General features: G+C 43.4%; 1 protein-coding gene and 1 pseudogene across 1 annotated transcript; one reads left to right on the forward strand and one right to left on the reverse strand.

The window, feature by feature from the left end:
• Positions 1-20,307: 20,307 nt before the first annotated feature.
• Positions 20,308-397,291, forward strand: grin2aa (glutamate receptor, ionotropic, N-methyl D-aspartate 2A, a). Its single transcript, XM_041206490.1, has 12 exons — positions 20,308-20,703; positions 207,053-207,645; positions 251,471-251,585; positions 304,354-304,559; positions 309,006-309,174; positions 309,340-309,493; positions 313,156-313,281; positions 320,308-320,537; positions 329,536-329,696; positions 356,556-356,743; positions 378,330-378,568; positions 395,489-397,291. The coding sequence occupies exons 1-12, from the start codon at positions 20,308-20,310 to the stop codon at positions 397,289-397,291; spliced, it is 4,380 nt and encodes a 1,459-aa protein (XP_041062424.1).
• Positions 295,023-299,224, reverse strand: LOC121287970 (annotated as a pseudogene).
• Positions 397,292-576,716: the final 179,425 nt, after the last annotated feature.

Raw genomic sequence — 576,716 nt, forward strand, 5'->3', positions numbered from 1 at the left:
ACCATTAACCTCCTGAGGGTTACTATTTACCAGAAACTTATTGGTCCAACCATACTGTGGCTACAAAAGCAGGTCAGAGGTTGGGAATTTTGAAAGAAAGAAAGATTTGCGTTAATATAATGCCTTTTATGACCACTGGACATCTCAAATTGCTTTACAGCCACTTTTGAAGTATAATCACTATTGGAATGTAGGAAATGCGGCAGCCAGTTGGTGCATAGCAAACTCTCACAAACAGCATTGTGATAATGAGCAGATAGACTGTTTTTTTGTTGTTGATTGGGGGATGAGTATTGGCCAGAATACTGGAGACAACTTCCCTGCTCTTTTTCAAAATAGTGCAATGAGATTTTTTCCATCCACCTGAGCAGGGAGATTGGGTCTCAGTTTAACATCTCATCCAAAGATGGCAGTGCAGCACTCCCTCAGTACTGCTTTGATTTTTGCATTCAAGCTGTGGATTGGAATTTGAACCTGGAATCATGTGACCTCAGGCAAGAATATTACCAACTGAGCTGCAGCACAGTAACTCAGTGCCTGACTCTCCAAAGCTTGTCCACCATCTACAATGCACTAAATTAGGAGTGTGATGGAACTCTTCACTTGCCTGGAGGAGTGCAGTTCCAATATCACTCAAGAAGTTTGACACCACCCAGCTTATTTGATCAGCGCCCCATTCACCATCTTAAACATTGACTTCCTCCACCACCAGCGCCCAGTGGCAGCAACTCAACAAGGCTCCTTTGACAGCATCATCCAAACATGTGACCTCTACCCCCTAGAAGAATAAAGGCAGCAGACACATGGGAACACCACCATTTGCAAGTTTCCCTCCAAATCACACACCATTCTGACTTGGAACCATAATGTGGTTCCTTCACTGTCACTGAACATCCTGGAACTTCCTTCCTAAAGGCACCGAATCTACCTACACGGCATGCACTGCAGTGGTTCAAGAAGGCTGCTCACTATCACTTTCTCAAGGGCAATAAGGGATGGACAATAAATTTTGGCTTTACCATCAGGGCTCACATTCCATGAATGAATTAAAAAAATGTTCTCGGCTAAAACACTGTTTTTTAGAAGCACAATCTCAAATGCAAATAGAGGAGAGAGCGGTCAGGCAGTCTGTTCTCTGACTCCTGGGTATGCAGCTGTTGAGCCAGCTGTCAAATGCTACATGTGAGAGAGCTATCATTGATTTGCAGTCGAGAGAAATAAGTTGAATTTATTATTTTGAAGACTGAAATTGTAACAAAATGTTTACCATCATGATCTCCAGAGAACATTGCATTGTCCTCACTAATAAATTAATGGAAGAATAGAATAGAGGCATCAATATACAGCAGAGAACAGTTAGTAGAAAATGTGAGATAGACGGCCTGCTAGAGTTTCTAATGGTAAATCAGCATTGATAAAGCCAAGTCATAAAATAACAGCTGTAGTTGGAGGCAGCAGCAGAGCCTCCAAAGTAGTTTAAAAAATTCTTATCTTTGTGAGTTTTTTTTCTGTCACTGTATTATTCAAATCTAAGTGTATGGTGTATATTTAGTGAATAATTAGTTTATAAAGCTATTGTTTTGTGCTAGGAAATCTTCTGCACTTTTGGCAACTTCGGATTCTTCTTAATCTGTTTTTGTAATTTCCTAAGAGAGGTTTCTAATCCCAGTTTGGGTCAAATTCAGTCTAGGCATTGCTGCAAGACAAGTCAGCAGAAATGGCTGGAGAGACTGAATGCTCTTCTTCTTAATTGATCGCTGAATTAAAAAGAATATCTTGCAAGACACTTTATGATGTTTATAGTCACAGAAAACTATACATTAATGTGTTAGACAACATTATCGCCTATGATTGCATCTCACACAACAGTTCTATTTTCAATCTTGCTTTCAATAAAAACCTCAGATCAGATATTAAGGCCAATACCCTGATGTTGTGCTTGGAGAGCAGCTACTCAATGGCAGTATGAAAGCAGTGCAATTGGGTGGGTAGATTCCAGCATATCGACCGCTAAACTGATTCTAGGGGCAAGTTTTTGTGTTTGGATGTTGCAGTATTGTACTAGATTCATTATTGGCTGCACAATATCCTAGCCCATTATAATTGATCCCATAATAAATTCAATTTTTAAAAACGTATTCTTCATGCGATGTGGTCGCCACGGCAAGGCCAGCTTTGGTTGCCCATCTTTAATTGCCAATGGTTTACTAGGCCATTTCAGAGGGTGGTTAAGAGTCAATCACATTGCTGTGGGCCTGGAGTCACATATAGGCCTGACTAGTTAAGAATGGCAGATTTCCTTCTCCATTTTGGTGAACCAGGCGGGTTTATCAACAGCAATTGATGATAATTTCATGATCACCATTACGAAGACTAACTTTCAATTCCAGATTTTTTTTCAATTGAATTTAAATTCCATCAGCTGCCATGAGGGCCTTGTAGCTGACGCATTTATTTTTTAATGCTACTTTCTGTTATTTTACTGTACTCTTTTCATGCACACCTCCAACAGCAGCATTCTCATTGCCATCAATTGCCCTTCATATCTGTAAGCACAGCTCAGTACGGACATTCCATTGGGACTGTTAAATCTGTGTTTTGGAGGGAAAAGAATTCTTGTGAAAAAAGTAAAAGCAGGTGTTCTAGCTTCTCAAATGTCTAGTGCCTACCCACAGGACTTATATAATACAACCAGGTCACAACTACTTGAGCATGGTGGAAGACCCCTGCCTTCATTGTCTATAATTTATCAGGACACGTACTGTAGCATGACCTGGAGACTATATCCAGTACATAGAAATCCCTATTATGATCAGAGTCAGCATTGCATTGAGCTTTTAAACTACCAACTCATTTCAATTCACCACTGATGATATTTGCCATGTTGCCCACATGTCCATATATCATTACATCAGTTAGGCTACCAAAATCTTTTTTGTCAGGGGCAACAAATTTGTCATTTTCCCAGTCAAAAGGGGAGAATAACTGGAGAGGGCCTAGAATTTCTGTAAGGTATGTAGGTTCCCAAAAATTAACAGTTTCATTAATGCCATTCATATAGATATCAGAGCAGCAAGTGGAAGATATGAATTACAATGGATATCACATAATCCATGCACAAGTGGTCTTGAAGCACCACGACAGAATAATACCGGTGTCAGCCAAATGTATCAGCAGCCATAATACATTCATTTTGAGACAATTCATGATGCCATAACCACCTCTGAGGAAACAGATAAAATGGATGATCAAGCTAGCAATAGCATTCTGAAATCCACGCACCAATATGGACATAAATAAAGTGATGTTTTACCCAAAATTATAGAACATATGATTGGTATGCTATAGTAGCACTTCAAAAGTCTGGACAAATCAGATGGAGATCTCCTTAACAGCCCAAAAGGTCAGCATCTGCTGTGTGCTATATAACTTTGTCAGTTGAGTAAAAGGGAACCCATGCAGGCACAAGGACTGGAAAGCAAACCTGCAGTCTTGGATATTTACAGCATGGATGTTTATAGCATGGAGAGCATTTAGCCCATCATTCCTGTACTCACTGTTTGATAGAGCAATCCAAAGCTAATCCTACTATTCTGCTGACTCTCCACAGTCTTCTAGGGGAAAGGACAAGAGGAAAATGAGGAGGGATGAAAAGATGAGCCGAGAGCATACCATCTAAGAACCATATAGAGCGGATGACAAAATATGTAACCATTCTGTGAGTGAAAGGAAGTGTTGGCCTCCATCCACCACCATTTAAAGTGAACTTTCACTGATATGATAGTGAGGGGTTTTGGGGCTACTGTTTTACAGGTTGCAAAGCTGATGTGCATGGTCCAAGCATGGCAAAGTAGATAGTATACATGAAGCCTGCCTTGGTACTTTTCCTCAGTCCTGAGAATTTTTATGCACTTTTACCCATGGGATACTGCATTCACTCCATTCACCACCTTGCCATACTTGATGGGCAATATAGGAGGATTGACCAGCTCTTCAAAAATGGCCACTTTGCTGAACAACATTTCAATAGAACCTCCCCAATGCAGGGGGCTGTTCTTTGGCACCACCAGTCATTTTAATGCAACAGTCAGCATCTACATGAAACAGTATTGCACCCATTAAGTTTTGCAGCAGAGCTTCTGCTTCTCAGATGGCTTGGAACCCCGGCCCAGGTAAAGGACAAGCAGGGAGCATATTATTTGAATGAGCCAACCCAACACAATCTGTATGGTCTTCCTAGCATATGGGCAGAATTTTTCGCTCATCGGGTGGGTGCACACCCAACCCAAACGAGCGTAAAAGGACATGTGATGACATCGGACGAGCGTCCCGACATCATCGTGCGCTTGCATGATACTTTCCATGGCAGGCGCATGTGGGAGTAGGAGCCCCGCCCACCATTAATTAAAAAGCCAGTTAAGGCCCTTGACAACCTAATTGACCGCGATTTAATGTTGGCCGTGCGATTTTTTGCTCGTCAAACGGGCAGGCAGGCAGCCCACGATTTGCAAAACCCCATTCATGGGCAGGATAAGAAGGGTCAGCAGCATTGTCAGTGTGAGTAGTGAGGAGTTTTGGAGATAACTTGCTGCTGGTGGCTTATTGGTATTTAGCAGCTTAATTTCTGATGGGACATCATTCTTAGTATTTCCATACATTATTTCAGGTCTCGTTGGTTTCTTCCAGGCTCCCTGAGGATTCAGACCTTGTGGACCCTCCCGGGTATCCGACAGCCTTCCCTTACCCTGTTAATGGATTTGTGGTCTCTGCTGGAGGCACCTGCTCTGATGAGGAAGAGGGGGGCAGAAGAGACAGGAGGCCAAGTGTCCCAATGCAGCTTCCAGGGGAGGAACCTGTAGCAGGAGAGGCACAGGCAAAAGGGGCGCAGGGCCAGAAGGTAGTTCAAGGAGGAAGGGGCCATAGAAGACGCCACTATACTGCTGCCAGGGTTTACAGGCAGCGATGCAGCTCCCTCAATATGTCCAACGTGCAGTGCCGAAGGAGGCTTCGTCTCTCAAGAGAGACCGGGACCTCCATTTCTCAGATGATCGGGCCTGAGATCAGCTCCGACTCTGTGGGTGGACACCTCATGCCAGTGGCTCTGAAGGTCACAGTGGCCCTCAACGTCTATGCCTCCGGCTCTTTCCAGGGCTCAGTGGGGGTTCTGTGTGGAGTCTCCCACAGTTGCATCAAGCTGGTGCCAGAAGTTCTGTTCAGGCGAGTATTGACTTTCATTCATTTATGTACGGAAAAGGCTAGCCAGGCTGAGTAAGCCAAAGATTTTGCAGCAATTGCTGGGTTCCCCCGCGTCCAGGGTGCCATCGGCTGTACACATGCGGCCATCAAGGCAGCAGCAGGTCAGCTGGGTGCCTTCATTAACAGGAAGGGATTCCACTCCATGAACGTGCAGATAGTGTGTGACCACAGGATGGAGGTTCAGCAAGTCTGTGCAAGGTACCCTGGCAGCTCCCATGACACATATATCCTGAGACACTCCCGGGTGCCGAGGCTCTTCAGTGCTCCAGCCCGACTGGATGGATAGTTGCTAGGTGACAGGGCCTATCCCTTGAAAAGGTGGCTTATAACACCACTCCGCCACCCAAGAACAGAGCCATGCCCCAACAAGGCTGGTAGAGAGAACCATAGGTCTTTTGAAGATGCGCTTCCGATGCCTGGACCATTCAAGGACCGCACTGCAATACCTCCCAGAGCGGGTGTCACTGATAGTGGTTGCATGCTGCGCTCTCCACAATCTGCACTGGCAAGGGGGAGCCACTGGAGGATGAGGATATTGACCTGGCTGTATAGGCCCCAGATGATGAGTCCAGTAGTGAATCAGATGAAGGCCATGGTGAGGAGAACACTGAGGGCATGGAGCCAGACCTCTGTAACCTCCAGGAAGGCAGGGACGCCTTCATCCAATGCTCCTTCAGCTAGGTTGCCAAAAATAAACTACCACCTTATGCCAGGGCTGCTGCCTCCATCCTGCTTCGCAGAAATTACCCTTTCATTGGCCCCCAACATACACTCAGTGCCTGTGTAATAGAGTTTTGAGCTGCCCACATCCAGCATTATATAATGGTCTATCCTGCACCTACAAACCAAATGGAGCATACTCAGGCCACTTACACAAAAACAAATGTAATTTAATGTTGGAACTCACATAGTATTGAATGGAACAATATCCAGTGTTGGTGGTCACATCATTAAAAAAAGGAAAACAAAATGGGGGAACAAAAGATCACCCCTCACCAGTCCCTCTTGTGCTTTAGGTGTTTTAAAGTTATGTTTATGGGTGTTGCGTCTGGATGCTCCCCCTTCGCTGGCACCGGCATTGGAGACAGCTTGCTGACTCTGCTGTCTTGTTGGCCTTGAAGACCTTTGCGATCGTCCTCTAGCCTGTGCTGGCCCTGCCTGGGAGGGAATGGACAGTGCCACAGCTGGCATCTCCCCAGTCACTGCAGCCTCATCAGATGCCACGGTCACTGGCGGAGGAACTGCTGCCACCATTCAGACCACCCTGAGAGGAGCCCGCAGAGACGACAAGCAGTTTGTGCACCTTGAAGTCATTGTGTTCTTCCCTGCTTGCCATTGATAGATGGGCACCTAGCTGGGATGCTGGGTGCCCCTTCCATCTCACAGATAGTCACTGACCAGCTGACGTCAGTGCACTTCTGAGGGCTTGCAGATCCTAGAGCAATCCCAGGAACCCCTGATCTCTCCATGGAGGAGGCATTGCACTCGGCCATGAGAGTCAAAGCAGTGCTCATGCTCCACAGGGACTCCTCCACAACAGAAACCATGGCATTCTTGGATCTCTGCCAGATCATCCTGCACACCCTGCTGGACATCCAGCATCTGCTGCCTAATGCTGCCTTCGACTGAGCATCGTCTTGGTCTCCAGCAGTCATCCGACTGCCGGCTCCCTGGGAAATCTCTGCCTCCGCCTGCACCTCATGCGAGTGGGAACCAATGTGCAGTGAGATATTAGCCGCTGAACTAATGCCCACCGAGGTGCTGGTATCTGTGCTGGTGCCTGGTTCAGAGACTGGGTGTGACACAGGTGCAGTGGGAGCATGGTGGTCCTCTGGAGTCAGGAGTAGCTCCTGCAGATCCTGTGCTTTGCTGCTTGGTGGCAGATCTAAGGGAGAAGAAGGACATGTCATTAGTTAAACTCACCACACTGTCACTGTTCATGCCAGTCACCCTGGTGAGTCAATGGAGATGTGCATCATGGTGCCATCGTCTTTCAATGGTCAATGAGGAATCCAGTCTAGGCTCCCATCAATGATGAGACTGCACTAGAATATTTGAGCCATCCGAAACTCTCACCTCAGTGCACTGCACTCTTTCCTTCGTCTGACACTCCAGCCTCACCGCAGCTGGTTGATCAGGGAGCATGGCACCTCTCGAGCTCCAAGGCCTCCTGCTTTTACCAGGAGAGGTTGAGGAGGTGTGGGAGGTCCTCCGCCAGTCCGTGACCTCTCAGTATTGTTATGGGATGTCTTCACCTGAAAGGACAGAGGAGCATTGATTAGTCCACTCTCTACCTGTAGCGCCAATGCTGCCTGGCCAACCCCAGCTGAGGAGCACCTTGCAGGGCACATCAGAGTCGTGGCCCTCGAGGCGCAAGGCACTCAGTCAAAGCAGCCAGTGCTCATGTCCTTGGCCAACTCCGGTGTGATTGACAGTTGGCACTCAGTCTCTAACACTCCTAAGCTCCACGGGGGAATGGCCAGCCCAAAACAATTCAACAGACTGATCCATGCCAACACGGTACTCACCCTTCTTGAGTGCAGCAGGTCATTGAAGCGCTTCTGGCATTGCAACTAGGTGTGCCTCACGTCGTAGCTGGTCACCTGGGCTTCAATCTCCTCCCATGCCCTCTGTGAGTGCGGTGGCCTCCTCCTTCCATCTCTCGGGACAAGTGTGTCCCTTCTGGGAGCCACCTCCTTCAGGAGGGCAGCAAGGCACTCGTCCGAAAAACAGGGCTGAGTGCCCAGCCAACCTCACCTCCCACCTGGTCTCTGCATCCTCATTTTCAGCTGCTGCAACCCCGACGTGGGCTGCCTCTCTGGGGCTGCCTGCACCATTTTTGAACCGGCTGCCAGATTGCCATTGGATCCGCTGGACAACAAGTCCCACCCCCACCTTCTCGGGTGTTCTCCAGCTGGTGTTCACGCTGGGCGGGCCTTAATTGGCCTGCCAACGTGAAATTGCAGTCCGGTCCCAATTGTGGGCGGCAGTCAGCTTCCCGTCTACTCCCACCGAGTCCGCCCGATGAGCAAAGAATTCTGCTCTATGTGTCCTTATGAGCATAGGTCATTCTTTGGCCTGATCACAGCATTGGCCCTATTATATTCATATTGAAACACTACACCCTGAAACTTCATTTTCAGAGTTGTCTGTCCAAAAACTAGCTGATGAGACAATACCAATGTAATACATTAACATTAGACTAAAGAAAGCTTCTCAGCCAAATTATCAATAGCAACTTGTTGCTAGGTTCAGAAGGAATGTCAGTTAGCTAAAGCTTACAAGTAAATTAAAAGATGCAAATTCGAGAAAATCAGATGAACACATCATTTAAATGATCATTGAAATAGTTTGAACATACAATATTAATAAATGTCTGACTTTCCATATACAATTGATTTGTGAAGTTTTAAATACTAACTTAAGTTTTCAAGTTTTACAAATTATGTTTTTAAGAGAAGTTTTCAGCAGCTTCACTGTATTTCCTGTAGGCAGATCTTATACCCCACAATCTGGAGTTGAACTATTATCTTTTCAAAAGTTCTGTAATGATTACCCTTTTCTGTTGTGATCTTCTTATAGGATTAACTGTAGTCTCAAAATTGGCAGAATAACAAACTTAGATCTGAACATTTATTAAAGTATTTACTTACAAATAAGAAACATGAAGCAGTGGCAGAATTCAGCAAATCCTGAAAAGTACAATAAGCAATTAGAGAAGTCAATTGCAATGCTGATATAGGATTGATATCCCAGAGGATTGTATGTGCAGTGATTAGGCAAAAATTGTTTTTTGTTTCAAATGATTAAGTACACAAAAGTACATTCAAATACCAGAAGCTTCTTTTTTTAACACGTGGTTAGTTGGCAACTCTTTCCCCATACAACTTACTCAGGAGGAGACAGATGAATTTCCTAACTGCAACATAATTTTTTAAATCACCTTTCAATTTGATGTCAAGTTTCCAGTCAAGCTTTGACAAGATTATCTTCCATCAATATGATTAACAAAGCTTGACAACATTCCAATTCAAATACACATGCAATTTCCTATACCAAATAATTACATATTTTCCTATTGAAGCTAAAATGCATCCTCAACTAGTTTTATTTAAATAATAAATATATGAACCATGAACATTCTTTATCCCATTCAGAATAAGAGAGACTTATTTCCATTCAAGTGGCGGTTAGTATATAATAGTAACAACATAATCAGTTCAGTTAATGAAAAAGAAAAGTTTGTTTTTTGCTGGAAATATCATAAAATAGGTTTAGAAAAGGCAGGCCCTGCAACACAGTTAATCTCTTTTTTGCAGAGCACCAACCCTACCATCTCCTGATTATACAGGCTAACTGTTTCTTAAATGAGTCCAATGTCCTATGCTCAATCACACTATTCCAGCTGTTGATCAACTTCTGTGTAAAGAAATCCATCAAGAAATGAAAGTGAATTGTGATGGCATTACTTTTTAACATCTACTACAGATAGTGTTATTTAGTTAAAGACTTACATTATCACATGAATTAAGTAGCATTAAAGAAGTTGATACAAATCAGCAAGATTAATTAATTTCTAGCATTTAATTTATTTTTGATTTGGGAGACTTGTACTATGCTTTTCTTTTGTCAAGACAATGAATTAATGTTTCCCCCACATCACACTGAATGTTAATTAACAGATGATGCAACACCTGCCCCATTACTTCCCCTCTCCTCACCGTCCAAGGGCCCAAAAACTCATTTCAAGTGAAGCAGCATTTTACTTGCACTTCCCTCAACTTAGTCTACTGCATTCGTTGCTCCCAATGCGGTTTCCTCTACATTGGAGAGACCAAACGCAGACTGGGTAACACCTTCGGTCTGTCGGCAAGCATTACCCAGACCTCCCTGTTGCTTGCCATTTCAACATTCCACCCTGCTCTCATGCCCACATGTCTGTCCTTGCTTGCTGCATTGTTCCAGTGAAGCTCCATGCAAACCGGAGGAACAGCACCTCATCTTCCGACTAGGCACTTTACAGCCTTCCGGACTGAATATTGAGTTCAACAATTTTAGATCATGAATTCTCTCCTCCATCCCCACCCCCTTTCTGATTTCCCCCTCCTTTTTGTTTTTTCCAATAATTTATATAGATTTTTCTTTTCCCACCTATTTCCATTAATTTTAAATGTATTTCCATCTATTGTTTTATCTCTACCTTTTAGCCTTTTTTGATTCTTTCACCCCACCCCACCCCCACTAGGGCTATCTGTACCTTGCTCGTCCTGCTTTCTACCCTTAATTAGCACATTCCTTTAGATAATATCACCACCTTCAACACCTCTTTGTCCTTCTGTCTGTGACATCTTTTGGTTATCTCCACCTATCACCGGCCCTCTATCCAGCTCTTCTTGTATCCTCCCACCCCCCCAAAACCAGCTTATATTTCACCCCTTTTCTTTTTTTCCTTAGTTCTGTTGAAGAGTCATGCGGACTCAAAACGTTAACTGTGCTCCTTTCCACAGATGCTGCCAGACCTGCTGAGTTTTTCCAGGTAGTTTTGTTTTTGTTTTGGATTCCAGCATCCGCAGTTTTTTGCTTTTATCTTTTTTTTAAAGAGGTTGTTTTGAACAAGCTCAAGTCCTGATGCTTTCTTTCTTTGACTGAGTCCAGAAGAAATCAATTTAAGGAAAATCAATTAGTAAAAGAAAACAAATATAATTTTATCTAATTATTCTTAATAATTTGATAGTATATTTACACAGTGCTACCCCTACCATGCATGATGGGCACTGCAGGGACTGAGGTATTTTATTGACCCTCTTAACCACATTTTGGTTTAATGTTTGTAAGTTTCCTTCAAATTTTGTCTTTGCTTATGCAGTTTCCCTTTAATGGGGCTTTTTAATTTGTCCCTTTAATTTGGTTTGCCTGGGTCTGTTTAAATCTAGCTTGTTTTACTATTGCCTTAATGGACGTGTAACTAGGAGCTGGATTAATTAGGAGTTATTATAGTAATAGTTTGTAGATCTAGGTATGTGCTTAAAATCTTTTCTTCTATTAATAAATGTTTAATTTAGTTTTGTAAAAAAAGAACCTCTAAGTCTTGGCGGGCCAATTACTACTGAATTCAAGGCATGCATCTCAAAATAAAATACAAATTGCAAAAACAGTTGTGGCAGCTGTTTCAAATTTCCCTCTGGGATTTGAGTAGCTCAGCATTTACCATCTGCTGCGCTATAACAATGATAAAATTGGTGGAAGCCAGGAAATCTTTCATTCCTATGTGCAAATTGTAAATTGCAAAAAGAAATAATGAGCAGTTAGGCTAAGTAGTGCACAAGATACTATATACATGCAAAATATAATCTTGTCTGGCATAATATTTGTTGTGAAATTGATGTAATCCTGCTTGTCTTTATATAAGAAAAAATTGCACCCTTGGGAATAGCACATGGGTAATTTAATGAACAAGCAATGTTTCCTACATTTGGACTCCAAGGGTGGAGGGAGCTCTGCTGCCACTAAAGCGTATGTCTTTATCTAGCAATGGTGTTTGAAAAGAGGACAGTAGTTCTGCAAAATCTTCAAAAGTAGGTAGAGCTGCTTTCTGCAGCATTTTTCTACTAAAAGTATATCGCACCTTATTTTTTCCCAGCTCTCTCAACAGCTAATAGTAGTGCTTCGGGAATATAGGGGGCACAGAGTTATAGCAGCCCACCTACATACTCACCTTCACAATATAAATTTAAATTCTTCTTGTTCCACTGCACTGCAGTCACTTGGTGAAGTGTGCTCTTGCTGACAACGTGGGGTGTTAATGCACCAAAAATGATAGGAAGTGCTGGGTCTCATTATTATAAAAGTAGCAGGAATCTGTGAATACGAGTTAGACATCCCAGTGCAGCACTCCAACCTGGGCCTACCCAGTGCAATCCAAGAGGCTGGGAATGCAATTGGGAGGAGGCTTAGGATAGGGCATCTCCACAGTTTCGTTGTGGAGCCAAGAGGAGCACACCTGTCCCCTCCCCCTCACCCCTGGCTTCACATCAAGATGAGTAAAATTGAAAAAATATTACCTTAGTATCACTGGTACAATTGCACAATTGGAAAAATAAGTCAAAGCTACACCGTTCTGCACAAATATTGTAGAAGGGTCCTGAAATAGCCATGACCCATCTTTGATCAGTTAAGTTGGAAAGCACTGCTTCCTGATTGGCAACAAGGATGCCTAAAAGTAGCAAAACCCATATGGTGGTTGGCATGTTACCAATCTAAATTGGGCACAGGACCTCATACTCAGCAATTGGTTTATGTTATTTTCCCAGCAAGTTCCTGCCCAATGTACCATTTACACATAATGTTGCAAACTAGTTTTGTGCATGACATCTATAAGTATATGTTGACCCTTTACCAGCAGCAAAATGGATAGCCTCTTGGAAGCAACAGGAGATAATAAGATCAGCGGTGCCCCATGGAAATGTCAGTAAATCATCAGTTCTCAGGAAAGATCACAGCTTTACTGTAAACCACAGGCAAATGAGAAGAATGAGCAGAATAGCCATTTTCTTACATTTCAGCAGTGACCATGTTGGACCTAAGCTGAAAAGTGTTGCAATGGTTTACTGACACTGCTTGGTAATAACGTCTCATTGATAACCTTGAGTCCTGCATGCTGATAACACTGGTAGCGATATTATGGACCATAAAACACACTAAACCCTGTACAAAAATGTGTCCATGGTGTCAGAAGCAAGTTTTTGTTAATTATCAAAATGACACTCAGGCTGTTGGACTGCAAATTAGAGAAACACCAGGCCAAACAAGACTTCTGGAACTTTCTGCACAAGGGCCCCTTCCTGACCCCACCCCAACCGTCTAATTCAGCATGACCTCCGTCTCCCACTTACAAGTCTTCCAATCGGGATTGCCACTGATTGATGTTACCCTGTCATGCGTGGCCATTGAAGACACTATCCCCTCCCAGCGAACCGGGCCCAAGACAAATCTGTGCGTGGCCAAATCGCGCCCATTCTCTTCCCACCCGCTCACCGAACTGCAGCCAGAAAATTAGTGGACGCGCGGGTGACGCATGGGGGCCACCGAGCCCATTCCAGCCCCGATCCCAATTACATGCCCCGGGGTCGCAACCCAGGATTTGGGAATCCCTGTCCCAGAAACTATCTGTGCAGCCTCCCGTCTCCCCGAATAAAACTTGAATATTGAAATATTGCAGTATGCAGGTCTGTCTCGTGACAGCGCCCGATGTAGCTGGCGTTAACATGGCGGATGCTCAGGTTGAAATCGCCACGTTTGCTCTGACGGAGCCCAAAATGGACACGTGCGCTGATGCCCTGCATCCCTATCAAACTGTTAATAACCAAAATCTAAACATTGCAGAGGAATTCGCGATAGGTTGAACATGCCTTTAAAGGCGTGTTCCAACACGTGGCTGCATCTTAGCGGCTCACTCTAGTTTTAAAATATAACGAGTTAAAAAACACATTCCCTAATCCTCGGGAACGAGCAAGACCAAGGCAGCAGCAAAATAATTTTCACTGTGCATGTTTTCGCTTTTATTCAAACAATAGAACTGTGTCAAAATAATAAACAACTTATTCTTGAAGGGGATGTAATTAATTCCATTAAGTAAACCAATAACTAACCTTTAGCAGTGATACATTTAGAATAATATTTTCTTTGTAAGCAGACTGGTTGGAATTTAGGATTGGAACAGACACACAATTTTATCGGTGAGGATTTTGTTACCACGGAGCAAGCGATTTTTTGATATTCAGTCCACATTTTGCGATGTGTTTATCACAGGAAGGAAGCTGGCGGTGCTGAGACCGACAGCACCAAAGTTGGTAGTGGCGGTTTGTTTTTAGCCTTGAAGAGACTACGCCGTTTTCGGGGAAGAGAAGGTTCCAATGAATGGCAAAATTGGCTTGGTGACGTTTCAAACACATGGTCACTCATGTCGAATCTATCACGTTATCCCTAATAATGCCTGAATACTTCCAAAACTATTAATGTTCTTCACTGCGACTCTGGGTCCATCATTAATTGCCCTTTGGCATCCTCAACTAAAGTTGTTTCCAAAACTTTTCTTTAAACCCCACCAATGTCACAGGGGAACTGCGGATTTAACTGCTAATTCGTTTCATGGACAGTGCACCAAGAGGAGGATCCACCCGAGCCGCACTGTAAACTGGAGAAAACCATTCGACTCTTCAGTGGCACATCTTTGTGCAAGGCACAAATATCTTCAATGGGCATATTAACATGAATTAAAAACATATGTACTGTCTCCCAAAGATTTTGAATATTGTATACGATAATATTGTGTACGTTACGATTGACTTGATCAGATAATCCAAATAATGTCTTCAACATCTCAGTTTGGGAATCAGAGCACATTTAGTTAAGCAGAATAATTGTATACTATGCTCCAAATGTACAGAGCTGTGCGACTATATTGTTAACATATATTGGGTTTAAAGAAACTGCGCTGAAATTTAGATTTGACGCATTTTCAAACGGCATGTCTAACATTTCATGGACCAAGGACAAATTCTTTCAACTCAACATCGAAAGGCGGAAACCATCGCTTCGGATAAGCTCTACGCCTGTCGCGCCATTGGCTCAGCTAGAAGTTGATCGTGTGCAAGTTTGAATCTTGGACCTAGAAGTGAGCCTGACATCCTAAATACATCACTAAAAGCACATCCACTGCCACACTGCGACGCTTACCGCTGACGTTCCTATCCCTATTTTGTCATCAATATACCTGATAATTCGATGCATACCTGGCTGGCCTCCCGATTTCTGTCACCAAGTTGCCTAATCGCAGGTACCCAGTCATATGTAAAGCATGCTCGCTCATCATCCTCAATCTTTTCATATCAACTCCCAACGCATTTGAAAATCTTCGCCCTTGTCTTCAAATTGCCCACGGCCTCACCTGACCCTAACTCTGCAAGTTCCACCAACCTTACTCCTCCAAAATCTTAAGTTCTCAGACTCACTGGCCTTTTATACACCACCACCCCCTTCCCTTCAGCCTACCACTTGTTAGAGTTAGTCCTGGTTCGCATTCTTGTCTCCTGAGTCAGAAGGTTGTTGGTTAAAACCCCTCTCTTAAGACCCGAGCACGAAAATGGAGGCTGACAACCCAGTGCAGTACTGGGGGAGCGCTGCACTATCAGCATTAAACCAAAATCCCATCATCCTGTTTGGGTGGATGTAAAATATTCCATGGCACTATTCCGAAGAAGAACAGGGGAGTTATTCCTCTTTTGTTGGTCAATATTTATCTCTCAATTAAGTGGCACATCTGTGGTCATTAGTACATTGCTGTTTGTGGAGCTTGTGTGCAAATTGGCTGCCGCGTTTCCTACATTATAACAGTGACTACATTTCAAACAGCACTTCATTGGCTGTAAAGTGCTTTAAGCCGTTCTGAGGTGGAAAGCGCTAAATACATGTGCGTCTTTCTTGTTTGCTTTCTAGTCTTCATATGCCCTTGCCTTCTCTCTGGAATTCCTGCTTAAACCTCTTCACTTCTCTACCTTTTAGAACATTATTTCTGACAAAATTGTAATTACGAATCTCCCTCTACGTGGCTCCACGTCTATTCTATATGTTCCTATGTCTGAAGCACCTTGGGATGGTAAGCATGTTCAAAGCCTGTATGAATACCGGACTTGTTAATACAGCACTATAACATAGTTGCTGTGAAAAGGTTTGTTTAATTCAATGGGCGAACTATTATTTCGCAGCGGTCTGTGACTCCAAATAACTGTGGATTCCAATATTATACGTTGCCATATGATCATTTAATGTGTCCATTTTCTGTACACAAGCAGATTTCCGAAGCTGTCTCTCAGCCAAGCACAATATGAATTGGGATTATAATCTATAAAACAAGTGAAAGTGGTGAAGCATATTGCAATCTGATTTACAGTACTGCATGCATCCCCCATCCCGTTGCCAGCGCACACATTGGTATTTTAAATTGTATAATGAGCTGTCCTCGGATAGTGCCACGTGCAAATTACAAGTTTATAGGAATCACAGACTTGTTCCCTTGCAACTAGCCGGAGATCGATATGCTAGAGATGGGAAAAACGGACCCAAATGATTTAGCTGCCATGCCTCTGCTTTACATCGCTGCTCTTTTGTATTCCTGCAAAACCTCGCTCTAACTTTTCGCGCTCGAATGCATTCAGGCGCTGGGCGAACTAACATAAATAAATCTTATAATGCAGCGGACGACTGTAAATAAGATGCAATGCGCCCCATTTAAATCAGCAATATCCAACACACTTACTCCTTTACAGAAACAGACACCTTCACGCTGAAGGAAGGAGACTGCGGGCTTTAGGCAGTCATCACCCATATCAGTGCTGTGCATACATAGTAATGCAGCATGCTGCTGAGCTAGTTGTGGGACTATAATTCATTTTTTGTTACTCAGCATGTATAACCTGTAACCATCCTTTCCGCAGTCCCAACTCGCTTCCTATCCATCATGGAATGTTGTTGTAATTGGATTTAGGGAGATGCCACGATTGGTTGAAATGTATTTTTTTTAGAGAAAAGACTGCATTTCTTGATGAAAGGAGTATATTACACAGTGGATGCAAGCCACTGACAAAGGGCGATATATAATCACTGTGTTACACGGATAATTTCTACCTGTTCTGGAAATAGTACATTAACCGATCACTTGCAGTCACGGCCATATTTATCATTCTTGGTTTTTTTATATAACGTATATTATGGAGAGAAATGAAACGACTGCACGAGACGCCCACGGTACGAAGGGGATTGAATGAATGAGATAAGCGGTGCCACAATGTGAGAATCCGTCAGCCGCAGCCAAAAAAAGAACTAGCATATTTGTTTTCCAGGGAGAAATTCCGATCTACGTGAGCAGCGTTGTAATATGTCATGAAAAGGAAGCGACGTGTTTTAAATGCTCCAGGATCCCCTTTTCAAACTGACATTGGTGACAAACTGCCATCTAATTTGAGCCACCGAGGGATTTCTCTTGCCTTGTGTTGATTTGGAAAAATAAAAATACAATAAAATGAAGCCCAGCCATTGAGATTACTGATTGGTTGATTTAAATAGTGTAAAACCGACAAGCTGCATTCGCCTGTTAAAGGCGAGATCGCTGATTTTCATGAAATCAAACGAATGATTTTAATGTCAGTTTATGGATTTGAGGCACGATTTTGGCAGATCTTTGGGCCCACTAACGTCCACCTTGGCATTCTTTTCACGACCCGAGCTGATAAGAGTTTATGGAACTCCAAAATAGAAATTGTGCTCCCGATATTTGCTCTTGTTTCTTGAAACCTTATTGCCCTATCTTCGGTGCGGTCAGCATTACACTTTTGTGGTTGCCATTGAGTAAAGTCCCCTTTATTTGTCTAATTAATTTTCTATTGCGTTAAAGGCGTGAAAGAAGCTGGAACCTGATTTGATCCAGTACAATATTCGCCAGTTTTAGCAAATGATGAGCTCTTAATAATTGGTTTCCAATGTATATGGTTGTCAGGAGTATCAAGGTGGACAGGGAGACCTGCAATTTTCCTGCTTATCTGAACTACGGTGGACCGATTTCTATCTCGATTCTGTCTCCTGGATTTTAGCCAATTGATAACACTGGGCTAACCTGTCCTTTGTCTTTGAGGTTGAGAAACCCCCAAGAATGGAAGCAGGTTTGTTACGTGGAAAAGATTTTACGTCAAGCAAGGTGTTTTTATTATTCCTTTTTTAGTAAATTGGACTCTGAAGACACACACAGCCATACACCCAACACAGTCACACACACGGACGCTGTAATTCACATTGTCTCCATAAGGATGTGTTGTTGACTGATTCCTCAAACAGAGAACCCAGGAACCTCTGAGTATTGCAGTCTCAACAGAGACAGACTGAAGGATTTAGGCAGAAGCTCCTGTGTATGGCACCATAAAATACAAGAGTTCAGCTAGTGTGGCGGTTGGTTTTACTGCTATTTCAAAGTCCGTTCTCCAGATAGCATTATGAAATTCTTCGTTTCTAATGGGGTCCTTTGCACGTTCACGATTCTACAATGAAAGCTAATGGTCTTGCGGCACATTTTAGGAGAATGTTACATGGATCCATTAACAGGCGAGTCGATCACAGAAATATTCGTTGGCGTTGTTCCGGTGGGCTTCAGTACAAATGGGTTATCTTGCAACCTCATTATTGAGCATACGCGCTGCAGCTATGTGGAAGAATGATGCTGTAAGTATGTTTGCTGTTTTTTCTTGTGTGTGTGATCACCCATCTCTTTAGCAGTTGCTATACTTTGCTCTTTAAAGCAATTACTCCGAAACATAAGATACGCTCATCTGATTTCATTTTCTACACTGCAGGTTTTTACTTGCACAATATATCATCTACTGGGTCTAAGTGACGCTATGTTGAAACTGAGGTCCATTTGTCCTGTGTACAAATCGGCTTTTCTCATTCCTTTGAACGTATGCATTGCTAAATGCAAATAATTGATCTAAACCCAGATAATTATGAATTTGCATTATTGGGTTGACCAGACTAAAAGAAAAGAGCAAAAAAGATTGCAGCACGTTTATTTTATTTTTTAATCGGGCTTACTGCATTTTATGCCCATTGTAGACCAACTTTGCATACTTTCATACTTCGTTAGTTCCTGGTACAAGAACCGCTGTTGAATGCAAAGGAGATAAGCTGGAGTTTAAAGTGGCGTTCCATGGAGATGCAAGGACCCACAAAATAACCCTTGGTGTTGAGAGCCAAGACATGCAAACCCCTCCAACATGCCCGCAAGGAAATGCATTTCGTGATATTGAAGGTATGTCACATTTATACGTCTCCTGCATCATGCTTAACCCTGTCTCTAACACTTGCAACTGCAGGGGACGCTGCAGCTCTCTCATCTCAAACCATACTAATGCATTTCATGTGAAAGAATTTGGCTTTAGAATGAACTTCATCCCGATTTATTTCATGTTGCTTATCGGTTCACTTAACTCATCAGTTTTAATGTCTATCCTCTTTTCTACGTGTCTGTTGAGAAACCTTCGAATCACTTTTGCTACTTAAATGGCTTGCATATAGGCTCATTATTAAAACATTTATGTCGTGTTAAAAGGTATTCTACGTGCGTTAAGATTGGTTTAAAATGTTTCAATGAGGCAGATAATTTAATTTATGGCAGCATTTTTGTTTTAAATCAACATGGAATAGACCACAACCTTAAATGATTCAACCATTTATCATTAAAACCTGAACGCCCACTCGGCAGAATGCTGTATTTCGTGACTTCAAACTGTTACGAAAATAGCTCCTCATATGTTATCCATTAAGTTGGTATTCCGTTACTACCACTGCAAATCAAACTGGTACTCGGCGTCTACAGTTTACTCCCCCAACTACCCCACTTCCCGGTACGTTAGGTAAAATGTCCTTTTCTTAAATTGCTACAGGACCGTGAGATGCTTCGTTAAAATATCAGTTCTTATATTGCCCTCTATATATTGCATTGAATTTCAAATGAAAAGAGACAAGTTAGCAAATCTTCCAGCCGCACAGTAAAATGCATCAAAAAGCCCTAGTGAAAAGCAATCATGACTAATAGTGATAGAGGATACGATGTTTTGTGTGAGCTGGGAGCAAACATCCCCTCCACCACCACCATCGCCCCCCACCCCCAGATGATTTAGCAACACGAGCCCCAAATTATTTGTTACCCGACGTAAGGAAAAGATATTCTTATAAACCTGTCCTGAATACTCAGTAGTATGTAAATTAGGTCAGATGCCTTTTTTGGGTCTTCATGACGAGAGAGAAAAAAAAGCCTCTCGGAAAATGCGGAGACTGCGGTTTCCTTTGTCCTTATTTGGTGAATGGGTGAACTTTTCCATGTTGGTGTCTTGTAGATTTTTTTAAAAAATCTCAAAGAAGGGAGAGGGAAAGAAAGAAACTGTGTGTTTTGGTGCAATGTGCAGATGTTGGTAATCTTCACCTTTGCAGGGGATGGAGCTTCCGAAAATGGGACGCCTCGGCTTTCTTGCGGTGGTGGTACTCGATCTCATCTTCCACTTGGATCTAATCGGAGCGCAGCAGGGTTACCCGACCCTGAACATCGCCATCATTTTGGGCAGGAACCCCGACAGCACGGGCTTTAGGGATGTGTGGATCAAGGAAGATGCCCCCGATTTTCCCGTTGATGTCAACGTGGTGACCGTGGCGGTGAACCAAACCGATCCGAAGAGTATCATCACCCACGTGTGTGACCTAATGTCAGGCACCAAAATTCACGGTGTGGTGTTTGGAGATGACACGGACCAGGAGGCTATCGCTCAGATTTTGGATTTTATTTCCTCCCAAACATTTATTCCTATCTTGGGAATACACGGCGGCTCTTCCATGATCATGGCAGATAAAGTAAGTGCAGGGGAACTGTTTCTGCTGAGATTCTTTTTTTACAGGAGCAATGTCCCTTTTCTTGCCATTGAAAAGTTCCTTCTAGGGAAAGAAATGAATGAATATTGATTTCCAGATAAGGACGCGGACGGATAAGGTAATTGCGATATCTGTGTCAAATAGCACGAAACCATAGAACCATCTTCGCCCCTTCCATCTTAAACGAAGCGATTGTGTTCAATTCTCTGTTTTATCTGAGATCCATTTCGTTCCTGCTGTGATGGGCATTATCTTATATGTACGCATGTGGGGGGATAATATGTTTAAAACTCAGCCAAAATGCAGCTAGCAATTTCGATTCTGTGCGATCGTACGACCCCAATTGCACTCATTTTTAAATTTGGCAGCAATCGATTTGAATAGTCAATGAACAGCATTGCCACGCTCTTGATTTCGCCATGCGTTCTTATACTTAAAAGTGCCAACCATTTATTGTTGTGCCACTTCAAACGAACGAGCCAGAAAGATGTTGTGAGTCTTGCTATGGTGCTGAAAGTGAGGGGGCGCAATGGAGTTACATTTCACTGAATTCATTCATGCACTCGAAGTGAGTCAGCCCCGGATTTGCAAACGAATCAACTTTAAACTACTATGGTTGTCAAACGTTATTTTAAGGAAGCAATTCAAGTAAATTGTACAAGACAAGAACCAAAGATTAGCAGCAACGATATTTTTTTAAAGTGGATTGTTGAGAACAAAGTAATCTCATTTGGACAACAAGTCAATTACCATTTGTCTAAATGGTTCCAGATAAGGGCGTTGTTAGCTAAACTTCCAAATCAAAGAAGAATTTACACTAGAAATTTAATGTTCCAACACGGAACATCTTCAGTTCAGTAAGAAAAAACTATGGTAACAAAAGCCATTTTGATTTTAGTCAATTTATGGTTTGGAGAGTTTAATTTTAGTTTAGCTTAATTAAACCTTTACTTGTAACAGTTATGGTTCTTGGTGATTTATTCAGTAATGTGGACTAATACCAGCAGGAGTTTGTTATAAAACTTTTGCCATTGATAGTAAACATAGTTGGGAATGAGCAATACACTGTAACTTAACCTCAGACTAGAAGTGTTATTATAAACCATAGAAACAGCAGAATACATGTAACTGAAAAAGACAATTTCAATCCATCCAGCTGGCCCCAGATTCAGTCTGCCCCCCATACCCCACAACCCCGGCCCCCCCAAAATACATGGTTCAATAACTGTACCCCTCAGTTAATTTTCCCACTAAATATCTGTCCATATGAACACTGTTTGAATAGTTCATTATGGAAAAAACATCCTGAGGTTAAGTGATGACCTTTTATTTAATCGGATCCCAAACTTATAACATACACTATCGCTTCAGTAAATTCAAGAAATTGTTGATCATATTTCGAAGAATAAATGAAATGAGGGCTTTGAGAGACTGTTGTAATGACATTGATGCAAAATGATGAATCATATAGGAGTAGGAATAGGCTGTCCAGCCCCTCAAGCCTATTCCCACCATTCAATTAGATAATGGTTGATCTGTACCTTAATTCCATTTACTCACCTTGATTCCATATATCTTAATACCCTTGCCTAACATGGTAGAGGAAGTTGCAATGAATGAATTAATTTACATTTATAATCTGGAATTATCAGAATTGAGAATGTGTTAAATATTAAAATGTATTTTGATGCCAAATGAAAGGATATCTAGCTGAAGCTATAATATTGTAATTAAAAGGATTGGATGAAAGTAAAGGACCAAATTCAATTGATTATTTATTTTTAACATTATTATAAGAACATAAGAGTTAGGAGCTGAAGTAGGCCACTCAGCCCTTCAAGCCTGCTCTGCCATTCAATAAAATCATAGCTGATCTACCTCAACTTCATCTTCATGCACTATCCCCATTCCCTTAATTCCCTTAGTGCTCAAAAATCTATCAATAGTCTTGAATGTACACAATGACTGAGCATCCATGGCTCTCTGAGGTAGAGAATTCCAAAGGTTCACAACCCCATCAGTGAAGAAATTTCTCCTTATCTCAGTCCTAACTGGCTGACCCATCACTGTAAGGCTCTGACCCTTGGTTCTGGACTGTCTAGCCAAATGAAACATTCTCCCAGCATTGACCCCATCAAGTCCCTTAAGCATTTTATTTGTTTCAATTAGACCTCCTGTCATTCTTCTATAGTTGATTTAATCTCTCCTTGTAGTACAATCCTCTCAGTGAACATTTGTTGCACTCCATGTAAGGCAAATATATCCTTCCTTGGGTAAGGAGACCAAAACTGTGCATGGTACTCCAGGTATGGTCTCATCATGATCCTATAATTGTGGTAAGACTTCTTTACCCTTGGCTAAGATGCAATATGTCTTCCTAAGTGCTTGCTGTTGTATGTTAACCTGTGTGATTTGTGTACAAGGCCACCCCTCTGAATATCAACATTTCCCAGTTTCTCTCAATTAAAAAAAAATTGCTTTTCTATTTTTCCTACTTAAGTTATATTATAGTCTATGTCCTTAAAGGTTTTGTGCCTGGCGTTTATCTGCAGGCTGAAATTCACACTTTTTGGCACCAATTTCACATGTAAAACTGAATTAAATACACATGACAAATATATACAAATATGTAAAAGTGAAAGCTATGCAAGCAAATCTCAAGATGGCAAGTAGAGAAGTTAAACGTAAAAATGACAAAAAATCTATCTTTACAATGTCTTCATGAAAAAGGTACAAGGAGAATAAGAAACTATTAAAACAAAAAGGTATTAGATTCCAAAGGAAGGCCCTGGAGTCAAAATCAGGTTTGCAGTGGTAAAAGAATGGTTAGAGAGCAAATTATTACTTAAGGATGAAAGCAATAGAATAATTGAATGATGGGAAAAAGATATAGAACATAAGAACTAGGAGCAGGAGTAGGCAATTCAGTCGCTCGAGCCTGCCCCGCCATTCATTACGATCATGGCTGATCTCATTTCGGCCTGAACTCCAATTTCCCGCCCTCTCCCCATAACCTTTCAACCCATTACTAATTAAAAATCTGGCTATCTCCTTAAATTTATTCAGCGTCCCAGCACCCACTGCACTCTGAGGTAGTGAATTCCACAGATTATTCTACCCCTTATATATAAATTATTATTTTCCAGAAGTATTCGGGGAGAGAAGAATAATTCAATATTCATTTATTATAGTACAATGGATATTCTATGAGTTATTTGGTCAGTCAAGTGAACTGAAAGTTAACAAATCTCTGGATCGGTTGGCACATACCCTGGGTTGCTGAAGATTAGGAAGGAAGTATGTTAGGCACTGTCTATAGTGTTAAGAGATTCTTTGGGCACTGGGGAGGTTCTGCAAGATAGGAAGCAAGGAGAAGAAATAATGATGTTTTTAGAGGGGCATAAATTTGACCCAGAAAATTGGAGGCCAATTAGCCCAACATTGGTTAAGGACGGAAATACTGGAAACCATACTAATTTGGAGGCATACTTACATAACATGTCCTAATGAGAAACAATCGCCAAAGATATAGAAGGAGAAGATATTGTTTGATAATCTTTGATTTATTTTTTAAAATTATAAATAAAGTAGATAGTGGAACTAGCTTTGACATAGACTATTCCAAAAAGTCTTTGACAAGACCCCACATGAATGAATGTTAATCAAGCTAAAATTCATTGAGATTCTTTTGTTGAATGTGGGACTAGATACAAAACTGGATAAAAAAGTAGGAAACAGAACATAATAGGGATAATGTCAAACTTGAGGTGAGGAGGCATTGAGTGGAATGTTTGAGCCCTTGTTTCTTATCTACAAAAATGAACAGGGACCAGGAATGAGAAGGCAATTGTAAGCGTGTTCAACTAAAAGCAGACACTAAAATAGAGAGTGCAATAGATACGGAGAATGCAGTTAACATTTTAAAGAGCAATTACACTCTGTTTTGAAATGGGCAGACAAATGTTGAAGCTTTGCATTTTGGAATAGAAAATGAGAACCATAGGTATATAATCAAGGTGATTATAATTATTACAAGGAAACCTTGAAAATAATTGGGTGAATTTGTCACTTTCGACGTTGAGACAATGTGGAGGATTGATTTAAACAAAGCAAGTAAAATCTTGGGCTGCAGAGCGAGAACATTGAAGGTCGACAGAAATTATTTTGAGGCATATACTACACTGCTCAGGTTCACTTGAAGCTGTCTGTACAGCTTTGGCTAATCTGTTTCAAATTGAACATATGTGCATTGGTCAAACTGTAAGAAAGGGCAATAAAAGTGACCTAAAGTAGAAAAGGCATTGTGAATGGTTAAAAAAGTTTAAACTCTTAGGCCCAGATTTTTGCCATGGCGGAGAGGCTCTCCTGAACATGGCATTTCCAATTTTTGCGTGGGTGGGATTAGGGAAGGGGTGCGTTTCACACATGTGGCCATTTAAGTCATCAGCTGCTACCATTGAAGTGGGATTTTGGTAGGCTAGGAGTGTGAAATCCGAAGTATGCCGATTAGAGTGGGTCTGAACATTGTGCATTTATTTGGATAGCCTTTGGAGAGGTAAGGTACCCCTTTGGATCTGGTCCTGGGACATGGTTTGGGCAGGTCATGTACCCTTTGGGCAGGTCAGGTGTCCTTTGGAATTGTTAAAATTAGGCATAAACGTGCGTAAAAAGTGCATAAACTCATTAATATCAAGCTCATTGGAACTGTAAGCAGATCTGTCAAAATCAATTGTCAAAACTGTCACAAACGCCTGTCAAAGGAGCTGTCAGCTGTCAAGACATTTGAATTCCTGCCCTTTAAATCTTTGAAAAAAATGAAGTGTTAAAAAATGACTGCTTGCTATTTCACTCTGTCTGTTGAAAAAAGCCAGAGGGTTTACATTACTGGATTAGTGCTGCATGACTGATTTCACAACTATCCATTATAACAGTAGGGTGCCTGCCATTGCACAGTTTGACTGACAGCTACAAGTTGTCATAAACTCTTTGATGTGGGACAATGAATTCTAATGCTTGTTGTTATAAGGGATTGTGGACTTGAATGAAATATTTGTTGCTGTAAGGCTTTATTTAAATGAAGGAATGTAAATGTAGTAAATGGGTTTTTATGAATGAAAGTGTTTCTTTTCAGTTAAGTGATCTGCAACAGACATTTAGAACTTTATTTTATAGATTTTTAAAATCTTATCTCTGCATGGATCCTGAGGTCTGCACATGGTGGATATTAGGTGAATTGGCAGGGTAGGTATAAGGGTAAAGGATTGTGAGTAGGGGGCATGGGTTGGAACGAGTTGGCGCTAAGTTGATATAGGGGCTATAAAGGGCCATGGGTAGGTGGAGGGGCATAGGTTGTCATGGAAAGTAATAACAATTATGGGGGTTGGGTGGGGAGCATGTGGTGGCATAGGCTGGCACGGATGGGACATGTGAAGTGTGTGGGGAACGGTGAGGGATGAGGGTTGGAGGGATGGTTTACGTTTTTATCTTCATTTTTAATTTTTGGACATGATGCCAGAGCCCTGAGGCAGGTCTTTGACCAGCGCGCCTCCCACCTGGCATCCTCCTCGGTTCTTCCCATGTTGTCTGCCCTGAGTTCTAAAAGCCCCCAGGCTGAAAATCCGACACCTGGGCAGCCATTTTTAAAGGTCGGGTTTGCAGAGCTGGGAATTCTCCTGTCTCTGCACACCCGACCCAGGAGTCTGGGCCTAAAGTGTAGAATGAATAAGCTTGGTGCTGGAGTCGGGATGGTGAGTGGGGGTGTTGGGGGCGGTGGTGTTTTGGAGGAATCTCCCAAGTATTTCAACCTTCCTTCATATTTTTTAGTGGTACAAAATAAGTGGCACTAATAATAGAGGAGGGGATGACATAGTAATCTAGAAACCCAGTGTTCGAATCCCACTTGAGTAGATGTTGGAAATTGAATTCAATAAAAATCAGGAATTAAAAGTCTAATGATGACCATGATTGTTGTAAGAACCCATCTGGTTCACTAATAAGGAAATCTGTCGTCCTTACCTGGTCTGGCCTACATGTGACTCCAGACCCACAAGCAATGTGGCTGACTCTTAAATGGCCCAGCAAGCCACTCAGTTGTAACAAACTGCTACAAAGTCACAAAAAAGGAATGAAACCGGATGGACCACCTGGCATCGACCTAGGCACTGGAAACACCAACCCTGTCTACCCCTGTAAAGTCCTCTTTACTAACATCTGGAGGTTATTGCCAAAACTGGGAGAGCTGTGTCACAGACTAGTCAAGCAACAGCCTGACATAGTCATCCTCATGGAATCATACCTTACAGCTAATGTCCCAGACTCCAATATCACCATCCCTGGGTATATCCTATCCCACTGGCAGGACAGACCCAGCAGAGGTGGTGGCACAATGGTAGACAATCAGGAGGAAGTTGCCCTGAGGAGTCCTCAACATCGACTCCAGACCCCATGAACTCTCATGGCATCAGCTCAAACATGAGCAAGAAAATCTCTGGCTGATTACCACGTACCACCCTCCCTCAGCTGATGAATCATTGCTCCTCCTTGTTGAACACTTAGGGTGGCAAGGGCACAGGGTGGCAAGGGTGCAGAATGCACCACTACTGATCGAGCTGGCTGAGTCCTAAAGGACATAGCTGCTAGACTGTATCTGCGGCAGGTGGTGAGGGAAGCAACAAGAGGGAAAAATGTACTTGACCTCATCCTCACCAACCTGCCTGCCTGCCTGTCCATGACAATATCAATAGTCATTGTGGAGACAAAGTCCTGCCTTCACACTGAGGATACCCTCCATCATGTTGTGTGGCACTACCACCGTGCTAAATGGGATAGATTTCGAACAGGTCTAGCAACTCAAGACTGGGCATCCATTAGCAGTAGCAGAATTGTACTTGAACACAATCCGTAACCTCTTGGCATGGCATATTCCCCCACTACCATCACCATCAAGCCAAGGGATCAACCCTGGTTCAATGAAGAGTGCAGGAGCAGCACCAGGCATACCTAAAAATGAGGTATCAACCTGCTTAATCTATAACACTTGTGTGCCAAACAGCATAAGCAGCAAGTAATAGAGCTAAGCAATCCCACAACCAACGGATCAGATCTAAGCTCTGCAGTCCTGCTGCATCCAGCCGAGGATAGTGGTGGACAATTAAACAATTCATGGCAGAGGAGGCTCCACAAATACCCCCATCTTCAATGATGGAGGACCCCAGCACAGCAGTGCAAAAGATGAGGCTGAAGCATTTGCAACAATCTTCAGCCAGAAGTGCTGAGTGGATGATCCATCTCGGCCTTCTCTGGAGGTCCCCAGCATCAAAGATGCCAGTCTTCAGCCAATTCGATTCACTCCATGTCAAGAAACGGCTGAAGGTACTGGATACTGCAAAGGTTATGGGCCCTGACAATATTCTGGCAATAGTACTGAAGACTTATGCTCCACAACCTGCCACACCCCTAGCCAAGCTGTTCCAGTACAGCTACAACATTGGCATCTACCCGGCTGTGTGGAAAATTACCCAGCTATATCCTGCACACAAAAAGCAGGACTAATCCAACCCAGCCAATTACTGCCCCATCAGTCTACTCTTGATCATCAGTAAAATAATAGAACGGGTCATCAACAGTGCTATCAAGCGGCACTTGCTTAGCAATAATCTGCTCACTGACGCCGAGTTTGGGTTCCACCAGGGCCACTCAGCTCCTGAGCTCATTACAGCCTTGTTTCAAACATGGGAAAAAGAGCTGAACTCCCGAGGCGAGGTGATGTGATTGGCCTTGACACCAAGGCAGCATTTGACTGAGTGTGGCAAGGAACCCTAGCAAAACTGGAGTCAATGGGAATCAGGCGGAAAACTCTCCGCTGTTTGGAGTCATACCTAGCCCAAAGAAAGATGGTTGTGGTTGTTGGCAGTCAGTTATCTCAGCTCCAGGACATCAATGCAGGAGTTCCTCAGGGTAGTGTCCTAGGCGCAACCATCTTCAGCTGTTTTATCAATGACGATCCTTCCATTATAAGGTGAGAGGTGGAGATGTTCACCGATGTTTGCACAAAGTTCAGCACCGTTCATGACTCCTCAGTTACTGAAGCAGCCCATATCCAAATGCAGCAAGACCTGGGCAATATCAAGGCTTGGGCTGACAAGTGGCAAGTAACATTCGTGCCATACAAGTGTCAGGCAATGACCACCTCCAACAAGAGAAGATCCAATCATTACCGTCACTGAATCCCCCGCTATCAACATCCTGGGGGTTACCATTGACCAGAAACTGAACTGGACTAGCCATATAAATACTGCGGCTACAAAAGCAGGTCAAAGGCTAGGAATTGTGTGATGAGTAACTCACCTCCTGACTCCTCAAAGCCTGTCCATCATCTACAAGGCACAAGTCAGGAGTGTGATGGAATACTCCCCACTTGCCTGGGTGAGTGCAGCTCCCATAACATTGAAGAAGCTGGACACCATCTGGGACAAAGCAGCCAGCTTGATCGGCACCACATCCACAGACATTCACTCCCTCCACCACCATGCACAGTAGCAGCAGTGTGTGCTATCTACAAGATGCACTGCAGGAATTTGCCAAGACTCCTTAGACAGCACCTTCCAAACCCATGACCACTACCACCTAGAAAGACAAGGGCAGCAGATAGGTGGGAACACCACCACCTGGAGGTTCCCCTCCAAGTTACTCACCATCCTGACTTGGAAATATATCGCCTTTGCTTCACTGTCGTTGGATCAAAATCCTGGAACCTACAGCACATAGACTCCAGCTGTTCAAGAAGGCAGCTCACCACCGCCTTCTCAAGGGCAACTAGGGATGGACAATAAATGCTGGCCCAGCCAGCGAAGCCCACATTCCATGAAGGAATAAAAAAAATGTGCTACAAATCTGTGTTTTATATATCCATCAATGGGTTGTTTCCACAGGTCAAGACCAATAATTCAGTGAATGCGAGTTCAAACCACATCTTGGTAATGGTTTTCAGTCTTGTGGATTTTGTGATATATAGAAGGCATGGAACTGCATATCTACAGGGCAGAAACAAGCCATTCAGCCTAAAAGCTTCATACTGGTGCTTATTCTCTGATCAGTGTCCTCCCACCCTTTTTCATCTAACCCCATCAATATACCCTTCAATTCCATTCCCCTTCATGTGTTTATCTAGCTTCTGCATAAATGCATCTATGCTGGTCACCTCAACTACACCTTGTGGGAGCAAGTTCCACATTTTAACAACTTACTGGTTCAGAAGTTTCTCCTGAATTCCCTATTGGATTTTTAGTGTCTGTCTTATATTTATGGTTCCCAGTTCTGCTCTTGCCCGCAAGTAGACACACATTCTCTATGATGAGCCTATCAAACCCTTTCATAATCTTAACAATCTCCATCAAGTCATTCCTCAGTCTTCTCTTTCCTTGAGAAAAAAGAGTCCCAGCCTGCTCAATCCTTCCTGATAAATATTTACCTCAGTTCTAGCATCATCCTTGTGAACCTTTTTTTGTATATTTCTGAATATTTGGATAGAAAGCTGCTCTATCAACCACTTCAATCGTTAGTGTTTGTGAAGAAGACAGTTCACCTGGAGGCCTGGAAGAATAATCCAGTGTTTGAGAGTTCAAGCCTCCTCATGGTATTTTGAGAAGTTGAATTCAAATTTCTATGACTTCCAAATAATCTAAAGCTATCCTTCCATCTTGTTTCCCTGCATGTTAAATTCTCTCCCAACTTTTGGTGTATGCTTGGTTTTCACACTATAGTTACTTTCTCCTACATATATTCTCAGTCCAGATCATTTTGAACTTTTCTACCAACCAAATGAAGGCATTTAATAAGGTTTGTTTTTATTCATGATTTAGATTCTCTTGTTTACTACGCCTAACTTGATTTGCACCTTATCTTATTTTCTGTAGTTACAGTGCCACCCTTACATACTTAGCTATATAGATCCTTATGTCCTCCATATGATTAGTTAGTCTGATTGCTCCAACATAGAGAGAGCTAATCTCTCCTGCGCAACACTGGTTTACCTGCAAGACGGTCCCTGTTATTTGTAGAACCAGGATCACTTAATCTGTTCCAAGTAGCCAGCCCTCTGTATCCCCAACTTTAGCGTCAGAAGATTAATCATGGGTGTATTTGCTTTATTCTCACTGCAAAAAGGAACTATTCACAAATCTTAACAATTGAATGCTTTTTAATCTCCCCTTTTCTTTCTACAGGTTTTATTTGTGTTTGAGATTCCCTACTCCTGTCTATTTACAGCCTCATTTGTTATCCTTATTCTTCTACTCCTAATATTTTTCCAACCCTCTTCCTAACTGAAGCCCACTCCTTATCCTTTCAAACAGAGAAAAGACTGAAACAACCTGAGACAAAATGAACTGATGGCAGAGAACTGTAAACATGCAGAATTAGAGCGGAAGGCAGATAGATCTCCAGTTAAATGCAACTCTTAATGTTACTGAAGTTATTTGCCTTTATTACACTGGATGAAAAGATATGTATGACAAAAACAAGACATCAGACTCAAAGACAAATCAGGTCATTTCTGCTAATGCACCCATTAAACCCTTGAAGTATATGAAATGATTCTCATCTCAGTCCATTACATCCACTCTGTCATACAGTTGGAATGTGTTGTATCTAGGCGCCTGAGGGGCAAATACATTATGGATAATCCTTGTGTGTGACTGTGTCACATTTTAGTTATGTTTAACAAGAAAACATGCTAATGTGAGACTCTTCCAGATGCTGACACTTTTTCAGGTATGTCGTGAGCCAAATAAATCATTGATTGCCAAACTCATCATTTAATCATTTTTTTTAATACAAGTATTTTTGGATGCAATTATAGTTGTTCCCCTTGATTTTTACTACTTTCCCTATGGAAATAAAAACTGCCTTTGGATCCTTTACTACCCTATCTGTGAAATAAAATGGCACAATCTTGACAAACTCTGTTAGGAATCATGCTGAAAGGAATTGGTTAGCAATCTTTGTTCAAGTGATTTTTCCTGACCAGGCTGAATCTGGCAAATTAGTTCCTTTACTGTAATATTATAATGCAATATTCCCTGCTGTCACAATTCTGCTTGTGCATCTCACAGGAACCAAATGTAAAATGTAATCCTACTGATTTCCTGAAGACTCGAAAAATAGTGTGGGAACCAGCTATTATATAATAACTTGAATTAGAGTCACAGAGTCAATTTACAGAACAGAAGGAAGCGATTCAGTCCACTGGGTCCGTGCTAGCTCTCTATAGAGCAATCCAGTCAGTCCCATTCCCCTGCTATATCCCTTAGTCTTGTAAGTTTATTTCCCTCAAATGTCCATTTAATTTCGTTTTGAAATCATCAAGTGGAAGTCTTCATTTCTACCACCCTTGTAGCCAGCAAATTCCAAGAAAATTATTGGCCTCAAAAATGCAAAACACATGCCCATGCTCATATGTGTGTGTAATGTTGAGTGTTCAAGATGCAATGTTGAACAGTCAAACTTTTACACAGAGGAAATGACCCTGCAATCTTTAACTTCCACCAAACAATGCAAGTGGGTATATAGCTTCACTGTCTGACCACAGTTTTCTCTGATAGACTGGTATCAAAAGAATGAGAAAAGCTTTAGTGGAAACTGCATTGAAAATAGGATTCAACTGTTACAGATGGTCCAATCACAGTGTTAAGGTAATTGGGCCACTCACTTTTTTAAGGTACAATAGCTTTCCTTATGTGTTCTAAGGGCATTGTAGGAGTTATTCTGCGATGTATTGGACCCAGTGTGGATGGCAGTCACAAAGGTGCATGGCAAGAATTTGAGTGATTTTTCTGAATCCTGCTTTTTTGAAAGCCCCTTTTCTTGCTGTGAATTTCATATCATGTTCGTGTACCTTATAATAATATTAAAGAAATGCTGTACACTTTTATATAGCATCTCCGTCTCAGCCCTAAGATCAGAATTCCTCTCCTAAGTGTTTCCATCTCCCCCTCTCATCTCTCTCTCCTCCTTTAAGTTGTTCCTCAAAACCTACCTTTAAGTCTTCTGCCTGAATATTGTTTTATGTAGCTTCTTGTCAATTTTTATTTGTTCATGCTCCTGTTAAGTCCCTTTGGACAGTTTACAAAGTTGAAGGCACTACATAAATGTAAGATGTTATTATCATATTCAGAAGTGCTTGTTGTTTATGAAATAGTGCTACAGGATTTTTAGTGCCTACCTGAACCAACTGAAAAGTTTATTATTTTATCCAATAGATACTATCTCTAACAATGAAACACTCCCTCAGTACTGCACTAGTGTGTGAATCTAGATATCGTGCTCAAGTCCAGATAAGGAAGTGAAGCTTTAACCTGCATTTTCTGGCTCAAGAGATGAGCAGATGCAGAAATACTGTCTTCCTTTTGAACTGTCAAAGCTAATTACTGCACAATTGTAATTATTGATTGATTTTTAGATCAACAGTAAGTGAGCTGTGTTTAATTTTATATGGAATGTATATTTTACGCAGAGTTCAGAATACATCAGCCTTCCTACTCAGTTTTGCAGAAGCATGTTAATGAAAACCCATTCTGTAACAGAGAAGATGATGTCTTAAAATAGTAAAGCTGAGTTACATATATTAGGCTGATATTTCCAAGAAGCCTAAGTGGTCCCCCTGCCTGTATCCTGACCCCATGTTGGAAGGTGGTGGAACCCTGGACACCATCTTATTGGCAGCAGCCAATTAAGAGATTGCCATACTTGCAATCCAATTGAGGATGCTGGTCCACCTCCCAGACATGCCAGCCCAATCAGAGGACCTGCAGCTCAGCAGCAGTGTCTCTGTTAAAGGTGGTGACTGCTGAGGGTGCAGGATGAAGGAGAGGGCGCCTCAACATGGAGAGAATGTACATTTTGTTTTGTAACGTGCTGGCGCTAGACAGGCAGGTCCATGCGATTAGGATAGGGGCAAGGGTGCGGGGTGCACTCTCCATTGGCAGTGTGCAGCCGCAGGGAAGGCCATTGTCTGTATGGTGGGGGGGCCATCTAAGGTCATGGAGTGGCCATAAAGGTTGGACCTCCTCCCCAGAGTTTACCTGGCGATCTCCCGAAGCAGCAGCATTGGCACCTGATACTGGTAAAATGCCAGTAGAGGTGGGACGTGGCCCTTAATTGGGCACTTACTTGGCTTAATTGCTGCCATAACGGTGGGAAGACACTGGGGTTCACTCCGCTTCCATTTTATCAACCCTCCCACCTCCCAGCCTGTCTCCAGGGGGCTGGTAAAATCCAGCCCATTCTTTCCAACTAAGTATTATTGAGAGTATTATTGCATACACGATTAAGGTAGTGTGGGGCATGGTTCTGGAAAATAGTTTTTTTTAATATGAATAATATGTTTTGATTAATTTTAAAATTCACTTTTGCTTCACAATTTATAGATCTTTAATCTTTAAAAATCACTTTGGGCAGAATTTTGTGTGTGTGCTGGCATTGGGTGTCATAGTGGGCGTGGGCAAACAATGTGGCAGGAAAGCCAAAAATCGGTTTCATGACGTCGTGAAACCAGTTTGCAATCGTCCGCTCTGCCTGTCAATGGTAGGCCGCATTTCCCGCCACTGCACATCGAGAACTTCTACATGTCATGATAAGCCCAGCTCACTGGAATCATCCCCCCAGGCTGGATCATCCAGGCACATTGGCATGATTGCATGCCGACGTGTTTCACAACTGGACATAAGTGACACGCACCTGGAGAGCTGCAATTCACTTGGAAATTTGAGGCTTGTTTGCCTGTCTTGCTTCGGGCAGCACTCGCGGTCATCAGTGCCAGGCTTCGCAGGCAGCACCGCTTCACTTTTAGGGATACTCTCAGGCAAGTCTCTACTTATGAGACAAGCCGTAAGGCGGGGGTGGCTTTACAATGGCTGCAACGCTATGGCTTGCTTGGGGGAGGGGCAGAAGTGGCCACAGACAAGGGAAGGGTCTGCAGGGCTAGGGAGTTACTGGGGAAGGGGGGTATCCTAGGGTGTGTGTGGGGACACATGTTGATCTGTGCAAGTGGCCTCAAGAGGATGAGGGCTGAGGAGGCAGTCTCCAGAGGAGATCAGGTGAGATGGAGATGTGGGTGTGTGTGAAAGAGTGAATGTTGATGCCTATTGAGCTGGCAGTGAGTAAGATGCCAATGAATGTGTAATGGGCTTTTGAGTGTGTGAGTTTAGAGTGTTGAGATGGAAGCCTTGTCCTGGTGGCATGAATGAGATCAATCATCCTCTTTCTGCACTGGATGGCAAACCTCTTCTGTGCACTGTTGGCACTGACCACTACTGCCACCACCTCCCAAGCTGGAGTTGGGACACTGATGGGCCTCCTGCGGCCAGGGCAGGGGTAGAGGATATAACAGTCAGCTCCAAAAGGTGTCCAGAGGTGTTCCAGGGATGTTCACTGAATCAGGGGGCTGCAGTCTTTTTGCCTTTTGGGGCCATGTCTTCAGTGCAGCAGTCCTGGGCTGGAAACACAGAGAAGCATGCGCATGGCTGCACTTTAAATATAGCACCTGGTGTGAGGAAGCAGTGAGGTGATGGCATGGCGGGTGAATCAGAGGCTGCTCACCAGTGAAATGACGTGTTTCCTGGGAATGCATGATTAATAAGGCGGGAATGGGATGATACGGCGTGAAAAGCCACCATTGCAGCCAGCAGGTAAAATGTTCTTTTTCTTGCCTGCTACCACACTTAGTGCAAATCTGGGATTTGAATTTTGCCCTTTGAATTTGTGAGATTGCTGTGTTTGAATGAGACACAGGGTCATTAAGGCAGAGGGCACTTTTTGTCAATTGGCTAAGAACGAACAGGAACGTAAAATGTTTCAGGTAAAGTAGGGTGAATTTTTCTCTCCACTAGCTGACACAAATTGGCAGAACAGATCACCCAATGCATTAAGAAATTGACAAATTGGTATTGGACAAATTCCAGAACAGGTGGTTGATCCCCTGTGCAGATTACTGTTTATGTTGTAAAGATGAATATTTACCCTAGAGGGCTGCGAATACTCAGTCAAAGAGTATAATCAACACTGAAATTAAGAGTTTTGGGCACTAGGGAAATCAAGGGATATGGGGAGATGGCGAAAAAGTGGAGTTGATGTAGAAGTTCAGCTATGATCTGACTGAATAGTGAAACAGGTTCATGGGGCCATATGGCCCACTCCTGCTCCTGTTTCTTATATTCTTGGTGAAACTGCCAGTATTTAAATAAGAGGCCACTTTTGATGGCTTTAATTCATAATTATTTGGGTGCAATATTAAGAGGTGATCTTTATTGTACTTTTACAACCATAACTAGAGATTCCTGGGACCTAGCAGTATTTGTATATGCAACAGAGTGGAATGCCCTGTCTGCCCTTACCAAGCTTGGCAACCCCATTATAAGTTCAGGGGATGGGCTCATTTGCCACATAGATGGGGACTGCCGGCATTGCAAAGGCACATCAATAGCAGTTACCCTGATCTGAGAGGATCAGCCCTTTCAAGGCAGAGACAAGGTTAGAAGGTGACCAAGGTTGGGAAGTAAATACCCATGGTACACATTTCAAAAAGGCAGGCACAATGGAAAAGCACGATAATAAAGGATAACATAAGGAAACTAGCAAGAAAGGATATTGGATCAGAAACTCAGGAAGTAGAATCAGTATGGGTGGAGATTAAGAATAGCAAAGGTCAGAAAACACTGGTAGAAGCAGTTTAAAGGCCCTATAACAGTAGTTATAACATTGGACAGAGCATTAAACAAATTATTGGAGCTTGTAACGAAGGCAATGTAATAGTTGTAGGGGACTTTAATCTCCATACAGACTGGACAAGTTAAATTGGCAAAGGTGGTCTGGAAGAAAAGTTTGTAGAATCCTTTTGTGACAGTTTCTTTGAGCAATATATTGTGGAACCAGCAGGAATAAAGTTATTTTAAATCTAGTATTGTGGCAGGATTAATTAATGTCATAGTCGCTAGACTAGTAATCCAGATATCCAGGGTAATGCTCTGGGGGCCCGGGTTCAAATGCCACCACAACAGATGGTGGAATTTGAATTCAATAAAAATCTAGAATTAAAAGCCTAATAATGACCATGAAACCATTGTCAGTTGTTGTAAAAACCCATCTGGTTCACTAATGCTGTTTAGGGAATGAAATCTGCTGTCCTTACCTGGTCTGGCCTACATGTGACCCCAGACCCACAGCAACGTGGTTGACTCTTAAATGCATTCTGAAATGTCTAGTGAGCCACTCAGTTGTATCAAAACACTACAAAATCTCAAAAAAGGAATGAAACCAGTCGGACCACCCGCATCGATCTAGGCACTGGAAATGACAATGGCAAACTCAGCCCTGTCGACACTGCAAAGTCCCCCTTACTAGCATCTGGGGGGCTAGTGTCAAAATTGGGAGAGCTGTCCCACAGATTAATTAAGCAACAGCCTGACATAGTCATCCTCACAGAATTATATCTTACAGATAACATCCCAGACACCACCATCACCATCCCTGGGTGTGTCCTGTCCCACCAGCAGGACAAACCCAACAGAGGTGGTGGCACAGTGATGTACAGTCGGGAGGGAGTTGTCCTGGGAGCCCTCAACATTGACTCCGTGCCCCATGAAGGCTCATGACATCAGGTCAAATATGGGCAAGGAAACCTCCAGTTGATTACCACATACCGCCCTCCCTCAGCTGATGAATCAGTGCTCCTCCATGTTGAGCAGCACTTGGAGGAAGCACTGAGGGTGGCAAAGGCACGGAATATACTCTGGGTGGGGGACTTCAGTGTCCATCACCAGGAGTGGCTCAGTAGCACCACCGCTGGCCGAGCTTGCTGAGTCCTGAAGGACATGGCTGCTAGACTGGGTCTGTGGCAGGGGGTAAGGGAACCAGCAAGAGGGAAAAATGTACTCAACCTCATTCTCAGCAACCTGCCTTCGCAGATGAATTTGTCTCTGACAGCATTGGTAGGAGTGACCACTGCACAGGTGTTGTGGAGACAAAGTCCTGCCTTCTCATAGAGGATACCCTCCATCTTGTGCGGCATGACCACCTTGCTAAATGGGATAGATTTCAAACAGATCTAGCAACTCAAGACTGTGCATCCATGAGGTGCTGTGGGCCATCAGCAGCAGCAGATTGTACTCGAACACAATCTGTAATCTCATGGCCTGGCATATCTCCCACTCTATCATTCGCATCAAGCCAGGCAATCAACCCTGTTCAATGAAGAATGCAGAAGGGCATGGCAGGAGCAGCAGCACCAGACATACCTAAAAATGAAGTGTCAACCTGGTGAATCTTTAACACAAGACTACTTGCGTGCCAAACAGCATAAGCAGCAAGTGATAGACTGAGCTAAGTGATCCCACAACCAATGGATCAGTTTTAAGATCTACAGTTCTGCCACATCGAGTCATGAATGCTGGTGGACAATTAAACAACTCACTGGAAGAGGAGGCTCCACAAATATCCCCATCCTCAATGATGGGGGAGCCCAGCACATGAGTGCAAAAGATAAGGCTGAAGCATTTGCTACAATCTTCAGCCAGAAGTGCCGAGTGGGTGATCCCCCTCGGCCTCCTCCGGAGGTCCCTAGCATCACAGATGACAGCTTTCAGCCAATTCAATTCACTCCATGTAATATCAAAACACGGCTGTAGGCACTGGATAGTACAAAGGCTATGGGCCCTGACAATATTCTGGCAATTGTACTGAAAACTTGTGCTCCAAAACTTGCTACACCCCTAGCCTGTTCCAGTGCAGCTACAACACTGGCATCTACCGGTTATGTAGAAAATTACCCAGGTACGTCATGTACACAAAAAGCAGGACAAATCCAACCTGGCCAATTACCGCCCCATTCAGTCTACTCTCGATTATCAGTAATGTAATGGAAGGGGTCATCAACAATGCTATCAAGCAGCACTTGCTTAGCCTTGCTTAACACTTGCATAGCACCTGCTCACTGATGCCCAGTTTTGGTTCTGCCAGGGCCACTCCACTCCTGACCTCTTTATAATCTTGGTTCAAACATGGACAAAAGAGCTGAACTCCTGAGGTGAGATGAGAGTGACTGCCCTTAACATCAAGGCTGCATTTGACTGAGTGCATTATCAAGGAACCCTAGCAAAACTGGAGTCAATGGGAATCGGGGAAAATTCTCCACTGTTTGAAGTCATACCTAGCACAAAGGAAGAGGATTGTGGTTTTTGGAGGTCAGTCATCTCAGCTCCAGGACATCAGTGCAGCCGTTCCTCAAGTATTGTCCTCGGACCAACCATCTTCAGCTGCTTCATCAATGACTTTCCTTCCATCATAAGGTCAGTAGTGGGGTTGTTCGCTGATGATTGCACAATGTTCAGCACTATTCGCAACTCCTCAGATACTGAAGCAGTCCATGTCCAAATGCAGGAAGTATCAAGGCCTGGGCTGACAAGTGGCAAGCAACATTCGTGGCAATTAAGATAATGACCATCTCCACAAGAGAGAACCTAATCATTGTCCCCTGACACTCAATGGCATGACCATCACTGAATCCCCCACTATCAACATCTTGGGGGTTAGTATTAACCAGGGGGAGGTGGTAGTGGCCTAGTGGTATTGTCACTGGACTGGTAATCCAGAGACCCAGGGTCATGCTCTGGGGTCTTGGGTTCAAATCCCACCATAGCATTCAATAAAAATCTGGAATTAAAAGTTTAATGATGACCATGAAGCCATTGTTGATTATCATTAAAAAACCCATCTGGTTCACTAATATCCTTTAGAGCATGAAATTGGCTTACCTTACCTAGCCTGGCCTATATGTGGCTCCAGACCCACAAGCAATGTGGTTGATTCTGAAATGGCCTAGTAATTCACTCTGTTCTCAAGTTGAACATTTTGAATTTTTCGTTAAAACTTGTGCTCCAATTGTGTTCCGATTGTTGATTTATTGCCAGCCCTGTTAGTCTATTTACCTAACCAACCTTAGCCAGCTCTCTGCTCATACCTATGTAATTGGCTTTGCTTAAGTTTAAGATTCTTGTTTGTGATTGGAGTATGTCACTTTCAAACTTAATGTGGAATTCAGTTATATTAGGATCACTATTTCCCAGTGGATCTTTAACTTTTTAAAAATTCATTCATTCACAGGATGTGGGTTTCGCTGGGTGGGCCAGCATTTATTGCATTGATATGAGCAGAGAGCTGGCTAAGGTTGATTGGGTAATTAGACTAAAAGGGCTGGCAATAAATCAACAATGAGAAACATTTAACGAAAAATTCAAATATTCAACAAAAACACATTCCATTGAAAATCAAAAAGTCAGTGAGAAAGACCCATCCACCTTGGTTTACCAAGGAGATTAAGGATAGGATTAGATTAAAATAAAAGGCCTATAATGTTGCAAAGATTAGTCGTAAATCTGAAGATTTTGAGTGTTTTAGAACCAACAAAGGGCCATTAAAATGTTGACAAAAAAGGAAAAATATAGAATATGAGCAAAAACTAGTCAGAAACATAAAAACAGATTATAAGAGCTTTAACAAGTATATAAATAGGACGAGAATAACTAAAGTAAACATTGTTCCTTTAGAAGGAGAGACAGGAGAGATCATAAAGGGGAATGAGGAAATGACAGAGGTATTGAAGATATATTTTGCGTCTGTCTTCACAGCAGAAGACACATGCCAGAAAAAGAGGGTAATCTAGGGACTAATAAGAGTGAGAAAATTAAGATAATTAATATCAGTGGAGAAACAGAACAGGGGTCTGAAATCTGACAAATCCCCAGGATGTGATGGCCTACACACTAGGGTTTTAAAAGAGATAGCTGCAGAGATTGTAGATGTGCTGGCTATGATTTTTCAAAATTCCCTTGATTCTGGAATGGTCCCAGCAGATTGGATGTTAGCAAAGGTAACACTGCTACTCAAGAAAGGAGGGAGAGAGAACAGGTCCAAATGCCAGTTAGCCTGACATCAGTCATCAGAAAAGTGCTGGAATCTATTAAGGAAATCTTAACAATGCACTTAGGAAAGCATAGGATGATTAGAACAAATTAACATGGGGCTGAATTCCATGGTCTCGTTTCGGCAGGGACAGGGCCGTAAAATGTAGTGAGCCGTTCAAAAGTCCATTGATTTTGGTGGGACTGTAAAATCCTGTGGGTGTAAAATTCCTCTGGTTTTATGAAAGGGAAAGCCTGTTTGACAAATTTATTAGGGGCAGAATAAAATGATGCGGGGTGACGTCGGGTGGATGGATCTTTCTCACTGACTTTTCGATTTTCAATGGAATGTGTTTTTGTTGAATATTTGAATTTTTCGTTAAATGTTTCCCATTGTTGATTTATTGCCAGCCCTTTTAGTCTAATTACCCAATCAACCTTAGCCAGCTCTCTGCTCATATCAATGCAATAAATGCTGGCCCACCCAGCGAAACCCACATCCTGTGAATGAATGAATTTTTAAAAAGTTAAAGATCCACTGGGAAATAGTGATCCTAATATAATTGAATTCCACATTAAGTTTGAAAGTGACATACTCCAATCACAAACAAGAATCTTAAACTTAAGCAAAGCCAATTACATAGGTATGAGCAGAGAGCTGGATAAAGTTGGTTAGGTAAATAGACTAATAGGACTGCTTTAGATTTTCAGGTTGGCAGGCAGGCAGCCGAATCGGCTGCGCACCCGCCGACCTGTCAATGGCCTAATAAGGCCATTAAAAAACTAATTGAAATCATTAATAGACCTGCCTGTCCAACCTTAAGGTTGGCAGGCAGGCCGGGAGCCCTGGCGGGCTTCTGAAAAAGCATGAAACCTCATCCACAGGCGGGATGAGGTTTCATGAGTGATTTAAAAATCTCAGAATATTTCAAAATAAAAGTTATGGACATGTACCAGACTCATGTGACAGTGTAACTAAGGGGACATGGCAGTGATTTCTTTTTCGCATCTTTATTTGAAGTTTCAAATCTGAGCCGATCTCCCTGAGGCAGCACTTTGTGCATAGTGCTTCCTGGCGGACGTCATGCTGGACATCAAATGGTGGCGTGCCCCCGACTGGGAGCGCTGATTGGGAACCCACCCGCTCGTGCCCACTCCTGCGCATCCCCCCTAACGGGGGGAAAATGTTGCCCTAGCGTTTTTTTGAGAATGTAACTAGTAGGATAGATAAAAGGGAACCGGTACACGTAGTTTACTTGGATTTCCTAAAGGCACCCAATGGGTGTCACACAAAAACTAATACACAAGATAAGGGAGAGGTAAAGGATTGGTTAATGAACAGAAAAGAGAGAGAAGGGATAAATGGGGCATTTTCAAGTTGGCAGGCTATGACTTGTGGAGTTTTTTTTCCGTTATTCTTTCATGGGACGTGGGCATTGCTGTCAAAGCGAGCATTTGTTGCCCATCCCTAATTGCCCTTGAATTGAACATTTCAGAGGGCTATTAGTGGTCAACCGCACTGCTGTGGCTCTGGAGTCACATGTAGCCCAGACCAGGTAAGGATGGCAGATTTCCTTCCCTAAAGGGCATTAGTGAATCGGATGGGCCTTTACAACAATCAATGATAGTTTCATGGTCACTATTACTGACCCTAACTTTATATTCCAGATCTTTTAACTGAATTTAAATTCCACCAGCTGCCATGGTGGGATTGAATCCATATCCCCAAAGCATTTGCTGATGATACAAAGTTAGAAATGTAAAAATGGATAGCAAGAGTTTCTACAGATACTTAAAAAGGAAACGAGTAAGTAAAGTGAATGTTGGTCCTTTGGAGAGTGACAGTGGGGAGTTAATAGTAGATAAAAAGGAAATGGCGGAAGAAATGAACAAATATTTCATTTCTGTCTTCACTATAGAGGATACAAAAAAACATTCCAGTAATAGCTACAAATCAGGAGGTGAACAGAAGAAAGGAACTAGGTGAAATTGAAATCACTAGGGAAATGGTACTGAGCAAATTGAAGGAGCTGCGGGCTGGCAAGTCTCCGAGTCCCAATGGATTACATCCTAGTGTCTTAAAAGAGGTGGCTGATGACGTAGTTGATGCGCTGGTGTTAATTTTCCAAAATTTGCTATATTCTGGAAAAGTTCCATCAGATTGGAAAGTAGGAAATATAACCCCTCTATTCAAGAAGGGAGGGAGGCAGAAAACAGAAAACTATAGGCTAGTTAGCTTGACGTCTGTTGTGGGGAAGTTATTAGAATCGATCATTAAGGAAGTTATAGCTGGGCACTTAGAAAAGCTCAAGGCAATTGGGAAGAGTCAGCATGGCTTTATGAAAGAAAAGTCATGTTTCACCAATTTTTGGAGTTTTTTGAAGGAGTAACATGTGCAGTGGATAAAGGGGAGCCTGTAGATGAACTGTACTTGGTTTTCCAGAAGGCATTTGATAAGGTGCCATATCAAAGATTATTAAGGAAAATAAAAGCGCATGGTGTAGTGAGTAACATATTAGCAAGCATAGAAGATTGGCTGGCTGGCAGAAAGCAGAGAGTATGCATAAAAAGGTCTTTTTCTGATTGGTAGGATGTGATGAGTGGCATCCCACAGGAGTCTGTACTGGGGCCTCAACTTTTTACAATTTACATCAATGACTTAGATGAGGGGAGTGAAGACATGGTAGCTAAATTTGCAGATAACACAAAGATAGGTAGGAAAGTGTGTTGTGAAGAGGACATGAAGAGGTTGCAGCAAGGGAATTTGGTGTTAGTGGAAAACTAGTGTGACAATTATAGAAGAAGGAATTTGCCTTGAAGAAGATGCCTAAAACCAAATGCACATCAGAACAGAGATCAGATACTATCCTGATCTTGAGAAGCATATATTGGAATGGGTCCTCAAAAATCGCCAGAATGGTTTCATTGTCACCAGAAATACAATGTGTATATATGTACTTAAATAGGCTAAATCAAAACCCTGAATCCGGCTAAGATTTCAGACTAACAGATAGCTGGTGTAGCTCCTTTATGAAACAAAACAGTCTAGTGTTGCAATGGAAGACCAACGTTGCTCAGAGTCTACTAAAAGACTTCAGTGCCAAAATTACCAGTGTCTAGACATTCATCATCAGACAGTGGCCAAAACATGAGTACCCATTCAGTCACATCAGCAACATGATGAAATGCCCATGAATTTTGATCAACCCAGCAGTTGAACTGTGGAGTGGAAAGGTTTGAAAACAGTTCTAGTGAAAACGACAAAACACGAGAAGATTCACGGTGGTACTAGCCTGCATGACCAATGGACCAAAATTAAAACTTATGGTAGTTTTCAAACATAAAACCATGCTGAACATCAAGTTCTCTGCAGGGGCTTTTGTGCATGTCCTGTGGTGGGATAGACGAGGATGGAGTGAATAATGGATCGATACGGTGTGAAATAGGCAGCCCAGTGGCCTATGTAAAGCATGCAACTTCTTCGTGTGGGACATGTTCAGATCCCACATAACCGATGAGACCAAGAGGTGCCCATGATAAAAGTAACACCTGCATGCAGTTATACGAGGAAGTCAAACGTCCATGGTTCAACCTTTGGATGTATGCTTCAACAAAGCATTCAAGTATCATGCTCGTGCTAAATGGAATAGGTGGGTGGTTGATGGAGAATAAACCTTCAGAAAGTGTGCAAATATAAATGCTGCCCCGCTTGATGTTTTGTGTGCTTTCATTGGGTGAAATCATCTCAGATTTGCACTAAGTGTGATGGTGGGCGGGAAAAACGACTTTTTACCTGCCAGCCGCAATGGCAGACATCATATTGTCCCAATCCTGCTAATTAATCATGCATTCCCGGGAAACCATACATTTCGATGGGGGGTGGGCATGCTCTCATTTGCCCGCCATGCTATCACCTCACCACTTCATCATGCTGCACGCCATATTTAAAGTGCAGCCATGTGAACACCCCTCAGAGCTTCCAGCCCAGGACTGCTGCAAAGAAGACATGGGCCCGAAAGGCAAGAAGACTACAGCCCCCTGCTTTAATGATGTGTCCCTCGAGCGCCTTTTGGACGCAGTGGAGGCCTGCCGTGATGTCCTCTACCCTCGCTCTGGGTTGAGCTAGGTGCCAAACAGCGACAGCTCCCTGTGGCTCTTCAGCAGCGTGTGCGGGAGCCCCAGCCGCCCCTTTTTCCAGAGTGTGCTGTTCCTCGCTCTACCCAGCCAGGCGCCTCCGTCGCTCTCTTTTCTGTACACCAAGAGGCATACAGCTAGGTGACCAGACTCCTCGCTCCTGATGTTCTCCTCCTGCAGGATGAGAGTGAGAGAGATGTGTGGGTTATCTTGGGTGTTCTAAGAACCTCCCTTGGTTAAGTCTGAAGGTCCCTTGATGCACCCCAGAGAGTGTTGGCAACCACTTGGATGACTGGAGTTTAGTGCGCTGCATGACTGCTGGAACCTCACCCATCTCTGTCCGTTCCATCTGACCGATTGGTGGCAGCTTCACCCACTGGACTGCATGCTGTGCTTTCAGCTCAGGTGCAGGCATTCTCCTAAGCCACACTGCAAGGCTGAACTGTTAGCTTGAACCATGGGGGAGGTTGATTCAAACCGGAATGATGACATTGCAAAGGGCTGTGAGAGCCTCCACCAGGGACTGCTCCATGGCCAGCTTTTGCAAGGAGATTGTACAACTTGCCCAGTCATCCAATTGTTCTGCAGTCCATTAAGACATTCATTACTTTGCAGTCTGTGCACAGGGGCTAAAGAGTTTTGGAGCACTTGGTGGCAATTTCATGCCTCTGCATTGCTTGAATGGGCAGATAAGCTAGAGGCCCGACTCCAAGCATGTCAATGTGGCTGCACCTGAATTGTCTCAGCTGCAGAGGAATGGCCACTTTATACAACGTTTCCCTAATGGGCAGTCTCTTCCCTCTCCTCTCACCCGGCACATGCTTATGCACTACCATCAACCACAGTGCCGCCCTTGCCCCACCACCCTAAGTTGCCTCAACCACAGTGCAGTCCTTTCTGCCCCAAATAGCTCAATCGCAGTGCAGCCCTTGCCCCCCCCGCAAGTCGCATCAACCGCAGTGCAGCCCTTGACCCCATCCCCCCAAGTCGCCTAAACAACAGTGCAGCCCTTGCCCCACCCGCCAAGTTGCCTCAACTACAGTGCAGCCTCTGCCACCCCAAATAGCTCAACCACAGTGCAGCCCTTGCCTCCCAAGTTGCATCAACCACAATGCAGCCCTTGCCTCCAAGTTGCATCAACCGCAGTGCAACCCTGGACCTCCCAAGTTGCATCTACCACAGTGCAGCCCTTCCCCCACCATCCCCAAGTTGTTTCATCCGCAGTGCAGCCCTTGACCCCCTCCCCATCTCCCAAGTCGCATCAACTGCAGTGCAGCCCTTGCCCCCCCATCCCCTCCACAAGTCACCTAACCACAGGGCAGCCCCTGCTCCGGCACCGCGCCATTAGTCAGCTGGGAAAAAGTGACTTGCCTGTGCCCTCGACTGAATGCGCAGCGCCTAACCTTGACATCCAACTGGTGACCCTCGCAAGTGCTGTGCAGCGTTACTATGCACCCACCTCTGAATTCCCCTCGAAGTGCAGCCCGCCAAGTGCTGCACTTATATATGCTGTTGTGAAACACATCGGTGTGCAATCACGCCAATGTGCTCGGATGATCCAGCATGGGGGGATGATTCTGGCGAGCTGGGCTTATAATAATATGCAGATATATTTCAATGAGGTTCTCGACATCCGACAGCAGGAAATGTGGCCCGCCATTGCAAACTGGCTGCACGATGTCATGAAACTGATTTTTGGCCTTCTTGCCATAATGTCTGCTCACACCGCCATTGACGGGCAGAACAGACGATGGCAAACTGGTAAATGTCATCAGGTTGTTCAAAAAATGTAGAATATCCAATTTAACGGATGAAGAGGAAGGTGATTTGTTGTGGAGAGATTAGTCTGAAAGCGAAAGCACCAAGTTCAATCCAGAGTGGGTTCCTGTCGATGGTCCCGTAGCCAAAATGACTCAGAATGAATTTGATGAAGACAATGAATTTGACGGTTTCAAAACGCTTTGATTATGGTTAAAAGTATCTTTGTACAATTAATTTACTTGATAAACCAGTGTTATGTTTTTTTCACATTTCAAAATGGCAGCCACCCACACCACTGGTTCATATTTTATACTTGGCATACAAGTCAACCCTTGTTTTTGGAAGGATGTTTGGATGCTTCAAAGGTCGACTTATACGCCACTTTCCATGGTTTTCACTTTGGTTGTAAGAATAGAAAAACGGAATATTTTTTAAAAGGTGTGAGATTTATAGATGTTGATGTTCAGAGACTTGGGTGTACCCGTACAAGGAACACAAATAGTTAGCATACTTGGAATACAACAATAAAGAAGTCTTGCTACAATTATAAGGGGCTTTGGTGAGACCACACCTTGAATACTGTGTGCAATTTTGGCCTCCACACCTAAGGAAGGATATACTTTCTTTAGTATATGCAGTGAAGGTTCACTAGATTGGTGCCTGGGATGAGAGCGTTGTCATATGATGAAAGACTGAGTAATTTGGACTTGGATGTACCCGTACAAGGAACACAAAAAGTTAGCATACTTGGAATACAACAATAAAGAAGTTTTGCTACAATTATAAGGGGCTTTGGTGAGACCACATCTTGAATACTGTGTGCAATTTTGGCCTCCACACCTAAGGAAGGATATACTTTCTTTAGTATATGCAGTGAAGGTTCACTAGATTGGTGCCTGGGATGAGAGCGTTGTCATATGATGAAAGACTGAGTAATTTGGGCCTATATTCTCTGGAGCTTAGAAGAATGAGAGGTGTTCTTATTGAAACATTCAAGATTATGAAGGGGCTTGACAGGGTAGATACTGCGATGTTGTTTCTCCTGGCTGGGGAATGTAGAACATGGATCACAGTCTCAGGAAAGGGGGCCAGTCATTTAGAATAGAGATGAGGAGAAATTTCTTCACTCAAGGAATATGAATCTTTGGAATTCTTTACCTTAGAGGGCTGTGGATGTGTCATTATTGTGTATATTTAGGCAGATATCGAGAGATTTTTGGTCTATAAAGGGAATCAAGGACTATGGGGAGCAAACTGGAAAGTGGAGTTGATGCCAAAGGTCAGCAATGATTACATTCAATGGAAGAGCAGATTCAAAAAGCTATATGGTCTTGGACCAAAGAAAAAGTCCTTTTGGAACTCTTCAGCTTCCATAAAATCCATTCCTAACCACTCTGCTGAAGACTGGGGTCTGTAAAAGGCCTCAAAGCGGCTGATTTCAGGACTCCACTGGGAGTGAGTGCCACCGAGGTTTCTCACAGGCATAAAAGGCAGAAATTTTATAATCAAACTTAGATACTTAGCCTTCCCCCCACTGCTGCACCCCACAGGCTATTTGACCTATGGTGGGATGCTAAATATTTGTCCATTACCTTGCTTACAGATACAGAACAAAATTTGACTGCTAAAGCACTCCCCTATTTCCTAAAGGTGTAGTTTTCCTTATAGCTTCTCATCTTTCATGTATCCCTTCAATTCATACTAATCGGCATGGTTGGAAAGATGGAGTAGCCTGATCCACACTATCGCCACTGGTCTAATATTGCTCCCTGGTTAATATGTTCAGAGTTAATCGTCAGTAGTATGAGTGGAGAAAGTATCCTCAGCCTTCTACATCCCCTACAACAGCTATGCTTTATCTCCCTTTCCTGTTATGATCTGACCAAGATTGGCAATTGCGTCCTCTAAGGAAAGTTCAAGCGAAGATTAGTTTAAAAATTCTCCACTTTATATGAAAAGTGAATAGTTGCAAATACTTTAAACAAAATTTTGCATTTGCCAATAAATAATTCACAGCATATAGGCTGGCGCTGGCTTCATCTACCCCTCACCTGCCTCCATTGATTATGTCCCCAGTGATTGATTATTTCCCCTTTACCCAATTGTTCATCATTCCATTAATTCTCACTTCCCTGAGAGCTGTTGTGATTGTACTTCACCAGTGAGGTTCCTGCATCTTTATGGAGACTTTTCACCAGCCTTAAAGGCCCGAGGCCCAATATTGGTTCTGCCTCAGGCCTTATCAATACCTTGAATATCTAGGCCTATTTCTCTGAAGTTTGTTTTACTGATCTTCTGCCAAAATTAATTGTGGTAAATTGGCAAAAGTCTTACTGAAATTCTATTACAGTCTCCTTTACCTGAATCCATGCCAATTGCCCTTCAACATTTTATGTTTTATGAGTATTCAATAGATACCAGATTCAAAATCATTACAGAATTCGCTGTGACAGATGTTAGATTTGCTGGTGCAGAATCAACAAGTGCATCTTTTGACTCATTTTTTCAAATAATTTTGTCATGTTTGTCAGCTCCTATGTCATGCAGGAAAGCAGGATGCATTGTGCAACAATATTTAAATAGAGTAATAACAAAATGAGTTAGTTACAATTTTTTGATATTTCAGAGAATGCTGAATATTTAATGTAATTTTGCAATACTCTTATGCATGTGACTGTGCATTGTGACACACTTACTGCTGTAGTGACAACTGAGCAATCAAATAAACCTTAGAGATTACTGCTCTTTAATTCAAACCATGGCAAAACTTTTAAACCCCAGTGACTATATCAAACTCATGAATTTAGCACTAGTCTGATCATATTTTTTGACCAGTACTTAAATGGAGATCCAAGTCCCCCTTTGGGACTCGATGGCCACATTCATAATGTGACCAAAGAGATTCAGTATCAACCTGTAAATATTTCCACTACAACTATGGCAGGCAGTAAGAGTGGGAGAGTCTCCTAGTCAGCCAGAGCCTGCAGATGGCAAAGTGCTGCAATGGCAATCCATTGCAATACTTTGCCAAGCATAGCCGAGGACCAACACATGGAGTCCATGGTCTCCAATGACCTCTGAGGGCATGGTACCTGAAGAGAGAGAGATTTAAATGGAGAAGGCGGAGTAAAATTATTACATCACTGAATATTACAACAATAAATAAGCACAAAATGCCCAAAACTAATTTATTCTTTTAATGTGCCCAGTTTAAACAGAATAAAAATGAATGGAACTATCCCTGTCCTTGTGCCAGACCTATCTTGGAGCTGAGCCAACATGGGTAGCTGTGCCTGCAACCTTTTCTCCCCTCACATCTGACCTAATTTCTTTATTACCAGGTATAGATGAGGGAGGGTTATTCTTCGATCTGTTGCTTTGCCTGTGTATATAGGAACACAGATGCCTTCCAGGCTGCATGACTTGAGGGCTTGCTCCCAATGAAAAAGAACCAAAGTTGAAATCAAAGGACCTGTTTAGATGCACATTATGCTGGACAGTGACTTTAATATTACAATTCATCTTTTTATTTTTATAGCATAAAGTTTAATACCATTCAAGAGTAATTACTTCACTCAAAGGGTCGTGAATCTTTGGAATTCTGTACCCCATAGGGTTGTGGATGCTCCATCATTGAATACATTTAATGCACGGAAGGATGGAGTTTTGGTCTCTCAGGAAATCAAGGGATATAGGGAGCGGGCAGGAATGTGGAGTTGAAGCCATGATTGTTTCGAACGGAGAAGTAGGCTCAATGGACTGTATGGTCTAGATTTGCTCCTATTTCTTGGCCAGAATTTTTCCCTCATTGGGCAGGCTCGGCGGGAACGGGCAGGGGCGGTCGGAAAGCTGACCGCTGCCCGCGATCGGCCCACACTACGATTTCACGTGGGCGGGCCAATTAAGGCCCGCCCTGCATGGGTCGCGAACGGCAACCCTCAGTGTTACCTGTATGGGCCGGGGGAGGAGGGAGAGCAGGCCTGGCATGAGAAAGAGCACTTCAGTCTCCTTGAGGCATGGAGCTGACTCAGGGAGATTGAAGTGCTTTTTAAAAAAATTAATAAAGACAGTAAAAATTTAAAATTACATGTCCCCTCATGTGACTCTATCACATGAGATGGGACCTGTTTCAAATCCAGAATAAAATTTTTATTTAATGTTTATTTGCTTTAGGAAACCTCACCCTGCTCATGGATGAGGTTTCCCAAAAAATGCAAAGGCCCCTTAGCTTTTTCGCTTGCCTGCTAACTGTAAGTTCGGATGGGCACTATAAATTTGATTTTAATTAGCTTGTTCGTGGGCTTAATAGGCCTTTCAATTATTGGCAAGCGTGCAGCCAACTCTGTTGTGCGCCCACCGAACAAAATATCGCGTGCATGCGCGATAAAGTCAGGACACGCCCAACATCACGCGTCACTTTACACTTGGGCGCGCGCACGCATGCTGAGCATAAAATGCTGCCCTTTGTGTTATTGTATTTAGATGTCAGAATCTAGATTTTGGAATGAATTCTTTTCCTGGGTGTTATATATCAGCTTCTTGATTATCATTTTACCCATTGAGGTATTAAGCCTTATTGCACTGATGGAGATCTTGGTCTTTAATTTGAAATCTTATTGGTTGGTACTAGTCCTGATGGACAATAAGATCTCATTTACCACACCTGAGCCTTATTTTTTCTCTTTGCTTCAGGAGCCCATCAAAAGTCAGGTGTGATATTTGCTCAACGACCCTGCTCAAGTTTGTGTTTTGTTTCCCTTCCTCTCCTGCAGTTGCTAAAATCATGCTGAGTTCTGGTTCCATTAGTTTTGGCCATCCTGCACTACCTCAACCAGGTAGATGTCCTTCATCTGTGAGCCCAGGCAGTGAGCATTGGCAGGTTATGTGATGTAGTACCCTCACTAATGGGCCCAATCATGTCCTCAAAGCATATGTTATTTAGTGATCCCTACTGGAAAATACAATCAGTAGCAGAAATCTTGTCAATTCTCCCTTGGCTAGCCCATGGGCATTGATGTCAATCCTAGCAATTTTTATTGTTGCATTATTTGACAACCCCTAACTCAGACAGTAACCCCAGATCAAACTAATGATCTTCCCTGTCTGGAATGGCTTAGTAGTTAACTGTTTGGTTCCTTTACTCAGCTAATTTTTCTGCGATCTCTTCAAATATAAAGTGTTTTAGTAAATAAATATTACAAGCAGTAATCCTGCCCAGTGGTATAATCATTTTATCACATCAAACCATATCCATTATCATTCCCTAAATAACAGCATTAAAATCTTGTCCACAGATTGCTTTCACTATTGCAAGTTGTGTGGCTTAGGGCATGATACTACATAAAATCACACAGCATCTGTAGAACAGAAGAGGTTATCCAGCCCAACAGGCCCATACTAGTAATTATGCCCCAGTTAAAACTCCTCTCACCCTTTTCATTTATCTCATGAACATATCCTTCTATTCCTTTCTCCCACATGTACCTATCTAGCTTCCCCTTAAATGCATCTATGTTATTCACCCCAATTATTCTTTGTGGTAACGCTCTAACCACTCTCTGGTTAAAGAGGGTTCTCCTGAATTTCCTATTGGATTTTTTAGTGTCTGTATTATATTTATGGTCCCTACTTGTGACCTCGTCTGCAAATTCTCTACATCTATCTTATCAAATTCTTTCAAGATCTTTAAGACCTTTATCAGGTCACCCTTCTACCTTCTCTTTCCTTGAGTTAAAAAAAGAGTTCCACACTGTGTTCAGCCTTTCCTAATAAGTATATCCTCAGCTCTGGTTTCATCCTTGAGTCTCTTTTGAACGTTTTCTGAAGAATTGGTTAGAAAACTGCTCTTTCAACTACTGCTTTAAGTGTTAGTCGTTATGAAATTAACTGGTAACCCATAGGCCTGGAATAAAAATCCAGAGTTTGAGAGTTCCAATCTCATCATGGCAGTTTGAGAATTTGAATTAAATTTCCTTGACCTCCAAGTAATCTTGAATATCTAACACAATCATCTTCCTGCATGTTAAGATATATTGACACATTTAGATGAAGAGGGGTGGGAGGAGGCTCATGTGGAGCACCGGCATGGACCAGTTGGGCTGAATGGCCTATTTCTGTTCTGAATATTCTGTATAATCCTATGTATGCAACAGTGCTTAAACCTTTTGCTGCTTGCTTATGTACTTTTTCAGCAATCGATCTAAAGTATTCATGTTGATTATTGAAAGAATTTGATGAAATTCAGAATAATTCAATATTTAACACTAATCTAGTCAAATGGATTTTTAAGCTACTATCACAGTTCTTACTATGGATTCTTTGCAGAAGCTAATTGTTTTATATTTGTACGGTCAGTGAACACAAACATTAAAGTCATCTTGTTAACTAATGAGGCTAAAAGGCCACATAAGCTGGATAAAATGCCAATATGCTCTGATAAATATTCTTGGTATTAATTACTGTTGTTATGACCTATTTACAACAACTCGCATTTATCTAGCACCTCTCATATGATTAACCATTCAAAGAAACATGATCAGACAAAAACTGACATTGAGCCACATAAGACAGATATTAAGACAGGTGGTCAAATGCTTGGTTAAAGAGGTAGGTTTTAAGGAGCAACTTAAAGGAGGAGAATGAGGTAGAGAGGTGGAGAGGCTTAAAGAGGAAGTTCTATAGCTTAGGGCCTAGACAAAGGTACTGTATAAAATTATACAATTTTTAAAAATGCTGTTATAGGGGATGAGTCTACGATATGGCATCTTCAGCAACAAGTGGCCCTGTAAAAGAATGCAATTCAGTAAAATCTTTCAATTCTCTAACATGCACTGCTGCAAATCCCACTACACACTGGGGCCACTACATTGAAGAATCACTCCTATAATGCCTCTAGCACCCATACGAAAAGGTTACGGAGATTGAGGCGGTGGTGGGATGATGGGGGGTGGGGGGGTGCGGTGGCGCAAGGTGGGTAGGAGTGGGTGGGCAGTTGGTGAGGTCATGAAGGGATCTGAACACAACTGAGAATTTTAAAAATGAGTGATGTTAAGTTTCTTTTACTCTACCCTAAATTGGAAATGTCCTCCTCAAAATCACTGACTGCTTATCCCATTGCATCTCAAAGGGTGAATTGTAATGAAGTTTTCCAGAAAAAACTTTAATTTGCATAGAAATTGTCATCTGTTTATGCAGGTCTTCCTTTTTTCATTCTCTCCTGACAGAAATCACTAACCTATTTTTGTTAAAATCAAAACATGTACAAGAAATCTGGTTTTGTGAAAATTACCTTCATAGTGCAGTATGTTATTTCTGCATTAATTCACTAAGTGAACAGTGAGAGAGGTAGCAGGAGACAGCGAGACGCAATTCTGTTTGAAGTATTGGATCAGGCCAACACTGATTGTTTCAGTAGAATTGTGAATAGAGGAGAATAAGTATAACAGATGGTGTTCGTGAGAACAACGACAGACAGTGAAGTCAACCTTACACCATACAATCAACTCCTTAGTGTTTCACTTGGGAAATCACAAGGCATTTTTATTAGTTGATTGCTTAAAGAAATAAAATGATTCTAACATGCAGCAATATTTGATTTAGTGTTTGGATCTCAGGTTAAAGCTGGACAGTGAACATTACTGATGTAATGTACTCCATTACCACCTCCCACAAACTCCATCTCTGTAACGTTACTGGGGAGAAGGTGGCATAGTGGTAATGTCACTGGACTAGTAATCCAGAGGCCCAGATGAATGCCCTGAGGACATAGGTTCAAATATCACCACTGCGGCTGGTGGAATTTAAATTCAATTAATAAATTCTTAGGAGAGATAGTGCTATTGTCAGTGGACTAGTATTCCAGAGACACAGGGTAATGCTCTGGGAACCTGGGTTTGATTCCCATCATGACAGATGGTGAAATTTGAATTCAGTAAAAATCTGGAATTAAAAAAGTCTGATGATGACCATGGGCAGAATGCTTGGCAAGTGGGGACAGGGCAGAATGCTCGGTGAGTGGGGGCAGGGCTCACTCACCAAGGCGTGAAATGATGCGCAGTGACATCGGGCGTGCATCCTGATGTCACTGTGTGCCATTTAGATTTTCAGTTCAGCTGGCGCGCAGCCAAGTCAACTGTGCATCCGCCAAACTGTTAAAGGCCTATTATGGCCACTTAAAAAGCTAATAAAGCAATTAGCTGAGCTGCTCGTCCAACCTTAAGGTTGGCGAGCAGGTGAAGAGCCCAGGCAGCCTTTACATTTTTCATGGAACCTCATCCACAGCCGGGATGAGGTTTCATGAACGTTTTTAAAATGTTTAAAAATTTTTAAATAAAATTAATGGACATGTCCCAGGCCATGTGACAGTTTCATATGAGGGGACATGTCCTTAAAGTATTTTTTAAAACTTTATTCAAAGTTTTATAAGTGAAAGTAATCTCCCTAAGGCAGCTCTGTGCCTCTGGGAGATTTCTGCGCTCTTTCATGCGCATGCACGAAACAGCACACTCCCCGACTCAGGCAACCCCCCCTGCTCCCACAGGTAGTGCTCTGCGCTTTCAGGTGTGTGTCACGCTGGACAGGCATTAATCAGCTCACCCACGTAAAATGGCGGCACTCAGCCGATCGGGGGCGCCGATTGGCTGTGCACCCGCCTGTGCCTGCCCCGCCACAACCCCTCCGACGGGGAGAAAAATCTCCTTCATGAAACCTTTGTCAGTTGTTGCAAAAACCCATCTGGTTCACTAATGCTCTTTAGGGAAGGAACTCTGCCTGGCCTACATGTGACTCCAGAACCACAGCAATGTAGTTGACTTTTAGCTGCCCTTTCAGTTGTATCAAATTGCCACAGAAAAGCCAATAGGGAATTAAACTGGACAGACCACCCCACATTGATCTAGACACTGAAAATGACAATGGCCTACCCAGCCCTGTTGACTCTGCAAATTTCTCCTTACTAACAAATTAGGAAAGCTGTCTTATAGACTAGCAACAGCCTGACATTGTCATCCTCACGGAATCATACCTTACAGACCATGTCGTAGACACCACCATCACCATCCCTGAGTATGTCCTGTCCTGCCATCAGCAACAGCAGAATATTCAACCACAATCTGTAATCTCATGGCCTGGCATATCTCTCACTCTACCATGACTAGCAAGCCAGAGGATCAACCCTGGTTCAATGAAGAGTGCAGGAAGGCATGCCAGGAGCAGCACCAGGCATACCTAAAAATGAGGTGTCAACCTGGTAAGCTACAACACAGGACTACTTCCATGTCAAACAGTGGAAGCAGCAAGCAAGAGACAGAGCTAAGTGATCCCGCAACCAACAGATCAGATCTAAGCTATGCAGTCATGCCATATCCAGTCATGAATGGTGGTGAACAATTAAACGACTCATTGGAGGAGGAGACTCCGCGAATATCCCCATCCTCATTGATGGGGTAGCCCAGCACATCAGTGCAGAAGAAAAGGCTGAAGCATTTACAATCATCTTCAGCCAGAAGTGTTGAGTGGATGATCCACCTCGACTTCCTCCTGAGGTCCCCAGCATCACTGATGCCAGTCTTTAGCCAATTTGATTCATTCTGTGTGATTTCAAGAAATGGTTGAAGGCACTGGATACTGCAAAGGCTGTAGGCCATGGCAACATTCAGGCAAAAGTACTGAAGACTTATGCTCCAGAATTAGCTGCGCCCCTAGCCAAGCTGTTCCAGTAGAACTGCAAGACTGGCATCTACCTGACAATGTGGAAAATTGCATAGATATGTCCTGTCTGCGAAAAGCAGAGCAAATCAAACTCGACCAATTACCGACCCATCAGTCTACTCTCGATCATCAGCAAAATGATGAAAGCGATTGTTGACAGTGCTATTAAGTGGCACATATTCAACAATGACCTGCTCACTGACACTCAGTTTGAGATCTGTCAGGGTCAGTCACTTTTGCACAACCCCCCAGCTGTTAGTAAGGAGCACTTTGCGGCGTCAACAGTGCTGGGTAAGCCATTGCCGTTTTCAGTGCCTAGGTCAATGCGGAGTGGTCCTTCCAGTTTCATTCCCTATCGGCTTTTCTATGGCAGTTTGATACAACTGAGTGGCTTGCTGGGCCATTTCATAGGGCAGTTAAGACCTCATTATGGCTTTGATCCAAACATGAATAAAGGAGCTGAACTCAAGCGGTTAAAGTATGAATTACATCAAGGCAGCATTTAACTGAGTATGGCATCAAAGAACCCTAGCAAAACTGGAATCAATGGGAATCAGGGAGAAAACTCTCCACTGGTTGGAGTCATACCTCATACAAAGGAGGATGGTATGGTTATTGGAGATCAATCATCTCAGTCCCAGACATCGCTGCAGGAGTTCCTCAGGATAGTCTCCTAGACCCAACCATCTCCGGCTGCTTCATCAATGACCTTCCCTCAATCATAAGGTCAAAGTGGGGATGTCTGTTGATGATTGCACAGTGTTCAGCACCAATTGTGACTCCTCAAATACTGAAGCAGTCCATGTCCATATACAGCAAGACCTGGACAACATTCAGGCTTGGGCTGATAAGTGGCAAGTAACATTTGCGTCACCCAAGTGCCAGGAAATGACCATACCTAACAAGAGAGAACCTAGCTATCTCCTCTTGACATTCAATGGCATTTGCAGCACTGAATCCCCCTCTATCAACATCCTGGGGGTTATCATTGATCAGAAACTAAACTAGACCAGCTGTATAAATATGTGGCTGCAAGAGTAGGTCAGAGGCTGGGAATTCTGCAGCGAGTAACTCACCTTTTGACTCCTCAAAGCCTGCCCATCATCTAAAAGACTCAAATCAGGAGTGTAATGAAATACTCTCCATTTGCCTAGATGAGTGCAACTCCAACAACACTCAAAAAGCTTGACACCATCCAGGACAACACAGCCGGCTTGACTGACACTCCATCCACCGCCTTAAATATTCACTCCCTCCACCTGACAGACAGCAGCAGTGTGTACCATATGCAAGATGCTCTGTACCAATTCACTAAGGCTCCTTTGACAGCACCTTCCAAACCCACGATCTCTACCAACTCAAAGGACAAGGGCAGCATATGCATGGGAACACCACCACCTGCATGTTCCCCTTCATGCCACACACCATCCTGACATGGAACTATTTCACTGTCCCTTCACTGTCACTGGGTCAAAATCCTGGAACTAACAGCACTGTGCGTATACTTATGACACATGGTCTGTAGCGGTTTAAGAAAGCAGCTCACTATCATCTTCTCAAGGACAAATAGGGATGGGTAATAAATGTTGGCCTAGCCAGTGATGCCCACACCCCATGAAAGAATAAATGAAAAATTCATTGATTTTTGAACAATTATGTTACAGAATTGACTTTTAATAATAGTCCTTTGGCCAGTTTTAAAGAAATAAATTTCTCTGGCATGGCTTCTGAATATCTCTACCTAATTTTACCTCCTTTTCTAGTGACCACATTACAGCAAATATCCAACTTATTCGTTGTTCTGGAATATCCAAGCAGTTAATCGAGCTTCATTTGTAGCTTGCTGAACAGTCTAAAATAAATAGCTTTTGTGTTTACACTACAATGCAACATTTCAAATTGATCATGTCAGCTTAGTCTAGTAGACTCCTCTCATCTCATCTTGCTCAGCATGTGCCAATAATTGCAGTGTGTCTTCCACAGAAAAGCTTGAAAACAAGGGTAAAAATTAGTCCCTACATTTTTGGAACACAATGACAGTGCTGTGCCTGCAATATTAGTCTGAACCGGAAGGCCTAAGGCTGGCTTGAAATTGGGCCCCATCTAAACAATTTGGGTAAACTGTTAGGGCCAGTTGCACCTCCAGAGAAAGCTTGCAACTCAGCATGAGCAAATTTCAGGCCACTTGCCTCGGGAAAGCCTTTGGGGAGATGAGGACAATCGGGCCGGGTAATGGCCCTCAGCAGTGTTGTTGAGTTGGGAGGGGCACTCCTGATTTTACTGGTTCCACATCAAAATTTACAAAAACTTACGTTTTACTTCCCACCGCCATTGAAGGGAGCCCAATTTCTCTGAACGCTCCTAAAACAAGCATTTCGCCCATCATTAACCTATGTAAATGGCTTAATGCCTGTTTAGGCAATTTGCTGAAAAATGGTCCAGCAGTTTTTTAGGATATAAAAGCGACACTGTTGTGGCCCTGATATTTACAGAAATGCAGGTGAGTGTGTAGTGGGATTGAGGGTGAGAACCTGGAAAGCTTGTGGCTTGGGCTTGAAGCTTGCTGAGGGTGGCTGAAGAGGGGTCAGAATCTAGTAATAGACACAAGATCAGGGTTTGGTAAGGGTAGGTGGAGGTTTTTGTTTGTGGCAGCGAGGAGAAGGAGAGGGCCTCATTGAGGGCCAGGGTGGGGTATACTCTTAAAATGTTGTAGCTCAAGCTCAAGTTTTAGCATGGGGAGCTAACCCAGACCCCTCTGACTCAGCAAGTGCCTGGCAAGACACAATTTTATTCATCCACCACTTTTCTTCAACGTGAGATTTTGCTTAGAAAGTCTACCTCCAACTTTCTGAAAGATAGATTTGCTCCTAACTTAGCTTCCATTTTAGTTATCATAATAATGTTTATTTTTCTTATCCAGCATTATTGAATGTTTGCATTAGCTTGTCTTTTGCAATATGTAGAATTTTTCTTGTATTTTTACCCTGCACCATTTAGTTTTCCAATATTGGTCTGTAATTTCCAAGCTCCTGGGAGTCGTAACTGGGTGGGGAGTGTACCCCAAAGATGTGCTGGGGAACACCCCCTGTCCCCGGATGTTCCCAGGTAAGGATTCTGTGCAATTGCCTGGGAAGTTCAAACTTCAGTTGGGAAATTGCCCTGCAATTGGAACCATTGGAAAGTACAACTTAAATCGCACCAACCAGCCCAACACCAACCCCCCACCCCACGGGATCCCCCTTACTGACCACTCTTCCACTGACCACTCGAGCCCCCCACTGACCTACTAACCCTCCCCGACCAACTAATCGAACCCTCAACTGACTTCTCCCTACTGACCCCCCCTGCACTAACCACACAACCCCCTTCACTGACGCCTGACCCCCCCCCATTGACCGCCTGCCCTCCATTGACCAAACGACCCTCCCCGACCAACCCCCCTGACCAACTGACACCCTGACCAAACCCCCATTGACCACTTGACTCCAACCCCCGACCCCAACCCCTCCCAAACACCTCATCCCCTCCTGACCGACCCAACCCCCACCACCCACTGACCCCCTAACCCACCCCACTAGATGAAAAGTTTGGTTCAAACCATAAGCTACTTTTTGCACACTAAGCAAAGCTGTACAGAAAAATAGGTCAAATTCAAGTCATTTAATTTAATTTATTGCATAAATGAAGGAAACGTAACACTATTCCCACTCTGGGTCATCTTACTTAAACATAGCTATCTCTCTTTATTTCCTCATGTCTCACAACTCAAGATGAAGTTTCTCTTCCTTCCTAGGGCATACCATCTTTTTAAAAAAAAAATCTCCTTACCAGGTTAACTGTGTGTTGATTTTAAATATTTTTCCAAGTGTCAGGCTGCCATATAAGATGTATAAGATTCAACTTTATTCCTGATTGTTCACAGTCTGAAAGAGGTCAAAATTCTTTCAACACAGTACGGGAAAGTTGTTTACCAGTTTTGGAGATAAGCCACCAAATTAGTGGATTGACATTCAGGATTTTCCACCTCATTAATTATACAGAAAAATGAAAATGAATCAATTATCACAATACCACATTTAGCAGCAAATACTTCTTCCACTTATGTACTATTATTACTTCCTTAGATCATATCATGAAAGTTACCTATCCAAGAATCTTGGTTCTACTGTTCCTATCCTAATATTAATATCCTAGGTTTGTTAATTTATTGGGTGAATATTTTCTTTATTGTCATCTTTTGCCATTTAATGATAAAACAGGGACAGCCTTATTTAAATCATCTTTGTTACAATTACTTTGATTGATTTACTTTGTTACAATCCTTGTAGAGACTGATAACTTTTAAAAAGAGATGAATTTCGCAAACAACCAAAGGAAATAAACCGAAGCACAAGATTTCACATTTTAAGACTCTTACTGTAACAAACTAAAGTCAACAGGACTCAAACATAACTTAACAGACAACTAATACCCCAAACTAAAGAAAAGATACTTTCAAATTAACTAACTAATGCAATTGAGATACGTCTTACAGTCCCTTTTCGCTAAGCACCGCACTTCTGATAGATGTGTAACATTACAATAACAAATCCAAAGTTACTTCCAGCTCCCCAGCGGGCTCACCTCTCTCTGCCATGCTAAGTGGAAACTTCCAGTGTCCTTTAAAAGCCATTCCACTCAGCCTGAGTCTTCCAGATTTGACTTTCACCAGCAAAGTACACCTTGGCACATCCTTGTTCCTTGAATTTCCAAAAGTCCTATTGGTTCTGTTGAACAGAAAACCAACTCTCACAAGCGTCCTGCTTGTTTGTTAACACAAAATAGTCCTTCCCTGCTCTTCACGGCACTAGCTGTTCTGCTTTTCCGCACGACAATAGTTTCTTTGTCTCTCCCTCTGTATTTCATAAAATAGCTGTTTCTTGATGTGAGTTACTGGGTACAGTGACTGTCACTTGATTTCAGTAGGTTTCTGTTTGAGCTTCACTCTCAAGGCAACCTGAACACATAGGCATGTCTCCAAATTAGGGTGCTTCCAGAATTCCCAATTTTAAGTTAAAGGAGACAGTTTAAAACATAACCATCTTGTAAAGTTCAGCATTTGTAACAACTTCAATTAGTGGACTGTTTGTGATGCAAGTATTGTTTCCTGGCAATACATATTTTGCACCTGTTTATCATGGGTAGAAGAATGTGGCTCTGATATCGAATTGTGATTGAAAGACTTTGTCCAAAACAAAGCTGAAGTACTATAAAATATGCCTCAGTTGAATAAACCTTGTTGGAAGTTTGTAGTGGTTGTACTGGTTCCCAATAATAATGAAGAACAATATTCAATAATATTGTGTTTGTCTTAAATGACTTAAGTCTCTGTCAATGTGGAACATATATTTTGCCTTACTGAGTTAGCTTTATACAATAAATGCATTTGACAATTAAAAATCATTCATCCAATTGTTCTATTTTTCCAGCAAATAATTTCCTTTCTCTTCTCCTTAGGTAGCAGCTCTATGTTCTATACTTTCATCGATCTAATCTTGTGTTCAATTCTGATCACAACATTTATACCAATATTTGGGTTAATTTGCTTCTCACTTAGTAATATTTTCACCAGCGATTGACTACCATAATCTATTATTTCTATGTTAACCCTGCTGGATGTGGAAGTGGACTGGGTGGAAGGCCTGCCTCCGTGCTCCGGCACTTCCTTGAATTAAATTTTAAAAAGATTGAAACGAAAAACAGCCCTCAACCCTCACTTCCACACACTTCCCAGGCCCCTTCCATGCCAACCTATGCCATCTCATAACTCCCCAACCAACTTCCATGGTCCCTCATATCCCCTGTGCCAACTCATGTCCCTCTACCTACCGCCATGGCCCCTCACATGTCCCATGACCCCACATTTCCCATGACCCTTTATAGCCTCAATACCAATTTAGTGCCAACCCATGCCAATCCATGCTCACACCCGCCACTCTTTGCCCTTACACCCTCTATGCCAATTCACCTAGTATCATTTGACAGCTCTGTGACAGCTTTGACAATTATTTGACAGCTTTTTGATGGTTTGACAGTTCTTTCACAGCTTTGGCAGTTCCAACAAGTTTATGCACTTTTCATGCACAATCATGTGAACTTTTAACAACCGCAAAGGGTGCGTTACCTCTCCCAAAGCGTTCCTTATCTATCTCAAGGTGTTCCAGGACCATATCCAAAGAGGTTCCTCTCCAAAGGGATACCCTGGCTATCCAACTGAATCCACCAAGTCCAGACCAGCTCTTACGTGGTCTAATCTGCACAATCCAGGTTTCACACTCCTGGCCACCAAAATCACACTTCAGCTGCCTCTGTAAACTGTGCATGCACAAACCCCGGCCCAACTCCAGTTCCGTTCCCGCGAAAATAGGTAGTACCATGATCGGGGGCGGAATTTAGGATTTCCAGGCTCATTGGTCATTTCTGTTCTGGCGAAAATCTGGGCCTCAGTACTCAGATTGGGCTACTCAGTAGGAAATTCAATCACTAACTACTGACAGTTTTCTTTAAGGATTGCTCTTCAGTCTTTGGCTCCAGATGCAGTCTATTTTCCTCTCCAGCAGAAGTCCTTGAGGCTGAACTGTAACATAATACAGAAATTTTGGTTTAATCAAACACCTGTACAAAAAAATTATGCCCCCAGGACAGATTCTTGCTTCATCTTATATTTTCTATTCCTTTCTGGTCATGCTTTCATTAGACTCATTAAAAAATCACAAGGCATTGTGTGGAATTGAGCTATCAATCACAGACTTCTTAAGGGGAATATGATAAGTACACAAGGGAGAAAGGATCAAAAAGACATATTGATAGGGTGAGATAAAGTGTAGTGTGATGAGGCTCATGTTACACATAACTACCTGTTGGGCCCAATGGCCTGTTTCTGGGCTATTAAATGCTATGAAATTCCAAGAAATTTGTGCAAACTTCAAACAGGGACCAGCTTGCCTATTCATCTCGTTTTCTTAACATGTCTAAATTTTTGTGGATTTAAAAAAAATCTCTTAAGAACAGACCTCAAAATTTATTGAGTGTATGTGGACTCAGGATAAAATTCCAGCCATCTTACAACATTGTCACCATCAGCAGGTAAAATATGTAGGTTATCAAATAGTTAGATCACAGGCATGATGAAACAAATTGAGATATGGTTTGTATTTGTTTGCAAGGACATTTGTCATAGTTCCTAAGGTCCCATAAGTGAAGATTTGAGATTCCCTGTCCAGTTCAAAAGCGGTTGTGGAACATCCAAAAGTAATCTGCTTACTTTCTGCTTAATGGCACTCATTTTCAGGCCTTTGAAGAGGCTCTAAAAATTAAGTTGAATCTTTTACATGCAAGGACACTAATAGACACAATTTGAAAAGATTTATAAAGTAAAATATGAAGGAATTGACTATTGTACCCCAATATAACTAAAAATTAGTCTTGTGCATTAAGATGTTTTCAGTAATTTAAAATTGGGCTATTCACATGTGCTGGATTGATACTGATTTAAAATTCTTAATTTTTTATGATAAACCCACTTCAGCTGTATTAATCAAATTTTACCAAGTTATTTCTCTTAAATTAAGAAATATTTTTAAAGCACACTTATAAAAATGCATTTTATAACACTGCCTGATTGCATGGTTCATAGCAGATTTTACATTTGGTGACATGCAAATGAGTTTGAGCCAAAACCTGGGGAGTGGGAAATATTTTTTAAAACAGTTACAATTTTGGACGTAATTTGTGGTGGAATCACCTATTGTGCCCAAGTGGAAACTCTTCCCTTAATGTATAGAGGAGTGGCTGGGGTTTAAAGGGAAGAACATACCAAAACAATGCCTTCTTCCACTTGATTCTTCCCCAGCTAGCTCAGCTGTTCTGAATTTAAGATGTGAATCTTCTTCCTATTACTCCATGATGTACCATATCAGTAAGATACCAAAGCAGACTGCTGTGGAATTAAAAATTCCAGTTCCAGCTGGCTGAAAGGATCCTGAATGAAATGAGACAATCCTTACTGCTACAAACTTCAATTTCAACTAAATATTAATCCAGTGGTTAGTTGAAGGCCTTAATAAACACTACAGCAGAATCAGCCACTGTTGCTAAGAGTGTGTTTTCCCCCAGGGAATGGGTGGTTGTGGGATGTAGATGGTTTGCTTGAACTTCTTATTTGTGAACTTGCAATTAGCCTGTTGCTGTACTGAGACTGGGCTACCTCCTATGATGTTTTGCATTAGGTTTATTTTACCCCTTTCTCTGTGGAGATGGTATTTATTTTAACTGCATGATAGGCTCTTATTTTGCATCCTTCCATTTACAAGTATTACCAAGCATGGAATTGTATTTTACTTTCAACTGTAAACTAGAAAAAATCATTACAATCACACTTGCCCACAGCCTTTCTAAGGGATTTTGTACTGGAACTTACTGTGATTAGCAAGCTATTTCAACATGGTGGCCTCCACAGGGTATCTGAAAAGGGTGAACAACTGTCTATCTCCTTAACCAATCAGATTGAAGAACCATTAATAAGGAAAACGGAGCCTGAACCAGGGAGTGTAAGTTAAAATACTTAATTCAATGATAAATCATGTACAGAAATTGAAATAAAGAGTGGGAAAGAAAGATGAGATTAAGAGACGGAAAGAAAAATTACATGAAAATAAAATCTCCAACAGTAATTAAGACCTGAAGGAGTGAGATTCTGCACTTGTAAGTTAATTTTCAGTACTGGAGAGGTAGTTTAGCAGTAATTAAGACTTAGTACAAACTTAACTAATTACTAACATTGGAATGGACAAGCCCAAATCTTTTCTGGCTAGTTCAGTTGGTATTTATCGTGTAAGTATTGCAAATTCATACCCTTCCATGGCCAGAATTTGACACTCTCTTGCCACTGGATTTGTGGGTGACGGGGTAGGTGGTTGGGGCCTGTAAAATACTTCAGCTGGCCTGCCCACTGGCCTCCCACCCACCTTGACCTCTGCAATTTTATGGTAGTACTGGCGAGGCCTAGGCCAGCCCGCTCACCCATGTCCCATTTGAGGCCAATAAATACCATTTAAGTGCTGTTTCCTGCCTAGCCTCAATTTTCAGGTTGGTGGGAGGGGTTCAGCATCAGGGGGGATGCCCAGAAAGTAACCATGCTTGAGCGGCAGGCTCTTCATCTCCCTGAGGCAGCTCTATGACTCAGGGAGATTCTGAAGAGTGCACTCACGCCCATGCGTGAAGTTCACACTCGCCCAATCGTCCTCCTCCCCCTGTTCACACAGGCAGTGCTGTGTGCTGCTGCTCGCGTTTCACACTGGGCGGGTCTTAATTAGCCCGCCAGCGTGAAATTGCCTTCTGGCCCCGGATGGCGGTCATCTTCCTGACCTCCCCCGCCCACACCCGCCAAGCCCGCCCAACATAGGCTAAATTCTGCCCTATGTTTCTAATTGCTTGGATGTGGGGCTGGCTCTTTAGACAAAGACACATTATGTAAACAATGTTATTTTCAAATGTAAGCTTCATTGCCAGTATGCAGTAATAAACTAACAGTTAGAGGAAAAAAGTAACAATAGCTCTCAGGGTTTGATGGTAAAAATACAACAATGTTCAAAGGTTGTTCTCTTCAAGGACTTCCAATAAGGACACATTTAGACACCTGGTACACAGTTCAGAGGATGACTCAGTCACTGAGAAAAAGTCAACCATGTCTCACAGGTTCTGACACTACGGTTTTGGCTATTTTGAAGCAGTTTTTTTATTCATTCATAGGATGTGGGTGTCGCTAGCTAAGCCAATATTTTTTGCCCATCCCTAATTGCCCTTGAGAAGGTGGTGCTGAGCTGCCTTCTTGCACGACTAAATTCCATGTGGTGTAGGCACACCCACAGTGCTGTTAGGTAGGAGATTCCAGGATTTTGACCCAGCAACAATCATTTCCAAGTCAGGATGGTGAGAGACTTGGAGGGGAATTTGTCATGTTCCCTTGTATCTGCTGCCCTTGTTCTATTTGATAGTGGTTGTAGGTTTGGAAGGTGCTGTTTATGGAGGATTGGTGAGATCCTGCAGCGCATCTTGTAGGTGGTATATATGGCTGCCACTGTGCGTCGGTGGTGGAGGGAGTGAATGTTTGTGGATATGATACCAATCAACCAGGCTGCTTTATTCTGGATGGTGTCAAGCTTCTTGAGTGTTGTTCGAGCTGCACTCACCCAGTCAAGTGAAGAGTGTTCCATTATACTCCTGACTTGTAGAAGGTGGACAGGCTTTGGGGAGTCAGGAGGTGAGTTACTCAATGCAGGATTCCTAGCCTCTAACCCGTTCTTATAGTATTTATGTGGCTAGTCCAGTTCAGTTTCTGGTCAATGGGAACCCCCAGGATGTTGATAGTGGGGGATTCAGCATTGGTAATGCCATTGAATGTCAAGGAAGTTTGGTTAGATTCTCTCTAGTTGGAGATGGTCATTGCCTGACACTTGTGTGGCAGGAATGTTACTTGCCACTTGTCAGCCCAAGCCTCAATATTGCCCAGGTCTTGCTGCATTTGGACATGGACTGCCTCAGTATCTGAGGAGTTGTGAATGGTGCTGAACATTGTGCAATCATCAGCGAACACCCCTACATCTGACCTTATGATGGAAGGAAGATCATTGATGAAGTAGCTGCAGATGGTTGGGCCAAGGACACTACCCTGAGGAACGCTTGCAGTGATGTCTGGAACTGAGATGATTGACCTCCAACAACCACAAACATCTTCCTTTATGCTAGGAATGACTCCAACCAGTTGAGACTTTACCCTTGATTCTTATTGACTACAGTTTTTGTTAGGGCTCATTGATGCCAGAGAGGTATTCCCAGAGGTTGTAAAATCGTGATGATATTATTGGAGGCAACAGCTCTTTTACTTTTAATGGAGGCATGGGATGAATAGTACCAAATCTTTCCACTGTATCCTAATGCTGAACTAGTGAGCTTAGTTTTCAGCTAAAGCCCTAAAATGTGTTTTTTTTAGAATCTGACAACTTACATCTTCTCTCTTGAGGCTCTTGTTCTATTTATGTGGATTTGTTTAAACTTTCCACAGGAACTTGCTCTTAATTGAAGCAACTTTCGGGAAGTTATCTTTCCAGTGCTGCACACCGATTTAAAGTTTGGCACATGGCATTAAAGCCATTTGATTTCAAATGTTGCACTGTATGTTGAGAAGAACAATATAAGTCAAAGAATCTGGAAAACATTGGATGTTCAGTCTAGGCTGTACCATTCAAGTAAAGAACACAGCAGCTTCCTTTCACTTTTGGAAACAGCAACTGAGAGATTCAGAAGGTTTTGCTTACTGACTGTGGGTTTTTATTGGATGATTTATGATGGAGACTGCAGGACAGAAAAGCCACAATGTCACCTTCACTCACTAGATTGCACTCCCAATTAAAATGAATGAGGGTGAACAGCTTGAACTTAATTTGTTTCTATTGCACTAAATTACTATTAAGACAGTGCTTCTTACATAAATCAAGGTTATTCTGAGGTAATAGACAGTATTAACAAAGATTATTTATTTTAGCTCACTGGAATAACATCTGTTTAATTACACTTTCTCGATGATTGATGTCATAACAGGTTGGTCATCACGCATAAAGAAATTCCTGATATTCACTTTGCTTCTACAAATTTAAAGATAATGGACTGGATTTTACATCTGGGCATATTGCCCGCTTTGTGAAAAAGTGGCCTGTCTATTCTCATCTGCCTTCCACTGCCAACTATATTATGGTGGCAGAGGTAGAATTAGGCCCTTAATTGTATTTTAATTGAGAAGCAAAGGGTCTCAATAGGCTTAATGGCGTGCGGGCTAGCAGGTGTCTTACCCACCCACCGTATTATGGGGAATGGGTCAAGGGTGGGAGGGGGATGATTTAAACTAGAGCGGCAGGGCGATGGAAACCTGAACTGGGAGACACAAGAGAGGGAACCAAAGATAGGAATGAAAGGCAGAAAAGTAGAAAGCAAAAGCGGAAGGCAGAGGAAAAAAGGGCTAGCAGCAAATAGTTACAAAAAAGATGTGTAAAAATGTTAAAAAGATAAGTCTAAAGGCACTGTATCTGAATGCATGGAGCATTCGCAATAAGGTAGAAGAATTAACAGTGCAAATAGATGTAAACAGGTATGATATGATTGTGAATATGGAGACATGGCTGCAGGGTGACCAAGGCTAGGAGCTGAATATCTAAAGGTACTCAATATTTAGGAAGAGCAGGCAAAAAGGAAAAGGAAGTGGGGTGACATTGTTAGTTAAGGATGAAATCAGTGCAATAGTGAGACAGGATGTTGGCTCAGAAACCTAGATGTAGAATCAGCCTGGTGGAGTTAAGAAGCAACAAGGGGTGGAAAACATTAGTGGGAGTTGTCTATAGGCCTCGAAGCAGTAGTGGTAAGGTAGGGGATGGAATTAAACAGGAAATTAGAGATGCATGTAACAAGAATGCTACAAAAATCATGGGTGACTTTAATCTATATATAGACTGGGCAAACCAAATAAGCAATACTGCTGTGGCAGATAAATTCCTGGAGTGTGCACGAGATGGTTTTTTATACCAGTGCATCAAGAAACCAACTAGGGAACAGGCTATCCTAGATTTGGTATTGCGCAATGAGAAGGGGTTAATTAATAATCCTGTTGTGCGGGTCTTTTAGGGAACAGTGACCATAACATGGTAGAACTCTTCATCAGGATGGAAAGTGAAATTGTCCGATCTGAAACTAGGGTCCTAAATCTAAACAAAGGGAACTACGAAGGTATGAAGCGAGAGTTGGTTAAGATAGATTGGGGAACTTCATTAAAAGGCATGATGGTGGATAGGCAATGGCTAACATTTAGGAATAAATGTATGCATTGCAACAGTTATACATTCCTTTCTGGTGCAAAAACACACCAGGAAAAGTGGCTCAACCATGGCTAACCAATTAAACTACGGATAGTATTAGATACAAAGAGGAGTCATATAAAGTTGCTAGAAAAAGTGGCAAGCCTGTGGATTAGGCACAGTTTAGAATTCAGCAAAGGTGGACTAAGAGATTGAATAAGAAGGGAAAAATAGAGTCTAAGAGTAAACTTGCAATGAACATAAAAGCGGACTGTAAAAGCTTCTATAAATATGTAAAAAGAAAAAGATTAGTGAAGACAAATGAATGACCCTACAGTCCAAATTGGGAGAATTTATAATAGAAAACAAGGAAATGGCAGAACAAAAACAGAATTACCTGGAAAAACTCAGCAGGTCTGGCAGCATCGGCGGAGAAGAAAAGAGTTGACGTTTCGAGTCCTCATGACCCTTCAACAGAACTGAGTGAATATTAGGAGAGGAGTGAAATATAAGTTGGTTTAAGGTGGGGTTGGGGTTGGGGGGGTGGGTGCGGGAGAAGTTGGGGGGTGGTGGTTGTAGGGACAAGCAAGCAGTGATAGGAGCAGATAATCAAAAGATGTCACAGACAGAAGAACAAAAAGGTGTTGATGGTGGTGATATTATCTAAACGAATTGTGCTAATTAAGAATGGATGGCAGGACACTCAAAGTACAGCTCTAGTGGGGGTGGTGTGGAAAGGCTAACAGGGCATTAAAGATATAGATTTAAAAATAATGGAAATAGGTGGGAAAAGAAAAATCTATATAAATTATTGGAAAAAACAAAAGGAAGGGGGAAGAAACGGAAAGGGGGTGGGGATGGAGGAGGGAGTTCAAGATCTAAAGTTGTTGAATTCAACATTCAGTCCGGAAGGCTGTAAAGTGCCTAGTCGGAAGATGAGGTGCTGTTCCTCCAGTTTGCGTTGGGCTTCACTGGAACAATGCACCAAGCCAAGGACAGACATATGGCCAAGAGAGCAGGGTGGAGTGTTAAAATGGCAAGCGACAGGGAGGTTTGGGTCTTTCTTGCGGACAGACCGCAGGTGTTCAGCAAAGCGGTCGCCCAGTTTATGTTTGGTCGCTCCAGTGTAGAGGAGACCACACTGGGAGCAACGAATGCAGTAGACTAAGTTAGGGGAAATGCAAGTGAAATGCTTTTTCACTTGAAAGGAGTGTTTGGGCCCTTGGACGGTGAGGAGAGAGGAAGTGAATGGGCAGGTGTTGCATCTTTTGCATGGGCATGGGGAGGTGCCATAGGTGGGGGTTGAGGAGTAGGGGGTGCTGGAGGAGTGGACCAGGGTGTCCTGGAGGGAACGATCCCTACGGAATGCCGCCAGGGGGGTGAAGGGAAGATGTGTTTGGTGGTGCATCATGCTGGAGTTGGCGGAAATGGCGGAGGATGATCCTTTGAAGGCGGAGGCTGGTGGGGTGATAAGTGAGGACAAGGGGGACCCTATCATGTTTCTGGGAGGGAGGAAAAGGCGGATGCGCGGGAGATGGGCCGGACACGGTTGAGGGGCCTATCAACGACTGTGGGTAGAAAACCTCGGTTAAGGAAGAAGGAGGACATGGCAGAGGAACTGTTTTTGAAGGCAGCATCATCAGAACAGATGCGATGGAGGCGAAGGAACTGAGAGAATGGGATGGAGTCCTTACAGGAAGCGGGGTGTGAGGAGCTGTAGTCGAGGTAGCTATGGGAATAGGTAGGCTTGTAATGGATAATAGTGGACAGTCTATCACCAGAAATTGAGACAGAGAGGTCAAGAAAGGGAAGGGAAGTGTCAGAGATGGACCATGTGAAAATGATGGAGGGGTGGAGATTGGAAGCAAAAATGGCAGAGCAATTATACAACTACTTTAGTTCTGTCTTCACGGAGGAAGACACAAATAACTTCCCAGAAATGCTAGGGAACCAAGAGTCTAGTGAGAAGGAGGAATTGAAGGAAATTAGTGTTACTAAAAAAAAGTGCTGGAGAAACTAATGGAACTGAAAGCCAATAAACCCCCAGGATCTGATAATCTATACCCCAGGGTATTAAAGGAGGTGGCCATGGAAATGGTGGATACGCTGGTTGTCATCTTCCAAAATTTTGTACATCCTGGAACAGTCCTGGCAGATTGGAGAGTGGAAATGTAACTTCACTATTTAAGAAAGGAGGGAGAGAGATAACAGGGAATTACAGAGTGGTTAGCCTAACATCAGTAGTAGGGAAAATGCGAGAGTCTATTATAAAGGACATGATAACAGGACACATAGATAGATCAGTGGGATTAGACAAAGTCAGCATGGATTTATGAGAGGTAAATCATGTTTGACAAACCTACTGGAATTTTTTGAAAACGTAACTAGCAGGTTAGACAAGAGAGAACCAGTGCATATGGTATATTTGGATTTTCAGAAAGCTTTTGATAAAGTTTCACATAAGAGGTTAGTGTGCAAAAATAAAGCACATGGAATTGGGGGTAATATATTGGCATAGATTGAGAATTGGTTAGCAGACAAGAAACGGAAGAGTAGAAATGAATGGGTCTTTTTTGGAGTGGAAGGTGGCTATTGGGGTATTGCAGTGATCAGTGCTTGGGCCCCAGCTATTCACAATTTCCATCAATGAGTTGGATGAGGGAACCAAATGTAATATTTCCAAAACAAAAATAAAAATAAAAATACCTGGAAAAACTCAGCAGGTCTGGCAGCATCTGCGGAGAGGAACACAGTCAATGTTTCGAGTCCGTATGACTCTTCAACAGAACTAAGTAAAAATAGAAGGTGAAATATAAGCTGGTTTAAGTGGGGGGGGGGGGGGGGGGGAACAAGTAGGATAATATTGTAATATTTCCAAGTTTGCTGATGACACAAAACTTGGTGGGAATGTGAGTGATGAGGAGGATGTTAAGAGGGTTCAAGGCGATTTAGATCGGTTGAGTGAGTGGGTAAATACATGGCAAATACTGTATAACATGGAGAAGTTATCCACCTCGGTAGGAAAAGCAGAATGGTAGCGCATTATTTAAATGGTGATAGATTGGGAAATGCTGATGTACAAAGGAACCTGGGTGTCCTGCACACCAGTCACTGAAAGCAAGCATGCAGAAAGCAGTTAAGAAGGCAAATGGCATGTTCGCCTTCATTGTGAGAGGACTTGAGTACAGGAGCTAAGATGTTTTACTGCAGCTGTACAGGGCCTTGGTGAGACCACACCTGGAATATTCAGTGCAACATTGGTCTCCTTAGCTTGCCATAGAGGGAGTGCACCGAAGGTTCACCAGACTGATTCCTGGGATTGCAGGATTGTCGTATAAGGAGAGATTGTGTCGACTAGGCCTGTGTTCTCTGGAGTTTAGAAGAATGGGAGGGGATCTCATTGAAATGTACAAAATTCTGACAGGGCTGGACAGACTGGATGCAGGGATGATGTTTCCTCTGGCTAGGGGGTCTAGAACAAGGGGTCATATCTCAGGATACTAGGTAGGCCATTTTGGACTGAGATGAGAAACATCTTCACTCAGAGGATGGTGAACCTGTGGAATTCTCTACCACAGAAGTTTGTGGAGGCAAAGTCACTGAATATACTTAAGAAGGAATTAGACAGACTTCTAGACTCTAAAGACGTCAAGGGGTATGGTGAGAGAGCGAGAGTATAGCATCGAAATAGAGGATCAGCCATGATTGAAAAAGCCGAATGACCTACTCCAGCTCCTATTTTCTATGTTTCTATGGAAGGCATTGGGCTATAGCCACTCATCATATTTTATGTGTTCCCCACCCTGAAAAATTCCCAGCAGCGTGCTATAAAATCCAGCCCAATGCTAATCTACATTTAATACTAGCATGAGTGATTCAACATGATTGCGCTTCCAGCAGGGAACTACATTTGCTGAGAGACTTGGAGCCCTAACTTCAGCTGCAGCCTCTTTAAGTGCAGCTTCCTCACTGGCAGCACATGATCATATAGAGCCATCCCATACATTACTACCTGTGACACAAGCGGAATCTAATGGAAATGCTACTAGTGACCTGGGAGAACAGCACTCTGCAATAAGACATGCACAATCTATTGAATGGCTATGTGACTGTATTTTCAAAAGGTAATACACAGAAAACGCCTTACCTTCATATGCACTTTGTAATGTAAGCTTAATGCAGCAAATGCAGCAAAAACCTACAATTTGGTAGGTTTGTTGTATCATGTTTACTGTCTGAAATTCCACCAATTTTATAATATAATGACTCTCATGCGTGGAGTAAACTGTAGTTTCTTATATTGATCTTTGATCACCGGCTCTTGTTGCAAATGATGGATGCATGGGCAATAAAACTGGCAGATTTTGTTTAATAGTTAGCCAGGAATATGTCTTTTTTCATTCTCCCTTAATCAGTGTGCCTTTCGCTGGCCTAAATGTAACTAATAAAAGTACTGCACCAATGGCTGCGAAATTTAAAACACGCCAGTTCCCTATGCGTGCACATTAAGCACATTAGCGCATGCCTACCTATCACACGACAATGTCATGACATAAAGGATTTTTTAATTCATTCACGGGATGTAGACTTCGCTGGCTGGGCCAACATTTATTCCCCATCCCTAGTTGCCCTTGAGAAGGTGGTGTTCAGCAGCAGTTCATGTGGTGTAGGTACACCCATAGTGCTGTCAGGGAGTTCCAGGATTTTGACCGAGCAACAATGAAGGAATGGCGATATATTTCCAAGTCAGGATAGTGAGTGATTTAGGGGGGGATCTTCCAGATGGTGGTGTTCCCATCTATCTGCTGCCCCTGTCGTTCTAGATGGTTATGGTCATGGTTTTGGAAGGTGCTGTTGAAGGAGCCTTGGTGAATTCCTGCAGTGCATCTTGTAGATGGTACACACTGCTGCAACTATGCATCAGTGGTGGAGGAAGTGCATGTTTCTGGATGTGGTGCCAATCAAGTGGGCTGCTTTGTCCTGGATGGTGTCAAGCTTCTTGAGTGTTGTGGGACCTGCACTCATCTAGGGAAGTGGGGAGTATTCCATCACACTCCTGACGTGTGCCTTGTAGATGATGGACAGGCTTTGGGGAGTCAGGAGGTGAGTTACTCCTCTTGGGATTCCTAGCCTCTGACCTGTTCTTGTAGCCATAGTTCAGTTTCTGGTCAATGGTAACCCCCAGGATGTTGATAGTGGGGAATTCAGTGAGGGTAATGCCATTGAACGTCAAGGGCGATAGTTAGATTCTCTCTTGTTGGAGATGGTCATTGCCTGGCACTTAAGTGGAGCGAATGTTACTTGCCACTTGTCAACCCAAGCCTGGATATTGTCCGGGTCTTGCTGCATTTGGACATGGACTGCTTCAGTATCTGAGGAGCTGCAAATGGTGCTGATCATTGTGCAATCAGCAGCGAGCATCCCCACTTCTGACCTAACGATGGAAGGAAGGTTGTTGAAAAAGCAGCTGAAGATGGTTGGGCCGAAGACACTACCCTGAGGAACACCTGCAGTGATGTCCTGGAGCTGAGATGACTGACTTTCAACAACCACAACCATCTTCCTTTGTGCTAGGTATGAATCCAACCAGTGGTGAGATTTCCCCTGATTTCCATCGACTCCAGTTTGGCTAGGGTTCCTTGATGCCATACTCAGCCAAATGTAGCCTTGATGTAAAGGGAAGTCACTCTCACCATACCTCTGGAGTTCAGCTCTTTTGTCCATGTTTGAACCAAGGCTGTAATGAAGTCAGGAGCTGACTGGCCCTGGCAGAACCCAAACTGGGCTTCAGTGAGCTGGCTATTAGGGGAGGCAGTGGTGTAGTGGTATTGTTGCTGGGTTAGTAATCCAGAAACCCAGGGTAATGTTCTGGGAATCCAGGTTCAAATCCCACCATGGTAGGTAGTGGAATTTGAATTCAATAAAAATCTGAAGTTAAAAGTCTGGGATTAAAAGACCATGAAAACATTGTCTATTGTTGTAAAAACCCAGCTGGTTCACTATAAGACCATAAGATGTATGAGTGGAAGTAAGCCATTCAGCCCATCGATCTGCTGTGCCATTCAATCAGCTCATGCCTGATCTGATAATCCTCAACTCCACTTTCCTGCCGTGTCTCTATAATGCTTGATTCCCTTACTGATTAAAAATCTATCTTGAATATACTTAACGACCCAGTCTTTAAAACCCTCTGGGGTAAAGAATTCCACAAATTAACTGCCCTCTGAGAAAAGAAATTCCTCTTCATCTCTGTTTTAAATGGGCACCCCTTACTCTGAGATTATGCCCCCTGGTCCTAGATTCTCCCACAAGGGAAACAACCTCACCGCATCTACCCTGTCAAGCCTTTTAAGACTCTTATATGTTTCAATAAGGTCACATCTCATTCTACTCAACTCCAATGAGTACAGGCCCAACCTGCTCAACCTCTCCTCATAAGAAAATCCCTCAACGCCTGGGATCAACCTAGTGAACCTTCTCTGGACTGCCTCCAATGCCAGTATATCTTTCGTTAGATATAGGAACCAAAATTGTTCACAGTATTCTAGGGGCTGAACATTCCCGTTGGCGAGCGGAGGCAGGGGCTGCTCGCCGACGTGTAAAATAACACATGGTGACATCGGGCGTGTGTGCTGATGTCACTGCACGTCATTTAGATTGTCAATTTTGGCTCCACGCCCATTGAACTGTCAAAGGCCTATTAAGGCCATTAACAAAGTAATTAAATTTGTTAAGAATGCTGCCCATCCAACCTTAAGATTGGTGGGCAGGCGACGAGCCCAGATGGCCTTTGCATTTTTCATGAAACCTCATCCACGGATGGGATGCGTTTTCATGAAGGCTTTGTTAATTAAATAAAGGTTTTGAAAAAAATTATTGGACATGCCCCAGCTCAGGAGGAGATATGTCCTTAAAATTTTTTTTCACCTATATTAAACTTTTCACAACCTAAACTAATCTCCCTGAGGCACCTCCGTGACTTCTGCGCTCTTCCGTGCACATGCATGAAAGAGCGCAGGCCCAGTGCCCGCATAAGGAGCGCACAGTGCTTCCGGGTGTGCACCATGCTGGGGCGGGCCTTAATTGGTGTGGTCTAACTAATGCCTTGTATAATTTTGGCAAGACATCGCCATTTTTAAACTCCATTCCCTTTGAAATAAAGGTCAACATTCCATTTGCCTCCGATATTACCTGTTGAACTTGTATGTTAGCTTTTTGGGATTCATGCACAAGGACTACCAAATCTCTCTATGCTGCAGCCTTCTGCAGTCTTTCTCCATTTAAATAATATTCAGCTCCTCTATTCTTTTTACCATAGTGCATAACCTCACATTTTCCCCACATTATATTCCATCTGCCAAGTTTTTGCCCACTCACTTAACATGTCAATATCCCTCTGTAGATTCCTTGTGTTATCCTCACTACATGCCTTCCCACCTATTTTTGTGTCATCCGCAAACTTAGCAATAGTACATTCAATTTCTTCATCTAAGTCATTAACATATATTGTAAATAATTGTTGGGTTATGGCAGAGGAGTTTCCCATTATTAGCTCCCCACTGATCCCTGTGGCACTCCACCACTTACAGGTTGCCATCATGAAAATGCCCCCCTTATCCCAACTCTCTGTCTTCTATTAGTTAGTCAATCCTCTATCCATGCTAATATACCACCTCCAACACCATGGGGTCTTATCGTATTAAGTAACCTTATGTGCGGTACCTTATCAAATGCCTTTTGGAAATCCAAATATATTACATCTACTGGTTCCCCTTTATCTATCCTGCTTGTTAACTCTTCAAAGAATTCTAATGAATTTGTTAGGCATGATTTCCCCTTCATGAAGTCATGCTGACTCTGCTTGATTAGATTATGTATTTCTAAATGCTCTGCTATTACATCCTTTATAATAGACTCCAACATTTTCCCAATGATGATGTTACGCTAACTGGCCTATAGTTACCTGTTTTTTGTCTCCCTCCCTTTTTGAATAAGCGTGTTACGTTGGCCATTCTCCAATCCTCTGGGACTTTTCCAGACACTAAGAATTCTTGGAAGATTACTAGCAGTGCGTCCACTATCTCTACAGCTACTTCCTTTAATATCCTAGGATGCAACCCATCAGGTCCAGGGGACTTATCGGCCTTTAGCCCCATTAGTTTCCTTAGTGCTTTTTCTCTAGTGATAATTGTATTTATTTCATCCCTACCTTTTGCCCCTTGATTATCTAGTATTTTTGGAATGCTATTAGTATCTTCTACCGTGAAGACTGAAACAAAGTATTTGCTCAACTCCTCTGCCATTTCCTGGTTTCCCGTTATTATTCCCCCACCCTCATTCCCTAAGGAGCATATGTTCACTTTGGCCTCTCTCTTCCTTTTTATATATTTAAAGAAGCTCTTACTGTCCAGTTTTACATTACTTACTAGTGTACCCTCAACGTTTTCTCTCTTTTTGTTTTTTTTTGGTCATCTATTGTTGGTTTTTAAAACTTTCCCAAACCTCTGGCTTACCACTAATCTTTGCCACATTGTATATTTTTTCTTTCAATTCGATACTGTTCTTAACTTCCTTGGTTAACCATGTTTGGTTTATCCCCTTCCTTGAATCCTTCTTTCTCACTGGGATATATCTTTGTTGTGATTCATGAACTATTTTCTTAAACATCTGCCATTATTCATCAACTGTCTTTTCTGCTAAACTGCTTTCCCAATCTATTCCAGCCAACTCTGCCCTCATTCCATTGTAAATACCCTTATTTAAGTTTAGCACAGTTGTTTCCGACCCAAGTTCCTCATTCTCAAACCGAATGCTAAATTCAACCATATTATGGTCACTGTTTCTGAGGGGATCCTTTACTCTGAGATCATGTATTAAACCTGCTTCATTACACCTTACCAGATCCAAAATAGCCCAATCCCTGGTTGGATTCACAACATATTGTTCTAAGAATCTGTCCCGAATACACTCTGTGAATTCTTGCTCGATATGTTCTTTAGGGAAGAAAATCTGCTGTCCTTACCTGGTCTGGCCTACATGTGACTCCAGACCCACAGCGATGTGGTTGACTCTTAAGTGCCCTCTAAAATGACTTAGCACACCACTCAGTTGTATCCAACCATTACAAAGTCTCAAGGGATTGATATGATGAGACAGTCACATTATGCTTCGGCAGTGGCACATTTGTCAAGACCAACCTGAGAGTTCGCACCCAACAATTTGTTACTGCTCACCCTGCAACTTGTGGTGTAAATTTGAGAGAGCAATTATCAAACCATTAAGCAAAAGCAGTAACATTTGCAGACAGCAGCGAATGTCATGTGCTTGAAACTCCAGGAATAGTGCCAGCCGGAGTTGGTAACCATACTTGAATCCCAAGTATAGATTCAAAACGGTTTATTCTTCACACTGACTGTTTGAGCTAAGGTGGGAAATTCACAGCTCATTTAATGGGAAGCCAAGAATGTCATTGATTAGTTATGAGAGCTTCCTTCACAAGGAAAGTAACTGCCACTATCAGTATCAATCCTGTAATTAATGAGCACAGCACTATAAATCTCGGGAATACTAATTCACCATGTTTGTATTTGAATGTTAGCAATGCTCTCAAGGTAGGCTTTGCATAACATTCTGCTATAATTACTTTCAATTCAAAAGTACTTCATACTTGTTACCTCTGCAGTTTAATGTTTAAATAGCTTTCAAAGATTTTATCTGTAAAATATTGAATTAATTTTGTTTTTCTTAAAAATTACCGAAACAGGTTCAGAGTCAAATTGCGCTGAAAACGCGTGGCAAATTTTAACCAAACCCGCCACTGAGAGATTGAGGTGATTGGTTTTATCAACAATCAGATAGATGGGAACGTCACCACCTGGAAGTTCCCCTCCAAGTCACTCACCATCCTGACTTGGAAATATATCACCGTTACTTCACTGTAGCTGGGTCAAAATCCTGGAATTCCCTTCCCAACAGCACTGTGGGTGTACCTACACCACATGGACTGCAGCAGTTCAAGAAGGCAGCTTGCTACCACCTCAAGGCAACTAGGGATCGGCAATAAATGCTGGCCCAGCCAGCGAAGCCCATCCTGTGAATGAATAGAAAAAAAAATCCCAGTTTACTTTATTAAAATCAGCAGAATGTTAAATGGGCTGGGTGTAAAAGAGACTGTTGCTGGATCCGGCTGGATGGGTTAGGTTAAAATGACTTTCCTCTTGGCTGTTTCCATGTCAACACTGAAACTAGTATAGTATAATCTTCATACAATCACTAGTGACATTGAATATAATTCTCTGCAGAACATAGCTATCAAGACAATATTAAGTCAGCATACAATGCTCTTGACAAAGGTATAAGAGAAGAGCTATGAAGAAACTGGGTTATGAAGTGCAACAGTATACATGTCCTAGCTGGTTTGCTATAGTCATGTGACCTCTGCCATGAGGGAAGCTCTGTAAGTTGCCGCCTTACAATCAGTTCAGTAAAGACTTTCACTGAGAACACTGCTGTCTTTGAACTCAAAACATGGTGTCAGAAGTGGATTTAAAATAGAACTTTGAAACCGTGAAAAAGCTGCAGAGAAGCCACAGCTCAGAAATCCATGCAGAAATGTTCAAAATTTGCTAAACCTGCTAATAAAGGACAAGGGAAAGTGAACACAAACTGAAGGTTGCAAGTAAAATACTGGTTGAGTGAACATGGCTATAAACTTTCCCCTTCCTTCTCCTGTCGAAGTGAAAGACAATATGTGACAGAAATGGCAGTTTTTCCACTTGCAATGGCAAAACTACGAGCTGGCAACAGAGTTAATTAACAAGCCAGAACACAATAAGAGTAGCCGTACTTCTAATACCGCTAGGCAGGGATTCTACAAATTGTACTTTACCCTAAATTTAACTGACAAACAAAGGAAACAGATGACTAGAGATTTTGAAAGCCTGAACGCACATTTTGAACGCCAAGTGAAAATTACTTATGAACACTATGTAGAGTTCAAGATGAAAAGGAAACCATAAATCAGTATGTGACTACAGTAACACAGCTGGCAGAATCATGTGAGTTTAGAAAGCTAAAAGATGTTCTGATTAAAGATCAAATAGTGTTAGGCCTGCGAGACCCCTCAGTGAGAGTAGGTCTACTGAAAGAGGAGAAACCTACTTTCTGGAAAGTATTATGATACAGCCGATGGTAAAGGTTGAGTTGTTCAAATCCCAGAGGGAAGCTTGAAACAACTGTCATAACCCATTTTTGCAATTTGTATGTTTCAAGATGCAGACGTTGAATTCAGTAGTAATAAGACTACTGAATCTCAAGAGGGTTTTTATAAAACTAAATTAAACATTTATTAATACAAGAAAGGTTATAAACACATACATACATCTTCAAAATTACTATATAATTACTACAAAAATCCCCTAATTAATCTGGCTCTCAGTTACACACCCATCAAGGCAACAGTAAAACTCCGAGATTTGAAGAGACATCTGGCAGGGGACACCCTGGACAGTTGCATTCAAAATTAGTTTCTTTCAGGTCTGGGTCCTTGCAGACAGACTTGAGGTTTACAGGCTGGAGGCTTCTCACACTTGATGGATCTTAAAATACCTCTACCTCACACACAATCTCCTTTCTCCTTTATACGTATTTTTCTGTTTGAACGTAAATTTTCCATTATATCACTAGGCCTTTAGTTTTACCTCTTCAAACAATAACACCTTTTGATTCCACCAATTTTATTAATAAGCTGAAAAAAACACATTGCTTGGCGTCTTTTAGCTGGGTGTAAGATTTGCCCATTCTTTTGAATAGTTTATTTAAAAAATGCAAATTGTCTACTTGACACCTATGTTTCTAAACCTCCCCATGTTTATCTAATTACCATTTTAAACCTACTTCTTTTATACTTCAAAGCCTCTAGACCAGCTGCCTTTAATCCAATTAACGCACACGTAGACACAGACACCACTAAACTCTATTTTAAAAAATATTTTCCAATAACATTATAGATATTAATCTTTTCATGACAAAAGCAATAGACGTGTAGAAATACAGAGCTTGTAAAACGTCAGTTCGAGTGCATGTATGGCACAGCAGACCAGGAGATACATTACGCTGAGAGACACAACAAGCTGAAAGACCAGAGCAATCATAAAGAAAAAGAAGGATGCAAATATTGCAGATGATATCATACAAAGGGAGAGAAGAATTGCCCAATGTGGGGAAAGCAGCGTTCTAACCGCATGAAGCCTAATCATTTTGCACACAAGTGTTTGGCAAGAAAAGCAAAACAGGCCTATACAGATGGCTACTGGAGAGATATCAGCAGAAGAGTCTGATGAAGCACAGTACACGATACAACAGGTTGGTTCCGTCAAGTCTATTGGTGATAAATGGTTTGTGACTGTTACAATGATGACTGCAGAAGGAGAATATCAAGTGAACAAGAAGTGTCGGATAGACAGTTGGTGCATGCAATATCATGACCTTCACAGACCCGTGCAAAGTGGCTTAATATGGTGATCCAAAAATGAAGCTCTTAAAAGTAAGGTTGAGGTTATATGATGGCATGATAGTCATACCGAGAGGACAAATTAGTCTAAGGGCCCAGTGCAATGGCAAGAAGGAAGATCTAGGGTTCCAGATCATAGGTGGGGCACAACGGCTGCTCACCTTGGCTGAAGCAAGTCTAAAGCTTGGACTGCTAATCCTGAATGTGCCAATAGAGATTTACAACGTGTCACAACACACAAACCATTGTCTACTGAGCAAATCCTACAGGAGTACAGAGATGTGTTTACAGAATTGGGATGTCTACCAGGAGAATATCATCTAGAAGTAGATGAGAGTATGAGACCAATTCAGCATCTGCTAAGAAGAGTTTCAGCTGCCCTTAAGATAAGCATAAAAGACAAGTTGAAAGAGCTGGTAAAGAAGGGAGTAATCAAGAAAGTGACAACTTCTACAGAATGGATTAGCAGTGAAACAACCTAGAAAGCTGAGAATATGCTTAGTTTGAGAAAGGATGTTTTATTTATTTTGGGAAATATTGTGTTATTCTGTAAAGAAGATTGGGTGTCTGTCTGAGTGTGATTTAATTAAGCTGGGCAGAGTTGATGGGGAGTCAGGTTGTCTGGAGGTTTGGAAACATGAAAAGGATAAAGGTATTAAGTTGAGGCACAAGTAAATAGGTTAGCTATAACATTTGCATTTTTAGATAAGTTGAGAGGTTGTTTGAATTTCAAAGGGGAATCAGAGGTAACAAGGAAAATGTTTGCATCTTGCAGGAGTCAATAGGTAAATAGTGGTGGGGATATTATATTTTATTGACCCAATAGCAAAGACAAGACGGACACATGAAATATCTTATATTTGAAATGGTTTGAGTTTCAAAGGGGTGTGAGAACAATGGGACTAAGATGAAAGTGAAAAAAGGTATAATAGATTTGCTGTGGATAGCTGTTTTATGAGCTGGAGACATGGCTGTATGGCTATTAAACTGGAGATGGCTGGAAATAGCTGGAGCTGTCTGATCTGTTGAGAAGTCCTGGGCTGCAACAAGCAGTTTTATTCTGAAGTGGATTCCATACAATAAAGTGGAAGAGGGTAAAGGTCATGTGGTACACCTTTATTGAAACTACAGCAGTTTGTCTTGTGTGATATTACTGGATTTTATATTTAAATATTTATAAGGGAGTGTTACCTGGAAGGTGTTTACTTGTGGGTTTGACCAAGTAGAGAGTTTTTGGGGGAACCTTTTATAAGACTAAGTGTAATTATGTAACTGTAATCTTGTGTGCTAAGTTTGTCTTTCCTTTGTTATTAATAAAGCTTTTACTTTGAATTTTTAAAAACCCAAAAACTGGACCTCTTATTGCTGAGGCTCCAGATGAATATCAATGCAGACAGCATGATATAGTCAATGATCTTCCCAGAGTGGAAGCCATAGTGGATGATCTACTGGTCTATGGACGTGGAGACATAATTGAAAAAGCCATAGCTGACTGTGATCAGAATTTAATATGGCTGATAGGGACAGCTTGCCAGATGAATCTGAAGCTGAACAAGAAAAAATGCAACTGAAGAAGCCTGAAGACAATACATAGGCCATGTTTTGACAGCAACAGGTCCTCGCCCGGATCCTGACAAGGTGAGAGCTGTTGAAGTGATGTAGTGACCAACAAATGTGATTGCAGTGCAACAATTTGTTGGATTTATGAACTATGTAGCAAAGATTTTGCCCCATTTGTCGTCAGTGTGTGAACCATTATGCAAGCTCACTGCCAAGGAGGCACAGTGGTATTGGGGCACAGAACAAGAAGTAGCATTCACTAAAATTAAACAACTAGTGACATCAGTGCCAGTGCTGAAGTACGATGACAGCAGTGATGAAGTCACCTTGCAGTGTGACACTGGCGAGACAAATCTTGGAGCAACCCTGATGCAGCAAGGGCAACCAGTTGCATTTGTATCCAGCGCACTAACGCAAACTGAATGACCCTACACTCAGATTGAGAAAAAGTGTCTGGATGTTGTTTTTGCTTATGAGCATTTTCATCAATACCTGCATGGGAGAGACAAAGCAACAGTGGAGTCCAACCACAAGCCACTTCAAAAGCATTTTCTCGAACTGCTACTATCTGCTTTAAAGCATCTGCAAAGGATATTACTACATTTACAGAGATCTGGACATGGCATACAAGCAAGGGAAACAGATGTACATTGCAGACATGCTGTCAAGAGCAGTGCTCCCCATGAAGAAAGTTGAGGACGCTACAGCAGAATGTGAAATCTTCCAGATTCAATGCGAAGCAGCAGCTTGACATGATATGGAAGTCATCAACCCAGCAGACACATTGAATCTGACAGACAAGTGCCTTGCTCACGTCATTGAACTACCCAACATGATGAAATTCTCCAAGTTCTACAAGAAGTAGTGATGAAAGGATGGCCTGAGAGCATCACGGACACACCTGTGGTCACAGGAGCTTATTGGGCCTACCAAGATGAATTGACAGCCCAAGATGGCATCTTGTACAAAGAAAATAGAATCATAATCCCTAAGGAGATGAGAGGAGAGATGCTGAAGCACATCCATGCAAACTGTCAAGGAATTGAATCAAGTTCAAGAAAGGCAAGAGAAGTGCAGTACTGGTCAAACATGAGCAATGAAATTAAAGATTACATAGGCCAGTACAGTGCTTGTACTGAGTACCAAGCTTAACAAGCTAGAGTGCTGTTGATGACACATAACATCCTAGACAGGCCATGGATGGAACTGGGAGTAGACTTCTTCACTATAGTAGGAACTGATTATCTTGTCACTGTAGACTACTATTCTGACTACTGGGAGTTAGACCAGTTGACCTCAATGATGACAGGAGAAATAGTAGAATGCCTGAAAGCACCTTTCAGTCATTATGGCATTCTGAACATTGGGATGAGTGACAATGGCCCTCAGTCACAAGTGAAGAAATCAGCTGTTTTACAAAGGATTGGGAAATTCAACACTACACTATCTCCTGGTCGAATAGAAAGGCTGAGATGGAAGTGAAAATCGCCAAAGGAATCATCAAGAAATTGAGCAAATCTAGTACTGATGTACACAAGGCAATCTTCGAGTGGAGAAACACACCGACTGAAAGCATGGAAAGTTGTCCAGTCCAAAGACTAGTGTCATGCCGCATCCAAACTACTCTTCCAATAGCAAAAAAAGCTACTGAAACCAGAAGTAGTAACAGGCGTGAGTGGAAAATTTAAAGTGAAATGGCAGAAAGCCAAATTTCATTTTGAGAAGACTGCCAAACCACTGCCAGAGCTGGGCATTGGAGAGCCAGTCAGGGTACAAACCTTTAACGCTCTCAACAGGAGTCAGCCCACATGGAAACTTGGGACATGCATAGATAAATTGTCACCTTGATTATACTTGGAGGGGGTGAATGATCAAATATACTGGTACAACCACAGGCACATATGCACAACTAGTAAAGCTGTTCCTTCACAGCAATTGGCCAGTCAGGGAGATAGGATCTCACCAGCTGTATGGAGTACAGAGCTACCATCAATACCAGAGGTCCACAGATCCCCAATAATGACAATGGAACAACGACAGTTGCCATGTCAACAAGTGCTACGGGAACGGCACTCTCCAGACAAGGAACATCAGCCAGATGAACAACCAATGACAACTCGTACTTGTACCATTAAGAGACCTGCACAATTTAAAGACTATGTATACAATGCAGTCAATAAAGACTGTCACTGAGAAAGCAGCGATATCTTTGAACGCCAAACAAAAACCAAAGTATTTCAACAAAGAGAAACACAAATCATGCATTAAAAAGAGTGACTTCATAGCTTTGCATTTGATTTCTTGTTAAGTATTCTTTCAATTAGTAGTTGATTAACATTTCTAGACTTTCTGATTGTGTGACCCTTTTTAATCACAGACTGCAGGATCAATCCTAGAGATCATTGATCAGAATTTTAAACATTGATATCCACAGAGGATCCAGAAAAGCAAGGCAAGATAACAGAGATATCTGTTTAAATGAGCTTTAATGCTAAATAAGACTGTGTTGCATTAAACTTATCTCTAAAATAACCATTAAAAAACAATTAGAAAATTATTTTCATTGAAGATTCTACAACATTGCTTAGCAAATCAAATTGGAAAGTTATCCCACTGGATTAATTTTCCTGTCTAGATTAATTGAAAGTCCAGTGAGGGTAAAAAAAAGACTAGTCAATATAATTGCAATGCAATTAATAAATGCCAAAAGTAAATTGTGCTCTCCAAGCCTTTTCATATCTGTATAGAAAGCAATATGTCTTTAACAAGCTGGCCAAAGACAATATGAAGAAATAGGGAGGGAATGCTTTTTGTTGAAAGGAAATTTTCAAAATGCATTGTATTAGAGCTTGTGCTTATGGACCCTTATACTTACAGTGGAGGTTCACCATGAAAACTACAAGAGAATGGGCAAAGAACGTTAGTCATGATAGGTATGCAGTGGTGTGCCAAACTAGGAGGCCTGAGATAAACACAAAATTGGGCCTTGGGTTTCATTTTACCAATTGTGACAAGCTATCCTACCTCCAATGTCCTGTTGCTACCTTACCACAAACCCATGTTGGCTGCTTGCCTCACCAGCAGCGCCTCTCAGATGGAGAAGTGGGGATTGGGGGAATGGAGAACAGGGTAATTGCTGCTGGCTGTGGCCTTGAGTGCAGTTCAGGGCATCCCAAAACAGGCATTAGACTTTTGATTAACACGTGAAAAGACCTAACGCTTGTTTTAGATGGCTGACACTTGAGTCATGGATAATATCAGAGCTAAGCGATTTCACAGCCAACAGATCAGATCTAAGCTTTGTAGTCTTGTTACATTCAGTCGTGAATGGTGAAGGACAACCCACTGGAGCAGGAGGGTCCACAAATATCCCCATCTCAATGATGGTGAGCCCAGCACATCAGTGCAAAAGACAAGGCTACAGCATTCGCAACAATCTTCAGCCAGAAGTACTGAATGGACTATTCATCTCAGTTTCCTCCGGAGGTCCCCAGCATCACAGATGCCAGTCTTTAGCCAATTCAATTCTCTCCATGTGATATCAAGAAATGGCTGAAGGCACTAGATATTGCAAAGGCTATGGGCCCTGACAATATTCCAGCAATTGTACTGAAGACTTGTGCTCCAGAACTTACCGTGCCCCTGGCCAAGCTGTTCCAGTACAGCTCCAACACTGGCATCTAACCGGCAATGTGGCCCAGGTTATTCCCTGTTCACAAAAAGCAGGACAAATCCAATCCGGCCAAGTACTGCCCCATCAGTCTACTCTCAATTATCAGTAAAGTGATGGAAAGGGTCATCAACAGTGCTATCAAGCGGTACTTGCTCAGCAATAACCTACTCACTGATACTCAGTTTTGGTTCCACCAGGGCCACTCCACTCCTGACCTCATTACAGCCTTGGTTCAAACATGGACAAAAGAGCTGAACTCCAGAAGTGAGGTGAGAGTGACTGCCTTTGACATCAAGGCGGCATTTGACCAAATTTGGCATCAAAGAGCTCTAGCAAAACTGGAGTCAATGGGTATCAGGGGGAAAACTCTCCTTCGGTTGGAGTCATACCTAGCACAATGGAAGATGGTTGTGGTTGTTGGAGGTCAATCATCTCATTCCAGGACATCACTTCAGGAGTTCCTCAAGGTGGAGTCCTAGGCCCAACCATCTTCAGCTGCTTCAGCAATGACCTTCCTTCCATCATAAGGTCAGAAGTGGAGATGTTCGCTGATGATTGCACAATATTCAGCACCATTTGCGACTCCTCAGTTACTGAAGCAGTCCATGTCCAAATGCAGCAAGATCTGGACAATATTGAAGCTTCGGCTGACAAGTGGCAAGTAACATGCGCACCACACAAGTGCCAAGCAATGACCATCTCCAACAGCAGAGAATATAACCATCATCCCTTGACATTCAATGGCATTACCATCATTGAATCCCCCACTATTGACCAGAAACTGAACTAGACTAGCCATATAAATACTGTGGCTACAAGAGCAGGTCAGTGGCTAGGAATCCTGTGGCAAGTAACTCACCTCTTGACTCCACAATGCCTGTCCGCCATCTGCAAGGCACAAGTCAGGAGCGTGGTGGAATACTCCCCACTTGCCTGGATGAATGCTGTTCGAAAAACACTCAAGAAGCTTGTCAACATCCAGGACAAAGCAGCCCGCATGATTGGCACCCCATCCACAAACATTCACTCCCTCCGCCACCAACAAACAGTGGCTACAATGTGTACCATTTACAAGATGCACTGCAGGAACTCAGCAAGCCTCCTTAGACATCATCTTCCAAACCCATGACTGCTACCATCTAGAAGGACAAGGGCAGCAAACACATGGGAACATCATCAACTAGGAAATTGCCCTCCAAGCCACATACCATCCTGACTTGGAAATATATGCCATTCCTTCACTGTCGCTGGGTCAAAATCTTGGAACTCCTCCCTAACAGTACTATGGGTGATCCTACACGATATGGACTGCAGTGGTTCAAGAAGGCAGCTCACCACCACCTTCTCAAGAATATTAAGAATGGGCAATAAATGCTGACCTAGCCTGTGACATCCACATCTCATGAATGAATAAAAAAAGAGAATATCCATGACAAAACTCGTCCTTCTTGCTCTCGTTTTCTGCTTGGAAAATGGGTGCAATCTGGACCAATTTCTATGCCACAATCCTTCTTGTAACCCAAGTAAATAACACAAAATGGCCTGTACAGCAATAGGTCAAAAGCACTAGTGTGCATTGATGCTTGCATCCATGATAGTAGGTTTACACTATGTCTCTGTCATATCACCAAGCTGGCATAACGCAAGTATGTATATCATATTGGTCACTGAGCAATGCTCCTTCCTGACAGTCTTTACAGAGTTCATCTGCAGGATAAATGGAATTGCTTTATTACAGTCTTTTGATCCAAACATAGTAAATGCCCATATTTAAATCAGTTACTACAGGAACTTATTCTGGAATTCTGAAAGGGTCTTCCTGAAAATGGCCATAGAATAAGCAGGACATTTGCTATACCCTTCAGATCTAACAGATGGGATTTTTTTGAGGCAGTTGTGTCATTTCCATAAAGAGGACAAATTGTCAGTGCTAGTTGTGCTTCTAATTTACTGTTTGTCAAATATGGGTAACAGGAACTGGGAAGTCCACTGAGGCTCCTAAAGGTAGACTGCACCTGTTAAAGTGTGGTGTCTTTCAAGAATACTGAATGACAGAACTGCTACTGCAAGTGAAGTGTCTGTCACTGTGTTTTGGAAAGTGCTATGAATGTCTTGATGGAGGAAGTGGCCAGAAGCGACAAGGTGTCATTCCCTGAGAATGGGTGCAGAGTGTCACACCAGGTAACCCAACAACAGTAAACAGTTAAAAAGCAAAATACTGTGGATGCCGGAAATCTGAAATAAAAACAGAAAATGCTGGCAAAATTCAGCAGGTCTGGCAGCATCTGTGGAGGGAGAAACAGAGTTAACCTTCTGAGTCCATATGACTCTTCTTCAGAGCAGACTCTTCTTCAGTAAACACTGGTACCAAGAATCTGACAACACAGATCTGGCAGTAATGTATGAAGAAATGCAATGACCTGGTCAAATCTGTTAAGGTAAGATTCCCATTCATAGCTTTTTTATAATCTGCACCACTCTATAGCCCCAGCACTAGCAAACCCCTACTTGCCACCTCTGACACCGCCACCACCCCCCCCCTCATCATAGCAACACACATCAATGTATCTCCTTCTGTTTCCGTGCACACTCTTTATCTAATCAGTAAATGAGCATTTACTCCCGACCACAAGAGAATGAGCAAAGAACATTAGTCATGCTGGGTATGCAATGGTGTGCCAAACTGAGGTTCATATGAAATTGGGCCAATGGCCTCATTTTACCAATTAATAAGGGCACAGTGATTATGAGAGCATTATTAGTGTGAGGCCTGGTCAATTTTAACAAACAATTCTTGGGCTGTTCACCTGATTGCCACAGGAACCTGTCTCCTGCTCATTTTCAGGGCAGAATTTCCATTGGGCCTTTGAGGCCTATTTAGTATGATAAGCTGCCAGAGACTACATCAGATCTCCTGATGTAGAGGCTGCACACTAACACAGTTCATGGTTCTTGCAGGAAAAGCTGGCACATAACAAAAGGGAGCTCTCCATCTCTGGAGGAGGATCATTCTCTATTCAGGACCATACATCAGTGGAGGAGAGAACCTTCAGTCAGTACTCAAAGTGTAACAGATGGTGAGGCTGAAAGAAGCCTCCTGTGGGTGTATAGCCATTTTCCTCTCCATCTCCTCTGAGACAGAACTCTCTTCACGCAAGGAATGACAGCCTGGTGACCTAGTACGAATTCTTCCCCGTCTCCTCTTTTTCTAGATCCTTTGCAAGTCCAGGGTATATCCATAGTGGAAGAAGTGGCAGATAGCCCTCCTGAAGAATCACCACCATTCATTCTGATCCTTGGAAGCAGCAACACAGGAAGTGAGTTTCAGAGGCCTACACTGATTCACTGTGCACAGTTAGCAAGGGAAAGGGCAAGGGAAGCTTGTAATCCTGTCAAGGGCTAGAGTCCTGTTCCTGCACTGTGACCCCCATAGGGAAAGATATTAAGTCATTTTCCCTGGAGAACAGGACATCCACCATCTGAATGACTAATATTGCTAATGTCACCAGCTGTAGCCTGGAAAGAGCATAAGGCATAAAAATTCAGCATCATCTGCTAACCCGTGAGTTGGTTCTTACAAGTTTCAGGATGAGTCATGATGCTTTTTTGATTACAGGTATTCCCAGGATTGGCAAAGGACCAGGGTCAGCTCTTAAAGAGAGGGCACATTTGTTTTTGCCAGATGGCTGACTAACTTGGTTGCAAAGAGCTGATTTTTCCAGGTGAATTGCAAGATTCTCTGATGCCTCCATGTGGGGCATAGATTAGAAGGGGTTAGAACAGAGAGTAACATCCAGGGATGGGAAGAAAATTCCACAGAGGTACCTACCTGGAAAGAGGTGGCTAAGCTTGTGAGTTGAAGGAGCATCACCCCAGGAACTGGATTCCATATAAGAAACATTACAGTGATCTGACAAGAGCAGCAAGGGTGAGAATAGCTCTTAATTTCTCCATCTCTCTGTATAACAGCTGGTAACAATCCTTCCCCTCCTTTCCTCCAGAACTCTGAACAATTCCTTGTCCTGCATTTCATCCTTTATCACCAATCACAAGGACACACTATACCATCTCATTCTAAATACACACACACCTCTTGCAAATGTCACAGCAGCCACTAACTACATTCTATTCTCACATGGTAACAATTATAGAATAAGGAGTTCCTCTCAAGATTCCTTCCTCACTTTCACAGTCAAGGCACTTGCTTTCCATTGAATGCCTCCTTATCCTGCTTGCATCTTGCTTTTTCTCCATGTCTCAGCATATTTAATATAAGCAAAAGTCCTACATATGTGCATTTTCCTTTTCAATAGCCATTCACTAACTCCCTCCCTCTCTGCAGGGGGGAATAGCATATAACACAAAGGAGAAGAGTAAGACCAAGGGAGGAACACTTGGTACAGATAAGGGTATCACCCTCACCCACATGGAGAAGGAAACATTGAATATCACTGGCCCATCGATAATATTAATAATTGGACATGGTGAGCCTAGCTTATTTAACTTATATATATTCCTTCATATATCTCAAGAAATAATACATTTAGCCAGCTTGACAAACTTAAGCCTGTTGTGATGTTTATCATCTACTATTATATAGTTCTCAGTGTTGTGTTAACTCTTGTCCCTTTTCTCTGAGTGCTTCTCAGCAACAGTTTTATTGTGGATGCACTGTCACATGCTCCATTTCTCCCAAGCTCCAAGTGGCACCCCTGGGTGGGTAAGACAATGAGTTACTGCAGTGTCAGGGAAAGAAACTACGGGCCCCAGTGCTTCTCATGTTTCCAGGCCCCTTATATCCCCCCAGCATCCCCAAATTTAACCCTCCCTGTCAATCATGTATGATATTTTTGCCCCTTTCAAGATTCACCAATCAATTCACCAAATAATTACAGAAAGTTCCTGATAAAATGATAACACCTATTGTTGGCATCTGGTTACGAATATCATCTGATATATATGCAGCATGAGTCATTAATATTAAGAGCAGCAATGATATAATATAGTATTAGTTTGTGTGCACCCTATAGGTGATCCCAATGTGACTATTAAACTAACCAGATTACATAATTTACTTTAGCAACATTGTGCAATATTGTTAGTTTAACAGGAAAATATCCAATTAGTTATTTATAACACTGTGCAGATGATAACACTGATTTCAGTGACTGCCTCAGCCCTCATTAACATATTCTGCACATTGCATCATGTGAACACGGTGACAGTAAATTCATATTTTGGAGAAGGATTCAATACATAGATTGAACAACTTACGTCTTCACTGTCAGTGAGAAACATTGGAGACCTTAGGTGTCTGTGTGCAATACAACTTTTAAGAGGTCAGAGGACAAAGACTGAATGGTTCACAATTGTATCTGTGTTTTCTTGATCAGCAAGCTTGAAGACTCTGCTGAATGCTGCGTCTCACTAAAATATATTTTCAATATCTACCATGCAACAAGATTTATCATGATATTTCAGTATCTCAAAAATCTCATAAAAAGCACCAATATAGAGTAGGATAATAGGTAAGGTGACAAAAGGAAAAGATTGAAGTCAATGGAAAAAATTCTTGAGAATCATGTGCAGTGTAAGACAGGTTACCCGTTCACTATGAGCCCATTTTACACTCCTGACCTAGCAATTGCACCCCACAAAGCCTGCTCACAGTAAACATGAATTAGCAACAAAATAAATAGAACCCCAGCCATGAGTCCACCCTCTGTTTGCAAAAAAATTATGGATGACAAAGGCCATCTAGCCCAGCTCATCTCATTCATCCACATGACATACGAATATACGATTAGGAGCTGGAATAGGCCATTTGGCCCCTTGAGCCTGCTCCGCTGTTTGATAACATTGCCTACATTATGCCAGTGAGTACAACTCAAAAGTACTTAATTGGTTGTAAAGCGATTTGGGACATTATTGAAAGGTGCTGTATAAGTTTAGGTTTAGTCTTTCTTTCCTTATACCTGCATGATGCCCAAAACTGATTCACCAAGGATAATTAATCACAGAGCAATCAATTGTTAGGAAAGTGAGTACAAATAAATCACTATATTTACAAAACAATTCAACTCTGAAGCTAATACAACCTTAGCATTCTGACTTCTCTGGCACAAATCTGCTGTCATACAATTGCGTTTTACACTGTGATTTACAGCTTTCCGAAGATTTCATATGATGTTGCATTGCATTTGTACTAAATGGTATTTTAGAAAAATTCCAATTGATGTTTGAGGTGTGAGAGAAATAGGAAAATCCGATGGAAAAATGTAATTAATAAATAAAAACTGCAGTAAATAAGAGCGTGGCAGCAAAACCCCAAGAGAAATCATTTCTAGAAGTCCTTAAGTCATAAGAATGAGTTTCTATGAAGGACCTTTATGGTAAAATCCCTTTATGCTGTTTACATTGCTTATGTGCTGTTGTGAAGCACATTGGTGTGTTTTCCTGCCAACATGGGTGAACGATCCAGCGCGGTTGGGGGGAGAGGTGGATGAATCTGGCAGGCTGGCCTAATAATGATGTGTTGATGTGTTTGGCACTGTCCGCAACCACTCTCCTAGATCCTGGTTAGCTGCACCCAACACATAAGTAGAAGCAGCTAGTGGTGGCAGAGACATTCCAAGAGGTGGCTCATTAGAAGGGAAAATTTTAGAAGCTATTATTAAAGATGTTATAGCAGGGCATTTAGAAAAATTCAACTGAATCAGGCAGAGTCAACATGGTTTTGTGAAAAGGAAATCAAGTTTAACCAATTTATTGGAGTTCTTTGAAGGAGTCACCTATGCTGTTGATAAAGGGGAAACGGTGGATGAACTGTACTTAGATTTCAAGATAAGGTACCACATCAAAAGTTATTGTGGAAAATAAAAGCTAATGGTGTAGGGGGTAACATATTAGCATGGATAGAAGATTGGTTGCTAACAGGAAGCAGAGAGTTCGCGTAAATGAGTCTTTTCCTGGTTGGTAGGATGTGACGAGTGGTGTGCCACAAGGGATTAGTGCTGGGACCGCAACTTTTTATAATTTATATAAATGATTTTGATGAAGGGACCGAAGGTATAGTTGCTAAATTTGGTTGCTACATTGTCAATTTTGGCAGGAAGAATAAAAAAGCTTATTATCTAAATGGTGAAAGATTGCAGAACTCTGAGATTCAGAGGGTTCTGGTTGTCTTTGTGAATGAATTACAAAAAAGGCTAGTATGCAGGTACAGTAAGAAACTAGGAAAGCTAATAGATTGTTATTGTTTATTGTGAGGGGAGTTGATTACAAAAGTAGGGAGGATATGTTTTAGTTGTACAAGGAACTGGTGAGGCCACATCTGAAGTCCTGTGTACTGTACTGGTCTCTTTATTTAAGGAAAGATGTAAATGCATTAGAAGCAGTTCAGAGAAGGCTTACTAGACTAATACCAGGAATGGACGAGTTGTCTTATGAGGAAAGGTTGGACAAAGGCTTGTATCCACTGGAGTTTAGAAGAGTAAGAGGCGACTTGATCGAAACCTTTAAGATCCTGAGGGGTCTTGACAGGGTGGATGTGGAGAGGATGTTTCCTCTTGTGGGAGAATCTAGAACTAGGGGTCACTGTTTAAAAATAAGGGGTTGTTCACTTAAGACAGAGATGAGGAGAATTTTTTTTCTCTCATAGTGTTGTGAGTCTTTGGAACTCTCTTCCTCAAAAGGCAATAGAAGCAGAATCTTTGAATATTTTTAAGGCAGAGCTAGATAGATTCTTGATTAACAAGGGGGTGAAAGGTTATCTGGGGTAGGCAAGAATGTAGGTTTGAGGTTACAATCAGACCAGCCATGATCTTATTGAATGGCGGAGCAGGCTCGAGGGGCTGGGATGGCCTACTCCTGCTCCTAATTCATACGTTCGTATGTTTGTATGTATGTTGTTTCCAGCTCTGCTGAACAGGACAGTGAAGCAAACTTCAGCATCTTGGTCTTGAAAAGAAAACACCATGCAATCACATGAAGTATTGGAAGGCATGCAAATGAAATGCTGTACCATGGCTGAAAGTAAGAATAATGCTTCCATCTTGTCTGATGTTTTGCTGCATGGTGTCAGCAGCCTAACGTGGAGCATAAGGCCACCTCCAGAGATGCCACAGCCAGTTTCTAGCACTAGCTGTCCTTGTCACAAGCCATTGCAGCTTTAATAGAAGCCCAAATGGTTTCCAACCAGACATTGGACTCCAACATATGTTCTTTCTTGGAGAGACTGGTGGACCAGATGGAGTGGGTATTTTAAGACATCACTCATTACTTGCAGTCAGCTCTCCTGCAAATCACTAAGAATGACAAGTCACAGCTCTGCAGGAGTGACAGTGGTAAGAGAGGGGCTATGTGTCTTACTCGGTCTTTAGGTCAGCACACCCGCTCCTTCAACTAAGATACACCAGACAGGGCAACTGGGGTGATCCGCCCTGGCACCAACTGAAGTTTTACCATGTCCCAGAGGTCACTGATCACAAGCATCTCAAGGTTCTGAACATGAACAACAGTTGCCTTCCAGCAGCTTTGCTGAAGTCACTGGTAGCATCTCCTAGGATTAGCCAAGTTAGTGAATAACTTAAAGAAAAGTTGACACATGCAGAGGTGTTTGTTTTACATACAAGACCAGAGAGGATTGGGTATGTTATTTGCTATAAGAATTTTAGATATGTTTTTAATGCAGTGATTGATGATAGGCTTCACTCTTAAAAGATAAGCGATCATTAAATTGACCGGCATTATGAAAGTGGAAAAGTGTTCAGATGCATTAGAATACATTACCTAATGGATAGAGTGCTCTTTTGAATTGAACAATGGTGATATTGAGATTTGAATGTGTCAGTGTATCCCTGTGATTGAATACTTCCATTGATTGACAGCTCATACATCTGTTACCCTGCTTCAAAAGTTGCACAGATGGTTGAGCTCTTTCAATAACTTCAAAGATTTTAATGTATTGAGCTCTAGCAGTTTTGTTTCTACAGCTGTAGAATTATGAATGCTTCGCTGAGTTCCAAACCCCACTAATAAATTCAGCTCGGCAGAAGTTGTTGATACAATCATTCAGTAGAATCATATTATACTTGCTTGTCTGAGCTCCAAAGCCCACTAATGGATTCAGCTCAGCAAGAGTTGTTGATACAGTTTTCAAAGAGACTGTGAGTTAATTTATTTATTTTGATAGTGTTATGACCACTTAATATGATTATGTCTTTTTGAAATGGCTTTCGCATGGCTGTTTGTTTATCCTGATAATTTTAAGACCACTTAAAAGGATAATGTTTCTTTCGAAGTGGTCGTTAAATGACTTCGGCTGGGATTTACCAGCTCCGCCAAGTCAGGACCCGTCATGGCAGATGCGGTGAGCCAGCCAAAAATCCATTGACTTCAGCGGGACCAGAAGATCCCACTGATGAATGGGACCGGAAAATCAAATCCTTTGTTTACTTTGGCAGTTTCACGAGCACCTCAAAGGCTTCTCAATGATATTATAGGATTCAAGAACTCTGAAAGTGCTGGATACTAAGTGAGTGGGCATGGAGGGAGTTGGGGTGAGGGGATATGCGGGGTGAGTGGGCATGGGGATATGGAGGGAGCTTGGGAAGCATGGGATGTTGTTAGGGGTGAGTGTTAGGAGGCCTCACACACATGTACTGAATGGGATCGATGTTCCAGTGAACAGACAAGGACTTTCTAACCTGTCCACCTTGGCATCCTGCCTTGAGTCTCCTTCTGGAGGTCATGGCCTAGACTCCAGCCCACTCCTGTCAGCCCACAGTGAAATGAGTATAAGCGGGCACTGTTGCACAAGAGGCAGGATCGTTATGCTGGGAAATGGCCCAACTCATGATTCCTGCCTCAAAGATGAAAATCTAGGCCCATGCCTTTATTTATTAAGCCCAGCATCCCATATGTCTTTTTAACTACTTCCTTAACTACTGTGCCACCTTCAATAATTTGTGTACATATAGCCTCAGATTTTTCTTTTCCTACATAGGACTTTGGAGCAGGTGTAGGCCATTCAGCCCTTCAAGTCTGCTCCACCATTCAATAAGATCATGACTGATCTGGTTGTGGTCTCAACTCTAGATTCTGTCAAACTCTGCCTTGATTAAATTCAATGACCAGCCTCCACTGTTTTCTGGGGAAGAGAATTCCACCTGCTAATGATCCTTTGAGAGAAAATTGTTCTCCTCATTTCCGTCTTAAATGGTAGGCCTCTTATTCTTAAACCGTGTCCCTTACTTCCATTCTCTCCCATAAGTGGAAATGTCCTCCTGGTATCTACCTTATCAAATCCCCTCAGGATTTTATATGTTTCAATAAGATCACCTCTCATTCTTCTAAATTCCAATATATAATGGCCCAATTATATAGTTATATAATTATGTTATTTAGGTATTTATTATTGTTGTTTATATATTTAATATTATAATTATTATTGTATAATTATATAGTTCCTACACCCCTTATAGAATTGTACCCATTAATTTATAATGCCTGTCCTCATTCTCCCACCCAAAATGTATCACTTCGCGCGCACTATGTTAAATTTCATCTATATGTGTACCCATTCCACCAGCCTGTCTATATGCTTTTGAAGTCTGTTACTACCCTTGTTGTACTTCACTATACTTTCAAGTTTTCTGTCATTTGCAAATGCAATGTGAGTCTCTTCCTTGTTTTCACCTCTGAGTGTTCTAAATAAAATGTGATGTGAAGATGTTAATCAAAATCTTATTGTGCGCAGGTCAGTGCCTTAAACTGACAATGAAAAAAGAGAGTACACAGCACATCTTTCAATATCCTTTGCTGTAGACTATGAGTGATTTGGTATGGGAAATGGAAATGTATTACTGTGGTTGAATTCCATCACTGAGATTAGGGCTTTGCAAGGACATATTATCGGGAGCCTTACTCTGCATGTGATCCCTGCTATAAACTCACTTAAGACTTTAAAATGCTAAAAGTGAAAAAAATGTCCATTCTCAACTCAAAACTATAAGACTGAGAAATATATTTTAAAAGGTAGCATTGAAACGTAAATTAATTGAATCAAGTAAGGGACAGAATTGCCCCTTTTACACTGGGGAATTGTTCTGACTATTAAGCCATTTTTGTAAATATAACATAATTAACCTGATATTAGTTATGATCTGCAGAACCTTGCTTGAGTACCAGTTTTAGACTACTATGTCTGCAGTGTAAATTGGAAAATAGTAAAACAGTGCCAGATGTGGCCCATAATTCTGTTAATTGTTCTGCTAATTATTTGCATTAGGATGTAAAAATCATGGTAGTAATTGCAATATCACAAAAATGTTATTATGCATGCACATACATGTCACATACGAGGAGATCACTTAGCTATTTTTTCTTATAATACTGTAAACAATAAATGGCTTATTGTTAAGTTGACCAAAACCTGAAGCCATGTTCCAGCTCTCGTGTAAATTATTCCACTAATCACAAGTAAATAACTGCTCCTCTTACCCCCTAAATGAAGTAAGTTCACCGAGCAGATAAAAAACTTTGTGCTTCAAAGATCCTCACCTAATCTTAATTTTGTGGTTAACACAGTAAACATACATCCAGTAGTAAAGTTATTTCCAGGATTGAATACTCCCTAGTGGTCCAACACGCACAAGCATCACAAAAGCTTTGTGTGAAATTGGACGTATAGCTAAAATATAACAGGAAAATGCTAAGCTAATCAGGAAAGATTGACTGCATGACATAAAAACTACAATTAATTTCAGTCTAATTGCTTGTTTAAAATGCTATATAATGTTAGTCTTATGAATCTATATCTCCATTTAATTTTGTAATCCATATGGAACTACTTGTAGCAAATGTTGAATAATTTTACGCACAATAAATCATATCTTCTCAAAAGGTGTTTGTGAGAGATACATTGATGCTTACATGTGGATCAGCCTAAATAGTAATGCAATACTAATACATAAAGCTATAAAAATAGAGCTACCGCTTTGACAGTGATGTAGTGACACCAAATTAACTCATTTTAATGGAAAGTAATATCCGACAGTGTATTTAATGTGTGCCTAATGCAATATTGCTTGTTTTACAGCAGATGCCACCAACTTTTTTTTTATGTGCCTATTATGCAGCTTCATTCTTATGCAAGTTCAGTGATGATAATGGGTAACTGCAGCCTGAAGCTTGGCTGTACCTTCTTGCAAGCATGTAGTAGTGATGGTACTATAGAGTGGCACAAGAGAAAAGCTCTCCTCTCAAATATCTCATGCAGCATGGTCTCAACTTCACTAGTCACCAAGAGAAGGGCAGATGTTAGGTTGCTTTATCTGCAGACCTGCACCTATGGGTCCTTTTGCCTTCATTCTGGCTGGCTACTTTTCAAAAACATAAGAACCTAAGAAATAGATGCAAGGATAGACCATCTGGCCTCTCAAACCTGCCCAGCCATTCAATATGATCATTGTTGATCTTCTACCTCAACTCCACTTGCCTGCCAGTTTTTCATATCCCTTAATTTCCTGAGAGTTCAAAAATCTAAGGGCAAAGTTTTACATCCTGCAGGCAGGTGCATGCCCGATTGGGCGTAAAATCACGTGAGAAGACGTTGAGCAAGCATCACGACATCATCCTGCGCTTGCGCAATATTTTGGTTGGTGGGTACATGCAAAAGTCAGAAACACGGCCCACCAACAATTAAGAGGAAAATTAGGCTTGTTAATAGTTCAATTGACTCCAATTCTTCATAGTCCATCCAACCTTACAGTTGGCGGACAGGCAAGTTAGCCAGGCAGACTTTGCATTTTTCATGAAACCTCATCCAAGGGCGGGATGAGGTTTCCGTTATTAAATAAAATAAAAATAAAAATCTATGGACAGCACTTTTATCATCTATATGTTCAGGTGCCTGATTGGAATGCTTGGACATTTTTTTTCCGATCTTTCAAATCTTTATTTCATGGTATTTGGGTGTGCAGCTCCCTGAGGTAGCTTTCTGCCTTCAGGGAGCTTTCTCTTAGCACTTGCCCGTGCCTGCATTGATGTCATTGCCCACACTTCTCCCGCCCCCACCCCAGCAGCACTGAACTTTTCAGCGCGCGTTTCAAGCTGGCTGGCCGTTAATCGACCACCCAGCGTGAAATTGCGGTCGGGGACTTGTTGTGTCGGTGGTCTGTTTCCCGACCACTCCCGGGTCCACCAATCATGTCCGCCCGCCGAGCTGAAAATTCGGGCCTAAGTCTTGAAATACCCAGTGATAGAACATGCACAATTTTCTGGGGTAGACAATTCCAATGATTCACAACTTGCTGAATGAAGAAATATTTCCTCATCTCAGTCCTAAATGATTGATCCTTTAACCTGAGGCTGAGCCCTGGTGCTCTAAATTCCCTAGCCAGGGGAAACAACCCCTCAGCAAAGGAACCTATCAAGCCCTTTCAGAATCTTATGTTTCAATGAGATCATCTCACATTCTTCTAAACTTCAGAGTGTATTGGTTTAATTTACTCAGCCTTTCATCATAGGACAATCAATTCATCCTAGGAACCAATCTGGTGAAGCTTTGATGTACTACCTCCAATGCAAGTATATACTTCCTTAGATAAGGAGACAAAAAGAAAGCATACAGTAGTCCAGCTGTGGTCTCACCAAAACCCTATACAATTGTAACAGCACTTCCTTATCTATTTACTCCAAACCCATTGCAATAAAGGCCAACATGTCACATGCCTTCCTTGCTTGCTGTACCTGCACACTAACCTTGTTCCTTGCACGAGTACACCCAAGTTTCCCTAAGCCCAGCATTTACATTCACCTCTTTTAAAAATAAATCTGCTTCTCTGTTCTTCTCTCACTTCTCTCTCATTGTCCTCCACCTGCCACCCTGTTGTCCACTCCGCCCTCAGACTCTGGACCCCTTGAAGTCTCATGGCATCATGTGAAACATGGGTGAGGAAACTTCTTGCTGACTACCTCCGACTGTTCCCCCAACCCCCTGCCTGCCTCAGCTGATGAATAATTACTCCTCCATGTTGAACACCACTTGGAAGAAGCACTGAGGAAGAAGTAAGGGCACAGTGTAGTGGGGGACTTCAATGTCCATGTTATGACCGATGCAGTTAGTAAAGCAGAGTTATTTAAAAATTCCAGAGGGAAACTTTAAACAACTGTCATAACCAATAATTTGAAGTGTTATGTTTGAGATGTGACTCTAAATTCAGGAATCAGACCCCCAGTTCTCAGTTCTTCATTACACTAATTGAAACATTTTATTAATTTACACAGGTTAAATTATATGTACACATGGCTACAAATTACTATTATCATAACTTTTAACAAATTCCCAAACTAATCTCTATTAAGGAAACAGCAACCCATAGAATTAACCAGACATCAGGCAAAGCATTTTCACCTTATAAATTCAAAATGAGGTTCTTTTCACTGTGGAGCCAGTTGGACCAGTTGGAGGCTTACAGCTGCCTTTTGATCTCATGTTGGCTCTGCTCTGCACACCCAAAAACTGCTGAAATTATATCTACCACCACTGATTGAATTCAAATTCTCATTGTCTCACCAGCCTCTTTGAACTTCACCTTTTAACAGTGAAACCTCTTTCATAGTACCAATTTTATTAGTAATATAAACATATTGCTTGGTAGCTGCTAGAAAGGCATCAGTTTTCACCCTCCTTATTGAGTGCTCTATTCAAAAAATGCAAATGCATGCTATTTCCCTTCCATATCAAAGCTAGTACCCATCAAAACAGCCAGACTAGCCGGCTTTAATCCAATTAAGACACACCCGCAGACTAAACCTCTATTTTAAAAGAAAAATATTTTCCAAAATATTATATACATTAATAGCTTCATGACATCCCCTTCCTTATCAGAAAATGAACCAATATAATTCTAAAAGACAACTTCATGTTAATAACCTATCTCACACTATCACCTATACTCATTACACTATTATATTACCAGGTGCATGCATTAACTGAACAATATATATACACAAGTCCTTGGTGTCAACAGAAATCATTCCAGTTCAGTGTCCAGGTTTTTTTTTACATGTCTCAATTTCCTTTAAGCTTCAAACTCTTGATAATGCATCTGCAAACATATTTTCTCTTCCAGCAATATGTATTAGATTAACTGGTTGTAATAATAGACTCCATCTGAAAAGCCTTTCACCTTTGTCTCAAAATTTGTCCAAACTTCAAAAGATTATTGTCTGTATAAACAATTGTTTCTGATGAATTGTTTGCAACATACATTTCAAAATGCTGCAATGCTAACACCAAACTCAAAGGGCTGAATTTTGCAAAATGATGCCACCAAACTCAAAGGGCTGAATGATGCGCAAAATGATGCGGGATGATGTCATCCCCCCCCATTTAAATCTTCAGGAAGGTGGGGTCACAGCGAAATCAGCTGTGCGCCCGCCGACCTGTCAATGGCCAATTGAGGCCATTGACAGGATAATTAAAACAATTAAAGGACCTACCCGTCCAACCTTAAGGTTGGTGGGCAGGCCAGGAGCTCCGGCGGGGGATAGAAAAAACATGAAATCTCATCCACCGGTATGTAGGGATTAAAAAACTTTAATAAAGTTTAAGTGAAATTTATTAACATGTCCCATCTCGTGTGACATTATCATGGAGGTCATGTTAAGGATTTTTTTATTTTTCTATTTTTAATGTTTGAACAACTTTCAGTGATCTTCCTGAGGCAGCACTCAGCCTCGGGGAGAGGTGCGCTCTTTTGTGCGCATGCTTGCACAGGAAGTGAATAGCGCTTTCCGCCGGGCATCAGGCTGGATGGGCCTTAATTGGCCTGCCCACGTAAAATGGCGGCGGGTCCCACTTCTCTGGTGAGGATCGGCTTCCTGCCTGCCAGAGATTGGGTCAGGCCCGCCCGCCTGGTAGGCAGAAAATTCTGCCCAAAATCTCTTTTTCAGTCGTTGTATATCTTCTCTGTTGTACATTCAGCTTCCATGAAAAATACCCTATCGGTTTTCAATTCCAGTGTCAAATTCTTGTACCAATACAGCCCCAATGCCTAGATCGCCTGAGTCAATGGCCAACTTAAATTGCTTGGCTTAATTGGGTACTGCCAACACTGGTGTTGTAATTAATACAGTTTTCAAGCTATCGAATGACTCCAGTGTCCGTTGAAGCTTCTTGTTCTTTTTTAATGGTTCAGTCAGTGGAGCAACCACTTGGCTAAAATTTGGTACAAATCTCTGGTAAAACCCACTCATGCTTAGAAATCTCAAAACTTCATGTTTTGTTGTAGGCATTGGGAAATCCACGATAGCCTTAACTTTTGCATCTCTTGGAGCCACCTTACCATGTCCAATGGTATGACGTAGATACGTAACTTGCGCTTTTGCAAATGCACTTTTAGCCAAGTTCATCATGAAATTAGCTTCTTGTAGTTGAGTAAATAATTCTTCCAGATTTTGTAAATGCTCCTCCCACGTCTGACTGAAAACAATTAGATCATCAATATAAACAGCGCAATTGCTTAGACCCGCAATTACTTTGTCAGTTTTTTAAAATGTTGCAGATGCATTCTTCATACCAAATGGCATGACTTTAAACTTGGCGTTACGAAAGCTGATATCTCCTTTTCTCTTTCCGACAACGGTATCTGCCAATATCCTTTTAGCAAGTCAATCTTTGTGTTAAATTTCGATTGTTCCACTTTCTCAATGCAATCCTCCAACCGTTCTATAGGATATGAATCCGCTTTTGTCGCAGCATTCACCTTTTGATAGTCCGCACACAGTCTTTGTGTTCCATCTGCTTTCGGTACCAGTACAATAGGCGAACTCCAGTCACTGTAACAAGACTCAATGTGCAAAATTTTCTGCCTGTCGGTGGGTGGGTCAACCCAATCTCCAGCGGGTGGGGAGCCGATCCCCACCAGCGAAGCGGGCCGCACTGCCATTTTACGTGGGCGGGCCAATTAAGGCCTATCCAGCGTGATGTCCGCTGGGAAGCGCTATGCGCTTCCTGTGCGGGCGGTGGGGGGGATTCTCTAAAAGCGAGAGTGCACTCTTTCGCGCATGTGCACAAAAGAGCGTACATCTCCCTGAGGCTAAGTGGGACCTCAGGGAGATCGCTTCCACTTTGAAAAATATTAAAAATAGAAAAAAAAATCCCTAACATGTTCCCCTCATGTGACAATGTTTATAATTTACACAATAACGTTATTAAAATTTTAAAATCCTGCATGGAACGTCAACCTGCTGCGGGATGAGGTTTCATGTTTTCTCTATTTGCCGCCAGGTCTCCTGGCCTGCCCACCAGCCTTAAGGTTAGACGGGCAGGTCCTTTAATTGTTTAAATAATCCTGTCAATAGCCTCAATTGGCCATTGACAGGTCGGCGGGCCTGCAGCTGATTTTGCTGAGCCCCCGCCTTCCTGAAAATTTAAATGGGGTGGGATGACGTCTGGGGTTCTGCCCAATGTCATCCCACGTCATTTTATGCGTTGGCGAGCAGTGCCCACCCCCTGTTCACTGACAGCAAAATTCTGCCCAATTATATCAATTTGAAGTATGAAATCAATTTCTTTTTGTACCTGTGATGATTTTTCTGGATTTAATTTATAAGATTGATGCCTTATTGTACATGATATTCCTATACGTACATCATGTAAAGCTAAATGTGTTTTTCCCAACTTATTTCCACAAATAGGTTTGTGTGACTGCAATAGATTTCCCAAATCACTTTGACACTTGCTTGGAAGGTAACTTAGTATTTCATTTAAATTTTGAAGCACCCCCTCATTATTCAATTTGATTTGAGGAAAATCAATTTCAGAGTCCTGCACCTCTACCTTTTTCTCTTTTTCTCATCATCCACCATCACTAACACCTCTTTTTGTTCCTCTTCCCTGTCAAAGTACTTTTTAAGCATGTTTACATGACACACCCTCTGCTTCTTTCTTCTATCTGGAGTACTTATTAAATAATTTCCTTCACTCAATTTCTTTTCGATCCTGTAAGGCCCACCAAATCTTGCATTCAATGAATCCCCTAGTACTGGTAACAAAACTAGTATTTTCTCTCCAGAAACAAAACTGCGAATTTTAGCCTTCTTATCTGCTTTTACTTTCATCACTTTATCTTTAAATGTGATATCTTTAAATGTTCCCAGGCCAACTCACATGCTCTGTTCAATCTTTCCCTGAAATTTGATACGTAATCCAGGAGAGTAGTTTCTGAATTTTGACCTTCCAATTCCTCATGAATCAATTTCAGTGGTCCCCTTACCTCGTGACCATGAACTAGTTCACAGGGGCTAAAACCAGCTGATGCATTAGGAGTGTCTCTAATAACGAATAACAACAATGGAATTCCCATATCCCAATCCTATGCATAATTCTGACTGTGTGCTCTCAGCATAGTTTTTAAAGTTTGATGCCATCTTTCCAAAGCTCCTTCTGACTCCGGATGATAAGCTGTTGACTTAAACTGTTTTATCCCCAAACTGTTCATTACTTCCTTAAACACCTGTGACATGAAGTTTGACCCCTTATCTGATTGTATTTCTTTAGGTAAACCACATCTTGTAAAAAAATTAATTAACTCCTTCACAATCTTCTTAGTTGTAATATTTCTTAAAGGTATTGCTTCAGGAAACCTAGTAGACACATACTGATTTCCACTTTTAGTCTTAGGGAGGGGGCCTACACAACCAATCATGATCCTGGTAAAAGGTTCTCCAAATGCTAGTATTGGGATTAAAAAGCACCAGCTTAATCACTGCTTGTGGTTTTCCTATTACTTGACATATATGACATGTTCTGCAGAATTTGACTACATCCTTATGCAATTCTGGTCAAAAGAAACCTCTGTATCTTTTCCTGTGTTTTCCTAATTCCTAAATGTCCCTGCATTGGAATTTCATGAGCAATTCTCAGAATCTCATTTCTACACCCTAATGGGATAACAATCTGATGCACCTCCCTCCAGCTTTCATTTGCTCAGACATGATCCGACCGTCACTTTCTCATTAATATATTTCCTCGAAGATAATAACATACCAGAATACAGTTTGCTACGGTTTATGAATAAGTTTTCTGATGTAACTGTTTTAATTGTAAATCATTTTTCTGGACCTCCACTAACCTCTTTGAGTTAAACACTTCAACTGAACTGTCCTGCATTCCTTCCTCCTGAACAATGTTATCAAATATAGTGCCAGCTAATTGATTTTGACACCTTCTTCTTGCCTTTGGACTGCCTGCTTATCTTGTTTATTTAGTTCTTCCCTATGGGCCTTTGATCTCATTAAATTACAATCAGGAAACAACCCAGGATGTTCCTTCTGCAGCATGTCTGTTGAAAACACTTCTACTGGCTACTCAACTACCACAAGCGTGATGCTACCACATTTGAGATCCAGCTACACTATTACCCTGAATAAATTTAACCCCTGCAATGGCCATTTTTCCACCACTCCAAATATAACTTCTCCAGTCTTCCATCTGCTCTTTAAATTTAGCTTACACAACGGAATAGATATAGCATCTCCATGAACCCCACTTATTATTACCTTCTCCAGCAACACTCCCTCTGAACAACAAATATCACTATCCCACAACATTAAGGATTGACTAGCCCCTGTGTCTCTTAAAATTTTAACATCTTTACCTACTCCACCCTGTACACAAGGTAAGACTTTCCCTTCACATACAAAGTCTTTAAACATTTCTGTGGCCTGCTCCTCAGGATTCTCTTGAGTAAACTGTGAACACATTCCCACTTCTTTAGCTTTCACTGATTCTCTCTGTTTCACCTGTACACAAACCGCTGGTTTCTCCTGTGCCTGAACCTCAGAACCCACAGTACTTTTACTTCCAGAGCTTATCTCTACCCCAATAATTCCTACAAATTTTCTCTGCAATCTCCAACATACTGACATTGTGTGCCCCACTTTATTACAATAAAAAGACCTCCATTTTTGAATGTTACTTCTACCTGTAGCACCTTCCTTTTTGTTCTGAGAAAAAAGCTTTTTGGGAACTTCCAGATACTCTTCTCTTCCCTGACTACCTGCCTTCCTTTTACCTTCCCGTTTATTATCCTTTTCCAAGTTGAAAGTGTGACGGAAAAAGGACTTAGCTCTCTGAACTGACTCATAATCATCAAATATGTTCGATAAGGTACTGCACAAAAGGCTACTTAATAAGAGTCCATACTAATTGGGGGAGCATATTAGCATGTATAGAGAGAGGATTGGCTAATAGAAGACAGAGAGTTGGGATAAGGGGGGTATTTTCAGGATGGCAACCTGCAACTAGGTGAGTGCCACAGGAATCAGTGCTGGGACCACAATTATTTACAATATATATTTATTTACATCGAACATTAATGACTTAGATGAGGGAAGTGAATGTACTATCGCCAAGTTTGCAGATGACACAAAAATAGATGGGAAGGTAAGTGGTGTCATCACACAAAGTGTCTATAGAGGGATATAGGGAGGTTAAGTGAGTGGGCAAAAACTTGGCAGATGGAATATAATGTGGGAAAATGTGAGCGTATGCATTTTGGCAGGAAGAATATAAGAGCTGAGTTTTATTTACATGGAGAAAGACTGCAGAAAGCTACTTCACAGAGGGATTTGGGAATCCTCATGCATGAATGCCAAAAAGCTAACATACAAGTTCAGCAGACAACAGGGAAGGCAAATGGAATGCTGGCCTTCATTTCAAAGGGAATGGAGTAAAAATAGGGAAGTCTTGCTAAAACTATACAAGGCACTAGTTAGACCACATCTAGAATACTGTGAACAGTTTTGGTCCCCTTATCTAAGGAAAGAAATAGTGGTATTGGAGGCAGTCCAGAGAAAGTTCATTAGGTTTATCCCAGGTGTGAAGGGATTTTCTTATGAGGAAAGGTTGAGTAGGTTGGGCCTAGATTCATTGGAGTTTAGAAGAATGAGAGGTGACCTTATTGAAACATACAAGATTCTTAGGGGGCTTGACAGGGTAGATGCTGAGGGGTTGTCTCTCCTTGTGGGAGAGTGTAGGACCAAAGGGCATAATCTCAGAGTAAGAGATCGCCCATTCAAGACAAAGATGAGGAGGAATTTCTTCTCTCACAGGGTAGTCAATCTGGCCTTGCCAGCAAAGGAATAATATAAAAAACCCACTTAACTTGTCTATATCTCTTTGCCGCCTCTTCGTGTCCTGCTCACAGCTTAATTCCAACCTAATCTTTATCATCCGCAAACTTAGGTACGTTACTCTTGATCTCTTAATCCATTCCATTAGTACAGATTGTAAATAACTGAGGCTCCAACACTGATCATTGCAGTGATCCACTAGTCACAGTCTAATCTTCTATCCATGTTAATACAATACCTCACCTCCACGAGCCTGTCTTGAACATTAATCATTTTGTGTGGCACCTTAGCAAATACATTTCAAAATGGGGGATGCGGTGGCATAGTGGTATTGTCACTAAATTGGTAATCCAGGATAATTCTCTGGGGGCCTTGGGTTCAAATCCCACCATGTCATAAGGAAATCAAATTCATGCTTCAAAATGATATAATCAAATCTAATTGCTGTAACCAGAGTTACTATTGTGCTGGTACCGAAACCGGTTGGAACAAAAAGACTGTGTATGGACTATCAAAAGGTGAATGCAGTAATAAAAGCAGACTCATATCCTATACCACTGTTGGAAGAATGCATTGGGGAAGCAGGACAATCAAAATTCATCACAAGGATTGACTTGCTAAGAGGACATTGGCAAGTACTGTTATCAGAGAGAGCAAAGGAGATATCAGCTTTTGTGACACCAGATGGACTATATCAGTTTAAAGTCATGCAGTATAGAATGAAAAATGCTCCTGCAACATTTCAAAGACTGACAAACAAAGTAACTGCAGGTCTGAGCAATCGTGCTGTTTATATTGATGACTTGATAGTTTTCAGTCAGAAGTGGGAGGAACATTTACAACATCTGGAAGAATTATTTATGTGATTACAAGAAGCTAATTTGGTGATGAACTTAGCTAAAAGCGAATTTGCAAAAGCACAAGTTATGTATCTAGGCTGTACCATTGGATATGGCTCAGAAAGACGTGAAAGTCAAGGCTATTGTGGATTGCCCCATATCTACAACAAAATGAGAAGTTTTGAGATTTCTGGGCATGAGTGGGTTTTATTGGAAATGTGTACCAAATTTTAGCAGTGTGGTTGCTCCATTGACTGAACTATGAAAAAAGAAGTTTCAATGGACTCAGGAGTGTCAGAGGCATTTGACAGTTTGAAAACTGTATCAACTTCAACACCAGTATTGGCAGTACCCAATTACTCCAAGCAATTTAACTTGGCAGTTGACGTAAGTGAGAGAGGCATTTGGGCCATACAGTTACAAGAAGGTGACACTGGAATTGAAAAACTGAAAGGGTATTTTTCATGGCAGTTGAATGTACAACAAAGAAGATATTCAACGATGGCAAAGGAAACTTTGGGTTTGGTGTTAGCGTCGCAGCATTTTGAGATTTATGTTGCAAACAATTCATCCGAAACAATTATTTATACAGACCACAATCCTTTCAAGTTTCTGGACAAATTTTGAGACAGAAGTGCAAGGCTATTCAAGTTGAGTTTAATTACTGCAAACATTTGATCTATAGATTATACATGTGATGAGATGAGAAAATCTGATTGCAGATGCATTCTGTGTTAAAAGTTTGAAGCTTAAAGGAAAAATTGGACATTTTAAACCTGGACACTGGACTGGAATGATTTCTTTTGATTTCAAGGATTTATATATATTATATATATATTGTTATGTTAATGCATGCATCTGGTAATGCAATAGAGTAATAAGTATAGGGGGTAATTTAAGAAAGGTTCAGAAAATGAAGCTGTCTTTTTAAATGGTGATGGTTCATTTTTTAATAAGGAGTGGGTGTCAGGAAGTTATAACAATTTTCATAATCTTGTTGGAACTTATTGTAAAATAGATTAATAGTGGGGTCAGTGTCCATGTCTCTGTATGTGTGACTTAACTGAATTAAAGGCAGCTGCTCTGAAGGCTTTGATGCATCGTAAATTAAGCTAGGTTTGAAATATTAAGTAGGTAAGCATGGGTGAAGTTTTAGAATGTAAGGTGTAAAGGGAACATTTGCATTTTTAAATTAACCGGACTAACTTGAATTCAAAAGGTGGGGGGTGAAATGTTTTATCTAGCCAGGAGAAGTTGAGAAACAGTGTGTTTATTTTTTTCTCAAAGATTACTGGTAAAATTGGTACTATGAGATTTTATTGTTAGAGAAGTAAAGTCCAAAGACATTGTGAAACAATGGGAATTTGCATTCAAAGGGGAAATATGTATAAAGGAGAGAAGGCTATGTGTAAGGGCAGGCATGCTAAGATCCAAAACAAGTGTGAAACGCCTCCAGCATCTAAGCCTCAAGCTGCTGTCTACAAAGAATGGAAGTTAAGAAAACTCACTTTGAATTGGATGGTTCAGGATATTGTGTTTTTTGTCGGGATCTTTTAAAATTTATGTGTTTTACTGTTGCCTTAACAAAACTGCAACTGGGGGCAGAATTATCCCCCCCCCGTTGTGGGGGAAGTTTAGGAGCGGGCACGTGGAGGCGCACCTCTGATCGGCGCCCCTGATTGCAGGCGCATCGCCATTTTACACGGGCGGGCAAATTAAGCCCGCCTAGTGTTATGTCCGCAAGGAAGCGCTATGCACTTCCTGTGCGGGCTGGGGGGGGGGTGGGTGGGGTGGAATCCCTAAACTGAGAATGCGCTCTTTCGTGCATGAGCACGAAAGTGTGCACTCATCTCCCTGAGGGTAAGTGCTGCCTCGGAGAGATTGGCGCCAAATTTAAAAATGTTAACAATAGAAAAAAAAGTCTTCTGACATGTCCCCTCATGTGACACTGTCACATGAGTTGGGACATTTCCTTCACTTTCATTGACACTTTTATTAAAAATTTTAAAATCTACATGAAACCTCATCCAGCCCGTGGATGAAGTTTCATGCTTTTGCCAATGCCTGCCAGGGCTCCTGGCCTGCCCGCCGACCTTAAGGTTGGATGGGCAGGTCTATTAAGTGCTTTAATTACTTTGTCAATGGCATCAATTGGCCATTGATAGATCAGAGGGCGCACAGCTGATTCTGCTGAGCCCCTGCCCACCTGAAAATTTAAATGAGGCAGGGTGATGTCGGGAGTTCCGCCCAACGTCATCCTGCATTATTTTACGCATCGGCAAGTGGGCCCCGACCCCCCCTCGCCAACCGGAAAATCCTGGCGTGGGAGACAGATTAACTAGGGGATTTAGAAGTTATCACAGTAATTGTTTGAAGATCCATGTATGTGCTTCAAATCATTTGTTTTATTAATAAAGGTTCAATTTAGTTTTGTAAGAAACCTATAGGACTTGGTGGTTTTATTACTACTGAATTCAAAGCTCGCATCTCAAAATACTTACAAACTGCAAAACAGTTGTGGCAGTTATTTCAAATTTCCCTTTGGGTTTTGAGCAGCTCAGCATTTATCATCGACTGTGCCATAATAGGTGTCAACCTGGTGAAGCCACAACACAGGACTACTTGTGTGCCAAACAACATAATGGCAAGTGATAGATAGAGCTAAGCGATTCCACAAACAATGGGTCAGACCTCAGCTCTCCAGTCCTGCCACATCAAGTCGTGGATGGTGGTGAACAATTAAACAACTCACCAGAGGAGCAGACTCCACAAATATCCCCATCATCAATGATGAGGAGCCAAGCATATCAATGCAAAAGATAAGGCTGAAGTATTTGCAACAATCTTCAGCCAGAAGTGCTGAGTAGATGATCCATCTCCGCTTTCTCCTGGGGTCCCCAGCATCACAGATACCAGTCTTCAGCCAGTTTGATTCACTCAATGTGATATCAAGAAATGGCTGAAGGTATTGGATGCTGCAAAGGCTATGGACCCTGACAATATTTCGGCAATTGTACTGAAGACCTGTGCTCCAGAACTTGCCATGCCCTTAGACAAACTCTTCCACTACAGCTACAACACTGGCATCTACCCAGCAATGTGAAAAGCTGCCCAGTTATGTCCTGTAGACAAAAAGCAGGACAAATCCAATCTGGCCAATTACATCCCCATCAGCCTACTCTCGATCATCTGTAAAGTGATGGAAGGGGTCATTAGCTGTGCTACCAAACAGCACTTACTTCACAATGACCTGCTCACTAATGCTGTTTGGGTTCCGCCAGAGTCACTCAACTTCTGACCTCATTACAGCCTTAGTTCAAAATTGGACAAAAAAGCTGAACTCCAGAGGTGAGGTGAAAGTTACTGCCTTGATTTAGTCAAAGGCAGCCTTTGACTAAATATGGCATCAAGGAGACCTAGCAAAACTGGAATCAATGGGAATCAGTGGGAAAAATTCTCTCCGGTTGGAGTCATACCTAGCACAAAGGAAGATGGTTGTGGTAAAAGCAAAATACTGCGGATGCTGGAAATCTGAAACAAAAACAAAAATAGCTGGAAAAACTCAGCAGTCTGATAGCATCTGTGGAGTGGAACACAGTTAACGTTTTGAGTTTGAATGACTCTCCATCAGAACTAAAGAAATATAGAAATGAGGTAGCTGGTTGAGGACGGTGGGACAGGTAGATCTGGATAGATGGAGGCAAAGAAAAGATTGCCAATGATGTCATAGACAAAAGGACAAAGGAGTGTTGACGGTGGTGATATTATCTAAGGAATGTGCTAATGATGACATTAAGGGCAGAAAGCAGGACAAACAAGTGGCAGATGGTCCTAGTGGGGGTGGGGTGGGGGGAAGGGATCGAAATGGGCAAAAGGTGGAGATAAAACGATTGATCGAAATAAATTTAAAAATAGGTGGGAAAAGAGAAATATATTAAAAAATAAATTATTGGAAAAAGGGGATCGGAAAGGGGGTGGGGATGGAAGAGAGAGTTCATGATCTGAAGTTGTTGAACTCAATGTTAAGTCTGGAAGGCCGTAGAGTGCCTAGTCAGAAGTTGAGGATGGAACATTGCAGCAGGCCAAGGACGGACATGTGGGCTTGAGAGCAGGGTGGAGTGTTGAAATGGCAAGCAACAAGGAGGTCTGGGTCATGCTTGCGGACAGACTGAAGGTGTCTGCGTTTAGTCTCTCCAATGTAGAGGAGACCGCATTGGGAGCGGCGAATGCAGTTGACTAAATTGAGGGAAGTGCAAGTGAAATGCTGCATAGGCCCTGACTCAGGGAACTCCACGCACCCCCCACCGCCCGCACAGGGAGCACTCATTGCTTTCGGGTGCATTTCACGCTGGGTGGGCCTTAATTGGCCCTCCCATGTTAAATGGCGGCATGGACCCGATCGAGGGCACCGATCAGGTCCATGCCCTCCCCTGCCCGGCCCCGCACAACCCCCCCAATGGGGGGAAAATTCTCCCCACTGTGTATTTCTAGATTTCTAACATTTTTTTAAACTTATGTTCCTTTAACAGGCCTGTAGTACCTGTATACATGTCTTTTCTGTAGAGATTCATCTTTGTTAGTAATTTAGTAACAAATCGACTGCAGCTTGACCAGAATTAGCAGAAAAGTGGCAAATTGAATTTAATATAGAGAAGTATTAGGTGATGCACTTTTGCAGAAGGGATAGGGAGAGGCAATATAAACTAAATGACACTGATCTAAGGTGTGTACAAGGGCAGAGCGACTTTGTCGCTCATATACATAGATCTTTGAAGGTGGTAGGACATACTGAGAGAGCAGTTAGCAAAGCATGTAGACTCCTAGGCTTCATAAATAGAGGTCTGAATACAAAAACAGGGAAGTTATGTTGAATCTTTATAAAGCTCTGTTTAGCCCACAACTAATGTATTCCATCCTGTTCTGACCACCATACTTTAGGAAGGTGTGCAGAGGAGATTACCAAAGTGTTTCCAGGGATCTTAGCTACATAGCTAGGTTGGAGAAGCTGGGATTGTTCTCCTTGGAGCAAAGGAAATGGTGGGGAGATTTGATAGAAGTGCACAAGATTAGGACCGATTTAGGTAAAGTAGACAAAGAAAAATTGTTCTCATTACCTGATGGTACAAGGGTTAGGGGACACAGATTTAAGGTTTAGGGTAAGAGATGCAGGGGGAATGTGAGGAAGAACTTTTTCATATGGTGAATGGTAATGACCTTGCACTGGCTGCTTACCAGGGTGGTGGAAGTGGAGGAGATAAATGATTTCAAAAGGAAATTGGATGGGCACATGATGGAAATAAACTTGCAGAGCTAGTGGGATAGAGCAGGGGAATGAGACTGAATGAATTGCTTCATAGAGAAATGACATCGTCTTGATGGGCCAAGTGGCCTCCTTCTGTGCTGTAATGACTTTATGACTCTTACAAAGATGGCACTTCAGTAAATTTAAAAAAAAGTAAGCAGCAATTTGCCAATGACTATGGAGCCAGAGCAACTTTAGAATCATACCTTCTTAAGGCAAAATATTTGTTGAAAATGCAACAACTGGCAAGAACATCAGGTGTATTTTGAAACTAAATTTTGCTATAGGTCAGGGGTGCTAATGATGAGTTTGGCTATTCTGGTATTGAACTTTACTCAATTGCAAAATGTCAATGTCAACATTTGTGGGCATTTATGGAAAAGAACAAATATGAGCCATTTCATCCTTCTTCAGCTCTGAAGAAGGGTCATATGGACTCTAAACTTTTACTTTGTTTTTCTCTCTCCACAGATGCTGTCAGACCTGCTGAGTTTTTCCAGCATTTTCTGTTTTTGTTTCAGATTTCCAGCATCTGCAGTATTTTATTTTTATGCTTTTATATGAGCCATTTCACCTTTTCTTGCCTGAAACATGTTGATAACGACTTTGAATGATCTCAACCATATTATTTTGCAAACAGTTTGCAAAGGAACAGATGAATACCCCAAGCTCCAATATGTCATTTAGTATGTGAAATATTCCTTTGTTATCTAGTCTCTAGTGGTAATTTATTTTTCTATCATTTGCACAATGTTAAAAAATATCAAATGATCGGTTAGTGGGATTGGTGATAGATAGTTAGCATTCTACTGAATAAATAATCAGTTGGTGTTCTCATGGATAAGTTACTAAGTAGGAATATTGCAGATTACTCATTAAAGGAAAAACCCAATTATATGTAAATTTAACAGAACATTAAATGTTTACTGAACTTGAATTTGAGCTTTTTTAGCTAATGTTTAGCAGTTCTCTGCAATTTTTGTTGAATAATTTATATTGGTTTGTTCATGTTTCTTTAGCTTAGTTCCAGTATTGAAGTAGAATATTAGCATTATATAATAGAACTTTGTCAATCTATTTTTTCCTTTTGCTGTGACCACCTTGCTTGCCAGAGAAGGAAAGCTTGTTAAAAAAAAAAAACAGAATTACCTGGAAAAACTCAGCAGGTCTGGCAGCATCTCCGCCGATGCTGCCAGACCTGCTGAGTTTTTCCAGGTAATTCTGTTTTTGTTTTGGATTTCCAGCATCCGCAGTTTTTTTGTTTTTATTAAGGAAAGCTTGTTGTCTGCTCAAATGCACCTGCAAGTTTAATGGCATGCCTCTGTCTTCAGAGACAATGGACTGTGCCCAGGATATATGTCACTTCTGGATTAAACATCATCTGTTATAGCTGTAGAGGCTGATTTGAGAGTGGCCTTCTGCAGCTGGCATAGATGAATAGCGTTGGCCTGGGGTTTCTTTTCTGGGCTCTCTATTACGCCATCTGGTCATTTTTTTGTCCTTTGCTTTTTCCACACTTTTCCTGACTGCTTGTCTCCAGGCACTCTGGTCAGCAGCAAGGGCTTCCCATCCATCAACTCCGATTCTGGTCAACTTTAAGTGATGCTGTATCATCAGCCTTTGGAGGGGGCAGACTAGACGTTAAGGAAGTAAGAGAAGGATAAGGAATAGATTCCCCATCTACGTTAGGCAGCACCTATCTCTGCTTACTGCATTCCTAAAACAACGTTACCTGAAGTTTGAAACTCCCCATACAGGAAATTGTAAGATTAAATTCAAATCTTTTTATTCCTTAGCAAAGCATATTAGAGTGCCAATGCATAGCTGTTCTGCTCTGTTAATTTTACAGGTTTTCTGCAGCAAGTTCTGTGAGTAAGTGCAGAAAAGGAAAGCACAGGAAGGACTTTTGCTTGCCTTCTGCTTCATTCACATTGGAAAAGGCTTCACTTTAATTTTCAGGAAAGTCCTACCACTGTTTGCCCATCCAAGGCCTTTTTGACTTAATTTTTGGGTAGGCTTTAAAATATCTGAGCATTGTTCCTGCTGAAGAAAGGAAGGAGCCTTAATTAAATACTTAAATCATGCAAGGTATAGGACACCATAGATTTTTCAGGTACCAATGGGTGAAGCAAATGCTACACATTATGCATCCCATATTACTAGATGTTGAGTGACTTCATCAGTGATTTTAAAGAAACTACTGCAAGCATTTTTGAAAATGGGGCCAAAGCATTCTGTACCAATGTTTTTTCTGGAACCCAAAAGAGCATGAGTTTTTCTCGTCCAACAAAAATCTTACAGCTCACCCCTCCCTGGCCTCTTTTTAAGTTTAACTTCTGGCTTGTCTTGATCTGCAAAGTTGTTGCATTTTTCAGACAATGAACCTACCTGTAAGTGCTTGTTGAATGCTCGCCAAACAAATTCAAATGTGGCCTGATGATGAAAATGATTTGGGCCTCTTGTTAGTGCCATTGAATGGGTAGGCAAGAGGATGGATATAAGTAGGGAATATTTGGATAAATAGCATTTTTCAGTTTGCATGCAGACAACAATTGTGAAGAATTTAGTGATATTGGAAATATTTGACTTATTAGATTTGTGATGCTGTTCATTTTTACACATCAAATAATGGGACATTTGAATGATTTTCAGCCTGGCCAAAGAATGAAGTTGACATTTGTTGTCTTCATCTTGGCTCCTTGGTATACATTTATAATGTGTGGTTATTGACTTCCAACCATACAATTAAAGATAGTCTGTTCATTCCCAGTCACTTTTTGCTCTGTCATCTTTTGTATCTCCTTTTCATTAATATTAATTTTTATTAATAGTTATTTTTCTGAGTGCCACTATTTTTGGAGATGCCATTGGTTAACCATACCCAGTAGAAATGCTGTTGATACCTACGTCTTGTTCTAATATAAAAATGTCAGTTTTCAGTGAAATTTGTGGTTTTGTTTATAACTAAAGTGCATGAAGGATTTAAAAAAATGGTCATGTTGTCGATCCTGATTTTAAATAAATAACTTTATCACCCCTCATACTCACTTAAGAGATTGATTATTATTCAACATATGAATATGGTTATTGTGCATACTTACTTTTGGAGCAGGCAACAAAAATTTAATAAGATGGTCACTTTGGGCTTTATTTTTCAGCAGGGAACCAACAATGTGTGTGTTCGACAGAGATTAATAATGCAGTTTAATGCATGATCCCTTTAAGAACATTTGCAAGTCTTCACCAAATTAGAGCATTTCTTAGAATTTGTATCTCTACTGGGAGAGAGTAATATTTGTTCATCAACCAGTCAGATTACACTATTTTAATAAGCTTATGCACTAATGATTTTTAAAGTTACTTTTAAATAGCATGATACAAATGGTAACCCACAGGCAATTACAGTGAATTGAGAATGGCTGGTTGCTTCTGCTAGTGCTAATGAACTCCCACTAGGCAGATACAAACTTTGCATGTATGTTTGTTAGCTGTACTCAAGAAGAATGTGAGGCACTCCAGGGAATGTAAAGACTGCAATAATTGCACAGTCTGAACTCTAAAGGATTGATTTGATGAAATGTCCACGAGATGTTTCATGTGAGAGTGAGTCAAAAGTTGCTGGGAGGCCCTAACTAACGTCTATGTTGTAATACAAGAGATGTAGCAAGTGGCCATTTCCCACAAATTTTAGGTTTTGCTATTGATCCATAACACTGCACATAATACTCATGGACTGTGGAAGAATCATTTCTTGTGAGCTCAAAGTCATGAATGAAAGGTTTGTTTTTGCTTTTGCCCTGAACCAAAATAGAAATGTGAGGTGATGCACTTGGGCAGGACAAACAAGGCACGGGAATACACGATGAATGGTAGGACCCTGGGAAGTACCGAAAATCAGAGGGACCTTGGTGTACATGTCCCTTGAGGTAGCGGGACAAGTAGATAAGGTGGTTAAGAAGGCATATGGGATACTTGCCTTTATTAACCAAAGCATAGAATATAAGAGCAGGGGGGTTATGCTGGAACTATATAAAACACTGGTTAGGCCACAGCTAGAGTATTGCGTGCAGTTCTGGAACCTGCATTATAGGAAGGATGTGATTGCACTAGAGAGAGTGCAGATGAGATTTAACAAGATGTTGCCTGGGCTGGAACAGTTTTAGTTATGAGGAGAGATTGAATAGATTGACGTTCTATTCCCTGGAGCAGAGGAGATTGAAGGGGTCATGATTGAGGTGTATAAAATTATGAGGGGCATAGTTAGGGTAGACGGGAAGGGATGCTTCCCTTTGGTGGAGGGATCAATAACCAGGGGGCATAGATTTAAGGCAGGGGGTTAGGAGGTTTAGAGGGGATGAGAGGAAGAATTTTTTTCACCCAGAGGGTGGTGGGAACCTGGAACTCACTGCCTGAAAGGGTGGTAGAGGCAGAAACCCTCATAACATTTAAGGAGCATTTGGATGTGCACTCATGATGCCATGGCATACAAGGCTAAAGGCCTAGTGCTGGAAAATGGGATTAGAATAGTTAGGTACTTGTTTGACTAGCGCAGACTTGATGGGTCGAGGGGTCTTTTCGTGTGCTGTAGGCCTCTATGACTGTATGAGAAGATTGCAGCTATGAGCATTAAGATATCTGTTTTTTAAAAAAATCTCTATTTTTGAGATTGAAAGCAGAATAAGAAGGAAAATATGCTCAGAATAAATGCTCAAATAGTGTGTTGGATGCTTTATCTGACTGTGCTATTTAAAATTCACCAGCTAAGATCACAACCTCTTCAAATTTAGTGACCTGGGGGAACACGGATATTTATTGGTGGGTGGGAAAATGAAACTGTCAATGAAACACGCTATTTTGAGTAAGAACAGCCCTAAGCAGTTCTGTTGAAGGGTCATGAGGACCCGAAACGTCAACTGTGTTCTTCTCTGCCAATGCTGCCAGACCTGCTGAGTTTTTCCAGGTATTTCTGTTTCTGTTTTTGTCTAAGCAGCACAGAGTCTGCTTCTCTGGAACCTTTTGGCTTTAATTTGTGCCAATCAAAATGTCATTCTAAAATGGTATTCCTACAAAATTTTATACAGGTGTCTTTCTCTTCTTCATGCTGATCTTCAGCGAAAAAATCCTTATGCTACTTAGTTGTTCAATTTAATGATGCATGTGGAAGAAAGCAAGACAGTGACAGTTTAGTTATTACATGGTTTGAGATTACTTTAAAAGCTGTTGATTTCTTTGCCCTTTAAAATAAATCCCAAAGTAGGTGCAAGTTGAATTGTTTTTACTAGTTTGACTGCCCTTACACTTTAATGATATTACAAGATAGTGCTTGCTGAGTAATTTACATTGAAAAAGAGGCTCAGGGTACAAAGTTTATTCAATGGTGCCCCTTTTACATCTAAAAAATGGAGGCTGTCAGTTGAAAATCATGAATGGCATCCCAGCTGCTCTTCAACGCCCAATGCCAATCTGATGAGATATTCAGGCAAGCCTGTAAATGGGGAATTGGCTTGACTACCTGAAACAGATGTAAGGCTGCTTAAGTATACAAATCGGGTCCCAGTTGTAGGGCCATATATCCTTTGTAATACATACCCTAAGACCAAATTAGTAAACAAGGATGGCATAATGGATTTCTTGACTGCTGCTGCAGCGGTTACAGCATTAGACAACAAACTTTACAAAAACCTAGACAGCACCAGAGTTTAGACCCCTTTAGAATGAACTCAATGTCTTATTAAGAAATGAAACACTTCTTGGGTCATAATGAATGTAAAAGAGATATAATTGGTAAGTGTATTAATCACGTTGTCTTGCTGCACCTTGATGGAAGAGGTGGATGTTGAGCCATTGAATATATTCAAGGCTGAGCCAGACAGAATTTTCAACTACAAGTGCTGTATCCAGGACACTCGGGACCAGATGGGTTCGGGATTTGGGGATTTTACGGATTTTGGGTCATGCAAGATGCATTCACAAAACATATGGCAGAATTTTACGTCCCATGGGCGGGCATGTGCCCGGCCTGATTGGGTGTAAAATCATACGAGATGACGTCAGGTGAGTGTCCCGACGTCATCGCACACTCATGATATTTCGCGTGAATTAAGCAGGCAATTAAACCCAATAATGGCACAACTATCTGCGATTTTTCGTGGCCCATCCAACCTAATGGTTGGTAGATGGGCGAATCAGACAGGCGGCCTTTCCATTTTTCATCAAACCTCATCCAAGGGTGGGTGAAATTTCTGTTAGAAAATCAAATAAAAACAAATATCTGGGAGCAGCAATTTTAAGAGGTATGCTTTCAGGTGCTTGATTATCATGCATGGACATTCTTTTGCAGCTTTATTTCATTATTTTGCAGGTCTATAACTCTCTGAGGCAGCTGTCTGCCTCAGGGAGCTCTCTTGCATTGCTCACCTGTGCCCACAGTTGTCTGCCCTTTCTCCCGACGATTCCCGGGCCTGTTGATCACGCGCTCTCAATGACTGAAAAATTCAGGCCATGAAAAATGTATGAGAAATAAAGAATAAAAAGGCTTTCATTTACTTTTACTGTGTTTTTTTTTACTATTTATTTACACCTTCATTGTTTTATTATGTTATTATTTCACATTTCAACCTAAGAAGAGTCAGCTGATGTACAGGAACAGGCTGCAGAAGTTGACGGTTCAGGGTCCATTGTTCCTCTTTTAAACATGCCCTGCAGCTTAAGCTGTTTCAAATGTATGGGCCTTTCTTTCAGGAACACCTCTTGTATTTTGTAGACCCACATAATATGCTACTCTGGATTGAAGCTCTTCTGTTCCGTCCCACAAATCAATTCCTCCATAACGCTTATGCACTTGTCAATAGACACTGGGCAGAATTTTATGGCCCATTTCGGCGGGGATGGGGCTGTAAAATGTGGCGAGACATTATAAATCCCATTGACTTCAGCGGGAACGTAAAATCCCGCTGGCGTAAAATTCTGCCCACTGTTTCCCGTTAATTAAGTATACCATTTTCATCTTCATCATTATCACTCTCATTCTCTTTATTCTTATTCATGACCATGTCACTAATTCAATATCTGTGAGCATCGTTGTTGTTATGATCCCAGCTAATGGTACTACTGGACAAGTCAAACCCCAGGGTGAAACCTGACTTGGTAGATCTTGACTTTTAACTTTTCTTTAGATATTCGGAGGGTAGCTACTGAACAGAGTCACAGGAGTCAGCTGATGAAATTTTAACAAGAGAATAAAACACTTATTAAACAAAAAAAGATGAACTATATTATAATATTTCTTCACCCACAACTATACCTTTACAAAGGTATACAGATTTGTAAGGATAACGCAAGTTACAAAAACAATCTTATACTCCAATGTTCACAGTAAGTACACAGTCCATGTATACCAATAGGTGACCTGTGTTCAGACGCACCACACTCTAAAGCCAAGTGACAGATGCCACCTCAAACAGATGCTACAGAGCTCTCATCAACTCCCTCCAGACGCTTGTCACACTGTGAGCCAACCGGTCTCTTTGAACTCCATCTTTCACATGAGGGTTTCCAATCTCCACTCTCCAAGAACTTGCTTTGGAATCTTCTCCCAAACCGATGCTTTCTCTCAGATGCCTTCCACAAGGGTTCACCTCCAGGGTTTTGATATTCCTCTCCCCTGGATTGCCACGTGTATTAAAGCTTTCTTCCATGCACTGTCTCTCACTAACTCAGATGTGAACAGTGGTTTACACCACTGTTCACATGGCCACAGTAAAGAGTTACAGACTTTCAGCTGTCTCTTTGGAACTTCCGGCTTCTCCCAAGTCTATATTGCTTTAAATCTGCTTCCTGCAGCTTTTCTTCTCTTTAAGTTTGAAGCTTGGAGCCGTCCTCTCTGCTCCTTACTGTCACTTCCACAGAACAAGACCTTTCTCAGACCCCTGTTCTTCCTTCTTAGGACCCCTCTTTTTTGTCTCACTCCTTGGCCTTAGGACCTTTCGGTTCTTTTAGGAAATCTACTCTCTCTGCAGTTCCCTCTCCCAGTATCAAATCTCACTGAAATCCTGGCTTCAACTTCAGTTTGGGACTTGCTAATTGTCTCTCTGCTGTCCAATATCTCTAGCAGCTGTTTACAACTAAACTCAAACTGCTTTCGGTTTTAGTTTTTCTGTGTGTGTGTGTGTGTGTGTGTGTGTGTGTGCACGTGTGTACGTGTGTGTGTGTGTGTGTGTGTGTGTATGTGGATGGGGGGGCAAGGGGATGTGGGGCTGCCTCTCTGGACCTCTGTTGCTAGGCAACAGCACAGTTTTTCCTACTCTTAACTCACCTCTTTAACTTTCCTGTTGACTTAACTCTCTCTCAAGAGTTGTAAAAATCTGATTAGAAATACAGGTATACAAACAGAGCTTTAGACCTGCTGTCTCCACTCAAAAATGAAACTAGATCCCAGGTTTCACCTTTTAACCCACAAATAGAAAGCAATATTGAAAGATATACCTTATTCCTGACACACAGAAATACACATACAACTTGCTTAAACTATCTGTATTTCCTAATGCTGTCAATATTCAGACAATCCCTGACAGTTCCTTCATCCAACAACTTCGCTTCAGCACATGGCAATCCTTCCACATATGCCAATAAATCTGCAATAACCTTTTCTTCCCCAGACACGTGGAAGCCAGGAAAATCAGACTCATTTTCACCATCACCATTTAGGAATATGGTGACTGACCACAAGTTGTGCCATCCATTTATCAAAATATTTTGGGGTACATCAGCCCAGGCTTTCGCTGCACTCCAGAGTGCATCTTTCACTTTGAAGTCTTTTTTGGAATTCATTAAATCCCAAGCCTCTATTGTATGCAGTGAGCATTTTGTACATGAATTCAGCCTTGTACCTGGTCTTGAATGCCCAAAGAGTGCCTTGATCCATGGGCTGGATGAGGGACTTGCAGATAAATCCTGAAAACATTGCCCCTGATGAGGAGTCCTGCTTTGGGTTGTGCAGAACAATTATCAAGCCCCCGGGAAGACCCACAGACTGACAATGAGCCCTGGCCTCGGGGACAAAATGGTTCTCGTACCAATCAAGGAAAATTGGTCTAATCCATGCTTGCTTATTGGCCTTATAAACAACAGGGAAAACCCTAATTCCCTTGAAAGACCTAGGATTCTGACTTTTACCAATGGCAGGTAATTTATACCTGTGGGCACCTGCTGCATTGAAACATCAGAGTACAGTAATCCATTCCTTAAAATCTTTGAATCCCATTGGCGATGTGTCAGTCACAGTTACATAGGTTTTGCTTGGAACATACCTCCAATATAATGAGGCCATATCAGCATTGTACACTTGCTCTGCTGTTAGACCTTCCGATAAAATTGTGGAGAATTCATCCAAGTATGCCTCAGCAGCTTCATGGTCAGCTGAAGCTTTTTCACCGCATACTTTCAGCGGATGTATACCATGGCGTTTTTAAAATTTCTTATACCATCCTCAGGAGTATTAACATGGTGTTGTTAGGCCTAGCTCTTCATGGAACGCTTTTGCGTGGGCCATAATATTGAAGCGATTCAATGGATATTACTCGCTCCAATAATGCCTGATCCACCCTAGGAACACTTTGTCTTCATGGACAATCTTTGACGAATGGAGTGTTTTCCTATTATCTATTAATTTGGGCACATCACTGTCAGCATAAAAGTTAAGCAACTTCTGTTTCTTCAGATCATAAATGTTCAATGTACCAACATCATACACTTCACTTAATCTTTTCACTGAGGCGCCTCTCTCTAGACACATTAGTAACTCCACTTTCTGCTTAAAACTCAGTGACAAATGTGTCTTCTTGGCACTTCTGCCAGGCATGGAACTTCCTGCTAGCCTCTTCAACATGATAATGCAGTAAAGACTTGAATTACAGGCAGTTGTTTGAACAGCGTTCGAACTGTGTGGTGCCACCAAATAAAGCGAAAGCTTGAATTACAGAAAGAAACTTTTCTGAACAGTGTTCGAGCTGTCTGGCACCACCAATAAAGTGGAAGTTTGATGAAGTAATCTGCGTGCCATTTTCAAATTGCAATGCATGGCACCATTGTCAAATATAGCTGAGTTTTGGGTCCTTCCGGTTTTCGTGACGCCAGATAAGGAGTCTGATACCTGTACAGGGGAGTCAAGGATTTTGGGAAGCAGCAGAAAAATGGATTTAAGGCTAAGATCAGATTAGCCATGGTCGTATCGAATAGCAGTGGTGGCTCGAGGGGCTGTTTGGCCTTTTCTTGCTCCTTGTCCTTATATTCTTATGTTAGAAGAATAGAGAGTAGTACAGAATCTGTCCTACAGTGTTAACGAGTTTGGAGAATAGAGTCAGATGTGTAGGAAGATAATGAATGGGTGATAGAGACAGAGGCATAGAATAGATTGCACAGAATGAAAATAATGAAATGTATTGAAATGTCCTTGAGTTGCAGAAGAACAATTTTTGCTTTATTTGCCAATTACAGAGAATTGTTAAGAAATAGGATGGACCTCAGAAAGCTTAAGGGCCAGAAGCAAGGTCGATTTGGAAAACCTGTTTAGTAGGAACTGAGAACTAGAAAATAATTCAGGAAAAATTAAACCAACTGCTCCACAAAAAATGCAATGCTAATTTACTGGGAAAGATCCACAAGAGAGCAATGAATAAAATTAAGAATATCATGGCAACTGTGTAATTTTAGATCAATTTGATAATAAAAAGGCTTTGTTTTCTTTCAAAATAATATATACAAGTGGACTACAGGTTAACTACAACAGCTGTGAGACTACAACAGTGAGACAGATTTGCACTAAGTGCAGTAGCGGGCGGGAAAAAAGATATTTTACCCGTCGGCAGCAATGGAGTCTTTTCGTGCTGTATCATCCCATTCTTGGCCTCTTTAATACTGCATTCCTGGGAAACACGCTGGGTCACTGGCCGGGTGGTGTCTGATTCAACCACCCCGCTGTCACCTCAGGCCTTCAGTAATCCGGGCACCATATTTAAAATGCGCTCCTACACAGAGCTAGCTCTCACAAAGACATCAAAAGCTGCTGGAAAGTCATGGCTGCCAAAGGGAGGAAATATGCTGCCCCCAAATTTAGCGACGCCGCCCTCAAGTGCCTACTGGATGCAGTGGAGCCCTGCTGCGAAGTCCTCTGTCCCTGGTCTGGGTGAAGACCAGTAAGTAAGGTGACAGCTCCAGCACGAAGGCGGTGGCAGGGTTGGTCAGTGCCAATGCCCTGCAAAAGAGGACCGCCATCCAGTGCTGAAAGAGGATGAATTGTCTCCGTTCCGCCAGGGTAAGACACTCTTCTCATCACTCTCAACTCACACATTCACAAGCCCATCACACGTCTATAGGGATCGCACTCACTGCCGGTTCAAGGGACATCACCATTCACTCTCTTACACACACCTTCATCTGTCCTGCGAATCGTGACCATCCATCAGTGCAGAAACACACATTTCGGTGGGACCTAGTCCTAAAGTAGCCTCCGGGTCACAATCTGGTGAGCATCTGATCCACAGCAGGCGGCGGTAGGGGCTTCCCAGGTTTCTGGCACTCGGAAGACTTCTGGAGGCCAGAAATCTGCTGAGTCTGAGTCAGATGAGGAGCCTCTGGACTCGTTCATATCTCAGTTGCTGAAGCTACAAAGGCAAGCTCAAAAAATTCAGGAAGGGATGTCCGCTGCGCTCCTCGATTGCAAGGCACGATGGAGGGGTCCGTCCGCCTTCATTCTGAGGTGATAGCGCCGGCATGCCAATGAACCAAGGTCAACACTGGTAGGATGGTGGCCACCATGGAGACCTTGATCCAGGACATCAGTCCTGCACTGCTGCGTGGGCTGAACTCCATTGCTGATGCCATAGTTGGCCTCTAATAGTGCCAAAGTGAGAGGGGAGCAGGGCAGCTTGATCTCACTCCAGCTTCACTTTCTCCTCAAGGAGTCAGCTAGGGGCCTTCGGGCACCCATAGGGATGAAGATCAGCAGGTGCACACCTTGGGGCCATCCACCCAGGTGACTCTGGGAATGTCTGGCCCATTCGAATTCCCTCTTCCTGTGAACCAAGCAGCTCCAACTGCACAGGCCAAGAGTGGTGCCATGGCCACACAGGAGGACTCCAAAAACAGGCCGGGGCCCTCCAGCTCGTGGCCCTCCAGAGGACGCCTATGAAGATCATCACAGACAGGGCAACGTAGTCAGCAGGCTACCTTCACCTCCACTGTGATGTCGGGGGAGCACCAAGACATAGCAGCAAGGTTAGGAAGGTTAAGAAAATTTAGTATCACTGCGTGGGCACGGGCGTTAATCACTTATACATAACGTTGACTATTGTAAAATAAACTCCCAACAATGTTGCCCTGTCTAAGGCTCCTTGTTATGATGAGCAGTGCTTGTGTCAGTCTGAAGTGAAAGCTTGGTTCCTGCACAAGATAAAGGCAGGTGTCTCAGTCCAGGACTTCGTCCCTGTGCTTTGTGCAACCTTCCCAGCATACTGATGGTGTGTCTTCACTGTCATTGGTCACATCAGTCATGCCTGCAACTTGATGGGGCTTATCTATCATTAGCCAGACAGGAGTCAGACATTCACATAAGCTACATGAGGATCTATGGAGTATCCCCACTGTATGCTGTCATCATCCTCCTGGAATGTAGGGACTATAGGCATCCGCTGAGTCTCCATGACAGGAACATTATCACAGAGGGTATGTGCGCTGCCATCAGCCAGACAGGAGTCAAATGTTCACAGATGCAACGTGAGGATCTATGGATTCTCCTCACTGCAGATTCTCCACGCATCTGGCAGTTATGTGGGCCTCCCGAGTGCGTCTGCCTCAACTGGACAATGCGATGGCTTCATCACCGTCGTCCTACTGAGAACGTAGGAGTCGTAGATACTCCCTGGGAATCGTGCGCAGACCTGTAGGATGCATTTGTGGTGGTCACACAGCAGCTGAACATTCAGCGAATGGAAACGCTTGTGGTTGACATACTTGACTGCTTGCTGCCATGGAGATCTAAGCACCATGTGAGTGCAATCGATGGCACCCTGCAACTGTGGAAAACCTGAGATCTGTGCAAATCCCAGCACTCTTGCTCCCTGGCTTTTTGAATCACGGACAAAATGCACAAAGTTGTGTGCCTTCTCAAATATGGCGCCAGTGAGCTCCTGGATGCACTTGTGTGTGCAGGCTTGCAGCCTGTGGAATGCTGGAAGGAGCCACTGGTGTAAATATTGAGTGCCATGGTCACTTTCACGGCCACTGGCCGTGGATGCACTCCAAGTCCCCGTGGTGCCAAATCCTGCAGCAGGTAGCAGATGTGACTGAGCAGTTCCCTGGATATGAGCAGTCTTCAGCAGCATTGGTTCTTGGTCATCTGCATGAATGACAAGCACCTTTGGTAGACCCTGGGTCTAGCTAGGTGCCGACCCATGATGGCTCACTCAGCAGCATGAACAGGGGTCCCAGTAAGACATGAGACATTTGGCTATGTCACCAGGCTCCTGATGTACTCCTCCTGCAGGATAAAAGAGAGAGATGCATGTGTTAGCATTGGTCTCCTAGGGACCTCTCATGGTTACGTGTGTGGTTTCAGCTCGATCTCAAGGCCCTCTAGCACATGCCGGAGTGTTTTTTTAAATTCATTCATAGGATGTGGCCGTCACTGGCTAGGCCAGCATTTATTGTCATCCCTATTAGCCTTGCTCAGAGGGCATTTAGGATGGAACCACATTGCTGTGGGTCTGGAGTCACATGTAGGCCAGACCAGGTAGGAATGGCAGATTTCCTTTCCTAAAGGCCATTAGTGAACCAGATGGGTTTTCACGACAATCAACAATGGTTTCATGGTCGCCATTAGACTTTTAATTCCAGATTTTTTATTGAATTCAAATTCCACCATCTGCCGTGGTGGGATTTGACCCCCGGTCCCTAGATTATTACTCTGCACCTGGATTACTAGTCCAGCGACAATACGCCAGAGTTCAGTGCAGTGCATGGCCGAAACCCCACCCACCTCCACCCCACTCCATCTAACCAATTGGCGGCAGCTTCACCTACTGTACTGCATGCTGTGCTCTCAGCTCAGGCATTCTCATAATCTGCAATGCAAGGATGCACTGATAGCTTGGACCATGGGGGACATTGGTCCACAGCTGAATGAAGGGGCCCTGAGTGCCATCACCTCCATAGCCAGCTTTCACAAAGAGATTGTACAACTTTCCCAGTCATCCAATTGCTCTGCAGCCCCCTAAAATGCAATTAAATTTTCAGTTTGTGCCCGGGAGTACAAAATTCAGGAGGATTTGTGCCACTTTCATGCCTCAGCTGTTGCTTGAGTGGGCAGATAAGCTAGAGGCCCGACTCCAAACATGTCTATGTAGCTGCGCCTGAGCTGTCTTAGCTGCAGAAGAATGCTCACTGTATACAAGGTTTCATTAATGCACGGCCACTTCCCCGTACACCCCCTTACATGTGCTTGTGCACTACCATCAGAACTGACTTGCCCCCCACAACATGCCCCGACAGCAATGCAGCCCTTGCCCTGGCACTGCACTGTCAGCCAGCTGGGAAAAATTGACTTGCCTGTGCCCTTGCCTGAATTTGCAGCGCCTGTACCTTAAAGCTGAACGGGCAACCCTTGCGAGCACCGCGCAACGTTAGTGTGCACTCACCTCCGAGTTCCCTTCAAAGTTCAGTTCGCCAGGTGCAGGCCTTTTAAGTGCTGTTGTGAAACACATCAGCGTGGTGCCCAGATCAACCAGCATGGGGGGATGGTTCTGGCGAGAAGGGCTTATAATGAGATGCTAAAACATTGAAATTAGGCTCCTGAAATGCGGCAGTGGGAAAGGGGGCCTGCCATTGACAGGCGGAGCAGATGATTGCAAACTGGTTTCATGACTGCGTAAAACAGATTTTTGGCCTCCCTGCCATATTGTTCCTCCTCCCCCTGGTTGCCATGATGTCTACCATCAATGGGGGCTGAAAATTCTGGCCATTGTCTAACCTATTAGCTACAGTCATCTTCATTTGCTGAGACGATAGAATACAAAACTTGAAGCAATGTGGAGAGAATAAAGTAATATTTAGTTTGAAGACAGGAAAGCACCAGTGACTTCTGTTAATGGTAATCTTTACTTGTATTTTCATGATGTGAGTGACACTGGCAAAGGAACATTATTACTCTTTTTCAGCTGCCCTGAAAAGTAGTGGTGGGTCTATTCCTTGAGCCTATGTAATTCCTACGGCAATTTTGATCTTAGTTTTGAACACTGCGAGAAGTGCAAGAAAGGCTGGCTTTCAAAGGAATTTTATTTATTTTTATTCATTCTTAGGATGTGGGCTTCACTGTTGGGCCAGTATTGATTGCCCTTGAGAAGGTGTTGGTGAGTCAATCACATAGAATGCCTAAGAGTTGCATTTAGTTCAAACTGGATGGTGATATCAGACTGGAAGACATTAGTGAATTTTAGATTTTTACAACAACTTGATCGTATCCATGGTTTCATTTCGGGAGCCAGCTCAGAAAAATTTTCACATTTATTGAATTTAATTTCACAATTTAAAATGCTGTGAATTGAGCCTACAGTTCATTAGCTGCTATTTATTCATTCATAGAATGTCAGCATCACTGGCAAGGACAGCATTCACTACACATTTCTAATTGTCATTGAACTGAAGAGTGAACCACATTCAGTCTGTAGTTACATGTTGGTCAGACCTGCTAAAGACAGCAGATTTTCTCTCCTGAAGGAGGATTAGGTTTTTACAACAATTCCATAGTTTCATGATTATAATTGATGAGGTTAGCATTTTATTCCAGATTAATTAATTGAATTTTTAGGATTTTGACAATGAAGAAATGCTGATATATTTCCAAGTCAGGATAGTGTGTGATCTGGAGGGGAACTTACAGGTGTAGTGTTTCCATGCTGCCCTTGTGCTTCTGGGTAGTAAAAGTCACAGGTTTAGGAAGTACTGTCAAAGAAGCCTTGGCTAGTTTCTGCAGTTATTCCAGTAACACAATCTTTAGACTGCCATAGTTGGTAACAATTGTGTTTGAGTGGTGTGGGGAAAAGAATATCTGTCAAAATCTGGAATGAACACCATTAAAGAGAATTCTCTTAAATGGATGTCATAAAACTACCACATGAAGTTTTGCAATGCTTGTTAACATGCCTCATGCAATCATGCCAGTGATTTTGGACATTATCACGTACCCTCCTTGTCTGTCAGATATTTAACTAACACTTATTTAGAATTGCAGTTGTTATAGACTGTCAACTGATTGTTCACCTTGTATCAGACAGAGTCTGCTAATGTGGAACCATGCTTCCCCTGTCTTAGAACATAAATATGACCCCAATAAAGATCACAATGGTTTTACAGCACAAACTTTTTAGCATGTCAGCTTATCTGCAAACTTTACAACCAGGTAAAAACTATTTTAACCAAAGAAAAGCTGGATAACATTATTGTGTTGAATATATTTTAAAAATATGCAGAACAAGTGGGCTGCTGTCTCCACTATTGTACATGAGCTCATGCACCGACATACAGTGTAAAATGAGGAATCTTATTTTGTGTTACAAAAAGTGTAATTGTATTAGAAGCCAGGAATGTGACCTAATTGTCCTGTGCTCTTCATTACTTTCCTGGATGTGCAGCGCCAGGTTTGGTTTCACTTTGACTTCCAGCCAAATGATCATTTCTCTTGAGATTGAAGAATGGCTGTTGAGCAATGGACAACATTGAATTCTGGCCCAATGCTATCTTCTACCCACCCCCTAAGCCCCCTATGCCAAGCCCTGCCTTTTCACCCACTCTCTATGTCCCCTCATTCCCCTATGCCAAGTTCTGCCCTTCCACCCATCCCCTCAGGCCCCTCATGCCAAGCTGGAGTACTTCCATGTTCATTGATCAACTGTACACTTTCTAGAACCAACAAACACCACAGTGTTTAGTGGAATGTGTAAAAAAAGAGCCTTGAAACAATGTAATCCATTGAAAACTTTCATCTATGCTTGAAAAAAAAGTCTGGTCCAAGCTAATAAAAGTATAAATCATCCAGGTCTTTTGAAGTTTCAAAAACCTCAAACCACAAATCATTGAAACCACTTAATCTGTGACAACAAACATTGTGAAATTGACTGCAGACATCAGAGTGCCTGAGCTGTCAATCAATGTTTCCTCTCGGGAGCAGTTCTGGTATTTTAATAGCTGGCTGGTCTCTCAGCCAAGAGCTTGGTCCTAATTTTTCAAGCATAGGAGACAGCTATCAATGGATTACATTTTTTCAAAGCCTTTTTTTAAAAACATGATCCACTATACACTGGGGTGTTCACTAGTTCTAAAAAGTGCACAGTTGGTAAATGGGCATGAAAGTGCCAGAGCTTAGTATAGTGGGCATGATGGATCTGATGGACTGAATGAAAGGGCAGAGCTTGGTATAGGGTGCATGAGGGGACACAGGGGATGGGTGGGGGTTATAACTTGGCAAAGGGGGCATGAACTTATCTTTTAAAAGGTCCCCTCATACACACTAGGGTTCACAACTCCTGCAAGTTAAAAACCTGGTCCAACACCGTGAAAAGTGCGAAGGAGTAGGAGATACGAATCCCCAGAATGGAGCTAGTCAGGTCGGGAGTGCCGGATGCCAGCTCCTGACAGGCAGCAGCCTGCACCTTTTAAAGGCACTACCGAAAATTAGACAGCCCAGGAATCGGGTTGGGAATCCCGGAATTGCGACCCATCGCTATTTTTAAAGGGCTCCCAAGTCAACCTGACTTGGTAAAAATCCAGGCCAGTGTGTTTTATTTTTTTCTTTTATTCTTTCACAGGATGTGGGCACCGCTCGCTAAGCCAGTGTTTATTGCCCATCCCCAGTTGCCCTTGAGGTGTTAGTGAGCTACCTTCTTGAACTGCTGCTGTCCATGTAGTGTAGCTACACTCACAGTACTGTTAGGAGGGGGGAGGGTGGGTTCCAGGATTTTGACCCAGCAACAGTGAAGGAACAGTGATATAGTTCCAAGTCAGGATGGTGTGTGGCATGCAGGGGAACTTGCAGGTGGTGGTGTTCCAATGCATCTGCTGCCCTTGTCCTTCTTGCTGGTAGAGGTCGTGGGTTTGGAAGAAGCTGTCTAAAGAGCCTTGGTGAGTTCCTGCAGTGCACCTTGTAGATGCTACACACTGCTGCCACTATGCACTGGTGGTGGAGGGAGTGAATGTTTGTGAATGGGGTGCCAATCAAGTGGGCTGCTTCATCCTGGATGATGTCAAGCTTCTTGAGTGTTGTTGAAGCTGCACTCATCCAGGCAAGTGGAGAATATTTCATCACTGACTTGTGCTTTGTAAATGGTGGACTAGCTGTGAGGAATCAGGAGGTGTGTTACTCGCCACAGAATTCTCAGTCTCTGACCTGCTCATGTAGCCACAGTTGCATACACTGCAAGAATGAGGCTGCATCTATACAGCTAATTTGGCATTTGGGGCACATCAGTGCAAAAGGGATAGCTAATTCAGAAGGATACTGAGTGCACGAAAGCTATCAGAAATTATTTCAACCTACGTCAGGTTCTCTTGGTGTTCATTATAAATCCAGGCAAAATCTTTTTAAGAGTGCTAAATAACAAAACAAAGAAAACACTGGGATCACACAGCTTTCTGTAAGAATTAATAAGACTGAAGATGGGCACTGTACAAGGTCTGGTGATTAATTCTGATGACAGAGAGAGTACAATAGCCTCCTACCCTACATTAAGATTAATAACTTTGGTAAGGAATAATTAGTAGTATTCCCTCCTACAGTTTTCACTGCCAAGCTGGCCTTTTTAGGTATAAATCACCTATAAAACATGGACAGACGAAAAAGCATTGAGATTGAAGGCATTATAAATGTAATGTCCTGAAGGAGTGGGTAAATAATGATACAAAACTCTAAATAATGCTAATGCTAGAACTTTTAAATCGAAACATACATCTTTACAATATCACTTTTAATTTTACTCATTGCGATGTGAATCTTGGCTGCTATCACAAAATGTTGAGCAATCAAGGACCTATTGCCACTAAAAGTTTTCAATTTTTTAATTAATGGAGTAATATGTATAGTATTTGGCAATGTATGAAACAGAACAAGGAATACGCAATCTGTGGGATTATTATACTTTACAGCCAATTCCACTAGAATCTAAACACCTGTTAGCAATTTATTATTTTTAGTCTACTATGAAAGTATGTTCCTTTCCCTTACTGATCTTCCTGGGACTTGCAACTTTTGTCCCTGTGAGTGAGACAGTAAACCTACTGCCAGATTAACTTGTCATATTTTGGTCCATATAGAAACCGGTTGACTTTTAACTTCCAAAACAGTTGGTTTCTATGGTGAGTGCCCAGTCGGCAACACCAGCCTTACACCCCGGCAGCCTTTTGGGGTCATGCTGCAACTTTGTTATATCATCTTTTGATAGTAGTTTTTTTTTGTCTTGTAACTGCAGCCTCCCATAACTGAAACATATGATTAATAGTGCAGTGCTGTTAGAATTTATTTTAATGCAAAAGCCAGGAACATTACATACAGCGTATTATGGTAGGGTAGGTTCTGTCAGCTACAATACAAACAAAAATACATTGTCATCAGGGAGCTCTGATAAGGCCAATTGCAGAGAGCTTTGCAAAAGGAAAGTCTTGTATTCATATGTTGTCTTTCATAACCTCAAGACATCCTGCAGTGCTTCACAACCAATGAAGCACTTTTGAAGTGTAGTGTTGGACATGCAGTGGCCAATTTGCACACAGTAAGTTCCCACAAATAGCAATGTGATAATGACCAGATAGTTAAATGATGTTGGTTGAGAGATAAATATTGGCCTGGACACTGAGGAGAATACAAAAACAGAAAATGCTGGAAAAACAGAGTTGATGTTTCAAGTCTCTACAACCCTTCTCCTCTCTCTACCGATGCTGTCAACTCTGTTTCTCTCTCCACAGATGCTGTCAGATCTGCTGAGTTTTTCCAACATTTTCTGTTTTTGTTTCAGGTTTCTAGCATCCGCAATATTTTGGTTTTAACTGAGGAGGATACACCTGCTCTTTTTCAAATAGTACCATGGGAGCCTTTACATTCTCCTTAAGAGGTCAGATGAGGCCTCAGTTTAACAACTTATCCAAAAGATGGCATCTCCAGCAATCTGTCGTACTGCAATGGAATGTCAGTCTGAATGTTGTTCTTAGGTTTCTGGAGTGGGGCTGGAACCCACAATCCTTTAACTCAGAAGCAAGAGCGCTAACCACCGAGCCAAGGTTGACACCATAAGCAAGTGCGATTAAGACAGATTGTGCACTCAAAGTACTAACGTGCCATCATTAAAATATTGAATAACCAGAATTGAGAACGTTGATACCTAAAAGACCTTGATTTGTCTCCCATTTGTATCTACTATGTCTATTTCTTTCCAAATTATTTTTGAGACTGAGCAGCACATTATAAAGGCAATGTGGTAGCACAGTATCCTTCCAGTAAACTATATTCAATTCAATCCTTATTTGACAATTCTCCAGATTACAAAAATACTACTGAGAAGGGACTGAAAAATTCCGCTCACCAACTAGGCCGGGACAAGTTACTCCCCAGCTTGGCCGAACGAGCTGAAAACACAAAGCAACTCTCCAGGTGACATTGATGTTTCTTTCTCCATCTTCAATTTCTTAAAGTGTCTCTCTCCATTTTCTTGCACCTGAACCTGTATTTAGCTGCTGCAGCTCTTCCTACCTCACTGATCAGCTCCTTGGGCAGAATTTCCGCTCAGTATGCGGGTGTGCGCCCAATACACATGAGTGTGAAATAGCGCATGATGACATTGGGTGAGTGTCCCGATGTCATCGCATACACGCGTGATATTTCGATCAGGGGCGCACGCAAGAGTTGGCAGCGTGCCTGCCGACAATTAAGAGGCCCATTAAGGCCATTAAAGAAGCAACTGACGGCGAATTTTCACTGCCCGTCCAATGTGGGTGGCCAGGTGGCCTTTGCATTTTTGAGGAAACCTCATCCAAGGGCGGGATGAGGTTTCAGCGATTAATTTAAAATAAGATTAAAATGTTTTGTGTTGAGATAAAATAAAGTAAATGAATAAATTCTTTGCTCATTTAAAAGTGATCAGGTCATTCTTTAAGCTGTTGAAGATAGAGGGCACAGAAAAAAGATTCCCTATACAATAAACATATATGTCTAGATTTTTGCTCCTGAGTCAGCAGTGCAGAGTCAGGACATTTCCCGGCTCTGCAAACTCAACCGGGGTGAATGCACCCCGGAAGTTGGGCTTTTCCTTCTGAGGTGGTGGCAACCCCAGAACGAGTGCAGAGACTGCCGGGTGCAGAGGCGGGAGGGTTAGAAAGCCTGCCTCAGTGCTCTGGAAGTTGAAATTGAAATGAAAAATGAAAAATAAAACATAAAACAGCCCTCCAGCCTCACCCCTCATATCCCCACATACTCCATATACTCCATCCATGCTAACCTATGCTCCTCTACACACCCCCAGGACCTTTATAGCCCCTATGCCAACTTAGTATGAACTCATGCCAACCTATGTTCCCCACCCACTGCTCTTTGCCCTTATACCTACCATGCCATCTCACCCAGTATCCACCATGGGCAGACCTCAGGAGCCATGTGATAATTGAAAGCTGTGAAATCAGTCATGCAGCACTAATCCAGTACTGGTTATCGTCAGGTTTATGGAGTGAAATAGCAAGCAACGTTTTTTTTAAACACTCCAGATATTTTTGTCAAAGATTTAAAGGGCAAGAATTTTAAATGCCTTGACAGATTTTCAGTTCCCTTTTGACAGTTCAAATAAGCTTGACAGTTATGAGTTCTTATGCACTTTTTATGCACATTCGCACCTAATTTTAACAATGCCAAGGGACCCCGATCTACCCCAAGGGGCACCTGACCTCGTCCAAAGGTGTCCCTGGACTATATCCAAAGAGGTACCCACCTTTTCAAAAGTGTATGCTACTTCTACAAAGGACTCCACAAAGTTCAGACCTGGTCATACTAGGTCTAACCTGCACACATCATGTTTCACACATCGTGTTTCACATACCTAGGTCACCAAAATTAGACATGAGTAGAGGCAGCTTCTCTTTTATATGTGCAGCTGCCTCCATAAAACACATATGTGCAAATCCTGACCCGGGCCCATTTCCGCCCTCGTGAAAATGGCAGGGGCTGTGTTCGATGGTGGGACTTCCTATTTTTGGCCTCTTTCACTATTTTCGCGATGGCAGAGAGGCTCTCCGTCGCTGCAAAAATCCAGGCTATTCTTTCTGCTTTGGGTGATGTGTTTGATTAAAGAACAATCATTCTGTCTGTGTCAGAGTGCTGTCATCCACTTTGTTTCAGCTAATGCAAGGTGGTTGCATATTCTTTTAATTACTTGATTTGTTTTCTGCTTCAATTTTTTTTGACTCAAACATTGTCTTTGTGGTTGATTTTCTTTCTATTTTGTAGTGGAGTATCTTCAGTTTCACTATCAGATATAAAGGGAAAACTTGATTTTAGTTCCTCCTCAGCTAACCTTTAAATCGACTATTCAACAAAATAAAGAAATACTAAGTAAGGTTTTCAAATTTAGAAACTGAATATGACTCAGTTAAAAAAGTATCATTTCATTAGTTAATTCAGAAATCAACTCTGACTGAATGCCTTCTAATCTTTAGAACCACATATGCTCCTAAAAAACCTGGGAAAGCAAATCCTGGTGTATAATGTACAGCACTACAACAAAGAGGAGGCTAAATCAAAAGCCATTAGTAGGTTATTGACTCCGACATAAGTTTTTTTTCTATAGCTTGACTGTAGTATAATTGCTGTTTTGTTACCCTCAAGTATATGCTTGGAGTTGCTTGGAGTAGCTTGATATATATTAATGACCTATACCTTCGTGTACGGGACACATTTTGAAATTTGTGGTTGATAAAAAAACTTAGAAGTATTGTGAGCTGTGAGGAGGGTAGTGTAGAATTTCAAAAGGACGTTGACAAGTTGGTGGAAAGTTGAGAGGTTGCGAGAGCAGTTAATAAAGCATACGGCATCCTAGGCTTTATTAATAGGGAGTACAAAAGCAAGCAAATTATGTTAAACTTGTATAGAACACTGATTCAGCCTCAACTAAAGTATTGTGTCCAGTTTTGGGAGCCACACATTAGGAAGGATGTGAAAGCATTAGAGAGAGCGCAGAAAAGATTCATGAGAATGGTTCTAGGGATTGGAGATGTTGGGACTGTTTTCTTTGGAGAAGAAAAGGTATGATGGAACTATGCAAAATCATGAGGCATCTGGACAGAGTAGATAGAGAGGGCACTGATTTAAGGTAATTGGCAAAAGAAGCAATGGTGACACAGAGCGAGTGTTTAGGATTTGGAATGCACTGCCTGAGACTGTGGTGGATGCAAGTTCAATCAAGTCATTCAAGAGTGAATTTGATTATTATCTGTGCTGCCAAGCAAACTGATTCTGATCATAAACAACCAAATGCATCAGTCAAGAAAAGCCAAGTACTTTGGACTTCATGATTGAAGCCTTAAACCTAAATATTTTATTTTCTGTTGTAATACACTTGAATAAGCCTTGAGATTGGTCCTGTATGAAACATTACTGTGAGACAGAAGAAAGCATCAATATAAAATACTATAGTAAAAATTTTTTGTTGTGCCTGTTAGGTAGATGATGATCAAAATGTCTGTGTGACAATTTTCTCGTTTTGGTAACACCTGTGCTCTCCTTTCTAGTTAGTTATTTTTCACGGTTGTTATTCAGCAATCTTATGTAATTCCTTTCTCTGTATTGGGGAGAGAAGGTTTTACCAAATGACATAGCAGTCAAAAGAATTATTTGATATATAGCCACCATATCCAGGCTTCGTCTGAGAGAGAAACACTCAGTTATAAGTACTGAGGTGAGCGGACTGCCCCCCCAGGAATAAAATGGCAGAAATATTACTTGCACAAACCTCCAACTCCACTTACAACATGCTAAACATAGAGATAGCTAAGCTCCACAAATGTTAGACTCATTGAGGGAGCCTGTGCTTTTCTCAGAGATCAGAGGCTGTGAATTCTGCAGAGTGTAACTCACCGTCTGACTCCACAAAGCCTGACTACCATCTACAAGTCACAAGTCAGAAGTGTGATGGAGTACTCTCCACTTTCCTGGATGAGTACAACTTCAACAACACAAGAAGCTTGGCATCATCAAGGGCAAAGCAGCCTGCTTAATTGGCAGCCCATCCACCACTTTCAACATCCACTCCCTCCACCGCCAATTCAGTGGCAGCAGTGTGTACCATCTACAAGATGCACTGCAACAAGTTACCAAGGGTCCTTCGACAGCACCTTCCAAACCTTTGACCTCTACTACTTAGAAGGACAAGGGCAGCAGATGCATGGGATCACCACCACCTGCAACTCGCTCCCCCCCACACCAGCCCACTGTCCTGACTTGGAAATATATCGTCGTTCCTTCACTGTCACTGGGTCAAAATTTTGGAACTCCTTCCCTGAAAGCACTGCGGGTATACCTACACACATGGACTGCAGCGGTTCAAGAAGGCAGCTCACCACCACCTTCCCAAGGGCAATTAGGGATGGACAATAAAACTGCTGGCCTAGCCAGTGATGCCTATGTCCTGTGAAATAATAATAAAAGAAACACCACCAAGGCTCCAATCCAGGACTTAACCTTCATTTTCCTTTTATTTAGTTTTGTTTCTTCTTTAAATCAACCCATCTATCCAATATCCAGCCATGCTAGCTGCTCATCTCACTCTAATCTCTGGTGCTGGCTTTCACCCTGGACCTTACAAATCCATAAACGCCTTGACCTCTTTCTTAGTCTGTAAGAGATATCCTGGGAGATCCACAATGATACATGTGCTGTGCTCCATTATATTATGAACTTTCAGCCTTTAAAACATTGGACACAAACCATCTATTAAAATGGCCACTGCAAATCATACACATGATCTTTGGTATTCTGAGCCGAACAGTCCTGCAAATACCTAACTGAGTATCAATATTCACAGTCAGCTGAGAAATTCACACATCCCTTTGTTTAAGGATGCACTGTCAACAACATAACTATAGCATTCTAGCCCATCCGCCTATTTTACCATGAACAAAAGAAACATCAAAATTCAATGTGTGGTAGACTAATGTGAAAGGGATCTCATGGACCCTCCATTGCATTATGACAGTTTCCCTCATCCAAACTAGACAGGATGCATTTCAAAGTGTCAAACAACATAGGATTTGTAATCAATACACCCCCTTTCTTTGGATAAAGAAACTTTGAACTTGTAGAAGTCACATGATGAGGACAGCCATGTTTTTTTTCTGCTTTTAAAAAAGCTAAAGCTGCTTGCAGAGACAATGTTCCATCCAAGTCTATCAAAAAAAGCCATTGAACCAGCTGCAAGTCAACCACACAGCAGAAGTAATAAACACCATTTCTTTGAAAGTGGGAAAAATGACTCTTTCCAACTTGTTCCAACTTCAAGTTCATCTGATAACCAGCCTCCTGCAAATTCAACTACAAGATGTCTCCCAGTCTACTAAGAATCCTCTGCTTACAAGACCACCATTTCAGCTAAAAAGATCAACTCATCTGAGAAACTACAGACCTTCCACAAAAGAGAGACTGAGACAATCAGACTGTGAATTGTATTGCTTTTTCCTTTTGTATCTAATTTTTTTGTGAGTGATGGTGTGTGCGAGGTGAGTGAATGAGATATCACGTTTTAAACTCTGGGACAAGTGTGGGATAATAAAGAACCTTCTTTATTTTTAAAATCCGTGAAAGAGCTTACTGCTGTGATTATTTAAATTGCGACAATCGCTCTGGGGGTAAGAAAATACATACACCTCACATACAGAACACACCGATCATGGACAACAAGAAAACACAATTTTTGTCCGTGACACAAGGCATTGTGTGTTTTTCTTAAATTATTAATTCTATACTTCAACTGCAGCTATCTTAAAACTACAATGCTTGAAATCTTCATAGTTGATGTTATATAGTATCACATCCCTTTAGGCATTGCTTTTGGTGATTCTAAAGATGCAGGGGTGTAAAAACATTTTGAGCAGCAGTGTAAAATCAGAACTAAATAAATGACCTTAGTTACCATTAGGTGTTTCTTTACCTATGCTCTCAGTTTTTATCTCTAACCTTTTCTAAAGTCTGGTATATGCAACAAAATAGTCGGCCAGATGTACCAAACTGATCTTTATCAACATTAGTAAAGAGCAGGATGCTCAGGCTTTGAGATAATGGAGAGGTAGTACTGGGTTTGACGGCATGGAAAATGGGGGAAAACACAATTCTGATGTTTGCCACATGCACACTATTTAGTCTTTTCATTGTTGCAGTATTCCAATCAAGAGTCTTCATTTGGTTGGTTCACCTTCTACTTGCTTCAAATTATGTTATTTTTATTAGCTTTAACTGCTTTACTCATTTTGTTTCATATGTCCTCTTCCTTCTCAGTTCTGGTTTGTGGATCTTTGATTTTAAGCTAATCAATATGTGTGATAAGAAACATTTGACAGAAAAGGGATGTGTGTGATGCTCTTCAAATGTAATTACATGTGAAGTTTGTCATGATGCACCACATGGAATCAGCAGATGCACTACTCTATAAGTGAAGGAACATTATGCTATTTAAGCACAATATATAATTCTGCTGCTTAATCATCTCATGTCCAGACAATCTAAGTAATGTTATGTAAATTCTGGGAGGGACCATATACAGATCAACTAACAAGATGCAGAAACTATGGGTGGGATTTTCCGGTCCCGCCCACCACAGGACGGGAAATTCACACGTGAAGCCAACAGACCTTTTGCTGGTCCATCTAATTTTCCGTCCTACCCGCGATGATTCCCGCGGTGGGTGAAACCAGAAAATTTAGGCCTGTGGCTCTGCTATGCTCTGTTGCTGGAATGCTTGTACATTCCAAATGACTGCCTTTATTTTGGCATTTTTTAAAAAATTTTGATCTAGAAATGTACCTTTAGCAGTATGTGAGATTTGACATGAAATCAGGTAGTGGTGTATATGTAATAAATCAACTGGTTCAACAATTATACAGCCTGTAGAAAATGTATGTTTCATGTTCAGGGTGTGGTGAAGGCAAAAGCAACTTGCCTTCTTTTGAGGTGTGCCTCTTAACTAGTTGACTAAATGAGGCAGATTGAGACACATATGAACAGAGGCCATCTCAAACCCGTGCAGGCCAATTTTACTATAGTTGTCATGTCTCAGAATGCGTGCTTCAGAATTGGAAGGGATTCTTGTTGACAAAGTTGGCACTTACATAGGAAAGGACATAATTGTATTGGAAGAAGTACAGAGAAAGTTCACTCGACTGATTCCTGGGATGAAGGGGTTACCTTATGAGGAAAGGTTGGATAGGTTGGGCCTTAATCCATGGGGTTTAGGAGAATTAGAGGTGATCTTATTGAAACATATAAGATCCTAAAGGGGACATGGCAGGGTCGGTGCTGAAAAGATGTTTCCCTTGTGAGAGAGACTAGAACTGGAGGACAGTTTCAAAATAAGGGGTCTCACATTTAAGATAGAGTTGAAGAGGTCATTAGTCTGTGGAATTCTCTTCCCCAGAGAGAAGTGGAAATAGGGTCATTGAATATTTTTAAGGCTGAGTTAAATGGATTCTTGATTGACAAGGGAGTCAAAGGGTTAATGGAGAGGCAGCAAAGTAGAATTGAGGCCAAAAATCAGAGTAGCCATCATCCTATCAAATGGTGAAGAAGGCTCCAGGGGCTGAATAGCCTACTGCTCCTAATTCATACATATAAGGGTAAAAGAGGCATGGGTAGCCTTGAGGGAGAATTCATTGAGTGTATTAGAGATTGTTTCTTGGAGCAATATGTTGTGGAACCAACCAGGGAGCAGGCTGTTCTGGATTTGGTTTTGTGTAATGAGATGGGATTAATTAATGATCTCATGGTAAAGGAACCTCTAGGGAAGAGTGATCATAGCATGCTTGAATTTCAAGTTCAGTTTGAGAGCAAAAAACTTGAGTCCCACACTAGTGCTTTGGAGTTAAACAAAGGTAACTACATAGGCATGAGGCAGATTTGGTCCTAGTGGACTGGGCAGGAAGACCACAGGTAGGACAGTTGATGAACAGTGGCAGATAGTTAAGGAGATATTCAATTCCTCCCAAGTAAAATATATTCCAAAGTGGAAGAAAGATGGTAAGAGGAGGGAAAAGCATCCATGGCTAAGTAAGGAAGTTAAAGATAACATAAAGGTAAAAACTAAGGCATACCAAATTGCAAAGGTCTGTGAGAAGCTGGAAGATTGGGAAACTTTTAAAGATCAACAAAAGATTACTGAAAAAAAAATAAAAACAACCAAGGTAAATTATGAAAGAAAACTAGTGCAAAATGTAAAACTGATAGCAAAAGCTTCTACAAATATATAAAAAGAAAGAGAGTAGCTAAAGTGAATGTTGGCGCCTTGGAGTATGAGACTGGGGAGTTAATAGTGGGATACACAGAAATAGTAGCGAAGCTTAATCAATATTTTGCCTCAGTTTTCATGATGGAGGACACTAGTACCACCCTAATAGTAACAGGTAGTGCAGTGGGTATAAAGAAGGAGGAACTTAAAACAATCGCCATCGCTAGAGAAAAAGTACTGAGCAAACTATTGGGATTAAAGAGTGACAAATCCCCAGGACCTGATGGCCTACATCCCAGGGTCTTAAAGGAAGTGGCAGCGGAGATAGTGGATGCACTGGCTATAATATTCCAAAATTCCCTGGATTCTGGAAAGGTTCCAGTGGATTGGAAAAATGCTATTATTCAAAAAGGGGGGAGGCAGAAAGTAGGAACCTATAGACCAGCTAGTTTAATGTCTGGGAAATTGTAGGAATCCATTATTAAGGAAATAGTAATGGGGCATTTGGAAAGTCAAAATGCAATCCATCAAAGTCAGTATGGTTTTATGAAGAGTAAATCGTGTTCTTTGAAGATGTGATAAGCAAATTGGATAATGGGGATCCTGTAGATGTAGTATATCTGGACTTTCAGAAAGCCTTTGATAAGGTGCTGCACAAAAGATTAATACACAAGATAAGATCACATTGAGTTAGGGGTAATATATTAGCTTGGATAGAGGATTGGCTAACCAACAGAAAGCAGAGAGTCGGGATAAATGGGTCTTTTTCTGGATGACAAGCTGTAACTAGTGGGGTGCCTCAGGTTTCAATCCTTGGGCCCCAATTATTTACAATCTATATTAACGGCTTGGATTCAGGGATAGAAGATATTATAGCTAAATTTGCAGATGACACCAAAATAGGTGGGAAATTAAGTTGCAATGAAGAAATAAGAAATTTACAAATGGATATGGACAGGTTAGGTGAATGGGCCAACATTTGGCAGATGGAGTTTGACGTGGATAAGTGTGAGGTTATCCATTTTGGTCAGAAGAATAAAAAGATGACTTATTATTTAAATGGAGAGAAATTTCAGAATGCTTCAGCGCAGAGGGATTTGGGTGTCCTCATGCATGAATCACTTTATGCTAGTTTGCAGGTATGGCAGGTAATAAGGAAGACAAATGGAATTTTGGCATTTATTGCTAAAGGAATAGAGTATAAAAATAGGGAAGTGTTGCAACTGTACAAGGCATTGGTGAGACCGCACCTGGAGTACTGTGCACAGTTTTGGTCCCTTTACTTGAGGAAGGATGTAGTTGCATTGGAGGCGGTTCAGAACAGGTTCACTAGATTGATTCCAGAGATGCGGGGCTTTTCTTACGAGGAGAAATTGAGCAATTTACTCGCTAGATTTTAGAAGGATGAGACAAGATCTAATTGAGGTATATAAGATGCTAAAGAGAATAAACATGGAGCGGATATTTCCCCTTGTGGGGCATTCTAGAACAAGATGTCATAGTTTTAGGCTAAGGGGTGGTAGATTTAAATCAGAGATAAGGAGGAATCACTTTTCTCAAAGGGTCGTGAATCTGTGGAATTCACTAGCTTGGAGTGCAGTGGATGCCAGGACGCAGGATAAATTTAAGGAGGAGATAGACAGATTTTTAATTAGTAATGGGTTGAAAGGTTATGGAGATTGGACAGGAAATTGGAGTTGAGGCTGAAATGAGGTCAGCCATGATCATATTGAATGACGGGGCAGGCTCGAGGGGCTGAATTGCCTCCTCCTGTTCCTAGTTCTTATGTTCTTATGTACATTGCCAGTGTTATGTTGTGAACTGACTCTGGGCATGTAGAGACCAAATGAGATGGTTGATTTGGTTATGAGTCAAATTCGATTGCAATTTTGTTTCAATAAACTAAAAGTTTTCATTTGTATGTGAAAAATTATGAAGTAGTTTTAAAGGTCCACAGTTAATTAAAGAAACTCACAGGTTGAAATTATATACACTTCTAATTGTTTAACTAGAACTGAGCAGTAGTAAAAGCGGAAAAAGATTTACCAAAATTAGATCGAATAATACAGCAATTTGTGCAAAGAAATGACCTTGCCTTGTAATGCCTTCCTGATGATCACTGAAGCAATTGACTAAACAAGAAGCGGCAGTATTCCTGAAGCATTTCCATTTTTATACCAGAATGTCAAATTGAAATTCATCTCACCCAAGCAACAGAAACAATCTACATTTCCCAAATACACTACAAGGAGGAGAGGAGAACAGAACAAGACCATCCATATGACAGTGCAGCTGAAACTTGATCAAAGCATAACTTGTTCGCCAAGAAATGTTGCATTTGAATCAGGATGCCAATAAAATGTAGATAAAAATAACTTACCCTTTCCAACAGTGAAGGGATCATTGAAATGTTAGTAGCAACATGTGAATAGATGGTTTTTTGCAACCTTGCGTAAGTTTACTTTTCACTCACTAGAGTAAACCTTATCATGTCAAGAGCTTTGCCTGTTTCTACAACTGTGACTATACTTCAAAAAGCAATTTATTGAATATGAAGAACTTTTAAGATAACCATAAGGCATGATAAGGAGATATATAAACACAAGTTCTCTTCTATATGACTGCCAGTATTACTTATTTTATGGTATATGTTCAAAATCATCCTGAATGGCTGCAATGTCCATACTTCAGTATCCTAAAGCTGTGATTATTAACTCAATGTCAAACTAAAATGGATTCAACCAGTTTGAGACAAAATACAACCTGGTTTGGTTTTTGGAGAAAGGGCTTTTTTGTCTGAATTGTTGAAATTATCAGGCATTGAGTCTTGAAACCAGGGCCTGAATTTTTCCCTTGTTGGGCGTGCACAATGGGTGGGCCTGGGAGCGGTCAGAAAACGGGCCCCTGACCGTGATTGGCCCCTGACTGTGATTTCATGCTGGCTGGCCAATTAATGGCCAGCCAACATGAAGCGTGCACTGAAAAGCTCAGTGTTGCTGGGGTGGGGATGGAAAGAGGGTGGACGATGACATCACCGCAGGTGCGGGTGAGCGCTTCGAGAGAGTTCACTGAAGGCAGCTGCCTCAAGGAGCTGCAGACCTGCAAATAATAAAATAAAGAATGGAAAAGTTGAAAAAATGCCCATACAGCACAGTCAAGCACCTGATAGCATGCATCATAAAAATTCTGTCCCCAGATATTTCTTTTTATTTTATTTCCTAATTGAGTTTTCATCCTGCCCTTGGATGAGGTTTCATGAAAAATGTAGAGCCCGCCTGGCCGATTGGCCCGTCCACCAACTGTAAGGTTATTTGGAATTTGAAAAATTGTGTTCAATTGCGCCGTTCATCAGCTTAATTGCCTGCGTAATTTTTGGTGGGTGCGCTTTTGACTGCCATGCACGCCTGCCGAGTAAAATATCGTGCGAGTGCGCAATGACGTTGGGATGCTCGCCCGGCATCAGCTTGCGCGATTTTACGCCTGATCGGGTCGGACATGTGCCCACCCACAGAACATAAAATTCTGTCCCAGTTTCAGTTATTGAATTGCAGAAAGCAGCACTTAGTGAAGCCCAGAGCATGAATGAGGTGGAGCTGGCATATCCACAGTCTGAAAGCCACTTTAAAGCTTCTTTCATTGCTGAGTGCTGGGATTTGTGTTGACATGGCCTTTAATATAACCATATCTTGCATGACCATCTGACAAAACTCAGACCACCATGTAGAGTGTGGTCACTAGAGGACCCAGTGTGTTAAAGCCCCCTTTAGCAGATGTCCTGAACCCAAACAGAATTTCTGTTACAAAGGCTTTGGATGCGGTTTCAGGGACCAGGGGTATACTCTGCTGCAGTCTGTCCTTTCACCTCTGGATTCACCAAAGTAATAAGCAGGATTTAATTGACTTGAATGCTACCTAGCATGGTTCCCCAACCTACAAGTTTTGGCTGTACTCAGTGAACACCAGGGGAATGGTAGGAGCTGTCACAAATGATGATGATGTCTTTCAGGGTGAAGCACATCCATATTACCCAATCAAATGACTATTAATGTCTCACTCAGTATCTATGTGAAAGGAAAAAAACTTACAGCTATGTAGCTCTTTTCATTTCCTCAGCAATCCTCTCAACATTGTAGCTCATCTAAGACTGGCTGTCAGAAGACAGTCTGATAATGCAGAGGCAGCGCTGGAGTCAAGAGAGCGAGTGGAAAGGTAGAGCTAGATGTTGTCGGCATAGTGTGGAACTTTACCCTATATCCCTAGATGAGGTTGCCAAATCACAGCGTGCACATGAGGAACAAGAAAGGGCCAAGACTAGATCCTTGGGGGCATCAGAGTTAACAGTGGGGAAATGGGAAAAGAAACTGTTGCTGGATGTACTCTGGCTGAGATCAGATAGGTGGAGTGGAACCAAGCAAATGCAATCCTACTGAGCATCATTGTCACGGAGAATGTCATTTGTGACTCTAGATTAAGGCTGTTTCAGTGTGGCAGAGACAGGAGCCTGATTAGAGAGACTGAAATGAGAAATTGCAGGATAGATGGCTATCTATTTGGATGGTGGCATGTTGAAGGACTTTAGAGAGGTAAGGGAGGTTGGAGATGATGCATTTGTTGTCAAAGATAGGATTCGAGAGTAGGTTTCTTGAGGAGGGGAGTGATTACTGCAGTTTTTAATGGGACGATGACAGGACGTGAGGAGAGGGAACCAAATAAAATGTCAGCTAGCATGGAACAAAAAGGGAAGTTGTGGTCATCAGTTTAATGTGAATGGAATCAAGTTGATAGGAGATGGCTCTCATGGACAAGGGAAGCTTGGAGAGGGCTTGAGGGAAACTAGAGTAAGATGTAGGTTTGAGAGATTGACAGCAGGTTTTTTTTCTATTCATTCATAGGATGTGGGCTCTGCTGGCTGGGCCAGCATTTATTGCCCATCCCTAGTTGCCCCTGAGAAGGTGGTGGTGAGCTGCCTTCTTGAAGCTGCAGTCCCTGTGGTGAAGGTACACCCACAGTGCTGTTAGGAAGGGAGTTCCAGGATTTTGACCCAGTAACAGTGAAGGAACGGCGATATATTTCCAAGTCAGGATGGTGAGTGACTTGGAGGGGAACTTTCAGGTGGTGGTGTTTCCATCTATCTGCTGCCCTTGTCCTTCTAGATGGTAGTGGTCACGGGTTTGCTATCGAAATCACCTTGGTGAATTCCTGCAGTGCATCGTGTAGATGGTACACACTGCTGCTACTGTGCGTTGGAGGTGGAGGGAGTGAATGTTTGTGGATGTGGCGCCAGTCAAGCAGGCTGCTTTGTCCTGAATGGTGTCAAGCTTCTTGACTGTTGTGAGAGCTGCACTCATCCAGGCAAGTTCAGTTTCTGGTCAATGGTAACCCCCAGGATGTTGATAGTGGGATATTTAGTGATAGTAATGCCATTAAATGTCAAGGGGTGATAGTTAGATTCTGTCTTGTTGGAGATGGTCATTGCCTGGCACTTGTGTGGTGCGAATGTTACTTGCCATTTATCACCCCAAGCCTGAATATTGACCTGATCTTGCTGCATTTGGACATGGACTGCTTTAGTGTCTGAGGAGTCGCGAATGGTGCTGACCATTGTGCAGTCATCAGTGAACAACCCCATTTCTGAGTTATGATGGAAGGAAGGTCATTGATGAAGCAGCTGAAGATGATTGGGTCTAGGACACCACCCTGAGGAACTCCTGCAGTGATATTCTGAAGCTGAGATGACTGTCCTCTTCCTTTGTGCCAAGTACGACTCCAACCAGTGGAGAACTTTCCCCCTGATCCCCATTGATTCCAGTTTTGCTAGGACTCCTTGATACCACACTCGGTCAAATGCGGCCTTGATGTCAAGGGCAGTCACTCTCACCTCACCTTGGGAGTTCAGCTCTTTTGCCCATGCTTGAACCAAGGTTGTAGTGAGGTCAGGAGCTGAGTGGCCCTGGTGGAACCCAAACTGGGCGTCAGTGAGCAGGTACTGTCAATGACCCCTTCCATTACTTTACTGATGATGGAGAGTAGACTGATGGGGCAGTAATTGGCTCGGTTGGATGTGTCCTGCATCTTGTGTACAGGACATACCTGGGCAATTTTCCACATGGAGTGTAGATGACAGTGTTATAGCTGTACTGGAACAGCTTGGCTAGGGGCATGGCAAGTTCTGGAGCACAAGCCTTCAGTATTTTTGCCGGAATATTGTCAGGGCCCATAGCCTTTGTAGTATCCAGTGCCTTCAACTGTTTCTTGATATCACATGGAGTGAATCGAATTGGCTGAAGACTGGCATCTGTGATGCTGGGGAAATGCCGGAGGAGGCTGAGATGAATCATCCACTCGGCACTTCTGGCTGGAGATTGTAGCAAATGTTTCACAGCCTTGGCTTTTGCACTGATGTGCTGGGCTCCCCCATCATTGAGGATGGGGATATTTGTGGAGCCTCCTCCTCCAGTGAGTTGTTTAATTGTCCACCACCATTCATGACTGGATGTAGCAGGACTGCAGAGTTTAGATCTGATCCGTTGGTTGTGGGATTGTTTAGCTCTGTCTATCACTTGCTTCTTCGTTCGCAAGTAGTTCCATGTCGTAGCTTCACCAGGTTGACACCTCATTTTTAGGTATGCCTGGTGCTGCTCCTGGAATACCCTCTTGCACTCTTCATTGAACCAGGGTTTATTTCCTGGCTTGATGATAATAGTAGCCTGGGTATATGCTGGGCCATGAGGTTACAGATGGTGCTTGAGTACAATTCTGCTGCTGCTGATGGCCCACAGTGCCTCATGGATGCTCAGTCTTGAGTTGCTAGATCTGTTTGAAATCTATCCCATTGAGCATGGTGGTAGTGCCACACAACAAGATCGAGGGTATCCTCAATGTGAAGGTGGGACTTTGTCTTCACAACAACTGTGCGATGGTCACTCCTATCGATACTGTCATGGACAAGAATGTTTCTCCCTCACTGCCCGACACAGACCCATTCTACCAAGTATGTCCTTTGGAAATTAGCCAGCTCAGTTAGCAGTGGTGCTACTGAGCCACTCTTGGTGATGGAAATTGAAGTCCCTCGCCTAGAGTACCTTTTGCACCTTTACCACCCTCGTTGCTTCCTCCAAGTGGTGATTGTCTACTGTTAACTCCGTATTGTCACATTCTAGAGTACCAATACTTACTCTTTTCCTTTTTAAATACCCGTAGAAACTCTTGCTATCCTTTTATACATTTCTAGCTAGCTTCCTCTCATTCCCTAATTTCTTTCTCCTGATTAACTTTTTAGGCATTCTCTGTCATTCTTTATATTCTGACCTGATCTGACCAGTCATATGCTTTTTCGTTAACTTTAATGCTGTCGTTAACTTCTTTAGTTAATGATGGATATTGGGTCCTCCCCTTAGAATTTATCTTTATTGTAGGAATATACTTATTCCGTGCATTCTGAAATATCCCGTTAAATTTCTGCCACTGCTTCTCCAATGATCTATCCCCTAGCCAGCATTTATTGCCCATTCCTAATTGCCCCTTGTTCAGAGGGCATTTAAGAGTCAACCACATTGCTGTGTGTCTGGGAACACATATAGGCTAGCCGGGATCAGGTAAGGATGGCAGATTTCCTTCCCTATAGGACATTAGTGAACCAGATGGGTTTTTATGACAATTGGCAATGGTTTCGTGGTCATCAACAGGCTTTTAATTCCAGATTTTTTTAAAATTCAAATTTCACCATGTGCCATGGTAAGATTCAAACCTGGGTGTCTGGAATACTAAAACAAAAACAGAATTACCTGGAAAAACTCAGCAGGTCTGGCAGCATCGGCGGAGAAGAAAAGAGTTGACGTTTCGAGTCCTCATGACCCTTCGACAGAACTTGAGTTCGAGTTTTGTTTTGGATTTCCAGCATCCGCAGTTTTTTTGTTTTTATGTCTGGAATACTAACTCAGTGACAATACCACTACACCACTACCACCCCCAGTGCACTTCAGCTAGCTCAGCTAGCTCAGCTTTCATGCCCACATAGTTGCCTTTGTTTAAATTTAAGATACTAGTCTTAGACCCACTCATCTCCCTTTCAGTTCTGTGGAAGGGTCATGAGGACTCGAAACGTCAACTCTTTTCTTCTCTGCTGATGTTGCCAGACCTGCTGAGTTTTTCCAGGTAATTCTGTTTTTGTTTTGGATTTCCAGCGTCTGCAGTTTTTTGTTTTGATCATTGTTTTCATCTCCCTTTCAAAGAGGATGTAAAATTCAATCATATTGTGTTCACTAGTACCTAGGTGTGCCTTTTCTCTGAGGTCATTTATTAATCCTGTCACATTATGCAATGCCAAGTTAAGTATAACCTGCTCTCTGGTTGCTTCCAAAATGTGCTGCTCTAAGAAACTATTTCAAAGGCATTGTATGAACTCCTCATCCAGGGTACTACTGCTAATCTGATTTTTCCAGTTTATATGTAGATTAAAATCACCCATGATTATTGCCGTCTCTTTATCACAAGCACCCAAAATTTCTTCTTGTATAGTTTGTCCTACATTGTGATTACTGTTAGGGGGCCTGTAGACCACTCCCACTAGTGACTTCTTTCTCCTACTATTCCTCATCTCTACCCAAACCAATTCTACATCCTGATCTCCTAAACCAAGGTCATCTCTAACTGTTGCACCAATATCATCCTTGATTAACAGTTACAACCCTCCACCTTTACCTAGCTTCCTATTTTTCTTGAATGTCATATACTCCTCAATATTCAGGACTCAATCATTGTCATCCTGATTATATTGACTATACAGAACCTCTTTCCTTGCCCTGCCAATGTCATTGGGACCTACATGTACCACGACAGCTGAATCCTCCTCCTCCCATTGTAAGTCCCTCTCCAGCCCTGAACAAGTGTCCCAAACCCTGGCAGGGAGGGCAGGCAATACTGTCATCTGGACTCTCGTTCTTTGCTACAGAGAACAGTGTCAATCCCCCTCACTGCTGATTTGGTTAACCCAGTCTGTGTAAATTGAAGCCGCCCATTATTACTCTATCACCTACGTTACATGTATCTCTAATTTCCTGATTTATACCATGCCCAACATTAGCACTACAGTTTGGTGGCCTATAAACAACTCCCAAAAATGTCTGAAGCTTCTTGCTGTTTCTTAACTCCATCCAAACTGATTCTACAGCTTGATCCTTCGATCTAAGATCCTCTCTTATTAATGTACTGATGTTGTCCCTTATTAAGAGTGCTACCTCACCTCTTTTACATTTTTGCCTATCCCTCTGAATACTGAATATCTTTGGATATTCAGTTCCCAATTTTAGTCACTCTGTAGCCACATCTCCATTATGGCGATTAAATCTACTCACATACCTCAATTTGTGCATTTAAATCATCAACCTTATAACAAGCACTACATGCCTTTAATTCTGCTTTTTAAACATTATTCTTCATTCTGATCCAGTTGATGCTTGCCTACACTTCCTCTGCTTTCAATTTTTTCTTTCCATTTCCTTTTACCAGTTTTGCTTCCCTCAAATCTGACCTCCCTCTCAGGTTTCCATCCCCCTGCCAATCTAGGTTAAATCCTCCCCAACAGCACTAGCAAATCTCCCTGCGAGGATGTTAGTCCCTGTCCTGCTAAGATACAGCCCATCTACCTTGTACAGGTCCCGCCTGCCCCAGAACCAGTACCAATGCCTCAGAAATCTGATACCCTCCCTCTCACACCAGTTCCTAGCCACGTATTCAAATGCTCAATTCTCCGTTTTCTATGTTTACTAGCGCGTGGGAGTGGAAATAATCCTGAGATTACTGCTTTAGAGCTCCTGCTCTTCAATCTCCTGCCTAGCTCCCTGAAATCTGCATTCAGGACCTCATCCCTCTTCTTACCTAAGTCGTTGGCACTGACATTGACCACAACTTCTGGTTGTTCACCCTCCCCCAGAAGAATGTCCTGCAGCTGCTCAGTGACATCTTTTACCTGGCACCAGGATGGCAACATACCATCCTAGAGTCGTGTCTACGGCCATAGAAACACCTGTTTCTTCTCTAGTTAATGAATCCCCTATCACTACTGCTCTTCCCCTCTTCTTCCTCCTCTCCTGGACAGCTGAGCTGCCCATGGTGCTACAAACTTGGATCTGACTGTACACCTCCCAGGAACCAGCGCCCTCACCAGTATTGAAAACAGAAAACCGATTAGCGAGTGGGTCCTTAGGGGACTCCTGCACTACCTGCCTGGTGGTCTTGGACTGCCTGGCAGTCACCCATTCCCTTTATACCTCCATACTCCTAACCTGTGGTGTGACTACCTCTCTGAACTTGCTACCACATAGCTCTCAGCCTCACGGATACACCGCAGTGGCTCCAGCCATTGCTTGAGTTCTGAAACCTGCTCAAATTTCTGCAGCTGGTGACACCCCCTGCACATATGGTCATCTAGGTCACTGGTAGCGTCCACTTCTTCCCACATATTACAGGACACACATTCCATGCGATCGAGCTGCCCTGGCATGTCTTAACTTCACTTATGTTAACTTTATTTTACTCATATTAATTTTACTTGGCCTTAACTTAATAAACCTTACAACTATTGATAAACCTCAACTTAATAAACCTCACAACTATTGATAAACCTTACTAGTTATGATAAATCTGACTAATACTTAAAACACTTTACGAGTGCAATAAACCTTAAAGCATCTCCTTCCACACATCCCCGCATGAACCAAATTTGCTACTCACTCGGTCTCCATCTCACTCAGGCATAGTCTCCCGTCTCCTTGTGTGCCCCTTTCTACTCTGTAGGAGGATGTAGGAGGAATATAAGGGAGTGGTTAAGAATGGCATTGCCCAAGATTGAATCATAAGAGTAGAGCGGCCATGTAAGATGGTAAACTTGAGGTATGGCTATGAATTTGGGTAGGCGAGTTTATATGAAGAGAGACATTTAAGGAGGACATTGAATTCAGAGAATGTATGGGGAACTAAGCTGAAGATTGAAATTAGTGAGGCTGAGAGAGGAGAGGAAACAGGATGTCTCAGTTTGAACTTTGGGTGGAAATACACGGGTCAGTAGAAAATGAATTTTAGAAAAGGTGATTGGTGCATCTAGTTAGTTATATGCTCAAAGAAGGAGGAAGTACCAGAAGACTAGATAGTGGCATAAAAGTTCAAGGCAGTTGTTATCTTAATTAACAATGACAGCCGTCCCAATGGTTAAAATAATATTTTAGGTCTTGTAGCAGGAACGTGCAAAATTCAGTCACACCTTTCTTGGAGCTGATGTAGGACAGAATCTTTCCAGCATTGTTGAGGTAGGTTTGGAAACGAGGCTGGGAGCAAATTTAGAATGTTGTGCGTTGAATCAGCTCCTCGATACGTTCTCGCGTCTGAGCAATCTTGCCAGAGGCGGGGTCAACACGGCAGTACCAATGTGCCGGGACTGATAGGCAGGTAGTTGAGGTATTAATTGAAGTAATTAGTGGCTATTTATTGACGAGTTTGAGATTTTGCTGAGGGTGTATGGCACTCCCTCTTCGGCTGCAGCTCATCTCCCACAGAAGGCGACAGCAGAGCGGGAGGTCGGGGTATCATGAGAAATTTTAATTTTGAGGTACAAACAAACAATTGTCAGGCCTTCCAGCAACACAGGCTTACATGTGGATTTGCCTCATGGATTCACTGGAGAGTACTAGGCAGGCCTTCTCCTTTCATCAGTGGGGCTGCATGGCATCCGCCTTTTGCATTGGGAACTGATTGGCTCTTCTACCTGCACAGCCCACTAGCTAACCCTAGGTGGGAAATACAGAGGGGTCTTGTGCATTGACTGTCTGTGGACAGATCTTGCAGACGGGTGAACTGACAACCTTGGGGTTATGATCCAGATGGCCCTGGTTCTTGTAAATGTTTAAAGTGTAGAAGATTTTGCCCATCACCTCTGTATATATTTTTCTATCATTTCCAGGATTAATTGGTTGGTCCTGTAAATGAAGCTGCCAGCATGAGGGCAGGTCCTAATTCATTTGCTAAGGAATGCATTTGTCTGCAGGCTACCTCCGATCATCCTTTTTTTCCCTTCAGAATATGTAGATCCAGAGGGATACCCATACGTCCTGTATAAAACACACAATAATTCTTCCCTGGGGATGCAGACACAGTGAGCTGATGACTGCATGTTTCAGAAGATCTCTTTAATTTATTTTCTCCCAAAAGAGCAATATAGCAAAGAAGCAATTAAATAATTTCTTGGAACACTGTAGTATTCTTTTTGGATAAATATCTGCAGATGCTTAGCAGCAACCTGACATAAGGGAAAGCCAGCTTTTCATGCAGACCTTATTTTTTTATGGATGTCGATCATCTGGTGCACTAATTTAACAGTCTTGTAGCATATCGGGCCACGCCATCATTTGCATTTTATTCAGGCCTTTAATGAGCCTAGAACATGACAGGTGTGCAGGCGTTCAGTGCCACAGGCTCTTCCCAGTCAGATTAAAGCTTGCGGGGCATTGAGCAGCCCCCAGGCTTCAGTATCCCATAATGTGAGGAGGCGGCACCTGATGCACAACAGCACTACGAACACTGACAATCTGACTACCAACTCCTACTGCCTACGCACCACTGAACATTTTTGCTCTGCTTTGAGATTGCGATAAGGTGAATGATTCAGCAGAATGGAAGAAATTGACATTTGCCAGTGGCTATTAATTAAGATAAGATGAGTTCTGGTAAGTGGCCCAAAAGGTTAAAGATCTGGCGGCAGGATTTTTATGTTCCATTGTCTTTTATGAACTAAAAGATCGGGATTTTAGCATCTTTCTTCACAGCCCTTTGATTTCCTTTTTACTGCTGGCTTATATTTACTGCACTCTGCAGTACAGTTTCCTTGGCATGAAATTGGACTCAGTAGCAGCTATTTTTCTTTGGCACTATGAGTGCCCTTGGTGATCTAAAATGGTGCCCATGGTCCACGTGCACGCTTCTGATGTGAGGCACGCTGGACATCATCTTGCTAAAGGTGTTACTGTATGCAGTTAACGTCTGGCAGAAGTATGCAGAGCAGGCAGATCATGACATCAATCAATGTATAATGCCATTCTGAAGCTCAATGCCCCAGTCAATGCCTTTTCTTAAACTTGCACAGTTGAATATGCGTTAAGCAGTAGGAAGGACCCACCATCAACACTTTAACGGGATCATCAACTATTTACGAGTTAATTGCTGGTTGATTTCTTCTGGCTGTTACTACAATTGCACATTTATTTGGTGCTTTATAGTTGTTTCAAGTTTCAAAAGTTTAGATGGATTTGTGTGGCAGGTGCAATCGTACTTTATGTTTACTTCAGGGCTTCTACACAAACAAATTGCAACTAAATATGGATGCATTAGTAGGTCTTCCCCTTTGAATAGAGCATGGCTTGGAGAATGAGCAGAGGCCATGTGGAAAAGGACAAGCTGCTGGAAGGGGGTGGGGGGATGTGGTGAGGGATCTCAGCAGTGGGGGCTCTTATCTGGTCACAGTACTCAAGGAGCAATTCAGCTACCTGAACCTTAGTACAGAACAATATTTGAGGCATCTGAGTTTCATCAAGGATGCCTTCACTGAAATCAGCTGATTGCTCCAGGCACAGTTCCAACCTCAAAACAGGACGAGGACCAAATTGTCAGTGACAGTGAACGTGACCATGACCATAAACTTTTAAGTCTCTGGCTCCTTCCAGGCTTGTGCTGAAGATATTAGCAACATCTTGCTGTCCACTGTTGCATAAGAGAGGTCACTGAGCCTCTTTATTCAAAGAGAGATAATTTCACTTCATTCCCTCCAGAGAGTGAACAAGAGGGCTTTCAAGCGTCCCTATGATGCATAATGTCATTTACCACATGCACGTTGTTTCATGAATGCCAAATTTCAATTCCTCCATGTACTAAAACTGAAAGGGATTCCACTCCCTCAACATCCAGCTGGTATATGACCATAGACATTGCATCATGCAGGTCACTGCCTGCTATTCTGACAGCAATCATGGTGCCTTCATTCTGCAGCAGTCCACCATGCCAAAAGCGTTTCAGCCACTACAGCAAACCAAAGAATGGCAACTGGACGACAAAGGTTATATGTAGACAGTGTGACTCGCGACTCCAGTTTGCAACCCAAACACAGGTATGCAGCACACATACAAGGAGAGCCATTCTGCAATGAGGAGTATGATACAACAGACCACTGGTGTGCTGAAAGAACAATTCTGTGTGGACAGCTCTGGAGAAGCCATGTATTACTTGGATAAGCGGGTCTCAAGTTTTGTGGTTATCTACTGCATGCTTCACAACATCACCATCATGAGGGGACAGCCTTTGCCACCACCTATCAGGAAAGCAGCTGAGGAGCAGGAGTCTGAGATGGAAGAGGAGGATGTGGAAAAGGAAGAGGCAGAAGAGGAAAGAGCCTAAACCCTGGAGCCTTTTGCCCAGGACATATGCGATGAGCTAATTCAAGTATGTTACCAGTAACCTCAAACACAATTCCCCATTCACCTGCAATACAGCACTTCTTATCTTCCACCGTTACTGTCCATCACATCACACTTTTGGCTGCAGACCAAAAATAAAAGTCAATGCAATATAAACATTTCAAATTGAATTGATAAATAAAATCATACCATATTCATATAAACATAATCACCCTTGTGCATTCCCTTAGAGCGTATCTTCTGTGAGCCTTTGCATGTCCTACTTCTCCTATGCAGTGTTACCTGAGTGGCTACTGCATGGCTGGTGGAAGGCTGCTGACTTTTAGTGGAGGAGACTGCACATCTCTGAACCCAGGTTCTAGATTCCTTCATGCTCCATGACATGGCTTCCCAATGCCGTAAGACTTCAGTTGTACACAGCTATCAGATTTTGTCTGTGACTTGACCAATCAAAGTCCAAAGTCCTCATCTGAGTTCTCTGCAGCAGAATTCATGTGTGACCTCGACTACTCCCCATCCCTCACCCTACCTCTGCCACTAATGAGTTGGCATTTTTGCTGCCCTTTTCCTCTGTCCTGGCTGTAATGCACTTGTGTTTGGTGTCTCACCATGGGTAATTCCCGCCTCTATTTTATTCTTTAAGATGTGCACAGTGTCAGTACCTGAGATGGGTGCAAGTAGGAAATTAATTGACTGTATATCTCCTTCATCACTGTCCTCTATATCTTCCTTCACTGACTCACAAGGTTACAATTCTTGGGTATCTGAGAGGCACAAGGGTAGGGTTGTGGTGACAGGAGAGAAAGTAAGAGGTGCATGCTTACACCACCTGTAGCTTGTGAGTCAGAAGAGTATGTAGAATGAGGGAGAAATGGGATGTCAGAAAGAGGATTAGGTTTGAAGATACTGAGTTTTTCAATGGATCCAGCCCCACCACTGGTCATGGTCTCAGCAATAGCCTTCAGATAATGGCAGACACTGTCTCCTCCATGGTGGTGCAGCATGTAGGCGGGCCTCTCCCACACCTGCTGGTTCCAACTACCATCAATTTTGCACCTTCTGCTAGAAAATGGGTGTATATCATTAAGTGTAATGCAATATTTTTGGGTGTTTGGTTGGAAGGAGATTTAGAAATCCAAATGGAAAAGTTGAAAAAATAGAACAGTGTAGTGATACAGTTTAAAGACAAGCCCAGTGGGACAGGAAGTGACGGAGAGTTTAACGGCAATAGTGCATCAGTGAGTAAAGTCCATGCAGACAATAGAAGTGAAAAAATAAAATTAAAGGCTCTTTATCTGAATGTGAGAAGAATCCGTAGTAAGATAGATGACCTAATGGCACAAATAGAGATAAATTGTTTTGATCTAGTCGCTATTACAAAGACATGGGCTGAATTTTATGGGCCACCCACAGACAGGAAAGCAGGCAGGCAGACCCAGTAATTAGGGCACTGTGCCATTGGCAACATGCCTGCTGCTGGCCTGCCTGCTTCCTACCTCCACCGTGGTTTTATGAATGGCAAGGGTGGCGTTGAGTGGGTTGCTCACCTGTGGCCCAATTGAGGCCTTTAAATGGACAATGAAAGCTCAATAAGGGCCTCATCCCACTAATGCTTTGATTTAACAGATGGCAAGAGACACTGGCACTCAACATGCAGCCTGGCAGGTTTAACCATGCAGATTACTGGCCAGTTAAAGATGGGGTACCTCTTGCCGGGTCCCCAGTGCCAATTGGAGACCACTCCCTAGAGTCGTGCCTCCCCACACCAACCCTCCCCCTGCCCTGTCCAACATTCCCCCCACCTCCAATTGGCTGGCAGCACTATGAGGGCGGGACTTCCTCCTGGAGGTGTATGAGATTCCTGCCACATACTGATTAAAGGGTAGCTGCTCAAAAAAATAAAGCAGGGCAAGCCGGCTAAGTGGAGGCAGGCTCGCCCCTGAACTTTATGCTGGGGAGCTGGGAACCCGCTGTCAGCATTTAATCCAGCCCATGGTTACTAGGTGATTAATGACAGGAAATAAATATTCCAGTGTACACAACATTTCAAAAACTCAGACAATGTTTGCGGGAGTAGTTTATAGGTCCCCTAACAATAATTATACCATTGGACAGAGCATTAAACAAGAGTTTGTAACAAAGGCAATGTAATAATTGTGGGGATTTTAATCTTCATATAGACTGTACAAGTCAAATTAGTAAGATGAATTTGTAGAACACTTTTATGACAACTTCCTGGATCAATACTTTGCAGAATCAACTAGGGATAAAGCCAATTTAGATCTAGTGTTGACAAATGAGGCAAGGTTAATTAATAACCTCATGGTAAAAGATCTGCTGAAAAATAGTGATTATAATACAACTGAATTCCACATTAAGTTTAGAGGTGATATACTCCAATCACAAACAAGAATCTTAAACCTAAACAAGCCAATTGTGTGCATATCAGGGGAGAACCGGCTAAGATTGATTGGATAAATAGACTAAAAAGGATGGTGGAAGCATTTAAACTGTGGGAAACATTTAAAGAAACAGTTCAAAATGGTCAACAAAAATATATTCCATTGATAAACAAAAACATAGCAAGAAAGATCCATCCATGGAGGACGTTAAGGATGGCATTAGATTAAAAGAAGAGGCTTATAATCTTGCAAAAAATAATAGCAAGTCTGAGGGTGGGATGTGTTTTAGGAACCAGCAAAGGGCCACCAAAAAGTTGATAACAGGGGAAAAAATAGAATGAGAGTAAACTAGCCTGGAATATAAAAACAGGTTGTAAGAGCTTTTATAAGTATATAAAAAGGAAGAGAGTAGCTAAAATAAATGTTGGGCAGAATTTTGTCCTCGGATGGCATGTGGGCCCCACCAGCTCGGTGGCAGGCGGACAGCCGACCCCTGTCACCGAAATGGGGCCTGCCGCCATTTTGAGTGGGTGGGCCAATTAAGACCGGCCCAGCAGCCTGCCCAACAGGAAGCGCTATGCGCTTCCTGTGTGGGGGGGGGCGGAGGGATTCCCCATCTGTCAAAGTGCGCTCTTTCTCGCATGCACGTGAAAGAGCGCACTGCTCCCTGAGGCAAAGTCCTGTCTCAGGGAGATTGGTGACAGGGTAAGTAAAGTCTAAAATAGATAAATATTGAAATTATTAACATGTCCCCCTCATGTGACAATGTCACACGAGATGGGGCATGTTAATAAATATTACATAAACTTTATTAAAGATTTTAAAACAGACATGAAACCTCATCCCACCAGTGGATGAAGTTTCATGAATAATCTGAAGCCCGCTGGGGCTCCTGCCTGCCCGCCAGCCTTAAGCTTGGACGGGCAGGGCGTTTAATTATCCTAATGAGCCTGTCAGTGGTCTCAACTGGCCATTGACAGGTCGGTGGGCGGACAGCTGATTTCGCTGTCCGCCCGCCTTCCTAAACATTTAAAGGGACCGGGATGACATCGGGGATTCCTCCCGACATCATCCCGCGTCATTTTCCCCTCGGTGAGCGGGCCCCGCCCCCAAATCGCTGAGGGGAAAATCCTGCCCGTTGGTTCCTTAGAGGCAGAGACAAGAGAAATTTTCATGTGGAATGAGGAAATGCACAGACATTGAACAAATATTTTGTGTCTGTCTTCACAGTAGAGGACTACACATTATATACCAGAAAAGAGGGTAACCTAAGGGCTAATAAGAATAAGGAAATTAAGGTAAATAATATCAGCAGAGAAAAAGTACTGGAGAAGCCTAAGGGACAAAAATTTGGCTAATCCCCTGGAACTGATGGTCTACATCCTAGGGTTCTAAAAGAGGCAATTTCAGAGATGGTGAATATGCTGGTTATGATTTTCCAAAATTACAGTAATTCTAGTAAGTCCCGGCAGATTTGAAGTTTGCAAATGTAACTATTCCAGTGCTGGAGAAAGTGCGTCATTTTCACTTCAATGATATTGATAAGTTTCTCTTGCCTAATGTGTCACCTGTGAAAAGGGGGCTAACTGAAGGTTGGTAATGTAAAGTATCAGTCTGTTCAGTCTTGGCGAGCTTCCAATTTAGTGGCAGGACAGCACTTGAAACCATTTTTCAAAAATAGAAGTGTTCAAAGGTGCAGCGTGATCACAATGATTAGTGATCCCACTATCACCACAATCAATGAGCAGCGTGGAAAGATTAGACAGACAATAGGCAGTGGCCATTTTCCACACTTCCACAACAGTTTCAGTTCAGCATTAGTAGAGGAATGGAAAACACATTTTATAGAGAAATCCAAGAAAGACATATTACTTGTGAGCCTTATCATCAACAAAATAGATCATGAACACATGCACTTTTGCAGCACAATGTAAAGATTGTTCCTTTAGTTATCAGTTGATAATGTGATAATGGTTGAACTGTCATTGTATGATCATGCATGCAGAACTTAATTGCTGTGAAGAAAGTTCATGTTTGAAAACATTCATATTCAGAAGTGTTGGGAGGATATAAAGGGTCATTAGAAACCTCATTTATTTTCTCATTTTGAAATCTTTCTTATTATAGATTGTCTGTCAGTTTGCCAAGACCCTCTAACCAGACAGAAATTGTGAAATGAGCTGTAAATTGCCTTGCAGCTGCAGTGCCTATCCGGTATGGATCTCCTGCTGGGAATAGACAGATGTCTAATGTTAGATGCAAGTGAAGTCTCCTCTTGTCGCTATTTCCCATGCTTAAAGAATTAGCATTTTTAACAGTATGCATTTGGGGTGTTTTCTGAATGGAGAAACAAAAACTTGCATTTCTATAGCACCTCAGGATGTCCCAAAGTACTTTACAGTTAACTAAATACTTCTGAAGTGCAGTTACTTTAGTAATGTAGGAAACAGCAAAAAATTGCACACAAACAGCAATGTGATAATGATCAGGTAATCTGTTTTAATAATGTCAGTTGAAGGACTTTGGAAAGAATTTCCCTGCTCTTCTTCAAAATGTGGGATCTTTTACATCCATCGGAGAGAGCAGGCTTGGTTTAACAACTCATCCAAAAGACAGCACTTCTCTCCAATAGTGTGACACCTCATCAACCAGAGTATCACAAGGGAAAAGAAAGAAGAATAAAATACAATCAACTTGCCAAATGTCAACTAAAATGTCAGTTGTATGGTTACAGATCTTGATGATTATTTCTAAAATCAAGCTACTGGGAGTTTATGTGTAATTCCAACCATTTGGGTAACTTAGGAGCTCAAAATCAGGACCAAGACTAATAAGGTCATACAAATAATGACAGACAAGAATACCCAAAATACAGTCTGACCATGATCTTGAAATAGTGCTATTTGCAATCTTATACCTGCAATGATGGAAACATGTAACAGGTCTGTTATACTACTACTCCATTGAGATGTGCTATTTTCATCATCATTTCCAATTTTGTTATGATCTTTGATATGATGTTTGAAAGCAGACAATCTCCTGCCAAGGAGCATGGGACCTTCTAGTACAAATATAGAGATTCAGCATTGGCATCGTGGGACTGTTGAACAGACTCATCTGTTATCGCAGCAACATTGTTCAATGAGTCAGACGAAAAAGGCAAATGTCAGCTGTGAGTTTCATGACACAAGCTTTTTCAAATATTTCATATCGTCATGTACAGAGATTTCAACTAGCCCTGGGTTTTGAAGATTATCTTATATTACAATCAGTCCTACTTTGTCTCTGATCTAAAAGCAAAATACTGCAGATGCCAGAAATCTGAAATTAAAGCACGAAGTGCTGGAAATATTCAGCAGGTCTGGCAGCATCTGTAAAAAGAGAAACAGAGTTAACATTTCTCTTCGAAGAGTCATATTCGATCAAGGTACAGAAAATAATTTTATTACCCAGATCAAGCTGACCTTGATGTAATGCAACCCTCAGGAAGACAAATATATTTGGATTGAACGCTGTATATGTGAAACAGCAGAAGGCAGGAAGCTTTGAAATTATGTCCTTGAAAAGATAGGTTTAAAGTTGGCCTTGTAAACTTAGAACCGTGGAAGTTAAAATGATTTTGAGGATTTAAATACAACATCAATCGTAGATTTATGTGGAAGGAATCAAAATTTTAAAGTGTGGTCTTGCAATATTTACAATTTTTTTGGTTCACATCCTCTACTATCCTTTTCATTGTTTCCTCTACTACACCTTTTACCATATTTTGTAGGATGTGGCTCTGTTTTTCCCAAGTCAGGATGGTGAGTGGCTTGAGTGGAACTTCCATTTGGTGGTGTTCCCATGTGTCTGCTGCCCTTGTCCTTTTAGATGGTAGTGGTCATGGGTTTGGAAGGTGCTGAAAAAGGAGCCTTGGTGAGTTCCTGCAGTGCATCTTGTAGATGGTACACACTGCTGCCACAGTGCGTTGGTGGTGGAGGGAATGAATGTTTGTGGATGGGGTGCCAATCAAGCTGGCTTCTTTGTCCTGGACGGTGTCAAGCTTCTTGAGTGTTGTTGGAGATGCAGTTATCCAGGCAAGTGGAGAGTATTCTATCACACATCTGATTTGTAACTTGTAGATGGTGGACAGGCATTGGGGAGTCAGGGGACGAGTTATTTGTCACAGGATTCCTAGCCTCTGACCTGCCTTTGTAGCCACAGTATTTATATGACTAGTCCAGTTCAATTTCTGGTCAATGGTAAGCAACAGGATGTTGATAGTGGGGGATTCAACAATGGTAATGCCATTGAATATCAAGAGGTGATGGTTAGATTCTCTCTTATTGGAGATGGTCATTGCCTGACACTTGTGTGATGCGAATGTTACTTGCCACTTGTCAGGCCAATCCTGGATATTGTCCAGGTCTTGCTGCATTTGGACATGGACTGCTTCAGTATCTGAGGAGTCGCAAATGGTGCTGAACATTGTATAATCATCAGCGAACATCCCCACTTCTGACCTTATGACTGAAGGAAGGTCATTGATGAAGCAGCTGAAGATGGTTGGGCCTAGGACACTACCCTGCAGTGATGTCCTGGAGCTGACCTCCAACAACCACAACCATCTTCGTTTGTGTTAGGTATGACTTCAACCAGCGGAGAGTTTTCCCCCTGATTCCCATTGACTCCAGTTTTGCTAGGGCTCCTTGTTGGCACACTCGTTCAAATGCTGCTTTGATGTCAAAGGCAGTCACTCTCACTTCACCTTGGGAGCTCAGCTCTTTTATCCATGCTTGAACCAAGGATGTAGTGAGGTCAGGAGCTAAGTGGCCCTGGTGGAACCCAAACTGGGTGTCAGTGAGCAGGCACTGCTGATGACCCCTTCCATTACTTTACTGATGATCGAGAGTAGACCGATGGGGTGGTAATTGGCCAGGTTGGAATTACCCTGCATTTTGTGTACAGACCATACTTGGGCAATTTTCCACATTGCTGCCAGTGTTGTAGCTGCACTGGAAAAGCTTGGCTAGGGGTGTGACACGTTCTGGAGCACAAGTCTTCAGTACTATTGCAGAAATATTGTCAGGGCCCATAGTCTTTGCAGTTTCCACTGCCTTCAGCAGTTTCATGATATCACGTGGCATGAATCAAATTGGCTGAAGACTGGCATCTGTGATGCTGGGGACCTCCGGAGGAGACCAAGATGTATCATCCACTTGGCACTTCTGGCTGAAGGTTGTTGCAAATGCTTAGGCCTGTCTTTTGCACTGGTTTTCTTGGTTCCCCCATTGTTGGGGATGGGGATATTTGTGTGTTGTTTAATTGTCCACTATCATTCATGACTGGATGTAGCAGTCCTGCAGAACTTAGATCTGATCCGTTGGTTGTGAAATTGCTTAGCTCTGTCTATCGTGTGCTGCTTGGTACGCAAGTAGTCCTATGTTGTATCTTTACCAGGTTGCCACCACATTTTTAGGTATGCCTGGTGCTGCTCCAGGCATGACCTCCTGCACTCTTCATTGATCCAAAATTGATCCCCTGGCTTGATGGTAATGGTGGAGCTGGGGATACGCCGGGCCATGAGGTTACAGATTGTGGTTGAATACAATTCTGCTGCTGATGGTCCACAGTGCCTCATGGTTGCCCAGAGTTGAGTTGTTAGATCTGTTCGAAATCTATCCCATTTAGCACGGTGGTAGTGCCACACAATACAATGGAGGGTATCCTCGATGTGAAGACGGGACTTCGTCTCTACAATGACTGTGTGGTGGTCACTCCTACCGATACTATCATCAGAAGATGCATCTGCAGTGGACAGGTTGGTGAGGATGAGCTCAAGTATGTTTTCCCTTCTAGGTGATTCCCCAACCACCTGCTGCAGACTCAGCTATGTATTTTAGGGCTTGGCCAGCTCTGTCTGTAGTGGTGCTACCGAGCTACTCTTGGTAATGGACATTGAAGTTTCTTATCCAGAGTACGTTCTGCACCCTTGCCACCCTCAGTGTTTCCTCCATGTGGTCTTCAACATGGAGGAATACTGATTTATCAGCAGGTTGGGTGGGGGAGTGGTGGTAAGTGGTAATCAGCAGAAAGTTTTGTTGCCTATTTTTGATTGATGCAAGAAACTTCAAGAGAGTTTATGTTGAGGAATCCCAGGGCAACTCCCTCTAGACTCTAAACCATTGTGTCACCACCTCTGCTGGGTCGGTCCTGCCGGTGGGATAGGACTTACCCAGGGATGGTGATGTTAGTGACATTGTTTGTTATTTATAATTCTGTGAGTATGACTATGTCAGGCTGTTGCTAGACTAGTTTGTGAGACAGCTCTCCCAATTTTGGCACTAGCCTCCAGATGTATGTAAGGAGGACTTTGCAGGTTGGCAGGTTGAATATGCTGTTCTCGTTTCTGTTGCCTAGGTCAATGCCAGATGATCCATCTGGTTTTATTCCTTTTAGGCATTTTCATAGTTTGATACAACTGAGTGAACCAGATGGGTTTTTACAACAATCAACAATGGTTTCATTGTCATCATTAGACTTTTAATTCCAGATTTTACTGAATGCGAACCCAGGTCCCCAGAGCATTACTCTGGATTACTAGTCTAGTAACAATACCACTACGCCATTAGCTCCCCCTTGCCCTATTGTCCCATTGTCCTGCTTTCATATAATATACTACCCGTTCATTGTTTGGATTTGCTATTAAGTGCATGACTGTCTGGCTACCATAGTAGAAATGCTCACAGTTAGGAATTCAAATTATTGCTATTGGAATATTAATTTCTTCTGAATGTGAAAAGGTAAGTGTATAATTGGGATAAATCGTACAGAACAAATGTTGTATGTCTCACACACAGATGGCATACAGTTCCTGTGTGAGACTCAATGCTACTGTCAACTTTAGTGTGTCACGTTCTGTACTTACTCTACAGTATGGAAAAGCAAATTGAGAGATCTTATTCTTCAGTTTGATTGAAGAAACAGAGCGCCTTTTACGTCCCTGAATCCATACAGATTGTTGAAAACACTACTGAAATCAATTGAGATGACATTTCTGCCTTAAAGCTAAATTTGACCAGTTTCTCTTAATGGCTTTTGATTATTGAACTGTCATCAAAGAATTGAAACAGAATGAATCACTTAAAAGAATGTGGATTACTGATTCAAATAGATTTTCATCAAGTTTAAATGAAAACCATGATGCATGCAGTTGGAGAAAATGGCTAAATAATATGAATACAGATGCAAGAGTTATTGCACTACTGTGTCTTCGGATGGCACAAAGGAAAGTGCCACACAAATCAGGGATTACAGTCACTTGATTCAATGAAAACTGAAATTCTGTCTTTATGAAACCTACTGATGAATTTGTAGTCTGTAGTTACTTTTAAGTACTTAAAACCAGCAGTTGGAGTCAAGCCTATGGTTTTGAAAACAACAATTTCCAAGCATGACCCAGTCCTACATTGAAATATGCCTTTATTACAATATTCTACACTTCAAAAGTACTTCACTGGCTGCTTTGAAACATCCTGAGATCACAAAAGGTGCTACGTAAATACGTTCTTCCTTGCATGCCAGAGAAATGGAAAGAATTGTATAGCATTATTAATGATATAGTGATCATAAATCCATTATACTTTGGCTAAAATGTTTAAAGTACTTTCAGATTGTGAGAAGCATTATTCAATGAATCTGCCCTTCATTATGATGTTCACTCAATGGTTGGAAAAGATGGTCATGGCGGTGGGCCCATCCATCGGCTGGAAAGCTGGTGGCAACCCCGCCACAGCCATTTCCAGGAGTCCCATCAGGATTAAGGCCCAATTAGGCAGCCCACTGGCTGCCGTTGGCGTTTCCAGCTCCATTAGGGCAATTTCCCGCCACATATTCTGGTGTGGGCTTGATGCCCCACCTCCGAGAGCTGCTGACCACTCAGAGGCTGCCAGTACCGGTAGTGCCATTGGGAGTGGTGGCCACTGCCTGTACTGCAGTAGGCCCAAGGGTGAGGGTCATCGCTGGATTCCCAGGACGAAGGTGAGCTGCGTGGGAATGCTGTGGCCAGTAAGGGAGGCCCCGGTGAGGGGGGAATGAAGGGAAGTAGGATCATTGTGAATGGCAGGGGGTGGATTCCTGCAGGTCCCTCCTCTGCTGCCAGTGGATTCCTGCACTGGGAACAGGATGACCGAGAAGGGTGGAACCCACCCTCAAGGGCCTCAATTGGTCTATGGGAGGGAAGGCCATCCTTCCCACCTCGGACTTAATAGGAGGAGTCAGTAAGGCGACAGGGCCTCCACCCGCAGCTTCATGCCATGTTAAACGTCTCCCCTCGCCTCCTAACCCGCCTGCAGGGGAAACATTAAATTCTGCCCAATGTTTCTCTTGTCCCTCAACGTCTGATATGCAAAAGAAAAGCTGAAAAGTTATGAAGCTTTCTACTCCAGAGCCGATATCAATTCCATAACAAGCTCCCTTGCAACTAGAATCAGTGAGAGGGCCTTAGAGACATAGTCAGAAAGGGGATTCAGGCAATGAAGTAGGTCACAGGGAGATTCAGCCAAATAAATGGCTTGAAAGTGGTGTATAAGGTAGTTGAAGGGAGCAAAAATGATCTGCTCTTTGGAAAATTATCGAAGTTATTTCATGTTTTGTTATACCATTCATTAATGCTAAGCCTTGCTTTGTGATTTGGATTCTGTATTTAAATAATTACTTGAATGAAGCTACAAGTACCAAAATTGATCCATCTTGTTTCACTTCCATTGATTTTCTCATTAGCTAAACTTCATTTTCAATACATCATTTAAATAAAAAGACATTGGGCAGAATTTAGGCCTTGATGGGCGGGTGGGCCCCACCAGCTTGGCAGCGGGCGGGCAGCTGAACTCCACAGCCGAAATGGGCCCCGCCGCCATTTTGAGTGGCAGGCTAATTAAGGCCCGCCTAGCGGGCCACCCGGCAGGAAATGCTATGCGCTTCCTGTGTGGGGGTGGGGCAAGGATTCCCCAACTGTCAAGGTGCGCTTTTTCACGCATTCGCGCAAAAGAGCGCACTGCTCCCTGAGACTAGTGCTGTCTCAGGGAGAGCGCTGACAGTTTAAAAAAACATCAAAAATAGCACAATAAAAAAATTATTAACATATCCCCCCCATGTGACAATGTCACACGAGATGGGACATGTTAATAAATATTACATAAACTTTATTAAAGATTTTAAAAAAGACATGAAACCTCATCCTGCCAGTGGATGAGGTTTCATGTTTTTTCTCCTTCCTGCTGGGGCTCCTGGCCTGCCCACCAGCCTTAAGGTTGGACGGGCAGGGCCTTTAATTACCTTAATTATCCTGTCACTGGCCTCCCAATGTCATCCCGCGTCAATTTCCCATCGGTGAGCAGGCTCAGCCCCAAAATCACCGACAGGAAAATTCTGGCCATTGTTTTTTTATTCATTCATGGGATGTGGGCTTCGCTGGCTGAGCCAGCATTTATTGCCCATCCCTAGTTTCCCTTGAGAAGATAGTGATGAGCTGCCTTCTCGAACGCTGCAGTCCATATGATGTCGGCACACTCACAGTGATGTTAGGGAAGGAGTTCCAATATTTTCGCCTAGCGACAGTGAAGGAACGGTGATATATTTCCAAGTCAAGATGATGAGTGACTTGGAGGGGAACTTCCAGGTGGTGGTATTCCCGTCTATCTGCTGCCCCTGTCCTTCTAGATGGTGGTGGTCGTGGGTTTGGAAGGTGCTGCCTAAGGAGCCTTGGTGAATTCCTGCAGTGCATCTTGTAGATGATAAACACTGCTGCTACTGTGCATCGGTGATGGAGGGAGTGAACGTTTGCGGATGTGATGCCAATCAAGTGGGCTGTTTTGTCCTGGACAGTGTTAAGCTTCTTGAGTGTTATGGAAGCTGCACTCATCCAGGCAACTGGAAAGTATTCCATTACACTCCTGAATTGTGCCTTGTAGATGGTGGACAGGCTTTGGGGAGTCAGGAGGTGAGTTACTCATCACACAATTCCTAGCCTCTGACCTGCTCTTGTAGCCACAGTATTTATATGGCTAGTCCAGTTCAGTTTCTGGTCAATGGTAATCCCCAGGATGTTGATAGTGGGTTATTCAGTGATGGTGATGCCATCGATGTCAAGGGGCGATGGTTGGATTCCCTCTTGTTGGAGATGGTCATTGCCTGGCACTTGTGTTGTGCGAATGTTACTTGCCACTTGTCAGTCCAAGCCTAGATATTGTCCAGGTCATGCTGCATTTGGACATGGACTGCTTCAGTATCTGAGGAGTTGCGAATGATGCTGAACATTGTGCAATCATCAGCGAACATCCCCACTTCTGACCTTATGATGAGGTCCAAGTGGTTGAAACAGATTTGTAGCCATATGTTAATAGTTAAGTTTAAAAGTCCCTTGTTCTGCCTTTGTGCAATCTATTATTTCCCCAGTAGAGATTGTTAATCATTTCATTGTGATATTGACTTCTATAACTTATAATTTTTTGAAGCTTTGGAACCATAGAAAAACAATAAATATATCTTGTAGTGGTAGGTTACAGATCACTCAGGGAGGCTGAGTTACTGTGGCAACATGCACCTTTACATGCATCTTATAGTCTGGAGTTTTTGAATAGTGATGGTAGAGGCTCCTATAGTCTTTCCATCACATGACTGGTGAAGAATCTTTCCCACTCTTACTACCTAACATTGACATGTGCTGGAAGGATTTACAGGTTGATTATCAACCTGCTTGGCCACATCATGAACATCCATTGTTTGGCCATCAAGTCTTGGGCTGGCACTCAAACCCAGAGCTTCTGGTTTAGAGGCAGGGATGCTACCTACTGCACCACAAGACCTCCTCAAACATATCCTGTAAGACCACCTGATTATCGACAATCAGTTTTTCAATTATCATGTGATATTAGATAAAAAAAGATTATAAAAGCAGCTAAAGGTATACTGGACACAACTGAGAGTGGTGGACTTTTGTGTTCCTTTTACATTGCAACACCAAAAAAGCATCAAAGTGGATTAGGTTGTGCAATGGACTAGATACTGATCTTTGATGTTTGGGACCTGCGTTTGAATCCAGCCCTGGCGGATATGATTTAGGTCTCTTCTGAGTGATGACTATGATAATTATACATTAAATTATCTGGCATGCCTCAGTACAGTTCTTAATGGGCTTCCTTGAAGTTGAACACTTTTGAAGCACTTCTTATACACAAACCCATTTGAACTGTCCAGCTGTCAAAGAACTTTTAAAGAACTGTCCAGATGTCAAAGTTGTCAAGGAAGTGTCCAAGGTGAGTTAGCATGGATATGTAAGGGCAAAGGGTGGTGGTTGGGTGGCATGGGTTGGCATTCATTGGCACTAAGTTGGCATAGGGGATATGAGGATCCATGGGTTGGGCGGGGGCATGTCTTGACATAGGCAGTAAGGGGGCCATGAAGGGTGGGTAGAGGGGCATGGATTGGCATAGGTTGGCATGGATGGTCATAGCGAGTGTGTTGAGGGTGATGGGGGTGAATGGTGGTGAGTTATTCTTTGTCTTTAAAAAAACTATTGATTTAAGTACAGTGGCGCACAGATGCAGGCCTTCCGCCTGCCTATCTCTGCAACCAGCAGCCTCCGCGTTCATTCCAGGGTGGCCACAACACCTCTACCCCACCCCCGACTCCTATTTCAGCCCAACACCTTGGCCCTCTGACCAAAGGTTTGACCTGCAGGTGGACATTTTTAAAGGTCAGGTTCGCTGAGCCAGGAAATCTCCCGACTCTGTGCACCCAATCTGGGAATGAAAATCAGGTCCTTAGATGAGATGTTAACTCTTTACTGCAAAATGTTAACAAAACTTCAATTCTAAAGATCTTAATATATTCAGAATTCTTCAGAACTGGGAGAAATCTCAATAATAAGTGAATTAAACTTCATGTCATGAATAACACTCTTGAATTTTAAGCACATTGGCCCCTATTTATTCCATTTAAACTGATATGGTTAAAAAATAATTTTGAAACATGGACAAGAAACACAAATAATTAGTAAGACGAAAAGGGTACATTCACAATAAAGCTTGCTCTTAAATGAACCTGTGGCTGCCTTCCCCTCAATTCTAAATGGGCATTTAATTATTTTCAAGTGCCAAAACTCACATTTCGCTTGTAAACGAGCAGCTTAAAGAATAACATCATGCAGCCCTTCAGTGAATCACATGTTGTCATGGTCAGAATTTATTTGTTTTACTATTGTCCGTGATCGATGTGTTTTGTATGTAAGAAGTGTGTATTTTCTTACCCTCACAGTGATCATCCCAATTTAAATAATTCCTGCAGCAAGCTTCTTTGTGAGTTTAAAAAAAGGTCATTCATTATCCTACATTTACTCCAGAAGTTTACAAACATGATTTCTCACTCACTCATTCATACACACTATCACACACAAAAATCAGGTATGGATGAAGAAAAGAACAATGCAATTACAATTTGGATTATTTCAGTCTCTTTCATAGCCGGCCTGTAGTTTCTTAGATGATTTATGCTATGGCTAGAGTGGACATCTTGAAAAGCAAAGAATTCTCAGTAAACTGCAAGGTTTCTTGTAGATGAATTGTCAGGAGGTTGCTTCTCAGGTGAACTTGGATTTGGAACAGGTTGGAGAGAGTCCTTCTGACTGTATGGCTGTTTATTGACTTGGCTGCTTAGTTGACTGCAACTAGTTTGATGGCTTTCTGATGGCCTCTCTGTCTCTTCAGAGCTGATTCTTGCTGTTTTAAAAGCAGGCAACAAACATGGCCATCTCACCACGTGACCTGTTGCAAATCCAAAGTCCTTGTTCAAGTAAGGTGGTGCATTAGGCCGATAAACATCCTATGTTGTGGCTTTTCACACTTTGAGAGTTTGATGTTTGGATGAGGGGCCATCACAATATAATGAAAGGTTAATGGGATCCATTTCATATTTGTCAAACACCCATTGAGCTTCAATGTCCCTGGTGAAACAAGGAGATGAGTTGTCTGCAAATCCAATTGCCTGTAGGTTTTGGCCCATATTTAATGGGGGATTGGCCGCAGATTCTAATGCCAAAAGTAACATGGTATGCTGCAGCATCTTAACAGCTTTTGTGTTCACTTTTTAAAATATAGCTTTAAAAGTTTTGATATCTTCATGCCTTCACTGGGCATGAAAATGTTGAACATAATTTTATTCTTAATATTCAATTCACCCACATTTTTATGACTTATCAGAATCATTCCATCGCCAACATCATTGTGTTTAATCAAGTTACTCTGTTGTTATCATTCTTATCAAAGTAACTGTTTCATCACATGTTGGTTTGGTTTGAGTTGTAATGGTTGCTATCACAGTAATGCTGGCTAACTAGTATCCATGGTGAGTTTAAACAATTCTGAGTTGTATTATTAGATGAGGCATTCATGTGAAGGAAATGCAGGAACAGCCAATTTTGCCATATGCAAAGAATAATCTGTGAATTTATTTATGAGATAGAATGGTCTTTGAAGGCTACAGATGAGTCTGCTGATGCAGTCGCCCATATCCTGAAATGCTAACAAGAAAAATAAAGTACCCTAGAAAATTCCATTCACTCACCAAGACTAAGTGACATCCCATTATTGCTGAGCTATGATGTAAAGCAACTTTGCTTTGCTCTTAAACACCATTAACCTTTCTCTCTCTTTGATAATTTCTTCCCCTCTTTTTCATTGCCTCGGATCTCTTGCAGACTGCCTTGAATGTTCACCTTTCCTTTCAAAAGGGATGAGTTTTCTCAGGACTATTTTGCTCCAGTTCCAATTTGTATAACACCTTTTATCGGCAATTGAATGTTGATTTGAATTAAATGTAAAAGTCTTGCTCAGCTTTTTGCTGAGAGGCTTATTTAAAAAGTGTTTCATGCTGATACAGTATGCTGCCCATCCAGCAACTGCACCATGAAATGATGGATGCTGGCTTGTGTCTGTGCTTTGCCACATGCTAAATTTATGATCGCAAACTGGCCATCTGTGGGTGGAACCAGCAAGGTCGTTTCCCACAGGGAGGGAGAGAGGAACAATTAGAAGCTGAATGAACCAGAACCCACGCAAGGGCCTTCTTACAGAGTATTGATGGAAAAGCCTGGAGAATCGGTTGACTATCCACATTGGTCATTGTACATGACCTGGGAAGAAGTTAAGTGAGAGGAAAAACAGACAAAAATATACAATGTTGTGCAGTACTAGAAAAATAATTCTGCTCTTGTAAGCTAGTGCAGAATGTCACAACTTTATCTCTGCCTCATAAAATCCTTGCATATCATCCCTTTAGTAGGTATTGCAATGCTGGCACAATAGTTGATGCAATCAATGTTCTTTAATGCAAGAATATACTGATGTAATTTGTCAATATGCACCAATAAGTGGCTCCTCTCACCTGCAAAATTACTAAAATTAAACAGTTAAATCATCGTGTCAAAATGGTTATAAAGCCACAGTCCTAGCTTGCTTGAAGACCTTTAAAAATATTGGATTTATAAAGGAATAAAAAAAAGCTTTGATATCAAAATGAATAACTTCACGCTAGACTAGTTTCATGTGACATGTTTTACATGAGTCAGTCCTCAAGAAATGTCAGCTTTCATGGTGGTATTTCTCTGCTTGCCTTCAAACTCCTGCAGATACAAGATGACAAGGGAATTGGTTACTTGCTTTTTGTTACCCTGCTAGAAAATGGGCATTGATGCAGATGCAGTTTTCATGCCACTTGCTGTCAGTGAAAACTGAAAATGTTTCTGTTTTCCTATAATATTGATTTATTGTTTTAACAGGGTTATGTCTGACATTAGCATCAATTTATATCGATATACCTTTAGTAGAAATGAGATAAAATATTCAAACCTAAACAAATACCAGATTGTTTTAGATTTTTGATCATTTTTCTCAGAAAGGATTTGGAAAGTTACTTTTAAATGTTGAATTCTTAAAGCAAAGCGTGTGTACACACAGGTTTTGAAAACAAAAAAAAACCACTTAGACAAACAATGGTTAACATGTTAATGAAAACGGCTTTCCCCAAAGACTTTCCCCAATCATAATGAATTTGTTAGATTTTGGCAATTGGTAAACATCTTGCATTCACTGCTGGGAAGTCTCTAATCCCTTTTTGCTATGAGTAGAGCGTGAGAGTAAACAGTGACAAAGGAACAGAGAATCAGTAAAGTCCAAGAAAGATTTCAAAATCAGTAAAATTTTAAACACAGAGCAGTGACAGCAAGCTTTGACCAGACACAGAAGTATTGTATACAAGAATTACTTTGTATAAGTCAAGTATGGTCTCCCTCAGTGATGTGGGGAAGCATTGCATGTTCACTATTTAATATTATTATACAAAGGCAAGCTGGAATGTTTAATCTACATGAATCCGTCCATGACTTTTGCTCTGCATGATTATGCAGTCTGTGGTAAACAGCTTAATTGAGCTCTTGTGAAATGTTTTTCTCAATTTGTCTTTAAAAAAACTGAAGAAGTCACATGTGATAGATATGAATATCAAGTTGAAGTCTTGTGAAGGTATAGTTGTTATGCTTCTGTATAATGCTATTGGGGAGAATTTTCTCTTCAGCGTGTGGGGTGGCCCTCCACACAGCAATGTGTAAAATGACTCGCGGTGACGTCGGGCATGCGTCCCAACATCACCGCGCATCATTCTGATCTTCCGTTCAGCAGGCGCGTGCCAGAGGCAGCTACGCACCCGCTAAACTGTCAAAGGCCTGTTAAGGCCACTTAAAAATCAATTTACATAATCAACAGGGCTGCCCATCCAACCTTAAGGTTGGCAGGCAGTCGAAGAACCCAAACGGCGTTTGCGTTTATCATGAATCCTCATCCACGGGCGGGATGAGGTTTCATAAAGGGTTTAATAATTAAATGAATATTTTTTCCACACTTCATAAACATGTCCCAGCTCATGTGACACTATCACATGAGGGGACATGTCTAAATAATTTTTACCTGTCTTTATTAAAAACTTTCATTCTGAATTTAATCTCCAAGGCAGCTCCAAGCCTCAGGGAGATTTCTGTGCACTTTCATGCGCATGCGTGAAAGAACGCAGGCCCTGACTCTCCCTCCTCCCCCCGCCTGCATAGGTAGTGCTGAGTGCTACCAGGCGCGCGTCGCATTGGGCGGGTCTTAATTGGTCCGCCCACGTAAAATGGCGGCACGCAGGCAGCGAATGTCTCTGCGCCCGGTCCCAACCGACCCACCAGACAGGGAGAAAATTCTCCTCATTATATAGTTAGCACTCTGGCAGTGCAGGTGTAAGCCTAAACAAAAAATACTCAGATTATTTACAGAATTGACTAGAACCACAGTAATATTGGAAATTAACTTAACTTGTAACACAGATCCACGTACAGGAAGCAGGGATCTCTATAAAGGTTTACCTAATAGAGTTATAATGATAAGTTTTTGGTAATTGTAGAATAATCGATCTGTTTTAAAATAAGTCCAAATCTTGCATAAAAATGGATGATTTAAACAGAATTTCGAACATAAGAAATAGGAGTAGGAGTATTCCAATTCGGTCTCTCAAGCCTGCTTGGCAATTCAATAAGATCATGGCTGTTTCTGGCCTCAACTCCACTTTCCTGATGGCTCACCATACCCCTTGATTCCTTGAGAGATCAGAAATCTGTTGATCTCAGCATTAAGTACATTCAATCACAGAGCAAACACAACCATCTGGGGTAGAGAATTCCAAAGATTCACAAAATTTCTCATTTTGATTTTATTTAAGAAAATTCGTAAAGCATGCGCAAGTGAAAACATAAGATAAGCACTTAGGATGACATTAAAATGCAGAATCAACTTTTACCCCCATTGTATGAACAATGCTACTCCTTCCAACATATCTGGACACTTGGGATATTTGTGACTTTGAAATTTCACACAGCCTTGTCATTCCTGCTAAAGTCCAAGGTCCATTAATGTGTGGAAGGGGTCTTACCTTATTTTGGAAAGGCAAATTAAGAAAAGAAAAAGCTAGAAAAAGATTGCATTTCATCTTGCCTTATGCCTCTCAAAAATATCCCAAACTGTTTTGCATAAACCTTGACACTGGCCCAGATTTTCACCATGGTGGAGGTGGTTTGCATTGTGGCGAAAATTGCACAAATGGCTGAAATTTCTAAGTCCCACCCCAAAACTAACATTTCCCATCTTCGTTGGTGAGGGTCTGGAGTCAGGCTGGGCTGCTTGTATTGACATCCGATATTAGTACCCCAGCTGCGTGAATCTCAGAATTTTCAGAGCAGACCAAGTAGGAGGAGGTCTGAACTTGGTGGATTCTTTGGATAGCCAGGGTAACCTTTAGAGAGGTAAAATACTCCTTTGGATAGGGTCCTGGGACACCTTACAAAGAGTAAGATCCCTTTGGAAGAGGTAAGACACCCTTTGGGAGAGGTAAGGCACCCTTTGGAATTGCTAAAATTAAACATAATTATGCACTTTTTAACACATAAACTCATTGGAACTGTCAAGCAGTCAAGGAACTGCCCAGTTGTCAAGGAATTGTCCAGCTATCAAGGAACTGTGCAGCTGTCCAGGAAGTGTCAATGCTGTCAAAGCTGTCCAAGAAGTGTCAAGACTGTCAAGAAACTGTCCAAGGATACAAGGTGAGTTGGTATAGTGGGATTAAGGACAAAGGGCATTGGGCATGGGTTGGCATAAGTTGACACTAAGTTGGCTTGGGGTATGAGCGACCACGGGGCTGGGTAGAGGGGCATGGGTTGTCATGGCGGTGTGAGGGGGCCTTTGTGGATTGGTGAGGGTTATGGGTTGGCATAAGTTGGCATGCATGGGGTGTAGGGAGTGTATGGGGGAATGAGGGGTGAGGGCTGGAGGGATATATTTTGTTTTATTATTACTTTTATTTGTTTTAAGAAAGTGCCGGAGCATAGATACAGGCCTTGTACCCAGTCCACCTCCACACCCGCAGCCTCTGCATTCATTCTGAGGTCATCCGCTCTGACTCCTATTTTCAGCTACCCCCCCCAACACACACACACACACACACACACACACACACACACCGCCAACCAGGTGGATATTTTTAAAGGTCGGGTTAGTCAAGCCGGGAAATCTCCTGACTCTGCGCACCCGACCCAGGAATGAAAATCTGGGCCACTGAATACAGGCAAATATGGAAACCAAGTTTCACACAGAAATATTCCCCAAACAATTAGGTGAATGATCAGATGTTTGCTGATGCTAGTTAAGGTAGGAATGTTGACCAAGACAGCTCTCCATTCTTAGATCGACACCAAGGGATTTTTAATGTCCTGAACCACAGGAATAAGCAGACCACACCTCAATTGAATGTCTAATTTGGATGATGGGACTTCAGCAAATCTCTGCCCTGAAGTGTGAGCTTGGATTATGTGCCTCTAACCATGGAGTGATCCTTGAATCCACAGAATGTGAGATAAGATTGCCAGTAACTGAGTCAAGCTGCTACCCAATAAAAGCCAAGCTATGACTCAAGATTCCATCCCAGCTTCAAAGGCATAACTGTATAGGCGATTATATATGGCTGATACAGAAAATAAGAAGGCAGAACACAAAACTCAAGAACTCTAGGTCCCATCATCCATCATCAATCTCAACAGCAGGAGATTGAATTACAGAAATAACCAACCAAGAACATAAGCCTGGAATTTAACTGTCACATGCACTGAATCATTGGATATCTTTATCACTGAACATTATGCTATGTATTAATACTTTATGTTAAATGAGGTTTCAAATGCATTTTATAAAATATCAGTTTATCAACAGTATTTTAATTAAGTACATTTGCTGAGCTATTACTAATGTCATGAGTTGGGTGGATGTTATGACACAGCAGGTTGTAAATTCTGAGTTGTTCAAATGTCAGTGGGAAACTTGAAACAACGGTCACAACTAATTTTAAATTTGTATGTTTCGAGATGCTGGCTTTGAATTAGGCACTCAGTCTTAAAAGGTTTTTATAAAACTAAATTAAACATTTATTAATAATATAAATTATTTTAAATAAATAGATTTACACATTACTACTATGATAACTTCTAAACCCTCTAATTAATTTAACTCCCAGTTACACTTTCATTAAGGCAATAGTAAGACACGTAGATTTTAAAAGACCCAGGCAAAGTAAATGATACCCTGAACGTTGGATTCAAAGTGAGTTCTCTTAACTTCAGTTCCTGGAGGCAGCAGTTTGGTACATACAGGCTACAGGCTTTGCACACACGTTGGATCTGAAAAACTGACTCCCTTACAACAGTCTTCACTCCTTTAAACATATTTTCCCCTTTGAGCACAAATTCCCATTGTTTCACTGTGTCTTTGGATTTTATCTTCCTGATAATAAAAAATCTCTCATGGCACTGTTTTACCAGTAATCTTTGGGGCAAATAAACACACTCTTTATAAATTTCACCTAGCTAGGTGACACATTTCACTCCCTCTTTTGAAAACAATATAAACTGGTTTATTTAAAAATGCAAATGTTTCCTTGACACCTATATTTCTAAACTTTCCCATGTTTACCTAATTAACATTTCAAACTAACTTCTCTTCTCACATCAAGCACCCAGAGTAGCTGCCTCTAATTCAATTAAGTCTCACAAACATACACAGATACATATAGACACATCCCACTATTACTCTATTTTACAATAAATTCCAATAATGTTATGAGAATTATTATATCTTCCTGACAGTGGAGGAGTGAGGGATTAAGGCCGGAGGGCTTAACAGTTGCTAAAATAACTGGATGAAGTCCCAAATAATTGAGACAGGCCTTCTCACCAGCCCATCCAGGCACTCACCCACCTTCTTGACAACCTAGGATTTGCTTCCAGAGTTGGGAGGCCCGATTCTATCCTGCCCCTACACCCCTGGAGCGAAAATTGGATGTAATGGGACCCTTTAAACTGAAGCAGATTTGCCGAGTTGGGAAATGTCCCACTCGAGTTACCCGTCTGGGAAGGGAAAATCTGACCCTTTGCGTTCAAGTCCCATTCTGGAGACTTAAGCAGAAAAGGTGCTGTGGCACAATCTCAAAGAGCAGGGGTGATATCCCTGGTGTCCTGGCCAATGTTTATCCCTCAATCAACATCACTAAAAAACAGATTATCTGCTCATTATCATATTTGTGGGAGCTTGTGGTTCACAAATTGGCTGCGGTACTTCCTACAATACAACAGTGACTACACTTCAAAAGTGCTTCATTGGTTGTAAAGTGTTTTGGGATGTCCTGAGGTCATGAAAGATGCTATATAAATGCAAGTTTTTTTAAAAAGGTGATGGAAGATATTATACATAAATGCCATTTCCCCTTTCTTAAGTTTAAGTTCCATACTGAATCCTATATATAATTAATCATACTGTTCCTTCCAAAAAAAATCTTACAGTGACAGAAATGTAGTTTACCTGGATTTCCAAAAGGCATTTGATGAGGTGCTGCACAAAAGTTTAATAGGCAAGATAAGGGCTCATGGAATTGGGATAATATTTTAGCGTGGATAGAAGATTGGCTAACAGATAGAAAACAGAGAATGGGCTTGAACAGGGCTTTTTCAAATTGGCAGGCAGTGAATAGTGGAGTGCAGCAAGGATTAATGCTGGGGCCTCAGCTATTTACAAACTATATTGATGACTTAGTTGAAGAGACAGAGAATAATGTACCAAAATTGCTGATGATAATAAACTAGGGGCAGAATTTTTCCGTCGCTGTGCAGGGGGCGGGACCTGCATGCCGATGTGTAAAATGACGCCTGGTGACATTGGGCATGTGTCCCGACGGCACCGCACACCATCGCGATATTTCGCTGGGCGGGCACATGATGATGTCCGTTGCACAGCCGCCAGTCATTACTGGGGCAATTAAGGTAGTTGAGGCTCCAATTGTTGTGGATTTAAGGCGCCCGTGTGATATTCAGCTCGTCGCACAGGCGCAACAGGCTTACGGCTATCTGAAATTTTAATGATCCTCATCCACGGGCAGGAAAGAGGGAACATTATTTTTGCGAATCCAGACATTTAACAGTTAGTGCTCAGAAGTTATTGAAAGTTGCGTGTGTGAGGTGGAGAAATCTCAAGTGCATAGCAGCTGCTTGGACTGCACTTATAACCTTCAGGTCAGCACTTTTCAGTGAGGATTTGTTTTGGGGCCTATAGGTTTCAGCAAGCCTTCTTGAGCCAGGGAATGGGAGGTGATCTCTCCACTGGAGGCACCTCATCTGAGGAGGAAGGCAGGGCTAGAAGAGGGAGGAGGCCAGGAGTGCACATCCAGCCTCCAGGGGAGCCACCTTTGGGAGGACAGGCGCAAGCACAAGGGGTGCAGGGCTAAGAGGTAGTCCAAGGCGGAAGGGGCCGCAGAAGACACCACTATCCTGCTGCCAGGGTTTACAGAGCTTGAAGCATCTACCTCAATATGCCGGAGGTGCAGTGCCAAAGGAGGCTCCGTCTGTCAAGGGAGACAGTCAACACTATCTGTCAGATGATTGGTCCAGTGATATCAGCTAACTGTGTGGGTGGACACCCCATGCCCGTCACTCTAAAGGTCACAGCTGCCCTCAACTTCTATGCCTCCGGCTCTTTCCAGGGCTCAGTGGATGATCTTTGCGGTGTCTTCCAATTGTCCACACCTGTGTCAAGCAGGTCACAGACGGTCTGTTCAGGTGTGCACTGACCTTCATCTACTACCGCTGGGACGAGGCCAGCCAGACAGAGTGAGGCAGAGGCTTCGCGGCAACTGCTGGCTTCCCTCATGTCCAGGGTGCAATAGACTGTACACATGTGGCCATCAAGGCACCAGCAGCTGAGCCCGGTGCCTTTGTCAACAAGAAAGGCTTCCATTCCATGAATGTGCAGATAGTGTGTGATCATAGGATGCAGATCCTGCAAGTCTGTGCAAGGTACCCTGGCAGCTCCCATGATGCCTGCATCCTCAGACACTCCCAACTGCTGGGGCTTTTCAGTGCTCCAGCCTGGCTGGATGGATGGCTGCTGGGAGACAAGGACTATCCCCTCAGAAGGTGGCTCATGACACCTCTCCGCCATCCAAGAACAGAAGCTGAGCAGCGGCATAATAGAAGTCACTCCAGTACCCCCCAGATCAAATGTCGCTTATAATGGTTGCATGCTGCTCTCTGCACAATCTAGCTCTGCAAAGGGGAGACGCTGTGGATGAAGAAGATGTAGACTGGGGCTGAGCATGAGTCCAACAGTGAGTCCGAGGATGAGCATGCACAGGGAAATGATGAGGGGGCACAGCATGACCTGGGTATGCTCCAGGGAGGCAGGGATACACGGGACGCTCTAATCCAAGGAACCTGTAGCTAGCACAGTACATATGGATCTGCCACACAAGCTTGGCATGTATCCTCCATTCTGGAGACCTCATCTGTCTAGATAGGAGGATTGGTGATGAGTGCCATGAATAAATCTAAAAGACACACAAATAATTCATCAAATCTCAGGAATCCATGCACCATTCCAAAAAAAGAGGATCCACCGCCATTTGAGATGACATAAATTTAACATTGTAACCAAAGTCTCTTCACATAAGAGAAATAAAATTGCGTTGGACTTCACACAAAGTTCGAACCTACTCTTATGGGGGAGGGCAGGGGGGGTGGGGTGCAACTGAAAACCACCAGTGATGAACCCAGGATGTGCCTAAGGTGCCTTCTTCTTTCGTTTGTGGGTGCTACATCTTTGTAGTGCCCCATCACTGGCAGTGGCATTGGAGACAGCCTGCTCTCTCTGATGTCCTGTTGGCCTCGATGACCTTGGCGGACGTCCTCTGGCCCGTTGATCCTGTGATGGACCCGCCTGGGAGGGAGCTGTCAGCTCCGCAGCTGGCATCTCCCCAGTCGTCACAGCCTCACTGGGTGCCTCGGTCACTGGCAGAGGGGTGGAGGAGCTGCTGCCCTCATCCGCAGCGCCCTGAGAAGCTCCAGCAGAGATGACAGGCAACTGCTCCGCCGACCTGAGGTCCATTTAGCCCTCCCTACTCACTTTAGATGGATGGGCACCGAGGTGGGATACCTGGTGGGCAAACCACCGCCCAATGGGCACCGACCAGATGAGGTCAATGCTCCTGTGAGGGCGTGCAGGTCCAAGCGCAACCCCAGGAACCCCTGATCCTGTTCCTGGAGCTGCCTCTCCATGAGAGTCACCAATCTCTCCATGGAGGAAGCTTGGTGCTCAGCCATGACTCTCAATGCATCAGCCATGGCCTGCGTAGACTCCTCCACCACTGACACCAAGCCAAGCAGAGCCTCATGTATCTCCACCAGACGTTCCTGAACACCCAGTTGCATGTCAGCACTTGGCTGCATCACCCATGACTCCAGAGACTCATCATCTGCCACAGACTGAGCACATGCCTGGGCCCCTTCAGTCCTCCGACTGCAGGCGCCAATGGCACTCTCGGTCTCCGCCAGCTGCTCCAGTGACTGTGAAGTGCCCTCACCGCTGTGACCCAGGACACTGGCCAAAGATATAATGCCCACAGAGGTGCCAGTATCCTCACTGATGCCTGCCTGGCAGAGGTGGTGTGATGCTTATAATGGTGCTACTTCATACCCCTCAGGTGTCAGAGGGGCCCCTGCTGCTCCTTCTCCAGGCCGCGCGCTGATGATAATGAAAGGAAGAGTAAGGAAATTCGATCAGTTAGCCTGCGGGCAATGTCAATGTACATGGCTTTCCCTGGCTCATCAAGCACTAATCATTCCACATGCACTGGGCAAGCCATGTTTGTAAGGTCACTCACTGAACAATCAGCAAAGGCGTGGAGACTACTGGTGACGTGAGTGCTGGCCATACAAACCTGCCCGTGGAACCCCAACCTCTCCGGCACCAGTGCACCTGGCTATGTGCCACCTCTCCTGGTCCAGTGCCTCCTGCTCTAAGCGGCTGAGCATAATATCTGGCTTGGCCCAACCCCAGTCCTCAGCCGCTCGACGCTGTTATGAGAATTCTTCTCCTGCAAATGAAAAAATTGCATTGATAAATGATACTTGTACCATCAATGTCCATGCAACTGGCCCACCCCAAGCCCAGTTGGCCATTGCAGGTCTGCAGTGCATCCTTCCCCCGCTGGTGGCTGGCACTTACACTAATATGCCCGTTGTGTCCTTTCCCCCCGCCCACATGCTACCTTCATCACAGTTGAGAGCACACTGTTGTCTCTGCCGTTGCAAGGAGGCACAATGACGTGGAGCACAGAGGGCAGCACATCCATCTGTGCCACAGGACCTTGAAGATCCCCTCACACTATGTCATCACCCTGACTTCCACATGTCGTGGAGTTCAACCATGCACCTGGGTGTAGCTGCTCCAGGTTGAACCCACCACAGTCATGTGGATGTCACTGCCCCACATGCTGCGGGTGCAGAACCCATCTCATCCCAACCCTCTCAGACTGACGAACGCATAGACAATCTCTGGTGGGCCACCCAGCTAAGGACACATGCTGTCTCTAACTAATTGCACTCAGGCCACCCAGACATGGGTGGTCTACCAGCGGGAGAGGAGTTTACATGATGGGTGCAGTGAATGATTCCTACATGCTACTCACCCTTCCTGTGTGCAGCAGGCTGTTGAAGCGCTTGCGGCACTGAGTCCATGAGCGCCGCACCACGTCGTGGGAGCTCACGACCTCCGCAACCTCCTCCCACGCACGCTTGTCGAGTGGGGTGGCCTGCTCCTGCCGTCCTCGGGGACAAACATATCCCACCGTGCTGCCACCTCCTGGAGGAGGGCAGCAAGACACTCATCGGAAAACCTGGGCTCACACTGGCTACCCGCCCTACCCTCCTGCATGGCTGTTTCAGAATTGCCTTGCCCCCAACCTCTGGCCATGTACAGCAACCTTGGTACGGCTGCAATTTGGCCTTTAAACAGGTCATCGGGTCGCCATTGGACCCAGTGGCGATTGCTGTTCCGCCTGCACCCGCCCACTCCCGCCATCCCCAGGAGTCGCCAAACACGCTGGGTGGGCCTTAATTGGCCCATCTGTGCAAAATGGCGACATGGTGGTGATTGGGACCATGACCGCCAGCGCCCACTCCCGCACTCCTCACCTGATATGGGGAAAATTCTCCCCTATGTGGAAAGGTAAGCTGTGGGAGGGCATGGAGAGGCTGCAAAGGGATATAGATGGGTTAGGTGAGGGGGCAACAAGTTGGCAGATGGAGTATAATATAGCAAGTGTGAACTAATTCAGGCTGAGCATCAACTCGCAGACACTCCCTCCTACCTCCTCCTGGTCCATGACCCCACCACTGAACATCAAGCCATCGTTTCCAGGACTGTTACCGACCTCATCTCCTCTGGAGATCTTCCTTCCACAGCTTCCAACCTCATAGTCTCCCAACCTTGGACGGCCCGCTTCTACCTCCTGTCCAAAATCCAGAAACAGGACTGTCCCAGCAGACCGATCGTGTCAGCCTGTTCCTGCCCCACGGAATTCATTTCTTGATATCTTGATCCATTCTCTCTCCCCTTGTCCAGTCCCTTCCCACCTACATCTGTGATTCCTCTGACACCCTACATCATATCAACAATTTCCAGTTCCCTGGCCCCAACCACCTCCTCTTCACCATGGACGTCTATTTCCTCTACAGAAGCCTGAACGATCCCCATCCACCACTACTCTCCTCCATCTGGTTGAACTTGTTCTCACACTGAACAATTTCTCCTTAAACTCCTCTCACTTCCTCCAAATAAAAGATGTGGCTATGGGTACCCGCGTGGGCCCCAGTTATGCCTGTCTCTTTGTGGAGTATGTGGAACATTCCTTGTTCCAGTCCTACTCCGGCTCCCTCCCACAACCCTTTCTCCAGTACATCGATGATTGCTTCGGTGCTGCTTCATGCTCTCGTCTGGACCTGGAAAAATTTTATTAATTTTGCTTCCAATTTCCACCCCTCCACCATATTCACATGGTCCATCTCTGACACTTCCCTTCCCTTCCTTGATCTCTCTGTCTCAATTTCTGGTGATAGACGGTCCACCAATATTCATCACAAGCCTACTAACTCCCACAGCTACCTCGACTACAGCTCCTCACATTCCACTTCCTGTGAGGAGCCCATCCCATTCTCTCAGTTTCTTCGCCTCCGTCGCATCTGTTCTGATGATGCCACTTTTAAAAACAGTTCCTCTGACGTGTCTTCCTTCTTCCTTGACCCAAGTTTTCCACCCACGGTGGTTGACAGGGCCCTCAACCGTGTCCGGCCCATCTCCCACGCATCCACCCTCACACCTTCGTCTCCCTCCCAGAACCGTGATAGGGCCCCCCTTGTCCTCACTTTTCACCCCACCAGCCCCCGCATTCAAAGGATCATCCTCCGCCATTTCCGCCAACTCCAGCATGATGCCACCATCAAACACATCTTCCCTTCACCCCCCCGGCAGCATTCCACAGGGATCGTTCCCTCCGGGACACCCTAGTCCACTTCTCCATCAACCCCCTCCCATGGTACCTTCCCATGCAACCGCAGAAGGTGCAACACCTGCCCCTTTACTTCTCCTCTGCTCACCGTCCAAGGGCCCACACTCCTTTCAAGTGAAGCAGCATTTCACTTGCACTTCCCTCAATTTAGTCTACTGCATTCGCTGCTCCTAATGCGGTTTCCTCTACATTGGAGAGACCAAACGCAGACTGGTGACCGCTTTGCAGAACACCTTCGGTCTGTCTGCAAGCCTGACCCAAACCTCCCTGTCGCTTGCCATTTCAACACTCCACCCTGCTCTCATGCCCACATGTCCGTCCTTGCCTGCTGCATTGTTTCAGTGAAGCTCAACGCAAACTGGAGGAACAGCACCTCATCTTCCGACTAGGCACTTTACAGCCTTCCGGACTGAATATTGAGTTCAACAATTTATGATCATGAACTCTCTCCTCCTTCCCCACCCCCTTTCCGGTCCCCCTTTTCTCCAATAATTTATATGGATTTTTCTTTTCCCACCTATTTCCATTATTTTTAAATGTATTTCCATTCATTGTTTTATCTCTGCCTTTTAGCATATTTTGATCCCTTCCCCCACCCCTCTCCCACTAGGGCTATCTGTACCTTTATTATCACATTCCTTAGATAATATTACCAGCTTCCACACCTCTTTGTCCTTTAGTCTGTGACATCTTTTGGTTATCTCCACCTATCATTGGCCCTCTATCCAGCTCTACCTGTCGGACCCCCCCTTAAACCAGCTTATATTTCACCTCTTTTCTATTTTTCCTTAGTTCTGTTGAAGAGTCATACTGACTCGAAACGTTAGCTGTGTTCCTCTCCGCAGATGCTGTCATACCTGCTGAGTTTTTCCAGGTATTTTTGTTTTTGTGTTGTGAACTAATTCACTTTGGTTGTACGAACAAAAAAGCGGAATTTTTTTTAAAAGTGAGAAACTTGTAAGTGTTAATGTTCAAAGAGACTTGAGCGTGCTCGTACAAGGATTGCAGAAATTTAGCATTCAGGTGCAGCAAGCAATTAGGAAGGAAAATGGCATGTTGGCCTTTATTGCAAGGGGATTGGAGTGCAAGAATAAAGAAACCTTGCTACATCGTACAGAGTTTTGGTGAGACCACATCTGGAGTACTGTGTGCAATATTGGTCTCCACATTTAAGAAAGGATATACTTGCATTGGAGGCGAAACAGTGAAGGTTCACTAGGTCGGTTCCTGGGATGAGGGTGTTGTACTATAATGAGAGGTTGAGTAAATTGGCCTACATTTTCTGAAGTTTAGAAGAATGAGAGGAAAACTCATTGGCTAGAATCTTCAGATCAGTGTGCGGGGGCGGGCCCTGCTCACCAACACATAATATGATGCGCGGTGACATCGGGCATGTGTCCTGATGTCACTGCATGTCATTCAGATCTTCAGTTCGGTGGGCGCGCACCGGAGTTGGCTGCGTGCCCGCCGACCTATCAAAGTTCTATTAAGGCCATTTAAATACAAACTAAAGGAATTAACAGAGCTGCCCGTCCAACTTTAAGGTTGGCAGGCAGTTGAAGAGCTAAGGCGGCCTTCTCATTTATCATGAAACCTCATCCACGGGCGGTTTTAAAGTTTTTAAAGGTTTTTAAAGTTTGATAAAAATTTTTAGTAAAATTCATAGACATGTCCCAGCTCATATGACACTGTCACATGAGGGGACATGTCTTAAAAACTTTTCTTTCTTAATTAAAAATTTTTCTAAATCAAACTAACCTCCTTGAGGCAACTCCGTGCCTCAAGGAGATTTCTGTACTCTTTTGTGCCTATGCGCAAAAGAGCGCAGGCCCTGACTCAGCCTACCCACCCCGCCTGCACAGGGAGCGCTCAGCATAATTGGCCCGCCCACATAAAATGGAGGCGCACAGCCGATCACAGGCGGCGATCGTCTGTACGTCCGTCCATGCCTGCTCCTGCCCAGCACCCCCGACAGGGAGAAAATTCTCCCCATTGAAACATTCTGAAGGGCTGAATAAATTGGGTTTATATTCTCTGGAGTTTAGAAGAATAAGAGGCGATCTCATTGAAACCCATAAAATTCTGAAGCGTGGTTGCTGAGAGATTGTTTCCATTGATCCAGGAATCTAAAACACGCGGGCACAGATTCAGGATAAAGGACCAATCATTGGGGATTGAGTTGGGGAGAAATTTCTTCACTCCAAGGATTGTGCATCTTTGAAATTCTTTACCCAGAGGGCTGTGGTTGTGTCATTATGGAGTGTATTTAAGGCAGAGATAGAGAGACTTTTGTTCCCTGAAGGGAATCAAGGATCATGGGGTGCAAATAGGAAAGTAGAGTTGAAGCCCAAGATCAGCCATGATCATTTTGAATGGCAGAGCAGGCTCAACAGGCCATATGGTCTTCTCTTGCCCCTATTTCTTATTTTCTTATGTCCTAAGTCCAAGTGGACTAAGGAAAAAGGGCTTTTGGAACTCTTCAGCTTCCATAAAATCCAATCTGAACTACTCTGCTGAAGGCTGGAGTCTGTAAAAGATCTCAAAGGGGCTGATGTTAGGACTCTACTTGTTTGAGTGCCACTGAGGTTTCTCACAGGCATGAAAGACAGAAATTATACAGCCAAACACAGATACTTAGCCTTTTCCCTCACCACCATGCCCCACATGCCCTTTAACCAATGGAGGGGAAGCTAAATAATTGTCCATTACTTTCCTCAACAAATACAGAACAAAATGTTCAAAATGTCTATTGCTACTCCTATTTCTTATGCTCTTAAATTAAAATGGAATATAGAAAGCTATAGCTATACAAACTAAAATACACTTCATCTCCCATGCCTAGTGTCCAGTGCTACATGAGACAAACCATTTCTTTCACTGATCTCTGTCTGGTGTATCAGTAAGGATGATTCCTATTGGACCAATGAGGGTGAATATCACAAAAGAATCTTACTCCTGATCATCATCCAAAGACCTCTGCTTCAAAGCTCTTATGTAAATATTGCAAGAGGTTAGAATCATCCGTGGCTGTTCTTCTGGCAGTCACTTAATGCAGAGCTATAGGGAAAGAGCAGGGAAGCGGGATTAATTGGATATCTCTTTTAAAGAGCAGGCATGGGCATGATGGACTGAATGGCTTTTTTCTGTGTGGGATGATTTTGCATCCAACACATAATGTTCTGTGACAAAGGTCCATTTTATATGGACAGATCATTAGCCTGGCTCACAGCTCCCTACAGGGAAGTGGGAATGTTTGCACTGAACCAAAGCTGACCCCTAAAGTACTTCAACATCATGTGTGCTCTAGCCAAAAGTAGATCCTTGGCATATAGTAGTCTTGCCATGTCTCTCTATCCTGTATCAGCCTTTTCATTTGTCAATAGCTGCCTTCAATTTTGAAACCGTTCAACACTGATATTCTCTCCCTTCCTTTTCCTCTTCCTCTTTTTCCTTGAAATCTTCCCTGCATAATGTCGCTTACAAGTCTGCTTCCTCTTAAGATGTGCTGTATTCCGCCTTTTCCTATGATGCCAAATGTGAAGCAGCTTGCAATATTTTACTACATTAAAACATGATAAAAATGAGATAAAATCTGGAAAAGTGGCTAAAAAAAAGAAATACCTGCAAATTTGTTTAAAGCATGGGAAAGAATGTAATATCAAGTTTACTAAGCTGTGCAAAGATACTTACTTGTCAGGAAAATGGCCAGAGGACTTCATGCAGAAAGTAATGATCACCATAAGAAAGAAGCTTTCGTACAATTCAGTCTAATTGTCCATGCATCAAAGGTTGTGTTGAGAATTGTATCAAAGAGAATGGATGGGAAGGCCCAGAATTCCATCGATGTGACCAATTTGGATTCCCGGGAGGAAGAACGATCAGATAAGTCATTGGCATTATCAAAATAATGAATGAACACAGTTTAGGGTTTGGACAGAAGTGTATGTTTTGTAGATTTTGAAAAAGCAATTGATCAGGTTGACTGGAGTAAGCTCTTGACAGTGCTGAAAGACATTGTAATAGATTAAAGGGATAGATGACACATTAAAAATTTGTACATGGGACAAAAAGCAACAGTGAGAGCAGCCAAAAGGGAGTTGGAACTATTTGTAATTGGAAGAGGAGTTCGACGGGGTGTTGTTTATTACCAGTCCTCTTCAATGTCCATGCAGAAGCAATGGTTAAAGAAGTGTTTGAAAGTGCGGCAGTGGGTAGGAAAATGAATGTTTTTCCTGCAGGCCACAGTTTTTGCACCATATCATCCCACACCCGCCTCATTAACCATGCATTCTTGGGAAACACACCGTTTTGATGGCGGGCAGGCTCTCATTTGCCCGCCATGCAGTCACCTTGCTGCTTCCTCATGCCAGATGCCATTTTAAAGTGCAGCTGCACGCACACCTCTCAGTGCTTCCAGTCCAGGACTGCTGCACAGAAGACACTTCCAAAAGGCAAGAAGATGCAGCCCCTGGTTTAATGATACGTCCCTCGAGCGCCTTTTGGACAACATGGAGGCCCGCCATGATGTCCTCTTCTCCCGCTCTGGCCACAGGAAGGACAGCAACATCACCAATCCAGCAAGGGAGGCGTTGACATCAGGGGTCAGCGCCAATGCCATGCAAAAGAGGACAGCCACCTAGTGCCGCAACAGGATGAGTGGTCTCATCCATTCAGCCAGGGTAAGTCACTCTTTTCATCACTCACAACTCTCGCACTCACAAACTTATCACATATCCACAGGGACCTCATATCTCAAGGGACAACACCACTAACTCCCACTCTCACATCTCCATCAGGTTCATATTCTCTGGAGCTCGCGTCCACATGTCAATGTTTCAGCTCACCACACAAATATCCCATGCATTGCCATGTGTCCTGCTCACACTCTCTCCATCTGTTATCATGCAGGAGAAGGGGCACACAACAGCAGGGAGAGGTCCCAGACTGGAGGTGGAGTGACCCACATTAGTTCCTTCACTCACTTTGAGCATCATGCTGACTGGTGAGGTTGTAAACCGTGCCTGCGATGATGGTGAGGTCGGCGGTGAACACCCTCATGAGGGTCCTGCACCACATCATCCCTCTCTCAATGCAAATGTGAGTGCTCTCTCTCCTGCTTTTGATTGTGCTGCCACACGCTAATTATCTCTACTTTGGTTCACAAGGAGCCCTGCCAAGCGACTGACACCCTCAGTCAGCCAGTTCCTCAGTCTCTTCCAAGTACTCACCTCCAGCCAAGAGAACTTATCCTCCACTGAAGAGCTTCAAGTAAGCAGCCTGGAAGATCTGTCACAGCGTTTACCCACACCATTCACCAGGGCAGAGACACACACCTCAGTGGGACATAGATCTAGAGCAGGCTTGGGTTCACAATCTGGTGGTCACTGCATGGACATGTGTCCACAGCAAGAAGAGGGAGGTTCAGACGAGCTCCCTGGCACTTGGGGGACTGCTGGGAAAGAGGTATCTGTGAGGTCCGAGTCAGATGACGAGCCTCTAAATTCAGCCTTCCAACTGGTCTGGGGAGTCAGCAGAAGGCAGGAGAATGTCACGCAAAGTTGTTGGAAGCCCTCAACAGAGTGGCACAGGAGTCAGAGGAGTGTGTCCACCTGCTCTCTGAGGAAGTTGTTCCCACACGTGCTGGTATGGAGGTCTCCATGGGGAGGATGGCAGATACCATTGAGACCCTGGTCAAGCAGAACATGGAGATTTGTGCAGACTTCCACTCCGTTGCGGTAGCCATGGGTGAGTTTCTGCAGTGGCGTTGCAAGAGGGAAATGGGGCACCTTGATGTCCCCCAAGGTGCTTCTTCCCTTCAAGGAGTTAGGCCGGGGCCCTCGGGCACCTGAAGGAAAGAGGAGAGGCAGCTGGACACCCCTGGGTCATCCACTCAGGAATCTCAGAGGCTGCCCTGTCCCTCCAAGTCCCCTTTGCATTTGACCCCTCAACCTCGTCCTCTGTTGCCGCGGGAAGGAGTAGCTGGCCCACAGGACAGCCAAAGCAAGACAGGATCCCTAAGGCCTCATGCCGAAGGCATCAGAGGCAACAGGGCTGGCCATTGCACGGCCAGCCATTGCACATGCTGTCTCTACCATTGCTGTCGATGTTAAGGCAGCAACTAGAAGTCTGAAGCACTCAAAAGTTAAGAAATTCTGATCACAGTCGGTTGCACGGGTGATCACATTTTGTCACTTTACAATCTGGAAATATATTCACTTTCATTGAATAATGTGAAATGGTGTCTTTCAGCTTCACTAACAGGCTTCACGAGTCTTCCCACTGCATCCCCCCCACTAGCAGTTCAGCTGCATGCAGCCAGCTCACAAGTGATTCTGGAGGGAAAAGTGTATGTGTGGCAGGGCCTTTCGGAGTCTCGTGCAAGCTCTCTCCCATGCACGCGGATCCTTCCTGCTTACACTCATCTCAATGTTTTCAATGCTACTTGCTGGGGTTTGCATTCAGTTGACCATCTGAGCTGACCTGCAACTCTGCCCATCCACTGATCACACTCCCATGCAGCACCTGATCTCACCCACCACGACTCTCTTTTCACTTTCGATTTGGTAAGCATGGTCCTGCTACATTGTTTCGTGCGCTCCCCTGTCCTTTCTCCTTCCCCAGTCACCCATTTTCTTTCCCCCATCACTGTTGACCTCCGTGGCATCACATTTCACCTCCCCTCCGTGAACCACCAGCCACAACCCTTTTCTTTCAGGGATGTCCAAGTGAATGTGCACGTTCCCTTCCTTCCCGAAAATCCCACCGCCATCCACATTAACCTCCCTGACCTCCTCCTTCCCACCCCTAGGGTCTGTGTCTGCCTCTGTGTCCCCACCAACCACCCTCATCCTCCCTTCTACTGATACCGTCGAATCCTCACCCTCCCACTTTACCACCGCACTCTGTCCCCGGTCATTCTCATCACTCCCTCGTACCAAGTCCAACCTCAGTTCACTCCATAGGAGGCAGTCATGGACTCCCCTGCACTTTCACCTGTACATCACCCCTTTTAACTCCTTTCCAGCTAAAGACTCTCCTCCGCACCTCGGAATCCCTTCCCCCCTTAGTCCTTCCGCCTTCCTGACTCCTTTGGACACCATTACTTCTTCCGCCATGCTTACTCCTTCCCCTCTCCAGATTCCTTCCTTCATCCTTATTTCTTCCTCCATGTTTAAGTCTTCCCCTCTCTGCACTGCTCCCTCCCCTCAGACTCCTTCCTTTCCCTGAACTTTTTCCCCTCTCCAGACTGTCGGACATCGGGAAACGCGGCCCGCCATTGATGGGCAGAGCGGACAATTGTAAACTGGTTTTATAATGTCTTGACACCCACTTCTGGCCTTCTTGCCATATTGTCTGCTCATGCTGCTGAATATGCCATACGCCAGCAGGCATGGAAAATTCCGCCCTCAGAATCTGGCCTTAAGGTTTGGGGGGGCGCGAATGATAACATCAGTTAGATTTCCAGATAAAACAGACTTGGAGCAAGCACAGAAGTAAGATTAGAAATTAGAAGGACTAGTAGATAGACTAGTAACAGCAGGCATGAACTTTGGGGTGAAAGTGAACACCAGCAGAACCAAAGTGATGCAGATCCCAAAATTACCAAGAAGAAGAAGAAAAAGGGCAAGAACAGGTGTAAGAATTCAAATAATTAGGAAGCATAATATTTGCAGATGGAAAGAAATAAGAACAAGGACAGCAATGGGAAAGGCTGTATTGGCAAGAAGAGACAGTTGCTAACTGGAAAGCTGAATAAACAACCCAAAAAGCAACTTGTAAAGTGTTTGATTTGGAGTGTTGTTTTGTATGGATATAGGACATGGCTCTTATGAAAAGTGGAGACCAACTTGCTAAACAGCTTTGAAATGTGGGTTTGGAGGAGAATGGAAAGGATCTTTTTTGTTCATTCAAAGGATGTGGGTGTCGCTGGTTAGGCCTGCATTTATTGCCCGTGAGAAGGTGGTGGTGAGCTGCCTTCTTGAACTGCTGCAGTCCATGTGGTGTAGGTACACCCACAGAGCTGTTAGGAAGGGAGTTGCAGGATTTTGACCCAGCGACAGTGAAGGACCGGCGATATATTTCCAAGTTAGGATGGTGAGTGGCTTGGAGGGGAACTTCCAGGTGGTGATGTTCCCATCTATCTGCTGCCCTTGTCCTTCTAGATGGTAATGGTTGTTGGTTTGGAAGGTGCTGAAAAAGGAGCCTTGGTGAATTCCTGCAGTGAATCTTGTAGATGGTACACACTGCTGCCAATGTGCGTCAGTGGTGGAGGGAGTAAATGTTTGTGAATAGGGTGCCAATCAAGCGGGCTGCTTTGTCCTGGATGTTGTTAAGCTTCATGAGTGTTGTTGGATCTGCACTCATCCAGGTAAGTGCAGAGTATTCCATCACACTCCTGACTTGTGCCTTGTAGATGGTGGACAGACTTTGGGAAGTCAGGAGATGAGTTACTCGCCACAGGATTCCTAGCCTCTGACCTGCTCTTGTAGCCACGGTATTTATATGGTTAACCCAGTTCAGTTTCTGGTCAATGGTAACCTCCAGGATGTTGATAGGGCTCAGCGATGGTAAAGCCTTTGAACGTCAAGGGGCGATGGTTAGATTCTCTCTTGTTGGAGATGATCATTGCCAGGCACTTGTGTGACGTGAATGTTACTTGCCACTTGTGAGCCCAAGCCTGGATATTGTCCAGGTCTTGCTGCTTTTGGACACGGACTGCTTCAGTATCTGAGGACTCGCATATTGTGCAATCATCAGTGAACATTCCCATTTTTGACCTTATGGTGGAAGGAAGGTTATTGATGAAGCAGCTAAAGATGTTTGGGCCTAGGACACTACCCTGAGCATCTCCTGCAGTGATGTCCTGCACTGAGAGGATTGACCTCCAACAACCACAACCATCTTCTTTTGTGCTAGTTATGACTCCAACCAGCAGAAAGTTTTCCTCCTGATTCTCATCGACTTCAGTTTTGCTTGAGCTCCTTCATGCCAAACTTGGTCAAATGCTGACTTGATTTCAAGGGCAGTCACTCTCACCTCCCCTCTGGAATTCAGCTCTTTTGTTCAGGTTTGAACCAAGGCTGTAATGAGGTCAGGAGCAGAGTGGCCCTGGCAGAACCCAAACTGAACATTATTGCTAAGCAAGTGCCACTTGATGGCACTGTTGATGATTCATTCCATCTCTTTATTGATGATCAAGAGTAGGGTGGTACTTGGTCAGGTTGCATTTGTCCTGCTTTTTGTGTACAGGACATACCTGGGCAATTTTTCACATAGCCAGGTAGATGCCAGTGTTGTAGCTGTACTGGATCAGCTTGGCTAGGGATGCAGCTGGTTCTGGAGCACAAGTCTTCAGTACTATTGCCAGAATATTGTCAGGGCCCATAGCCTTTGCAGTATCCAGTGTCTTCAGTTGTTTCTTGATATCATGTGCAGTGAATCGAATTGGCTAAAGTCTGGCATCTGTGATGTTGGGGACCTCCAGAGGAGGCCAAGATAGATCATCCACTTGGCACTTCTGGCTGAAGATCGTAGCAAATGTTTCAGCCTCATCTTTTGCACTGATGTGCTGTGCTCTTCCATCATTAAAGATGTGGATATTTGTTTGGCCTTGCCCTCCAGTGGGTTCTTTATTTGCCCACAAACATTCATGATTGGATGTTGCAGGACTGCAGAGCTTAGATCTGATCCATTGGTTGTGGAATCGCTTAGCTCTATCGTTTGCTACTTATGCTGTTTAGCACACAAGTCGTCATGTGTAGTAGCGTCACCAGGTTGACACCTCACTTTTAGATATGCCTGGTGCTGCTTCTGGCATGCCCTCCTGCACTCTTCATTGAACCAAGGTTGTTCCTCTGTCTTGGTGGTAATGGTAGAGTGGAGGATATGCTGGGCCATGAGGTTACAGATTGTGTTCGAGTACAATTCTGCTGCTGCTGATGGCCCACAGCGCCTCATGGATGCCCAATCTTGAGCTGATAGATCTGTTCAAAATCCAACCCATTGAGCATGGTGGTAGTGCCACACAACACAATGGAGGGTCCCCTCAATGTGAAGATGGGACTTCGGCTCCACAAGGACTGTGTGGTGGTCACTCCTACTGATACTGTCATGGACAGGTGCATCTGCAGCAGGCAGGTTTGTGAGGATGAGGTCAAGTATGTTTTTCTCTCCTGATTCCCTCATCACCTGCCGCAGACCCAGTCTAGCAGCTTCGTCTATTAGGACTCGGCCAGCTCGGTCAGTAGTCGTGCTACCGAGTCATTCTTGGTGATGGACGTTGAAGTCCCCCACCCAGAGTACATTCTGCGCCCTTGCCACCGTCACTGCTTCTTCCAAGTGCTGTTCAACATGAGGAGTAATGATTCATTAGCTGAGTGGGTGGCGTGGGGCTATATTCTAATCAGTAGGAAGTTTCCTTGCCCAAGTTTGACCTGATGCCATGAGACTTCATGGGGTCCGGAGTCGATGTTGAGGCCTCCCAGGGCAACTCCTTCCTGACTCTATACCATTGTACCACAATCTCTGCTGGGTCTGTCCTGTCAATGGGATAAGACATACCCAGGGATGATGTTGGTGGTGTTGGGGTCATTATCTGTAAGCTATGATTCAGTGAGTATAACTACGCTGCTTGACTAGTCTAGTCTGTGAGACAGCTCTCCCAATTTTGGCATTGACCCCAGATGTTAGTAAGGAGGACTTTGCAGGGTTAACAGAGTTGAGTTTGCAGTTGTGGCTTCCAGTGCCTCAGTTAATGCCAGGTGGTCAGCCTGGTTTCATTCCTTTTAGTGGTTTGTTAGGCATTTCAGAGTGAACCACATTGTTGTGGGTCCAGAGTCACATATAGGCTAGGCCAGTCAAGTAAGGATGGCAGATTTCCTTCCCTAAAGGGTATTAGTGAACCAGATGGGTTTTTATGGCAGTGGTTTCATGGTCATCATCAGACTTTTACATGCAGATTTTTATTGATTGAATTGAAGTTCCACCATCTGCCATGGTGGGAATCAAACCTGGGCCTCAGAGCATTACCCTGGATTACTAGCCCAGTGACAACACCACTATGCCACCGCCTCCCTAATGAATTGGAAAGAAAAAGTAACAAATGATGAAGTTCTGTTGAGAACAAAGGAACAAAGAAATTGGTTGAATGCAATTAGGAAAAGGCAGAGAGACTGGGCAGGGCACATCTTAAAAAAGAAACAGATTAGTAAGAGACATTATGGAAGGAAAATTTCAAGGAAAAAGAGGAAGAGGAAGGAAGAGATGGCTTGAAAATTAAAGGCAGTTATTGGAAAATGATAAGATTGGCACAAGATAGAGGCCGCGATTTTCTGGCCTTGTTGTGGCAGGAACCACCACAGGAGATTCGGCAGGAGGTTCCATTAACTTTTGGTGGGACCAGACAATCTTGGTGGTCATAAAATCCCATCCAGAGAGGCATGGGAAGACTACTATGAGTCAAGGACCTGCCTTTGGGCAGAGCATACATGATAATAGTGGTATAATTGCAAGTTGTTGTTGTTGGCTTGGTAGACAAGGGTAAGTGGGTGCAGCAGTGGCTGGTGAATCAAGCTTAGTGATTAGAGCAGTCATGCTCACTGCACTTGCACATGTATTTAATGGGTAATCTTTGTCATGTGTTATTCCTGACTCTCGGGTTCCACAGTATAGAGTAAAATATTTCATTGCAAAACTGCTAATGTGGAAAGCTATTCAGTGCCAAAGATGATTGGGAAGGTAGAATGGCAAACTCACCTCCCTTTCAACCTGAGTTTGAAGGGGCTGGACCTCTCCACTCTCTAATGACTGTAACTATCTTGCTTGAAATGAACTTGACAGTCTTATTGTCTATATGTCTGGAGCACAAAGCTGCCCATGTTTTGGCAATAATTGCTACTAAATTGGTATTAATTGTCGGAGTGGATATAACTATTACTGGTGTATGAAATGGGAATTCTACCCTAATGCATAAGTGGGTGTAGTTCTGACCTTGGGTTAAGGTACATTGCTGCTGACATTAATTGTCAAATGGTAGAAAATTATTTCATTTCCCACTTAATGGGCACTTACTTGTTCCTCTGAAATCAAAGCACTACATTATGTTACAATAGCCTTGACTCTTTAAGTGTAAAGTGCTAAGACAAAGCGAGCCACAATAAATCCTGAGATTTAAACATGGAGAAGTATTAAAACTTGGGGTCGAACCTTCCAGTTGGCCCGGGAAAATCTGACCTGTGCATCTTTGAGGCTTGCAAATTGCACACTTGACCTATGTGTGACTTTACATGCCATTTTTGTCTTTTCACACAGAAGTCGGTTTCACATTGCAGGTTATGAGCCATGTTGGAGTGCGTGAGTACTGTGGGTGTGGAGGCAAGCCAATTAGAAGGCTCACCTTAGTTCTCCAACACAGTATCTGAGCTCCCAACAATATTTAAAATCCCCCTAAGCCTCACCCCCTCAACCCCACCCACCTGCATAACTGCCCATGTTGTCTCAGATCACCCATACTACCTCTATCCTTGTACCCTTCAAAGCTACTCACCCAATATGCATTATGTACAGTCCTCAGATTCCATGCAATTTTAATGGAACGTATTTTAGACTTTTTGGGAAAAAATAAATAAACATCACTTTAATAAAAACTTTCACATCTTTGATACTGAGAAAAAATGCATTCTGCCATGTGAAAAAATGTTTTAATACTTATAATCCTATTAGCTTGTATCACAAAACAGAAACTTCATTAAAGGGACAAACAGTTATTACAACTTCTTGAAACTGTCAATCATTCTCAGATGAATGGAAAACCTACTGTGCTAAACCCGTTAGCACTTGAAACTCAACCAAGCATTGATTATGGGGACAGCTGTCCAAATAATAACTATTCTTTGGGACGAAAAGAACACAAGGTGCTCATTTCAATTTCAAAGCAGAGTCTCGGCCAATAAATGTGAGGGAGCAGGTGGTTAGACATTTTTCAAGTGCCAAAACCAGGTTTTTTTTTTATCAACCAGAGCCATTTATTTCATAGTAGAAAAGGTGACAGTACCGGCCAACGGGCCATTTTGTAACATTTTTCACTGCATTCTGGCGTTTTCTCCTTTGGAAAAGCACTATAATACATGGAACCAAATGCAAAGGCTGGTCAACGTAATAGTCAACTTTAAAGGAAAGATCCCTATTTTAGTCAGTGCTTAAAAAACACATCTACATTACAATGCAGCATCTAATGGTGAATTTTGAAGGTGTGAAAGCACTTTACACTTACCTTTCAGAATTTCCAGACTCCTCAGTAGGGTTTCCAGTTTATTCATCAGCTCTCAAACCTGTTAGGCTTTTAATTGGCTTCTAAAGCCCTGCACAGCCCGATGAAAATGGAGTGCAGGAGGAAATCCAATTTTCATCCCCCATTTTAAATGAGGAACTCGACCACAGTAGGGCAGATGCATGTTTTGCACTGTTGGCATTCTTGACCCACAAAAAGGCCAGAAGCAAATGGCACAGGGTCCAGAATGCAGAGGAAATTCAGATTTCCTCCAAAAAATTGCTGTGTGGTAATTTGTGCACTGAAACGCACAAATGTACCTAGATGAAAATTCGGCCCCTGGAGTTCCTTTAATGTTTCATTTTAGATTAATGCAAATTTTAATTCAATGACATGTTCAGCATTTTGGTCAGTGAATTAATGGATTGATTGCATTGCTCATTTTTAAAGGTTGTTCGTGCTATATTAAAACTAAAAAGGGCAATGAGGCTTCCGTTGAAATGCCATCAATTATGCCATTTAACATGCACAATGATATTTCCCTTTGAATTCACACTCACATTCAATTAATCATCTGAATGCTGGTGAACTGTTTCCACGCCCAAAAAAAGCACTTCAATCAACAAATTTTTTAAAAATGCAAAAATTCCATCTGCCTTGTATTTCTCTAAAAAGTGCTGTATAATATTAGTCAACACTAACTTCTAAAATGCTATTTTTTGGTGATGAAAATGTGTATTAGGTACTTTTTTTTGTTGCCTGGAAAAGGCATTAAATAGTTAATATTTTTGAGTTTAATAGCATAAGCTACTTTGGTTTCTTTTTGCTTATGGCTTTTGAAACTGCGGGGCTTTTATGTTGCAGAACTAATGTATATTTGCTCTTGCTCTGTTGAAAAGCATGTTTTTGCTGATTCTTATAGCTGTTTGTAACAGTAAGAACCAGGAGGCTGTGGCATAGTCGTATTGTCACTGGACTAGTATTCCAGAGACCCAGGGTAATGCTCCGGGGACCCAGGTTTGAAGCGCACCATGACAGATGGTGAAATTTGAATTCAATAAAAACCTGGAATTAATAGTCTGATGATGACCATGAAAACCATTGCTGATTGTTGTAAAAACCCATTCACTAATGTCCTTTAGGGGAAGGAAATCTGCTGTCCTTACCTGACCTACATGTGACTTCAGACCCACAACAATATGGTTGACTCTTAAGTGCCATCTGAACAAGGGCAATTAGGGATGGGCAATAAATGCTGGCCTAGCCAGCGATATCCAGATCCAATGAATTTTTAAAAAATGGAAATACTAGTGACTGAATGCTCAAGTTAGCAAACTTTGTTAATTAATAACCAGTCAGTTTTCTGAAATGGCTAAGTTAATCAATGTACCACTCAGTATGGTACTGAGTGGTACTGAACCAAACAGATCAGAAAGATCCTTGAGTTCTGAGTTAGCTGATTAGGAGGATTTCCCTAAACTGAAGAGGAAGGCTATAAAATGGCTTTTCCATGGGAATTCTCTGTTATTTATTTGCTGGAGGAGGAGAACAGTGGGCAATCCATGAAACCAGGCTTATGAGGTCTAGTGTGATGCTCAATCATTGAGTATATTCAAGATTGAGATCGTTGGATTTTTGGGCACAAAGAGGATCAAGGGATCATGGGGATAGGGAAGAAAGGGGATTTGAAATAGAAATTCTGCTATGATCTTATTGAATGGTGGAGCAGGTTCAAGTAGTCACTGGGCATAGTGGTATAGTGGTTATGCTACAGGCTTAGCAAACCAGTGACCTAAAGTAAGGGGCTGGAAGTAAGAGTTCAAATCCCACTATGACAAGTGATAAATTTATGATTAATTAAAAAAATCTGGAATAAAAACCTAATATTAGTTCTGGTATCTGTGTAACTACTAGGTTGTTATTAAAACCCATCTGGTTCACTTATGTTCTATCGGAAGGAAATCTGCTATCCTTATCCAATCTGGCCAATATGTGGCTCTGAAATGGCTTAACAAGCCAGCTTACCACCACTGCCCTCTCGAACGGTATATGGGATGGGCAATAAATCTTGGTTTTTCCAGCAACACTATGAATGAACAATAAAAAAGTATGATGATTTATGCCAGAGTAGACAATCCATATTGGCAGTGCCAGGCTATGAAGGTCCTAGCTCCTACTTTCTGCAGGGCTTCTGGCTTCTATGAAGATAAGAATAATGAGAAAAGTAATGAGTTCCCTGCTGTCCACTTTTCCTTGTTGTTAGACTCATGGAAGGGTCTTTTCACAAACTATTTCTGATCTTTGATTATGAGCACCAACAATTTGTGGTGCAGTCATCCTGTGTCTCCCATCTCCTATAGTATTAGCTGAGTAAGTTCCCAGGATTTACCTTGCTTCGACTTCCTGCTTTTCTTTTCTCCCTTAGACAGTCCTTCTTGGGAACTGGATGCTACCTTTTCTCATCCCTCACCAAAATTTATTTTACACACCTGCATATAGCTTGGGTGCAAATTAATGTTATACAGACACCTGAAATCAATAGAATTTGATTAAGACAGGCCATAGTGACAGATTGTGTGGCAAATGAAAATGCCTTGGAAATGCAGATGAGTGGGAACATGGCGGTGTAGTAGTATTGACATTGGACTAATACTCTAGTACTAGACTCAGGGTAATTCTCTGGGGACCTGGGTTTGAATCCCACCCATGGCAGATGATGAAATTTGAATTCAATGAAAGAAAAATCTGGAATTAAAAGTCTAATGATGACCTTGAAACAGTTGTCAATTGTTGTAAAAACCCATCTGGTTCATTAATGTCCTTTAGAGAAGGAAATCTGCTGGCCTACATGTGACTTCAGACCCACAGCAATGTGGTTGACTCTTAAATGCCCTCTGAAATGGCCTAGCAAGCCACTCAGTTCCCAAGGGCAATTAGGGGTGGGTAATAAATGCTGGCCCAGCCAGTGATGTCCACATCTCATGAACGAATTAAAAAAGAAAAATTCTTCTGGGTATGAGGTAAGTTATATTAGTAGGTTAACACAAACAGTTGAAGGGGAGAGTGCGTTATGTCAAAGAAATCAATAGAATGAAATTTCAGAAGGGTTCTATAAAAGGCAGGCAATCCACATATTATACTCAGAGATAAAAACAAAAAACTGCGGATGCTGGAAATCCAAAACAAAAACAGAATTACCTGGGAAAAACTCAGCAGGTCTGGTAGCATCGGCGGAGAAAGAAAGAGTTGACGTTTCGAGTCCTCGTGACCCTTCACCGAAACGTCAACTCTTTCCTTCTCAGCCGATGCTGCCAGACCTGCTGAGTTTTTCCAGGTAATTGTGTTTTTGTTCCACATATTATACTGCCCAGGTGGTAAAGATGAAAATTTTACCCTGTTAAGTTTTCATATAGTGATCAGAAGTCCTATTCTTAATTTTTCCATTTTCCACATAATGACAACATTAATCACTTTTTGATCAGATCCTACATTGCTTTGGTGGTAGAGATTATGATTTTCCACAATGATGTGCATGGTCTTAATCTTGATTAGCCTGTTCCCCCTTAATGAATCAATAATTCCAATGGTTAACATGGAAAAAAGTAGAACATTAGTTATAAATCTTTTGACATAATACACTTTCCCCTTCAACTTGCTAATATTCATAAACCCTGAAAATTCATCCATCTGCACATTTGCCATTCTCATCTGCCACACAGCCTGTCATTAAGGCCTCTCTTATTAAAGCCAATGCTCATTTGTGCCATATCTTGTGGTGCTTAGACCATGTCAGCTAGAGCTGCAGTTAGGCTGCTTAATCTCCTTTCATTTAGAGCCCTTAACAGTTTTCAGGAGCATACAGCTTTTATTTAGGATTGAATGTAACTCAAGTCCCATAGATGAAAGAGTTCTATAGCCTGTTCTCTTGCCCCACTCTCGTTACTTGTTTGAGAAATTTAATTCAATCCATGCAATCTTGCATGAAACTGTTGCTAGCTGGTAAACTGAAAGATAGAGCTGACTGACCAAGAAGTACAGGCATGTGACAATGTACCAACTTTACTAGAGAAAATTTACTATGCTACCAAGAAAAATGCCAAAGAGATGTTGGCCTGACATCTATCTCACCAACTGTAAAATACAGCATCCTTCAGATCTCACAATTCCATTTTGAAGGTAAGCACAGCCTCATTTGACATGCACACACTAGCTTAGACCAATTTTTGCTAATGGTAACCTTGAGATTGTGCAAACAAACATTCTTGTGGAAAATCACAAGATAATAGTAAAATTCATCAGAGCTGCTGAGCGCTTGGCAAAAACTCATGCAGACACTCACCCACACACTCCCACATGACCCAGCCTGCGACCTTGGAATTTATTATGGAAATGTTTGGTGTCTTACTATCTCAACAGCCCTGGCATTTTTTTTTTACCTCTAATACAATGTAGATTTGATTTTAATTTCATTAATAGGTAATTGTATCACATTATGTATATAATTTCACATTCCTTTACTTAATCACTGTTTTGAGTTCAAGAAATCAAAATGATGCTGAAATTGGGTTCAACTTTCTTTTAGTTGAAAAAAACAGTTATAAGCATATTATACAATCTGCGATATCACAGAACAGGTTGAAGACCAAGAACTGAGATTTGCAAATATTACTCATTTAATGAAAAAAAAGTTGGTGCTTTAAGAACACCGTTATACATGAAGTAAAATGGATTTTGATATGAAAACGGATACTCTATTTATAACAGCAAATATGATTGGATGTGGATACTGTAAAGAGAAGGTATTCATTTGAAATATCCAAAAAGTCAATTGGTTTTGATGGCATCTAATTTGCATTGCAAATTTGCTACAATACAGATTGTATTGAGTCAAATCCTGTGAAATGTGTTATGTGCAGACTTTGCCAACATGTTGTGCCTTACTAAACCTAGATCTACAATATACAGCACTATTTTTGCTTGGTCCGGAATGAATGATATACAGATGCTCAGTTTATTCTTCCAATATTTCATCAAATGGGAGATAGAAATGCACATCAGAAAGCTGATGAAAACTCCAGAGGGAAGCAAATGTAATTTATTCTTCAGAATTTTGTATTACATGCGCTGGAGTAGTTCACTTAATACTTCCTGCAGGGTAAGCTGCTGCCAAGTAATGCTCATTTCTGTTCAGAATTGCTTCTGTTCAGAATAGATATCCTTCAAATTTTGGAAGGGTTTAATCATGTATAGGTTGCAGAAATGTTTCTACTTGTGGGGAATTCCCAAACCAGGGGTCGTAAATATAAATTTGTCACTAATAAATTCAATAAGGAATTCAGGAGAAACTTCTATACCCAGAGAGTGGTTAGAATATGGAACTTGCTATCACATGTAGTTGGAGCAGATATTATAGATGCATTTAAGGGAAAACTAGGATTGAATTTTATGCAAAGGTGGTGACCCCACCCGCTGACTGAAAAGTGGCGGCCTCTCCTGCCCTCATTTTACTGTTGTAAGGTAGCAAGGAGCAGTGGCACTGCTGGGACTGTTGCCTGTCCATGACGAAGAACAGTGATGGAGGCCAGATAACTAGATAATTGGAGTGGCTTCGCAGAGATCATTCAAGCAGGCCCCAACGAGTGGGCAGGGGGTTGTCGGTAGTGTTCAGCACTACCTGTGCGGGCAGGGGAAGGAGGGAGAGTTGGGACCTGCACTCTTTTGCGCATGCAGCGAAAGAGCTCAGCAATCTCCCTGAGGCACAGAGCTGCCTCGGGGAGATTGAATGGTTGTAAAAACTTTTTAATAAATAAAGTGAAAATGTATTTAAACATGTCTCCTCATGTGACAGTGTCATATATGCTGGGACCTGTTTGTGAAGTAAGTAAAATGTATTTATTTATTTTATAAAACCTTCAGGAAACCGCATCCTGCTGGTGGGTGAGGTTTCCTGAAAAACACGAAGGCCACTTGGGCTCTTCGTCTGCCCGCCAACCTTAAGGTTGGACGGGCAGCGTTGTTAACAAGTTAAATTATTTTTTTAATGGCCTTAATAGGCCGTTGACAGGTGGGCGAGCAGCCGCCTCTGGCGTGCGCCCGCTGAATGAAATATCGAAATGATGTGCCATGATGTCGGGACGCACGCCCGATGTCATTGCACATCATTTTATGCATCAGTGTGTCAGGCCTGCCTCCACATGCCTACGGTAATATTCTGCCCATAAACTCTATCAGAAGGGTGGACATGTAAAAGTTAGCCAGAATGTGATTGTGGACACATTGTCCATCATTCCAAAGCTTGCTGACACTCGCTAAAGATTCACATATATCCAAAATTTTATGAAAAAGTCCTTGCTTTTGGTGTTAACAACCCTGATTTTAATTGGGGCAGGAATTGGACTGGGGAAGGCAGAACAGAATCCAAAAGAGATGGGAAATGGCAGCTAGCTGGTAGGCAGGAGTGCAATGTCATGTGGCAGGAACTTGATGAAGGTCCCTGATACTTACATAAATCAATTGGGGAAGGGGGACCTGGATTAGGGGTGCTCTAACCTTTTCTTGCAGAGCCTACACGTAATTCTTCTGGTCTTACAAGGAAAGTTAAAAATTAAAGATTTTTTTGGTGCTTTTCTGGTATATGACTCCTCTTTCATGCTAGGTTGACCTGGTGAGGAAGCCACAGCTGTTTTCCTATTTAGGCACCCAGTTAAAATAGCACTGGGACCTCAGTGACATCATTAGAGCCTGACATGTGTGTTTAAGAAGGATCCCGCTGGTTTCTACCAGATGTCTTTCTGAGCAGGTGAAAATTGCAGCCTGTGGGATCAATGGGGCATGTCAGCAGGTGTGTACCACAGGTGGTGTAACTGCCCACTTGAATGGTTTCTACTTGGCAAGCTGGGTTAAAATTGACCTAAATATTTTTGAAATGACATTGGTAAGTAAGTATGGCATTAAATCTACAATGCTATGATTTCACCAAAGGTAAATTTTGAATCCAACATACTTTGATGCAGTCCTAAATTTGGCCATTTAGAGGAACCTGAATCTTGACCCAGTTAGGATTGTTTGGATGCAATTTATTCTCTTCAGCACAATGGTTCAGCAGCTGCAGTTTGCAGATTTGTGTATATACTTCCAGTGCAACTTTAAAATAAGTTTAAACTCTTGGCCCTTTGAACCGATGCCAATGATTGCTGCCAAATGCTTTGAATGGATGTTGAGAAGCTCCTGTCTAATTATTGGAAGCACATTGTTGTGAAAACATCATGGATTAAGAAGGATCAATAGACACAATTGAGAACATGTTGATTGTTACTAATACTATGCCATTTTACATAATGAAAAATTGATCTTTGGGCTCAAAGGTAAGAAAACCTGTCAATCATGATCTGTTGAACAGTGGTGATTGTAACATATAATCAAGACAGTCTCACACCAGAATGTTACATTGTTAAATGGAATATTAACCTTTCTATCTCTCTCTCCTCAGTTAAGGCACTCCTTAAAACCTACCTCTTTGATCAAGTTTTTGGCCTTAATACTTCCTTATGTAACTCTATCAAATTTTATCTGAAACTGCTTCTGTGAAGCATCTTGGGATGTTTTACCACATTAAATTCACCTATTCAAGTTATTGTATACTTGTCTATTGGGTTTTAATTGACTCTTGTATATAGTGAATCTTATTGACTGTTTATTTTTCAATTGTTACCATTAAAATGCTTCTTAATTCAATTGCAGGATCTGAAGTCGACATTTTTCCAGTTTGGTGCTTCCATTCACCAACAAGTTCGAGTGATGCTAAATATCATGGAAGAATATGACTGGCATGTGTTTTCAATTGTAACCAGCACCTTCCCTGGATACCATGAGTTTATTAGTATATTAAAAACTACAGTTGAAAACAGTTTTGTGGGCTGGGAGCTACTCAATACCATCACGTTAGATGCTGTTGACGGGGATTCAAAGGCTCAAATCCAACTGAAAAAAATACAGTCGTCAGTCATTCTGTTGTATTGTTCGAAAGACGAAGCCATTTTTATACTGGAAGAAGCCCGTTCATTGGGCCTTACAGGCTATGGTTTCATCTGGATTGTGCCCAGTTTGGTAACAGGTAACACGGACATCATACCGGAGGAGTTTCCAGCTGGGCTGATTTCCGTGTCATATGATGAGTGGGACTACACCCTTACAGAGCGGGTGACAGATGGTGTTGGGATCATAACAACAGCTGCTTCTGCCATGATGGAACAATATGGATACATTCCTGAAGCGAAAACAAGTTGCTACGGCCAATTGGAAAGGAAAGTTCTTCCATTTCTTTCACTGCACAAGTAAGTTCCTGATGTATATGCTGAAAACCTACAAATTCGCACAGTTTTTAACACTTCTATATTTAATTCTCTATTAATGAAATGCTGCTAGGATATAAAGAAAACAAAATAGCCATGGATAGAGTTTGTGGACAGATAATGCCTCCTTTAAGTCTGATTTGAATGAACTATTGCTGCACATTATAGAACTCTGGCCAGCTACGTGATAAAATAGTAGGATGTTTTTCTTGGGTTTCTAATCTGACAGATGTGATCAAAAGAGCTGTTGACTAAAAAGGCAGGTGCTTCCAGACATGGAAGTAGGGAAAATTCGAGGACTTTTCAACTGAGGGTACTTTCATACACTTTCTCACAGCCAAAGTCAAAACAGTAATTAAAGAAATCTTGAAGCAGGCTATTATCTGATCTCGTAGCAGGAAAACTGGAGCATTATGCCAGGAGATGCAGGAGAAGGCAAAGATGAATTGTAAAAATAAAATAATTTAAAAGAATCTGCTTAAAACATAGGGCAAAATTTTTAGCTCGGCGGCAGGCAGGTGCCCTACCCACTTGAGCATAAAATGACACGTGTTGACATCGGGCGAGCGTCTCGATGTCAACGCGCAGTCTCACGATACTTCGGGCGGCAGACATGTGCCTTGTTGGCACTGCACCCGTAAACAATTAAAAAAGGTCTGCCAAGGCCATTAAAGGATCAATTAAATAGAGCTTTCCGCTGCCCATCCAACCTTACGGTTGGCAGGCAGGCGAAAAGGCCCAAGCAGCCTTTGCACATTTTAGAAAACCTCATCCACGGGCGAGATGAGGTTTCCTAAAGCAAATAAAAATAAAGTAAAAAATTTAAAATTCAACTGATAACATATCCCTGTTTGTGTGACAGAGTCACATGAGGGGAGATGTTTTATAACATTTCTAACCTCTTCATTTTTTCTTAAACTCTTCATCTCCCTGATGCAACTCTGTGCCTCAGGGAGATTTCCAAGCGCTCACTCGTGCGCATGGGCGAAGTTCGCACTCGCCCCGCTCACACTGAGCACTGCTGCCCGCGTTTCACCCCGGGCAGGCCTTAATTGACCAGCCAGAGTGAAGTCGCCTTCCAGCCTCGATTGCGGGCAGTAGTTGGCTTCCTGACCACCCCTGCCCGCCTCCGCCGAGCCTGCATGACAATGGTCAATTTCTGTCCATAGTTTACAAATATGGTGGGGAGAGAGGAGTGAAAGATTGAAGGGCTGGTCAACAGCTAATCCATTCTAAATCTAGGTTATCTGAAAGTTCACCTGCAGTTAAAATCAGTTATTGTTTCACTGCTCTGTGTAATACTTCTTGTTCTGCAAATATTATGGAGTTTCATTGAAGACTAGGTCATTGCCAAGACAGAGTCACTTTGAGAAGTGTTGTCATAGTTTCTAAGTTTTGCCATGGGTGTTATGATTCCTTTTACATTTATTTGTAACTTTATTTAAAAAAAACCCTTCAGATCCAGATGACAATCGTCCACTTGCATCTGAAGCATCTTTCCACTGTGGAAGGATGGGAGTATAGTGATGTCCTGGTTTCAACAAAACTCAAAAGAATTTGGTAGATATTTGAAACTGAAAAATTTGCGGGGCGTTGGGGAAGGAGATTGGAACTAATTGGATCGCTCTTTCAAAGAGCTAACACAGGCACGCTGGGCTAAATGACCTTCTGGGCAGTATAATTTTATGGATTGTATAAAACAAAAAAACTGTGGATATTGGAAATCTGAAATATAAACAGAAAATGCTGAAAATACTCAGCAGATCAGGCAGCATCTGTGGAGAGCGAAACAGAGTTAACAGGCAGAATCTGGATGAAGCATTGGGGGTCTCGCCAGCAAGAGCCAGCAAGAGACCTGCACTGCCTCTTTTTGGAAAGGCCCGCCAAACCGCAAGCCAATCAGGCAGTAGGAGGCCAGCTTTGGGCCTTACCCTGGAATCAAGACCCTGAGGGTGGGAGTCTTGCCTACCGAGAGCTGCCAGCCAATCAGAGACTGGCAGCTCTGGTGCTTAACAATGCCACAAGTGAGATGGTGGCTTATGTAGGAAAAACACCTACTGGCTTCACAGGATTGCAGACCAACCCAGGTCCCAGATAAGTAATGTGGGGGAGCGGGTGGTTTTTTGGGGTGGGGGTTGCTGGGAGAGGGATGGAGGGGGATTGGCAGCAAGGGCAAGGGTTGCGTCTCAGTGCCCCCGCCCTCCTTTCCTCATATTGAGCCCCCCCCAATCAGGCACTGAGTGCCTTTGACCTCCCCCCACCCTCTAGGGGTAACAAGATGGTTGCACAGTTTTATCTATCATGCATGCTGCATAGCAACAAAGGTCTGCCACCGGGTTAATACCAGTGGTGGTAAGGCCCTTAAATGGTCATTAATTGGGCACTTAAGGGCCTCATTAAGTGGCAGGGCAGGAAGGTTGACAACCATGAACCTTGCTGCCCAGGACTTAATTCTGATGGAAGTGGGAAGACAGCACTATTCTGGTATCCCACCATCCTGCCTAATTAAATACTGTTCCTGCCTCCAAGCTTGCCACCAGTGAGAGCAGAAGACTCTACCCACCGTTTCATGTCTAGGATCTTTCATCGGAACTAAGAGCTAGAAATGTAACAGATTTTGAGCAAATGAAAGGGAGAGAGTAGGAAGAAGAAGAAAGGTAGGAGAGATTAAATGACAAAAGGTTTCATGGTACAAAGTGAAAGCTTTGTCTCTTTATTTGTCTCATTATCACACCCTTTAGCTTTGTACAATGAAACCTTTTGTCATTTCTTCTGCCTTCCACTCCATCACCTATCTTCTCTTTTGTTGTTCTTTCCATCCTCCCCTCTTACAATTACTCAAAACCTATTGCATTTCTCATTTTTCTCAGTTCGGATGAAAGATCACAGACCTGAATTGTTAACTCTGTTTCTCTCTCCACAGTTGCTGCCTGATCTTCTGAGTATTTCCAGCATTTACTGTTCTCAGTTATGAATTATATATTATTTTGGGTCTGGCTTGCTTTGCTTGGGTTAAAATATAAGCAAACAAATGTCATCTGACTTATCAGATCACTGACACCTAAATACGCTATAGGCATTTGCCCTTATGAAAACAAGATTACTGACTGAAAACCATAATCCTCTGACAACATTTCTGCTCCAGTTTTGCAAACTATCCATTATCTGCAAATCACTGAAGAGCACATCCATTCTATGGTCTACTCACAGCTCTTTCCGAATGTGATGCAAAAAACAGATGGTACTAATCAATGTTTAGGGAACTGTGGTTGAAAAGAAAGGCCGGTGTTTTATGGTGCTGATTTATTAACTAAATAGTGACATTAAGGTACTTAAATTTTTAACTGCTGAGGGGCAAACAACTTATCGTATTCACGTCACAAGTAGTTTGTTTTCTATATACCCATGGATCATGCTGTTCATGTAGCATATCTCTTTGCTGCAAAGGCACCCAAAAATATCTGGGTAATGACAGATCCGAGGAAACCTTAAGATAATCAATCTGCAGGCAACTGGTAAACGGAAGTCAACAAGAGCAGGATTTCCTGCTCTGGTGGAACTTAGCTGCAATCATGGTAAGCAGTCACATAACTTGTGCTGTTTCTTGGTTTTCAGGGTCACTCTGATTTGGAATAATATGGTAGGCTTCCAGTGGGATTTCTGGCTGTGACAGGGAATCCTTGTTGCCTCAGTGGAGGTAATAAAATGACTGCTGCAGGTCTTGTGTGCTTTTATAGGAATCCTTGTGGGCTAGGAGAAGTAGGTTGGCATCCCAGGTCCCTGCAAGGAGTCCTGAAGACTCCCTGGTGCTGGCCTTACCTCTTCTTCCATATGCACAGCAGACCCCACTCTCCCAACCCCACCACCTCCCTTATGCTGGGGACCATTCCCCTGGATCCAAATCCCACCCTAGTTCCTGCTTTGGTCTACTGGTCATCATTATTGCTGGTTTTGGGTGGGAGACAGATTTATAAAAGAAAAGTTCAGCCATTAAAATCACCTGGGCTTCACCACTGCTTCATGCTTTTTGGGTGTGTTGCCAGTTTGGGCCCCTCATGCACGATCCCATCCCCTCTCCCCCCACCCTGCGTTAAAATCAAGCCACATCATGGCATCAGTAAAGAAATATTTTTAAAAAAACAACCTCTTCGGCCTTGAGAAAAGGTGAATGAGACGATACTTTATGGCCAGAATTTTCCCATTGGTGATTTGGGGGCGGGGCGCGACCCACCAACGGGAAAATGACACGGAATGACGTCGGGAGGAACCCCCGATGTCATCCCGGTCCCTTTCAATTTTTAGGAAGGCGGGGTCACAGCGAAATCAGCTGTCCGCCCTCCGACCTGTCAATGGCCAATTGAGGCCACTGACAGGCTCATTAAGATCATTAAAGACCTGCCCGTCCAACCTTGAGACTGGTGGGCAGGCCAGAAGCCCCAGCAGGCTCTTGATAATACATGAAACCTCATCCACTGGCGATGGATGGATGGAGATTTCATGTCCATTTTTAAAAAGTTTAATAAAATTTATGTCGTTTTTATTAACATGTCCCATCTCGTGTGACATTGTCATATGTGGGGTACATGTTAATAATATTTTTATTTTTCAACTTTTGTGCACTGTCACTAATCTCCCTGAGACAGCACTTAGTCTCACGCAGCAGTGCGCTCCTTCGCGCACCCACGCGAAAGAGCGCACTTTGACAGCTGGGGACTCCCTCCACCCCACCCCCCACCCCCTGCACAGGAAGCACATAGCGCATAGCGCTTCCTGTTGGGAAGGCCACTGGGCTGGCCTTAATTGGCCCACCCACACAAAATGGCGGCGGGCCCTGTTTCGGTGGCGGGGGTTGGCTGTCCGCCAGCTGCCAAACCAGTGGGGCCCACATGCCCACCAAGGGCAAAATTCTGCCCTATGAATGTGTGTAAGCAGAATAAAATCATTAAACTGGAGAAATATTCAATTTAAAACATAACTGCAAGACAAAGGCTCAAAGAACAAACTAGGAATTGGCAAGTAATTAACCTTGTGACTCCCCAAAGCCTGTACACCATCTACAAGACAGGAGTGTGATGGAATACTCTCCATTTGCTTGGACCAGCATACACCATTTACAAGAAGCACTGCAGCAACTCGCCAAGGCTCCTTCGATAGCACCTTCCAAACTCACAATCTCTACTACCCAGTAGAACAGGGGCAGCAGATGCATGGGAACTCCAGCACTTGCAAGTTCCCCTCCAAGTCACACACCACCCTGACTGGCGGAATTGTCCCAAAGTTGCACTAAGTGTAGTAGCGGGTGTGTTTACCTGCCAGCCACAATGGTGGGCTTTCACGTTGTATCGTCCCCTTCCTGCCTCAGTATTTATGCAGTCACAAGAAATACGCTGTTCTGTTGGCGGGCTTCCTCCGATTCGCCAGCTATGCCGTCTTATCGCTGCATCTTCACGCTTGGCACCATATTTGAACGGCAGTTGCATGCACAGCTCTCGATGCTTACAGCCCAGGACTTCTCCGCAGAAGACATGGCCTTGAAAGGCAAGAAGGCTCCAGCCCACCGTTTTTCTGATGCATCCCTGGAATGTCTTTTGGACGTCCTGGAGGGCCGCACGCAAACCTACACAGAAGAGGTTCGCCATCCATTGCAGAAAGAGGATGAATGATCTCATCCATGCCATCAGGGTTAGGCAACCATCTCATCATTCTGAACTCACGCACACATAAGTCCAACATACCTTCGCTGGCATCTCACTCACTCTCTCAAACACATCCTCACATCTTCATTTGGCCTCATCTCCTTTGGAGACGGCCCCTCAGCCCTCATCCTCCTGAGGCCACTTGCATAGATCAACATGTGCCCCCACACACACCCTGGGATACCCCCCTTCCCCAGTACTGCCCTAGCCCTGTGGCCTCTCCCCTTGCATGAGGCCACTTCTTCCACTTCCCCAAGCAAGCCCTAGCCCTACAGCCATTGAAAAGCCATCCCCATCTTACAGCTTGTCTGGTAAGTAGATACCTGCCTGTCAGCCTCCCTAAAATTGATGCGGTGTTGCCTGCGAAACCTGGTGGTGATGACCGCGAGTGCTGCCCAAAGCAAGGTAGGCAAACAAACCTCAAAGTCCCGAGTAAAGTGCAGCTCGCCAGGTACACGTCACGTATGCAGCTGCGAAACACCATGCCAATGTGTCCGGATGACCCAGCATGGGGGGTGTGATTCTGTCAGGCAGACAATATGATGAAATGCAAATGTATTGAAATTAGGTTCCCAATGTTAGATGGTGGGAAAGGCGGCTTGCCATTGATGGGTGGATTGGTTGATTGCAAACTGGTTTTATGACAGTGTAAAACCGATTTTTGGCCTTCTTGTCATATTGTCCACTCACACCTGCCAGACGCCTGACGCCAACAGGGACAGAAAGTTCTGGCTATTGTCACTGGGTCAAAAAACCTGGGATTCCATCCCCCATCCGCACTGTGAGTGCACCTACATCACATGACTGCAACAGTTGAAGAAGGTGGCTCACCACCTTCTCAAGGAAAATTAGGGATGGGTAATAAATGCTGGCCTTACTAGAGATACTCATATTCCATGTATAAATATAAATGAAATGTTCAGGAATTTTTCAGGAAGCACTGGCAAAATTGGATCACTGAAAGACATGAAAGGGGTCAATAATCTCTTTGATAGAATGGTGGAAGCAAAATCTTGGGGCTGGATTTTCAGCTCGGTATGCACGAACGCGATATTTCGATTGGCGGGTGCATGTGGGAGTTGGCAATGGGCCCTCCAACAATTAAGAGGGCTGTTAAGCCCATTAATAAATTAATTAAAGTGAATTTTTTCCTGCCCGTCCAACCTTAAGGATGGCAAGTGGGCAAAAAGGCCAAGTGGCCACAGACGGGATGAGGTTTCCGATGTTAATTAAAAATAAAAGAAACATTTTAAAATCTAATTTTTAACATGTCCCTGCTCATGTGACAGAGTCACATGAGGAGATATGTTTACCTTAATTTTAAAATCTTTATTTTTAATGTTAGAAAACTTAAGCTTCCTGAGGCAGCTCTGTGCCTTCAGGGAGCTTTAACTGAGCGCACCAGCGTGCGCTGACTTCTGTGCTTGCCCTCCTCCCCCACCCCACCTCACCCCACCCAGGTAGCGAAGAGTATTTTAGCCATGATTTATGCTGGCTGGCCGTTAATTGGCCAGCCAGTGTGAAATCGTGCTCGCGGCCCAATCGTGGGCGGTGGACCGTTGCATAGATGCTCCTGGACCTGCCTGCCCGACGAGGGGAAAATCCTCCTCTTAGAAATCATTCCAGAGTTAGAGACTGTTGTGTAGCTTTCTATGGAAGGATAAGCTGAATGAGTCAAATGGCTTCCCTCTTCACTACAATTTGTAGAAAAACGCTGCAAGGTTATTTTCCCAGCTGATTCCTCCACTGTAGTTTTGACACAAAGGCAAATGGCAATTTTAATATAGGCATTAACTTAATGATATCAGTGTAATTTCTAGTCTTATATTTTATGCAACATGCAGATATTGCCCCCAACATTCATGGGACTGGACAGGATGGAAAGCTTGATTTCTAGTTGGAAAGGGGAGACCAGAAGTTGTGCTTAACTTGGTTAAACTGGGATTCTATCCCGTTTGTCAAGGACAGAGGAGGGAGTTCCAAGCTTTGACCCCTTTGTACACTGGTGGGGATGGGGAGGGATAGGACACACTATGAGTGAATCTTTTGTCAGCACTCCGCAATCAAGGGGGTTTGTTGGGCGAAGCTGTCTGGCTTCCTTGCATATTTCATTCTTTGTGCACTTCGAAAACCTCTGCAGTATGTATGCCAGTAGACAGCAAGGGCTGGATTTTCGCTACTGAGGCGGGTAGCTTGAGTCTGGAAATTTCCTGACTTGGCAGACCAGCCTTGGTTTAAAGAGCCCCATTAGCCTAATCGTCACTCGGGGAAGGCAGATGCAGGATGGAGTCAGGCCCGCTGATCCCATAAGCAAATTATAGGCAACCACAGGAGGTGGCTGAGCACTGAGGCAGGCTGGTTCTCTGGGCATTTTACTCAGTTGTATTAAAATAAGACATCTGGGAACTATTTCTGTAGAAATAGATGGCCAGCCATCTGAGTTCTCCACCTGTTTCATTATGAATGCTTGGCTGAGCTCCAAGAATCACAAATACATTAGCTCAGCAGGAGTTCCGTTTTGACAACTGAGTGGAGTGTTTGCTTTGCTTTATTGACCTATTTTTGTAATTGTAGTAAGCTATTTTTTCTGTGATCTCTTTGTCAATGTCTAAATGTTTAATTGGGTAAGATTAAGAGATGTGAAGTCGTTAAAGCTTCTATTACTGATACTATAATTGCTCTGTCTGATTGACACTTTTATTGAGTTGTAGAAACAACAGTTTTTTGAAAGAAAATTTCTGAATGGTTGTTTCTTTTCTCAGAAATTCGACACTTGACATTGTTATTATATGGTTCATTGGTTCTGTAGATTGTACACATTGGAAAGGTGTGGATGAGATGGCATGGTGGCCAAAGAAGGGCATGGAGATGGCATGGAGGGCATAGAGGCCATGGAAGGGGCATTGAGGACACAGAGAGGGTCATGGAAGTGACATGGGGAGCATGGCGGTGCCATGGCAGCATATAAAGGGTATGGGGGAATGGGCAAGAACGTTTGAACTTAACTTTCAAAAGGTTCCCGAATCCAGACTATGGCTCACAACTCCTCTGAGGGGTCATGGAGAAGCTGGCTCAACTCCACTAAAATAGTAGGTATGAGATGCCTACCCCCAAAATGAGGCCGGGCATATTCGGAGTGCAGGTTGTAGTTTCACTACCTGGACCGTTATCCTATGCCAGCAAAAATAGCTGGTGCTGGAAATGGAGGTGGGAGTTCAACTCCAGGAAAATCTGGGCCTTGGTGTAAGTAGCTTTAAACTTTTCTAAAAGACCTCTAACCTGAACTATATAAACTAATTTTGGAGTGTATCAATTGCCCCCTGTCAGGGCAGAATGACTCCTTATGGAACACACATTGACAACTTGTATTAATCTGTACTCTTTCTAGTGGTTTGGTTAAGCTGTCAATGTCCAAGAAATAGATATTATAATAATAAGTTAACAGTCTTAGCCCCATTTTAACTTAAGGTGGGAATCAGGGATGTGGGAGGACTGAAAGAAGTGCTAAACCATTTGGCCCACTCTGACACCTAAGGCCAGCGAGATTTTAACTTCCAGGCCTCAGTTATGCACCCTAACATTGACTCCTGCCCAAGGCCTTTCTTGCCATCAGATTTTGCAGGTAGTTTGTGGACTATGCAGGGAGATGGTATTTGTTTCCCGATGTCAATACCAGAGATTACTTTACCATTGAAATTAGACACACTAAGCCGAGAGAGTGATGGCATTCCCTTTCCTGAATTCAGCCAGATTACAAGGGTGGGAGTCAGGAATGGAGAAATAGCAGTTTCTTGTGGGCTTCCACCAAAGTTAAAGCAGGAAATTGTGGAAATTAATTTTGTATATTTTTAGCTGAAATAACATCAATATACAGAGGAACTGTGCAAATGCAGCTTTTATAATTGATGAATTAAAGACAATCACACACCAAATGTGATCTTGTTGAAATTTTATAGTGAAATTGGCAATTCTTCAGGTGTTTCTTGTCTTCAGCAGCATTCAGTATCATCTCTGCTTCTGTGCGCAAATGTACAAATGTAACAGGACAGCAGAGCAATGGTGGCTGATACAACATATGTGCTGCAGACTTCATGATGTACTAATGTTTAAAGGAGTGTCAACACAACACAAGGAGTCTGGTGACTATAATGATATCTTGTTTTATTTATTCACACCTATGGTCTGTCTTAGACCACAGTGAGATGATAAATATCTTCACTCAGGGGGCTGACTATGACCCACTTGTAACTTTGTTGTTCATAAATTATCTAGTTGGCTAAGTTTGATGACATAATTGGATCAAACTGCTGGCCTTGTTCTCTCTCTGTAGTTGTTGGATTGAACATCCTGACAGGTTTGATCAAGGTATCCAAAAGGGAATTGGATTGCTATCTGGAAAGAAAGAATGTGTAACGTTACAGGGGTAAGGCAGAGAGTCGGACTAGGTAGAATGCGCTTTCAGAGCTCTTTCAGAGAGCCGGCGCAGACTTAATGAGCCAAATGGCCTCCTTCTGCTCAGTAAAGATCCTGTGATTCTGTATTAAAGAATAAGAACAGATAACCCTTAAAAGTATTCTTTGTCTCTAGCAATAGCCAACTGAGCTATTTACCTCATCTCTTATAATGGAAACTTATAATGCTGGAAACATTGGGAAAAATAGAATTAGACGCAGTGGAAGAGATTTTAATTCAGAATATTTTTGATAATAAATTGCTCTGGTGAGTTGATTTCCTGCCTGGCAGAGGTTGCAAGAGATCCTGGCTAGTTTAACCACTGGCCCATATTTAAATGACAAAACTTTTTTTTTTGCAAAGATGTATTTTATTCATAAAATGTCTAAAAGAACATTACAAACATTTCAAAATGGTCATTGCAGGAAGTGCAATGATATTCAAGGGCAGCATTTTCCAGTCGGCCAGCGGGCCCGGGGCCCACTCACCAAACACATATAATGACGCGGGGTGACAACGAGCATGCATCCTGACGTCACCCTGTGTCATTTAGATTTTCAGTTCAGTGGGTGCGCAGCTGACTCGGCTGTTTCCCCACTGATCTGTCAACGGCCTATTATGGCCATTAAAAAATGAATTAATGAACTTAATGGGCCTGCCTGTCCAACCATAAGGTCGGTGGGAAGGCGGGGCGGTCTGGCGGCCTTTGGATAATGCATGAAACGTCGTCCACAGGCGGGATGAGGTTTCATGTAAGATTTATAATTTCACAAATGTTTTTTAATAAAAGTAATGGACATATCCCATCTCATGCGACAGTTTCACTTGAAGGGACATGTCCTTAAACTTTTTTCCACTTTTAATTAGGCTTTTAAAAGTAACACTGATTTTCCTGAGGCATCACTTTGCCTCAGGGAGACCTGTGCACTGTTTTGTGTGCATGCGCGAAAGAGCGTGCTCCCAGCTCAGGGAATCCCCCTCCCGCCCGCACAGGCGCACTCAGCGCTTCTGGGCGGACGTCATGCTGGGCGGGCCTTATTTGGCCCGCCCACGTAAAATGGTGGCGGGCCCACAATTGGGTGCGCCGATCGGGAACCCACCTGCTCGCACCCGCTCCCGCATAACCTCCCTGATGGGGGGGAAAATGCTGCCCCAAATCTTCTACACCAATCATGTTGGATTCTGAGGTGCTGCAATACAATAAAAAGAAATATTAGAAATATTTCAAAATGGTTATTCCAGAAAGTTGATGACCCTTCAGCTGCAGTTGATGTTTGTCTCGGTGTGCGTCTCTGGGAACAGTCCATAGAGCAGAGTCCTGTGTCACAGACATGCTCTGGATTAACCTTGACAAAATGTCTGTATTTCTCTCCAGAACTTCTTTGCAAAGGCACATTCCATAAGAAGGTGGACCGTGGTAGGCAGAATCGATTGCTCCCATTGGCAGCAGGCGTCTCGTCAGGAGTGAGTGGGCAATACGGCGGAAAGCCCAAAAAACAGTTTGATGCCATCATGAAACATGTTTGCAATCGTCCGCTCTGCCCGTCAATGGCGGGCCATGTTTCCAGCTGCTGGATGTCGGGAACTTCATTGTAATATGTCTGCATATCATTTTAAGCCCAGCTTGCCAGATTCATCCCTCCATATTGAATCATCCGAGCACCATGCCGATGTGTTTCACAACAGCATTTATAAGGCATGCACCTAGTGAGCTGCACTTCAAGGGGAACTCGGAAGTGAGTGTACAGTAACGTTGTGCAGCATTCGTAAGGGTTGCCTGTTGGATCTCAAAGTTGAGGCACCACGCATTCAGGCGAGGGCACAGGCAAGTTTCTTTTTTCCCGGCTGGCTAACAGTGCAGTGCCGGTGCAAGGGCTGCACTGTAGTTGAGGTGAGTTGGGGGGGGTGGGGGAGGGTGGGGGATGGGGGGAAGGGGGGGGGGGCGGCAAGGGCAGCACTCCGGTTGAGGCACATTGGGGGAGGCAAGGGTAGCACTTCAGCTGAGATGAGTTTTGGGGTGGTGCAAGTACAGCACTCTGGCTGAGATGAGTTTGGGGGTGGTGCAAGTACAGCACTCTGGCTGAGGTGAGTTGGGAGGGGGGCAAGGATAGTACTCTGGCTGAGGTGAGTTGGGAGGGGGCAAGGGCAGCACTCAGGTTGAGGAGAGTTGGGGGCGGGGGGCAAGAGCAACACTCTGGTTGAGGCGAGTTGGGAGGGTGTGGTGGAGGGGCAATGGCTGCACTCCAGTTGATGGTAGTGCACAAGTGTGGGTGGAGGTGGGTGGGGGAGGGAAGTGGCCACGTCTTAAGGATACCTTATATAAAGTGACCGTTCCTCTGCAGCTAAGACAGTTCAGGCGCAGCCACATTGACATGCTTGGAGTTGGGCCTCTAGCTTATCTGCCCACTCAACCAATGCAGAGGCCTGAAAGTGCAAGCAACTGCCCCAGAGTTTTCCACCCCTCAGGCACAGACTGCAAACATATGAGCTTTTTAGTGGACTGCAGAACAATTGGACGATTGCGCGTGTTGTACAATCTCCTTGTGAAAGCTGTCCATGGGGCAGTCACTGGTGGAGGCGCTCACAGCCCCGTGCCATGTTATCATTCAGGTTTGGATCAGTTTGCCCCATGGTTCAAGCTAATAGCACAGCCTTGCAGTGCGGGTTAGGAGAATACCTGTGTCTGAGCTGAGAGCCCTGCATGCAGGCCAGTGGGTGAAGCTTCTGCCAGTTGGTCAGGTGGAGCGGGGCTGAGGTGGGTGGGATTTTGGTCTGCCATGCAGTGGACCAAACTGTGGCCATTTGAGTGGTGGCCAGCACTCTCTGTGTTGCATTAAGGGGCCTCCAGACTTAACCAAGAGAAGTTCTTAGAACACCCAAGCCAACCGACGTGTCTCTCTCTTTGATCCTGCAGGAGGAGTACATCAGGAGTATGGAGCCTGGTGACCTAGCTGCATGCTTCATGGCTTACAGAGAGCAGAGACAAAGGAGAAGAGAGTGACAGAGGCGCCTGGCTGGGCAAAAGGAGGAGCAGCACCCTTTAGAAGAAGGGGTGGCTGGGGGTCCTACACACACCGTTGAAGAGCCACAATGAGCTGTTGCTGGTCGGTGTGTAGCTAGACCCAGGGTCTATAGGCACCGCCTTTTATTCCTGCAGATGAATGAGAACCAGTGTCACTGAAGACTGCTCGTGTCTAGGAAATTGGTCAATCACATTTTCCAACTGCTGCAGGATTTGGTGCATGGAGGGCGTCCACTCCCAGTGGCTGTGACCGTAGCACTGAATTTTTATTCCAGTGGCTCCTTTCAGGGCTCTGCAGGTGACCTTTGTTGGATATCACAAACCTCCACCCACAAATGCATCCATGAGGTCATGGATGCCATCTTCACAAAGGCACATAACTTTGCACATTTCACCAGGGTCTAGGAAAGCCAGGATGCAAGAGTGCTTGGATTTGCCCAGATCTCAGGTTTCCCACAGGGGCAGGGTGCCGTTGACTGTGCTCAGAACTCTGTGGCAACAAGTGGTCAACCATGTTAACTGCAAGGGCTTCCACTCGCTGAACTGAATGTTCAGCTGGTGTGCCACCACCGCAAACACATCTGGTAGGTCTGTGCACAGTCCCCAGGAAGTGTCCATGACTCCTACATTCTCAGTAGGTCTCAGATCCCTGACATCTTCCAGGTTCCATAGAGGCTCCCACATGCCCAGTTTTTGTTTTACCATAGCTACTTGCTCCTTCCAGTTTCTAGCACATGCTAGCCTCTCCAGACCATATCGCTAGGATCTTCATGCAGTCTGACCTGATGGTGAAGGGAACAAAGGATCGGTCAGCCCAGTTCCCAAAGCACGTGGCATCACTCTTTCTGCAATTTACCTTGGTTCCAGAGGCCAGTTCGAACTGGTCACAGAGGTTGGTCAGTCTGCACACTGACAGGAGATCTGAACAGAAGATGGTGACGTAGTCCATGTACAAGGAGACTGCCAAAACGGGCATGAGGAAGATACAGACTGGCGGCCAGTAGGTGAAAATTGGACAGCTCATGGGTGAATGCCGACCTCAGGTGCTCATCCTGGTTCCACTTACCAGAAATGCCTCTCCGGTCTACAGATCAGCTCCAGAGCTGCTTTAATTTAAGTCATAGGATCTTCCTGCATAAGCCTTGATTAAAATGGCACGTGGGCCCAAGATCCTGGTTTGTATAGATTTATGAGGCTGCCACCTGCTTTAGGTGGCCACCTTGTCTGCCTGCAGATTAACTTCACAAATGGTTGAGATCTGAACAGATTAGTAACCTGCTCCTTTTCAAGTGCCCATCTGCCTAGTTTGCATTTGTGACAAATGTGTGAAATGGATTTCTTTTTAAATGAAAAATGCTGTGTGTGTGTACGATTTCCAGTTCCAGGACATCACTGCAGGAGTTCTTCAGAGTAGTGTCCTATGCCCAACCATCTTCAGCTGTTTCATCAATGACCTTCATTTCATCATCAGGTCAGAAGTGGGGATGTTCGCTGATGATTGCACAATGTTCAGCACCATTCGCAACTCCTCAGATACTGAAGTAGTCTATGTATAAACGCAGCAAGATCAGGACAATATCCAGGCTTGGGCTGATAAGTGGCAAGTAACATTTGTGCCACACAAATGCTAGACAGTACCACCTCAAACTAGAGACAATCTAACCATCGCCCCTTAACATTCAATGGCGTCACCATCACTGAACCCCCACTATCAACATCCTGGGGTTACCATTGACCAGAAACTGAAGTGGGCTAGCCATATAGATACTGTGGCTACAAGAGCAGGTCAGAGGCTAGGAATCCTGTGGTGGGTAACTCACCCCCTGACTCCCCAAAGTTTGTTTGCCATCTACAAGGCACAAGTCAGGATTGTGATGGAATACTGTCCACTTGCCTGGATGAGTGCAGCTTCAACAACACTCAAGTGCCTGAATACCATCCAGGACAAAGCATCCCGCTTGATTGGCACCCCTTCCACAAACATTCACTTCCTCCACCACCAACAAACAGTGGCATCAGTGTGTACCATCTGCAAGATGCACTACCAAGGCTCCTTTTTCAGCATCTTCCAAACATATGACCCCTACCATCTAGAAGGATATGGGTAGCAGATACCTGGGAACACCACCACCCTCCAAGCCACTCACCATCCTCACTCGGACATATATCACCCGTTCCTTCACTGTCGCTGGGTCAAAATCCTGGAACTCCCTTCCTAACAGCACTGAGGGTGTACTTAAACCACAGGGACTGCAGCAGTTCAAGAAAGCATCACCTTCTCAAGGGCAATTAGGAATGGGCAATAAATGCTGGTCTAGCCAGCAAAGCCCACATCCCGTAAATGAATAAAAAAATTAATTAAGCTTGGCAGAGATTAATAGCGAACAGGTTGTCTGGGGGGTTTAAAACATGAAAAGGATGGCGGTGTCAGGTTTGAAATACAAGTAAACAGGTTGAATCTAACATTTGCCTTTTTAGATAAGTTGAGAATTTATTTGAATATTAAGGGGAAGTCAGAAGTGACAAGAAACATGTTTGCATCTTGCAGGAGCTCCATAGGTAAATAGAAAGGGGGTATTATATTTTATTGACCCAAAAGCAAAGAGATGGAAACATGAAAGATCTTATATTTGGAGAGATTTGGGTTTCAAAGAGGTGTGAAAACAATGGAATCTGAGATAAAAGGGAAAATAGGTATTTTAGAGTTTCTGTGGAAGCCTTAGCATAGCTGTAGCTTTTTAGGAGCTGTGGAGCTGTGAGATCTTCCTGCTGAGTTGTGGCTCTGGGCTAGGAGAAGATATGGTTTGAACCGGCCCCCTGTCAAGCCAGAAAAGCCTTTGGCTGCAAAAAATCAGTTTTATTCTGAAGTTTGGATTTTCACAGCAGAGTGAAAGAGAGTTACCAGTCATGTGGTATTCCTTTATTAATGCTACAGCATTTTGCCTTGGGTAATAGTACTGGATTTTAATAGCTAAACATCTGTCAAGGAGCGTTGTCTGGAAGGTGTTTACTTGGAATCTGACCAAGTGGAGAGTCTTTTAGGGGAAATGTTTTGTGAGACTAAGTTTAACTGTGTAACTGTAATCTTGTGTGCTTAAGTTTTCTTTTATTCTTGTTAATACAACTTTTACTTTTAATTTTTAAAATCCCAAAAGTGTACTTCTTACTGCTGAGATTAGTATGTCCCCTTCTCATTTTCAGAATACAAAAAAAATGGGTATGGCCCGTATGCCAAGTTTCCCTCTGGGATTTGGTTTGCGCAGCGATTAACACTGGCTGTGATCGTAACAATGTTCAGTTAAAATCAACCCATATCTAAGATTTTAACTCATTCAAAACCCATCCACTTGCCCAGAGTTAAAATTGGTCTTGTAGCTTTCTGGACAAAAAGAGCATAGTTTATCCACGTGGTTTAATTATTTTGATTAACCCTAATTATGAAATGTTCAATTGTGGAATAAACTATAGCACTGGCAAGCATGCATGTATTAACCAACCTGATTATATTTCTTTATTCATTCATGGGATGTGGGTGTCTCTGGCAAGGCCAGTATTTGTTGCCCATCCCTAATTGCCCCTTGAACTGAGTGGCTTGCTAGGCTGTTTCAGAGGGCAATTAAGAGTCAACCACATGGCTGTGGGTCTGGAGTCATGTGTAGGCCAGACCAGGTAAGGATGGCAGGTGGCAGATCTCCTTCCCTAAAGGACATTAGTGAACCAGATGGGTTTTTACAACAATTGAGTATACTTTCATAAAAGCAAAATACTGCAGATGCTGGAAATCTGAAACAAAAACAGAAAATGCTGGAAAATTTCAGCAGGTCTGGCAGCATCTGTGGAGAGAGAAACAGAGTTAATGTTTTGAGTCTGTATGACCCAATTATACTTTCATGGTCATTGTTACTGAGACTAGCTTTCAATTCCAAATTTTATTAATTCAATTTAAATTCCACCAGCTGTAATGGTGGGATTTGAACCCATGTCCCCTGGGCCACTGGATTACACATCATGTGAAATTACCAGTACCCCACAGCACCCACCCCCTGCAGATAACAGATTGTATTAAATAAATTATTGGAGATCTTTGAGGCCTAATAGATGCCTTTAAAATTCTGGAAACGTTTGGTCGGGTAGATATACAGAATTGTTTCCAATTCTTGTGGAGTCCAAATGAGAGTCTTAGATATAAGATAGTCGCTAATAAATCCTATGAGGAATTTATGGAAAACGTCTTTACCCAGGTACTCGTTAGAATGGGGTACTTGCGATCACATGGAATAAGTGAAGTTGATAGCATTGATGCAGTTAAAGGGAAGCTGGATAAACACATCAAAGAAATAGAAGGAAAGCTTTAGAGGAAGTAAGTGGAAGAAGGCTCCAGTTGAACATAAACACTGGCATAGACCACTCAGGCTGAATGGCCTGTTTCTATATTTAAATTCTTTGTAAAATATTAGAATCCCTGACAGAAAGTATGAGAAGCTTTTGTTATTATTTGCTGAATTCTTCAATATTTTTTGTAATATCCTCCATGAATGAATCAATTGCAAAATGCAATGAAATTATACTCAGCATCTGTGTCGTTCAATGTGTGTAATTCTGTTCCAGGGTTCTGTCATCTGTTACTGCCCACCACATCACCTGGAGCTAAAGGGAAAGAAAGCTTGTTTAAAAAAGCATAGAACTGTCCCTATGGACTCCGTCTGTGTTAGGTGAACTAGCGCCAACCAGAGTATCTTTCAAGGACATAATCTCGTTCAGAGTTCAAATGGGATTTACAAACTGTGTGAGCTTTGTTGTCATGCTTTATGACACCATCTGAACCCTTTGGTATTGTCTGATAACATGTAAATTTGTGCTGTAAAAAGAGACCTATTCAACCTTTTACTCACACGAGAAACCTTTATAATTCAGTTGTTATTTCCTCTGCACAAAGAATAAATTCCATGTTCCACAACTCTCCCTCCAAGTCCCAGTTAAGTCTATTACTCCCTGCTGTGTGAAACCTATATTTAGTTAAAAATGTATGAATCTAGTAAAGCTGCACTCCTGTCTGATTCAATGTGACAATAACTGATGAGGGCATTGAGGTACCCGTTGCCTTTGAGTTCGCTGGAATGCTATCATTTATGTAACAAGAAATAGGCAAAGATCCAAACTGTAGAGTTGGATGCCAGACAAGTGGGCTTGCAACATCCTGAGAAGTCTTTAACATGACAGATGACATTGATCTTCAGGCACTCATTCTTATGCAATCCCACACAGCTCACTTCCACCTCCTTGTGGAGCACTGTAAATGTACTGATGAATGGACGAGCCCATTATTTGCTAATCCCAAATCATGGACTCATAGACTCATAGATGTCTACAGTACAGAAAGAGGCCATTCAGCCCATCATGTCCATACCTGCCAACAAAGATCTGACTACACTAATTCCATTTTCTAGCACTTGGCCCATTGCCCTGGAGGGAATATTTAAATACTTCATAAATGTTAGGAGAGTTTCTGACTCAATCACCCTTTCAGGCAGTGAGTTCCAGACTCCCACCACTGTCTGGGTGAAAATATTTCTCAACTCCCCTCTTAGCCTTCTACCTCATCTTAAATCTATGCCCCCTGGTTATTGACCCCTCTACTAGTGGAAAAAATGCCTTCCTACCCATGCTATCTATGCCCCTCATAATCTTATACAGCTCTATCAGGTCCGCTCTCAACCTTCGTCGCTCCAAGGAAAACAACCCTAACCTACCCAATCTTTCCTCATAGCTCAGACCCTCCAACCCTGGCAGCATCCTGGTAAGTCTCCGCTGCACCTTCTCCAGTGCAATTACATCCTTCCTATGATGTGGTGACCAGAACTGCATGCAGCACTCCAGTTGTGGCCTAACCAGCATTTTATACAGTTCCAGCTTAACCTCCCTGCTCTTGTATTCTGTGCCTTGGCTAATAAAGGCAAGCATTCCATATGCCTTCATATCTACCTGCCCTGCTACCTTCAGGGATCTATGGATATGCACACCAAGGTCCTCCTGATCTTCAGTACTTTCCAGGATCCTACCATTCATAGTATAATCCCTTGCCTTGTTAGCCCTTCCCAAGTGCATTACCTCACACTTTTCCGGGTTGAATTCCATTTGCCACTACTCTGCCCACCTGACCAATCCATTGCTATCCTCCTGCAGTTTGCGACTGTCCTCCTCACTATTTACCACCCTACCAATTTCCGTGTCATCTTCGAACTTCTAATCATACGCTCTATATTTAAGTCTACATCATTTAGGTACACCACAAACAGCAAGGGCCCCAGCACTGAGCCCTGCTGAACCCCATTGGAATCTATTAGAATAGTGATGTTGTGCCTTAGTAACATATATATTGCACTGAGAATGCTGAAGAACTTTAAACATTATTTTCTCAGCAATAAAAAAAATTCATTTAAAATTACCATATTAAAACGACACTGTGACCATGTCAATAGATATTATGACTTGCTTTACAGTGTTTATGAATGAACGACATAATCTAGTTGCTGCCCCTCGCTGACATCACCTGAAAGCATAGCGTTAGGTTTCACATGTACCCTGAGGACAGCCAGTTATACTTTATCACCACATCTCTTGACCCTTCCATTGTCTCTAAATTGTCACACTGCTTGTTCAGCATCCAGTACAGGATGAGCAGGAATTTATCCAAATAAATATTGGGAAGAATTAAGTAATTGTCTTCAGTCCCCACCATAAACTCTGTTCCCTATCTACTGACTCCATTCCTCTCCCTGACAATTGTCTAAGGCTTACTTTAGTGTCGTATTTGAGCTGAAGTTGAGTTTCTGACTAAGATTGCCTCTTTCTATTTATGTAACATCGCCAACTTCACTTCGGCATTAGTTCATCTACTGCTGAAACCATTATCCTTGCCTTTGTTACCTCTAAACGTGGCTATTCCAACATATTCCAGTCAGGTCTCCGATCTTCTACCCTTCATAAACTTAAGCTTATCCAAAATGCAGGTGAATGTATCCTACTTCTCATCAAGTCCTGTTCACCCATTATCCCTGTGAACACTGACCTACACTGACTCATGGTTAAACAACTCAGTCTTAAAATTCTCAGCCTTGTTTTTAAATGCCTCCACGATCTTGGCCACCTCCCTATCTCTGTAATCTTCTTCAGTCCTACAACCCTCTGAGATAATAGGCAGTCCTCCATTTTGGGCCTTTTATGCATCCCTGATTTTAATTGATCCGCTATTGGTAGCCGTACTGTCAAATTCTAAGGCCCTACATTTTGAAACTCCCTTGATCTCTTCATACCTCTACCTTTCTTTCCTTCTTTAAGATGCTCCTTAAAACCCACTTCTTTGATTAAGGCATTCCTCATCTGCCCCAATTTCTCATTATGTGGCTCAGTGTCAAATTTTGTTTGACAACCCTCCTGTAAAGCATCTTAGGATGGTTTAGATGCTATATAAATGCAAGTTGTTATTGCACTGGGACTGTTAGGCATTCTATTTGTATTTTAGCCTTATTAAAATCTCAGATTGAAACACAGAAGCACGTGGTATAGGTTTACAATGTACCATACGCAGGGTGAGTTCTCCTCGTGATAATATGACTGCTTTGCTACAGTAACCGGAAGTGAACCGGCTGGCACAACCCTCAATAAGAAGCCATTTTCTAATTGCGATTTGCAAATAATTTGACAGAAAATATGTAAATCATGAAATTTGCAGAAGTTGTAGTAAATAATATCTTCATGTGGTATCATAGGTACACCTGCTCAATATTTTAAAGCACAAACACATTCTGCTATGCTGCCAGTTACAATGCTATTCTGCTCCATTCAATTCTGTGCATTTAATGTTCAGTAAGGTGGCATTAATATAGTAACAGCTATTGGTATTGACATGCCATGAATCTTTTAGTGGCACAACCTCTTCAGCAATTGTAACTGTTAAGAACAATATATTTTCTTATTTTTTAAACATCCTGCAAATTTTGTTCGTCAAAAATCAGGAATCTTAAAGGTGAAATGATTAGTTCTGTTAATTCCAATGTTTTCCTTTTGCCCCAGGCCCTTTGTTTAAATATAACTTTGATTCTACTGGCTGGAAGGGTTCCACATAAAACAGTGTTCAGGGGAGTTTTAACCCAATTCCTAGCGGACAGAGGTCCACGAAAAAGTGCCAAAAATTAGTACTAAGTTGCACTAAATTGGTAATTTTGCTTAGAGGCCAGAAGGATCATTGTGGAGATATGAAACTGTCACATTATTGGGTTTGGGAGTTGGTAAAGTAAATTATTAGGGCAGAGTGAGTACACAGAGGGTAGAGCAAGCAGGTATAGAATGAGGAAAGGCAATTCAATATATTCATTATGCTCCTTCTATAGACTATCTGCAATTTCTGTCATTATGGATTCCACTAGTAACCTCTTGAGGAAATGTTTTGCAAAGCTCATACCTCCATCAAGGGTTATCAAAAATTTTAACTTTATAGCCTCTATTATATACATTTAACCCGTTCCCAAAGAAGAGACTTTATCTTCCAATTATTTGTGTGGGAATACCTGTTTCTGGCACTGAGTGACATATTTCATTCCCCATTGCTGATGTACCTCACATCAGTGGGAGAGGGTACGAGTCAAGGAATATGTATAATAACAGATTTAGAAGCTTATGAGCCTCAGTCCTTGTTTATGAATCACTCCAGAGCCTCGCCAATCCCTATCTTTGTAACCTCTTCTAGCCCTATATCCCTCCGAGACCTCTGCACTCTTCCAATACTGGCCTCTTTTGCATCCCTGATTTTCTTTACTTCTCCCCAGGCAGCTGCTCCTTTAGCTGTCTAGGCCCTAAACTTTGAAGCTCCCTCCCTAAACCCCTCTGCCTCTTTACCTCTCTCTCCTCCTCTAGAAACATAGAAAATAGGAGCAGGAGTAAGTCATTCGACCCTTCGAGCCTGCTCTGCCATTCAATATGATCATGGTTGTTCTTCTATCTCAACACCATACTCCTGCTCTCTCCCCATACCCCTTGACGCCTTTAGAGTCTAGAAATCTATATATTTCCTTCTTAACTATATTCAGTGACTTCTGTGATAGAGAATTCCACAGGTTCACCACCCTCTGAGTAAAGAAATTTCTCCGCATCTCAGTCCTAAATGGCCTACCCCGTATCCTGATCCCACAGCCAGAGGAAACATCATCCCTGCATCCAGTCTGCCCTGCCCTGTCAGAATTTTATACATTTCAATGAGATTCCCTCTCATTCTTCTAAACTCCCATGAATACAGGCCTAGTCAACCTAATCTCTGCTCATATGACAATCCTGCCAACCCTGGAATCAGTCTGCTTAACCTTCATTGCACTCGCTCTATGACAAGTATATCCTTCCTTAGGTAAGGAGACCAAATCACCAAGGCCCTGTACAGCTGCAGTAAGACATCCTTACTCCTGCAGTCAAATCCTCTTGCAATGAAGGCCCAACATGCCATTTGCCTCCCTAGCTGCTTGCTGCAGCGGCATGCTACCTTTCAGTGACTGGTGTACAATGATACCCAGGTCCCTTCGTACATCAACGTTTGCCAATCTATCACCATTTAAATAATACTCTGCCATTCTGTTTACCTACGCAAGTGAATAACTTCACACTTATCCATGTTATACTGCATCTGCCATGTGTTTACCCACTTACTCAATTTGTCTAAATTAATGCCTTGAAGCCCTTTAACATCCTCCTCATCGCTTACATTCCCACCTAGTTTTGTGTTGTCAGCAAACTTGGAAATTTTACATTTGGTCCCCTCATCCAATTCATTGATATATATTCTGAATAGCTGGGGCCCCAGCATTGATCCCTTTGGTACCCCATCAGTCACCACTTGCCACTCCGAAAAAGACCCATTTATTCCTACTCTCTGTTTCCTGTCTGCTAACCAATTCTCAATCCATGCCAATATATTACCTCCAATGCTATGTGCTTTAATTTTGCACACTAACCTCTTTTGTGGGACTTTATCAAAAGCTTTCTGAAAATCCAAATATACCACATCCACTGGTTCTCCCTTATCCATTCTGCTAGTTACATCCTCGAAAAACTCCAGTAGGTTTGTCAAACATGATTTCCCTTTCATAGATCCATGCTGACTTTGTCTAGTTCCATTGATATTTTCTAACTGCCCTGTTATCACATCCTTTATAATAGACCCTAGCATTTTCCATACTACTGATGTTAGGCTAACTGGTTTGTAATTCTCTGTTTTCTCCCTCCCTCCTTTTTTAAAATAGTGGGCTTACATTTGCTACCCTTCAATCTGCTGGGACGGTTCTAGAATCTATAGAATTTTGGAAGATGACAACCAATGCATCCATTCTTTCCATGGCCAGCTCCTTTAGTAACCTGGGATATAGATTATCAGATCCTGGGGATTTATTGGCTTTCAGTCCCATTAACTTTTCTAGCGCTATTTTTTTAGTAATAGTAATTTCCTTCAATTCCTCCTTCTCATTAGACCCTTGGTTCCTTAGCATTATTGGAAGTTATTTTTGTCTTCCTTCATGAAGACAGAACTAAAATAGTTGTATAATTGCCCTTCTATCCTTGTTCTCTATTATAAATTCTCCCATTTCATACCGTAAGGGACCTATATTTGTTTTTACTAATCTTTTTCTTTTTACATACTTATAGAAGCTTTTACAGTCTGCATTTATGTTCCTTGCAAGTTTACTTTCATACTCTATTTTTCCCCTCTGTTACAATCCCAGCTGAGGTTACCCCTGGACAAGCCTGATCCCAGAGTGGAACCCAGCTTAATAGATCCTAACTTTTATTTGTTTGTGGAGAGTAGCTACTGAACAGAGGCACAGGATGAACTTTTAACAGAAGAATAAAACATTTATTCAACAATAAATGATGAACCATATTACAATACTCCTTCATCCACAACTATACCTTTACAGATGTATACAGATTTGTAAGGGTAAAACAAGTTACAAGAGCTACCTTATACTTTAATGTTCACAGGAAATACACAGTCCATGTACACCTATGGCACCCTGCGGTCAGACACACCACACTTTGAAACCAAGTAACTGATGTCACCCCAACCAGATGCTATGGATATCTCCTCAACTACTCCCAGCCGCTTGTCACACCATGAGCCAACAGTCTCACTGAATTCCGTCCTTCACACAATTTCCACTCTCTAAAACCTCACCTTGGAATCTTCTGCCAAACTGATGTTTTCTCTCAGAAACCTTCCACAAGGGTTCACCTGCAGGGTTTTGAGCTCTCCTTTTGATGTTCCTCTTCCCTGGGTCACCACATGCATTGAAGCTGTCTTCCATGCACTCACTCTCACCAACTCAACCTTAACAGTACCCCACTGCTTCACATGCCCAAAGCGAAGAGTTACAGACCTTCACTTGTCTCTTTGAACCTTCTTGCTTCTTGTAAGCTGTTCTCACTTTAAATCTGAAGCTTAGAACCTTTCAAAGAACAAAGCACAAAGAAAAGTACGGCACAGGAACAAGCCCTTCGGCCCTCCAAGCCTGCGCCGATCATATTGCCCGTCAACTAAAACATTTTGCACTTCCGGGGTCCGTATCCCTCTATTTCCATCCTATTCATGTATTTGTCAAGCTGCCTCTTAAACACCACTATCGTACCTGCTTCCACCACCTCCTCTGGCAGCAAATTCCAGACACTCACTACGTGTAAAAAGCTTGCCCCTGCACTTCTCCTCTATAGTTTTCTCCTCTCACCTTAAATCTATGTCCCCTAGTAATTGACTCTTCCACCCTGGGAAAAAGCTTCTGACTATCTACTCTGTCCACGCCACTAATAATTTTGTAAACTTCTATCAAGTCGCCCCTCAATCTCTGTCGCTGTAGTGAGAACAATCTGAGTTCCTCCAACCTCTCCTCATAGCTAATAATCTCCAGACCAGGCAGCATCCTGGTAAAGCTCCTCTGCACCCTCTCCAACGCCTCCATATCCTTCTGGTAATGTGGCGACCAGAATTGCACACAATATTCCAAATGTGGCCTAACCAATGTTCTATACTGAACCTCTCTGCCCTTCACTCTTAACATCACTTAACAGGGCCTTTTCCCAGGTTCCTGTCTTTCCTTTAACTACAAAGTCACCTTTGGACTTTCCCCTGTTCACTCCCCTGAATTTTTGGAGTTTTCTTTGCTTGGGGCCTTTTTGATCTTCTGGGAAATCTGCAGTTCCCTCTCCCAGTGTCCAGTCTCTCTGGAGTCCTGGCTTCAGATGAACTTAAAACTGCTGTTTCTTTAGTTCTGTGTATATGTCTGTGGGAGGAACCTGCCTATCTGGCCCCTCTGTTGCACTATTCTTTCTACTCATGTATGTTTACTTTTACTTTATAGGGATCGTAAACTTCTTGTTAGAAATGTGAGCAGCCTTTTTAAGTGAAACTAAAACTCCATTTGACCTTTCTTAACACACAGATACAGAAATACAAATCAAACTTAAACTTCAAACCTAAAACTTATTCCTAACACCCACAAGTACAAATATAACTTACTTAAACTATCTCAATTTCCTGACACCCTCTTAATCACCTCTAATTGCACCTTAAAATCTGCTTCTTAGACCAAACCTTTCATTACATGTTGTAAAATCTCCTTTTATGCCTTGGTTCAAATTTTGTCTGATTACCACCCTGTGAAGCACCGTGCTATGTTTACCACGTTAAGGATCCTATATAAGTACAAGCTGTTATTGCTGTTCAGTTATACAGCAGTTTAGCTGTTGTCCAGTTTAAACTATTCTGAAGTACACAATTGGTATTTTTGTAAGTCTGATACACCTTTGACTTCCTTTCAGCGGTTTGTTCTTGTATCTTCCAGAACTTATAAACATCCTGATAATTAAGTTTCAAACTGCTGCATAATTCACTAATTTCTGTGGACTTTTAACAGCTAACCTAATCTACTGAGTGCCCTTCAACACAATGGCATGAATTTCACACTCCCCCGCCAGTGGGTTTTTAAGGGCGGAGGGCGTGAAATTGAAGGAAGGGATTTCTTCTGGGTTCCTGCCTGTCCTGACATCACAGTGATTTCACGCTGGAGCAGGCATGGCATCGGACAGGAAGCCCATCCTTGCCCCAATTGAAGCCTTTAAGTAGCCATTTATTGGTCACTTAAGGGCCGTTTCCCACCCATCCTCAATTGTTAGGCTGGCAGGAGGATTTACCTGGAGTGGGGGAAACCTGAAAATGAATGGAGAAAGTGGGGCAGGAGGGGCGCCTCCATCAGAAGCCCCCTTCCAACTACGGGCCCCCCCATCATTTTAAAGTCTGGTGACCACTGGACCTCTGTCCCACTCTGGTCTCTCCTCTGACACCCTGCCCCCCCCACCCCTCCCCCAGGCCTTCTCTGACCTCCTAACCCTGGAACCCCTTAAACTTACTTTGCATCTGGTCCCAGATTTAGGCTCATGCATCTTCCTGAAGTTCCTCTTCTGTCCACTGCAGCTCTTGTTGCTGCGGGGATTAGAGAGCTGTCGGCTAATTTCCTGAGTAGGAGCAGAAGTCCTGCCTGCAGCCAATTAGCACTCATTCGAGCACGTAATGGCTGCAGGGTAGTCAGAGTTGGCGGGGACTCTTGGCATGGTAAGCCCTACCATCCAAAAAATTCAAGCCTATATCTTTTGTTACATATGCTTTTTATTATAGATTTCTGCAGGACACATGTGCCAAGCAAGTGTGCCAGATTCACAGTGCACTGCAATTGATTTTGAGAGTCCTCTGTAATTACAGGGTCCCAATGTGGAACTGCTTGACTTTGATTGTCCCTTTAACTTACCATTGGTATTGTTTTAAGTATACATGAGCACCTATCTGCTTTTTGACACAGTTGTGCAGAGAAATGAAATGTTTTATCGTTTCTTCTCACAATGAAACCTTGGCAGCAATTGACTGGCACCACAATTTGCTGCTACAGCACTGTTTTGAAGGAGCTGTCATGTTACTAGTCTGGTAAGAGAGCTTTCAAATGAGGCAGCGATGCATTGTACATCGTCTGGCAAAACAGTAGGGAAGTGTTAGCTCATAACACAAAGAGAGTAGAAGCTGAGTGCTGATCTGGAGAAAATGATGTGCACATGGAGGTTCATTAGAACCATCAGGTCTCTCTTTTCTTCAGGTTTCACAGTAGCAATCTGTCTTCTTTTAAATGTATACAGTCAGGGTGGGGTTGGAATGGCTTACTATAGTTACTAAAGTTAGCTGCAGATTTTAATCAGTCTATTGCCTTCACATTTAAATCATTACTACAGTTTTGATGTCCCTGCAACATAGATTGTACCAAATACATATGATGACAAATACCTAAGTGATCATGAGTGTTAAAAGGGATCCAAAAATGCTGGGTTAGTTTTTCACTACCAGACTTTCATCCACCACCTAATCTCAAGAATAGGTCATTTCTATGATTGGGCAGGTGACTCACAGCTGTAGAATTGCACAAGGGTGGCCATCCCAGTGAGGTGCCAGAAAATTGGAATGGCACCCTGCTGTTTCACGACAGGGAGATTAAGGATCCTACTGGACCAGAGATGTCAGTGCCAGAAAAATATTCTTTCCACAATAAAAACAGAAAATGCTGGAAATAGTCAGCAGGTTAGGCAGCATCTGTGGAGAGAAAAACGGTGAATGTTTCAGATAGGCGAACTTTCATCAGACTAATCAATACACCATTTACTAATCAACTATCTCACATGGCCTTAAGCATCACTTCAAAGTTGTTGTCTGAGAACTGAGGGGCTGACCTGCCCCTGGTTCCAGACCTTTGGCTTACCTGTGACATCGTGCAACACTGCAGTCCAGTCCAATTGCATTCATTAAAACATTGACTGCATTTAAAAATACTTGATTGGCTGTGCAGCACGTTGGGACATCCTGGGGATGGGAAAGACACAAAGGGCAGAATCTTCGGGTCGGCGAGTGGGGGCGGGGCCGTAAAATGACGTGCAGTGATGTCAGGCGTGCACCCGACATCACCGCGCGTCATTCAGGTATTCAGTTCGGCAGGCGCACACCACAGTCTGCTGTGCGCCCACCGAACTGTCAAAGGTCTATTAAGGACGTTTAAGTATCAATTAAAATACTTAACTGTGCTGCCCGTCCAACCTTCAGGTTGACAGGCAGGCAAGGCACCTAGGCGGCCTTCGCATTTATCATGAAACCTCATTCATGGGCGGATGAGGTTTCAAGAAGGTTTTTAAATTTTGATAACATTTTTAAATGAAATTCATTGACATGTCCCAACTCATGTGATACTGTCACATGAGGGGACATGTCTTAAAAAATTTTTTTTTTTGTCTTTATTAAAATTTTTAAAAATCAAACTGATCTCCCTGAGACAGCCCTTTGCCTCAGGGAGATTTCTGTGCTCTTTCGTGCATGCGCGTGAAGAAGCGTAGGCCCCGACTCAGCCTACTCCTCCCGCCTGCACAGGGAGCGCTCAGCGCTTCTGGGTGCGCGTCATGCTGGACGGGCCTTAATTGGCCCACCCACGCAAAATGGTGGCACGCAGCTGATCGTGGGTGGCGATCGGCTGCGTACCCGCCTGCACTCACCGAACCCCACCGCCCCCCCGATGGGGAGAAAATACTCCTCTAAGAAAATTTAGGGGAAGCATATTCATGTCTTCCATTGTGAATGTGCAGAGAAAACATAGTTACCTGTAAAAACTACCACTCAGTTGCCTCCTTTCAAAGTGCAAATGCCTGCAGGGGGTTGTTACAAATTCAGGCTTGTCAATAGATACCTTCAGTGGAATTAGTTTCATACACTGGATGCAGGATCATTTGACAACACTGTTGTCACTCTCAGTGGCTGCTCTCTCAACCCAGCCCTGTTTTGCCTGTATGTGTGTCTTCCTCCTGCCAACCTTCCGGAAGAGGACCTCCCTCCTTGCCCTCATGGCCTTAAGCATCACTTCAACATTGTTGTCTGAGAACTGAGGGGCTGACCTGCCCCAGGTGTCAGACCTTTGACTTGTCAGTGACATCATACAACACTGCAGTCCAGTCCAATCTCAATGGCATTGTGCTGTGTGCTCCTTCAACACTCACACAGCAATCACAGTAATGGCTGCTATGGGGAGTTTAAATCAGGCCTGCACTTCATCTGGCCCGCTTCCATTCCTGCCCCCTGTGACCACTAATTGCCATCAAGCCCGACTCCAAACTATTTAAGGGGTTTCCAGTGAAAATCAGGAGTTAAGTCTGTTCCCCAGTAGGGTTAATACACAGAGCAGTAGTTATGATTAATGGTTCATTCATTATAACTAATCTCCACATAATGGTATAAAACTACTGGATGTGTCATCATGTCAGCCTGTCATTTTGCTTATCCTGACCCTGAATTTCCTTAGGATTTATCCCAGTCTGCCTTCAGAGACTAATGAAATCCTTGGGAAAATGAGACCAGTGAAACCTATGGGAAAATGGTGTAAACAGCCACTTGCAACCATTTATTCATTTTCTGGGTATTCTACCATCCATCTGTCAGAATTACAGTGGAAGACTGGTAGGATCTCTGGAATTCCAAGACACAGAGAAATTAGACTCTTTAGGTAAAGGAAGGTGAATATTAAAAAGTCTTTATTAATATTTGAAGAAGAGCAGGGGAGTTGTTTTGGTATAAAAACAAAAAACTGCAGATGCTGGAAATCCAAATCAAAAACAGAATGACCTGGAAAAGCTCAGCAGGTCTGGCAGCATCGGCGGAGAAAAGAGTTGACGTTTCGAGTCCTCATGACCTTTCAACAGAACCGAGTGAAAATAAGGAGAGGAGTGAAATATAAGCTGGTTTAAGGTGGGGCGGGGGCAGTGTGTGGGGTGGTGGGAGAGAAGTTGGGGGGGCTGGTGTGGCACCACCCCCCCCCACTTCTCTCCCCCCACCCCACACCCCCAACCCCCAACACCCCCAGCTTATATTTCACCCCTCTCCTTATATTCACTCTGATCTGTTGAATGGTCATGAGGACTCGAAACGTCAACTCTTTTCTTCTCTGCCGATGCTGCCAGATCTACTGAGTTTTTCCAGGTAATTCTGTTTTTGAGTTGTTTTGGTAGCCTGGCTGACATTTGTCTCTCAACAACATCATTGAAACAGATTACCTGGTCATTTACTCAATGCTGTTTATGGGAGCTCGCTATATACAAATTGGCTACTATGTTTGCCTTCATTAAAACTGATTGCGTTTAAAAGTACTTGATTTGCTGTGCAGCACGTTGGGATATCCTGGGGATGGGAACGACAATATGAAAATTTAGGGGAAGCACGTTCGTGTTTCCACTATGAATATGCAGAGCAAACATATTTACTATGTTATGGTTATCTTCTATTCGAGCTCTGTTAGCAATTTTTTGGGTTCTCATCTGTTCTCTGATTGCCCTTGATGTTAGTAGTGCTGAAATAACTCCTTACTGTTATATTTTTGTCTACAGTTTTAGTGCCTTTCTAGGTTTCATTTTTGCTCCTTTGATACCCTTTAATATGGCCATGCATGTCCCTATGTTAATCCCAATGAACTCCTTCGTTTTTCTTCCTGAAGCATTTGTAGTGTTGTTGCAAGGAAAAGGAAATTTAGAGATGTGGCATGGCTGGAATCTATCTGGATTCCTTTAAAGAACAGTGTGATGACTGTTATATTGCTCAGAAGAGAGTGTGATAATGTTTCCTTGCCCTTTACTTTATCCTGTTGATGTTGCCAAAGGGCACATGCAATATAAGTTTCTATTATTACCCAAGTCTCAAATATAACAAACAATCCAATCGATGAAATCTCTCCAGTGCAATAATCCGAGATGTGTTTTTCTCCTGGAGCAGAAGAGAGAAGGGTTACAAATTGACTGTTCCCACAAATGTATAAAATCTTCCATCTGTACTAACAGGGATTTCTGAGAATCAAAGTAGCAATTCCACACCAATTATATTGTTAGATAAAATAAATTTTTTCTATTGCAAGTTCATTCTCAAACATGCTTTTGTAAACAGAAGCTGCATCACTGTAAACTTTAACAAGCTGAAATTCTGATGAAAGCCATTTGCCAGTTCTTGTTTTGTTGAAACAAGTTCTCATAGTTAACTTGGACTGCAAACAAAATAATTTGTTTTGGTATTTGTTTTGTTACTCTGAAGTAAGATCTTATATTCTAATACAAAAGCAAAATACTCTGGATGCTGGAAATCTTTTGTTCCATTGCCACTCCCTTTGGCTCTGCACCACCAACTCTTTTGTCATTTAATCTCTAACCAACCTATCACAAAAGGACCTTTTGTCCTTTTACTCACCTTTCCATCTTTCATTTGCTTAAAACCTCCTACATTTCTATCTTTTCCCAGTTTTGATGAAAGGCTGCAGATCTAAAATGTTAATTCTATTTCTCTCCCCACAGATACTGTCTGACCTGCTGAGTATTTCTAGCATTTTCTGTTTTTATATTTTATATTTTAGTACTTTGTGGCATTCAACAGCAGAAATGTAGAACAAATTATCTAAAATGATTTGACATACAGACAAAATGCTACAGATGATTTATTGTAAACTAATAATTAACACTTGGCAAAGCAATGATATCCTGGCAATAAAAATGAATTATTTGCATAAAAACAATAACATTTTTACCATAAATAATTAATACATTCTGCTAAAGCTGTCAAACCACCGTAATTACTAATATATCAGTGGGCTTGTAAACATGTCACACAACTGCTGATAACATCATGTGAATGTATTATTTTAACAAGTTGAATGCTGGGAGACCAAAAATTAATGTTTCAGGATCCTGGAAGTTATGTCAGGATTGTACCCAGCAGTTACCCACCAGCAATGAAAATTGTGGGGTCAATGCGAAGACACCATCATGAATTGATTTTACTTTATTTACAGCTTAGATTAAATAATAGAAACTAATTCAAGTGGTACACAGGGGTTTTTTATTGATCGTGTATTATGTTGTAGCATTCAAAAGATCCATTCTTTTAAAGCACATGTTAAACATTACATACATTATGTACATGAGGAACTTTCTCTCAGAGTCACTGAGCTGGAAATCGAACTGCAGACACTATGGCATATCAGGGAGGGGGAAAATTACCTGATGCTTTGTACCAGGAGGCAGTCACACCCTTTAGGATAGGGTCTTCTCATGTGGTCAGTGGTCAGGGACAGGAGATTGTGACTGCAAGTGAGACAGATAAGGGGACCCAGAAGGCAGAAGGGCTTGAGCTACAGCCTGTGCAATTGTCCAATAGCTCTGAGGTTCTCTCAGCTTGCTTGGATGAGAACAGGAGCTGCAGGGTGGATGAGCTGACTGACCATGACACCGTGGTACAAGAAGACATTCAAATGGGGGGAATAAAAAGCAATGTATTGGTAGTAGGGACAGTATAGTGAGGGGGATTGACATTGTTCTCTGCAGCAACGAGCGAGAGTCAGAAGGCAGTGTTGCCTGCCTGGTGCCAGGGTTTGGTACATCTGCTCAGGGCTGGAGAGGAACTTAAAATGGGAGGGGGAGGATCCAGTCATCGTGGTACATGTAGGTACCAATGACATAGGCAGGACAAGGAAGGAGATTCTGCATAGTCAGAATGAAGAGCTAGGTACCAAATTAAGAAACAGAACCTCAAGGGTAATAATCTCTGGATTATTACCTGAGCCACATGCAAATTGGCAATGGGAAATAAGATTAGAGAAATAAATGCTTGGCTCAAAGACTATTGGGGTAGAAATGGGTTCTGGTTTGAGGGGCACCAGCACCATTAGTGGGGAAAGTTGGGCTGTACTGTTGGAACAGTCTACACCTGAACCTTGCTGAGACTGGTATTCTAGGGAACCACATAGAAACATAGAAACTAGGAGCAGGAGAAGGCCATTTGACCCTTCAAGCCTGCTCCACCATTCATTATGATCATGGCTGATCATCCAACTCAATAGCCTGCTCCCGCTTTCTCCACATACCCTTTGATCCCTTTCACCCCAGGAGCCATATCTAACGCTTTCTTGAAAAAATACAATGTTTTGGTCTCAACTACTTTCTGTGGTAAGGAATTCCACAGACTCACCACTCTCTGGGTGAAGAAATTTCTCCTCAAATCAGTCCTAAATGGTCTACCCCATATCCTCAGACTGTGACCCCTGTTTCTGGATACCCCCCCATCGGGAACATCCTTCCTGCATCTGCCCTGTTTAGTCCTGTTAGAATTTTATAGGTTTCTATGAGATCCCCCCCCTCATTCTTCTGAACTCCAGTGAATATAATCCTAATCGACTCAATTTTTCCTCATATGTCAGTCCTGCCATCCTAGTAATCAGTCGGGTAAACCTTCGCTGCACTCCCTCTATACCAAGTACACCCTTCCTCAGATAAGGAGACCAAAACTGCGCACAATATTCCAGGTGTGATCTCACCAAGGCCCTGTATAATTGCAGCAAGCCATCCCTGTTCCTGTACTCGACTCCTCTGGCTATGAAGGCCAACATACCATTTGCCTTCTTTACCGCCTGCTGCACCTGCATGCTTACCTTCAGCGACTGGTGTATGAGGACACCCAGGTCTCGTTGCACATTCCCCTCTCTCAATTTATAGCCATTCAGATAATAATCTGCCTTCCTGTGTTTGCTACCAAAATGGATAACCTTACATTTATCCACATTATACTGCATCTGCCATGAATTTGCCCACTCACTCAGCTTCTCCAAATCACACTGAAGCATCTCTGCATCCTCCCCACAGCTCAACCTCCCACCCAACTTTGTGTCATCTGCAAATTTGGAGATATTACATTTAATTCCCTCATCTAAATCATTAATATATATTGTGAATAACTGGGGTCCCAGCACCGATCCCTGCGGTATCCCACTAGTCACTGTCTGCCATTCGGAAAAAGACCCGTTTATTCCTACTCTTTGTTTCCTGTCTGCCAACCAGTTTTCTATCCATCTCAATACACTACCCCCAATCCCATGCGATTTAATTTTACATGCCAATCTCTTACGTGGGACTTTGTCGAAAGCCTTCTGAAAGTCCAAATAAACCACATCCACTGGCTCCCTCTCATAAACTCTTCTAGTTATATCCTCGAAAAATTCCTGTAGATTTGTCAAGCACAATTTCTCTTTCATAGATCCATGCTGACTCTGTCCGATTCTGCCACTGTCTTCCACGTGCTCAGCTATTAAATCTTTTATAATGGATTCTAGAATTTTCCCCACTATCGATGTCAGGCTGACTGGTCTATAATTCCCTGTTTTCTCTCTCCCTCCCTATTTAAATAGTGGGGTTACATTAGCTACCCTCCAATCTGTAGGAACTGTTCCAGAGTCTATAGAATCTCAGAAGATGACCACCAATGCATCCACTATTTCTAGGGCCACTTCCTTAAGTACTCTGGGATGTAGATTATCAGGCCTCAGGGATTTAACGGCATTCAATCTCATCAATTTCCCTAACACCATTAGCTAATTTACTAATACTGATTTCTTTCAGTTCCTCCTTCTCACTAAACCATGTGTCCCCAACATTTCTGGTATGTTATTAGTGTCCTCCTTTGCAAAGACAGAACCAAAGTATGTATTTAGTTGGTCAGCCATTTCTTTGTTCCCCATTATAAATTCCCCTGTTTCTGATTGTAAGGGAACTACATTTGTCTTCCCCAATCTTTTTCTCTTCACATATCTATGGAAACTTTAACAGCCAGTTTTTATGTTCTCTGCAAACTTACTCTCGTACTCTATTTTCCCCTTCTTAATCAATCCCTTGGTCCTCCTTTGCTGAATTCTAAACTGCTCCCAATCCTCAGGTCTATTGTTTTTTTCTGGCCAATTTGTATGCCTCTAATACTATCTCTAATTTCCCTTGTAAGTCATGGTTTGGCCACCTTTCCTGTTTTACTTTTGCACCAGATTCCCTATTTTACTTTTGCACCATAATGAGGGAATTAGAGAAGGTTTTAAATTAGTGGGGAAAGGGATCAAATTTAGGAAGATGTGGTAATTCAAAGAATAAAGTCAAGGCAATAAAGAAAGGTATTAATATGGGAAATGATATACAAACCATGACTGGAAGGGATAGAATGTACAATTGTAAGAGTAAATCAGAAGTTAAGGATAGATATTACAAAAATAATAAAAGGATAAAATTAAAGGATCTATATCTGAATGCACATAGCATTTGAAACAAAACAGATGAACTAAAAGTGCAAATAGAAATTAATATGCAGGATGACATAGATTAGGACCTGAATATTTAAGGGTACATGACATTTAGGAAGGACAGGGAGCTAGGAAAAGATGGAGGGATGGCACTGTTAATTAATGATGGCATTAGCACAATGGAGAGGGATGACCTAAGTTCAGGAAACCAGGAGGTGGGAGCGATTTGGGTAGAGATGAGAAATGATAAAGGCAAGAAGTCACTTGTGGGACTGGTGTACAGGGTCCCTAATAGTAACCACACATTAAGACAGAGTATAAGGAAGAAATAATGGGAGCTTGTCAGAAAGGTACGGTGCTAATCATGGGGGATTCTAAACTACATATATATTGGAAAAATCAGATGGACAAAAGTAGCCTAAATGAGGAGTTCATAGAATGTTTTCTGGATAGTTTCTTAGAACAGCACATTCTGGAGCCAACCAGAGAGCAAGCCATACTAGACCTGGTATTGTGCAACAAGATAGGATTAATTATTGACCGCATAGTGCCCCTAGGTAGTAGTGATCATAATATTATTGAATTTTACTTTCAGTTTGAGGGAGAGCAGAGTGGGTCCAAGACTAGTATTTTAATTTAAATAAGGGCAATTATGGGGGCATGAAAGCAAAGTGAACTGGCAAATTAGGTTGAGGGATAGGTCAATAGAGATGCAGTGACAGACATTTAAGAGGATATTTCAGAATACACAGGATACATTCCAACAAGAAAAAAAAAAATTCTAAGGAGAGGTCCCATTATCCGTGGTTAACTAAAAAAGTTAAAAGTAGTATCAAACTTTTAAAAAAGCATATAATTGCACAAGGATGGGTAGCAGATCAGAAGATTGGACAGAATATTAAAAAAAATCAAAGAATGACTAAAAGATTAATAAGGAGGGAAAATTAGAGTACAAGAGAAAGCTAGCTAGAAACAAAAACAGATACTAAGAGTTTCTATAGATATTTAAAAAAGGAAAAGTTTACAAAGTGAGCATTGATCCTATTGAGAGTGAGTCTGGAGAATTAATAATGGAAAATAAGGAGATGGCAGATGAATTGAACATGTATTTTGCGTCAGTCTTCACTAAAGAGGATATAGCTCAGAAATAGCTCTAAATCATGAAATAGAAAAGAGGGAGGAGCTCAGGAAAATTACAATTGCGAGGGAAGTGGTACTGAGCAAATAGTTGGAGCTGCAATCTGACAAGTCCCTGGTCCTGATGGACTTCATCTTAGGCTCTTAACAGAAGTGGTAGGGAGATAGTTGATGGGTTGGTTTTAATTTTCCAACATTCCCTAATGGAACTCTTTATCCAAAAAGGGAGGAAGACAGAAAGCAGGAAACTACAGTCTAGTTAGCTTAACATCTGTCATAAGGAAAATGTTAGAAGCTATTATTAAAGATGTTATAGCAGACCACTTGGAATCATTCAAGGTAATCAGGCAGAATCAACATGGCTTTGTGAGACAGAAATCATGTTTAACCAATTTATTGGAGATCTTTGAAGAACCAACATATGCTGTGGATAAAGGGGAACTGGTCAATGTACTGTATTTAGATTTCCACAAGGCATTTGATAAGGTGCCACATCAAAGGCTATTGCAGAAAATAAAAGCTCATGGTGTACAGGTGACATACTAGCATGGATAGAAGATTGGCTAGCTAACATGGACTGCAGTGGTCAAGAAGGTAACTCACCACCACCAACTCAGGGGCAAAGAGGGATGAGCAATAAATGCTGTCCCAGCCAGTGAAGCTCACATCCCGTGAATGAATAAAAAAAGAAACAGAATAAAAAGAGTAAGCATAAATGGATTGTTTTCTGGTTGGCAAGATATAATGAGTGGTGTGCCACAGGGATCAATGCTGGGGCCTCAACTTCTTACAATTATTATAAATGACTTGGATAAAGGGATGCAAGGTATGGTTGCTAAATTTGTTGATGACGCAAAGATAGGTAGGAAAGTAAGTTGTGAAGAGGACACAAAGAGGCTACAAAGGGATAAAGCTAGGTTAAGTAAGTGAATGAAGATCTGGCAAATGGAGTATCATGTGGGAAAATGTGAAATTGTCTATTTTGGCAGGAATAATAAAAAAGAAGCATATTATCTAAATGGTGAGAGATTGCAGAGGGATCTGGATGTCCTAGTGTATTTTTTTTGTTTATCCATGAGATGTGGGCTTCGCTGGCTGGGCCAGCATTTATTGCCCATCCCTAGTTGCCCTTGAGAAGGTGGTGGTGAGCTGCTTTCTAGAACCGCTGCAGTCCATGTGGTGTAGGTGCACCCACAGTGCTGTTAGGCAGGTTTCCAGAATTTTGACCCATGCGACAGTGAAGGAAAGGCGATATATTTCCAAGTCAGAATGTTGAATGACTTGGAGGGGAACTTCCAGGTGGTGCTGTTCCCATGTCTCTGCTGCCCTTGTCTTTCTAGATGGTAGTGGTCGTGGGTTTGGAAGATGCTGTCGAAGGAGTCTTGGTGAATTCCTGCAATGCATCTTGTAGTTAGTACACACTGTGGCTACTGTGTGTCAATGGTGGAGGGAGTGGACATTTGTGGATGTGGTGCCAATCAAGCAGGCTCCTTTGTCCTGGACGATGTCAAGCTTCTTGAGTGTTGTGGGAGCTGCACTCATCCAGGCAACTGGGGAATATTCCATCACAGTCCTGACTTGTGCCTTGTAGATGGTGGGCAGGCTTTGGGGGGTCAGGAGGTGAGTTACTCATCGCACCTTCCTAATCTCTGACCTGCTCTTGTAGCCACAGTATTTATATGGTTAGTCCAGTTTAGTTTCTGGTCAATGGTAACCCCCCTAGGATGTTGATCATGGGGGATTCAGTGATGGTAATGCCATTGAACATCAAGGGGCGATCGTTGGATTCTCTCTTGTTGGAGATGGTCATTGCCTGGCACTTGTGTGGCACAAATGTTACTTGTCACTTGAGGTGAGTTGTAGGGTTGGGGGCAAGGACAGCACTCCGGTTGAGATGAGTTGGGTGGGGTGGTGCAAGGGCAGCACTCAGGTTGAGGAGAGTTTGGAGTTGGGGGCAAGGGCAGCATTCCAGTTGAGGCAAGTTTGGGGGGGCGGTGATGGGGGCAAGCGCTGCATTCTAGTTGATGGTATTGCACAAGCATGTGTGGGAGTGGGATGGAGGAGGGAAGTGGCCACGCATTAGGGATACCTTGTATAAAGTGACCATTACTCCGCAGCTGAGACAGTTCATGCGCAGCCACATTGACATGCTTGGAGTTGGCCCTCTAGCTTATCTGCCCACTCAAACAATGCAGAGGCCTGAAAGTGCCAGCTACTGCTCCAGAGTTTCCATCCCTTGGGCACAGACTGCAAACATATGAGCATTTTAGTGGACTGCTAAACAATTGGACAACTGCGCACCTTGTACAATCTCCTTGCAAAAGCTGGCCATGGGGCATTCACTGGTGGAGGTGCTCACAGCCCCTTGCAATGTTATCATTCAGGTTTGGACCAGTCTTCCCCATGATACAAGCTAATAGTGCAGCCTTGTAGTGCAGGTTAGAAGAATGCCTGTGCCTAAGCTGAGAGCACAGCATGCAGGCCAGTGGGGAAAACTGCCACCGATCAGTCAGGTGGAGTGGGGTGGAGGAGGGTGGGGTTTTGGGCAGCCATGCAGCGCACTAAACTGTGGCCATCCAAGTGGTGGCCAGCACTCTCCGGGATGCATTAAGGGGCCTTCAGACTAAACCAAGAGAGGTTCTTAGAACACCCAAGCCAACCCATCTGTCTCTGTCTTTCATCCTGTGGAGGAGTACATTAGGAGCATGGAGCCTGGTGAACTAGTGTATGCTTTGTGACCTACAGAGAATGAAGATGACAGAGAAGAGAACAACGGAGGCACCTCGCTGCACAGAGAGAGGAGCAGCACCCTCAGGAAGAAGGGGCAGCTGGGGCTCCCGCACATGCTGCTGAAGAGCTACAACAAGCTGTCACTAATCAGCGCCTAGCTAGACGCAGGGTCTATAGACGCCGCCTTTCATTCCTGCAGATGACCAGTGTTGCTGAAGACTGCACGTGTCTAGGGAACTGGTCGTCATATCTGCCAGTGCTGTAGGATTTGGCGCCACGGGGACATGGCCGTGAAAGTGACTGCGGTGCTCAATTTTTACGCCAGTGGCTCCTTTCAGAGCTCCACAGGTGACCTCTGTTGGATATCACAAGCCTGCACCCACAAATGCATCCATGAGGTCAAGGATACCTTCTTCATAAGGACGCACAACTTTGTGCATTTCGCCTAGGACCAGGAAAACCAGGATACAGGAGCGATTAGATTTTCTCAGATCTTGGGTTTCTCACAGGTGCAGGGTGTGATCGACTGCACTCAAAGAAGGACGTGGCTGATTACACACGTGCAGCAGCCTCGGACTGCAGCAGAGCAAAGATATAATAAGGCTCATGCTGCAACTCGCAACTTGGCAGAGCAAACCAGCGGGAAGCTGAAAATGAGGTTCTGGTGCCTGGACTGGTCTGGTGGAGCCCTGCAATACAGTCCATAGAGGGTGTCACTCAGCCTTGTTGCATGTTGTGCCCTTTACAACCTGGCGCTACAATGGGGAGAGGAGCTGGCTGAGGAGGACATGCTGCAGCTGCAGGTCTTCTCAAATGAGGACATCAACGGTGATGAGGATGAGGAGGTCCTCAAAGCTGATGATCAGAGCATAAGGCCCTCGCACTGGCCAGGTGAGGCAGGCGCACTCCGGAAGCCTTCATAGTTGATAGATTTGTGAAGGATGATGACGACATGCAGTGAGGACACACCATAGATCCTTACATTGCATCTGTGAACGTTTGACTCTGTCCACCTTATGGCAGCGCACATACCATCTGTGATAATGCTCCTGTCATTGATTCGCAGTGGAGACCCTAATATCGCTCTTTGCAGGAGGATAATGACGACATGCAGTGAGGGCACTCCATTGATCTTCACATAGCCTCTGAGAATGTTCGACTCCTGTCTGTCCAAGGGCAGCTCTGATCAGGTTCATGTCATGGAGATGCAGCCATGAAACTTTAAAAGCAACTGATCCTTTATCTGCCTTCAGCTCCTGACCCCTTCAGGAGCGTAGCATCACTGATCACAGATGCTGAAGAATGGGTGCCAGCCCCACCTCAAAGGTGCTAAGAGCACATGGAGAGAATGAGGGAACTCTGTGAAGCCTGCCCACAATATTCTGGCAGCAATGACAAGCACCGTCGAGGTGCAGGCATCACAAATATGTCTAGGGAGTATGAGGCCGTACCATCACTTTGGTCTGAAGGCTGCGCAAAGCACATGGAAGAGGCCCTGGACTGAGACACTTGGCCTTATCTTGTGCAGATAGGTTTCGCAGCTGAATGACAATAACACTGCTCATCAGAACAAGGAGCCACAGGCAGGTAGACGTTCTTGGGAATTTATTGACAATAGTGAACAGTACGTACAAGTGATGAACACCTGTGCCCAGGATAGTCAACTGATTCTTCTTAACTTTCCTAACCCTGCCGCTACACCTTGGCACTCCCCCAACATCCACAGCAGAGGTGGAGGCAGCCTGCTGACTGCAATGCCCTGTCTGCAATGACCTTGGCAGGCATCCTCTGGAGGGGCCCGGCCTGCTTTCAGGGACCTGCTGTGTGGCAGTGGAGCTGGAGCTGCTGAGGTCACAGGAAGAGGGGATTCAGATGGGCTGGACACTCCTGGAGTCACCTGGGTGGATGGCTCCAGCGGGGTATACCTGGTGCTCCTCCTCCCTATGGGTGCCCGATGGCCCCAGGCTGACTCCTTGAGAAGAACGGGTAGCTGGATTGAAATTGGGCTGCCCCGCACCGCTCTCATGTACACACTGTTGGAGACCAACTATAGCATTGACGATGGAGTTCAGCCCGCGCAGCAGTGCAGGAGCGACGTCCTGAACCAAGGTCTCCATGGCAACCACCCTCCTACCAGTGTTGACCTCAGTGCATTGGCATGCCAGCGCCATCACCCTCACCTGAAGATGTACAGACTCCTCCATCGTGCCTTGCAAACTGAGGAATGCAGCAGACATCCCTTCCTGATGTTCCCGAGCTAGCCTTTGCAGCTCCAGCAACTGTGACATGACTGAGACACCTGCCTTTATCTTGTGCAGAAAGGTTTCACATCTGAGTGACAATAACGCTGCGCATCAGAACAAGGAGCCACAGGCGGGGAGACATTCTTGGGAAACAAAAATAGCAATACCTGGAAAAACTCAGCAGGTCTGGCAATATCGGCGTAGAAGAGCAAAGTTGATGTTTCGAGTCCTCATGACCCTTCAACAGTTCTGTTGAAGGGTCATGAGGACTCGAAATGTCAACTTTGCTCTTCTCCGCTGATGCTGTCAGACCTGCTGAGTTTTTCCAGGTATTTATATTTTTGTTTTGGATTTCCAGCATCCGCAGTTTTTTGTTTTTAGACATTCTTGGGAGTTTATTGACAATAGTGAACAGTAAGTACAAGTGATTAACACCTGTGCCCAGGCTAGTCAACTAATTTCAGAGTCCAGGGGCTCGTCATCTGACTTGGACTCAGCAATGTTCTGGCCTCCAGCAGTCCGCTGAGTGCCGGGGATCTGGGAAGTCCCTGCCTCTGCTGGCTGTGGATCAGAAAGTGCGATGTGCTCACTAGATTGTGATCCTGAACCTACTCTAAAGCTAGGTCCCATCGAAGTGTGTGTCTCTGCGCTGGTGGAGGATGTGGGTGAGCACTGTGAAAGGTCTTCAGGGAGGGTTTCAGCGGAGTCTTCTTCTGAGCTTCCCTCAGGGCTTGATTGGAGGCCCTGGATCATTGGCTCTCTCAGCTGTTTGGCAGATGTGCCTGTGAAAGCAAGGGGAGATAATTAGTGCATGGCAATGGCCTGTGAAACAGGACACATCACTCACAGCATGGTTATCTGATGGATGTTGCACTGCTGGATCTTCACCTGGTAGAGCAGCGCCGACCTCACCATCAGCACAGGAACAGCTCAGATCCTCACTGGCCAGCTAAATGGCTCTGTTTTCAAAGTTCATGAGGACCTTGATTTCAGGCCCTGTCTGTGATGACCTTGGCGGCCTTCCTCTGGAGTCCTGAGACCTGGAGGGCCCTGGCCACCACCACTGTGCAACCTCTCCCTCTTGTTGTGTGCCAGCTTGTTCTGCATGAATAGAGATGGAAAGAATTTAAGCAGGATACCTGCCAGGCCAGATGGTAAATATGCCTGGCATATGTGGGTGGTGAGTGGTCCCACAGACTGGATGAGGAAAATGAAGGTGTGTGTGAGAGAGTGAGTGGTGATGTCCCTTGAACTGGCGGTGAGTGGGGGCCCTGTGGATTGTGATGGGTTTGTGAGTGTATGAGTTGAGAGTGATGACAAGAGTGACTTACCCTGATGGAGATCATTCATCCTCTTGCGCATTGGGTGACTGTCCTCTTTTGCAGGATGTTGGCATTGACTACCTGCTGCCACCACCTCCCAAGCTGGTTTGGTGATATTACTACCCCTCCTGCGGTCAGAGCAGGGGTAGAAGTCATCACGGCGGGCCTCCAATGTGTCCAAAAGGCACTTGAGGGACGTGTCATTGAACCTGGGGGCTACAGTCATTTTGCCGTTTGGGACCATCCTGTTTTCCGTGCAGCAGTTGTGGGCTGGAAGCACTGAGAGGTGTGCATGTGGCTGCACTTTAAATCTGGCGCCCGGTGTGATGAAGTAGGGAGGTGATGGCATGTCAGACTATTGAAAGCCCCCCCCCACCCCCCACCATGGAAACAGCCTGTTTCCCAGAAATGCATAATTAATGTGGCGGGTTTGGGACGACATGGCGTGAGAAGCCGCCATTGCGGCTGACAGGGAAAATGTCGTTTTCCCTACCCACTACCACACTTAGTTCAAATCTGGGACTAATCAGCCCAGGGTTGTTGTGGAGAGGATGTTTCCTCATGCGGGAGAGCCTAGAACTATGGGTCACTGTTTAAAAATAATGTCTCACCCATTTATGATGGAGATTAGGAGGAATGTTTACTCTCCAAGGGTCATGGGTTTTTGGAACTCTTCCTCAAAAAGCGGTAAAATCAGAGTCGTTGAATATTTTTAAGGCAGAGGTAGATAGATTCTTGTTATGCAAGGAGGTGAAAGGTTATTGTGGTAGGCTTGAATGTGGAGTCAAGGTTACAATCAGATCAGCCATGATGTTATTGAATGGCAGAGCAGGCTTGCAGGGCCAAGTGGCCTACTCCTGCACCTAATTCGTATGTTCTTATGCTCGTATATTGATCTATAAAATACATTTAAAAAACAACTTTTCTTACTATTCAAAGTTTTTAATCCTGTGCTGGACAAGTTAATATTAGCTTTTTTCCATTCATTCCTTACAATGATTTATTTCAGGTTTATGATGAATGTGACCTGGAATGGCAGAGACCTCTCCTTCACACGAGATGGATACCAGGCCAACCCTAAGCTAGTGGTGATTGTACTGAACAAGGAGCGTACCTGGGAAAAGGTTTGATTTGTATTTCTTTCTTTCCTATTTCAGAGGACAGGCATTATATATAGTCACTCACCAGATCAGAGACCAAGTGGTCTACCAATTTCCTGTTTTTATCATGAGACCCAGTGTTGCTTTACTGATCATAAAATTTTGCTTGAATATATTCTTTCTTACACATTAGGGTCAGGATTCTCCACAGCTACCGTTAATAATAGTCAATTGTGCACTCAATAAAACGAGATGAAAAGTGCATTTCCATTTCTCTCCCTTCCCCACACTGCCACCAATGTTGTAAGTGGCAATATTCTCTTGTTACAAATCACTCAACTTGACAATTTGCTAGTGAATAAGAATGGCTGTTAGATTTTGGCCTTCAATCAGGTAGTAGCTATTTGAATGAGATATATATATATACGTATTTGTATATGTGCGCTCACTGCATGTCTGATAAGAGCATTTACCTCTTAATTATGTTACACTAACACGATGGACCATTCATGTAGCACTATAGGGGAATAAAACTTTCCTAGATATTACTTTAAATACTTTGTACTTGGATGCGAGATTTTTACTCTCGAAATGAGTATTGCCATTAGAGTTGGAGTAAAATATTCAGGTGAAATTTATAGTTATATTTTTCTGTGATGCCCCCTCTTTTACTCATTTTTCCAGAGATGAGGGTTGCTTATCAGCTGGTGACCCCAGCATTCCACAAACCACCATCTACTACAGGTTCAACCAGAGATTTTTCACTCTTATCAATAGAAAACGGAACCTTCCTGTGATCTGTTGTCCAAAACCAGACTCGTCCAACCTTTTCGCATGGGGGAGTGGGGCACATTTCAATTTTGCTCATATTCAGGGGGCCAATGAACAAATTTTGGAAAGGTAAGGTTTGACATAACATTAATCATCAATTTCAAAAACAAGCTGACGTATGGAGAAACAATTTGCTGAGCAGAAAAGTCAACAATACATTGACAGTTAAATAAGTGATAAAGGTGACCATTAAGAGTGTGAAATGATAAGTGTGCGTCAAGCTCACTCCCAGTCTCAGGGACTGAATTCTGTTGAAGGGTCATTCGGACTCGAAACGTTAACTGTACTCCAATCCGCAGATGCTGCCAGACCTGCTGAGTTTTTCCAGGTATTTTTGTTTTTGTGTTGGGAGTGGGTGAGGGTGCCTGGTTTCTCTCTCTCTCTCACACACACCCACCAATTCCCCCCTCACTGAATCAGCTTGAGGGTGGGGGTGCGGGTGGTGCGGTTGGGCAGTGAAAGGGAGACCCTAGAATGAGGCCTGAGGCCTAGCGGCGCCCAACCGTAGGTGCCCGCCAAGAGGAGCACCGAGAACTGGGTGAATGCAGAGAGCTGAAGGAATGCGAGGCTAGCCGAGGGTGGTGGGGGGGGGCGGGGTGGGGGGTGTGGTGGTGGTTGTGGATTAGCGGGTGGATTACCAGGAGCAGTGATGGACGCGGCGGCAGCCACGGGTAAGCATTATGAGCAAGACCCGTGCTCTCCCTATCGTCACCATCCTCGCAGCTGCTGGCGTTCACTGCTCCTCCAATCGCAGGTGGGCTCTCTCCTCTGTTGGCTGCTGATAGGCTCACTGTTGAGCCTATGAGCAGCAAGGTGCAGGAGAGAAGTGGACTGCCATTGGAGGAGCCAGCCAAGTGCGGACATCTTCCATCGCACTGACTGCTCTCAGCAGTATTTTCAGCTGCCGCCCCATGTGGAGGGGCTTCAAGGTCTGCCAGGCCTTTGGGTTGGACAAACCTGCCCCAAACTCTTCATTTTTTTCCCCTCATATTGTAATGTTTATAGCTTTCATTCAACTGGTCCTGGAGTGAGATAGTTTATCAAAGCAGCATTATAAAAAATGCTAATTGTATCTTTGCTGGATCAATTCCGTAATCATTTCAATCTAAAGATTTGCAGCAGTTTTCATGGTTACTACATTAAACTAAATACTGGAGGCTAGTGAAACAAGCCCATATGTAAGATACAATCTTCTGCTCTCGCTGGTGGTGAACTTGGAGGTGGGAAGGGCATATAATTAGGTGGAATGGTGGCATATCGGATTGGAACCAAGTCGGCTTCCCGACTCTGCCCGAATTAAGCTCTCGGCGGGAAGGCTCATGGTTGACCTTCCTGACCTACTGCCAATAGAGGGCCTTAAATGTGCAATTAATAACCACTTAAGGACCTCATCCTGCCACTGCTTGTATTAACCTAGCTGCAGGTGGGCCAGTTGCCATGTGGCGTGCACAACAGGTAAACCTATGCGGGCAGCTTGTCTCACCACCAGTGGTGGGGGAGGCCCCTCGATCAAAGACACTTCCTGATCAAGGAACTAGACATCGGGAAGAGGGGGACTCAATAAGACCCACCCCTGCTCTTGCTGCCAAGCCCCCTACACTCCTCTCCCTGTGACCCTCACCCTGCAGAACCTGCCCCCGACATTAATTATCTGTGGCCTAGGTTACTCCGCTACCCGGAGACTACAGTGCCCGTCCTCCTGGCAGCAGCCATGGCCTCCCCGGTGGCGCTGTTGAGCACAAGAACTGCTGGCCTGTAATTGGCTGGTGGCTCTTGGTAGGGGAGACTTCTGCCCTGTCCTGATTTCAGGGGAAGATCCTCTGGTGGCCTTGCCATTGCCTGATTGGTTTGTGGTTCAGTGGGCCTTCCCAAAGAGAGGTGGTGCGGGTCTCTCACCAGCTCTCTAGCCAGCAGGCAAGACCCCACTGCCTCAACAAGATTCCGCCTGCAGTCTGGGAAGTAGATCCTTTCAAGCATTTCACACGGTTTCATAGTAAATTCCACTCTCACATCCTTGTTGTCATATAGACCTCAGGGGAAATCCTCTATCACAAGTTATTACACTCAGGAAACATTGCAATTACTCAGGTAAAAGTAATTGCTTGTCAACAAAAAACAACTTTTTAGTATCCTACGTCAGGGCAACTTCTATATTGCTGATTTGAGTTCAGTGTAAGTACAAGCAATACCAATTTTCAGAAATGTATCTATTTATATCTTGACATCAAGAAGGCTGAATTTGAAAACATTATATATGGCAAAGTGTTGCTAAATCCCTATTTTAAAAATTCAGTAGAATAAATAAGTTCATGAAATGAAAGGGCTCATTTTCCTTGCTCTCTTCCCATGTGGCAAGAGTGCATCAAGCCACCATCTCATGTGGTAAGAGTGCATCAAAACACTCTCTCTAGTTGTTTTAAAAATTAATGTTTGCAACAGATTAGGAAGCACAATGACTAAGCAGCCATTCCACTACATAAGAGAATAAGGCCTTTGATGGCAATGGAAATTGCATGGCTCATCATTTTACTTTTAAGATGTAGACATGGTACAGGCAAAATGGGTTCAGAAGGCTTCCTACTGTGTTGCAATTGCAGGTGATATGGCATTGCCAATGCCAACTGTATTGCAGAATAACACATTTTCACTTGGGCCTATTCAGAGAAGTAGCCACTGGTCACTGTTATGACCGATGCGGTTGGTAAAGCTGAGTTATTTTAAAAATCCCAGAGGGAAACTTTAAACAACTGTCATAACCTATAATTTAAGTGTTATGTTTGAGATGCGACTCTAAATTCAGGAATCAGACCACCAGTTCTTGAGGTTTTACATTAAACTAAATGAAACATTTTATTAATTTACACAGATTAAAATATATATACACATGGCTTCAAATTACTACTATCATAACTTTTAACAAATTCCCAAACAATTTCCATTAAGGCAGCAGCAGCCCATTGACTTAACCAAACACCAGGCAAAGCATTTTCACCTTACAAATTCAAAATGAGGTTCTTTTCACTTTGGTTCCTGTGGAGACAGTTGGAGGCCTACAGCTGTCTTTTGATCTCACATTGCCTCTGCTCTGCACACCCAAAAACTGCTGAAGTTATACCTACCACTGCTCATTGAATGTAAATTCTCATTGTATCACCAGCCTCTTCTAACAATAAAACCCCTTTCATAGTACCCATTTTATTAGGAATATAAACATTTTGCTTGGTATCTGCTAGATAGGTTATTGGGGATAGGCAGGAATGTGGAATGTTTTCACCTGACTTGAATTCTCTAGTCAAAAAATGCAAATGCACGCTATCTCTCTAGTACACATCAAAGCACCCAGACTAGCTGGCTTTAATCAAATTAAAACACACCTACAGACTAAACCGCTATTTTAAAAGAAAAATCTTTTCCAATAAAATATACATTAATAGCTTCATGACATCACTAAAATGGGCATCAAAATATGATGAAAAGCATAATTTAAAGCTAAAGCACGAGGTAGGAAGAAAGTTTTTTTATTGGAAGATAAGAACAACTGCCACGCATCACTCAAATAGCAGATACATCACTGATGCAAAATCTCTCGCAAATATATGCTGCATACACAAATGTCATTAAAATGTGGATTTTATTGAAAAAATAATGAGACAATTCATGCTTAACATTACTAATGCTTCACTCTAACACAATGAGAAAATAATTCCAATAGGTTTACGCCATACAATTAAATGGTAGATACTTTAACATAAGAAATGTCCACTTCTTCATCTCTTTTTCCTCTTTCAAGATGCTCCTTAAAACCTGCCTCTTTGAGCAAACTTTTGGTCACATGCCCTAATATCTCTTCATGTGGTCTGGTGCCAAAACTTGTCTGTTAATGCTTCAAATGAAGCACCTTGGGACATCTCCCTACATCAAAGGTGCTTTATAGTTGCAAGTTCTTGTAGTTATTGACATGCGTTGGTCAATGCTTTTATTAAAAGACAATTAGAATAATGAGCTAATCCTGAATAAGTGCACAAACAGAGCAATAAGTCATCATATTTACGTAGGCTTCACCACCACTTCTTGACACCTGAAAAGTATTTTCCTCCTCACAGGAAAAGTATTGCAGTGGATTCAGTCTGTAGTGATTGCAACTTGCAGCATGTTGCATGCATTCCCAATGTCACTACCTAATCAGACATCGGAATTATATTCCCATTGGGTAACTATGAAGGAGTAAAACATCAGAAAACTGGACCAGGATTTCCCTGTCGGCGAGCGGGGGGGGGGTGGGGGGTGGGGCCTGCTCGCCGATGCGGGATGACGGTGGGCGAACTTCCAATGTCACCCCGCCTCATTTCAATTTTCAGGTCGGCTGGGGTTCAGCCGAATCAGCTGTGCATCCGCCAACCTGTCAATGGCCTATTGAGGCCATTGACAAAGTAATTCAAGTAATCAATGGACCTGCCCGTCCAAACTTAAGGTTGGCGGGCAGGCCAGGAGCCTTGGCGGGCATTGGAAAAAGCATAAAGCCTCATCCATGGATAGGATAAGGTTTCATGCAGGTTTTTAAAAATTTAATAAAAGTGTAAAGCAAAGTGATGGACATGTCCCAACTCATGTGACAGTGTCATTTGAGGGGATATGTCAGGGAAATTTTTTTTTCTGTTTTTAGCATTTTTTAATGTGGAGCCGATCTCCCTGAGGCAGCGAAAAAGTGCACTCTCGGCTCAGGGAATCCCCCCCCCCCTCGCCTGCACAGGGAGCACATAGCGCTTCATTGCGGATGTCACGTTGGGCGGGCCTTAATTGGCCCGCCCACTTAAAATGGTGACGCGCCCCCAATCGAGGGTGCCAATCGGAGGCACGCCCGATCCTGAACTTCCCCCCGCAGCGGGGGGATATTCTGCCCCTGGTATTCTGAAGTATACCCTCAGGAATTGGTGGCTCTTTAATCTTTCAGATAAATTATTTAAAAAGTTACTGTGATTCAGTATTTTGGTTTTTCTCATAGGACAATATGACATTATATTGGGCTGGATTTTATGGGGGAAATGTACTGCTTGCCCCCTGGAAACAAAAGCCATTTGGAAACCAGCCATCTTTAAAAAAGATAGTCCCACAGCGATAACACGCTGAGGGTTGAATTTCTGCCCCATACTGGAAGGAATACCTGCCATTGAGAGCTGCCAGCCAATCTGATTGCCTGACAGCTATGGCAGTCCCAGCAGGGTCAGAGCTCAGCAGTAGGCACTTCTGGAACTGCAAGCAGGTCCATCGGACCCAGGTAAGTCCCAGACTTTTTGGGTGGAGAGAGATTGGGCACCCTAGCAAGGGAGGTTGGGGGATGGCTTTTAGAGACCAGGCGTGGAGGCACAAAAGTGGGGTACAATCTTAGGGGGGGGGGTGCCCCTGAAGCACACATGGCACCTCCCAAAGGATATACCCCCATTCCTTCCTTCCTTTTCAGAAACTCAGAAAACGGCCTTCCCACTCTTTCAGCCTTACACTGCCCAGCGTATTATCACAGTAGAGGTGGATTGAGTTTCTTAAGTGAGCAAATTGCCTACTTAAGAGCCTCAATAGGCCTAAGGGTGGATGGGCTATTGAATGCCTTACCCACCCCCTTATTATGGGGAGTGGGCCAGGGATGGGTGGGAAGTCAGTGGGCTAACCACCCAGCATATTTTATGTGCTGCCCTGCCAAAAACATACCTGGCATGTGGCCATTAAACCAGCCCATTGTATATACGGTGGGAAGGCCAAAAATTGGTTTCGTGCTATTGTGAAACCAGTTTGCGAGCTGTTATGATATGGCAGGTGGTAGTTGCTGGGCTGACCAAATCCCAAAGGGAAAGTTGGCAAGCTATCACAATGATTTGCAATTTCTATTTTCATTACGAGAAGGTATGTGCATGGAAGTCAAAAGTAAAGTCCACTATCACTTTTGGAGATTTTAAATTTTAAATTAAAAATTTATTAATGAAAGAAAAGAAAACTTAAACACACAAGATTGTAGTGATACAATTAAATTTAGTCTTTCAACATTTCCCAACAGATTTCTACTTAATTGGTTCCCAAATAAACACCCTTTTCCAGATTCTTAATCTATAAAGCATCCAGTGATATAACCACAAGGCACCCACTGTTGCTATAAGGGAGGCATTTCACACCTTCTCTCTTCCTCTCATGCAACAATGGACTCCCAAGGCTTTTAACAAACCTTGCTTTCTGGAACAAGCAAGCACCTCTCTGGGTGGCTGGAGGCTACTTTTCACAGGTCTGTCTTCGCACAGCTCACCTTTCAAGATCTCGCATGTCCATTCACCTCATACAACTTTCAATCTTTCCTTAAATATATTGTTTCCCCTTTTGATCTTTCAATCCATTGTTTTAAATTCTATTTTTGGAATTCTTTTTTCCCAGAATATAAAAACCTTTCATGTTGTCATTATGGCTAGCTCTTTTGGGAAAAGTAAACTTAATAACTTTGGCTTATTTATTTATGATTTTGCCAGTTGTAAAACTTCCAGTTATGTCTTTTTGAAATTCAAACAGCTAACACTTCACTCCTCACTTATCTCCTCATGCAAATTCCCATTCATACTATATTTACTGGGATCTCATCTTAGCTTGCCCATCTCCATTTCAAAATGCCTGCTTTTACTCCTAATCCCTTTGATGATTCAAACCCTGCAGTCTGACTGTCTTCAGTTTAATTAAATTAGTTATGCACACAAAACACACACACAGCCCCCACAAGCCTGCTTCAGTATCCCACAGTAATATTAGGAAAAATGATACTTCTTTTTCAGATCATCTGCTCTGCTTGTCAATGGCAGACCACTTTTCCCGCTAGCGGATGTTGGGAATGTTATTTTAATACATCTGCATATCATTATAAGCCCTGTTCACTGGAATCATCCTCTGACATCAGATTTACTGCCCACATTGGCGAGAAAACATGCCAGCCCAGGAAACATTTTGACAAGTGTGACGTGCAGAAGCCGGGACTTACTGTTAATGCCTTGCTGACATTGCGGACATCCGAAGAGCAGAAGATGCTGGAGCCCTACAGCTACTGGATCCTGGAGGAACATGTGCATCTCATGCTGGGTGGATTCTCATGGACATGGCTTTACTGCAAAGCAACTCACGGAAGGTGGAAGCTCTCTGTTGATGTCTGGTGTCTGCTTTGGGACACCACAGTCTTGGTCATGGGCTGTTATGGATGATTGTCAAGATGGTGGAGAGGAAGGCCCAGCTGTGAGTGGGGGAGGAAGCTGTACCTGGTGAGGTGGTAGAGGAAGGTCTAGGTTTGACTGGGAGAGGAAGGTGCACTGGGCAGATGAGGTTGGGGGGAGGGGTGGGCGGAGGGGTTAGGTTGGGAGGGGGGAGGGGAGGGTTTAATGGGGGAGAAAGCGACAATTGAGGAGGTAGGTGTAATGGGGAGGAAGGTGTAAGGGAAGGAATTTGGAGGAGGTAAGAACTTCAGGGGATGGAAGGAATTCGGAGGGAGGCAGGACTTCGGGGGTGGGAGGGAAAGGAGTCCAGGGGAAGGAGTTTTGGAGTCCAGGGAGAGGAAGTGGCTGGGGGAAGGAAGGAGTAAGGGTGGAGGAAGAAGTAAAGGGTGGAGGAAGGAGTAAAGGGGGGATGTACAGGTTAACGTGCAAGGGAGAGGTCTGTGGAGTTGATTCATGCCTCCTGGAGCACAAAATGAGGGTGGACAAGGTAGCGGGAATGGTGCGAATGAAAGAGGTCAGAGGGAGCTGGTCGAATGGGACGGCAAGAGTGCAACGGTAGTGGTAGAAGAGGCATCAACGGTTATTGGTGGGGACTCAAAGGCAGACACAGACCCTGGGGGTGGAAAGAAGAAGGTTGGGGAGGGGATGGAATGTGCACGTTCACCTGGACATCCTGGAAAGTAAGGGGTTCTGGTTGGTAGGTGACGGTGGGGAGGCAGAAGGTGATGCTGGGTGGATCAACAGTGATGGAGGAAAGGACATGGGTGACTGGGGGAGAGGAAAGAACTGGACAGCTGAGGGCATACTTAATTACCCTCATGCTTCTAAAATCGAAAATGAAAGGAGCCTCAAGTTGGGCGGGCACAGGTGCTGCATGGGAGAGCAGTCAGTGGGTGGGTGGAGATGCAGGTCAGCTCAGATGGATAACTGAAAGAACCCCAGCAGGCAGCATTGAAAATGCCTAGTACATTTAGATGACTGCGATGGAGGAAGGCTCCGTGTGCGTGAAACAATGCTTGCATGCGGCTCCGAAAGGCCCTGTCACACATACACTTCTCCCTACAGAATCACTCGTGGGCCGGCTACGTGCAGCTGAACTGCTAGTGGAGGGGGATGCAGGCGGAGGACTTGTGAAGCCTGTAATTGAAGCTGAAAGACACCATTACACATTGTTCAGTGAAAGTGAATATATTTTCAGATTATAAAGTGACAATATGTGTTCACCCATGTAACCACTGATGGTCAGAAATTCTTACCTTTTCCTAGCTTACCACTTCTTCTACCTGCTGCCCTGAGAACTGCAGCAGGATTGGAGACAGCCTGGTTAACCTTGTTGCTTCTGATGACTTCAGCATGGGTCCTGTGGAAAGCTGAGGCCTTGAGGGCTCTGGCTTGCTTTGGCCATCCTCCTGTGGGCCAGCTACTCCCTGTGCGGTGAAAGAGGATGAGGTTGAGGGGGGTCATGGCAAAGGGGACTCGGAGGGACAGGACAGCCTCTGAGATTTCAGAGTGGATGACCCAGGGGTGCCCAGCTGCCACTCCTCCTCTCTTTGGGTGGTCTAGGGCCCTGGCCTGACTCCTTGTGGGGAAGGGGCATTTGATTGTGGGCCACTCCACCCTCCCCCTCTCCGCACCTCCCCCAGCCCGGGACCTCTCCCTGCTGTTGTATGCCAGCTTCTCCTGCATGAAAACAAATGGAGAGGACGCTTGGCACTGCATGGAATGTTTGTGTGGTGAGCGGAGCTATGGACAGGATGAGGATACGAGTTCCAGAGGAGGATATGAGCCTGACTGCGATGTGAGGGTAAATATGTTTGAGAATTAGTGGTGTTGTCTCTTGAGGCGTGAGATCCCTGCAGATGTGCGATGGGCTTGTGAGTATGTGAGTGGAGAGTGATGAGAAGAGTGACTTACACTGGCAGAAGGGATGAGACCATTCACCTTCTTCCTGCACTGGATGACTGTCCTCTTTTGCAGGGCGTTGGCACTGACCACTGCTTCCCATGCTGGATTGGTGACCTTGCTTGCTGGCCTTCTTCCAGAGTGGGGCTAGTGGACATCACAACGGGCCTCCACTGCACCGAGTAGGCCCTTCAGGAAAGCATTGCAAATCTGGGGACAGCATGTTTCCTCCCTTTGGCAGCCATCAGTTCCCAGCAGCTTCCTATCCCTTTAAGAGTGCTAGCTCTTGGAGAGGCAGCCTTTAAATATGGCACCCAGTTTACTGAAGGCCTGAGATGACAGCTGGGCGGGCGAATCAGCGAATGCCTTGCCAGCGACCTGGTGTGTTTCTGCGGAATGCATAATTAATGAGGTGGGAATGAAACAAAATGACACGAAAACCCACCATTGCAGCCAATGGATGAAACATCCTTTTTCCCACCCACTACTGCACTTTGTGAAAATCTGGGAAAATTCTGCCCATAATATTGTGTCATGCACAGTTTCCTGTATTCTAATATATTACCAATCGTAGCCAATAACAGTACATCCCACCAGTCTCCTTTGAATTCATTGTTTTCTGTAAGAGATATAGGAGAATACAACCATGAGGACAATGGGCTCCACACATGAGCAGTCATTGGATCTCAAGCGTTCGTAACCCATTTCCAGAGAAAGTGAGCCTTTTTAAATAAGTTTTTAGTTTCTGGCTCTGCCCTGCTGGGGCCTTGCACCATTGTTGGTGAGAGCTGTTAAAGAGGTCAGATGCACTGCCTTTAAGGTAGCAAATGGTAAGTAGCATTGAAGCAATTGGAGGATAATAGTAAAGGAAGAGACAAGAAAATGTATAGTATTTTAGCCTTAACGCGTGAAACCAACATAGATTCTTGACTGCCCCACCCAGAATAGAAATCTTTGGCTGAGACCTCACAGTAGGTGTGAGAGGGCTTTAACTGTACCCTTCACAACCTTGGTGTTCTATTTGACCCCAAGTTGAGTTCAGACCACATATTCTATTTATCACCAGGTCTGTGTACTTCCACCTCCATAACATCACCTGATTCCACCCAGGCTTTTGCTCGTCTGCTGTTAATGCCTTTGTCAGCTTTACAGAATCGAATAATCTTTACAGTGCAGGAGGAAGCCATTTGACCCATCGAGTCTGCACTGGCTCGCTGAAAGAGCGTTCTGCCTAATCCCATTTCTCTGCTTTATCCTCAAAATCTTGTACATTCTTTCTTTTCAGATAGCAATCCAATTCCCTTTTGAATACCTCAATCGAACCTGCCTCCACTGCCCTTTCAGGAAGTTTGTTCCAGACTCCAACCACCCTCTGGGTAAAAAAAAAAACTCAAATCACTTCTACTCCTTTTGCCCATTATTTTGAATCTGTGCCTTCTAGTTCTTGATATACTCTTGAATGGGAACAGTGTCTCAGTATCTACCCTGCCCATACCCCTTAGGATCTTGAATACCTCTATCAAGTCTCCTCTCAGCCTTCTTTTTTCCAAGGAAAACAGACCCAACTTCTCCAATTTATCTTCAAAGCTACAGTTGTTTATCCCTGGAATCATTCTTGTGAATCACCTCTGCATTCTCTCCAATGCCTTCACATCCTTCCTCAAGTATGGCGCCCAGAACTGGATACAGTACTGCAGATGAGGCCTAACTGGTGTCTTATGCAAGTTTAATATGACCTCCTTACTCTTGTACTCAAAGCCCCTATTAATAAAACCTAGGTTACCATGTGCTTTATTAAGTGCTCTCTCAACATGTCCTGCACCTTCAATGGCTTATGTAATGGCTTTTATGCCGTCTCTCCATATTCTTCTGCAAAAATGAATCACCTCACACTTCTCTGCATTGAAATTCATCTGCCATTTGTCTGCCCAATCCACCAATATGTCTATCTCCTTTTGAAGTTCAAGACTACCCTCATCACAGTTGACAATGCTTCCAATCTTCATATCATCTGCAAATTTTGAAATCATGCTCTGCACAACACAGTCTAGGTCATTAATATATATCAAGGAGAACAAGGATCCCAACACTGACCCCTGGGAACTCCACTGCAGTCCTTCCTCCAATTTGAAAAACATTTATCACTACTCTGTTTCCTGTCACTTAGCCAATTTCTTATCCAAGTGCCCACTTTCCCTTTCATTCCATGAGCTAGAATTTTGCTCACAAGTCTATTGTATGGCACTGTATCAAATGCCTTTTGAAAATCCATATACATCACATCAACAGCATTGCCCTTTATCAACCTTCTCTGTTACCTCCTCAAAAAACTCCAGCAAGTTAGTTAAACATGATTTTCCCTTAATGAATCCATGCTGGCTTTCCTTAATTATCCTGCACCTGTCTAAGTGACTACTGATTTTGTCCTGAACTATAGTTTCCAGAAGTTTCCCTACCACTGAAATCAAACTGACTGGTTTATAGTTGCTGGCATTATCCTTACACCCCCTTTTGAACAAGAGTGTAACATTCACAATTCTCCAGTCCTCAGGCACTGCCCCTGTGTCTAAGGAAGACTTGAGGATTATCACCAGTGCCTCTGAAATTTCCACTCTTACCTCCCTCAGTATCCTCAGATGTATCTCATCCGATCCTGGTACTTTATCAATTTTAAGTAAAAGTAGGCATTTCCAATACCTCCTCCTCCTCAATTGTAAATTCCTCGAGTGTACAAGTTACCTCCTTTCTCACCTCAGCCTGGGTAGCATCCTCTTTCTTTGTAAAGACAAATGCAAAGTACTCATTTAATATCTCTGCTACTTCTGCTGCCTCCACATTCAAGTCTCTTTTATCCCTAATTGGCCCTACCCTTTCTTTTACCACCCCTTTATTATTTACATGCTTTTGAAGACCTTGGGATTCCCTTTCATGTTAGCTGCTAGTCTCTTTTCATGCTCTATCCTTGCTTTTCTGATTAGTTTTTTCACTTCCCCTCTGGTCCTTCTATATTCAGCCTGATTCTCCATTGTACTTTCTATCTGGCATCTGTCATATGCGTACTTCTTCCTTTTCATCTTCACCCCTATCTCTCTCGTCATCCAGGGTGTTCTAGATTTATTTGTCCTACCTTTTCCCTTCAAGGGAATATACCTCGACATTGTTTGCAGTGCTATCTCTTTGAAGGTAGCCCATTGTTCAGCCACCGTCTTTTCTGCCACATTTGATTCCAACTCCCTTGACTCATCCCATCGAAGTTGGCTTTCCACCAGTTAATTGTCCTTGCTCTGGATTGCTCCTTATCCTTCTCCATTGCCAGCCTAAATCTTATGATACAATAATCATTGTCACTTAAATGGTCTCCCACTGTTATTTGATCCACTTGGGCCAACTCATTCCCTAGAACCAGGTCCAACAGTGCCTGCTCTCTTGTTGGACCGGAAACATACTGCTGCAGAAAATTATCTTGAACACACTCCAGGAACTCTCGCCCTTCATGTCCCTTTACACTCTTCCTATCCCAGTCTATATTCGGATAATTAAAGTCTCTCATTATATTTGTTCTGTAATCCTTGCACCTCTCTGTAATTTCTTTGCATATTTGTGTCTCTACAGCTCTTCCGCTAGTTGGTGCCCCATATACTATATCGATCAGTGTTATTGCACCTTTTTCATTCCTTACCGCTAGCCAGAGTGATTCTGTCCTTGACACCTCTGGAACATCTTCTCTCTCCAGTACAGTAATACCGTCCTTAATCAATATTGCCACTGCTCCCACTTTTCTTGCTTTCCTGTCTCTCCTAAGTACCTTGCACCCGGGAATATTTAAAGCCCAGTTCTGCCCTTCTTTGAGTCAGGTCTCTATTATAGCAATAATATCATAGTTCTATTTGTCAACCTGTGCCTGTAGTTCAGCAGTTTTATTAACCACACTCCGTGCATTCACATACATGCACATTTATCCTGATTTAGGCTTTTTAACTTTCCCCCTTGCTCTGACCTCATCTAATGACTTACAATAGCCTACTCCAGTTCTATCAAACTCTCCAAGTATTCCATTTACCTTGTTACTACTCTCTGATATATCCTCTTTATCAGTTAATGCTTCTCTACATCCCACTGCCAGTTTTCCTCCTGAATTTCCCCTCAGGTTCCCATCTCCCTGCCAATCTAATTTAAACCCTCCCCAACAGCACTAGCAAACCTCCCCTCAAGAATATTAGTCCCAGTTCTGTTAAGATGTAACCCGTCCTTCTTGCACAAGTCCCACCTGCCCCAGAACCAGTCCCAATGCCTCAGACACCTCTTACTCAGTTTCTCCAGCTACGTATTGAACTGTTCAATCTTCCTATTCTTTAGCTCACTAACACGTGGCACTGGGAGTAATCCTGAAGTTACTGCTCTAGAGGCCCAGCTTTTCAATTTCCTCCTAACTCCCTAAAATCTGCTTTCAGGACCTTGTCCCTTTTCCTGCCTATGTCATTGGTTCCAATGTAGACATGACCTCTGGCTGCTTGCTCTCCCCCAAAAGCATGTCCTGCAGCCGTTCTGTTACATACTTCGCCCTGGCACCAAGGAGGCAACATACCATCCTGGAGCCATGTCTACGACTGCAGAAATGCCTGTCTGCTCCTCTGACTATAGAATCTCCTACCAGTATGGCACTTCCACCTTTCCACCTCTCCTCCTGTGCACCTGAGCCACTCGTGGTGCCACAAACTTGGCTCTTGCTACACTGCTCTGAGGAACCATCTCGTTCACCAGTATCCAAAATGGAAAAGCAATTAGAGTGCAAGACAGCCTCGGGGGATTCCTGCACTAACTGCCTGTTTCTCTTAGATACTCTGGCGGTCACCCATTCCCTCTCTGCCTGTGTACTTCTTAGCTGTGGTGTGACCACCTCTCTAAATGGGCTATCCATGTAATCCTCAGCCTTGCGGATGCACCATAGTGACTCTAGCTGCCGGTCAAGTTCCACAAACTGGAGCTCAAGTTTCTGCAGTTGGTGACACTTGCTGCAGATGTAGTCACCAAAGGCGCTTTGTTCCTGCATGACTTCCCACATCCCACAGAATGCACATTCCACATGGCCGAGCTGCACTCTCATACCTTTAACTTTATATAAAGTGTTTACTCACCTGTCACTCACCAATTGTCTCCCTCTCTCCCTCTTGCGACCCTTTATGAAGCCTCAGTGCTCTCTCCCTTCCTTTAGACTCAACTATTCCAATCCCCTCCTGGCAGGCCTTCCATTTCTACCCTAGATAAACCTGAGATCCCCAAAACTATGCTGCCTGTATTCTAACTCACAGCTGAGATCCTATTCACCCTAAATTCCTATGCGCACTAACCGACAGTTGCTCCTGTTTTGACAACGTCTCAACTTTAAAATTCTCACTTGTTTTTAAATCCTCCATGGCCTCCCCCTTTCCTAACTCTGTAACCTCCTCCAGCCATACTCCTCCAATTGTGGCCTGTGTACAGTCCCAATTTTAATCCCTCTAACTTTCCTGGCCTTGCCTTCAGCTGCCTAGGCCATAAACCCTGAAATTCCCTCCCTAAATCTCATCATTGGTCTACCTCACTTTCCTCCCTTAACAAGCTGTTTAAAACTTGCTTCTTTGACTAAGCTTTTGGTCATCAGCCCTAATACCTTCTTATGTGATTCAGTGTCAAATTTTATTTGATAACTGCTCTGCGAAGCACCTTGGTATATTTAACTACTTTAAAGACATTATAGAAATGCAAGTTGTTATTGAACTAAAATCAAAAACTTGCTGACCCACCCTGCTCTAAATCTTGGAATAAACTCTGCTGACACTTTGACAGTAGGAGCCCTGCAATGTAGTTAAAGATGATTAAGGAAATTGAAGGAATATGTCAAGGTCCTGGATATAAAAGTCAGAAATGGAAGACCTGACCGTAAGATCTGAAGGCAAGTTACTTGAATTTGTTAATGTATCTGTCAAGCCACTTTTTTTGTTGGTGGTCACAGATAATAGGTTCTGCCTAAACATCAGATATTCCTAGTTGAAGATGACAGAGTAAAACTTGGGGAGCCATACAATGCCAATAGAGGCAATCCATTAGAAGTATCTAATGAGGGACCTAAGGGAATGTTGGCTTCCAATCAAAAGTGAGGTCTTGTTAAATTTATGATCTTCAAGGGAAGCCTTTTTATTGCATGAGTAAGGACGACACAGTAAGCGCAATTGAGTTACGATGGCCATGTGAACATAAAGGATATTTTATGTTTCCTAAGTCAATATCCTTTCTCTTGTCACTGGACTACAATTTTCAATAAAAATAGAAACAAGGGTAAAACATAATTTACTCTAGTGTTCATTTTTTTTCTTACAAAGCTGTGAAGCACTAAAGAGAGTAATTATTGTGACTTCATTAAGTACTTAAATTTCATAGCAGTTAATGACATATTCAGACTTTCTTCCATGTGTGCAATAAAAATCAGAGTTAAAAAGAAAATAAACTGCAAATGCTGCAAATCTGGAATAGAAGCAGAGAATGCTAGAAATATACAGAAAATTATAGAATCATACAGCACAGAAGGAAGCCATTCAGCCCGTCATTCCGATGCCAGCTCTTTGAAAGAGCTATCCAATTAGTCCCATTTCCCTGTTCCTTCTCTGTAGTCCTATTTTTCTATCAAGCATTTATCCAATTCCCTTTGGAAAATTACCATAGAATCTGCTTCTATCACCCATTCAGGCAGTGCATTCTGGTCTTAGCAACACAGTGTGTAATAAAAAAAACTCATCTTCCTTCTGGCTCTTTTACCATAATTACCTTAAATTTGTGTTCTTCTTGCGGTGGAAATGGTTTCGCTCTATTTACTCCATCAAAACTTCTCTTAGCTTTTAACACATCAATTAAATGTTGATTTTTTTGTCCCTAAGGAGAAGATCTCTTCCTTAGTCACTTCACAAAACTATTCTGGTAAATATTTATTGCACTCTCTCAAAGATTTCAACATTCTTTCTAAAATGTGATGCCAGAAATGGACACAATACTCCATCTGAGACCTAATCAGTCATTTATAAAGGCTCAGTATAACTTCCTTGCTTTTGTACTTTATGCCTCTATTAATAAAGCCATGAATCCCAAATCAACTTGTGCTGCCATTGGAAGATTTGTTGCGTAAATTCACAGGTCTGTCTGCTGTTCCACTCATTTTAAAATCATACAATTTAGTTTATATTGCCTCTTCATTCTTCCTTCCAAAATTTATCACTCCACACTTCTTATGCATCTTTCTTGTGCAAGTCCTTAAGTATTTGAAAGTCTAGTTACCATCTTCTATAGGAACACTTCATCAAAATTGTTCTGAGTGGGTTTCTCTGTCAAACTATGGAACCTGTACATAATTTTGAAATCTATTTCACTTATGTAGTCCTTACAGATTCTGGTGGACTTGCTGTATACTTCCAGTAAGTTCTGTTTTTCTTCCAATTCTAATGAGCTTCCTTGGTTCATGTGAAAGAGAATCGTTTACCATTGGAAAGGTAAAATTATGTTTCAAAGACCAAATATGTATTATACTTTTAAAAGAACGTGAACCCTTTCTGAACAGAAGTTTGAAATGCAAACAAATCTTAAGATGTAAGTCATATTGTCTGCAGATACAACAAAATATTATTTTGGGAAGAGTTCTATTGCTGCTTGAGGAACTGATTTCACTGTCATTTCAAAAGTGACCCTCAGCATAAGATCTAAATTGATTGGTACCTGAAAACTAATAATCAGTTATGGGGATAAATTCTAATTTTATTTTCCATTAGAAGGTGCAGAATTCTTATAAATAGTTTATATAATAATCAATAACAATGAATGCTACCTCATAATGAACATTCATGACCTTAGCAAATAACATACAAATATTTCCTCTCAGGCAATTGTAGATCCAGGGGCTTTGGTGTAGATAATAGCTTATAAAGTTGTCAATTTTGTGGGCAGAATTTTTCTGTTGGCGAGCTGGGGGTGGGGCCCGCTTGCCGATGTGAAAATGACGGGGAATCCCCGATGTCATCCCGCCCCATTTAAATATTCAGGAAGGCTGGTGGACAGCGCGATCAGCTGTCAGCCCGCGGACCTGTCAATGGCCATTTGAGGCCATTGACAGGATAATTAAGGCAATTAAAGGCCCCGCCCGTCCAACCATAAGGTTGGTGGGCAGGCCAGGAGCCCCAGCGGGCTTCTGGAAAAAACATGAAACCTCATCCACCGACGGAATGAGGTTTCATGCCTGTTTTAAAGAAATTTAATAAAGTTTCTGTGATATTTATTAACATGTCCCATTCCGTGTGACATTGTCACATGAGGGGAACATGTTAATAATTTTTTTTTTATTTCTCTATTTTTAAAGTTTGAAACACTGACAGTGCTCTCCCTGAGGAAGCACTTATTCCCAAGGAGATGTGCACTCTTTCGGGCGTGCTTCCCATTGGGTGGCCTGCTGGGCAGGTCTTAATTGGCCTGCCCACTTAAAATGGCCGCTGGCTCCGTTTCAGCAGCGGCAATTGGGGCCCACCCACCCATCAAGGGCAAAATTCTGCCCTGTGAATGGCATTAATTAGTTTATCAACCTATTTTATTATATTTATACACCTCAATACTTAATCAATAATCAACAGCGAAAATGCAAATCACCCATGGAGTACATGGTCAAACTCACCTAAGGTTATATTGTAGCTCTAACCACTTCTGTTTCTTACCCTTGAAGTGACCTATATCAGTAGACTTGAAACAATACTTCAGCGTCAGTGAGACAATATCCATGAGTTAAAGGGCAGATAGTGATTAAAGGAATCACAAGAGCTTCCTCCATGTCTGCATTCACAAATTAAGCTTGCTTCACTGATGTGAGAAGGGTTTGCTTGTGGAGAATTGGTATAGGCCACCTTGGTGCCATAGGACAGGACTTTTTGTCACGGAGGCGGGAAACAGGAGGGAGGTTTGATATTGGGTCAGAAATCTTCCTCCAGTGGGAAACTGATTAAAGTTAAGATATTTGCATGGGCAAGTCTTTAATTTGTATAGAGACAGGTTTCCTGACCATTCAGGCCCAAAGACAGCCATCACTGAGGTTCCTGGTTGTTCTGAGGGAGAGAGAGATGTGCGATTTGTGCTAAAGCCTTCCACTTCACCAGAGGGAAACAAGATGTCACAGGGAAGCCTGAGGCCTGGCACCTGGGGTAGGGAAGCCCCTCGCTTCATTGATGCTGACCTGGATCTAATGCTGTTGGCCACAAGGAAAAGGAGGGAGGTCCTCTTCCTGGAGGCTGACATGAGGAGACCACCTCATCATGAGCAGGGGCAATCTCTGTTCAGCATTATCTCCCTCCACCTATGCTTCCTCATACTCTGTTACCTCCTGCTCCTGTTCCTTCCCCAATGAGCTGTCTGCCTCCGGGGCTTCACCCTCCTCAAGGTCCACACCACTCTGAAGGGCCATGTTATGCAGAGTGCAGCAGACCATCACAGTGACCAAGAGCCTTGCAGGTATTGGAGGGCACCACCTGACCAGTCCAGGCTCAAGAATCACATCTTCAGAAGCCCGATCACTGTTTCAATGGTTGCCCTAGTGAGCAGGTGGCATTGGTTATATTGAGTCTGTGCTTCTAAATGGGGCTCCTGTAGAGGGGTGAGTAGCCATCCCTTCAAGGACAGAATTGCCTTCCTGCCCTTGTGCCCTAAAATTCATCCGTACACTTTGGGGGTTGGAATGAAAATCTGAGGCAACCTGCATTGGCGGAGGATAAAGGAGTCATGGCAGCTGCCAGGAAAGTGAAAGCAGACATGGAGGAAGCTCTTGTGATTGCAGACCAGTTGGACATTGTGGAGTGGAAGCCCTTTCTGCTGCTGGATCTCGTTGGCCAGTCACTGGGTATCTTGATAGCCACATGGGTGCAATCGATAATGTCCTACTCCTGGGGGAACCTAGCAGTGGAGGTGAAATCAATGTCCTCCATCCCCACGAGACCTTGTCGTAAATGAGTTTGCTATCCAGCTCTGACAAAAGGGTATCAATGACCAGCGAGATGCAGTAGTGTGCAGCCATTTTCCAGATGCCACTAAGATCCACAGCTGATTCTCGGAAGGAGCCAGAAGCAAAGTTCAAGGCCACAGGGACTTTGATGGCTAATGGCAGGGCATGGCAACCAGTGCTGTGAGGTGTGAGAGGGTCAATGATGAGGGATCAGATGTCCATGACAATCTACCTAGAGAATCACAGTCTCCCCCGACAATGGGTCTCGGTCATCTCCAGGTAACTCCATCCTTGGTGGCAATCATGTGTAGAAGGTCTAGCCTCTGTTGCTTTCCTGCTCTTCTTTCCTTTGGCTAGCATTCTGCCCTTTCTGTGGAGAGTGTTGCCTCTCATTGCCACTGGGGCAAAATCTGGCAGTTGTGCTCCCATTGCCAGCTGGAGGCTTCCTTCTAGACAAATGGCCGCTCAATTGTCCTTTGCCAGGGTATGCTGACCCTATTCAAAACCTGGATGATGAGTGCCCACTCTCCCCACCATTGTGCAAAGCCAAAATAATGCCATTACCAAGTGCCCAGTTTCCTTTTGCCCCACTGACCCTCATGAGGCCTGAATGATGCCCACGGCAGTCTCCCCTCTCTTTATCCGTCCTCCTTCAGCTGGTCAGTCTCTGAAGGTATGGATAATCTCTCTGCCCCTCTAAAAATTTAGCTTCATCCATGACAAGCTCTTAATGAACTTTTAAACACTTTAAAAGTGTTAATTGTCCTCAATTGCGATGAGAGTGGGATTCCTGACCCGTCCTGCTCCCTGCACTGGAAATTATTGCTGGCATCTCTTGAAATTGGTATGCTGCCTGGTACCAGTTTTTGGCCCACCGCCCCCACTGCCTCCCCGCACCCCACCCCAGGTACCCTTTCCCGTCTTTGGTGTGGGCGGTGGGGTACCCTAAAATTTAGCCCATAGATTCTCGATTTTTTTGCAAATTGATGAGGCCTTAACTTTAATTTAACAACCTAAGCCTTGATGTTTACAGGAATTGGAAAAGTTGTAAATCTATAAAAAGAACCACTGAAATGCAGCTTGATGGCTGATGCAGCCCCAAGCAATTTCCCCTGACTGCAATATAATGGTTGATTCAGCAAAGCGGGCAATAAATCTTGCCAGAAATGCTTTGTGAGGCTCAATGCACATGCCAGCAAAGGGAAGAGTTAGCCTCACAGCATCTGGCTCAGCATGATTCTAATTTAAACCTGCTCACTGAGTCACTTGGAGCTTAAGCAAAGAGTGTGGTTTAGGAAAGACCACAAAATCTTGTGGGTGTGTAGCCTTTAAAGGGCTGCAGCTCCAATTTGAAGGCGTATAGTCACTTAAGAATGAATGGTCACATTTGGTTACAAGTATTGATGCCTTTCAGAAGGCTCAAAAATAATTTTTATTTTCATGGGAAGAAAGAAGTTACAATGTACCAAGCCTTGCAGGAAGTCAGGTTCAGGAGGGGGACAATAGCACTGTTGCATAACCTGACAAGGTAGGGCCACACATGAGGCAGATGGCCCAAGACTCCTTGGCACAGAGGGTTGCCTGTGAACCTATTTCTGCTTGGGCATGCCAAGATCTTGCATAACCCTAATGCTTTTCATCTCATGCACACCCATAAATCAACAGGGGACAACGGGGCACACAGTCAAGATGCTCACTGCTCTGGGCCATTGCCTAGAACTTCTGTTCCCAATGGGCCTGTAGCTCAGTGGTACCACAGAAGATGCGCTGGGGGACTCCCCAGAAATCCCAAATTAAGGATTGCATGGCAATTGTCAAGGAAGTTAAAATTTCCGATAGGCAATTACCTTGCACCAGGAACCATCCAATACTCCAATTTAAATTGGAGACTTCAGATGGTTCCGACTCTCTCAGCAGGATAGTTATCCAGGAAAAGGTAGAAGGATTAAAACCACTTTTACCTCCTGGGTAACCATGTAACTGATCCCCATTGGACCTCTCCCCCACCGATTAATTCCCCAACCATAACCCCAAAACCCTCTCATGACCTCCCCCAACTATCCTCCTCACCCCCTACTCTCCCAGCCTCCCGACCCTCCCACCCCCGTCATCCCCCCACTCCTTGACCCCTTGCGGTCCTGACCACCCAACCCCCGCTGACCACTCGACTACCCCTCCCCGACCACCCAACAACCCCCCAACAACCCAAACCCAACCCCTGACTACCCTAACTGCTCACCCACTTACCTTACACACTTATTTACCTTCTCCCTTGTTAGTGCTGTAAAAAGGGGGCATGCTTTCACATCCCCCAGGACTGCTGCCCTGCACTGGAAGGACTCTGGAACTGCTGCACTGCATATTTCTCAGCAGGCCTGGGATGGAAGATCGGGTGAGAAATATGCAGCTTCTGACCTGTGTAAGTAAAAAGGAGTGGAGTGGTAATCTGACAATGATCGCCACTCAATGGAAGTTCTGGGCCAATGTAAAATTGAAAATTTAGCCACTCCCACACCTTTCAAAAGCTTTACATTGTATCACAAACCTACTTACTTTTTTTCAGCCAGCATGAACTGTTATTAGGTCATCTGGTACCATTAATGATCCACAGCACCTTGCCTATTGCAATGGTCTGGTGACAATGTGCAGCTATATCATATCATTCATAGAGATAAAATCATTGGTTAAGTATGATAGCACATTATCTGATGATGCTGTGCAAGCTGGCAGTGGCAACCATTCCAGTCACTGGTTGTGCTCTCCCAATGTTGTCATTTGGCTCCAGGGATACTTTCTTCAGGTGGCAATGCTCTGCCACGAGCTCCCTGCAGAACTGGAACAAACTGAGGCAATTGTCCTCAGTCATTGGCAGCTTGGTGTGCCATATAATCTGATGCCTGCTGATGTTACTGGTTCTCTTCCTTCATCTTGTTCCACTTTAACCAAAGGAACTCACTACATTCACATAAGCAATAAAAAAGAGCAAAGAACCAAAGAATTGAACTAGGTGTTAAGCATTTCTGCATAACCTTTAATTAGGTTAAGGCATGAAATTGGCAGAAGCACTTCAGCTCACCAAAAGCCACAGACTGCAGAACTGCAACCCAAAAGGAAATGGGCACACAGCCTTCTCTCTATTCTGTGATTCTGTTGCACACCTGTTCTTCCTGGCACACTTTAGAATCTATGCCATAATTCATTCGCCTATTTAATTCTTAGCATTGTGGGCCACATAAAGATACCAATGATATATTTTATTTAAAACACCTCCTCAACACTAAATTGATAACACTTTTTTTAAAAAGCCTTGATCATTGTCCCCATTTGCTTCACAGGCATTCCTGATTGTTTTAATCTAAGGTCCTGAAATAATACCTTGATATTTTAACATGTAAATGCTCACCACAGTTGTCATGAATTCATTTCTCTCTCTCCTATTTAAGTGCTAATGTGGCTTAGTTAAATGGTCAAACATTTCTGCTAAAGCAGTAAGAACTAGAATGTCAGACATTATTTCAATGAAATACGAAGCTGAGCTGGAAAAGAAACTTTAACCGTATCATCAGTAAACTATTGTGTTCCTGACTAGGCTGCATAAAGCTATCTAATAGATCCAGGTAGTGAAATGACTAACTTAATGTGAGAGTTGGCATAGGCTAATGAGACTGTAATTTCCTTGCAGCCATGAGGAATGTATATAAGTAATGAATTTGGACAGTCTCAATTCACATCATCTTTAAAGTTGCATCGTTTGAGGAGGAAACTCCTGATTCTTTTGCACATTCCATGCTATATTCAATCTCTCATTTTAAGCAAGTGAATATTGGGAGACTATGTGGCCATTTCAAAGGTAAGATTGCATTTGTCATCAGGCAGAATTCTAACAATCTAATATCCGCCAATGATTGCAGTACTATTTGCAACTCTTCAGATACTGAAGCAGTCCGTGTCTAGATAAGTGGCAAGTAACATTTGTGCCACACAAGTGCCAGGCAATGATTAACTCCAGCAAGGGAGAATCTAACTATCTCCCCTTTGTGTTCAATGGCATGACCATCACTGAATCACCTACTATCAACATCCTGGGGCTCACCATTGACCAGAAACTGAACTGGACAAGCTATATAAATATATTGTCTACAAAAGCAGGTCAGAGACTAGGAATTATGTGGGAGTAATTTACCTCCTGTCTCCCAAAAGACTGTCTACCATCTACAAGGCACAAGTTAGGAGTATGATTGAATACTCTCCACTTGCCTGGATGAGTGCAGCTCCAACAATACTCAAGAAGCTCAACACCATCTGGACAAAGCAGCCTACTTGATCGTCACCCCATCAACCAATTTAAACGTTCGGTCCCTCTACCACCGACACACAGTAGCAGCAGCGTGTACTATCAACAAGATGCACTGCAGCATCTCACCAAGGATCCTTCAACAGCATCTTCAAAACCCTACACTAGTTGGACTGCCACGATTCAAGAAGGCAGCTCACCACCGCCTTCTCAAGGGCAATCAGGGATGTGCAACAAATGCTGGCCTGATGTGCGATGTCCACATTCCATTAAAGCATGAAAAAAATTGTGTAATGCTGTTGTATTTTCCACTTTCCACTTGAGGAATTCATTCATATTTGAACTTGATTCATACACCTGATTTACCTTTGTGTCTGTAAAGCTGAGCTAGGCCATCTGCAACATGTGTTTACCGGGTTCCATTCATGTTCCCAACTCTGGGTGATTATATTCCTGGGCGGTTTCATCACATAACCGCCTGCCTCTGACTGTTGCACTTTCACTTTTTTGCCATTGGTTGCTCACTATCCTCACAGCACCTCACTTTCCCATGGCCAATTGTAAAGTGTAAAGGCTCCTCATTATTAAATTGGATAATCCTTGACTGTCAAAAAGCATCAATTTTCCCCATCTCCAATATTATTATAACTTAATAAACAGAAGTATTCTAAGAAAATGAAAAACATGCTTTATTTTAATGCCTCCATGATTTTTCTCCTGGCTCTCTTGTAGAAGAATCCTGGATATTAATCTTCAATTCCTGGCAAATCCGAGCAAATTCTGTGGCATTTGCCACTGACCTAAAAAAAGGCAGGAAATATGAATGTATTTTCTGGATGGCTGTGCCCAGTGAAGAAACCATGTTGCACCAGAAACAAAGGGCGGGATTTTCGGCATCGCCCGCCGTTGGGATCTTCCAGTTCCATCAAAAGTCAATGGACTCTGGTTGGAGCGCCACCTTGCCTGAGGTGAGTCCCACCCGTGATGGGGCTGGAAAATCCTGGTCAAAAAGTCTTAGGCCTGGAGTTTCATCTAGGTTGCACTGAAATTCACCCAAAATTGGCCAAACCAGTGTAAAATATTGCAGAATTTCAAATGCAAAATGATTTCCTGCAACCTTTTGTGCTGGTTGTAAGAACACTGCACTGGAAACCCTGCCCACCATCAAAACTGGCCATGCCACATGCCTGATTGAACGAATCATCATGGTGAGTTTCCACTAATTCTGCCAGTTTGTGGGCCTTCAATGAGGCTCTTAAACTTAAGATGGTTCTTTTGGGTACCAGGACATTAATTGGCACATTTTAAAAGCTTCTAAATATATATTCTTTCAATTTACTAAGCATCTGACTACACCAATATAAATGCAAATGGTTCTGTATATTTCTCTAAACAAAATTGTTTTCAGTTATTATGTTGTTATTATTCAGGCTGGTGGACTAGGCACTCAAATATACATATATTTTCTGGTAAACTCATTATTATTTTGTAGTAATCAAACTGCAACAAATTACTACTCCTAAATATATCAAGGGATTTATTTTAATGTTATGTTTGAAAATGATGCTCAATAGCGCTGGTTTGTGTAGATTTTGCATTTGGTGATATGAAAATGAGTTTGACTGGAAACTTGAGAAAAAAACTCTTTTTCAAAACTACCACAATTTTGGGTGGATATTTTGCCTGGATTGCTGATTACGCCCAAAGTGGAAACTCCACCCTTTAAGAATCAAATTGCAGATAAAATGTCCAAGAATGTGAAGATTGTAAAAACCCCAGAAGCTGAGACAGCTCAAGTTACCAGTGCTAGGAAAAAGAAAGGTTTTTCAGTCACCAGAGCACTAAGCTAGTCTGTGGCCGAGTTTAAAAAAACTTCAGAGTTCACTCTTGAATTGGAGTTATATCTTAGTTATCTACAGGTATACAGGTCTCCTTCAGACCAAGTTGAGCAGTTTGGGCAAAAGAGGGCTCTCCTGAAATACATCATCATTTGGTGATTTTGATTGAAGATGGAGGTAAATTTCATAGTTATTCTGGCAGTAGCAGGGGAATGGCACTAGGTGAATTGCCCATTTGAAGAGTTGGTGCAGACAAGATGGACCAAATGGCCTCCTTCTATGCTGTAACAATTCTGTGATCTGTAACTGGAAGAAAGTTCCTTAATTTCTTCATTAGCTCAAAATAGTAAGTCTCTAATGCCACAAAGACTCTGAAAAAGCTACAAAAACATTTTGTTTCTGTGGTACATTATTTGATTTCCACTAAGATAAGCTGTTGCAATTAACTTTAATTGCTCTACACATCTTCAGTTGCCACTTAATGCACCACTCTGTCCCATCACCACACACAACACCCAGTTTTTCAAATGGGTAAAAATAGTTTGAATAAGCAGAACAAATCTATAAAAAGGAAGAGCTGCATTTCTATTGCACATTTCATGACTTCAGGATGTCCAAGAGCACATTACTGCTAATGAGGTGCTTTTGAAGTGTAGTTACTGTTTCAATGTAGGAAAGACATAAATAATGCATAAGTAAAAAAAGTTCTTAATGAGATGAATTTCCAAGGACATATAGCTAGGAAGGGATGCTATATGGAAAATATACATTGCTCATGACATCAGGGGATGGATTTTCATCTCAGATTTGGGAAATGAGAGTTGGGGCAGTTCCTGACATCCCCCCCGGCCGAACCCATCAGCTCTTCCCAGACCCACCATATTTTTGTCTTCTATAGTCATCGGTGGGCAAGATTCTAGTCTACGGTCTCCCTGGGTAGGCCCAAGGCAATGACAGAGGAATGTGGGTATTGAGGCAGGCTGGTTAGAAAGCCTGCCTTGGTTCTCAGGGATATCCTCCAAGCTCTCCACATCCTTCCGATGCCCTCTAGCCCTTATCCATCAACCCCTTTATCCTGCCCACCCCCATGACCCCTCCATCATCCCTTACGCTCCCACCCGGTTCCCTCTCCATGCTCCTTCATATCCCCATGCCCCCTCCATGACCCCTGTGTATCCTCCATAGCCACTCACCCAGTATCTTATAGATAGACCTATGGAGCCATGTGGTAGCAATGGATGCCTTTGAAGTCGACTTGAACAAATATTGAACCTCGAACAATGCAATAGAATAGCCAATCGAACCTGCATTCATACCACATAGAAAATTAACTCCACTCCCATTGGAAAAAAGTTAAATCCCTTTAAGTGGTCATTAAGTTGTGAAAACAAACACCTATTCAGAAACCATATCAAAGACAGACAATCCTACTATAACCTCTTTAAACTGTCAATCAAACCATGCCATCGGTGCCCTGAACAAATATGTAAACAAAACCTCTGCTGAACTAAGCGCTTCATTAGCTCTTGAAACTCACCCAAGCATTCATAATGGGCTCAGCTGTCAAAATAAACCATTACAGCTCCAGAAAAATGGAGCCTATTGAAACTGAAAGAGTAGATGGTTTTTGATCTATTTCAAAGCAGCTGGCCTATCTTTGAAATGAGTGTATCACATGCATGATTGTTTTCCTAAGTTTAAACAGCAGATTAAAGCACTCTGGCTATTTAAATCACTGTTCAGATCATGACAGAAGAGATCCTAGGCACTGTTTTCTACAGTTTGGAATGCATAATAGCGTTTTTCCAATGAGAAAAATACTCTAATACATCTCAAAACTTACACAATGCTGGTCAATGTAATGATCAGCTTACCTTTTCAGGACAGAGCCCTATGACCAAGCACTGCAGTAAAACACATCTAATTTATAAGCCAGCATCTAACAATGGCATTTGAAAACATTTAACACTTACCTGTCAGAATGTTTACAAGTCCTCAGCAGGCTTCCTTATGGTTCCCAAGCTCTCTTACCTGGCGGGTTTTCTGAGGGTTTCCAAAACCCTCGCACCCCAACAAAAATACCATGGGACATGAAGTACAAATTTCCTCTAGGCCACTGCGTAGTAGCAGTGTGAAACAGCTTCCTTAATCTGTTGTCCAAATTTTTGAGATGTTTTGTTTTTCTAGGCTATTTGAATAGACTGGGTACTTTTCAGATCTGTAAGTGGCAGCATACACTACTATGTACTGCTTCAATGCAGTGGCTATGCAAGTGGTATTTTCCACTAACAGGATGCTGCCGTAAGGTAAAAAAAAGTTATGCCTACCACATAATCAAGCACCGTATTGTATGAAGTACAGTGCTAGTATGATGCTAGGTATGTAGGCCGTATGTCTGAAAGATTGGCTGATTGAATCAAACAGCATGTTCTTTCAGTTGTTCATAATAGGCAGAGTACAGATCATACTCAACCAGCCCACGCTTGCAAACCCAAATCAAAATGTCTACTGTTAGATGTGATTCCACAATTGGGCAGCACTTGCTGAAAATCCTGAGAGCACTAGTTGCTACACTAACAACAAATTTAAGATAACCAGTTGAGCTCGTAGCATGGCTCACTTACGGTTGTTAAACATGCATTCATATGAGGGACACGCAAATAAAAGGAATATGTTAAGCCTTGTGCCTTTTTTGAATTACCCAGGAGCTTGGGGTTGCTTTCTCTTTGGCATCACCTTGGCCAATCAGAATCGACTTGCCAACCAATCAGCACCCTTTTCTTCTATTGTATAAATTGCTGTGATCATTTGAAATTTGGCATTCTTGCATTTGTCTTGATGAGTGCCAGATGAAAGGCTTCGGCAACTTGTCTCTCTTTTCAGCAATTTTCAAATAGGCTTAGAGCAAAAATTGGACTACAACCCCTACTAATGTAACATTTCAACTTGCCACGTTCACTCTCCTTGCAAACTTTGAATAATGCGAGGATTGATGTGAGTTTGTGCATATTTTTGTTTAATTTTTCTGCTGGGCATGGTTTATACATTTTTTTAAAAGCCTTACCTTGTGCTAAAACTGATGAAACATGACCATATTGGGCAGTATGATGGAACTCCGGTAGACTGTGCCATAGTTTGGTAGAATATTAGATCACATACAATTCCCCACATCATTAGTTGTCTTATTTCTTACTTCTCAGTGAAGTGAATAGTAGCAGTGACACAATGTATCTTTTTACAATGGTTGTTAAGCCTCACCGACTCCTTGGGCAGAATCTTTCCGTCGGCAAGCTGGGGGCGGGGCCCGCTCACCGACACGAAAATGACGTGGGATGAAAGGGAATCCCCGACGTCAGCCCGCCCCATTTAAATATTCAGGAAGTTGAGGCCATTGACAAGATCATTAAGCCAATTAAAGGCCCTGCCCGTCCAACCTTAAGGCTGGCGGGCAGGCCAGGAGAACCCAACGGGCTTCTGTTAAAACATGAAACCTCATCCACTGGCGGGATGAGGTTTCATGTCTGTTTTAAAAAAAGTTTAATAAAGTTTTAGTGATATTTATTAACATGTCCCATCTCGTGTGACATTGTCACATGAGGGGGATATGTTAATTTTTTTATTGTTCTATTTTTGAAGTTTGAAACACTGTCAGTGATCTCCCTGAGACAGCATTTAGTCTCAGGGAGATGTGCGCTCTTTTGCGCACATGCACGAAAGAACGCACTCTGACAGTTGGGGAACCCCTCCCACCCCCGCCCCCCCGCACACCGAAGTGCATAGCGCTTCCCATTGGGCGGCCTGCTGAGTGGGCCTTAATTGGCTTGCCCACTTAAAATGGTGGCGGGGCCCATTTTGGCGCTTGCAATCGGCTGTCCGCCTGCCGCTGAGCTGGTGGGGCCCGCCCACCCATCAAGGGTAAAATTCTGCCCCTTGTGTAGTAGAAAGTAATACATATTTCATATTTGCTGTAAGCTGTGATATAAGTAATGTTCTTATGTAACAGTTCCTTTCTTGTCATGTTGTCTGTGGAAGATGTCTAGTTTGACCATTGCTCAGCAAAAATCTTATACGGGCTCACTAATTTGAAAAGACCAGTTGAAAGATAGCTTCCAAAAAATGGTAGGGATTAAGCAAATTTAAATAACTGCGTAATTCGAAAAGTTTTGTCAATCAAGCACATATTTGAACAAATGTATTTTCTACTGCAAACACTGCACAGAATCCTTGATATAGCGACAGAAATCAAGGGTAATCGTAGGGGGCCTCTTGCCACTGCATTATCAGTAGAAGTGGCATTAATGTCACAATTCAGTTTCATTTCAGGGAATCGACATAAGCAGTGGCACTCAGAGAATCTTCAGACTGATTTGAGCAGCTTGAGTGCGTATAGATGTGCTTGCTAGGTTGACAGACAGAAAGATGCTGAATAAATGAAGCACATTATCTCTTTATTTTCCATCTCAGTGTTTCTAATATGACAATATTTGTTTTTATATAGTCCTTATGATGTACTCACCTTCTGACTACTGCACCCAAAATAACTTGCAACTTTCAGAATATTGCATGGCTAAGAAGACCGAAAAAGAAATGCATGGAATCAGATGCTTGTCAGTTCATGCTGAATTGCTACCATGATTTTAAGATGTTTTTGTTTGGAGCCATTCAGGGTGGCTTTCCAAATAAAAACTTTTCTTTCAATGTGAATTTCATATTACTGCATACAAATGTATTTGCATGAATGGAACACGTTTTTCTGTTTGCACCAAAACAAAACTCTGAATTAAAAACACTGACTTCTGGAGAAAAAAATTAAGATGAAAGGATCAGTTTAATAATCTCTGTATTGCCGAAGAACTGCATGTACGTAGAATCACAGGACATCCCAAAGTGGTTTATAGACATTGAAATACTTTCTGAGGTGTAGTAACTATTGTAATTTAGGGGAATTTGGCAAGCAGCCAAGTTGTGCACAGCAAGGTCACACAAACAGCAATGATAGAAATGACCAAATAATTTGTTACGTTAATCTTGGCTAAGGGACAATTTTTGTCAAGTATGCTGGGAAAACTCTCCTGCTCTTCTAGAAATGACATGGGAATCATCATTTGTGTTCCTCCTGAAAGAGAAGAATCTCAGATTAACATCTCATTCAAAAGCCTCTGCAGCACTGACTCAGAATTGCACAAAAGCATCAGCCTGGATTGTATACACATATCTCTGGAGTGGGATTTGAATTCACAGCCTTCTGATGTAGAAGTGAAAGTACCATCATTGAGCCTAGGCTAATACCAGTTCTGCACAATGCTTGTAAGTGCAATGTAATCTGAAACATTTTTGCCTCAGTACTAACTTAGTACTCAGTACTAACCGTCAGGTACTGCAGAGGAACTCTTCATTTTCTACTTAAAGCTAGGTTTAACATCTGCAAGCCATTCATTTAGTCAATGTGTCTCATTTGCTAAACACTTTGAGTGGAATGATTGTTCGGTGATTATGGATATAATCGACATTAAGTTTATTTTATTACTTCTGTGTGCTCATATAAATTGGATAAATGTTGTCAGCGGAACATAAATTTCCGTGGCATAGGCCCAATACTATTGCAGTCACATTTTTCCTGCTTGGGTTTTGAAAAAGTCAACTTCTTACAAACATTGTAGAGAAAAAGAATGCATATCATCTAACTAAGCCATTGTTGAGCAAAATGACATACACAACAAACATAATCCTAATGAATGTGATTTGCAAGTGAATGAACCACTAATAAGAGCAATATTTCAACAGTGTTTCTTATTAAGTCACTACAGTTAATTTGAACATTATGCATTAGAAACTCATTTAAAATATTCTTGTGATGAACTGCTGACATAATTAAATGTATCCTGTGAAATATCTCGAGGGTGATTTTTTTTTCTCCAAATAAATTACTTGGGGAGAGAGCTATATTTCTGGTCAGCATCATTAACGGATTTGGCACCAAATGGTGCTTGATGTTTACCAAGAAAATGGAAATCACCAGAATGCGCTATTGTGATATGACCCCTGCATCTAATAGAATCAATAACAAGATGGAACAGCAAAGAAAAAGTAAATATTTTGTGTTTTTTTAAAAACATTAACTAAATGTTAAAATTAATGTTTCGGCAAAAATGAAATTGGCCCAACTTACTGTCAATTATTTTTTATTGGGTCTCTTGTTTTAATGAGTAACTCATTATATAGTCAGATCAGTAAATTGTGTATTACAAAATATCCAAGTGGCAGCTACTTCACGGAGTTTGTTGGTGTGATTGGGCCCTTCAGCCTTTTTCAGTGAGGTAACATTTGTTCCATAATGTGATGGGGGTTTGGCTGTGCAGTAAATGAAAAGCTGCCTGGGGCCTCAGTTGAAATTCAGCCCTGGCTAGTTGGGAAACTTCTTAAATAATTTTTGGTGACTTTTGTGTCTTATCACATTGAGATGTCTCAAAGTGCTTAAGAAGTTAATGTCACACTCGAGAGCTGGCTGGGAGGTAGCGATAGAATTGGAAGGGAAGACCACCTTCCTGACTCCCTCCGATTCACTCAGATGGGAAAGGTTAAGACAGCCATTCTACCTGGAGATAAAAACAAAAAAAAATAAAAACAAAAAAACTGCGGATGCTGGAAATCCAAAACAAAAACAGAATTACCTGGAAAAACTCAGCAGGTCTGGCAGCATCGGCGGAGAAGAAAAGAGTCGACGCTTCGAGTCCCCACGACCCTTCGGCCAGACCTGCTGAGTTTTTCCAGGTAATTCTGTTTTTGTTTTGGATTTCCAGCATCCGCAGTTTTTTTGTTTTTATCTCTGTGTTTAATTGACTGCCACTGCTCTTCAAGAAATGCCTACCTCCTTGAAGAAGTTTTGTTCCTCCATTCTACCTGGAGGCCAATTGAAACCCTTAAATGGTCAATTAATGGCTACTTAAGGGTACTGCAGCTGGTATTCTATCAGTGGTGGCGGGATCCTTGATTACATGGGGAGGCCACCCAGTAAAAGCTGGTGGCCTCCTTGTGGACTTGAGAGTGCCACTTCTGATTGGGCACCATGACCTACAGGGGGACCTCCTCCAGCTGCAAGGCTGCCCCTCTTGGAAAGATCCTTCCCTGCCGTCAACAATAGCCTGATCCATGTAGCTAGGTAGCAGGGCCTCCTCCATCATCGCTTGTGCAAGCCCGCTGCAGTCCCAGCAGTGACCACCATTTCTGGGCGCTGCTGAAACTGAAGAGCGACTGACACTCTGATTGGCCGGCAGCTCCTGGCAATGGGAACTTTGTCCTTGGGATCCTTGGGGTTCTCTTCTGAGTTTGGGAGATTAAGATGAGGTATACAGGAGGAATTTTTCTCTCCCTTTAACTTGCACTTCAAATGCTGATACAAAAAGTGAAAAAAGTATTTAATTCTCCAGAATTGACTGTTGGACTTTTCTCCAATTACCTGTATTCATGTAAACAACTATATAACCATTTCTGTAAGCAAACTGCAACTCTCATGAACTGAAATCATCATCCTTCATCAGGTTAACATCGCTTGGGTCTAACAATTATCCTAGTAATTGCTGACAGGCGATTTACAGGATGTCCACCATATTCTCCTTTCATCTCAGATGTTGACAAGTACTACACTTCTAAACCAGAGCTTACAGGTTAAAACTATAAATCAGAGTTACATACAGCTAAGCTAATACACAGATGCAAATATGCATAAGTAAGAGACTGCAATAATCGTATCAACACTATCTACAAGCTGGATTGACTGCTTGAAATAATCGCAAATTCTTTTGCTTCTCTGTAAATTCTTAGAAAGGCACTATCTGTTGTATCGCAAGTATAAGATTCTTCTTGTGGAGCTTCATCCACCCCATGTAGTCAAATGGTATACAAAAAATAAGGTCAAGGAAAAAATGTATCCACATCAGAAACTTTCTAATGTTATTCAAACAATTCCTTTGCGGCAGCCAACCAATTCAAATAGCAACAGTTTTAATAGCTTTAGCATCAGTGGGAGATTGGCTTTATAATAGTTGTTTTTCTGTTGTGCATTTCGACTGGACGGCATGGAGCACAACAAAATTTAAATCTCTGTATACTTGAACAGTTTAAACAATCCATCCAGTGTTCTCAGAAGTACTCCGTTAGTGGATAGATCATAAGTCCGTATGCAGAATAAAATATTTCAGATTGATAGATCCTCCCAGTCTAAATGACAAGACCAAAGGATCATAACATCAACAGTATGAAGACTAGTGTTGAAATGCCCAGCTGATCAGGTATGTATGATCTATACCATGCTGCTTTTGTTTTATCAGGCTGCCTTTCAAAATCTGCTTTCCTGAGTCTCAGAGCTCACTTGCTTGCCTGTACATGAAGTTACAGGTCCCAGTTTGAGTATAATGGTTAATATATTATAGAAAGGGCATTATGATACTGGAAAAGATGCAGTAAAGAGCTATAATCTGATATTTCCCAGCAGAAGCCTTAGACACAAGGAGAGATTTCGGAAACTGACTTTGCGTTAGAGAAGAGAAAACTAATTGAGAAATTTAAGGTCATTAGGGGATCAACAACTTGTACCCAGAGATACCATTTACTATGCTCCCAAGAGTACCACTGAGAGGAAAAACAAAAATGAGTGGAAAAACTCAGCAGGTCTGGCAGCACCTGTGGAGAAGAGCACAGTTAACGTTTCGAGTCCGCATGACTCTTCATCAGAACTAAGGAAAAATAGAAAAGGGCCGAAATATAAGCTGGTTTAAGGGGCGGTGGGACAAGAAGAGCTGGATAGAGGGCCAGTGATAGGTGGAGATAACCACCTATCTCCACCTATCACTGGCCCTCTATCCAGCTCTTCTTGTCCTAGCAGCCCCCGCCCCACCCCCACCACCCTTAAACCAGCTTATATTTCACCCCTTTTCTATTTTTCCTTAGTTCTGTTGAAGTCATGTGGACTCGAAACGTTAACTGTGTTCCTCTCCACAGATGCTGCCAGACCTGCTGAGTTTTTCCAGGTATTTTTGTTTTTGTTTTGGATTTCCAGCATCCGCAGTTTTTTGCTTTTAATACTGAGAGGACATAGGCTTGAGCTCAGGACAGAAAAGATGAAAGGACATATCAGATAGAATTACTTTACAGAGAAATATGTGGTTGTTTGAAATAGACTGGCTAGGGGAAGCAATTGAATCTGACAAAATCAGCAATGAAAGGCTGGTTACTATACCAGCTGATAATTTCCTCCATCAGTGTGGGTGTTTAATGACAGGCAGTGACTCAGGGCGTGGAATGCACTTGAGCAGTAGGTGTAAGTCTGACACCCACTCCTAATGTTTGCCATAATTTGACACCTCTGTGTACAGGGCCTTTCTAAAATATTGCACACAACCCTGAACACAAACCATAAATTTTTGCAGAACCATTGACAGAAATGAGAATAGTCAGCATGTTACTGATGGACAATGGTGTAGGAGAGGGAAATAAATAAATCTTGAACTTAAGAAGTTGATATATATCATTTTGATTAATATATTTGTCCAGAATACCTTTTATATCCATAGATTTGGTTTTAGCTCTGTATTTCATACAGCCAAGATTAAATATTTAGAAAAATAATTCTTGTTCTAAGCATTCAGGGCAACACACAAGTGCAACTGGGAGGTGACAGATGCCCTATTCAGGAGAGTGCACCAATTTGTCCAATTCCACCCGGATCCTGAAAGCCTGGCTGCAAGAGCATTGGGTTTTGCGACAATCTCAGGTTTCCAGCAAGTGCAAGGGGCTACTGATTGCACACATGTGGCCTTGAAAGCTCCGTGGCAACAGCCAGTCACATTCATCAATAGGAAAGGCTCCCAGTCTTTGAAAGTGCAGCTGATAACTGATCACAGAAGGCAAATCCTGCATGTTTGTGCTCAGTTGCCAGGGAGCTCTCATGCCATCTACTGACTCCCAGGTGCCACAGGTTTTAGAAGGACCTTGGCATTTGCAGGGCTGGCTCCTTGGGCACAAGGGATATCCCCCAGAAGACCAGGCTGATGACACCAGTTCGCTGTCTGCAGACTGCTGCTGAGAAGAGGTACAATGATGCACATGCCTCCATCAGGTCCATGATTGAACAGACGAAAGGCCTCCCAAAGATGAGGTTCAAATGTTTGGGCAGGTCAGGCGGGGCTCTCCAATACTCAACTCAGAGAGTATCCAGGATTATCATTGTTTGCTGTGCCCTGCACAACCTCATGCTACAAAGTGGGGAATGCCTTGGCTAAGGGAGACATGGATGACCAAGATGTCTCCCCTGACGATGAGGACAGTGAAGGGGATGTAGCTGACGAGGGCCAGGATGTCGCTGAGCCACATCCAGGCCATTGCAGGGCGCGATGTAGGATGCAGGCTCTTGACAATCTGATAGCTAATATATTCCAGGCAGAGTATGCTGCCGAGACATTTCCTTTACTATTTGGTTTTCTATCCTCTGCTGGCTGAAAGGCCCCTGATTCTTTTTGGTCACAGGCATTATATTAAGCTCTGATGTACCTTGATTTAGGATAGCTGAATTAAATTGCACTACTTAACATCAGCCTGCTGGCAGTTTGATCTTCTGCGTGTGCCAAACTGTTCTAACATGCTGAGCCCTGGCACTAAATAGCATTGGAACCTGCACAGCACTCTGTTCTCTTGGGCACGTGTAAGTAGAATTGAGATTGTACCCATTCCCTCACTTGGAAGCAATATCAAATCTAACCTCAGCAGGGACACACTCTTGTCACCCTCACACCTGCTCCCAAAGAGGAGCAGACCTGGCAGAGAGCTTTTTCAGGCAGAGCCAGATGGATGGGTTCACAGGGAGGAGCAGCGTGAGAACATCATTTGGCTCCTCGAGATTGCTCCTCCATACAGATTAATCAGGGAAGATTGTGTTCTTGCTCCCCCTCCACCCCCCAATACCCACTCGCCCATAGTAAACCCATATCTCTTGACATCTTTATCATGCCGAAAAGTTTCAAAGTTACTTCGGAGTCCAGTCACTGAGAGTGCTTCACTTGTACTATGGGTTGCTGAATAGCAACCATTCCAGACCCTCTAATTGCAGAGACTCCTACATGTCTCAGTCCTAGATGGCCTTACTATTAGTGCAAGACTGTGATCAGTCATACTGGACACTCCTGCCAAGGTAAATGCCTTTCCTGCTTGGACCCTGCAGAGCTCTGTTAGAGCTGCTGATGCTTCATATAGATAGCCTCACAGTCCTCAGAATGGTCCAACACACGGGTTTATTCTACTCTTTCTTACCTCAATGATGTGCGATGCACTTTAGTTGCAAACCCTTTTGTGAGGTTTACTGCCACTCTTGATAAGGAGATGAGCAGAGCAAACAAACCTCCATGTAAGGTCAGACAAAAGCTTCAGTCAACTGCTTACATGCCTCTTTAATCCTACGCTCAAATCCCTCTTGCAGTCAAGGCCAGCCTGTTGCCTCCCTACTTGAAATCTTCACCTACATGTTAGCTTAAAATGACAATTCACCAAGGAATGCCATTAACAATTAGACGTACCCACCACAGTTTTCTACAGAAATTTAGGGAAGCCTCTGGTTTTCTGCTGTTAAGAAGACAGTGTAGACCTTCAGTGTCTCAGCCTTGAAACTGCATCTACAGTGTTCCTTGCCACTCACATAGCAGGTTTAATTCCCCTTGAGTAGTTGTGGCATCCACCCACACCTCACGTCAGAACAACAGCAGCAGGAGATACAATGACCTCGATGAACAAATTTTCAGAGGTAAGAACATGGTGAGCTGCAAGCAATGGTTTGCATGATGCGTGGCCAGGCTGCACACTCAAGAATGATGGGCAGTGCTTAATCATGTACACGTGGGATTATTGAGTAATGACTATGTAGATAATGCAAGAAAAGTGAACCTATAGGATTTCATTATCGGACTCTGATGAGGGCTCAATTCCACACCCTTAAAAGTGAGTAGGAGCAAGTTGGAATCCAGGAAACTTGTTGCAAATATATGCAAGTGAACATATATTTACAAGTGTCAAAAGTATTTACAATGATTGTACACCCATGTTCCCTGTGTGCCTTAAAAACTTATTTATCTTTCTTTGCCTTCCGCTACATCTAGGTGCAGCCCTGACATCCACAGCTGAGGTGGAGGCAGCCTGCTGACTGCTATTCCCTGTTGACTGTGGCAACTTTGGCGGGCATCCTCTGATGGCCCAAGGCCTTGAGGGCATCAGCCTGTTAAGTATCACCTGCTCAGGTGCAAGGTGCATCCTTCTTGGCCTGACCCACTGGAGGCAATGGAGTCACTGCCAGATGGGAGGTGGACTTGGAGTGAACTGGGATGAAGCCCCCACGGTGCCTTCTGGTGCTCCTCCACATTATGGGTGCTCAATGGCATCTCCCTGACTCCTTGAGGAGAAGCGGCACCTAGAGGGAGGTCGAGATGCCCCGTCCCCCTTTCGCTTAGCCACTGCTGCACTGCACCCATAGCTAGGGTAATGGAGTGCAGGTCCAAGTGCATATCCAGCAACCATGGTGCTTTCTCCTGGTCCTGCGTCTCCAAGGCAGCCGCCACCCTTTCCATGGAGACAGACAAGCACTTGCATGCTGGAGCCATGACAGCAGACAGAATGTGGGTGGACTCTTCCAGCCTTTGGTCCAGTCTGCACATGGCCTCTGGCAACCCCGCCTGTTGTTCACTTGCCTGTCTCTGCATCTCCAACATGTCTCTTAGGTCTGAGTCTAGAGGCTCGTCATCTGCATGGAGGGGCCTGATCTCCAGCAGTCCTCTGAGTGTCAGAGACCTCGGCTATCACTTCCTCTGCCAGCTGTGGACTCTTGTCATGATGTGCTCACCAGTTTATAACCCTGAGCCTACTCATCAAGGTGACTGTATCCACGTTATTGGAGAGTGCAGGTGAATGCTTTGTTGGTGCATCCTCTGACACCTTTGAGGCATCCTCCTCAGTGGTGGGGGTGGAGATGGAGCTGTGGGTGGTCTGCATTATGGGCCTTCCCCTTTTCTTGCTGGTACTTGGAATAGAGAAAAGAGAGATTTTGTGAATGTCTAAGCAGGTGCCTTAATTAAACCAAACGTGTTACTCTGCGGACACAGCTGACAACTGCAGACTGGATGCACCCTCACTGGCTTCCTGGGGGAGGCCTGTCTCACCTTCAGCCCAGCATGGTGCTGCTCCTTTCCAGTTATCTCAGCGGCCTGCTCTTCATACGGAGTGAGGACTCTAGTGTCCAGAATGCTGCCTCCAGTCTTGGCCTGCTCCCTCTTATTGTAGCCGTTTTTCTCCTGCAGAAAGACAGAAAGATGGATTGTTATCCCAATGGTTGCATGAGCAATTCAAGAGCATAGATGCGTATGGTGGTTGCTGAGCTCTCCCCAGTAAATGATTAACAAGCAGGATGTCCTGCAACTAATAGAAGACTGCAAACTTGAAGTGGCTGGCACAAATTCAGTGCTCATGTCCCATCTGCTGGTGAGTGCTGCAACCCAAACTCCTGTCTGACAACTCCTTCTGTGTGCTGGCACACTTAGACTGCCTGATCCCCTTAAGAGTGTCAGTTTGCAGTGAGTAGGTGGTGCTACTTACCCTGGCAAAATGCAGCAGATCGTTCATCCTTTAACTGCACTGCTGGGTGTTTCTTTGGTGGGCCCCATGAACACTAATCTCCGCTGTGACCTCTGTCCAGTCTGCCACAGTCAGAAGAGAGGGCCTCCTGCTGCCATCCCAGGCAAACAGCATTTCCCAGCTTTCCTAGACAGCCTGGAGAAGAATCTCCAGGGAAGCAACACTGAAGTGTGCAGCCACATGTTCTCTGCTCTGGGACATCCTGGTTGACGCAGAGCCTTGAACGACAGCCAGACTTAAAACTCCTGGCCTGCAGTGAGTGAATGGCTGTCTGGGTTCCCGTTAAATATGGCAACCGGACCTACGACCACAAGAGGTAATGGCGGGGTCAGTGACTTACTGCTCTTCCCTGGCATGAGATTCGGTGAACTCCTTGCGTTAGTAATGGTTTGAAAACTGCAGGATCGTGCAGGGTCAGCCTTCCCATACTGCAGTGGAAATCACTCCCATTTCCATACCACCGCCACTGCGCTAGGACTCCAGAACTGAAGATTCTGGCCATAGTTTGTGTGCTGTCATTCTGAGGCTTGATTACTAACATCCCCACCAGTACTTTTAGGTGGCTTTAACACACTTCATGGCATTATTCTAAAGAAAAGCACGGTAGTTCACCCCATTGTCTGGTCAATATCTACCCCTCAATGCACATGACAGAGCTGGGCAGAGTAGATAGGGAGAAACTGTTCCCGCTTGTAAAAGGATCGAGAACGAGAGGGCACAGATTTAAATCGATTTGCAAAAGAAGCAAATGTGATGTGAGAAAAATCTTTTTCACACAGCGAATGGTTGGGGTCTGGAATGCGCTGCCTGGAAGTGTAGTGGAGGCAAGTTCAATCAAAGTATTCAAGAGGGCACTAGATGATCATTTAAATAGAAACAATGTGCAGGGTTACGGGAAAATGCAAGAGAATGGCACTGAGTTATAATGCTCATTTGGAGAACTGGTGCAAACACTGGATAGCCTCCTTCTGCACTATAACAATTCTGTGATTCTGTGGTTCACTAAAAACAGATTATCTGCTCATTATTTTACTGCTATACATGTGCACAAACTTTCTACTGTATCTCATATAAGACCATGGGGAGGCAGTGGCATAGTGATATTGTCACTAGACTAGTACTCCAGAGACCCAGAGTAATGCTCGGGGGACCTGGGTTTGAATCCCACCACACCATGTTAAAATTTGAATTTAATAAAAAATCTGGAATTAAAAGTCTAATGATGACCATGAAACCATTGTTTTTTGTCATAAAAAACCATCTGATTCACTAATGCCCCCCCCGCCCCCAACTTTTAGGGAAAGAAATCTGCTGTCCTTACCTGGTCTGGCCTATGTGTGATTCCAGACCCACAGCAATTGGTTGACTCTGAAGCAAGCCACTCAGTTCTCAAGCGCAATTAGGGATGGGCAATAAGTGCTGACCCTGTGTTCAGGGTTGTGTACAGCATTTTAGAAAGGCCCTGTACACGTAGACGTCAAATTATGGCAAACTTTGGTACACCCAAAGTGCTGTTAGGAAGGGAGTTCCAGGATTGTGACCCAGTGAAAGTCAAGGAATGGTGATATATTTCAAAGTTAGGACAGTACATGACTTGGAGGGGAACTTGCAGGTGGTGGTGTTCCCATGCACTTGCTGCCTTTGTTCCTTTAGGTGGTAGGTGTTGTAGATTTGGAAGGTACTGTCAAAGAACTTGACGAGTTGTTGCAGTACATCTTGTAATTGGTACACATGGCAGTCATGATGTGCCAATGGTGGAGGGAGTGAATATTTAAGGTGGCGAATGGTGCCAATCAAGGAAGTCTCTTTGTCCTGGATGGTGTTTAGTTTCTCAAGTGGAGCTGCACTCATATAAGCAAGTCGAAAGTATTCTATCAAACTCCTGACTTGTGCTCCATAGCTGGTGGAAAGGATTTGGGGAGTCAGGGGGTGAGTTACCTTGCCACAGAATACCCAGCCTGCCATCTGATCTTGTAGTCACAGTGTTTACTTCTTCTTCAGTTCTCTGCCCAAAAGCAGTCCGACCCACAGCACCACAACCTCAACTAAGCAAGCAGGTCCTGAATCCACACTGCTAGAATGGGAATTGGACCACGATGTCCAGACAACTGAGCCAGCCAACTCCCATAGTTACAGTGTTTATGTGTCTGGACTAATTAATTGTCTGGTCATTAATGACCCTAGGATGTTGATGGTGGAGGATTCAGCAATGGTAATGGCATTGAATGTTAAGGGGAGGTGGTTAGGCTCCTCCTTATTGAAAATATGTCTTCTACACATATATGAGACAACACGCTTCACATGCCAAATCACAGAACTAATCCTCCCCTGGAAACCTACTTTGGGGTCAGTGGTACTCCATTGCTCTGCAGTTGGCTTATTGAGTGTATTTTGATCTCCTCCTCACATTTGTTCTGTATCTACATCAATCAGTTGATTATAAAAACAAAAAAACTGCGGATGCTGGAAATCCAAAACAAAAACAAAAACAGTTCTGTCGAAGAGTCATGAGGACTCGAAACGTCAACTCTTTTCTTCTCCGCTGATGCTGCCAGACCTGCTGAGTTTTTCCAGGTAATTCTGTTTTTGTTTTTGAATCAGTTGATTATGTTTACTTGCAGCTTGTGAAGCTTATGTAAAGTCTCTTTTTTCTGTACATTACTCATGATGTATCAATACACATATTGCTGTGGGCCAAACGAATACAATACCAGAGTAGATGATTTGCAAAATTGCTTAATTGTGCTTTTAACCAGTTTGTTTAATTCTTTTGCATTGTTCTCCTGATCACATTGTTCTCCAGCTTATTCTGCTGCCCTCATGTTTGCTGCTGTTAGTAACTGGATATTAGCATGAGGCAGTGGGAATGAGATTGGCATTTGGTGGGAGCACAAAATGGGTGCGGTGCTAAAGAATCAACAGCCTATTTTACACCTTGCTCCATTTACTTTTCTGTTGACTTCAGGTAAACTTGAGTTGCATGATCACTGATAACCACTTCCAAGGAATTTTTTTCCTACCTCGAGTGAGTACTTAGCTCTGTTTTGCTGTTTTCTACTGGCCTGCCCTAAAGGAGAAGCTCACTGTGTAATCATGAAACATTCATCTAAAGTTGTACTTCTTGATTGGATTAATGTAGTACAATAGACTTCCCATGTCTGTTGCAGTTGGAGCAATTGTAATTTCAAACCTTCTACCTATTCCTATAACACTAAATATATTTCCAATGTAATAAAGCCTTTAAAATCACATCTACTGTATGGATGTCCACTATTCTCAACACTGCAGACTCTCATTGTGTTGAATAGCAGTACACTGGAATCATGTTAAATGATCATTGCTTGTAATGATCAGTTGCTTATAATAATCAGAATTTGCATTCCAAAACTACACCCAGCTAATACTGTATTAGTCCAACCATTTATTGTGACCAGTGTAGTTAGGTTGTAGGGGCCACAGTACCCTATTGCTGAAAACAATTGTCTTAGTTGTAATGCAGGGTACCAATAACCTGCACAATCTATCATGTTAATGGATTAGAGCATTTTTTTTCCATGCAATTAGAACATTATTAATAAACCTCGAACATTTCAACAGATTAAGACATTATTTAAAAAAAATCATATTTATTTCCTTCTTTACAACCAAATGCAGACAGGCAGGTCAGTTTGCTGGTCAACTCTGCCCCCAGTCTTCGGATCAATCAGCAGTAACACCACCCCATTCTAGAGCCTGTGCAGCAGGAGCAGCAGACCAGTCTTCAGCAGCAGGCTGGGCACTCCAGTCCTTTGTAGCTGCTTCAGCAGTGAATGTTGCTGGCTTGGTGTATGGACTTGCCACCTCCAATGTCTCAGCTAGATCTTCACCAGTTGCAGCTACAAACTGCTGGATGGACACAGAAGGGACCTGCACCCCCTCAGACCAGTCGGTAACCTCAGGCTGAACGAACTCTGCAACGGGAGCAGTCCGCTCTCCCTGGTACTCCTCCTCACCAGCAGCCTTCTCTGCAGCAGCTTGTTCCTCTTTCTCGATCTCATCAGGATCCCTGTAGAAGTACAGATCAGGCATCACCTCCCACAGATGTTCGCGACTAATGTTACCACGTATGCGCAGAACTACCTGGGCAAGCATCCACCACGTCAGACCAATGGAGTGGGCATCCTTGTTTTTGCACGGCGCTGCGATATCCACATAAAGCAGGGGTGAGTCAGTGTTGCAATGGTGGGGATGTTAAAGTATGATGCTTTAGTTAAGGGCTGATGATCCTGTCAAGAGTCTGTCACCAGCAACAGACGGAGCTCCCTGAAGGCAGCATGGATCTGATTGGTGAATGTACCTGGGGTAAATCTTCCAGCAATGGGGATGGCACCAGTGGCAGCGGCGAACTTCGGGACAGCACGCTGCCCAACCTGCCTGGAGGAGGTGATGCAAACGTCAGCTGGGTTCTTGATAGAGACAATGGCACGAGCAGCGAGCAGCAATTTCTCCCATGTCTTCTTCAGATTGATGATATAGATACCATCACTTTTTCTTTTATAGACATATTCTCCACCTGGAAATCCAGGTTGGTGCTCCTCGGGTGGGCAGAAGCAGCAAGAACTTTGAGGACATCCTCCTCCTCCATCAAGACCTCTGGACGTGGTGAACGTTTCCCTTTAAAAGCAACAACGGGTAACTCAGTATAATGCCGCGTGGAACCTCGGCAGCAATGAACAATCTAATATATCAATAGATTAGCACATTATTAACAGACAATCTAACATATCAACAGATTAGCACATTATTAATAGACTGCTAATTGCCCTTAGCTGGTTAACTATATGAGCACGCGCTAATACATTAAACAGCTGAGCAGCAGTCCACTCAGAATGCCAGTTTTAAATTGAGATCAGTGAATACATCAGAATAAAAGCACTAGGATGCCTTTGAACCTATAACTATTGAATCAACAACATTACCAACTTCACATAAACTGCTCCGAAACAAAGACTGAGGAAGTCCTTAGAGGAACTGCTCAGTACATATCATTGATCAAAGGATCAGCAGTACACTTTGGGATTGAAGTCTGCTACTTTACTGATCAGTTGGATACATTGATAATTTGAGCTACTGACCAAATAAGTCACCATGGGGAGAATTCTCGGCACAGTGAGCGGGGGCGGGGCCCACTCGCTGAGGCGTGAAATGACGCGGGGTGACATTGGGCGTGCGTCATGACGTCACCGCGCGTCATTTAGATTATCAGTTTGGCAGGCACGCAGTCAAGTTGGTTGCATGCCTCTCGAACTGTCGAAGGCCTATTAAGGCCATTTAACTTTCAATTCAAATAATTAATGGAGCTGCCTATCCAACCTTACAGTTGGCGAGCAGGTGAAGAGCTCAGGCAGCCTTCGAATTTTTCATGGAACCTCATCCACGGGTGGGATGAGGTTTCGTGAATGATTTTAAATTTTCACAAAAAATTCCAATAAAATTAATGCACATTTCCCAGCTCATGTGGCAGTTTGGCATGAGGGGACATGTCATAAAAATTTTTTTTGCCACTTTATTAAGCTTTTTACACTTTAAACTTTCTGTGCTCTTTCCCGCGCATGTGCTAAAGAGCGCACTCTCGACTCAGGAAACCCCGCACCCCCCCCGCCCACCGCCGCACAGGGATTGCTCAGTGCTTCTGGGTGCATGTCACGCTGGGTGGGCCTTAATTGGCCCGCCCACGTAAAATGGCGGCAGGCACCCAATTGGGGGCACCGACTGGGTCCGCGCCCGGCCTCGCACAATCCCCCTGATGGGGAGAAAATTCTCCCCCATAATAGAATGCTATAGTCTTCCAAACACCTTCTAATTCACTTACATGAAACAGATTTACAGTCTTCCAATTCTTTCTGATCTATCATATGGATTGCATTATCCTAACCGCTTCCAGGTCACTACCATTGTACAGGATTCTTGCTTAAAGCATAATACATTAATAAGAACTTCTAATTCAAGCATAAAACATTCCTCAGCAGTATGATTTATACTTCTCAGCTCATTAAGTACAGCAAGTCAACAGGTGCAATATTGCTTCTAGGCAATAGTGCACACTATTCCATTTATATATTACCTGTTAAAAATGTGAGCATTCTGAAAATAGTTTACAATAAACCTGTGCAAGATTAAAACATAATGGCCGGGATTTTCTGGCCCCGTTGCAGGCAGGACCCGCCGCGGGTGAGGTTGCGTCCCAGCCAGAAGCCCATTGACTTGCAGTGGGACCGGAAGATTCCGGCAGTAGGCAGGTGCGAAAAAGCCAATCAAGTACAATGGAGGGCATCTCATGTCATATGACATCCTCTTGATAAACATTTGGGAAATCCAAGCATCAGCCTTTCAAGTAAAATTTACGCTGCTGGGAATTGATGGCTGACCAAATAACCAGGAAGAACTTCTTACTTGAGCAGATATATTGGCTTACCTAGAGCCATTGAGGAAAATGACATCCCCAGTCCCACACCCTTTTGAACAAGATTCCAGACTCTGCTTCTGGTCATGATTTGAGCTCCTCAGCCTCATACCATTACTGAACAGGATTACCCCCTCCCCCCCACCATCTGCCTGACTGCGAGGCCACTCTTGAACATTTTCCCAACCATTTACCTGCTTGCCAGGCTCCATCCCTTTATTCACAGGCAGCAACCTTTTGCTCTCTGACATTCTGCTTCTGTCTACCAGCCAGCTGCTGCTTCCTACTGATTTCCAGGTCAATGCAGATATGCAGACCTGGAAGTAAATGTTGGCCTGGAAGTTAATGCCTGCCTGGCTTTCATTGTACTCTGCCTTGGTCCATGCATGTATGACTCCTGCCCCAACTTAAAATAAGGGCTTTAAAATTTACAAATAAGATACAAGTTTAAGTTTCAGAGTCATACTGTGAGAACCAAGCCAGGTAGTCACATGCAGTAATAACAGGACCATGTAGGTTGAAAGCAAATATACTGTAAGGAGAAAGCTGCATTCTCATACTTGGGAAATCTATGTTTCCTCTGCTGAACAGTGTCAATGTTGATAGTGGGAAGCACAAAGGCTGGTGAGCATGGTGCTGGACCTATGGGAAATATGCCTTAAACATTTTTTTTTATAAATGTATTTAATATGCGTCTTTTATAAGCTGCAGGGGTGATCCAAAAATGTCATCAAAAATGAAAACGACCAATGGCAGATTTCAATATTTCAAGCCAATTTACTTATGAGGAGAAATCACTTTGTGAACATCAACATTGTGGCGCAAACCCAGTGGCAAATGGGAACCCCTGCACCGAAGCTGGTGAGCAAGGGCACCATGCAAAATTAATTCTCTTATATAACATCAGGGTGCAATTGGCAGGCTAGTGTAGCCATTCACACCCCAAGGAAGATCCCGCTGGTTGTGTGCTTGTCATGAAGAAACTAAGATTGGCTGACAGGAGCAACAGCCATACAGATTTAAAGTTAGTATAAATGTGGACATAAGAGATTAGAATGGGAAAAAAATGGGCAGTAAAGATGTGATTAAAAATGACACAAATGGTGTAGACAGGAACAGGCCCAGATGTAATGTTTTAATGATACATACACAGCTTTTGCTTATTGGTATAATGTGAGAAATGTGCTGCAAACACAGCTACTTGATTATTTTTATCTGTACTCTGTGGCAGCCTTGATCCTGGTATTTATCGGAATTCAATTGTATGAGTAAAAAAACAGCAAAGGGTTTGGACAATCCTGAAAGTTTAGCAAGGTGACTATGCTGAAGCAGCTAACAGCTACCAAAAATCTGCAACTATGTCATCTGCGGCCGGATTTTCACCTTGGACGCAGGAATCTGGAGTCAGCCCATTTCCTGATGTCACAATACTGCCTCCTCCCTGGCAGTGCTCACCCATACTAGCTTCATAGTGGAGTGGTGGTGGAGTGCTGGATTTAGGTTAAATCAGGTCTGACGCAGAAATAGAGACAAGTGGATGCTGAGGCAGGCAGTTTGAAGCTCCCCCCAACACCATGCTCTGAGACATCAGCCCAGTTCAATAGATGTGTGTGAGGCCCCTCAAGCTACTCCTCACTCCCTTGCCCTCCAAAAAACCATGCCATACCCACCTTATATCCCCCTCATCCCTTCCATGCACCCTCAACCGCTTCAGCTCCCATATCCCCTCCATACCCACTCCATAACCATCTATACACCCCCATACTCATTCACCCAGTATCCGTTATGGACCTAACTCATGAGCCCTATAATAACATTGAAAAGTCTTTGAAATGCTCATAAAAATGTGAACATAAATGATCTGTACTTCAAAATGCACGGGGAAAACATAATGCTATTAGAACCTTACAAAATTGTAAAGAGAAACAAAATCATTCAAAAAACACTTAAGAGTCCTATTAAGAGGTCATAAAACTCTCAAAATAACTAAGCTCACAGCCCCCTTGACAGCTATATAACCAACCCCTGCTAAGTTGAATCAATTAGTGAGTTTGGAGCTCAGCCAAGCATTGTACAACTGTGTCAAAACATCCTCTAAAGCTGCATACATTAAAGCCTTTGAAGTCATTTAAAGAACTCATCCATCTGTTCAAGCTTTGAAGCAGTGAAATAGATGGCTGAACTGAAATTAAATGAAAAGATTAAAGCATGGGGACAATTGACACAGTCAAATTTGTTCAATGTAGAAGAGTAATTTATCCAGTGGATAGTGTACTCTAATGCACCTGAACGCTTCTGACAATGCTGGTTAATTTATGTTCACTTACCTTTTAAGATCAAATCCCCATCATCAAGCTCTGTATTAAAAACATATATAAGCTTATCATACAGAATTTCATTATAAGATATGAATTTGGCAACACTTTTTGAACTTGCCTGTCAAAAGGTTCCTGGCTGCAGAACAGAGATCCTCCAAGGCCCACAACACCTCTGAGCTGATATAGACCAGTCACCTTCAAAGGCTGGCCTGACTCTATCAAATTTGTGAGGGGTCTAAAATGCTGACCTCTGCAATGGAGCTGGCAATTTTGGGACAACTGCATGTGGGTTCGCGACCCAGACCCTTACTCCACATCCTTCAGAATTGCTGGTGATAGGAATGGGGGATGGGAATCCTGGATCGGGTCCTATCTGCCATTTTTAAAGCCCGCCTGACATGAGTTGGCCTTGTGTTGGCATGGGAAAATCCATCCCTCAGTTTATGGCTGAACAATTAAGTGCACCAATACACATAAATATTTATATAATACCAACTACTCCAAGGAACGTAAAATCTTTTAAGTTTCAGTACAGACAGGTTCTTCAGTCCATTTCTCATTGTTCCATTATTAACTTCACAGCAGAACTACTGGCTCTGATTCCAGTACCCAGCCTTTTCCCTATATTATTTTTCCTCTTATGTAATATCTCCTTAAGTATTGCTTCTTGCAGACTTTATTTCATGATTGTTTTGGCTTCAGCAGCTACCTGAAGTCATACATTCTATATTCTAGATATTCCATTATGTGTCTAGTACTCCTAAATTTATGCTTCAAAGTTATGATTTTGACAAAAAGTTAATGTAAGCTTTTACTATTTACCTCTTTAATTTCCTGGGCTTTATTATTCACAAATCTCTAATGCAGCACTTTTTCAAAACCCAATTACACCACATTCAGTGCACTCCCTTTGTAGGTGCGCTTTCTTCAAGCATAAACTGATTTCTACAAATCTATGCAAACAACCCTCGATTAGCCCCATACTCTTTAGTGCTGAGGCAGCAAGCTAAGCCGCCAAAGGCTTTTACAAATAAAAAGGTTCTTACTTGGAGCCTAGCATTTCTGTTGAGTGATGTAAAGAGCAAAAAGATAAAACTGGAGGCAGAAGAATATTGATTTTGTTCAAAAGTCAGAGAACATAAGGACTACGAGCAGAAAGAAGCCTTGCTTTGAGCCTACTCCACCATTCAGTAAGACTATGGCTGGTCTGACCGTAGCCTTGACTCCACTTTCCTGCTTGCCCCATATTCATTGTACATCAAAAATCTGTCTCAGCCTTGAATACAATAAATGGTCCAGCCTCCATTGCTCTTTGAGGAAAGGAAAAGTAGAAATGGCCTGAAGAAGTCATTTGGAAGTCACTGAAATAACTGTCCAGCTGATGCAAATGCAACAATAAATGAGCTGAAGCTTAAAAATTATGATTTCCATTAACTCTCAGCTGCAGATAAGACCGAATATAAGGTTTAGCTTAATTTATTAGCCACCAAACATTACAGTAAATTAAATTTGACTGAAAACTCTTTAACTAGATAAATTCTTAGTAATAGAATCATAAAGTGATACAAAACAGAAGGAGACCATTCAGCCCATCATGCTTGTGCCAGTATTTATTCGGGTATTTATTCCGGTGTGTTGGGTGAGCCTAAGGAGCAGATTTGTAAGGCATTCTCAATCATAATGAGGGAGTCACTGGACATTGTGAAGGTACCAGTAAATTGGAGAGAGGCTAACCTCTTTACCCAGAGTGGTTAGAATGTAGAACTTGCTACCACAAGGAGTAGTTGAGGCAACTAGCATTTAAGGACAAGCTAAATAAACATGTTGGGGAGACTTGAATAGAAGGCTATGCTGATAGAGTTAGGTGATCAGGTGGAAGGCATGGAGTATAAATATGGAATTGGACCCATTGGGCCAAATGGCCTGTTTCTGTGCTGTATATTCTATGTAATTCTAATGTGGTCCCGAAATTCAAAAAGGGTGGCAAAACAGAGGCAACAAATTACTCATTTGGCTTCTTTCACTTCTATGTAGAAAAAATGATTATTAGAAGTAAAGTTGGGATTTATCTGTTTAATAATAGGGGAAACATTAGCCAACATTGGCCAGGATTTTCTGGCCCCATCATGGCGGAACCCGCCGAGGGAGACTCGGTGGACCAGCCAAAAGTCCATTCATTTTCAGCAGTATTAGACAATTCTGGTGGTGGGTGGGGCCGGGAAATCCCACTCATAGGGCAGAATTTTTCAGCCCCTCACACCAGCAGGATCTTCCCATCGATGTGAATGGAGATTTCAGTGGCTCACCAGCCCCGCCATGGGAGAACCTGCTGCAGGGGGCTGGAAAATTCAGGCCATAGAGTCAGAAGGGAAAGATCCTGTCTGATCAATTTCCTTGGTTTCCTCTTTGAGGAAATGACAATTCAAATGGAGTCTGGAAGATTTTATAGCATTACGCACATTAATTTCCAGAAGGCATTTCACAAAGTTGCACGCAAAAGGCTTAAAGCTTTGGGGATTCAGGGTAAATCCTGGGATTGGTTAAGAAGTTGGCTGGGAATACAAATCAATGTGTACCTGTTAAAGAAGTTATATACAGTGGGAAATGTACTGAGTGGGGTGCCACAAGGCACAACATTGGGACCACTATTAATTTATGTTCATGACTTAGTTCCATGTGGTGGCGTAGTGGTATTGTCACTGGACTGGTAACCCAGAGACCCAGGGTAATGCTTCAGGAACTTGGGTTTGAATCCCACCATGGTAGATGGTTGAAATTTGAATTCAATAAAAATCTGGAATTAAAAGTCTGATGATGACCATAAAACCATTGCAGATTGTCATAAAAACCCAGTTGTTTCCTTTAGGGAAGGAAATCTGGCCTACATGTGACTCCAGACCCACATGCATGCCCAATTAAGGCATTTAGGGATGGGCAATAAATGTTGGCTTGGTCAGCAACGCCCACATCCCATGAATAAAAATAGAAACTCAATATTGGTCAAATTTGCAAATGTTACCAAACTAATAAGGAAATTGGAGGCAATTGTACCATTGGATGCAGCTTAGAAATTACAGAATAAGTTAGATAAAGTATCTATTGGAAGGATAAATAGAAAATATATAATGGGTGGAGAAATGGACAATGCAGACTCCTTGAATGGTGCCGAAATAAAGAGGATGAAGCTGAAAGAGACCTGTAAGTATTGGTTGATTTGATGCTCAACGTTGCCAACTAAGGCAGAACAGCATTCAACATTGATAACAGAATGTCAAGCTACATAGTCAAAGTAGTAGAATTCAAGCCATGATCAAACTCTGGTCAGGTCACCTTGACTGCTGTGTCCAGCATTAGTTTCTGGAGCCAGTGCAGAGAAGAACCATGAGGCTACTCCCTAGTCATGCATACAAGGTCAAAGTGCTGCTTGCTGACTCATGTGATTCATTGTATATAGGTTGGGCTGCCACTGACACTATTGTTATGGATTTTTCAAAGCTCTTCCACCAATCTTCCTGGGGAGAGCGAGAGAACCCCTAACTCACCCTTATTGTGCTGCATCCCTGATTTCACTAAAGCTAGTAATGTCAGAGTAAGGTCTCTTCATAGGCATGTCAATGGTGGATGTTTGCATGGCTAGTGATGCATCTTGTGCATTTGCCTGCCCAAGATAGCTATGAATTCCAGTTTACAAGGGGTGGTGGGTGGGGGGGTTGGTGGGAATTGGTGGCAGCTATTCAGTGATATGATCACAACTCAGTGAAGACCCAAGTAGTGCAGATAAGATACAATGGAATGTTTACACTATAGAAGGATGCATTCCTTACTTGCATTCTTGAACCCCATGGCCTTGCACCTTCCTATTTCAGTGATCTCCTCCAGCAATAAAACCTTCCAAGCTCTTTGTGGTCCTCCAATTCTAGCTTCTTGTGCATATTCTGATTTTCACCAAACTACCATTCATGGCTGTATCTACGGCTGTGTAGGCCCTAAGCTCTTTAATTCCCTCCCTAAACCTCACCAGGTCTCTTCATCTCTTTCCTCCTTTAAGGTGCCCTTTAAAATCTCCTTCTTAGACCAACCTTTGGATCGCTGTCTGAATATCTTGTAATGTGCCTTGGTAGCAAATTTTGTTTGTTCATGCTCCTGTAAAGAGCCTTGAAATTATTTACTACATTTAAGGTGCAATATAAATGCAACTAATTATTGCTAACAGTCGTCTATATCCTGGAAATTTGAACACATAAATGAATTTGATATCTTCATATTACAGGTTGGGAAGTGGGAAAACCAAAGCCTGGCACTGAAATATCCTGTGTGGCCACGATTTAATTCCTTTGCGGACAGTGAGATAGATGACAGCCACCTAACTATCGTTACTTTGGAAGAAACTCCGTTTGTCATTGTGGAAGATGTGGATAAGTTGACTGGAACCTGTGCAAGAAGCAACGTGCCATGCAGGAAAAATATTAAAGCTATGTGAGTACAGTTTGTGGTTATTTTCATTTTTACTGTTGGCCATTTCATTTTTACAAAGTGAAAACCAGTTGCTAAAAGTGTGATGTGCTTTTCAGAATCTTCCACTCCCTGCATTTTTAGGAACAATTCCCAATGCTTTCTAATGCTTCATATTCAAGAAAATGAAGTTAAGCCAAATGAAGGTTTGTAGGCATCAAATCAAACCATATTTCAACCTTTCTGCTGCAAAGGTTCCAGCTCCAAAACATTTATTAAACTTTTTCTCCACAGAGGCTGCTGTGCGCTTCTAGAATTTTCTGTGTTTGTTTCAGATTTCCAGCACCTGCAGTTTTTTGCTTTTTGTTTTAAACCGTTCTGTACCTGAAATGAAGGATTGTTCATTCATTGTTGCACTGTAGCCTGTCAGTTATATCATATTACAAAGCATTTTACAGCATGGAAACAGGCTGTGCAGCGCTATAGGTCTTTGCTGGTGTTTATGTCCAAGGAGCCTCCTCCCATCATACCTCTTTTCACCCTATCAAGTAATTCATCTGTTCCTTTCTTTCTCATGTACTTAACTAGCTTTGCTTTAAATGCATCCATGCTAGTCACCTCAAACACTCTGTGGTAGCAAGCTCTACATTACCACTATTCTTGTGTTCCACTGATGCACACTATTCCTTTTTATATGTACTTATTATATTTACTGTGAGCTTGCCTAGGCAGATCCATGTTTTCAGGAAAGAGTACATGTGCAGACATTGGGTGAAGACATGGTCACTCTCAATTATGATACCTTCCTAGCTTGAATAGCTTCCCAGCGCTTGCCCATCAAGAATGGTGATTTGGAAGTACTGCTGAAGGGCTGCTGGCACTTGTGGAAATGCTTTTCTCATTGAAATGCAAATTGTTGTTGCTGTTGTTGTTACTACCTACAGGTGAGGAGAGGACAAAATTGGAATCAATTGTAAAAATGTATCAAATCAAGTTTTATAAATTTGAGAGTCAAATGCTTCTTGGCTACAGAATCATGATGACAAGCTCCATGACTACCAGATCTCTTGGCAACCACTGATTTAATTATGGGAAATATACTCATCAAATTGTAAAGAAATGAAACCAAGTGGTTTGAGGAATTAATGGAAGTCGCAGATATCAATAATAACAGCAGTGCCAGCATGTTGTATTTATATAGAACTTTAACTTAGAAAGTACTTCCCTAAGGTATAAAGAAAAACATGGATACTGAGCCAAAGGATTTATTACGCAGGGTGATCAAAAGCTTTGTCAAAGAAGGTGGATTTTAAAGCAGCTCTTAAAGCAGAATGTGGTGCTAGGGTGGTTAAAGGCATAGCCTTCATCATGATGGGGAAGAGGAGGATGGTAATACTGGGAGTTGGAGTAAAAAGAATGGAGAGCTCAAATGGAGCACTATGAGTCTGGAGAATCCTGATAGATGCGAGATCATGGAGGCTAAGAGTTTTAAATTTGACATGTTGGAAAAATAAAAGTTGGTGTAAGTCAGTGAGTTCAGTGAGTGAGCAGGATTTAGTGGGGGGGATAGGATACGGGAAGCAAAGTTTTGGTCAAGGCAAAGTTAGGGGATGGGAGTCTAGCCAGAAGAGCATTGGAATAGTTGAGTCTAGTTACAAGGGCAGAAATAGGGTTTAATTGCCTGATGGACCGAGTTTGGTCAAAAGTGGATAATGTTACAGGGATAGATATAGCCTGTCTTTGTAATGGTATAGATATGAGGTTGAAAGCTCAACTTGGGGATGAGTAGGACTTCGTAGTTGTAAACAATCTGGACCAGATAATGAAGGACATAGCTGCAGAGACTTTAACATCCATGGACTCTGGTGAGACAAGATCTTGTTAGTGACCTAACTTTATTCACTTACTCGAAAAGTAAGAATCTAAATGTGGTAGATGAGCAAGGCATCTGGAAGAGTAAACACACAAATCACTAACAGTAACAAGAAATGCAAACTAAGAACCTGAGTTTATTTCTAGAGGGATAGAATTGAAAAGTAGAGAAGTTATGCTAAACTCGTATCAACCCTGGTTAGATCATGCATGGAGTACTGTGCACAGTTCTGGTCACCATGTTATAAAAAAGATGTAGGGACACTAGAGAGATTGCAGAAAATACTTAGAAGAGTGATACTCTTCTAAGTTACACCTATCAGAAAAAATTAATATACTGGAACTCTTTTCTCTGGAAGAGAGAAGGCAGAGAAGTGATCTAATAGACATCTTTAAAATTATGAAAGGTTTTGATAAGGTAGAGCCATAATACAGCATAGCCACCTATGGGGAAGAGAAAAGTTAAAAGCCATCAAAATAAGATAATCACCAAGAAATCAAATAAGGAATTCAGAGGAAAATTCAGAAATTCTCTGAGGGAAAATCTTATCCCTGTATGATAACCAGTGCCACAGAAACAAAGCATTGATTGTAGCTGATCTAATGCAAGACAGAATTACATGATAGATCTAGTCTGTTTGACAAGACTGCAAGCTTGCTATCACCATGGAGTTGTTGAGGCAAATAATACAGATGCATTTAAGGGGAAGCTAGATAAGCATATGAAGGAGAAAGGAATAGAGGATTGTGCTAATGGAGTTACATGAGGAAGGTTGAGAGGAGGATCACGTGGAGCACAAACACTGGCATGAACTGTTTGAGTCGAGCAGCCTGTCTCTACACCATGTATCCTATATGTAATCTATATCACACCATTGTGTGATATATCGCTGCACTGTGACCATTGATAAATTTACTTAAGAGTGGAAGAAGAAGAGAATTTTACAATTTTATAAATCAGATCAAATATTTATGATATCAAATGCCCTGATCAGTTGGATTTAATGAAATAGCTCAGTTAAAACTTCTTAAAAAAGGAAAGCCTAACTATAACTAGCCAAATCTGTAATTTGGATCACAGTCCCTGTTTCCTGATTGCAACTGATTATCAGTACTGCTCCCAAAAGTAAAATGCAATCTATTTATGACACTGTGATTAATTTTGTGCGTTTCAGAAATTCCCTGAGGGAAAACCTTATCCCTGCATAATAACCAGTGCCACAGAAACAAAGCATTGATAGTAGCTGATCTGATGCAAGGCAGAATTACATGATAGATCTAGTCTGTTTGTTGTTAATAAGGCCATTCAGGGATTTAGCTTCCAAGTATGCCTAGGTATGCTAGGCTGAATGTCGGGGGGAATAGAAGATTCACAGAAATTCTGGAGAAATGATGTGAAATGATTGCACTGGCCTAGAAATTCAGCCATGAGTACCCATCTTCCAGGTGTTAAATGGCCTCCTAAAGCTCAATCTGGTGAAATGGAGGTCAGATGGCCATTTAAATATTTCAATGAGGCTGACAGTCTCTGATCTTAACCTACTTTTCCAGTTTAACCCTGGCCGGCTGGATTTCCCCAGGCCTTGGCAAACCAGTTAAAAGGACGTGAGGAGAGCTTCGTGGAGAAGATAAGTGCTCTTTTACAACTGGTTGTGAGCCAGGAGGAACAGAAGTACTTTCTCCCAGCCCACAATTTCTCCACTGCAAGAAGAAACACTCCTGCTCCTCCTGGCCAACAAGCAGTGACATAAAGGCGCTTACCTCATAGATTCGGCCCTTCTTACCTCCTTGCACCTGATGGGGTTCCTGAGGCCTGGAAAACCTGGATGCCTGTGGTTAAAAATAGTATCACTGTTAAAATGAAGGCAGACAGGTTCATTAAAATATTTAATTAGCCAATTCACCTTTTGCAAATGGATTTGTCACCCACCCCTCCTCCCACCTGTGTTAAAACTGGAAGTGGGCAGGTTCTAGGGGGGTTCTATTCTGTCATCAGATGTTTTGAACTTTAACCTCTGAAACGGCTGCAACACACCCACTTTTTGGAGTTAAGATTCAGCCCTGTATTTCCAGAATATTTCAGTAGACTAGAAGTTATATGCCAGTACTGTTGATGTAAGGATTTACTATGAATCAGAAACGAATATTGATCATAATGTGACCTGTCAGAATTTCAGTTGAATGCATGGATCTTTAATTTACAAAGTGCAGAAAGGTTTAGTTAAGTTTGCAAGTCACACATAGATTGGTCACACATAGTCTTGAATTTACTGTGACTAATGTTATTATTTGGACACTCAATACAATTGTCTCAAGTTCTTCCCACCACCAATTTAACAGTGGTGTTACCCTGTTTATTTTAACTCAGTGATGCCTTCATTAAAATAACAGAAGGAAGGATTTGGTGGTGCTTTATGCATCCACATTATGACATTAGTATTTGTGATTTCCTACTAAGGGTAATTAGCCCTAAATCTAACTGTTTAGCTACGTATGTTTTGACAGTGGCATCAAATGGTGGAGTCCATGTTCTGGTAACAGATTTATTTGTTATTAGTGTCTCATTAATTATAAATGTTTATTTTCTTCTGTTGTCAGCAATTCTACTGACAAGGGGATATATGTGAAGAAATGCTGCAAAGGGTTTTGCATCGACATCTTGAAGAAACTTGCAAAGACTGTGAAATTCACATATGATCTCTACCTGGTATCAAATGGGAAGCATGGCAAAAAAATCAACGGTGTATGGAATGGAATGGTTGGTGATGTAAGTTGCTTTAGGTAATAAACAGTCGCAAGAAGTTTCGCAACTTTAGGGTTAAAATACATTAGCAAACAAATAAAAACTCCAAAACGAACCCCTAAAACTCCAGAGGCTACGTGTTTTAACCTAATTCCATTCTTCTTTTGTTGTTGCCTGCACTACCCCCAGGTGATGTATCAACGAGCAGCTATGGCTGTTGGCTCACTGACCATTAATGAGGAGAGATCTGAAGTTGTTGACTTCTCAGTACCATTTGTGGAAACAGGAATCAGCGTTATGGTATCTCGGAGCAATGGAACAGTTTCCCCCTCTGCATTTTTAGGTAAATTGTTTAGAGGTGTCTTATCAGTACTGTTCGTTCCCTTGTCTATAGTCTATGATCTAGTAATAGTAGGCGTGGTATCCCACTAATGCATCAGAACAACCCACCTTAATTAATGCTAAAGCATAACGCTCATGTATAGCAGAAACACCAGCATAGACCTGTTGTCCAAATGGCCCATTTCTCTGCTGTACATTCGACTCCATCACCAACAACCTGGTCAGAACAGGGGCAACCCCAACGTTGGAAAGTCATTGGCGAGCTTTCCAACAAGTGCTTAAGATTAAAATGGTGCTATTTAATTTAACTTGTATAATGATAATGAAATTCATGATATTGCAAAACCTTAAGTTCTAAGCAACTTTTCTGAGCTCTTTTCCTTCTTGAAACAGTTACCATTCACTTTAAAAATGATTTTGGGCTGGATTTTTGCTCCCCTGCCATTGGTTTTGAAAGCATGGGGCATGTAAAATCCAATGGGGGCCTTCCACTGCCTACCTGCCCACTTGTCTGAAATTTTATGTGCGTCAGGGGAAAAGTTGGTGACGTGTTGTTGGGCCTATTGAGGCCCTTAATGGCCAATTAATGGTCACTTGAAGGCCTCATCCCGCCTCTGCCAGAATTTTACACGCAGTGAGGGGAGGCCCAGACCATACGGGAAACCTGGCAACTTTAGCTTTGTGGAGTGGTACAGGGCCAGAGGAGAGCCTCCTTTGCAGGCTCCCTGGATCCACCGGAGGAACCCTGCCACAAGGTCATCCCCTTCCTTAATCCTCCCCCTGGCCTATTGAACCTCCTACCCCCTCGCTGAGACCCCCAACCCTAGTTTTACCTGGGCTCCTTGGCGTGATGGGACTACCTGTAGTGCCAGCAGTGGCCACCACTCCTGGCTGGCACTGCTCGGACTACAGAGCTGCCGACATCTGAAAACTCTCTAAGGCAGGACTTTCCTCCTGAGAAAGGGCCGGAAATCTCGCCCTGGAGTGGGGAAGGTCCAGGGGTGGGTTGTGCGTTGACTGCAGGCCCTGTAAAATCCAACTCTTTATTGCCCATTTTTAAAAAACATTCCTGCTGAACTGCCATGACAACTTTTAACAGGGGTGGATAAACAGTCTGATAAAAGCTAAACACTGTGGATGCTGGAAATGCAAAACAAAAGCAAAAACAAAAATACCTGGAAAAACTCAGCAGGTCTGACAGCATCTGCGCAGAGGAATACAGTTAACGTTTTGAGTCCATATGACTCTTTAGCAGAACTAAGGGAAAATAGAAGAGAGGTGAAATATAAGCTGGTTTAAGGGAGGATGGGACAGGTAGAGCTGGATAGAGGGCAAGTGATAGGTGGAGATAGCCAAAAGATGTCATAGACAAAAGGACAAGGAGGTGTTGACAGTAGTCTGTTTGCTGAAGAGAGGAAGGTAGTTTATGGTGATAAGAACCTTAAATCGAATGAAAATAGTTTCCTCACACATCCATGTTCCTCACACATCATGGTCAAACTCACCTCGGACTTCACACCATATTTGTCATTGTTTAGAGCAGTCAGCGTTATAGAGAATGTTGGATTGTTTGTTTAAGTCTTGGGTAGGTGGTTTTGTTGGCAAAGTCCATTCTGAATTCTGCATCTTATTCACCCCACTGCAATTACATCAACAGCAGGGATGGCATTGGGTGGTCCATCCAATAGGCTAATTAAAGCTCTTAAGTGGGCAATCAATCCCCATTTAAGGGTTCGTCCCACTGCCAAGGTTTTCCTGCGGGCAGGGCAAGTCACTCCTTAACTGCCCCCCTGGGCTCATTGGAGGGCCCCTCTCCAAGATTTTACATCCCCCAGGTTGCAATCCCCTCCATGGCCTCTCAAACTTCAGCCTCCCAACCCCCTGGCAACTTGGCACCTGGCAAAGTCCCCAACCATGCCTAAGTGATCCTGCCCATAGTGTTGGAAAGTGCCAGCCTCTGATTGGCCAGCAGCTCTCTGAGGCAGGTCTTCCTGTCCCTGAGGAGTTTGAAATCCCACCTGCAGTCTATTCATAGTCAATTGGCCGTTAAATAGCTGCTGGGTAGCCTGCATTCCCCCTTGGCGGGCTCCCAATGTTTTACCCGGGGGAGGGAGGATGGATCCAGCCTCTCATATAATTCAGTCCATTATCACTGTAACCTTCCCTAGCCTTACAACGCTTTGATAACTCAGTACTCCTCCAACTCTGACCTTTTACCCATCCTCCACTTTCCTCATCAGTGCCTTCAGCCTAAGCACTGGAATTCCCTCACTAAATCTCTTAGCTTCTCTAGCTGTCTAACATCTTTTGAGACCATCCTTAAATCTTGCTTCTGAACAGGCTTTTTGTCACTCTTCCTAAAAGCACTCTTTTAAGCTTGGTGTCAATTTCTGTCTGATTACATCCCTGTGAAGGGCCTTCCAGAAGGAAAATACAGTCCAGACCAGTACTCTTATTTCCCAGTTTTTACTGGTGTTCCATTTTAAGGTATACAAGACCAGTTCAGACCAGTATTCTTATATCCCAGTTTTTACTGTTTTTTCGTTCTGGGTTGAGTCATTTTGCCACTTTAAAGGCACTCTATAAATACAACTTGTTTTTTTGTAGTGCCAGTAATTTCTTGGGTTTTTCAATTGGCAAAGTAACTGGTAATTGTGGACATCTTTACAGCTTTCACTGTCACTCTCCAATTCCACTCTCTGGACTCATTGGACACATCTTCAGGTGGCACCCCTGCTTATTTTTCATCTTTTGCCTTCTGTGAGATATATCAGATGATAACCACAATCCAGATTGGAAACTTGGCATTTGGGGAAGGATGCCAACCAAAATTACAGCTTTCAATCACAAATCCACAGTATAGGGCACAAGATGTTCCTCATGTAAGGGCCAATGGTCTAGTATTTTAATTGTACAAATGAGCTCTTTTGTGAGGGTCAAACAATAATTGTCATTGCTTCTATACAAGTGCAAAGAGAGATTGTTCACGTTCCTCCATAAAAACCTGTATAATGTTTTGGAGAAGTACAGTGTGCAGTGTAATAGAATGGCAGGACGCACTCCACCAACTTCTGATTTTCGTGACGACATCCGAAAAGGTATCTAGCAAACAGAAAGTTCTTTCCAACAAGGCAGAAGGTAAAAGTTACATGGAGAGTTATCCACAGATTGTTATTGCTCACATCCTAATGGTTGATCATGTATCAAGGTCAGTGGCAAAAGCAGAGACCGTTCACTCCAGGGAGACAAGTGCAAAAATAAACACATTTACTCTCAAATTTGGGGAAAAAAACCTGAGCCTACTTCACCAACATCTTCAACAAAATAACAACTTGGATTTATATATCCCTTTAATGTAATAAAACAGAGGCATTACAAAAGAAAGTTTAGATGTTTTAAAACTTTGGATGGTTGCATAAATGGGAACATTTATTGTTGACCCTTTACTTTCTAGAGTTGAGCTAATTTAAGTAAAAGCTTTTAGAATGCCTTGCTGCTATAAGCTACAGCAAATTGGCATGGCATTCATAGATCTGTGCTATTCTCTCCTACTAGTGCCGTAGAGCCAATGTGATGGCATGGTTGTCCTCACAACGCCTTTTTGTTTTGTTTTCAATGGATGATTTATGAATTATTTCAGGCTTTTTTTCTGTTTTCTTCCAGAGCCCTTCAGTGCTGCTGTATGGGTCATGATGTTTGTCACGCTGCTCATTGTGTCAGCCATTGCTGTTTTTGCATTTGAGTACTTTAGCCCAGTAGGGTACAACAGAAATTTGGCAAAAGGGAGAGGTAAGCTGAATGCTTTTATCTTGTTTTCATTATTTTTTTTATTGAACTGTGAAAATGAACACATTTCCTTATGTCACAGTGCATTACAAATTACATGGTAGGTGCTGATACATAAATTTTGGGGTGGCATTAGACATTGATGGCATTGCATTCCATCCCTAGTGGAGCACTTGGCTTGGGTTAAAAAAAGGTCATAGTAATGCACACATGAGATTGGGCTTTTGCTTCACAGGTTTAGGAAGGTTCTTGTTTCAATTAATGTTCAGAAACATGAACTAAAAAAAAAGACTTGCATTTATATAGCACCTTGCACAACCAAAGTACTTTTCATCCAGTGAAACATTTTTGAAGTGTAGTCACTGTTGGAATGTAAGAAATGCAGCAGCCAAATTGCACACAGCAAGCTCCCACAAACAGCATTGTGATACTGACCAAATATCTGTTTTTGTGATGTTGATTGAGGGATAAATATTGATCATGACACTGGAGAAAATTCCCCTACTCTTCTTCAAGCTCACACATCTGGCAGGCAGGATTATTATTTGATTAAGGTATATCAGCTATGGTTTAGTGGTAGCACTCTCATCTCTTAGTATAAAGGTCATGGATTCAATCTCACTCTGGCAACTTGAGTGCAAAATTCAGGCTGACACTCCAGTACAGCACTGCAGGAATGCTGCACTGTTAAAGGTGCTGCTTTTTGTTAAACTGAGGGTTCCATTTGCCTTCTCAGTTTTAAGTAAAATTCCTTGACACTATTTCAAAGAAGAGCAGGTGAGTTCTTTCTGGTGCCCAGACCAATAATTAGTGCTCACCAAACATCCCCAAAAGAATAGCTAGTCAAATTTGTTGCAGCATTTCCTACATTATAGCAGTAACTACACTTCAAAAATACTTATATGACTGTAAAATTCTTTGAGACATCCTGAGATTGTGAAAGGCACAAATATTCTCTTCATCTAGTTAAAAAGCAGGCACCATCCTTTCTGAGCTATTTGGCCACTGAAAATTATACATTTATTTTGCAAGTACTGCTGAAAATATTATCAAATATAGCACATCCTGTCATTTCCAAATCCTGAATGGTATGCTTTATTAAGGGGGTATTGAGTATTATTCTGAACAGTTTGTTACAATATTCTAAAGTCAAATTAGCCTCATGCTGCCAACAGTTGCCTTGTATCTTAAGCTGCCATCTGGCTCAGTAATGAAGTATTTGTACTCGTCAGCAAAAGGCAGCTTTTACTGCACTCTAAAAAGCAAAATCATGGCTGTAAAATGTTGATATTGAAATTAAAAGATATCTTTCCTTAAAGACTTGTAAGAAAGCTATATCATCCCAAGTATTGTATCAATTAGTTAAAATCTTCAGTACAAAAAAAATACTGCTGCATGTAGAATTTTTATGACCTGATGGCAGCTTCCTCGTGATTCAGTGTTATTCTTGTCAGCTGCACTTTTCAACAAATAAGTAACCTTATGGAACATTGACTTTTCATGAACATAAGCAATATGTTCATTCACTTGTATGGCAATGTTCATCTCCAACAAGAGAGACTCTAAACCCTTGACATTCTGTGGCATTACCATTGCTGAAACCCCTACTATCAACATCCTGAGGGTTACTATCGACCAGAAACTGAACTGGGCCAACTATATAAATATTGTGGCTACAAGAGCAGGTTAGAGGCTGGGAATTTTGTGATGAGTAACTCACCTCCTGACTCCCCAAAGCCTGCCCACTATCTACAAGATACAAGTCAGGAGTGTGATGGAATACTCTCTACTTGCCTGAATAAGTGCAGCTCCAACAATACTCAAGAAGCTCAAACCATCCAGGACAAAGCAACCCACTTGATTGGCACCTCATCCACGACATTAAACATTCACTCCTTCCACCCATGCACAGTGGCAGTGGTATGTACTATCTACAAGATGCACTACTGCAACTCACCAAGGTTCCTTCGGCAGTATCTTCCAAACTTGTGTCCCCTACCATCTTGAAGGGCAAGGGCAACAGATGCATAGGAATTCATCACCTGCAAGTTCTCCTCCAAGCCACATACCATCCTGACTTGGAACTATATCGCCGTTCCTTCACTGCCGCTGGATCAAAATCCTGGAACTCCCTTCTTAACAGCACTAAAACCATGTGGACTGCTTAGTTCATGAAGGCAGCTCACCACCCTCTTCTCATAGGCAATTAGGGATGGGCAATAAATGCTGGTCTAGTCAGCGACACCCACATCCTGTGAAAGAATAAATATAAAAAAGTATAGGAGCAGGAATAGACCATATAGTCCCTCGGGCCTAGTTAGCCATTTAATAAGATCAAGGCCAATCCTCGACTTTGTGTTCACTTTCCCACACAATCCACATATCCTTTGAGTCCTTTAGATTTCAAAAATCTGTCTATCTCAGCCTTGAACTTCTTCAATGGCTGAGCAGCCACAGCCCTCTGGGATAGAGAGTTCCAAAGATTCACAACCCCATGAATGAAGAAATTTCTCCTCATCTCAGCCCTAAATAGCTGTCCTCTCATTCTGAGATTATGCACACCTTCCAACCAGGATTAAACAGCCTCTCAGCATCTACCCTGTCACGTCCCCTCAGAATATTTTCAATATTTTAATCATTTCAGAGGCCTGTTTGATTCAATCACTCCTCATAGGATAACCCTCTCATCCCAGTAGTTAATTTAGTGAACCTTTGTTGCACTCCCTCTAAGGAAAACATATCTTTCATTGGGTATGGAGACCAAAATTGTACAAGTAGTCCAGGTGCAGTCTCACCAAAATCATGTACAATTGAGCAAGAATTCCTTACATTTGTACTCCAATCCCCTTACAAAAAAGGCCAACATACCATTTGCCTTCCTAAGTGCTTGCTGTACCTGCATGCTACCTTGCTGTGTTTCTTGTAGAAAATTTTCTGAACACTGTCATTTAATAGTTTCTCACCATTTAAAAAGTATTCTTTTTTCTATTCTTCCTATGAAAGTAAATAATCTCAAATTTCCTTACATTGTACACCATTTGCCACCTTATTGCCCACTCAGTTAACCTGACTCTATCCCTTTGGATACACTGGGCAGAATCTTCCCAACACAGCCAACCTGAAAATGTATATTTTTTGTGGAGGGAGGCTCAAGCAGCAGTGACTCTCTGCGCGGCAGCAACAGGCGGCCAATTAGGGTCAATTATGGACCCACTTAGGGCCAAGGTGCAGACGCTGCTGGAATTCACACAACGTTGGACCAGCCTCTCCACTGGGTCGGGAGGCTGCAGCAACTGAGAGGCCACCACCCAATCGTAAGCTGGAGGGCCAGCGGTTCCTTAACTTACCTGATCCATTGTTGAGTCGCATGAATCCAAAGGCTGCAGCCTGTACCATGCCCATTCCCCTCCACATTGATGGCCCTAGAAGCTGTGGGTCTTTCTTATGTCTAAACCTCCAGCAAGCTCCCAAGGACCCCTTCATATTGAGGCGCTCTCATGCTCCCCTACCTTCCTCTGCAACACCCTTTTCTCCCAATAGGCTGCCTCTGTCCAGTGTTGAAGGCCATTTGACTGGTCCTCCTGCCTCAGGGATCTGTCTGCCATCCTTCCTCGGAGGATTGGCCGCCTCTCAGATGATTCCACCTGTCGATGCACCTAGAAATGGTCCTGATACCTGAACTTTTTCAAAGGGCATAAGATGCCGCCCTTTGGGTCCTCATCACAGCTTACTTTCCCATCTAGTTTTGTATCATTGGCAAAGTAGGATACTTCTCTCTCGATAGCTTTACCTCAGCCATTAATATAGATTGCAAATAGCTGAGACCCCACCACTGATCCTTGCAGCATCCCACTAGTAACAACCTGCCAACCTGAAAATGACAAGTTTATTCCTACTCTGTTTCTGTTCTTTAACTAGTCCTCTATCCACACTAATTTATATCCCCAACTCCATTAGCCTTTAACGTGTGCAGTAACCTTTTGTGTGGAATATTACTGAATGTCTTTTGAAACCCAAATATACTACATCCACTGGTTCCCCCTTATCTACCCTGCCCAAAAAATGCTAATGCATTTGTCAAACACAATTTTCTTTTCATAAAACCGTGTTGACTCTGTCTAATAATATTGTGATCCTTGAAGTGCCCTGTTGCTACTTCTTGAATAATCAATTCCAGCTTTGTTCCAATGCCAGATTTCAGGCTAACTGATCTGTAGCTTCCTGTTTTCTTTCTGCCTTTTTTCTTGAATAGCGATGTTCCATTTCCTACCTTCCAACCTACTGGGAACTGTTCCAAATCTAGGCATTTTGGAAGATCACTAATAGATTCACTGTCCCTGTGACACCTCTTTTAGAATCCCCTCATGTAGGCCATCAATTGTAGGGAATTTGTTGATTTTTGGTCCCATAATCTCTCAGGTATTTTTTCTTTACTAATATTAATTACTTTAAGTTCCTCACTTTCATTAGATCCTTGGTTCTCCACAATTTCTGGTATGTTTTTTGTGTATCCTACTGTGAAGATAGACACAAAGGACAGGATTTTGAGTCCCTGCCAGGGCTGGGAACAGAGGTGGGCACAAGTTAGAAATAGCCCCACTGGACAACGCACCAATTCACTGGCTCCATCCTACCTGTGGGCCATTTTTGTAGAGGTGGGATTGGGAGGGTTGACGGCGGCAGAGCTACCCACCCACATAACTTATTAAGGGCCACTTAAGACAAATTAAAGGAGGCAACTGAGATTTTCCAGTTGGCCTCCACATTCCTGCAGGTGGCCAGGGCCAGCTTATGTGCTTGGAGGCAGCTCCATCTTGAAGCAGCCTTTTACTTACCCTTACTCACCATGCATTGCAACCTGCTGCTCCTTACCAGCTGGAAGCATTTAATTGACCCTTCAGCTTTGAGAGCCTGCCCATTGCTCTTAATTGGACAGGGAGTAAATCCTCTGGCTATTTAGTGGCCATTCCAGGGATAGTCACAGTAAGTGGCTGGTTCCCACACGGTGTGGGTTTCTGGCCACATTTCACCACAGTGGGGGTTCAGATACCCGCAGGGAAAATCCTGCCCAGAGTACTTGTTTAATGTCTCCTTCATTTCCTTATTCCCCATTATAATTTCTCCTGTCTTAAGCATCTAAGTGACCCATGTTAACTTTCTCTACTCTCTTACTTTTTACGTACTAATAGAAGCGATTGCACTCTATTTTTATATTTCTGTTTACTTTACTCTCAATTTTTTTAACAGGCTTCACTCCCATCAAATACATTTTTATAAAGTAGAAACACCTCAGTTTTACTGAATGAACTGTTGAAACGAAAACTTGTAATCGTACAAACTCAGTCTGTGCTACAAAACTCTAGCTGAATGGAATTATAAGTAAACTCTTAAATAAATAGAATAAATTGGCTGAATGGCAAGATTATTCCCTGACAAATTATATTTCTAAGAAAGTGAAACTGACTTGTATTTAAAGAGTGTCTTGCTCCACCTCAAGACATCCCAAAGTATTTTACAGCCAGAGCTTTTGTTTATATTTTTTCCCCTAGTTTGTTTTTTTCTGCCACCACCTGCACACTTTCTAAAAGCAAGCAGAAGGAAGAGACTAAAGAGAAGGTAGAAGGAGAGCTGAAGACGATTGCAGACAAAACTTTGTTGAGAAAGGGTAGGGAGAAGAATGATTGGGTCAGCTACTCGTGGAGTGCTGCAATGCCAATGCATTAAAAAGGGAAGACAGTGGTGTAGTGGTAATGTCACTAGGTTAGTAATCTAGAGGTCCAGGTTAATGATCTGTGGATATGGGTTCAAATCCCATCCCATCTTGGCAGCTGATGGAATTTACATTCAATAAATAAATGTGCACTAGAAAGCTCATCTCAGTAATGTTGACCATGAAGCCATTGTTGATTGATATAAAAACCCACCTGGCTCACTAAGTCCTTTAGGAAAGGAAATCTGCTGTCCTTATTTGGCTAGCATACATGTGGCTTCAACATGTGGTTGACTCTCAACTGCTCTCTGAAATGGCCTAGCAAGCCATTCAGTTCGAGGGCAAATTGGATGCCCACATCCCAAGAAAGAATTAAAAAGACATTTCTTTGAGGATGCAAATGAAAGAATAATAATTCTTAATATTTAAGGCAGATTAGAGTGGAGTTGTTATTGGCAATGAGTGTGAAAGTTCTTCCTGCCTTCAAAAGTGGTAGTTGACATGAAGATAGTAGTTGTTTTCTAACTTAAAGTGCATCTTCAGTGTGATACTGGTTATCCTGAACGTGGACCAACCTCTTTTTCCTTTCTTCAGTTCTGTAGCTGTTGGTATTTCTCTTCCTGCCTTTCTCCTTCCATTTTTGTCACATACTGAGCCCTTACTGTTAAAAATTATCTTGAATCATTTTATTTTCAAGCTATTCAGTACTCCTTCATTTGCTTTCTTTGGATGAATTTATTCCGGCCACATACATTGTCAATGCACTGCCAGTGATGTATCTTTGTTTTTGCAATCACCTATGTTGTTTCTCACCCAGCTTCACTTGGAGTTTCATCTATTTTTATATTAAGGGACTGAGAAAATAAAACTTGCTTATGCAAGTCATTCATCACTGACATTAACTAAGTAAGAAGTTGCCTCAAAAATCAAGTTATATACTTTTTAAAGAATTATTATAGACTACAGTGAGAGCTCAGTTTGGAATACTTACATTCAAGATAATGACACCGGATCAGCAGCTTTAAAAGTGAGGAACTCTTTCAAATAGATTTACTAGAAGATTAAAACATGGAGCAAAAGGTACTGGCGATACCTGTCTGTGATTGTACGTAGCTGTGGAGCTACCTCCTCCTTTAAGTGTAAAGGCTTCTAAAAATATAGCCTGCGAAAAGAATTTGGAACTAGGGCTATTATGAAACTGGTGGCAGAAAGTTTTATTCTTGAAACTAACTTCCTTATTGGGTGTTTTGAAATGTTTATTTGGAAAATCATGAGCTCCTGGAAAGCACGTGTTCATACACTTTGTTCTTTATTTGCAGCTCCGCATGGTCCATCATTCACAATTGGCAAAGCAATATGGCTCCTTTGGGGCTTAGTCTTCAATAACTCTGTGCCTGTGCAGAATCCCAAAGGAACAACTAGTAAAATAATCGTGTCAGTATGGGCCTTCTTTGCTGTAATATTTCTTGCAAGCTACACTGCCAATTTGGCTGCATTTATGATCCAGGAAGAGTTTGTTGACCAAGTGACTGGACTCAGTGATAGAAAGGTAATCATTGCTTTCATTATTTATTGGTGTAGTCTCCCAGTGACAAGATCTCAAGCCCGCCACTGAGTGGCAAACTGTACCCTCAAAAGTTTTTGAACAGATTTGCTAATTAATCAGAAAGTTTTGCCTATTCTTCTGCAGTACCCTTTGTTGTTGCTGATACAGCAGAGAGACAACTAGAACCCAAGAAATCCTGATTGGGCCCTGGGTGATTCTCTAGGGGAACTGCCAGACAGGAACTGGAAAATGAGGCAGAACTTGGTTGTGCTGGGATTTCTCCACATTTCAGCAGCTGAGAGATAGTCTGATGGAGAGGTGGTGGGAGCACAATCCCTGCATTCATCTCTACACATCAAGGGTCACATCTGGGGGAGTTCCCGGGCTAGCCACTTACTAGCTGAGAACTTGCGACAATTCCATTCAGGCACATGAAAGAAGCCCAGACAAAAAAAAATGATCCTGGAGGCAATTAATTGCCTATTTTATGCTGGCAAATGCCTCCACTTAGCTGAAGATTGTTAAAAGTTGTCTCTATCTTTAGTCCAGGAATTTTTTTTTTAAATCTGCAGGTGCAGGAGAGGATAATGGTTTGGGCCAGAGAGCAACCCTGTTCCCTGCTGCCATGCACTCCCACTGTACACACCCTAATTTGCTGCTAGACAGCAATAGCAGAGGAATATTAGACCTCCGGACCAGCTTTGGCAGCCATGACTTTCGCCTGTCTAGGCCCTGCAAACTTTAGGTTTCTCTCCCTAAACCGTTCCAACTCTCTGCCTTCCTCTCCTCTTCTAAAAACCTCATCAAAACCCACCCCGGGTCAGCCCTCCAAATATCTCCAGCTTTTGCTCATCATTCATTTTTATTTGATTCCATCCCTGTGAAGTAATTTTCTATGTCAGTGGCACTTTATAAATGTAAGTTGGTGATATATTTCTTTCATTTACCTGTTTGGAATTCCTGAAAGCTAAACATGCTACAAGGAACTTTCATTAACTTTGTCTTTAGCAGTGGAGGAACACCAGGAGATTGTGGGATTGTTTGTGTTATCGTCTTTCCTAACATGATGAGATCTAAATCTCAGGCTTACAGTCAGGGAAGGTATAAAGCAAAACTTAGACTCTGCCCATAGACAGAGGAAGACAAAAGTGCACACCAAGTGCCTGGTTTCAGAACGTAATTGGCAAAGGTTCATTAGGCCATCTGCTCAACCTCTCAACTGGGGTATGTGTGCGGTAATAAAAGCAAAATACTGCAAATGCTGGAAATCTGAAACAAAAACAGAAAATGCTAGAAAAAATCAGCAGGTCTGGCAGCATCTGTGGAGAGCGAAACAGAGTTAATGTTTCGAGTCCAATGACTTTGGAATCTGGTTCTTGTGCAGTACATGGAGATGCATGGGAGGGGAATGAGCAGAAGAAAGATAAATTCCTTATTTACACTTTGGCTCTGAGATATTTCTGGGCACTATGACAGTCTTATATGGACATGCAACCAAGCCAAGAACTTTCTTTGATCTGCTCCTTCTCCAATGCCAGCTGTGCAATGGAAACCCTGTTTGTTCATGTAAACAAATTTCTGCTGCATTTCCAATGGCGTTCCAGCGATAGAGCCAGATCAGCTCAAATGGAAATTTCCAGCACGTATTTCAATGATCTGTACGCTGTAAACTAAGTTATAGAAAAATTTGACTGTATATTTATTTTGTTTTATATTATTGTTACAACATATACTTCTACTAAAGCTATCAACATTTTGATGAAGTTGAGATTATTCTACATTGTAAGATCCAACTTGAAAGCAGCTACAAGTGTAAAAGAATCATTACTGGATAATCCAATGTGGGGAACAATTTTGAGACAAATGGTCCATTGATACACAGTCTTCCAGAGGCTACAAGTGTAAAAGAATCATTACTGGATAACCCAATGCAGGGAACAATTTTGAGACAAATGGTCCATTGACACCCAGTCTTTTAGAGGCATGTGCCTCAGGTAGCATTCCTGTGCTACTATTCAGGCCACCAGCAGAGAGATTATTATCCATAGGTTCAGGGAGTATGCTTTGTACGATTAAGCCATCCACTGACATGATTTCTTCCCAGGAAATGTCAGAAAAGGCTGCAATTTGAAGCGTGAATGCACCTTGAGAACTTTCAGTCTATTCAACATTAAAATATAGTATCCCTTGCATGTTGTCAGACACAGTCTGTACATTGAGCCCTGCTTGTTCTTTTTTTATAGTACCTCACAAAGCCACGTAACAGACATTGATTGCACCCTGGACCTTGAGAAGGCCAGAATGCTTGTAAAAGCTTAGTATCCTTTCTTGCTGTTTGCTTGCTGTGATGCCAGTGTTCATGAATTCCTCACCTTTCCTGTGAAGTGCTTCAGTTGCCAGATGAATGCATTCCTGTACTGCATTTCAGTTAATATCATGGAGACCTCCTGCAGCTTCCTGAAACAAGCTTGAGCCATAACACTTGAGAATGGTATTCACCTATTCAGTGGGCTTTATTACCCAATGGGCAGCATCCTCCTTATACATTGCTCAACTCTCCTTACTGACATCTTCTGCTGTTCCTCCTCCACTATGTTAAAATAATAGAAGTGTATACCCATAGACAATGATATATCTGCTTCTCAGAAACCCACATTCTGGGTAAAAGGTAGGGATTGAAGGGGAGGGGATGAAAATCTCCTGTTGATCTCACATTGTCAGAAACAGTGAGAAGCCAGCTCAGGTGAATGACAAGAAGTTATACCCAGCTGCAGAAATCACTTGTGCAATTCCTCATGCTGTTCAAGCTCATGAACCTTTCAGTTGTTTGTCTCGACTGATCCTGGCAGAAGCCCTGTGACTCTCAGATGAAGTTACCCTGCGTGCTTTGTGAGTGTGAATGAGACCATTCAAGATTTGGTGGTTTGATTGTAGGAAAAATAGCAGAAACCTAGTGGGGTGATAAGTGCATGGAATTTGGGAGCAATCAATTTTGGTGCTGAAAAAATGCCAGAAATGGCTTTCGGACCACTTTCCTGCCATGTAAATATTACATGCCTTGTTATTGCCCTGAAGCTATGTTGAAACCCCCGAATAAAGACAAACAATGTCTGTAGGCCCACTTCAAGATTCCGAGATGTGCTATTTATAACATTTCTCATCAATACCTTTGTTGCTTCAGCCCTTGAAGGGAAATTTCAACAGATCTCTTAGAATGTAGCACTTCTCTTTGCAGCCTTTGCTGTAGCTAATCATCTGGCGGCTCAATTTTGACATTTGTGGATTGAGTTTGACCCATTTTAAGCATTGTTATAAGCAAATAGAGCTTATCTGTTGTGCTGTGCGGTATGTAGACTGATGCTGCAGTGCCTGCCATTTCCTGTGGTGACAATGATGAATAGCTCAGGTTAGGTGGGCAGCATATCTCAACTGCAGCACTTCTTTTATTAAAAAACCTACTTGAGCCACTGAGGTTTCAGCAAATTGATTTTAACTGTGTGAAAATTAGAATGTTACCCATATTAAATACTGGATAGCTGTGTGATGCAATATGCTTGCACTCTGATTGACTGGAGCAGTGATAGGTTTGATGCATGATCCTTGCATGAGTGCTGCACCATTGAAGGTAATGTTAAATATACTGTAGGCACTTGATGACAGTAGGGAGGGAATTCAGAATGTGAGAAAGTAGCCCAAGTGACCCACAGTCATCCCAGTGCATTTCCTTGCAGTGGCTGAAGAGATTGGCAATGGCATGGGGACAGGCATCAAATTATCATCTCGATTAGACAATGAAGAGTGGAACAATCTAAAGGAGAGTGAAAACATACAAACAACGGGTAGGAGCAAGGAAGAGGTTGCCATTCCAAAGAACCAAATGCAAATGTAAAAAACTGAGGAAAATATTCCCTTGCTTCTGAATCTTGGTTGGCAGCAATGACATATTCTAACAATACACAGTGGCTGAAAAAATAGGCAATAATGAATACAAGAGAGGAAGACTGTTGATGTACTGGTGAGTGTGATCACCAGAAGCCCAGTACTAAAACGATTATTGCCTTTTTAAAATTCTTTCATGCAATGTGGGTGTCACTGGCTAGGTCAGCATTTATTGCCCATCTCTATTTGTCATTGAGAATGTGGCGGTGAGCCGTCTTCTTGAAACATTGCAGTCCATCTGATGTATGCCCACAGTGCTGTTAGGAAGGAAGTTCCAGGATTTTGACTCAGCGACAGTGAAGGAATGACAATATGGTTCCAACAAGATGGTGTGTGGCTTGGAAGGGAACTTGCAGGTTGTGGTGTTCCCATGCATCTGCTGCCTTTGTCCTTCTAGGTGGTAGTAGTTTTGGGTTTGAAGTTGCTGTCGAAAGAGCCTTGGTGAGTTGCTGCAGTGCATCTTGTAGATGGTACATACTACTGCAACTGTGTGCTGTGCCCCCACTTCTGACCTTATGATGGAGGGAAGGTCACTGATGAAGCAGCTGAAGGTGGTTGTGCCTAGGACAGTACCCTGAGGAACTCCTGCAGTGATGTGCTGGGACTGAGATGATTGACCTTCAACAACCACACCCATCTTCCTTTGTGCTGGGTGTGACTCAAACTAGTGAAGAGCTTTCCCCATTATTCCCATTGACTATAATTTTGCTAGGGCTCTTTGATGCCACACATGGTCAAATGATGTCTTGATGTCAAGGGCAGTCACTCTCATCTCATGTTCAGCTCTTTTGTTCATGTTTGGACCAAGGCTGTGATGAGCTCAGGAGCTGAGTGGTCCTGGCGGAACCCAAACTGAGCATCAGTGAGCAGCTGAGTAAGTGCCGCTCCATTGTACTATTGATAACACTTATTTGCTGATGATCAAGAGTAGACAGTTGGTGTGCTAATTGGCTGGGTTGGATTTGTCCTGCCTTTTGTGGACAGGAGGTACCTGAGTAATTTCCACATTGCTGGGTAGATGCCAGTGTAGTAGCTCTACTGGAACAGCTTGACAAAGGGTGTGGCTAGTTCTGGAGCACAAGTCTTTAGTACTATTGCCAGATTGTTGTCAGGACCCATAGCCTTTCCACCATCCAGTGCCTTCAACCGTTTCCTGATATTGCATGTGGTGAATCGAATTAGCTGCAGCCTGGCATCTGTAATGCTAGGGACCTCAGGAGGAGGTCAGGATGGATCATCCACTTGGCACTTCTGTCTGATGGTTGCAAATCCTTCCGTCTTGTCTTTTGCACTGATGTGCTGGGCTCCCCAGTCAGTCAGGACGGGATATTTGTGGAACTTCCTCCTCCAGTGAGTTGTTTAATAACCCACCACCATTCATGACTGGATATGGCAGGACTGCAGAGCTTAGCTCTGATCCTTTGGTGGTGGGATCGCTTAGCTCTGTCTATCATATGCTGCTTCCGCTGCCGTTGGCAAGTAGTCCTGTGTTGTAGCTTCATCAGTTTGACACTTTGTTTTAGGTATGCCTGGTGCTGCTCCTGGCATGCCCTTCTGCACTCTATATTGAACCAGGGTTGATCTCCTGGCATGATGTTAATGGTAGAGTGGGGGTTATGCTAGGCCATGAGGTTACAGATTGTGTTTGAGTACAATTCTGCTGCTGTTGATGGTCCACAGTGCATCATGGATGCCCAGTATTGAGTTGCAAGATCTGTTCGAAATCTATCCCAGTTAGCATGGTGGTAATGTCACACAATACAATGGAGGGTATCCTCAATGTGAAGATGGGGCTTTGTCTTCACAAGTATTATGTGGTGGTCACTCCCATCAATACTGTCAAGGACAGATGCATTTAGAACAGGTAGATTGGTAAGGACGAGGTCAGTTAGGTTTTTCCTTCTTGTTGGTTCCTTCACCACCTGCCACAGACCCAGTCTAGCAACTATGTCCTTTAGGACTCGGGCAGCTCAGTCAGTAGTAGTGCTATGAGCCACTCTTGGTGATAGGCATTGAAGTCCCCCACCCAGAGTGCATTCTGTGTCCTTGCCAACCTCAGTGCCTCTTCCAAGTGGCCTTTATCATGGAAGAGCACTGATTCATCAGCTGAGGGGTGGGGTTGTTGATTGGGGGTGGCGGTGGGAGGGTCGTTAGGTGGCAACTAGCAGGAGGTTTCCTTGCCCATGTTTGACCTGATGGCATGAGACTTCATGGGGCCTAGAGTCGATGTTGAGGACTCCCAGAGTAACTCCCTCCTGACTGAAAACCACTGTGCCCCCACCTATGCTGGGTCTGTCCTGCTGGTGGGATGAGATATACCCAGAGATGGTGATGGTGGGGTCTGGAACATTGTATGTAGAATATGATTCTGTGAGTATGACCATGTCAGGCTGCTGGTTAGTTTGTGGGTGAGCTCTCCCAATTTTGGCACAAGGCCCAAATGTTAGTAAGGAGGACTTTGCAGGATCAACAAGGCTGGGTGTGTGGTTGTCGATTCTGGTGTCTAGATTAATGCTAGGTGGACCATCTGGTTTCATTCCTTTTAGACTTAGCAGCCATTTGATAAAACTGAGTGGTAGTTAGGCTGTTTCAGAGGGCATTTAACACATTGTTGTGGATCTGGAGTCGCATGTAGAACATACCAGGTAAGGATGGTAGATTTCCTTCCTTAAAAGGCATTAGTGAACCAGATGGGTTTTTACAACAATCAAGAATGGTTTCATGGTTACTAGCACTGAAACTAACTTTTAATTCCAGATTTATTAATTGAGTTAAAATTCCACCAAGCTGCCTTGTTACAATAAATAGATTTCACAGTATAGAGGTTACGCCTATAATTGGATTGAATAATCTTGTCATATCATCAGTTGGCTGAAAGCTAACACTGAGATGCAGAGAGAAAACAATGAAATGAATTAAATGTAGATTTTACAATACTGCGATAGCTAGTCAAAGCATTGGTTAGAATCTTACTGTGAGTTATATTCATCATCAAAAAATGATGGCAGCCTAAAGGCAAGAAGAAGGTTCAGTGACATAGTGGAATATTTACTTGGAAGAGGAATATTATTAACACATAAAGTACTGATACATGTGTAGTTTGCACTGGTTTCTTCCTTAGAAGCCATACTTTTGAACACAGCATTTGTAAAATGACTATGGCCTGACAATGCAGGGTATCAGACTGAGGTTTTTTCCATCACCTCAGCTGGAAACACTTGTAACTCTTTCGAGTACAAACACGTTTCCATCTGTTCCTATTCAGATGAAGTTACATTGTTTCATAGTTTGCCATTGTGGGATTTAAACTCTTGATCTTTGTAACTCTTTTGAGTACAAACACGTTTCCATCTGTTTCAGATGAAGTTACATTGTTTCATAGTTTGCCATTGTGAGATTTAAACTCTTGATACTCTTTTGAGTAAACCTGTTTCCATCTGTTTCAGATGAAGTTACATTGTTTCATAGTTTGCCATTGTGGGATTTAAACTCTTGATCTTTGTAACTCTTTTGAGTACAAACACGTTTCCATCTGTTTCAGATGAAGTTACATTGTTTCATAGTTTGCCATTGTGAGATTTAAACTCTTGATACTCTTTTGAGTAAACCTGTTTCCATCTGTTTCAGATGAAGTTACATTGTTTCATAGTTTGCCATTGTGAGATTTGAACTCTTGATCTGGGGGTTACAAACCCAGTACCATAACCACTTGGCTATTTAGGCCAAGCTCCAATGAAGTTACTTTGTTTCATAGTTTACCATTGTGAGATTTGAACTCTTGATACTCTTTTTGAGTAAACCTGTTTCCATCTGTTTCAGATGAAGTTATATTGTTTCATAGTTTGCCATTGTGAGATTTGAACTCTTGAGTCTTGGGGTTACAAACCCAGTACCATAACCACTTGGCTATTTAGGCCAAGCTAATATTTGTTCAATGTCTCTTCCATTTCATAGTTTTGCTATTGGGAGATTTAAACTCTTGATCTTGGGGTTGCAAGCCCAGTACCATAACCACTTGGCTATTTAGGCCAAGCTGGAAACACTTGTAAAGTGAAATTACTGTTGATGCATTTAATGAACTCAATTGCTATAAAGTTCAGTGCTGTAGGATTCACCTTTTGATATGTTTTTGCCCTTCATCATCAGATTACACTGATCAATTAAAATGCATCGCCCCTGGCCCTTTGAATGTGCCCAACCCGAACGGGAGTAAAATAGTGCGCGATAACGTTGGGTGAGCATCTGACATCATCGCGTACTTGCTATATTTCGCTCAGCAGCAGCGTGCCTGCCAACAATTAAGAGGCCTATTAAGGCCTTAAGTAATTAATTAAGTTGTATTTTTTGCTGCTGTCCAACGGTTCAGTTGGCGGGTGGGTGAATAGGCCAAATGGCCTTTGCATTTTTTGCGAAATCTCATCCACAGGTGGGATGAGGTTTCGACCAGTGATAAAAAGAATAAAAAGTTTTAAAACTCATGTTTAACATGTCCCTGCTCATGTGATAGAGTCACATGAGGGGACATGTTTTCTTTATTTTTCAACTCTTCATTTGTAATATTAGAAATCTTCAGCTCCCTGAGGCAGCTCTGTGCCTTCAGGGAGCTTTCACTAAGCGCACCCCAGCGCATGCGCACACTCAGCGCTCGCACTCCTCCTGCCCCTACCCTGGCAGTGCTGAGGCTTTGAGAGCACCTTTCATGCTGGTTGGCCATTAATTGGCCAGCCAGCGTGAAATCACTGGCTGGGCCTGACCGCGGGCAGCGGTCAGTTTCACGGCCACGCCCGGGCCCACCTGCCGTGCCTGCCTAACGAGGTAAATATCCTGCCCATGGATCTGATTTTGAAACCTGCCTCTGTGAGACACATAAACCTTTCAATACCTCATACGTTAGGTGCTTAACCAAAAACTGAGGCTCTTTGATTTCTAGGTCTCTTATTGCTTAACACATGGGATACTGAAACTGTTTAGGATGAAAAAAAACGATTCAATTCTAGTGTTTGAGAACCATTGCTGAAAATCCATTCTAAAACTATTCACCATGGCTTTTGTGTCTTTGTAGTTTCAGAGGCCGTATGACCATTCACCACCTTTTCGATTTGGGACCGTTCCAAATGGAAGCACCGAGAGAAATATTAGAAATAATTATCCAGACATGCATGCATATATGTCCAAGTACAACCAGAAAGGAGTGCAAGATGCCTTGGTCAGCCTGAAGACTGGGTAAGTATTAGATGGCACCTACTACTTTATCCATAAGGGCCCAATTTCATTTTTTTAAATTCACTCCTGGGATGTGGGCGTTGCTGGCTGGGCCAGCATTTATTGCACATCCCTAATTGCCCTTGTTCAGAGGGCATTAAAGAGTCAACCACGTTGCCGTGGGTCTGGAGTCACATGTCGGCCAGACCAGGTGAGGACGGCAGATTCCCTTCCCTAAAGGACATTAGTGAACCAGATGGGTTTTTACAACAATCGACAATAGTTTCATGGCCATCATTAGACTTCTAATTCCAGATTCTTTTAATTAAATTCAAATTCCATCAGCTGCCATGGCAAGATTTAAACCAGGGTCCCCAGAGCATTACCCTGGTTCTCTGGATTACTAGTCCAGAGACAATACCACAACACCATTGCCTCCCCCAACTCATTCAAAACCCACCCACTTGCAGAGAATTAACATCGGGCCCAAGCAGCCCTGGATGTTGAATATGTTTTTTCCAATGTGCTTTCCACTGGTAAGCAAAAGCTCTTCAGTTTTGAATTATACCTGGAATGTGCAAAGAAGCTATGCTAAACATTTATAAATCACTGGTTAGGCCTCAGCTAGAGTATTGAGTCCAGTTCTTTAGGAAGGATGACAAAGCCTTGGAGGGGGCGTGGAGAAGATTTACGAAGATGATGGCAGAGATTAAGGACTTCAGTTGCATGCAGAGACTAGAAAAGGTGGGATTGCTTGGTTTGGATTAAGAGAAAGTTAAGGGGAAATTTAATAAAGATGTTCAAAATTGAGGAGGTTTGGTGAATAAAGTAGGAGGAATTGTTACCATTGCCAGTTGGGGTGGATAACCAGAAGATGCAGATTTCAGATAATTAATTAAAGAACCAAGTGAGCAATGAGGAGAATTTTTTTTTATGCAGCAAATTCTTATGATCTGCACAACCTGATAGAGTGGTGGAAGTAGATTCAACAGTAATGTTCAAAAGGAACTTGGATATCTACTCAAAAGAAAAAGCTTGCAGAGCTAAGGGGCAGAATTATCCCCCTGTTGGGGAAGTTCAGGAGCGGGTGCATGCAGACGGTCCTCCAGTCGGTGCCCCCAATTGGGGGCGTGCCACCATTTTACATGGGCGGTCCAATTAAGGCCCACCCAGTGTGACGTCCGCCAGGAAGCACTATGCGCTCCCTGTGCAGGCGGGGGGAGGATTCCCTAAGCCGAGAGTGCGCTCCTTTGTGCATGCACTAAGTGCTGCCTCAGGGAGATCAGCGCCAAATTCAAAAATGTTAAAAATAGAAAAATAAAATTTCCCTGACATGTCCCCTCATGCGACACTGTCACATGAGTTGGGACATGTCCATCACTTTTAGCTAAACTTTTATTAAACTTTTAAAAACCTACATGAAACCTCATCCCGGCAGGTCCTTTAACTACTGCAATGACTTTTTAAATGGCCTCACTTGGCCATTGACAGGTCGGCATGCGCACAGCTGATTTGGCTGCACCCCCGCTGACCTGAAAATTGAAATGACGTGGGATGATAACAAGTTCTGTCCGATGTCATTCCGCGTCATTTTACATGTCGACATGCGGCTCCCGCACCCCACCCCCCCCCCCCAGTACAAACACACGCAGACTGGGAAATCCTGCCCGTGAGGAAAGAGCAAATGAGTGGGACTAAATGGATAGCACTTTCAAAGAGCTGACACAGGACATTGGCACAAACAGCTTCATTCTATACAACTGACACCCCCCCCCCCGCAACCCCGACTCCCCACTGATCCCCTGACACCCCACCCCGACTCCCTCTCTGACCCCCCCCAACAGCCCCATGTCTCTCTGATGCTCCGACCCTTTGTGTCCCCCTGACTCACTGACTCCTCCCTGACCCTCCGACTATCCCCGACTCCCCTGACCCTCCAACCCCCTCGACCCTCTGACCCCATCCCTCTGACTCCCCCTCCGACTCCCCCGACACTCTGACTTGCCCATTCCTCTGTCTCTCACGGACCCTCCGACTCCCAGCAACCTTCTGACCACTACCCCCCGATCCTCCCACTCCCCAACCCCACCCCGTCCCAGCCTTCTAACTCCGCTGTGATCCTTTGACTCCCTCCAACCAACCCACTGACTTCCCCGGCCTGACCTCGCCACCCTACCTGCCATTACCACCCTGCCACCTGCTGCCCACATCCCTACCTACCCTGCCACCTTACCCACCCTGTCACTTACTACCCTACCCACCCTGCCACTCATCACCCTACTCACCCCTACCACTCACCACCCTACCATTCACCACCCTACTCACCCTACCACTCTACCAGCCTGCCACCCTACCCACTTACCTCACTCAAAATCGTTCATTAACGCACTAAAAAGCTTTTGTCAAGTGTCCTAAAGCTTTTCAATATGTTATTGAATGAACACTTAATAAAATACTAGTGCTGTAAAAAACAGACGTGACTTGGCTTCCCCTCAATGCTCCTGTGCTACAAAGAAAGACTCTGAGAACAGGCATTCATGTAGAGAAATATGGAGCTCCGTGTAAAAAAATAGGACCGACGTGGCAATCCTCAGGAGATTCGGCCCGATATAAATGGGACTAGGTGACAGTGGGATTCAGAGCCTGTTGCTTCCCTTCTTGAGTTCTTTGGCTGTTATGTGAGTTTGAACAGTCTTGACCTGCAGACGTAAGCCACATTGATAAAGTTGGAGATTGCTAATCTGAGGTTGTATTCCTCAACTGTATAACAGCTCACCTAGACATGCTTAAAGCTGTTGATTTCAAAAGCAGACTTCTTACAAAAGAGGACGAACAGTTAAGAGAAATTCTCTCTGCTTAAAAAGGTGCCAATTTTTTTGAAATTGCCTAATGAGGCACGTGCTGCAGGTTATTCCTTACAATAGCCCTGTCCTGATCTATAATTACTAAGACTAGATTTATTGAGATATGGGACAGAGTATGGAATTGAAAAGTGGTTTTTAAAATAATACGTTTATTCCAGAAACTGGTCCCATGCCTCATACAAACTAGTTCAAATTGCCAGTTTGTCTGGAATGTGATGACTACGGCTTTCTATAAAATTAACTTTATTGTTAATCGATTGAAGTAAAGCCTGAATTTTATGTTAGGGCTGAGTAATGTTCAAATACCAAAGGCTTTGGTTTTATGCTGGGGTCCTGCTAAATGCCAATTACTTGGAAAGCATTTGGCCTTAATATAGTTTCTTTAGCGAAGGCTAGGTTAGGTGCATACACAGACATGAAGGTATTGACTCATGCTGGAGGCACCAGTAATCCCTTGAGGAGCCAATTTTCATCCCTGTTTTTGGTGAGTAATTGGGTGGGAATGCAAGGAAAATTGGATAACAGAACTCATTAATCTGTTCCACCAGCGCATAGGCTGCCACTATCATTAATTACCATTCCTTCTTAAGTTAAAGTTGATCTTGTGTAAAAGTCAACCCCTAACTATAGGTCAAAAAATCCTTAATTTTTCACAAATCTCATGTATAGGTTGGCCCTGGGATACAGGTGTTTCAACAGCCGAATGAATTTCTGGGCTTTCAGCCATGCCCCATTATGTATGCTTGGTTGAGAGCCCAGAAATCCATTAGAGTACTAAAATACCTGAGCCCAAGGGAAAACATTAGTTGATTGACAGTTCTGGCTCTCTGATCTCTTCTGTCAATTTCACAATGTTTACTTACACCAGATAAAGAGTTTCAAGTTTCAGCTACTAATAGTTTCATGGGCCTGTATGATTGCCGCTTTCATTGGGCAGTGGTAAAAAGGAGTTTTTTTTTATGAAGTGGAAAATTATCAATGAGTGACTGATTTTTTAAAGCTCTTTTTACACATCCTACTGTCACTATAGAGTTCATTCGGTTTATGCGGTGTACAGTGGATGAATGAGCATGGAAGTGCCACAGCTTAGTGCAGGAGGGGCCATAGTGGTTGTTTAGAGATGCATACCTTGGCATGAGGAGCATGAGAGGCTATAGGGAGTGAGTGGGGAGCATACCTGGGCATAGGGGAATGAGGGGCCAGAGGGGTTGATTGGGGGGTGATATTCTTGGTAGGGGGGGCATGAAAGACCAAAGCGGGTGGGGGCATGAGGATTATGGAGGTTCTTTGGGGGCATATTAGCATGAATGCATGACCGGCCATAGCCTTTGTTTGAGGGGCGTAGCTTAGCATGGGAGCATGAGGGGCTTTGTATGAGGGGCACACCTTGGCATGGGGGCATGTACGGCCAAAAGTGGTAGATGGGGGACATAATTTGGCATGTGGACATGAGGGGTCATAGAGCTTGTTTGGGCGAATACCTAGGCATAGGGTCAGTAGGGGCCATAGGTTTGTTTGGGGGGGGTCATACCTTGGCACGGGGGGGCACGAGGACAATCTTTTGAACATATCTTTCAAAAGGTTCCCTCATGCAGACCATGGTTCATGACACCTCTGAGGTGCCGTGAACATTGACTTTTTGAAATGCTGGCCCCATTCCATGAAAATTGTGGAGGACTAGGACATGCCTATCCCCACAATGGAGCTGGCCAGATCGGGGGTGCAGAGTGTGGGCTTGCAACTTGAACTGACCTGCACTCTTAAAAGGCCCTGTTAAAAATCAGGAACGCTGGGAATGGGGTCGGGAATCCCGGAATTGGCATCTGCCCACCATTTTTAAAGGGCTCCCAAGTCATTCTGATTCGGTGAAAATCCAGCCCATTGTATAGCTTTGCCACACAAAAACATAGGACGGAATTGTCCCAGATTTGCACCAAGTGCAGTAGCAGATGGGAAAAAGGATGTTTTACCCGCCAGCCGCAATGGCGGCTTTTCATGCTGTATCGTCCCAATCTCGTCTCATTAATCACGCATTCCCGGGGAAGACGCTGCTTTGATGGTGGGCAGGCTCCGATTCACCTGCCATGCTGTTACCTTGCCGTTCCATCATGCCGGGCACCACATTTAAAATGCAGCCACTTGAATACTTCTCAGAGCTTCCAGCCCAGGACTGCTGCAAAAAAGACATGGCTCTGAAAGTCAAGAAGACTACAGCCCCCTGGTTTAATGATGCATCCCTCGAGTGCCTTTTGGACGCAGTGGATGCTCGCCGTGATGTCCTCTACTCTCGCTTTGGCCGCAGGAGGGGCAACAACATTACCACTCCAGCTTAGTAAGCGATGGCAGTGGTGGTCAGTAATAATGCTGCACAGAGGTTGGCCATCCAATGCAGATAGAGGATGAATTACCTCATCCATACAGCCAGGGTAAGGCAATCATCTCATCACTCTAAACTCACACACTCGAGTCCATCACACATTCACTGGCATCTCACTCACTGCCAGCTCAAGGGACATCACCACTCACTCTCTCACACACACCCTCACATCTCTACCGGGCTTCATCTCCTCTGGAGACTGCCTCCTCACCATCTTGAGGCCACTTGCACAGATCAACATTGTCCCCACACACACCCTGGCATGCTCCCCTTCCCCAGTACAGCCCTAGCCCAGCAGACTCTTCCCTTGCCTGAGGCCACTTCTCTCCCTTTCCCAAGTAAGCCCTAGCCATGCAGCTATTGAAAACCCATCCCCACCTTATGGCTGGTCTGGTAGGTAGGGACCTTTCAGTGAGCCCCTCCCCCTAAAAATGATGTGGTGCTGTCTGTGAAGCCTGGTGCTAATGACACAAGTGCTGCCCGAAGCAAGGTTGGCAAACAAACCCCGAAGTCCCAAGTGAAGTGCAGCTTGCCAGATGCATGGCGTTTATGTATAGTTGTGAAACATATCGCATGCAATCATGCTGAAGTGCTCAGACGATCCAGCATTGGCGGGGGGTGGGGATGATTCCAGCAAGCTGGGCTTCTAATGATATGCAGATGTATTACAATGAGGTTCCTGATGTCCAATGGCAGGAAATGCAGCCCATCATTGACGGGCAGAGTGGACAATTGCAAACTGGTTTCATGACGTTATTCCCAAAGTGTGGTGCACACATTGGGCACAATACGCTAGTTGTGGCTAACCCAATGTTTTTATAAAGGTTCATCATAACTTCCTTGCTTTTGTACTCTTGTCTCATTTGCTTTTTTAACCATTTTCTCAACCTACCTTCCCACCGTCAGTGATTTGTGCACATATGTCCCCAGCTCTTTCTGTTCCTGCACTCTCTTTAGAGTTGTATCCTTTAGCTTGTATTGACTTTCCCCTTTCTTCCTACCAAAATGTATCACTTCAGACTTCTCTGTGTTAATTTCATCTGCCATGTGTCCACCCAGTCCACCAGTCTCCCTATGTTCCCTAGAAGTTTGTCATCATCCTCACTACACCAGTGTACAGGGATCCCCAGCCTGTTTGCCCCTTTGAGTTAGCAGTGACTCCATTGGCTGGGTCATATGTGCCAAATGGACGATGGACGCATTCCCAAAGCTATGCTGCATGATGAGCTTGCTATTGCCACAAAACCAAAGGTTGCCTACGTCTGTGATACAAGGATGTCTGCGAGCAAGACCTCAAGTTGACCAGGATTGGAATCAATGTATGGGAAATCCTCGCTGTTACCAGAATCCTGGAGTCAAACAGTTAGGAAAGCTGTGGAAAAAGCAGAGGACAAAAGAAACGACTAGATCATGGAAAAGAGAGTCCAGCGAAAGGAAAATTCATTGTCGACCTCGGGCCAATGCTTTTCATCTGTGCCACTGTGGAAGGACTGCCACTCACGAGTTGGCCTCCACAGCCACACGGACAATGTTCAATCCACAAGTGACATACACCTCGGGTTCAGTCCATCGTCTCCTGAGACGGACAGGTGCCCATTACATCTTCAAGTTTTGTGCCATCTGCAAATTTTGAAATTATGTCCTGGACACCAAATCTAGGTCATTGTGATCTATCTAGAAAAGTAGGGATTCTCATACTGACCCCTGGGGAGCTCCACTGTATACCTTCCTTTGGTCCAAAAAGCAACTGTTCACCACTGCTCTCCATTTCCTGTTCTTTTGCCAATTTTGTATCCATGCTACCACTACCCCTTTTATTCAATGGACTTTAACTTTACTGGTAAGCCTTTTATGATGCACTTCGTCAAACGCCTTTTGGAAGTCTATAGACACCAAATCAACCACATTGCCGATTCTTTTAACTCATCATAAAGCTCAATCAAGTTAATTGAATGCGATTTACCTGTGACAAATCCATTCTGGTTTTCTTTCATTAATCCACATTTGTCCAAGTGACTGTTAATTTCGTCCTGGATTATTGTTTCTAAAAGCTCCCCACCCACCACCGAGGTGAAAATGAATGGCCTGTAGTTGCTGGGTTTATCCTTATAGGCTTTTTATAACAAGGGTATATCATTTGCAATTCTCTAGTCCTCTGGCACCAGCCAGTATCTAGGGCGGATTGGAAGGTTATGGTCAGCGTTTTCTGCATTTTCCTCCCTTACTTCCCTTGTACAGGAGATTACATTAACATATGAAGCATGCATGAAAGCAAAGCACTGCTTATGGGTAGAGGGTGCAGGTCGCTTGCCCATAAAGTTCAGCATTGCTTTTTTACTTCAGATTTTGTGTCTCCTGATTTTTTCCACCCTTAATAATCACAAGAAGAACTTGAAGTTTGAAGTTGTGAAAACATCTGACATTATTAAGGTATAAAGCGGTAAAGGTCATGTTAAAGGGGCACAGCCTTCTGCAAACGTACAGATATATGGAACAGGAAAGGTGAATCAGCCTTGGTTAACAAAATAAGTTAAAGATTGCATTAGATCAAGGGAAGTAGCTTATAAGGTTGCCAAAAAAAAGTGGTAAGCCTGAGGTTTGGGAACAATTTAGAATTCAGCAAAGGAGGACCAAGAAACTGATAAAGAAAGGAAAAAGAGAAAATGAATGCAAACTATCGAGGGACATAAAGGTGGACTGTAAAAACTTCTTTAGGTATGTGAAAAGGAAAAGATTAGCAAGGCACATGTGGGTCCATTACAGGCAGAGACGGGAGAACTTATAATGGAGAACAGGGAAATTGTGGAGGAACTAAACAATTACTTTGTGTCTGACTTCACAGAGGAAGATACAGAAAATCTCCCAGAAATACTAGAGAACCAAGGGACTTGTGAAAATGAGCAACTGAAAGAAACTAGTGTTAATAAAGAGGTAGTACTCGAAAAATTCATTGGATTAAAGGTTGATAAATCCCCTGGACCTGATGAACCACATCCCAGAGATTTGAAGGAGGTTGCTATCGATACAATGGATACTTTGGTGGTTATCTTTCAAGATAGATTATGGAGAGATTCCTGCAGAGTGGAAAGTAGCAAATGTAACTCCACTATTTAAAAAGGGAGGGAGAGAGAAAACGGAGAACTACAGACCTGTTAGTTTGACATCAGTAGTAGGGAAAATGTTCAAATCTATTTTAAAGGATGTGATAACTAGACAATTGGGAAATAATGATATGATTGGGCAGAGTCAACATGGACTTATGAAAGGGAAATCACGTTTGACAAACCTGTGGTGTTTTTTGAGGAAGTTACTTGTAGCATAGATAAAGGAGAACCAGTGCATGTGGTGTATTTGGATTTTTAGAAAGCTTTTGATAAGGTCCCACACAGGAGATTAGTAAACAAAATTAGTGCACATGGGATTGGAGCTAATATACTGGTATAGATTGAAAATTGGTTATAAGACACAAAACAGTGAATAAGAATAAACTGGTCCTTCCTAGGATGGCCGGCTGGCATTAGTGAGGTACCACAAGGATCAGTGCTAGAGCCACAACTGTTCATAATCTTTGTAAATTATTTGGATGAGGAGACCAAATGTAATATTTCTAAATTTGCTGATGACAAAAAACTAGGTTGAAATCTAAGTTTTAAGGAGGATTCAAGGAGGCTTCAAAGGAATGTGGACAGGTCAAGTGAATGGGCAAGAACATGGCAGATGGAATATAATGTGAATAAGTGTGAAGCTATCCAATATGCTGGAAAAAAAAAATAGAAAAGCAGAGTATTTCTTAAATGGTGAGAGGTTGGGAAGTGTTGATGTTCAAAGGAACCTGGGTGTCCTTGTTAATGAGTCACTAAAGGTTATCATGCAGGTGCAGCAAGCAGTTAAGAAAGCAAATGATATGTTGGCCTTCATCGCAAGGGGATTTGAGTACAGGAGTAAAGGTGTCTTGTAATTGCATAGAGCCTTGGTGAGACTGCACCTGCAATATTGTGTACAGTTTTGGTCTCCTTATCTAAGGAAGGATTTTCTTGCCATAGAGGGCGTGCATTGGACGTTCGCCAGACTAATCCTTGGGATGGCCAGATTGTCTTATGAAGAGAAATTGAGGAAAAATTGGGCCTGTATTCTCTAGAGTTTTGAAGAATGAGATGTGATCTCATTGGGACTTACAAAATTCTTACAGGGCATGACAGGTAAGATGTAGTAGATAGGATGTTTTCCCTGGCTGGTGAGTCTAGAACCAAAAGACACAGTCCCAGAATAAGGGCAGGCCATTTGAGACAGATGAGTAAGAATTTCTTCACTCAGAAGGTGGTGGATCTTTGGAATTCTCTATCCCAGAGGGCTGTGAAAGCTCAATCATTGAGCATGTTCAAGACAGAAATCGATAGACTTCTGGAGAGTAATGACATCAAGGGATATGAGGATAGCGTGGGAAAGTAGCATTAAGGTTGATGATCATCCATGATCTAATTGAATGGCGGAGCAGGCTTGATGGGCTGAATGGCTTACTGCTATGTTCCTGTTAAAGGCAGGTAGAAACCAACAGGTCCATCAAGCCTGTCCACACCTTATAGGCCAGAGCATCATACCTAAACATTCTTCTCCGCTCCACCAGCCCGCTACCTATAGCCATGTGATCCCCTGGGAGAAGTAAAGGGTAAAAATATTTCAGAATATCCACTCCGACCCATTCTGGCAATGTGACTCTTGGAAGTCACTCTGTGAAAGTTGTAAATGGAGCCACTTGAGGTGTTTGTTAAAGCAGTCATGTCTCCAATTGCCCCTCCCTGCTCTGCCACCCAGATTATGGAAAAGCTAATAATTTACCATCTGCTGCAGTATGAACTTGTCCCAGAAGCCAATGTGGAAGGTGTGGGGAGGGGAATTGTCCATGTGGACCATGACATGTTAAACTTGTTCTATATAAATCTTTGATAAAATTTGAGTTTAGCTTTTGGCATAAGATGTCCCTCACCCATTCAGGGGATTTATTCCGCCCAACTTAATGGTGACATGACTGTTTAACAGGCCTGTGCTGCAGACATTTGTGCAGTCTTGATGGCATTTTTCTACATGAAAGCTTACCACATAAGTTTCAAAACAGCTACAGTTAAGCTTGAGTTAAATGGCAGTCCTGTACCATGGTGTGTGGTGCATTGCAGACCCAGAATGCAGTACATAAATCTCAGTGACCACTAGTGTTTAGTCATTCATCTGAATTTATTAAGAAGCATCTGGTCAGTTGTAGAACTCACTATTTCTACATCCTACAAATAGATGCATTTTCAATTTCTTACTTTCAAGATGAAATTACTGATCAAAATTCCACCATGAGGAAAATTCCTATGTATTGGGACCAGTTGGATAAAGGAGAACATCCTATGTTCTGTGCAGATGCACTTTACAGAATAAAGCCATTATCTCATCTTCTTGGCTAGTATTCAACTGTATTACATGATAAATTGTTAGCTAAGTGGGATAGACTGAAATCATTAATAACTTTAAGCATCAGCACACTCCAGTAAGACTCACACAGCACTGTGAGGAATCATCTCAACTGATTCTTATAAAGAACCCTTGGGTTCTAAAATTACAGCATGATATTAGTCTAGCTGCACAGCTACTTGGAATATCTAATCTGTGAAAAAAGTCTAAACTAACCCTGGAGTATATGCTGTCTCAGTAATTAAAGTTAAACTCATTTAGAACATCTATGAAAATCGTGTCATCAAATATCTTTAAAAAATCAGTATTATCAGCAAATTCATGAATGGGATATTGATTGTAATCCTAAGGATATACTCATACTGGTTCAGCAAATTTGCCCTGTTGGTCAGGATAGCTCCAGCTTCCAGGTGCTAAATAGGCTGAATTTCAGCCAGGAAAGATCTGGGTTAGTGACCTTTGGTTAGTTTTCTCCTGATTGCTGGAGGCCCATGTGTGGATGCTAGATTAGAATAAGATCAGTTCTCTGCTGCGATATCCTCTCATGGACAAACGCTCACTATCCAGACTGACACATGAGTAATGGTCAATTGAGTAAGATTTGAGTGAGGTGCAGGGGATTAACAATTTTTAAACAGTGCCTGAACAAACAGTCAAAGTCTAAGGAAACAAAAACAGAGATCTGCATTTATACAGCGCTTTTCACAACAAGCAAATGTTTTAAAGCGCTTTACGGTCAATTAAGTACTTTTGAAGTGAAGTAACTGTTGTGATGTCGAAAACAGCAATTTGGTCCCACAAATAACAATGTGACAATGACAATTTCATCTGTTTTTTGTGATGTTGTTGGCCAGGACATCAAGTATAACAACTCTGCATATTTTCGATTAGTGCCATGGGATCTTTTACATCCAGTTGGGATGGCAGATGGTTTAACAGCTCATCTGAAAGACTGCACTTCTGACAGTGCAGCAGTCCCTCAGTACTGCACTGGAGTATCAGCCTTGATTTTTGTGTTCAAGCCCTGAAGTGGGACTTGACTATAGACTGTTGTGAGCAGAGGCAAGAGTGCTACCTACTGAGCCACAGCTGACACACCAAAAAGTGGCAAGAGAATATAAAAGACTATAAAAATAAATTCCAAGTATTTAGTAGAGCTGATTCTGTGAATGGATTCTCTAGGTGAGGATCCACCCAGCAGACTCTGTAGGATGGATAATCACAGGCTTGCACCCTGTGATTTTCCATCCATTAGGTTTAATAGAAGCCACAGACTATGGGCACACAATTGTTCTATTTGTGCTCCATGGGAGCACTTGATTGCCTAATCAGCCAAATAATATCACCTTCTCAACTTCTCAAGACAGTATCCACCATCATTCCAGGAAAGATTTTAGCTCAAACCAAATGATATTGTTCAACATCATTAGTTAATCAAATATCTTTAATATATCTTAATAAAATCATGACAGAGGAGGCTCTGCTGAAGTCTCACTTGTTTCTTTACCAACATTAACATTTTCAACAGACATTAAATCTTGATAAGTGGCAGCAACTGATGACAAGCAATGATTCATTTTCTAAATCCTCACACAGGTTATCACAGATTTACCACTGAACTCAGGGCCTGTCAAATTTGACAACATGTGCTCATTAAAATAAATGAATATATATTTAATATTGATTAAGATGTGCCTCTACCTTTGTATGTTTCTCTCTGTTTCTTCCTGCCTATATTCATTTCTATCACTATTCTTGTTTATTTCTTTCTGACCCCCTAAAGGCTTCTGTATATATGTTTCTCTCTTTCTCTGTCTTTCTCATTTCTCATTATCTGTATTATTTCTATTACTATAATTGTGTCTCTGTTTCTTTATTCACTTTCTACTCTTGCAATCTTCTTGATGCAAATCTATTTTAATTTCTGTCATTTTGCTGCTTCACTCTGTCTCACATCTTTGCTACCATGTCACATTCACATTTTCTCTGATATCCCTCTCATGCCCAATTATGAGCCTCCATTTTTACTCTCCCTAGCTTGTCTCTGCTGTGTTCTGGTTTCTACAAATTTATCTCATGTTGTATTTCCTTTACTTATTTTGCTTTCCCCTGTTGCCTCCCTCCTGAATCACTGACTCCAGCTGTTTTATTGCTGTTGGCTGCCTCTGGCCTTAATTTATGTCCCTTTCTTAAATTAGCCTCATGTCTCCTCGCTGGCACCTTGATTTTATTTTCTCTGTCTCTCCGTTGTCCTGTCTCCTGTGGGAGTATTTTTCTTCCTGTCTGGTCCAATTTTTTACAGACTTGAAGAAAGTGCTGCATAATTTTGCTGAAACATCCCAAGTCTTTTATTAATCCCTACGTGAGGAATAATAAAAAGAAAAAGAAAACACATGCAGTAGCCAGCCCTCCATTGTAAACCTGCGCTGTATATTCATTGAAAATCAATTTGGAAAGTTTTGGGCATTGCAATAGTTAGCAAAAGCCAATTTCAAAACCCCAGTAAAGTGTTGCATAAATTGGCTATAAGAGCAAATTAACACTATAGCAAGCACCATTTTTTCTGCAGCATAAAAAAGCACGCTGCATTCTTCAAAGCTAAATCTAACTTAGCATTATTAAAACACTAGACCTTTGGTAGTACAGAACTTGAGTATTGCTGAAAAAAGATTTTGTGGAAGCTTTGCAACCTGCACTCGTCAGGACAATCACAAGAATACCAATGTCAGGAGAAGCAACAACTTTATACTATATAAGAAGAGAGTGCTGATTGATTGGCAAGTGGACACAGATTGGTAGAGGCATTGCTATGGAGAATGCACCAGTTAATGGTGACTGACAGTTAACTGCCTAGCATTGTTTGAAATTTAAACCAGGCAACGACTCTGATTGGTCAAGGCATTGCCCTGAGGAATGAACCAGTGAATGGCTATCACTTATTTTGTTTAGTTGAATCAGACGCAATGTGTGTACATGTTGTTTCTCTGCAAAGAACAGGACCCTATATATTAATATATGTAGCTTCTAGTACATGCAAATGTGCCACACTGCAAGCCCAACTGACAATCTTTAATTGGCTGTCAGTGTAATTTTTATGCTGCGTTATGCTGACAATCAATTTAAGATTTTTAAAAATTCATTCAAGGCATGTGGGCTTTGCTGACTAGGCCATCATTTATTGGCCATCCCTAAATGCCCTTGAGAAGGTGCTAGTGGGCTGCCTTCTTGAACTGCTGCAGTCCATGTGGTGTAGGTACACCCACAGTGCTGTTAGGGAGGGAGTTCCAGGATTTTGACCCAGCAACAGTGAGGAATATATATTTCAAATCAGGATGGTGAGTGACTTGGAGGGGAAGTTTCAGGTGGTGGTGTTCCCATGTATCTGCTACCCTTGTCATTCTAGATGGTAATGATTGTGGTTTTGGAAGGTGCTGTCTAAGGAGCCTTGGTGAGTTTCTGCAGTGTATCTTGTAGATGGTACACACTGCTTTCACTGTGCGTCAGTGGTGGAGGGAGTGAGTGTTTGTGGATGGGGTGCCAATTAAGTGGGTTGCTTTGTCCTGGATGATGTCAAGCTTCTTGAGTATTGTTGGAGCTGCACTCATCCAGGCAAGTGGAGAGTATTCCATCACACCCTTGACTTATGCCTTGTAGATTGTGGACACTCAAGCTCGCAGTGTGGTGCATTTGCATGTATAATGCACAGGACCCCATTCTTTGCAGACAGAAAGAACATCTATCAATCCCAGTTTTGAAGTTTATAATTGACCTCCAGGCTTGACAGCTTTTTGGGTGAAAGAGTTCTAGTTTTCCACTATCCTTTGTGTGAAGCAATGCATCCTGACATCACCCCTGAATGGCTTAATTTTAAGGTTATGCCCCTTTGTTCTGAACTCCAGCTGATATTAATATTATTAAGATTATTATCTGTCTAAAGGGGAAAGAAATAATAATCACAACCCTGGAAGCAAAAGAACTAATGAAATTAGTCGTTAATTATTAAGAACAGTGAGAGGACTTTTTTCCCCAACAATCTTTCATTCCTTTGGTAGCTGGCCTACATTGGAGGAAAAATTAATTAAGTTGGCAGTAGCCTTGGCAATCACATTAGCTGCAAGCCTGAATAAACTGACAACTAATTTATCAAACTCTGGCTCTTGTTAGGTGCTGAGATCTTAGTTTTTTTTAAATAGTAATAATCAATGGATTAAAAGTTACAGTATTTTCAGACAATGCTTTGTGACTATGCATGGTATTACACGATGAAATGTACCATTCCAGCTTGTGGCACCTATCAACGCATTTTAAAAAATGCTTCTTGCTACCCACCTTGCATTTTAATTCATAGAATTTTGCAAGTGTTTTGAAATACTTTAAAAGATATAGTCCAATGACTTTAGCATAATGGCGTGCTAATTGCGGCATCCAATTTATATGGTGCCTCCAACATAGTAAAATTCCCCAAGGTGTTTTACAAGAGCTGCATCAGGCAAAATTTGACACTGAGCCACACAAGGAGATGTTAGGGCAGGTGATCGAAAGATTGGTCAAAAAGGCAGGTTTTAAGGAGAGACTTAAAGGAGGAAAGAGAGGCAGAGAGTTTCAAGAATACACTGTCATATTTTCCATATGGTATCTTCGTAATCACAATTGAGTCAGTCAGGGAAAGGTCCGGGTGAAAGAGAGGGTGTGAAAATCCAAGCAAGAGTCTCCAGAGGGGAAGACCACTCTTGGACATTGGACAATACAGTTCTATGGAAGAGTACTGTAGTGGCAGAAGATATCAGCTCTCTCACTGGAAATATGGGAAAGTAAATCTCACATTTGTCTAAAATATTTCTTTTCCCATCTAAAATATAGTGGTACCTACACAGATTTTGAACTTTTGTCCCAATTTTTCTGATCACTTTCGAGTGGGATGGAGATCTTTTAAATTCTTTTTCATGTGGTGTGGGTGTTGCTGCCTATGCCAGCAGGTTTATTGCCCATCCATATTTGCACTTGAGAAGGTGGTGGTGAGAAACACCTTCTTGAACTGCTGTAGTCCATGTAGTGTAGGTACACCCACAGTACTGTTAGGGAGGGAGTTCTAGGATTTTGACCCAGTGACAGTTACGGAATGGCGATATATTTTCAAGTAAGGATGGTGAGTGACTTGGGGGGGAACTCGCAGGTGTTGGTGTTTCCATGCATCGGCTGCCCTTGCCCTTTTAGAGGTAGAGGTCGCAGGTTTTGAAGGTGCTGTCAAACGAGTCATATTGAGTTACTGTAATGCATCTTGTAGGTGGTATACACTGGTACCACTGTGCATCAGTGCTGGAGGGAGTGGATGTTGAAGGTGATGCCAATCAAGCAGGCTGCTTTGTGCTGGATGGTGTCGGATCTTGAGTGTTGTCAGATCTGCAGTCATCCAGACAAGTGGAGAGTATTCCATCACACTCCTGACTTGTGCCTTGTAGATGGTGGTCAGGCTTTGGGGAGTTATGAGGTGAGTTACTCACTGCAGGATACCCAGCCTCCGATCTACTCTTGTAGCAATAGTATTTATATGGCTATTCCAGTTAAGTTTCTGATCGGTGGTAACCCCCCCCTCCCCCCAAGGATGTTGTTATTTGGGGATTCAGTGATGGTAGTGCCATTGAATGTCAAGGGGAGATGATTGGATTCTCTCTTGTTGGAGATGGGCATTGTGTAGCACTTGTGTGGCATGAATGTTACTTGTCACTTATCAGCCCAAATCTGAATGTTATCCAGGGGCAGAAGTTTTCATATGGCGGGTGGGCTTGGCGGGAGCAGGTAGGGGCGGGCGTGGAGCTGATCGCTACCCATGATTGGCTCCGCGCCGCCATTTTACGCATGCGGGCCAATTAAGGCCTGCCCAGTGTAAGACACGAACCGTAGGGCTCAGCGCTACCTGTGCAGGCGGGGGAAGGGGAGATTCGGGGCCAGCGCTCTTTTATGCATATGCACGAAAAAGCATTTCAAACTCTCTTGAGGCATGGAGCTGCCTCAGGGAGATTGAATGGATATTAAAATAATTAAATAAAGGATTTAAAAAGGACTGTATCACATGAAATGAGACAGGTTTTTACATTTCAGGAAAATGTTTTATTTATTTAATAAAAGCTTTAGGAAACCTCATTCCGCTCGTGGATGAGGTTTCGTAAAGAAACGTAAAGGCCGTAAGGCCTTTTTGCCTGCCCGCCAATCTTAAGGTTGGACAGGCAGTTTTACTACTTACATGAATTGCTTTCTTAATGGCCTTAATAGGCCATTTACATATCGGCGGGCGCGCAGCCAACTCTGGCATGAGCCCGCCAAACAAAATATTGTGGGACTGCGCGATGATGTCAGGACGCACGCCTGACATAATCACGAGTCATTTTCCACATTGGCGTGTTGGGCCTGCCTCCGCACGCTGACTGAAAAATTCTGTCCCAGGTCTTTCTGCATATGGGCATGCATTTTTTCAATATCTAAGGAGTCAGAAATGATGTTGAACATTGTGTAATCATCAGTGAACATCCCCACTTCTGACCTTATGATGGAGGGAAGGTCATTGATAAAGCAGCTGTAGATGCTCGGCCCTAGGACACTACCCTAAGATAGGGGAGCAACTCTGTCATCAGATGAAATATTAATAATGTGACTATCCTCATTCCGATTTTTCTCTTAATCAACTTCTTTATAATGCCTGGTGTCTGGAGCCACTTATGCACCCAGCATTGCTAAGGAAATGGAGGAGAATTTAAAAATTAATTATGACACGAAAATTGGTGTGGTGGTAAATAGTGAGAGGATAGCCTTAGATTACAGGAGGATATAAATGGGCTGATCAGTGGCAAATGGAATTTGATCCGGATAAGTGTGTGGTAATGCACTTGGGCAGGACAAACAAGGCATGGAAATCCATGATGAATGGTAGGTCCCTGGGAAGTACAGAGGATCAGAGGGACCTTGGTGTGCATGTCCACGTCCACCAGTCCCTTAAAGTAGCAGGACAGATAGATAAGGTGGTTAAGCAGACTTATGGGATACTTGCCTTTATTAGCCGAGGCATAGAATATAAGAGCAGGGAGGTTATGCTGGAATTGTATAAAACTCTGGTTAGGCCACAGCTAGAGTATTGCGTGCAGCTCTGGAATCCGCATTATAGGAAGGATGTGATTGCACTAGAGAGAGTGCAAAGGAGATTTACCAGGATGTTGCCTGGGCTGGAGAGTTTTAGCTATGAGGAGAGATTGGATAGACAGGGTTCTTTTTCCCTGGAGCAGAGGAGATTGGGAGGGGGGGGACATGACTGAGATGTATAAAATTATGATAGGGTAGACAGGAAGGAACTTTTCCCCTTGATGGAGGGATCAATAACCAGGGGGCATAGATTTAAGGTAAGGGGCAAGAGGTTTAGAGGGGATGTGAGGAAGAATTTTTTCACCCAGAGGGTGGTGGGAATCTGGAATTCACTGCCTGAAAGGGTGGTAGAAGCAGAAACCCTCATAACATTTAAGAAGTATTTGGATGTGCACTTGTGATGCCATGGCATACCAGACTATGGGCCTAGTGCTGGAAAATGGGATTAGAATAGATAGGTACTTGTTTGACTGGTGCAGACTTGATGGGCCAAAGGGCCTTTTTCTGTGCTGTAGACCTCTATGACTCTGTGGGCAGAATTTTATGGCAGTGGGATTTTATGTTCCTGTTGAAGTCAATAGGGTTTATAATGGCTCGCCGCATTTTACAGCCCCATCCCCACCGAAACAGGACCGTAACGTTCTGCCCTATGACTCTAATTTGATTAATTAAGTAGATTGCACCAGCAAGGTGTACTATGTGAAAAAATAAAAATATTGACAGCCTCAGGAGATATAGCCTGGTAATATTTTCTCACCCCCTCAAACCCCCAGGCAGACTGCTGGAAAGGGCCTATAAAATCTACTGTAAAAATTATAATTATCCTGATGTTGGAAGATCTGCTGTGGTTGGGGTAGAGGGTGAGGGTCTGTGCAGTGAGTACACTGCCACCAATCCAGCAGAATTCCTGCCAGATCATAAAATCCAAGCCAAAAGTATCCTTAAAATTATTCATTCTATTTTTTTATTTGGTAACTGTGCCCTCTGTGAATAATGTCACAAAAAATATCTGTGTTTTGCTTTGGGCCTCAAGTGGATTCTTGTTCTTTGTGATCTCAAATGGCTTCACATCTTTAGATTTCTTGAACTATTCCCTGATGGTAAATGAAAGGCAGTGTGCATTCTCCTAAAAATGCCACAAAACACCAGCTGTAGTCTAATTGCACTAGCTTCACACATGGCCCTGTACCTTAAGAGTAAAAGAGTAATCTAACTGGTATTGACCGTTTTAGGCAACAACTTTAAACATGGCCCTGAAGGGTTACTAAAGACTTCAAAACATACTCCTGACAAGTTCTTAACATTCAAGCGCCCCAGTTTACTATAGCGACCCTGAATTATATTTAAATGTTATTAAATATATATTAACATTGGTGTATTAAAGTTAGGTGGCTAATGTTAAGTAGATTTAACTTGTGCTACAAAATGGAAGAGAAACAAATTAATGCTTTTTAGGACTGAAAGCTTTAAAGTCTAACTGGAAATTCCCAATTTAAAGCCATTGATAAGTAATAAAAACAGAAAATGCTAGAAATATTCAGCAGGTCTGGCAGCAACTGTGGAGAGATAAATGAAGTTTAATAAGTAAAGTTGACCAGCACCTTGTCTGGCCAATAATACCAATATCTATAAAGACATATGAGCAGTTGCCTGAATTTTTAGGTTGGCAGGTGGGCGCAATTGGCAGCTCCGGGATCAGATGGGGAACGGACTGCCAATCGCAATCGGCCCCTGACCGCGGTTTCACGCTGACTGGCCAATTAACAGCCAGCTAGTGTAAAGCGCCTGCTGGGAAGCTCAGTGCTGCTGGGGTGGGGACAGGAGGAGGGCGGGCGTTGACGTCAATGCGGCCAGCACTGGGAGAATGCTCCCTTCAGGCAGAGAGCTGCTTCAGGGAGCTGAAGACCTGAAAAATTAAAAATAAAGGTTTCAGGAGCCGGAAGAAAGTCTCCATGCATCGTACTAAATCACCTGAAAATTTAGCTACTGAAAATGCTGTCCACAGAAATTTATTTATATTTTATTTCATCATAGAAACCTCATGCCATCTGTAGATGAGGTTTGATGAAAAGTGTAAAGGCTGCCCTGGCCGATTTGCCTGTCCGCCAACCGTAAGGTTGGACGAGCAACAAAAAATTGCAGACAATTGAGCCGTTAATAATCTTTTCAAATGGTTTGTTCCACTCTGTGTATATAGTTCAGTTTAAAGGGATTCAGTCATTCCTTTACTTTGAAACATCTATACACCACAAGAAATTAACTGGAGCTTATATAAGCCTTTATTATTTTAGATTTATTTATGATCAAACATTTCACCATGTCTCATTTTGTCTTTGTCTCAAGTTGCCTCCTAATAGCCTGTTTTGTAAAAATAACTTCCTCATTCTGTAATTTGAACTGAAATTTCTATTAAGAAATGTAAAATTTGGTCACATGATATAGCTCTTAGCAGTTTAAAGTAGCCCACCACAAAGTGGTACTGCATGGGTGTTAACCCTGGTTGTTTAAGAAGACTGTTTAATTTTGTTAACTAGGTGTGCTATTGATGTAAACAAGATAATAACAACCTCCTTCCCCCACCCCCTGCCCAAATGAGGAAGCAACACCAAATAAAATAGAACAGAATAAATTACAGAATTCATGGTACAGAAGAAAGCTATTTGCCCTTTCACCTCCCTGCCAGTGATAGCTGTTTAAATGGAGGTTTCTACTCTATGGGTGGAATCGTCCCGGATTTGCACTAATTGCAGTAGTGGGTGTGAAAAAGGTTGTTTTACCTGCTAACAGAAATGGCGGGTTTTCGTGCCATATTATCCCTCCTAGTCCGTCCGCCCTCGTCAATAATGCATTCACAGGAAACACTTCAGATCGCTGCCAGGTGGGCTCGGATTTGCCCACCACACTGTGACCTCAGCGCTACCTCGCTATGGGCGCCATATTTAAAGTACACCAGAGCGCAGCCTATTTCATGTCTCAAGACCAGGACTGCTTCAGTCAACAGGTGGCCCCAAAACCAATGAAGACGGCAGCCTCCAAATTTAGTGACGCCTCTCTGGGGTGCCTGCTGGAAGCAGTGTAAAGCTGCTGTGATGTCCTCTACCTCCACTCTGGCTGCAGGAGGTCCACCAGAGTCACTAATCGAGCCTGGGAGGTGATGGCAGCAGCGGTCAGTGCAACCGGAGCACAGAGGAGGTCAGCCATCCAGTGCAGGAAGAAGATGAATGCTCTCATCCATTCCACCAGGGTAAGTCAACCACCTCAGCACTCTCAACTCACACACTCACAAACTCATCACACATCCACAGGGATCTCATACCTCAAGGGCAACACCACTAACTCTCACACACACCCTCACATCTCCATCAGGCTTATAAACTCTGAAGCTCGTGTCCACATCCCGTCATGGCTCCGCTCACCATACAAGCATTCCATGCAATGCCATGCGTCCTGCTCACACAGATTATCTGTTTTCATGCAGGAGAAGCTGGCTCACAACAGCAAGGAAAGGTCCCTGGAGTGGCCCACATTTGGCTCCTCACTCACTTTGAGGACCAACACGCTGACTTGCGATGCCTGCTGCGATGGTGAGGTCGGCAGTGAACACCCACGTGATGATCCTGCACCACAGCAATCCTCTCGCAACGCAACTGTGAATGCTTTCTCTCCTGTTTTTTAGTCTGCTACCATGTGCTAATTATCCCTACTTTGCTTCACAGGAAACTCTGCCAAGTGCTTGACACACTCAGCCAGCCAGTTCCTCAGCTCCATCCACATACTCACTTCCAGCCAAGACAACACTTCCTCCATTGAAGAGCTGCAAATAAGCAGCCTGGAAAACCCATCACAGTGCTCACCCACACCCTCCACCAGCACAGCAACACACACCTTGGTGGGAACTAGATCTAGACCGTGTTTTCCTACCGACGTAACAGTAAATCAGGCATGGGGGTCGATTCCAGTTGGGCCTTATGTTGCATCCCATTACCGGGATGCAAATCGCATTCATGCTAGCCTCCAGCAGGATTTGCATTCCGCCATGGTGGACACCATTGGATGATCCTACTATGCTTTTATGCCAACATGAAACTGATTTCTGCCCCCCCCGCCAAATTGTCTCCCCCATCGACCATGATGACCGCCGCCAACAGGATGAGACAATTCTGCCCTAATTCTATTTCCTCAGTCTTTTTCCCAGTAGACTTGTGGAAGCAACAGCACCAAAGGAGAATGTGGAGAGTCCAGCAAAGAGTACTGTATAGGCAAAGACCAGTGAATTACAGAAAGGAAATGGATTGGGTGGAAAGAGAATTATTTCCTGTTTTCCAAATACCAGGAGTATGCTTGTTTATCTCTGAAATTAATGATCCACGAAATTAACAGCCCACTAATGCAATCAAGAGGAATGCCTGGATGAAAACATGCAATTTCTGAGTTGATTTGTGGGTGAGCCATTAATTACTGAGAGAAACTCTCCCAATTTTCAGATATTTTACTGCCATTGTGCCATACAAAAGAAGAAAAAAACACGAGTGACTACTTATCAATACTTTCTCTAATGAGATTTGTTCAACAAATTTCCTGACATTAGTACTATAAGTAAACAGTATATTTTGATTTGTTTTAGCATCAAATACCCAATTAGAAAATTTCAGTGCAGTATAACATACGATGCCCAATATTTTCCTCTAAAGACCAAAATATTATAATTTCTTTTTATATTCTAGAACTCAATTTAAATTTCATCCATCAATAAAGTATTCATATTTTTATTTTATTTCCACACATTATGAAATTGCAATACATAAGGTTGACATAAACACACTACTATATCCTGAATATGATGCACAATAACTTTCAACTGAATATTACCTGACAAGGAACAAAATTACGAAATAATTGCATGCTATTCCATATTCAGTTCAATTTGTGCCAAGTCCTTGGAATTTTTTTTCAGAAGGAATAATCAATTAGCTCAGTCATTCATTGTTAATACCTCAGGTTTTGAGGTTAGATGACTTATTCTGCCCAGAGATAAATGATATGCCTTTATCAGACCATAATGTTCACCCTATTGCAACAAAAGCCTTGTTTATACCCTCCAAACTAATGTGGTTCTGAATCCAAGACAGTGTTGTCAATCATAGGGACAGGTCCAGTGTGAACCATCTTCAGAGGCCGACCATGTCTTAATTAAACGGCTAAAGCAAAATTTTCCCTGTGGACTTCTGAACCCCACCCTCAGGCTCACGTGGGAGTCAGAGGCCTGGACTGTTTGGGAAACAGTCATTGAATGTGATTTTCCCTGGAGCAACCAATTGATTGCCAGAGGGTGAGCTCACCATCCAATTAAGGATGATGGGCGGGCTCTGAAAGAAGGACCAATCAGAGAACTTCCAGCTAGAAAGTAGCTGCAGGGTGCTATAGATGGTAAGTGAAAGAGAGCGCACTTCAAAATGGAGGCACCCTCTCTTCATTTTTTAAAAAAGTTTAAATAAAAAAATGGCTTTTCAAGCCAAGAGATGAGGGTAGTCTGCGGCGGCTGCTGCACCCAAGAAGGCAGGGAGAGCCTCTGTGCCTGCATGGGGCCTGGATCCTTGGTCTGTCACCCGCAGGCCACCACCAGGCAGTTAATTGGCCCAATCACCTGCAGAAAATTGAAGACCAACTGGAAAATCTCAGTCAGCCCCCTTTAAATGGCCTTGTGGCCCTTTAACGAGCCTGATTGGATACTCATTGATTGTGGGCGAGTGGCCCTGCCTCCTCTCCCGCCATCCCACTGCCGTTGAACTGGCCTGGGGCAGGATGGAGCCAGGGAATTGGCACGCTGACCAGTGGCGCTATTTTTAGTACCTGCCCAACTCTGCTCCCAGCCCCAGTGAGGGGTAAAAATCAATTCCCAGGTTTTATACATTGTGCTTATTTCTTGCATTCTATAGTCTACATAGCTGAATAGTTAATTATTCTGTAGTTGACCAATTTAGAAATTTTGGGAGGAACCTTGTTGAGGTGTTGGGGGATCTCGCCTACCGGCTGGAGAGCTGGTGACAAACCTGCACTGCCTCTTTTTGGGAAGGCTTGCCGAACCACAAGCCAATCAGGCAGTGGTGAGGCCAACGGCGGGCCTTTCCCTGGAGTCAAGATGGTTTGGGTGCAAGTGTCACCTGCTGAGAGCTGCCGGCCAGTCAGAGACCAGCAGCTCTTGTGCTCAGCAGCGCCACTGAGGAGACTGTGGCTGCTGCCAGAGCACAGCACTGGAGTCCCAGGAGTGCAGGGGTGAGGGAGCTGGTTTCATGGAGTGGGGGTCACGGGGAGAGGGGTGAATGTGGGTGAGCAGGAAGGGCGGGGGTGGGTCTCAGCTTCCCAGTCCCTCATGTCTAGCCCCTTGATCAGGCACTGTGCCTTTGATTGAAAGACCCCTCCCCTCTCCACACCCTGGAGGTGACAAGCTGGCCACACAGATATAGCTTCAGTTCGTGCCGCATGGCGACAGGCCCTGCAGCTGGATTAATACCAGCAGTGTCAGGATGAGGCCTTTAGGTGGTCATTAATTGGCCACTTGAGAGCCTCAATAGGTGGCGGGATGGCAAGGTCGACCTTGGGTTTTCCCGCCATCCTGCCTCCACACGGATTAATGCCCATTTAAGCACCTCACCCTGCCGCCGCTGATATTAATCCAGCAGGGGACTTGCCACGTGAGGAGCACAGCAAGCAAACCCTGACATGTTTGCTTGCAGGCTTCCAGAGATGGGTGTTGTCCCTTGTTCAAAGGTACTCAGTACCTGATCAAGGGAACCAGCAATAGGAAGGGTGCAGGGCTCACTAAAAATCACTCCTGCTGCTGACCACACCCTCCCCTGCCACTCCCACATCATGATCTCCCCTCCTGCCATCACTCACCTGTGGCTAAGTCCCACGGGTGGCACTGCTGAGTACAGAAGAGCTACCAACCTCTGATTGGCTGATAGCTCATGGTAGGCAGGACCCACCCCCAGGATCCTTAATCCCAGGGAAAGGCCTACAGCTGACCTGTTAAGTGCCTGATTGGCACAATATGTGGCAGGCCGCCTCAGAAACAGGTGGTACAGGGTTGAAACACCCATCGCCTCTACAAGACTACACCTGTAGTTATGATAGGAATGCATAGCAAAAGGATGTATTTGAAACTCCTTGGTGTGGATCAACATTCCATTTGCCTTTTTAGTTGTTTTGAGAGTTGAGCAGCCATATGGAGGGATTGTGTACAGAGAGACCTCAACCCTTTGCACAGTGCAAATCTTGGACAATTCCACCGTATGAAATGGTTTGACAGAGTTGACATAGGGAAGATGATTTCATTTACGGGCAAGACCAGAACGAGCGGCGATATATATAAGATAGTCACTGATAAATCCAATGGAGAATTCAGTAGAAACTCCTTTACCAAGAATGTGCTTTCAATGTGGAACTTGCTACCACAGGAGTAGTGAACATAGGCGCATTCAAGGTGAAGCTAGATAAGCACATGACAGCGTAAATTATGGAGGGATATGTTGATGAGGTTAGATGAAACAGTTGGGAAGAGATTCGTATGGGGCATAAACACTAGTATGCACCTTTTGGAATGGCCTTTTTCTGTCCTGTGGATGCTTAGCAATATTTTGTAAGATTGTTAATGTATTATAAATATTTTAATTTGCTAATTTCAACCAAGTCATTATTGAGGGATACAAAGACCAGTCACTCTGGGCCATTCTTATGAAGCTACTAGTGCAACATCTCAGAATAATGACATGGTTAATTTAGAACTTGGATTTCACCATGTGAAGTATCACAGCCATTTTACAGTAGAGTTTGATGAACTAATCAAATAATTATTTTACTTGGCTGCTTTGAGTGTGAAGCTGATTTAAAGTTACCATAATACCATAAGGGTATTGGATGCCCTCAAATTTACAACTCTCTAACATGGGGCAGAATTCACCGGTTGGCAAGCGGGGGCGGGGCCTGCTCGCTGATGTGTAAAATGACGTGCGGTGATGTTGGGTGGGTGTCCCAACATCATTGCGCATTATTTAGATTTTCAGTTCAGCGGGCACGCAGCCGAGTCAGCTGCGCGCCCGTTGAACTCTTAAGGCCATTTAAATAGTAATTAATTCAATTAGCTGAGCTGCCAGTCCAATCTTAAGATTGACGGGCTGGCGAAGAGCCCAGGCAGCCTTCATATTTTTCATGAAACCTCATCCACGGGTGGGATAAGGTTTCATGAAATGTTTTAAAAGTCAATAAAAATTTTTAAAATAATTCTTTCACATGTCCCAACTCATGTGACAGTGTCACATGAGGCGACATGTTTTAAACGTTTTTATTTCCCTTTATTTAAATTTACACACGTCAAACCGATCTCCCTGAGGCACCTCTGTGCCTCAGGGAGATGTCTGCGCTCATTCACAAGTATGCGCAAAAGAGCGAAGGGAACCCCCCCACCTTCACCCGCACAGGGAGTGCTCAGCGCTTCCGGGCGAGCGTCACGCTCGGCAGGCCTTAATTGGCCTGTCCATGTAAAATGGCGGTGTGTCCCAATCGGGGGCTCTGATCGGGTTCGTGCCCGCCCCACACAACCCCCCCGTCAGGGGGGAAATTCAGCCCATAATTTTCAAAGTAATGCTGCTACACAAATGCTTCTAAGGATAAACTTTGTGAAATAACGACTGACTGGAACACCATGCATGCTGTCCTCTGGGCGCAGTCCCACAATCTATGCTAAAAGGAGTTTTATCCCATAAGAGTTATCCAACACTGTCAAGAATGTACTGAAATAGTGTTAAAAGCACTCTGATACTTTTGCAAATATAAGTAGAATGCAATCAGCCAAAACCACCTCTTAACAATGCAAAAAATTCTGCACATTGCAAGTTCAACTTTGTCCGGTTTTACAGTGACATACACAGGTACTTTTCTTTACATGCTGGGAAGTGCTTTCAAATTTTGTTGATGATGCATGAATGTTTCTTGCAGGAAGTTCCTCCTGTAAAATCTGGCAATGCTGTTTCAGTAATTTTATTTATTTTATTTTAGAAAGTTGGATGCATTCATATATGATGCGGCAGTGCTCAATTACATGGCAGGAAGAGATGAAGGCTGCAAGCTTGTAACAATTGGCAGTGGATATGTCTTCTCGACCACTGGTTATGGAATAGCTTTGCAGAAAAGCTCACCTTGGAAACGTCAGATTGACCTGGCTCTCCTGCAATTTGTTGGTGATGGTATGGATGCTTTATGTTATCCATTAACTTAGGACTTTCTGTTGAATTTACACATTTATTTTTTCTCTTCTAGTTAAATTCTCCATTATCATGTAGTTCCTGAAACTTAATTTAGAAGAGATTTCTCTGTGGTACCGGTTGAGGACTTAGATGCAAAACGAAGGCGAGTGAGTGTAATTCTAACGTCACAAGCTTATAAAGGCAGTTTCCATCATAAATTTGGACTTAATTTATAATGAAAAAGTTGGCACAAAATCTGTCAAAGCCATGGAAACATGAAGTAAGGTTTTCAGATAGGATTTTTTAAAAAATAACTTAATAAAGAGATACACTGTTGTGGAATTTTGAATCTTCTCCCATTTTATATTTTGTTCTTTAAATAGGGATGTTTAGAGTAAGTTTCCAGCTTTTTGTGTTTTCATCCCCTTTCTTTATCCACTTACTCTGACAGCTGAGAGGATGGGTTCTGACAAAAGGTCATAAGTCTTGAAGTGTTAACCCTACCTTCCTTTCTGCACAGATGCTGCCTGACTGCTGAGTGTTTCCAGCATTTTCTGTTTTTATTCCAGATTGCCAGTGTCCACAGTATATTGGCTTTTTGGTATACAGTCTGCTCCCAAATTGCACCAAGTCCTCCAACTCTGCATCCTATCATCTTCATGTTCTGGTGTTACACTGTTGTATTACATTTAGAATCTGAACCTCTTTTGAGATTAAACAAATAAAATGTGGAATATTTTGAAAGATAAATTGATTCTTTTCCAGTTACTGTATGCCAAATTGAATCTCTTTTATAGACTTTGATTTATGGACTGAGGGAGCCATAAAATGAATTTTAATCAGATGTATGATCATTTGAATTGATTTAGATTAGATTGGCTAATCCTTTCAGGACTGTGATGCTGTGCATACATATGGGAGATTTTTTTCACTCTGCTGTCATGACAGATTTGCATGTTTCCATTTTACATGGGATTTTGATAGAAGTGATTGAAAGGCAATAGGCGCCAGACAGTTTAAAAAAAAAGTAGCAATCTCTTTGTTTAGCAATTTTTTTAAGTCTGCTCCCTGCCAGTGAAGCAGTGGAAATGGGGTTTGGGTGCCAAATATAGTGGAATTTGTTCCTCAGAAAATTTAATAACTCATTATTCAAGCAATTGGAGGAGATGTTTATTTTGCTTTGATGTGTTTGTGTACAATCTACGTGAAGCATTTCTTTCACTGTCGATTTAGAAAAAAAATTTCTTTGAGAAGTCATTTCACATGCTTATCTAGGAGGTATCCTTCCATGATATCTGTTTTACCAGAAGTCTAGAGAGACTGTTTTATAAGGGACTATCTGGGCACCCTTTCTCTTGTTACTTTACAAACATTAATCTTTTTTTAGAAAATGCATGTGTTGGTGGGGACACCTGATCTTAAAGGGATTGTTTGGAGTGGGGGGTGTGGCAGATTTATACATAGTATTTGATGGTCTCCTTACTGACCCCTAATCTACATTCAGTTCTTACCTTGAAAATTTATCTTTACTAGGTAAGCATATCTAGGCAATGAATCAAAGGTTGGTCCAAGGAGTTGATATACAGATCAGCCATAATCCATTAGAATAGGCTTGTATGCTCAATGACCAACTCCTGTTCATATGGCCAAGATTTTTTATCAACTCCCGGGAGCTGGTGGGGCCAGTAAAATCATACTGATGTGTCAGATTAACTCCCAGGTGAGGTCCTGCCACCCGGGCATTTTCCCAAATACAGAGATGCTGTCCACTCCAGGGAGGCAGGCTGCTGATAACCATAATTAAAGGCCCAATTAGGTGCCATTTTACACTGCTGTCAGCTGAATTCCAATGGTGGATTAAACATCCACCGAAGAGGAGGCCACCAGCTAAATGGAGGAAGCCTCCATGTGGCAGCCCAAGGCGGGGGGCAGGCGCAATGCGGGCTCAGGATCTGCTTCATACCATGATCTAAGAGTCCCAATGCCTGGGTCAAAATTCAGGCCTGTGTTCCCAAGTGTAGAAGCTACATGTAAACCTAAGACTGATTCAGTGTAATTATTGTCACCTGTTTTTTCAAAACTGCAAAAGCACTTGAGTAGAAATTGAACATGGTTTCTAGAAGGATAAATTTCAGAGCTAACATCCAACTCTGAAAGAATGTCTCATAGATGGCCAAATGGATATTGGGTAATTTTTCAGGCATCCCTGGCTCCTGCCTAAAGTTGCTGTTGGCTCCCCTGACTCCACAGCATAACATCCCATTGCTGCTCCACACCTGCTCATTCCAGGACGTACCTTCAAGCCTGGCCCAAAGTTTGTTACTTCAGATGGGCATGCTGCCTGTGGAGGCCCAACACCCACTGGCAGCTCATCCAATTAACGTCAATCAGGCCTGAAACACGCCAGGGAGATATGTGTACCCACTGCACTGGATTCATCTTGATTGTCCTATTTTTATGCTACAGTAGGGATAAGTAACAAAGACACTGCTCACAACCGATTTAAATGATGACATTTTGAAGAAACTTTGGAGGTGAAATTGGTCTACATATGCAGTGCAGGCTCATTGTGGATCAGCAGCTGACCTTTCACCATGCCAGTTTTTATTTTCCATTGACTTGGAAAACCTTGCAAGATTTTTAATTTTGAGCCATGTAAAAACAACAGTGAGAATAGGAAATAAGTCTCCATAGACAGTTTAAACTATTATTCTCTGAACTTTCAAGGAAAAAAGATTGGTTGCGGTGAAAAATCAATGCTGTTTGGAGCTGCTTGTGTACACCAATTCCACTCCCTGTAGCTACTACACTACCACATTTTTGTCAACATAAACCTAAATGGATTCTTACTGTATGTGCCCTGCAAATGCTGACAACTTTCTCACAGCTGGTGCGGCATGATTTGTGTTTATCTCAATGTTAACTCCTTACTTGCAGCTGCATTACATTTTCTGCTTTACATATAGTAGCTGACATTTGAGAGTAGAATATGCCGTTTTGGTGATGGAGAAGTTAACATGTATTTTGTCAACATAACAGACAAGTACAGCAACCATATAAATTATGTGATGATGGTGGTATGTTACAGTTCACTCAGGGAGTCTGAAGGCATAATCACCCCAGAAGGCGGAGGGGCATGTTAGTGGGGTAGTGAAAAAGGCATATGGGACACTTGCCTTTATCAATTGAGGCATAGATTACAAAAGTAGGGAGATCATGTTGGAGTTGTATAGAACATTGGTGAGGCCACAGCTGGAGTACTGTGTGCAGTTCTGGTCGCTGCATTATAGGAAGGATGTGATTGCACTGGATGGGGTGCAGAGGAGATTCACCAGGATGTTGCCTGGGATGAAACATTTAAGTTATGAAGAGAGGTTGGATAGACTTGGGTTGTTTTTGTTGGAGCTGAGAAGACTGAGGGGTGACCTGATCGAGGTGTACAAGATTATGAGGGGCATGGACAGGATGGATAATGAGCAGCTGTTTCCCTTAGTTGAAAGGTCAGTCACGAGGGGACATAAGTTCAAGGTGAGGGGCAGGAGGTTTAGGGGGGATGTGAGAAAAAACTTTTTCACCCAGAGGGTGGTGACGGTCTGGAATGCGCTGCCTGGAAGGGTGGTGGAGGCGGGTTGCCTCACATCCTTTAAAAAGTACCTGGATGAGCACTTGGCATGTCATAACATTGAAGGTTATGGGCCAAGTGCTGGTAAATGGGATTAGTTAGGTAGGTCAGGTGTTTCTCATGTGTCGGTGCAGACTCGATGGGCCGAAGGGCCTCTTCTGCACTGTGTGATTCTGTGATTTGCACTAGGTGCGGTAGTGGACAGGAAAAAGGATGTTTTACCCGTTGGCCGCAATGGCAGCTTTTCATGCCTTATTGTCCTAATCCCACCTCATTGATCATGCATTCCCTGGAAACTCGCCACTTCGATGGCGGGCGGGCTCCAATATGCTTGCCATGCTGTCACCTCGCCGCGTCATCACGCTGGGTGCCACATTTAAAGTGCAGTCGCACAAACACCTCTCAGTGCTTCCAGCCCAGGACTGCTGCAAAGAAGCCATGGCAAGAAAGCAAGAAGACTGCAGCCCCCGGTTTATTGACGCATCCCTCGAGTGCCTTTTGGATACTGTGAAGGTCAGCTGTGATCTTCTGTACCCTCGCTCTCGGGGCATGAGGGACAGCAACATTACCACTCCAGCTTGGTAGGTGATGGCAGTGGTGATCAGTGCCAATGCTGTGCAGAAGAGTTTGGCCAAATAATGCAGGTAGAGGATAATGATTTAATCCATGCCGCCAGGGTAAGGCAACCATCTCATCACTCTAAAACCACATACTCAAGCCCATTGCAATTCATTGGCATCTCACTCACTGCCAGATCAAGGGACATCACCATCCATTCTGTCACATACACCCTCAAGTCTCCATCTGGCCTCATCTCCTCTGGAGACTGCCTCCCCAGCCCTCACCATCTTGAGGCCTCTTGCACAAATCAACTTGTGCTGCCACACACACCTTGTGGTATCCACCCCCCTTCCCCAGTACAGCCCTCACCTTGCAGCCTTTTCCCTTGCCTGAGGCTACTTTTCTCCCTTCCCTAAGCAAGCCCTAGCCCTGCGGCCATTGAAAAGCCACTCCCGCCTTATGGCTGGCCTGGTAGGTAGAAACCTGCCTGTGAGCCCCTCCCCCTAAAAGTGATGTGTTGCTGTCTGTGCAGCCTTGCGCTGATACTGCGAGTGCTGCCCAAAGCAAGGTAGGCAAACAAACCTCGAAGTCCTGAGTGAAGTGCAGCTCACCAGGTGCAGATCGCTTATCTTTTTTTTTAATTCATTCACAGGATGTGGGCTTCGCTGGCTGGGCCAGCATTTATTGCCCATCCCTAGTTGCCCTGAGAAGGTGGTGGTGAGCTGCCTTCTTGAATTGCTCCACCAATATGGTTAACTCTTAAAAAAATGCCCTCTGAACAATGGCAGTTAGGGATGGCAATAAGTGCTGACCTAGCCAGCGACGCCCACATCCCACGAATGAATAATTTAAAAAAGTCCAGTTGTGTACAGTTGTGAAACACACTGGAGTGCTTGGATGATCCAGCGTTGGGGGGGATGGATGATTCCGGCGAGCTGGGCTTATAATGATATGTAGATGTATTACAATAGTGCTCCCGTCATCCAACGGCAGGAAACACGGCCCGCCATTGACAGGCAGAGCAGACAATTGCAAACTAGTTTCACAACGTCATGAAACCGATTTTTGGCCTTATCACCATATTGTCTGCTCATGCTACCAAACACACCTGATGCCAGCGGACACGGAAAATTCCACCCTGAGTTGCTGCAGCAACATGCACTTTCACATGTATGTTGTTGTCTGGAGTTCCGGATAGTGATGGTAGAGGCTCCAACATTCTTTCCATCACATGGCTGACCAGGAATCTCTCCCGCTCTTACCAGCTGCCATTGGTGTTTGTTGGAAGGATTTGCAGGTTGATATTCAGCTTGCTTGTCTGCATTATAAATGTATCTTCCTTGGCCATCAAGTCCTGGGGGTGGGGCTTAAATCTGGAGCTTCTGCTCAGGAGCAAGGATGTTACCCACTGCGCCACAAGACGTCCTTATATAAATTATGCACCATTCCTGTACTGCCAACATATGTCACTTCTGCAAATGGCACTTAGATTTTTTTTGTTATCTTTTATACAACGTCTGTTGTAATCCTTTGGAAATACGTAGGCATGATGTGAGATAATCCATTGCTGGTTCCTTCATTTGGGTTCATCTCAAGAAATATTTACCAGTACAGCCTTGTAAGCTTCATAACACAGCACCACTGTGGCAGTGTTGCTTTTGAGTGCATTTGTTTTATAATATTGCTGTCATAAATGTCATTGATTCAGATTTACAGAGGGTAACATATGGCAGTTGCTTTCTCCTCATTCTTTTTTCTCTCTTTATGATCAGGAAATCTGGGCTTTTTTATCCATATAAACAGAATTCTGCTATCCATAACTCTTGCAGTCAGTAAGGTTTTCATTTCCCTGTAGTCTTGGTGCTGAATTTCTCTGTATGGAATATTTAAAAAATATTCTCTGAATTTCTCTGTATGGAATATTTTAAAAATTGACTGGGATGCTGTAACACAGGAAAAGGTTGAGACAATGTCACACTGTGAAAGTGAAGCTACAGGATTTTATTCATGTGATGAGAGACTGATTCCTGAAATCCTGTTGTGCTTAATTCACACAGCAGATGTACCGACTGTCAAAATATTACATATTACATAGAATTTAGAGCATAGAGACAGGCTGTTCAGCCCAAATGATCTATGCTGGTGTTATGTCTCATATGAGCCTCCTACTAATCTTCATTTAACTTTATTTCATTATTCATAAATAAAGTTAGAAAAGAATTCAGCAGGTCTAGCAGCGTCTGTGGAGAGAGAAACAGAGGGCAGAATCTTCTGCAGATTCCCACAAGCCGACGTGTAAAATGACACGCGGTGACATCAGGCATGCGTTCCGACATCACTGTGCGTCATTCCGATCTTTTGTTCGGCGGGCACGCACCGGAGTCGGCTGCGCACCCACCGAACTGCCAAAGGCCTGTTAAGAATATTAATAAAACAATTAAGCAATTTGACAAGGCTGCCAGTCCAACCTTAAGGTTGGCGGGGGGGCAGGCGAAGAGCCCAGGCGGACTTCGCATTTTTCATGAAACCTCATCCATGGGCGGGATGAGGTTTCATGAAGGGTTTATTAAATTAATAAATATCTTTTAGACATTTCATAAACATGTCTCAGCTCATGTGATGCTGTCACACGAGGGGACATGTGTAAATTATTTTTAACTTTATTTTGAAGTTTCAAATTTAACTTAATCTCCCTGAGGCATGGAGCTGCCTCAGGGAGATTTATGCAATCTTTCACGCGCATGCTTGAGAGAGTGCAGGCCCTGACTCTCCCCCCCTCCCCCTGCCCGCACGGGAGCACTGAGCGCTACCGGGCACGTGTCACGCTGGGCGGGCCTTAATTGGGCCGCCCACATAAAATGGCGGTACGCAGCCAATTGCGAGCAGTGATTGGCTCCGTGCCCGCCCACGCCCGCTCCCAACTGGCCCGGCTGACGGGGAGAAAATTCTCTCCAGAGCTACCATTTCAAGTCCAAATGACTTTTCTTTGGAGCTATTTCTCTACTCATTTTTCCTTATCCAGCTTCCCCTTATATCAGGAAATCATGGCCAAAGCCTGAAAAGATTGCACACACACGCATATTTACGAACATATGAATTAGGAGCAGGAGGAGACATTCAGCCCTTTGAGCCTGCTCCACCATTCAGTAAGGTCATAGCTGATCTGATTGTGGCCTCAATGCCACTTTCCCCCTATCCCCAATAGCCTTTTGACTCCCTTGTTAGTCAAGAATCTATCCAGCTCTGCCTCAAAAATATTCAATGGCACTGCCACTACCACACTCTGGAGAAGAGAGTTATACAGACACATGACACTCTGAAGAAAAAAATTCTCCTCCTCTCCGTCTTAAATGGGAGACTCCTTACTTTTAAACTACAAGGGAAACATCCTTTCAGCACCCACCCTGTCAAGCCTCCTCCGGATCTTATATGTTTTAATAAGATCATCTCTCATTCTTCTAAACTCCAATGGATACAGGCCCAACCTGCCCAACCTTTCCTTCTAAGATCACCCCCTCACCCCAGGAATCAGTCAATTGAACCTTCTCTGAACTGCTTCTAATGCAATTATGTCATTTCTTAAATAAGGAGACCAAAACTCTACACAGTACTCTAAATGTTGACTCACCAATGCCCTGTACAACAAGTAGCAAAGCATCCCTACTTCTATATTCCATTCCCCTTGCAATAAATAACAACATCCCATTTGCCTTCCTAATGACTAGCTGTACCTGCATGCTAACTTTTATGATTAATGTACCAGGATACCCGATCCCTCTGTACCTCAGAGTTCTGCCATCTTGTTCCAGTTAGATAATATGCTAATTTCTTTTTTTATTCTGGACAAGTTCACATTTTCCCATATTATACTCCATCTGCCAATTTTTTTTGCCCACTCACTTAACCTATCTATATCCCTTTGCAGGCCCCTCATGTCTTCTTCACAACTTACTACCTATCTTTGTGTCATCGGCAAATTTAGCAACTGTACATTTAGTCCCTTCAGGCAAATCATTGATATGTTGTAAATAGTTGAGGTCCCAGCATTGATCCATGTGGCATTCCACTCATTACATCTTGCCAACCTGAAAATGACCTGTTTATGCCTACTCTCTGTTTCCTGTTAGTTAATCAATCTTCTGTCCACGTTAATAGGTTACTATGTTATCCCCTACACCATGATCTCTTATTTTGTGTCGTATTTTGTGCAGCATTTTCTACAACAGTTAGCTGGAATGTATTTTTATACATGATCAGTGTACTTTGCATCACAGGTGGACTTGACATAGGCCAACTGGATTGACTGGATTTGCAGAACAATTACTCAAATTCAGGAAGAGTGTGGAACAGTTTGGCCAGCTGCTACTTCTTCTTACACCTGATAAAACTGGCTTGCTGTTTTCTATTTTTGTGTTTGGAACCCTCTATTGTAAGGCACCATTCAAATGACAGAAAGCATGGATGTGATGCATGTTGTCTGCCATGACCTCCTTTACAAACTATGGTTTTGTATGTATTGATCTTAATACCAAGTATTAGTTCTAATTACATTAACAGTGAAAATACATCTCAAGTAGTGGGACTGGGGTGGAGAATTAAAATAACAAGTGACTGAAAGTTCAAGATCAAGCTTGTGGACTGAACAGAGATTTCACAAAGCAATTACCCAACTTACATTTACTCTCTCCAATGTGGAGGGGACTGAATTGTCAGCAAGGAATACAGTATGGTAAATTGGAAGAAGTACAGTTAAAACATTGTTTTACCTGGAAGGAATGTTAAGGGCCTTGGATGCAAGTAAAGGAAAAGGTACAGGAATGGCGTTGCATCTTGGGTTCTTGCATGGAAAGTTGATTGAGGAGTGAGCAAGGTGTCACAAAGGGAATGGTCCGTTCAGAATGTCAAAAAGAGAGAGGAGAGTTATGGCATTACAGAGTAGGTGATAGAAATGGTGGAGGTCGATCCATTGAATATACATCCTGCTGGGTCAGAAGGTGAGGACAAGGAGAATCCTATTTTGGTTCTGGGATGGAGGGGAAGGGTTAAAGCAAAAGTGCAGGAAATGGGATGGACACGGTTGAAGGTACTGTCAGCCATAATAGAGGAGAACCCTTGGTTGAAGAAAGAGGAATACATATCCGAAGCAAAGCTATGGAAGGTGGCAACTTCAGTATCGAAGCAACAAAAGGAGAAACTGGGAGAATGGAATTGCCTCCTTACAGGAAGAGGGGTTAAAGGAAGTGTGCTCAAGGTAGATGTGGGAGTTAATGGGATTTTAGTAAATAATGATTAACAGCTTATCCCCAGAAATAGAGAGAGAGAATTTGAGAAGGGAAGGAGAGAGTCAGGGACGGACCATGTGAAGGCTCTATCTCACATATTGGCCATTAAATAATTTAGGTTCTTGAGTGTTCACTGTCAGCAACCTTTCGATTTCAGCCATTCCATTATAGTGACAGGGGCCAGAATTTTACGTTGATCAGGCGGGTGCACTTCCAACCTGAACGCATGTGAAATTGCGTGAAATGACGTCAGGCGAACGCCCTGACATCACCGCGCACTCGTACATATCTTGCTCACTTTTATGGTTAGCAGAAAGGCCAATTGGCCAGGTGGGTTTTATACTTTTGCTCAAACCCCAATCCAGAGCGGGTTGAAATCTCCATGGATAAGTAAAATAAAAACAGATATCTGGGGACTAGTTTTTTATGAGGTATGCTTTCAGGTGCTTGATTGTGCTGCATGGACATATTTTGGAGCATTTTTGTTGTTTCCTTTATCCTGTGAAGGCCTGCAGTTTCCTGAGGCAGCTGTCTGCCTTCAGCGAGCTCAGTGGAAGTGCTCACCAGCACCCGTGGTGACTTCGGTGCCCACCCTCTTCCTACCCCCACTGGCAATGCTGAGCCTTTCTCCGGGCGCGTTTTGTGCTGGCTGGCTGTTAATTGGCCAGCCAGTGTGAAATCACGTCCCGGGGCCAATCGCAGCCAGGGGCCCATTTCCCATCCACTCCCGGGCCCGCCAATTGCATACGTCTGACGAGTGAAAAATTCAGTCCAGGGTTTTGTTGTGCACCATTGCATTCTGAAATTTCTATACAGAAGTAAAGAAATTTCTACTTGCTTTTTTTAAAGCAGGCAGTTGTTATCCTGAATCCTGAATATAGATAATTTTTAATATAATTTCTTTCCCCTTGTGTAAAATCTGGTATTCCTAGGTGAACTCTGATTTCCTAAAGCAGTGCAATTCATGCTGTGGATATCAGCATGATTACCATTGATGACTGAGAGGGTGAGCATGGGACTGAGTATAAAATTATATTGGACAAAAATATTGGAGTACCAAGAAAAAATAAGAAAATAATGTAACGGCAGGTGCAAAATATCACATCAAATAACTTTTCTGCAACCGGAATACGTAGAAGCTGGTGAGAATAGCCAAGGAAGAAGCGGGAATCTTAGGTGAAATGAACATAGAGTCATAACGGCACAGCAGGAGGCTATTCGACCCGTCAAGTTCATACTACCCTCTGTCTAGCAATCCAGTCAGTCCCATTCTCCCAGTTCCATGTAGATGAAGAAAGGCTATTAAATGACAATGATTTGTAGGGTACTTTTGCTCGGAACGATATATATTTCAGTAGCATCAAACTAATATTGGCCTGGATATTAACAGGGGCAGGTTACATAGGCCAAGGGGGTTTGGAGGGGTTGGGAAGCAGGGATGGAATGGAGCTTTGAATAGTAAACCTGGAAGTAATTTTCTAATTCCATAGTGTGCATATTTTGTCCTTAACAGGTTCCCTACCCAAAAATCTGCCTGATTGACAGGCTTGGCATCCAGTGGAGCATCATCCAATCCCCGACACTGGAGGTTCAATCTCGCCCCAGGGGGTGTTCCAATTTCTGCCTCCATAGAGTGAAGGTCTGATCCCCAATTCCGGTGGTCCAATCCTTGATCCAAGGGGTCATGATAAGGTATCTGATGGGTGGGGGGGTGTTTGGAGGCTGTGAGTAAGCATTCCTGGCTTGCAAGCAATATTGTGAAAACACTTATCTTCTCCCTAGAGCTGGGAAACTCGGCCAACCACTTTAAAACTTGCAAAGCAGGCTAAATTAGAGGCTGCCATCCTCATTAAAATATTGGCCAGAATTTTACATTCGGCATGCGAGTGCATGCCTGTCACGCTGGAATGTAAAATGACACGTGCTGACGTCGGGCGTGCGTCCTGATGTCATCGTGAACTCGCGTGATATTTCATTCAGCGGGCACGCGCCAGAGTCAGCTGCGCCCCCACCAATAATTGAAAGGCCTATTAAGGCCATTAAGGACCTAATTAAGCTGAATTTTACGCTGCCCGCCCAACCTTATGGCGAAAAGGCCAAGCAGCCTTTACATTTTTTAGGAAACCTCACCCATGAGTGGGATGAGGTTTCCTAAAGCTATTACAAATTAAATAAAAATTTTCTTTTAAAATTAAAAACATGTCCCATCTTATGTGACACATTCACATGAGGGGATGTGTTTCATTGAATTTTTATTAAATGCGTAAACTGCACGCTAGGCCTGGCTCTCCCTCCTCTCCCGCCAGCACAGGCAGCGCTTAGCGCTGCCGCTCATGATCCACGCAGGCTGAGCCTTAATTGGCCTGCCCGTGTGAAATTGTGGTGCGGAGCCGATTGCAGGTGGTGGTTGGCTTCCCGACTGCCCCCACCTGCTCCTGCCGAGTCCGCCTGATGACTGGAAAATCCTTGCCATTGAAATTGCCAACCCGCCTCCTGGGAGCAGGTTGGTTGGCCTCCCCTTGTCCCTCTTGTAAAATCAGAAATTGACGAATTGGAGATGGGTTGGGTCAGTGTTCACATTTTAAAAGTTTTCATCCCTCCGTTGGCTTCCAACTCACCTGTTTTTGTGTGCTCAATTGCCCCATTGTGTTTGCTTTGGGATTTTGCCATTAATGAGGCAGAGCAGGAGAATTTCTGCTGTGGTTCTCCACATGTACTCAGGAAAATGAAGGGAATGTGGCGTGGTTTTTCTGTGGTTTTGAGACTCTTCACTAAAACTATGATATACAAACAACTGTGGAAAATCACCCCCACCAGCACTGCACTCCCCACCCCCACCCCACCAAGTTTATTGGTTTTTGGCCCCATCATCCTACCAATCAATTTCCAGGATGGATATGTTATGGGCAGGAGGGGGGTTAATTTAAACAGCACTAATTTCTCCTCTCACTACCTGTCTGTAAACAGAAAGGTGTTTTTCATTTGCTTTCCCAACCCCACAGTTTTGATGTGATCCAATTTCTATTAATAGCCTCACAGCAAACTTGAAATAGGATGAACTCAAAGGGTTAGTTTATTTGTACACTCTCAAAATGGCGGAGGAGGTTCTTGCCTCCTGTGCATTCATACAGTAAAAGAGATATAGAGAAAAGAAAGATTTACAGGGCAAAGACCACAGGAAAAAGAATATTGTTTCACATGGGTTCCAGAGTCCCGAATCAAAGTCTATTGAGGTATTCCTTCATGAGGTCAGTGGGTTGAAAACCAATGCTGGTTAATTCATTTTTCTGATGGTGTTGATTTTACACAATGAGGCAGGCATGTAGAGATGAATCAGTCTTGTAGGCGATGGTGTAGAAGTTATAGCTGTAACAGTGTAAACTGGGGCCAGCTGACCAGATCTGGGCCAGAGCTCTTTTTTTGTGAGGCTGCTTGTAGCATGGTAAAATAAAATGGCAAACTGAGCTAGCAGTTTCACAAGGCATTATTATTGGTTTCACAAACTAGAGGTCCATGTCACATGACTCCCACCTCTTCCCATTGTCTTTGACAAGGGATGTGTACCTCTTATCTGGGTCCCTGAGATTGTTAAATGTCCCTACCATTAAGAATTGAAAGGAAGGTTGGAGGGGCCCTTTGTCCTAGCAGTCGAGTAGACTCCAGTTGGACTGGTTAATATTATATTCACATTATATTCCATCTGCCAAGTTTTTGACTTCACTTAACCTGTCTATACCTCTCTGTAGACTCTTTGTGTCATCCTCACCACTTGCCTTCCCGCCTATTTTTGTGTCATCCGCAAACTTGGCGATAGTACAATCACTTCCCTCATCTAAGTCATTAATATTTATTGTAAACAATTGTGGCCCCAGCACTGATCCCTGTGACACTCCACTAATTACAGGTTGCCATCCTGAAAATGCCCCCCTTATCCCAACTCTTTGTCTTCTATTAGTTAGCCAATCCTCTATCCATGCTAATATACTACCCCCAACACCATGGACTCTTATCCTATTAAGCAGCCTTAAGTGTGGTACCTTATCGAATGCCTTTTGGAAATCCAAATATATTACATCTACTGGTTGCCCTTTATCTATCCTGCTTGTTACCTCCACAAAGAATTCTAATAAGTTTGTCAGGCATGATTTCCCCTTCATGAAGCTGACTCTGCTTGATTATATTATGCATTTCTAAATGCTCTGCCATTACATTCTTTATATTAGACTCTAACGTTTTCCCAATGACGGATGTTAAGCTAACTAGCATATAGTTAACTGCTTTTTGTCTCCTTCCCATTTTGAATAAGGGCGTTACCTTGGCAATTTTCCAATCTTCTGGGACTTGTCCAGAATCTAAGAATTCTTGGAAGATTACTACCAGTGCATCCGCTATCTGTGTAGCTACTTCCTTTAATATCCTAGGGTGCAACCCATCAGGTCCAGCGGACTTATCGGTCTTTAGCCCCTTTAATTTCCCGAGTATTCTTTGTCTAGTGATAGTTATTGTATTTATTTCTCCCCCCACCACCCTACTTTTTCCCCTTGATTATTTAGTATTTTTGGAATGCTGTTAGTGTCTTCTACTGTGAAGACTGATGCAAAGTATTTATTCAACTCTTCTGCCATTTCCTGTTTCCCACTTATTATTTCCCCAGCCTCGTTCTCTAAGGGGCCTATGTTCACTTTGACCTCTCTCTTCCTTTTTATATATTTAAAGAAGCTCTTACTATCCATTTTTATATTACTCACTAGTTTACCCTCAAAGTTTATTTTCTCCCTCCTTATTTTTTGGTCATCTTTTGTTGGTTTTTAAAAACTTTCCCAGTCCTCTGGCTTACCACTAATCTTTGCCACATTGTATGTTTTTTCTTTCAATTTGATACTATCCTTAACTTCCTTGGTTAACCATGGTTGGATTATCCCCTTCCTCGAATCCTTCTTCCTCAACTTCTTTGTTGTGAGTCATGAACTATTTTCTTAAACTTCTGCCATTATCCACCAACCATCTTTTCCCAGTCCACTCCAGCCAACTCTGCCCTCATTCCTTGTAATTACCCTTATTTAAGTTTAGGACAGTTGTTTTCGACTTTATAAGTCTCCCATGTGGGATTGTCAAAGGCTTTGCTGAAATCCATATAAACTACATCAACTGCACTACCTTCATCTACACACCTGGTGACCTCCTCAAAAAATTCAATCACATTTTGGGTATCATTACCTAAATAGCTGCCCTGCAATGCTGCTATATCCTTTTGCTTTGTAAACATATGCATCCCCACTCTAGAACCCTTTCCTCCTCTATTTAGTTTAAAGCCCTCTCAACCGCTCTAGTTATTCGATTTGCCAGGACACTGGTCCCAGCATGGTTCAGGTGAAGCCCATCCCACTGGAACAGCTCCCTTCTACCCCAGTACAGGTGCCCGTGCCCCATGAACTGAAACCTATTCTTCCCACACCAATCTTTGAGCTACGCATTTAACTCCTTAACTTTATTCATCCTATGCCAGTTTGCTCGTGACTCAGGTAGTGATCCCAAGATTATTATCTTGGAGGTTCTACTTTTTAACCAGCTCTTAACTGTTCAAATTCTTTCAGCAGAACCTCCTTTCTATTCGTATCAGTGTCATTGGTACCAATGAGCACTGTGACAACTGGATCTCCCCACTCCCCGCGCCCCCCCCCCCCCCCCACTCCAATTTCCTCTCCAGCCCTGAGGAGATGTCCTTAACCCTGGCACCAGGCAGGCAACACAGCCTTCGGGACTCACGCTCATGGCTGCAAAGAACAGTATCTACCCTCCTAATTATACTGTTCTCTACTGCTACAATGTTCCTATTCCCCTCCCCGCCAACACTTGAAGTGGCAGATGGAATACAACGTGGGGAAGTGTGAGGTCAGCACTTTGGTAGGAAGAATAGAGGCATAGACCATTTTATAAATGGGAAGAGAATTCAGAAGTCTGGAGTGCAAAGGGACTTGGGAGTCCTAGTCCAGGATTCTCTTAAGGTTAACTTGCAGGTTGAGTCGGTAGTTAGGAAGGCAAATGCAATGTTGGCATTTATTTCGAGAGGACTAGAATATAAAAGCAGGGATGTGCTGCTGAGGCCTTATAAGGCTCTGGTCAGACCACATTTAGAATATTGTGAGCAATTTTGGGCCCTGTATCTCAGGAAGGATGTGCTGGCCCTGGAGAGGGTCCAGAGGAGGTTCCCAGGAATGATTCCAGGAATGAAAGGCTTAACATATGAGGAACGTTTGAGGACTCTGGGTCTATACTCAATGGAGATTAGAAGGATGAGGGGGGATCTGATTGAAACTTACAAAATACTGACAGGCCTGGATAGAGTGGACGTGGGGAAGATGTTTCCATTAGTAGGAGAGACTAGGACCTGAGGGCACAGCCTCAGAGTAAAGGGAAGACCTTTTAGAACAGAGATGAGGAGAAACATCTTTAGCCAGAAAGTGGTGAATCTATGGAATTCATTGCCACAAAAGGCTGTGGAGGCCAGGTCACTGAGTGTATTTAAGACTGAGATAGGTAGGTTCTTGATTGGTAAGGGGATCAAAGGTTACAGGGAGAAGGTGGTAGAATGGGGTTGAGAAACTTATCAGCCATGATTGAATAGTGGAGCAGACTCGATGGGCGGAATGGCCTAATTTCTGCTCCTTTGTCTTATGGCTCCCTGTACCATGGTGCTGTGGTCAGTTTGCTCATTCTCCCTGCAGTCCTCGCTCTTGTGCACACAGCTTGCAAGAACCTCGTATGTTTTGGACAGTTGCAGGGGCTGAGGCTCCTCGAACGGTACTCCCTGGGTCCCCATACCTGCTTCACCTGTAGTCACAACCTTCTGTCCCTGATCACAGACCAAATTTGAATGACCTAATCTGAGGAGTGTGACTGCCTCCTGGAGCAAAGTGTCCAGGTAACTTACCCCCTCCCTGATGTGGCTCAATATCTGTAGCTCAGACTCCAGCTCCTCAACTCAGATCCGAAATTCCTCAAGCTGCAAACACTTACTATAGATGTGATCGCCCTGGATCACCTTGGTGTCAGCAGCATCCACATGCTGCAGCAGCAACACATCACCTGTCTTGCCATCGCTATCATATTTTATTTAATTAATTACTCTAGTATCCTTGCTCTTTACACTTGAAGAAGCCCCACTCTTTACACTTTATTTTTTTTCTATATCAGTATCGATCCTGTACTTAACCAGCTATTTTTAAGAAAAAGAGAACAAAAGACTAGAGACCTAAACGCAAACTAAAGAGCTTACTTTTACTTTAACTTTAAAGTCTAGAAATACTCACCAACAATCCGACTCCCCAATCAGCTGCTCTGTGCACTCTTTAATGGTCTCTTGTCTCTCTCTTCACGCTCTTTAATGGTCTCTCGCCTCACTCTCTCTCTCTCTCTCTCTGTGCCCTTTAATCATCTCTCATCTCTGCTTCTCCGCTCTCTTTAATGGTCTCTCATCTCTCTGTCTCTCCATGCTCTTTAATGGTTTGATGCTGACAGGTGTTTTAAAAGAGGCAGTAAAGACTCAGAAGTCTTTGGCAGAACAGAAATAGGAAAATATGGTTCCCATATATGAGAAGCATGATAGAGGCATATTTAACAAATTAGCTTAACTTCAATAATAAGATGACTAATGGAATCAATAATCAGGTATAAAATGGGGAAGTATTTGTGTGAAAATAACCTATTAAGTGACAGCCAGTGTGGCTTAGAAGGATAAATAATTCCAGGCCAATCTTGTATACCTTTCTTTTTTAGGAGATGATGACCCCATGATTTCATACAGCCAGTTCTGGTGTATTTATGTGGTGTAAGTTATGACACCCACCAATACTCTGTAGAACTGAATTCACCAGATTGTACACGGTCAGTTCATTTAGCTGTCCATTAGCACATCTCCAGCACAAATCCTGTGCAAAAGCAGGTGTACTGTGCTCGGGCTGCTTGGAAGTGAGAGTCAGCTTTAAATAGACAAATTTGACTGAAGGCTGCAGGACCAGGCTGGGAAAACAGCAGGTAAGTAAGAAAGTGCTTGGCTGAGTGAGTTCACCGTCAAATAGTTGTGTTGGAATACTCCTGTGTGATTTTGGTCCATTTTTCAAGACTGCCCCATTGGAGGATCTAGAATCAACAGCCACAGAGGGGAGAAAGGTAAACAGCTACAAAAGGAAACTTTCCAATTTCAATTAGATTAATCTTCAAGGAAGATTAAAGATATGAATAATGTGAATCCAAGATATTAAATCAGAAGGTATATCATCTGGAAAGCTCCCTTCTAAATTATTGCAATACCTATTGAGTGTCTTTTCCAGCTTTCTGGAGATAATGTCAATGAGCAGAAAGGTGTCTGAATGTCTACACTGAACTTTAGTTCCTGCCGTTCCCGTGGAGCATTGCCACAATGTCCTGTGATGATTACACTGAGTGTTTTAATGGAGACTGACTTACCACTACTGTACATTGAAAGTACCTTTGCTTTAAAGTCCTTCTTGTGCACTGAAACTGCTCAACTAAAACATATCATTCCAGAACATCGGAGGGAGCTTGCGCCACAAGGTTAAAAATCAGCTATTGCCATCATAAAGTTAAATCTGATTGCCCAAAGTCTAGACACATACTGGCACTAATAGTGAAATTGGTGTACACAGGTAATCAGATTAATGACTAGGCAATTATATATAATCAACCTTTCAAAGTATTGCAAGACTATCAGGGTGTCAGATATGTAAAGAACACCCTGTAATTCACTCCAGGATAACAGAAATTGGTATGTATGGTACTCATGATTGGATATAATAGTGACTCACTGAGCATAAAGCATTGGATAGGTTTCCTTAGAAATAAAAACCAAATTAATAACCATTGCACATTTCTTAACTGACTATTGTATTGATATCCTATAGCTGGAATTAAGTCAAGTGAACATTGTGGTATCGTTTATGACAACTGAACTGTGTCACAATACATCTCAAGTCTACTAGACAAATCCAGAATATGAAAACATAATGAGATTTGTAAAAGCCACTCCACTGAAGGTCAAACTCTGATTAAGAGTGTGCTGTAAGCATAAATTTTATGTGCCATTCATTTGTATGGCCCTAATTTCCAATAAGAGATTTTCCTCCTTCTTCTGAAATTTTTTTCTTCAATTCCAATTCAAAGATAGAGACATTAATGAAGCAAGATTTTGCCTGAGTGAGATGTCTAACTACGAATAATGTAAATGATTATCCTATAGCTTTTAGATAGTTGCTGTGCTTTGGAAGCGTTTCCACTTCAAAGACATGTTTTAATTGACTCATGTTAAGGGTATAATATCTCTTAATTTACTTCTCCTGTCTTGACTCATGGGGTAGTTATGTTAGGAGGTGGAGTGTGGGGTGCTGGTGGGTAATTCTAACTTTTTGCGATCATGCGGATACCTATGTTACATAGCTCACAATTTTTTTTGATTTCCATTGACTTCAATAGTGACGAGACCTCAGTGACACCGTTGTGGAATCAGTTGTTTGTGTTAATGGCATGTTAATTATATTGGTAAGATACGCAGAAGAAGGGCATTGCTAATTAAGTATTTAGAGCAATTATAAAGAAAGACTGCTGGGACACTGGGTGAGTAAGTATTAAGCAGATATAAGTAATGCTGCTTTCTCTGAGTAAACCCATTATCAAGAAAATTATTAGTGTCTAGTTTCATACTTCACCAACTGGCTTGGGATCGATATAACAGCTTGGACATATGCAAGAGTAGGTAGGAGAGACTCTTGTCTATCTTCCCCCTGTGGAGTATCTGGCCTCTACTTGGTGGCTGCCCACAGGAGCACAACTGAGCTCATAAACTTAGCACATAGGAGATCGCAGTTGCAAACCTGCATAAACTGAGGGTCCAACATCATTCTTTGTTCACAGCATTATTTGAATCCTTGCTGCTAAGAATAATGATTGAAATGAAGAGATTTTCCTTGTCAAATTTAATTCTGCTTTCTCTTAGCAAGAAATACATATAGTTAAATGGGTAATGTTTCTAAATCTTCTCTGCCAGATGGTAAATCAAACTCAGTGAATATATCACTACACATCTTTGTTTCTGTAGGAATTGCCATTTCTTAAGGAGTCAGCAGTGATGAATGTTAAGATACACTAAGGTTAATATTGTCTTTCAATTACTTACAGATCTTCATGCAGATAATCAATTTTTTGAACGACTTAGTCTTTTATGTTTCCTGACTGGTCTTGGAAAGCTACTGCACACATGATTGACTTTTTCCATTTCACATTTCCCAATATTGTTTGTGGTTTCATTATAATATGGGGTGGGATTTTGAGTTCTGGTGCGCTGACACAGTGGGCCAGGGAGCGGCTGGGAAATGGGCCACCACCTGCGATTGGCCCCTGGCCACGATTTTATGCTGGCTTGGCCAATTAACGGCCAGCCAGTGTGAAAGGGGCGCTGAAATGCTCAGCACTGCTGGGATGGGGGCAGGAGGATGGCGAGCGCTGAAGTCAGCGGGGGACCACTCACAGAAAGCTCCCTGACGGCAAAGAGCTGCCTCAGGGAGCTGAAGAATTCAAAAGCCATAAATAAAGATTTTCAAATGCCAAAAAAAATGTCCACGCATCAGGATCAGTCACCTGAACATATGGCTGATTTAAATTCTGTCCAAACATTTTTATCTTTTTCTTAATTAATATCAGAAAACTCATCCCGCCCTTGGATGAGGTTTCCTCAAAAAGGCAAAGGCTGCCTGGCTGATTCACCTGCCCGCCAACCATAATGTTGGATGGGCAACAAAAAATCAACATTGATTACTATGTTAATGGCCTTAATGGGCTCCTTGATTGTCGGCGGGCATGTTGCCGACTCTCATGCTTGCCCGCCAACTGAAATATTGCGTGAGTACATGATGACATCAGTACGCTTGCCCAACGTCATCATGCGCTATTTCATGCTCGAGTGGGTCATGCATATGCCCACACACCGAGCGAAAAATTCTGCCCATGAACATTCTTAAAAGGCACCCTTGAAGAGTTCAGAATGGTTTTAAAGTTCTCAATAAATCCAGCTTGTCACAACCCTGAAGCATTTAAAAGAAATCTCAAGATTGCGATCAATAGATTTTTGCTGGCTAAGGGTATTGAGGCATATGAAGCAAAATGGAACTGAGAATCCACATTCTGTTTAATATACTAGCTAACTGATTGGATAAGTTGACAGCTGGTTTAAACATGGAGCAAATGAGTTTTCTGTCAGCTAAATCTAAACAAAATGTTTTGGATCATATGTTGCACCCATCAAAAGCATATACTGGAATTCTGTTAATTATTGCTAGTAACTATTTTACCAGTATAACAAGTACCACAAATCTCACATCCCTTTGTGTACTTGTAATGATACCGTGCAAGCATTAGTGGCATCATTTGGTGCCAATTCCTATAATCTCTATATTTTTGTTAATTTAACTGTGTTCTATTTACGTCATATAAGTTTTTGGCCTTGAAATGATACTGTCCAAATATCACTGAATAAACATTCTACATATTCCAATGAATCCCTCTCTGTTATTTTAATGCATGTTAACCCATTTATTTTAGAGAGGTTTAAGTGGCTGAATAAAGGAATTTTACATAAAATTCAAAAGCTAATATTTGCCAGCATAAATCCCATAGCATGTTAATATTTTTCTACCAAATTGGTATGTTCAATATCATCTTTGTGCAGGTGTAAGTTTGCCATTGTAAAATAGAGAACAGGTGCTTTGTAATAAATGGCTGATGAATAGGTTAACAAAAATAGCTTTCTGTGGCCTGATATTCCACACCCATATTTATAATCTCACGGTGCACCCACTTCAGCCCCTGACTCCTATCCCGAGTTAAATTTGGGACTAGAAATTTCATTTTTTCACATGCTTTAATCAATTCTGTGTTCTCTCTACTAATCTAGGGTCAGAATCTGTGGTAATTATGTTTCTTCTCTTAAATCTAAAAAAGTATATGAGGAGCTGTAGCAAAGTCAGTGGGATGAGAAGGTAACTGGTGTTTACACCATTTTGTGAATAACTATACATTTCTGAATCTGGACAAATCTGTGGTTCATGTGCAGGTGAAATGGAAGAGCTGGAGAGTTTGTGGCTGACTGGAATCTGTCACAATGAGAAGAATGAGGTGATGAGCAGCCAGTTGGATGTTGACAACATGGCAGGTGTGTTTTACATGCTGGCTGCCGCTATGGCCCTAAGCCTGATCACCTTCGTGTGGGAACATTGGTTTTACTGGAGCCTGAGGCACTGCTTCATGGGAACCTGTACTGGGAAACCAGGACTACTCTTCTCAATTAGCAGGGTAAGTAAAGAAAAACTGTAGCCTGACTAAATATTTTTGCTACATGAGTTATTTAAGCATCTTTCTTCTTACCTTTACATGCATTTAAATCCTAATTTTATGAAATACGATACTTTTAAAAAGTATCCAGTTTTAGGCTTCATCTCAAATATTACCGTTAAATTACACTCAGTGCTGAGGCAGTCTGCTGACAGACTAAAAGTAAAGTAATTTGCAAAATTGCGCTATTAAAAAGAACAGCAGTTCTTCCACCACTTGATCCCTCACTGCTTTTCCTGTTCATTGCAGCTGAAAGTTAAATTTCCACCCATAAATTTCACCATATGACTATTGGCAGGATAATTTGAGAACCTGATACCACATTAACAATTCACCCACCTAGAACCACACAGCACAGAAGGAGACAATTTGACAATTTGTGCCTGTGCCTTGTCTCTGAAAGAGCAAAGCAATTAGTCTTACTCCCTCGCTCTTTCCCCTGCAAATAACTCCTTTTTAAGTAAGAATCCAGGTTCCTTTTGAAAGTTTCTATTGAATCGGTTTCCACCATCCTTTAAGGCCGTGCCCTCCAGATCATAACAAATTCACTGTGTAAAAAATACGCAAAAAGAGAGTGAGCACATAGAAAGTAAGTGTCATTGATTGCGCAATTCATTCTCACCATACTCCTATATATAGTATATATGTATTATTTATATAAAGAGCTAGCTACTCAAATCCTATTTTTGTTCTCTTTCTTAATACCTTTTATTATTTAACTATCACTTAATTGTTGTGATTGATTGAGCTTCTATACCTATGTATGATAATACATGTCACATACAACGCTTTTGACCTAAAAACATTTTTAAGCAGCTCTCCCTCCCCCACCCCACCTTTACAATTCTGGTACTAATTCTAAACTGATTCTCCCTTGTCACGGATACACAAACCAGTAGGAATATTGGCCTAAAATTTATTCTTTTGCTTTGGTTCAGATCTGAATACCTGTTAGCTGATTTTGGTAGACCGCTAGGTCAGCTCTTTGGTATCAGGTGCAATTCTGGCTCTAAGTCTAGGGAACATGGAAATGAGAAGCAAGTTGGGGAAGTGAAATTTCGTGACGTGGGTACAGTTAAAGAGAGTGTCAACATAGGGGTGATGAAAAATCTGAAAAACCATCGGAAATTCTCAAAAGATATCTCGCCCCATTCACACACATTACCATGACTAAAAGAGTCAGGATGTTAAAAATATACAGACAAAATTAAAGGGGAAAAATCCAAGGTGCATACATGAGTCTGCAGTCCCAATGACAGAGCAGCACAGCATTTAAGCCCCTGATTAAACACTGTTGAATGGAAGTGCTGTGTGAAGTTGTTGCAAGTGTAATTATCCTCTGTGGCAAAAAATAAATAATTTACAACAATTAGCACAAAGATTTATATGAATATAAGTGTCAGAAGAAAATAAAAACAAATGGCTGAAATCTACTTACCATAATATTACTGTGTCCTTTCCATATTTTATAATGACTTCCTCCAGTAAACCTGGATGTCCATTCCATGGTGTAATACATGCCCGCAAATAGTGTACAGAATTGACATCTCCCCAGTTTAATTTTTAAATGAAGTGACTTCCGATATTCATAGCAGATAGTTACTTTATCATTGGTTCTGCCTCAGTAAACTAGATCAAGACGCAAAATGCCTAGAGGCTACCGCTAATATTCTTCTCCTGGTGTCACATCAAAGTTTATTACGGAAAATGAAAGAACATGGTGTGAGGGTAGCATATTAGCATGGATAGAAGATAGGCTGGCTGGCAGAAAACAGCGAGTATGCATAAATGGGTCTTTTTCAGATTGGCAGGATGTGATGAGTAGAGTCCTACAGGGGTCTGTGCTGGGGCCTCAACTTTTTACAATTTACATCAATGACTTTGGTGAGTGGAGTGAAAGCATGCTAACTAAATTTGCAGATGACACAAAGATAGGTATGAAAGTATGTTGTGAAAAGGACATGAGGAGGTTGCAGATGGATATAGATAGGTTGAGTGAGTAGGCAAAGATCTAGCAAATGAAGTTTAATGTGGGAAAATGTGAAGTTGTTCACTTTGGCAGGAAGAACAAAAAGAAGGGTATTACATAAGTAGAGAACGGTTGCATAATTCTGGGATGCAGAGGGATCTAGGTGTTCTAGTACATTAGTCACACAATGTTCGTATGCAGGTACAGCAAGTAATTAAGAAGGCTAATGACATGCTATCTTTTATTACAAGAGGAGTTGAACATAAAAGTGAGGATGTTATGCTTCAGTTTTCAGGGCATTGGTGAGACCGCACTTCGAATACTGTGTGCAGTTTTGGTCTCCTTCTTGAAGTAAGGACGTAAATGCGTTAAAGGCAGTTCAAAGGAGGTTTACTAGATTGACCTGGAATGAGTGGGTTGTCTTATGAGGAAGGTTTGGACAGACTGGGCTTGTTTTCATTGGAGTTTAGAAGAGTGAGGGGTGACTTGATTAAAGTATTCAAGATCCTGAATGGCCTTGACAAGGTGGATGTGGAAAGAATGTTTCCTCTTGTGGGTGAGTCCAGAACTAGGGGGCACTGTTTCAGAATTAAGGGTCACCCTTTTAGAACAGAGATGAGGAGAATTTTTTTTCTCACAGAGGGCTATGCAACTTTGGAATTCTCTGTCTCAGAAGGCGGTGAAGGCAGGGCCATTGAATATTTTTAAGGCAGAGGTAGATAGATTCTTGTTAGGCAAGGGAATCAAAGGTTACTGGAGGTAGATGGGAACGTGGAATTCGAAACACAAGCTGATCAGCCATGAATGGTCGACTCCTGTTCCTATTTTATATGTTCTTATGTTCTCTCTATCCAATTCGCAAGACATTACTCACAGCTGTGTTAGAAGGGCTGGGTGGACCAGTAGGTCTTCTCCTGCCGTTATTTTCGTACATTTATATGTACAGCGTTGAGAATGCACTCATTTTTGTCATTATTTACTATATGTTGCATAATCTTGATATAATGCTCTTATTCACCTTCTGGGCAGTAAGACATACTGCTGGAGATAAAGGAGAAGGAAAAGTAGCACAAAGAGGGAGAACAAAAAAGCAACATTGACCACAAGTGTCCTTAGCTGCCAGAGCCCTTAGAGCGCAGCTCATCCTAGAGCAGTTCGCATTAACCATCCCTCCTGTTCCCAGTATGCCAACCGTCTCACAATCCCTATCATTACCATCATTACTACTACCATCCGATTGCTTCCCTTCAGTGCAGCCTTCTGGGCTTCCTTCAATACACATATTAACGCCCACACCAAGTACAGAATAAAACATTCAATATCTCAATTCCATTTGTGTATGATATTCAGCAGGAGTACATAGGAATGTCCCTTCTGTAACCCTTTAGTGCTTGCCTTGTGTGCTTATTTACCTTTCCTAGTGTGCCACTGAGGTGCTTCTCCGGTGACTAGTTTGGGAGGTGGGAGACTGAGCTATTGAGAACATTTCAGATGGCTATGGTGGGTGATTCTGAGCTTTGAGGGCTTAGCTGCAAACTGCAGCTCTCAACTTGAACTGGGTAGTCTGGTCCAGATCGTTGTTTGGCACTAACAAGGGCACTGGTGGAGTTTGCTGGTAGGGAAGCAGGTATGGTGGATACCTGGAATGCCAGCAGGTTCCTCTCTCAGGGAGCCACGATCACTCTCCTAGGATATAGCACATCTACAACTCTGCACAAGAGTAATGTGATGCTCCATTGTGTTGTGTTCATGGAGCTGACCGCTCGCTCCATGTTAGATAGAATGGTCTCCATGCTTTAACACTGCTTAGAGTCAGACTCCTCCATGGCCAGAATACTGCCGTCGGCATGTGGGGGCAGGCCTGACATGGCAACGTGCAAAGTGACGCGAGATAATGTTGGGCATGCGTCCCGAAGTCATTGCGCGTCATTTAGATCTTTCGCTCGGCGGGCACACGCCACAGGGGGCTGCACGCCCACTGAACTGTCAAAGGCCTATTAAGGTCATTAGGAAACTAGTTAAGCTAATTAACAGCGCAGCTCATCCGACCTTAAGGTTGGCTGGCAGGCAAAGAGCCCAAGGTGCCTTCACGTTTTTCAGGAAACCTCATCCATGGGCGGGATGAGTTTTCCTGAAAGTTTTATTAAATAAATAAAAAAATTTCCCGAAATAAAAAAACATGTCCCATGATAACTTTTTTAGTGCTTTATTTAATTATTTCAATATCAACTTTATCCCCCTGAGGCAGCTCCATGCGCAAAAGAGCACAAGCCCTGACTTTCCCTCCTCCCCCACCGCCCGCACAGGTAGCGCTGAGCACCACTGGCTGTGCATCATGCTGAGCCGACCTTAATTTGCCCGCCCTAATAAATGGCGGCAGACAATCATGGACGGCGATCGGCTCTGCACCTGCTCCCACCCAGCCCGCCTGACATAGGTAAGTTTCTGGCCCATGTTCTGGGCTTTAATGCAGCAGCGCACCTAACATTTTCTGGTGTGTGCTTATGTGCCTTCTTTAGCAGTCTGTTCTCTTAATCTCAACCTCTGGCAAGCTGGCACTTGTGGGGTGCTATCCCTATGTCCTAGCTCCTGTGAACACCCATCCTTTCGCCTACCTTCCTAAAGTGCATGTGGTGCCCCAATTTGTGTTGGCTAGGATTAGATCAAGTGAAGGTGCATCTGCAGGAAGGCTGGTCTTCTGTTCTTGAAAGGGCACAGAGGTCACCACATTCCTGGCACCAGAAATAAAATGAGGATTGGGTTTCAGTGTGAAGGAAGAATCTAAACAGAAGTGGCAGGTCAAGGCTTCTGCAGTTTGTCATGCAGAGTGTGTACGAAGAGATAAGGGTAAGAAGGGAGAATGATGATCAAGTGGGAAGAAATCCTGTGCAAGAACTTCTCCAGCATTCCCACTCCCCACACCCATGACCCTTTACCTGCCTCTGAGGGCCCGTATGTTTTCTTCCAGTGCAGTGGGACTGTGTTTATCTGACCTGTCACTTGAGGCCACAGACATAATTACTGTAAGTAAACACAATCCTGTGGTCAATTGGAGATTACATGTTGCTGATGAGGGAAGTTTGCAGATTAGAAGGTACTTAAAATTTTCCAGCTACAAGTAAGAAGAAACCAGCATGAAACAAGGGTGGAAATTAATTGTGACCGTGGGAGCGGGCATGATAGTGGTGAGGGAGGTGGGAGGATGAAATTTCGGCAGAAGTACCTGCATCAGATTCCTGGTGTTGGTGCAACCTCGCCAGTTAAGTTGGGAGTTGGAAGGACCTGATGTGGACAACCTGTCAGTAGGCTCATTAACAAGACAATTGACACCAATTCTCCCTAAGCCCACCACAATTTAGCGATGACTCAGGGTTTAAATGGTAAATCTCGGGGACAGGACTTCCACCCCTGGAGTCCTCAATCCTGGGGAAGGCCAGACGATGGCCAATTAAGTGCCTGATGGACACTTAATTCCATTGGACTGCCCGCGTGGAACTGAGTGGATTCCCTACCTATTCTGCAACTGATGGGCGACACCCCCTTGGACCCATCAAATCTACCCAAGGATTTGGCAAGAACTTGTAAATTTCTGGCTCCAGGATGCACCATCTACCTTTCTCTCTATTATTTGTATATTTTTGAGCCGTTAAAGCCTGGCAGTCTAAGTATGATGCCTGAGGCATAAGTGTGAAAGATGCTCTCAAAGATTAACAACACTACAGAAAGAATAGTTTGTTCTCAAATGAAGTTTTAACTACTATCAGTTTTGGGTCATAGTGATGAGCAAATATCAGGATGCTCAGTTCTTCAAGAAAAAGTGCACACAATCTCTGATTGTTTCAAACTCCAAGGGAAAAACTTTCCTCCCGTTGGGGGGGAAGTGCGGGAGCGGGTGTGTGCAGGTGCACCACCGATTGGCGCCCCTGATTGGGGGTGTGCCGCCATTTTACGTGGGTGGACCAATTAAGGCCCGCCCAGCATGACATCTGCTCGGAAGCGCTATGTGCTTCCTGTGTGGGCGGGGGTGGGGAGGGGATTCCCTCTGCCGGGTGTGCGCTCTTTTGCGCATGCGCATGAAAGAGCGCGTAGATCTTCCTGAGGCTAAGTGCTGCCTCAGGGAGATAGGCTCAGAATTAAAATTTGTAATACAAATGATAAAAAAAATTTCCCTGACGTCCCCTCATGTGACACTGTCACATGAGTTGGGACATGTCCATAACTTTTATTGAAACCTCTAATAAAAATTTAAATACCATCATGAAACCTCATCCTGCCCGTGGATGGGGTTTCATGCTTTTTCCAAAGTCCGCCAGGGCTCCCGGCCTGCCCGCCAACTTTAAGGTTGGACGGGCAGGTCCATTAATGACTTTAGTTAGTTCTTTAATGGCTTCAATAGGCCGTTGACAGGTCGGCGGGTACGCAGCTGACCTGGCTGTGCCTCCGCTGACCTGGAAATGGAAATGACGCGGGGTGACATCAGGAGTTCCACCCAATGTTGCCCCACGTCATTTTACACATCAGCAAGCTGGCCCCACCTCCACTTGCCAACTAGAAGATCCTGCCCCAAGTATTTAATTTTTGCCAAAGCGAATATTCACATGTACAGGAATATAGACAGCTCAAATCCACATTCCTATTCCCCTTCAACTTATTTTGTTAACATTTGAAACTCTTTAAACTTCAGTCAGAGTTGTGGGGTGGCAGGAGTGGGGCCGTAAAATGTGGCGAGCTGTTCAAAAGTCCATTGACTTTGGTGGGACACCAAAATCCTGCCAGTGTAAAATTCCGCCCGTGGTCCCATTATGATTATTTATGTAGATGCAGCTTCTTAGCAACAGCATGTTAATGTCATGGATCAAACTCCCCTTCACAGAGATTTGTTGTTGGGTTACAGATACCAGTACTGGAAGAATACTTTGTTTGTCCCAGCATGAATGAAATATTGCGTAGAAAGTTTAAAAAAAATAATAATTTGTACATACACATATCATTTCTTTTTGCATTTTCCCTGGCACAATGGAAAGAAATTACTTCTATCTGAAGTATCTGTATTTTACAATTTAATTATCTTTCAGTAGATTACCTCTAACATTACCTTTGAGGGGAACAGAAAAGGGATTGTGCAATATGAAGCCTGCCACACAATACCTTAGTTTTCCTCTATTAGTGAATGAAAAGCACACAATGAATTGGAATGGATACCAAAAGTATCCATTTATTTTGAGCTTACTGACAAAAATGAATACTAACTTAAGACTCTCAAGAACCCTACTCTTCCAAAGTAACTCATTGGCTGTAAAGTGCCTTGGGATATTCTGAGCTTGTAAAGGGCACTATATAAATATAAGCCTTTCTTTCTTTAAGACTTGAGCTTTATATAAGAATTACATTCTCCATAACGATTTTCAAATTCAGGGCTTAGTTCAAAAGAGATGATTCACCACGCAGTTGGTTAGATAGCCCTAAGGGATTGGCGAATAGCTTTGTATGTATGTAGAATTAAAGATGCAATATGCGGAATTTGATGCACTGCCCCCACACCTAGCAATGAATGTGGAGGTGAGGAGGTGCTGTTTGATCGGGTGGAAAGGGTGAGCAGCTGCTCCCAAAAAGCTCCCAACGACTAAGTCCAGGGTGGGAAGTCTATTAATGCCCACTTAATGACCTCATTCTGCCACTGCTGGCATTAACCCAGTGGTGGGGCAGGGGAGTGGGGGAGTTCAGCCTTATGGAGGGAGTTCGCTTGCAGCCTAGTGGGGGTGGGGGCCCTCGTTCAAAGGCACTCTGTGTCTGATTGAGGAACCTGGCATCGGGAAGTAAGTGACCCGCTAAGAGTCACCCTCCTGTCTTTTTTTCCAACGTCCCTCCACATCCTTGCCGGTGACCCCCTCCCCGTAAATCCCTCTCCACCCTCACTTGCCTTACTCCAGGTAGCCAACGAAGATCTCTGGTGAAGGTCCAAGTGTATTACCGGCAGCAGCTATTGCTCCTGGTAGTGCTACTGGTAATGGAGAGTTGCCAGCCTCTGACTAACTGACTCGGGGGTGGGATTTCGAACCTACTGGGGGAAGTCTACAATTAAATGTTCCCCATGGGGCTGGGAGCCTCGATGACAGTGTTTCCACTGCCAATTAGGATTTAATTCCCTCAGGGCTTAGGTCGGTGGGTGTGCCACCAGTTTTGGTGGCTGGCACGGGCCCCCCACCACCCTCATTAAATTCTGCCCAATATCTTTTAAATATTTTCTTGATAATATGCTGGCATGAATAGTATAGTTATTATGTTGTTGGATTAGTAATTCAGATGCCTGAGACATGAGTTCAAATCCCACCATGGCAGCTGGGGAATTTAAATTCAGTTAATTAAATATATCTGGAATAAAAAGCTCATGTCAGTGATGGTGACCATGAAAGTAAAGGAGTGTTGTAAAAATCCGTCTGGTTCACCAAAGTCCTTTATAGGGAAGGAAATCTGCTGTCTTTACCTACATGTGACTCCAGACCCACAGCAGTGTGGTTGATTCTTAACTACTCTCTGAAATGGCTTAGCCACCCAGTTGTATCAAATGGCTGTGAGCAGGTAAAATGAGAATCACCACATGGACTGCACTGGTTGAAGAAAGTAGCCCACCACCATCTTCTCAAAGGCAATTGGAATGGACAATAACTTTTGATCTTGCAAGTGATGTCCACATCCTTTGAATGAATTTTAAAAATGCCACACAATATTTATTGGTTTGTAATGAGAAATTTGTGGGATTTTGCTTGAAACAATATACTTCATTGAGACATTGTTTTCAATGTCCTATTCTGATAGCTCCTAATTTTTGTCTCAGCCTTTCAAAGTCTCAAATATGTCACAAAAGCTTGAAACAAATTCTACAGTTTTGATTGCATGTATTGCTGGAATGAAGTACTTTGCTAAAAAGATAATTTTTAATGTAATATTCCTGACAAATTGGTAGCTAGCAGCACTAATATTATTTGATAATGATATCAACATGGAACCACTAGAAGCGGAATATCACTGATCTGGTAATTTCAATCACATCCTGCACACAATTTTTCTAAGTGGATAGTCATGAAAGCTTGAGGAATAAAAAACAACGTGAATGAAATTTCAACTATTCTAATAGCTTTGATTTCTGATAGTATGTGAGGCAATTAATTAAAAGTCTTGTGCTGAGACAATCAATTTATGCAATTCTTAATATAAATGAACTACTTTTGAGCCAACGAATTCATGCTCATTTGTTCTTGCTGAACAGCTGTTTGTATTGTAATGGATGGCAACAACAACAATAACTTGCATTCATATAGCATCTTTGACTGTTTCCCCAAGGAACTTCAAAGTAGAGCTATCAAGCAAAATCCTAAGCCACATAGGATGGGTGACCAAAAGCTTGGTCAAAGAGGTAGATTTTAGGAATGTTTTACAGGAGGAGAGAATGGTAGAGAGACAAAGAGGTCTAAGGAAGGAATTCCGCAGCTTAGGGCCAAGGCAGCTGAATGCACGGCCCCCAGTGGTAGAGCAATTAAAATCGGAAATGCAAAATTGGAAGAACTCAAAGATCTTGTAGGATAGTAGAGCTGGAGGAGTTATAGAAGTAGAGATCCGAAAACAAGGATGAAAATTTTAAAGTTGCGGTGTTGCCAGACTGGAAGCCAATGTCAGTCAATGAGCACATGTGATGGGTGAAGGGCAGTTGGTGTGAGTTAGCACAGCATGAACCACAGCTGCTATGGTGGATTGCTGATATCACTCCCGTAGTTTGGTCATTGGCAGAATCTTATCTATTGTTCAATTTACTTCACTAAAATATTGAACATTGGCCTGTTGTTAACTCCTCAGCTAAAGGCAGGTAAAACTGTGAACGCTGGTAATCTGAAATAATGTAAAAGCTGGAAATATACAAAAGGTCAGACAGTATCCCTCCCCCCGCCCCAGGAAAAACAAAGTTGGTGTTTTTAGGTGTAGAATTTTTGTCAGGTTGAAAGGCAGAGAATTCAAAGAAGTGCAAAAACAAAGTTGAAGGGAGATCAACATGTAAAAGTCACAAATAAAAAGAGAAAATGCTGGGAATATTCAGCAGGTCTGGCAGCATGGATGGAAAGAGAAACAGAGTTAATGGTGAGTATCTTGTTAAGGCATTGGGGTCTTGCCTGTGGCTGGAGAGCTGGCAAGAGATCCGTGCTGTCTCTTTTCGGAAAGGCCCTCTGACCCACATGTCAATCAGGCAGTGGTGAGGCCAGCGATGGGCCTCACCCTGGAATCAAGACCCTGGAGGCAGAAGTCTCGCCTACCGAGAACTGCCAACCAATCAGAGGCTAGAAGCTCTAGTGCTCAGCAGTGCCACTGGGGAAGATGTGGCTGCTACTGGAAGGACACCTCCTCTCAACCCCCACTGGAATCCCAGGATTGCAGAGCAACACAGGGTAGAATTTTCATTCTGTTGGGGGGGGTTGTGCAGGGGCGGGTGCGGGCAGGAGTGGATCTGATCGGTGCTCCCGATTGGGTTCACGCTGCCATTTTATGTGGGCAGGCCAATTAAGGCCCGTCCAGCGTGATGTGCACCCGGAAGCCTGTGCGGGTGGGGGGTGGGGTTCTCTGAGTCAGGAGTGCGCTCTTTTGCGCATGCGTGCAAAAGAGCACAGAAATGTCCCTGAGGCACAGAGGTGCCTTGGGGAGATAAGTTTTAAGTTTTAAAAGGTAAATAAAGTGGAGAAATAATTTTAATGACGTCCCTTCAAGTGAAATGGCGACATGAGCTGAGACACATGCATTAATTTTAATAAAACTTTGTGTGAAAATTTTAAATCATTCATGAAACCTCATCCCGCCCGTGGATGAGGTTCCGTGAAAAATGCGAAGGACACCTGGGCTCTTCGCCTGCCCCCCACCACTCTTAAGGTTGGATGGGCAGCTCAGTTAATTGCTTAATTGCCTTTTTAAATGGCCTTAATAGGCCTTTGACAGTTTGGCTGCGCGCCCACTGAACTGAAAGTCTAAATGATGTGCGGTGACATCGGGACACACGCCCGACATCACCCTGCATCATTTTACACCTCGGCGAGTGGGCGCCGCCACCACTCGCCGAGCTGAAGATTCAGCCCCAGGTCACAGGTAAGTAATGTGGAAGGGGATATGGGGTTTTGTGAGGTGGGAGTCATGGGAAGAGGTGTGTAGTGGGGTCAGCAGAAAGGACAGGTGGGTGGCTTTCAGAAGCTCCCCCTGCCCGATGTCGAGTGCCTTCAACAGGCACTGAGTGCCTTTGATCGAGGAACCACCCCTCCCTGCCAGGAGGTAACAAGCTGGCCACAAGGTTTAAGCTGCCGTGCACGCCACATGACAACAGGCCTGCCTGCAACTGGGTTAAAAGCAATGGCAATGGGATGAGGCCCTTAAGGGCTTCAATTGACAACGGGACGGGAAGGTTAACCATGGGCCTTCCCACCCATAACTTAATACTGATGGGGGCGGGAAGGTGGTGGGGTTCAGGAATGCCACCATCCCATCTAATTAAATGCCCTTCCTGCCTCCAAGCCTGCCCAAGATTCCGCCCAACGTTTCAGGTCTGTGACTTTCATCAGAAGTTATGATGAAAGGTCACAGAACTGAAAAGTTAACTCTGTTTCTCTCTCCACAGATGCTTCCAGAACTGCTGATTATTTCCAACATCTGCTGTATTTTGCTTTTGAAGTAGAAGTCACAAATACATTAAATGTAATGGAAGAAACTGAGCCCTAAATTTGAAAGGAGCGAGCTATCAGGGGACCATATGGAAGTATACAAAGAGAAGTTTTTCATGTTCTTACTGCCCTATTTACACTCGAAAATGGAACAGTAGCAGGACCAAAATAGTACATGAAAAGACTCACCACTGAGTCTCCATCTGTGCTAGTTTTTGGGTGGGTTTTGATCCAGGTGGCCAGAGCTTCCTCCAGATACAGGCAGGAGCCTCAGGAATGTATGATAATCAGGGTCAAATGACATAGCATTTCTTCCATAAAGGGAACATTTGCTGTCAATGACTGGAGAAATATGACCAATCATTTAACATTGCACAGGTTTCTTCAACTGATGAGTAGACCCTAAGTTTACAGTGTTATATTAAAAAGTATTTAAAATACTGTTTTGCTATTTTGGGATATTTTCAAATGGACTCTTCAGGGTAGCAGCTTATATAAAGTATAGTACATCCAAAAGTCATTTTTATCCTTTATATGTTCACAGCATAGAAACATCCTTTAAGGATATAAACTTTAAAGGTTAAACACTTCCCAGCTGTTTAATTTTTATAAGGCTATATTTATGGGATGCTGTAGTTTATGGAAAAATGGTGCTGCAGGATTTGCAGAGCGTGCTGGTGCTCCTATACCTTTATGTAGTGATAGAAAACTGAAAACATAGATTAAGCTATAGGCAGAAAAGCCATATCAATGTGCAGTTTGGATTGACATTCATCTTTTATTTATCAGTTTGGTTTCTTTTCAGCATACGGTTTATGTATGAACCATAGAGTTTGAAGGTCAAAAAATTGGTACCAGCCATGCAAGCAAAGACACACTCTTTCTTCTGCAATACCAGTGAAATAGTCAATGATTCATAGAAGAAGGAAGACAATTAACTATATTGCATTTGGCAAAGTATAATGTAGAAAGACATTACATTACTGATACAGAACCATCAGCTTCCATTGATCTTCTCATTGCACTTAAGTTTAATCAACTAATTATTTGACTAGTATGCATTTATTCTGACAAAGTAGACGGCAAAGTTATTAAGAAAAATGAGTGTGATCATTATATCAGATATTTATGTATGGCTTTTATGCTGAAGTCTCTCTAAGGAAGTTGCATTTCATTAGCAATCATCAAAAGGAAGATGGATGAGAATGGTAACTGTGCTGCATATATTAATAGTCTATTTCAGATTTTTTCTAAACTCAGTTGAACTGTTCCATAAAACAGAGAAAAAAAATGAAAGACTTGCAAGTATAGTGTGCCTTTCATAATCTCAGGATAATCTCAAAGCCAGAGACGCAATGAAACATATTAGACTAAGTTATTGTCTTTACTATCCAGGTGGTAACCTGGAAGACCTGATCCACTTCGCCAGGTCACTGTGCATGCATGAAGACAAAAATGTATTTTAACAACAACAACTTGCATTTATATGACACCCTTAACATATTAAAACATCCCAAAGCGCTTCATAGAAGCTTAATATGTTATAAAAGATAAGAATGCATATTTTTAAATAACGGGGTAAGGGCACTGGGCTCAACAAAACTGTCCCTTTTCCATATAATAACCCATGCACCTATCTTTTCACTATGTCCCTCTATCACTTTACTCTCCAGGAGTGCATTTTAAATTTATTGTTGATGTCTACTTTATTCGCTTTCCAAAATTCTATTAGCCAACAGGGCATTTGGGACCTTGGCTGATAAAGTTCTGCATATCTAACTCTCCTTCTTGTTTCTGGTTTCCTAATTTCCATATCCCATTGTATTTGAATCAGTTGCTGTTGTTAACGAGGGCAGGATGGTGCTCGGAATGGGAGGGTGGGGGTGGTAGGGAAACCGACTGCTGCCCGTGATCGGCACCACACCACGATTTTACGTGGGTGGGCCAATTAAGGCCCCCCCGCCCTGCGTGGAATGCAAGAGGCAGCTGCCTGTGCAGGCGGTGGGAGAAGGGCGAGCAGGCCTAGCATGAACTTCGCGCATGCACGTGAAAGAGCGCTTCAATTCCTCTGTCACATGAGCAGGGACGTGTTTTTAATTTAAGTGTAAAATTTTTATTTTATTTTTATTTGCTTTAGGAAACCTCATCCTGCCCATGGATGCAGTTTCCTAAAATGTGCAAAGGCCGCTTGGCGTTTTTGCCTGCCTGCCAAATGTAAGGCTGGACGGGTAGCGTAAATTTCAATTTAATTACCTTTTTAATCACCTTAATAGGCCTTTTACTTGTTGGCGGGCACGCTGCTGACTCCGGCACGTGCCCGCCGAACAAAATATCGCAGGACTACGCGATGATGTCGGGACGCTCGCCCTACGTCATCACGAATTATTTTGCTCTCGACCAGGTTGGGCACATGCCCGCGCGCTGAGCTCAATATCCTGCCCAAGTTAGCTTGGATCAGTTTTGTTCTTTCAAATCTTGAAAACTTCAGTTGGGTCAGCCCAAAGTCTCTGCTTTTCAACAAAAAGCAAATCCAGCTTCTTTAATTGCTCCTCATAACTTAATTCCTGACACTCAAATTAACTTCATTATTTGCCTCCGCACTCTTTCAACAACAATAACACCTCTCAGAGGTGCCTACTCTGGTATGACCAATACATATTCCAATGTGTAATTTGACCTTTAATTTGCCTTACCTTATTTCCTAACTCCACAGGGACGTCATTTATGCTACAATTATAAAGTTAGTTAGCACACTTAATGTGGGCTTTACATTATTCAGTACTGGCACTTGCCTCTCAGCCTTGAACAATAATAATTGTACATTATCCACCAAATAGGAAAAGCAAGAATATGCATTATAATGGAAAATAAAAATAGATTTCAAGCCCACCAATCATGCTGGCTATCTCAGGATTGTACTGTACCTTTATCTTCTATGATTCATGCTGAGTCAATTATTTCTCACCCAGCTGTTGATTATCACTGTAAAATTGCAGTGATTACACATCTGTTAATTCTGCAACATGACTGCCATTGTGCATCAGCAGCTTGAACCATATTAGTTCTGCATCTACCATGACAGCTCCAACTGATAACAAAAAAAGCAGCGACTCAAAGTTAAATAAAATAAATTGAACTAATGGATCCCCTAGAATGATTTTGAGCCTGTAATCTCAAGATCTGAGCCAGATGATAGTCGCAAACTGATGAGGTTTTCATCTTGATGCTTACGTTGTCACCCAAATCTCTTGGTGAGGTGACTGCTTTTTAACAATGCCAAGATGCTTATTATTATCCATTCATATTGTAAAGATTTTTATTCTAATGTTTATCCTGGTATTATTTCATTAGGCTTTTCAGAAACCATACTATGCTCTACTACAGCTATGTGATGATGTCAGTAGTTACAACAGAACTAAAAGATTGATAGATGTTAATATTGAATTCAAGTATAGTAACACTTAGCACTCTGTTCCAAGTGGCTGACCATGTCTTGTCAAAATGTCTTCAATAAATATTTTTGTAGATAATGCCCCCTGTATGACATCAGCAAAACAGCTTCAAACAAGTTAATCTTTCCTGATGAAGCAATGGAGGAAACTTTTAAGCCACTCAGGTTATTGAAAATGTAGATGGTGGTAACTCCAAGAGAACATATAGACCTTCTTCATTTCCTACTCATGGGTTTTCAACTTCACACTTACTTTTTTAACTTAACTTAAGCAATGAAATCATGGACTTTTTCATAAATTTGACGTGATAGTTTCTTTCATCCTTGACAAACAAATATTCAAAATGAGACTTGCAATTTCAGTTTTCTTCCCCTGAAGATGATTCTTCATGCTGCTGTGACATATTTCAGTTCCTGCAGCAATCCAACACAGAACTGGTAAGAGAACTCTTGGTCATGATAGACAAGTGTCAGAAGCCATTTGGACCAGACCTAAGTCATGATCTCAGAGATTGGATGTGGAAGTGTTCAAATTAGGCTCAGGTGGAGCATAAGCACGGCAATTGGGCTGAATAGCCTGTTTGTCTGCTACAAATTCTATGGGCAGAATTTCCCCCCCTCGGGGGGAATGTTTAGGAGTGGGTACATGGAGGCGTGCCTCCCATCGGCACCCCCGATCGGGGGTGTGCCGCCATTTTACGTTGGCGGGCCAATTAAGGGCCGCCCAGCGTAATGTCTGCAAGGAAGTGCTATATGCTCCCTGTGCGGGCAGGGTGGAGGGATCCCTAAACCAAGTGTGTGCTCTTTCGGGCATGCGCACGAAAGAGTGCACTCATCACCCTGAGGCTAAGTGCTGCCTCAGGGAAGTCGGCGCCAAATTTAAAAATGTTAACAATAGAAAAAAAATTCCCCTGACATGTCTCCTCATGTAACACTGTCACATGAGTTGGTACATGTCCATCACTTTCAGTTTCACTTTTATTAAAAATTTAAAAACATACATGAAACTCATGCCGCCCATGGATGAGGTTTCATGCTTTTTCCAAGGCCCGCCAGGGCTCCTGGCCTGCCCGCCAACTTTAAGGTTGGACGGGCCGGTCCATTAAGTACTTTAATCATTTTGTCAATGGCCTCAATTGGCCATTGACAGGTCGGTGGAATCACAGCTGATTCTGCTGAGCCCCCACCCACCTGAAAATTGAAATGAGACGGGGTGACGTCGGGAGTTCCACCCAACATCATCCTGCGTTGGCGAGCGGGCCCCACCCCCCCACTCACTGACCGGGAAATCCTGGCCTATGTAATTCCCTGACTCCCTCTTGTGGAGAAACATTCAGTCTGAAGAATAACTGATCCATTCTCATTTCAAATTCTGAAGAATAACTGATCCATTCTCATTTCAAGCTATATTTTAAAGGAAAAAAATTGTATGATAATTACTTTAAATCGCAAACAGTTTACCTCCAAATGTTACTGTTGGATAATTGATTGCCCATGGGAAAGCATTGCACTTTAATCCTAATTGAAAAATACATATTTAAAAGAGGCACAATCATTTATGTGTTTACACAGTTTATAACTGAAAAAAACATTGTCAGGTAGTTGACACGTTTTTGAAATCTATAAAAAATGGTCATTAGATTAATGGCTTTATTCTCGTCAGTTACACGCTGTGAAAGCTTTGGAATGTGTAGTTTAATATTGTACAATAGTCCCATAATGGCAAATGTCAATGCAGCTTGTGCTAATTTTTCCCTCTTTTTGTTTTGTAGGGAATATGGAGCTGTATACATGGTGTACCCAATGAGGAAAAGAAGAAATCACCCAACCTGGATTTAAACAGTCCTCAAACAAATATTCTGAGGCTGTTTAATACAGCAAAAACAATGGCCAATATGTCAAATCTTAATGCTTCAAGAGCAAACTCCCCTAAAAGAACTTCCAATTTCATTCAAAGAGGGTCTTTATTGCTTGATGTGGTTGATCAGAAGGGAAATTTCTTGTACTCTGATAATAGGCCCTATCAACCCAAGGAGACGGGGTTTAATGACAACACCAGTGAAATGTTGACATTTAACGTCAACCGGCAAAAAGATAACCGCAACAATTATATACTCCAAGGGCAGCATCCATTGACTCTAAATGAAGCAAATCCCAACACTGTGGAGGTTGCAGTTAGCTCAGATACTCCTAAACTTAATTCCAGGCCTAGGCAGCTGTGGAAAAAATCTGTAGAAACTTTGCGGCAGAATCAGGGATCTCTAGTAGAAAGTGTCAATGTAGAACCCAAGCAACCTGTTAAAAATCAGAGGTACCTTCCAGAAGAAGTTGGCCATTCAGACATGTCAGATTGTTCAAGCCGCAATACTTCCTACAAGGATCCTGATAACAATCAAAAGCATCATAAACATAAAGAAACTTTCAAAAAAAAATCCATGATGGCTAAGTATCCTCGAGACTGCAGTGAAATAGAACTCTCTTATCTTAGAGCAAAGGAGGGACAGCAACACCATCGTGACAAAGTCTACACAATTGATTCTGACCGAGAATCCAGTTATCATTCAGATCAACATCATTACCGAGAAAATGTACCAATGCCAGAGGACCTGGACTACCCTCCAGTGTATCATGATCAGAATGAGAATTACAGGAAACAGGAAGCAGTTCTGCACCTAAACAGGACTCCTCAGCATAATGAGGACAACCTTACCAATGCTGAAAATAAATACAGCCTGTATAATAAGCACTACAGCTTGAAGGAGAAAAATATTTCCCCTGTAGATTACTATGATAGGTACAAGCAGCCCATTGCACACTGCAGAAGCTGCCTTTCCAAGCTGCCTAACTACACTCCTCATATTTCGGTCAGGTCTCCGTACAACAGATGTGATGCTTGTGTGCACACGGCAAACTTGTATGATATTAGTGAAGATCACATGTTACAAGAGCCAGTAAGCCCCATGCGCCCCGGAGAATCCTTTGTCCATCACTGGGCCACTCCTGACACCTCCAACATGCAAAAAGTGAACAGGCTGAGGATTAGCAGACAGCATTCGTTTGACAATATCCTTGAAAAGCCTAAGGAAGTGGATCTTGGAAGGCCTGCCCGAAGTGTAAGCTTAAAAGAAAAAGACAGATTTCAGGATGACCCTTATGCACATGTATTCAATATTAAACCAGAGAAACTCTTTAGCACCAAGGTTTCAGTTTTTGACCATAATTTGGAAGAAAGCAAGCGGAGTAAGTCATTGTATCCAGATCACGTCTCTGAAAATCCATTCTGGCATTCCTTTCGTGAAGATCAGCATCTGGTCCACGGCCGAAGTTCTTCTGATATATATAAACAATCTGCTGCATCAAAGGCACGAAACGCTAATCACTTTAGATCATCTATTAGGTCGACAACATCATACTGCTCCAGAGATGGACAAGTTCCTAATGAAGTGTACATTTCAGAACATATTATGCCTTATGTATCAAGCAGGAATAGTATTTACTGTGCTCCCAGGGTTTTGAATTCTTCCAGCAATAGACGTGTGTACAAAAAAATGCCTAGTATTGAATCAGATGTTTGACTCATCATTTGTTTGTCTAATTCTACATTAATGTCATTCATTTGCTGTAGCTAGTGATGCACATAGTTGCCAACATTCTGAAATAGGAACTTAGGAGACATTAAGGGGCAGCTTTGCCAGATAGTCGTTGCTAACATTGTCTTCTTTCTCCTATTTTCTGTTAGATAGGGCTGACTGGCCTTTCCTACTATCTGATGGCAAAGGAGCAACAGAAAAGAGATACATGTTGATGATCATACCAACTGGTTAGCTTTGCTGCAAATGAAGACTACATAAAATGACCTAGTGGAATTTATGTCGCCCTTTTTCAGTGCATTAATCTATAATAGACCACACTAGACAGGTCACAGAATCTTAGGAGAATTCTGGTTATGTAAAGTAAGCAAGAAATAGATGACAAACTCAATATTACTGTGTAAATGTAGGGAGTTGGCAACTATGCTATTATGTGTACTCCAGTTCTGTATCTGCTGATATTTTTAAAATCAACTGTTTTCCAAAGTGAAACCCTGAGCTAAGCAGCTAATGGCATACTTTATAAATTCTGAAACCAAATGGGGCCTCTAGAAAAGCCTGAATTTTTTTCTTTAGGAAATAATCAAAATCCTGACTGCATGTTTCCTACTGTACAGCTGATCGCTCAATTGTTTGAACTAACCCTTGGGGCACTGACCTGTGAGGACATCAATAGGTTAGGGTACAGTGAAGACTACAATATTGATTTAAACTTATCACACCATAAAAATCAGCATATTATTCCTTCAGTAGAAAGTGCCGCAGTCAAAATATTTTCACCCACATTCTCTATTGACCCATCTGCTAGTTTGTTTCAGCCTTTATTGCTTACTCAAGTTTGTTTACCTGATGACATTGTAGACCAGCAGTCCACTGGGGACATCAATGGATTAACCACTGGGAAGCAACAGGAAATTGCTAATAAAATGCATGGCATGAAAGTTCAGGGACTTTGAGCTTCTGAACATTATAGATCTTAATAACTCCCAGTAGTTATAAAATGTAATATAAGCTGTTAGCTTGGGGATTCACTTCACTGGATTTGCTTAACTCTCCCCAGATTTGGTAAACATCCACACATGAATTGTGAAAAGGTCTGATAGTCCATCTCTTTGCAGTATATTCCCATTGTATTATATATTTATCATGTAAGCTTGAACTGATTATTTTGAATATGGAAGCAGGGATATAGGATATGCCTGTATTCTGGCAAGAAAAATTAGGATGTTACCATTATAGAAAAGGAATATAATTATTAAAGCTAGTATACGTAAGTAACTTCAGTTAACTCTAGATTTCTACCAGTGCTGGATTTTGCTGCTTGATAATTAAAATATGCCCACAGCTTTGAATAAGAATCTCCATAACTACTAGTATACTGTGGGAATTTTGTACGTTGAAAGGGCTGGAACTTATGACTTCATGTACCAGTGAAATGCTTAAATTATAGAAATCATTTGTCTCTTGAATATACCCATTAATGCTTTTTTATGTTTTTTTTATGATATATCATTTTTTCACAATATCATGTTTAATGATGTCACACAAATAACCATTGTCTCAGTGCCTGTGTCCTCTAAAGTTTGCTCAGATCCATCATCTAAATAACAAAGAAGAGGTTATCACTACAGTTTTTAGAAACTAACATTTCAGCAAATTATTATACAGTTGGTCCCCATTTAATTCTGAAGACCACATGTTTTACTTAGTTGACCATATCTAATTGTAGCCAAAAGGCCACTCCTTTGAAATGCCTCACAAATATAGTGTGCTCCTTATGCATAAATGCATGAACCCTATATGATTACCCTCGCCCATTACCCATCAGGAAATCCATTTCCAATCTGCCAGCAAACCCAGGAAAGGTCAGTCAAGTTTATTGAGGATGGAATTCTCAACTTAAAGAGCAAAATTAACCTGCTGAAGAAGGTACTAAGAATCATTGAAGCTGGCACAGAAAAAAATCAAATCAGAGAAATAATGTAATAAAGTTCTACACTTTCTTAGGCATCTAAGGAAGTGGGAATGTGCCAAAGACTATTAATCTTATTCACTGTTGTTTAGTGGAAATGTTATGGCATCCCATTAAATGGTCAGTTCTGAGAGCTTCAGAGCTCAGTGAATGCAGCCTGTTCCTGCAAGTGGTTGGAGGCCAGAGATACATTGTGCATGCAATATAAGGGAAATGAACATTGCAACTGACCTATGCTATGCCTAAAGTCGCACTATTTACAGCATGTCAAAGAAACAATGCTCCATTTCCAGAACTTTCATTCCATGCATTGATCGAAGCCCTCAAAAATGCAAGACAACAGAGAAAAATTAAATTGTCACATGAATGTTTACACTGAAAGATTGTTAAATGATTGGTAGGAATTCTAAAGCCCTGCTAAAGTTTCATACTTAATTCCAATTCATTCACAATGCTTCTTCTCTTGCTCCAGCTTGGTAAAGTGTCAGCAAGCTGATGGAAAACAGGTGACAGAATACATTTCCAACACTGCTTCCATGTTTTGTAATACATTCATTCAGAACATAATATAATTTGAAGCAATAATATAACTTTTAGAAAAACAAAATGGTAAGCTCCATTAAATCTCAACAACATTCTCCATCCTAACAGGGGATCTTTCGAACAAACTGAAGCTGTACTGGAATCTGTAACACGTCAATCTTTTTAACATGCGTGCTACCAGCATCAATGGCATATATAAAGTAGCATTTGATAATGTCTTGTGCATGAGTAGGTCACTTCCAATTGTTCAGGAACTATGTCACTTTTAACCTGTTATCTAAGGAAGAGCCTAATTTTATGATTACTACTTGATATTCTCATGACAAAGTAGCCTATTTAAATAGCTTATGCTCCTTCTTCATTGAATATTGTTTCAATATATGAACTATCTAATGCCAACAATTTATTTTATCCATCTCTAATCAAACTAATGATAATGAAATCATTTATTTTCCTTTTGTAATTGCTGGTTTTTATAGATACTCTGCTTTTTAACGATATTCTTTTGTTATAGAATTATCCAGTGCAGAACAAACTACTTACATTACTTAAGAGTATTTTGAAAGTTGTCAGGTTACAAAAGAAACAGTTTAGCCTTCTGCCACAGTGAGTGTAAATTAATTACTGTGCTAAAATAAGGGAAGACCTTTCAAAAGCTTGATTATTTTATCATCCTCTGAACACTTTTTATATAATTAAACACACCAGTGATATTTCAGCTTTAATAATAAGCTCCTGTATTATAGTAGTGAATGTGAAAATATAAACAATCGTTTACATAACTCATTAAACAAAGCCGAGACTATGGTAACCAATGCAGTTGTTAATGAAACAAGACATTGTACATTTCAACTGCACAAAACAATTAGTAGTTTCTCATCCCTATCCATACTCATTAATGCTGGCCCTTTACCTCTATTTTATTGAGAAGTTACAACTATAACTGCAGTATGTATTTAGAAGAAAAATATTAATTGCATTTATTATTTCCTTTTATATTATTAGTTCCTTTTTCTTAGGACTATTTCTGAGGTTAGAGGAGTAACATGATATTGTGGAAAACTCATTGCTACAGCACGTTTAATTCAGATACAACAAATACAAATTGTGGCTGGTGTAATTTTAGTTCTTTTGTGCAAAAGAGAAAATTGGGAAGCAGTGCAACATGGAGCAAAACATTATCCTTTATACATGTATGTTTTTTTGGTTTATAAAACAAAATGTGAACTGTTTTGTGTTCTGCAGATAATAGTCTACCAGAAAAATTCTCTTGAAATGAAGAGATCATAAGTTAACTTTTGAAGTGAAATAGGTTTGAAGAGAATGACAGTAATGTAAGTAACAGACATGTCAGGCTTCATTAGATAAGGGATTACAGAAACAAATTCAATAAGGTACAAACTTGAACTGGAAATGAAAAGCATAGATAAGTTTAAGATATATATTTTGCAAGACAGTGTGGATTAAAGCTAATAACCAAATTTTGAGATCTGAAATGTCCTTTGGATGTGTGCATGTTGTCCTCAATCCATAAAGTATGTGTTATGCTTACCCAGTTTATATTTGTGTGCAACTCTAAAGTAAAAGCATTGGAATCCACATCTTGCCTTGCTTACCACCCACAAAGATATTTCATTTGACTATTGGTACAAAAGTAATTTGATTCCTGCCTATTCCTTCATTAGATGAGAAAATACTAATTATTTCTTTGTAACAATATAGATTTCAAACATATCTGCATATTGAAGTCTGCATTTACATTTGTTTTGATCTTTATATACATTCTAACTGTAATATTTGCCAAGGTTGTCTTCAAAACTGTAATAAGTGTTTTTTTTTCTGTTGTAGATGTGTAGAAATTACAACTGGAATGGATATAGAATGTTCAAAGTGTTTCTGCAACAACATTTGATGTAAATAAGTTGTCAATTGTGCCAGGAAATCTGATGTAAAAATGTAAATAAGTAAAAGTATCACTTTTCTAAGGAAGACTATTTCTGCCACTTTATATCAAAATTAAAACTACAGTCACTTAAATTTCTTTAATACTGTGGTTTTTTTTCACATGAACCTCTCTGCATGAATGGTCTTCTTTATTAGTCTCTACGTTGGAATCTTAAATACTTTACACAAGGACAGTAAATCTTAGCAGCTCAGTAGACCTGATCTACTGAATTTCTAATGTAAGGAACCCAATGGGCTAGACATTTACGTCATCCTTACACTGAATATTCACTTAATTTTCCACATAATCCCATACGTCAGGCTATAAGATGTAGCGAATTTGAAGATCATGTAGACTGACTGGCTACCCATAAGAGAACCAAAAATAATTTCCCACCAAGTGCTTATCAACTTAGTGTTAGATTCCATGCTTAAACATGGAAGCAATTTACACTGGAGTCAGCATATGGACTATATTCTTTGTTGAGAAAAGTTTAAGGATACTGTAATAGATCCAAATGCCATTGACTGCTCAAATTTTTCCTATATGCTGTCAACAGTTGATCGATGAATGGGTTAACAGATCCTCGTTTTTCAATAATCATTCTTGATCTTAAGGAGATGAAAGTTGATAATAACTGCAGAGTAAGAACCCCATTCAGATGCTTAAGCAAGATGCCATTCTGATGCTCTTATTGGGAGCTGGAAAAAGACGAGAGGGTACTTATGCAGACACTGAAGTGGAGCTTGTGCCAGATGTTTATGTTCAAGGGTTTGTATTCTCTTAATTGGTGCTGCCTCCATGCACTATATGGCAGAGTCTGTGCTGGGTTACCTTAAGGAAGATCAGATCTTGCCATCCCAAGTGCAGTGTGGTGGGTTGTACTTTGGACAGATTATTGAACTCCTGGCTATCCTCAAACAATTTAATTTTTATCACATCAACATCTCATTGGCTGAATCATATACAGAATTTCTTGATGTCTCAAAGGTTGGGAAGATCCCAAGGCTCAGACAGTGCTGACAAGTAGCTATTAGAAAGTGTGATCTGATGTGATTCCACTGCCCATTCCCCTTTTCTTCCTGGTTACAAGCATATGTGACCTCCTTTTATTACCTCTTGCTGAGAATTGAACAGGTGGAGATATTCATTGTGTTATTTCACTATGGCACCTGTCTCTGAATGTGGTGCACCATGGCGTTGAAGAATTTAATGCTACAATTGCAACAAGATATTTTTGACTTTTTGTGAGGCTGGGAAGAGTTGGAGTGCTCATGATGCGGTGGCCAGCTGGGTCACCTGGCTTTGTGTCAGTCCGGAGTCAGTGGACTGCCCTGAAATACTCATTTACTGTCCACAACCCACATTTATGTTAATGAGGCCCAGCCTTCCCAGTGAAGCAGGAATCCTGTTGGTATTATTAGGCTGCTGATGAGCTGAAATTCACACTGAAGAGCAATTTACTCTGCTAAATTCAGGCGCTAAGATGGAGCTGTGTTCTACATGGCCTATCCCTTTAATGCTACTGTTTAAGAACTCAGGTGGAAAAGTAATCTAAATAATCAAATACAAGTAATTATATCTGTCTAGAAAGTTGTGGCATCAAGACAAAAAAGCTAGCATTTAATGAGCAGCTCCCTTTCTCTTGATAAGATTGTAACAGGGAAGAACACATTGAAGTGCTACAGCTGGACTATGAAGTCCAAAGTGTGGTGAATGTGCACTAGATGCAAAATGCTTAACGGATCTCTCTTCACAGAATCAGAGAATCACACAGTGCAGAAGAGGCCCATCAAGTCTGCACCGACACGTGAGAAACACCTGACCTACCTACCTAATCCCATTTACCAGCACTTGGCCCATAGCCTTCAATGTTATGAAGTGTCAAATGCTCATCCAGGTACTTTTTAAAGGATGTGAGGCAACCCGCCTCCACCACCCTCCCAGGCAGCGCATTCCAGACCGTCACCACCCTCTGGGTAAAAATATTTTTCCTCACATCCCCCCTAAACCTCCTGCCCCTCACCTTGAACTTATGTCCCTTTGTGACTGACCCTTCAACTGAGGGGAACAGCTGCTCCCTATCCACCCTGTCCATGCCCCTCATAATCTTGTACACCTCAATCAGGTCGCCCCTCAGTCTTCTCTGCTCCAACGAAAACAACCCAAGTCTATCCAATCTCTCTTCATAACTTAAATGTTTCATCTCTTGCATTGTTCATGATAAATTGGAAGATATGCAACTTTATAAACATTGGCACACAACGTATTATTCTACTGCTGACCTAGAGTTGTGCTTAAGTGGCCTATCTAAGACCATAAACTGAAAAGTAGCAATATGCTAGATTCATTCAGCATTTGAGTAGGAAACTTTGCAGATTCAATGTGCATATCAGTTTCAGGTTCCAGGCCAAAGTTTTAGTTGCCTGAAGTCCACCTTGATGGAGTACTGCTTTGACGAAATACGTCCTTAACCTTGGGAATTTGGTGAGTGAGGGAATTTGGTGCAGTGAGGGAAGAGGTGCTGCTCTAGTGATTTACAGAATGAGGAGTAGTCTGAGAGAGTGTTCAAGGGACAGTGGGGCCTGAGAAGAGATAAGAAGTCTATGAAGGGATACAGATAGGTTAACTGAGTGGGCTAAAATTTGGCAGGTGGAGTATAATATGGGAAAATGTGAACTTGTCCATTTTGGCAGGAAGAATAAAAAAGCAGTATATCATTTAAATGGAAAGAGATTGCAGAATTCTGCAGTACAGAGGAATCTGGATGTCCTGGTACATGAATCACCAAAAGTTAGTTTGAAGGTACAGTAAGTGATTAAGAAGGCAAATGGAATGTTGTCATTTATTGCAAGGGGAATGGATTATAAATGTGGGGATGTTTTTCTATAGCTGTATTGGCCATTGGTGAGAACACATCTGGCATACTGTGTACAGTTTTGGTCTCCTTATTTAAGGAAGGATACAAATGTGAGTATTGCTGAAAAAGATACTTTTTTTGTTGAAGCTCTTCATCTTGCACTCATCAGGACAATTTGTCATAATACCTAATGTAAAGGAAACAACAATTTATACTGTATGGGAGGAGTGCTAATTCTCATACAGTGTAAGTTGTTGTTCCCTTTACATTTGGTATTCTTGCAAATTGTCCTGATGAATGCAAGACAAAAAGCTTTGACAGAAAAAGTCTCTCTTCTTTTTAAGAAATACTCAAGTTCTGTACTACCAAATGATTATTTGGATATAAATGTGTTAGAGAAGATACCTGATACTCGACTGATACCTGAAATAGGAGAATTACCTTATGAGGAAAGGTTGGTCAGGTTGGGTGTGTATCCATGGGAGTTTAGAAGAAAGAGGTGATCCTGTTGAAACATATAAGATTTTGAGGGGACTTGACAGAATGGATGCTGAAGGGATGTTTCCCGTGGTGGGAGAGACTAGAACTAGGGGACACAGTTTAAAAGTAATGGGTATCCCATTTAAGGCAGCGATGAGAATAAATTTTTTTCTCTCAGAGGATTGTGAGTCCTTGGAACTCTTTTCCCCATAGAGTGGTGGAGGCAGGGTCATTGAATATTTTTAAGGCAGAGGTAGATAGATTCTTCACTAACAAGGGAGTCAAAGGTTATTGGGGTTAGGAAGGAATGTTCAGTTGTGGCCACAGTCAGATAACCATAATCTTACTGAATGGCAGAGCAGGCTTGAGGGGCAGAATGGCCTACTCCTGCTCCTAATTTTTATGTTCGAGAGCTGAAGTACAGAGGACTTAATTAGGTAAGCAGGTGGGTGATTAGTCGGTGCGTTTTAAGGTTCCTTTTGTTCGCTAAACCAGGGCAGTAGTTTAAACTAGGACCGGGAAAGTAAAAGTACTATATTAAATTTATAGCTTAATTAGTTAAGTGACTTGATATAACTACACATAATCATTGACTAAAGACTTCAATTATTTAAGTAACTAAATAAGGCTAGCCTGAGATATGGCAGAGCAGGTCATGTGCCTGGATTGCAGAGTGTGGAAGTTTGTGGATGGCGAGCAAACACATCTACAGGAAATGTCTTCATCTAGAATCTCTCCAGCTCAGAGACGTTGAACTGGAATGTAAGTTGGAGAGACTGTGACAATTAAGGAGAATGTAGGAAAGAACAAAGTTAAGGAGTGGTTCAAAAGGGCAGCGGTTCAAGGAGGCAGCTCACTGCCATCTTCTCAAGGTCAATTAGGGATGGGCAATAAATGCTGACCCAACCAGCAACGCCCACATCCCGTGAATGAATTTATAAAAAGAACACTAATGGCATGTGAATAAATAGAGTCATAGAACAGGGATGTAAAAAGATGGTTAAAAATAAAGTGAGAGGAAATCTCATTAAAAATGAGATAAATTGTCTTTACCAAAATGTACAGTATCTATAATAAAGCAGGGGAATTGGAGACAACTATGGGATGGCAGGAACTGAACATAGTAGACACTGCTGAGACCTGCCTATGGAAAAGTCAGGACTGGGAATTAAACATCGTAGGGTATAACACATTGAAAAAAGATAGAGAGGGGGAAATGAGAGATGCAATAGTTGTACTTGTTTGTGATAATATTGCGACAGTAGAAAAATGGGATGCATATACCAGCAAGCCATAAATAGAATCCATATGGATAGAGATACGAAATAATAAAGAAATCAATCACATTAGTTTACTAACCACCTAATAGTGCAAGGAACATGGAGGAAGACACACACAGACAAATTATGGAATTGAGCAAAACACACATGCGGGGATTTTCCATGCCCGCTGGCGTTGTGCGTGTTTGGTGGCATGAGCGGACAATATGGCGAGAAGACCAGAAATCGTTCGCTCCACCCGCAAATGGCAGGCCATGTTCCCCACCATCGGACATAGGGAACCTCAATGTAATACATGAGCATATCATTACAAGGCCAGCCTGCTGGACTCATCCCCCTCCACCTGTTAGATCGTCTGCCACATCGGCAGGAAAACACGCCGACGTGTTTCGTAACAACATATATAAGGCGCGCACTTGGCAGGCTGCACTTCGCTCAAGACTTCAAGATTTGTTTGCCTACCTTGCTTCGGGCAACACTCGCAGTCATCAGCGCCAGTCTTCACAGACAGCGCCACATCACTTTTAGGTGGCTCACGGGTAGGTCTCTAGCTACCATACCAGCCATATGTGGGTGGCTTTTCAATGGTTGCAGGACTAAGGCTTGATTGGGGAAAGGGAAGAAGTGGCTTCAGGCAAGGGAAGAGGCTGCAGGATGAGGGCTCTACTGGGGAAGAATGGTATCCGAGGGAGTGTGTGGGGGCACATGTTGATCTGTGCAAGTGGTAAGATGGTAAGGGCTAACGAGGCAGTCTCCAGAGGAGATGAGACCAGGTGGACATGAGAGGGTATGTGTGTGAGAATGGATGGTGATGTCCTTTGAACTGGTATAGTGTGAGATGCCAATAAATATGTGATGTGTGTGAGTTTAGAATCATGAGATGGTTGCCTTACCCGGGTGCATGGATGAGATCATTCATCCTCTATCTACATTGGATGGCCAACCTCTTTTGTGCAGCATCGGCACTGAACACCACTGCCATTGCCTACCAAGCTGGAGTGGTAATATAGCTGTCCCTCCTGTGGCCAGAGCAGGGGTAGACGACATCACAGCGGGTCTCAATGGCGTCCAAAATGTACGCAAGGGGCCATATCTTCTTTGCAGCAATCCTGGGCTGCAAGAGCTGAGCACGGCTGTACTTTGATATTGTGCCTGGCATGATGAAGCGATGAGGTGATGGCATAAGTAATGTGGCGGGTTTGGGATGATACAGCATGAAAACCCGCCATTGCAGCCAGCGGGTAAAACATTGTTTTTGCCCGCTATTGCACTTAGTGCAAATCTGGGATGATTTCACCCATAGAATAATAGTCATGGGGGATTTCAACTGCCCTGATAATTAATTTGAAAGAAGCATTAGGTAAAGAGAATAAGGAAATGGAATTCCTACAATGTGTACAGGACTCCTTTCCAACCCAATGTCTAAATAGCTCAACAAGGACAGGTTCACTCTGGATCTAGTAATGGGTAATGAACCAGAGGCGATAAGAGAAGTAAAAGTAGGGGGACATCTAGGCACGAGTGACCACAAGATAATAAGATTTGTGATAATGATAGATAAGGACATAAGATTGCCAAAAAAACAAGTTAATAGATTTAGAAAAGCTGATTTTGAAGGGCTGAGAATGGAACTTGGGAAAATAAGATGGACAATTATATTGACAGATGATGATATAGAATAACAAAAAGAAACATTTCAACTGGTGTTCAACCAAGTGCACAGGAAATATATTCCACAGGCTGGGTCTCTATTCTCTTGGGAAAAAGAAAAGAGAAAGAACGTTATGAATGGTTTTGACAGAGTAGATACAGAGAGAAGGTTTCCTCTTGTGAGAAATAGCATAACTAGAGGCCATCAATATAAAACAGTCCCCTAAGAAATCCAAAAGGGCAGAAGAAACTTCTTTACCCAAAGACTGGTAAGAAGGTGGAATGCACTGTCACAGGGAGTTGTTGAAGCAAAATATATAGATGCACTTAAGGGGCAGTTAGACAAGTACTTCAAGAGAAGGTGAGAGATGGTTATGATGACACATTTTGATGTGAAAGGATGAGAGAAAGCTCGAGTGGAGTATAAACTCTGGCATAGACTATTTTTTTAATTCATTCATGTGATGTGGGCTTTGCTGACAGGGCCAGCATTTATTGCCTATCCCTAGTTGCCCTTGAGAAGGTGCTGGTGAGCTGCCTTCTTGAACCGCTGCAGTCCATGTGGTGTAGGTACACCTGCAATGCTGGTAGGAAGGGAATTCCAGGATTTTGACCAAGCGACAAGGAACAGCATATATTTCCAAGTCAGGTTGGTGTGATTTGGAGGGGAGCTTCTAGGTGGTGATTTTCCCATCTATCTGTTGCCCTTGTCTTTCAAGATGGTAGTGGTCATGGGTTTGGAAGGCACAGTTCAGTTTCTGGGCAATGGTAACCCCCAGGATGTTCATAGAAGGGGATTTGGTGATGGTAATGCCACTGAACATCAAGGGGTGATGCTTAGATTTTCTCTTGTTGGAGATGGTCATTGCCTGGCACTTGTGTGGCATAAATGTTACTTGCCACTTGTCACCCCAAGCCTGGATATTGTCCAAGTCTTGCTGCATTTGGACATGGACAGCTTCAGTATCTGAGGAGTTGTGAATGGTGTTGAACATTGTGCAGTCATCAGCAAACATCCCCACTTCTGACCTTATGATGGAAGGAAGGTCATCGATGAAGCAGCTGAAGATAGTTGGGCTGAGGACACTACCCTGGGGAACTCCTGCGGTGATGTCCTGAAGCTGAGATGACTGACATCCAGTGACCACAACCTTCTTCCTTTGTGCTAGGTATGACTCTAACCAGTGGAGAGTTTTCCTTCTGATTCCCATTGACTCCAGTTTTGCTAGGGCTCCTTGATGCCATACTTGGTCAAATGCTGCCTTGATGTCAAGGGCAGTCACTCTCACTTCAACTCAGGAGGTCAGCTCTTTTGTCCATGTTTGAGCCAAGGCTGTAATGAGGTAGGAGCTGAGTGGCCCTGGCGGAACTCAAACTGGGCATCAGTGAGCAGGTTATTGCTAAACAAGTTGCCATTTGTTATCACTGTTGATGACCCCTTCCATTACTTTACTGATGATGGAGAGTAGACTGATAGGGCGGTAATTGATCGGATTGGACTTTCCTGTCTTTTTGGGTACAGGGCATACCTGGGCAATTTTCCACATAGCCAGATAGATGCCAGTGTTGTAGCTGTACTGGAACAACTCGGCTAGGGGTGCAGCAAGTTCTGGAGCACAAGCCTTCAGAACCATTGCCGGAATATTGTCAGGCCCCATAACCTTTGCATTATTCAGTGCCTTCACCCGTTCCTTGATATTAAGTGGAGCGAATTGAATTGACTGAAGACTGGCATCTGTGATGCTGGGGACCTCTGGAGGAGGCCAAAATGGATTATTCACTCCACTTCTGGCTGAAGATTGTAGCCAATGCTTCAGCCTTATCTTTTGCACTCATGTGCTGGTCTCCGCCATAATTGAGGATGGGGATATTTGTGGAGCCTTCTCCTCCAGTGAGTTGTTTCATTGTCCATCACCATTCATGACTGGATGTGGCAGGATTGTAGAGCTTAGATCTAATCCTTTGGCTGTGGGTTAGCTCTGTCCATCACTTGCTGGTTATGCTGTTTGGCATTCAAGAAGTCCTGTGTTATAGCTTCATCAGGTTGACACCTCATTTTCAGGTGTGCCTGGTGCTACTCCTGCATGCCCTCCTGCACTCTTCATTGAACAGGTTTCATCCCCTAATGGTAATGGTAGAGTGGGGGATATGCCAGGCCATGAGATTACAGATTGTGTTCAAGTACAATTCTGCTGCAGATGGCCCACAGCGCCTTATGGATGCCCAATCTTGAGCTGCTAGATCTGTTTGAAATCTATCCCACTGAGCATGGTAGTAGTGCCACACAACACATTAGAGAGTATCCTTAATGAGAAGGTGGGACTTCGTCTCCAGAACGACTGTGCAGTGGTCACTCCTACCGACACTGTCATGGACAGATGCATCTGCAGCAGGCAGGTTGGTGAGGATGAGGTCAAGTATGTTTTTCCATCTTGTTGGTTCCCTCATTGCCTGCCACAGACCCAGTCTAGCAGCTATGTCCTTCAGGACTCAGCCAGCTGGGTCAGTAGTGGTGCTACTGAGTCATTCTTGGTGATGGACATTGAAGTCCCCCACCCAAAGTATATTCTGCACCCTTACCACCTTCAGTGCTTCCTCCAAGTGATGTTCAACATTGAGGAGCACTGATTCATTAGCTGAGGGAGGGCGGTATGTGGTAACCAGCAGGAGGTTTCTCTGCCCATGTTTGATCCATGAGACTTCATGGGGTCTGGAGTTACTGTTGAGGGCTCCCAGGGCAACTCCTTTCCAACTGTAAACCATTGTGTCGCTACCACTGCTGGGTCTGTCCTGCCGGTGGGACATGACATACCCAGGGATAGTGATGATGGAGCCTGGGACATTATCTGTAAGATATGATTCCATGAGGATGATTATGTCAGGCCATTGCTTGACTAGTCTGTGAGATAGCTCTCACAATTTCGGCACTAATCCCTAGATGCTACTAAGGAGGACTTTGCAGGGTCGACAATATTTGCCATTGTCGTTTACTGAGCCTAGGCCAATGCCAGGTATTCCGTTCAATGTTATTCCTTTTTTGAGGCTTTGTAGCAGTTATGTTACAACTGAGTGTCTTGCTAGGCCATTTCAGAACGTGTTTAAGAGTCAACCACATTGCTGTGGGTCAGGAGTCACATGTAGGCCAGACCAGGTAAGGACAGCAGATTTCCTTCCCGTAAGGGCATTAGTGAACAATTGGCATGGTCATCATTAGACTTTTAATTCCAGATTTTTATTCCATTAAAATTCCAACGTCTGCCATGGTGGGATTTGAACCCAGGTCCCCAGAGCATTACCCTGGATGTCCGGATTACTGGTCCAGTGATAACACCGCTACACCATCACCTCCCAAAAGTGATCTATTTCTGTGCCATATATATATTTTTATTCATTCATGAGATTTGGACGTTGCTGGCTAGGCCATCATTTATTGCCCATCCCTAATTGCCTTTGAGAAAGTGATGGTGAGCTGCCTTCTTGAACTGCTGCAGTCCATGTGGGGTAGTTGTACCCACAGTGCTGTTAGGGAGGGGGTTCCAGGATTTTGGGACAGAGAAGTAACGTAATGTTGTGTAAGTCCTATGTTATAGATCAAAAACGCAAAGTTGGCTTTGCATCATAAACAGCAGTTCACATCCAGAGTATGACATAATGAGATTTGGCAGCATTGCAAGAGAGCCCTGAGATTTTGAAGCACAAGAGGATCTTGGAATGGGTGGTGCTGGAATTATTCAGCACTGTGATAGGACCATGAGGCACATTATAGCACAGGTGGGAGCAAGAGGAATCCTTGGGATCAGTTACCCTGGGAGGTGCTGGGGATTTGTAAACCAAGAGCTGAGGGCTCTGATTTGTAGTGCAAAACAGAGTTTGGGGGAGTGACACACTGACATTAACATTAGACTGTGCATGACAATCTGTTTTAAACAGGATGTGTGTGCACATGCAACATTTTTGTAATACTGTATAGATTTTATAATGATAGATGTGAACACTCACTTCTCTTTGAGCAAACTGGCCATTCAAGCAAAGCTGTTTTCTTGAACAACATTCATTGCTTGTGCTCCTTGTATTAATGAAGAGAGATTAATACAATATCCTTTCTATACAATAGGCCCTGTAGGTGTGATTTCCAAAGGAAACAGTGAGGGGAACTGTTAGCATTATATTCCAACCTTTAATTCACGAGGACAATATTAGATAAACAATGATTTGAATTAAAAAATGAAAAGATCCATTTCATAATTTCAAATCAAGTAAATTAATTACAAATCCTGAGTATATGGCCAACACTTTCACAAGAAAATTCTAAAATGGAACATTGAATGTATTTATAGGTGCTATTATCCACAGAACCTTTCTCCCCTTCATTCTGTTCCAAGTTTTAACTGGGTTTTACGATGTGACAGGCCAACAGTTCCATTTCCTCTCTCTCTCTCTGTCCCAAACAGCCCATCTCATCAGAGCAGAACACTCCATCTGATGACTTGGCCGAGACTGAAGTAGGAAATCCCAAGAGGCAGCAAACTCAAATGACTAGCTTAGTTCCATTTTCTGGTTGAGGGGCTATAATGTTATCAGCCATGTCAGCCATGCCTTGTAGTTGCACGTTTTTAAAAAAAAAATCAGATTCTCATGTCAAAGGTTTTGCTGTTTGCAATGAGCAATAGCAATATTGATTAAGGAGCTTTCTGGAGACTGGAGTTATACCTGCAGTGACGAATTTTTAGTCACTTCTGAACAAAAATTGCATGTGGTAGCAATTCCTTATCAACTGGGTAGGCAGGTGATAAAGCTCCCAAAGCTGTAACAGTGCCAGAGAGGATGGAACAACTGTCTGCCATCTGCTTGGAAATGTTCATTCTGCCTCTGAGGAATGCCAGTTTATTCCATTTAATATTACATCAAAGTTATACTATGCAATATCATATGTTGTGAGCTACTTGAAGGCTGCTCTTGACTTATCAATATCTCTCTTTCTCCTTCCCTCCCTTCTTCATTTGGTCTCTTTCTGTCTCTCTCTCTCTCTCTCAAGCTCCCTGAGTGACAGCAAAAGCATGATCCAAGAGCATGATCAAGAGCTCACAGTACAGGCAGTTGGAATAAATCACTTCTACATTGAACACTGACAAACTGTGCCAGTTAACTGTGCCCAACCCATAAAAAAAGACTGGATTAAGCAGTACAGCAGTTAGACTGAAAAAAGTCATATTCCTGGCATGACTACAATTGAAGACGTAGCAGAGATGTGAAAACCAATAAAATATTCAGTGCATTGAACTACGCTCCACACTTAATGACAAGAATTTGGGTTGTACAATGAAAGTTCCTGACTTTTTAAATATTTTGAATAAATCCAGCTTTATACATTTGAGACAAATCCTTATCTAAAACATGAATCCAGCTGGAAATATAAAGGCTTTACCTGGGCCTTCTCCAAAAATGTCGAATGGGGCCTGCAGCTTTTATTTGCTAAGAGGTCAAGCATAGAGCCCCTACAGCTGTTGTGGGGTGTACTATATGCAATTCAAATAATTATATAAATAGAATGAAATTAAGATGCACAATGTGCTGACTTGGACCAAAACACATTATTAACAAGACTATAATCAATAACAGCAGCAACTTGCATTTACATAGCACTTTGCAGTGTAGTAAAAAGTCCCATGGCACTTCACAGAAGAGGTATCAAACAAAATTTGACACCAAACCATGTAGGAGGTATTAGGACAGGTGACCATAAACTTTGTGAAAATGATAGGTTACAATGAGTGTCTTAAAGGAGGAGTGGGAGATAGAGAGGTTTAGGGAGAGAATTCCAAAGCATAGGGCAGCTTGGAGGGATGTAGGCCTGCGGGAGGTTACGAAGACTAGGCGATTCTCCACAAACAGGAGGAGGTGCTGCATTCTGGTGGTTTAAGGAGCAAAGCGAGGCCAGTAATAATATGGCAACAATAAGACATTTAAGCTAATTTTAATTTAAAATATATTAATTTAAAAGATGCCAGAAGGGTTTTAGCAGGCCTCCAATTTTCAAATGGCGCTGCAAATAAATATTTACAAATGGCAAAATTAGAGTAATTAATAACCCGGTTCCATTAAAGAGATACCTACAGTGCAAGCTGGTGAAATTCCTTAGATATAGATGGCAGATAAAATCCAAACTGCTTCACGGAGAGGACACCACTTATCTGGATACACAATTCTGACTTATAACTTCAGAAAATACCGGAAATACCCTGAGAGCATGTGTGGAAAGAGAAACAGAGTTAACATTTTAGGTCAATGACCTTTCATCAGATTTCGGATTTCCAGCATCAACACTATTTTGCTTTTGACTTGCACACAATATGTGGAAAAAAGTGTTTTAAATCAGATGGATTTAGAAAAATATCACTCACTTAATTATCAGAGGTGGACTTCATGGGTAAGACCGGAATTTAATTGCCCATCACCTTTGAGAAACTGGTGGAGGGCCTTCTTGCACTGCTGCAGTCTGAGTGGCAGACATGCTCCCAAAATGCTGTTGGGTATTGACTTTGACCCGACAATGATGAAGGAACAGCAAAATAGGCCTAAGCCAGGATGGCATATGGCTTGGTTGGGAACTTGGAGCTGGTGTTACCATATACCTATTACTCTTGTCCTTCTTGATGGTGGAGGTTGGGAATTTGGATGCTGCTGCTGCTGAAGGAGCCTTGGTGAGTTGCTGTGGTGCATTCTGTAGATTGTAGACACTGCAGCAACATTACACTGGTGATGGGGTTGGTGGGGGAGTTGGCGGGGTAGATGTTTAATCTAATGGATGAAGCACTGTATAAGCAGACTATTTTGTCCTGGATGGCGTCAAGCATCTTGAGCGTTGTTGTAACTCAACCTTGCAGGCAAGTGGAGAGTCTTCCATCATGTTCTGAACTTGCACCTTGAAGGATGGTGCAGAGGCTTTGGGGAGTCAGGAGGTGAGACACTCAGTGCAGCATGCAAAGCCTCTGACCTCATCCAGTAATCATGACATTTAACGAGCTGGTCCACTGGCGTTTCCTATCATTGGTACATGTCAGGATGTTGATAGTGGGAGATTTAGTGAAGACAATCCATTGAATGCCAAGGAGGAGTGGCTAGGCTCTCTCTTGTTGAAGCTGGTCATTCTCTGGCACTTAAGGAGCTGATATGTGGGATAAATGTTACTTGCCCTTAAGTGCCAGACAATGACCAGAGAGCCCAGCCACTCTCCACTGACGTTCAATGGCATTGCCATTAATAAATCTCCCACTATCAACATCCAGGTCTTGTGCATGTGGGCATGAACTGCTTCAATATCTAAGGATTTGCAAATAGACCCGTGAAATCATTAGCAAACCGCTCTATTTCCAACCTTTTTTTAAATATATTCACTGTTGGGGTGGGGACTCTCTGGCAAGGATGGGTTTTTCTTTCCACCTTTCGGTGCTACAACTGAGTGGCTTGCTTGACCTTAACAGCTGACAGCTCAAAAAAGCCTAGAATATAGAGCTATGAATGTGTAAAGGAGTTAAACTGAGAGTGCAGTGGATACAAGCTTGTTGTTACTGGGTAATGTGAACGTTTAAGACATGAGATTTACCTGAAATGGGAGCAACCTCATAGAATATTTTGATTTGTGACACCTGTTTTGATGCATTTATTTGTTCATTGGAGCCTACTCTGAGGGGAGTTTTCAGTGTTATTTTTAAATCAACTAAAATGTTCTAGCAATCCCTATTTCCTGTTATATTTACAAACTCCAATTACACAAGTACAATGACAGTATTTTCCAAATAAAGTCAGTTAATAGCATTCACACCAGGGAACATTTGCTTTAAATTAAATAAAAGACTGCAAGCCATCTTTAAGAAAATAAACCGTCATGTGGGACAACAGCCAGGCAAAACTCCAAAATCCTACAGATGGTGATAAGGAAGAAGCTTCAAAAGATGAAGTTCATTTGTGTTTTCATGTAGATGGAGAAATGTGGAAATACATAATCTTCAGCTGCAATGCCAGCAGAAACCTGCCTGAAAGGTAAAAACCACAGTCTCAGAGGCCTCGATTTATGCTCCTTGTCACCAATTCTTGGGCCTTCTGGCTCTTGCTTGACAATAGCAGTTGGAAGACCTTAAGGCCCAATGATCACCTTGGCTGGTTGGGGGGGAAGTGGGGAGGAGGGGGGTGGGGGGGGGTGGGGAGGCTGCTGGGGGAGAGTGGACGTGGTTCCTACAACCGTTCTGAACTTCTCATCGATCCTTCACCTGCTCTGTGAACCCTTAACTACAGTCTACAGGCAATATTTCTCCAGGTACTCCCACTAGAAAAAAGCAGTGGACTGTTGAAGAGGTAGCAGGTCTGGAAGGCCCACCTAGTTATCATTGAAACTCTGGGCCTGCTCCTGCTCTGGTCACTGGTCCTGTAATGTAATTTTGGCAAACTCCAGGAAACTCTGAAGCATTGAAGTGGAGGGGGATGGAGACCTGACCCAATGGTTTTCTGTCCCTTGAAAACTCCTCATGAAAACTAAGATTCCAGATGTTGCAAGAGGAAAATACATCCTCCAATCTTTAACATGGGCTTTTCTTTGTTGATAATCTGTTTCTTTTAAAAATTTTGTCCCCAGTTAGATGAAGAAATGTTTTGACATTTATACAAGTTAAGTGGCTCATTAGCTGTTTGAGAAGCTCAAAACTGTCTTCTTAGTGGTGCATTTTGATCGACTTTCTTTTGGCTTCAGCTAATAAATTAGTAAATTGCACCTGCAATTTTGTTAATGGGTCATTGATTTTGATGAAATGTGGGATTTCCTCTTAATTTCTTCTACTTGATGAAAATATACCCCAAGGAGACCATGATGATCTGTTCATTATTGGCTGATTTCTCATGGTGTTTTCTTCACAGAATGAGAATTAATGGACTACACAGATCATTTGAATAAATTCTGCCTGAAATGATTTAGTTGCATGTCACATTTATCCTGATTTGTTTAGTGATCTTGCAGACATAAATAGCCATGTGGAAATATGAAATTGCGTTGATAACTTTGTGTTGAGTCCTGGCTCAAGGGAAGGCAGGACTAAATATTAAATATTCCTGGATGCATGATGTTCAGGAAAGATAGGAAGGGAAGGGAATGAAAGGAAGATGGTAGTATTGATTAAGGAGAACATTTCAGTGCTGGAGAGGGAGGATATCCCAGAGGGGTCAAGGACAGAATCTATTTGTCTAGACCTAAGGAGCAAAAAAGGTGCAATTATATTATTAGTGTAGGCTATAGACCACCAACAAGTGGGGTGAATGTAGAGGAACAAGTTTGCAAGGAAATTGCAGACAGGTGCAAAAATTATGGAGTAGTTATAATGGGGGACATTAATTATCCAGATATAGACTGAGATAGTAGTTGTGTAAAGGGCAGAGAGGGGCAACGGTTCCTAGATTGTGTTCAGGAGAATTCTCTACAGCAATTTGTTCCAAGTCCAATGAGAAATGCTGGATCTAGTTCTTGAGAATGAGGTGGGCCAAGTGTTCATTGTATTATAAGGTTTAGGTTCACTATGGCAAAGGACAAGGAACAATCCAAAGTAAGTAGTCCAATGTAGTCCATTAACTGGGGGGACTCCAGAATGGATCTGGCCCAGATAAATTGGAATCAAAGGTTAACAACCAAAACTGTAACTGAACAATCGCTGCCTTTAAAGAAGAGATAGTTCAAGGACAGCCAAGGTATATTCCCACAAAGGTGAAAGGCTGGGTAAACAAATCCTGAGCTTCCTGGATGATGAAAGAGATAGAGATTAAGATGAAGCAGAAAAAGTGTGTTTATGTTAGATATCAGGTAGATAATACCATTGAGAACCAGACTGAGTTTAGAAGGTTCAGAGGGGACTTAAAAAAGCAAATAAGTGAAGCAATGAGAGAGTATGAGAAGCAACTGGCAGCTGACATAAACAAAATCCAAAAGTCTTCTATAGGCATATAAATAGTAAAAGGGCTGGGACCAAAAGGGGATTTACGTATGGAAGCAGGGGGAATGGCCGAGGTATTAAATGAATACTTTGCATCTGTCTTTAGCAAGGAAGAAGATGCTGCCTAGGTTATTGTGAAAGAGGATGTAGTTCAGGCACTTTAAGAGTCAAAATTGAAAAGGAGGAGGTATTGAATAGGCTGTCCGTACTTAAAATTGATAAGGCACCAGGGCTGGATGAGACGCACCCAGGATACTGAAGGAAGTGAGAGCAAAATTAGGGAGCTTTGGCCATAAGTTTCTAATGTTCCTTAGACTCAGGACTGGTGTCAGAGGACTGGAGAATTGCAAATGTTACACCCTTGTTTAAAAAGGGTGTACAGATAAGCCCAGCAACTACAGGTTAATTTCGCCTTGGTGGTCAGAAGCTTTTAGAGATGATAATTCAGGACAAAATTAACTGCCATTTGGGCAAATGCAGGCTAATTAAGGAAAGTCAGCCTGACTTTGTCAAGGGCAGATTGTGTTTCAATAATTTGCTTTTTTGATGAGGTAACAGGGAGGATTGATGAAGGTAATGTAGTAGATGTGGTGCACATGGACTTCCGGAAGACATTTGATAAAGTGCTGCACAACAGACTTGCGAGTAGCAACATGGTTACAAAATTGACTGAGTGACATGAAACAAAGAGTAGTGGTGAAAGGTTGTTTTTCCAACTGGAGGAAGGTTTATAATGGAGCTCCCCAGGGATTGGTGTTAGGACCACTGCTCTTCTTGGTACATATTAATGACTTTGGTGTACAGGACAAAATTTCAAAATTTGCAGATGAAACGAAACTTGGATGCATTGTGAACCATGAGGAGGATAGTGTAGAGCTTCAAAAGGACATAGGCAACTTGGTGGAATGGGGGGACAAGTGGCAGATGAAATTTAATGTAGAGAAGTGTGAGTGATTCATTTTGGTAGGAAGAATGCGGAGAGAGACAATATAAAATAAAGGGTACAATTCTAAAGGGGGTGGAGGAGCAAAGGGACCTGGGTGTATATGTACATAAATGATTGCAGATGGCAGGACAGGTTGAGAGAGCAGCTAATAGAGCATGCAGCATCCTGGGTTTTATCAATTGGGGTAGAGAGTACAAAAGCAAGGAAGTTATGTTAACTTGTATAAAACACTTGTTCTGCCTCGGTTGGAATATTGCATCCAGTTCTGGACACCACACTTTAGGAAGGATTGGAAGACATGAGAGAGAGTACAGAGAAGATTCACATGAATGGTTCCAGGGATAAGGAACCTCAGTTATGATGAGAAATTGGAGAAGTTAGGACAGTTCTCCTTGGAGAAGAGAAGGTTAAGAGGAGATTCGATAGAGGCATTCAAAACCAAGAGTGGTCTGGACAGAGGAGATAGGGAGAAACTGTTCCCATTGATGGATGAGAACCAGAGGGCATAGATTCAAGGTAATTGGCAAAAGAAGCAATGGTGACATAAGTAAAATATTTGTGTGCAGCGAGTGGGTAGGATCTGGAATGTGCTGCCTAGAGGGTAGCAGAGGCAGGGCTAATTGAGGCTTTCAAATGGGAATCGAATCATTATCTGAAAATGAAAAATTTGCAAGTCTCCGGAGGAAAGGCGCGAGAGTGGCACTAGGTGAATCCTTAAGAGAACCAGTACAGACACGATGGGCCAAACAGTCTCATCATGTGCTCTAACCATTCTATGATTCCTGGAACTAATACTTGTAAAAGGTCACATGCATATTGAAGTCACCTACCCCGGAGTAATATTATAAAATATCTCAGTGTTTGTAAGATAGTGTCAAAATTGTAGATTGTTGTAAAGATTAGGCATAATACTCTGCACAGTCATTATGTTACAATATAATACTTTCTAAAAGGGGGCAAAAAAGGTTGTATTAAACCTAACATATTTGGACCATCACAAAAAATAATTTTTAAGATAATTGGCAAATTAGGCCGGGGTTATCCGGTCACGTTAAGGTGGGACCTGCCGTGGGAGATTTGGTGACCCAGCCAAAAATCTATTGATTTTCAGCGGAACCGGAAGATCCCAGCAGTGGGCGGGGCTGGAAAATCCTGCCCTTAGTTTTGGTAATTTGATCTGAGGAACAGTGGGGCTAATTTCTTTCACCTGGTGAGTCGCTATGATCTGGAGTAACCTGGATTTAAGGATAATGGAAAAAAAATTCAGCACGAACTTTTGAAAGGGAATAGGCCACATAATTGAAAAGGAAACATTTGCAGAGCTGAGGTATTGGAACAGATGGTAGTGCTCTTCCAAACATTGGAGTTAAGATGCATTATGGATGTTCGTGGGCACAATATAATGCAAGGTGAGATTGGAGGCAGGTTGGATAGCTAACTGGGCTAGATGGTGTGGGGTTGGGACCCTGCCAACTTCCCGCCTCCACTCTGATGCCAGTTGAGGCCCTTAAAATGTTGGCAATTAATGTTGGTATTTAACGGGCTGCAGGTGGTACAGTTGCCATGCCGGGAGCTTGAAGCCTTAGCCTGTCGTCTTTGCTTATAGGCTCCCACCCTCAATACCTGATGGAAGGATCTGGCATGGGAAGGGGGTCCAATGAGGGCCAACCCCTGCACTTTCTTCTGATTCCCCTGCCCCCCCCACCCTCCCCATCACAGCCAGCAACTGCCCCCTTACAACCCCCATCCCAACCTCATTCATCCGTGTCCTGGCTCCCTCGCTGAACCTGGACCTCTGATGGTGCATTGCCAGCAGCTACCACCACTCTCCCCTGTGGGGCCAAGGGCATTGGGGAACTGCCGATGTCTGACTGACTGGCAGCTCTCGGAGGCGGGGGTGGGGGTGGGATATCCACACCTGGGGTCCCTGTTCCCGGGGAAGAAGTGTCTGACTGGCACTTAATATGGCGGGCCATTCCCAAAAGAGGGGAACTCGCAGGCTTGGCAGGCGAGACCCCCCCATCGCCTGAATTAAATTCTGCCCCTGGGGGTTTACAGCACAGGAAGGCGGGGTCATTGTGTTTGGGCTGCTGACGCTGGAGCCACCCAAAACTAAGCCCACTACCCTCAAATTCGCACAATCACAGAATGATTGAGCCAAAAGAAATTAGAAATCGGCGTAATTTTTAATGACAAAAGCAAATCAGTCTCAATATTTGCTGAGTGGCTGCAGTTGTAAACTGGAGGTTGCAAATATTGTTGTCGCGTTGCGCTGGATTGATAGCGGATAATGCTAACTTAGTCTCAGGGCCCGAAATGCACAGCGAGTCAGTCTGCAGCGGAGAGAGTTTAAGGTGTTCTGTCTGGAATTTCTGTGGTGGGTTCTCTCAATCTCCCACTGTTTACTCAGTTTCTCTGGGATATCTGTCACCGTCACACCAGGAAACCCTCACGGAAACCCCAAATCATCAATTTTATAGGTTGGACCGCTCATCGGGACAGGAACCATTAATGAAATTGCCGAGACTAAAGGCAGCATCGTCCCAGATTTGCACAAAGTGCGGTAGCGGGCGGGAAGAATGTAGTTTCACCCGCCAGCTGCAATGGTGGGTTTTCACGCCGTATCGTCCCACTCCCATTCCCATTCCCATTCCCATTCCTGCTTCATTGTAGCCACAGGAAACACGCCACCTCACAGGCAGGCGGCCTCTGATCGGCCCATCACGCCATTACCTTGCCGTGTCCTCACACCAGGTGCGTTCTGAACTCACACACTCACAAGCCCATCACACATTCACTGGCACCTCACTCACTGCCAGCTCAAGGGACATCACCACTCACTCTCTCACACACACACCCTCACATCTCCATCTGGCCTCAACTCCTCTGGAGGCTGCTTCCTCAGCCCTCGCCCTCTGGAGGCCACTTGCACAGATCAACATGTGCACCCACACACACCCTGGGATACCCCCCCCCCACTTCCCCTGTACTGCCTTCACCCTGCAGCCTCTTCCCTTGCCTGAGGCCACTTCTTCCCTTAGGCCAAAGCAAGGCCTCGCCCTGCAGCCATTGAAAAGCCGTCCCTGTCTTACGGCTGGTCTGGTAGGAAGACACCTGCTCATGAGCCTCCTTAAAAGTGGTGCTGCCTGTGAAGCCTGGTGCTGGTGACCACGAGTGCAGCCTGAAGCAAGGTGGGCGAACAAGCCTCAAAGTCGTGAGCGAAGTGCAGCTCACCAGGTGAACGTCCCTTATGTTCAGTTCTGAAACACGTCAACATGCAAACACGCTAACGTGCCAGGATGATCCAGTGTGGGGGGTGGGGGCGGTGAGGGGAATGATTCCGGTGAGATGCTAAAGTATTGAAATTAGTTTCCCAACATGCAGCAGTGGGAAATGCATCCTGCCATTGACGGGTGGAGTGGATGATCACGGGCTGGTTTCATGACAGCGTGAAAACTATTTTTGGCCTTTTCGCACACCCCCCCTTTGCCCACCGCCATGATGCCCGACACCAACGGGGCCAGAAAATTCCGACCTAAGGGTAGAGCGGAGACCAAGCAACAAATTTGGCAAGTAAAAGTTCATGGGGTAGGAGTTGACATATTGGCATGGATAGAAGATTGGCTAACTAACAGGAAACAGAGAGTAGGCATAAACGGGTCATTTTCTGGCTGGCAAGAAGTAAAGTTGAGAGCACAGATATATTTCACTAAGAAGCAACTAATCTATCCCTGTGATTTCAAAATATAAGTTGTGGGTATAAAGAATGCAAAGGTTATCTCAGTCATGCATGCAGAGAGCTATTGGAAGGGCAAAAATGTAGTTAACTGCAGCTGTGAGATGGAATGGTAATCAGGAGGACCTAGCTGCGAGAAGCAGGTCAGTAACTTGGTTGAAATCAGTGTTTAAAATAGAGACTGAAGAAAAATATGGGTCAGAATTTAGACGTCGGCATGTGGGGGGTCGGCCTAACACGCGGACAGGTAAAATGATGCGCGGTGATGCCAGGGCGCACGCCCGATGTCACCGTGCACCGTCGTGATATTTTGGTGGACGTGTGCGCTATGAGCTCTGACACACGCACCCGCCATTAATTAATGGGCCACTTAAGGCCTTTGAGGCATTAATGGACTGAGATCTTTTTGGAGCCTGTGCGATCTTCAGAGTGTCGCAAGGGCACAACAGGCAGGCGGGTAGACCACATTTTTAAAAACCTCATCCACGGGCGGGACAAGAGGGGTGAGTGGGCTCACGAGCGGTATTTGTTAGTCATTAACTTTTTAAACTTACTGCTACTTGCTTGTGTGAACAGGAGAACTTCAAATCTCTTCAGAGCTGTTTGTACGGGAATAACAGGCTTCAGGTCAGGACTCTGGAGTAAACATCATTCTTGGGGCCTTGCTAGTTTCAGGCAGCCTTCCCTTACTCTGGGAATGAGGATTGTGGTCTTCGCTGGAGGTACCTGCTCTGAGGAGGAAAAGAGGGCCAGAAGGGGGAGGAGGCCAGGAGTCCATATTCAGCCTCCAAGGGAGCCACCTTTGGGAGGGCAGGCGCAGGCACAAGGGGCGCAGGGCCAAGAGGAAGTCCAAGGTGGAAGGGGCTGCAGAAGATGCCACTATCCTGCTGCCAGGGTTTACAGGCAGCGAAGCAGCTACCTCAATATGTCTGAGGTGCAATGCCAAAGGAGGCTCCATCTCTCAAGGGAGCCAGGGACCTCCATTTGTCAGATGATCGGCCCTGAGATCAGCTCCGACTGTGTCGGTGGGCACCTCATGCCAGAGGCACTGAAGGTCACGGCTGCCCTCAACTTCTATGCCTCTGGCTCTTTCCAGGTGTCGGTGGGTGACCTTTACGGAGTCTCCCAGTCAGCTGTCAACAGTTGTGTCAAGCTGGTGACAGACACTCTGTTCAGGCGTGCATTGACTTTCATCCACTACCACTTGGATCAGGCCAGCCAGAGGCTCCGCAGCCATTGCTGGCTTCCCCTGTCTCCAGGATGCTATAGACTGTACACATGTGGCCATCAAGGCGCCAGCAGGTGAGCCCAGAGCCTTTGTCAACAGGAAGGGCTTCCACTCCATGAACGTGCAGATAGTGTGTGATCACAGGATATAGATTCTACAAGTCTGTGCAAGGTACCCAGGCAGCTCCCACGACGCCTACATCCTCAGACACTCTCAGGTGCTGAGGCTCTTCAGTGCTCCAGCCCGGCTGGATGGATGGCTGCTGGGTGACAAGGGCTATCCCCTCAGAAGATGGCTCATGACGCCTCTCCGCCATCCAAGAACAGAGGCCAAGCAGCGTTACAATAGGAGCCACGTCTCCACAAGGGCTGTGGTGGAGAGAGCCATTGGTCTTCTCAAGATGTGCTTCAGATGCCTGAACTATTTGGGGACTTCACTCCAATACCCCCCAGACCATGTCTCGGTGATAGTGGTTGCATGCTGCGCTCTCCACAATCTGGTGCTGGAAAGGGGGGACACAGTGGAGGAAGAAGCTGTAGATGTAGATGCTCTGACTGCAGACCAGTCCAGTAGTGAGTCCGAGGATGAGCACGCACAGGAGAATGCTGAGGGGATAGACGCTGGGCAACCTCCAGGGAGGCAGGGATACCCGGGGGGCTTTGATCCAACCCTCCTTCAGCTAGCCTACCAAAGATGAACTACCAACACATGTCGGGGCTGCGGGCTCCATACTCGATACCTGAGAGCAACATTTGCCTGCTCAGGAACATTAACTATGTGCCTTTTCAATAAAGCTCAATGACAAACAAGTCACTCATAACATCATGGGCTCCCCTTCACCTGCAGAACTAATGGAGCACCCAGAGGCTTGTTGAGGACCAAAACATTTAATGTTTTCATAAAACAAAACAGAAAAGAAAGCTCATTCACAGGTGTTGAGCTGCACACCGACTAATAATCAACTAATACCGGAGCTACAGAGAACCACCAGTGAGAAGCCCATGTTGTGCTGAAGGTGCCTTACGCTTATTTTTACGGGTGCTACATCTAGGTGCTCGTCCCTCACTGGCAGCGGCATTGGAGGCAGCCTGCTCACTCTGCTGTCCTGTTGGCCTTGATGACCTTGGCGGACGTCCTCTGGCTTATGGAGGCTGCGCTGGCCCCGACTGGGAGTGGCCGTTGGCAAGGCTGGCATCTTCCCAATTGCTGCAGCCTCATCAGATCCGACTGTCACTGGCAGAGGATTTGCTGCCATTATCCGGAGCGCCCTGAGAGGAGCTCACAGAGACGAAAGGCAGCTCATGCACCAATGTGAGGTCGCATTGGACCTCCCTGCTCATCACTGATGAATAAGCACCTAGCTGGGATACTGGGTGCCCAATCCATCTCTCACACGGACACTGACCAGCTGAGGTCAATGTCGATGTGAGGGCTTGCAGGTCTGAGCGCATCCCCAGGAAGCCCTGATTGTTCTCCTGGAGGAGCATCTCCATGAGAGTCACCACTCTCCATGGAGGAGGCAGTGCGCTCGGCCATACGTATGGACTGCTCCATCATGGAGACCATGGCACACATTCCCTCATGTATCTCCGCCAGATCCTGCCGCACACCCTGCTGGACTTCCAGCATCTGCTGCCTCAGGGACGACTCCAGAGGCACATCATCAGCCACCGACTGAGCAAGTTCCTGGTCCCCAGCAGTCAGAGGACTGCTGGCGCCTTGGGCATTCTCTGTGTCTGCCTGCACCTCAAGCGAGAGTGAAGTGCCCTCACCAGTGTGCCCCAGGACACAAGCTGATGATCTTATCCCCACCGAGGTGCTGGTATCTGCACCGGGACCTGCCTGGCTGAGATGGTGTGACGCTGGTGTTTGTAACTCTTCAGGGCCCTCATGTATAAGTGGTGGGACCTCTGCCTACTCAGTCCAGGTCTGCTCCAGTGAGGATGAAAGGAAGAATAAGGAGATTTGATTAGTAGAAGTCGTTACACTGTTAATCTGCATGCCTGGCACCCGGATCAGGATGCGCTCCTCCTTTCATTATCAATGGGAAACCCATGTAGGATGCTGAATTCACTAAACAGTCAACAGTGGAATGGTTGCAAGGACAGACATTGTGACCTCAGTGCACGGCACTCTTACCTCCCCCGGCACCCCAACCTCACTGCTATCAGTTGACCTGGGCGCAGGGCGCCTCTCCAACTCGAGAGCCTCCTGCTCGTTTCTGGTGAGAATCAGCAACTGTACCTGCCCTCTGCCAGTCCGCATCCACTCAGCATTATTGTGTGCAGTCTTCTCCTGAAAGAAGAGAGGAGCATTGATTAGTCCACCCTGTACCTGCATTGCCATTGCAGCCTTGCCACTCCAACCCGAGGGAAACCTTGCAGGGCTCATCCGATTTGTGACCCTGGAGCCACCATACACTCACTCCAAGCAGCCAGGGCTGACCCCCTTGCCCAGATGCTGCCTCCATCACATTTGCCACCCAGATAGTATCGCCTTCCAAAGCAAGGAAGCACAACTATGTAGAACGTCAAGGGCAGCAGATGGATGGTTTTGACATGTTTCTGAGTTCCAGCACTGCGCCTAGGTGCAGATCCTTGAGGTCGCCCCTAAAACAGTACTGCAGGTGTAAGTGCACCACATGCAGCGGGTACAGAACCCAGCTCAGCACCACCGTCAGGGTCAACTAGGCATGGCCACAAGCCGTCAATGATTTAATGCAGTAGCTACATTCAGAATTCGGGGGGAGGAGCCAGAGGGGCCAGCCTAACTGCTGTGCTAAGTGACCCGTGCCAGCACGGTTCTCACCCTTCCTGATCCCAACAGGGCGTTGAAGCGCTTGTGGCACTGAACCCAGGCGCATCGCACCACATCCTGCACGCTGACCCTTTCTGCCACCTCCTCCCAGGCATGTTTCATCATGTGGGGTGGCCCCCTCCTCCCATCCCCTTGGCGTGAGGATTTCACACCGTGCCGCCACCTCCTCGGGGAGGGCAGCGAGGCCCTCCTCTGAGAATCGGGGGGCACCGTGCCCCACCTGCCAGGCCTGCTCTCCCAGAGCGCCTTCGGCAGCAACCCTTCCGGTCACCAGCCTTTGGAAGGCTGCCTGCGTGGTCTCCAAACAGGCCGCCGGGCCGCCATTGGACCCGGCAGTCATTGGAATCCCTCTGCCACCCACCCCCGCCCGCTGTCTTCAGGAGCTGTGATTCACACAGGGCGGGCAGCTATCGGCTCCACGCCCGCCCCCTGCCCGCTGTCTTCAGGAGCTGTGATTCACGCAGGGCGGGCAGCTATCGGCTCCACGCCAGCCCCCTGCCCACTGTCCTCGGGAGCTGTGATTCACGCAGGGCGGGCAGCTATCGGCTCCACGCCCGCCCCCTGCCCACTGTCTTCAGGAGCTGTGATTCACGCAGGGCGGGCAGCTATCGGCTCCACGCCAGCCCCCTGCCCGCTGTCTTCAGGAGCTGTGATTCACACAGGGCGGGCAGCTATCGGCTCCACGCCCGCCCCCTGCCCACTGTCCTTGGGAGCTGTGATTCACGCAGGGCGGGCAGCTATCGGCTCCATGCCCGCCCCCTGCCCACTGTCCTCGGGAGCTGTGATTCACGCAGGGCGGGCAGCTATCGGCTCCACGCCCGCCCCCTGCCCACTGTCCTCGGGAGCTGTGATTCACGCAGGGCGGGCAGCTATCGGCTTCACGCCCGCCCCCCGCCCGCTCCTGACCAACCCACCCGACATGCAGAAAACTCTCTGCATGAAGAGTCCTATAAGTTTGAGTCTTTCTCACTCACCATGCCATCTCTGGCAAAGAGTCTTACATCCAATTTTAACTCGTCCTTTCTCTTGAGAAATTTACTGACCGGTTGTACACTTCCAGCATTTACAGTTACCCTTCGTTTTTTGAAAACCTTCTAGAAAGTTAACTTTGCATCCTAAACCCCACTTCATAGATTCAAACTATCGAAACGGAAAAATGGATTTTGGTTACAATAATCTGACCGACTCAGTAAATTTAAACCATCCAGTCGGGTTACCAGGACTCCATAGATCTGCTGTTAGATTAGGGGTGGAATTTAATTGAGCCTGCCAGACTGGGCATGATGGCGGTGGGGGTGGGGGTGGGGGTGGGGCTGGTGGGTGGGGGAGATATTGGGTGGGATTCCTGGAATCAGGAAAACAGTCTGCAATGAAATTGGCAGGGCCCATTGCGGAAATCCAGCCAGCTGGTGGCAGATGCCAATTGGGCTCATTAGCAAGTCAATTGACATCAATTATCTCTGAGCCATCCACAATTTAATGGTGGCTCAAGGATTGAATGGGAGCTGCAAGGCTTTCCTGCGCCTTCTGAAGGCCGCCCACCTTGTGGTTTCCTGGTTATTATAAGGCTCCTGGTGTCTGATTGAAGGACCTGGCCCAATGCCCTGCCCATGCCTCTGATTACCCTCACTGCCGCTCCCCCGTCCACCCACTCATGTGACACGCCCCCCCTCCACAACTCCCTGCGATCCCCATGCCAACCTCACTCACCTTTGACCTCGGGTTCCCTGGTTGATCCTGAACCTCTGATAGACGCATGACCAGCAGATGGCACTGCTCTCTTTGGCACTGATGGCAATGAAGTGCTGCTGGCCTCTGATTGGTTGGCAGCTCTCAGTAGGTGGGATTTCCACCCTGGGCTCCTCAATCCCAGGGATGGCCTGATGTTGGTGAATTAAGTACTTGGTGGGCAGTTAATCCCATTGGGACCTTCCCCTCATAACTGACGGGCGTTCCCCACTGAATCTCAAACTGGTGGGCGAGACCCCCTTTAAGCCCATTAAATCCTGCTCTCGGTTTCTACATGGTGTGAAGTAGTTTCTCCTGCAGGTAAGACAATGATTCCCACTGATGAGTTCCTTCTGTTTGGGGAGTAAAGAGAATGTCCTGAGCAGAATGTTTATTTTTACTTATGTTGTATTGTTTTTGAGCTCATTAAAAGATGAGTTGAAGATGAAGGTGACATTTGATCACTTTCATCGCCAATGGTGATATGTTCTATGATGCTTCATTATTAATGGGTCCTTCCCTCTAGGTGACAGCTGTGGCTCAGGTGACAACGCTCTCACTTTTAAGACAGAAAGTTGTGGCTTCCGATCCTTGAGCAAATAATGTCAGTTTTGACTTGGAATAGTGACAACTACCAAATATATTGAACAAAAATGGTGCAGATCTCACTGGAAAGACAGATGTAACATGCATCCATTCGGGATAAAATTAGGTGCAATGAAATACACACATACAGTTGGACAGAAAGATTAATAGAGTAGCAGCCAAATACACGGGGAAGAGAAGAAGGGAGAGACAGAGGAAAAGATTGAGAGATGGCATAACGTCGTGCCTAGGAACCATATGGGTAAGAGCAGCAAGGCACAGAGAGAAATGGAGAAGGCATGAGGAGGCCTGTATTCTGCACTGGATAAACACAGCCTAAATGCGGAGATAAAGATGAGTGACTTGGACTTAAGTGATGGGTGAACTGGATTGCAAGTCAGGTGCACATAAAAGATCCCCTTACGCCACCTTGAAGAAGAGAAGGGCACTGCTCCCGGGTGTTCTGGTCAAAGTTTATCCTCAACCAACATCACCAGAATAGGTGAAAAGTCATCAACCTGAGACATTACCTCTGTTTCTCCCTCCGTGGATACTGCCAGAGCTTCTGAGTACTTGCAGCATTTTCTGTTTTTATTTCAGATTTCCAGCAATCGCAGTATTTTGCTTTTGTCACTAGGTCAGGTGATCTGGACATTTACGTCAATGCTGCTCGCGGGATCTTGCTGTGCACAAGCTGACCACTGCACTCACCACATGGCAATGGCGACTGCACTTCAAAAGGTTGTCCTGAGGTTCATGTCAGGTGTTATAGAAGTGCAGATCTTTCTTTCGTTAGTGGACAGTTTATCATTAAATAGTAGGTGAGTTGCCTGCAGCTTTCAATTAATTGAAATCTAAGGACAAAATAAGCATAAAAATACTTGCATTTCTATAGTGCCTTTCATAACCTCCAGACGTTTTAAATAAACAATCATTGAAGTGCTTTGGTAGTGCAGTTATTGTAGAAAATGCTGCCTGCAATTTGCAAGATCAATTTATGAGCTGTGTTATGTTGTGGGACATACTTCAAGTTTTATGGAGCGCTAAATACACTGAGTTAGAAATTCACTTTGTCTCATGCGAAATATCGCCACTGAATGTGTCACAATCACATCAACTGATACACATCCACTGGGATCTTAAGTGCAACAAAACGTTGCTCACACAAGTTAATGTTTGCACAACCCCGATGAAAATTAGTCATTCATGTTGCTGATTTCAAAGCTTACAGTGTGAAATGGACTGGCAAAGACTGGCAAAGGCTGATGCCCGGTCACAAGTGTTCCTTTCTGAGTGGGATTGGCAGGGAGCTGGGAGCGAATGCAGCCTGACTGCATCCAATGCAATTAAGTGGTCGTTGTACGCCTTTCGTTAAAAAAAATGATGGCACTGTTGGGATTAAGAGAAAGGAAAGTGAAGACAGAATGACACTCGCTGACCACACAGCCTGTCTTCAGAGTTGTCAGAGACCTGCACCAGCTACTAACAGAAGTGGAGAACTCTCCACTTTTCAACAACAAACTTGCAATTGTACGGTGCCTTGGGTAGGGTAACATGGCCCCAGGTGCTTCACTGCAGCAATCATCAAACTACATGAACCACACAGGAGATATTAGGACAGATGAGCAAAAGCTTCATCAAAGAGGTAGGATTCATGGAACATCTTAAAGGAGAGAAGCGTAAAGAGGTTCATGGAAGGAATTTCAGAGGTTAGGGACAAGACAGCTGAAGGCACAGCTACCAATGATGGGCTGAATGGATTCCTGGGCACAGAGTTTACTACTGAAGTGGGTAGCTCGAGTTGGGAAACTGCCTGGCTTGCTGTGCCTGCCTCGGTAGAAAGTACCCCAAATGGCTCAATCTTCACTCTAAGGGGACAGGCGCAGAATAGAGTAGGGCCCACCGACCCAGGACACAGATTGGAGCAGGCATAGCATGGCCAAGTGCTGAGGTGGGCTGGTTAAAAGGCCTGCTCTAGTTCTCTGTGATATTGTCCCAGTTGTTTTGTTACATTTTAGGCCCTCTAACCTTCATCCCTAACAATTGATCACCTCACCCCTCCCCCCCACCTACTCCCTATGCCAACTCAAAGTGAACTTATGCCCCCCTCCCACTCCCATGGCCCCTTATAGCCTCATGTCAACTCATAGTTGTTCCATGCCCAATCACCCAGAATAAATACAATACATACAGAGCCAATGAATCCTACAGTAACAATGACATGTGTGAAACTTCTTAGAAAAAAAAGTGCCCATTCATAATCCTTGGGGTATAAATGGTGTTCCTCCAACCCTATAAAAGTGTCAATCAAACAGACAATTAAAGTATCAATGGCAGAAGCTTTCAGCACTTAACATCTATAAATTTTGTAAATAAAATTGAGACATTGACAAAGGAGATCACAGAAAAATAACTTATTTTAACCTCAGAAAGATGTCGGTCAAACAAAGTCAACAGTTTTCCTCAGCTGTGTAAACAGACTCCTACAGTGTTGATCCTTCCAGATTCTTAAAAGGATTAAGTCCCATTATTTTCTCCATTAATTCTTTTTAACTTTATATTAAATCCAGTAAATTCCTCCTCTTGATTTACTTTTAGGTTCTCTTGTACCGCTGGTATTTATACTGTTCATCGACTATATAATTGGATACAAAGCATTAGTTTGACCTGAAACATTGACCCTGTATCTCTCTCCACAGATACTGAATATTTCTAACATTTTCTGTGTTTTTCTTTATTCCAGATTTCCAACATCTGCAACATTTTGCTTTTGTGTAGTTTGTTTGTCAACTCTTTCTAAAGGAATTCCTGCTTCTGGAAAGGGGCAGGATTTCCTTATTTTACATTCTATTTACATTTTGTGCAAATAACGAACAGAGAAAACTATCCCCTTCCCCTTCTATTTTGTACTGTGACATAGGGCGAGATTTTATGGCCTGTCCTGCCACTGTGGTGGGGCCATAAAACTCTGCCCATAGTAACCACGTGCATGTAAAAACCTATTTTCCCTGTGAGAGCCTGATTAGGTGCTCATTCTCAATATGCGAACCAAACCAGCCAATGCATGGGCAGATCACCCAGTCTAATCGCTGAATTAGGCCAGGCTAAGAAAGGAAACTTACATTTATATGGTGCTTTTCATGACCATCGGATGTTTCAAAGTTTACAGCCAAAGGTGTACTTTTGAAATGTGGTCACTGTTGTATTATAGGAAACTATATTACACTCTCACAGGGAGTGGAGATACAGAGAGTTAGGGCTTCACAAGTTTTCTTGGTTTTGTATAATTTCTGATGCAAGATTCCTTACTTGAAAACTAATATAAACATACTATAGATGCCCCTGCACTAAGCACGAGGGCACTTAAGAGACTAATCTCTGTTGAGCTTAGTTACGATGATATTCTTTGGGTTTAGCGTAGCTCTAGCTTTTGTTTGAATGGGAGAGGATGATATAGATTGTCTCATCACAGTTTAAAGTGTGCATCCAAGCAAATATTCATGAAAAGTGAAATGGCTCCAGCTGGGATATATTTTTATGATGAAGGCAGCTGCTTATTATTATGCATCATTCATAAAAGAGCAGCGGAGTATTCTCTGGTGTACTGGCCAAAATAGATCTTCAACTAACAGCACAAAAATTTTTTTTTAAAGTATCTGATCATTTCTCATTGCTGTTTGTGGGAGCTTGCTGTGCACAAATTGGCTGCCATGTTTCCCACAATACAACAGTGACTCAGCATTAAAAAATACTTAATTGCCTGTAAAAATTGTTTTGGGATGCTCTCAGGTTGTGAATGACTTTCTTTCTTGAAAGGTGGGGTAAAGATTAAGGAATAGCTGAAGAGAAACAGCAACACATTCCTGGTCATGTGATCAAGGCCGGGGGAAAGGAGGAATGATTTGTCTCTGCAAGTTTGCCAGTGAAATATGTGTCTGTTGGTTTTGTGCGGACAATACGTAGAAGAGCGGGCAAAAAGAGGACCCAGAGGCAGTCAGTAGCACCTAGAAGAGCGGGTGAAAAGAGGATGCAGGGTATTATGGCACAGCAGATGGTAAATGCTGAGTTGCTCAAATCCCAAAGGGAAACTTGAAACAACTTCCACAACTTGTTTTGCAATTTGTATATATTTCAAGATGTGTTCCTTGAATTCAGTTGTAATAAGACCACCAAATCTTATAGGTTTTTACAAAGCTAGATTAAACATTTATTAACAAGAAAAATTATTTTAAATACATAAACAGATCTACAAATTACTACTATGATAACTTCTAAATCCCCTAATTAATCTGACTCCCAGTTACACCTTTGTTAATGCAACAGGCAGACACACAGGGTAAAACTTTTAGCTCAGTGGGTGGGCGCGTTGATGTTGGGCGAGCGTCCTGATGTCAATGCGCAGTTGGGTGATATTTCGGTCGGCGGGCGCATACCGGAGTCGGTAGCATGCTCGCGACAATTAAAAGGCCTGTTAAGGCCATTAACTTATCAATTAAGTTAATTTTTTTTGCTGCCTGTCCAGCCTTATGGTTGGCGGGCAGGCGAAAAGGCCAAATGGCCTTTGCACTTTTTAGGAAACCTCATCCACGGGCCAGTCAAGCAGGGGGAGTAACAATAGTAGGGGAGAGTGTAGGCATGGGGATAGACATAATTCTCTGCAGCTAAGAGTTGGCATCCAGAAGGCTGTGTTGCCTGCTTGGTGCCAGGGTTCAGGGTATCTGCTCTGGGCTGGAGAGGAAATTGCAGTGGGAGGGGAAGGATCCAGTGATTGTGGTCCAGGTACCAATGACATAGGTAGGACTAGGAAAGAGGTTCTGCTGAGTGGGTATGAGCAACTAGGGGCTAAATTAAAAAGACAGTCTCAAAGGTAATAACCTGAGCCACAAGGAAATTGGAGTAGGGTGAATCAGCTTAGAGAGGTAACTGCATGACTCAGAGATTGGTGTGGGAGAAATGGGTTTTGATCCATGGGGTTCTGACACCAGTCCTGGGGAAAGCGGGAGCTGTACCGTTTGGAACCGTGCTGGGACCAGTGTTCTAGTGAGTTGTATAAACTAGCGTGGTAGAGAGGACTTAAAACTAAACAGTAGAGTGAGGGATCAAATTTGGGTAAATTAAGGCAACAAAATAAGGAAAATGACGATCAGAGTGTGGCAGAAATGGACAGAGTGTCAACCTAAGAGTGCACCAGCAGGTAAGGCTAGGGGAAGGTGGTGGCGTAGTGGTATTGTCACTGGACTAGTTTTCCAGAGACTCAGGGTAGTGCTCTAGGACCCAGGTTCAAATCCCACTATGGTCAATTCAATAAAAACATGGAATTAAACATCTGATGGTGACCATAAAACCATGGCCGGTTGTTGTAAAAACTACCTGGTTCACTACTGCCCTTTAGAGAAAGAAATCTGTCATCCTTACCTGGTCTGGCCTTCATGTGAATCCAGACCCACAGCAATGTGGCTGACTCTTAAAATGCCCTCTGACCAAGGGCAATTAGGGATGGGCAACAAATGCTGGCCTAGCCAGTGACACCGACATCCCATGACTGAACTACAAAAATAGTAAAAAGGCTCTGTATCTGATTACACATTGCATCTGTAACAAAACTGATTAACTAACAGAGCAAATAGAAATAAATATGTATGATCTGATAGCGATTGCATGGATATATGGCTGCAGGATGATAAAGACTGGGACCTGAATATCCAAGGGTGCCTGACATTTCAGGAGGATAGGTGGAGGGGTAGCTTTGTTAATTAAGGGTGACATTGATCAAGATGTACAATCAGTTTGTATGGAGAAGAGGAATAGTAAAGGTAGGAGTTGTTTATAGACCCCCTATTCTGTAGGATGGAGTGTACAGGAAGAAATAATGGGGGCTTATGAGAAAGATACAGTCATGGGTGATTTTAATCCATATTTAGATTGGATGAATCAGATTGGTAAAGGTAGCCTGGATGGTGAGTTCATTGAGTGTTTTTTGGGACAGTTTCTTAAAGCAGCATCTTCTAGCACCAAACAGAGAGCAGGCTATACTAGATCTGGCAATGTGCAATGAGACAGGATTAATTAATGACTTTATAGTGAAGGTGCCCCTAGATAGCGGTGATCATTATATGATTGAATTTCACATTCAGTTTGAGGGAGAGAGCCGTGGATCTAAGACTTGTGTGTTAAACTTAAATAAGGCTAATTATGAGAGCATGAAGACAGAGCTAGCTAAAGTGAACTGGGGAATTAGATTAAGGGATAGGTCAGGAGAGATGTAGTGGCAGACACTTAAGGAGATATTTCAGAATACTCAGAAAAGACACATTCTGGTAAGAAAGACTCTAAGGGAAGGACACGTGTGGCTAACTAAGTAAGTTAAAAATAGTATCAAATTGAAAGAAAAAGCATATAATTCCACAAAGGTGAGTGGCAGGTCAGAAGATTGGACAGAATGTAAAGAACAGTGTGGAATGAGTAAAAGATTTATAAGGAAGGAGAAATCAGAGTACAAGAGAAAACTAGTTAGAAATACACTAACAGGTAGTTTAAAAAGGAAAAGAGCAAGTAAAGTGAGCGTTGATCCTTCAGAGAGTGAGTCTGGGGAATTAATAATGGAAAATAAGGAAATGGTGGATGAATTGAACAGAGGTTTTCTATTATCACAGAGGGAACAAATGACATCCCAGAAATAATTGTGAATCAGGAGGTGAAGCGGAGAAAGGAACTTAAAACAGTGGGCTGTAACCTCCAAGCTCCCCAGCGTCAGATTGGGGGGCAGTACCCTAAAAATGTACTGGGGAATCCCCTTCACAGGAAAGGTTTACATGGCAATTGCCCAGTAGCGCAAACTTCCCCTGGGCAGTTGCCCTGCACTGGAAATCATCTGAAAATATGACTTAATCACAAACTTCAGATGGCTCAGACTGTGTTACACCAATAGTTACCCAGAAAAAGTTAGAAGAATTAAAACCACTTCTAACTTCTGGGTAACTATTGTACTTACCCAGATTGACTCCCTCACAGACCCCCAACCCTCCTACCCCAGTGCTCCCCCAAACCCTCAATACCCCCAGGTATCTCCCCCAACACCGACTACAACCCCCAACAGGGTAACCCCACCCACCTGAACCCCTAGTGGTCTCCCCCCATCCCTGACTACTCCACCCACAGGAGTCCCCTATAGCCCAGACCCCGAGGGGACTCTCCCCAAGTCCCAACTTGAACCCCACCATGGGACACGCCCCCACCCCCTCACCCCTACCCCCTGGATTCTCTCAACACTCCCCAACCACCCTTCACAAAATTCATCCCACACACAAGGGACTCCTCCCCCACCCCCACACCCACTGGCAGCCCAAACTCTCACCCCACAACCCCACCATCACCCTCCCCAGGCGCGACCAGGCCTGACCTGAGGCCCAACACCCTGATCCCCTACCCACCCCAAGGCCTGGCCCCTCCCCCCCTCCCCTGCATTCCTGACTTGACCCGAGTTCTGATACCCTTCCCCCACCCTCCAGCAGGCCCAAAATGACACAACCCAAGGCCTGACACACCCCCACCCCCGATCTCCCCTCCCAGGCCCTACCTGACCCAAGGGCCAAACCCCCTTTGAGGCCACAACACCTCCCCCCCACCGCCCCCCCCCACTGAGCCTGGCCCGAGTCCCCGACCTCTGACACCCCTGACCTCTGACCACTGATCCCCCACCGACCCCTGATCCCATGGACCTCTGGCCCCCAACACCCAATCCACCCGACCTCCACGCACCCAACCCCCCCCCACCCCACCCCACACTGACCTCCAACCGCCCACCCCCCAAATCCTACCCACTTACCTTAGACACTTACCTTCTCTCTGGCCTGGTCAAGATCCTTTAACTTTCAACGGACCTTTAAACTTACCTGGTTACGGCAGCTAGTGCCATAATAAAGGGGGCAGAGCCTCTTTCTTTTCGACGCCCCTGGATTTCAACGCTGGGCCCTGCGGACATGCTGCACAGTCTCAACCTAGCCCAGCCTGAGTTGGAAGGCCGGGTGAGCTAGCATCAAAAAAGATTGAGGTAAGTAATTGGGCGTGGAGTATCAATCCGACACCGATTTCCACTCCGAGGAAGCTCAGGCACAATTCCAAGCAGGGAAAGGGTACCGAGAAAATTATTAGAACTAAAAGTTGACAAGTTCCCAGATCCTGATGGACTTCATCCTAGAGTCTTAAAAGAAGTAGCTGTTGAGATAGTTGATGCATTAGTTTTAATTTTCCAAATCCCCTAGATTCTGGAAAGGTCTCATCAGATTAGAAAATAGCAAATGTAACTCTTCTATTCAAGAAAGGAGGGAAACAGAAGGCAGGAAACTACAGGCCAGCTAGCTTAATATCTATCATAGGGAAATTGCTGGAACCTATTATTAAGGAGGCAGGGCACTTAGAAAATCTCAATGTAATCAAGCACAGTCAACATAGGTTTGTGAAAGGGAAATCATGTTTGACTAATTTATTGGAGTTCTTTGAGGAAGTAACAAGCCACGTGGATAAAGGGGAACCTGTGGATGTGCTGCACTTAGATTTCCAAAAGGTGTCACATCAAAGATTACCGCACAAAATAAGAGCTCATGGTGTAGAGGATCACATACTAACAAGGATAGAGGATTGGTTAGCTAACGGGAAACAGACAGTAAGCATAAATGGGTCATTTTCGGGTTGGTAAGATTTGACAACTGGAGTGCCTGAGTGATCAGTGCTGGAGCCTCAACTATTTACAATTTATATCAATGACTTGGAAGAAGGGACTGAATATATGGCTGCTAAATTTGCTGATGACACAAATATAGGTAGGGGAATAAGTTGTGAAGAGGACATATGGAGTCAGGAAAGGGATATCGACAGGTTAAGTGAGTGGGCAAAAATTTGGCAGAGGGAGTATAATGTGGGAAAATGTGAACTTGTTCACTTTGGCAGGAAGAATAGAAAAAAACAGCACATTATTTAAATGGAGAGAGATTGCATGACTCTGAGGTGCAGAGGGATCTGGGTGTCTTGGTACATGAATCAGGAAAGGTTAACATGCAAATGATTAAGAAGGCAAATGGAATGTTGTTGTTTATTGCATGGGAGTTCAGAAGAATGAGAAATGATCTTATTGAAACATATAAGATCCTGAGGGGACTTGACAGGGTGGATGCTAAAAGATGTCTCTGTTTGTGGGAGAGTGTCATGATAATGAAGGAAATAAAAAACACTGAATTGTGTCTGGAAATATTGGACTTTAAAAAATAAGACCTGAGTTTTTAAAAAGTGCATACAAGCCTCTGGCTGTTATGCTACAGGCGATTCCCGAAGAGGTAATGGAACCACTCTGTAGCCAGACAAGGTACTTCTAAAGACATCCAGAAACTCATTGCTCCCTCTGGCAGAGACAATGGATAATGGGAGATGAGTACCACCCCAACAAGAAATCCTGTGAACAATGCCCAGCCAGATATGTGAATTTGCTTCCCATTTGGAATATACAAAGAAGGGGTTAAAAGTGAGCTGAAAAGCTGCCCTGGTGTCTCTCGGTGGGTGGGTGCTCTGAGAGAGAGCAGGTGCTGGAAGTTTGACTCAGAAGTAACAGCCACACACAGTAACCCTGCAAATCGCCATTTTGCAGGTTTCCCAATCTCTCTCCCTCTCAACTGAATTCAACTCTCCTGGCACCTCAAAACCAACTATTCATCTAACGGAGTCAACTCGACTGGAACCTTAAATCTGACTATTCATCTACTGGAGTCAATTCTACTAGAATCTTGAATCACAATGGCCCAATGCTCAATTACCCACTCCCCACGAGTCAAGAACTGTTGTGTTTTAACTTTTCTTGCCATTAGTAGTTAATAAAACCAGAACGATTGGGTCTAGGGAAAAGGTCTCCACAAAAGGCATCCTTTTTAGATTAAATCTTGTTGGGACAACAGAAGGGGGGATAGGGTCTGAATAAAGACAGGGAGCCAGTTCATACCTCCTCAGCCAGGGCAAGACAATTTGGAGGTGTCTGAGCCACATGGTGACAAATTGAGGGGTCTTGCCTGGATCAACAACTTTGGGGGACCTCACCTGGGTGTTGGTCATATCAAGAGACCAGAACCAGGGGACACAATTTAAAAATAAGGGGTCTCCCATTTAAGACGTAGATGAAAATACATTTTTTCTCTCAGAGGATCGTGAGTCTTTGGAACTTCCTTCCCCAGAGAGCGTTGGAGGCAGGGTCATTGAATATCTTTAAGGCAGAGTTAGATAGATGCTTGACTAACATTTGAGTCAAAGCTTATCAGGGGGTAGGTGGGAATGTGGAGTTGAGACCACAATCAGATCGGCCATGATCTTATTGAATGGTGGAGTAGGCTTGAGGGGCTGAATGGTCTACTCCTGCTCCTAATTCTTTTGTTTGTATGTCATGCATTTACATTCCTTTGCAGATCATGGATGCATCCCATCCACAACCCTTCCCCACATCACTACAGTTTGTAAGGCAAAGCACAGCCGGTTTCCACACTGCTACTATATTTTATCATTATTATGATGAATGCACACACCTGAAGCTTATGTTTAAGGAAAACATAGCCAATCTGAAATTTGCCAACTGCTTTTCCTGAGAAAATTATACTGCACTTCTACAAAATGCAACCCCCTGCTTACAAAAGATTTTTTAAAATTGGTATATACTGTGGTATCACTTAATGAAATATTGTACTATGATTTACCTAAATTGATTGTTTATGCTGGAATGCAATCATAACTGAAACATAAATAAAAATTTATCACAGATTCCTGTGGTACAATTCCCCTGATTAGATTTACTTACAGTGGTTTGGGATTCACAACCAGGTACCTCCATAACTCTGGATAAATTATGACCTTATTAAAATGGGCCACTGCAGCAACACCATGAAAGACTATAGGTCTTTTGCTCTAATCGTTATTGTTGTAATATGTCTTTAAGAGATAGCGGCATGCTATCATTACAAGGGAAGTGTGTCAGGTGATCCAGCCTCAGTTTCACTTCGGCCTGTGAGCAGAACACTGCACACACAGCTCTGTTGCTGATGTCGTCAAGCTTTCTAACAATGCATATTTTATGTGCTTAGTCCCAATAAATGAGCTGACAACCTGTTTACCCAATCCCTTATGAGTGATTGGTGCATTTGTATCATTATAAAAACATGACATAGTGTTCAGTGATGGTCAAACAGCATGGCAGCAAGAATAAGTACAGGTACAACATGGTGAACAGTCTTAGATCATGCTACATGGCATGAGATGACCCTCGACATTTTGGTCAGACCATAATGAAGCCGCAGCATCGGAGAGTGTTGAACCTGCAGCGTGGTGACTGCGCAGATAAGCTTGGAAGACACAGTGAGATAGTTCTCAAATAAAGAGCTGGTAAGCAGACGGCTCCCTCGTGGTGAGATGGCAGCGCATAGCCTGACAGTTCAGTGAGTGGGCCGGTGCGCCGAGAGGACCAGCACCGGGTTAGCTCAGTCAGGACTGCTGAGTGACTGGGGTGTGGGTTGGATCAGCAGTGAAAGCGGGAGAGTCAAACAAAAAAAAACAAACCCGCCATAAAATCGGGCCAGAGAATGTTGCGATTATAACAGGCGCTTTCGGGAGTTGCTGAACAATAAAATAACTAAAACAAGGAGAAAGGTCAAAGGGATATTGCCAGAACGTCCACAAAATTCCCTAGTTTGACCTACTGTCCAAATTCAGAATGTTTAATTCAGCATAGAGACCTATGGTTTCTTGATTCAGGTGTGTCTGAACCAGACAAGCAAACCATAAAAATTCGCCTAGAAATAGGGAAGGAAGGTCTGCACAGTCTGTACACGTCATAATTAACAGCAGAGGAGCTATAGGACCCACAAAAGACGTGGACTACATTGGAAGACCGGTCCAGAATCAGGTTAAACTTCTGTATTCATTGGTTAGAATTCATTTCATTTCGACAACAGCCTACAGAATCCATAGACCACTTTTGTCAGTAGATGTAGAGGAAAGTGAATGTACTGTCTATGACATCAAAGAGCTACTCAAGGCTGGCACGATCCTCACAGGTCAATGAAGATTACAGGTCCTAAGTACAATCCTACTTGTTGATGCATTTGTTAGAACATGCAAACCTGGAAAACATGTAGAGGGTGTGGCCTTCTGTATGCACCAAGTAAATGCCCAGCTTTTCACCAATTCTGCAAGGCAGGTGGCAGAAAGATCCACTGGCAGCAGCAGTGAACTAGGACAAAAGCAGATGCAGCTGCGAAGAGCCGTGCACTGATCCAAACAGATACCTTCAAGCAATAAGAGTGGCCATCTCGTATCCGGTCAGAAACATATACATGAGGCGATTGACAAACCAGAAAGTTACAATGATATACACAATGAGACGAAGAGCAGTGGGCACGTTTCATACCATCAATCCCGTGGGAAACATAGTTAATGGCCAGAATTTTTCTGTCAGCGAGTTGGGGGCGTGGCCTGCTCGCCAAAGCGAAAATGTTGTTGGAGGGAACCCCTGACATCATCCCACCCCATTTAAATATTGAGGAAGGCGGGGTCAAAGCGCGATCAGCTGTCCACCCGCCGACCTGTCAATGGCCATTTGAGGCCAATGACAGAATAATTAAGCCAATTAAAGGCCCCGCCCGTCCAACCTTAAGGCTGGCGGGCAGACCAGGAGACCCAGCGGGCTTCTGATAAAAACTTGAAACCTCATCCACTGGCGGGATGAGGTTTCAAATCTGTTTTCAAAAACTTTAATAAACTTTATGTGATATTTATTAACATGTCCCATCTCGTGTGAAGTTGTCACATGATGGGGATACGTTGATAAATTTTTTATTTTTCTATTTTTTAAGTTTATGAAACTTTCAGCGCTCTCCCCGAGACAGCATTTAGTCTCAGGGAGCTGTGCGCTCTGTCATGCGCATGTGCGAAAAAGTGCAATTTGACAGTTGGGGTACCCCTCCCCGCCCCCCCACCCCCCCGGACAGGAAGTGCATAGCCCACTCAAAATGGCGGCTGGGCCCGTTTCAGTGGTGGCAATCGGCTGCCCGCCCGCCCCCAAGCCGGTGGGGCCCGCTCGCCCATCAAGGGCAAAACTCTGCCCAATGTCTCACCATCTGAAGTGTTTACCAAGATTCAAATGATCTGTCCTATGAAAGGTGGTAACTACTACACAGAGACAACATACTACCCCCGTTGATGTTTCGAGTCCTCATGACCCTTCGACAGAACTAGTTCTGTCGAAGGGTCATGAGGACTCGAAACGTCAACCCTTTTCTTCTCCGCCGATGCTGCCAGACCTGCTGAGTTTTTCCAGGTTATTCTGTTTTTGTTTTTGTTTTGGATTTCCAGCATCCGCAGTTTTTTTGTTTTTAATACTACCCCCGTTAATTGTTATGGCACAACTGATGGTAAATGCTGAGCTGTTCAAATCCCCAAGGGAAACCTGGAACAACTGCTGCCACTTGTTTTGCAATTTGTGTAAATTTTGAGATGTGTGCCTTGAATTCAGTTGTAATAAGACCATCAAGTCTTATAGGTTTTACAAAACTAGATTAAAAACACATAACATAGATCTACAAATTACTAACTCCTAAATTCCCTAATTAATCTAACTCCCAGCTACACTTTTGTTAAGGCAACAGTAAGACACATTGATTTTAAAAGACCCGGGCAAAGAAACATAAAACCTTGAACAATCCAATTCAAAGTGAGTTTTCTTAACTTCAATTTGTTGTGGAGTGCAGCTTGAGGTGCAGATACTGAAGGCTTTTCACACTTGTTAGATCTTAAAATGCCTGCCCTTACACACAGCTTTCACTCCTTTATACATATTTTCCCCTTTGAATACAAACTCCCAATGCTTCACTATGTCTTTGGACTTTACTTTTCTAATAATAAAACTCTCTCATAGTACCAAGTTTACCAGTAATCTTTGGGCAAAATAAACAAACTGTTTCTTAACTTCCCCTGGCTAGGTGTAATATTTCATTCCCTCTCTTTGAATCCAAGCTATTCTGGTTTATTTAAAATGCAAACGTTCCCTTCACATTCTAAAACTTTCCCCATGTTTATCTACTCAACATTTCAAGCCTAGATTATCTTCTGACACAAAGCCTTCAGATCCACTGTCTTTAATTCAATTAAATCACACACACACACACAGACATAGACACAGACCCCTCTACTTAACAATTAAATCCAATAACATTATGACAATTATTATACCTTCCTGACAGAATTGTAAAAGACTTGTATCAACAGGCATAGAAGGCGATGGTGAAAGCTACTATTGCCCAGCTTTCAGTATACAACGGTTCCATGCACTGGATCCATAGTGCTGGTATGCAAGTATAATCAATCCTCTTGGCTGTCACAGATGTTCTACATCATGGAAACTAAAGGCCCAATGGCAGGCCGTGACCTCGTAGGAGTGACAACCCATGGAATTAGTCAGATATCACAAGGCAGATCAACTTTAAAAACCACTCCAGTCAACTCAGTTCATGACGTAACATCGAAATATCCAGAATGTTTTGACAAAACTGGCAGTTTCAAGGGAGGTGCAACATTACACTTGCAGGAGAATGCAAGTCCATCAAATGACCTGGTATATTTTGTGCAATGCAGATGCCAGAAACTACAAGAAGAAATGGCAAAAGATTCTACACTTGTAGTGAAAAACCATCATTGAAGGATTGTGTGATTGAATTCTGCCTGTTCACAAAAACGTGAGACCATTTGGGCTTTATTTGGACATGCTCAGCATCTCCCAGGGAGACATTTTTAAAGGCAGGCAGGTCATCATACCAGAATATTTGTGACCTGATATTCTTCAACAACTTCACCACTCATAGGTGGGCATAAATCAGACAAGAAGACTTGCAAAAGAGACAGTCTGTTGGCTGGGTATGAACAGTAACATTGAAGTCGTCTTCAAGAAGTGCGAGGCATATTAAGAGCGTATGTCAAGTTAGCACAAAGCACCACTGAATCCATTTAAAGTTCCTACGTATCCTTGGTCCAAAATCACATCTGACCTTTTTCATGTCCAGAGACATCGTCATTGTTGACTATTCTACCAAGTACCCTATTACTTAGTTCCACAATATGTCAAGAACAACTGTCGCACACACTCTTAATGAGACTAGCATTGTATTCTAGATTTATTAATTAATTGAATTAAATACCCCCAGCTACTGAAGCATTAGTCAGGGCCTCTGGATTAGTACGCCAGCACATACACACACACACACACACACACACACATACACACACACACACACACACGCACACACACACACACACACACACACACACACACACACACACACACACACACACACACACACACACACACACACACACACACACACACACACATGCAAGCCTTTGATATGGCTGCACAAACTGGGAATGTGCCACCTGCCAAAATGGTGTAGGCCATATTGACATTCAATACCTATGTCTGATGGAGCCACTAAAACCTTTGCATGTTCAGATATGAGATCTAATACCTGTTTGAGGCCCTTACTATATGAATCGTTTGCCCCAAGGCAGCTGGCATCAGCTTCACTCAGGAAAACAACCCTTTATGTAGCATAAAAGGTGGTACTTAAAGGAATCTAAACTGTCCCAAATATGGCTGTATCCAGATTTCTTGGCCGTGGTGAGGAGCTTTATTTTTCAGGGGCAGGTATAGTGGAATGGCAAGTAAGACACCAACGACCTCTCATCTCTTCAATTTAACAATCATCTGTGAAAACATAGAATCCTTTTAAAAATAGCTGCTGGCTCTTATAAAGTGCTGACTCGGATTGGGATGTTATTAAAAGCAGTGAATATAGTTTGCTGTTCAGTACACTGACATGTAAATGAATATTCATGATTAGTGCTAATTAGCATCAATTGCATATGAATAGCACAACCAGCATTAATGAGGTGGGAATTGTTCTGTTTAACACTCTAAACTTAAGGAATGTTAAAACAGTGATGAAGGACTAATTTTGGAATTCAATAGCATTTTAGACACGTGTAACACAAATAGAAAATGTTGGAAAATGTCAGCAGATCTAGAAGCGTCCGTGAAAAAGTGGCAGAAAAATAGCAAAGGGAGAGGTCAGGGATAGAGTTACAGTGATTAAGTTGCAAAAGGGATGATGGTGAAAAAGAGACAATCGTGAGACAAGTATAAAAACAAAATTTGGATCTGCAGGCGGTGTAAGTGATAGCAGCAGAATGGCAGGAGGAGGGAACCATGGCAAATCTGGCAAAGGGGAGGGGGTTGCCATTGTCTGGGAATGTAGAAGGAGTGTTGAGGAATGGCTTGAAATTGTGTATCCCTTTGACTTTTGTCAACTGAGGTCGGTGACAACCTGTCACCATCATTTGCTTCAGGCTCTCCTCCATTTCTCCCTTCAGTAGGAAATTCAGCTAAAGATGTAATGGAGGTGAAATTGATCCTTGGCAGCTGTACAAATGAGGTAATAGCAAATCAACAACCCGTTTAACACCAGGTCGGTCCTCTTACCCACTGAAACATTATATGTGAACATTAACCTTCTAATTTTTATTCAGTGAGCAGCAAAAGAACATTTTTCATACATCAATGGAAACAAGTTATAAAGCATTTAATCTGTATCAGCACACTGACTGGTTCTCTTAATTAGGCATTTAAAAAAACATTGATTCTAATTCAGCTACAGGAAACAGTCAATCACAAGATTAGTCCTTTTCAAAATTAATGTAAATCAGTTTTAACCTCATAAACTGATGCCGGGGACAATATAATGGAATGAAAACTGAATGCAATGTACTTGTTCACTGGAAGTCAATTGAATGCAAAGTTAGCAGTGTGATGGCCCTTGGGTTTCAAAAGGAAACCAATCTTAGTGAATCCTTTGAAGAAGTAACAGAAAGACTAGGCAGGGGTAATGTAGTAGATGTTATATATTTGGATTTTCAAAAGTCCTTCAGTAAGTTACTGCATTATAGTGACTAAACCTCAGAACATTAAACAGAATGGATAGCCGGCTAGTTCCAACAGGGAGCATAGGGGTCTGACGCAGACAGGTAAGAGTGATGAAATGGCGTTCCACAGAGATGGATGCTGGGATCATTGTTGTTCCTAAGTTATAGTAACGATTCGAACATGGAAATTGTCAGCACAATTTCAGAATTTGTGGATGTTATCAAATTGGGAGGCATCGTTAACACAAAGAAAGAATGGGGCAAAATACAGTGGGCAGAATTTTGCCCTTGGTTGGCGGGCGGGCCCCACCGGCTTGGCGGCGGGTGGGCAGCCGAACTCCACCGCCGAAACGGGGTTTGCCACCATTTTGAGTGAGCGGGCCAATTAAGGCCCGTCCAGCGGCCTTTCCAACGGGAAGCATAATGCGCATCCTGTGCAGGGGGTGGGAGGGATTTCCCAGCTGTCAAAGAGCGCACTGCTGCCTGAGACTAAGTACTGTCTCAGGGAGATTACTGGCATTCTAAAAAGCTTTAAAAATATAAAAATATAAAAATTATTAGCATGTCCCCCTCATGTGACAGTGTCACTCGAGATGGGCCATGTTAATAAGAAGCGCATAAACTTTATTAAAATTTTTTAAAATGGACATGAAACCTCATCCCGCCAGTGGATGAGGTTTCATGTATTATCAGAAGCCCGCTGGGGCTCCTGGCCTGCCCGCCAGCCTGAAGGTTGGACGGGCAGGGCATTTAACTACCTTAATTATCCTGTCAATGGCTGATTTCACTGTCCACCCACCTTCCTCAGTATTTAAATGGACCAGGATGACGCCGAGGTTTCCTCCTGACATCATTATGTGTCATTTTCCCATTGGCGAGTGGGCCCCGCCCCCAAATTGCCGACGGGAAAATTCAGGCCAGTGTTATGACGTGGCAGATGATGTGTGCCAGGCAGATCAAATCCACGAGGGAAACTCGATCTCGTTATCACAACGGTTTTGCAATTTGGATTTATTTCGAGATGCACATCCTGAATTCAGAAGTGATAAGTCCACCAAGGTTTCAGAGATCTTTTTTAAAAAACTAAGTTAAACCTTTATTAACAAAAGAAAAGATTTCAAGTGCATATGTAGGTCTACAAATTAGTACTAAAACAACTCCTAAAACCCCTAATTAATCTGGCTTCCAGTTACACCCCCGTTAGGGCAACAGTAAAAAAAATGGTTTTAAACAGATCCAGGCAAGTGAACACAATGCCCTGGACAGTAGAATTCAAAGTGGCTTTTCCCAGCTTCAGATTCTGTAGACAACAGGATTAATGCACAAATACTGGAGGCTTCTCACAATGCTGTTAGATCTTATAATGCCTTCCCTGACACATAGCCTCATTCTCCTTCATAAATTCCATTGTTCCCATATGTCTTTGGAACTTACATTTCTCATAATATAAATCTTTTCATGATTCTAATATTGTCAATAACCTTAGGGAAAAATAAACACACTGCTTGGCTTAACTTTTCTGGTTAGGTGTAAACATCCTACCTTCTCTTTGAAATTCAAACTGCCCTGACCTATCTAAAAATTCTAACTCTCCACACCTTACATTCTAAGACTTCAGCATTTCAAACCTAGCTTCTTTTGATGAGTCAAAGCCTCCAGACCAGCTGTCTCCAAGTCAATTAACACCCCCCCAAAAAACACACACACACACACACACACACACACACTATTAACCTACTTTTGCAATAAATCACTAACAGGAAGAGTTTTCAATCGGAGATTGTATGGTTTGAGAATAACACCAACCACATCACCCTGCCCATGGACACTTTTCTATCTTGGAATCAGCCATTAATCTTATCAGGGATAAGAATTAGGGATCCAGTCAGGGATCTTGGTATTTTTCAGCCAGAGCAACCTGAAGGTGGTTGCTTGAAGACCAGTGCAGAAATGACTTATGACTTATGCCTGGAAACGTCTAGTGGCATAATACTTTAGGATTGTTGTTATCTGTACAACCAATGATACATTTCAACAGGCAGTCTGAGATTATCTTAAGCAAGTAGTTTCTTTGTTTTCTTGGCTGCTGAATGCCATATCAACCACAACTGATGACACAACTGCATCATCCAAAGACTTGCAACAACAACGGGTGCAATGAAGCAAGTAGTGCTACATTATGAATGGACCATTAACTCCCTGATGTCCTAGTTCCATTGCCCATACTGGTCAGTAGGACCCCTATCGTACAGCATAGCAAAAGCATCAGGAATCATTTTGGCATGCTGCACATTGCATCATTCTATCAGGAATAAGGAGGAAGATGATGGAGACGATCAATCACCTCACCATCATGAGGCCACTCAAGATTAAGAGAAGGTGGTGCAGGATAAACATTTACTAATAGCATGAAATGTTTGGCAGATAATTATCAATAATGTTTTTCCAGTAGAAAGGATTGCCCCAACGAGAACTCAAACCTGTTATGCATTTCCCATCTTCTTAGGAAAAGGACACTTACACACCTCCATCAACATATGGAGGAAGCAAAGAAATCCAGAGATTTATATAAAAAATAATCCACAAAAACAGGACTGTGCCAAATATTTCCACATTATATTGTGTTATTAATTTTGTCAACCTATCTATTCCTTGTGTTTAAAACTGTTTTCACACATGAATCTAATCTTTGCCTCCCACATGGTGCAGCCTGGGTGTCAGAAGGTCAAGGGCTTGGCGGCTCCAACTGTCTCAGTTGAGTCCTCGAGGACTGAGCTTGCAGCGGCAATGATGTTCTTCCAATTTGGATTAGTTAATGGAAATGAAAACTAGGACAAATGTACAAAGGGCAGCTGAATCTATCTTCTGTCTTAAACTATTACCCAAAGTCAAAATGCCTCCTTTCATTTGAAGAAATTTTTTTGATTTTGGTCCTAACTTTGTGCCTCTTGCCATTATGAATCAATGCTTTGCCGTCATGTTATGTTCCTGATTTACCTTTTCTATACTATTTATTACCATGTATATTTATTGATTTTAAATGGCCAGTAGAAGAGCCATCAATGCTGATAATTCCACCCACCCTCAGATATCTTATCATCTCAGATGGAGCTAACATGAAACATTCTGCTTTCAAAAACCATTTCGCTTTTTAATGGATATTTGTAGTGTTCTCCCACGCTGTGACTTTGAAGTTACAACCTGCTGCTACATGTCAATGAGCGAGAAAGCTGGAGAATACAAATCACAAGTTCAGGTTCATCTTGGTATTAAATTACTTACTGCTTAATGCTACATTGCCTAGACATGCATTTCCGTGGGATTCTTCAGGTTTCTTGCTATAACATTAATGGGGACCGGCCGGAGAGCATGGTGACTTTTGGTTATTTACACTGTTTCCTCAGAAGTTTGACTGACCCCCCTCCTTTCATTATGTCGGTAGATCTGGAGAAACTTCACTGAATCACAGAATTGTTACGGTGCAGAAGAAGGCCATTCGGCCCATCGTGTCTGCACCGGCTCTCTGAGCATTTTAACTTAGTGCCGACCTCCTGCCTTTTCCCCGTAACCCTGCACATTGTTTCTATTTAAATAATTATCCAATGCCCTCCTGAATGCCTCACTCGAACATGCCTCCACCACACTTCCAGGCAGTGCATTCCGGACCCTAACTAGTCGCTGTGTGAAAAAGTTTTATCTCAGCTCGCATTTGCTTCTTTTGCAAAAGACTTTAAAACTGTGGCCTCTCGTTCTGAATCTGTTTACAAGTGGAAGGAAACCTGAAGGAAACTCCAAGCAATTGTCTTTCCAAAGGTGGTTTACTTTGGCTCTGGTTGTTAGTGTGCGCAGACTCAATGGTGAGAGTATTTAACAGGGTTCCCCGATTTTAAATCGTAATAAATTTTCTGCTTGCGTTAGTAAATGGGGAAGAGTATCATAATTGCTTTGCGAGAAAGGAGAGAATGTCAAGAAATCACAGGCACATTTCCCCTGGCTTTCCTTTCTATTTAAATGGTCAGAGCATTGTCAACAGTTTCACCAAATGTGTGTGCCTGTGGGATTCACTGCACCAACTCAGAGTGTCAACTATAAAATGTTAGCTTTAGATTTAATTCTGCATAAGTACAGGTGGGAATTTCAGCTCATCAAAAAAAGTGACATGAGAGGGGTGGACACCCATTTATGTGACCTCTGTCCAGCGGGACGGGGGCAACAGTCACCAAAAACTAATAAGTAGACAACTTTCTACCTGTTCCCATTCCCAAGAGAGCAGCTGCCAAACCCATAATGAAGATGGGTGATCAGTGTGCCCGCCCGTTTCAGGCAGGGATGTACAAGTCAGGGTCCTGACCTGGTTGTAGGACCCCGATGGTAATTTTGAGATCCTAGTGGGCGGAGCATGTACTGCACATGTTTTGTCCATTGGTACAAGATGCTTGGTGGCCAAAACCAGCAATCCTTAAATGATTCGGTGTAGGTCACTGGAAACAAGTTAGGTTTACAAATTTTTCATGTGCGGCCAAGAGACACATGGAAACCTTTCAGTGCACCAGCAAACCTGCTCTTACTGCCTCAGAGAATCCTCCCCCAACCTCTTTCATGTTGAACTTTCAGCCTCTACTCCTTATAGAGCCACCTCCTTTTCTCACCCTACCTTCCTACTTCCTCCTCCCAAAAACAGTGAACTGCCCAGAAGGGAAAAAAAAGAACAGATCGGATCAGTACTCCTATTTCCCAGTTTTAACTGGTGTTCCATTTTAGGATATACAAGACCAGTTCGGACTAGTATACTTATTTCCCAGTTTCTGCTGTTTTTTTCCTTCTGGGTCCCTCCCCATGACTGCTGGTCCAACGCTCAAAGTTTTCTGGAATCGTGCAGATGAGGCCCAGCAATGAAATTGGATCTGGCCTCTTGTTGAGTGGGATGGCACAATCATACTGCCCATTGTGTGCTCATAGGGAAAATTAACCCTTCGTTTTTGTTTCCTTTCAAGGACTATCCTGATTGAGAAAGGGATGCACCAACCCTTATTGCGCTGGGTCTGTGATTTTCTCCAAGTATATTGGTGCTACAATATTCATTAAGAGGAATTACACCAAAACATCCATATCAGATGCAGAATGGGAAGAGACCTTGTCTTTATTCATTCATGGGGGCCAGGTTGACATTTATTGCCCATCCCGAATTGCCCTTGCTCAGAGGGCATTTAAGAATCAACCACATTGTTGTGGGTCTGGAGCCACAGGTAGGCCAGACCAGGTAAGATCAGCAGATTTCCTTCCCTAAAGGACATTAGTGAACCAGATGGGTTACTAATCCAGCAACAATATCACTAAGCCATTGCCTCCCCTTAAATTGGGTGAAGTCACTAAACACAATGGGAACCATGTTAATCATTACAGAATCCTGATATGTAAGTTAGGGGCTTTGAAAAACTTTATAGGAAACCTTTTAGGAAATTAGAGATTTAATAAAAGAACTGTTGTGAATTTGGTTTATATGGATTTCCAAAAAAACCATTTGAATATACACTACAAAAAACATTGTTGGCGAAGACAATGGAAAATGAAATCAAGGGGAATGTAGCCACAGGGGTAGAAGAATGGATGGAGAGCAGTGAGATAGGATTGGCAGAATGGAAAGTTTCTTGCCGTGGATCGAAGTGGCAAGTGGTGATTTACAGGGCTCTGGGTTGGACCTGCTTTATGAGTATGAATGATCTGGACTTGGGAATTGGGGAAACATCATTGTACTTATCTGATGTTGCCAAACTGAAGGGTATCACAAATTGTGAGAAAGATTGCAACAGGCAAAGGGAAGACATAAATCAGCAACTGGGGTGGACACATAGGGAGATTTAATCAAAATACTGCGGATGCTGGAAATCTTAAACAAAAACTGAAAATGCTGGAAAAACTCAGCAGGTCTGATGGCATCTATGGAGAGAAAAACTTTTTTTTTGGCAAAAATATACTTTATTCATAAAATATCTACAACCACATTCCAAACCATTTCAAAATCAGCATATCAAAAGTACAATCAAGTTCAACTTTTATAACATGTATCACAAGATGCATCAGTACAAACAATGAATATTACAATCATTTGCAGACATTCATTTTGAGCTGTACAGCCTGAAGGGCTCTACATAGTTCCCAGTCCCTCGGTGCACTGTGGCAGAAAGGTCTTAGGCAGTGACCTTTCTCCATTGTACCTTTGTGACGGCTGCCCCAAGCTTTAGTGCGTCCCTCAGCACGTGGTCCTGGACCTTGGAATGTGCCAGTCTGCAACACTCGGTGGGGACAACTCTTTGCGCTGGAAGACCAACAAGTTTCGGGCAGACCAAAGAGCGTCTTTCACTGAGTTGATGATCCTCCAGCTGCAGTTAATGTTTATTTTGGTGTGTGTCCCTGGGAACAGCCCGCAGAGCACAGAGTCCTGTGTCACAGAACTGCTCGGGATGAACCTCGACAGAAACCACTGCATCTCTCTCCAGACCTTCTTTGCAAAGACACAGTCCACAAGGAGGTGAACAATGGTCTCGTCCCCACCACAGCCACCTCGAGGGCAACGTGCAGAGGGGGTGAGACTCCTGGCGTGTAGGAAGGATCTGATGGGGAGGGCCTTTCTCACCACCAGCCAAGCTATGACTTGGTGCTTGTTGGAAAGTTCTGGCGATGAGGCATTCTGCCAGATGACTTTGACAGTCTGCTCGGGGAACCATCCCACAGGATCCACCCTCTCCTTTTCCCTCAGGACCTCTAAGACGTTATGTGTCGACCACTGCCTGATGGACTTGTGGTCAAAGGTGTTTCTCTGCATAAATTTTTCCATGAGGGACAGGTGGTACGATACAGTCCAACTACTTGGAGCGTTCCCAGCAACGTAGCCAGACCCATCCTTCGCAACACTGGGTACAGGTAGAACCTCAGCACATAGTGACACTTGGTATTTGTGTACCGAGGGTCTACACACAGCTTGATGCAGCCAGACACAAAGGTGGCCATCAGGATGAGGGGGATGTTGGGCACATTTTTTCCCCCTTTATCTAGAGGCTTATACATTGCGTCCCTGCGGACATGATCCACTTTTGACCTCCAGATAAAGCGGAAGATGGCTCAGGTGATCGCCACTGTGCAGGAGTGTGGAATGGGCCAGACCTGCGCCACGTACAGCAACCGCGAGAGTGCCTCACACCTGATGACCAGGTTCCTACCCGCAATGGAGAGGGAGCGTCGCTCCCACATGCCGAGAGAAAAACAGTTAACGTTTCGAGTCCGTATGACTCTTCTTCAGAGCTAAAGAGAATAAAAATGTAATTACCTTTATACTGTTTAAGGGGGAGGTGGAGCAGGTGAAGCTGGAAAGGAGGCCAGCGATAGGTGGGGGCAAAGGAGAGGTTGACAAAATGTCATGAACAAAAGGACAAAGAGGGTGTTAATGGTAGTGGTGAGGGCTAAAGGAGGTGCTGATGGTGGCATTAAGGTAAGAAAGCGGAACGTGATAGTAGCAGGACAAGGGTAAGCACTCTGGAAAGAACAACATGAACAAGGTGTCCCTTGTTGGGGTGGGGCAGGGGGAGGGGATGGTCGTGGGGAAGAAGATGGAAAATGGGATAAAAGGTGGGGATAAAACAATGAATAAATGAATTAAAAAAAATAAGAATAAGTGGATAAAAAGTAAAAATGAATATTGAAGGAAGGGGTTAAAATAGAGGTGAGGATAGAGGAGAGAGTTCATGGTCTGAAGTTGTTGAACTCAATGTTAAGTCCGGGAGGCTGTAAAGAAAGATTTAAACTGGAGGGCAGGAGAGACAATCTTTAACTTGAATGTGCTTAGAATGCAGAATTCTCTGTGAGACATTGTAGAAACAGAATATATATAAAATGTTTTAAATGCAGAACCAGCCACTTGAGAAAGAATATGAAAGTGTACAGGGGTGGAGTCAGACTTAAGTGAGACGAGATGGGCAGGCTGTGGTTGGAGTGGGCTGGGGTGGAAAGCCAAAAACAGACTTCATGAGCTGAATGACCCGCGTCAGGGCTGGTAATTTTCAGCTTTGATGGGTACCTAATGATTGGCCACTTGGTATGCACCAGCGCTGGAGGCCACCAAAACCAGACACCTTTGCAACATGCGTCGAGCGGCAGAACCCTGTCTGGAAATTCTGCTCAGTGGGGCTGGGGAGGTGCGATAAAGTGTCAAATAAACCAAAACAAACCTGACTTTTGCGCCCTGCCTCGGACAGCAGCCGGACTGGCTAAAAACTGGAATGTCTGGTATAAAACCAGATGTCCTGGCCACTCTTTAGTTGTATATCCCAATCAACCTTTGTTACAGTTAAAACTAATGGAGAGGAATGTCAGATGAGGAGTGCAATGGGCAGCCTATCCATTCGAGCCTGTTTACATCCCCCTGACAAAATGAAAAGTTTCAGCTAAGATGCCCTGAGAGTCCCAGGGAATTGGCATAAAAATGGAAGTTACTTTGCTCTGCCAACTTGGTGCAGCTATTTTACCTGCCTCCCCTTCCTGTCCCATAACTTTGTAACTTTTACATCCCCTGTTATTTACCATAGCCAATAATTTGCTTGGATCAATGTTAATCTCCTTCCTAATCCTGAAAAACTCCAATTAAGCCACAGTGAAGATGAGTCCAACCTTCCTAAGGTTTTGTCACAACTTGATTATTTTTCTACCTTGCAATAGTAATAATCCCTTTCCTATGATTAGTTGACAATAATTACACATAGCGCACTGGAGGGATTTGAAGCTCACACAGCAAAAATCACCCTTTTTATTTGCATTCTTCCTCTTGGCAATGCAAACCAATATGTTATTTACCTTTCTATAATCGCAGCCAAGAGCCATTTGCTTATTAAAACACAATCTCCAAATTGAGAGTCTGCCATACCAATCAATAATGCGAGTGCAGTGCTTGTAAATCTTGAGGCTTGCCTCCCTCTCCTTGTTTGATCCCCCAGGGGGAAGTCTCATCTGCCGTGGGACTAAAATTGCAAACTCAGGGCAGAGGGTGTGATTTTCTGACCTTTCATTTAAATAGCCATTAAATCCATGCATGTCGATGCTTCATTTTTAATATATACTCCTGATAAACAAGGCTCCCTGCTAGGAACATCACATCAGAAAGTTGCCCTTCCTGAGCCGTCTTTTTTATTCACTATAGACTTCTAACTGAATCAACGGACACGTACCCAAGAAAAGCACAGATAAGGCTAGACCTAATGCATTAACATGTGGAAAAAAATGCAAAATACATCAGGCTATAACAATCCAGAGGTTAAGCTTTTACTGAATAAGCTACTTTCATGATGGCAGCATAGCCTTTCAATAAAAAAATGATCTCCCCTAGCTGGAGTTTTTGTATTAAAATCATAATGGTTAATTTATTCTGTAAAATGTTATGCAGCACTTGCTATCAGTATTCCCTGTGCTGATTGTTTTTCTTTATTCTCTTGTCAGCTTGAACGCACACAAATTACTGCCTGAATAATGTGTCATTGTGATACCCTTTTTGCATCCTTAAAGCCAAGAACAGTGAACAAAGGGAAACAAAATACTAGAGAACTTTCTGATATTCCGCTTGCCAGCCTGAGCAAGTACTGCCCATTCCCTTTAATGCACGCTGGTAAACTTAAAACTGGAGAATCCAGACAGCTGGTTCAGCAGCAACTTGCTCTATAGAGAGAAACGATGGGTTAGTGTTTCAGATACAAGATCCTGATCGGTTATTTTAGAATTTAGAATTTAGCATTTGATTTTTGTTTTCAAATAGGTTTAGGGACCATGAAAATAAGCTAGAAACCCATCAAAAATATTGAGCGATGGCTTCAGACTTAAATAATAGAATAAACTGCCACCCAAAGGAAGATACATATTTATAAAGCGACTTTCATGAGGATGTCTCAAATCGCATTACAACCTATGAAGTACTTGTCAAGTGTAGTCACTGTTAGGAAATGCAGCAGCCAATTTGCACACAGCAAGGTCTCTGATAACCTGTTTTCATTTTTAGTGATGTTGTTTGAGGGATTAGTATTGGTCAGGAGAACCCCGTTATTAATTGTGCAACAATTGGGGGTTAATAGTGTTTAGGCGGTGGATTGAAATTAGGGACTCACCCATGATTTTATATATAGGAACAGACAGGAAGTTTGTTTGAAAATACATATGTGTCTCTGTAAATAAAAACTTATAAATGCATAAAAGTGTTCTCCAGTGTTCTATCTTTCACTGCCTAATTATTTGAGTTCTAACATCCCCTGCTCTTCAAAATAGTGACATGGGAGCTTGTATCTCTACCTGAGAGGGCAGACAGGGCCTCAGTTGAATGTCTTATTTGAAAGATGGCACCTCTGACAGTGCAGCTGTCTGTCAGTACTGCACTGGAGTGTCAGCCTAGATTGTGGGCTGAAATCTAAACTTAGAAACCCTGAGCTTAATCGAACCATTAATAATGGAAAAAGAGTCAACTGAGTCAACAGGCAATAAAGGAGCTTGACACTTCAGCAGCAAGAAAGTGATAAAGATTTGTGTTCTGCAGGAAACATAAACTAATAAACCTCTTTTTCCCAGAATTGCCAAATGCTTTTATTCGGAATTGTACAGATTGCCTATTAGAGCAGATGATGCAGTTAATGAGATTAACTTAGGCACATACCAGTAATCAGGTTATGAAACCACAGAATGGTCTTTTTTATGTGGAAGGCTGTTAAATGAACCAAAAATAAATCGGATGATCACTCTCTCCCTGTGTCACCTTCTAACATGTTCCTTGGCTTTTATTCTAAGAAAGGATCATTATCCATAATTTATAACTTTGGCCTTAACGCACCTCAAGCTTCTAGTGAGTTTGTAGCATTTAAGAGTCCCAAATATAATAGATTTTTAAAGTGCTTATCTTAGAATATCTGTAATTTATGTAGTGCTCATTTGATTGTATCTTTTGAAGTCCCTTTGGATTCTGAGCCTCTCCAGTTTGCAAAGAATAGAAACTCCCTGAACAGCCTCTATGCTGAGCCAACATATTCATGCTACATACATACACCAGCTACTATTGACCTCAGTAAACGATCTGTTGTAATAAGGACAATCTTTGAAGACCTGAAGAAATTGACTTTGGGTGACATGTTGTTGAGATCCATTTTATAGTATTCCCAAACATGTTCCTAGGTTGCTTTGCAAGTAATCTAATATTAAAATTTTCATTTGGTATCCAATCCAAAGTGACTCTGGTGGGGAAGGCTATAAATAAATGATTCAGTTAAACGTTTAGAGAGCATGTGAGTACCTAGTCTACAAGTAACCTTCAATGGATGTAAAAGCCAAGGGACATGGGGCAGATATTATGCTCAGCATGCGGGGGCACACCCAACACGCCTGAGTGTAAAATGATGCGCGATATTTCGTTCGGCGGGCGTGCGCTGGAATCGGCTGAGAGGCCTATTAAGGCCATTAACAAGTTAATTCAAATCAAATTTACACTGCTTGTCCAACCTTATGGTCCAACCAAGCGGCCTTACATTTTTTAGGAAACCTCAACCACGAAAATAAATACTTTATTTTTTAGCTTAAGAACATGTCCCAGCTCATGTGACAGAGTCACATGAGGGGGACATGTTTTTTTTTTAAATTTTTACTGTCTTCATTAATTTTTTGAAAAAGCGCTTCCACCTCACTGAGACAGCTCTGTGCCTCAGGGAGATTGAAGCGCTATTTTGTGCACGTGTGTGAACTGCACCCCAGACCCGCTCTCCCTCCCCACCCCCCCACCCCCGGCTCGCACTGCGGCACTGAGCGTTGCCGCTCACGACCCACGCAGGGTGGGCCTTAGTTGGCCCACCCGCGCGAAATGGCGGAGCCGAAACGATCGGCTTCCTGACGGCCCCCGCCCGCTCCCGCCAAGCCCGACCCCCATGAGGGGAAAATCCCGGCCATGATGTATTGAGAAGGCAGCTGGATCAATTTGGGGGAGTATTTTGACAAAGATGCCTCCAATTGAGACTAGTGAACATGGTACACACTGCCATGAGGTAAAACACAACTTATTCAACATCAGCCAAATGATTGGAATACAAATTCTTCCAAATGCCTGACCTGAAATAAAGTACTCGGTTTGACAGTGCAGCTGCAGATTGCTATGTTAGTCCCTCATTGGCCTAAAGCAGGACATAGCTGGCCAAAAATTCTAAACGTGTTACTCATTTTTATTATTAGCAACACTTGACAGTCCAGGGAGGAATCCTCAGGGCAGCAGTAATTGTGGACAAGTAGCCCTTTACCAAGGCTGCTCCACTTCATACTCACTTCTACTCTCGCACTGAAATTAGCAAACAGAATTATCGCTGATCCTTTAGAGTGTGCAAGCCGTGTACTAGTCTGAGAATTAAAACATTTACACTAAGCACGTTTAGGGCAAGCTCACTTTCAGACAAAGATGGGAACAAAAATTACACGGCAGATGCTGTGCCAGTTCAATGAAGAACTTCCCTATTTTACTATTATTTTTTGATTGAATATTTTTGAAAGCTTGGAGAAGCTGTGATTGATAATGTAATACTGTTTTATTGATCGGGAGACTGTACTCCTTTCTGTAATAAATTGCATTCAAAAGTTATCCACCAGATGATTGTTTCTATACAATGTAAATTTACTCTGTAAACAGATCAATAACCCTTTGTGAATACAATAGCCAGTTAATTTAGTTGGTGCCTGTGTGAAATATATTTGGAAGTTTTAAAGAGATATTAATAACACTTTGGAGAATTTTACAGCAGGATATGTTCCTTAGACAATTAGAGGCTGTGGAGGCTAGGGTTGTAGAGGGGTACAATCACTGAGCTAAAGGGCTAGGTGAATGGTCTGGAGACATGGGGCAGAATTTTTCAGTTGGCTGGCGGACTTGGTGGGAGCGGGCGGTGGAGGTTGTGGAGCTGATCGCCGCCTGTGACTGGCTCCACACCGCCATGTTACGCAGGCGGGCCGATTAAGGCCCACCCAGCGTAAGACGTGACTGTTACCTGTGCGGGCGGGTTGAGGAGGGAGACTTGGGCCCAGCGCTCTTTCGTGCATGCGCGAAGAACAGTACTCCAATCTCCCCGAGGCACAGAGATTGCCTCGAGGAGATTGAAGGTCTTCTGAATTTATTAAATAAAAGGTTTATAAGTTGATTTGCACAGGTCCAAGTGTCCCTGTTGAAGATGACTGTGTCACATGAGATGGGACATGTTTTTATATTTATGAAATTTTATTTATTTAATAAAAGGTTTAGGAAACCTCATCCCGCTCGTGGATGAGGTTTCCTAAAAAGTGCGAAGGCCGCTTGGCCTTTTTGCCTGCCCGCCAGCCGTAAGGTTGGACAGACAGTGATCACAATAACCTTAATTAGATCTTTAATGGCCTTAATAGACCATTTGCATATCAGCGGGCGCGCAGCCAACTCCGGCGCACACCCACCGAATGAAGCAGTGCGAGACAGCGCGGTGATGTCAGGATCACTGCCCAACGTCATCAGGTGTCATTTTATGTGTCAATATATCGGACCCTTCCCCCGCACGCCGACTGAAAAATCCGGCCCCGTAAGTTCAAGTCCCACCATCTTTAAATTCAATGAATTAAATACATCTGGGAGTAGCTAGCGAGTAACAGTGACTGTCCCTGCACAGAGCTTCCACTTCCAGAATGATTGCCCCTTTAAGTAATTTCTTGTGGCATCCACCTGGCATGTTTGTGCTGAAAATAGGACTTTTAATGATATATTAGGATAGACACGGCCTCAAGCAGCTCACATGTCCTTTCCTACATCTTGCAAAGGTTTCACATGCTGTTTCCTACACCGCATATGAATGACAGATAGAGGCCACCCCTAAAATAGGTGTTCTCCTTTCAGCGCTAGGGCATGATGATATTCAAAGAGACCAGAGAGAAAGTGGCACAGGAGCTCAAGATCATTTCCCTCGCAAGCAGGGATTCTTTCAAAGACATAGGGCTCCGATAAAGCACCCAAGTGGATGTACTTTGCCACAAAGGAATTGAATACCTCTCAAACGAAAACAATTGTGTTTGCAATACAGAAAGACGTGGGGCAGAATTTTGTCCCCTTGGCGGGCGGGGGTGGTGGGGAAGCCAACTGTTGCCCACGATCGGCACCGCAGCACGGTTTCACGCTGGCGGGTCAATTAAGGCCCGACCAGCGTGAAATGCGAGCGACAGCGCTGAGCGCTGCCTGTGCGGGGTGTGGGGTGTGGGGTGGGGGGGGGTGAGTGCAAGAAGGCCGAGCGCGAACTTCACACATGCGCGTTGAGTGAGCGCTGCCTCAGGGAGATGAACAGATATTAACAAAAATAAAGAACATAAAAATGTCATAAAAACATATCCCCTCAAGTGACTCTGTCACATGAGCAGGGACATGTCATTAGCGAAAAATTAAAGTTTTTATTTAATTTTGGAAACTTCATCCTGTCCGTGGTCAAGGCTTCCAGAAAAACGTAAAGGCCGCTTGGCCTTTTCGCCTGCCCGTCAACCGTTAGGCTGGATGGGCAACGAAAATGTTAATTTTGTTGATTACTTAATGGCCTCAACAGGCCTTTTAATTGTCGGTGGGCGGGCTGCCGACTCTGGTCAGCACACTCGCCCGACATCAACGTGCGTCATTTCACGCTCGAGTGGGTCAGGCGCGCGCCCACCCACCGTGAGAAAATTTCTGCCCTTGTTGCCACAGTTTCTAGCACATATACCAAAATGATAGACTTCAGGAGGGCCCTGAGGGAAAGGGGCCTCTATAAAATTACCGATTGGAACAGACAACCACCTCGTTTGCTAACAACTGGCCCATTTACAATTCTTTAGATCCCCAAATCAACTGATATGTATGGCTGTTTATTTCCATTTATTAAGATTTTTGCCCTGTAACATTATTATTTAAACAAAAATATATATATATAAGAAAGGGAACATTTTGCGCATCTAGCTGATATCTGGGGGAGAATTTTCTCCCCCTCAGGTGGGCAGGTCAGGAGCGGGTGTGGGAAGGCGCAGAGTGTACCTCAGTGTACGCCCGCCAAACTGAAGATCAGAATGATGCGCGGTGACATCGGGACTCACGCCAGACTTCACCATGCGTCATTTTACGTGTTGGTGGGCGAGAACAGAAGATTCTCCCCCTGGTTGCTTTATTGGAAAGGTATAAAATACTCTTAGGCGCCCCTGTTTTCTCAATAGCTAAATGCAGCATGTGGTGTGACAGAAAGCCAGGGCGTTATGGGTTCACGATAATAGAGGAACACTTACAATTGTTCTTGGTGTTCCTTGGTAAGTGATGTGAAAAAAATATCAACTGGAGCTTCTTGTTGAAGAGTGGGTGAGCACTGCTTCAAGTGGGGACATAATAGGGCTTGATTGACTTAATAGTCTGCCAACACTCGTTGCCTAGATCAATCCACGTTGTTCCTGTAACAGAATGCATTGCAATGTGGACAGGTCATTATCCTGACTCTCATAATCTCATACCAGAGCACTGGTGGACTTCTCTTCAGCCTGGTTCCTACCATTTACTCTGCCTGGCTTGGCTGGCCCTACCAGTAGTTATATCACTTAGTTATACCACTTGGAAGTTATATCACTTTCTGCAAAGCTCCATGGATCACTGGGGCACACAAATGAATTTCCACCACGTGAAGATGTAATCCTTAGATCAGGTAGGGAAAGTGAGAGGGAAGAAGACTTATCCAGAAACAAGAAATTATTTCTCATCAGTCAATCAAACCAAAGTGTAGCTTTTGCTTAAAGTGTGTAATGTGCTCCATATAAACTTTCTCATTTTCTTCACTGATATTAATCAAAAGTCAACCACTTCCAAATTGTTTTATAATCCTTAGTTTGTGCCTGCAGCAGAAATAATTGAACAGAGAACAATTTAAAACTTTAAACATTCAGGTAAGGTTATCAAAAATAATTAATAGAATGTTATCTTGATGTGGCTTGAGGCAATGTTGGAATCATTGAAGAATCAATTGATGTGGGTTGTTACACATCAAAGCTAAGCCCAATGTTAGTCTTGTTTGATTTTCAAATGGGTGAGTACTGTTATTAATTTTACTCTGTACAGATTTCCATCTATAACAGACAATCGAGTGGAAACCTCTATGCTAAATGATTGGCATTTTAAAAGAGATGTGCCAGTATAACGTGGAGGAGGACCGCAACCTATCTCCTGTCAGTTTGTGTCTGAGTTTCTATTGATCTAGTGGTAAACTTGTATTAATCTTTTATTAAAGTATAGCAATGAATCAATATTTCCTGGCAGCCGGGATTTGTGTTGCTGTGATCTGCATTCACATTGTTGCGTCTCCTCTGACCAAATCTCTGGCGTATTGTGTTGGTGTCTGTTTGTATGTGTGGTAGTGGTCTGCAAGTTCTCTGGACAGTGTGCTCACTTCCAGTCATTGGGACTGGCTTCAGCTGTGATTTAACAGAATAATATAGCTCTGAACCCAATGCCCTAAAAGACCGGAATATAGTTCCCGAGCTATGGGAGAGCAAGGCAAGAATGTAAGCAACTCACTAACAGGATACATTATATTCTATAAAAGGCTTTTGTTGCAATCTCATTTCATATTCCCAGACAATGTATTCCTAGCATACAATATAAATTCCGCAGGCAAATATATAGAAGAAATGTTTGTCGTATCTTGGGAAGTGTTGGAAAACTTCACCACATGATAACTTCATCTTTGTATCATCACATCATCGTGTTACTTTCAAAAATAGCATTCGTAAATAGTCCCTGACAGGCTTTGAAGAATATGATCTGGCAGCACACTGTGAATCTGCCACAATCTGTTCAGTATGTCTATGTTTGAAGTATTCATTTAGCAAAATCTTGAGAGAACTGATGATGCAGTGGGTTAGAACACTCTCTTCTTTCAGCTCTGGGAAGTTGGCTGGAATAATGATGGCATGAAGTAGGGTGGATGGTGCACTCTCAGCTTACATCTAAGTTGATGTAAGTCCTCAGGTCAAAATTGCCCATTGTATGGCCCAAACTGGCACTGAACTGTCAAACTCGCTTAGAAAGATCACAAGAATAACAGGGAGAAGGAACAGTAACGGGGCATGATCAATAACATTCCTCTTCAGCTGTGCTGATATAGTGTGCTTTGATTCAAAGGTTGAGGGTTATCCATTAGCTGATGTTGTTACATACTCACATTCCTCAGCACTGACATCCAACAACTTCATAAGCAAAATATCAATTGGAAGCAAGTAATTACAGATCCTAATGTATATTAAATGGAAACAAAAACCCCCACAATAATACTTCCCTTTTAAGCTGAATTTTCTGCCCAATTACTTATTATCTCATTGGAACATCAGGGAACAGACTTAAACAGTTAAAGTATATTTTGGGCTCAACTGGAACGAGTATTAAAAACATATTTTTGAATGGAAAGATTGTGGAATAATTATGCAAAATAGCTGACTTTTCCCTTTAAGTTATGCGTCCAAAAATGATTGAAGAACAACGGCATCTATTTAGTGAATATGGAATATTACAGGTGAGTATGAGTCTGGAAAGAATCAGAAATTGGCAATGTACAAAAAGAGCCTATCGACTACCATCCAACACAAGCTAGTGCAAGCTCTATCCTTTCAGATCGTTCCCTTCCTCCCTTGCCTTTCTGGTCACCAGTTATGCTTGATAGGACAGCCCCTTTATTATCGATCCTTCTCATATGGCTGTATATTTATGGTGGCTGTTTTTTTTCCTGCTTCTAAGATGGTGGTTCATTTTTAATTTTTATCTCTACCCAATGGCATCACTTCCAAATTTGAAACACATTATGGAAAAATTCAGAAGCCGCCATCTCCCTGATTTTGGTGTCTCTATTTCCTTCTATGTGTTGTGCCCTTGGTGCTTTGTTACATATCTTTCCAATCTGACTGGGTGCTACAAGTCAAATTGTTAGGTACTTCTGTGCTTGTCCATCTTCTCTTGCTAAAATGCTAAGATTTTAAAACTTTCTTCCTGTGGTCAATTTGCTCTTAATCCACACTTGTATTCACAACATCATATGGTACAGTAATGTTTGTTCCAATTCAACTTACTGACAAAATCTTTCTTTGACTATTCTGCAGGATTTAAAAAAAATATTCATTCATGTGATGTGGGCATCACTGGCTAGGCCAGCATTTATTGCCCATCTTTAATTGCCTTTTTTTAGATGCATCTGGAGCTACATGTAGGCCAGACCAGGTAAGGACAGCAGATTTCCTCTCCTAAAGGGACATTAATGAACCAGATGTGTTTTTATGACAAACAGCATGGTCATCATCAGACATTTAATTAAATTTGAATTTCACCTTCTGCCTTGGTGGGATTTGAACCCAGGTCCCAAGAGCATTACCCTGGGTCCCTGGAATACTAGCCCAGTGACAATACCATAAGACCATAAGACATAGGAGCAGAAATTAGGTCATTTGGCCCATCGAATCTGCTCCACCATTCAATCATGGCTGATAAGTTTCTCAACCCCATTGTCCTGCCTTCTCCCCATAACCTTTGATCCCCTTACCAATCAAGAACTTATCTATCTCAGTCTTAAATACACTCAATGACCTGGCCTCCACAGCCTTCTGTGGCAATGAATTCCATAGATTCACCACTCTCTGGCTAAAGAAGTTTCTCCTCATCTTTGTTCTAAAAGGTCTTCCCTTTACTCTGAGGCTGTGCCCTCGGGTCCTAGTCTCTCCTACTAACGGAAACATCTTCCCCACGTCCACTCTATCCAGGCCTTTCAGTATCCTGTAAGTTTCAATCAGATCCCCCCTTATCCTTCTAAACTCCATTGAGTATAGACCCAGAGTCTTCAAACGTTCCTCATATGTTAAGCCATTCATTTCTGGGATCATTCTCGTGAACCTCCTCTGGACCCTCTCCAGGGCCAGCACATCCTTCCTGAGATACAGGGCCTAAAATTGCTCACAATATTCTAAATGTGGTCTGACCAGAGCCTTATAAAGCCTCAGCAGCACATGGCTGCTTTTATATTCTGGTCCTCTCGAAATAAATGCCAACATTACATTTGCCTTCCTAACAACCGACTCAACCTGCAAGTTAACCTTAAGAGACTCCCAAGTCCCTTTGCACTCCAGATTTCTGAATTCTCTCCCCATTTAGAAAATAGTCTATGCCTCTATTCTTCCTACCAATGTGCATGACGTACACTTCCCCATGCTGTATTCCATCTGCCACTTCTTTGCCCATTCTCCTAACCTGTCCAAATCCTTCTGCAGCCTCCCCGCCTCCTCAATACTACCTGTCCCTCCACCTATCTTTGTATCATCTGCAAACTTAGCCAGAATAACCTCAGTTCCTTCATCTAGATCATTAATGTATAAAGTGAAAAGTTGTGGTGCCAACACTGACCCCCGCGGAACTCCACTAGTCACCGGCCGCCATCCTGAGAAGGATCCCCTTATCCCCGTTCTCTGTCTCCTGCCAGACAGCCAATCTTCTATCCATGCTAGTACCTTGCCTCTAACACCATGGGCTCTTATCTTACTGAGCAGCCTCCTGTGCAGCACCTTTTCAAAGGCCTTCTGGAAGTCCAAGTAGATAATATCTATTGGCTCTCCTTTGTCTAACCTGCTTGTTACCTCCTCAAAGAATTCTAACAGATTTGTCAGACATAACCTCCCCTTGATGAAACCATGCTGACTTTGCCCGATTTTACCACGCACTTCCAAGTATTGTGAAATCTTATCCTTAATAATGGACTCTAAAATCTTACCAACGAACAAGATCAGGCTAATTGGCCTGTAATTTCCCGTCTTTTGCCTCACTCCCTTCTTAAACACCACCTCCTCAAAGGTGTCAGCAGTTATGAATTATCTCGAGTGTAAAATTCATGGTGTCAGCATGTGAAGCTGCCCATGTACAATTACTTCTGTTTTGCATGTCCCTTAACCATTTTAAACAAGGTATTGAATAAACAAGTTGATAAGTTCCACTCTTTGTCACAAAGATATATTACACCTGTTTATGTTTACTGCACTTATCAGTTGTCATAGATTAGTTACACCACCATGTTCAAGTGACAGTCTTGGCTCAGTGGTAGTGCTCAAACCTGTTCGCCCAGCATAAATGTTCAGTGAATGTTTTTGTAGAAATTCATGTGACACATTCATCCATTTTTCTGCTATTGTCGATATTAGAGTCAGAGGAATTTTGAAATTATATAAGACTTTTGTGCATCGACCCTTGCACCACTGTGCACAGTTTTGGTGCCCACATCTGGCAATAGATGGAGGTTCTGGTGCAAGTGTGGTGGTGCCAACAAGGACAATAACCAAACATCTCCTAATTATGAGGATTGACTTTTTGCAGCAATGTAAGCTATTTGGAGATATGATCATAATTTTTCAAATTATAAAAATGTTGGATATAAAATACAATAAATTTAGTACAGGGAGAAGCCATAATGTCAGCTCTCTCCTCAGAGCTAGCTACTTTAATCCCCATTCCCTTGTCTTGTCTCATGGCCTGTAAAGGTTTTCTTCAAATGTTCCTCTAATTCTTAAATTGTTGTCATGACTAGGCTTCAATAGCCATTTTCCAAATTCTACATGTGAAACAATTCCATATTTGAATGCCTTATGCTGGTCTTGGACAAGGTAGTGTGGAAATTGCTGTAAATGAGCTAATAAGGTTAACTTTGGGTCACTAAAAGTTTTAGGGAGAATTCTCACACAATTGTTTAGTCTGTGGGCTAAAATATACCTATCTGCTATACTGAGCCATCAGCTATCCAGAAGGGAACAGCACTAAATCTTATAAATCAGTTACGAACTGCAATGAGGAGTTGGTTAAGCAATGGAAATAGCACTGAGAAGGCAAAGTTACCTGATTATTTGCCACATTAATGTAGATTTGGGCATTACTGAGCAGGAAAAGGTAGTTTTGACAGGCCAGGAGATGCAAATCCTTCCGCAATGATTGAGAAAGAGGGGGTGCTAAATTGAAGGGACTGCATGGATTCCATGCTGACCCCAGGGTGCAGGGGAGAAATTAGCTTAAAACAGGCAGCAGCAGTCAGCCAACAGTTTACTAGACGTGGCTGAATTATAATAGAGAGGTTTGGAAAACTCAGTAGACTGTCAGTGAAATTCTGCAACTACCAAGCACATGGGAATCACTTTGAAGAATTGCTAGATTAGATGTTTTACATTTTAAACTAAGCACAACAAGCACACTGTCAATTCCAGCTGCAACATTGGCACATCGAATAACAAATAGCCTTTACTGGAATATTGAGCTAAGCAATCCATTTGTCATGGCTGGGGTTGATCAGCATACTATCGTAATAGATGGTGTGAGGAATTGAGTTTGGATGTGATTGGGCAAGCGGTGTTTACGAAATGGTGTCACTGTTACACTCCTTGAAAGCAGTTGGGAAGCCTTGTGTGGCGCCCACCTTCTTTGCCGCATTGCTGGCACCATTGCTAATTCCTCATCTGCTTATTCTGCCACGTCTTTGCTATGCTGGTCACCCAGCTGAATACTGAGGCCTCTTCCCAGGGTAAATTTATGCAGCACGCTGCAGATGCCAATTATTTCGGAAACCTTGGAGGAACAGGTTGTAATGGATCTGCTCCTGATCTAAACTCTCTGCCTGGGCCTCCCCAGGGGGGATTCGGGGAGACAGCAGAGTCTCCACCTCACACCTTCCTGCCCAATTAGACAGGCCCACCTGAATCTCTATCGCTTTTCAGGCCCCACAGGCAACATTTGAAATTTGCAGCACATGCGGATCAAGTCCACGTGTTAAAATACCTTCGCCTGAATTTTCCCGTCGGCGATTTGGGGGCAGGACCCACCTGCCAACCGAGGGCAAAATTCTGCCCCTTGTGAAGGCAAAAACCCTGCGGCTGTATAAACTTACAGATCTCCAAAACTATTACCCACTGTTGCTTAATTGCTAGAAGCATAATACTAAAATCAGCAACAATTTCTCAGTGGATATTAAAATGGACAGTGGACATTGTGGCTTACTGGGGTGAATGGGTTGGGTAAGTATATCCTTCGATAAGTCATGAATAGTCTTGGTCTCTTGGAGGTTTCTTGATTGCGTTTTGGAGTTGGGGAGGAATTTCCCCTTGGTTTTCCTTAAACTGATCACAAGTTTTTTTTTAAGCCCGCACCAATTATTTTATCCCCCAGTAGTCATGGGGGTAATGTACGTGGATCTACAACTGGTGGATTGGGGTATCATTGACAGGCATGACATTGTCCTGTCACCCTTCATTATGCGCAAGGTCTGACTGTGCTCCCTTATTGGAAGGAAGCCGATAATCTAAGCTATGAATGGGGGGAAAATGCTTGGGTAGCTGCCTGAACACCAAAAGAGATACTTGGTTACAATGAGGGGTTGTCAATGGATCAATGTCCCAAATCTCTAAGAGATGAATCACTGACTCATCAAGTTAAACAGCCATACAATGTTCCTAGCAAGTTAAAAGCTCATTTAGCATTGGCAGAACAATGGGTTTAATAATATATGTCGTGTGGGAACTGCTATTTTTTCCACTAAGGTGACATAAAGGAAGTGATATCATTTCCTTTATCCTTTGCGTAGATTGTTGTTCATGTGACTGAAAGAAATACCATGAGTTATATGAAGAAAAAGCTGTTATTAATTGTTGGACAGGTAATCTTTGTTAAGCATTGTCGAAATTTATTTAATGAGAAGCCTAACTTTAACATTATCACACAACTTTCGATGTATGACTTTAGTTGGGTAGGTTGCACTCATATGGCCAAATCCAGCACTGACCTGAGAGGCAAAAGCAGCTCTATATATTCATGACCGTCAGCATGTATGGATTTCGGTTTCTTCGACAGCTATTTGTTAAAGGCAGGAGCATGTGGGAAAGAATATCTGCTTTCTCCTAACCTTTGAAGCAATGGGAGAGGGGAGTTTATAAACATTTTCTGAAAATCCATTCAACTGCTTGCAACATTTAGAATACTGAGCAATACCATGTGAACTCCAGGCGTTGTGAGACCACCTCTCGTTCTAATGTACTAGGGAAATAATAGCTAATCCAATTCCCCCAGGCATGTCAAACGCACACCCAAAACTTCTTGCGTGAATGCAAAAATAACTGTGCAATTGCAGCCTTTGTGAAATTGAGGGCAGGAAATGAGAATAGTGCCAGTACCAATTTCTCCTCTTGACTCCAGACTGTAATTCAAAGATATCCTAGAACCTAATGAGAAATGCTGTTTGTAGGACAAGACATATGATAAGGACCAGCTAATTAAGAAAGGTCTTGATTAAATCAAAAGGGAAATGCATGTCTAATATTGAATTTTATGATTATACAAGATCACCAGTGAAAGTGTATTGCTAATACATTTTATGGACAATGACCATTACTTTGTAGTTAGGAGTTAAAATATCTAGAAAAAGAGTGCTGAACCATATTGAGCCAGTGCATAAAATCTGTGATGTATACAGTTGATGACTGAGTGAGGTAATTCTAGCTGGCGTGGGCTCACTGGTAGCACTCTCACCTCATAAGCCAGGAGGTTGTGGGTTCATAACTCCACATCAGAGACTTCAGCATATAATCCAGACTGATGCTGAAGTGCTCTATTGCCAGAGCTGCTGTCGTTTGGATGAGATTTCTTTAATGGGATTCCTTTCATGCGATGTAGGCATCACTGGCAAAGTCAGCATTTGCTGTCCATCCTTAATTGCCCTTGAACTGAGTGTCTTGCTGTGGCCATGACCAAGGCAGCCACATTACTGTGGGTCTGGAGTCATGTATAGGCCAGGTTAGGTAAGAACAGCAGCTTTCCTTCCCTAAAGGACATGAGTGAACCAGGTGGGTTTTTTATTTTAACAAAAATCACTGCTAAGGCCAGCATTATTAGCGTTTTGCTTTATAATTCCAGACTTATTAACAGAATTCAAATTCCATCAGCTGCTGTGGTGGGATTTGAACTTACATCACCAGAGCATTAGCTTAGGCCACTAGGCCACGACATTGCCACTACACCAAAGTCTCTCTGAGATGCAAACACACGATGGGGGGGAGGATTTTTCCCTCGTCGGCGGGCTCAGCGGGGAAGGGCGGGGAAGCCGACAGCCACCCGTGATCGGGGCCGGACCGCGATTTCACGCTGGCAGGCCAATTAAGGCCGGCCCAGCGTGTAACGAGAGCAGCAGCCCTCAGCGCTGCCTGTGTGGGGGTGGGGGAAGAGGAGGACGAGCGGGGAACTTCACGCATGCGCATGTGTGCGCGCTGGAAAAGCTCCCTGAGGCACGGAACTGCTTCAGGGGGATGAACAGTTTAAAACATTAAAAATAAAGATTTTAAAAATGTTATAAAATGTGCCTCCTCATGTGGCTCTGTCACATGAACAGGGACATCTGATAACTGAAGTTTAAAAGTTTTTATTTTATTTTTATTTGCTATTGGAAACCTCATCCCAACCGCAGATGAGGGTTTCCTTAAAAACGCAAAGGCCATTTTGCCTGCCCGCCAACTGTAAGATTGGACAAGCATCGAAAAATTTCTTTCAATTGTAACTTTGATGGCCTCAATAGGTGCTGGAGTCGGCAGCGCTCCTGCCGACTGAAATATAGGACACTCGCCTGACATCATCGCGTGTCATTTTACGCTCGGTTGGGTCAGGCGCGTGCTTTCCCAGTGAGCTACACATTCTGGCCACGGTCCCATCTCCCTGCTCAGGTGAATGTACAAATATCCAAGGCACTATTTGAAGAAGTTCTCCTCCTGTCCTGCTCAATACTTATCCATCAACCAACACCACAGGGAGAAAAGAAATCAGATCAGCCAAGATTTTACAATGGCGATTACGGCAAAACTTTCAGCGTTGGTTACAATCGTTCAGCCAAAAACGCCAGCAAATTCTGGGGCCTGGATCTTCAGGTCAGCGAGCAGGGGGAAGGCGCCGGGCGGAACTCCCGACGTCACCCCGCGTCATCTCCATTTTCAGGTCGGTGGGAGCGCAGCCGAATCAGCTGTGCACCCGCTAACCTGTCAACGGCCCATTGAGGCCGTTTAAAAAGTCATTAACAAAATTAGTGGACCTGCTCGTCCAACCTTAAGGTTGGCAGGAAGGCCGGGAGCCCTGGCGGGCTTCAGAATAAGCATCAAACCTCATCCACGGGTGGGATGGGGTTTCATGAGTGTTTTTAAAAATTTAATAAACGGTTGAGTTAAAGTGATGGACATGTCCCAACTCATGTGACAGTGAGGGGACATGGCAGGGAATTTTTTTTTCTAATCTCTATTCAAAGTTTTAAACCAGAACCAACTTCCCTGAGGCAGCATTTAACCTCAGGGAGATCAATGTGCTCTTTTCCACGCATGCACAAAAGAGGGCACTCCTGGCTGAGGGAATCCCGCACAGAGAGCACGTAGCGCTTCCTGGTGGACATCCCGCTGGGCGGGCCTTAATTGGCACACCCACTTAAAATGGCAGCACGCCCATGATTGGGGGCGCCGATCGGAGGCATGCCTGCCCGCACACTGCTCCTGCACTTCCCCCCCCACCACCCCACCCCCCCCCCCACCACCCCGACAGGGGGAAAATTCTTCCCCTAGAGTCTCCACAGAATAACATGAAAGTCCAGAAGTTGCTGTCAATGATTCTACGCTCTCTTGGGGTTACGCTGTTGAAGCCACTCTTCAACTCCAATCCTGGAGAGCAAGCCATGGAAATCAGTTGAATCAATCTTACAGTGTTGATCTCATAAAAACCTTTGAAGAAGTTATACCTTGTTGCATGATGAGGTGTCACAGAGTTGTTAATTGTGTACTAACTTCCTGAATACTGTTAACCATCCTCACTGGCTCTGAGAAGCTAATTTTATATCTGTGGAATGTCAGATTTCTCCATCATGAAAAGAAGTTCTGCCTATTGTAAAACAAGATGTTTTAAAAATTACTCTTTAAAAGGTCTTTTAATCTTTATTTTAGCTTCTATCATGATCCAATCCTAATCATTTATTTCGCTGGCTTAAAATTTAAATTAAAAGTAAAGGATATCCGGTGTTATTAAACTTCCTGACTTGCTGTATGGGAATACTTCAATGCGATTGGCTCCCTCCCTTTGCTTACTGACCTGGCTACTCCTGCACACGGAGACATCCCCTTGGACTTGGCACCAGATTTAAACCGCAATCGGAGGGCGGGGTTTTCCACTCCAACCAGGGGTGGGGATTATGGTGGGTGGGGGGAGCAAGATTTGGCCGGAGGCCAAAAATCAGCTTCCCCGATGTTGGGAAATTAGTTTGGAATCTTGTTCTCCCAACTTTTAATGGTGGGTTAAAGGTAGCTCGAGTGTCCCGCTGATCCATATCGGGAACCCCATTTGCGTCTCACGAACGTTCATTCAACGCCCAACGCACCGGAATCTTGTCCCCCCTCCAAATTTAGTGCCCCGTCGGCGGCGGTTTATAACGTTCTGTTTCACGACTGTACGTAAGTGACATGCACCTGGCGAGCAGGCTTCTTCCTGGATTTTCAGGCCAGCAGGCCCTGCTTTTGTCTTCCTTTCACACCGTCCACCGAGAGGGACCAGCTGCCTGTCATGCACGATGGGCCGAGACTGGGCACAGGGAAGGGGTGACACTGAGCCTGGGTTGGAGGGGGTGGGGGGGGTGGGGGGGGGCGTGGGTGGCAGGATAGATTCAGGGGGCAGAGTGGAAGCGTCAGTGTTTGTCTGGGTGCCATTCAAATATGGCACCCGGGTGTCGGAACCACCCGTCCCAGCCACGAGATTCGACTTGCCCCTCGGGGCTGCATAATTAATGAGCCGAACAGCCCAAGATCTCCTGTGTTCAGCTGCCCTGCTCTCCAGTGGATTTCATTCCGACTTTCGCTTCCATCACTGGATTTAGCCTCTGGAGCGGAAAATTCCACCTGAGAAAACCATACCACAGAGATCACTGGATCTTCACAGGTAGCTTTCTCTTAGGTCAGTGGTAAATGCCCTTACACATTGTCAGTATCTCACTGCTGTTTGCGTAACCTTGCTCTGCATCAATTCCTGTGTTTCCTGCATTACAACAATAACCACAATTCAAAAGTACTTCGTTGGCTGTGAGTCACTTTGGGACTTGCCCAAGAAGTGATGGCTGCTATATAAATGCAAATTCTTTGCTTTCCTCTAGTGCTCAGCCAGAATTACCGCAGAGTATCATATCTTTAAATTAATCAAAGACTTAAATTTGCAAGATAATTTATATGCCTGAAGTCTGACATGTAAGAGGAATTAAGAACAGTGGGGCTCATACTGTTTCCATTGCAGAAGCTAATAGCATCTTCAATGCTAGAACTCTGGCCAGAAGGAAAAAATATATATATCTCTACTTCAACCTGGCTACTTTATAAAATTATTACTTTTATTTCAAAAATGGACAAGGCTTTACCCAGACTAGCCATGACTCATACCAGAGGAATTTCTAACCTTCAGAAACCAGCAGGGACCTCATTACCTTTAAAGAGGTGCTTCCACCCTCTGTAGCTGCTGACAATCAAATTCTAAAGAAATTCACTAACCCTCTTTGCATTTCTAAGGCAGAACTCCGGCCAACAGAGACTGTAGGATCTGCAAGGGATAAAAGGGACCCTGACTCCTCTATTAAACACCTCAAAATTTCAGATCTGGGAAAATATCTTTTCTCCAACACCCAGGAGAAGTGGTGGAACTATGTCACATAATCTCCCCCTACCTGCTAGAACCTGCAATATTGTCATGTGGAACTTAGCCCAGGCAGTCTACCATTTTACCATCTAAAAGGTAGCAGCAGAGAGAGCTCTGTCCAGGTGAAGTGCCTGGCCCCTATCTATACTATAAACTACTGGAACATTGGAACTTCTGCATCTGTGCCTTCAAGACTATTTCATCTCCATGTACCTTCTCCCATCATGGAAGTCCTCACTTCTGGAAAGTTGGACACCCTGTAACAGTTTCAGCCTGCCACCCTCTGAAAAAAGGTGCCACTGGACTTTTGATTCTGGACACTGTTTTGCCCTGTACCTCTTTCTTTCCCTTATTCCTCTTTTATGGTATGGATGCAAAAAAGGAGTGGATATTGTGCGAAACCCCTTTCCTGCATTTTGGGTGTATAAAATAAACCAACCCTCTCATTTTACCTTATCTTGAGTTTGCTGTGAGGTTATTAATAGAGGATAGGTTCGCTCCAAAACTGAAGGATTGGGGAAATCAAAAATCAAAAACACCTTTCTGTTTACAGACAGGTAGTAAGAGGAGAAATCAGGGCTGTTTAAATTAATTCCCCCCAGTCCACAAAACTAGCCTTAGTACAGCAAATTTTTCTGTTGATAAGCATGGGTTAAGTGTACCTTATCATTATAGTCACATCAAAAATATAATTTGGTTGCCATGCAGCAGGATCTTTCAGTTGGCATGCTGGGGTGGGCCTGACATGCCAATGTGTAAAATGACACACGATATCGTCGGGCATGTGTCCTGATGTCATCGCGCTGAGTTGCGATGTTTTGTTCAGCGGGCACGCGGTGGAGTCGGCTGCGTGCCCGCCGATATGTAAATGGTCTATTAAGGCCATTAAGGAACTAACTAGGGTAATTGTAAACGCTGTCCGTCCAACCTTAAGATTGGTGGGCAGGCGAAAAGGTCAAGCGGCCTTCGCATTGTTTAGGAAACCTCATCCACGAGCGGGCTGAGGTTTCCTCAAGTTTTTATTAATTAAATAAAAGCATTTTCATAAATATAAACACATGTCCCATCCCATGTGACACAGATACATGAGGGGACATGATTAAATATATTTTACAACCATTTATTCAATCACTTCAACGTCGAATCAATCTACCTGAGACAGCTCCGTGCCTCAGGGAGATTGAAGCGCTCTTTCACGCGCATGTGCGAGCTGTGCGCCAGGCCCAGCTATCCCTCCTCCCCCACCTGCAAAGGCAGCGCTCAGCGTTACTGCTCGCGTATTACGCTGGGCGGGCCTTAACTGGCGTGAAGCCAATTGCCGCCTGAAAAACTCATGGTGTTTGCATCACTCCAGAGTGTGCTTTTATTGACGTTTCACAGGGTCTGATTTTAAAGTAAGGAATGTCATCTGGGGAAGTATGCTGAGTTCAAAGCCATCATCTCTCTAATATCCTAGGCCAAGGATCTGCTAGACTACTCAAAGTAACCATTCAGCACAAACACCTTTCTGCTTCACGTTAATGAAAATAACAGCACTCTTCAACATAATGCACATACATGTTTCAAATTCTGCAGGCTAACAGAAATGTGCACAATTTATTTTATTTCTTCATGGGATGTGAGTATAACCAGCAGGACCGATATTTGTGGCCCACCCCTAATTGCCACTCTATCTTCTAATAGAAACCTCCCTTGGGCTTAATTTTATTTCCTACATCATAAAAATTGTCATTTGGCAAGCATTTCCATTAGAAGAAGTGTTCCATGAAGCCACTTGCCTTCGGGGCACAAACAACAATAATTTGATCGTCGCACTCCCTGTGATTCTCTGAGACAAGGGCCTCACATGAATAAGTTCATGATTTGCTCCTTAACTCCATCTATCTGTCTTGGTTCTGTAGCACTTAATACAGTTGCCCAACAAAAATCCATCAACCCCTGTTGATTGAGGTCAATTGAATTAACCTCAACACTTTTTGGAAAGAGAGTTCCACCACCCTTTGTGTGAAGAAATGCTTCCTGGCATCACTCCTGAACAGTAGTTATACTTTAATGTTATGCCCCCAGTTTGGGATTCCACACCAGACAAAATAGTTTTTCTCTATGCATCTCTATCCACTCCTTTAATCATCTTAAACACCTGAACAAGATCACTCCTTAATCTCCCAAACTCAAGAGAATAAAAAATCTATTCTATGCAATCTGTCATCACTACTTAACCATTTAACCCAATATCCTTCTGGTCAATCTACACTGTGCCCTCTCAAAGGCCAATGTATCTGTCCTGAGGTGCGGTGACCAGAAATGAACCAGAGTCACATACGAAAGAAAGTAGTTACATTCTATAGCACCTTACCATGTCCTTTGGCTACCTTAAAGAGCATTACAACCAGCAGATTATTTTTGAATTGCAGTCACCAATGTTAAATAGGCATATGCAGCAGCCAATTTATGCACAAGCAGCTCCCATAAACAGCAAGAGAACCAATGTTTGGATAATAAGTTAACTCCTACACTACAGGCTCATTCCAGTCTTCTAAGGGTGATATCAGAAACCTCTGTCCATAGGACCATCGAGTAGGTGACTGATGCTCTCTTTGCAAGGAGACACCTTTCATCGCCTGTCCTGCAGAGGTTCCCTATGAGGAGGGGGGAGCTCTTTGATATATCTGAATTTTCCCAGCTGCAGGGAACAATTGACTGGAACTAGATTGGTTCTGAAAGGACAGAATGTAGGGCAATCATGGCTTATAATAGCAAAAGATTCCAGTCCCCAAACCTGCAGGTAGTATATGAGCACAGGCAGTGGATGATGCATGTCTATGTCCAGTTACTTGTCATGCCATGCCAGTCCTCAATTCCCCTTCCTGTCTTCAACCCACACCAGCTAGTTTCATGCTGACTCCTTGGAGACAGGGAGTGGCCCTTACCCTGGTTTATTACTGCCATCAGGAACCCAGGCACAGATTGTGGTGAAGCTGATACAGTTGGAGCCACATGAGAACAAAAGCTTTCATTGAGCAAACCATAGGTGTCCCTCAAACAAGGGACCACTGTAGAGGAGCCATGCAGAGCAGTGCTGCGTGAACCTCCAGATGTGTTGTGGTTTGCTGCATTCTCCATTGTTGTGCCATCCAGAGGGGACAGGGCTCGCTGCTGCCATTGGAAAAAGATGTGGAGGAGGAAGATGAAGAAAAGGGTGAGGAATCAGAAGATAATGAGGCCAAGGCCGAGCTGTGCTATCAGAGCTGTAAGGCTAATATTATTTAAGAGAGATTCTTTTGTGCAATCCCTCTCAGCATACCAACAGTCCAATCCATCACCTAACTGAATCCTTCCAGCCACCTTCTAAATGCTCTCAAACACTACTACTTCATGAATGTTCCTTGTACTTAACCAAAGACCAGCCTGATGCAAAAGTAATTTAAATAATTACTTATTTAGCATCTTGTGGATTTAACTAATTATTATTCTCTTAATGATGAACTGAAATCATCCCAAAGAGGAACATGGACTAGCATTTAGTGTTGCAGGTAAACCAGGGCAGGTGAGAGGCTACGGAAATCAATTGCATCTTGACAGGGAGCGTATATGAAGGTGAGATTTAGGTGAGAGAAGGGCAGAGCATTCTCCAACTTCACCAGTTGCCAGGCTCCTGACACAGCCCATCATTTGTTCAGATGATAATGAAGATTATGCACCACCCTTCCTGTCCTAGTATCCTTCTTATTGACTGTTGTCCAACAAGGAAGTAAGGACATAGTAGTCATGTGAAACGCTTTGCGAATGTGTCTTTCAAGATGGAATAGTGACAGTGGTTTTTGAAGGGTGGCAGAGTTATGAGGAGGTGAAGGAGGTAATAGTGAGGAGAGTAATAGACACATCATGTGGCATTAGGAGCAGAAAGAGGAGGAATGATGTGTGTTGCAGTGATTGAAGGATTGAAGTAACCAATGAGTGTTAGAAGTATTGTACTAGAGGGAGTATTGGGTCACTCAGAGAGTAATAGATCTGACTTAGTAGTCTTTTCTTAGCAATCCTGATCAGCTCATTGAACTTCTTCCAGCACTGCAGCCAGGTGAATTTCACGATGATCCTGGCACTGATCTGCTCTGCCACTTCAGCCATTGCTATCAAACAGCAAGAATGAAAACCTTCCTAGCCTTTCCTTCTGCCCACTTCCTCCACCAAGCACATAAATGGGACCATGAATATAAGATAATCACCCATAAATGTAATAGGTAATTCAGGAGAAACCTCTTTACCTCGATAGTTTGGAGAATGTGGAACTCGCTACCACAGGAGTAGCTGAGGTGAATAACATAGACACATTTAAGGGGAGGCTAGATAAGGGTAGGAGGGAGAAAGGAATCGGAGGGTATGCTGATGGGGTTAGGTGAGGAGGGGTGCAAAGAGGCTTATGGAGCATTAACACAGGCTTGGACCTTTTGGGCTGAATGATGTAAATACTTTGTAACACTTTGGAAAGACTGACAAAGCAGCTTCTTCTGAGAACTGAGGGTGGTCGGGGAGATTTGTGGGAAGTGGTGGGGTGTCTTTACAAATGTCCAACATAAATTCTCTCTTTAAGAAGTGCAGCCTGCTTTTAAATAGCGCCCACCCCTCCCCCTTGTCCAGTCACACGAGGCAGTCTCTTTCTCTGTTCCACATTCACACACAAGCGCACACATACTCTGTAGGATTAGAGTTTCTCTACATCCAAATATAGGCCACCTTTCTTTTGTAAAATTTCTTGAGAGTCTTGTCCTCTGCTTGTTGCACATTGGAGGCCTGGTAAATTTTTATCCTGTGCTGAATTTGTTTATTGTAAATCAATGAAGAACTTCATTGGTTCTCTGCCGTTAATTGAAAGGGTGATCCAAATTTAGGAGAGAACATCTGAAAGAGAATCCTGCAAATAGATTTAGAAACACATCAATGTATTGAATCACTTGAATCAGATGACAGATGCGTTTACTGTAATGAGAGCACTATAGGTGTTGTTGTTAGATCAGGTTTAATTGAGAAACAAATGGATTCCAAAATTGGGTTCAATTTCAGCTGCCGACGCCTCCAGCAATTTACCCAGGCACACCGCTGTTTGGAATTTTCTCTCCATTCAGTCATTTGAATCACTCCCAGCTCCTGTGATTTACAAACTGCAAACATCATCATCATCGCACCTTCCATCATAAACAAGCTATTGTGTTTCCATTTCAACGAGGCGCGTCTGATCAGAGCAGACAAATTCAATTCTCTTCACCTTTGCGAACAATAACATATCTTCATTTAAAAGAAAAATTGCCAGTTAATTTCCTTGCTGGAATAATGGGTGCAAAAATCAACTCTGTCACTTGAGGCACATCTGTAAATCTTTCCTGGTTATTTCTGTAACTTTTTTTACACAGCGATTACAGTACAGAAGCAGGCCTTCGAGCTGAACAGGTCTTGCCACTGTTGATGCTCCACCCTACTTTAACTAACCCGATCAGCATACCTTTCTATTCCTTTCTCCTTCATGTACTTTTCCAAGCTCAGTTTAAATGCATTTTTGCGATTCACCTCAGCTACTAATAAAAATATAATAGCATTTTATATATTTTTAATGTTTTTATGGGTTGTGAGTGTTGCTGGAAAGAGTGGCATTTGTTGCTCATCCCTAATTGTCCTTGCGAAGGGTGAGTTATGAGCTTTTTATTATCCCACGATTTTTAATGGCTGGCAATTAAGGCAATCATTAAGGGAAGGTAATTAGCCGCAGTCCACAAAGGACCATAGGCGTCTCTCTGCATACAGAGAGACAATTAGTTATGGGCAGCTTGAGGGGCACCAATCTGCAAATGTGGGTTAAGGCGAGGAAGCTGGCCTCCAGGAACTACCACAGCCAGCCCGTGGATTGAACCTGCGTCACCCTCTAGCCATCTTAGCTAACTGACCCCCGCACTAGTAATAGGAATGACTCCAACTCAGAACGAAAAAACAGTAAAAACTGGGGTATAAGGATACTGGTCCGAACTGGTCTTGTATACCTTAAAATGGAATACCAGTAAAAACTGGGGTATAAGAATACTGGTCCGAACTGGTCTTAAAATGGAACACCAGTAAAAACTGGGGTATAAGAATACTGGTCCGAACTGGTCTTGTATACCTGAAAATGGAATATCAGTAAAAACTGGGATATAAGAATACTGGTCCAAACTGGTCTTGTGTACCTTAAAATGGAACACCAGTAAAACTGGGAAATAAAACTACTGGTCCAAATTGTTTTCTCCCTTATGGGGAAATTATAGTACCCAAGTATAGTTTGTAAGAAGACAAAAATGAGTCTTCTGTCTGAATGATGACTCTTTACAAAACATGTATGACAAGTCAAAAGTAATGGTTTTCCCTCTATGGAGCATAATTGTTCTCCCTACTTTTAAAAAGCATGACTATGAACTACCATTTTGACTTGCAGACCATAGACTGAATAGAATTTTGGGAGTAGTTGGAGCATTATTCGGCGATCCATTCGACAGGATTTACAGTGGACTCAGTGTGGGGCCTGTCCAACTTTCCTAGTTAGCCCTAATTTGACTCCAATGGAAATTAAAATTTGGCAACCTGCTCCATTCAGTTACCATTCAAGCAGTGAAGGCGAAAGTCAAGGCCCAGACTATTCTGCCTCATACCTTCCTAATGTTAAACATTGCAATCAAATCACCTGATCATCTAAACAGCCAGCCAAATTATATGCAATCTATGTGAAGATTATACCTGTTCCTTTAGTGCTATTGACAACAACAACTTATATTTGCATTGCACAGTTTATGTAGTAAAACATCCCAAGGCAGCTTCATAGGAACATTTGCAAACAAAATTTGACACAATGCCAAGTAAGGAGAAAATAGGTGATCAAATCTTGGTCAAAGAGGCCAGTTCTAAGGAGCACCTTAAAGGAGGACAGAGAGGCAGAGAGCTTTAAGGACAGGATTCCAGAGGTTAGGGCCCGGACACCAGATGACACGGCCATCAATGGTGGAGTAATTAAAAATGGGGATGCATAAGGGGCCAGGGATTGGAAATTTTGGATGGCTGTAGGGCTGGGGGTGGCTACATAAAAAGGAGGGGTTAGTCCATGGAGGGATTTGAAAATGAGGGTGAGAATTTTAAAATCGAGGGGCTGTGAGACTAGGAGCCAATGTAGGTCAGTGAACACAGGGGTGATGGGTGAATGGCTCATTTGGATTTGGGCTGTGGGCTTTACATAAAAAAATTCTTGGGAGCTGCAGGCACTCATCTGACATCCAGAGGCAGCTCATTGGTTTGATGTGAACCGACTTGGATCTACTGTGATGCCCTCAGGTGAGTACTGAGCTGTAGGTTGAGGGAGGCGATCGGTGGGGTGGGGTTGCGGGGGGTGGGGGTGGTCTGGGGGGTTTAAGTTAGTGTTTTTTTTGTTCATTCATGGGATTGTGGGTGTCACTGGATAGGCCAGCATTTGTTGCTCATCCCCATTTGCCCTTGAGAAAATGGTGATGAGCCACTGTAGCCATGAGGTGTAGGTACACCCACAGTGCTGTTAGGAAAGTCTGATAGTATTGCTGTGTTTATAAGTATTTTAAGTTTATAAAATGAAATGTCGTTCTTGGTTGTCCTTTCCGCTGAAAGATTTTGTTGAATAGATTGATTGACAATCTTGCTGAAAGAATTTGACATTTTTTCACATTCTATTAACTTGACGCCAACAGCAGTCCAATCAGAGATCAGTGCCGATATATTCCTGCTATGGATCTTAAGCATAGGAGCAACATATTTATACCTAAGGAGAAAGGTAAATAACCTCAAGCATTGAATCATGCTATTGACTGGATACCGTTAGAGGTAGTAAAATATACTGGGATAGAAATATCAATAAAAGCCAAGTTTATTTGACTTGGCATTAATTTAATATTGCTGGAATCAATGCAGCAGGTTGTAAGTGCACACTATAGATGAAATTGGATATGTTTTAGTTACCCTTGTTAAATAAATCTAACGCGAAATATTTCTCTTTGAAGTAGAATTGTTTTTTGTTTCTTATTTGGGTGACTGAATGTAGACACTTTGGGCTAGGAATTCAGGCGTATCCTTTTTTTGGTCACACTAGGTGGTGCAGGATACAATTTCTGCACCAAATGCTGAGATCTGAGGCGGTAGTCTAACAGCCCCGTTTCCAGTTCTCATTCCTCACTCTCTACAGCTCATCCAGTGAAGTCGCACCGAAGATCCGGTGACTGTGGTCCTCAGGGAAGTGATGGGCGGCCGGAGGCTGGATCGAGGTGGGAAATCGGTGGCTGTTGGGGGACGGGCTGGCTTCTGCCATTCCTGGCAAAACACCAGCACTCAAACAGTCGTGTTTCAATGAAGGGTGATCTTATGCTTAGTGTCTGCGATTCATTACAAATTCAGTCATGGAGTCTTTGGTTCTGTCAGCCGAATGCCAAGTTTTATAGGGCATTTTCCCCTTTGTCATGCCCTGGCTAATTCAAGATTTGCATTATGACCAGTCACAAACCTGAAACCTTGGCTCTGTTTTTCTCTGCACAGACGCTGGACCTGTTGGGGACGTCCAGCATTTTCTGTTTTTATTTCAGATTTTCAGCATCCATAGTATTTTGCTTTTGTATTAGTGTTTAATTCACTGCCATTTCTCCACAAAGGCCAGGGCCCAGCCTGGAAATCAATCATTCCCCTTCTTGTACACCTTCAAAGGAATAACACTGGGGAAGATGTGGGAACAAATCACTTATCTATATTCTCAGCTTCTCATGGGTAATTTGGAATGGGCATTAAATGCTGGACATTAAATGGTGACACATACATCCTACGAGTGAATAAAAAAAAATGATAAACCACAGTGAGTTATGCAGGAAAAGAGGAAGTGGAGATGAAGTGAATTTGCCAATACAAAATATTGCAACAGTTTTTCTTTGTGTGAAGCTACTGACCGTCTAATATTCTTCAGCACGTTTTCTCCCTTTTCCTAGTCTGGCTTCTTCAAGACAAGGGGATAGCTGGGGCTGAGAGGAGATGCAGGCCAACTGTGATTCTGCCTCGATCATATTACTCTGGAGCTGATCACTCAGGGGTATCTATGTGCAGCATCGTCTGACTTCTACTGTTGTGTGAGGAGGGGGCTGAGAACCTTTCCCGTGGCAAAGCAGCTAACCCTGAAGGCTAAGCGGCACCAGTAGAACATGGCTGCAGAGTGCGGCTGATTCTATTAGCAGCTTCACTAATAATCAGGGCGCAGGGACTGAAGGGAACAGAATTGCTGGTTACAGTAATATGTCCAGCCTATTGCTCACGGACCAGGGATTTTCTCCATCAATGATTTCAGCACTGAATACCCAAACGTGCCTTTGCACGCCTCTTTTCGCAAGAAATACTGGCAGTAAAATTGATAAATTTAGGTTCTTCTGCATTACCAGCTAAAACAAGACAGTGTGATTCACAGCACTAGCTTTGCCTTTCTCAGAATCTGGAATGTTCAAGTGCAGGAGAAGCATTTGTTAAACTGAATTGTGCTAAACACTTTTTTTTTTTAAAAAAAAGGTATGAATGTAGCAGTACTCTCAGCTGACGTGCCAAATTGACATCGGTTTCGCTCTGTTTGCTTTGTCCGGGGACAGATACAGCAAAAGAAAGAAAAGAGAGGGTTGCATTTCGATAGCTCTCAGGACATCCCAAAGGACGTTATAGCCAAGCACTTTTGAAGTGCAGTAGCTGTTGTAACACAGGAAACGTGGCAGCCAATTGGTGCACGGCAAGCTCCCAGCGATGTGATAATTGCCAGGTTATCTGTTGGTTGAGGGGTAAATGTTGGCCTGGACACTGGGGATAGCCCTCCTCTTCCTTGAACTTGTGCCGCAGGATTTTTGAATTCACCAGGGAGGGCAGCTGGTTTACTGTCGCATTGAGAGTCAGAGGTGAGCATTCGTGCTTTGGTGTAGGTGCCTCCCTTAGGGGTATTTTTCACAGGTTCCTCGAAATTAACAAAGTGAATTAAGGGCGGAATCGTCCCAGATTTGCACTAAGTGTGGCAGCGGGTGTGAAAAAAGGCATTTTACCCGCTGGCCGCAATGGCGGCTTTTCGAGCTGGAATGTCCTCTTCTCAGCATGTCCCGCCTCATTAATAATGCATTCATGGGAAACACGCCAGGTCGCTGGTGGGTGGGCTCGGATTTGCCCCCACGCTGTGACCTCAGCGTTACCTCACGCCGGGCACCATATTTAAAGCGCAATGGAGGGCGGCCCACTTCATGTCTACAGACCAGGCCTGCTCCAGGCAACAGATGTCCCCGAAAGTAAAGGTGACAGCAGCCTCCAAATTTAATGCTGCCTCTCAGGGGTGCCTGCTGGACACAGTGGAAGGCCACCACGATGTCCTCTACACCCACTCTGGCCACAGAAAGTCCAGCAGGGTCACCAATCCGGCCAGGGAGGCTGTGGCAGTGATGGTCAGTGCCAATGGAGCCCAGAGGAGGTGAATCATCCAGTGCTGCAAGAGGATAAATGTCTCATCCATTCTGCCAGGGTAAGTCAAGCACCTCATCACTCTCAACGCACTTACACCCAAAATCATCACACATCCACAGGGATCTCACACCTCAAGGCTCAACACCACTAACTCTCACACACAACCTCACATCTCCATCAGGCTCATATCCCCTGGAGCTCGCATCCTCATCCTGTCCATGGCTCCGCTCACCACACAAACATCCCACATAGTGCCATGTGTCCTGCTTATATTCTCTCCATCTGTTTTCATGCAGGAGAAGCTGGCTGACAATAGCAGGGAGAGGTCCCAGACTGGGGGTGGAGTGACTCACATTAGACCCTTTGCTCATTTTGAGGAACGTGCCATTGTGCTGTCTGGTGAGGACATGGACACTGCCTACGGTGACGATACACCATATCATCCCTCTGTAAGTGCTCTCTCTCCTGCTTTTGACTCTGCAGTCATGCACTAATCATCTCTACTTCAGGTCACAGGGATCTCTGCCAAGCGACCGACACCCTCAGCCAGCCATTCCCTCAGCTCCATCCAGGCCTTCACCTCCAGCCATGAGTACACCCCCCTCCATTGAAGTGCTGGAAATAAGCAGCCTGGAAGACCTGTCACAGCGCTTACCCACGCCCTCCACCAGCGCAGAGACACACACCTTGGTGGGACCTAGATGTAGAGCAAGCTTGGCTTCACAATCTAGCGGTCACTGCATGGACATGTGTCCACAGCAGGAGGAAGCAGGCTCAGCCAAGCATCCTGGCACTCAGAGGACTGCTGGTGATCAGGCATCTGTGAGGTCCGAGTCAGGAGACAAGCCTCTGGATTTGGCTTTCAACAAATTGTGCAGAATCAGCAGAAGGTAGGGACACATCAGGCAGAGCTATTGGAAGCTCTCAACAGAGTGGCACGCGAGTTGGAGGAGTGCGTCCGCTTTGATAAGGTGGTGCCCACATGTGTGTGCATGAAGGTGGTGCCCACATGTGTGTGCATGAAGGTGGTGTCCACATGTGTGTGCATGAAGGTGGTGCCCACATGTGTGTGCATGAAGGTGGTGCCCACATGTGTGTGCATGAAGGTGGTGTCCACATGTGTGTGCATGAAGGTGGTGCCCACATGTGTGTGCATGAAAGTGGTGCCCACATGTGTGTGCATGAAGGTGGTGTCCACATGTGTGTGCATGAAGGTGGTGCCCACATGTGTGTGCATGAAGGTGGTGCCCACATGTGTGTGCATGAAGGTGGTGCCCACATGTGTGTGCATGAAGGTGGTGCCCACATGTGTGTGCATGAAGGTGGTGCCCACATGTGTGTGCATGAAGGTGGTGCCCACATGTGTGTGCATGAAGGTGGTGCCCACATGTGTGTGCATGAAGGTGGTGCCCACATGTGTGTGCATGAAGGCCTTCATGGGAAGCATGGCAGACGCCATGGAGACGCTGGTCTAGCAGAACACGGAGATGTGCGCAGACATGCGCTCCATTGTGGGAGCCATGGGTGAGTTCCTACAGCGGCAATGCGAGGGGGAAACAGGGCACCTTGACATCCCCCAAGATGCTCCTCCCCTCAAGGAGCCAGGCAGGGCCCCCGGGCACCTGAAGGGAGGAGGAGCGGCAGCTGGAAACCCCTTGGTCATCCACTCAGGAATCTCAGTGGCTTTCCGCTCCCTCTGAATCCCCTTTGCCTGTGACTCCCTCAACCTCATCCTCTGTGACACAGCTGATGGTAAATACTGAGCTGTTCAGGTCCCAGAGGGAAACTTGAAATAACTGTCACAACTAATTTTTAATTTGTCTGTTTCGAGATGCGGGCTTTGAATTCAGTAATAAGACCACCTTGCTGGGCAGGCTCGGTGGGGGCAGACAGGTGCGGCTAGGAAGTTGACCACGATCGGGGCTGGACCGTGATTTCACACTGGCTGGCCAATTGTGCATGCGGCAGAGCTGCTTAGTGCCAGGCGGTGGGGGGGTGGGGGCAGAGGGGAGGGAGGGGATGGTGGGAGGAGGAGGGCCAGAGTGCAATTTCACGCATGCGCGGGGATCCATGCTGCAAAAGCTCCCTGAGGCACAGAGCTGACACAGGGAGAAGAAGGGTCGTGAAAAATAAAAATAAATATTTTTTAAATATTCAAAAACTTGTCTCCTCATGTGACCCCTGTCTCCCACATGAGCAGGAACATGTTATTAAGGAAAAGTTAAAGTTTGCATTTTATTTTTATTGGCTGTTGGAAACCTCATCCCGTCCATGGATGAGGTTTCCTAAAAAATGCAAAGGCCTTTTTGCCTGGCCACCACCCGTAAGGTTGCACGGGTAACGAAACGTTTAATTCAATTGATGGCCTTAATAGGCCTTTTAATTGTCGCCGACCAGAATATCATGTGAGTGCATGATAATGTCGGCACGCTCACTTGAAGTCATTTTATGCTCATTCGGGTCAGGCATGTGCCTGCTCAACAGGCACTATATTCTGGCCATTGTTTCATTATGTCTTTGCACTTTATCTGTCTGGTAATAAAAATCTCACATAGCACTAAATTTTACCAATAATTTTTGGAAAAACAAACACAGTTTCTTAACTTCACCTGGCTAGGTGATACATTTCTCCCCTCCTTTGAAAACAAATTAGTCTGGTTTATTAAAAAAAATGCAAATTTCCCCCTTTACACTTCACATTCTAAAGCTTCCCCATGTTTACCTGATTAACATTTCAAACCTAACTTCTCATCTTACATCAAAGCACCCAGACCGGCTGCCTATAATTCAATTAATTCTCACACATACACACACACACACACACACACATAGACACAGACGCATATAGACACATTCTATTATTACTCTATTTTACAATAAATTCCAATAATATTATGGACATTATTATATCTTCCTGATACTCTGTCACCACAGAGGGAGCAGCTGGCCCACAGGAGAACAGCCAAGTCAAGTGGGGTCCCTCAAGGCCTCGGATCATCAGAGGACGCACATCAAAGTCATCAGAGACAACAGGGCCAACCGTTGTGCAGGCTAAATTCAACCCTGCTACGGATGTCAGGACAGCACCTAGAGGAAGTGGTAGGCCTAGAAAAGTTAAGAATTTCTGATCATAAGTGGTTGCACGGGTGAACATATTTTTACACTTTATAATCTCAAAATTTATTCTCTTTCACTGAATAATGTGTAATGTTGTCTTTCAACTTCATTAATAGGCTTTGCAAGTCCTTCAACTGCATCCACCCCCACAAGCATTTCTGGAGTGTGAGCAGTGTGGGTGTGGCAATGTCTTTCGGAGACTCATCCAAGCATTCTTCCTCGCATGCTGATTCTTTATCCAGCACACTCATCTTACTGTCCCGAGCATTTTCAATGCTGCCTGCTGGGATTCTTTCAGTTGTCCATTTGAGCTGACCGGCATCTCCACCCATCCACTGATCGCACTCCCATGCAGCACCTGTGCCTGCCCAACACAAGGCTCCGCTCACTTTCGATTTGAAAAACATAGCAGTTGTTAATTTTCTGATCAGCTCCCCAATCCTCCCCCCCAACCCCCTCCAGTCAACCAGGCCCTGTACCCCATCACATTCCACTCCCCTGGCATCACCTTGCACTTCCCCATTGTTACCCTACCGCCTGAACTCCTGTCATTCCAGGATGTCCAGGTGAATGTTCATGTACCCTCCCTCCCTTCCTGAAAATCCCACTCCCATCCACACTGACCTCCCCGACCTCTTCCTTCCCATCCTGGGACACAATCGTCTCAGATTTGCACATCTGGTAAAAAGTCATTTTACCCGCCGGCCGCAATGGTAGGTTTTGAAGCTGTACCATCCCTTTCCTGCATCATTAATAATGTAGCCACGGTATCTTGCTGGTGGGCGGTCTCTGATTTGCCCGCCACCTCACCCTTTCCTTATGCAGGGCAGCCGCATGCACCCTTCTCAGTGCTTACAGCCCAGGACCGCTCCAGTGAAGACATGGTCCCTAAAGCCAATTCAGTGATGCATCCCTGGGATGCCTTCTGGACACTGCAGAGGCCTGTCACAATGTCCTCCACCCCCACTCTGGCCGCAGGATGCCCGTCAGTCTTACCACTCTGATTTGGGAGGTGGTGGCAGAGATGATCACTGCCAATGCTGCACACACGAGGTCAGCCACCCAGTGTAGAAAACGGATGAATGGTCTCATCTGTGCTGCCAGGGTAAGTTAGCCACCTTACCACTCTAAACTCACACAATCACAAGGCCATCACACAGTCACTGGTATCTCACTCACTGCCAGCTCAAGGGACATCACTACCCATTCTCACACACATAACCTCACATGTCCATCTGGCCTCATCTCCTCTGGAGATTGCCTCCTCAGCCCTCACCATCTTGAGACCACTTGCATAGATCAACATGTGCCTCCACACATACCTTGGGATACCCCAACTCCCCAATTGGGCTTTATCCTGCAGCCTCTCCCCTTGCCTGAAGCCACCTCTCCCCCTTCCCCATGTGTTATAGAGCTGATCTTCAGACAACTTTTCTTAGTGGAAACATTTAACTTTATTTACAAGACAGCAGCAGCAGCTACACGTGTACATCAAGCTCCATAACTAAAGATGAAATTTCTTGTAACATATTGGTTTACGCAGATCATGTGATCTTACAACACAGCATTATCCTTAAAGCTAAAGTCTGACATTTCCCAAAACTATAATTACTACACTAAGCAAGGCCTAGCCCTGCAGACCTGCCCTACAGCTGGTCTGGTAGGTAGAGACCTGCCCATGAGCCCCTCTTAAAAGTGATGTGGTGCTGCCTATGAAGCTGGCGCTGATGACTGTGAGTACTGCCTGAAGCAAGGTAGGCAAACAAGCTTCGAAGTCCTGAGTGAAGTGCAGCTAGCTGGATGCACGTTACTTATGTTCAGTTGTGAAACACCCCGATGTGCCCGGATCCAATGTGTGGGGCTGATTCCAGTGAGCAGGGCTTATAATGAGATGCTAAAGTATTGAAATTAGCTTCCTGAGGTCTGGTGGTGGGAAACGCAGCCCGCCATTGATGGGTGGAGCAGATGATCACAAACTGGTTTCACGACGGCGTGAAACCGACTTTTGGCTGTCTCACCAAATTGTCCACCCCCCGCCCGCCATGACACCCGACAATAACGGGGCCAGAAGATTCTAGCCCCAGGATCCGTGTTTGCCTCCACCCTTACTCCTTCCTCTACCCTTACTCCATCCTACCCCCGGACACCTTCCCCCCTCCAAGTTCCCTCCCTTAAACCTCCTTCCCCTCTCACAACTACTTCCCCACTTGTAGCATTCTCCCCTGTTAAATCCACCCCCCCTCGTACTTCCTCCTTCCCCAGTACTGCCTCCAACTCCAGGACACCCTCCTTCCCCCTCTCAACCTCACCCCGCCCCCTCACACCTTCATACCTGCCTTCCAACCTCACCTCCGCCCCCTCGGATACACCTTCCTCTCCCACTCACACCACAGACATTCCCTCTTTCCATCTTTCACCGATCATCTGTATCAGCCCACGGCATAGTCTGTGAAGTTCCAAAGATGGTCCGAAGCATCAGCAGAGACCATGGAAGATGGTGCGAGACCAAGGTGAAGCCCGTGAAGGTCTGAAGCCTCACTGAAGTTGATGCCTCTGCGTGGAGACCTCCCACTTTCCGAGAGCTGATTCATGGTGGAGCAGTGTGCATGAGGATCCACCCAGCAATCGATGCACATGTTCCTCCAAGGTCCAGTAGCTGTAGGGCTCCAGCATCTTCTTCTCCTTGGAAGTCCGTGTACTGAGCAAGGTCCTAAAGGAAAGTCCTTACTTCTGCATGTCACACTTGTCCAGACCTGTTCTGGGCTGGTGTGTTTTCCCACTGGTCTAATGGTATATCGGGCGTGGGGGGTCGGGGGGGGGGGAATGATTCTGGTTGGGATGCAAATCGGGTTCATGCCGGCCTCCAGTGGAATTCGCAATCCGCCAACTGATGATCCCACTGTGATTTCATGCTGGCGTGAAACCAATTTCTGCCCCTCCCAGAGAATTCTCCCCCTGCACCCACCATGATGCCTGCCACCAACAGGAGCAGAAAAGTCTGCTCTAAGTGTTGCATATTTGAGGAGGGGGTTGGTTTGTGATGGTACAGGTTATTGCAGGGGTTCTTGTGTGAGGATTGTAGGTATTTCACACGTTGGGGAGAGTAAGATTGTCTCCTTGTGCTAATGCCCATTTAAGGTGAATGGCCTAGCTGGGGCCAGATGCAGTTCATTGTCCCAAAGCACTCCACACTTTATGCAATTCACTTGTAACTGAAGCATGAGAGGTACAAAATGCAGGAGGGTTATGCAATCATATTCTTTACACATCTTTAACCAGCAGGTTTCAGAGAAGTGCTGAGTCCAGTTAAGCAGTCAGTCATCCGAGGTTTGTGTCTGATTGAAAAACCTGGTACAGACACCAATATTCCCTACTTGAATGGAGGTGACTGAATAATTTCCACTGCCAATCACGCCTGGAGACTGCACGGCTGAAATTAACTGGGATTGGTTTTACCTCTTAGCCCAAGGTTTTTGCCCTGATGGACATCCTCTCTATCGTGGCACAAGTGGGGGACAAGCCCAAAAATCTTAAGTCCTGCTCCCAAACACGGGGCATCCTATTTTCGCAGGGGTAGGGCTGGAGTCGGGCTGGGGATCTTGCAAGAAGCTGGCCATTCTAATCATCTGCTGCCGCCTCTGAAGTGGGATTTTGGTAGGCCAGGAGTGTGAAACCCAGATTAAAAGAGGTAAGAGCTGGTCCAAACTTGGTGGATTCATTTGGATAGCCAGGGTAAGTAAGGAGAGTTAAGTTACTCCTTTGGGTATGATCCTGGGACACCTTTGGGAAAGTGATGGCATGCTTTGGGATGGGTAAAGCACCCTTTGGGTGATGTAAGGTACCCTTTGGGACTGTTAAAAGTAAAAAGTGTATAAACTATTTGGAAACATCAAAGCTGTCAATGAACTGTCAAAGCTGTCAAAGAGCTGTCAAAGCTATTAAAAGAGCTGTTAAAGGACTGTCAAGCTGCCAAGGAACTGCCAAAGTTGTCAAAGAACTTTTAAGGCTGTCAAAGACCTGTTAAAGCTGTCAAAGAACTGTCAAAATACTGTCAAAGCTGTCAAAGAGTTGTCAAATAATTGTCAAAGGATACAAAGTGAGTTGAGATTGAAGGGGTAAGGGCAAAAGGTGATGGGCAGGCATGTGGGTTAGCATGAGTTGGCACTAAGATGGCATAGGGGCCATTAAAGGCCATGAGGATTTGGGAGAATAGGTGGTGGTATGAGAGGACATGGGGGTGGCTATAGGGCCATGTGTTGGCATAGGGGTATGAGAGGTATGAGGGGCCAAGGGGATGGGTAGAGGGGTGTGGGTTGGCAAAAGGGATTATGAGGGGCCATGGCAGGGTGGGTAGAGGGGCTTGAATTGGCATAGGGGTATGAGACCATAGGGATGGGTTGAGGGGTATGGGTTTGCATATGGAGGGCATAGGGTTGTGTGGGGAGGGGCATGAGGTGACATAGGTTGGCATGGATGGGGCATGGGGAGTGTGTAGGTTGGTTGAGGGGTGGGGGGCTGAGGGGTGAGGGCTTCTTATTGTTTCAATCTTTTTTATTAATTAATTCAACAAAGTGCTGGAGCACAGAGGCAGGCCTTCTGCCTAGCTCGTTTCCACACCTGGCAGCCCCTGCACTTGTTCCATGGCAGCCAGCCTGTCTTCTAATTCAGCCGCACCACGTTCCCCCCCCCAACTCCTGACAACACCCTGCCCCCCAACCCCCGCAACCCTGGAATGAAAATTGGAATTGTGGGTTGCCATTTTTAAAGGTCAGGTTCATAGAGCCAGGAATTCTCCTGCCTGTCTGCATGCCCAGCCTGAGAGCAAAAACCTTAATTTGTGCTGTGTAAATATCTCCCATTTACTGCATTTTGTTGGAGAAGTCACCGATCCTCTGTTGGGATACACTATTGCTGTTTTGGTCATGAGTTCTGTTTGCTGTAGTAGAGACTTTTTAAATAGACTCTGTAGACTGTTTGCTGTGGCATGGCTTAAATGGGCTCTGTTTGCTGAATAAATAGTTTTCTTGCTGTAAAATTGACCATTTGCTGTGATTCAAGTTCTGAGTCCTTCCCTGCTTCCAACTCATAAACTAATACAATAGTTTTGGTAGATAATCTGAACATTTGCCCCTGTTGACACTATGTGAACTGGGAACTCCAACTTTGCATCGGTACATCCAACTCTAGTTATTTCTCACTTAATCTCGAGTACTCTCACTAGGATAGGTGAAAAGTCAGGTGATGTAGCTAGGTGTAAAATGGCAGCTATTGCTGTCAACAGTTTAGCACCATGTGAGAACTAAAAGGCTAAGCACAGTAATCTGCTTTCAAAACATTTAATTTTTCTTAAAGAAAAACTGCTTTTATATCACTTCAAAAATGACTTATGTTGAGATTGAGTTGACCCCTGGACTGACTTTCTACAATATTGATATTCTCATGCCACAAGATGCCAGAGGACCTGAGGGAATACCAGATTTGGTCGGAGGTTTCCTGTATTCCTGTCCTGGATTTGAATAAACCAGAAGTGATCCATGAACGTCTATGGAGGTAGATTTTGCTTACTGGTGGCTGATTGGTGGACCACAGTGGTCAGCTGACCATTCTGGTGACAAAGAGGTCATTTTGAGGCTCTGGCCTACAGTTTGAATTTGTCAGACAAGCAATCAGGGTGGGGGAAGGGGGTCACAATCATAACGGCCGGGGGGGTCATGTAGCGGTGAGATCCCAGTTCCTTCCTGGGCCTGGGAGATGCACTCCTGCTCCCCAAATCTTATAAAACTAATTCAACATTTACCTTGAGAGAGTGCCCTCTTGGAACAACTCAGAATGAGAGCTGTGCAGGCACTGACCAGTTTGCACTGGTCAGAGATCTATTTACAACGTAGGACCTCGATTTCCCTATCAGAATGGGCCAATCAGCTGAATCAGGCAATATTCTGGGCACCTAGTGAAGGCCCCTTTCAACATGGAGTGGCCACATCACATGTGGTTAATGGGATAGCAAGGCCTCTGATCCCATTTTAAGGCTGTTACCCCTCCATTAACCTGGGCAAAGAGAGTCAAAATTGAACAAGCTAAGTGATCCGGCAGTTTTTACACCGCCTCTTTAAGGATGTTTAGAGCAATAAAAGTGGAATCCATTAGGTCGAAGGAGTAGCTCTGTATCAAATGATTTCTCTTTTGATTTCTGTCTTCCTCACTAACCCAGTAGCATTCACAGTGAGTGTAAATTCATTGTCAGTTTCAGTCAGGCCTAGTGAAAAGAGAAATCAGAAGTTAGGTTCCTTCCTCTGATCACTAGCTAAGACCGAGCTCAGCAGTGTTATGCCTGTAACCGAACAGTCTTTCGACACTCAGAAATCCAGGCTCACACATGAACGTTTCTTACTTTTGACTGGAAATGGAAGCCTTGGAATCTCAATATAAGCCACCACCTTCAGAAATTTGGAGAAAAAGAAATTAGTCCAATGCAATTTTTGCATTGATACACATTACTTCTAAATATCAGATTATCACTGAAGAGAGGTATGCTGGGCCATGGCTCTTTTTGCTGGAAGCAAAGTACATTCGGATGCAGGGATCCATTCTCTGCAGAAAAAAGGAAAATGTTCAAGCCTTGCAACTTTTTTTGAATGACCCAGAAGTTGCGCAGCTGGGAGTTCCTCTCCGTGGCAACACTTCGGCCAATCAGAGTCGACTTGCCAACAATTCAGCACCTGTAGTATAAATTGTTGTGATCATTTGAAATTTGGCATTCTTGCTTTTGTCCCTGCACAGAGCTAGCTCTCTCTAAGGCATTGCAAGCTGCAGGAAAGACATAGCTGCCATACTTCTCCCAAATTTAGCGACAACTCCCTTGGGTGCCTACTGGACACTGTGAAGGCTTGCCGTGAAGTTCTCTACCCCAGCTCTGGGTGAAGTCCAGCAAGCAAGGTCACCAATCCAGCATGGGACGCAGTGGCAGTGGTGGTCAACACCAACCCCTGCAAAGGAGGATGAGAGAGAGTGAATGATCTCCTCCGTTCTGCCAGGGTAAGTCACTCTTCTCATCACTCTCAACTCACACACTCACAAACCCATCACACATCCATAGGGATCTCAATGACTGCCAGTTCAAGGGGCATCACCATTCACTCTCCCATGTAAACCTTCATCTTCCCTGCGGATCATGTCCTCATCCTGAACATGGCATCACTCACCACCCATACATGCCAGGCATCCTTATCACCAGGCCTGGCAGGTGTCCTGCTTACACTCTCTCCATCTGTCTTCATGCAGAACAAGTTGGCACACAACAAAATGGAGAGGTTGCAGACTGGTGGAGGAATGTCTGACATCAAGGTCCTCACAGACTTTGAAAATAGAGCCATCCAGCTGGCCCACCATGATGTGGATCATTCCTGTGCTGATGGTGAGGTCAGCGGTGCTCTACCAAGTGAGGATCCAGCAGTGCAACATCCATCAGACAACCATGCTGTGAGTCAGCTCCCCTGTTCCGCAGTCCCTGCCATGCACTAATTATCTCTACTTGCTTTTTCAGGCACATCTGGAAAGCAGCCGAGGGGTCCACATTCCAGGTCCTCGACTCAAGCCCTGAAGGCGCTTCTGAAGAAGAATCTGATGACGCCCCCATTAAAGTCCCATCACAGTGCTCACCCACACCCTCCACCAGCACAGAGACACATACCTCAGTGGGATTTAGTTCCAGAGTAGCCTCAGGGTCACAACCTGGTTAGCACATCGCAATGTCTTATTCACAGCAGGCAGGGGCTGGTACTTCTACTTCTCTGGTCTCTGTAAGCCATGAGGCACACCGCTAAACCACCGGGCTGCATGATCCTGATGTTCTCCTCCTGCAGGATCAAAGAGAGATATGTGTGGGTTAGCATATGTGTCTTAAGAACCTTTCTTGGTTAAGCCTGCAGGCCCCATTACGCATGCAGGAAAGTGCTGGCCACCACTTGGATGGCCTGTGTGTTGTGCATTCATTGCTGTCCAAAAACTCACCCACCTCTGCCCCACTCCACTTGACCGATTGGTGATAGCTTCACCCACTGGTCTGCATGCTGTGCTCTCAGCTCAGGCACAGGCATTCTGCTAACCCACACTGCAAGACTGCTCTGTTAGCTTGAACCATGAGAGATATTAGTCTAAACCTTAATAAAGACATTGCAAGGGGCTGTGATTTCCTCTTCCAGTGACTACACCATGGCCCCTTTCGCAAGGGGAGTCTACAACTTGCCCAGTCGGTCAATTACTCTGCTGTCTCCTAAAACGCACATTAATTTGCAGTCTGCGCCTGAGGGGTGAAAATCTCTGGAACATCTGGTGGCACTTTCATGCTTTTGCATTGCTTGAATGAGAAAAGCTTCAGGGGCCCAACTCCAAGCCTGTCAATGGAGCTGCAGCTGAACAGTCTCAGCAGCAGAAGAATGCTCACTTTTGACAAGCTTTTCCAAGTGCGGGCCTGCTTCCCTCATCCCTCCCTGCCCCCTTCCCCTCCCCCACCCCCCTCCCCCCGGCATGTAATTGAGCCTTTCCATCAGTCTGTCTGTGCTGCCCTGCCCCCACCCCCACACATCCCAGTCTGACCTGCTCTGGAGCCCTTGCCTCGGCACCGCGGGCTGAAAGCCAGTTGAGAGAAGAGGACTTGCAAGCACCCCCTGCCGAATGCACGACACCTCTTCCTTGAAGTCTTAAGGGCGATGCTCGCGGGTGCTGGGGAAGGTTGTGTGCGCTCACCTCCGAGTTCCCCTCAAAGTTCAGGCCGCCGGGTGCACACATTTTAAAGGCAGTCATGAAGCCGCCATTCTGAAGTCACGCCGACCTGGGTGGTAAAGTTGATGTGGGGGTTGGGGATGATTCCACTGAGCAGAGCTTATAATTAGATGCAAATGTATTAAAATAAGGTCCCTCGCATCCGGCGGCAAGGAATTCGGCCCAGCATTGATGGTTGGAGCGGGCAATCGCAAACTGGTTTCACGATGCCGTAAAACTGAGTTTTGGCCTTTTTGCCATATTGTACCCCCCTGCCTTGTCTGCCATTACGCACGAAGCCAACAGGGCCAGAAAATTCCAGCCTATAGCTGCGAGGTTAAATAAATATAGAAATTATATCCATATAGGTACATCCCTTTTATTTGTACCAATAGCTTCCATCCCCTTGTCAGGGAGCTGTTTGTACTCAGACTAAACTAATGGAAGTTTCACCTTGAGGAAAGTAAAGCCATCAGTAAAAACATTGCCCCAGGGGAAAGTTCTCTCTTAAGAATAATACTTACGAATAAAGCAATACTTGGAAAAAGAAAATCAATAGCTCTGACAGGAGGAGAGTAAAGGTCCAAGTAGAGGATTGGAAATGTCACGTCAGGAAAGATCAGCCTGCTACTTTTGCCTTTACTTTGTATCCAATGTTTGATTTTCAGCAGCAGACGTCTGGTTATATGCAGTTTATAGGTAACCAGGGGGGTAGGTTTTTTTGTGCTATCAGCTGTGGTTCAGCTTATCTCTGAGTCAGAAGGAAATGACTAGGTTGATTGATGTTGAGGGAGTGCTGGATTGTTGCTGAGGGATTAAATTGAGCCTCAATTTACCAACTCAGGTTGTTAAAAATACAATTTAAATGATGGTACACTTTGCACTGTCGCTGACATTAAACTTCCAAGGGGGGGGTAATTAACCACAAGCAAAATGTTCATAAACTGACATTCTGCAAAACTCTTCCCTGTCCTTAACATTAAGATTTAGGAATCAATCTAAAATGAGCTTAGCAATTGCGCGTTCCAGATGGTATTGTCACTGTTCCAACAAAACCGAACCATAATATTAGATTCCCAACTGATGATCCATTGCAGAATCATTTAACTTTATAGTGCTGGTTCTCCAAATGAGTTATCATCTCATTCCCCCAATCCACCTTATATTCTTTCAATTTTCTCCTTTTCAAATGTTTATTTGCTTCCCTTTTGAAAGTGAATTCTGGATTCTGCTTCCACCACTCTGCTATTTTATGTCCTCTGCACTAAAACAACTTTGAACCTCATCCTTTGTTCTTTACGTGATGCATAAAATGAATGCTTTAAACTTACTGACCCATGGAGGTAGTTCTTCCCAATTTGCATTTCCAAAGTCCCTCATAATTTTATAGACTACTATCAGATTCCCTCTGCACATATCTTCGTAATCTAAAACCTTTCAATGCCAGATATTCCTTTTGATTCTTTTTAAAGGGGATAATTGGTGGTTGCCATTTGGATGGGAATCATAAGAAATTAATTCCAGTGACAGGAAAATGTTCCTAATAGAAAACCCAGAGAATTGCCTCCTCACCTCAGACCTTTCTTCGATAGTACATGTACTGGTCTCTTGAACTCACTTGGACTGTCTGCTTCAATGAAGTCCTTCAGTGATGTATTCCACCAGTTTACAGTTGAAAAGACATCTTCTACTCTCGTAGGAAAATTGCCCTAACTTACAACTTATAAAGGTGTACAATGAGTCAACTTCATAACTGCAGAGTTGGATAGTACCTTTCCTTAACTGGAGTTGGTTTGTACATGAATGTTTCGAACTATCATTTCTAATCCTCATTAATAAAGAAAAATAGTGATGACCAGAAGAATTCTGAATGATGTATTTATGGGTGAATAAACATAGGCTAAACTGTTTATGAGTGAGTGATGTTCATGCACTCCATGACATACTCTGGTCCAGAAGCTGTATTATATTTGTATAATGCACTTGCTCAAAGCTGTGTTAAAGTTGTGAAGGAGTGAAAATTTATGTAGGAAGAGATCCATGGATAGACTTAATCTGCGGTTGAATCAGTTGGTTTAGCATTGATTACTTAGGCCTAGATTTTCTAATAGACTCATACCTCTGACAAGTTGGGACATCCACACACTTAGCGATAACTTATTTGCCTGGCCTGTATTTCTGGCCCTGGGGTCATTAGCATGCAGGGGCCTTGTGTAAGGTTTCATGCTAGACTGGGGGTTGAGACTTTCTGTGGATGGACTGGGGGGACTGCCGGAATGGAGTGAAGAGGTATCTGCTTTGCAAAGAATTTTACCTGATGTTGCTCAGGTCTGCGCATGGCCACACTCTGAATACACTTGTACAGATTCTCTCCATTGGGAACTCCAAGGCCTTACAGAACTGACCCTGGGGACCAACACCTAGCAATTGATTGGGCCAAGAAGCAGGAAATACAGCAGAGGCTGTGGTTCACCTTTCTTATTTAATTTGCTTCCGCTGCCAATGTATGGGTGGGCACATTTTACATTACTGGGAGATGATGTGGTGCCGGACTCTCATTGATAATATCCTGAGCAATGTCCTGCCTTTGCATGCAGTTTAATGATGCTGTATATGGATGTTACAGGAGAACAGCATTCTGGATCTTTCTATCTGTCTATCTACTTATGACAAATATGCTTTCTAACTCTCAGTTGTTAACCTCTCTGAGGATAAAAAAGCAACACATAGTTAATGACAAGCCAGAGGATATGTTCAGGACTGTCCACTCTCCAATAATATTGCATTTAAATGAATACCTCTATTTTCCTCACATGATACTGACATTTCACATTTACTGTGCTCTATTTCAGCTAGCTTTGGGCAGAGTGAAACTATTCCAGAGTAAAAATCAATATTCATTTTATTTTAATAAAGTCAAACATAACATTCTGCTTTCTTCATTTTCTTTTTACATTTTGTATTGTTTCTAAGAGATTTACTTCTGACCACTCTGTCTTTTTTGCTGCATTCATTACAGGAGTTGCACAAAATCATGTAGCATTTAATAGTCAACAGTTCCAGTCCAAAAGGATTGTTTTCTTAATGTTTGCCATTATGACATTTTTCCAATGGTGCTCAATAGACATGCATGTAAACTACCCTTAAATTTAACTATTTCAATTGATGAAGCTATTGTATGATTGAAGTAAGTGCTTCTGAAATTTACATCAGCATGAGACTCATTGTTGAGCACAGAACCAACCAGAGAGCTTCCTTGCAATTCAAGTTGAATAATGTTGCAACTCATTTTGTGGATAAAGGATAGCATCACCTTTGGGGGTCTCCGCTTTTATCATCTTCTCTCCTGAAGACACTTGCCTTGTATCCCACTGGGAAAACGACCCTCAGGTTCCTAGCCAAAGGAAGGAAGCTTTGGGAGTTTGGACAGTGAATTTTGGAAGGCTGTTCATTGAGGTGTGGACAGCAGCACCCGATCCAATCCTGGCCTCACCCAATGTCCACTGCACAGAGACATGGACACGCAAGCATGCACAGACATAAAGGGGCGTAACCTTCGAGCTCTAGGGCAGTGTAACTGGGGGATACCCCAAATACCCCCCGCCAAGGAGTGCAAACTTCCCTTGGGCAATTGTCCTGCACTGGGCACTATCTGAAAATGCTATTTAAATCACTAAATTCGGGTAGTTCTGACTGTGTTACATCAATAATTACCCAGGAAAAGTTAAAGGAATTAAAATTACTTCTAGCTTCTGGGTAACTATTGTACAGACCCACACCAACTCCCAACAGGACTACCTCCATACCCCCGAATCCCAAGGGGACTTCCCACCCTCCCAGTCCCCAACTATGCCCCCCGCAGGACTCCCCCACCCCCTGATTAATCCCCACCCACGGGACACCCCAAACCCCACTGACTACCCTCCCCCCACAGGACTCCCCCACCCCTTGACTAATCCCCACCCACGGGACACCCCAAACCCCACTGATTACCCCACCCCCCACAGGACTCCCCCACCTCCTGACTACCCCATCCATGGGACTCCTTCACCCCCAAAGTATACCCGTCGCGCCCCCCCCCCAACTCCCCCCACCGAGGTACTCCCCCAAAAGGACTCCATCCCACCCCAAACCCCCAGGGGACTACCCCCCCACACCCCCGAATACACCCCGCCATGGGTCTCCCCGGCTGGGACACCCACAACTACCAGCTGCCCCAAAGGCCCAACCCAACACCACCTGCCCCCACCCTGCTGACTGCACGGCCTTTCCCTCCAGTCTGTCTGACCCCCTTGACTGTCCGACCACCCCCCCCTCCACCCACTGTGTGACCCCCCCAACGACTGTCTGACACCCCCCGGCTGTCCAATGCTCTGTCCGACCCGCACAGACCCCGAATGGAGAACTCCTCGCCCCGACTGCCCAACCACCCCCGTGACTTTCTGACCATCCCAACTGTCCGCCTCCCACCCCCCCCCAGCCGCCTGAGCACCTGATTGTCCATCCACCCCCTCCCCACCCTCACCCCCCAACTCTCTGATCCAACCCGACTGTCTGACACCCTCCCACCCCCCCCCCACCCCCTGACTGTCCAACCCCCAAAACGCTGACTGTTTAACCTCCCAACAGTCCGATCCCCCACCGACTCTCAGACCCCCAACCTCTCCCACTCCTGATTGTCTGACCTCCCCCTACCTAGCCGGTGCTATAATAAAGGAGACATGGCTTCCTTGCATCTGACTCTGAAGCTCTGGACAGAAGGCCCTGAGAGCATGCTGCCCTGCACAATTCTCGCCCGGCCTCAGTCAGAAGATCGGGTGAGACAGGATCGGAAAGATTTAACGGTAATAAAGCAGGAGCGGAGTGTCAATCCGACTCTAATTGCCACTCTGCGCAAGTCCAAGAAGTCACATGCTTGTACATGCACAGATACAGACACACAAACTGATGCACACAGACATACAGGCATGCATGTACACATAGAAATACACACCCATGCACAGACACATACCAAAACAAACACACACAGACATGCACACACACACACATGCATGTGTACAAACACACACAGGCACATACAGACACAAAAACACACTCACAGACACAGATATACAGGCAGACAGATGCATGTGCACACAGCCATACAGACACAGGTACACACATGTGCACACACTGTTATGAATGTGAGACTTTATAAGACAGTTATGTTTTACATTGGCTAGTGTAATTTAAAGTGAAATAATGCAGAAGAGACTTGTGGAGGTTTAAGGACCAAGGAATTACAGGAGTGGACCTTACAGCTGGAAGTCAGTTCAGGGATACTCAGAAGCCTGAATGATGTGACTTTCAAAGAACACTAGAAGACTGATGTGGCAGGGACAAGGTAGCCTGTTGGAAAGTTAGGAGGAGTGTGAAACTTAATCTAAAATGCTAAATATCTGCTGTGAGTGTGGCATAACATACAAATAGGTCATAAAATATTGTTGGTGGTGTTAATTAGTTAAGGGGGAAGTTCCATGTCTGTAATTTGCTGTATTAGTTACCCAGTAAGTAATGTTTAGTCGATATTGATTTCAGTTTGTTTGTTGCAGCAAAAGTCTTAAAATGTGAAATCTTGTGTGTTTATTTCCATTGGTCACAGGGAAAGTCATATCTCTTTTTAAAAGTTATCGGTCTCTATGGGGATTGTAACAACAAATGGACACACACATGCACAGGTGCACACACATACACACACACACACACACTCAGATGCATAGACACACACACATACACACATCCATTGAACCATAGAAGAGCCATGGTGCAGAAAGAGACCATTCAGCCCATCGTGTCTGCACTGGCCAAAAAGAGTAAAAAGAAACTTACCACTCATTTTAATCCCACTTTCCATCATTTGGTCTGTAGCCTTGCAGGTTTCAGCACTTCAGCTGCAGATCCAGATACCTTTTAAATGAGTTGAGCGTTTCAAAATCACACATACACACACACACACACACACATATGCACAGACACACGCACAGATATTCATGTGCACAGAGACACACAGACACACACGTGTACAAATTTGATGGCACCCCTGGTTGATTTTCCTTAGACACTCAAAGTAATTTCATCGCACCCTCCTCCACCACAGCCCCCATCCCCTGCTCTCAAACTGGTGCGCCAATTGTAGACTCGTGATAAATTTGTTTTCTTCACTGCCTGGGCAGTAAAGTAACAAAGCAGATCATCTGCCCTTTGAAGAGCCCGAACCCATTTATATCCCATTGACTCTGATAAATGAAAATTGGATGAGTTCTACCAAGAGGCGATTATAAATCACCTCTGATGTTGACGTTGACGATTTACCCATAGCAGTTGATATTTTAGCTTGTCAGGCCTGCATGGCTCAGTGACTCATCCAACAATACATTTAGAATGATAGAAAGACTTGCATTTATATAGCACCCTCCATGACCTCAGGATATCACGAGGCATTTTATAACCAATTAAGCACTTCAGAAGTGAACTTATTGCTGTGTTATGGGAAAATCTTTGCTGTTTGCACAAACAGAAGTTGATCATGTTATATACAATTAGAAAGGGAGAAATCTGTTCTGAGCGTTCCATTACAGATCAATAGTGTGATACAATGACTATTCTTAATTGTCCCACAGGTTGTACATTCAACCGATTGGATCTATTTATTCCAACTTCATTAGCTTAAACTCAAAATGAAAGAATTAGACCTGTGGCTCAATAAAGCTGGTAGAATGTTAAATATTGGGAATGATTTACACAAACTGTACTTAAAAAACACAGTAATAGGACCAGTTTTAAGGCAGACAGCAGTTTGAAAGAATTACAAAGCTCTCAAAAAACCCCACCGAATAACAAGGTTTATTCGGCACCTCCTCTACTAAATAGATTGCCTTTCAGTTTTTGTAATTACATTTTTTCTATATTAGACAGTTTGAACTTTTGGAATTTTATTCTTAGTGCCGTGTGCCTCAGCCAGGCTCTGAGACCAGAAGATGGAGGAACAGAAGTCGGCAAATCGGCCCATCGAGTCTGCTCCACCATTCAATGAGATCATGGTTGATCTGATAATCCTCAACTCCACTTTCCTGCCTTATGCCCATAACCCTTGATTCCCTTACTGATTAAAAATCTGTCTATCTCAGCCTTAAATATACTTTAAAGAGCCAGACTCTACAGCCCTCTGCGGTGAAGAATTCCACAGGTTCGCTAACCTCTGGGAGAAGAAATTCCTCCTCAACTCTGTTTTAAATGGGGCACTCTTTACTCTGAGGTTATGCCCTCTGGTCTTAGACTCTCCCTCAAGGAGAAACAACCTCTCAGCATCTCCCCTGTCAAGCCCCCTAAGAATCTTATATGTTTCAATAAGGTTGCCTCTTATTCTTCTAAACTCCAATGAGTACAGGGCCAACCTACTCAACATCTCCTCATAAGAAAATCCCTCCATTCTTGGGATCAGCCGAGTGAACCTTCTCTGGACCGCCTCCTATGCCAGTATATCTTTCCTTAGATAAAGGGAACAAAACTGTTCACAATATTCAAGGTGTGGTCGAACTAGTTCCTTGTATAGTTTTAGCAAGACTTACCTACTTTTATATTCCATTCCCTTTGAAATAAAGGCCAACATTCCATTTGCCTTCCCTATTACCTGCTGAACTGTGTGCCAGGTTTTTATGATTCGTGCACGATGGCCCCCAAATCCCTCTGTGCTGCAGCTTTCTGCAATCTTTCTCCATTTAAGTAACATTCAGCTCTTCTATTCTTCCTACCAAAGTGCATAACCTCACATTTTTTCCACATTATATTTCATCTGCCAAGTTTTTGCCACTCACTTAACCTGTCCATATCCCTCTGTAGACTCTTTGTGCCATCTTCACCGTTTGCCTTCTCACCTATTTTTGTGTCATCCTCAAACTTGGTGATAGTACATTGAATTCCCTCATCCAAGTCGCTGATATATATTGTAAATAATTGTGGCCCCGGCACTGATCCCTGTGGCACTGCACTAGTTACAGGTTGCCATCCTGAAAATGCCCCCCTTATTCTCTGTCTTCTATTAGTTAGCTAATCCCCTATAATGCTAACATGCTGCCCCCAAAACCATGGGTGCTTATCTTATTAAGTAGCCTTATGTGTGTACCTTATCGTGCGCCTTTTAGAAATCCAAATACATCACATCTACTGGTTCCCCTTTATCCATCCTGCTTGTTACCTCCTCAGAGAGTTCTGATAAATTTGTCAGGGATGATTTCCACTTCATGAAGCCATGTTGACTCTGCTTGATTATATTATGTATTTCTAAATGCTCTGCTATTACATCCTTTATAATAGACTAACATTTCCCCAATGACAGATGTTAAGCTAATTGGCCTATAGTTACCTGTTTTTTGTCTCTCTCCCTTTTTGAATACGGGTGTTACATCAGCAGTTTTCCATTCCTCTGGGACTCTTCCAGAACCTAAGGATTCTTGGAAGATTACTACAGTGCATCCACTATCTCTGTAGTTACTTCGTTTAATATCCTAGGATGCAACCCATCAGGTCCAGGGGACTTATCGGACTTTAATCGGACTTAGCACTTTTTCTCCAGTGATAGTTATTGCATTTATTTCCTCCCATCCCCTGTCTTTGCCCCTTGATAATTTAGTATTTTTGGAATGCTATTAGTGTCTTCTACCGTGAAGACTGATGCACAGTATTTATTCAACTCCTCTGCCATTTCCTGGTTCCCCATTATTATTTCTCCAACCTCATTCTCTAAGGGTCCTATGTTTACTTTGGCCTCTCTCTTCCTTATTATATATTTAAAGAAGCTCTTACTGTCTGTTTTTATATTACTTGCTAGTTTACCCTCAACCTTTATTTTCTCCCTCTTTATTAATTTTTCTGTCATCTTTTGTTGGTTTTTAAAACTTTCCCAATCCTCTGGCTTACCACTAATCTTTGCCACATTGTACGTTTTTTCTTTCAACTAGATACTATCCTTAACTTCCTTGGATAACCTTGGCTTATCCCCTTTCTGGAATCCTTCTTCCTCACTTGGACATATCTTTGTTGTGAGTTGTAAGGAACATAACATTTTTATTTTTGTTAGACTATTGTAAAGAACATAACTTTTTATTTTCTGTTGAACTGTGTATTAAAATTACAATGGCTGCAGTTTGAAAGACATGTCCACTGGAACAGGATGAGAGATATATACAATGCTGCAGTCCTGGAACAAAGTGTGCCATGAAAGATAGGATGATGCTGGAAAGGAGTCTTGGACCAAGGGAGCTGCCTGACAACAGCATTTTAATTGGCTCCTGACCAGGTGACCAGGTTTTGTGTGTGGACAGTGCAGAAGAATAGCTCCTAGCCTGAAAGTAACAAGACCTAAAACCTCTTTCTCTTGTGTGTGGAAGATTCCAGTAATTCCACAATAATAACTAACTGTTTTTGTACTGTTTTATCATCTTTTGTGTGTCTTATGTGCCTTGTGTGTATATGTGTGTGTGTGTGTGTGTGTGTGTGTGTATGCCGATTTAAGAAGGGGGTAGAGTTTACGTTAGAGTGTTAGAAGTTAGCAGTTCATATTTCTTTCTTTTGCCACTGGTTAAAGACAATATGTTCAATAAACAGTTATTTACTTATTAAGTTTACAAACCTGGTGCTTGTATTCTGTTAAATTAAACAGTTAGGTAGAATTGAGACAACCTGGTGCTTTGGTCAAACTTTTTACATTTGTCGTGGCTTGGGGAACATTGGGGCTTGATATTACAGCGCACTATCCCCAGTGAGTTATGACAGAGTCATGAAGTATCTTCTTAAATGTTTGCCATTGTTCATCAACTGTCTTTTCTGCCAAACACTTTTCCCAGTCCATTCCAGACAACCCTGCCCTCATTCCTTTGTAATTATCCTTACTTAAGTTTAACACAGTTGTTTCTGACCCAAGTTTCTCACTCTCAAACTGAATGTTAAATTCTACCATCTTATGGTCACTGTTTCCTAGGGGATCTTTTACTCTGAGATCATTTATTAAACCTGCCTCATTACACATTACCAGATCTAAAATAGCCCGATCCCTGGTTGGATCCACAACATATTGTTCTAGGAAACTGTCCCCAATACATTCTATGAACTCTTGCTCATGACTACCTCTGCCAATTTGATTTTCCCAATCTACATGAAGATTAAAGTCACCCATGATTAACGTACTGCCTTTTTTACATGCCCTCATTATCTCCTGATTTATTATCTGTCCTACAGTATAGCTACTGTTAGGGGGCCTATAGACTACTCCCACCAGTATCTTCTTACCCTTGTTATTTCTTGCCTCCACCCATATGGATTCTACATCCTCCGATCCAAGATCATTTCTTGCTATTGCAATTATTCCATCTCACACTAACAAAGCTACCCCACCACCCTTTCCTACTTGCCTGTCCTTTCAAAAAGTCACATGCCCCTGAATATTTAGTTCCTAGCTCTGTTCCTTGTAACCATGTCTCCATAATGGCTATAAGATCATATTCATTAACCTCTATTTGTGCCGTTAATTCATTTATTTTGTTCCGAGTACTCATGCATTTAAGTAAAGAGCCTTTAATTTTCCTTTTTATCATTTTTTCCCCCTTTGACTTTATTTGCTGTTTTTTTTGGTACATCCTGCTCCTTCCTGTCACACCCTGGCTGTCATTACCTAAATAGCTGCCTTGCAATGCTGCCATATACTTTTGCTTTGTAAGCCTACGTATCCCCTCTCCAGAACACTCCCCGCCTCTATTTAGTTTCAAGTTCTCTCTACAGCTCTAATTATTTGATTTGCCAGGACACTGGTCCCAGCATGGTTCAAATGAAGCCCATCCCACCAGAACATATCCCTTCTACCCCAGTACAGGTGCCCGTGCCCCATGAACTGAAACCTATTCCTCCCACACCAATCTTTGAGCCACGCATTTAACTCCTTGACTTTATTTACCTTATGCCAGTTTGCCCGTGGCTCTGGTAGTAATCCTGAGATCATTACCTTGCTTTTTAATTTAACTCCTAACAGTTCAAACTCTTTCAGCAGAACCAAGTTTCTATTCCTATCAATGTCATGGGTACCAACGTGGTTGACGACAACTGGATCACTCCCCTCCCCACTCCAAGTTCCTCTCCAGCCCTGGGGAAATATCCTTAACCCTTGGCACTGGGCAGGCAACACAACCTTTGGGACTGATGCTCATGGCTGAAGAGACCAGTATCTATCCCCTTGTCCCCTATACAACTACTTTCCTATTTTCTCACCCCATTTCAATTGCTCCCTGTACCACGGTGCCGTGGTTAGTTTGCCCATCTTCCCTGCAGCCCCCATCCCCATCCACACAGCCTGCAAGAACCTTGTAACTGTTGGACAGTTGCAGGGGCTGAGGCTCCTCGAACACTACCCCCTGGGACCCCATACCTGCTTCACCTGCAGTCACACCCTCCTGTCCCTGATCACAGACCAAATTTGAATTACCTAATTTGTGGGGAGTGGTGACTGCCTCCTGGTGCAAAGTGTCCAGTAACTTACCCCCTCCCTGATGTGGTGCAATATTTGCAGCTCAGACTCCAGCTCCTCAACTCAGATCCGAAGTTCCTCGAGCTGCAAACGCTTACTACAGATAAATTTGCTCTGGATCACCTTTCTTCTCTGTTTACTTGGAGGTACGTTGTTAATGTCTTTCATCATTTCGTGGGACGTGGGCATCGCTGGCTATGCAAGCATTTATTGCCCTTCCCTAATTGCCCTTGAGAAGGTGGTGGTGAGCCACATTTTTTGAAGTGCTGCAGTCCCTGCCCTTCATCTTTCCATGTCAAATGATAAAATAGATCATAAAATGCGTTCCATCCTTGATACATGCTCCTGTCTCTGTTCTCTGGAATATTTGCAACTTTACTGTTTTTCTTAGCATCTCAAGCTTGAATAGCAATGAGCAAATTGCAACCTCCTGTGGATGAATGCAAGTGGCTGTTCCACTGCATGGAGGGAGGAAGTTTCAGACACTACAGACATTTGATAAAGGTTAGTCCGGTAGCCTGGGTTGTTTTATGAGGCAAGAACACAGTGTGGGGTGGGGAAATATCACCATTTGTAAGAGCAAAGGCCTAAGAAATGAATAATGTAAACTGATGCCCAAGTTATGATACTTCCTCAAACACCCTTTAGCTCTCTACCCTACACATCTTACACAAAGTTCTGGAGCCCCTGGAGAGGATATTCTATTTGTAGTAACTGAAGGTATAGCCTCTCCTACTGTCTATCGGGGGGGGGGGGGGGGGGGGGGGGGGGGGGGGGGGTCACGTGATGTTCTTGGAGGCTCTGACCAAGTCCAGGCAATCTGGAGGGTGGGGCTTCCTGTTGAGGATCCTGGTCAAGCACGTAGCATCTGAAAAGCTCTTGGTAATCAAAAGTATCTGTCTCTTGATGAAACCTGTCCAGTATGTCAAGTCATTACACTCCTGTTAAGTTTTTTTTTGCTGGTTGTCACTGTAGGTGACAGTCAACATCAGGGTCCATGGGCAGAATATGCACAGTTCCTCAGAATGGAACTGGAAGTGGGTTTTCACACGATTCATATGAAAACTGAAGTGGCCGGTGGCAGGCAAGTGAAACACATGCAATTATATAGTGAGCTTCACTTTTCATTGGAGGATCCCGTTGTCAGGTAACAGTTCAGTTGGCCCGGGCAGGATGCCTGGACAAGTAAGGATGCTCTGTGTCAAGGCCCCAACTTTTCTTGCCCTTAATTTTTGTCAGAAGTCTGAGCTATTCTGCTGTGCACCTCTACATCCCCCCTCCCCCACAACTGCTCCCCCATCCCCCTCCCCTCCCCCTCCCCTCCCCCTCAAACTCCACCCCATCCTTCTCCCCTCCCCCTCAAACTGCTCCCCCATCACCCCTCCCACCCACCCCAAACTGCTCCTCCATCCCCCCCTCAAACTGCTCTCCCATCACCCTTCCCACCTCCCCCTCAAACTGCTCCCCCCATCACCCCTCCCTATTAAGTTTTATTGTTCTGGGACACCCACCTTCACTTCCAAGTCCCTTCCATGTCATTTTGGAGATATCAGAGCCAAGACAGAGATGGGCCCCATGGTTCAGTGATGCCTCCCTGCAGATTCACCTTCGGGCTGTCAGGTAACAGTGGGAGGTATTCTTCCCAGGTGATGCCAACAGGAGACTTTCCTGGCTGACTAAGGTGGTCTGGATTTGGATTGCAGAGGAGGCTTGGAATGGTGGGATCCTCGGTCCAGAGCAGAAAAAGCACCAATGACCTCATTCTATTCTCCTGGGTCACAGCGGCAGGAGATTGTCCCCTACCTGGACATCAGGCTATTTATGTGTGAGCAGCCAGGCTAGGCAGGTAAATACGTGGTGAGCCTCAACACCGCATGGCACTCGAGGCCAAAGCTTTCGACAGTTTGGCTTGACCAAATGATTGGATGCAGCCCAACTCAGCAACAGGCCAGTATGTGTGATGCAGGCAGACATGGGGGTAAATTGGCATTTGTCAAGTCACTTAATTTCCATTTTCTCCTGCAGCACAAATGGACCCATAACCTATAATGTTCACGTTGATGTTCATCAGCTTGTAGGACATAGAGGAACATTCACACTCCACAGGCACTCATTTATATGCAGTGTCTGCTATTATGTTCCATAGGGACAATTGAGCTGCCTTATGTGAAGTGAAGAACCTGTAACAATGAAGGAGGTGCTGAGATCTTGATTATGAAAGGCCTCTTGATGTAAGTCCACTGACACATCAGTTCTCCTGGGTAACAGTCCTCAGCAGTGAGTGTGCGACAGATGCCAACTGCCCTTACTATTCTAGGTAGTAGAGCACACAAGTTCACAGGTAGCTCCTGAGGGTGAGGTTAGGAGGGGCTGGTAGACATTTTGAGCAGGCAACCATGTCCCAGTGATGGGACAATGGTCATATAAGTCCCTCAACCTTGAGCGAATCTCATGTATTTGAGATTGTTCCTGGTCTGGCTTCCACGTCTCTCCACGGCCCTGGCATCCACTAGAAGCTTGTGCACATTCATGTCCTCTTCCTTGGGGTCATTCCATTCATCCTTACCTGAGGAGGAGTGTTGCTCCTCCCAGCTATCCTGATGTAAGGGTTTGCCGCATTGCATGGCCGCTTTGTGCAGTACACAATATGCCACAATTAACCGTGAAACCCTCTGCAATGTGTATGGCAGAACACCTCCGGTCCTGCCAAGCAGCAGAAGCACATTTTCAACATACAGGAGTCATAAGAGTTCCCTGAGAAACCAGCACAGACCTCCATGGTTTTTCATCTGTGGTCACAGACCAGTTGGACGTTGAGGGAGTGGAATCCTTTGCGGTTCACATACGCCACTGGCTGTTCCGCGGGAGCTCCAGTAGCACCATGAGTGCAGTCAATGACCCTTTGCACTCTAGGGAAACGAGCAATGGCCACAAAGTCCATTGCCCTGTCCTCCCTTTCACCCTCTGTAGTAAACTTGATGAGCTCATTGGCATGACTGAAGAGGGCATGGGTCATCTCTTTGATGCACCTGCAATATGACACACATGTGACCTGTGGAGCCCTGGTGGTGAAACAGTTGAGCACTGCAGTCACTTTGAAGGCCACAGGCAAGGGGTAGCCACCAAATCCATGTGGCAGCAAGTCTTGCTGCAGGATCTGGCAAGTTTCACTGACCGCTTCCTGGCACCACCTCAGACATCTCTGGCATTGCCTTTCAGAGGTCTGGAGGCAGTATGTCCACATTCTGAAGACGTGCTGCCACACCAGTGACCTTCTCCTATACCCTCCTTGGATGGGTGCCTCCTGACCAGCCTCCTCCTCTGGTACCGCCTGCTGCTGGCCTTGCAGCCTCACCTGTTGACAGTTAGAGCCCTCTTTTGTCACCTCCTGTCCTCCAGCTCCTGAAGCTGTCGGAATGTCGGGCGTATGAGATCCAAATGTATTCCACCTAGTGAGCTGCTGAATTGAACTCCCCTGTAACTGTGATTGTTCATTCTGCCAGTCGGCAGCCTGAGTTTGACCCACAGGACCAACATGTGGACAGTCCTGACCCTGCCCTTAAGGCCCCTCATTTCGTTTCTCCCCCCAACCCTCCCCGGCCACAGCCAAGATGCCAGGCCCTTCCCACTGCACAGTTCCATGCCTTGACCCCACCCATTGAACTTCCTCGAAGCCCTCTTTCACTCCTCCATGCCCCCAGCCCAAACCCCAAGTCCCCCTCACCCCTGACACCCTTGCTAGTCCTGACCCTCCGATCGAGCTGCAGTTCTCCTGCTCCCCTCACTTGTGTCACAGATTTCAATGAAGACGGCCACTCACCTCAGACCCCAACGACACAAAGCCGACTGATGCAAGCCCCCTTTAACCAAATACAGACCAGGTGCAATGAGATCGCCATTTGCCTCTGACTTAATCTTGAAAGTATGAAGATAATGAGTATTCATGGCATGCAAATGTATTACATGTAGGAATTTGCGCGGGTCACGCCTCTGCCATTGTAATTTTAAAATTTCGGCCGCCAGATTTCCTGCTCCCAGAGTCATCATTACTTTTAATCTTATGATTTTGACACATCAGTGAAATTTTAATTGAATCAAGTACTTCTTGAATTTCAGCGATATGGAGCTCTCTTTATTTGCAGGTTACACGGAAATAACGAGGAACATAGCAAGAAAGACCAAGAGTGGGCCATACTGCTAACCCCACCCTGTGTCTGTTCCAGCATTCAGACACATAGATCATGACTGATTTGTATCTTAACCCCATTCACCAACCTTTGTTCCATAATCTTTAATACCCTTGCCTAATAAAAATCTATCAATCCCAGTTTTGAAATTTTTAAGCTCACTAGATTGATCCCTGCGTTGAGAGGGTTGTGCTGTAATGAGAAGCTGAGTAAATTGGGTTTATATTCTCTGGCGTCTAGAAAAACGAGGGGTGATCTCATTGAAAAATAATGTATTTTGATTGGATTGACAGAGGGAATCTAAAACACGGGGGCACAGTCGCAGGATAAGGGGTCAATCGTTTAGGACTGAGATGAGGAGAAATTTCTTCACTCAAAGGGATGTGAATCTTTGGAGTTCTCTATCCAAGAGAGTTTTGAATGCTCCATCGCTGAATATATTTAAGGCTGGGATAGACAGATTTTTGATCTCTTAGGGAATTAAGGAATATGGGGAGCGGGCAGGAAAGTGAGGTTGAAGATGAAAATCAGCCATGATCGTATTGAATGGCGAAGCAGGCTTGATGGGCTGTGTCTTCTCCTGCTTCTCTTTCTGATGTTCTTACATTATTATGATCTAGCTACCTTTTCCCCTTTTGGGGGAACAAGTTCCAGATTTCCACGATTCTGGTGTGAAAAGTGCTTCCTGACATCACACCCGAACAGCCTAACTTTAACTGTAAGGCTCTGCCCCCTTGTTCTGAACTCTCCCAAGAGAGAAAGGCTCTATCTCTATCTACTCTTTTCAACTGCTTTAATTATCTCTTTAAAATAAGGTCTGTATTAAGATTTATGTCAGTGAATTGTGTTGTCATATGTTCCTGAAAAGCAACTGTCCATATTTTATTGTGACGTTATTTATTGAACTCCCACTATTTGGCTTCAAGTGATGCTAGTTGTCCATAGATCATGGACTGTATTCATATCTTGTACCCCGTTAGCTATGTGATGTCTGCCTGGTGACTCAATCTATAATAAAGAACATTTAACGTGACCTTGAAAGATTATTTTCTGTGAGGTAGTTTTTTTTTCATTTGTTTCATAATACCTCCATTTTACATTCTTTATCCCTCCCCATTTAGACACACAAACACCAGGCTGCATCTCACGTGCCCCCCACCAAGCATGTTTCCAGCAGGGCCAGGGAGACACCTAAGATCTGGCCGGTGCCCACCCTCACCGCCTTCTTGCCCACCCCTGAGCTCACCTCCATAATACAGTGTGGGGGGGGGTGGGGGGTGGAGTTGAAATCAGCAGCCTACCCACCATATTTAAATAAATAATCAAGGGTCAATCGGGCTTGCTAACAAGTCAATTGACCCCGATAATTCGCTGCCATGTCACGATATGGTTGACATGGGCAGTCGGGTGGAAGTGGACAGGCAGCTTTTTGAAAACGATTTCTCAAAGAGTGGGAGGGAAGGGAGGGGGTTTGGTTACTATCTTAGGGGGTTGCCCTTCCTATGCGCCTGCTGCATTAGACACACCAACCCCACACCTCACCACCAGCCCCCCCGCCCCCACACCACCCCCCCCCCTCCCCCCCACCACGCTCCCCCCGCAAACTAACCTGCTGCCCTCCCTGCCCAAGACCCGAGACTTATCTGCCTCCGGGATCCATTGGGCAGTCTTCTTCTTCTTCTTCCTTCTTAGCGTAGTCATGGCAGCACCTACAGGTGCACCCTGGGCACTGCCGGGATTGATGGAGCTGCTGGCCAATCCAATTGGCTGACAGCTCCTGAGGGCAGGGCAGCCTCTCCAGTGAGGTGTGGAAGTCCCACCGAGGCTCTTGTCTAGCCCACCCGCAGCACGTTATGGCTCGGACAGGTTGGCGTAAGCGGGTCAGCTCCATGCTGACGTTGTTTCCAGGTGTTGGGGGGGAGGGGGGGGGGCAGGTGCCAGCTGTCTGCTCCCCTGCGCAGTGATATTCTTCCCACTTACACACATACACACACACACACATATACACGCACATACACTTATCGTCCAAGATTTCTAATATGCTCATATCTGTTCAGTCTTACCTGTGTGAAGCAAAAGTCTTACACTGGGATTGTCAATGCTCAATGAAATTCTTTTTAGACATCAGGTAGTAGGATTTGGACCTCTTTGTGCCAGCTTTCCTTTGCTAACCTCAGAGTAAGAGTTACGCTTCACACAGAGGACACTGAATAGATGTCAGGGCAAGAGACAGACTGAGGGGTAGAAATGTATAAAAATGGCGCAACCAGGCCCAGTTTCTAGCCCCAATTTGTCTCTTGCCTTGTCTGACAATGTTCCTGTTTAATAAGACCATTCTGAAGGGAACTCCATATCAAAGAATTCAACTCCCCCTTCACATTAACCCTTTGCATAACACATTTTAAATTAAAAAAATCCCCACATATTTGAACCAAAATTGGAATTCTGGCCTCAACTAAATAAACTGGGTGACCTGTCACTGACTGTCATACCTCCTACATATGAAAGGTTCTTAATGCATGTTTTAGGTACCAACACAACATTTTTTTTAATTCATTCATGAAATGTGGGTGTCACTGGTTAGGCCAGCATTTATTGCCCCATCCCTAATTGCCCTTGTTCAGAGGGCATTTAAGAGTCAACCACATTGCCGTGGTTCTGGAGTCACATGTAGGCCAGACCAGGTAAGGATGGCAGATTCCTTCCCTAAAGGACATTAATAAACCAGATGGGTTTTTACAACGATTGTTTCATGGTCATCATTAGACTTCTATTTGCAGACTTTTTATTGAATTCAAAGTTCACCATTTGCTGTGGTGTGGTTTGAAACTGGGTCCTTAGAGCATTACCCTGGTTCTCTGGAACACTAGTCCAGTGAAAAGATGACTATGCTATCACCTCCCCTTTATTAAGGACAACTTGTATTTATATAGTGCCTTTAACAAAATGAAACACCCCAAAATACTTCACAGAGGAATTGCAAAACAAAATATGACACTGAGCCACGTAAGGTGGTTGATCAAAAGCTTGGTCAAAAATATAGGTGGTAGAGGAGGAAAGTGCGATAGAAAGGCAGAGATTTTTAGGGAAGGTATACCAGAGCTTAGGGTCTAGGCAGCAGATGACACGGCACAGCGGCGGAGTGAATAAAATTGGGGATGCTCACGGGGAGTTGGCCAGAATTAGAGGTGTACATACATCTTGGAAAGGTGTAGGGCTGAAAGAGATTATAGAGATAGTATGGAGGCCAGGCCATGAGGGAAAACCAGCTAAGGGCACCTAAGAATAACATGGCCTGATCTAATTTTGGGTGGGATGATTTTCAGACATCTTTGGGGCGCAGAATGTTGGTTGCCGAAATTGTGTTACACCCTCAACATGGGCACATCAAGGTCTGATTTTTCTTTTTACCTCTATCGGTTGACAAGTCATTAAATGGATCGGCAAATCTAACCAATCTTTTAACCGGAAACACAATTTTTTTTGATAAAAGGAATACATTTCTTGCCAATTTGGCACTTGCTGTGTCGTGAAGTAGCATCTGTCTCTTTCGAAGCGGCAGAGCCCCAGTAACTGCAATAAGATTCCCGACTGTAACAGAGGATTTGGAAATAAATCGATGAGTCACAAACAGGATTTTCACTACGCTCCCTCTTTTAGGCACCAAATACAGCAAGAGTGAATCTATGAAGGGACTGAAATTTCCCAAGCAAAAAATGTACTTAACAGGGCACCATTTTTTTGCTTTTCTATAAGACAAAATTGCAACCTTAATTTCATGTCAACCTTCCAATTCTTCAGTGACCCATTATTATAAATTGCTATACAGAAGGGTTTTAGATGGCAGTGTTGTCGAAGGGCAGGGCAGAGTGGCCATTTCTGTGCTTTCGTTCACACGCGCTGGAGTTGAAGATCTGCTCCGTAAACATGTTGCTGTAGGGAAAGAGCATTAACCATGGCAGTTCAGGCAGCTCGCGTTATGTTAGGCAATTCCTTTTGACAATACATTTGATTTAATTACCTGCACCCCGACTGCAGCTGGTTTTGATTTCCCAACCTATAGCTTTAGGAACTAAAAATAAATTGCACAAAAATTAATTGGGACTGCTAAGAGCTCAAAGCGTAAAACATTCCTGATTGCTTATTCTTCTCAAACGTTAATCTCGTTTGTAATTTTTCAATTAAAGCTAAATCATATGCAAGCATCTTACTACAAGTGACACAGTGGAAAACAAGCCTGAGGGTACATTCGTGTCACTATCAAATCTGCCAAACAGAAAGGATCTGTTAAGCTAGTAGGAGAGAGTGGATATTGCACCATAGGGTAACTTTGATGTAAAGTCTTATAGTTTGGTTTTATCTTTCAATGGCTGTTTACAGTTAAATAAAAACAGGACACTCTGGACGTACTCACTGAGTTTATAAGATTCGCATTTCAAATGGAGTCATCACCAGGCTTTTATTCAAAGCAATGATTCCTTCCTCGATTTGTAATTCCAGTGAAAAGCAGGTAGCAGGGGAGGTGATAGCGTAGTGGTATTGTCACTGGACGAGTAATTCATAGGCCCAGTGTAATGCTTCGGGAGCCCGGGTGCCATCTGGTTCACCAATATCCTTTAGGGGAGGAAATCTGCCATCCTTACCTAGGTCTGGCCTACATGTGACTCCAGGCCCACAGCCATGTGGTTGACTCTTGAAATACCCTCAGAAATGGCCCAGCCACCACTCAGTTGTATCAAACCACTACAAAGCCTCAAAAAAGGGATAAAACCGAATGGACCACCCGGCATCAACCGAGGCACTGGAAACGACAACGGCGAACTCAGCCCTGTCGACCTGCAAAGTCCACCTTACGAACATCTGAGTACTAGTGCCAGCATTGGGAGAGCTGTCTCAGGCTAGTCAAGTAACAGCCTGACATAGTGATCCTCACAGAATCATATCTTACAGATAATGTCCCAGACTCCACCATCGCCATCCCTGGGTATGTCCTGTCCCACCGGCAGGACAGGCCCGCAGAGATGGCGGCACAGTGGTATACAGTCGGGAGGGAGTTGCCCTGGGAGGCCTCAACATCGACTCCGGACCCCATGAAGTCTCAGGTCAAACATGGGCAAGGAAACCTCCTGTTGAATATCACATACCGCCCTCCCTCAGCTGATGAATCAGTACTCCTTTATGTTGAACATCACTTGGAGGAGGTACTGAGGGTGGCAAGGGTGCAGAATGTACTCTGGGTGGGCGACTTCAATGTCCGTCACCAAGAGTGGCTCGGTAGCACCACTACTGACCAAGTTGGCCAAGTCCTAAAGGACATAGCTGCTAGACTGGGCAGATGGTGAGGGAACTAACAAGAGGAAAAAACATACTTGACCTCATCCTCACCAACCTGCCTGCCACAGATGCATCTGTCCAGGACAGTATCGATAGGAGTAACCACCACACTGTTGTTGTGGAGCCTCGACATTGAGGATACCCTCCATCGTGTTGTGTGGCACTATCACTGTGCTAAATGGGATAGACTTCGAACAGATCTAGCAACGCAAGACTGGGCATCAATGAGGTGCTGTGGGCCATTAGCAGCAGCAGAATTGTACTCAAATACAATCTGTAACCTCATGGCCTGGCATATTCCCCACACTACCATTACCATCAAGCCAGGGGATCAACCCTGGTTCAATGAAGAGTGCAGGAGGGCATGCCAGGAGCAGCACCAGGCATACCTAAAAATGAGGTGTCAACCTGGTGAAGTGATAACACAGACTACTTGTGTGTCAAACAGCATAAGCAGCAAGTGATAGACAGAGCTAAGCGATCCCACAACCAATGGATCAGATCCATGCTCTGCAGTCCTGCCATATCCAGTTGTGAATGGTGACGGACAATTAAACAACTCACTGGAGGAGGAGGCTCAGCAAATATCCCCAGGTCAATGATGGGGGAGCCCAGCATATCATTGCAAAAGATGTGGCTGAAGCATTTGCAACAATCTTCAACCAGAAGTGCCAAGTGGATGATCCATCACAGTCTCCTCTGGAGGTCACCAGCATCACAGATGCCGGTCTTCAGCCAATTCGATTCACTCCATGTGATATCAAGAAACGGCCGAAGGCACTGGATTGTGCAAAGACTATGAGCCTTGACATTATTCCAGCAATAGTACTGAAGCCGTGTGCTCCAGAAGTTGCCACGCCCCTAGCCAAGCTGTTCCAGTACAGCTACTACACTGGCATTTACCCGGCTATGTGGAAAATTGCCCAGGTATGTCCTGCACACAAAAAGCAGGACAAATCCAACCCGGCCAATTGCCAGTTGGGACTGGGGTAGCCCCATCTGTCTACTCTTGATCATCAGTAAAGTAATGGAAGGGGTCATCGACAGTGCTATCAAGGAGCACTTGATTAGCAATAACCTGCATACTGACACCCAGTTTTGGTTCCACCAGGGCCACTCAGCTCCTGATCTCATTACAGTCTTGTTTCAAACATGGACAAAAGAGCTGAACTCCTGAGGTGAGGGGAGAGTGACTGCCCTCGACATCAATGCAGCATTTGACCGGGTGTGGCATCCAGGAACCCTAGCAAAACTAGAGTCAATGGGAATCAGGGGGAAACTCTTGACTGGTTGGAGTCATACATAGCACAAAAGCAGATGGTTGTGGTTGTTGAATGTCAGTCATCCCAGGACATCACTGCAGGAGCTCCTCAGGGTAGTGTCTGAGGCCCAACCATCTTCAGCTGATTCATCAATGACCTTCCTTCCATCAAAACATCAGAAGTGAGGATGTTCACTGATGATTGCACAATGTTCAGCACCATTCGCAACTCCTCAGATACTGAAGCAGTCCGTATGCAAATGCAGCAAGACCTGGACAATATCCAGGTTTGGGCTGACAAATGGCAAGTAACATTTACGCCACACAAGTGCCGGGCAATGACCATCTCCAATAAGAGAGAATCTAACCATTGCCCCTTGACATTCAATGGCATTACCATCACTGAATTCCCCGCTATCAACATCCTGCGGGTAACCATTGACCAGAAACTGAATTGGACTAGCCATAAAAGTACTGTGGCTACAAGAGCAGGTCAGAGGCTAGGATTCCTGCAACAAGGAACTCACCTCCTGACTCCTCAATTCCTGTCCACACCCAAGAAGCTTGACACCATCATGGGCAAAGCAGCCCGCTTGATTGGCATCACATCCACAAACATTCGCTCCCTCCACCACTGAAGCACAGTAGTAGCAGTGTGTACCATCTACAAGATGCACTGCAGGAATTCACCAAGGTTCCTTAGATTGCAACTTCCAAACCCACGATCACTACCATCTGGAAGGACAAGGGCAGCAGATAGATGGGAACGCCACCACCTGGAAGTTCCCCTCCAAGCCTCTCACCATCCTGACTTGGAAATATATCGCTGTACCTTCACTGTCGCTGGGTCAAAATCCTGGAACTCCCTTCCTAATAGCACTGTGGGTGTACCTACACCAGATGGACTGCAGCAGTTGAAGGAGGCAGCTCACCACCACCTCCTCAAGGGCAGTTAAGGATGGGCAATAAATACAGGAATAGTCAGCGATGCCCACATCCCAAGAACAAATATTAAAAAACCACCACCTTGAGGATGTCCCGAAGCACTTTACAGACTATGAATTAATTTTGAGATGTAGTCAACATTTTAGTGTAGGAAAGTCAGCACCCAATTTGTGTGCAAAAAGTGGCATAAGATAATGCTAGTAGCTCAAATAATTAACAGAGATTTTTTCATTCAATATGCTGGATGCACTATCAGAAACTTAGCTTGGCAAGAAGACTGGTGAAGATACTTTTGAAGCCAAAGGGAACAAGAGTTCACTTATTAGAACGATCCTAAATACAGAAGCATTGCAATCTAGAGGATAAATCCCAAAATTTAGCAATTGTGTCTTTGAGTTTGTGATGCCCAAAAGGTCCATATCAACAGTAGGAGCATTAAAAGGGGATGTTCCTACCACGCTAATGGCCAAATAACTGAACCTTCCAATGCAAATGTTATTGGTGTTGAACTGTGCTCAATGGTAGAACACAATGAAAATAAGACTTGCACTGATGTAACGCTTTTCACAGCCTCAGCGTGTACCAAATCAGTTTACCGCAAACCGAAGTGTAGTCACTGTTGCAATGTACATATTGCAGGAGCCAAGTTGTGCACAGTAAGGTCCCATAAACAGTAGTGTGATAATGATGAGCTGTTTTACTGATGCATTAAATCAGTCTGACAGCAGGGAGAACTCAACGTGGAAGCTTTTGCATCTGGGCCTCAGTTTAACATGTCAGCTGAAAGATAACACCTTCACTTTTATTTTTAAATTTTTATTTATTTATTTTTTCCCACTTATTTTCACTATTATTATTATTTTTTAAAATTTATTTCCATTTTCATTCCTTGCTTTATCCTCAGCTTTTAACTTATTCGAGCTTTTTTCCCACTACCGTCCCCTCCCCCCACCCCACACTCACTAGGATCATCTGTCACTTTCCAGAGTGCTTACCCTGGTCCGGCCATTATCACATTCTGCTTTCCACTCCTAATGTCACCATTAGCACCTCCTTTAGCCAGTACCACCACTATTAACAACCCTTTGACCTTGTGTTTATGACATCTTTCACAATCTCTCCTTAGTCTCCACCTAACGCTGGCCTTCTATCCAGCTTCACCTATTCCACCCCTCTTAAACAGTATATACTTCACCACATTTCTACTTCCCTTTAGCTCTGGAGAAGAGTCATCCGGACTCGAAACGTTAACTCTTGTCTTTTTCTCCACAGATACTGTCAGACCTGCTGAGTTTTTCCAGCATTTTTCGTTTTCCTTTGTGGAAAGATAACACCTCCTCACTTCCTCAGTGCTGAGCTGGTGTTTCAGCTCAGATCTTGTATTCAAGGCTTTAGAGTGGACTTGAACACACAGCCCCGCTGCCTCAGTGACGATTTCGCTCCCAAGTGAGCCCTGGTTGACAATGGGAAATGCAGCACATATTTGGGTATTGGATTCCTGCATAACACCTAGACCACCTACCAGTCTAGTGCACGAGAAAGTAGTAATGCCTTAGTTGGAAAGTTGGCCTATTAAACGTTTATATTCCCAGATGTCTTTTTATTCGTTCATGCGATGTGGGAGTTGCTGGCTGGGCCAGCATTTATTTCCCATCCCTAATTGACCTTGTTCAGAGGGTATTTAAGAGTCAACCACATCGCTGCGGGTCTGGAGTCACATGCAGGCCAGACCAGGTAAGGACAGCAGATTTCCCTAAAGGACTGAACCAGATGGGTTTATTACAATAATCGGCCATGGTTTCATGGCCATCATTAGACGTTTTAATTTAATTTTTTAAATTCCATATTTTTATGGAATTTAAATTCCACCATCTGCCATGATGGGATTTGAAGGCCAGTCCCCAAAGCATTACCCTGGGTCCCTGGATTACTTGTCCAGCGATAATACCAATGACTGAGTAGAAGCATTCAGGCCCGTCAGAGTTGTCCTACCTGCATACGAAATCAGCAGTGATAAACGTATAATATACACAGCAATGGAGCGGGAGCCAGCATATTCTTTTGCGCCTGGCTGGAAAATAAATACTTTAGGAAATGGCCAATGAATCTGCAAAGCTTCTTGCTGCTTGGATTGGTTGCACAGTGCACACTACCATGCATATTGTGCAAAATTAATCAATGTTTGGAACTATAGATGGATTTTATCCATTGCCCATTGTAAATGTTTAATGAATAAGGCACTAGTGTAAATGTGCTTGAAGCAGCTCAGCAGAATTTAGGAGTACATCAATTAGCTTGATTTTCCCTTTGTTAAATGGAACTTAAAATCCACCGGCACACGAATAAATTCACAATACTTTTTCCTGGGAAAGCATTTGTCTCCATGACTTTGGCTTCGATTGTCTCCAAGTCCAGCTCGGTAGACAGAATTAAAAGTTCAATTAACCTTATAAAGTGCTTATATACATTAACAACACACCACAAAAATCATGCAAGACAAATTGGAAGGCTCCATCTGTGACATTTGGTTCGATACACACTTAACCCTAATGGGTCTGATGTGAGCTGCAAATACTTCCTCAAATAACACGTTGGGTGGGATGGATGTCCAATATCGGGCTCCGCTAGTAGAGCTGGCTGGAGGCACATTTACATCATGGGACACTGGTTTGCATAGTTAAGGGGTCTACTACCTGAAACAAGTGGAGCCTTTGGCTGCTCACTGATATCCCCTGTCAGGGAGGCTGTGGTATGCAATACACCTTTAAGAGAATGTGAGCAGGTTGACCACATGATTGTATTACCCAACTGCTGTGTAGAGCGGGCAACAATGTTAATCAGTAGTTTAGAATAGGGTCTGGTTTGAGAAGCACACATTGTGTTAGTGCTCTGTTACTTGTGTTAATAAACAGCATGTGCTTCATCTTAAATTGGTCTCTGCGTCTGCAGTATCTTGTTTACCAACTCACCCACTAGTAGATAGGTGTGCAACAGTGTTCACTGAGCAAAGCGACCCAACAGCAGGAACATAACGAGGCAAAACACAACCACATGATGACGCCAAAGAAAGCCACGAAAATTCAACAAATAAATCAGTCGTACCTTGCAAGGCAATTGTAAGTACAGCCTTCATCATATTCGTTGAAGTTATCTCTCACCAGTATGCCACAGTTTAACCATATCGAACTGATCAGACCACCGATGACAGGTTACATTATATTAAACGCCTCGCTATCTTCTTTTTGGCCAATAACATATCGGAGGAGGAGAAGAGGCGAGCGATCCCCGTATTGACATGTGGCAGTAAAACATATGGCCTAATTCGTAATCTAATGGCACTCAATGCCCCAGGTTCCAAGGGCTTTGATGAATTGGTGAATCTTGTGAAAAGCCACTTTCAGCCAAAACCCTCGGTAACAATGCAGCATTTTAAATTTAATTTGAGGTGTCGCACCCCTGGGGAGACTGTTGCTGGCTAAGTAACAACCTTAAAACAACTGACAGAGCACTGAGAGTTCGGGACGTCAATTAATAACATGTTAAGAGACTGATTAGTGTGTGAGATTAATGAAGACGCCATTCAAAAAGTTCTGTCGAAGGGTCATGAGGACTCGAAACGTCAACTCTTTTCTTCTCAGCCGATGCTGCCAGACCTGCTGAGTTTTTCCAGGTAATTCTGTTTTTGATTCAAAAAAGGTTGTTGCCAGAAACGAATTTAGACTTCAGCAAGGCACTGGAGTTGGTGCTCGCAATGGAGACACAGTCAGGGATTCAGAAACAATCAAGGGAGCACAAAAAGGCACCATCCTTCACATCGGGAGGGAAGCACCGGTTAGAAATGGCGCAGAAGCGTGAGGCTCCTCAGAAAGGCAGGAAACAGCCACCATTAACAGACCAGAAAAAATCAATGATTTAACAGAGAAAACCCACAATAATAATGGCAGAGGTGAAACCAAGCAACCTGCAAGTGAACGACAATTTAAAAGAATCGAGTGTTTCTACTGCCATCATAATGGGCACATTATGTGATATTGTAAAGACAGATTAAGACGAAACTTTAAGCAGAAAGGTAGAAATCATACCTCCACATAACAGAGGAACCAGAAGAAACAGAGTCAGATATTTACTCACTACACAACTTAAAAATGGGTAAAACAGAGCTAATCTATGTGACAGTGGAAGTCAAAGGGAAACCCATTGAAATGGAGGTGGATACAAGAGCATCCACGACAGTTCCAGGAGAACAAACACTCAAATATCTGAATGGAGGAGACCACTCATTAAATCAGGAAAATTCGGATGCTAAATTAAAGACGTATACCGGTGAAGACAGGTGAGTAAGAAATATATACAAGGTTCCAGTACAGTATGAAAATCAGTCTGTTAATCTATCCCTAATACTGATAGCAGGCCTCAGAAATAACTGGTTATGAGAGATTAATCCTGAGAGACCACTGAGACTTCAATCAGAAGCAGGAAACATTACTGTTTTGAAAAAGGAGTATGTAAAGACTCAACAAAAGGAACTCGGAGAGGTGATACTTCAGGACAGAGCTCGAGTTGAAGTCAGTAACCTCCAAAAAGAAAATGAAAACCTGCTGAAGGACTTTTGCATATTGCAAGATTCCCTCAGATCCCAATTCATACCACTAAAAGGGAATGAGAAAGAACAGAAAGAATTCAGCATATCTCTGTCTGAGATGAAGAATAAATTAGCTGAGAAAACACAACAATGTTTAATTCTCTAGGAAACACTAACAAATATAAGAAGAAATGGAAGAGCTGAAGAATCAGCTCCGTGAAAGCCAATAAGCTTTAAAAATAGTGACCCCTGAGTTTTCAAAGGAGCTGACAGATGAGGAATTGCTGGAAGACTCAATCACTGAGTTCACTCAAATTGAGCTTATACCTGAGCCTAGCCTGGCTTCAGCACCTGAGCCTTTCAGGAGCACAGCATCACTGATCACAGATGCTGAAGGAGGCTGAGATTAAAGTCAGCGCTGCCAAGAAGACAACCCATCAAAAGAAGATATGTGGGAAGAAAAAGCAGAATTACTAACAAGGCCCCTACATTTTTATTTTATTTTTACACAACAGGAAGCTGACCATGTTGAATTTAGCCTTGTCCCACATCCTGATTTTGAGAACCTTCCTGATGATTGACCTTCATATTGTTGAACCTGGAGGGGAGGGGCAGCAGGAGTGCATGTGATTGGGCCTGAAAGAGGGTGAAAGCATTCCCTTTGGAGTCTACACCACTAGTGAAAGGAACTCCACTTGGCTTAGAACTATCCATAGGATCCGTTGAATCTGAGAGAGTTAAAGAAACAAACTTGCAGGTTCCTACTGGAGATCCTAGTGGAAAGATGACTCCTGAGAGGGAGGCCTTGGATAAACCATCCGAGGTTGTTGAACTACAACGTTCGTCATGTTTGAAGAAGCCTCCAGAAAGACTGAATTTGTAAATAGTTTATTTATGATATATTGTAAAGATTGTAAATTGTATTTTTGAGTAAAGGGGAAGTCTTTGGGAATCTGAGGTGTAATATACCTTTAAGGGAATGTGAGCAAATTGATCATGTGACAGTATTACCCAATGGCTGTGTAGCGTAGGCTACAATGTTAATCAGTAGTTTAGAATAGGGTCTGGTTGGAGAAGCACACATTGTGTTGGTGCTCTGTTACTTGTGTGAATAAACAGCATGTGCTTCATCTTACATTGGTCTCTGCATTTTAGGGGGAAATTAAAAATGCTAAAAGAGAATTTGGTGTAAAAGTAAAACAGGAAAGGCGGCCAAACCATGGCTTACAAGGGAAATTAGAGATAGCATTAGATGCAAGGAAGAGGCATAAAAAATGGCCAGAAAAAAACAACAGACCTAAGGATTGGGAGCAGTTTAGAATTCAGCAAAGGAGGACCAAGGGATTGATTAAGAAGGGGAAAATAGAGCACGGGAGTAAGCTTGCAGGGAACATAAAAACTAACTGTAAAAGTTTCACTAGGTATGTGAAGAGAAAAAGATTGGTGAAGACAAATGTAGGTCCCTTACAGTCAGAAACAGGGGAATTTATAATGGGGAACAAAGAAATGGCTGACCAACTAAATACATACTTTAGTTCTGTCTTTGCAAAGGAGGATACTAGTAACATACCAAAAATGTTGGGGAACACATGGTTTAGTGAGAGGGAGGAACTAAAAGAAATCATTATTAGTAGGGAAATGGTGTTGGGGAAATTGATGGGATTGAAGGCTGATAAATCCCTGGGACCCGATAATCTACATCCCAGAGTACTTAAGGAAGTGGCCCTAGAAATAGTGGATACATTGGTGGTCATCTTCCGAGATTCTATAGACTCTGAAACAGTTCCTACAGATTGGAGGGTAGCTAATGTAACCCCACTATTTAAAACGGGAGGCAGAGAGAAAATGGAATTATAGACCAGTCAGCCTGACGTTGGTAATGGGGAAAATTCTAGAATCCATTATGAAAGATTTAATAGCTGAGCAGATGAAAAGCAGTGGCAGAATCAGACAGAGTCAGCATGGATTTATGAAAGGGAAATCACACTTGACGAATCTACTGGAATTTTTCGAGAATGTAACTATTAGAGCTGATGAGAGGGTTTATTTGGACTGTCAGAAGGCTTTCGACAAAGTCCCACATAAGAGATTGGTGTGTAAAATTAAAGCACATGGGATTGGGGGTAGTGTATTGAGATGGATAGAAAACTGGTCGGCAGACAGGAAACAAAAAGTACGAATAAACGGGTCTTTTTCCAAATGGCAGACAGTGACTAGTGGGGTACCGCAGGGATCGGTGCTGGGACCCCAATTATTCACAATATATATTAATGATTTAGATGAGGGAATTAAATGTAATATCTCCAAATTTGCAGATGACACAAAGCTGGGTGGGAGGGTGAGCTGTGAGGAGGATGCAGAGATGCTTCAGTGTGATTTGGACAAGCTGAGTGAGTGGGCAAATTCATGGCAGATGCAGTATAATGTGGATAAATGTGAGGTTATCCATTTTGGTAGCAATAACAGGAAGGCAGATTATTATCTGAATGGCTATAAATTGAGAGAGGGGAATGTGTAATGAGACCTGGGTGTCCTGGTACACCAGTCGCTGAAGATAAGCATGCAGGTGCAGCAGGTGGTAAAGAAGGCAAATGGTATGTTGGCCTTCATTGCCAGAGGATTCGAGTACAGGAACAGGGATGTCTTGCTGCAATTGTACAGGGCCTTGGTGAGATCACACCTGGAATATTGTGTGCAGTTTTGGTCTCCTTATCTGAGGAAGGATGTACTTGCTATAGAGGGAGTGCAGCGAATGTTTACCCAACTGATTCCTGGGATGGTGGGACTGACATATGAGGAGAGATTGAGTTGATTAAGATTATATTTGCTGGAGTTCAGAAGAATGAGGGGGGATCTCATAGAAACCAATAAAATTCTAACAGGACTAGACAGGGTAGATGCAGGAAGGATGCTCCCAATGGTGGGGGAGTCCAGAACCAGGGGTCACAGTCAGGGGTAGACCATTTAGGACTGAGATGAGGAGAAATGTCTTCACCCAGAGAGTGGTGAGCCTGTGGAATTCGTTACCACAGAAAGTAGTTGAGGCCAAAACATTGTATGTTTTCAAGAAGGAGTTAGATATAGCTCTTGGGGTGACAGAGATCAAAGGGTATGGGGAGAAAGCGGGAACAGGCTATTGAGTTGGATGATCATCCATGATCATAATGAATGGCGGAGCAGGCTTGAAGGGCTGAATGGCCTACTCCTGCTCCTAGTTAATCTGAATACAGCAAGAATTTACTGAAAAACCCCTAAAATCTCCAGGCAGACATGACTGCTAAACATATTAAGAGTTGAAGATTACCAGATGAACATTGCACAGCCTTGAGAGTCAGACTGGACAGAAAAGTATGACATAAATTAGATGAAGTGTACTCCCCTCTCACATAGGGAAGGAGCAGATGGTTTTCTCTTAGATATGGGAAGATGAACAATGGGCAAAGACTGAAAGTACAACTCAATACTGTTTAATAAAACACAGATAGTCTTAAGTTGCAAGAATCAAGATTCATGTATACATGCCTTAACCCTGATTGGATAGTGTAATTATGTATACATGCTTTAGAATAATTGGATAGCAAAATCACATGCTTATGTACTCAATAGGATAGAGATAGTATGAAACCGGTGTGTTGGTTACTGATTGGATGTATTCAAATGTGTTACGATAAGAAAAAGTACAAAAGTAGTGAAATGTAATCAATCTGGGAGCTGGGACTTCATTCTTAGGAATGATTGCAGCTCCCTTGCATATGCTTGAATAAAACCGGTTAAAAGGAAGCCTGAGTCTTGTGTGGTCGTTGTGGGATCGGAGAGTGTAGCATCTCCTCTTCACTGCGTCTGCAGTATCTTGTTTGCCAACTCACCCACCAGTAGATAGGCGTGCAACCTTGTTCACGAGCAAAGCGACCCGGCAGCAAGTACGTAACAGAGGCATTGGGCAAATCGAGGGGCAGCACGGGCGGTAAGCTTTTGCCTTTCATTTTTGGAGCACTGTTTCCACGTTTCCACCTGGTAGAGATGTGAAAACCTGCCCCCAGTGTTTCCTTGGCCCCAATTTATGTATAACTGTCAGTTGTTTGTTTGACATGCAATTGATTTAGGCCAAAATGTTGTTATATAGAGAAATAAGGAGAATGGAGATTTAAATAACTGGGCCTGCTGGCATGTGAAACTTTGCCCTCTTGCTACCAGGGTGTGTATGTGTCCTCGTGTGAATAATGTGGCAGACACATTCAGGTTAAGAATTTGATTCTGATTCCCAAGTCTAATTTTCTGGAGTCCAACAAAGGAGTTGAGGAAACAAGGTGGAGGAAATGTTGGTATAGCAATGGTTTTTCTTTAATAGGCTTCAGAGCTCCATACAGTCTGGTATTTATTAACCAGGCTGGTGAATTTTAATGGGAAAACATCAAGATTGACTCCTCTCTTTTGCTGCATTTGATCTGCTCCATTAGAAAGTCCCAATCCTTTGAATATTTGATGAATTCTGATTCCATGTCAGTGAGGATAATTATGTACTCCATCCCTAACCCTTCCTCTAATGATCAATTACTCAACTGCTCTCTCATCAATAGCATGCACTGTGGGGACTGATTCTATTAAAATCTGCATACATAAGCTAGCTTGAAAATTTGAGCCTCTGATCTCAGAGGAGATCAGCAGTCTTTCTGTGTCATCATCAATTATATTGTACGCTCCTAGCGTGTCAGCACCATGCCTGTCCTGGTTATTTTTGTTTTATGTATAAATGCAGGGCACTGATTTATGCATGTATGATGGTGTCATTAGAAATTGCTGCAAAGAAACAATTCTTACTCTTATGGAGTACAAGCCATCTTAATGTGTCAGCTATGGTTCGGTGGGAAGTGAAATTCCCCCTCCAGAGACTTCAGCACAAACTCTAGGCTGACGCTGAGGAACTGAGGGAGTGCTGCACTGTTGGAGATAATGTTCTTCAGACAAACCTGTAAAGCAAGGCCCCATCTGCTCTAGCATCTGGATGCAAAAGATTCCATAGCACTGTTTCAAAGAACAGAGGTGTACTCTGATGTTTATCCCTCAATCAACATCATTAGACTATCCAGCTGTCATCATGTTGCTGTTTGTGGATCCTTGCTGTGTGTAAGTTGGTCGTTGTGCTTCCTATATTACAATAGTGACTATACTTCAAAAAATTATTTCATCAGTTGCAAAGCGGTTAATGACATCTTGGTGTTGTGCAAGGCATGAAATAAATGTAAGCTATTCCTTTCTTACAGATATGTACACTTCTGTCTTATTTGAATGATCTGTTTTAAGCAGCTTTGCATTCTAATATATGACAACAATGACTGCAAGGTAGATAGAGTTGCAGTAACTATTGCAGCAAATCTTACACATGCAAGAGGCTGCCTGCTGCAGCTATAACTGTATCAAGAACTGTACTGATATGCAGTGGTACCAGTAAAGCAAAATCTTACAAAGCTTTTAGTCTCATTAATGCTTGATGACCATTTGCCACAGCTATTCAAAGCCCTGTTTAGACTACACCTAGAGTTCTGGGAGCAATCCTGGTCACACCTTAGGATATTGATCCTGGAAGTTTACCAAACTTATACTGAACTCCAAGGGTTAAATTACGAGAGGAGATTGCACAAAGTGGTGTTGTATGCCCTAGAACAAGGATGGTGAAAGAGTGAGCTGATCAAAGTTTTCAGGATATTAAGGGGAACTGAGAGGGTAGATAGAAACTACTTCTGCTGGCTGGAGAGTCTAGGATTAGGGACAAAGTTCAGAAATTAGAGCCAGAGCTTTCTAGAAGGAAATGCTTCACACAAAAGGTGGTAGTGGTTTAGAGCTCTCTTCTACAAGTGGCAATTAATGCTAGATCAATTGTTATTTTTCAATCTGAGATTGATGGATATGTTTTAACCAAAGGAAGGGAATGGAGCAAAGGCTCATATATGGAGTTAGATCGCAGATCAACCATTGTGTAGCGGTCAGTTGTTCAACTGTTTGGTGTTTGATTATGTCTGTCTGTTGACTCTTTGAACTATATGTGATTAGTTAAGCCTGGGTGTGGTCACTTAGGAAAAGAAACTAAATTGTAGCCAAGGTGATGTAAGCATGAGAGCAGACATTTTAAAGCATTGAAAAAAAACCCTGAATACATGGTGTATTATCTCTGCATATTTCCGAGGCATAAAACACAATACATTGATCACATTGAATGGCGGAGCTTATACCTGTTCCTATGTTCTCATGACATTTACACAATGGGGTTAAAATTTGTAACACAGTCATTGCAAATGCATTAAGAAAAAAGTGCTCTATTATTCAGAATTAATTTGGCCAACATGGATTCGGAAGTATTGATCTATTTTGGAAAGCTTGACTCGAATAGGATGAAATTAAACAACATAGCCAGGCATAAGCCTGATATTGGGAGAAATAGTCATATAACATTGATCTCAACATCAATTTGGAAGAGAAAAATAACTAATAAGAGAATAAGGAAGTGAAAATACTAAGTGTTCATGTGCTCTCTTATATAACAGTAGTGGCAGAAAGTAATATCATAGAATTGGAGGATAAATGGTGTGTTGGAAAAGCAAGAATATGGTTTCCCACATGAGAGAGAGAGGAATACTGATGGAAAAGTGAACAGGCATCAAATAATCCATCTTCTCCACCTGCAAAAGGGAAGAGTCACACAACCAATGTCAACAATAACAACTTGATTTATACAGTGCCTTTAACGTAGCTTGGGTCAGGTAGAATGGGGGCATGTGGGATAAACTTCCTTACATGAGACAGATAAAGAGTGTGTCATTGCCTGACTAGTTAGAGATAAAGACACTTCCTTCATGGCTTACAATATTTATTACATGATCTCACTCTTTTGATGGTGGATAGTGAGGAGGGTAGGGTTGGGTAGTAAATTAAAATTCCTGATGTGAGGCAAGATGTGTCCAATTCCATTTCTTGAAGGCAGTGGGTTAAAAAGGCAAATCTCCACAACTCATTTTAAAATCAAATGGTTTTATCTACAGATTGAATAACTACTTATGGTCTCATCAGGAAAGCTTGTTCGGGGGGGGTGGGGGGAACTACTGAACTCTACCGGTGCGAAGATTGATACGTTGAGACCCACACTTGAAATGACAGAGATCTTTGAAACATGCTGACCCTCCTCTGATACTAACTCTGCATCTTGTCAGGCATATTTCTCCCCAAAGGCAATTAACCCACAAAATTTACCACCATAACATTTAGTAGCTACAGGTCCCAAAGTAACAAATAGCCTACGTTAAAGTAAAATACCCTACTCATTCAGTTTTAATGCTAGGGAACAATGTCTTCATCAATTAAAGAAAGGTCGGCACTTTATGGTTCTGGAATTTGCATGGCATTTATTTTATATGGGTCTGAGGTTCCAGGCGAGGTCCCATAGTAATTGTCAATGCAATAAGTTTTGAATAGATTAAGAGGAATATCTTATAACCCTCCCATGTATTGACTTCTGCAAAGGAAGCAAGTAGTAAACTTACTGAATCATACAGTCATTGAAACATAAAATAGCTACAGCACAGAAGGAGGCCATTTAGCCCATCATATCTGTGCCAGGTCCCTACAAGAGCAATGTAGCTAGTCCCACTCCCCTGCCCTTGCCTCGCAGCCCTGAAAATTTATTCTCTTTGGATAATTATCCAATCCCCTTTTGGAACTTACAGTTATTTGACTCCACCACACTCTCAGGGAGTGTGTACCAGATCCTAACCACTCATTGACTAAAGAAGTTTCTCCTCATTTTACCACTGCTTCTCTTGGCAATCATCTCAAATCTGCATCCTCTGGTTCTCAACCCTTCCGCCAATGGAAACAGCTTCTCTCCACCTGCTCTGTCGAGACCCCTCGTGATTTTGAGCACCCCTTTAAAATCTCCCCTCCTTCTCTTCTCTAAGGAAAACAACCCAATCTGTGTCCACTGATTCTGTGGTCCTGAAGGGGTCAGGTGCTGATGGCTGTCAAGGGATCAGCTGCATTTAAAGCTTCGTGGCTGCGTCTCCATGATATGACCCTGATCACAGAGCGCAAACAAGCTGCCTTCAGCCAGACAGGAGTCAGACATTCACTGATGCAAGGTGAGGATGTCATAGTTGACTGCTTGTTGCCATGGAGATCTAAGCACCACATGAGTGCAGTCAATGGCACCCTGCACTTGTGGAAAACCAGAGATTCGTGCAAATCCCAGCGCTCTTGCTTCCTGGCTTTCCTGATCACTGGTGAAATGCACCAAGTTCTGTGCCTTCATGAAGATGGCGTCCATGACCTCCTGGATACTTTTGTGTGTGGAGGCTTGGGAGATCCTGCACAGGTCACCTGTGGAGCCCTGGAAGGAACCACTGGCGTGAATATTGAGCGCCACAGTCACTTTCACGGCCACTGGCAGTGGATGCCCTCTATGTCCCCATGGCTCCAAATCCTGCTGCAGGTGGTATATGTGACTGACCAGTTCCCTGGACGTGTGTAGTTTTTGGTGACACTGATTCTCAGTCATCTGCAGGAATGACTGGCGCTGTCTACAGATCCTGGGTCTTGCGAGGTGCCTACGAGCGACAACTCTCTATGGATCTTCAGCTGCATGTACAGCAGGCCCTGCCACCCCTTCATCTTGAGGGTGGTGCTCCTCCCTTTGCCGAGCCAGGTGCCTCCACTGCTCTCTTCTTCTTCTCTGCTCTCTGAAAGACATGAGGCACACCGTTAAGTCACCAGGCACCATGATCCTGATGATCTCCTCTTGAGGATCAAAGAGAAAGATGCGTGGGTGGGCATATGTGTCCTAAGAACCTCTCTTGGTTAAATCTGGAGGCACTTCATGCGTGCCGGAGAGTGCTGGCCACCACTTGGACGGCCAGAGTTTAGTGCGCTTCATGGTTGTCCGAATCACTCTGTCCTACTCCACTTGACCGATTGGCAGCAGCTTCACCCACTGGCCTGCATGCTGTGCTCTCAGCTCAGGTGCAGGCATTCTCCTAACCTGCAAGACTGTGCTCTTAGCTTGAACCATGAGAGATATTAGTCTAAACCTTAATAAAGACATTGCAAGGGGCTGTGATTGCCTCCTCCAGTGACTACACCATGGCTCCCTTTCGCAAGGGTGTTCTACTACTTGCCCAGTCAGCCAATTGCTTTGCTGCCCCCTAAAATGCACATTAATTTGCAGTCTGCGCCCGAGGGGTGAATAGTTCTGGAACGTCTGATAGAACTTTCATGCTTTTGCGTTGCTTGAGTGGGGCAGAAAAGCTTCAGAGGCCCGACTCCAAGCCTGTCAATGGAGCTGCCGCTGAACGGTCTCAGCTGCGAAGGAATGCTCACTTTTGACAAGCTTGTCCCTCACCCCCACCACCTCCCCCCGCATGTGCTTGTGTACTTCCTTCAGCCTGTGCTGCCCCGCCACCCTCACCTGCACTGGAGCCCTTGCCTCAGCCCTGCACTGAAAGCAAGCCTGTGCCCCCACCCTGAATGCGTGGTGCCTCTTGATGCCCCATGGGTGATGCTCGTGGGCGCTGCACAAGTTTGCGTGCACTTACCTGTGAGTTTCCCCCTCCAAGTACAGCTTGCCAGGTGCAGGTCTTTTAAAAGCAGTGGCGAAGCAGTGAAGTAACGCGGACATGGGCAGTAAATTTGACGTGGGGGAGATGATTCAGGCGTGAGGGTACAACAAAGAGATGCAAATGCATTAAAATTAAGTTGCCGACTTTGGATGGCAGGAAATGTGGCCCATCTTGGACGGGCAGACTGGATGATCGCAAATTGGTTTCACAGCGGCTGTCTCACCTTATGGTCCGCTCTTGGCCGCCATGATGCCTGCCACCAACGGTACCGGGTGATTCCACCCGTGTGATTGGTTGACTCACTGTGTTTACTGATGTCTGGGTGGGTTTGCTGAGAAATCCGTGGGATCTGTCTGTGTCATATTTGCTATTTATTGTACAGTGTGAAATGTTCGACCACAGTTTGCCTGTTAATTCACATGTACCTCGTATTAACCCTAAATGTTCGAGCATAAGATAGATATGGTAAATTATTTTATCTGTTTTGACCTTTTATAGTAAGTTTATTTTTGTTTGTTTCAAAACCCATGGAATCTTATGGCTTTATTCTCTTAGCGAGTGTCTTGAATCTCAAACTTTGTCTACTTTAAACAAAAATCAGTGGTCCCTAACCAGATACTACCAAAAATTTGGGGGTCTGGTCCAAGATCATAACACAGCAAACTGGTGTGGTTTAATTGTCAAAGATCAATGGATGACTAATATTGTTTTATTGTGAGGGAGTAAGTCTCTTACAACACAGAAAGGTGTTATCAATATCAAGTTATAAACAATTGTGCTAGAACCCATCCCTTTGCTTCTAAGTTGATAGGCAGATGTGATCAGCGATAGCTCATTAGTGTTTCTACTTGGAAAGCAAGCTAATGTATCTCCCATTGTCATGGCGAGGAGGGTAGACGAGCCCATTTTGAGATCAGGTTACAGGCTTCCCTAGAAACCCAGAGATATCACAAGAGGCAGTTGAAATTTTGGTCTGATGTGGTCTGAATGGTGGCAAGCAAAATAAATAGGGTCAGCCAGGCCTGCACCTTAAACAGAGAAAATGCTGACCCTATCGTTCACCACACAGAATGAGGGTGGGGGCAGGGTTTGAAGACCGAGTTCATGAGGAGTTAAAATAAGGCTGGAGAGTTTGCCTAGCTGGAGCCAGAGGGAAATGCCCATGTAAACTCTCACTATGGAAGATAGTGTTTGGAATGGAAAAGAACAGAAATAAGCTGCAAATCACCTTGGATTGGTTCCAGGAGAATTGGATGTCTACTGAAGAGACCTAGCAATGTAACAAAGTTGGAGTTTTCAGTTGTCACTTAAAGTAGAAAGGGGCATATTCTATTCAATAATTTAAAATATAAGTTGCCAACGTATTAAAAATAGCATTTAGTCAATTCTTTCTGTTTATATTTGTTTCAGTAAACATTTAAAAATGTGAAACCTTGTTGTGTGTCTTTCTTTTAGCTAATAACTGGAAATTCACACTTCTTTTTAAATGTTATCGGTCTCCATGGAAATCATAACACCTTCAACTCTTGTACAATGAACTTCCTACAAAATATGCATTTTAAAATATTCCATCTATTGTCTTTTACTTTTACAGCATTTTTTCTGGATCCTATAAAGGGAACCAACAGTAATAATCAAGGAATATGCAAAATCTTTCTTTGGCAGGCCCCAGAGGAATGATGAAAAGAGAGCAACATGTATGTATATTCAGTATGTTGACTGCCATCTTCATTTACAAGGTTAAATTTGTGAAAAGGTTATAGGACAATACCTTCAAAAGCTAAAAGTATTGTGATAGACCCCGTGTAAAATAATTGCTATCCTATATGTGCTGGCTTTCCTCTATTTCCAAAAGAATTTGCTCTCAAACATCAAACGTGAATGAAGTCAAATGATTTCCTCTTTTAATTTACAGACAACAATGTGTTATGCCAACTTTACATTGGGCCCTGCAACTACTAAATTTCACACAACCAAATTTGAGAGAACCACTGAGCCATCAGATTTGTTGATTGTCAACCAGCACATCATGGGCACAGTAGAAAGGAGATTGAAAAGTTGGACAGGGCCTGAAAACGAGCTTGGTGTGAGATTCCTTTGGTGTTGGAAGTAGGCTGCACCTAAACATCATGAAAGTTGTGACCAACTCCATTCGCACACGTCTGGACCCAATCGTGGTCCAATTGCCTGATGGTCAAAGTCTCAACTTCCAGTGCAGCGCAAGCAGAAACCACCCAATGTCTGGGCCTAGCAGTTGAAAATCAGACTTCTGTAATGTAAGGTCAGTTTGCTGGCACAGGCTCAGACTGCTGCCATCATGCCTGCAGATAGCTGTGTTCAAAGGGGCTTGCAATCCATCCTCCAGCGGAATGCTAGGGTTGCTAGGTGACATTCTGGGGGAGAGGCAGTGGCTGCATGAAGCATGAACATCTTATCCTTGCTGACGATGAAAGTATTCATCCACCCACTCCTGTCGCTCCAGCAGAGCCCTTCCTGTCGCCTGTCAGACAGGCAGCCCAGATGGTTGCTGCCCATGCCAAGATTGTGCAGTCTGAAGATGGATCTCCTAGGGCCAGAGCTAAGGGAGTTTATCCTCAAGGCCACCTGACCCCCTCCACTGTAAGCCATTCCACCAACTGTGCTGCAATCACAGAAGGAACACTGCATAGGAGCATAAGGAGAGCAAAAGGCACATGGAAGAAAGGGATTAAGGAAACGCACAATAGTGATCAGTGGACTTTTGCATGCAATCGTGGCATGGTTTGATCAATAAATTTGGAATGTTTATTTTGTGCTGCCCTTGTTTTTGCATTGTGACTAAATGATGGTCAACAGCAGAGATAAAGTAATGTGTAGGACTGATGATGATTGGGGGACTGCCCTTGCCTATACAGGTAGCATAATCAAATGAGTCATTCATTGACAGCCTGGATAGAAAGGGGGCAGTGTTTATTCCCTTCTTTTTCCTCTTCTTCTCCCTCTCACAGCTCCTAAGCTGCTTGCTGTAGCGTTGGTGGCAAGAGCTGCGATCTCATGATGGTGATGTTGCGGAGTATGCAACAGATCACTCCAAATCTTCACAGCAACTAGCCAAGTACTGCAGGGCCCCTCCAGAGCAATCTAGGCTGCAGACGCATTCTTTCAGCCCACCAGTGGTGCACCCTATGCTTTTGGTGTATGTCACTGTGTCCCGATGGATTACATCCTAGGGTCTTAAAAGAGGTAACTAATGAGGTAGTTGATGTGCTGGTGTTAATTTTCCAAAATTCGCTAGATTCTGGAAAGTTTCCATCAGATTGGAAAGTAACAAATATAACCCCTCTATTCAAGAAGGAAGGGAGTCAGAAAACAGGAAACTATAGGCCAGTAAGCTTGACATCTGTTGTGGGGAAGTTGTTAGAATCGATCATTAAGGAGGTTACAGCTGGACACTTAGAAGAAGTCAAGGCAATTGGGAAGAGTCAGCATGGTTTTGTGAAAAGAAAATCATGTTTAACCAATTTATTAGAGTTTTTTGAAGGAGTAACATGTGCAGTGGATAAAGGGGAACCTGTAGGTGTACTGTACTTGGATTTCCAGAAGGCATTTGATAAGGCGCCACATCAAAAATTATTACAGAAAATAAATGTGCATGGTGTAGAAGGCAACATATTAACATGGATAGAAGATAGGCTGACTGGCAGAAAGCAGCAAGCATGCATAAATCGGTCTTTTTCAGGTTGGCAGAATGTGACTAGCGGAGTCCCACAGGGGTCTGTGCTGGGGCCTCAACTTTTTACAATTTCCATCAATGACTTAGGCGAGTGGAGTGAAAGCATGGTAACTAAATTTGCAGATGACACAAAGATAGGTAGGAAAGTATGTTGTGAAGAGGACATGAGGAAGTTGCAGATGGATATGGATAGGTTGAGTGAGTGGGCAAAGATCTGTCAAATGGAGTTTAATGTGGGAAAATGTGAATTATTCACTTTGGATGGAAGAACAAAAAAGCAGAGTATAAATGGAGACCGGCTTCATAGTTCTGAGGTGCAGAGGGATCTAAGTGTTCTAGTACATGGATCACAAAACGTTAGTACGCAGGTACACAAGGTGATTGGGAAGGCTAATGGAATGCTATCCTTTATTATGAGAGGGATTGAACAAAAAAGTAAGAATGTTATGCTTCAGTTATACAGGGCATTGGTGAGACCGCACCTCAAATTCTGTGTGCAGCTTTGGTCTCCTTATTTAAGGAAGGATATAAATGCACTGGAGGCGGTTCGAAGGAGGTTTTGAAACCTGGAATGAATAGGTTGTCTTATGAGGAAAGATTGGACAGACTGGGCTTGTTTCCACTGGAGTTTAGAAGAGTGAGGGGTGATTTGATTGAGGTATACAAGATCTTGAAGGGCCTTGACAAGGTGGACATTGAAAGGATGTTTCCTCTTGTGGGTGATCAAGACCTAGGGGGCACTGTTATAAAATTAGGGGTCACCCTTTTAGGACAGAGATGAGGAGAATTTTTTTCTCTCAGAGGGTTGTGCAACTTTGGAACTCTCTGCCTTCAAAAGTGGTGGAGATTGGTCATTGAATATTTTTAAGGCAGAGGTAGATAGATTCTTGTTAGGCAAGGGGATCAAAGGTTATCGGGGTTAGATGAGAATGTGGAATTTGAAACAGAAACAGGTCAGCCATGACCTTATTGAATGGTGGAGCAGGCTCAAGGGGCTGAATGGTCTACTCCTTCTCCTATTTCTTATGCTCTTATGAATGAGGGTTGCTCAGTGAAGTCATTAACCATGTCATCAATGGATGGCCCTCATTTCCAAGTAGCCACCTATTGATTTGTTGTAGTGTCTCAAAAGCAGCTGTCATAGTCACCCACCGCAGAATGAGGTGGTCATGTCAGCTGCCAGGATATCAGGCATTGACCTGCATGGTTCACTGTGTATGACCACACAACAGCTTTGCGTTGAGGAAGTGGAACTCCTTCCGATTGAGATTCATCTCAGACCTGACATGCGGCACCTACAAATTTACTTGTGTATAGACAGGTTGTGGCCCCCTGCACCTGGGGGAAGCCTGCAATTCTTTTCAGGTTGCATGCTCGCTTTGCCTGCTTCTATTTGGTACATTGTGAGATGTTGTAAATATCACACTGTTTCAGCCCGGAAGAGGTCAATGCATAAAAGTCTATCGCCATGGTCGCCTTCACAACGACAGGCAATGCTGTCCTTGTCCTGTTCCAAGGTTGCTTTTGTGCTGCAGGATGTGTCAGATTTCAGTAAGGATGTCCTTACTGAAGCACCGATGTTTGACACCCTGTTTCTTGCTGAACTTCAAGTAGGGGGAGAATTGCTCCATGAGCAACCTGGCCAGATATGGCCTCTTGCTGAGAGCTCTTCAGCCTTTCCTCCTTGCCCTTCCAGCAGCTTGTTCTGCTTTACCTTGGTTCATTCATGCAGTAGTCCAAGGGGAACATTTGGGAGCAAATCTACATGTTAGTATAGCGGTTAGTGTGCCCAACTGTCCCATGGAGAGACTGGGGTTCAATTCCCCGATGGGTAGGCACAGTCCTTGCTCCAAATGTCTGTCATGTAAGGAGGGCTCATGCTTTTAACAGCAATGTGGGTGTACTTACACCACATGGACTGCAGCAGTCAAAGAAGGCAGCTTACCACCACCTTCTCAAGGGCAACTAGGGATGGGCAATAAATGCTGGCCCAGCCAGCGAAGCCCAAATCCCGTGAATGAATAATAATAAAAAAAATGGTTTAGGCAGAATCCTTAAAATCAAGACAAAGTCGTTCAGCACATCCCACACCACCCCCTGTTGACTTCAGAAACCTTGAAGAGCCCTAGAAACGACCATTCTACAATCACAGCAATTGCCATTAAATCAATCAGCAACAACCATGAAAGTAATTGAACTTTTGAAAGAGCTGCAGTGGTGAACCCTTGCTGCTACTGAATACATTTTCCTCTTTGTGTGATTGAAAGAAGGGATTAGCTGGAGCAATGAACTCTAAAATGGCAGTGCTGGTGTTAAATGAACATTTCATTCTGACTGACACCATGATCGGCCTACTTGGCATCATTCCAGCAGGTACTCACTGCTCATGCACTAATGCCCTCACCAAAATGGCATCCCCTTATCTTTTCTGGGCACCCTGTCCCTTCTCCCAAAATGTCAATCACATCATTACTCTTAACGTCTCCACTTGAATGACATCCCTTAACCTCTTTATCCTCTCCTTAGCATTTACTTGCTCCACTATTGGTCAAGGCTTTGCCCTGAGGAATGAGTCAGCGAATGGCTTTCAAAGCACAGGCCTGAATTTTACCCTTGGCGGGTGCATCTGGCAAGCCCGCAACCAGTTGGGAAAAGGGCCGCCACCCACAATTGACCCCCGGCTGGGATTTCACGCTGGCTGGCCAATTAAGGCCCGCCCAGTTTGAAACATGTCTTCCCAATGGTCAGGAAGGGACGGGCAGGGGCCTTGTCGGCCACTGGGTCCAATGGTCACCCGGCGGCCGGTTTAAAAATGGCACAGGCAGGTCCCTGGTGGCTGCCAGGGAAGAACATACCTGCAGCGTTGTGAGCACCGAAACTATGGCCTCAAGTGCGGCTGGAGATGCCAGGTGGGAGGGCAGGTCGTGTGGGCACGTGGCACCCCCTCCCACCCCGGTTTTTGGATGACTGCCTCGTGGACCTCCAGGAGGATGTGGCTGACCCTTGTCCCCAGTGATCGAAGGAAGAGGCCATTGCGCCTGATAAAAGCTTGGGGGGGGGGGGGGGGTGGCAGCGCAGGTCAGTTGGCGCAATGTTGTGCAGAGCATGTGGATGCAGTGCCGGAAGAGGTTCAACGACCTACTGTGCCCATGAAGGGTGATCACCATGTTGACATGAGTCAGTGTGGTGAAGTGTTTAGGGCTGGCTGTCCCCTCTGTGGAGTTCAGGGGTGTTAGAGTCTGAGCACCAACTGTCAGTGACACCGGAGCTGGCCAAGGGGGTGAGCCCTGGCTGCTTGGACTGAGTGCCTTGTGGGTTGAGGGCCACAGCTTGGATGTGCCCTGCGAGGTGCTCCTCAGCTGGGGTTGGCCAGACTGCAATAGCACTGCAGGTAGAGAGGGGACTAATCAATGCTCCTCTCTCCTTTCAGGAGAAGAGGAACCATAACAACATTGAAATGCCGCAGACAGGCAGAGGGCCCCCAAACCTCCTAATCCTGACCAGATTCGAGCAGGACACCTTGGAGCTGGAGACCGCCATGCACCTCAGTCAACCAGTTGTGAAGAGGCTGGAGTGTCAGACGAAGGTAAGAGTACAGTGCACAGAGGTGAGAGTTTCAGATGGTGCAAACATTCCTGTGCAGTCTTTTCATTGGTGGGAGCCTCAAAACTGGATTCCCCATTGGTCATTGATCTTCATTTTCTCACCAGGGTACCCGGCATGCGAGTGACAGTATGATGGCTTAAACTAATGACATGTCCTTGTTCTCCCTTAGATTCACCAGCACGTGCTCAATCACAGGACCCTGAAGACCCACCCCTGGCGTCAGATGACTGTCAGGCTTCACATGCACCTGTGTCACAGCTGCTCTCTGAACCAGGCACCAGCGCAGATAACAGCACCTCAGAGGGTGTTAGATCCTTGGCTAAAATGTCGGAGCACAGCAATGAGGGTACTTCACACTCGCTTGAGGAGCAGATGGAGGCAGAGAATGCCCGGGGCGCTGGCAGTCGGGGGACTGCTGAAGACCAGGACGATGCTGAGGCGAAGGCAGTTGATGAGCCTCTGGAGTTGTCCATTAGGCGGCAGATGCTGGATGTCCTGCAGGATGTGTGGGAAGATCTGGCAGAGATCCATGAGGGTATGCATGTCAGGGTCTCTGATGTGGAGAAGTCCAAGCGGAGCACGAGCACAGTGTTGACCCTCATGGTCAAGCATAATGCCTGTTCCACTGAGAGAATGGCGACTCTCATGGAGAGGCAGCTCCAGGGACGGAATCAGGGGTCCCTGGGGTTGCGCTTGGACCTGCAAACCTCACACAGACAATGACCTCAGATGGTCAGTGCCATAGTGGTAAATGGATGAGACACCCTGTATCCCAGTTAGGTGCCCGTCCACCAATGGTGAGCAGGGAGTTCCAGAGTGACCTCCCGTTGGTACACGAGCTGCTTATCATCTCTGCAGGTTCCTCTCAGGGCACTCTGGATGACAGTAGCAGTTCCTCCACCCCTCTGCCAGTGGCTGTGGCATCTGATGAGCCTGCGGCGACTGGGGAGATGCCAGCTGTGGCACTGGCTGCTCTCTCCCGGGCGGGTCCAGCACAGGCTCCACTGGCCAGAGGACGACCGCCAAGGTCATCAAGACCAACAGGACAACAGAGTCAGCAGCTGTCTCCAATGCCAGTGCCAGCAGGGGGGGGGGGGGGGGGGGGGGGGGGGGGGGTTGAGGGGGGCACCAAGACACAGAACTCGCAAACGTAATTTAAGACACCCTGAGCACAAGAGGCACTGGTCACAGGAGATCTTCTGTTCTGTAATGTTTTGTTTATGTTTATTGGTCTAAGAAGGAAGACCCTTATGGGTCAAGGTTATGTTAATTTGTTTGGATTGTCAAAATGAGATAAATTTTGTTTTTGTCGTAATGGCCTGAGCATGCTTCACCTTTGTATTTTTTTGGTGCAGGGTACGCCAGTATGTAATGCTGGATGCGAGTGGCTGGATACTTTATTGCACAGGCACTGAGTGGACCTTTGGTTCAAATGAAAGGGTCATTTCAGACATCCAGATGGAGGTGGGACCCCTGGCATGAGGTGGAAGCAGATCTTTGGCAGCCCAGCTGAAGGAGCGTTAGATCAAAGCGTCCTTGGTGTCCCTACCTCGCTGGAGGTTACCGAGGTCTGTCTCCACGCCCTCAGCGTTCTCCTCACCATGCTCCTCTTCTGACTCACAACTGGATTCATCCTCTGTGGCCTGTGGAGCTGCATCGAGATCCTCTTCCTCCAGTGGGTCCCCCCTTGCCAGTGCCAGATTGTGGAGAGGGCAGCATGTAACCACTGTCAGTGACACCCACTCTGGGGGGGGTATTGTAGTGCTCCCCCTGAACAGTCCAGGCATTGGAAGCGCATCTTCAGAAGACCTATGGTCCTCTCTAATACTGCCCTTGTGGGGGCATGACTCCTATTATAATGCTGCTCTGACTCTGCTCTTGTGTGGCAGAGAGGCCATTAGCTACCTTTTCAATGAATAGCCCTTGTCACCCAGCAGCCATCCATCCAGTCAGGCTGGAGCACTGAAGAGCCTTGGCACCTGGGAGTGTCTCAGGATGTAGGTGTCATGGGAGTTACCTGGGTACCTCGCATATACTTGTAGAATCAGCATTCTGTGGTCACACACTATCTGCACATTCATGGAGTGGAAGCCCTTCCTGTTGACAAAAGCACTGGACTCACCTGCAGCTGCCTTGATGGCCACATGTGTACAGTCGATGGCACCCTGAACACGGGGGAACCCAGCAATCCCTGCAAAGCCTCTGGCTCGCTCAGCCTGGCTGGCCTCGTCTGTATGGAAGTGAATAAATGTCATCACCCGCCTTGATACAACTATGGACAGCTGATTGGGAGACCCACACAGATCCCTCATTTGACCCCTGGAAAGAGCGGAGGCATAGAAGTTGAGGGCCACTGTGACCTTCAGAGCCACTGGCACGGGGTGTCCACCCACACAGTCAGAACTGACCTCAGGCCCAATCAACTGACAAATGGAGGTCACAGTCTCTCTCGAGAACTGGAGCCTCCTTCGGCATTGCACCTCAAACATATTGGCTGTAAACCCTGGCAGCAGCATTGTGGTGTCTTCTGTAGCCCCTTCCGCCTTAGACTACCAGCTGGCCCTAAGCCACTTGTGCCAATGCCTCTCCTCCCACAGATTGCTCCTCTTTGAGCTGCAATGCGACACATGGCCTCCTCTCCCTTCTGCCCCTCTCTTCCTCCTCAGAGGAGGTACCACCACCAGAGATAGCAATCCCCATTGCCAGGGTTACAGAAGGCTACCTGATACCCGGAAGGGTTCACCTGGTCAAATCCCACACCAATGAGTCCTGAAATGAAGCTGAGAACTGAGATGAAGCTGTCATACTCAACTAAGCAACCAGGGGCAAACTATCTCCTAAACTCCTCACTACTCACACTGGCAATGCTGCTGACCCTTTTTATCCCGCCCTTGGATGAGGTTTTGCAAAACGTGTGTTGGCCGCCTGCCCGTTTTGCCTGTGCGATGAGTGCAATACTGCATGGGCAACATAAAATCATTCAGTTGGATTTATAATGGTCTTAAGTGGTCACTTAATTGATGGTGGGCGCGGCTCCGACACCCCTGCGTGCCTGCCAACATGAGGATTGTGCGCCTGCGAGTTGACATCAGGATGCTCACCTGACGTCTTGTGCTATTTTACGCCCGATCGGGTTGGGTGTGCGCTCGCCCGCGCGGCGTAAAATACTGCCCACAATGTCCAATATATAATGTGATTCTGTGATTGGACAACATTTGCTAAATAATCCTCAATGTGCAAGAATTACACTGACAAGCAATTTAAGATTGCCAGTCGGGCACACTTGGTTGTACTGGAAGCTACATATACTAAAACAAAGGGCCACATTCTTTGTAGTCAGAAAGGACATGTACATACTGTTTCAGTTAAACAAAGTAAGTGACAACCATTCACTGACTCATTCCTCAGGGCAATGCCTTGACCAATCAGAGTCAAGCTGCCTGGTTTAAATTTCAGACAATGCTTGGCATTTAACAGTCAGTCACCATCAGCAGTCCATTCTTCATGGCAACACCACTTGTCAACCAATCAGTACCTTCTTCACATACAGTATAAATTGTTACTTTCCCCTTATAATGATATTCTTGCGAGTGTCCTGATGAGTGCAAGATGAAAAACTTAGACACGTCTCATTTTTCAGCAATACACAATTGAATTAATCAATTTAAATGTCTCAAGGGCAACTCGGGATGGGCAATAAATGCTGGCAAACCCGGGGAAGTCCACATCCCGTGAATGAATAAAATAAAAATCGTGTCACTCTTAAATACCTTTTTTTTTAAACTTTATTTATTTCTTTATTTCAGTTATTGTGAAAATTCCAGTGAATCAAACATTTTCAGGTGAAAACGCTCTCATTATAAACTAATAGCTTTTGTGGGACAGTAAATATAAGTGATTCTGTGGCAGACATTTTTAATGTTGGAAACACCTATCATGGTACAACCCACAGGTGTAACAGGTATTGCAGGTAATGGGCTTTTCCTTCCAAGCAAAGTTAAAGAATTTCCAATGAAACTTATGCACTGTATGCCAAATTTAAAAACATAGGCAATTATTCACCTATGATAAAGAGATCAAATGCCAAGTGAGCTAAAAACTAGCAAGCTAAGAACCAAGAAGTGCAGCGAGATGTATTGGAGATGTACCATAAGTTGTAGTGGAAGAACCTTGAGGTGAGCAGGCATCTAGAAGGATGTATGTGTGCATTCAAAAGGAGAAGTGATTGAGGGAAGTGTCAAGGATGTAGAAAGATAGTTTGGAGAACTATCAGTAAGAGATGATCTTATTAGACCTTGTCGATTTTTCCTTCTACTGAAACAAAGCGCAGAATTTTACGTCCTGCAGGTGGTCACGGGCCTGACCTGATCAGATGTAAAATAGCGCACGATGACATTGGGCGAGCCTCCCGATGTCATCACACGCTCGCGCGATATCTCAGTCGGCGGGCGCATGCGAGAGTCGGCACCGCGCCCGCCGACAATTAAGAGGCCCAATTAAGGCCATCGATGTATTAATTAAGAGTGATTTTTCGCTGCCCGCCCAACCTTACGGTTAGCGGGCAGCAGAATCGGCCAGACGGGCTTTCGGGTTTTTGAGGAAACCTCATCCACGGGCGGGATGAGGTTTCCGAGATTAATTTAAAAAAAAATGCTTTGACAGGATTTTTATTATCTACATGTTCAGATGAGTGAGTCCTACGTGGGGACATTTTTTTCAGAATTTCATAATCTCTATTTTTGTTTTTAAAATTCTTCAGTTCCTTAACTTCGGAGAGCTTACACTGCGCGTTCCCCCAAGCCCGTGCTGATGTCAGCGCTCGCCCTCTTCCTGCTCCGCCCCGCTTTTCAGCCAGCCAGCGTGAAATCGTGGTCAGGGGCCTGTTTCCCTGACCACTCCTGGGCCCGCCAGCCACCTGAGGGTGTGAAGATCCATGCCCGAAATCTTACTTTCTTCATCCACCAACCTTTTTTGTTGAAAACGGTCGGGTAGCATACAGAAGTGCCATGTTACGAATCTTACGGTCGGAGCGCAAAATTGGTCTCGGAGTGACTGAGCATAGCAATGCAAAGTAGCTGCGCTAAAATGAAAGGACAAGCTTTGTTGGAGCCTGCTGGATTAACAACTAAGTTGATGCCAGATATTAACCCAGAGAAACGATGGATTTGTGCTGTGGGTTTGGTCAGAATTATCCTGCCTCCAGCAAACATTGCATCTCTTTGGCCAACAACACTGTGGGTCATCACACAGGCTGCAGCGGTTCAAGGAGATGGCTCACCACGACCTCCTCAGGTGCAACGGGGGATGGGCAATAAATGCCGGCCTTGCCTGTGATGCTTGCAGCCCATGAATACATTAAAGAAAAAGTGATTATATCTCCATTATACCTTCTTTGGAACTTATTGCTATTGAAGCACATTTAGTACATTTAATTGATCATGCAGGTAATATATTCACACACACGTAGTAAATCAGTAATTTTCAAAGTGCAGGTCAAGCGAAGATAAGCAACCACAAATTTGCCATTGCCTGTTTGGCTGCAAATCAAATGCACTTAAAGTACATTCGAAGTAGATGCCACCCTAATTAAAAGCAGTGCTGGAAGTTTACCACACTTTATAACATGCGCTATGGTTGTACCAGAGATATATACCACAGAAATAGGAAATTGCACTTTATCCAACGGCTTTAATGAATTACCTGTCACAAAATAAACCGTCTGCTCCATGTACATGTTAAGGATAAAATGAAATACAGAGGAAAAAGCTATAGCATACTCTGTGCAGCATCCCAGAAGGTGAAAGCCCAGGGCACAGAGCCAGGTTACAGCACCGCTTCTGTATTTTTGAAATAAATGGAATAGAGCAAGGTTGAACGCAGAACTGATTAAAAAATTCTTTTGGTAATAAGTCTTCAACAACAGCAATAACAACGAGTATTTCTATGCCACTCTTCATATAAAGGAATTGTTTCAGGGCACTTAAAAAGGAAAGATAATGGTGAACACCAAGAAAAGAGAGAAAGCTTCGAAAAATTTGCCTTTATACAGCATCTTTCATGATCCCAGGACGTTCCAAAGCGATTTCAAGTCAATGCAGTGCCTCTGAAGTGTAGTCGCTGTTGCGATGTAGCAAAGGCAGCAGCTAAGGCCAGGCCCCACAAACAGCTATTAAATAAATGACCCCATAATTCTTGATGTTGCCCGAGGGATAAATATTGGCCAGGACATCAGGGAGAACTCCACTGCTCTTCTGCGAAATGCTGCCACGAGATCTTTGATGTTCAGAGGGCAGACATGCCTTGGTTCAACGCCTCAACCGACGGAAGGGGAGGAAAGAATTTGGGAGGACAAGATGAAGGAACCATGATCAGAAGAGTCTTAGGAGATCTTTGAAAGCAAAGAGGGAGATGCTAAGATGTAACAATTTTTGGAGGTATTCCAGTGACCAGTAACTGAAGGAGCAATCGCCTCTAGTGGGTTGAAGAGACCACAGGAAGAACAGGGAAGGAAGTGGTGGCATAGTGGTATTGTCACTGGACTAATATTCCAGACACTCAGGATAATGCTTTGGGGACCTGGATTCAAATCCCACCATGGTAGACAGTGAAAGTTGAATTCAATAAAAATGTGGAATTAAAAATCTGATGATGACTATGAAACTATTGCTGATTGTTGTGAAAATCCATTTAGAAATCTGCTGGCTTTCATGTGGTTGACTCTTAAATGCCCTCTGAACAAGGACAATTAGGCAATAAATGTTGGCCTAGCCAGCAACCCAACTAAAAAATAGTAAAGCAATATTGGAAGACAAGTAATTGGAGAAGATAGCACACAACAGTGCTAGGAAAAGGGTCTTGATCTCAATGTTTGTGCAATGTTCAGGGGACAATTAGTCTCAATCTATTGCTTTATTATCTCCAATGTAGCACGTGCAGTCATAGAGCTTTCCCAGCCTGCTTTGACATGTAGCATGAGGAAACCTAGTAAAAATATTATTGCCAAAAGATGGCCGGTATCATCTAAGTGATCTACCTGTCCATGTTAAAATAACATTGGGAAATAATTAACTTCTGCTGGGCATCAATCTGTACTGACTGATATCATCTTCAGATTCACCATTAGACTTCCCTTCTGGTGAAATCTTATTAGAATAAACTCTGTTAAAATATTTTTTCTTTATTGTTAATTTAACTTACATCTTACCAACCACTTGTTTTGTTGACTGAAAATTTAAATTAAAAGCAAAGGATCTAAAGTGCCTATAACTTCCTACATTGTTGTCCGTGAGAATTCTTCACTGCGATTGGTTGCTTACCTGCCTGCTGACATCGCTGCCACTGCATTGCAAGACAGCCCCTTCTCTTGGCACCGATCGGAACTGCCGTAGGGAAAGGTAAAATCCACACCACGCAAATCACTAGATCTTTGTCAATAACTTTCCACGAGGTTAGCGATTTTCGTCAGAATTATCCTGCTTGCAGGTCTTGGCAGAATCTCTGATCAGGTCAGTAATTATTTTGTTCTATGCTTGGTCAAATTTAGAGCATCATTGGAGTAATCTACCAAAAACGTTGGCCTGGATTTTGCGGTCAGTGGCAAAGCGAGGGCAGTCATCGCTGACCTCGCGGAAAGTTGCTGACAAAGGTCTAGTGATTTGTGTGGTGTGGATTGTCCCTTTGCCTATGGCAGTTCCAATTGGTGCCATGTCTTGCCATGCAGTGGCAGTGATGTCAGCAGGGAGGTAAGCAACCAATCACACTGAAGAATTCTCACAGACAGCAAACTAGGAAGTTATAGGCACTTAAGATCCTTTGCTTTTAAATTAAATTTTCAGTCAACAAAAGCAAATGGTTGGTAAGATGGAAGCTACATTAAAGATAAAGAAAAAAATGTTTTGTTTTTAATTATTGAAAATCTTTATCATAATGCAGAAAATTTACATTCCACAAATATGAAATTAGCTTTTAAGAGCCAGTGAGCGTGTTCACTAGTAATTACAAGTTAGTACACCGTTAAAAATACACTTATACCTCATTGAATAAGGTACAACTTTTTCAAGGGTTTTGCAGTGAGACTAACAGGGTGAGAAGAGTGGAAGCCTTCATTAATGGAACTGATTTCAAATGATTATTGCCTGGTAGTGCCTCAACAGTGCACCCTCTGGAGAAGTGTAGAATCATCGAAAGCAGCTTCTGTATTTCCATGTTATTCTGTGCATGTGTGGACTCCAGATGCTGTCAGTTTCAGTGCAGTAACAATAGTGATGCTGTGTCATTACCATGACAAAACCCAGGCCATTTCTTTTACCAAAATAAAAAATTTCTATATGTATCCATTATCCTTCTTATTTTGTGTGTGTTTAACATCTTTTCAGTTCAAAACCTACAAAGTCATTCAAGTTAAAAATAATTAGAATTGGCCTACCTCGCTCTGTCCATTTCACTCACAGCTCCTGTAGTTGGTATGTGCAAAATACTGATTTGATATTTATAATGACACAGCTGATGGTAAAGGCTTGAGTTGTTCAAATCCCAGAGGGACGTTTGAAACAACTGTCATAATCCATTTTTGCAATTTGTATGTTTCTAGATGCAGGCTTTGAATCAAGTAGTAATAAGACCATCGAGTCTCAAGAGGTTTTTTATAAAACTAAATTAAACTTTTATTAATACAACAAAGATTGTAAGCACATAAGTAAATCTACAAAATTACTATTATAATAACTACAAAAATCCCCTAATTAATCCCCTCATTAAGACAACAAAAAACACATATTTTACAGAGCCCTGGCAAAGCGCATCCTGGACATTCACATTCAAAATGAGTTTCTTTCAGCTCTAGGTCCTTGCAGACAGACTTGAGGCTTACAGTCTGGAGGCTTTAGATCTCGGAATCCCTCCTCCTTTTACCAATAGCCTTCTCTTCCTTTATACATATTTTCCTTTTTGAATGCAAATTCTCATTGCCACCAGAGGTTTTTTTTAGCTTTAAATCTTCTAACCATAAAACCCTTTCATAATACTCACTTTAGTAGTAAGCTTTTAAAACAAAATTACCACATTGTTTTTGAGCTTCACCTAGTTAGGTGTAATATTTCACCCGCTCTTTTGAATGGTCTATTTAAAAATGCAAATTGCCCCCTTTACGCCTCACCTTCCATTTCCCTATGTTTATCTAATTACCCTTTCAAACCTACTTCTCTTCTATACATCAAAGCCTCTAGACTAGCTGGCTTTAATCCAATTAGTACACAAACACGTACATAGACACAGACACCACTAAACTCTATTTTAAAATAATTTCCAAGAACATTATGGACAATATTATATCTTCTTGACATATTTCAGACATGAAATGATCCTGTTGCCTGCATGAAATGTTGTCCTGATGCAGTGAAGTCACTACAATTACAGTGCTATCAATTTTTATGAAGCTGTGTGAGATGATTAACTGCAAGTTATGGAGTACCTTTCAAAAGGAAATTATGGTGTACCTTTATCGAATGTTGATTCAGCTTCAACTAGAGAATAGTGTCCCATTCTGAGCACTAGGCATTAGAAGGATGAAAAGGCATTAGAGAGGTACAGGAAAGATTCACAAGAATGGTTCTAGGGACGAGAGACGTGGATAGATTGGAGAAAGTGGGACTGCTCCCCTTAGAGCAGAGAAGGTTAAAAGGATCCTTTGATAGCGTTGTTCAAAATCTCGAGGGGTCAGGGCAGAGTAGTTAGGGAAAGACTGTTCCCATTTGTGGAAGGGTTGAGAACCAGAGCAGACCGATTAAAGGTGAATGGCAAAAGCCGTCATGAGGAGAAACATTTTTACGCAGAAAGGATCTGGAATGCATTGCCTGAGATTGCAGTGGAAGAAGATCCAATCATGGCTTTCAAAAGAGAATAGGACAAGTTGTTCTTGTAGAGGGACAGCACAGACACAACATGCCAAATTATCTCCTTCTGGGTTCTAACCATTCTGTGATCCTATTAATCTAAGTTGGCACCCTGCTTTCTGCAGATATGCGTGTATCTCTCTCTTTTAATGGTTTTTCCTTGTGACTGATGCATGTGCTTGCTTTAATTCCTAGCTTCAGGTGCATTACATTACACAATCTGCTAGTCAATCTTTCCAATTCCCTTGAGTTTTTGTAAACTCCTCATGTTCTACTATATTAACCCTTCTGAGTGCTAAGAACTGACTGGAAGGGGGAGAGATGTTTATTGTGGCAAGGGAGAGAATAAACACTGTAGAGTTACTCATTCGATTCATGCTGACAGTTACATGGTGCTATTGGCAGAGATATGGAAGGAGCATTGGTCATCCTTTCAACTAGTCAATGGTTGGATGATTAAACAAGAAGAATAAACAAACTAGTTTCAGTTTTTTTAGGTAATGTTTATAGTTGTGTGCTAATGCACAACTTTCAAAATCTCATCCTTGTTTTCAAATCCCTCCATGGCCTCCCTCTCTCTATCTCTGTAATCTTCTCCAGTCATACTATCCTCTGAGATTTCTGTGTTTCTCTAATTCTGGACTTTTTTGTTTCCGCAATTCTCATCATTCCGCAATTAAGTGTCTTCAGCTGCCTGGGCCCAAAATTCTGTAACTCGCTTCCAAAGCCTCTCTGCCTCTGTGCCTTTCTCTCTACCTTTAACACCCTCCTTAATGTCTATATATTTGACCAAGATTTTGGTCATCTGACTGAATATCTTTTAATATGAGGCAGTGTCAAATTTCATCATGCTCCTGTGAAGTGCCATTCGATAATACGTTCAAGGTGCTGTATTAATGCAGTTTGTTGTTTTGTTGGCTGGTGCACTACCCTCCCACCCACCACTATATTTGCCCTTGTGCTCATCATTGCTATTAGATGCTCTGCCCTGTTAGACCATAAGATATAGGAGCAGAAATTAGGCCATTCGGCCCATCGAGTCTGCTCCGCCATTCAGTCATGGCTGATAAGTTTCTCAACCCCATTCTCCCGCCTTCTCCCCATAACCTTTGATCCCCTTACCAATCAAGACTTATCTATCTCGGTCTTAAATACAATCAATGACCTGGCCTCCACAGCCTTCTGTGGCAATGAATTCCATAGATTCACCACTCTGGCTAAAGAAGTTTCTCCTCATCTCTGTTCTAAAATGTCTTCCCTTTACTCTAAGCCTGTACCCTCGGTTCCTAGTCTCTCCTACTAATGGAAACATCTTCCCCACGTACACTCTATCCAGGCCTTTCAGTATTCTGTAAGTTTCAATCAGATCCCCCCTCATCCTTCTAAACTCCATCGAGTATAGACCCAGAGTCCTCAAACGTTCCTCACATGTTAAGCCTTTCATTCCTGGGATCATTCTTCTGAACCTCCTCTGGACCCTCTCCAGGGCCAGCACATCCTCCCTGAGATACGGGGCCCAAAATTGCTCACAATGTTCTAAATATGGTCTGACCAGAGCCTTATAAAGCCTCAGCAGCACATCCCTGCTTTTATATTCTAGTCCTCTCAAAATAAATGTCAACAATGCATTTGCCTTCCTAACTACTGACTCAACCTACAACTTAACCTTAAGAGAATCCTGGACTAGCTCTCCCAAGTCCCTTTGCACTCCAGATTTCTGAATTCTCTCCCCATTTAGAAAATAGTCCATGCCTCTATTCTTCCTACCAAAGTGCATGACCTCACACTTCCCCATTCCATCTGCCACTTCTTTGCCCATTCTCCTAACCTGTCCAAATCCTTCTGCAGCCTCCCCACCTCCTCAATACTACCTGTCCCTCCATCTATCTTTGTATCATCTGCAAACTTAGCCAGAATGCCCTCAGTTCCTTCAGCTAGATCATTAATGTATGAAGTGAAAAGTTGTGGTCCCAACACTGACACCTGCGGAACTCCGCTAGTCACCAGCAGACATCCTGAGAAGCACCCCCTTATCCTCACTCTCTGCCTCCTGCCAGACAGCCAATCTTCTATCCATGCTAGTACCTTGTCTCTAACACCATGGGCTGTTATCTTACTGAGCAGCCTCCTGTGCGGCACCTTGTCAAAGGCCTTCTGGAAGTCCAAGTAGATAACATCCATTAGCTCTCCTTTGTCATTACCTCCTCTTGAATTCTAACAGATTTGTCAGGCATGACCTCCCCTTGATGAAACCATGCTGACTTTGCCCTATTTTACCATGCACTTCCAAGTATTCTGAAATCTCATCCTTAATAACTGACTCTAAAATCTTACCAACGACTGAGGTCAGACTAAACGGCCTGTAATTTGCTGTCTTTTGCCCCATTCCCTTCTTAAATAGGGGGGTTACATTAGCGATTTTCCAGTCCTCTGGGATCCTCCCTTACTTCAGTGATTCCTGAAAGATTACCACTAACCCCTCAACTATCTCTTCAGCTATCTCCTTCAGAACCCTGGGGTGTAATCCATCTGATCCAGGTGATTTATCCACCTTCAGACCTTTCAGTTTTCCTAGCACCTTCTCCTTGGTAATGGCCACCATACTCGCCTCCGCCCCCCCGACTTTCTTGAACTTTGGGGATGTTACTCGTGTCTTCCACTGTGAAGACTGATGCAAAGTACCTATTCAGTTCCTCCGCCATTTCTTTGTTCCCCACTACTACTTCTCCAGTGTCATTTTCCAGTGGCCCAATGTCTACTCTTGCCTCTCTCTTACCCTTTATATATCTAAAAAACTCTTGCAATCTTTTATATTACTGGCTAGTTTACCCTCGTAGATAATCTTCTCCCTCCTTATTTCTTTTTTAGTTGTCCTCTGTTGGTCTTTGTAGGCTTCCCAATGCCCTGGTTTCCCACTGCTCTTCGCCGCATTGTATGCTTTCCCTTTAGCTTTTATGCTGTCCCTGACTTCCCTTGTCAGAAATGGTTGCCTCATCCTCCCTTTAGTATGCTTCTTCTTCCGAGGGATGAATTTTTGCTGTGTCTCCCAAATTACTCCCAGAAACCTCTACCATTGCTGTTACTGTCTTTACTGCTAGGCTCATCTCCCAGTCAATTCTGGCCAGCTCCTCCCTCATTCCTCTGTAGTTGCCTTTATTCACCTGTAATACCGTTACATCTGATTCCAGCTTTTTCCTCTCAAATTGCAGGGTAAATTCTATCATATTATGGTCACTTCCTCTGAAGGGTTCCTTCGCTTTATGCTCTTTTATCAAATCTGCCTCATTACACATCACTAAACCTAGAATTGCCTGTTCCCTAGCGGGCTCCACCACAAACTGCTCCAAAAAGCCATCTCGTAGACATTCCACAAATTCCTTTTCTCAGTATCCACTACCAACCTGATTTTCCCAGTCTACCTGCATATTGAAATCCCCCATGATCACTGTAACCTTGCCTTTCTTACACACCTTTCCTATCTCCTGGTGTATCTTGTGCCCCAAATCCTGACTACTGTTCGGAGGCCTGTACATAACTCCCATTATGGTTTTTTTTACCTTTGCGATTCCTCAACTCTACCCACACAGATTCTACATCATCTGACCCTACGTTGTTTCTTGCTATCGATTTAATTCCATTTCTTACTAACAAAGCAACCCCACCCCCTCTGCCAACCTGCCTATATTTTCAATAGGATGTATATCCTTGGATATTTAGCTCCCAGTCCTGATCCCCTTGCAGCCATGTCTCCGTAATGCCCACCACATCATACCTGCCAATTTCAATCTGTGCCACAAGCTCACTTACCTTATTTCGTATACTGCGTGCATTCAGATGCAACATCTTCAGTCCTGTATTTCCCGTTTCCCCCTTCTCATTGTCGTCCCTTTATCTGATGTGGTTGAAGTTAGATTCCTAGCCCTTTCCAAACACTCTGTCCTATTTTGTGATCTGGAGACTTTAATAGCCTCTCCTGGGCTTTCCTTTCGTTTCAGTTTTTTCATAATTTTCCATGAAGTTGAATCCACCCCCCCACACTCTAACCTGCTGCTTTGTTTCTCATTAATCATACTTCTTTGAGTTTTACCCTTCCCTTCCCTCCCCCTTCTAGTTTAAAGTCCTGTTGACCACCCTATTTAGCCTTTTCGCTAGAACATTGGTCCCAGATCGGTTCAGGTGGAGACCGTCCCAACAGTACAGATCCCTCCTGTTCTAATACTGATGCCAGTGCCCCACGAAATGGAACCCCTGTTTCCTGCACCACTCCTGTAGCCACTTCCTTATTCTCGCGTCCTTATGCCAATTTGCACGTGGCTTGGGTAGTAATCTGGAGATTATAACCCTTGAAGACTTGTTCTTTAATTTAGTTCCTAGTTCCTGATAATCCCCAAACCCAGGTCCTCTTTCCTAGTCCTACCTATGTTATTTGTCCCGATGTAGACCACAACAACTGGATCCTCCCCCTCCCTCTCCAATATCCTTTCAAGCCGGTCAGAGATGTCCCTCACCCTGGCACCGGGCAGGCAACATACCATCCGGGACTCTCGATCCTGCTTACAAAGGATGCTATCAATTCCCCTAATTATAGAATGCCCTACAACTACCATGTCTTTTTGCTCCCCCTCTTGAATGGCCTCCTGTGCCATGGTGCCGTGGTCAGCTGGCTCATCCTCCCTACAGCCCTGTTCCTCATCCACACAGGGAGCAAGTACCTCGTACCTGTTGGACAAGGTCAAGAGCTGAGGCTCCTCTGTTCTTGAACACAGGATCCCTCTACCTGCCTCACTTGCAGTCACACATTGCTGAATCTGACCACTGACCGAATTTGAGTTACTTAATCTACTGGGTGTAACCACCTCTTGAAACAAAGCATCCAGGTACCTCTCCCCCTCCCAGATGTGCCGCAGCGTCCAGAACCTGGACTCCAGCTCATCAAGTCTGAGCCGGAGTCCCTCCAGCAACCAACACTTGCTGCAGATATGGTCACTGCGGCTTGCAATGGGATTTGCCAGCTCCCACATCATACAGCTACAGCACATCACCTACTCAGCCATCTCAACGTAGTCAATTAATTTATTAATTAGCTTTGCAGTTTTTGTTTTCAAATTTGGTGCAGATTTCCTACCAACCAATCAGGTCACAGCTTTACTGTGATGTCACTTTTTCAGTTTTGGTTTCAGTTACTCTGTGCCCTGAGGTCACCGCTCCAGTGCTCCTCCCTCCGAGTCTGCTCCCTGGAGACAAGGCGGCGAATCCCCGAGGTAAGCTAGATTTATACTCACCATTCCTGTGCTCCTCCCTCCAAGCCTGCTCCCAGGATTTACTCACCAATCAGCTGCTTTTTCTTTAAAATACACTTTCAGAAGAGTGTCCCTCGCAGGGCTGGTGCACTCCTGAAGGCACTGCTTCTTCCTCTCTCTCTTTTTTTTTAAGTTTGAGGAGGAGCGAAGGATTGAAGCACTACAGCAATGTAATGTTTGGGGCTATTCCATTCTTTCACAGTGGGTCCTCCTCAATTCCCTCCTGAGTCGCGGTGTCTGCGGTGACTTCTCCCAGAATGCTTCAGTCACTTCTCACCAGCGCCCTCTGCTGGATGCTCTTCCTCCTGTTGAGTGCAAGAGTCCTTCTCCTCGATTCCCTCCTGAGTCGCGGTGTCTGCAGTGACTTCTCCCAGAATGCTCCAGTCACTTCTCACCAGCGCCCTCTGCTGGTTGTTGAATTTAAAATAAAATAAGCTGAAATTAAGCATTTTATAAAGATGATTAAATGTCTAACTAGAGGAGTGATTTTAAAGGACGTGTCAATCAGAGTGACAGTCACACTAGAGATGATTAACATCTTTACATAGAAGGGTCAAACTGAATACCGAAATCAGCGTTCTGAGGCAGTGTTATTTAGGATTGGGGGGGCTGCAGGGATGACAATGCTGACTCAGCAATATAGTAATTCCACAATAAGCAAATGAGGCATGCTTCGGAATGACCAATTAGATCCATATGTCATGGCTTGTGGTGTTGCCTGAATGCAACCACATAACCTCCACAGACCAGCTGTCATATGCCACAGTATCAGGAAGATGGGAAGAGGGAAGTCAAAGCTGATGCAGCACCGAGCGATGATTGACAGGCTACTGTCATGTTGTCACAAAAAAAATATTTGTGATGTGGCTCATAGGAGAATGGTTAAGGGGATTAGATTGAAGTTCCAAAGTAGAATTGTACACACATTAAGAGTTTGACACACCTTATTGCAGAGTCATGGGTTTATTCTTGTAACAGCTCAAAGGGGCAGAGTTTTACCTCCCACGTGCGAGCACCCTGACATCATTGCGCACTCGCGTAATATTTCGCTTGGCGGATGCGCGCAAAATTCGGAAGAGCGCCTGCTGACAATTAAACGGACAATTAAGCCCATTGGCGGCGCAATGGTCTCTGAATTTTCGTGGCCCCTCCAACCTTATGGCTGGCGGAGTGGTAAATCGGCCAAGGCAGCCTTCACACTTTTCGCCAAACCTCACCCAAGGGCGGGATGAAACCCTCCATTATGAAATAAAATAAAAATAAATATTAGCGGGCAGCATTTTTACGAGGTGTGCTTTCGGGTGCTTGATCGCGATGCGTGGGCATTTTTTTTTGCAGTTTTTTAAATCTTTATTTCATCATTCGCAGGTCTGCAGCTTCCCTGAGGCAGCCGTCCGCCTTCGGGGAGCTCTCTCACAGCGCTCAATCGCCCGCCCTCTTCCAGCCCCCCTACCCCGGCTTTATCGCCCGGGTTTCACACCGGCTGGCCAATTAACGGCTGATCACAGCCAGGGGTCTGTTTCCCAGCTGCTCCCGGACCCGCCACATGGATTGCGTGTGCCCGCCAAGGGTAAAATTCGAGCCATAGTTACAGCGCCTACTTCCTAAGGTAGAGAAAGGATTGAGGGCGGCAGTTAACAGAGTTAAGGAGTAGTCTTGCCCACCGTCTGGAGTACCGGTGATAGCACCGAGCTGCCTGTTTTAGGAAAGCCCCATCGAATTAAGTGTCACTCAGGCACTTGACAAGCCAGCGGTGGGCTTTCCCCGGGATTGAGGATGGTGCCACCCACTGAGAGCTGCCAGCCAATCAGAGGCCAGCAGCTCTCCTGTATTCGGCAGTGCTACCAGGGAGGTTTGGATTAGTACCTGAGCCACATGGAAATTGAAATTAGAGGGATGAATACATGGCTGAAAGGCTGGAGGGTGGGGGGGAAATGGGTTCTGGTTCATGAGGCAGTGGCACTGGGGAAAGTGGGGTCTGTACCATTGGGACGGTCGGCACCTGAACTGTACTGGGACCATTTTTGTAGTGAGCCGCATAACCGGTGAATTACAGAGGGTTTTAAACTAAATACTAGCAGCAAGGTATCAAATTTGGGAAAATGTGGTAATTCAAAGAGTAGAGAAAATAAACGAGAGAAAGGTATTAATGTGGAAAATGACAAATAGGCCATGACATATGAACCTAGGAACATACATACAAACATAATAATTCGGAGCAGGAGTAGGCCACTCAGCCCTTCGAACGTGCTCTGTCATTCACTAAGATCATGGCTGATCTGATTGGAACCTCAACCCCACATTCTTGCCTACCCCAGTAACCTTTCACCCTATTGCTCATCAAGAGTCCGTCTACCCCTGCCTTATAAATATTCAAAGACTCTGCTTCGACTGCCTCTTGAGGAGAGTTCAAAGACTTATAACCCTCTGAGAGAAAAAAATTCTCCTGATCTCTGTCCTAAATGGGTGAGCCCTTATTTTTAAACAGTGACCCCTTGTTCTAAATTCTCCCACATGAGGGAACATCCTCTTCACATCGATCCTGTCAAAATCCCTCAGGATCTTATACGTTTCAATCGAATCACTTCTTACTCTTCTGAACTCCAGCAGATTCACGTCTAGCCTGCCGAACGGCTCCTCATTAGGCGACCCACCAAATCCTGGTGTTAGTTTAGTGAACCTTCTCTGAACTGCTTCCAATGCACTTGGAAGGATGTAAGTGCATTGGAAGCAGTTCAGAGAAGGTGCCAGGAAGGAAGAGAGAAGGTGATAGGAAGGGACAGCGAGTATAGGGATTATAAATCTAGGAGTAAATCAGCAGATAAGGTTAGAGGTTACAAAAACAATAAAAGGATATAACTAACAGCTCTATATCTGAATGCATGTAGCATCCAAAGCAAAATGGATGAACTAAGAATGCAAATAGAAAGAAATAATTATGATCTATGGCCATTACAGAGACATGGCTGTAGGATGGCATCGATTGGGACCTGAATATTGAACGGTATGTGACATTTAGGAAGGACAGGAAGCTAGGAAGAATTGGAGTGATGGCTCTGTTAATTAATGATGGTATTTGCACATTAGAGAGGGATGACCTCAGGAATTCAGGAAACGGTTTGGGTAAAGATGAGAAATGATAAAGGCAAGAAGTCAGTTGTGAGAGTGGTATACAGGCCCCCTAACAGTAGGATGGGGTGTAAAGGAAGAAATAGTGGGAACTTGTCAGAAAGGTACAGCGATAACCATGGGGGACTTTAATCTGCATATAGAATGGGAAAATCAGATGGGCAAATGTAAGCTAATTGAGGAATTCATAGAATTTTTTCAGGATAGTTTCTTAGAAGAGCATGTTTTGGCATCAACCAGAGAGCAAGCTATACTAGACCTGGTATTGTGAAATGAGTTAGGATTAATTAATGACCTCATAGTGAAGGCATTGCTAGGCAGCAGTGATCATAGTATGAGTGAATTTTATATTCACTTTGAGGGAGAGCAGTGTGGGTCCAAGACTAGTGTTTTAAATTTAAATAAGGGCAATGAAAGCACAGCTAGCTAAAGTGCACTGGCAAATTATGTTCAGGGATAGGTCAGTAGAGACACCATGGTGGACATTTAAGGGGATATTTCAGAATACACAGGATAGATACATTCCAAGGAGAGGACTCACCATCCGTGGTTAAGAAAAAAAATTAAAGATAGTATCAAACTTAAAGAAAAAGCATATAATTGTGCAAAGATGGGTGGAAGATCAGAAGATTGGACAGAATATAAAAAAAAGCAAAGAATGACCAAAAGATTAATAAGGAAGGAAATATTAGAGTACGAGAGCAAACTAGCTAGAAATTTAGGGCATGATTTTTCAGTTGGCGTGCAGGGGCTGGCCCGACACGCGCTGACAACAGACGTGTGTCCTGACATCATCGCGATGTTTCGTTCGACGGGCTCGTACCAGACTCAGCTCTGCGACAGGCCAGTTACCTTAACATCTGCCATAGGGAAAATGTTAGAAGCTATTATTAAAGAAATTATAGCAGGGAACTTGGAAAAAATCAGGGTAATCAGACAGAGACAACATGGTTTATGAAAAGGAAATCATGTTTAACCAACTTATTGGAGCTCTTCGAGGGAGTAACATGTGCTGTGGATAAAGAGGAACCGGTGGATGTACTGTACTGAGATTTCCAGAAGACATTTGATAAAGTGCCTCATCAAAGGTTATTGCAAAAAATAAAGCTCATGGTGTAGCTGGTAACATATTGACATGGAAAGAAGATTGGCTAGCCAACAGGAAACTGAATGTTGGCATAAATGAGTCTTTTTCTGGTTGGCAAGATGTAATGAATGGTGTTTCACAGGGATCTGTGCTGGTGCTTCAAATTTTACAATTTATATAAATAACTTGGAAGAAGGGACCAAATGTGTGGTTGCTAAATTTGCTGATGACACAAAGATAGGTAGGGTAGTAGGATATGAAGAGGACACAAGGAGGCCACAAAGGGATATAGACAGGTTAAGTGAGTGGGTAAAGACCTGGCAAATGGAGTATAATGTCGGGAAGTGTGAAATTGTCCATTTTGGAAGGAAAAATAAAAAAGAAGCATATTCCCTAAATGGTGAGAGATTGCAGAACTCTGAGATGCAGAGGGATCATGGTGTCCTAGTAGAAGAATTGCAAAAGGCTAGTATGCAAACACAGCAAGAAATTAGGAAAGCTAATGGAATATGATCATTTATTGCAAGGGGATCTGAATACAAAAGTAGGAATGGGCATTGGTGAGGCCACATCTGGAGTACTGTGTCCAGTATTGGTCTCCTTATTTAAGGAAGGATGTAAATGCATTGGAAATGGTTCAGAGAAGGTTTACTAGACTAATAATCAGATTGGGCAGGTTGTCTTATGAGGAAAGGTTGGACAGACTAGGCTTGTACCCACTGGAGTTTAGAAGAGTAAGAGGTGACTTGATTGAAACATATAAGATCCTGAGGGGCTTTGACAGGGTCGACATGGAGAGGATGTTTCCTCTTGTGGGAGAATCTAGAACTCTTCTAAAAATAAGGGGTCGCCCATTTTGAACAGGGATAAGGAGAATTTTTTTCTCTCAGAGGATCGTAGTCTATTTAGACATCAGCAAGGCTTTTGATATGGTCCCGCATGGGAGATAGATAACAAAGGTAAGAGCCCATGGGATCCAAGGCAATTTGGCAAATTGGATCCAGAATTGGCTGAGTGGTAGGAAGCAGAGGGTGATGGTTGAGGGGTGTTTTTTTTGACAGGATGCCTGTGTCCAGTAGGGTTCCACAGGGATTGATGTTGGGTCCCTTGTTGTTTGTGGTATATATAAACAATTTAGACTTGAATGATCAGTAAGTTCGCGGATGACTTGAAAATTGGTAGGGTGATAAATAGTGAGGAGGATAGCCTTAGATTACAGGAGGATATAGATGGGCTGATCAGTGGCAAATGGAATTTAATCCAGATAAGTGTGAGGTGATGCACATGGACAGGACAAACAAGGCACAGGAATATACAATGAATGGTAGGACCCTGGGAAGTACCAAGGATCAGAAGGGTCTTGGTGTGCTTGTCCGCCGGTCCCTTAAGGTAGCGGGGCAGGTAGATAAGGTGGTTAAGAAGGCATATGGGATACTTGCACTTATTAGCCGAGGCATAGAATTTAAGAGCAGGGAGGTTATGCTGGAACTGTATAAAACACTGGTTAGGCCAAAGCTAGAGTATTGCATGCAGTTCTGGAATCTGCATTATAGGAAAGATGTGATTGTACTAGAGAGAGTGCAGAGGAGATTTACCAGGATGTAGCCTGGGCTGGAGAATTTTAGTTATGAGGAGAAATTGGATAGACTGGGGTTATTTTCCCTGGAGCAGAGGAGATTGAGGGGGGATATGATTGAGGTGTTTAAATTATGAGGGACGTAGATAAGGTAGACAGGAAAGAGCTTTTCCTCTTGGTGGAGGGGTCAATAACCAGGGGGCATAGATTTAAGGTAAGGGGCAGGAGGTTTAGAGGGGATGTGAGGAAGAATTTTTTCACCCAGAGGGTGGTGGGAATCTGGAACTCACTGCCTGAAAGGGTGGTAGAAGCAGAAACCCTCATAGCATTTAAGAAGTATTTGGATGTGCACTTGCGATGCCATGGCATAAAAGGCTATGGGCCTAGTGCTGGGACTTGGGATTAGAATAGTTAGGTTCTTGTTTGACTGGCGCAGACTCGATGGGCCGAAGGGCCTTTTTCTGTGCTGTAGACCTCTATGACTCTATGAGTCTATGATTCTTTGGAACTCTCTTCCTCAAAAGGCAGTGGAAGCAAAGTCTTTGAATATTTTTAAGGCAAACGTAAATAGATTCCTGATAAGCAAAGGGTTGAAAGGTTATCGGGGGTAGGTGGGAATGTGGAGTTGAGGTTACAATCACATCAGCCATGGTCTAATTGAATGGGGGAACAGGCTCGAAGGGCTGAGTGGCCTACTCCTGCTCCTAATTTGTCTGTTCGTATGTTTGTTTGCTGTTGCGACACTGGGAGACTCGATCACCTTGCGATATGCTGATAACATTGTCTCATTTGCACTTATTGATGCTTTTGGGAGACAAAACTTAGAACCCTATCCTATCTGAGTTGAAGGAAATTGAACAAAGCTTACTTCAGTCAAACTAACTGTGAATTCTCTTGCCTGGATCACTGCATTGGATGACATCTAGCTCTTAGTTCTATTGCTAGGGAGGAGGTTTGAATGAGCGCTGCACTACTAAGGACTGGAACACAGATCGACGTTGAGAGTACATTGATCCTTTTGGCAGAGTTGCAGGGCAGCATTTGAATTGTAAAGTGCCTTCTTCAAATGTATATTCTCTACCTTGTCAGGAACTAAACAATTGTACTTTCACACCATGCTGTCATCCCCTGATTTTCTAAATGGCACCAAAAAATCTGCTCTAGCTTTTGCAGAGTTAAGAATTTTTCTTAAATGGGCTGAATGTTCAGTTGCCTGTGGGGGTTGGGTGGGGGGCGGGGTGGGGGTGCGGGGGGGGTGGGGGGGGGGGGTGGGGGGGGTGGTTGTTGCTGTGGGGGGTGGGGGTGAGCTTGAGTGCAAACCAGCCTGGCGCAACATGTACTCGGAGTCTGTCATTGTTTCCTAACTCTACAGTGATACAAAACAATTTTCAAATGGGGACTAAGCTCATTGCAGGATTCTAGGGAGCAACAGATTGAAATTTTCAATTGAGAACATGGGGAAAACAGAGGGTCTGGGACACAGCAATATGCCATTGTGGTGGGGAGGCATTGGACTCTCCTCTCGATAACTTCCTCCTCCATATTGACAGCCCTTACGCCAACCAGCCCGTCTCAATGGACTGGGAAAATTCAGCCCGTTAATTCTGCTTCTCTTTCCATGTGCTGCCTGGTTTGCTGAATGTTTCTACAATTTACTGTTTTATTCTTGCCTGCTGACTATAATGCTTTGGAACACCCAAAATAATGAAAAATCACTTTGAACGCGAGAATTTATAAAGGCTATCTCTGTGTTTCAGTGCAACCGGTTAGGTCAGGATGAATCAATAGTTATGTCTATAAGATGGAACTTGTAAACAGAGGTAGAGGCAATGTTTCTCGCTTAAAGTTGCTCTGAGCCATATTAATCCTATCTTTTCATTAATACATAGAATTACATTGGCATTACAGTATAGAAGTGGGCTATTTGGCTCAACCGATCTATGTTGGCGTTTACCTTTTACACCAGCTTCCACACTGCGCACATAATTATAAGGAACCCTAACAACAATATAAACATTAAAAAACATTGGCACATACATAGGGGTAGAATTTTCACTGGGGTTCTTCTGACCTCCCGGAGTAGCTTCAGTGAAAACTTAACAGAAATCTCAGAGAGACAATGGGACTGGACATTTCCATTGTTTCTCTAGGGTATCTGCCCATCCACTGCAGAAGTTGCAACAGAAGGTTGGGAGAACCATTACCGGAAATACAGGCAAATATGTCAATAAGAAAGGAAAGAGGAACTGGAGAGGAGAATCACAGCAAGCTAGCATAAAAGAAGAATAAAGTGAAACAAGATAAAATTATGGTCTTACTTTGATCGGTAAGGGGATCAAAGAGAGAAGGCGGGAGAATGGGGTTGAGAAACTTATCAGCCATGATTGAATGGCGGAGCAGACTCGATGGGCCGAATGGCCTAATTTCTGCTCCAATGCCTTATGGTCTTATCGTCTTATCTCATGGTCTAAAAGTCTACATTGCAGTCTCCACCTAATCTTCAGAAGATTGGAAAAGGTTTACATAATGCTTCAAAATATATTTAACAGCTGTAAGGGCAGATGACAAAAGAGAAAAAAGCCAAATTCTATATTTTTGGAGTAGAACAATCAATAAATATTTACAATAATTTCAATTTTGAGCAAGAGGTGTATCTAATACAAGATGCATTAATGAGTACCTCAGAGAGACACTGCAACAAACTGTGATTTTTGACAGGCAATTTTCAGATGTACATAGAAAGCATGAAAAGGCATAGGTCAAAATGTAATTGAATTCATAACTCAGAGAATCACGAGCGTTGGAGAGAGTCATTTGTAGGAAAACAAGCTAATTCTCAGAGAAAAAGACTAGGGAGCAAGACCTAACCTTAGAAAGCAGAGAGAAAATAAGAAACTAGAAAAAGGGAGGCTAAAGAATTATGCAGTGAGTAAGAATGGAAGCATTAAGGCAGTAGTTGGGATATAGATCACGAACAATCAAATGCAGCCTGATATTCTTTCAATTGAAGCTAAATGAGAGCAACAAAATAATTATGTGTGAATCATGTGGAACACAGCACAGATCCAGACACCATATTTGGAAAAGTGTGCATGCCATGTATGTGCAAGATGTATGGCACTACTGTAGAAGGAAAGTCTCTTGATGGATTTTACATGCATATAGCAGCTATAAGTTAAACACAGGAGAAAGATTTGATGTTACTGTTGCTAGGGGATGAAATAGTTAGATCACAAAATACTTATGGAGGAGAAAGACCATTTAACCCATTAGTTCATCCAGCTGTAATCAACCTGGGCTTCCCCATTGCAATATCTCAAATGATCCCATGGTTCTGCCACCATCCCTTGGCCTGTGAGCCTATTCCTGTGTTTACCACTCTCTGAGTGAAGAAGACCCTCCTGATGTCAGTCCTGAAGTTTGTACTGTGTCCCCTCATGCTAATACTCTCATTGTTTGAATTAAACTGACAATCCAAATTGACTACACCTCTTAAATTCATGACAAGGATACAAGTGAATGTCATGTCTGATTAAGATGTTACCAAATCATGGGTAAGACCTAAATTGAAGGAAACTATTCAAAGGTGACGAGGTTCTCAACAACAACCCTATGAGTAAGAAGAAAACAAATTGTTAGTAACACATGTAAGGGGGCAAAATTCAATGCAGTGGTAACAAATGGCATCCAGCCAAAATGAGGTCTTAATGGTTGTGAAAATATGTGGTCCACTAGAAAGGGCACTATCAGTAACAGCTCTTGGTAACATGGGGTACAAACACTTGTAGGGAAATATAAGGTTAATTTTCAGTTTTTTTACCTGGATCTGCTCCTGAAACACTGTAACCTGCAAGGCTATGGACCAAGTGCTGGAAAGTGGGATTAAAAATGAGTGGCTAGTTTCTTTTTTCTCTTTTTATGGCAGGTGCAGAGACGATGGGTTGAATGGCCTCTTTCTGCACTGTAACTTTTCTATGGCTTTAAGAATTGGCTTGTTTGCCAAAGGAACATTGGATCAAGGGTGACCCTATGAATTACCATAAAAGTTATCCTACTAACCCAGCCAAGGAGAAATAGTATTTAGTCTATTTCCAGATATATAATAGCAATCACTGTTTTAGTAACAGATGGTGATTTGGAGCAAGCATGCTATTTTGGCTTTGATTAGGCCTCAGTTTTGGTTTCCTCACTTTGAGGCTTTGAAAGAGTGCACATAGGAGACACAAGTTTAATTTCCCTTTGAAAGCATCTTAGCTACCAAGATCAGCTCAAAGGCCCGGATCTCAACACTTGCAGGGTGATTTGATCAATGTTTATAAGATGAAGAAGGGGTTGGATCATGTCTACGTAGACACATTGTTCCAACTGAATAGGTTAGGGAGGCAAATCCAAATGGAATATCGAACACCTCATCACGTCAAAGGGTTATTCCTCTGGGGAACCCTGGTCCCAATAGAATCAAAGATAATATGAAACCATTTTGACCCCATTCCCGCGCACTCAAAACAAAATGAAAATCCTTTGGAAGAGACAGCATTGCACTCAACACAGAAACAAAACTTTAGCCTGACATTGCCATAAGCAAAGTCACATTTAAATCTCCCCATTAATGTGTACAAGTGAACAGAAATTGTACTTGACTGGTAGCTGAATTGAAAATGCCCAAAGTCAAAATGACGCCCAATGTCTTCCTGAAGACTATTAGTGAAATTTGAATAAAGGAAGAGATCTCAAGTCTAGACCAAAATTCTAAGGGAAGTTATTTTTGGGACTAGAGCACCAATTCTAATCATAGCCTTGGGGCATAACATTCAAAATGACTACTCTTGTCGTTTCATCGACTGCTGCATGGAGAAACTCTCAGCAGCCCAAACAACGTCTTGGCGAATGCAGTAATAGAGATTAAAGCTTCAATAGCAAAATTCAAAGGGAAGTGTTCTCATATGCTAAGTAATATTAGATACCTAATTAAAAAATGGCATTCTCAATCTGCACTAATTTGTCGGGGTATCTTGGAGCGTGATGCATAGTCACTAGACAGGCGTTATATGGTCCACCACTCCTCTTCTGCTTGTTACCACTCAAGTTTCTTGTTTCTGAATTCATGTTAAAAGCTCTGCTTCCTGGGAGGTTACTTTTTGTTTGCAGAGCAGAGGCAGGATCGTTAATGTTGGGTAACAGGAAAGAGATTCGATGTGAAGTTGTAAAGGTTCCCAGGAGATCTAACTGGTGGAGCATTTTCAAAATGCGGCTTTGTCCCAGGTTAGTCAAAGCAGGTACAAAATCAAATCATTGCAAGGCTGGCTGATAATAAGTAACATTTGGTGCCACATAGGGAAACTGGGATTGATCGTCTTAAATCGGAACATAAAAACATAAGAGAAAGGAGCAGGGTTAAACCATATGCCCCCTAGAACCTGTTGCGCAGTTCAATACGATCATGGCTGATCTTCTGCCCCAACTGCACTTTCCTGCTGCCTCCCAATTCCCATGACTCCATGACAGATCAAAAATCTATCACATTCAGCCTTGAATATACTCGACAAAGAAGCATCCGCAACCATATGGTGTAGAGAATTCCAAAGATTCACAGCCTCTTGATTGAAGAAATTTCTTCAAATCTCATTCTTAAATGAATGACCCTTATTCTGAGCCTGTGCTCTAGGTCCTCCAGCTAGGGAAAACAACTGCTCAGTGTTTACTCTATCAAGCCCCTTCAGAATCTTGTGTGTTTCAGAGCGATCAGCTCTCATTCTTCTAAACGACAGACAGTGTGGGCCCAATTTACTCAGCATCTCAACATAGCACAATCCTCTCATTCTAGGAATCATTCTAGTGAAGCTTAGGCTGTAGCACCTCCAAGGCAATTATATCCTTCCTTAAATATAGAGACCAAAGCTGCACACTGTACACCAGGGCCAGAACTTTCCCATCGGCGATTTGGGAGCAGGGCCTGCTCACCGACAGGAAAATGATGCAGGATGACGTTGGGAGGAACCCCCGATGTCATCCTGGTCCCTTTAAATATTCAGGAAGGCGGGCGGACAGCGAAATCAGCTGTCCGCCCACCGACCTGTCAATGGCCAATTAAGGCCATTGACAGGCTAATTAACATCATTAAAGACCTGCCCGTCCAACCTTAAGGCTGGTGGGCAGGCCAGGAGCCCCAGTGGACTCCTGATAATACATGAAACCTCATCCACTGGGCATGAGGTTTCATGTCCATTTTAGAAAGTTTAATAAAGTTTATGTCATTTTTATTAACATGTCCCATCTCGTGTGAGGACATGTTAATAATATTGTTATTTTTCTATTTTTTAACTTTTGTGCACTGTCACTAATCTCCCTGAGACAGCACTTAGTCTCACGGAGCAATGTGCTCTTTCTTCCGCATGCGTGAAAGAGCGCACTTTGACAGCTGGGGGTTCCCTCCCCCCACCACACAGGAAGTGCATAGCGCTTCCTGTCGGGCAGGCTGCTGGACAGGCCTTAATTGGCCCGCCCACTCAAAATGGCGGCGGGCCCCGTTTGGGCAGCAGGGGTCGGCTGTACGCCCACCGCCGAGCTGGTGGGGCCCACACACCCCTCATGGCAAAATTCTGCCCCAGGTGTGTTGTGACCTAAGTTCTACATAATTATAACAAGATTTCCTTATTCTTGTGCAGAGATGGGAGATTTGATAGAGATAGGGGAAATCTATTCCCAGTGGCTGGAATGTTGGTACGACACAGATTTAAAATAATTGACCAAACATTAAGGGAGCAAATGAAATGAATACTCCATGTGCAGCAAATTGAATTTGTGGAATGTCTAAGAGATGGCTTTTTGGAGCAGCTTGTGGTGGAGCCCGCTAGGGAACAGGCAATTCTAGATTTAGTGATGTGTAATGAGGCAGATTTGATAAGGGAGCTTAAGGTGAAGGAACCCTTAGGAGGAAGTGACCATAATATGATAGAATTCACCCTGTAATTTGAGAGGAAAAAGCTGGAATCAGATGTAACGGTATTACAGTTGAATAAAGGCAACTACAGAGGCATGAGGGAGGAGCTGGCCAGAATTGACTGGGAGATGAGCCTAGCAGGAAAGACAGTGGAACAGCAATGGCAGGAGTTTCTGGGAGTAATTTAGGAGACACGGCAAAAATTCATCCCAAGGAAGAAGAAGCATACTAAAGGGAGGACGAGGCAACCATGGCTGACAAGGGAAGTCAGGGACAGCATAAAAGCTAAAGGGAAAGCATACAATGCAGCGAAGGGCAGTGGGAAACCAGGGCATTGGGAAGCCTACAAAGACCAACAGAGGACAACTAAAAAAGAAATAAGAGGGAGAAGATTAAATATGAGGGTAAACGAGCCAGTAATATAAAAGAAGATTGCAAGAGTTTTTTAGATATATAAAGGGTAAGAGAGAGGCAAAAGTGGACATTGGGCCGCTGGAAAATGATGCTGGAGAAGTAGTAGTGGGGAACAAAGAAATGGCGGAGGAACTGAATAGGTACTTTGCATCAGTCTTCATGGTGGAAGACATGAGTATCATCCCCAAAGTTCAAGAGAGTCAGGGGGCAGAGGTGAGTATGGTGGCCATTACCAAGGAGAAAATGCTAGGAAAACTGAAAGGTCTGAAGGTGGATAAATCACCTGGACCAGATGGATTACACCCCAGAGTTCTGAAGGAGATAGCTGAAGAGATAGTGGAGGCGTTAGTGGTGATCTTTCAGGAATCACTGGAGTCAGGGAGGGTCCCAGAGGACTGGAAATCGCTAGTATAACCCCCTGTTTAAGAAGGGAGTGAGGCAAAAGACGGGAAATTACAGGCCGATTAGCCTGACCTCGGTCGTTGGTAAGATTTTAGAAACCATTATTAAGGATGAGATTTCAGAATTCTTGGAAATGCATGGTAAAATCGGGCAAAGTCAGCATGGTTTCATCAAGGAGAGGTCATACCTGACAAATCTATTAGAATTCTTTGAGGAGCTAACGAGTAGGTTAGACAAAGGAGAGCTAATGGATGTTATCTACTTGGACTTCCAGAAGGCCTTTGACAAGGTGCCACACAGGAGGCTGCTCAGTAAGATAAGAGCCCATGGTGTTAGAGGCAAGGTACTAGCATGGATAGAAGATTGGCTGTCTGGCAGGAGGCAGAGAGTGGGGATAAGGGGTCCTTCTCAGGATGGCGGCCGGTGAATAGTGGAGGTCCGCAGGGGTCAGTGTTGGGACCGCAACTTTTCACTTTATACATTAATGATCTAGGTGAAGGAACTGAGGGCATTCTGGCTAAGTTTTCAGGTGAAACAAAGATAGGTGGAGGGACAGGTAGTATTAAGGAGGCGGGGAGGCTGCAGAAGGATTTGGATAAGTTAGGAGAATGGGCAAAGAAGTGGCAGATGGAATACAATGTGGGGAAGTATGAGGTCATGCACTTTGGTAGGAAGAATAGAGGCATAGACTATTTTCTAAATGGGGAGAGAATTCAGAAATTTGGTGTGCAAAAGGACTTGGGAGTCCTAGTCCAGGATACTCAAGGTTAACTTGCAGGTTGAGTCGGTAGTTAGGAAGGCAAATGCAATGTTGGCATTTATTTCGAGAGGATTAGAATATTAAAGCATGGATGTGCTGCTGAGGCTTTATAAGGCTCTGATCAGACCACATTTAGAATATTGTGAGCAATTTTGGGCCCCGTACCTCAGGAATGATGTGCTGGCCCTGGAGAGGGTCCAGAGGAGGTTCACAAAAACGATCCCAGGAATGAAAGGCTTAACACATGAGGAATGTTTGAGGACTCTGGGTCTATACTGAATGGAGCTTAGAAGGATGAGGGGGGATTTGATTGAAACTTACAGAATACTGAAAGGCCTGGATAGAGTGGACGTGGGGAAGATGTTTCCATTAGTAGGAGAGACTAGGACCCGAGGGCACAATCTCAGAGTAAAGGGAAGACCTTTTAGAACAGAGATGAGGAGAAACTTCTTTAGCCAGAGAGTGGTGAATCTATGGAATTCATTGTCACAGAAGGCTGTGGAGGCCAGGTCATTGAGTGTATTTAAGACTGAGATAGATAGGTTCTTGATTGGTAAGGGGATCAAAGGTTATGGGGAGAAGGCGGGAGAATGGGGTTGAGAAACTTATCAGCCATGATTGAATGGCAGAGCAGACTTGATGGGCTGAATGGCCTAATTTCTGCTCCTATGTCTCATGGTCTTATGATCAGGAATACACCTCTTGAAAAGCTGGTGGAAGCAGATTCAACAGTAAATTTGAAACAAAAATGGATATATAATCGAAAAGGAGAAATTTTCAGGGCTTTGCAGAAAAAGCAGAAGAATTAACTGGATCGCTCTTTCAAAGTCCGAGCACAGGCACATTGGCCGGAATTTTCCAGTCACCCTGTGGCAGGTTCTCCCGCAGTGGGGATGCTGAGCCATTCAAATCTCCGCTCACATCGGCGAGACCGGAAAATCTCACTGGTGCGAGAGGCTGGAAAATTCTGGCCAATGTTTTGGTTGGCCGGCATCTGTGCTATATGCCAGGAAATGCTCATCTCCATCGAGATAGAGCATAATCACCTCCCCATGATATCCAGCGGCATTACTATCACCCAGTCCCACCGTCAATATTGTGTAGGTCATCGTCGACCAGGAGATCAACTGGACCAGCCAGAATAATTGAGTCCTAAAATGGCTATTGCAAAAAAAAAATGTACTTTGCATTATAAATTTACATAATCAGCCAGATGGATGAGTTTAAAAAATCCACACCATGTGAATTCTCAGTAACCTGCATAATACCCCGATTTGCATAGTTAAAAGCTTTGTCATCTGATTCAGGTGAACACTCCAACAGGACCTTGTGATAATGGCATCCACCACACTGTCAGTGTCTCACTCCATTTCCTTTGGACAGGACACCATAGAATCTCTCCCATTATTCACTCTGTTTTCTATCCTCCAATCAGAGATCTCCGCATTGCTCATTTGATTTTCTTCAATGTTGTAAGGTTTAACATTTACAATTACTTTCCCAATGTTTTGGAAGTTATTTGGATCTGTGGTTTTCATTTTGCTATCGGTATGTTGATTCATAAGCCACCGTTGTAGCTCCCTAGGCCTGGTGGGAGCTGGACAGATGGGAATTAAAACCACGTGCTTTGTTTTGGGGCTGTTCAAATAGCAACTTGTGGCTGTTTGAACAGCAGGCACAGGAAAGGCTTGGATCACACAGACACCTCATCAACTCATCAAAAGGTGAGTCTTAATGCTCAGATATGGGGAACTAATGGCCAACTGGTTGAAGTACCAACTTAAGATGCTTTGACCAGTAAGATCTATGGGGACAGAATGGTAGTGCTCGAAGCTGAGTAAAACAACCTTCTCTCTGTGGGACTATGAGGAGCACTTGCACTTCTCTGAGCCCCAGAAGGAAAGCTTGGGCCTTTGTTACCCCAGGCGACCACACCCAACACCCCCTTCCACCTACAAAGATGTTCTGATACCCTGCTCCTGCCCACCCACCCCCTTATTCCGTCCTGCAACTGCTCTGGTTACACCTCGAGACTACCCGACCCTCACCTGAAGCCAATTTGCCTGGCTCCATTTTTATTCCTGTTTCAGGTGGGCAGCTGCCTGTTTCATGTTCCCGGCTAAACTCCCCAGCACTAAGTCCTGTGTCTCTCCCCTTCTTTCTGTTGGGGGAGGGGTTTCACTATCTCCATTATTTCATCTTCTTTAGACTTGGGGTGGTGCCAAAGGACAGGAGAATTGCAAGCATTGCACCTTTGTTCAAAAAAGAGCGTAAATATAAAGCCAGAAACTACAGGCCAGTCAGTTTAACCTCAGTGGCGAGGAAGCTTCAAGAAATGATAATTCAAGACAAAATTAATAATCACTTGGTAAAATGCAGGTTAAGACCAGCATGGATTTGTAAAGGGAAAATCATATTTAACTAACTTGCTTGAGTTTTTGAAGAGGTAACAGAGAGTATTGATGAGGGTAATGCTGCTGATGTGGTGCACATGGACTTCCAAAAAGGCATTTGATAACTTGCCACACAACAGATTTGTGAGCAAAATTAGAAAGCATGGAATGAACAGGAAGTCAGCAACATGGATATGAAATTAGCTGAGTGACAGGAAACAAAGAACAGTGGTTAATGGATGTTTTTCAGACGGGGAGAAGGTTTATAGTGGAGTTCCCCAGGGATCAATATTAGGACCCTTGCTCTTCCTGATATGCACTAATGACCTTCACCTTGGTGTGCAGGGCAAAATTTCAAAACCTGAAGGTGTTACAGATTTGAAAGTATTGCGAACTGTGAAGACGATGGTGTCGAACTTCAAAAGGATGTGGATGGGCTGGTGAAAGTGACAGAGAAGTAGCAGATGAAATATAATGCAGGGAAGTGTGAAGTGATTCATTTTGGTCGGTAGAACAAAAATAAAGGGTAAAATTCTAAAGAGGGTGCAGGAGCAGAGGGTGTATATGTGAATAAATCATTGAAGGTGGCAGAATAGGTGAGGGTGTGGTTAATAAAGCATCTTAAGCTTTATTAATGGGGTCATAGAGTACAAAAGGAAGGAAATTATGTTAAACCTGCACAGAACACTGATCCAACTTCAATTGGGTTATTGTGTCTAGTTCTGGGCACCACACTTTAGGAAGGATGTGAAGACATTAGAGACAGTGCAGAATAGATTCACGGGTATGGTTCCAGGGATGAGGAACTTCAGTTATGAAGATAGATTGGAGAAGTTAGGACTGTTTTCATTGGAGAAAAGGGGGTTGAAAGGAGATTTGAAAGAGGTATTTAAAACCATGAGGGGTATGGACAGAGCCGATAGGGAAAAACTATTCCCATTGGTGGAAAGATCAAGAACAAAGGGGCATAATTGTATTTAAGGTAATTGGCAAAAGATGCTATGGAGACATGAGGAAAAGCTTTTTCACACAGTGAGTGGTTAGGATCTGGAATGCACAGAGAGTGTGGTGGAGGCAGGTTCAATCGAGGCAGTCAAGAGGGAATTAGGTCATTATCTGAAGAAGGAGGAATGTTCAGGGCTACAGGGAGAAGGCAGGGGAGTGGAATGAAGTGAATTGCTCCTTTGGAAAGCCAGCACAGACAGAACAGGCCAAATTGCCTCCTTCTGTGCAGTAAGCATTCTGTGATTCTGTGAATTGATTTTCTTTGGTATAAAACTGTTGAGCGGCTCAAACATACACCTTCTGATAGCAGTCCTTTGGAATCTCAATGTGGGTCCAGTACTCGAAACAAATAGACTGAAACTTACCCTCAGAGCCTAGAAGTGCTGAGATTTTATCCTCTCTTTTGATGGTGTTTAAAAATAAAATATTCAAAATGTAACCATTGATAATGATGGGGAAGCTAAGTGAGAGTACAGAAGCACTAGCATTATCATTACTAGGTATCATTCGAGGAGCTCTTGTTCCTATGTTCCCAGGCAGTAGAATTATCAGCAGTGGTTGGACATATAATTAGCGGTGTCACCATACGATCTCCTGTCTCCAACCACCCTACCCTCATACTCCAGTCTTTAGGCACCCAAATTATCCTTACTTGCAGAGCATTGCCATTCCACACCAATTGCCTCCTGATGAAGTAATCGGCATTCATTACGCAAACAAATATTCAAACCACTTAAGGTTTCTTTCATACATGAATGCATTCTATAGTTAAAACCAAACTTTAACAGTCTTGGATATAAACAGAAAATGCTGAAAATATTCAGCCGGTCTGTTAGCATCTATGGGGAGAGAAACAGAGTTAGTGGGCAGAATTTTACAGGTGGCAGGTTCCCCACCTCACCACCCGAAGAGTCGGCAGCAAACACATCCCCCTCGATGCCGGCTGCCCCACAGCCAGAAATGCTCTGAGAACTGTTAGTTGACTGGAGGCAGTCCTGCCCTATAGAGCGGTCGGTCAGTCTGATTGGCTGGCAGCTCTCCAGTCTCAAGAGCACTTTGTGGGAGTGGTGGCCACTCCTGGAACTACAGCCAGTCCCCAGTTTCTAAGTCCCTGAGCACAGGATGGAGGTAAGTTGGTGGGGGGTCGGGGGGGGTTTCCGCAATGGGGAGGGGAAGGGGAAGCCCAGTGGGGAGATGGCAATGGGCGCCCTGATGGCAAGGCCTGGCAGGGAGGGAGCAGCTGGGGGGAGGTAAACCTTGTTGGAGGGGTGGGGTGATCACCTGATATTGAAAGGGGGCCAGTAATGGAGGCCTCCCTCCACTCCCCCACAACCCCACATTTCCAACCCCAGGCCCAAGCAGAACGATCTGCTGGGCTTTACCACGCCCCATCCCTGAACTCCTCCGGCTGAAAAATTATGGGAAGCGGCCCAATAATTGGTCACTCAAGGGCTTCGATTAAGTCAAGGGTGGTCAGGGCAGGGTCAGTGGGAAGGTAGCCAAGGGAATTTTACAGGAGCTCCCCCAACACCTCCTACAAGGTTGGGGGTGGCAAGGGGGTCATGGTACTGTAAAATTCCGCCCAAAGATTCTGGCACTGAACTTCCATCAGAATCCTACAGTCTTTATCCCACCTGAAGGATCTTGTAAATATGTTTTTCTCTTCCAATGTTACGCTTCAACTTTCCTAACCTCTTTGGTAGGGCATTAGTTGCTCCAACCTCTATTTAGTTTTAATTTGTGGGATTCATCTAAAACCTCACACATGCAGTGCACAATACAATTTCTTCATCTCAAAAAACATTATTAGGTATTGCTTCTGCAATTGAGCCTTTATACTTAATACACAGTTTCTAGGAAAAATTCAGAAAAGCAGATCTTATGCTACAGAAATGTTGAGGCTTTATCAATTAGTTTCGTATCCTTGCCTTAACAGAGGAAAGGAATTTGACATGCTTGGCAGTTGATCGATAGAAATATATGTTATGTAATTATTCAATGCCAATTTACTTAAAGTAATGTTGTGTGACACAGGGAAACTTTAATATTGAACTACAGAATGCAGAATGTATTCCAGAAGTGAGTTAACCTTGTGAGTTGAATACATTCTTTGCTCTACACAATAATAATGTTTGATTTCCACCATCAGAATGCAACTTATGTTTCAAATGAGATGTGCATGATCTAACATCTCTAATGATAACTATTATGAAAACAGAGGGTGTTTCAATTGGCCATTCATGCTATTCTATGCTGTTGAAAGGAAAGGCGATCCAAAAGAGAAACATCATTTGTTGGGGGATGAAGAATTGTGCTCACCGATACATTTGGGCTCCCTATGGACTATTCTCCACTGAATTATGGAGTTGGGATGACTGCTGAGCTACACAATGATATCTAAAGAGGCCAGGCCTTTCAAATATATCTTGAGAGTGTAAGGTGCTTCAAATAATTGTCATTTCAGTGTTTTTTATGCATTCAGCAATTTCCTAGTGGGTTTCCATTCTATTAGTCATCCACATCACATTTTGACCGAATATGAACACCTCTATTGTACTTCTGAAAAGCTTTGAAGATAGTTAGAAAAAAAATTCAGCTGCAGCAGTTGGGAAGGAAAACCAATGATCCTAGATGATTTGGATATGGTATTCATTTGCTAAACAATTCTAAAAATAAGTTCTTTTGAGGTGAATTCTTAAACTGCACCAGGTAAACCGCCCTTGGATAAGAACTCAAACTTAATTGAGCCAGATTTTTATTTAAGAATAATGTTGCAGTTAACACTGCTCTCTGTTATAACAGGACAAAGCAGAAAGAAGTTTTTGGCATATATTTATGTGTCAGACATGCCCTGCTACTCC

This window comes from Carcharodon carcharias, chromosome 15, assembly GCF_017639515.1.
Source record: "Carcharodon carcharias isolate sCarCar2 chromosome 15, sCarCar2.pri, whole genome shotgun sequence".
Classification (NCBI taxonomy): domain Eukaryota; kingdom Metazoa; phylum Chordata; class Chondrichthyes; order Lamniformes; family Lamnidae; genus Carcharodon; species Carcharodon carcharias.

What these genes read in the sequence shown, in the direction of transcription:
- grin2aa (XM_041206490.1), top strand. Translation starts at nt 20,308, where the DNA reads ATGGGACGCCTCGGCTTTCTTGCGGTGGTGGTACTCGATCTCATCTTC. An exon ending in CCATGATCATGGCAGATAAA is followed by an intron (nt 20,704 to 207,052) that starts GTAAGTGCAGGG and finishes ATTCAATTGCAG; the next exon opens with GATCTGAAGTCGACATTTTT. An exon ending in TTCCCCCTCTGCATTTTTAG is followed by an intron (nt 309,494 to 313,155) that starts GTAAATTGTTTA and finishes GTTTTCTTCCAG; the next exon opens with AGCCCTTCAGTGCTGCTGTA.